At 40.9% G+C, this 482,966-nt stretch overlaps 1 protein-coding gene across 1 annotated transcript; it reads left to right on the top strand.

Annotated features, from left to right (window-relative positions):
• Positions 1-169,410: 169,410 nt before the first annotated feature.
• AKAP6 (A-kinase anchoring protein 6) lies at positions 169,411-468,597 on the top strand. The gene is made up of 13 exons (XM_065404219.1): positions 169,411-169,484; positions 174,195-174,552; positions 241,117-241,368; positions 245,970-247,772; positions 272,336-272,458; positions 303,566-303,662; positions 304,911-305,077; positions 376,427-376,575; positions 383,392-383,512; positions 416,425-416,571; positions 420,082-420,306; positions 439,503-439,718; positions 465,214-468,597. Exons 1-13 carry the CDS (start codon positions 169,411-169,413, stop codon positions 468,595-468,597), a joined length of 7,116 nt encoding a protein of 2,371 aa, XP_065260291.1.
• Positions 468,598-482,966: the final 14,369 nt, after the last annotated feature.

Here is a 482,966-nt window from a genome sequence, read left to right as displayed (position 1 = left end):
AATTTCTGGTTGAAATGAAAGGTGTTGTTTAACCTATAGAGCAGAGGCGGGCAAACTTTTTGGCCTGAGGGCCGCATCGGGTTTTGGAAATTGTATGAAGGGCTGGTTAGGGGAGGGGGACGTGGCCCAGCTCCCCCCTCCCTATCCGCCCCCTGCAGCACTGGACTCATGCTCTGGGAGTCCACCAAAAGTATTCCACAAGCCCACGGGCGAACTTTCTTTGTCTGGACAGTCACGTTTTCTCACACTGCACCACCAACAAAGGGCTAGAGTGGCCACATTTCGGGAGGGCACTAGAAGTCTTGGATAGGCGTGGCTGTAATGTAGTGTAGACACTGAAGCCCCAGGTTTGGACCCAGGGGTCAACAATTCCTAACCTGGTGTTACAAATGAGAGTAGATGCTCAAGCCCTAGGTTAACAAACGCAGAATATGCTAACTTGAGTTCTGCTAAGCCTGGGCTTACATTGCAGTGTAGACACATAGAATCATAGAATATCAGGATTGGAAGAGACCTCAGGAGGTCATCTAGTCCAACCCCCTGCTCAAAGCAGGACCAATCCCCAACTAAATCATCCCAGCCAGGGCTTTCTTAAGCCGGCCTTAAAAACCTCCAAGGATGGAGATTCCACCACCTCCCTAGATAACCCATTCCAGTGCTTCACCACCCTCCTAGTGAAAAAGATTTTCCTTATATCCAACCTAAACCTCCCCCACTGCAACTTGAGACCATTACTCCTTGTTCTGTCATCTGGTACCACTGAGAACAGTCCAGATCCATCTTCTTTGGAACCCCCTTTCAGGTAGTTGAAAGCAGCTATCAAATCCCCCCTCATTCTTCTCTTCTGCAGACTAAATAATCCCAGTTCCCTCAGCCTCTCCTCAAAGGTCATGTGCTCCAGCCCCCTAATCATTTTTGTTGCCCTCCGCTGGACTCTTTCCAATTTTTCCACATCCTCCTTGTAGTGTGGAGCCCAAAACTGGACACAGTACTCCAGATGAGGCCTTACCAATGCCGAATAGAGGGGAATGATCACATCCCTCAATCTGCTGGCAATGCTTCTACTTATACAGCCCAAAATGTCGTTAGCCTTCTTGACAACAAGGGCACACTGTTGACTCAAATCCAGCTTCTCGTCCACTGTAACCCCTAGGTCCTTTTCTGCAGAATTGCGGCCTACCCACTCGGTCCCTAGTCTGTAGCAGTGCATGGGATTCTTCCATCCTAAGTGCAGGACTCTGCACTTGTCCTTGTTGAACCTCATCAGATTTCTTTTGGCCCAATCCTCTAATTTGTTTAGGTCCCTCTGTATCCTATCCCTATCCTCTAGAATATCTACCACTCCTCCCAGTTTAGTGTCATCTGCAAACTTGCTGAGGGTGCAGTCCATGCCATCCTCCAGATCATTAATGAAGATATTGAACAAAACCAGCCCCAGGACTGACCCTTGGGGCACTCCGCTTGATACCGGCTGCCAACTAGACATGGAGCCATTGATCACTATCCATTGAGTCTGACGATCTAGCCAGCTTTCTATCCACCTTATAGTCCATTCATCCAGCCCATACTTCTTTAACTTTCTGGCAAGAATACTCTGGGAGACCATATCAAAAGCTTTGCTAAAATCAAGGAATAACATGTCCACAGCTTTCCCCTCATCCATAGAGCCAGTTATCTCATCATAGAAGGCAGTTAGGTTAGTCAGGCATGACTTGCCCTTGATGAATCCATGCTGACTGTACCGGATCACTTTCCTCCCCTCCAAATGCTTCAAAATTGATTCCTTGAGGAACTGCTCCATGATTTTTCCAGGGACTGAGGTGAGGCTGACAGGCCTGTAGTTCCCCGGATCCTCCTCCTTCCCTTTTTTAAAGATGGGCACTACATTAGCCTTTTTCCAGTCATCCGGGACCTCCCCCGATCACCATGAGTTTTCAACGATAATGGCCAATGGCTCTGCAATCACATCCGCCAACTACTTTAGCACCCTCGGATGCAGTGCATCTGGCCCCATGGACTTGTGCTTGTCCAGCTTTTCTAAATAGTCCTGAACCACTTTTCTCCACAGAGGGCTGGTCACCTCCTCCCCATACTATGCTGCCCAGTGCAGTAGTCTGGGAGCTGACCTTGTTCGTGAAGACAGAGGCAAAAAAAGTATGGAGTACATTCGCTTTTTCCGCATCCTCTGTCACTAGGTTGCCTCCCCCATTCAATAAAGGGCCCACACTTTCCCTGACCACCTTCTTGTTGCTAACATACCTGTAGAAACCCTTCTTGTTACCCTTAACATCCCTTGCTAGTTGCAACTCCAGTTGTGATTTGTGAACTTCCTGATTTCACTCCTGCATGCCTGAGCAATATTTTTATACTCCCTGGTCATTTGTCCAATCTTCCACTTCTTGTAAGCTTCTTTTTTGTGTTTAAGATCAGCAAGGATTTCACTGTTAAGCCAAGCTGGTCGCCTGCCATATTTACTATTCTTTCTACCCATTGGGATGGTTTGTTCCTGCAACCTCAATAAGGATTCTTTAAAATACAGCCAGCTCTCCTGGACTCGTTTCCCCCTCATGTTATTCTCCCAGGGGATCCTGCCCATCAGTTCCCTGAGGGAGTCAAAGTCTGCTTTTCTGAAGTATTCTGCTGCTCTCTTTTCTTCCTTGTGTAAGGATCCTGAACTTGACCATCTCATGGTCACTGCTTCCCAGGTTCCCATCCACTTTTGCTTCCCCTACTAATTCTTCCCTGTTTGTGAGCCGCAGGTCAAGAAGAGCTCTGTCCCTAGTTGGTTTCTCCAGCACTTGCACCAGGAAATTGTCCCCTACACTTTCCAAAAACTTCCTGGATTGTCTGTGCACCGCTGTATTGCTCTCCCAGCAGATATCGGGGTGATTGAAGTCCCCATGAGAACCAGGGCCTGCGATCTAGTAACTTCTGTTAGTTGCCAGAAGAAAGCCTCGTCCACCTCATCCCCCTGGTCTGGTGGTCTATAGCAGACTCCCACCACGACATCACCCTTGTTGCTCACACTTCTAAACTTAATCCAGAGACTCTCAGGTTTTTCTGCAGTTTCATACCGGAGCTCTGAGCAGTCATACTCCTCTCTTACATACAATGCAACTCCCCCACCTTTTCTGCCCTGCCTGTCCTTCCTGAACAGTTTATATCCATCCATGACAGTACTCCAGTCATGTGAGTTATCCCACCAAGTCTCTGTTATTCCAGTGACGACATAGTTCCTTGACTGCGCCAGGACTTCCAGTTCTACCTGCTTGTTTCCCAGGCTTCTTGCATTTGTGGATAGGCACTTAAGATAAGTTGCTGATCGTCCTGCTTTCTCAGTATGAGGCAGGAGTCCTCCCCTCTTGCGCTGTCCTGCTCGTGCTTCCTCCTGGTATCCCACTTCCCCCTTACTTCAGGCTTTGGTATCATTCCTCCAGTGAGCCTAGTTTAAAGCCCTCCTCACTAGGTTAGCCAGGCTGCTTGCGAAGATGCTCTTCCCTCTCTTTGTTAGGTGGAGCCTGTCTCTGTCTAGCATCCATCTTCTTGGAACACCATCCCATGGTCAAAGAATCCAAAGCCTTCTCTCAGACACCACCTGCGTAGCCATTCGTTGACTTCCACGATTAGACGGTCTCTACCTGGGCCTTTTCCTTCCACAGGGAGGATGGACAAGAACACCACTTGCGCCTCAAACTCCTTTATCCTTCTTCCCAGAGCCATGTAGTCTGCAATGATCCGCTCAAGGTCATTCTTGGCAGTATCATTGGTGCCCACATGGAGAAGCAGGAACGGGTAGCAATCTGAGGGCTTGATGAGTCTCGGCAGTCTCTCCGTCACATCGTGAATCCTAGCTCCTGGCAAGCAGCAGACTTCTTGGTTTTCCTGGTCGGGACAGCAGATAGATAATTCAGTCCCCGACCACCACCATCCGCCGCCTCCTTTTGGGAGTGGTGGTTGTGGAACTCCCATCCCTAGGACAGTGTATCTTATGCCTTCCAATCGGTGGCGTCTCCTTCTGCTCCCTTTCCTCAGATGTATCATCTAGTCCACTCTACACATTAGTACCTGTGGAGAGAACATAAAAATGGTTGCTCACCTGTATCTGCATTGCTGGTACATGGATGCTCTTATTTTTTATTTCTGGAGGTCACATGCTGCCAATTTTCTTCACTGTTCTTCTGTCCCCACTGTGCAGCCTGCTCTGATTCTTCAGAATCTTGTGCTGACGTCTGTCCAGGAAATCTTCATTTTCTCTTCTGCAACACAGGGTTGATGCTTGTTTCTCCAGTCCTTGAACCTTCTCTTGCAATATGGAGATCAGCTTGAACTTTGTACAGACAAAGTCGCTTCTGTCCTCCTGTGGAAGAAAGACAAACATGGCACATCCTGTGCAGGTCACATCAGCTGATCGCTAACCATCCATATTACCTTCCTTCTAAGAGCTTCCTCAGCTGTTGCAATTACTACTCAGAGAAGCCTGTAAGATGAAAGCCTCAGTGGGCTCTCCCCAGGCGAATTCCCAGGCGAACGCCCTCTGTTAGCCTCGCCGCTGTTCGCTGCTCAGCGAATAAGAAATAAGCTCAAAGGGTGGGATCTACAAAGGGATTTTGGCATTAGGCATTACAATGCTGAGTGTCACAGTGCCTAGAAAATCACAGGAATAATTCTGCCATCCACAAATCCAAGTTAGGCACCTAAGCTCCTTATACAATGAATAGGGAGAGATAGGTGCCTAAAAATGGGATCCACAAAAGCCAGCATGCTAGAAAGGGTGCCACCTAATCTAGCCAATGGGAAATGCTGATGATTGGGGGTGGGGGGAGGTTTTAAGCCTCTCTTCTCTCTTGGAGATAGGTGCCTAAGACAGGGAGGTGCCTGTCTCTGCTCAGAACCAGCCACCTGGAGTCAGGTGGATTAGCGCCTAAGTCACTTCTTGAAGGAATAAGTTCAATTCTTGTCTCACACTATACAAATGGTTGGAGGAGGAGGTGGTGATGATGAGGGCCTTCCCCCTCATAACTTTTAGCCTACTAGTTAGGGCACTCACTTGGTGGGAAACTGAGGTTCAGTTCCCTCCTCTCTGCCAATGGCGGAGAGAGGATTTGAACAGGGGTTTGCCACCTCTCAGGGGAATGATCTAACCACTGGGCTATGGGATATTCTGATGTGGGCTTCCCTCAGGTTGAAGCTGTTCCACTGTGGATAAATAATGAAAGAATGATTGAGGCAGGGGGACAGGACCTGCAGCCTCCCACCTCCCCAGGTGGATGCTCTTACCACTGGACTACAGAGCCATTCTATCTCATGTGCTCCCTCCTACTGACCAGTCTTTGGGACCCACTCCAGTAGATGTGCTCAGAAGCTGCCTAATGGATTGGGCCCTGCATGTGACTTAAGCAGTAGGACAGGACCTGATCCAGTATACGTGCTCAGGGGCCACCAAGTGGATTGGGGCCTGCATACAACCTAGGTGGATGAACATGTGACTTCCCCTGCTTTGTGAATTGCTCTGGGGCACAGGGCGTAGGCAGGAGATGTACAGCTAGAGGGTGGTAGCAGTGTACTTGCCCCAGGGTCTAAAATTTAGCTACCTAGGGAGCTTTTACAGTGGAAAGGTTAGGCACCAAGTGAGGTTAGGTGCTTATGGGGATAGGTACGAGCCAAGCTGGAGTTTCATGGATGTCAGTGATGCATATGGAGACTTAGGCACCTAACTCTGGAGTTTAGGTATTTAAGTCGCTTTGTGGATCATACCCAAAGCTTGTTGACTTATCAGTAAGGAAACAACCATTTAAGAGAGAATGGGAGTTTTGACTACTTACTCAAACCATTTTTTAACAACAGACGATCAACTGGAGGGAGATATGGTAGATGGGTCCTTAATCTTTCTAGTATGGCTGAGGTAGAATGCAACCCACTCTGCTTATCTAGTCTGCCTGGCCTACTGAAATGCTAGGGGCACTTACTACGTTAACTGTCAACATTATTTACTATTTATAGCTTTACCACTCTAAGTGCCACCAGAGAATGTTCTTGATGAGAAGAAATAGGAGACAGTCTGCTCCAGCATTCCCTCCACAATATGAGACTTGAGCTGCAGAGGAGATGGAGACTGTGGGTGAGCACATTTTATTCTAAAGATTATCAATGTCTTTTTTTAAAGCTATGCTTGAATTTACTGCTGAAATACTTTGTTTCTGTTTCTTTGTTCTCTCCAGTTGTGGGTGCTAACAAAACTCTGGATCCATGACTTTCAGTGATTCCTAAGAAGCTTGTACACTGCTATCATGTTTTGGATTCCATTCTGCAGCTTAGCAGGAGGCAAGTACTCCTTACTGGAAATACACAGACGTGAACATGTCTCCTTCATGACATCTAGTGTGTTGTATTTTTCTCCACCTGAGTTAACTGATGTTGACTTTCAGCCGCAACTGACATTTTTAGTTATCCTCCAAAGACAGGATTTGTTTGCAAGTCTATAATATTAAATCACAAAATACTACATTGTATGTCAATTAAGATGGGTCTATACACAACATACTCAACACAAAAGCAATAGCTAAGACATCTTACCCTCTATTCCACCTAGAGAGAGAGAAACCTCAGCATTGGAGCAATCATCATACACCACAGGCAATGCACCACACCCTTAACTTTGCCCTAGTATGGATGCTAGCCTTCCAGCAAGCACTCTAAGTTTTCACATCCACCACAGAGACAAGACTAAGGCCTGGTCTACACCTAAAACTTTGGTCGTCCTAGCTACGTTGCTCAGAGTGTGAAAAATTCGCATCCCTGAGAGACATAGTTAAGCCAAACTAAGCCCCACTGTAGATACCACTAGGTCAATGGAAGAATTCTGTCTCTCAGGAGAGTGGGAGGATTACAACAGCTACAAGAAAACCCCTTCTATCACTGTAGCAAGTATCTATACTACAGCGGTGGAGCTGCAGCTGTGCCACTGTAGTGCTTGTAGTGTAGACATGCTCTATGGCAGTGGTTTTCAACCCGTAGTCCGCAGACCCCTGGGGATCCGCAGGCTATGTCTAAGGGATCCGCGAAAGGTGACTATGAAAACAAAGTTTCAGATCCCAGAAAAGACATTCCGTTTTTCTGATCAATCAAAAGTATGTGAAAACCTGGAAGTGTTGTTGTTACCATAGAAGGCCACAGTTTAGCTCCCTTTCTCATGCTGCATCATATGCAGAATCTGAATAGTGATGGATTGTCAGGGATCTTTCCTAGGGCCTGTAGTTCAAAACCGCCTGTCTAATAGGCTCCTAACTAAAGACTCACCACAAGAATCTGGATAACCTGATAATCTTCTGCAAAATGTGATGCCGGATAAACAACTGGAGATTGTTGACGATGTCAGACTGCAGCTTATCAGTGACACCACTAAATTATCTTTTAGTAAATCTTTAAAAGGCGGAAACATTTTATGCATAAAAATATCATGTAAACCATCTTTTTGCAATTGTTGCTTATTTAGATTATTTGTATAAAACATTTAATGTATAAAATGTGCGTGTGTATATACACAGCTCAAAATATAATATAGATATAAATATATTATGCATTACGCAATATTGAGTGGAGTAACATTAAGGGTTTTATTAACATGAGTTTGGATTAGCCACATTACTCCTGAGTGGTAAAGCCACTGTATGTATTTACTGTGAGGTCTATATAAAAACTTTGTTAGGAGTTGCTACATGCTTCCCCTATAATACACGAATACATTTATAATTCTATTATCATGCCATCTCCCTCTGTAATGAAATAGGCTTACACAATACAACACAGTATCTTTCTTATTAAAAACTCTCCTTATACAAATGATATACTGTACATTTTACGTCTTGGAAATATGAGCTAATACCAGATTTGTTTTCCCCATTCTTGTATACTTAGGTATATTGTTTTTTGGGGTTTTTTTAAACTAACCTTTTAGAAAGAAAATGTTTAACTAAAATATATCATGAATATTAAGATGAACCCATAATTCATTGGTGCAGGGCTGGGTACTGATTGTTCAAAGCCACATTCTGATTGGCTGGTGGTGCCTTTCAACTGACATTAGTAACTCTCAATGATTCCCAGTTTGAATTCTTTCACTACATTGCACATACAGAAGTCTCCATACCCATCATGTTGGATAGAGAAGCAATGCTGAGGGGAGGATACAGATAAGGCACCGTGTGCTGCTTTCACAAAAGGATTTTGGTGCCTATCTGCCATTTTAGGTGCCCCAATCCAAAATTTAGCTCCTCAAACACCCACTGAGCTGCTGCCTAATCCTATTGACACCTAAGGACTCTAGGTCTCTAAATTTCTGCTGCTGGGTATGTACTCAGCTACCTTGCTCAAGCCTGAACCCCAGTGAGATCCTCAAACTATGTGTTACCCTGCTTAGCTCACCTGTGGGGCCTGATCTGCTAGGCATGCCTAACCTCACATACAGGGCTAGTGGTGGTGCTGTTGCCACCCCATCCTTATAAGCTAGTGGTTAGAGCACTAACTCAGGATGTGAGAGTTCTGGGTTTAAATCCCCTCTGACTTGAACCTAGGTCTCCTACCTCTTAGTTCTTTGCCCTGACCACTGAGCTGTAGGATATTTAGGGGTGCGTCTTTCTCAATCTCTGCTGTTGAAGCAGTTCCACTTTCTAAAAATAATTAGTCACAGACAGAATGAAATTGACTTCATAGCCCAGGGGTTAAGGCACTCACGTTGGAAGTGGGATGCCCAAGTTCCTGTTTCAGTGATTATTTATACAAGGTGTAGCAGCTTCAACAGGGAAGACTGAGGTACATACTTCCCTAGAGTACTTAAGGGCCAGGGCACAAACCTGAAGAGCTGAAAGAGCTAGGTTCAAGTCTCTGCTCCACATCAGGCAGAGTGGGGATTATGAAAGTAGGTCTCCCATGTCCTGGGGGAATGCTGTAACCACTGAACTACAGGTTACAATGGGGAAGGGGCACCACCATCACCAGGTGTTTGTGGAGGTTAGGTGTGTCCTGACTCTGAGCACCACAGGTGAGATAGGTGATGAAATGCCTAGTTGAGGAACTTGCAGGGGCTTGGGCTTGGGCTTGAGCTAGGTGACTGTGGTTTTCTCTGAATTCACTGCAAAGTGCCAAATTCCTTTGGGTACTGATGTGTGCAGAATGTCCTACGTGTTCAGCCTCACCTTTGGTGTGTAGAGGGGGATTATCACTTTTCTGGTTTATGATGATGGCTTTTGTGTATGCAGCTCAAAACAATATTAGCTTTTGTCTTGTTCTATGCAAAAAAACAGCCATGAAGCCATTTGTACATATGGTGAGTTTATTGTATTTGCAAACTTCTGGGCCTGGTCACAACAGGTTTGCGGAGCCACTCTTCTCCACTCAACAAATCTTGGAGGACCCTCACTTCATACATTTGATCTATTTGTATACCAGATCTGCCTTGTTTTCTCTTCCCACCCATTCCATCATGGGTCTAGGTGTGAGTGTCAGGTATATGTATGTACTCTTACTTTTTTCTTCCTCCTCGCTAACTCTTCTGGGGGCTGGACTACTATCATCAGTCCATAAAGGGCTTGCTGGTGGACAGGACGTGTCTGTGTCCTTTCTCCACTGCAATAAATGTGCAGTGAGTTAGCAAACACTCACTTTAGTCAGCTGAGGGCCAGCTAGGTCACATAACCTCGAGTGTAAGTGTTGTGTAGGGAAGATAATGAGATATTCCCCCTAGGAGGTTCAAGTTCATCATTTAGATCTCCCAGTGACTATCTGGGAGTTGGCTTGCTGCCAACGCCTGTGAGCAAACCTGGAGAGTTCAGTGTAAGAACCTCTGAGAACCAAACCCTGCAGGGTTCACATGCCACATCTTTTTTTCATGTTCCCCAAAATCTCCCTTGGTTATAAGAGTTTACTAAATATCTCACCCATACTAAAGCTCTCTGTTTTGGATTACTTTCCCCCAGATGCATTAGCTTATGTTTCTCCAGGCTAAAAATCCCCTTTCTGCCAATATTTCTAACATCTCTAAATCCCCTTTCTCTGTTTTCAGTAGTGCTCATGAGATTTAGCACCACCTGTGAATTTGACCAGCATTCTGCTCTCTTCCTGCATCATCCTTTCAGTTAATTAATAAAGCTGTTAAATAAAACACATCCCTATGATACCACACCAGAGCCCTTATTGCAGTTCGGTGCTCTGCCATTTATCATTATCCTTTGTTTACGGTTAGGCAGCCAGTTTTCAACTGATGTGACATGCATACTTAAGCCAGTTTGAATACATTTCTCAAGTATGGATTCTTGAAAGATTACTGAATGCTATATATAGATAGATATGTAATATGTAGTATTATATACCCTGCATTCTCTTCATCCACTTTGATACTTAGACCAAAAAAAGATTGTTTTATGTGGCATAATTTATGTGATTTATTCATTACTGGTCAGATCCCCCTCCCATTGCATTCAGTGGGCGTCTTTTCATTAACTTTAACTGGAGTTGGCTCTGGCCCTAGAGAGCCACGTAACGTTTTGATGTTTTTTTCCCACCAAAAAATATTTTCTTCGACTTTTGGAGGGATTATTTTTAAATACTGACACTTCATTCATTTTTTAGAGTAAATATTTAATATTTAATCAGATTTTTATGTTCTTGTGAAGTCTCCTTTAGCTGTTTAAGATTAATAGTCCCATCTAGGCTTTAAAATTAACTCATTCGAATTAATGAGATGATCAGTGGTAGGGTTCAGTCATCAGTACTCAATCCTGCTCCCATTGTAATAAACTGTAGAAATAAATAGGACAAGATCAAGCCCTTAAATGAATAGGGTAAGTGCTTTTGGTATGGTTCATTCACTTATCTATTTGTAAACTGGCCGGGTGGGGAGGAGGGGGAAAGAGAGCACACACATCCCAAACTCCAAATTTATCACCTCCCTAGGTTTGCCTTATTGTTAATATTATTAGCAAACATAAATCTCAGCCTGAGATTCCTGGCAAGTATTATTCTTTTAATCTGCATTTTTTTTTGTTTATTTGTGGGGTTTTGCCTCTGACTGGGGACTTTCCCCCCCAAAAAAATGCTACTTTTTTTTTTAAATGGTGGTACATTCATAGTCATGGAGAGAGCATGTCTAGTAGATAGAACCTAGAAGCCAGAACTCCTAGCATCCAAATCTATTCCAATATTTGACATTAGCTCCTCCAGATAATTTACATAACCTTTTCATGCCAATTTCCCCTATATAAATGGGAATAAAGCTACTTTATCCTCTACTATCAACTCACAGACATTTTGGGAGGCTTGATATTTGTAATTAAAGTTAATTGTTCCTGTGAAATAGAATGTTCAGTTGCAGTGTTTATAGCTGCTGTTTTATTTGGCTACTATTTAGGGAGCAAGGCACCTAGCTGACCAAAATATCTCTGGCTTTTTATATCTGTTTACAGTGGTGTCTAGGTGAATCTCTGGGAATGCTGTTAGATGTTGCTCATGACAAACTAACAATCTTCATAATTAAATGTTATTCTTCATGGTAAGGAGATTTTTCTCTCTAGGTTTTGTATAATATTTTGATCCCTCAGTTAAAGATACAATAAGCCATCCTAAAGCGTCTGAGTTTATCTCAAACTCTAGAGCACAGCAAATCGATAGTAAGCAGATAAATATAGACTTCAATGCACCAAGCCTGTATGATGGACACAATATCTCAACACATTAAATCTTCCTTTAACTAGAGGAGTTGTATTATGGCAAAAATAATGGCTGTATATGCTTGGGGCTAATCTTGTGAATTAGAAATCCATTTGTTTTATTTCTTTGGTAAAGTTCTTACGTTTCAGGAACTTGCGGTGATTCAAAAGTATAAGTAGACAAGCTGATGATGAAAGTAAATATTACAGAAAATTCATTTTAAGAAAAGCGTTACTGATAGTTCTGAGAATCGAATATCTCTTTAGAACAAGATTTTCGGTACTACCAAAGTACAATGGATGACAGATCATTGAAATTCATAGTGATTCATGTTTTTGATGATGTTCTCACAGTCTTTGACTTGGTGCTGATTTGTGTTTATATATCAACCTTTATTAAATGTTTACATGTTTAGAACATTTTGTCTTCCAACATGCTAAAATATTTAATTGTACAAACTACTGAGCTATGGCTATCATTTGATTTCCCCTCCCACCACCACCCCCAAGAGAGCATAGAGCAATCTATGGTGGTTGTGGGTGAGAGGGTCCCACTCAGTATGCTAGCTCATTGCAAGATCCCCCACAACAGCTGTGCCAGCTCCTCTGCTGGACAACCAATGTGACTGACCACAAGGAGTATAGCCAAATAGTGAGAGCCAACCTGACTGAGCGAACTAAGCATCAGACTGAGAACAAGGGACTCTTAAATTCTAATCCTAGCTCTAAAACTGACTCTCCCTGTAACCTTATTCAAGTCACCTTTCTGCTGAGGGATAATACTTACCTCACCTCAAGGGGATAGTGATTAATTGATGTAGCTAAAGACTTACCAGAAAGCAAATACAAAGCTTCGGTAGATGGGGGATAGTGACTCATTTGCCCCTGGCTTATTTGAAGAATTGTCCATTGAAAAACTGGTAAAGCAACTGGGCTCCACTTCATCTGCTACTGAAGGCTGGGTACAGACCTCCTTTTTATATAACAAGAAACTGATAAGTGTTGAATTGTCCTGGGGGAATTCTGCATCATTGCGCATGCGCAGAATTCATGCGCCCCCCCCCCCCAGATTTCTTTGCTTCCCCACCGAAAAATTACTTCTGTTTGGGACGCAAAGGGAAGCCACAAGAGCGGTCATGCACTCCTCCCTGGCAGCTCAGGCAGGTCGGTTCAGGTGCTCGGAGCAGCTGGTAGAGATGTAAATCACCGCAGCAGTGGGCTGGGCTGTTGAGCATGTGTGTGTGTGTGTGAGAGAGAGAGATATTCTGTCCCTTTTGTTCAGCATGGAGGGACAGGGCTTTGGGGTGTTTCTGAGGAGGTAGGTGTGGGGCAGGCTCTGTATCCTCAGGCAGAGAAGAATGTAGCAGCCTGCTTGCTTAGTGAATTGTTCCTGTTGTCTTTGTGAATTCCCCCAGAAGTATAAAACAGGTGTAAAAGTTTTAAGGCTCCTTTACATTGCCAGAGTGGTGTAAAGGACAGTGTGGCCTTATAAATGCTTATGGTGCCAGAGTGACTAGAACTGGTCTAAATTTTTGGACTGAAAACATTTCTTATCAAAATATGCTCCATGAACTGTTTGTTACCTTTCTGGAGATGGTCAATAGCCAATATAAATTGTGAGTTTGATTTCCCCAACCCTCACTTGCGCTCCAGTTGCCTATGCTGTAACACTGAGCATATGGCTGCATATATTTGTTGACTAATAACTAGAAATAAAGGGTCAAACCTAGCTACATTACTATTAGACAAAGGGGACTTGGGGATTTCCTCCAATGCTCCCCACTCCCATTCTCCATCCATTGTATTGTAGTTTAAATAAATTACCAAAACAATTGATATCAGCGTGATTATATTGCTTTATTTTGACAAATAAAATATGCAGAATTTTAAAATATTGTGCTCCAAATTTTTAATTTTTAGGTGCAGAATTCCCCCAAGAGTAGTATTGGAGGTGCCCCATACAATCCTCTTTTACTCTCTAGAAAATCTGAAAAACAAACTCTGTGCATAGTGTTATGAATCTAATGGACAGGAGTGAAATAGGGCTGGCTGGGACCTGGAAAATGATTTTGTAGGCCCATCCAAAATGCTTAAGCTAATCTCTAGAGAGACAAGGTGGGAGAGGTAATATCTTTTTTTGGCCCAACTTCTGTTTGTGAGAGAGAGGCAAGCTTTCAAGTCACATAGACCTAAAGAAGAGCTCTGTGTGGCTCAAAAGCTTGTCTCTCTTACCAACAGAAGTTGGTCCCATAACAGATATTACCTCACCCATCCTGTCTCTCTAATATCCTGGTACCAACACGGCTACTATTACACTGCATAAACTAATCTCTGGCAATACTGTACTGAACAACTCCCAATTTGATGCATTGTGATTTATCCACCTTTTTAAAGTTTCTTTGATACTTCTGGCAAGAAGAACAAAAATTCACAATGTTTGCTTTCAGGTTACGGTAAAACTGAAAAGCAATCAAATTTGCAAGTTTTGACCTTACTTAGAGCTGGTCAAGGTTGTCAGCTCTTTGGAGCAGGGTCTATATTTTTGTTCTGTGTTTGTATGGTGACAAGCACAATGGGGTCCTGATCCATGAATGGGGCTCCTAGGTTCTGTAATAATAGAGATGATGATGACTATTAATAATATTAAGCCAGTTTTATAGAAAAGTCTCCTTGAAAAAGTCATAAGATAATATGCAACTTGCACATAGGCTTGGTTGATTTCAGTGGAACATTTCAGAATGGTTGTCAAACAAAAAGTTACTTATTGTCTATCAATTATCTGAGAAACTCTGTTTTATCCCAGTACTGGCCATACAGGCCATTTCAATATAAAATAAACCTGATGAAGTTTAGACTGATACAGCTGAGCCAGGAATAGAATTTCAGGAAGAAAGTATAAATACCTGAGATATAACTTCCCACTTTAAAAACTGCCTAATTTACTTAAGAAAAAATAAACATCCCCAAAAAACCCAAACAAAATTTATATTTTAAAATATGGGTCAATCTAATGCCAAGAAAGAAAGAAAGCTCTGCATGTTTTATGGAAGTTTGTCTAGCTAACTTAAGTTTCTGAGCTGGGTGTGTGTTAGTAAGATGGGTTTAGAGGATTTTTATCAGATAATGCTCTTGTTAAGAGCTAGTTGATGTGATGCAAACCAATTCTGAAGCAAGCTGTCAAGTTCTGTGCAATTATAATGTTAGGAGAGATGGACTGCAGGGAAAACTCCTATTTACTGTATACTGAATTGTGAGCTGGTAAAAAGTAGTATATTGGAATTTTGTTAACTCTGTAGTGTTTACCTTATAGTTTATCAAAAGTTAATTTAATTTTATTGCCCTGGTCTTGATTTTGTGACTTGGACCTGGCAGTAGAAAATAAAACATTGTGGTTGAGGTATGGCAAAATTTGTCCAATTGGCTTGCTGTCTGCATGCAGATCCAATGGGCTTCAGTTATTATTTATATTAGATAACTTACTATATTGCATTTACGTCCATGTATATCTTGCTCTGCTGTTTGCACCTCTGTCCGGTTCTCTTTTTAAGGCAATTACTCTCTTTTATAGTTCTTTTGTGCATGATTCTATTGCATTTATATTTATAGTACTGAGTTTAGGCAAGCATACTGGTAGACTTAATTTGTATTCTGTATGGGGTTCATTAAAGTTCTTATTCTTAATATTTATGTTAATGCTTTAATGTTTAATTACTTTCATGTACAGATAATACAGGGTTTTCTGGACCCCAGTAGCTTTACTTGCAATATTGTGAACACAACAATACATTCACTTTAATTTGTTTTCATGTACAATTCTTTATTATAAGATTTTTAAATAGGAACAAATCCTTCAGTCATTGCTTGGTTGAATTTTCCATTAAAGTCAGTGGTAGTGTTGTCTGTGTAAGATCTAACTAGTGCAGGATTTGACCCATATTTGTTAGCTATTAATAGACACACACATCTGCTCCTTGTACAGTCATCACTGCTTTTACAAAAGATAAATGTTGTTGCCCTTAGGAGACATACAGTTCTTTATTGCATATTCCAAAAGATTGAGCATTGATAGATCAGAATGAGCAAAACTGAACAGACGCATTCATACAGTATATGTGGCACAAAAGGGTATACAACAATCAAGACCCAGACAAGATCTCATTCAACCAAAAAAGTGGCAAAGGTGATTTCTCATTGTGTAAAGAGAATAGCATAGATGTGTCAGTATGAGAGGAACACAATTTCTACCCAAATAATTTGGAAGATTAAATCACCAGCAGAGATTGATTCAAAGAGTCAGTTGAACTAGTTTAAACTTTATGAAGCCTAGTTTTCCTGTTCCACAGATAGTGTGGCTAAGGACTGCCAGTCAATTCATATACCTGGAGTTTATCCAGTTTAATGAATGACATTTATATCTAGCAATTTCCATAAGGTCCACATTAGAGAACACTATAATGGGTTACAGTGCTTTTCCACATGGAAAGAAAAAGCTTCTTGGCAGTTAAGATGTTGCTAAGAAATCATACAGTAGTTTCTTACCACCAAAAGCATACTGGGTTGACTAAATAATTATATATATTAAATAAACCACAAAAGCATTTAGTTCTTCGTTTCAACTGGTTAAAATGCTGTTATGAGTGTGGATTAGGAAGAATTTTATAATGGTCAGAACACAAAATCCCATAGGGAAAATTTATGAAGGAATAAGTTGGTATCTTTGTTTTGTTTTTGGGGCTTTTTGGGCTTTGGGGGGGGGGGGGTTGGGGTTTGTTTTTTTGAGGTAACCTCACATAAGAGAATTTATCATGTATCTCCGTAAAGGATTGTTAAACACAGTGGAGTTGTGTTTTCAAGAACATAACATAAGAACATAAGAATGGCCATACTGGGTCAGACCAAAGGTCCATCCAGCCCAGTCTGACGACAGTGGCCAATGCCAGGTGCCCCAGAGGTAGTGAACATAACAGGTAATGATCAAGTGATCTCTCTCCTGCCATCCATCTCCACCCTCTGACAAACAGAGGCTAGACACACCATTCCTTACCCATCCTGGCTAATAGCCATTAATGGACTTAATCTCCATGAATTTATCCAGTGCTCTTTTAAACCCTGTTATAGTCCTAGCCTTCACAACCTCCTCATACAAGGAGTTCCACAGGTTGACTGTGCGCTATGTGAAGAAGAACTTCCTTTTATTTGTTTTAAACCTGCTGACCATCAATTTCAATTGGTGGCCCCTAGTTCTTATATTATGGGAACAAGTAAATAACTTTTCCTTATTCACTTTCTCCGCACCACTCATGATTTTCTATACCTCTATCATACCCCCCCCCCTTAGTCTCCTCTTTTCCAAGCTGAAAAATTCTAGCCTCTTTAATCTCTCCTCATATGGGACCTGTTCCAAACCCCTAATCATTTTAGTTGCCCTTCTCTGAACCTTTTCTAATGCCTGTTTGCTTTTTTGACTGCTGCTGCACACTGCATGGACGTCTTCAGAGAACTATCCACGATGACTCCAAGATCTCTTTCCTGATTAGTTGTAGCTAAATTAGCCCCCATCATATTGTCTGTATAGTTGGAGTTATTTTTCCCAATGTGCATTACTTTACATTTATCCACATTAAATTTCATTTGCCATTTTGTTGCCCAATCACTTAGTTTTGTGAGATCTTTTTGAAGTTCTTCACAGTCTGCTTTGGTCTTAACTATCTTGAGCAGTTTAGTATCATCTGCGAACTTTGCCACCTCACTTTTTACCCCTTTCTCCAGATCATTTATGAATAAGTTGAATAGGATTGGTCCTAGGACTGACCCTTGGGGAACACCATTAGTTACCCCTCTCCATTCTGAAAATTTACCATTTATTCCTACTCTTTGTTCCCTGTTGTTTAACCAGTTCTCAATCCATGAAAGGATCTTCCCTCTTATCCCGCGACAACTTAATTTAAGTAAGAGCCTTTGGTGAGGGACCTTGGTGAGCTTTCTGAAAACCTAAGTACACTATGTCCACTGGGTCCCCCTTGTCCACATGTTTGTTGACCCTTTCAAAGAACTCTAATAGATTAGTAAGACACGATTTCCCTTTACAGAAACCATGTTGACTTTTGCCCAACAATTTATGTTCTTCTATGTGTTTGACAATTTTATTCATTACTATTGTTTCAGCTAATTTGCTCGGTACTGACGTTACATTTACCGGTCTGTAATTGCTGGGATCACCTCTAGAGCCCTTTTCAGATATTGGCATTACATTAGCTATCTTCCAGTCATTGGGTACAGAAGCTGATTTAAAGGACAGGTTACAAACCATAGTTAATAGTTCTGCAATTTCACATTTGAGTTCTTTCAGAACTCTTGGGTGAATGCCATCTGGTCCCGGTGACTTGTTACTGTTAAGTTTATCAATTAATTCCAAAACCTCCTCTAATGAGACTTCAATCTGTGACAATTCCTCAGATTTGTCACCTACAAAGGACGGCTCAGATTTGGGAATTTCCCTAACATCCTCAGCCGTGAAGACTGAAGCAAAGAATTAATTTACTTTCTCCGCAATGACTTTATCGTCTTTAAGTGCTCCTTTTTTATCTCGATCGTCCAGGGGCCCCACTGGTTGTTTAGCAGGCTTCCTAGTTCTGATGTACTTAAAAAACATTTTGTTATTACCTTTTGAGTTTTTGGCTAGCTGTTCTTCAAACTCCTTTTTGGCTTTTCTTCTTATATTTTTACACTTAATTTGGCAGTGTTTATGCGCCTTTCTATTTACCTCACTAGGATTTGACTTCCACTTTTTAAAAAATGCCTTTTTATCTCTCACTGCTTCTTTTGCATGGTTGTTAAGCCACCGTGGCTCTTTTTTAGTTCTTTTACTGTGTTTTTTCATTTGGGGTATACATTTAAGTTGGGCCTGTATTATGGTGTCTGAAAAGTGTGCATGCAACTTGCAGGGATTTCACTCTACTCACTGTACCTTTTAATTTCTGTTTAACTAACATCCTCATTTTTGCATAGTTCCCCTTTCTGAAATTAAATGCCACAGTGTTGGGCTGTTGAGGTGTTCTTCCCACCACAGAAATGTTATTATATTATGGTCACTATTTCCAAGAGGTCCTGTTACAGTTACCTCTTGGACCAGATCCTGCGCTCCACTGAGGACTAAATCGAGAATTGCCTCTCCCCTTGTGGGTTCTTGTACCAGCTGCTCAAAGAAACAGTCATTTAAAGTATTGAGAAATTTTGTTTCTGCATTTTGTCCTGAGGTGACATGTACCCAGTTAATATGGGGATAGTTGAAATCCCCCATTATTATTGAGTTTTTTATTTTTATAGCCTCTCTAATCTCCGTGAGCATTTCACAGTCACTATCACCATCCGGGTCAGGTGGTTAGTAATATATCCCTGCTGCTTTATTCTTCTTATTAGAGCATGGAATTACTATCCATAGACCATTCTATGGTACAGTGGTTCATTTAAGATTTTTACTTTTGGCATTTAGCCATCTTTGCACCGTCTCAATCCTGGATTGTCCTGGCCTATCTAAATTATGGCAGTCTCCCCAGAACTGCTCATTGGGCTTCTGCAGTGCCTGGAATCTCTCTAGACCCACCCCTGACACATTGCCTCCTGTCTGCAACATGTCCCCTGCACCAGGTCTTGCAAGAGGGCATTCAGGAGGCAGCCTATAGTGCCTATTCCAGGGGAAATCCTGCCCCAGCCACAGCCCGATCTCCTAGGACACCTTTACACCATTCTAGCCCTTTTATATGTGTGAAGGGGCCAGACTGGGGTGAGGTACTCACCCTTAATATCCAAAATATGGGGATTGCTTTGCAGCACCTTACAAGGTGAAGCAGAGATGCAGCCTTTATTATTAAGATGGTGTGTGGGCCCGACTTTGTGCAAATGTAACACGGATGGACCCCAATCATCGGCAGGCAGGACTGAATTTGGGACCTTTGGAGCTAAATGCATGAGCCGCTATTGCATGAGCTAAAAGCCACATACCACTTAGCTAAGGCTAGGTCTACACTACAGCGGGGGGTCGACCTAAGATACGCAACTTCAGCTACGTGAATAGCGTAGCTGAAGTGGCGTATTTTAGGTCGACTTACCTGGCTGTGAGGACGGCGGCAAGTCGACCGCTGCCGCGCCGCCGTCGACTCCGCTACCGCCTCTTGCCGCGGTGGATTTCCGGAGTCAACGGTAGAGCCACCAGGGATCGATTTTATCGCGTCTTCACTAGACGCGGTAAGTCGATCCCTGATAGACCGATTGCTACCCGCCGGATCGGCGGGTAGTGAAGACGTGTCCTAAGTCTGTAGAACAGACTCATTAATCTTTACGTTGTCTTGGTGCCACTAAAGGGGACAGAGCACCACACTCAGGAGGTGTGTGGGTTACCCAAATACCCTTTTATATTGACTAGACTGACAGACTTTTAATTCTGGAAGAGTTTGAAGGTTTTTTTTAATTGATGTTACTCATACCTACAGCTCCTGTACTTGCTGAGAACCTCAACCTAATTCATACAAAACACTTCCTCTTCTGCTGGCATTCTCCTCTATTGAGCCTTTGTTCAAGGAAGAACAGCCGCCTACTCTATAAGATTATAACCATTGTAAAAAGGGCTGAGACTTATTGCAAGAATAGAGGAAGTTAGGCAACTTTGGTTTGGGTGCTTGTTGCAACTTCACCATCTTAATCCATTGTGAGGTGTATCCTTGTTCTAGCCAATGTCTCATTTACTGTGTATCATTACTGAATCCACATTTCCTTTCACATTAGATTGAACATTAGTTCTTCAGAATGGTTTTCTAGCACAGATGGCGACTAACTGAGCTTAATGAGGGAAATAAGTTGGATGCTGGTGGCAGTGTCAAAGGGGAGATTACTGGAGGTCTGTCTCCTACAGGCTGAGAATGAAACAAATATCAATTATAGCCAAAACATATTGTTCCATTTATTTGTTTGTTTCACGTTGCCTCCTCATTTACAGCTGTCTTTGGTATTTAATAGTAACTCAGAGCCTTGTGTTATTTATACTTAGTTATGTGACTCCCAACAGTGAATGGCTGCTAAATCCTGCATTTCTATATCACTTTTTCTTAGCTCGGGCCAGACTTAGGTGTTATCCTCCCACCTTATCTTCTCCCCTGGATCTCAAACCTTTGCTTTCTCCTAGGGAATAGAAATTGAATCAAATATTGTATCCAAATAGTCCTGCTAGTTCTGGTGTCTGGGAGAAATGTTTGAGAAGTGCTGCTGTGCCTGAGGATTGCTCTGGCTGACTAGAGACCAAGGAATACTTAATTACATTCTGCTATCTGTGGCTGGTCTTAGAAGATTAAGATTGTCCATAGGTCTCCAAGTCTGGCAGTTGGCCTAATTTGGGTTTAGGACCCATTGTATCTGAAGGTATTTATGTTTGGCATTTGGCCAGGTGTATTTTAATTGCAGCTTGTCTCAAGCTCCTTCCTAAAGGTTTAGTTCCTCCTCCCCTTCTCCCCAGTTGTGTGGTTGGAGGGGCATATAATAGCTACAGCAAGCTCTTCACAAATAGCCTAATACTGGAACATGTGCACACTCCAACTATCCTTCACTTCTGGCTAGCCACCCATGAAAGATCTCTTATTGTCCAATTGGCCAGTGCCCATACCACTCCATGGATTAAACATCCCTGGGGATGGGACAGCATGAGAAAAATCCAAGTAAGGTACAGTTGTCAGCATCAGTCTTACAAGGATTTGAATGCAGAACATGAAGGTGCGACTATTGCCTTTCAAAGAGACTGTCTGTGTGCTAAACTGGGAGAGTAAATTCATGTCCTGATGGACAGATATCAGGCTTATAAAGATAAACGTGATTCAGTTTGTAGTGTTTTCTTCATGCTGCGCCTCTTAATTAAACCACCTTTTCTTAGTGAGAAGGTGATACTTGAAGCTGAGACCTCATTACCATATTTTATTTACTATAGGCAAAAATTGCAGCATGCAATTCTAACATAATCAGCACTTTCTGGTTATTTGTGACTTAAGAGACAGGTGCCTAGAACTAAAACAAAAGCCATTGTTCTTCTCTATACTTTCATATTAGTCTTCTGAATTTGCCTGCCCATCTAGTCCTCTTGTTTCCTTCCCCTTTTGTCCCTTGCTGCAAAATGAGACCATGTCGGGAGGGGAGAGTTTTCAGTAAGAGCTTTCTGTGGCCCTACAGATAGAATTTTTTGCTATTTGTCCCACTGCTTGTACATTGGTCGGTATGGAAACATTTACCTCGCTGTGATAATTGACTATACCTAGCCTTCATTTCAGATCTTAAATTTGCCCTCATTCCATACACACCTGGCAGTGTTTCATGTATTTCCTTCTAGAGGACCCCTCCACTCCATTCTGTTCAAATGCCAAGTCCTTAAACTAAAAGTGCTATAGAGAGAATGAACCATACCATAGCACCATAGAATCTCCATGGATAGAAATTTCATGCTTGAATAATAAGAGTATAATAGCAGTAGGACTATAGCACTACTGACCACCTGACAAGGATGGTCACAGGAATTGTGAAATGGTCAGGGAGATGTGAAAGGCTACAAAGACAGAAAACATAATAATAGAGGATTTCAACGATCCTCATATTGAGTGGGTATATGTCACCTCAGGAAGGGATGCAGAGATAAAATGACTGCTTCTTGGAGCAGCTTCTCCTGGAACCCACAAAGGGAGAAGCAATTGTTGATTTAGTCCTAAGGATCTGGTCCAAGAGGTGAACACAGCTGAACCACTCCGTAATAGCGAACATTTAATTACATTATGGAACAGCCTTGTAGTGGGAAAAATACCAAAGAAACCCACCACAGTAGCATTTAACTTCAAAAAGGGGACCCACTCAAAAAATGGGGTAGCTAGTTAAACAGAAATTAAAAGAAACAGTTACAAGGGTGAAATGCCTGCAAACTGCGTGGAGGCTCAAACTAAATGTGTACCCCAAATAAAAAGAAAACAGTAAGAGGATAAAAAAATGCCACTATGGCTAAACATCAGAGTAAAAGAGGCAGTTAAAGCCAAAAAGCATCCCTTAAAATTTGGAAGTCAAAGCGAGGAAAATAGAAAGGAACATAAATTCTGGCAAGTCAAGTGTAAAGAAGGCAGGCCAAGAAAGAATTTGAAGAGCAACTAGCTAAGGCCACAAAAAGAACAGCAATTTTTTAAAGTACCTCAGAAGCAGAGAGTCAGCCGAACAGTCAGTGGGGCTACTGGATGACCAAGGTGCTAAAGGAGCACTCAAAGAAGACAAGGCTGTTGTGGAGAAACTAAATTAATTATCTGCATCAGTGTCTTGACTGCAGAGATCTCCACACCCAAGCCATTGTTTTTAGGTGACAGAGTTGAGGAATTGTCCCAGATTGAAATGTCTGTAGAGGAGGTTTTGGAACACATTCTAATTTATCAATAAGTCTCCAGGACCAGATGGTGTTCATCCAAGGGCAAAGTAATGCAAATTGGGATAAATAATCCCTACAAAATGATGATCAGTTTTTACAGTGGAGATAGGTCTAAATTAGGTGTTACCACTCAAGAAAAAGACCTTGGAATAATCCTGGATAGTTCCCTGAAAGCATCTGTTCAATGTGCAGTGGGAGTCAAAAAAGATAACAAAGTTCGGAATTATTCGGAAAGCCATAATAAAATAGAAAATATCATACCACCATTATATATCTGTGTGTGTGTGTGTGTGTGTGTGTATATCATATATAAATAGATCCATGGTATGCCCACATCTTGAATATTGTGTGCGGTTCCAGTTGCCTCATCTCAAAAAAGACATTAGAATTGGAAAAGGTACAGAGAAGAGCAACTAAAATGATTAGGGATATGGAACAGCTTTCATATGAGGAGAAGTTAAAATAACAGGGACTGTTCAGTTTAGAAAAGAGACAACTAAGGGAGTATATGATAGAGGTCTATAAAATCATGAATGATATAAAGAAAGTGCATAGGGAAGTGTTATTTACCCCTTCACATAAACACAAGAACTAGGGGTCACACAATGAAATTAATAGGCAGCGGGTTTAAAACAAATATAAGGAATTACTTCTTCACACAACTCACAAGCAGCCTGTGGAACTCGTTGCCTTCAGATGTTGTGAAGGCCAAAAGTATAAGTGAGTTTAGAAAAGAATTAAATAAATTCATGGAGTATAGGTCCATCAATAATTATTAGCCAAGATGGTCAGTAAGGCAACCCCTTCCTTCAGGTGTCCCTAAACCTCCACTTGCCAGAAGCTGGAACTGGATGACAGGGTATGGATCACTCAAGTTTGGCCCGTTCTGTTTATTCTCCCGGAAGCATCTGGCATTGGCCACTGTCTGAGACAGGACACTGGGCTAGATGGACCATTGGTCTGACCCAGTATGACCATTCTTATTTGATAAAGTGAGACAGTGCGAGTGAGATCTAGAGGACTCTGGAATAGTCTTCCAAGGAAAGTGATGGAACCTCATTCATTCGAGACACTGGATGGAAAACTAGTTAACATATTGCAGAGACCACTGGCAGGATCAGGGACTGGATGATATAATATGTTTCTTCTTTCTAGTAATGTGTATAAGCTGAAAGCAATTAATCTTGCATCCTTCTGCTGTTTTATTTGCATGCCTTGGTCCCACATATGGACCATGGCTCGGTAAAGGTATGTTTCCTGAAGAGCATATCTTAGAAGTCATTACATAAAGGGATTAGCTGCATTTTACCACTTCCCCTTTCTGCTCTCCAGATCAGACTTATTCTGCAGCATTAAGTGAATTCTCCCAGCTACTACTATTTTTCTTTAAGCACCGAGGTGTAGTATTTGGAAAAGAAGCATTTGGAAATGCTCCTTTTAAAATATTTTTAGTTGCTGGTACTGATAGTAGACAAAGTTTGTGGGTATTTTAACTGCTTATCCTGGAAAAGAAGTTGCAATCAGACCTGCTGTGTGAGGAGCAGAGCCTTTCATCCTTGGAAATCAATGGGATTTCTTACAGAAGAAAATACTACTCAATCTGAGTACAGGTGGGAGAGTCTAGTCCTGGGAGTCTGCTGTGGTGGTATTGGTCAGCTTGGGAGAATATTTGGTTAGTTTTTAATTCTTCAGGCAAGTTGCGTAATTGATTTCTATATGACCAACCTGAGCTGTCTGATTCAGTTTTTCAAAAGACAGATGGGTCTTTGATTTGAGATGTGCGTGAAGTGGATTTATGGTGCTCATGGCAGAAATTCAACTGGACCCCATGTTGCCAGTTTAAGTTTTAAATTTTATTAAACAATAGAAAAACCAAATCAACAAACAGTAAATTTAGATCCGCATACCTGATTGGGGTAAGAACGTGGTCAGAAGAAACCACCTTGAATTCTTTCTTCAGAAGAACCTCTCTGCTTGAGGGTTTCGGACATATTGTTTAACATACCAGACTTTTCCAGCTGATCCCTGGTTTCCAGGATATTACCTTTAAAGCAATATCACACTTCTCTGTATTTTCATTATAAACAATCCAATTTTGGTGTGTATTCATTAAAGCAGAATATAGATAATATCTTGCATTTCTGTATGGAACTTTGCAGCCAAGGAACTCAAGATGCTTAAAAACACTAACAAAATAAGTCTTGCAGCATCACTCGGAGGTTTGGCACTACTGACATTCCCATTTTACAGATATTGAATCAGTGGCACAGAGAATTTGTATTACTTGCTGAAGGTAATAAAAGAAATGTATAGGAAAGCTAGAAATAGAACCCAGATCTCCTGACCCTCATCCTATACTTTAATCTTTCCACATATTAACATGGCTTTATATCCTTTTAACATCACTCTCTTTTTCTGAATGTGTGTTAATTTCTCTCTCTCTCTTTCTCTCTCTCGCCCCCAACCCCTCTACCTTTCTTCTGGGACAGTTGTGTTTTACACAGGATTTCTCTCAGCTTAATCCTGCTTCAACCATTTTCCCCTGTCCCTTTTTATTTTTAAAGAGCTTTAAAGCTCCTTAGGGCTTAATTTGTTTTGAAACAGACAGGGCTATTTCAGAGACTTGCCAATAACTACCCAAAACAGTAAACACAGAATGTGAAACAGTGAAAACTAAATTAAACTCCCATCTTCTGAAAAACTAAATGCCTCCAGTTTTCATAAGTGCAAACAGGAACTGTCATACTGGAACAGAACAATGGTTTAATCCAGTCTTTACTCTCCAATTTTGCTAGACTCTGAAAATCCCCAGTCAATTGTGCAATACTCTACCTCGATGGAAACATGTTCCTGATCTGAGCACACAGTTATTTATGTCCCAAAGCATGGGGATTTATATTTCTTGTATTTTTCTTAATGATATTACTTTATATAGCTCCTTTCATCACAAGATCTCAAAGCACCATAGAAACATTACCATTTATCCTAGTAGTGTAAATACAGCTGCTGTTCATAGTCATAAGGATCTTTGCTTCTGAATTCTGTTGCAGAGGTTAATTATAAATTGCCAAGATTAAATGTTTCCTTTTAATTACCTAGTGTCCCTAGGTTTCTTTATATAGGACAAGTAGGATCATTCACTTAGAACTTTTTGTACCTTTTATTATTTTGTGTATTTCTATTATGTCATATTGCCCATTTCCTTTCCAAATTAAATAATCCTTGTTTTTAATTCCTCCTCATATAGAAGCCCCATTCCCATTCATACTTGCATTTATTCTTGAACTTTCTTTGAACCTTTTCTGTTTCTGTATTTCTTTGTCAAACTGTGACCAAAATTGAATTCAGTATCCAGTCAATAGCATCAATTTATATACTAGCACTGTAAGAAGTTGTATATTATTTGCTCTCTCTTCTTAATAAAGCCAAGCTGTCCAAGCTTGGAATTGATTAGACAAAGCACAAACAGCAGGACAGGAAAGAGAGAGGGAAGAATGTGATATATGAGGGAAGGGGGATGCTGAGGATTCAGCTGATCAATGATGATGGCTTGTTATTCAGCTGATCAATGATGATGGCTTGACACGAAGGCCAGAAACAAAAACATATCTGAAAAATCCTGAGTCTGCACACAAAGAAATGGGGTTTCCCTTTGGTGAGACGAGATCTCACCCTTCTCCCACACATACACGGGGAAGAGGGTGAAAGGGGTAAAGAGATGGCTGGGCATGCCCAGGGAAAGAATTGAGAATCAAATGCAGTGATTCTACATTCACACTAGAAGCCAAGTGATCCTCCATCACCCCTATTGCCAAATACCCATGGAGATCATTTCAATAAGTAGGATTTAACAGGATTCATATGATTTCTCAACTTTCCTTTAGATCCAGTGTGCAATGAGATATTCATGCTACAGTTGATCTGCAGTCTCCAAAATACAAATATGGGCTTATGCACCTCAAACAAGGACAGGGAAGTGATGTTCCTGCATGCTCTTCTCTTGGAGCTCTACTTTCAAAGACCCTCTAAAACATTGTCAAAGCAGACCAAGGCCAAACAGCCCTTAACTATCTTATAATGTAAAACAGATGTTATTAGAGAACATTTACTCCCCTTCCTCAGTTGTGTTTTTTTTCCTCCAGAGAAAGTATTATCTTAACCAAAGGAATGGGTGCCTGGTGCAATAAATGATAATACTTAATAATGTAGCTCTTTTAATTTGCTTACGAATTGACCCGAAGCCCTCATTTTGATTTTCCTGATTGGGAGGTGGCGGGAGAGAGCGAGAGAGTGTGTTTCTTTTTGCCAAACCTGAAATTTTCTTGTGGAAAATTCTTATTGTGTAGAAAGAAAATGCTGTTCTTTATACAAGCTCCACTCCTGAATTCTAATCCCACCCCTAAAATCTGTGCCTAGGCTACTAGAGCATCTTGAATAATACCCAATTATCAGTAATCAAAGTAGGGATTTTTTTACAAGCAAGTGTTGCACGTTTCATTTTAGTCAGACGAATGTGTAGCACTTTCCTCATCACCTTGGCTCAGTCTCTGCCTGTTATTATTAATTAGATTCCTATACATCCTGTTAAGCCAAGGATTATCATGTTTCATTAATATTGCTGAGACTGAACGCCAAGAAATCATTTGGTCACAATGAATTGTAATATTTGTATTGTATTTTTAGAAACATTTGAATGTGCTGCCTTGCTTACGAAAGGGATCAGGACTGTATCTTATTAAGAGATGGCTAAAGTTCAAGCTATTTACGGATTTCAGTTGCTTTTCCTGTGAAGGAGGACAGAGCAAGATTTGATCTAAGCTACTTTTGTATAATAAACTTGATGTTTCTTTCAAGGTTAGTACATTTTATATATACATATCTATACACAGTGTTAGCAGTCATCAGTCAGTCAGCAACATGTATTAGCTAGTGTTTTACTTTAAGTAGAAATATTTACAAATTAGAGCACATTAGGCAACATTTATCAGTTGTTCAGACATGACTAATTAATATCACTATAGGGCCAGGAATTGACTGTTGTTGACTGCCAGAGTGATGTAGTAAATATAATGGTCCAGATTCTCCTCTGGAATGAATTTGACCCAAAACCTTATGGAAGGTGGCAATCTTGTATGTCAGCGAGATAACCTTCTGAGAAGGTTATTCAATTAAGACCAATTCTTGAACCAATGTGCAGCATTTCAGTTTATCCTCAAATCAAAGGACACAGAGAACCAATCTGGATGTGTCCCAAAAATGTCAGTCAACAACCCAGAGTTGGAGATCTGCTTTGTTTAGCTGCAAAGAAAATGGGGAGGCTTATAGGAACAGTGACTGTGTAAGATTCTATATGCTAGCACTTAACACAAAATAGCATACAACAGACCATAATTTCTATGTGGTAGCTACATGGTAAATTGAACAGAAACAGTACTAACTTGTGGCCTTATCCACTATTTTATCTTAGGATAACATATTTGATTTCTCTTTTGAAGACATGGTCACAGCAAAATATTTGATTATTGAAGGGAGGAGGATGCTCCTGTCCGCACTTTACTCTCACTCCCATTCCCACCTTTTGTTTCTATTGTTAAATGGTGGCCTGTGATTGCACCTGGAATGCCTATCCACCTGGCAGAGCATTAGCTCAGCTTTCCTTACGCACCTGGTGCTTGTGGCTGCAGTCCTTACTCAGGTGAAATTCCAACAGACATCAATGAGATTTGCCTAAGTGAGGAGGATCAAAACACTTATTAGTAAGTAGTGAATTTGTCTAAGGATCAAAGTCCAAACTCAGCAAGCAAGAGGCAATTAGACAGTCAACAGCAAATGGCATTTGCAGGAGCCATTTGCTCATTGTACATTCAGGTAGAATTGCTGAGTGGACAATGATTAGGGATAATTTCTGCTAGGCACTAGGTACCGTTGACTCCTATGCTCAGCACTTTGCAGGAAGTGACATTTAAGGTATCATGATACTTGACAGATTCAAAATTATGTATTCAATACCATATCCTACAAATATTCAGGGTAAAAATCCTTTTCAGTCTTTGTCCTACAAAACCACTTCAGAGAATTTCACTATAGAAGTGCAAAGGTTTGACAAACACAGTGGGTAAAATTTGCAAAAGTTCCTAAGTGAATTAGGAGCCTAAGTACCAGTTTGACTTTCAATGAAACATAGGCTCCTAAGTGCCTAAGTCACTTCTGAAAATGGGACTTAAGGCCAGATTTACAAAGGTGTTTAGGCACCTAAAAGTGCAGATAAAGCACTTAATGAGAGATATAAAATGTGCCTAAGCAGGTTAGGCACCTAACTCCCACTGAAGTCAATGAGAGTTACGCATCTAAACTGCTCAGATTGTTAAATCTCACTAGGTGCCTATCTATATCTTTAGGCAAATACTTTTGTACATCTGGCTTTGAGTCCCATTTTCAGAAGTGACTTAGGAGCCTATATTTCATTGAAAGTCAAAATTGTACATAGGCTCCTAATTCAGTTAGCAGCTTTTGCAAATTTTACCCAACATTTCAATGGTACAGATGGGCAAACCAGATATATGTCATTGGCTAAGACAGGTGGGTGGAAGTTAAATTAAGCCTTGTAAATAAATAATGATGTTAGATGAACCCAGAACAAAACCCTGACCAATGGATGGCCATGTGGACATGAATATTAATAGGATTTACACTTATCAAAGAGAGAATAGACTTCAATGCTCTTTTTGTTTTTAAAATAAATTTAGTGTTTGTTTAAAGTCCCAGGCCTGCAAGATCCTGAGCACCTTACACTCTTGTCTGCTTGACATGACAGCTTTTATCATCTTATGAGATTGGGCCCTATAGGTCTGGTACTCTAGACAGAAGTCAGCTATGTGCAGAACAGTCACTGTATGATATTAGTAATGAAAATTTTCTTCATCACCTTTCCATTATACCTCAGGTCAGCTCTGGCATGATGTAGTAGTGAGAGAGGGTGAATGCCAGTTCCTGGCAGTTCCACTTCCTTGCTTATTCTGTCCTTGGTATCTCTTCTCAGACAGTCAACAAGGGTACTTGTAGTAATGGTGGCTTTTGGGATGTGAACACTAGGGACTGGACTGAGTTCACCAATTCATTTAACTTAGGACACTGAAAAGTCAAAAAATGGGGTGGGGAGGGGAAATTTTGTTGCAATCAATCTGAGCAGCACTCAAACTAGTGACTTAGAGGGAAAAGGCTTCTTATCCCATCAACAACCCCTTGAGCATATCTGCACCTTTAGGTGCCTAAATACCCTTGAAAATCTGGCCCTCAGTCTCTTTGATTACTTTGTCACACCTACGCCAGTCTGATCCCTGCAGTAGTAGCAAAAAATATCTCACAGTATTGTATGTAACAAAATTCAGAATCAAAATAAAATGAATAAACCAACATGTACTATTTTATTTGTAAATATTAGATGTTTCTAAAATATGTTTTGAGTGCTTTATTCTTTCTAAATCAAACTAAAATTTCTGTAGCTGACGTGCATTCAGTTTTCTCTCCACTCTACTAAAAGTAGCCTACAGCTAAATGGCCTAAAAATGTTCAAACACAGTAAAGACATTAAGGTAATGGTAAGTGTATTTTCTTCTTTTATAGGTATATCTTTTGGTCAGTGCCTTAATGCAATGATTGATGAAAATGTTGTTGGTGGCTGACATTTGGGATATTAATGGATGTGGAATCAAATTTCTTTGGCATTAGAGAAAAAAGTGGTCTGTATCTTCCTAGATGAAATGTTCAAATGGGAAAGGGCCTTGGATTTAATTTTAGACATTGCATTTTAAAACTCTCTTACCTTGTTACTTTCATAACCAGTGCTTATTTGCAGTTCTGTTGCTCTAGTGTATTATCTTGAGCAAGGAAATCTGTAACTGTACAGAGAAATCATCTTGAATTCTCATGGAAGCCAAAGGACTTTTATCTGATAAAAAGTGAATTAAAGAGTTTAGGACTTTTCTCTGCATCATTGCTGCCTTTTGCAGCGCACCATGAGCATTGCACAAGGCTGCTATTGTGAGGTGCCAACTCAAGGATTTTTAATGCTGTAAGACAAAGGGTTCCCTCAGCTAAAAATAATCTTTTCTTTCCTCCTTTTCCTAAGCTTCTCCCTCTATGGAACAGTTTCATTATGCTGTGTATATGTTCAGTGCATTGAAGGAGTTATTGAGGTTTTATGACATCACAGCTATAAGCCTTCCTCTTTTACCACGAGGACTGTGCTCTACGCTGTGCTGTTTTGTTTTTCTAAAATACTATGTTATTGTAGTAACACGTATTCCATATATGTGCAATATATCATCCTCACTCTAGGCATGTAATAAAGTGTACTGATAAATAAGGTTATGTGAAACATACCAAAAGTTTCCATATATTGTAGGGCTTATAAAAACAAACAAAAAACTACACACACATCCCAACACCCGTTTCCCCTTCACAAACCACCCCCCCCCCATCATCTATAAGATTTTACATGGTTCACTTGTCAGACAAGTGTGTGCCTGGAATCCATTTCCAGTGGAGGTCAAAGATCAGAAGTGCTGAGGCAGCCTACGGAATGATTCCCCTCAGACTTTTGCTGTGTATTGATGAAAGTGAAAGCAGTGTGGTGCATGGATGAAAAAGCAAACCAATATTATTTTTTCATGGCAACATTGGATTCTGAAGCTAACCACTGCAGGTAGGAAGAGTCTACACAGATTTGAAAAGACCTAGCCCATACATACACTCAAGTACTTCTCAAGTACTTTTAACCCCTAATACCTTTCTCAGACAAATCCTAAAATGCGCCTACTGTATCCTTTCATAAGAGAGTGGGTACTCTTCTTAACTGACCACTCGCTGGTGTGAGTGTGTGACACTGATGCGAAGTCATAATGTGTCAGGTATCACGTACAAGACCTCAGCAGAAAAAGCAGATTTCCTTGACAGAACTGCATTAGCAGTTGAATGTTTTTTATTTTTAAACTGGAACATTATCTAATTATGATATTTATAACTAAGGTCCTTATCCAATCTGTTATTAAAGGTCCCACGGCATTTTTCACAGCAGTAGAAATGTCTATACATGTCCTGGTACTTTAAGAGCAATTATATTGTGCTGACCTAAATACTCTGTTTTAATGGGATAATGTACATTTCCCTTCCTGCCTCTAAATAGTTGTGTAGTATTGTTGCTATCCTACTGCTGCATTTTGGTGGTTAGTTAATGGATGCTTGCAAAGTATGCTATTTTTATGTCAATAAATAATGATACTGGGTATGCCACCTAGAAAAAAATTGTCAGGGGATTGTATGACTCAGGGGATTAGTAATGGAATATAGAGTTTTCACCTCTCGGGCACTGATTCAAACACAACCTAGGTCATTAGTGAGCAAAAATCATTAGTAGCAGCTGCTTGGTTACCTACAGTATGTGAAATGAGTCTGTGGTTTCAGTGCAGTTTCTAGTAGAGACATATCCACATCACAAAAATCATAATCAAATCTGGCATCCTTGTTGGCATTCTCGCTGGAGCAGCCAAAAACTAAACGGAGGTGTAGAGTGACTAAACTACTCACACTCCTAAGTATGAAAAGCTTTTGAGTGATATATGAAGCCACGAGAAATCACACTGACCGCATGGTTAAGAAAATGTACAGCTGACCTTTATTGATTGAAAATAGTGTCTTTCCTAATATGGACGGATTCTCTTTCAATTGACTTGCGCTTTGGACATCTGGAGGCCTTGAATTAGATGCATGGTTGTTTTATTGTAGTTAACATTTTATGCCACCAACAAAGAAAAGTAGAGTGGGTGAAATAATAAAACCTTAGATTTGCCAAGCTGAGAGTTTCAGTTTCTTAAAGTTTAGGTAGGGATGTAGCGGTAGCACAAATAATGTAGGTGGACAGATGTAGTGGGTTGTGGGAGGGATTTCACTGCAGATTTTTCTACTGACTTAGTTACTGCTTTATCTTTTTACACCAGTTATATGTTAATGCTTCTGTTGATGGATGTAGGAAGAAGCTAATTTTTTTCTTGGTCTTTTGGCTAAGAAAATATGTACCATCAGCTTAATATCTGATGCATCTTCTATGGGAGTCCTTGCAGTGACATGGACTTAATAGGTCTTTTCCATCTCTGACAGTGATCTGAGGGCAACTAGAGCTTGACTGAGTCAGGACGTCAGGATTTGACCCTGGGTGAATTTCTTTCCTGTCTCTGTGGGCGATGGCATAAATTTCTTTAGAGGAGTTTAATTTTCCCCTTTTCTTACAATATTCCCAGCAAATGAGTATATAGTGGAATAACTGCTCTAGGGTTTTAAAAGACTCTTCAGTATTTCAGACAGAAAACTATTTTCCCCTCTGAGGTAGGCACACTTTATTTAGACAATGGCAATATACTTGAGAGAGGTTTTTATGATAAGGAAAAGAGGAGGCTGCCCTGTCCCTACCTCAGTGAAGCTGCAAGCAGCACACAGCACCAAAGGTTACCTGGGATGTATCCTTTGATCAGAGGACTCAGAAAAACATACATGAAAAAGGCAAGTGAGGTCTCAGACTCTTGACCATATCACTAATTGCCCTCAATAGTGCTGGGTATGACTCTGAATGACAGTTCTCTTGTTAAGGGATATGGGGCAGCATAAATAGTCTTCTTACCTTTGCAGAGAGTGAGCAAATTATTTAAGACGACATTTATATGCTGTGTAGGACTGTGCCAGCCTTCCCTTGAGGTTTAGTTAGCACTGCAGTAAAGTGAGTCCCCTTGAGTTCCACATGCTGTAGTAATTTATCCACATAATTATGTTAGTTAGCTACAATTCTCTCTGTAACATGCTGACACAGTAACCCTCCCTTGCAAACAAGGTTCAAGTAAATTTGTTTTAATGGCCCAGATGACTCCTTTCATAGTGAAAAAGCCCTGTTTGGGGGACTGGAAACTCCACAAGGTGAACCTGTCTGAGTTCCTGCTGGACCATTCCTTCAGGGGGGCAGGGTTTCTCCACCATTGGAACAAACTGGGCAATCAGCAGAACCTGCAGATTGCTCCAGAGCAGTATGGAGTTCAGAGGAAAGATTTAAGGCTGGGGCCAACCAAGTGGAGTCCCAGTGCTTCTGCACTCCCTCCCAGCTCTGTCCACCCCCATCCCGGCTCATGGCAGCATCAGTGCATAAGAACTATGCTTCTGTGGCTTTCCTCACTGCTCCTGGACCAACCTTTGGGGTGTAGCACTAGGATATTAAATGAAGGGAGGGTCTCCACCCAAAAGTGAATACTGACTCCATCTGTGTGAACTTTTGCCTACCATCCTAAAATGGGGTGGAGGGAAGTTCATGAGCAGAGAACACCTGACTCTGATCCACCCCTTCCCTAGCCATGGGTGTACATTTCCTTGGGAGCAGAGAAAAGGGGGGGGGGATGCCACACAAGTAGCACTCCCCATTCTGCAGCCTGGACTGAGCCTACCTGATTTTTATTTCCTCCCTCCTTGGTGGCAGAGGGAACAATTTGGTCCATAATTTGCATTTTATTTATTGTTTGCATAATTGTAGCACCAAGAGATTCCAACCAAGATTGGGGCCCTGTTGTGCTGAACGCTGTTCATGCAAACAGTAAATGTCAGTCCCTGCACTGAAGAAACTACAGTCTAACCAGATGAGATGAATGAAACACTATCATCCAGTGTTACCAGAAATGTTTTGGTTTTTTCACAAAAACATGGAAATTTTCCACAAAAATGGTTTTTTTCCTTTTTTTTCCCTGAAAATTTTCATTGTGTCAAAAAGCTGTTGTTTGCTAGAAAACATTTCAGTGAAAAATTGTAAACTGCCTCTACTGTGAAGTCTTTTCTGTTATTCACCATCCCATTCAAAGCAGAAGATGAGAAGTTTTGAGGGCTGGTCTAAAGAATGGCTTCACAAGTTGGATGGATGTATGACAAGATGATTATTATAGGAGCCTCTATTATTACATTTTGTTCACTGCTGTGCCTGTGTCCGTGGTCCTGGAACAATTTTTTATAGTGAGGGTGCTGAAGGTGGAAACCATGTAGCTGGGTTATTACTACTTCAAGCCAGGGGGTATGGCAGCACCCCTAGTTCCAGCACCTATGGCCTGTACTTACATCAGGGGTTTTAAATTCTATATTCTCATTTTTTTCCTGAATTCTGCTTGAGTCTTTTTCTTTCTCTTACTGAGTAGTTACAAGTTCGAGGTTGACAGGGGTCAGGGAGAGAGAGCCCTTGCTGAGGTGCAGTGAAAAGGGCTAATTGTTAGGGGCACAGCTGGCTCCCAGCCTGGTCGCTAGGCAACCCAGCAAGCTCAGCTGGGCCCAATGAGTCCCCTTCCAAATGGTTGTGCTTCGTGTTTGCACAGGGGAGCCAGCTGTCTGCTACTTGAGCCTTGCAGCAGCAGCAGCAGTAGAGTAGCAGCTCAATATGTATCATGCTTGCAGATGTGCTTACCCTGCTCTCATTTCTGCTTCCACTTGCCCCTGCCCCTGCCCGAGCCTGTACCTAGTCTGTTCTGGTTTCTGGTTCCCACTCTTGGCTATGTCACTGACTACAAGTTTGGCTTCTGACTCCTGACTACATCTCTGACTACAACTCTGGCTTACCCTTCAGGTTAGGCTTGGCTTCTGACTCTGGTTCTAACCCTTGGCTTGGCTCCTAGATCCTAACTCTGGCTTCACTAGTGGATCCCTGGATCTGTACTTGTTATTACCCAAACTGCTACCATAGTCACTGGGCAAGGTTCTGCTCCACCCACTAGATAGGCTGCCTTTGTCCCCTGGCTTAAACTGATTAGCACAAGAGAGGAGTGCGTAGCCTCTGGCTTGCTGCATATGGGAGCATGTGGGAATTACTCCTCCCTCAAATCCTAAAAGAGGCATTTGCCAGGAGCTGATGTACACACTTGGCGGAACAGGTCTTTTGGTATAAAAGCAGAGAGGACTACTTACATGTGGGGATTCACAAGCAGTTAGGCATAGTAGCTACTACAATGTAATAGCACCCAGTGGTCTCAAATTTATAGGTAGGGAGGAAGGGTTTACAGCAGGTCCCATCCAAGACTCAGTTAACTTGCAGGAGCTATCTTCCCTCAGGGATCTGTTGACAGCTGGAGATAGCTAGATAAAGATATGGTCAATCCTGGCGAAATTTGTGAAGGAATGTAAACTTCATATTTAATTTATACATGACTATGAAATAGTTCATTTTATATATTATCAAAGCCTGATTATCTGAAAAACTCATCTTATCCAAAGTGAGATTATGGCCCCTCAGACCTATTTTATTTACATTAAACTTTGATGTCCTTCCAAGTTCCTTTCATATCCCTGTATCCCTTCAAATAATCAAGGTATTACTGGTCAGTATTTATGCAAAAGAATACATTTGAATAAACTGCAAATGGAAGAAGACTGTGTGACTAGGCCCCAAATAACTAAGTAGTTTAATCTCACGCTGTTTGTGATCTTTTTCGCCTTCAACCTTTGTTAAATCACTGGGCTAGATTGCATTTGTCAATTAATATTGAATTAATAGTTTGAAGATTTTATTTCTAAAGTTTTTAAACACACGGCTAGTTCGACTTTTAACATAACTATTCCAGGGACAGTCAGAGGTTGATTGTAACCATTATTGGTTGATTGTGTGGTCTTTCTGCCACCTTGTGGAGAAAGATCACTAACCTCTTAAGAAAAAGGAAAAGCAGACAAGGATATTTAAACTTGCCCTGTTGCCAAATGGATACAATGACTGCCATAACGGAGCTAAGATTAATGATCTATATTAATGGGATTTTTATTTGTTTTGTTATGATCAAATGAGCTGAGATCACCTCTATAATTTGTCACCTGAACTGACAACTGTCATAACTATCTCCATAGTTGTCCCAACATCTCAGTTTTCTTTGTTTCTTCCCTTATGTTCATCATAGGAATCCTTCTGGCCTCCCCTGCCAGTCTACCTTTGCTATTATAGTGATGCCTTTTCCTCATATGGACTTGCTACCTCCATGTGTTTGGTTTAATGACTTATTTTCCCTTTCTCGTCACTTAATTACTTCAGGTAATTAAACTAAATGACATGGATACAGACTATTACAAACAGGAATAAGTACCACACACCCCTCGTTTCCCCCCACCCCCTTTTAATTCCGGGTTGGTCTTTCAGCACTCTGATTTGTATGTAAGCACTGAAATAATACTGCTGTTAAATTAGGGTAATTTCTGCCAAAGATAACCAGGTCACCATTTCATGATGAAATTCAATCCATTAGAAGCAGAATTTGCTTGATCCAGGCATGTCCGTAGCTGGCTAAATGACCTCTTTATGATCGTTCCTGTATAGACAAACATTGAACTTGTTAGGTCTGTACAGAGTAGGTGTGATGCTGGGCAATGTTACATGTCAGTCCAGTTTCCCTTTGTAGTGCTAATAAAAAGACATTGGGTTGGATTGTGATATTAAGCCACTGAGGCAGCATGGAGTCTCACTGCAGCAGAAGCAACTCCAGGAAGCGCAATATCTCCCAGAACACATAGGGGGAGCATGCTCACTGCACCACAGCTTAAAGGACATCCACAGTACGTGCTCTATTCTACACTCAGCCAGCCCGGCATCCTCCCACCCTTTTTGGGAAGCCAGGGACTCCAGCTGGGAGCACATTAGCACAAGGAAATGGGGGGACGCCTTGCACTCTGTCTTTCAACACTTCTGCATGTCCAGGCACAGACCAATATATTGATCATGAGACTGGAGAGTAGAGCCCCTTTGATTTCCTCTCTGAAAGTTTTACAAAGTTGGACAGTTGAAGGGTCTCAGAGAAAATTCAAATATTTATTTTGTATAACTAGTGGACCAAGAGACCCCAACCAAAATGGGATCCCCCTTGTGCTGAGTGCTGTACATATACATAGTAAGAGACAGTCCCCAAGGAATTTAGAGTCTAAACAGACAAGAGAGACAAAGTGTGGGTAAACGGAAGTACTGTTATCCCCATCTGACAGAATTGGGACTGAGGCACAGAGTGATTCAGGGCCCAATCTTGCAAATCCTTAGTCACACTAACATCAGTGGGACTACTTGCATGAGTAAGGTTACTCCCATGGGCAAGTATTCGTAGAATTGGGCCCTAGGTGACTTGATCAAATTCACCCAAGAGGTCTCTGGCAGAGCTGAGAACTGACCCCAGATCTCTTATCTCAGTTGAGCACCTTAACCTTCCATACACCTCAGGGAGGGAAAGAAGATGGTCTTGTGGTTAAGGCCCTGGAAATTATATTTTAATATAATTGTACTTAAATTATATTTTAATATTAGTGTGTAGGCATTTCTATATTACTTATTACAATAGCTTCTCAATTCTTTCAAATTCAGACTAATGCATTTTGTATTTTTAAAAATTACATCATGCACTTCAATTACCAAAACAAAAATAAATCCAAAACCCACTTAGCTTACTCAGATCCTGTAGTTCTGAGAAGGGACTTATTCTTGGATTTCCCTTTGGCTGAAAAGAACACACGATATAGTTGTATGCAGCATAGTTGTAGCTGTGTTGGTCCCAGGACACTAGAGAGACAATGTGGGTGAGATAATATATTTTATTGGACCAGCTTCTGTTGGTGAGAGACAAGTTTTTGAGCTTACACAGAGCTCTTCTTCAGGTCTGGAAAATGTACTCAGTTTCACTGCTAAATACAAGGTGGAACAGATTGTTTAGCATAAGGAGTTAACATATTTCAAGGGTCCATTCAAACTGTGAGTCAAAACAGGAGGAGGTCTCCAAAACTATACACTGCCCTGTGTAGACTGAAAACAGAGCAGAGCCTAGTCTCAGCATTCTGCCTGCCAGCTATCATTTTTCTTTCTTTGCATGGCAGAGTAGATGGACTTTCTATGTTACAAGAGCAACTTCCAGTTTTGAAACCTTCACTGTCATGTTGTTAACCTTGGCAATCAGTCAGAAGAAATCTGCTAGATTTCACCTTTACTACTAATTATTACCACTGCTCTAGTAATTGCTACTGCTTTCAATAATAATACTTATCTACCTCATAGCACTGTTGAGGACTAGTTTTGTGTAAGGGTCTGTGAAACTTGTGATGTTTCTTGCATAGAGGTGTTGAGGAGTCTGCACAGAGGAAACAGGTAGAGTGACTTTCCAGTCCTGGTATTGGGAACAATGAGGAAGGGAGTCCCAGTCCCACAGAGAGGCTTCTGTTTCCTGATGATGCTATTTACTATCACTCCCCCTTAGCTCCTCTGGGCAGCCCCATCCCTGTGCCTAGGGAGGGGGAAATTCTGCAGAGAATGGCTCCTCCTATTCCCAAACCTACCCACAAAACTTTGCAGAGCCCCCTCTCCGTGGAACTCCATGCAGAATGACTTCCATATCATTGTATGGGGGGCAGAGGATTGATGCTACAGCAGTGGCAAGTCTCTTCTTCTATGCCTTCCTCCTCAGGAGAGAGACACTGTTAGTGTCCTGTCCATGTAAAAGCAGAGGGACTGACCGGGGAGAATGAGTCCCATATGCTCTGTTAAAGTTAACAGAAACTAAGCATGTTCAGTACCATACAGGACTGGGCCCAGTGTTTGTAAAATATTTTCAAAAATCAGAAGCACTTATGTAAGTGCTATAATTAAATTATTTATTATTACACATCTTTCTTTCCCTCTCCCCTCATGTTATTATAGGAAACTAAGTTTACACTGGAACATAACCAGAACACCCAAACAGCCCAGCTAGGTTTAAAATCCTTATTGAAACAAAGGAGCATATTTGATGACAAGAAGTCCAGTCTGTGGACATTGCCATGATGTGCAGTCATGGATTCCCCTATGTACCCATGCACTCAGTGGCTCTCTATCTGTGCACTTATGGACAGGGTGGGGATATTACTTGGTTTTTATGTACATTGAATATGTTTCCTATGTTGATAAATAATCCATGTGGTAGGGAAATTGTTTAGTTTTCCTACATACTGATTGTCACATCTCTGACTAAACTACTAAGGTGAGAACCTGCTAAAGGTCCCTCCCAATGTAAATGTTTGATCCTTGTACATTATTTTGTATTTAAAGGAATTTGCCTTGGAGCATGTGACCTTTTATCATGAATGAGAAATTCTGTGCTGCACTTAAACTCATGCAAATGCTAGAAGTCATGTTTAATACATCAGCTAGTGACAATAAATCACGTATCACTTTGACTTTGCATGCAATGTCCTATAAAGCAGGAGAATTGTAATATATGTCCTGTGTAGAACAATAAGAAATAAAGTAGAATGATCTTTTAAATGGCCTTTTGTATCATCTACTTTTTTCATATGGCTTCACATACTGTACTGTCTTTTTTTGGTTTTCTCCATCCAACTTTTATAAAGAGGTTGAGTGCCAGACTCTGGCTAGGCTCAGTAAAAACAGGAGACACAGTAGAAGGGGAGCCGTACCTTAGCACTTGATAAGCATGTAAAAACAAAACCATTTTCCACTGTTCACCCAACTACTAGTTTGATGTGTTGGACAAGTTGCTTTGCATTGTTATATAAAATAGCCTAGGCTAAGGATGAAATTTTCAAAACCATCTAAGTGTCTTAAGACAATAAGGCCCAGATTTTTAAAGGTATTTAGGCATTAGAAAGCCTAAGTGATTCAGAAGATAATTTCAAAAATGACTTAGGCATATTGACTTTCAATAAGACTTAAGCTCCTAAGTTACTTCTGAAAATGAAACTTAGGTTCCTAAGTCACTTAGGTGCTTTTGAAAATGTTACCCAAAGTCAATCTCTCTCTAATAAGTACACAGTATACAATTGAATATATGTATAATCCAAATGTCTATGCTGCTTTTGATAGCATAGGCTATAGGCAGGGTCTAAGCACTCACTTCTACCCAATACCTATGTGGTTAGCACCCTCATCCAGGCTGTGGGAGACCCAGATTCAAATCCCCCTTCTGCTGGAGAGGAGCAGGGACTTGGACACAGCTGTCTCCAGTGAGTTCCTTACCCACAGTATCATATAGCAGTGGTTATCTTCTGTTGAAACTCTTCCACTCTGAGCAAAATACTTAATTATTCATTGCATGAGAGACAGAGAGCACAAGCAAGAAATACTCTATAATCCAATGGGTTCAGCACTTACCTGGGAGGTAGGAAACCTGGATTCAAGTTGCTGCTTTTCTCAGGTAGAGGAGATATTTGAACCTCGGTTTTCTTCATTCTGGGTGAGTGCTTTAACCACTGGGCTATTGCATCTAAAACAAGGTCTTCTTCCAAATGCGTTTTGGAGACATGCTCCAAGACAGCCTCTGAGCACGTCTACCAGATTGGGCTTGGCAGGTAAGATTAGCAAGGGAATGCCTAGTTTGTGAGTCCTGCTGGAGCTTAGGTGCTGAGCAGCTGAGTTGCTTAGTGGCATCAGGACTGAGGCAGCTTAATACATGCACATTGGCAGAAACGTTCGCATCGAGGTGATTTTGCCAATGGAAACTTAAGTGCTTTCAGGGTTAGGCAGCAGCTGAGTGGGGGTTTTGAGAATCTAAATTTTGGATGTAGGCACCTAAAGTGGAAGTTAGGCAGCTAAAAATCTCTAGTGAATCCCACCCTGGGTGGGAGAGGGAGTAGAAATAGTGGGGTAACGGGCCTGCCAGTCTCTGGGTCTGGTCTGATACGAAGAGGATGGTGCTGTGGGGAGAGACTTGAAGCAGCAAAATCTCCTTTCAATATCCTTTTCTGTCCCACATACTGACATAACAGGTCATGAGGAAGTGGGGCAAAAGTGGTTAAACCAGGCATGTCATAGCTACCATGGGGGAGTGAGCAGTGCCTGCTCCTCATTTGGCATTAAAATAGCTATCAGTAATGTGTTCAAGGGGGTTCCAGGGATCCCCGTGGTAAAATTCAGACACCAAATTTAAGGGAAAGCTGCCTGGTACAATTTGCTTTTCTCTAATGGATCTTCCCTGATCCTCTGTGGTTACTGCTTAATTATCCCTGGATCTCATAAAATACATCTGAAAAACAATTTTTAAAAAATGGAATGGTTTAATTTGCACTGAATAACGGGTTTTCAAGAATTGCTCCAGGGCAGAAAACATGTGGACTCCCATTCTTCTCCCTGACTTGCAAGATCTTGGGTCTCGTTCCCTTTTTAAATGTTATACGTTGATCAATGTGTTATACAGTCCTCTATATATTTTCAAGAACAAATACAAAATTTCCAGCAAAGTGCAGAGTAGCAGGGTGGCCTGCCCCTTTAAGGGCCAGAGGCCTAGGCCAGACAGCCCTGGTTACTAATCAGATGCTGCTGAGAAGTGGGGTTGGGGAACAGGTGTTCCCTATAAGGAGCTTCAGGAAAGGGTTGGGAGGAAGACTGCAGAAAGGGAGAATTGTTTGTGGTAGTTCTCAGGGAAGGGAGAAGCTAGGTGGGAAGCCTTGGGAGTTATAGCTGGGCAGAAAGCCCAACTGGAAATTTTGTTTTCCTTTGTGAGTTTGTGGCTGTTTGGACAGCAAATGGATCTCAGAGGCAAGGGCTAAAGACTGATTGAGGATGATGCTGATAATTCCCCAGACTGGTGAGTAAGGCTGCCAGTTTAAAACAAGACTGTTTGCCAAGTAGTGCTACCTCTCTGAGCTGACATGGAGTTTGTTACAGGAACAGAGCTTTGGTTGGGATTATAAGCAAACATTTTTGTTTAGAAGGGAAAACATTAATGGATTCCTCATCACTTGGTCATGCCCTCAGTGAGAGCATGCACTCTTGGGACACAGCATTTACCTCAGGCTAAGAGAGAGATGCTTTATGAGAGACTCATGTTGCAATACAGACAATGATGTCACTAAGATATTTGAAAAACTACTCTGCTGCACAGCAGACTCTGTTTTACTATAATTTGATTGGATAAAGTCAAATTTTGTTACAGTCCTACTATAAAGTGATGGGGGGGGGGAGAAAGGGAGAACTTGGGCAGGTAGATGTACTGTACTTTGGTTACCTTTTACTTTAATTGCATTGAACAGAAAGCAAAGACCTAGATCCATGTAAAGAGAAGAGTTTCTGAACATGCTGGAACACTACAGAATATTTGAGGCATGACTTTACTTAACTACTCTACATCTCAATAGCTACCAACCCTTAACATTCACCTGGGGGTATGACCACATTCACAAATTTCCCGTACATAGTAATAAAGTTACTACTCTGGCAGACTAATTTTTCTTGGTTTGCAAACAGGTAGCCTCCCAAAGGGCATGTGGCCGCTCTGATAGCGGAAGGATCCTTGGCTTGAAGTAATACACAGTTCAGAAGTGTATTTGTTCTTGCCTCTTGAAGAGAGGAAAAAGTGTTATTGCAACACCAGCAGCACAAGGTGAGGTGTCTGTGTGCTCTTTTCAAGCAATAAACAGACCAGGACCTTGGGTTTAATGTGTTTTCATTATTCCAGGAGGACAACCTGTTGGTGTTAGCCGACCAAGAATCAGACCATAAGGCCATGTAACAATAGTCTTACTTCTGTTAAGTTTCTCTCAGTAGGCTAGTGTTATGTGCCAAAGCTCCCCCAGGGAAATTCAGATACTGGAAAAAGTGGAAGCGAGAGTTATATGTATGCATCACCTGGTGGCCTTTTGTAACTAGGAGGGGTGAGAACTTTCAAGATTAGTTACTACCATAACTGTTGCATGGTGTTCCTTTGCTTTTGTGCTAAAGGAATTTCATGGAGAGTGGCATTAGTTGCTTGTCAACTTGATTCTATGCAGTGTTGTTGCAGCTGCATTGGTCCCAGGATATTAGAGTAAGCTTGTTTCTCTCTCACAAACAAAAGTTGCCCCGATTAAAAGAGATTACCTCACCCACCTAGTCTCTTAAATAGATGATTGGTCAGATTGTGGAACGCCACCAATTCTCTCATTGAACCCTTTTCTTGTTGAATGCAGTGTTACTTCTAAAAGATTGTAAGTGCTCCTGCATATTGAGAATGTTAAGCTGCTAATACAACTTACTAGAGTGTGTTTCAGTGAATAGGACTAGACTGGATGGAACATGACATGGGTTCTATTTCTCTGACTCACTCTGTGGTCTTGGAAAAGTCACTTAACCTTTCTGGGCTTCCATTTTCCTAGCTATTGTGGCAAAGTACCTTCTTCTTCTCCTCCTCAGCAGGCTCAGTCCTTTTTAGCCTTGGAGACACAGGCTTGGGCAAAGCAAATCCTTGCAGGTAGCACAGGGTTTGGCTATTCCTTCCCTCAGTCAGCCCCTTGTGCTTGTTTATCTTCCCTTCTGGGACAGAGTGCAGCCTTCCTTGCAGGAAGGGTTCAGAGCCTTGCTGCTCCTAACTTACTGGCAGCTTCCCCCTCCCTCCCTTCCACGCCGGGGAGGGTTTAAAAAGGTCCCAAGCAGTTGGAGCCAGCTGAATCTAATTAGTTCCCTGGTAACCCCTTGCCCAGCTGAACCTTATTTCCCCATGGTTCTCTCTCCTCAGTGGCTTGGGAGAGGCCCTTTTAACCCCCTGGGACTGATTACTACCCCCCCCCCCCTTTTGTAGCTGTTTGTCCTGGGTTTGCCACACAATAAAATAGAAATAGTGATATTTCTTCTTCTTTGCAGTGTGCTCTCTGAGGCCTGGTCTACACTAACCCCCAAATTCGAACTAAGGTACGCAACTTCAGCTACGTGAATAAAGTAGCTGAAGTCGACATACCTTAGTTCGAACTTACCGCGGTTCAGACGCGGTCCACACGCGGCAGGCAGGCTCCCCGTCGACTCTGCGGTACTCCTCTCGCCGAGCTGGAGTACCGCAGTCGACGGCGAGCGCTTCCGGGATCGATTTATCGCGTCCAGACCAGACGCGATAAATCGAACCCGGAACTTCGATTGCCAGCCGTCGAACTACCGCGGTAGTGTAGACCTGGCCTAAGAAATAGAGCTCTGTGTGTGTGTGAAAGAGATGTGGTCAGTTTAGCATCAGACTTTGCTAGCCAGTTGTAGAGTAGGTAGAAGAACTGGAGCCCAATTCCCTTTGCATATGCAGCTGCTAGTGGCAATTTCACATCACTGAATCATTGAGCCATGAGAGAATTACCTAGAATCAAAGAAAGGAAAGTGCAGGGCCGCCCAGAGGGGGGGCAAGTAGGGCAATTTGCCCCGGGCCCCGCAGGGGCCCCCATGAGAATATAGTATTCTATAGTATTGCAACTTTTTTTATGGAAGGGGCCCCTGAAATTGCTTTGCCCCAGGTCCCCTAAATCCTCTGGGTGGCCCTGGGAAAGTGAGGGGCAAGTCAACTGCCTGAAGTCCCAAATCTGTTTGCAAGTAAAAGTGACTAATACTAATGCAGCCAAATCTCTCCTCCACCCCCGCATCCACCCCAAAAACCAAACCCCAAACCAAAAAACAACCTGGGTGACTTTATGAGAGCTAAGTAAAATGCTACTTGGTTTTTAATTTTTATCAAGGTAAAGGTTGTGCGTGAGCAGACATTGTGTCTGGGCTGATGACATTTTTATGTTGCAAAGTTCCCATTTCTTTGAGGCTTTTTCTGGGATTTTAAAATCCTCTTATGCTGTGTTGAAGTACTGCAAAACTCCAGGTATATGAATAAACTGGGATTCTTGTGTGTTGCTCTTATATCTTCTCTTTTAGATCTATATACTAGTATTAACTGAAACTTTAACTTGTATAGAGTATATTGAACTATTTTTTAATAGAGAAATTAGTTTTATTGTACAGAGACTTATCCCCTAGAAATTTATAAGTTCTAAAAACATCCCAATATAAGATTCCAGATTTTTTTTTTTAACTGAAGCTGAAAATTATCTTTGGGTTCAGACTTTTCAGCTTTAAGTGAAATTACAAACCTTACACAGCATTTAAATTTTCAAGCCAAAGTTTATCTAGGACTGACTGTACAGTATATTCATTAAAAAAGGAATGATCAGAAAATTAACTCTTCAATCTATGACCCCTTGAGTCCATCACTAAACGAATACATATTATGCCTCTTCTGATTTGTTGCACAAACCATTATTTGTATAGGCTTTAAACTACCCCACTAGTAAAATTTAATCCTACACTGTAAATATTGAAGACAAATAATTGTACCAAAATACTACACACCTAACCTCATATTTGGTGTCCATAACCATGATATTGTTTGCTCTTTGGCTTCCTCTTGTGATGCCTATGTATTAGATGCCTCAATTAAATTGCCATGTGGCTGTGTGTGTTTAGGCAGAACCCTGATCTTACAATTAGATCCACCTGGGTGTCCAGCCTAGACCCAGCCCCATGCAGGATCTGGGTCATAGAAATGTAAGATTTATATGTATTAAATATAAAAACTAAAGTTAAAAGAATGTTAAGTTTGCAAAGTCAATCGCTCACAAGTTAAGAAATGCCAGAAGTGTTGCATGTGGCCTGCTTGTGAATGTGCTATATGGTTTTAAATTAGGTGATCACATACTTTTATCCACAGGACTTCTGTATCATTCAGAGCATAAAATGGACCTGGGGATGAATCAGGCTGTTGTCCATAAGACTTCTACCTCATTTGGTGCAGAAGCTGGGAAGTGAGCTGTGAATGAGGGAGGAGATTGCTGGAAGAGAAAAGATGGTCTCATGGTTAAGGCAGTTGAATGCTACTCTAGAGAACTAGATTCTATCCCTGCTTCTACTACAGAGCTCTCTGTGGTGCCAGTCAAGTGGCTTCAACAAAACTTTTCCCTAATTGTGTTCCTCATTTTCTGGGTGGGTGACTTGAGGCTCTGGGGCAGAGATGGGCAAACTACGGCCCATGGGCCACATCCGGCCTACGGGACCCTCCTGCCCGGCCCCTGAGCTCCTGGCCCAGGAGGCTGGCCACTGGCCACTCCCCCGCAGCCACTCCCCCTCACTGCGTAGCTGGCCCAATGCTCTGGGCGGCAGGGCTACGAGCTCCTGGGGTAGCACAGCTGCAGAACCCGGCCTGACCCAGTGCTCTGTGCTGCGCAATGGCGTGGCTGGCTCCAGCTGGGTGGCGCGGCTGTAGCGCTGCCAGCCACCGGTGCTCCAGGCAGTGCGGTAAGGGGGAAGCGAGGGGATGTGTGTGTGGATAGAGGGCAGAGGAGGTGGGGGGGGTGGTTGGGGGCGGGGTGGTCAGAGGGCGGGGAACAGGGGGGTTGAATGGGGGTAGAGGTCCGGGGGGGCAGTCAGGAAGGAGGGGGGCGTTCGATGGGGTGGTCAGGGAGAAGGGGTGGTTGGATGGGGCAGGGTCCTGGGGGAGGCAGTCAGGAATGAGAGGGGGGGTTGGATGGGGCAGCAGGAGGCAGTCAGGGGCAGGGGTTCTGGGGGCGTTCGGGGACAGGGAGCGGGGGGGTGGATGGGGTAGGGGTCGTGTGGGGGTGTCGGGGCAAGAAGCAGGGGTGAGGGGGCAGGGCCACGCCTGGCTGTTTGGGAAGGCACAGCCTCCCGTAACTGGCCCTCCATACAATTTCCGAAACCCGATGCGGCCCTCAGGCCAAAAAATTTGCCCGCCTCTGCTCTGGGGTCTGATTTATAGAAGTTCTGAACACTCTCAGCTGCTACTGAAGTTAATGGGAGCTGTGCTTTGAACATATAAAATGCCATATAATGCTACCTACTCTGAAAAAGCAGGTCCAAGTTTTCTGAAATTAGCAGATATTTATAATTTTAATCTCTCAGTTCCCCGTCTGTACAATGGGTCTAGCACAGTGGCTCTCAAACTTTTGTACTGGTGACCCCTTTCACATAGTAAGTTTGAGTGTGACCCGCCCCCCCCTTATAAATTAAAAACACTTTTTTACATATCTAACACCATTATAAATGCTGGAGGCAAAGCGGGGTTTGGGGTGGAGGTTGACAGCTCACGACCCCCCATGTAATAACCTTGTGACCCCCTGAGGGGTCCTGACTCCCAGTTTGAGAACCCCTTGTCTAGCACCCCCACTTGTTACTGGGGTGCTGTGAAAATAAATTCATGAGTGTTTGTGAAACACTCATTACAGTGAGGACTATAGAAATGCCTATGAGGAAATTAATAATCCTGTCTTCAGAGTAGGGTTTGAATTGTGGGCAGTAAATAAGACCTATGGCCACACATGAGATAATGATAAAATAAATATTAAATAGCTGCTTACTGATTGAGACTATCCATCTTGTATAGTGAATGAGATGGGGTTCTGTAGAAAAATAGTGTGTGATCATGTAATTAAAGAATATTATAATGCATATACCCTAAAGGGTCAAAATTAAGGTTACACAGCAACAGCTTTCTACCCTGTCCCTGGTCCAGTCCTCTTTCTGCCCCACCCCAGGCAACTTGTACCAGTTCCATTCTTCTAGCCTACCCAGTCCCTGTCTCCAGTCCTCAGGCTTCTTATCCCAGGCCTAGTACCCATTCAGGTTAGTTGTCTGAGTTCCAATCTTGCCCCAGCAGTCTTTCCTCTCCCCTCCCACAACCTTCCAATCATAGTTTCTCATCTTTCCCCAATCCCCTTATGTTCCTAGTTAAATTAAAAAGCATAAAATACTCTTTAAGGTTGTAACATGACAATACTTTTGTCTTAGAATCCAAAGTCCTAACACACAAGAACCCAGAACCAGAGAGAGGCAAAGCAGGCTGCTCCCCAAGGCAGCAAAGCATAATGAAACTTGCTCTAGGCTGGCTCTCTGCAGACTGACTACCACAAGATCCAGATCACTTGCTTCATGCTCCCCTGCCTCCCACCCTTAGCCTGCCAGCAGAACCAGGAAACTCTTATAAACTTTGTGATAGCTTGTAATTTTACACTTTTTAAATACATCTCACATACCTCCAGTCCCAGATTGAGACAAGCAGTCTGATGCATCTACTCCTTTGTCTACATTTGAATCAGCCAGCTGCTTCCTCCATGCTGCCTGGGTGCCAGCAGGCAGGCCACTGAGATCACAAGAGACACAGATTCCCTGCTGTAGGTTCCACTACCTGGCCCCACCCCAAATCACTGTAGCTAGGAGCAGCCCTTAGCATCCAAGTCATTTTTGAGCCTCCATAGTCCTGGATTGGATGGAAGACGCTCAGTTGCTGAAAGGGGACTGTGCATGTACAGTCTGGCTAATACTAGAAACTATGAGATACTTAAATATGTTCTGTGAGGATGGAATCTTTGGAGACTTTAGCTGGTGAGCCCCAGGAAGTCTCTACTGAGCATGCGTGAGCTGCAGTTTTTCAAAGGCTTATAACAAGGCCAGACTTGCAGCTTTACAGGGTGATAGTAAAAGATGTATATTTCTGACAGAAAGACCACTCCTATGGCCAAATAAAGGGCATATCAGATATTAAACTGATAAGAACAGATAATGTTTTCCTTAAGTCCCTTCTCTGAAGCATGGGGTCACAAGAGCATTTCAAAGAAAGATCTCAAGAAAGCAAAGAAAACAATTTATCAAAGTAGCATAACAGAATCCTGAGCAGATGGACAGCAAAGGGAATGTGTTTAGCAGCTGGACATTCTTTAGGTAACAATAGGAAAACTACAAAATTGCAAAGGGGCTGGATAAAAAGGAAACAAGCAGCCATACTACTAGCTGTAATGGGCGAAGGTTGCCATATGCTCCAACAGCATCTGGAAATGTCAGGAGCAGACCAGGAAGACACTTGTAAAATCCTAGAAGCACTCCTAAAGCATTTTCAACTCTCAAAAAATGTCATGGTGAAAGGTCTTTTCCAAAAGTGTAATCAAGAATCTGGTTAACAATAGATCAGTATATTAACAAAATGTGAAATGGCTGACTCTTAAGATTTGCCAACCATGACTTGCATAAGATGAACTAATTTGTGATATTAGTAATAGAGATGAAGGAGCTCAAATGAGAGTGCTCAGAGAACCCATGCTAACCCTACCAAGGGTTACAGGTATTTACAAAGCTAGTGAACAAGTTCACATCCAAATGCAAAACATGAGGGGGCAAATGCAGATGATTCTCCAAGTAGCACAGTGAAAGCACGAACATTATAGAATCCTAGAAATACAGGGCTCACAGTCAACAAATCCAGCCCCTTGCACTGAGGCAGGACCAAGTAAACCTAGACCATCCCTGGTCCAACTGTTCTTAAAAACCTCCAGTGACAGGGATTCCATAACCTCTCATGGTAGCCTATTCCAGTGCTTTACTGTTAGAATTTTTTTTCTTAATATCTAACCTAAATCTCCCTTGTTTGTAGATTAAGCCCACTACTATTTCTCTACCTTCTGTTGACATAGAGAACAATTGATCACAGTCCTCTTTATAACAGCCCCGAACATATTTGAAGACTATCAGGTCCACCATCCGTCGTCTTTTCTCAAGACTAAAGATGCCCACTTTTAAACCTTTTTCCCATTGGTCAGGTTTTCTAAAGCTTTTATAATTTTTGTTGCTCTCTTCTGGACTCTCTCTCCAATTTGCCCCATCTTTCCTAATGTGTGGTGCCCAGAATTGGACACAGTACTCCAGCTGAGGCCTTATCTGTGCAGAATAGAGCAGGAGAATTACCCCTCGCCCCCATGTCTTACAAGTGACACTTCTGTTCATACACGCCAGAACATTAGCCTTTTTTGCATCTGTATCCCATTGTAGATGCACACATGTTCAATTTGTGATCCGCTATAACCCCTGGATCCTTTTAAGCAGTACTATCACCTAGCCAGTCACTTTGTTTGTAGCTATGCATTTGATGTTATTTCCTTCCTAAAGTAAAGTATTTTGAACTTGACTTTATTGAATTTCATCTGGCTGATTTCAGACCAATTCTCCAATTTTTGAAGGTTGGTTTGAATTCTAATTCTGTCCTCCAAAGTACTTGCAATCCCTCCCAGTTTGGTGTCATCCACTAATTTTAGAAGCATGCTCTCTATTCGTTATCCAAGTCAATAATGAAAATATTGCATAGTACTGGATCTAGGACTGACCCCTGTGGGACACCACTACAGATGCCCTCCCAGTCTGACAGTAAACTATTGATAACCAACTACTCTTTCCGTATGGTCTCTCAACCAGTTGTGCAGCCACCTTATATTCATCTAGACCACACTTCCCTAGTTTGCTTATGAGAACTTCATGTGAGCCTGTGTCAAAAGTCTTACTGAAATCAAGATACATCATGGCCCCTGCTTCCCCCAATTTAACAGGCATTAAATGCCTCACCCTTCTTGATGTCACGTGTTATTAGCTCTCCTTCCCATCTAAGCAGAGGACCTGCACTTTCCCTCATCTTTCTTTTGCTCTTAATGTATTTATTGAACCTCTTAATTTTTTATGTCCCTTGCTGAGTGTAACTCATTTTGTCTTAGTCTTTCTGAGAGTTCTCACGGGTGAGAATGTCCAGGGTAAAAACGGGGAGTTTGGGCAGAAGTAGAGGGACACTTAACGTGGCATCTCCTTTACTTGCTTTTCTCCACTCCTGCCCCATAGTTCCTCACTGGTTCCTCCCAGAAGCTTCGTCCCTGAGCTCACATGGCTACAAGGAGGGGTGACTGCACAGACCCTGGTGCCACTGAGGACTGGGAGCAATCCCCTGCGCAGTTCTGTGGCTGGGAAAAGAGGGGTAGTTCTGTCTGGATCTTAGCTCCCCTTGCCACACCTCCTGATACATTCCATGTTCCTGTACTACCTTCTAGGTTTTGCTTAGATCTGGAACTTGGGGGGAGGCAGGCCAAGTTTTGATTTCTGGGGGTTGATGCAGTAATGAGCTTTCCCCACCAGTACCCAACGTGTAGCACCCGCTCTCACCACTGCTATGTGCTTCCATAGTCCTCTTCAGTTAGCACAAGCTGGTCCCTCCTGTCTCATTACCGCTTTCTAGGGAGGTATGTTGGAAAAAGTTCAGTTTTAAGTTAGAGGATGCTGCAACTTAGTTTCCTAGCAGAGATAATAAACAGACCAATGAACTGACCACATGTACCTGGGGTTAGGGGTCACACTGAACACACCACATTTGGGCATGGCTGGGTAAGGCACCCTGGACAAGGCTAAGGAGGAAAAGGCTTCTACCTTTTGCTGGGAGTGTCTCTCTGATGGCAAGGATGATTAAAGGTCCTAGTTGCTGGTTAAAGGCTTTCTGACACTTCTCAGTCCCCTGAACAGCATTTGGCTGTTTTTTCCTGGTCAGGTCTGTCAGCGGGGTGGTGATTTGGCTGTAGCGTGCTACAAATCATTGGCAATACGCAGCCAAGCCAAAGAAGGATTAGACCTGTTTCTTTGACTTAAGGACAGGACAATTTTGGATAGCATTTACTTTAGCCTGTAAGGGGTTGATAGTTCCTTAACCCACCTGGTGTCCAAGGTACGTTACCCTGTTTAGGCCTGTTTGACATTTTTTGGCCTGAATGGTTAATCCTGCCTCCCTTATGCGCTGGAAGGCAGCTTGGAGGTGTTCTGCTCCTGAATCTGAGAATATAGCTACATCGTCAAGGTAGGTGACTGCAAATTCCCCAAATCCAGCCAGAAGGTTATCTACCAGTCTCTGGAAAGTGGCGGGTGCATTTCGCAGTCCGAAAGGGAGCACATTAAATACATACAGCCCTACATGGGTGATGAATGCTGACCTTTCCTTGGCGGGATCATCTAGCGGCATTTGCCAGTACCCCTTTGTTAAGTCTAAGGTGGAGATGAACTGGGCACGTCCCAGTTTTTCCAATAACTCATCTGTGCATGTCATTGGACAGTTTTCTGGGCGAGTTACAGCATTTAGCTTATGGTAGTCTAACAAAAGTGGATTTCCCCATCTGGTTTGGGAACCAGAACCACTGGAGAGGCCCATGCACTCTGAGGGGTGGATTACCCCCATCTGTAACATGTCCTTGATCTCCCCTTCTATTGCAGCTTTGGCTTGAGGAGCCATCCGATAGGGTTGGGCTCTAATTGGGTGAGCATCACCTGTGCCAATGGAGTGGTACGCCCGTTCTGTCTGTCCTGGGGTGGCTGACAACATTGGCGCAAAGCTGGTGCACAGCTCCTGGATTTGCTATCACAGCTTATGCCCAAAGGTCATGGAAAGGCTCACCTCTTCCACGCCACCGTTGATTTTTCCTTCATAGTATAGTCCTTCAGGCCACTCCACGTCGTCTCTCTCCTGGGCTGTAAACTGGAGAACCTTGATTTCTCGGGAATAAAAGGGCTTTGGAGTATTAACATGATATACTTTAGGTTTTAGGGTAGGGTGTGGGAACGCTTTGAGGTAATTAACCGCTCCCAGGCGTGCTCGGACCATAAATGGCCCCTCCCATGACGCTTCCATCTTATTGGCCTGGAGCGCTTTCAGGACCATGACTTGGTCACCTACTCTGAAGGAACGCTCTCTGGCATGTTTATCATACCAGGCCTTTTGCTCTTGCTGAGCATCCTGTAGGTTTTCTTGAGCAAGGGCTAGAGAGTCTTTGAGGGTGTTTTGCAGGTTGGTTACAAAGTCCAAAATGTTAGTTCCTGGAGAAGATGTAACCCCCTCCCATTGCTGTTTCACCAACTGTAATAGCCCCTTAACTTTGTGGCCATAAACAAGTTCAAAGGGTAAAAATGCCAAACTGGGATGTGGCACAGCCCTGTGGCAAGGAACAACTGCTGCAACACTAGGCCCCTATCACAGCCCCCAAAGGTCCCATTCAACTTCTCCAGCAGGCCATTCATTTGGTGGTGGTAAGGGGTGGCAACCCAGTGGTTCACCCCATGAGCTTCCCAAAGACATTTCATGGTCCCTGTCAGGAAGTTAGTTCCCGAATCCATAAGGATGTCAGAGGGCCAACCTACCCTGGCAAAAAGTCTGTTAATACCTGGCTCATGCTTTTAGCCCTGGTGTTGCTTAAAGCTACTGATTCTGGCCATCGGGTGGCAAAATCCATGAAGGTCAGTATGTATAGCTTTCCTCTGGGTGCCTTCTTAGGGAAAGGATCCAGAATATCCACAGCTACATGCTGAAATAGAACCTCAACGATGGGGAGTGGCTGGAGAGGGGCCTTGACCTGGTCTTGGGGCTTTTCCACCCTCTGGCACACCTCACAAGACCAGACATAGGTAGAAATATCCTTGCCGAATCCCCTCCAAGTGGAATGACTTCCTCAAATGGTCCTTGGTCCTGTTCACCCCAGCATGGCCACTAGGGTGATTGTGGGCTAAGCTCAAGAGCTTCCCCCTATACTTAGTTGGAACTACCAACTGTCTCTGAGGATGCCAGTCCTCCTTGTGCCCATCAGAAAGGGTCTCCTTGTATAAGAGTCCTCCTTCTATAACAAACCTGGACCTATTAGAAGAGCTGAGAGGCGGTGGGTTGCTCAGTGCTGCCATCCAAGCTCTTATCCACATCCTGCCCTGCCTGGAACTGTTCCCTTGATGCTGGAGACATTAGTTCCTCAATGGGTTGTGGACTTGGGCTTGGTCCCACTGGAAGGAATGCAGGTGATGGGGTTGTTTCTGTCGACTGTGAACCGTTCTCTGCTAGTGCACTGGGTGGTATTTCAGGCTCCAGTTGAGCCTCTTGTGCCAGTTTAGCTGCTGGTGCAGGCTCTGTGGCGCCCTTTGGTGCTGGCTCCCCTGACTCTTGTGGGGTTGCAAGCACGGGATCTGGTGCTGACTGCTCCGCCAGTTTTGATTCTTGGGCTGGTTCTGGCTGGGTCCCAGGAACTGGATCTACAACTGCTGCCATAGACTTTGGGGGTTGGGTTCCACCATCTCTGGCTGGGTCCCTGTAGGAGGCTCAAGAATGGAGTTAGGTGTGGAGGCCTGTTTAGCCTGGCTGTGGGTGTCCATCCCCACCCTTTTTGTTAGCTTCACATGGTTGGCTAAGTCTTCTCCCCGCCGCATGGGAATGGGATTATCGTCATAGACTGCAAAAGTCCATATTCCTGACCAGCCCTTGTACTGGACAGGCAACCTGGCTGTAGCAAGTTAAAAGAGTTGGCCTTAAAGGTTTGCACCATCACTTGGGCCTCTGGGTCGATGAATTTGGGATCCACCAGGGATTGGTGGATAGCTGATACTTGTGCTCCAGTGTCTCTCCACGCAGTAATCTTCCTCCCGCCCACACTCAGTTTCCCTTTGCCCTGGGGTTATTTGCGAGGCATCTGGGCCTGAAGGCTTTTGGTGGGACTCTGGGTTGGTGCTCTCGGGGCAGTTGGCCTTTACATGCCCCAGCTCATTACATTTAAAGCATTGCCCAGCTGACTGTGGGCTGGGGCAAGGTGGGTGGTTGGAGAGTGGGGTGGTGGGACAAGAGAGCATTTGGGGTCTCCCTGGCTGTGTGGAGGGCTCCTCCTTGCGAGGTGGGGCTTTGGGCTGACCCCGATAGTGGGGTGTTGTCTCAGGTTGCCCCTTCTGGTATCTACTCCAACTGCTACTAGCTTTCTTCTTCTCTGCCACCTCCACCCATTGGTTCCGAACTCCGCCACCTCCATTACAGTCTTGGGCTTCCCATCTAGGATGTACCTTTCTATTTCCTCATAAACACCCTCTAAGAACTGCTCCATTTGCATTAGGAGAGACATCTCTTCCAGAGATTTAACACTTGCTCCTGATATCCAGGCATCTCAATTTTTTACAATGTGGTAGGTGTGTCGGGATAATGCCACGTCTGGTTTCCACCTTAGGGCTCTGAACCGCTGACGTACGTGCTTGGGTGTTAGCCCCATTCTAATTCTGGCCTTTTGTTTAAAAAGTTTGTACTTGTTCATGTGTTCTTTAGGCATTTCAGGTGCCACCTCTCTTAAGGGTCCACTGAGTTGCAGCCTCTGCTCCACCATATACTGGTCTGTAGGGTGTTGTACCCAAGGCAGGTCCTTTCAAAATTTTCTAAGACGGCCTCTGTATCATCGCCTACCTTGTTTGTGGGGAATTTCTTGGAATAGGGAGCGGTACCTGGAGAAGGACCTGGTGGAGCCAGCTTAGCCTTTTCCAGCTCTAAGCGCCTCAGCTCTAACTCCGCCTCCAAGCATTTCACCTCTCTTCTCTCCTCCGCTTCGGCCTCCAAGCGCTTTGCCTGCATTTCCGCCTCCGAGTGCTTGTCCTCTGCTTCCAAGCGCTTCATCTCTAGGTAGAAGTTCCTTTCTGCCTCAGTTAGAACTCTGCCTGAGTTAAAGGCATCCCTCCATCCTGGCATCGGGATCTCGGTTGGGGGTAGGCTGACCCGTCCCTCCTGGGAAGTCCTTGTTCCCCCATCATCTCCCTTCATTTCCATCATGGAGCTGGATGTCTGGGCTTGATCTGGGTCTGTCTTCTCCATGGCATGCCACTTTGGGAAGACTGTTTTTTTCCTAAGGTTTTGGTGCCTGACCTCAACCTCATGCACAGGGCTGCCCTACTGTAGCCTAACTATTTCGTTGCCACGAAGATAGAAAAGGGAAAAAAAAAATCAACGGCTTGTTGGACTCCCTGGCTTTGCAGGCCGATCCTTTCCGGGCCTGTTCCCCCTCAGGCAGCAAAGAAAAGAGAGAGGAAAAAAAACCTCCCTGGCTTTCAAGCAGCTAAAAGGAAAAATGTGTCCTTTTAAAATACTGAGGTCTGTGCTTCTGATTCAAAACTATCCTACCGCTCTGCCACCATGTCAAGGCTGAATTCCTCACTCTGGCACTGCACTTGGAGTGCAGAAGGTGGAGGCCTGTAAGGATTTTAAAATTTAATACTTGCCACTCCAGACTTGTATTACATTCCCAAGGTTACAGCTTTTTTCGGACCTTGGCTTGGTAAACGTTGCCACCACCCAAATGCCCCCCCCCCTTTGAATCCAGAAAGGAGCACTTGAGAATTCCTCCCTGTGGGGTACCCTCAAGTCCCTTCACCCCCCTCGGGGGAAGAGCTGAGAGAGAAAACAAAGGAAATTTAGCTGGTAGCAACAGCTAATCAAACAACAGTCACAAACCTCTTAGGACACCAAAAATCCAATCCTGTTCTTAAAAAAAGGTAAACTTTATTAGAAACAAAAAGGAAGAAAATACATCTGGAACTTAGACTTTTGCTAGATTTTAAAATAGCAATTCCAAAAATTAAGTACCAAGAATAGCTTTCTTGGGGTCCAGCTTAAAAGTTGCAAGCAAACAAAAGCAGCTGGGGTTTAGCACAGGGGAGATCCACAAGCCAAAATAAAGAGAGAAACCTGATCACATCTATTTAAACATTCCCTGTCCAATGATTTCTTCTAGGTATGGACGATGAATTTACATACCTGGTTCAAGCCTTACACCGCATTCCTGCTTATAGCATTGCTGCTCCATCTCTCCTTCTCTGGAGAACAACAGACAAAGAGGAAGTTCACCCCCCCACCCCCATTTTAAGAAGTTCTAGACCATTAGCTCTTTTAGTCAGGTGCCCACTCCTTTTCTTTTACCTGTGGGCTTGTTAACCCTTTGCAGATAAAGTAAGCAGAGAACAGACACCAAGAGGGATTTTATAGCTAACTGGCTGGCTAGGTGTCCATAAAAGGGAGCTACTCTCTTCCCCCTCCTCCCCCCTTCATTTATCACATGTGCCATGTAAGGTATCTGCTAAAATGTTATCATTTTGCCAAATATAATCTTGTTTATATGTTTGTATCATCTTTGTAGTATTGGTTATAGATATGTATGTCTATATTTTAAAACTTGTGCTATGCTTCTGGCACCCCCAGACAATGTCAGCACTGTCTAGCCCTTTAAGGACCATAAGCTATACAATTGACCCATTGAGAGAATGCAAGGGATACACCTTATGACTCAGCAAGGCATGCAGGGGCATGGCTTGGAAGCCTTAGAGTTCTGTCCATGGATATGTTCTGGGCAGCTTGTGTTTGAAACAAAGGAAACACAAGCCGCATGGCAAAAGACTATAAAAGGCAGCTGCATAGGGTTACCATACGTCCGGTTTTTCCCGGACATGTCCGTCTTTTTGGTAATCAAACCCCCATCCGGGGGGAATTGCCAAAAAGCCGAACATGTCCGGGAAAAATACCGCCGGCCGGGCACTTCCCCTCCCGCGGCTGCTGTGCTCCCTACCTTGACTCTTCGGCTCTGTTTAAGAGCCGAGCTGCCCGAGTGCTACCGGCTTCGGGCAGCCCTCATGCCTCCGGACCCCAAGCCGCCGGCCGGGCACTTCCCCTCCTGGGCTCCGGGGGCGCAGGGTCCAGGGGCAAGGGGGCTGCCCGAAGCCGGTAGGGCTCGGGCAGCTTGGCTCTTAAACAGAGCCGAAGAGTCAGGGGAGGAGCAGAGCAGAGCAGCTGGAGCCCGGGAGGGGAAGTGCCCGGCCGGCAGCTCGGGGTCCGGAGGCATGGGGGCTGCCCGAAGCCCGAGCACTACTGGCTTCACGGTTTGCCGGGCAGCCTCCAGACCCTGCGCCCCCAGCTGGGCGCTTCCCCTCCCGGGCTCCAGCTGCACTGGGGAAGCGCCGGCTGGGGGTGCAGGGTCTGGAGGCTGCCTGGCAAACCGTGAAGCCGGTAGCGCTCGGGCAGCCCTTTTCGCGTGGCTGGGAGGGAGGAGGGGGAGTTAGGGCGGGGACTTTGGGAAAGGGGCGGGGAATGGGCGGAGTTGGGGCAGGGCCGGGGGTGGGAAAGGGGCGGGGCCAGGGCCCATGGAGTGTCCTTTTTTTTTTTTTTTTTTTTAAATATGGTAACCCTACAGCTGCATCTTCTCCATTTTGTCTTCATTCCTGCTTCTTACCTCCTGGAGTAACTTTTCTACAAACTGAAGCTCTGAAAAAGGACTGAATGACCCATCCAAGCTGTGGATGTGTTCCAGGGATAGGACTTTCAACCAACAAACTCACCAATACTGCTAGGAACTGATATATGGACTTTGAAGTCTTTGTATGTATGTGACTGCTTTACCATTTAACATCTCTTGTTCGTGTTTTTTTTTTTTTTAATAATAAACCTTTAGTTTTACATACTAAAGGATTGGCTGGCAGTATGGTATTTTGGGTAAGATCCAGACCTACACTGATCTGGTAATGTGGCTGACCCTTTGGGGTCAGAAGAACATTTGGTATATGTGAGCAGAGGTGGGTTGTTTTTTTTTTATTATTATTTTTTTTTTAAAATAACTTCTCACTGTACTGGACCTAGGTGCTGATTGGGAGCCAGCGGACTGGAATGCAATAAAGGGGGCTTTGTGATTTCTTTTTTGCTTCTTGATAACCAGTGTGGATAATCAGAAGCACAGTTTGTGATTGGTTGGTGAGTTTAACTTCAGTGTTACTCACCACTCTTGGGGGGTGGGGGTCTGCTCTCCCTTTTGCAGCCTGCTCTGACCTTCGCATTTCCAGTGAGGGCTACCCCAGGCACACCAGGTCACAACTTGAGTGCAGAAATAATGCTCATCAATGGTGTGCAGGGGAGGTAATGTAACTTTCCCAGGTTTCTGGGTAGGGTTTCAAGCCACTGCTGTGTGTGGTGTGTGTGTGTGTGTGTTGGTTTTTGTGTGTGTGTGTGTGTGTGTGTGTGTGTGTCAGATTGAACCTGCTGACAATATCTAGCAGCAAGGTTGTACTACTTTTGCAGCCAGGTTGCCCTAGCAATCAAGCCTAGCAAATCTGTCTCTGAGGTCAGCGTCAGCTTCGTTTTCCTCTGATTTTTCAGTGATCTGAGTAACTTCTTCCTTCTCACTCCCTCTTAAAGGTCATCCCCTTTCACTAATCAGGAGAGTGAAAGAATGTCTCTCCTAATGCTTAGTTATACTGTAAGTGAAACAATAAGGGCACTAAAGCGTTGTGTGTACACCAGTGGTTCTCAAACTTTTGTACTGGTGACCCCTTTCACACAGCAAGCCTCTGAATACGACACACCCCCCTTATAAATTAAAAACATTTAAAAAATATATTTAACACCATTAAATGGATGCAACGCAGAGTTTCAGGTGGAGGCTGACAGCTCGTGACCCCCCCCATATAATAACCTCATGACCCCCTCAGGGGTCCCGACCCCCAGTTTGAGAACTATCTAGGATGGGCATTTTAAGGCAGACCCATTTTGCTGAGCAGACTCATGTTTGTATAGTATAATAAGCTTGTTCAGGGAGTGGGGACCAGAGGTGCTGACTTCCCCCGTTCCTGGGGGGGTGTTCGATCACCTCCACACCGTCCCAGGCCTCGCCCCCCCCCCCCACCTCTTTTCCCGCAAGACCCTTGCCCTGCCTCTTTCCGCCCGGACTTTTTTCCTGCCCTTGCTTCTCCTCCTCCTCCCCTCCAGAACCTCCTGCATACTGCTGAATAGCTGATCGCAGCGGGCAGGAGGTGCTGGTAGGGAGGGGGAGGAGCTGATCGGGACCATAAGCACCCACCATTTCTTTTTTCTGTGGGTGCTCCAGCCCCGGAGCACCACAGAGTCGGCACCTACGGTGAGGAATCTCAAAATGATTTATACTATGTGCTTCATGAGAATGTATGTTGTAGTTTTAGGAATAATATGTACATCTCATTATGATGATTTTCAAATTTGTACATTTAAGTGTATTTCCCTGAATGTCACATGGGCAATAAGGGCCATTAAGGACTGCCTTTGTCTAAGACACATGTTCAATTTTCATCTACAGAATTAGTTTGCAGAGGAATGTCTCACACAAAAGGGAAATAATTTTCCATCTGGAAGACGTAAGGTTTTTTATGCCAGTATATTAGAGCTCTCCAGTTTGCCAAACTGCCTAATAGAATAATAATAATGTTACATTTATTCCACTCGTTTCATCATGTACAAACCATAGTTCTACAGACTGTATCCATATCTGGGTTAGAGGGTGGTAGTCAATCAATGCATAGCCCAACTGCAATGGGGAGAAGAGATTTATCCAAGTCCTGTAAGATACTGCCCATGCAGGTGGGAGAGAACCTTGGTTATAAGATCTCATTTTAAAGTAATTCAGGAAAGAAATAGCGTCTGTCAATGTATAAATGGAACTCTGTAATATGGTATACTGGGTCTTCAGTTTAGCAACCTTTATAAAGGAGTATTTCAATTGCTTTAATGTGACTTTGGATACATGGAGGGAGTGGGGCAATTCCTAAGTGTTGCCATGTGTCTTTTGGGTGTATGGTTCAGATGGCCATGTGTCACACTCCACAACAGCGCCTCTCTGTTATAGGACGTTACTCCACACAATGATTTGAACAATTTTCAGTGTGCAAAGCTACTCTCTCATTTCATTAAAACTATTTGGGAACTTTTGTTTAAATAACAAAGATGAGATGAACTTATTAGTAAAGCTAAACACATGGTTGGTGGGGTGTTTTTTTTGTTTTTTTTCCCCCTTCTTCCCCCGCCCCCCAATGTTTGGTGGCCAAACCAAACAATTTTTTTTTTCCATTTCAGCAACAAAATATTTCATTTGGGTTGAAATGAAAACATTTCAAATGTTAGTTTGAATTTATATTTAGAATAACGTCAACTTCTCATTTTGAATATGTAGTTTTGATTCAACACTTTTTAAAAATTCTTCTTTTCAGATTTTGTTAACCTGAAACTATCCACCAAATTTGCAAATAGTCTTGGTTCACTAAAAATGCACTTTTCTGTGAATTTACTACAGAAATTACTTGCCAAACTCTTAGCCACCTTGTCTTGGTTACTTAAAATGTCGTCGTACTCAGAAGTGTGACTGCAAAAATGATATCGAAGTTCCACTTCTGTGTCAGATTTCCAGGCTACATTTGGTTTGATTTTAAATGTCTTTTTAATTGTCAGCACCACAAACTCAACCTGGGACCTGAAAGACAAGCTGGTTCTTTTGGGCTTGTGCATCACCCCTAATAAAGATTCTAAAGATTGATTCTCTCCTGGATTACATTGGTGCAAACCCGCTGTCTTCAAATCATGCTTTGTCTTTGCAACCCTGCAGTCTTCGGTGGGATTGCTCAAGTGTAAATGACAGCAGATTTTGGCCCTACAGTTCAAAATAATTGCGAACAATATTCTGTTTCACAAATCCAGCTCATTCATCCATAACTGTTAGATCTGCAGCCCCAAACAAAAATATCTGAATACAGTTATTTTATTAAAGCAAATCAATATGTTGTGGGATACCACAGAAGGGGCAGATCTGTTGAATTTGACAGTCGCTTTTACGTACTGTAGTTCATTCTTCAGAATAGAAGTGTACTTTAACTGAGCTCATTGTACCTATTCTACTATAGTATGTTTGGGGGATGGGGAAGAACATAATTTAAAAAAAAAAAAAAACCCCACTGAAAATGGTATGTAGAACCTTTTTAAGTCCTAGCTGATGATTACTATCTGGCATCCTTGCAGTCTTATCAGAGAGGCCAAGAACTTGCAATGGAGTGGAAAAAGAGCTGCTCTCCTTGTAAAAGTGCCTTCTTCAGAACACAATGGAGGCACTGCAGTGAGGTCCTGTGTGTGGGGGTTTCCACTACCATGAGGCCTATTCTGTAATTTTATAGCCATGGATGGGGAAAAAGTTTCTCAGCGAACATGCCATTAATTTCTTAAAGTGTAACAATATTTTTCTACCTGTTAATGATTCTTTCCTATACTAACGTGTTAACATCCTGTGGCTACCTAGAATCTCTAAGGTTTATTTAAGTTATTCAGATATTCCTTGCGGTGTCCCCTTTCCATTCTCTTCCTAGCTGCAGCTTTCAGTTGACTTTCACCCCCAGTAGCCAGACTAATTTTGCTATCCCATTTTATTAAAAATGCTAACTTGGGAGCTATTGAATGCCCCTAGGGTGACCAGACAGCAAGTGTGAAAAATTGGGACGGGGGTGGGGGGTAATAGGAGCCTATATAAGAGCGAGACCCCAAAATCGGGACTGTCCCTTGTTAGGATATAGATATTCAAGCCTGTTTGGCCTATAAGATATTCAAGCCTATACTTTAAGAATTTAGGTGTATTCTTATCACTTAGCTAGTTATAGAGGTATAAAAGAATCAAAATCATTGTCTATCTGTGTCTCTCACTGTGACAGTCTGAGGCCCTGTTTAGTCAAACTGAAATAAGGCAATCTGGGACTGTTAGGAAGGTGATCCGATCTCTCACCTCCAGATAAAGGGAAGAGCCTAGAACATGTAAAAGGAAATTTAGTGTGATAGTTTTGTCTGGTAAGAACTCACTTATCAATGGACAGAGCTGGAAAACCCTTATGTCTGTATAGATGTAGTTGTGAAATCCTCACTTCTGTTTTGTTTTGCATGTTTATTTGCATGGTCTCTGTCTGGTTCTGTAATGGTTTCTGTCTGCTGTATAATTAATTTTGTTGGGTGTAAACTAATTAAGGTGGTGGTATATAATTGCTTAGCTAATCATGTTACAATATGTTAGGATTGGTTAGTTAAATTTCAGTAAAATGATTGGTTAAGGTATAGCTAAGCAGAACTCAAGTTTTACTATATAGTCTGCAGTCAATCAGGAAGTAAGGGGGGGGGGTGGGAATTGGGATCATGTTTTGCTACGGGGGGTGGGAATGGGAACAGGGACACAGGCAAGGCTCTGTGGTGTCAGAGCTGGGAAGGGGGACACTGAGGAAGGAAACTGGAATCATGCTTGCTGGAAGTTCACACTAATAAACATCGAATTGTTTGCACCTTTGGACTTTGGGTGTTGTTGCTCTCTGTTCACGCGAGAAGGACCAGGGGAGTGAGAGGGTGAAGGAATAAGCCCCCTAACATCCCTATAAAATTGAGACATCTGGTCTAAATGCCCCTGAGTTAGCTGCTCTTTAAGAGGAAAGGGAAGCGTAAAGCAGTCCAGCTGCAAATTAAGTGCTCTTGAAAGCACCAGCCCTATTAAAAGAAGATAAAACTGACACTTGCTCTTGGATGCAGATAACAGAGCCTGATGAGTATTTCCAATTTTGTTACAAAAGTGAACCACCCACAATTTCAATAACTTTTTAAAGGAAAATTGAAGTTGGGCAAGTCACAATGTTGCTGATGTTCATTAAGTGTATTGTGGCAGCACTATGAAGCTCTTATTCAGTGATCCTGGTCCCCCTGTCCTTGTGCTCTACACATACGTTAAAAAGATGGTTTCTGCTCCAAAGAGTTTATAATCTACGTATATGATGAAAGACAACAGAAGGATACAAGAAAGATACTGGCAGGAGAATAGAGGTAAGTGTGAGACCATCACTTATTATGCATGATGTAGTTCAATTTGTAGACAGAGTATGAAAGGGCTTGAGGGAGAAGTGGGTGATCAAGGATGGTTTGAGTCCATTCCACTCTGACAACCATCTTGTGATAATAAGAAAGATAAATAGCAGAGGGCTTTGGAGTTTCTTTTGAGGTGCAAGTAGGAGAGCCACTGATGAGAGACTAAAGATGAGGGGGAGTCTCAGTGAGCAACAAGCCAGAAGATGAATTTAGCAGTAGAATTTTTAATGGACGTGAGGAGGGGGTGAGCTTGGATGCATCCAGGCCATAGAGAAAGATACTGTAGTAGTCCAGGCAAGAGATGATTGGGGCTTAGACAAGTGTTGTGGTGTGTGGGTGTGTGTTTTAGCAGAGAATGAAAGTTAGATCTTGTACAGGAAGAATCAGCAACAGTCTGGCTGTCTGGGTCAAAACAGATGGCCAAGTCGAAGGTGAAACCAATATTAGGACTTGAATGATAGGGAAGACTGTGGTGCTCTCCACTGTGATAGAGACAGAGAGGGGAAACATTTAGAGGAAAGATCATGAACGCCATTTTAAGTTTCATTTCTAATTTTTTATTTAGTGAAGGGGGGAGGGGAGGAACTTAACTAGTCTAATTTTCTCTTAATAAGAATGCTATTGTAATTTTTAAGGCCTCCCTGAGAATCTTCTGAAGGACTAATAACATAAATCTTGGGTGGTTTAAGGCATGAGACCAAAGGTTACTGTTAATATCACTGCAAAACATGCCCTGGAGTATCTTAACATTATAGTACTTAGTCCAGAGCTATACTTAGAGTGTGTGTTTCTCCATATGAAGACAACTATCCGCTTATTAGTGGGCAGCAGAATGTTCCATTACTCACAACCCTGTTTACCTTTCTCATGTGTTGGGAAGGAGGGTATTGTCTTGCTTTGACACTGTACATTGAATCTTGACAAAATATGATGCTAGGTCACAAAAAATTGCAAGGACAACACTTCTGTAGTGTATATTGAGTCCACTTATTTGTCTCAATTCTGCCTGGTTTGTAGATTTACTTTGTCAGTTTAATTATCGCTTGTAAATGTTTATTAGTAGTATTCATTTTTAATTCAAGAGGATTTGTTTAATTGAGGAAAATGAGGTATTGGACCTGGGTGTGTGTTTGTGCTGGAGGGAAGAGGCAAACTACAACTTCAGCCAGAAGCTCAATCAGCCTTTGGAAAGTGAGTCAGGGCAGATCCTTGTAGAAAGTGACAAACTCTGTGTTTCCATTCTTTTTAACCTTGTTACCTCAGGGAGACCCAGACAGATGGAAAAGAAACAACCTGTTTTCACTTCAAGGTGTTGTAACAGGTGTGAACATAACCATTACATAAGCAGCTACTTCAGTGGTTAAATACTTGGTATGATTGATCCAATATTCTAGAGATGAACTGGCAACCATATGGTTCTAATGGCTAACTGATTGTGTAATTATGGGAATACTGCTGTTTTTTTCCTAGCTGAGGCTGCTCATAAAGCAATGTGGAGGACTAGTGCAGCAGAACTATCATTCCGCCCTCTCCTACTTTAGTCTAAGAGAACAGATTCAGATTGGTTCTAGAACAGAAAGTCTCTAATATTCAAAATCACCCCAAAGGAATATTCTGAGGCTTTGTAGGGCTGGGTAGAAGGGACAGCATAGAATTATTGTCAGAGAGCATGAAGTGGGTGGTCTTACTCTCCCCCTCCCCCCGCTCATCAGAAGCAGATGTCTGGATAAAACCCTCTTAGGTAGCATTGATTTAAAGCAATACACAAAGTCTCTGGGAGTGATGGTTTTAGAGAAGTTATTTCCCTGGGTTAGATTGCAAAATCCTTGAAAGCAACGATTGTATTTTTCCCCTGTACCATACCATGCACGCACATACCATACTAGCTGTGTAGGTACGGAGCAGTGAGGAAATGTTGTTTTTGTTCTCTGTGTACTTCATCTTTAAATAAAAGGATTCTTCTTCTGTGTCTAAGGCAATTCAAGATGGAAGAATTTATAGAATATGGCACTTAAGCTATGCTTTCTCCCCCATTTCTGTTGGCTATTTGTGAATGGAAAACATAACCGTTGGTAGCTAATAAATACTAGATAATTCCTTGAAAAGTGTGTTTAAACAAAGATTTTTCCCCTGAGAAAGAGTTGGCTTTGGAATTCTTGAGTTGGGTAAGTTGTGATTTACTGAAATTGAATTTTCCTTTTAATTGTAAGCAATTTATTAAAAGGGTTTAGCCCTTGGTTACTACAGATCTCACGGAGTACACTGCAGTGTAAGCCTGGGCTCAGACTCTGGCTCAATCCCTAACTCCCCATCTGCATGCATACAGTTCTCTTGGACTCTGGTTTGGACCCAGGGTCATAAGAAACTATTAGGGGGGAAGGGTCTGAGCCAGAGTCCAGCTGGGACCCAGGGTTCAAGCCTTATTGTTGTCCATTGGGGACATAACAGGGAGTTTTGAGAGGGAGTTCTCCAGGTGAAGGAGGAGCAAATATGGGACCCTTGGGGTAAGTGGCTGTCTGTAGTGTGTGTTTTGTTTTTGGGGGTTATTTGCTGTGTGCTGAGCTTGTCTATCTGTTTGAAGGACCGTGCTGTGGCTGGCAGTTAGAAGCTCACAGCTTCCAAACAAGGTTTGAAATCTAGAAGCCTCTGTTCATTGGCTGAGCCTTAGTCATGGGGTGGGGCTGTCAGGAAGGCCAGGTCTTTATAAAGCAGTGAGCAAGAGACCAGGGGCCGCTAACAGGGAGTTTCAAGAGGGAGGTGTGAAGGGGGCGAGGTACACTTGCCATTCTTTAAAACCTTTAAACTAAACTATAATCAAAACTTCTTGATTTTTAAACAAAAACTCTCTCATTAACCTAGGTAGCTGTAGGAGAGAATGCAGGCAGAAGCCCAGCAGCAGAGTGGGGGCTATCCTGTTTATTGCACTCAGTGTAGCATGTATGATTACCTGCCCTGTGGGCTGATGGCGTATGTGTGCATTCGGTGCAAGGAGTTCCTGGCCCTCCGAGACTACATACGGGCTTTGGAGGCCAGGGTGGCAGAACTGGAGGAGCTAAGGGAGGCAGAGAGGTATGTTGATGAGGCTTTCCGGGACACTGTAGATTTGTCCCACCTCCGGTCAGACAGCCCCTGCGCTATTTAAGGAGGAGGGAAGGAGAGCAGTCAACGGGAGCAGAGGGAAACCTTCCCATAGTTGGGACCCTCCTTCCAGATGATGATGGGGGGTATCCTCTCGCACTGAGGTCACCTCTCTGGGGGAGGGAACTCCAGTCATTAGGAAAAGGCAGGTGTTAGTAACGAGAGATTCAATCATTAGAAACATGAATAGCTGGGTTTGTGATAGCCGGGAGAACCGTATGGTGACTTGCCTGCCTGGTGCAAAGGCTGCAGATCTCTCGAGGCATCTAGATAGACGTATGTGTAGTGCTGGGGAGGAGCCGGTGGTCGTGGTATATGTAGGTACTGTGGCAAAGTACCTTCTTCTCCTCAGCAGCCTCAGTCCTTTTTAGCCTTGGAGACACTGGCTTGGGCAAAGCAAATCCTTGTAGGTAGCACAGGGTCTGGCTATTCCTTCCCTCAGTCAGTCCCTTGTGCTTGTTTACCTTCCCTTCTGGGACAGAGTGCGGCCTTCCTTGCAGGAAGGGTTCAGAGCCTTGCTGCTCCTAGCTTACTGGCAGCTTCCCCCTCCCTCCCTTCCACGCCGGGGAGGGTTTAAAAAGGTCCCAAGCAGTTGGAGCCAGCTGAAGCTAATTAGTTCCCTGGTAACCCCTTGCCCAGCTGAACCTTATTTCCCCCTGTTTCTCTCTCCTCAGTGGCTTGGGAGAGGCCTTTTTAACCGCCTGGGACTGATTACTACCCCCCCCCCTTTGTAGCTGTTCTGGGTTTGCCACAGTACCAATGACCTAGGGAAGGGTAGGGGAGACGTCCTGGAGGCCAAATTTAGGTTGCTAGGAAAGCCAGGACCTCTATGGTAATATTCTCAGAAATGCTTCCAGTTCCATGCGCAGGGCCAGGTAGGCAGGCAGAGCTTCAGAGTCTCGATGTGTGGATGAGACGATGGTGTAGAGAGGAGGGGTTTAGATTTATTAGGAACTGGGGAAACTTTTGGGATGGGGGAGCCTGTACAGGAAGGATGGGCTCCACCTCAACCAAAGTGGATCCAGACTGCTGGCACTAAACATTAAAAAGGTTGCAGAGCAGTTTTTAAACTAAGAGATGGGGGGGGGAGAAGCCTATTGCTGCAGAGGAGTATGTGGATTGGACAGAGACTTCTCTTAGAGGAGAGTCTATTGATAAAGATTCTCTAGGTTTTAGTCAAGAGGATAAAGTATGGGCCAGATCAGACGAGAAACATTCACATAAAAAAGAATCTGACACATCAGAAAAGGGCAGACAAATAAACAGTGACAAGTTTTTAAAGTGCTTGTACACAAATGCTAGAAGTCTAAATAATAAGATGCGTGAACTAGACTGCCTCGTGTTAAAGGAGGATATTGATATAATAGGCATCATAGAAACCTGGTGGAGTGAGGATAATCAATGGGACACAATCATTCCAGGGTAGAAAATATATATCAGAAGGACAGAACAGGTCGAGCGGGGGAGGTGGCACTATATATGTGAGAAAATGTAGAATCAACTGAAGTAAAAATCTTAAATGAATCCACATATTCCATAGAATCTCTATGGATAGTAATTCCATGCTCTAATAAGAATATAACAGTAGGGATCTATTATCAACCACCTGACCAGGACAGTGATAGTGACTATGAAATGCTATGGGAGATTAGAGAGGTTATCAAAATAAAGAACTCAGTAATAGTGGGGGATTTCGGTTATCCCCATATTGACTGGGAACATGTCACCTCGGGACAAAATGCAGAGACAAAATTTCTCAATACTTTAAATGACTGCTTCTTGGATCAGCTGGTTCAAGAACCCACAAGGGGAGAGGCAATTCTCGATTTAGTCCTCAGTGGAGCGCAGGATCTGGTCCTAGAGGTAACTATAACAGGACCGTTTGGAAATAGTGACCCTAATATAATAACGTTTAACATTCCTGTGGTGGGAAGAACACCTCAACAGCCCAACACTGTGGCATTTAATTTCAGAAAGGGGAACTATGCAAAAATGAGGATGTTAGGTAAACAGAAATTAAAAGGTACAGTGACTAGAGTGAAATCCCTGCAAGCTGCATGCACACTTTCCAATGACTCCATAATAGAGGCCCAACATAAACACTGCCAAGTTAAGTGTAAAAATGTAAGAAGAAAAGCCAAAAAGGAGTTTGAAGAACAGCTAGCCAAAAACTCAAAAGGTAATAGCAAAATGTTTTTTAAGTACATCAGAAGCAGGAAGCCTGCTAAACAACCAGTGGGGCCCCTGGACGATCGAGATACAAAAGGAGCACCTAAAGACGCTAAAGTCATTGCGGAGAAACTACATGAATTCTTTGCTTCAGTCTTCACGGCTGAGGATGTTAGGGAGATTCCCAAACCTGAGCCGTCCTTTGTAGGTGACAAATTTGAGGAATTGTCACAGATTGAAGTCTCATTAGAGGAGGTTTTGGAATTAATTGATAAACTTAACAGTAACAAATCACCGGGACCAGATGGCATTCACCCAAGAGTTCTGAAAGAACTCAAATGTGAAATTGCAGAACTATTAACTATGGTTTGTAACCTGTCCTTTAAATCAGCTTCTGTACCCGATGACTGGAAGATAGCTAATGTAACACCAATATTTAAAAAGGGCTCTAGAGGTGATCCCAGCATTTACAGACTGGTACCGGGCAAGTTAGTTGAAACAATAGTAAAGAATAAAATTGTCAGACACATAGAAGAACATAAATTGTTGAGCAAAAGTCAACATCCTTTCTGTAAAGGGAAATCATGTCTTACTAATCTATTAGAGTTCTTTGAAGGGGTCAACAAACATGTGGACAAGGGGGATCCAGTGGACATAGGCTTTCTGGAAATCTATGGTAACGTTTTAAAAATATATATTACATAGGGCTGTCAATTAATCGCAGTTAACTCACACGATTAACTCAAAAAAATTAATTGTGATTAATTGCAGTTTTAATTGCACTGTTAAACAATAGAATATCAATGGAAATTCATTAAATTTTGATATTTTTCTACATTTTCATATATATTACATTCTGTGTTGTAATTGAAATCAAATTGTATACTCTTTATTATAAATATTTGCACTGTGTAAATGATAAAAAATAGTATTTTTCAATTCACCTGATACAAGTACTGTAGTGCAATCTCTTTGTTGTGAAAGTGCAATTTACAAATATAGGGTTTTTTGTTACATAACTACACTCAAACAAAACAATGTAAAACTTCAGAGCCTACAAGTCCACTCAGTCCCACTTCTTGTTCAGCCAGTCACTAAGACAAACAAGTTTGTTTACATTTACGGGAGATAATGCTGCCGGCTTCTTATTTACAATGTCGACAAAGTGAGAACAGGCGTTCGCATGGCACTTTTGTAGCCAGCATCGCAAGGTATTTATGTGCCAGATACGCTAAACGTTTGTATGCCCCTTCATGCTTCAGCCACCATTCCAGAGGACATGCTGATGATGCTTGTTTTAAAAAAAAAAAAAAAAAAAAGCATTAATTTAAATTTGTGACTTAACTTCTTGGGGGAGCATTGTATGTCTCCTGTTCTGTGTTTTACCAGCATTCTGCCATATATTTCATGTTATAGAAGTCTCAGATGATGATCCAGCACATGTTGTTGTTCATTTTAAGGACACTTTCACTGTAGATCTGACAAAATGCAAAGAAGGTACCAATGTGAGATTTCTAAAGATAGCTACTGCACTCGACCCAAGGTTTAAGAATCTGAAGTGCCTTCCAAAAAATCTGAGAGGAACTGGGTGTGGAGCATGCTTTCAGAAGTCTTAAAAGAGCAACGCTCCAATGCACAAACTACAGAACTCAAACCACCAAAAAAGAAAATCAACCTTCTGCTGGTAGCATCTGACTCAGATAAGGAAAATCAACATGCGTCAGTCCGCACTGCTTTGGATTATCGAGCAAAACCCATCTTCAGCATGGATGCATGTCTTCTGGAATGGTGGTTGAAGCATGAAGGGGCATATGAATGTTTAGCATATCTGGCACGTAAATATCTTGCGACACTGGCTACAACAATGCCATGAGACTGCCTGTTCTCACTTTCAGGTGACATTGTAAACAAGAAGCAGGCAGCATTCTCTTCTGCAAATGTAAACATACTTGTTTGTCTGAGTGATTGGCTGAACAAGAAGTTGGACTGAGTGGACTTGCAGACTCTAAAATTTTACATTTTTATTTTTGAATGCAGATTTTTTTTTTTCTGAATTATACGGTTATAAGTTCAACTTTCATGATAGAGATTGCACTACAGTACTTGTATCAGCTGAATTGAAAAATACTATTTCTTTTCTTTACAGTGCGAATACTTGTAATCAAAAATATGAAGTTAGCTCTGTGCACTTTGTATTCTGTGTTGTAATTGAAATAAATAATTTGAAAATGTAGAAAACATCCAAAATATTTAAATAAAGGGTTTTCTATTGTTAACAGTGCAATTAATCGTGATTACTTTTTTAAATTACTTGACAGCCCTAATATTGTAATTAGGCTTTTGGTTTCTACTGGTGGCACACGTCTGCACGTTACCTCAATATGGTGCACATAAAATCCACAGGGATGGAAAAAAATTAGAGGGAATACTGCTCCATTGTACAATGTGCTGCAGACCAGACACAATTTGGACAATTCCTTCCATGGCTGGGTGGGCCATGCAATTGGGACTGATCAGCAGATGGCTAGGCCAAATGTCCCCCATGGATGTCACTGTTGTGATGCCCATTATATGGCAAACAGGAGAGTAGAGCAGGGAGCCTGGGGCCACGCCAGTCGGGGTTTTTTGTCTTGGAAATTGTTTCACTATTTGCATAGTTTGTGGTTTTGTTAAAGGTTTTGGTGTTACTGGTATTTTTGGTGTGCTAATGGCAGCTGGCCTATCTCACAGTTGTTTAATATTGTGCTTTTCTAATGTTCAAAAATAAAGTTTTTATTTCATTGAGGAAATTGTATTGTCATCACTGCATCACATCATGTAACATGTATTTTAAATAAAGATAAACACATAAGGGACAACTTTTGAATTTGCGTGCAAACACTGTTTTTCAGTATAGCTATCTACATTAATCCATACTATAAATCCACAGTTCTCCCTATCCCTCTATCTCACAAGTTGCCATGCACTGTGCTTATGAATGACATGACCACAAGCCTCTCCCCACCGCTTAAATAATGCATTATGAGTGTGCTTGTGAAATGCTGACAAAGGTATTCTCCTCCCTCTTCTCTTGGCCCATGCAAGTGCATGATGTGGAAGCATAGAGTATCTTTAATTTCTGTTGCCCAGATGTGTGCAGCTCCAGCTGTGGTAGCTGCACTTTCTGGCAGAGTGTACTGGTTCACTAGTCTGTCACTGTCCTCGACCTGTTCAGGGCAACTGGCTCACCTTTTGGCTTCACAAAGATGAAGAGCACAGCGAGCCACAGTAATGCAGACAGCATTGATGAAACTGGAATCCAAACAGGTCTGTAGGAGGAGAATACCTTTGTCAACATTGCACAAGCATACTCACTGCATTATTTAAGCGGTGGGGGGAGGCTTGTGGTCATGTATGAGCAGCATTATTCTATGATTCTATGACTCAAAGTGACTATCAGGGTTGGAAGGGACCTCAGGAGATCATCTAGTCAAACCCCCTGCTCAAAGCAGGACCAATCCCCAACTAAATCATCCCAGACCTCTAAGGAAGGAGATTCCACCACCTCCCTAGGTAACCCATTCCAGTGCTTCACCACCCTCCTAGTGAAATTTTTTTCCCTAATATCCAACCTAAACCTCCCCCACTGCAACTTGAGACCATTACTCCTTGTTCTGTCATCTGGTACCACTGAGAACAGTCTAGATCCATCCTCTTTGGAACCCTCTTTCACGTAGTTGAAAGCAGCTATAAAATCCCCCCTCGTTCTTCTCTTCTGCTGACTAAATAATCCCAGTTCCCTCAGCCTCTCCTCATAAGTCATGTGCTCCAGCCCCCTAATCATTTTTGTTGCCCTCCGCTGGACTCTTTCCAATTTTTCCACATCCTCCTTGTAGTGTGGGGCCCAAAACTGGACACAGTACTCCAGATGAGGCCTCACCAATACCGACTAGAGAGGAATGATCACATCCCTCAATCTGCTGGCAATGCTCCTACTTATACAGCCCAAAATGCTGTCAGCCTTCTTGGCAACAAGGGCACACTGCTGACTCATATCCAGCTTCTTGTTCACTGTAACCTCTAGGTCCTTTTCTGCAGAACTGCTGCCTAGCCACTCGGTCCCTAGTCTGTAGCAGTGCATGGGATTCTTCCATCCTAAGTGCAGGACTCTGCACTTGTCCTTGTTGAACGTCATCAGATTTCTTTTGGCCCACTCCTCTAATTTGCCTAGGTCCCTCTGTATCCTATCCCTATCCTCCAGAATATCTACCACTCCTCCCAGTTTAGTGTCATCTGCAAACTTGCTAAGGGTGCAGTCCATTCCATCCTCCAGATTGTCACCGAAATATCGGGTCCACCTAGCTGAGAGCCAATAACAGCCAGACAGGGATAAGGAAGAGTTGCTTTATTCTGCAGAAGAAAGGAGAGCTTTGTACCTTGGTACAAAAACTCTTACACACATTTTACAGATCCTTGATACACATTCAGACAAAGGCCCTTGCCGTGTTAACACTTGATTGGTGGTTGTCAGACCCATGCTTTTGCTATCTGGTCAGTGAAAACTGGCTTGGGACTAGCTTCAACTACCTTAAGGCCTTGAAAGGGAAGACAATTGAAAAGTTCAGGCTACTGTGTCCTTTAGGTGTCTGTTTTCCCCCTAATGGCCATTGGCTGACATAATGGCTACTAGCTGTTAAGGGGGGTCACTAGTAACTTTCACAAGATCATTAATGAAGATATTGAACAAAACCGGCCCCAGGACCGATCCTTGGGGCACTCCGCTTGATATCGGCTGCTAACTAGACATGGAGCCATTGAGACCGACGATCTAGCCAGCTTTCTATCCACCTTATTGTCCATTCATCCAGCCCATACTTCTTTAACTTGCTGGCAAGAATACTGTGGGAGATCATATCAAAAGCTTTGCTAAAGTCAAGGAATAACACGTCCACTGCTTTCCCCTCCACCGAGCCAATTATCTCATCACAGAAGGCAATTAGGTTAGTCAGGCGTGACATGCCCTTGGTGAATCCATGCTGATTGTTCCTGATCACTTTCCTCTCCTCTGCTTCAAAATTGATTCCTTGAGTCTATGTCCGTGTTCTCCTCCTCTTTCATCATTAGCTCTGTCAGGTGCCTTCAGAGGGTCAGAGAATACTGTCGAAATGTCCACCAGCATCTTGCGGAAGCTCTGCCCATTTCCTTAAACAGTGAAAATGCAAGCGAGGAAAGTTCTTCAAAGGCAACTCCTCCATGTTGCTGGGAATGCACAGCCCAAAATGATGGCTTGGCAGGATATGTTGTTCGAATGTCCTGTATCTCCCAGGGTTAGACAGTCAGTGTTTCTCATGCTGCACCGTAAACAAAGAGCTAGAACGGCCATGTTTCAGGAGGCACTAGGAAGTCTGGTTGGCTGAACTTGGGCCTGTGTACTGCAATGTGCATGTTGGGTCCTGGGTTCAAATATTCCCAACCTAGGGTCAGTAGTCAGTGCAGGCATTCAAGTCCTTGGTTCTCAAACCCAAGATTTGCTGACTCGAGTTCCACTAACCCTGGGCTTACATTGCAGTGTAGACATACCTGCTGAGGGAAAGGGGAGATGCTATTTATTTTCCTGTTTAATTTTTTTAATTGAAATACAACTGCAGATCATGTTTTGCTTATAGACAGGAAATGTATAACTGCAAAGAGATATTGTGTTTAACTTGTGATTGGTCCATATGTCCCGCCAATCCAGAACTAGATAGTAAAGAAAAACAATGGCTACTAATAGCTGGAGTGAATCATTTTAGTTACTACTTTAAGATAATTTGAGTCAAAAGCTATATTAATTTTTATCAGGTATTTAAGGCAATTCTTTGGGGGGAAATACAGGTTGCAACCTTACGTTAAAGGGAAGTGAAGAGGCTGTACTGAAAGTGGGAATGGGAATGTCTATGCATTTCCCATCAAGTATATTGAACTGAAATTATGTCTACCAATAGAACTAACTGTACATACATTATTACACAGTGATGGGTTAAGGTTGAGTGTAGGGTTTAATACTGCTATTTAGGGAGGAAATGCAGCAACTGGAAAACTTTGAGAAGCCCCCTTCAGATCAGATCCACACATCCTTTCAGTCATGTGGTAGCAGTTTTGCTATGAAGGGTTTGAGTATATGGTCCTATGTGTGCACCTTCTCAAGATTGTGCTACTGAACCATTATGCTTTGCTTTAATATGGTGGTTTAAAATTATTTGGATTTCGTTGTCTTCCCTCCCTATTCCCAGTCTGGTTACAAACTTGTATACCATACTATGTATGGCAGATGACCTTTCCCCCTCCCCCAAAATGAAGAGCAATTTTTAAGACTTAGCTTTGAATACACAGGTCAGTCCTGGCTGGGGTGCTTTATTCCAGGCTTCTAAAGTGGTGGTTTGTTTTACTGTGACAGAATATTGTGCAGTTTACAAGTGTACAGTCCTTGCCACTCTCCTCCTTTTCTATATTGGTAGACTGTACTGGGAGAACAGTAGTTGTGGGAACTGGTAGAGCTTGTAAGTCCTGCCTGCTCTACTGATAAGGGGAGCTTCTTTTCATCTATTTGGGAATTGGGCACTTCTCATAGGACCAGTATCTCCCTGGCAAGGGCTCCATACCATACATATTTGTATAAAATGAGACGCTTATATACCTGGGTAAGGATTTTCCCCTTAAGTAGATGTGGGTTTTTTTGTTAATCTCCTACTCAAGCAGGTGTATACACACTGGTATGGAGTAAATATTACAGTCAGGAAAAAGACATTAAAATGTTAAGGCTGTCTACACTGGCACGCTTATTGGTAAAACTTTTGTTGGTCAGGGTGTGAAAAGAACACCCTCCCCGACGGACATAAGTTTCACAAACAGTGCAGTCCACACCGGTGCTATTATGTCGGCAGAGATGATGTCCTGATGACATAGCTACTGCTACTCATTAAGGGTGGTTTAATTAGGCTGGTGGGAGAGCTCTCTCCCACCAGCATAGAGTGGCTACAGGGAGACCTTACAGCAGCGATACAGCTGTGCCACTGTAAGGTCTGCAGCGTAGATATAGCCTAAGATTACAAAGTCAAGCACTCCAACTTCTGGAAATGCCAGAGTTACAGCTGCCTGTGCAAACCTTAATTTGGCCCCCATGTGAGCACAGTGTAATTGTAGCTGTGTTGGTCCCAGTGGATATAGTGTATTTAGATTATCAGAAAGCCTTTGACAAGGTCCCTCACCGAAGGCTCTTAAGCAAAGTAAGCTGTCATGGGATAAGAGGGAAGGTTCTCTCATGGATTAGTAACTGATTAAAAGATAGGAAACAAAGGGTAGGAATAAATGGTCAATTTCAGAATGGAGAGAGACAAATAATGATGTCCCCCAGGGGTCTGTACTGGGCCCAGTCCTATTTAACTTTCATAAACAATCTGGAAAAAGGGGTAAACAGTGAGGTGGCAAAATTTGCAGGTGGACAAAACTACTCAAGATAGTTAAGTCCCAGGCAGACTGAAGAGCTACAAAAGGATCTCTCAAAACTGGGTGACTGGGCAACAAAATGGCAGATGAAATTCAATGTTGATAAATGCAAAGTAATGCACATTGGAAAACATAATCCCAACTATACATATAAAATGATGGGGTCTAAATTAGCTGTTACCAGTCAAGAAAGGGATCTGGGAGTCATTGAGTGGATGTTTTCAGAGAACTACCCACAATGTGCAGCGGCAGTCAAAAAAGTGAACAGAATGTTGGGAATCATTAAGAAAGGGATAGATAAGACAGAAAATATCACATTGCCTCTATATAAATCCATGGTACGCTCACATCTTGGATACTGCGTACAGATGTGGTCGTCCCATCTCAAAAAAGATGTATTGGAATTGGAAAAGGTTCATAAAAGGGCAACAAAAATGATTAAGGATATGGAATGGCTGCTGTATGAGGAGAGATTAATAAGACTGGGACTTTTCAGCTTGGAAAAGAGACAAATAAGGGGGCATAGATAGAGGTCTATAAAATCATGACTGGTGTGGAGAAAGTAAATAAGGGCGTGTTGTTTACTCCTTCTCAGCACAAGAACTAGGGGTCATCAAATGAAATTAATAGGCAGCAGGTTTAAAACAAACAAAAGGAAGTATTTTTTTCACACAACGCACAGTCAACCTGTGGAACTCCTTGCCAGAGGATGTTGTGAAGGCCAAGACTACAACAGGGTTCAAAAAAGAACTAGATAAGTTCATGGAGGATAGGTCCATCAATGGCTATTAGCCAGGATGGGCAGAGATGGTGTCCCTAGCCTCTGTTTGTTTGCCAGAAGCTGGGAATGGGCGACAGGCGATGGATCACTTGATGATTACCTGTTCTGTTCATTCCCTCTGGGGCACCTGGCATTGGCCACTGTTGGAGGACAGGATACTGGGCTAGATGGACCTTTGGTCTGACCTAGTATGGGTGTTCGTATGATATGAGAGACACAAGGTAGGTGAGGTAGTATCTTTTATTGGACCAACCCCTATTGGTGAGAGAGAGAGAGAAGCTTTCGAGCCTACATGGAGCTCTTTTTCAGGTCTCAGAAAGGAACTCCCACCTTGCATTTTGCTGCAATGCTGGAACAGATTGTTTAGCATATCCTAAGGGCCCATTCAAGGCAGAGTGGCCCATTAACACCTCTGCAATCATAGCACAAAAAGGGGGGATGGCGGGGGTTAATGGGTTACAGATTGTTGCGATAAGCCATAAATCCAGTCTCTCTGTTCAGTGCATGATTTTTAGTGTCTAGCAGAGGAATAAATGTTAAGCTCCCAGACTCATCTTTTGAAAGCATCCCTGGGGGACATTCCTTTGAGGATGAGAATTGTTAGGTCAGATGTCGAGTGCTCGCGTTGTGAAAAGTGTTTACTCATAGGTGATAGGGTTCCCCCCCCCCATGCAAGTTCATTTGAGAGCGTAATGATTGTGTGGTTTCACTCACATAGTAGTTGTTGGGGCATTTAGTGCACTGGATGAGGTATACTGTATGTTGTGAAAAGCATGTGTAGGATCCATGAATCTTGAAAGGTGGGGTTGGTGGGGGAAAGTGTTTATCGTTGTAGCAGTGGAGATGTATCTGCAGATTTTGTATCCATTGTTGCGGCAGAATTGAATGCTGCTTTGAGTTGATGTGTCCTGGTATGTGCGGAGCTTGCTTCTGATGATGGGCTTGGAAAGGTTGGGGATTGATTGAAGGCCAGCAGTGGGGGTTCAGAAAAGATTTCTTTCAGGATGGGGTTCCCAGCAAATATGGGTTGAGGTTGATTGATGTCCCATATGGGTTCAAGTGTGGGATGGTAGATGAGAACTAGGGGTGTGTGGTCAGAAGGGGTTTTATTTCTGTACTCAAGCAGTTCTCTTGGGGAATTTGGCCCATTCTGTGATGTGATCTACTTCTCTGGAGTGTCCTTGTTTGGTGAAGGCAGTTTTGAGTGTGCTAAGGTGTATATCTCAGACTTTCTCCTCAGAGCATATCAGAGTGTTAACTGAGGGCCTGGCTGTAGATAACCCATTTCTTGGTGCATTTGAGGTGGTTTATTGGATCTATGAAAGTAGGGATGGTGATCCATGGGTTTCTTATATATGGTTGTCTGTAGGATTCCATTGCTGAAGCTCATTGAGGGGTTCAGGAAGTTGATGCTAGTATGGAAGTCTTCCAGAGACAGGTTAATGGACAGGTGGTGGTTGTTGAAGTTGTGATAGAAACCCCAAAGGGAGTTTAAACCATCTGTCCAGAGGATGAAAATATCACTGATGTCTCTCAGGTATATCATTGGTTTCATAGTGCATTTTTCCAGAAATTCTTCTTCAAGGTGGCACATGAAGAGGTTGGCATACTAGGAAGCTATCCTAGTACCCATGACTGATCCAGTGGTTTGGACAAAGTGTGTGGTGTTGAATGTAAAATTGTTATAGGTGAGGATGGAATGGATGAGTTTGGTGATGTGTTTGGAGTGAATATCTGAGGGTTGTCCATTTTCTTGTAAATATATGAGGCAGACAGCTATGCTGTCATTATGAGGCATGTTGGTGAATAGGGAAGTGACGACCTCCATGGTGGCGAGGATGGTGTTCTGAGGGAGGTTGTTAATGTTGCGTAGTTTGTGGAGGAAGTCAGTCATGTCCTGGAGGAAGCTGACCCTTTGTGTGGTGAGTGACTTGAGGATGGTTTCTAGAAGTCTTGGTATTTCTTTAGTAAGAGTGATGTGGCCAGATATGATGGGTCTACTGTTCCCTTGTTTGTGTATCTTGGGAAGCATGTAGATAGTCCATGGGGTGGATTCGTGGGGGGATGAGTTGTTTTGGAGAAGGATTTGATGATATTTTTAAGTTCTTGGGTAAACTGTAGTGTGGGGCCTTTGAGTTCTTTATAGTACTCAAAGGTGGTGTTGGAGAGTTGTTGACTGGCCTTTTTAATGTAGTAATCCTGGTTGAGGACTACAGTGGCACCCCCTTTGTCTATTGGTTTGATCACTATCTGGTAATGATCAGAACCACCAGTTGAGACCGTCACATTCAAAGATGGTAAAACTTCCAAAGTTTGGGGATAAGGAATTTTAGGATTTTGAAGCTTTTGGACACGGATCCAAATGTGATAGTGCGTCTCATAATAATGGCCCCCAGATCCAGAGCTGATCCAATTGTGAGCAGGTACCAGCAGACATAATATACCATAGACGTACATCTTCTCCAGAGAACTGTGCTGGACATTGTGAAATATGTGTAACAGTGCACAAGTCCTGCAACACTTGCAGGCAGTGCTCCGTGGACACAATGCACCATGTGCACCTGAGACGGGATGGCTCTGCAATCCCATTTGCTCAAGTTGCAACACTGCACTTGTCCAGCTTCTGTGATTTTGACCTCCCACAGCAATTGCATTATTCAAGAACAATGCAGTTTGCAACCCAAAGGCCAGGCTTATGGAGACACAAGATGTTCTTAGCAGCCAGCTTATTATTCATTCCCACTCAGCCATTTGTATGAATTTGAATTGAATCCCATCACCTTCATAAGCAAATATAAAATTCACTTTTTCCACGTAGTAGCAATAGTAATAAAAAAAAATCTACCAAACAGCAATTGGAAGGAGAGAAATAGAGATCCCTTTACTTAAACTTTTAGAATATTAAGTTACTTTGATAACATGGTGATCCGCACATTATAAATACTTGGAGAAGACTCAATCAATTTCCTAGACTAAATGTACCAAACCAATATAAATCCTATTTTTATGTGGTTAATGTCTGTTTATTTTGTGGAAGTAATTAAAAAACACCCAAAAATAAAAATGAGCTGTAAATATCTTGTGAGCATGAACTTGTATCTTGAGTCTTTTTTGTGTTTAGGGCTCACAGTTTCTATTTTTTCAATATAATCATTCTTTCTCTGGTCACTCTATGCCCATAGATTTCAGGTCTGAACCACTTGTTTGTTCTGACCACAGTGAGAGAATACTTATCTTCCAAATTGTTCTGACTGGATCAGATAGAACAATCTTTACAGGTTTTCTGTCCAAACTTTTATTCTGAACACCAGTCTCAGTGTAGTGTGAGAGTACCTTGGGGCTGGGGTTCTTTGTTTGCAGTAGTATGGGGTTAAGTTAGAACTTAATGGTCTAGATAAAACTTAGTCCTGCCATGACTGCAGGGGACTGGACTAGATGACATCTCAAGGTCCCTTCCAGTTCTGATTCTGTAAGCATGAATGGAGCACTGAAAGTACTTGGGGCCATCAAGGGTCCAGTACAGGTCACAAGGGCCATGAGCATTCCTAATTGTAGGAAGTGGCTTTGTATTTTACAAGCAGTTGATGCTCTAAGCAAATGATCTAAGGCCCTATTTTTTCCTTTCTGACATAAGTTTTAGTAATTGCCTATGACACAGTATCTAAAATCAGGAGTAAAGGAACTTCTTATGTGTAGTTTGAGATCTAGTGGGTCATACAGCTCTGGTCTCAACACTGGTTCCAGAGTTTATTGGACACCTTTAGGGCCTAAATTCTCTTTGGATCTCTGGCCTCTGTTTCCCCTTGGGAAAGCCTACAGCTTACAAGGTCCAGATCTTTTGTCCTTTTCTACCATGTAAAAAGGGATTTTCATGAAAGGAAAAAGCAGTTTCGCCAGATTCTTTCTCATCCAATAGAATTGGCAAAAAGCCAAAAATGTGCTGGTTTTCCTTCAGTTGTGAATTCTCATTTTCACACCATTCTAGTTAATACTTGTGTCAGACATCCCTACTTCAGCTATTGCAAGGAAGGGGGGATGAATTCCAGGTGCTGAAGGTAATTTCTAACAGTCTGGTCTACCAATCCAAAGCCCTATGCAAATTAGGAGGAGGTTCTTTTGTTTTCAATATGTTTCCCTTCAACTGCTGTGAGGAGGGGGCTCACGGTAGAGTGGACCAGGAAGCATGCAGATTGCCGGCAAGCTTTCTAAATCTTCATTTGTGTGTCTGCCTGATGGGCAGAAGAAAGCCAGGCTACTCAGCATGCAGATGGTACTGCATGTTGGCCTACAGCTGAAAAATTATAAGGAGGTTTTTACTTGGCTAACTAGAAACTTCTCTTGTGAATAGAAATGGTGGTGGTGTTGGTTTTTTTTTTTTTTTTGCTTTAAAAACAAAGCACAGTAACTTATTTAACAGCATAAAATGTTGAGAACGTAAAAGTTTTTTTAATCCAGTTTTCTTTTTAGTACCAGCAAGGAAAATTTCTAAGAATCTCACATTTGATGTGGGGCAGAGTGGCACCTTTTATTCCTTAAACAGCTCATGTTACAACAGGCTTAATATTAAAATGGCAGAAATTCTTCTAAAACAAGCATCTTTGTGTATTAAACACAATATTAGTTTATTAAATTGTTTGTCATTAATGAATTTATAGTTAATTTTTAAGTGCCCTATATGGAAATAATTTTAAACTCCTGTGTCTAAATTTGTTACCATAGCGGGGGAATAATTTCTTCCTGTCTAAATTTGAACTCAATGAGAAAACATGTATTGTTACATGGACACTATAATCTTATGGCGTGGCACTTTAAGAGTCCTTTTGCATTTTGTCTATTTCTTTAAAGGGCTTCCTTATTGTCTCAGGCTCCCCTGGAAATGCAGTAAGGATTCCTATCACATCTCAGTTGCCATGGCAACAGCAGTCTTTCCCATAATGAGCTGCATCATCTGAACTGATGTCACAGCATCATGCAGCAGGTCACACAAGGCACCTCCTAGTATTGCATCCCACAGATGTGCCGTAAACATCAAAAGAGAATGGTTTGAACAGGAGATGGTAAGTGCTAAATGTAGGCTTGTTTTTAATTGCACCACTGCTTTCCTGATTTTTGTATGAGTCTCTTCTAAAATTAGAATGTGTGGGATTTGCCTTGTGAAAATGGGTTTTGAAGAAAGACGTTGCATGCCTAAATATCTTTTTCAGACAGTTAGGCTAAGACAAAGGCCTACAGGAGGCACAGCCAGCCAGAAATATTTATTATAATCTTTGCTGTATTTGTGTATGATATCCTGAGGACCTCTACAGAATATATCTGAATTTCACATCTAAATTATTGTTATAACAATATGATTTTTCTCTGAAATAGAACATACAGCTGTTCACAATTATAGTGTCGCAAAGGTCGAATAATCCTTTCCCTCCTTATATTGAAGGATTAATATTTTCTGTAGCACTCTTCTTTTAACTTATGAACTCTTCTGTGGTGTGCGTGTGAATATTATTATTTAATTCCACTGGGTTTTCAATAATATGGTAGTACACAAAATGCTACACAATGCTGAATAAGCAGTTGGCACTGTATTGCTTTGACAAGTGGTTCTGTTCTATACTATGCAGTTGGTATTTTAAAAACAAAACAGCGAGACAAAATTTGTTTTGAATTCTATCATCCCTTTATATCAAGTATTTATTTCGAAAGCTTCCAGCTGTATTACTGAATTCCTTCCTTTCCATCTCTTTTTTGTTACTAAACCATAATATGTATTTAGTGGATCTAAGATATACTCTTTATTAGATATAAAACAAGTCTCTCTTCTCTGCTGCAATTGCAGTAAAAGGGGTAGCCAAAGATTCAGGCTTTTCAAGTGTTGTTGATCTTTACATGAATAAAACAGAGTATGAAAAATTGTAATGGCTCCCTCTGCAAGTATGGGGAAAATATACATACATTTTAGGACCACCATCGACTGAATTATAACCCGACACCTGCAAAATTTATAAACTCTTTATTATGTCTAATGGCTTCTATTTTATATCATGGTCTTGTTTCTGGCAACCACGTTGATTTTACTTAACTTCCAAGTTAATCTGACTGGCTTGGATAGAACAATGTTAATTCTTTTTTTTTTTTGTTTGTTTGTTTTTTTGAATGTGTAGATGATTAGAAGCAAAAAAAAAGACCAGACACATGTCAGTTTAATTGATCAATATAATATGTCCACTAGGAATTAGGGAGTGGTCTCTGGCTCTGTGTTGCTCAGCTTTAGTTTGTATTTTAAAAGTATAGCAGGAAGGAATAGCAACCACTAATCTTTTAGTAATGTTAATCAGATATAAAGGACCAAAAAGCATTAAATATGAAGCATAAAATCAGTACATGTAATCCGATCTGATTGCTTTTCATAGGGACAGGCATGATGGTCTCATCTGGCACTAGCTGAAATGGAGCTCCTAGATTTTAATTAGACAGTCTGCACTGCATCATATACACTATTTCCAGTGTGGTCTGAGCATAATATATTTTGCGTTAAACTGCAAAACACAAAAAGGTAGATAATTATCATAGTGCTATTGCTTTACTTACTGTGATTGTTAAAATGAATTGTGGTGGTTTACGGTGTAAAAGGTGTAATCTCGAATCACTGGGTGTTCAATATGTACACTCAGAAGGTATGAGTTAGCAAGAGGAAGAGGGAGGAAGTCTGGCTGGTGGCTGAATTATGGAAATTCTAGTGAATAATGCATTTTTGCTAACAACTTTTGGGGATCAATTCATGTGATAGCCTTAACGTGCATCATCAGCATGGATGTAACTAAAGGTTGGCAGAGAGAGAAAACAGCATAGGATTGGATGGAGTACATGACATTATTAGTACATATAAGATGTGTTCTTCAGACTTTGCATATAATTTGCACTGTCACTAGAATTTTTCAGGACTAGACTTTCCTATGAATGATAGGAAATAGTTTAGGGAAACAAAGTCCTGTGAAATTGTAAAGGAATGGATGATGTACAGTGCAAATGATTTTAGGATTTTTCTAATAATTTGAAAGAATTACATTTTTTCAAAGCTTTTTTCTCTTCTCCCTCCCCCCCCCCCACACACACACATTGTTTGCTTTGGCAACACCCACTGACATAGGAGCTGGTATGACAATGCTGGCTTCTTGGAGCAACACCGCCAGTGCTGATCTCAGATCCAGCTGAATATCTTAATTAGTGAGGTTTTACTGTTTATTTAATATATGCCCTAGAGGGTGTGGGAGGGCAGAGGGGTGTGTGTGTGTGTGAGTGAGAGAGAGAGAGAGAAGAGGGGGGTAGGGGTAGGAGGAGAGGGAGAGAGGGGGCACCAGTTGGGGAGAATGGTACTAAAGAAATAGAAATTTTCCTTCCCAACAATCTTGGCCTCTTGTGCTGTTGAAACTTACTAGAAATAACACAATTCTGGTTGTTGTTAAGGTATAATGACATGATCAGAACAATAAAACCTGTTTCCAGCAGGGATCAAAAGCAGCAAACCTACAGGGTGTTTTCAATTTTGTTTCCATTGTTTCCTTTTGTTCATAATTCCTGAAACGAATAATCGGGGAGATTCTTAATGGAATCTGTTTAAGTGCCTGAATTTGGACTGTTCTGGAAATGAAAAATCCTGCCTATATCTGCACAGGGAGAGGGGGGGGGGGGGACTCTCCTGTATTAATGATAGAGTTCTGCATGCACACTTGTACAGTGCGGTGTGGTGAGAAACAGAGGTATCCCATAAAGCACTTGCAGAATTACTAACTTCTCAAGCTTTGTCTTGGTAAGAATGTGATTATAGAACATTAATTTTAACCATTGCTGTGCAACATGGAGCTGAGTGTAGGGGGTCAAACAAAAATGTGTCTCCTCCCAACCCAGCAGTCGTACAGTCGGACAGACCAACTCCAGCATCAATATTCACAAGATTGACACTAGTCAGATGTTTGGGTCAGTAAGTTGTAATGCAATTATCATGCCTCATATGTAGAACAGACTTCTCCCCCCGCCCCGCCCCAGAATCAACATGGAAGATGCATGTGCTCCAAAGCTCCCATCCCTGGATTTTTTATTTTATTTTTATTTTTGCAGAGGGCTGTCTTCTGATTGGCCCAGGAGTCCATCCCTAGAGTGTAAACTAGAAAAGGAGGTTGGCAGTGAATTGGTCAAATGTTATGTTCAACCGCAGAACCCAAAGCTGAGTCAGAATTGGTGGCCTTTTCAAAAGTGCATAAGTGTCTTATGAGCACAAGTTCTATTAAAGTCAATAAGATTTGTGCTCCTAAGTCACATAGGCACTTTTGAAAATCCCTCCCAATGTTTCTTTATTTATTCACCCCTAATATAAAATTAATTACTGAGCCATGTAAAAACTACTGACAGGCTTTGAGGCCTGACTTTTGTAGGTACTGAGTGCCATTGACTTCACTGGGAGCTGCAGATGGTCAATAGTGTTGGTATTCAGGCCCCAGTATTTAAGAAAATCATTGCTCCATTTGAATTCATACAGGAGTCTTGTATGCTCCCCTTCTACATTAGACGCTGAATTGATATTGCATTGTACTATATGCCCCATGTGTTATACTGAGGTGAGTGTACACTCATGAGACATACTGATATTAGCCATTTATTTAGAATATCGTGTTTCGGGAAAGAATATATGTTTAATAATACAGGGATGCAAAGCTGACTGTAAGGGTTCATCCTAAAACTAATCATCTCTGGGGATTTGAGAAAAATCTTTTAAGAGCAGAATTCTCCTCAGTTGAAGAGGAAGAATATGGAAGCTGAGGTCCAGTGAGGGGAGTTTCACCCTTATATGAAGGTCTGTGTTCATACACTTTTAAATGGACATATTTAATGACAGAGACACTGGGATGCTTTCCTCTTTCCAGGAGAGCCAGTACAGGCAGCCACCTCCCTTATTAAACAGGCACACATGCTCTTAATCAGTTAATGTGTAGGGAGGAGGTGTGGGCTGGTCTTCAGCATTCCTGAAGGATGGCTAAATCGGCTGCATATCTAGAGAGACAGGCACCGAGAGAACACGTGGAATTTCTCTTATGCTAGGGTCCGATCATTGCTTGTGTTAATTCATTAGCCCTTTTTATAGGATTTTCAATTTTATTATATGTAATGGGTTCAATTCTCATCTTAAAATAAAGGAGATGTTATTTGTTTACCTATTTAACCAAATTTCTGTGTGTCTTGTAAATTAATTTAACCAGAATTGTATTATTAATTTTGAAAATTAGAGAAATAACATCCGTTCTAGTGTATTGGGCACACAGGGAGATGTTAGGTGCTGATAGAGCCTTGTTTACAAGGATAAAATTATGGCTTGTTGCTAAAAAGCCTTAGGAAAAGCTGTGGCTTATGGGCATGGGTTGCCATTAAGCCTCTGGAGAAAGGAAAGAATCTGGTAGTGCAGAAACGATACCTTTTTTCCTGCCCTGTATAATGGTCTAACTATTGGGTTTGAAATTCTTTGACTCCTGGGAAGTTTGAATCCCAGCAAGGCTGACTCAGCTCTTTATTCTTCTAGGTCAAAAAATTAAGTACTCTGCAGTTTACTATGTCTGGGGCTCTCAGACAAGACATTTGAAAAAATGAGCTCTCTCTGATCTGCATGGACACTGAAGTTCTCAAGGCACATGTCAGATAAAAGATTTGCCCTGACATCCTTGGCCAAATTTTCTTCTCCTTCTCCCACTTATTACACAATGTGTGGTCCATCTGCCACCCAGAAGTGGCTGCATTTCAGTGGCTGAGTGTATGAATATAGATGTGATGTTCTCTTAGAGACCTTGAGATAAAAGGTACTTTACATTTGTAAACTACTTGTTACCAATTCATGGAATAATCACAGCATCCCAAAGGCAATATGGGTCTTTAGAAAATTGAGGATGGGTCTTATGAACCTGGCTATGCTAATGTTTTAGGGCCTGTTCCTATAAAATGCTACATGTCTCCTGGAATTGTGATGAGCGCCTTCTGTTCAAGAGGCATTCAACAACCCCTATCTTGCCCCTCTCCTCTCCTCCCCCCCGCCACACCAGGACTGGGCTCTGAAGTAGGGGTAAATGCTAAAGAATGCAGCATAGTTTGAACTGCAGCACCTTCACTGTTAATTTTTTTTCTTTTTTTAAAAACAGCCTCTTTTGTGAAGCAGAATGCAGACACAGAAATGCCTGACTTTTTAAAAGCAAAGGTGCAGCAATTCAAACGATTGCCTCATAGACTTCAAGAATATTCAGACTGTATTTAAAATAGCTTCCATTTTAAAATGTCATGTTTTACTTGGACAAAGGCATATTTCAGCAGGAGAAGCTGCAACCATCCTTTTAGAAATCGCGGTGTAATAGACTTCCCAGCCCCACGATGCAGAGTCCTGTGAGAGCTGACACACTTTAGAGTGAGAGGCTCTGTAGCATTAGTCTGTACTAATAGAAGTGTTAACGTTCTGTTGGGGGAGTGTCCGACCAAGAGCACAAGCCCAGGCTCCTCTAATGCTGCTTCCAGTTTGTAACTACACCGCTACCTCGATATAACAGGACCTGATATAACACGAATTCTTATATAACGCGGTAAAGCAGTGCTCCGGGGGGGGGGGGGGGCGGGGCTGCGCACTCCGGTGGATCAAAGCAAGTTCAATATAATGCGGTTTCACCTATAATGTGGTAAGATTTTTTTGGCTCCCGAGGACAGCATTATATCGAGGTAGAGGTGTATAAAAGTTCTCTTAAGAGATGCCCTTTGCTGGTTATGTTGTAAGCTGGACATGATCATAGTTTATGGGGTAGGATGCAGACATGAAGTCTCTTGGGGAGCTGTCAGTTGATGATGTTGATTGTGTACTAGCTCATTGTGGGGGTAAAATAAAGCAGGCCTGTAACTGGCTATTAAGCAGATTGTTTCTCTTTCTCTTTCTTACCCTTGACCCTTTTTGTATTTCTCCCTTTGCTATGAGAAATTATAGGATGGTCAGGGTTGCAACCCCATGCTCTGGGTGTCCCTAGCCTCTGACTGCCGGAAGCTGGGAGTAGACGATAGAGGATGGATCACTCAGTGATTGCCTGTTCTGTTCATTCCCTGTGAAGCACCTGGCACTAGCCACTGTCGGAAGAAGGAGACCGGGCTAGATGTGTCATTGGTCTGACCTAGGACAGCCGTTCTTCTGTTCTTAGGAGGAAATAGCTCTCTAGCTGATTTCAGACAATCCTGTAGTCAAGTCTGAATCCTTAGCCTTAGACTGGACCCCCTATGGGGTCTACCTTGCACGCTGCACCAGATTCATACTACTTGTGCTCACCTTCAAGGCCCTGTTACCGCTACTCCCTAGCCTTCGTGTCAGGCTAGTCACGTAGGCTTCCTCTGTGTCCTTCTGTTCTGCCATGCTCAGTACCCTCATTCTGCTGCTCCTGTGTTTGAGGATTTTTCCATGTGTGAAATGAAATCCCTGTCCTACTTCACTAAGCCACTATCCTCTCCTCATTTAAATCCCTCATGAAAACACACTTCTGTGAAGTCCACAAGCAGTGAGTTTTTAACAGTAGTTCTGGGTGGGAATACTGGCGATGCTGGGGTTACTGCTATTTGTATTCCGTTAGTGCCTAGACGCAACAACTGAGGCTGAAATCTGTTGTGCTAGGTGCTGTATATACACTTAATAAAAGACGATCCCTGTTCTGAACAGATTATAGTCTAAACTGGCAAGAGAAGAATTATTATCAGGGCCGCCCAGAGTGGGGGGCAAGTGGGGCAATTTGCCCCAGGCCCTGCAGGGGCCCCCACTAGAGTTTTCGGCAGGTCTTCGGCGGCAGGTCCTTCAGTGCCGCCAAACGCACCCAGAGCGAGTGAAGGACCCGCTGCCAAAGACCCAGAGCTTCTTCCGCTCCGGGTCTTCGGCGGCAGTTCGGCGGTGAGGGCTTCTTCCGCTCCGGGTCTTTAGTGGCAGTTCGGTGGTGGGTCCTTCACTCGCTCCGGGACCCGCCGCCGAAGTGCCCCAAAGACCTGGAGCAGAAGGACCCCTGCCGCCGAAGACCCCAGGCCCCCTGAATCCTCTGGGCGGCTCTGATTATTATGGTCCCAATTTCAGATATGGGGAACTGATACATGGCTACAGTAACTTGCCCAAGTTCCAACAGGAAGTCGGTGGCAGAGCTGGGAAAGGAACTCAGAACGTCTGAATCCTAGTACAGTACTTAAACCATAAGACCAACTTTCATCTCCGCTTTCCTTCCTCTGCTCCCCAATCTGTATTTCCCAGTGTGTCCTTTCTTTGATGTTAGTCTTGTGGAGTGTAAACTGTTTGGGGGCAGGTGTTGTGTTTAGTTTTGTGTTTTGTACAGGACCAAGCTTGTTGTTTAAGTACTAAACAAATGATGATAATATATCCCCCTGGCTGGCTGAAAATGGCCATTTCATATATTTAGTTTTGAAACACAAAGTAGAGAAATAGTGTTTTTTCTTGCTAACCTGTTACAAAACTAACATCTTTGATTTACTGTTTCATAATCAGATATAAAGCACTTCCCTTTTGATATCTGACAGTGATAATAGTGATAGAATATTCACTGCCAGGAGAATTGAAAGGTTTGTAGGAGAGATGGCTAAAAAAAGGTAGATTTAAAAACATTGTATATTGAAATGTTATATTGATTAGAAAGGAAAAAAATGATTAACATGTATTGCAAAGGGCAACCTTGGATGTTTAGAACTCCTATTGAGAAAGGAAGTGTTGAACAGAAGACGCATTGCGTCCATGTCTCTGCAGAAGACATCCTGAGATTTTGGACAGCCCCTGGAGATGGGCTGAACGAACCTCAATAACTAGAATTTCATCTAAAGAATGGATTTTTATTATTAGATCAACATTCCCATTTTCTTCTACTTCTGGAGTAAATACAGGTCAAGAGTAGATGTACCAGTTACTTTCATAGTTAAAATAACCCTCTCTTCTTTTCTAAATCTTTTCAATCTGAGATTGAAAGACCTACTTTAGAGATGCCTCAATAGAAATATTAGCTAACAATGGTGGTAGTAATAAAATAGTGCCCACAACACTTTGATAAAATGTCTGCCAAGAAGCAAAACAACTGAGATTCAGATTGGGTTGACAAACTTATAATCTTATAATGTATTTTACTGAGTAAGGTATTCATCGGGGGAGGGCATCTTAAAAATTGGCTAGCTAAAGTAGCTATCCTTGCAGCTACTCCTACCTACAATCTGAGCTACAATAAGATCTACTCTGTCTGCAGCTGTCACCCATGAGAAGGTAAGGTCCTAATCACTTTTGCCCATATTTTTTATCAACCAGCAAGTGTTTGTTACATTCTTCTTACACTAAGTCCTGCTGACTTTCTTTTAAAAATATAACAAGATTCTGTTAAAACAACAAATCACATTAATATTGCAACAGGAATCGAAATGCAGCTTCTGAGAAACTAGGCTGTTACATAGCAGTTTTCAGCATGTCTGCTATACTGTTACCAAAGCAGTGACACAGCAGATATGAGAGAGAGCCGTTGTAAAGGTCAGATTGTTAAAATAATCATGGTACACTTCTGTACATTCTTAATCTAGTTACAGACTAGTTCTCTTCCAAAAATTCACTTTGTGTTTTGTTAGAGATTTTATGGTCAAAGTCCTATCTGGATTTTAGTTTATTTTTGCGAAATTTACAAGTTGTCAATTTTGAGAATGAACTGGAGCATTTCCTGTGTCAGCAGAGGATTTGCCAATGAGGGTCAGACAGTGTTTCTGCAACTGCTATGAATGTCCATTCGTATTTGAAGATAAAAGGAAACAAGTTTGGTTCTCCAAATGCAAATGCATGTGTTAACAATGAAATAGGTTCCCGGAGTGAACCTTTTAAGTACCTTGACAGTTTTCAGAGTAGCAGCCCTGTTAGTCTGTATCCGCAAAAAACAGGAGTACTTGTGGCACCTTAGAGACTAACAAATTTATTTGAGCATAAGCTTTCGTGGGCTACAGCCCACTTCATCGGATGCATGTAGTGGAAAATACAGTAGGAAGATTTTTTTATATATATATATATATATATACACACACACACACACCCCATGAAACAATGGGTGTTACCAGACACACTATAAGGAGAGTAATCAGTTAAGGTGAGCTTTTATCAGCAGGAGAGAAAAAGAACTGTTTGTAGTGGTAATGAAAATGGCCCATTTCCGGCAATTGACAAGGAGATATGAGGGACTGTGTGTGGGGGGGGGAGGAGATAAGCATGGGGAAATAGTTTTACTTTGTGTAATGGCCCATCCACTCCCAGTTTTTATTCAAGCGTAATTTAATGGTGTCCAATTTGCAAATTAATTCCAATTCAGCAGTCTCTCATTTTTGGAGTTTGGAGTCTGTTTTTGAAGTTTTTGTTGTTGTAATACTGCGACTTTTAGGTCTGTAATTGAGTGGCCAGGGAGACTGAAGTGTTCTCCAACTGGTTTTTGAATGTTATAATTCTTGACGTCTGATTTGTGTCCATTTAATCTTTTACGTAGAGACTGTCCTGTTTGGCCAATGTACATGGTAGAGGGGCATTGCTGTAGCCCACGAAAGCTTATGCTCAAATAAATTTGTTAGTCTCTAAGGTGCCACAAGTACTCCTGTTCTTTTTAAGTACCTTGTAAACCTTGGTTTCTGATTGCTAAGTCTAGGAAGCAGGTGATATTCAATGTAACTTCAGACCTGTCCTAAATGATGATCTTCAATTTTATCCCATTGCTCCTTCCATATTAACTTCAATTTCATCCCTAGGTCCCATCTAGGGGATTTATTTCCCTTCTTTGTAACTCAGAAACCCCTTCTAGGAATGGAGCGAAGTGTGGGCCTGTCCTCTGCGGGTCTCTCTTCTACTTCTCCCTCCTTGAGGGAGATGGGAATTCTGTTTGCCAGAGTGCTGGGGGACTGAGCCTAGAGCATTTGTCATGAAAGCTGGGGGATGGGTGCGTCACAGAACAAGCAGAAACTAGATGGATATTTAATCTATGGGCCCATCCTCCCCAGTGGAGATTTGGTAGAAGACACTGCTGGCACCACAATATTGAAATAGGAGAAGTAATAGGCAATTTAAGGCTACATGAAACTCCCTTCCCTGCCATGACTTCCTGTTTGATGACAGAGAATTTTAACTTGGATTTGCCACAACAATCAGTTATAGGGCCCAGGCAGGAAGTGGCAAGCTGGAGCTAAATGGGCTTGAACAAGATAATGTCAACAATAATTCTACTTTACACATAAATAGATGTTAAGTTGCTGCAGTCGGACCAAGAGAAGTGGCCCAGTGGAATGCTGGCTGGAGAAGAGGCAGCGACACTGCATGAAATATAAATGCAACCTCTGCAGAAAGGGATTATTTCCAGGTTATTACTGTCGGGACATTGGAGTAGCATGGGGAAAATCCATGTAAAATTAGTGGGTTTGGCATACCTGAAACTTCCACTAGTGAGGCCTGTCTGCCAATGTAGTCAAGCCTGATTAACTGTTAGTGCTGGTATATGCATAGATATGCAACATTTGGCAGACACTTTCACTAGTCTGCGTCTAGCCATTACACTTTTGTACAGCCAAAGATTAATCCATTGAGTGTCACTTTTCAGAGTTTGAGAGGCCATACCCTAATATGAGCCTGTTGTCGGGAGCAGTTTTTCTTTTAGGAAAGGAGGCTCCTCATACTCTCAAGGAGATGCATCACAATTTCTCTCTCTCTCTCCAGCTACAATGGCTGCATGCAGCTCATCAGTGCTGCTTTTGAACTTGTCTCAACAGGAGACACTATGTGCCTGGAAATAAAGGCCCCAACCTAGAACCTTTGTACCATATTTCAGTGGTATACTTCATAAGGCACTGTCCTTATTGTCTGACAGTATATGTGCAAGTGGTACATAACAAATGTCTCATTTAAACCAAAACCTTTTAGTGTCCTCCATTTTCTGTTGGCTTTAGTGGCCTTTGGATTAGGCCCTCCATGGCAAATCTTGTTGTCTTCTCATTGTAATATAGGTTTGTGCTGATGCTGTCCTTGCTTAGGTGCTTATGCAATGTGCCTGGTAGTCCTTTTATCTAGGTCTTCTAGTTGAGTTAGCTTGGCGGGGGATACTTTCAAGAGCAGAAGGAAAGGACCAGACTCAGTGGTGGTGTGTAAGGGGATGTAAATGCAACATTGGTAAGTGGGCAGAAGGAAGTCAGATGGTAGTGTATGTACCAATGGTCATAAAAAAGGAAGAGAGGATAACTCAGGAAAGCTTATATTGAAGTAGCTGCTCATATTGGACTTGCATCTTGTGGCCTAACTTACACCAATCTAGACTCACTTAAATTTGGACTCTCTTATGCCCACTTAATCAAAATATTTTACACACCTCACTGAATAGGCCCTATGATTCTAGTTCTGATGGCAACTTTTCCTAGTACGTGTCTCTACCATGGCTATTAAAGTAAAAGGGGTTGTTCTGTAAGGATTGATTAATCGTTGATGGTATAAAGATGGTTGCCTTGCTTCATTTTCATAAAATTGGTAATGTGTAGTAGTAATAGTAATTAATGATTAATAACTTGACATTCTAGTACTAAACTGCCTAATCAAATGAATAAACGTAAAAGATCAGAGTTTATCTGCAATTTCCCTTGATGGATAAAAAACCTGGGGGAAGATAGAAAAATCCCCCGCTAGAGGTTTTTAGGGGGGGCTTATATTTTCTTGTGTGCACAAAATGCTGTCCCCCACCTTGCTCCCACTATCCAGCCTGAAAATAAGTGTGCTGTAAATGCAGATTTCATAGATTAGTTCATCTAGAGCCAGGGAAAGCTACTAGTATTGCAGGGCCCAGAGAAGTTTTTAAAACAATTCTTTAAAAAAAAACTATAGAGGCCTTGAGAAACTATAATTAGCTTGCCTCAGACTGCTTAATTTTAGGCACTCAAAGATCCTTGAAGCAGCAAAACAGCAAATAGTAATGTTTTGGTGGAGAGAAATACAGCATTAAGACCATGTGGAACTGGAAAAGATTCATTCTAAAGGATGAAGTATTTTTATGAAAAGGAAAAAAAAAAAAGTGGGTTCATAGAATCCTGAAAGTAGTGAGACCCACAGGCCAGAAACCTCCCAAGAGTCAACACGTCTGTGTATCACAGCTGTTGCACTGGTGACCACAGCATAGAAGCATCCATGAAAAAGCATGGGATAAGGAGAGAGTCCAGACTGAGCTGAGTAGCAAACAAAAAAGGAAAGCAGAAATCAGCATAAAGGCTATAGCATGGTTGAGAGAAGAGAGCCACTTAGTCCCCAGAAAGGCTGGTGACTGGTGGAAGAGTGGGTAGTATTATAGAGACTCTCTCTGTCTCTCAGCAGACCAAGTTGCTGGAGCAGAATATGGCCCCCTGGACAGCTCAAATAACGGAACTTCCCTGTTAGAAAGAACCCACAAGGGGGAGAGACTAAACAAGCCTGCAGGAAGAGGTTGATGAGAAACTGAAGGTATTAATTTCTTTTTAGTAATATTTTATCATTTCCTGTTGCAGTTCTCAATAAAAGAGTGTTGAGTAATGACAAAAAATAAAGTGGAAATTAGAAGAGAAATTGACTGTGCTGGGGGAGTGGGAGAATCTCTATTTGTCAAGTATTAGTCCTCAAATCATTTAAAAGTCTATATTAGAAAAGCATACAGCTCCCAAAAATTCTTGAGAATAGTAAGAAAATAAATAGAAATACATTAGTGTATAAGCAAGCTATAAAAGGTATTCATGTTAATGACATCCCCCAAATATTTTACTGAGAATTAGAAAAGAGAAATCTGCTAAATGATTCTCTATCCAGACCCTCTTTGCTCTGCCCTTTGTTCACATTATTTAGATATGATCTAAGAAAAATGTTATTGTCTTCTTAAAATCAGTGACAAACTTCTTCTTAGCTACATTCAGTTTAAATGTCACAAGAAAAAGTACTACTGACTGTTTTAAAAAACTCAGATTTATAACTTCTTTATACTCAGCCATGTAACTCTACTTAGGTCAGGAAATTGTAATTTTTTTCTTTCTTTGGACTTGAGTCAATATAACTTACTAAACAAAAAGTATAATTATCATATTCATCAAAAGCTGGTGGAGGAACATTTAAATGGATAGAAAATGCTTTAATAATCTTCAAAAATGGCTCAACTTTTCTTTCCAAAATTGTTTCAAACAACAATGGAACTTTTTTTTACCAACATGTGAGCAGTCAACATGGACAGAAATATCCCAATATCCTACCACTACATGATTTAATATTTTCACAAACAGTTTTTTTTCCTATGAAGAACGGCATAATCCTTAATCAAAATACCTTCAAAGGTTTTGGCGCTGTCAGGTATAATTTGTAATTCATTATGTTTCTTCTCCACCTTTTAAAGATGCTTTTCTGAGGAGGTAGTTTTAGAGACCACAGAATCTAGTTAGATTCAAGTTGATTTGAAATGTGATTGCAGTGCTTCAAGAGCAAACAAAAGTATATCAAGCAATATATGAAAAGACAAGGGAATCGCACGGAAATGGGATAATTTATTAGCAGCTTGAAGAGCATCTAATGCTATTGAGGTCAAAGGATACCTCAATGATGATGAGTGGTGATTGAGTTTTTGTCCTTTCTGCATGGTTTTTGTGCATCACAGAGCCTGATGCTATAGCCTGTGGGCACTAGTGCAATATAAATGATGAATAATTATAATTTTTCTATACCTATACTTTCTTGTCTTGAAAGAAACATTCAAATAGAAATCAGTTTACAAACAGAAGAGATTCTCAGCCACCACTTTGAGGAATATCTATATAACCAGATTCCAGGATTGTCACCAGTCTGTGTGTCACTCTGAAGCCTAGAAAATCTAAGTCAGTGTGAAGTGATGGAAACAGCTACAGGCATGGTTGAGAGCCCTTTTTGTTCAGAATATCACCAGTTACTGTCCAGTTTTTTAAGTTCCATTTTGATTTTATGAATTAGAGCAAGGCAAGTCATGGCAAGCGTCCTAGACTGGTTGAGTTACCTCTGCTATCACAATAATCACCATCCTCACTCTAAAGCTAATTTGCAAGATGGAGGATTATTTGGGTCAGCTGCCACAATACTTCAAAACCACCCCTCACCACAGCGCACACCCATCATTCACCACCCACACAAATTAACGCACAATCACCGCAGACACAAATCAACACAACCAGCACACACAATAGCCCCAAACATACACAGCCCCTCACCGCAGCACATCCTCCTCATTCACCGCCCACATAAATCAGCACAACGATTAACACACACAATAACCCCAGCATAACTCCCAGACACAAATCCGTATAACTGGCATTCACAATAACCCTAAATACACATAGTCCCACACTGCAACACATACAAATCAACACAAAATCTCCTGGGACAACGCACCCACCCTCACTCTAACTTACCATAAACTTGAGCAGCAAATCCACAGGTCATCATTGGCATCAAATAAGACATACAAAGTCAGGTCAGTTACCACTTTGATCCACAAAATTATTAAAATTAATATATAGAAGCTCAGTCATTAACTTTGACTCCAAGAAGCAAATAATGTAAGACTCATAAAAGCACAATATGAAAAAGTTAAGCTCAATTTAAAGCTTCACAAATCCAGATATAAGATTCGAAGGGTAGGATTCTCACCCCTGCTCTGGCCCATCTTCTGGGCAAAGGACCTGGAGAAGCATAAAGAGGCTCTTAAAGCCCTGGATTTGGCTGGGGAAGAATTCTTCCAATACTGGAATTTAGGATGACAACTGCAGCCTGTCCGCCGAGAATCTCTTTACAAGCCCTGTTGTAGTGAGCACGGCTGGAGTTGAAGCAGGGACCACAGCACACAGTACTGCAAAGATTCTTGGCAGCCCTGCTGTCTGCAGGACAGTCCAAGGAGGCTATTTTAACTCAGATAGCTACCCTGGGCTATCTAAATTAGCTGGAGGCTGCTCTCACTCCTGGAGCAGCCCGGAATTGGGAGGGCACCAGGGTGGCTTAAACCCACCTGGGACCTCCCTCCACTGGGTTGCTTGTTCTGGGTGTGCCTATTAGAGATGTAACCCACAGGGTGGGCTTTCCAAAAGTTCAGTGTTGACCTAATTCCACTCCCCCTGGAGTCTCATGTTTCATCTTTAATGAAAACAAAATGCAATGAGTCTGAACTCCCCTAGAACCTGCAAAAGCATTACAATGGGGTTTGGGGAGGGATTATTGTGGCTTAACAGGGCTAGAAAACAGTAACTCTGCCTAGCATCAAACTCTTATCAAACCCATGGAAATTCCACAAGAATCTCCCACAAAGTTCATGCTGCTTTTTTTATGGTGGAAGGCTGTCAGGGCCTTAGTAGCAACCATAGACATCTAGGTCAAGCGGATTTAAATTTGAAGGGTTTCAATGACTTTGTAAATTTTGTGTCTCTGTCCTTTTTCGTCTCTACATTTACTTTTCTTGTAAGAGTCTGAAGATTTCAAACACTGAATCTCAGGAGGAAGGATTCTTGTTGCAGAGAATATTGAAGATTTCTTTGTATGCTCATGGTTTCTTTGAACCAACAGCAAGATAGCCAACTTCTCTTTAAAATGTGTGCAACAATTATTTGTAAAAGCCATGAGACTTAAGTTCTATTTAGTGACAAACAAGGTAGACACAAACTAGGTAGACAACATGGGCAGTAGCAATACAAGCTTCCTGACACCATCTTCTGGTAATTCAACCCTATTCTGGAGGGACCGCCATCGAGGCATGGCATTTTTGTTGTTGGATTATTTTAGTCAAAAGCCAAACAAACTGAACAAAATACAATTTGGCATATTCCATGTATCACCCATAGGAATATTTTTATAGATCACTCCCACATGTGTGGTGTGCCCTGGCATTATTGCTGTTAGTTATTTCTGATTATGGTTGCATCTAAATGCTCCTATCAGAATTTGGGCCATATGTTAAGCGTTGTATAAATACACAGGTCTGGTTTACACTACAGAGTTAGTTCAACACAAAGCAGCTTGCGTCGACCTAACTGTGGAAGTGTCTTCACTTAAATTTGGCTCCCGCTGGCGTATGCGCCTCCCTACTCTGATTAAGTAACATCACCTCCCCGAGGAGTGTAGAGTCACAGGTGATGTAATTAGGTCGATGCAGTGTCCACATAGACACTGTATTGCTTACGTAGGTTGTTACTGGCTGTCCCACAGTGTCCCAAACTGACAATAGAAACGCACCCCTGACGAGGATGCGCACTGCCAACACAAGGAGCCAGGTGTGTGCGCACACATGATTTAATAACCGCGGTAGCTGTATGCCGACATAAGTTAGGTCAGCATAATTTTGTAGTGTAGATGTGGCCTACGTCAATTAAAGGATTCTTCCATTGACCTAGTGCTGTCTACATGGGGATTTAGGTCAGTTTAACTACTCCGCTCAGCGGTGTGGATTTTTCACACCCCTGATCAACGTAGTTAAGCTGATGTAATTTTCTAGAGTATGCCGGGCCTCAGTTACAAGTAATGTCAGAGGCAGCTCTGTAGAGAAGTGTACTGTGCTGGCGGTTCATGTGGCAGATTGTGGGTATTACAAGGGCCTGCATTCCAGAGATCATATAGTGCTACTGCCTTGTCCATTATAGAAAGTGTTCATAGAGCCACTTCAAAAGTGGGGGGAACCCAAAAGCTTCAAATTTGGGTACCTGGAGTTAGTACTTAAAATAAAGGTATCCTTTGCCCCCACCACAGGTGTTGAGCAGCTGTGCCTCCCATTTGGGTCAATTGACTCCTTCCATATTATGAACCTCAAGCAGCATGTGAGCTGATTAAGGTTGTGTGCACAAAATTCTGGACTCTCGGTGGCCTCCAAGTTTGCATTAGTCTGAGCACCATGAGTTTATTGCTTCCACCAGCCCAACATCCACTAGTAATGATAAGGAGGTAGGGGTGCAAGACTTTGACACCCCTCCCGATTAGGGCACAAAACAGCTTCAAATTTTCCCCCTTTCCATAGAGGTGGGGCAGTGGGGGTGGGGAGGAGGAAGCTTCTCCCACCAGAGAAGTCCTCTTCTGCATCTTTTGCTTCACTGTTTCAGCACTCACTGAAAACCCCGGTGTGTGCATTGTCTGGTGGACACTGCACAGTGCATCTCTCTAGTGCTTCCTGTCTCTCGGGAAATGGTCAGGAAGAATAAAGACCAACACTGGGTAGCACTCTTTTAGGAAACCGGGAAGAGCATGGGTATGTGTGAATGTGTATGGTATAGGTAGTTTATCATGGTTTTTAATACATGTTGCAGCATACACACACCTGGAATAGGTGAAACTTTCATATTGGTAAATATACGTGATTGCATGCAATCACGTATATGTAAAACTTATGCTGCTTTTGTTGTATTCACATGTAAGTTACATACAAGTTTGTTCCACAAAGAAGGATGCAGGAATGGAGCTTACAGCAGTGCAAATATGAAAAAGAAGAGCACAGGGGAGCACTCAGGACCCAAACAACATTTGGGGAAGGAGATATAGTGCAGGAGTAGAGGGAATATGGTAATAGTGAGATGAATTAAAAAGGGAGAGTGCAGAAGAGGGTGAGAAGTGTGGGAGGGACAAGGGAAGAGGAAGAGTCTGGCTGTGGGATCATGTAACAGGCTGAGAGGGAATGAGGTAACTACTGACACAAACTGGCTACAACTTAACCATTGCTTTAAGGCTATGAGTGCTCCATCTTATGCTCACTCCTGTCAACATACCATGAATGTGACACATTCCTCTATGACCAGATACTCGCTATGGTACATTGTTTCTGAAAATGCCAAGACTAAACCCAAGAGGAAAGCTGCATGCTAACATGTGCATAAGTCATCAAACAAACATCCTTTTATTGCACGTGCTGTTAGATATAGCACTTTCTCTTTTTTTCTTCCTTCTACATAGGTTCTAAAACAGGAGTTGGCAACGGGCCGGGCCAGTTTATTTACCTGCTGACGCGGCAGGTTCGGCCGATCGCGGCCCCCACTGGCCAATGGGGGCGGCAGGAAGCCGCGGCCAGCACATCCCTCACCCGTGCCGCTTCCCGCCGCCCCCATTGCCCCGGGACGGCGAACCGCAGCCAGTGGGGGCCGCGATCGCCTGAACCTGCCGCGTCAGCAGGTAAATAAACTGGCCCGGCCCGCCAGGGTGCTTATCCTGGCGAGTCGCGAGCCAAATGTTGCCGACCCTTGTTCTAAAATTTAAGATGCAGCAAAATGTTCTATTGGTATAATGCACAGAAAATGAATGAGCACCTACACAATAATGCTTTTGCAGCAAGCGCTCTTTCTTTCTTTGGAGAGATTGCTGAGTGTTTTGACTCTTTTGTTGTGAACATTTCCCCACTAATAACTGGACTGAGACCCTTCATTGTACATAAGTTAGCTTATGAGCCTTCATAAGGTAGTGATTTTAGATAACTACCAAGCTGGACCAGATGGGAATGAATGGCTTAGCAGTTAAAATCTGCATGTCTCATTAGTATGGCTTTCAGCCATATAAACAACAAGGAGTCCGGTGGCACCTTAAAGACTAACAGATTTATTTGGGCATAAGCTTTCGTGGGTAAAAAAACCTCACTTCTTCAGATGTTTTTGTGGATACAGACTAACATGGCTACCCCCTGATACTTTCAGCCATATAGTACTCTCTTGGCAATAAGCTTTCAATTAAAGAATAAGTCCTTAATACATGGATGTCTATCAAGAACAACAATAGCAGCTCCATTACAGCTGTTAGTGTATCATTTCACCATATTCTTTGGAACTGAGATCCTTAGATGCCAGAGTCATTGGCAAAACAGATTGGTGGGCATGTTAAATGGAGGATTATTGCCTTCAATGCAACTATTGTAGTCCATTGTATTAAAAAGGTTACTGAGGAAGCACACTAAATCCATCAACTATAAATACACTTTTTGGAGTGTGAGGTAGTCACTTTTCTAAATAAAATAGATTGACCTTTTTCTCCCCAAAATGGCAGCTACAGTCCATACGATAGACTAAGTTCCCCCTAAAAAGATATTTCTGAGTTACAGAAGTGCAAACAAATTTATTTTCTTCATTCCCCAAAATATTTCAAAAACAAGTTGTGTAATTTTAAAGTAGATTTGACTGAAGTCATGTGACTTGTTCAGATACACAAGCAATTCATCTGGGTTAGAATCTTGATTCCTTTTGGCATTCAGTCCTTTGTTCTAATCATTGACTTGCATGTCTTCCATGTGTTTGGGAAGATGTTTTGTGCCTCAGAGGTGGTACATAAACCCAATAGTGATGGTAAATCTTACACTAAGGGTCAGAGTCCAGCTTAATCCAGATGCTAGAGAATCCTTCAATTCAGGTGTCTTGCCAACCTTGTAACCTTGGGTATAGCTCAAGACATTTTTATGGACCCATGGAGTAAAGAGTTTGAGGAACGATTTGAAAAAGCATTGATGCAGCTTGTTTCTGACAATCTACCTCTTATTTTAGGGGGTAAAACAGGTTTTGGAATATTGTCATCAATGTCTTTCTGAATAAAAATCCTTTAATTTTTATGTTTCGAATTTTTATCTGCCACTGTAAACTACCCTGCGTGTTTTAATCTGCTTATCTATGGCACATTGATTTTTGTTAGTAGATATGAAGAGGGGCCCGAGAGAGAATGGGATTGCTCTCTAAGGATTCCTTGATCAGGCTCAGTAGAAAGAGCTGTTACTGGAAGTCCTGGGTTTGTGACTTTTGAATACAGTATTTTAAAACAAAAAAATTCACCATTCACACTTGCTTTGTAATTTTGAACTGCTGGAAAACAAAAACACATTCCCTGTTTTGAAATATTATATTATGCTACTTAGGCTCAAAACAATGAATTATTCATACAATTTGTTGGGTTCCCTTCTGAGAATAACAGCAACATTCTTCCAGCATGGGGCTCCATTTAACTAATGATCACCTAGACACTACTGTATGCTATAAAGAATCTTTCCACGCGCCATGAGGTCATTAGAACAATAATGCATATTATCGAATGGCAAGTTGCTTTAAAATCCTGAATATAGGTCAAAGGGCTTAGTAAAACAAGATCTTTAAATCAGCTGTTCAAGACTTCAAATAAAAGTGTTGCATGAAGAAAAATGCTTGTTTTTGCTTGTGAAACTAAGTAGGATAAATAATACAGTAGATTTGTTCTGTCTTCAGCATGCATTATATAGGTGCACTTTTATTCTACAAACTTTGTATAGGAGTTAACAGATAAGTACTGTTTTTCTTTGGGCAATAAATAAATGCTCTTCAACAGCTATGATGCCTACTTCAAGGTTTGACAATAAATAAAATAACCCATTTACTGATAAGGCAATAAATGAGTAGTTCAGTTGGCTTCAGGTAACTGCACAGCAAACAACCGTAGAACTATTTCAAAAATGTTTACTTGAACCAGGATTTGAAGCTCCCTCCCTCATCCTGATATAAGAATAGCTGATCTTCAAACAAACAAACAAACAAACAAAAACCACTATCAAGACTTATTTTGGTTCATGTCATTTTAACCTTCCTGTTATGAATTTATTGTGAGTTGTTCCCTAATTTAAAGATGATACATAACTGTTATGTCTGTATATAGTCTTTAATTTCATTTTTTCTCTTGTAAATAAGATCTGTAAGTGACTCATGATTTGTCAGCTGTGGTTTTATGATATTAATGGGAATGCATAATACTTTCGTTAAATTTCCTGCCTTGATGAGGTCAATCTTGAGAGTTTTTAAAGAATATTTCTTTTAAGAGGAGATGTATGAAATCATAAACAGTAATAATTGTGATGTAAAAGATTCACTTTCATTGTTGACTAAGGCAATAGGAAAATGGACTACCATTTGATTCTGAGTTTAACTATATCTTAATCTTAACTAGTTAACTTATTCACATCCATTAGATGTATAATTGTATTTATATATTTATCACTTTCTGTATTTATTGGAATACACTAATAAATCTTCACAGCATACTTCTTTAAAAGTTCCAGATTGCTTTACACATTTACAACCTTCTAGAAACTGATGTAAATAACATTTTCCATCTCGATATCAAAACTAAATCTATTTAATCTTTCAGAATTTTGGCAGGAATCTGATTCCAGACCTGAGAGATATTTACTCAACAGTCTTGCTCCTAAATATTCATGATTTATATTTGAGATGTATTTATAGAAACAAGGCACTGACTTAAAAAAAACTAGTGTGTGAACTAAAGACAAGTCAGAAAGATATTCTGTGTAAGTAAAAGGAAATATTCTGAATTCGTGTGAGGATATACTAGTAGCTAAAGAAGTAATTAAACATTTATCAAGTGAGTCGTGGATGAATGTTGAGATGTAACTAGATTAGTAACTAGATTAGTTTCAGAATTGTAATTTGTGCCAGGCACTTTTATCTTATTCCTTCTGCATGTAAAATGTGATGATTATAAAATAATTTAATGAAGTTTAAGAAAACAGCATATCAAGTAAATGCAAAACGAACAACCATCCTGTCCTCTAATTCCTCCTTTTTTTGTTTTCTTTTTTTAAAAAGGAAAATAACAAGCATGTGATCTAGCCTCTCCAGGCACAATAGGGAAAACTGGTCATTATCTCATTTTCTCTTTAAGTGTTTTGTTACACTCTATGTTCAAACTTTGATTTTAAATAGATTAAAATTAGGTAAATGCTGGTCCTAATATGACTATCTTGTTTGTCCTGATATTATAATAGGAAGTGTCAGTAAAAATGGGCGATGCTTTGAAATTTACACCTTTATAGCCACTAACTAATGCAAAAAGGCATTTCAGATGTAAAATATGACCCTCTTTAAAGGGAAGAGATACTGAACAAATGAAGTGCTTTATATAAAATATTTACTAACCCAAACCTTAGCCCCAACTCATTCCTCATTTACAGCTGTTTCTGCACTTTGTGATTTTATTTGGGAAAGGAAAGGTACTTTCTAAAGTACTATAAGAGGCTGTTCTTTCACCATTTCTGCTCTGATCCAAAAAAGTAAAATTAAATCCTGCAAATCTCAAAGGAGAAACGTCAAGATTTTTCATGTTTTGGGGTCTGCTTCTACAAGCACATACTACCTATGTAGTACTTGTTACCATGAGTAGTCTATTAAACCAATGAGGATATCCATCTGAGCACACACTGAGCTGGGTATTCAGTGTGGGCAGGAGGGATCTTAATGTTGCATGCTCATGAAGCTTGGAGAACGATTAGCATCCAAACTTTGATTCTGCTAAGACAACCAGCAGCCATAGCTTCTGAACATTCTGAAATTTAACTTATTGCTGGTTGAATTATTACAATTCACCTTCCATTTTTACAACAACTAGCTTCCAATCACACAGAGGACAGATATGATTTCATGAACTGTGGATGAGGGGGGCTGTTTGCTACATTCCTCCCTCTCTAGGCTGAAATCACAGAATCATTTCAAGTTCCGACCTAGGCTAGAATTAAAGATTTTAGTCATCTGGCTGGCAGTCCGGAACTGAAAACTCCCAATGCCAGATCCATTTCATTATCTTCAATGGAACTAATACAGGTTTCTGATGCATTGATTGACGATCACTAGCGAAGTAATCATAGACAACAAAGAGGAAGAGATGCAGATTGGGATAAGTAAAGAACACATCAGAGATCTTCTGACTAATCTGAATGAATTCAAGTCAGCAGGGCCTGATGTTATTCATCCCAGAGTGCTGAAGGAATTAGGTGAAGAAATCTCGGAGCCACTGGCAATAATAAGTGCAAACTCCTGGATGACAGGAGAGGTCCTGGAAGCCTGGAGAAGGGCTAATCAAACAGCATATGCACAAACCTCTTAGTACACAAAAATCCAAATCCTTCTTAAAAAAGGTAAATTTTATGAAAACAAAAAGAAAATACATCTAAAACTTAGGCATTTGCTAGATTTTAAAAGAGCAATTCCAAAAATTAAGCACCCAAACTAGCTTTCTTAGGGGTTCATCTTAAAGGTTACAAGCAAACAAAAGCATCAGGGGTTAGCACAGAGGAGATCCACAAGCCAAAATAAGAAATAAACCTGATAGTGTCTGTCTAAGCATTCCCTATCCAAATTATTTCTTCTAGGTCTGGAAGATACTTTCTCTAGGGTGACCAGATGAGACAACTGAAATATCGGGATGCGGGGGAAGTAGGGGAAAAAACAGCGGCGGACCCCGCACGCCTTGTCTCCACCTCCCCCCATGCAATTCTGTCAGAGTGGTGGCCCGGGAGTTGGGGGAGCAGTGGCTTTCACAGTCAGGGTCCGAGGCAAGACTTTCACAGCCCCGCTCACACCTGACCTGTCCCTCCGCGTGGGTTCAAGCTCCGGCCATGCACTGGGGAATGGAGCGCAGCAGAGGCTCTGCGCGATTTTACAGCGCATGCTGCGCGGGGCCCAAGAGCCTGCGTGCACCGAGCTGGCTTATGCCCGCTCGGGTCCCAGCCGCTTCCGCCCCAGGGCCGGGGCGCACATGGCGGAGGTGAAGCCCTGAGGAACCGGAGTCCCCACGCGGGCAGCTGCTGCACCCCCACTCCCCCCCATGGGCGCGTAGGGAGCCGGTTCCCCAGGCCGGACCCGGGGCTGCCCCCTGCAGGTACCGCCCCGCCCTCCCGCCTGCGCTCGGGCCGGGGCCAGGCCGGACTCACCCCGCTGTCCCCGGGCCGCCTCCCTCCAGCGCTTGCCTGGGAGGGAGGAGGAATGCGGCGTGCTTGGGGAAGAGACAGGGATTTGGGGAGGGATCCAATGGGGCAGTGAGGGGGTGGGGCCAGGGCAGGGATTTGGGGAGCTATCCAATGGGGGGGGAAGGGGGGGGGCGCGAGACGGAGCGGAGGGCAAAAATTGCTTGTTTGTCCAGTTTGGTCGGGACGTGGGACAAACAAGCAAATATCGGGACAGTCCCAATAAAATCGGGATGTCTGGTCACTCTAACTTTTTCACACCTGGTTCAAACCTTACATAGCATTTCTTCTTATAGCATTGCTACGCCGTGTCCCTGCAGCCCAGAGAACAACAGAGAGAGGGAAAGTTTCTTTCCCCATTTTAAAAAGTTCTAGCCTTCCCATTGGCTCTTTTGGTCAGGTGCCCACTTTTTTTTTTCTTTACCTGGGGGACTTTTTAACCCTTTACAGGTAAAGCAAGTAAAGAACAGCTACCAAGAGGGATTTTACAGCTAAATGGCTGGCTGGGTGTCCATCAAAGGAAGCTATCTCCCCACTTTATTTATCACAGAGTTTCTACAGGGATCTGGTCTGGGTCTTGTGTTAAACATCTTTATTAATGACCTGCATGTAGGACTAGAGAGCATACTGATCAAATTTGCAGATGATACAAAGCTGGGGTGGGTTGCGAACACTTTGGAGGATAGAGCTAAAATTCAGAGGGATCTTGATAAATGGGAGAACTGAGCTATAGACAACAAAATGAAATGTAATAAACACAAATATTAGTTGCTACACTTAGGGAAGAAAAACCAAATGCACAAATACAGAATGGGGAAAACTGGCTTGGCAGCAGCACTGCTGAGAAGGATCTGGGAGTTGTGGTGGATCACAACCTCAACATGAGTCAACAATGTGATGCTGTTGAAAAACAAGGGGGGGGGGAAGCAAATGCAATTATGGGTTGCATTAACAGAGGCATAGCATGTAGGCAATGGGAGGTGACAGTACTGCTCTATTTGGTTATCTGGTTAGGCCTCAGCTGGAGCACTGTGTCCAGTTTTTGGTCACTGCAGTATAGAAAGGATGTAAAGAAACTGGAAAGGATCCAGAGGCAAGTGAAAAAGGGGTGGAATGCGAACCAGATCAGCGAATGCTGAAGAAATTGGGTATGTTTAGTTTGGAAAAGAGGAGATTAAAGGGAGGGGGTGGAATGATAGTGGTCTTCAAATACTTGAAAGGCTGCCATAAAAAAGATGGAGAAAAATTGTTCTCTCTTGCCACTGAGAGTGGGACAAGGGGCTATGGGTTCAAACTACAGCATAGCAGAGTTAGATTAAATCTCAGGAAAAACTTCCTAACTATAAGAACAGTAGGACAATGGACAAGGGAAGTCATGGAAGTTCCTTCACTGGAGGTTTTCAAAAAGAGACTGGATAGCTATTTGTCTTGGATGGTTTAGACACAACAAATTCTGCATCTTGGCAGGGGGTTAGACTAAATGACCCTTGCAGTCCCTTCTAGCCCTGTGGTTCTATGATTAATATCAAATATTTATTTTTGTGGGAAGAGAGCCATCTGACTTCTAGCTGATCTCCTTTTGCTTTTGCTTTCCTTGTCATAATTCTGTTAGAACATTTCCTGTCTACTTTAAAGGAATCCTTTAAATCCTGTAGACTACTGGCAAAGGTATTTTTTGTAAGTCCTCTTACCAGAAATCCCTCTTTTTTTTCTTCTTCTTCTTCTTCTTCTTCTTCCATTATCTTGCTATATAGAGTAATCTTCCTCATCTTGTAGCTATTTTGAATGTTAAAGAACAGGAATAGATAGGTCAGATCAGGATATTTGTAATGCAGAAAGTATTAGCTGAAAGGTGAATTGTGCTGTCAGGCAAAAATAAAGGCCATCTACTAGAAAAGTTAAGAAACCAATCTGTTTAATAGTCTGAATTTTTGCTTGGATGGCTACAGTAACAAAAAATTATAGGTTTGTATGTGTACACATTTTATATAGAAACTTACGTACACACACACACACACACACACATGGTGTGTGCATATTATAGATTGATTCCAGCACTATCTATAGTTAGTTTCCTGACACATCTCATTATAAGACCTTATTTTCAGTTGCTTATGACACTGTCAAACTTAAACTATTTGGGATGAAATTTTCCATGCTGGGTATCAACCTCGGGTTGAATTTTTTTTGAAAATTTCAGCAAAAATGGCAGCACACTCAGCCACACTTTGACTTTCACTGCACTGTAGCCATATTTACACCGGACATTACTGTGCTGTATATTCATATCCTGGCTTGCTGTGCAGTAACTCACCATATAGACAAGCCATTAAACTACACTTTTCACAGTTGGCTACTAATTGTGCATTCCTCATTTTGTGGGTGCCCAACCTGATACCGAGCGTTGGGGTGGTCTAATTTTATAGAAGTGCTGAGCACTCAGAACTGCAATTTAAGACAACGGGCAATTTGCTTAGCATTATATAGCATTTTATATATTCAAAGTAGGCTAAACAATTGGGGACCTAGGCATCTCAATCTGGGCACCCAATCTTTTACCTTAATTTCTTTGTGCCTCAGTTCCCCAACTGTAAAATGGGGATAGTGTAGTAATGCTAGCTCATTGGGGTGTTGTGAAAATAAATTCATTAGGGTTTGTGAAGTACTCAGCTTCTATAGTGATGAATGCCATAGAAAAGTCCTAGGGGGGGGGGGAGGGATAGCTCAGTGGTTTGAGCATTGGCCTGCTAAACCCAGGGTTGTGAGCTCAATCCTTGAGGGGGGCCACTTAGGGATCTGGGGCAAAAATCATTGCTTGGTCATGCTAGTGAAGGCAGGGGGCTGGACTTGATGACCTTTCAAGGTCCCTTCCAGTTCTAGGAGATAGGATATCTCCATTATACATTTAAAAAAAAAAATGAGAAAACTAACAATTCTGTATTCGGAGTAGGATATGCCTATTGTTCAGTAAATAGCATGGGGCCACACAGCAAGCAATGAGCATAAAACAAAATATTGAATAATGGCTCATTAAGTGAGCACCATTCATTCTGTGCATGAATGAGGCAGGGCTCCTGTGGAAAAAATAGTATATGATCATTATGATACAGTGTTTAATTGCATGAATACACACATGAGGGATAAAAGAAGATTTCACAGGCAACCTTATTTCTGGCATTTCTGAACTTTTCAGTGCTTGATTTAGAAACCTAAATGTTCTTTTGATGTTATATTTGTCTGTTCTCTGCGTGTGTGTGTGTGTGTATTTTTATATATATATATATATATATAGAAAATGCCTCCGCATTTAAAGAGCAAATAAATCAAATGGTACCATTTACATGTACATCCCCACACAAAGTGTATATACACACTATTATAATCGCTCTCTGTATATACCACCCACTCTCCATCATATATGCCTGTATTTTATATATATATATATATATATATATATATATATATATATATATATACACACACACACACACACACACACACACACACACACACACAGTGGCAAACCCAGGAGAAACAGCTACAAAAGGGGGGGGGGGGTAGTAATCAGTCCCAGGGGGTTAAAAAGGCCTCTCCCAAGCCACTGAGGAGAGAGAACCATGGGGAAATAAGGTTCAGCTGGGCAAGGGGTTACCAGGGAACTAATTAGGTTCAGCTGGCTCCAACTGCTTGGGACCTTTTTAAACCCTCCCCGGCGTGGAAGCGGGGGGGGGGAGGGGAGAGAAAGAGAGGAAGGAAAGGAAAGGGAAGGGAAGGGAAGCTGCCACCAGTAAGTTAGGAGCAGCAAGGCTCTGAACCCTTCCTGCAAGGAAGGCCTCACTTTGTCCCAGAAGGGAAGATAAACAAGCACAAGGGACTGACTGAGGGAAGGAATAGCCAGACCCTGTGCTACCTACAAGGATTTGCTTTGCCCAAGCCAGTGTCTCCAAGACTAAAAAGGACTGAGCTTGCTGAGGAGAAGAAGGTACTTTGCCACAATATATATATATATATATTTACTTACATTGGTTGGTTGTATACTTTCATTGTGTTTTACTGTGTGGCTGGACATATAATATGGTGGTTGGAAAGTGTGTGACGATGTGTATGTATACTGTGTATTATCAATCGGACTTTTATGGTGTTGTATTTTACAGTTGTGATGACACAGCCATATAAAATAATTTGTAACATACACAATGCTACACTAGAGCAGTGGTCTCCAAAGTTGGGTGGGCAAGAGGATCCTTCGGGGTGCGTGGCATGAGGAGTGCCGCCGGAGCAGTGCTGCTTCGGCAGATCGGGCGGGAGTCCGAGCGCCTTTTTTTTTTTTTTTTTGCTTGGGGTGGCAAAAATGGTAGAGCTGGCCCTGCGGTGCGGCAGGGGTGCGTGCTCAAAATTTTTTTTACTGCTAGGGGTGTGCGATGAAAAAAGTTTAGAGACCACTGCACTGGAGATCACAAATAAATATAATTTATGTACTCAGTATTGGAAATCACGTTGGTTAGTGTAACAAACAAGAAAAACATCATCAAAGGCAGTTATCTTTTATCGAGAAATTTGGTGAAGATCAAGCTAGCTCAAATATACTGTTTTAAAGAGACCAAGTGCCAGAAGAACACAGAATTACATGAAAGGTATTAGAGAAACTTCCCAAGTGCACAGGGTACAAATAGCAAAATTAGCACTCCATCTAGCACTCTGGCAATCCAGGTAATAGTCACTTTTCAGGGATACGAAACATTTCAGAAGACCCATATCATGCAGACTGAAGTGTAAGTACACTCAAACTTTTTTTTAAGAAGGAGAGCTGTACTCCTTTTCCCCCAGGTAATGATGTGCCCCCCTCCTATGTCCTTTGGGACCTTCAGTTTCCCTGGTGGGCAGTGTGCTGAACAGCATCCTCCTACTGATTTAATGCTTTACTTGGGATGTGGTTATAGGACTTGATTTTACTCACTGAAATCAATGGTAAAGCTCCCATTGACTTCAGTGGCATGGGATTTTAGGGCAGAGGTGGGCAAACTATGGCCCGCAGGACCTTCCTGCCTGGCCCCTGAGCTCCTGGCCGGGAGGCTAGCCCCCGGCCCCTCCCCCGCAGCATCAGCTCGCTCTGCCACCGGCGCAATGCTCTGGGTGGCAGGGCTGGAGCTTCTGGGGCAGCGCAGCTGCAGAGTCCAGCCTGACCCGGTGCTCTGTGCTGCGCAGTGGTGACGGTGTGGCTGGCTCCAGCCGAGTGGCGTGGCTGTAGTGCTGCCAGCCACCGGCGCTCCAGGCAGCGCGGTAAGGGGGCAGAGAGCGGGGGGGTTGGATTGAGGGCAGGGGAGGTCGGGGGGGTGGGCAGGGGTCAGGGTGGTCAGAGGGTGGGGAACAGGGGGGTTGAATGGGGGTAGGGGTCCTGGGGGGGGCAGTCAGGGGACAGGGAGAAGGAATGGTTGGATGGGGCAGGAGTCCCGGGAGGGGGGGCAGTCTGGAATGGAGGGGGGGTTGGATGGGCCGGCGGGGGTTCCGGGGACAGGAGGCGGGATGGGGCAGTGGTCATCAGGGAACGGGGGGGTTGGATGGGGCAGGAGTCCTGGGGGGGGGCGGATGGGGAGGGGCCGGGCCACGACCCCCCTCCCCTAACCGGCCCTCCATACAATTTCCGAAACCCGATGCGGCCCTCAGGCCAAAAAGTTTGCCTGCCCCTGGATTAGGGCCATACTTGATTAAACGGTTTCCCAGCAGCCTCTTTATGCTTCCTTTAAACATGAGCACAAAGGCCTTTGTGTTTGCAATGGCAAAAATGTATTAAATTAATTCAGTGTTGGTGTTCTGTAAATTTCGTTTTTCTTGGGAGAATGCTTGCATGAAAATTTGCTAAGTAAAATTCAGAATACTTGAATACCTTTGGTCCTGGTTGTACAATGCAATGATGACTTAATTTCTATCACCGCCATTTCATCTAGAGAAGAAAATATAGAATTAAGGCCAAATTCTGTCTTTGAATACACGCACAAGTGGTAACTACATACATATACTTGAGAACCCAGTTTGTTCTCCAAAACGTGTTTTCATTCTCCCATTATTTGAATATTTAACAAGCAAGATAAACTCAATTGTATGTTTATATAGAGAATCATGCATCTCAGGTGACATATGCTATATAGTACTAGTAAACCATTTGAAATTTTTCCTAATTGTTTAAATTTGTTATACTTTCTATCTAAGTTTCTGCTGGACAAAGTTCTCTTTCCTGTATTTTAGTTGTTTGTATATGTATCAAGCTTCCAAAATTCTAATCCAATATGAATGGGTGAGAAATCAGATGAATCTAGTATATTTATGCAGATGTGTATGTTCCAGAGCTCTAACAGCCTGAAAACCAATGGCAGCAATGGAGCCTGTAATGAAGAGTTAATAGAACCTAATGGGGAGGGACAGCAGCTACTCGTATCTGGCCTGTGAATTGGGGGGTTGAACTTTCTTTCTGTGGGTCTTAGCACACCCACTGTCCCTTATTCACCTAAAGCAGCCTTGCCCAAGGGCATGAAAAAGGCACATCTTTGGTGACACACAGACTACAGAGGTTCTCCCTTTCCACATATTTTCATGTGAGTTTTCAATCTATCACCAGCAGTGAAGGCAGCTCTTAGATTAAGCTCTGAGTGGTCTTCACCACTGCTTGTCTTGCCAATATGAACATTTCACCATGTAAAGAAGAGTGGACCTCTTTGTAACACACACATACAGCTCAAATTCTATTCTGTGCTTGCTGTCTATTTAAGATTATGTTGGTTTTTCACTATATGTCCCACCATTTCTTCATGTTAACGTGATGCTGTATCTTTTTTGCTTTTCTGACTGGACATAAATGTCAATGGATGAGCAGTCTGTGTGTATATATGGTGGAAGAATCACTTAATATCTGTTTACTAGAGCCCCTAGATATTGTTAGAGGCACATGCATCTAATATTTCAAGAAGGGTTTTATAGTGAGGTATGGGGGGAGAGGGTGATTTGGATTTTTTATTTAATTGCGTTAATGATTTATACACAGTTAATGACTTGAAACTTGAAAATATTTTGATACAAAAATGGCAACATTTAAGACTTCATGTCACTGATATCACTGCTCTACAGCCAAAATGCTTCTGAAATAAATGTAGTCAAACTTTACTAATTCTGGGTCACTGAGAACGAAAATGATGCTTAAAATTGTTGATTGCCTCTAGTTTTCAAGATATGCTATTGGGTCAGTATATACGACCCTTGACTTGGGAATGGCGGAGGATAAGTGAGTTATAAAGGGAAGGGATCTCAATTTAAACCAGAAATGACTAAAATACATCTTTGACTGGATCTATGAATAAATCTATGACTGGGTTTGGACAGTACTTGCTTTTTAGGCAAAACAATGAATGATGCAATCTGAAGCTGGTATTGCGTCATACATGATATGAATTGCATCATGTTATTCCTAGAAGTCATGGATGATGCAATCATAACGAAGCTTACATCACTCTGCTGAACAAATTGCCCTATATCAGCTCTAGAAGTCATACAGTGTCGTGGTCTCTTATTTGTCAGTGTTTGATTTTGCAAAGGGACACATTTCTGTTTAGCCAAAGTGAGCAGAGATGCCTCATACTTGTGTGAACAGTGCAGATAACTTCTGCTATGTTTGTGGTGAAGTGACTTTTGCATCACAAAAGCGCAGTATAACCACTATGGTTAAGAAAGCCTATCACCTTTCTTTTGGCTGCAAAATTGGAGATCAGGACAAGAGGTGGGCCCCACACATATGCTGCAACACTTGTGCAACAAATCTTCGCCAGTGGTTGAACAGGAAAAGGAAATCTATGCCTTTTGCAGTGCCAATGATTTGGAGAGAGACAACAGATCATACCAGCAATTGTTACTTCTGCATGGTGCCTCCAGTTGGGAAAGGTGTGTCAAAGAAGAAAAAGTGGACTGTGCATTATCCAAACATTCCATCAGCTATACGCCCAGTACCCCACGGAGAAGGACTGCCGGTTCCTGGTGCACCAGAATCATCCTCACTTGAGTCAGACGAGGAAGAGGATGAAACTTCTGGTCCTGAACCATCAATGTCACAGGACCCACATTTTCTCCCATCCTCCTCCTCTGAACCACACCTCATAACACAAGGTGAACTGAATGACCTTGTCAGGGATTTGGAACTACCCAAGAGTAAGGCAGAGCTGTTGGGCTCCAGACTACAGCAGTGGAATCTCCTGGCAGGTGATGTTAGGGTTTCCATATTCCGTGACCGTCAAAAGGATCTTGTCCCATTCTTCTTCGTGGAAGGTGATCTTGTAGCCTGCAACAACATCGATGGTGTGATGGCAGCCCTCAACATCGTTCACGATCCAGATGAGTGGAGCCTGTTCATTGATTCATCGAAGACAAGTCTTAAAGCTGTTTTACTGCATAATGGCAATGTTTTGCCGTCAATTCCAGTTGGTCATGCAGTCCATATGAAGGAAACATGACAACATGAAACAACTTTTGAGGTGCATAAACTATGACCAACATCAGTGGCAGCTTTGTGGCAATTTGAAGGTTGTTGCTCTCTTGCTTGGTCTGTAGACTGGATACACAAAGTACTGCTGTTTTCTCTGCGAATGGGATAGTCGTGCAAGAGATTCCCACTACATCAAGAAAGATTGGTCACTCCGACAGTCATTGGAGTTTGGGAGGAAAAGTGTTCAGCATCCACCACTTGTTGAATCAAGGAAGATTTTGTTACCACCCTTACACATCAAGCTGGGTCTGATGAAGAACTTTGTCAAGGCCATTGACAAAACATAAGCAGCTTTCAAGTACCTCTGTGGAAAATTTCCAAGGTTAAGTGAAGCTAAGATAAAGGAAGGTGTCTTTGTTGGTCCTCAGATTCGTGAAGTTCTTCGAGATGATGCATTTGACCATGCACTGCGTGGCAAGGAAAAGACGGCACGGAAAGCCTTCCAGTTAGTGGCAATAAATTTTCTCGGAAACAACAAGGCAGACAACTACAGGTTGTTGGTGGAAAACCTCCTCAAGGCATACAAAAGCCTTGGTTGCAACATGTCACTAAAGATGCATTTTTTGCACTCTCATCTAGATTTATTTTCCACCGAACTGCGGAGCAGTGAGCGACGAGCACGGCGAGCGATTTCACCAGGACGTTGCAACAATGGAGAAACGCTGTCAGGGCAAATGGAGCCCATCAATGCTTGCAGACTATTGCTGGACAGTGACAAGAGATGCTCCATTTAATGAATACAAGAGACAAGCCAAGAAGCGCCGAGTAGACACTGAATAGGACTAAACTATGTACAGAATAGTTTTTTGCCTTTTGTTTCATAATAAATTTTATTTATATAACCCTTTTGCTGATTTTTAAAGTGTTACATAAACAGGACAGGTGAAATATTATCATGTAAAGCAACCATAAACACATGAAAAGACCTAGGTTTACAATTTATGATTAAAACTCTACTATCTACATAATATACATAGACATAAAATGTAAAAACTTAAATATCTTAGAAACAGTAGCCAATCAGTTGTTTTAATTGTCATATTTGATTTCAGCACATCAAAATACATAATAAATAGCACATTTTATCTCTGAAGCAGACGACTTCTCAAAAATTGTAAACCAGTGTATTTTCTATGAAGATACAGTATTAAGGAGCAATGCCATTATGCATATTCATATAGGAGTTGGAGGTTTATTTTCTAGGTGATTAAGAGGTAGGTGCACTAATACCATTATGTATTACCAGATTTGTGTGTCTCGCTGCTTAAAAATTTCCCCTTTGCATCTAGCATCAGTTACACCCTGGGTCCACATATACATCTTTAGGATGGATTAAAAATAGGGTTCAAAGAGGTTGGAGAAGATTATTGAAATCATTGCCTCTGGCATACTACTGTGAGTTTTCAATTTACATTTATTTTTTTAAAGATGGCTTCAAATGAAAAATCTCAAACTGAATGGCCAGTGGGTAATGTTATGATCTGTCAGTCTGTATTTCTGTTTTTTCCCTAAATCCTGGTTCAATGGGATTGCTAAAAATACAACTTAGTTTCTTTCTTTTTAAATATTTTCTATCCTCCGGAGTGCTATATATTGAAATTAAAGGCACGAGTGTGTCATGCGAGGAACATCTTGTGTCCTTCCTCAGGTTAAGTATATGCAGGAGCGCCGCCAGCTTTTCTGCCGCCCTAGGCGGCGGAAGGTCCCGCCCCGAAATGCCGCACCCCACAGAGGCGGCGGAAGGTCCCACTGCCGAAATACCGCTGCGGTCGCCACCCCCCAAATTGTATTGCCCTAGGCGACCGCCTAGGTCACCTGATAGGTTGCGCCGGCCCTGAGTATATGCACAGGGAAATCTGACTTGTATCTCATAAAAATTAAAAATATATTGGCTGCTAAAGCTATAGTATAATTGCAGATTCAAAAATATTTATTAAGAAGAAAACATGTTTCTAAAAATTATAAATTTGTAAAGCCTTTTGAAGATGAGAAATTACACTAAGCATTTTCATTTTTTTTATGATGATCATTCTCATATAAATGCACTTCCCTTCTGACCTCACAAATACCAGGCCTTATTCCAGAATTTCCCCTGTTCCCAGAAGGTAGGAGGTGTTTAGAATGGACAACTTGTAAGAGAGGAAAGGATCTGGTTGATAGTGGTAATAATAATAACTAATAGTCTACAATTTCAGCATGGGGTGAAAGAGAAAAAAGGAAGAAAAGTTTAATGCTTAAGGACTTGATTCTGCACACAAATTGCATGTGTGTAGACCCTTATTCCTGCTGGGTGAAATCTTGCCCCTATTGAAGTCAATGGGAGTTTTGCTATTGACTTTAAAGGGGACAGAATTTCATGTATTGACTTTAGTGGCTGCCTGCATGTGAATGAGGATCCATACAGGTATCTGTTGGCAGGGTCAAGCCCTGTGCTAGTTTTTGTCAAGCTGCCTAACAAATTTTAAAAATAAAGCCAACTGGTCTTAAAGATTTCCTTGTCTACTCTCTCCTCAGAGATGAACAAAGATGTTTCTTACCTAGCATTGAACAGCACTTCTAGCTGGGCGGAGTAGTATAGGACTCTCATTAATATAAACATATGGAAATGAAAATACAGATTTAAATTATTTTATTTTTTGCTTCTTCAGAATCCGTTTTCCCAGTGTCGTTTGGGAATGTCAGCATATTTTAAGCTTTGATGTAACTTCAAATAGTTCTTGTAATGTAAGAAAGTTGTTGCTGTGGGAATTGCATGCTGTAATGCATCATCCATATCCGTAACCTAACTGAAAGCTAGAGCTCCTGCAGACAGCTTAAATTTCTACTGCCTGTAAAATAAAGGCTATATTTTTATTAACCATATTCATGTTTTATAAATTACTCGTACAACTGCTAATACCATTTTTTCCTAGTCTTTATTAGGATTATGGTTTTGGTGAATTATCACCTTTAAAAGTAACAGGCCTGGATTTTAAAAAGTATTTAGGCATTGTTGTGCTCAGTGTTGCAATGCCTAACTGATTTAGGTGCCTAAATCTCATTTTCAGAAGTGATTTAGGCAGGTTGGAGCCTAAATCCCATCAACTGGCAATTGGATTTTAGCTCCTTAGTGCCTAAATCCCTTTTGAAAATGAGATTTAGACTCTTGAATCAGTTAGGCATTGTAATGCTGAGCGCAGCAATGCCTTTTAAAAATCTAGACTTGAGGGCCTGATCCAGAGCCCCTGGAAGCCATTGGGAGCTTTGTGTTGGCTTCAATGAGCTTTGGATCAGGCCTTGGTATACAAGATAACTTTAGACGCCCACCATTTATGTTCATAAAGATCAAAAAGAAGAAATGTGAAAAAGTGACTCGATCACACTGGTTAATTTTTATGAATTATGAAATCCTATTTCTGTAAATAATCGTGCAAATAATTGTTTCAGTGTAATAATGCACATCTTAAAATGTCAACGCATAATTGTAAGAAAAGTTTAAAAAATTGCATGAAGTCAACTATTTGCCAAATTAAATAATTCTCTACAGTGAAATTTTCTGCAGTGAAATCCTGCTCACCTTGCTCCTATGAATAGTCCCATTAATTTCAATAGGATTATTATTTGCCTGAGTAAAACTAGCGTGGTTTTAGCCCTTCTTTGTAATATAAAGAACAGACCAAGAAATTTTTTATATCAGCTGTTTTATGTCTAGTTTTATAAATTCATAGATTCCAAGGCCAGAAGGGACTGTTGTGATCATCTAGTCTGACTTCCTGTGTAAGATAGGCCATAGACCTTGCCCAAACTAATTACTAGAGCATCTCTTTTAGGAAAAAAAAAATCCAATCTTGATCTAAAAATTTACCAAGGATCACAGTGGATTCTCCATCACTGACCAATTTTAAATAAAGATGTATCCTCAAACAGCTTGTTTGTTAACATAACATTATTATATTTGTTTTCAATAACCTGAATTTATGCACAGATTAATGTAGTTTATTTACAATGCAAGAGTGAACAAGTCACTTATAACACAAGCTATGCTTTTGTTCTGATTTTCCCCAATGCTTTAGCACAAATATATCTGTTTTAGATGCTTTTTCAGTTTTTGCACAGACATTCATTTTTACTGCAACATGTGCATTACTAGTTTTTTTCCATAATAAATATAGTTCTTGACTGCTAAAATAGATGCTTGCAATCTTCTGTGAGAAGATATATTGTGCTCCTTCCGCTGAGCACTCTGTTTCAGCAAGAGTTAGCAAAGAATTTTTACCCAAGCTTTTTAGAGTTAATTTGCTTCTGATAGCAAGTTAACTTTTGTTAAATATTTGAAAGCACAAACTTTAATAACCAGTACCGCTTTGTTTAACAGAACACAAAAATAGTGTAAAAATTTAAAGTAAAATTAAGTTTAAATGCAGACTTATGCGATCACTTCGAGGGTATTAAACTTTCGTGACACTTGGTTGTGCTTGGGAGCCAAATGTAGAACCCTTTTGAAATTGTGTGGTTAGCTTTAACATTTTGCAACATAACCAAACATAACATAGATATTGTTATATTTTTAGACATTTTCACTATAACATTCTTAGAATGATATTTTAATATTTAATAACCCAAAACAGAAATTGACATTCTGTCAATATTATCTTTTCATTAATGTTGAGGATTTTTCCCTATCGTTTTTTTTTCTTTACATATTTATTATGGGAAAAAACCTAGTAATGCACATGTGAAGGAAGTAAAAATTAAGGTCTATGCAAAAAAAGCAAAAGCATCTATAACAAATTTGGGCTATAACAGTATATTTGGGCTAAAGCATTGGGAAAATCAGAACAGAAGCATAGCTTGTGTTATAAATAATTTGGTCCCTGTTACATTGTAAATAAACTAAGTTTATGTATGTATAAATTTGGATTACTGAAAAGAAGAGAAATGTAAAACAAACAAATGTTTTATCATGTTAACGAACTTCAGCTATTCGAGGGTACATCCCGAAGACATCAGACAACAAGAGTGCACAGTGAAGAAAGCCCTAGGCATCAGGAAAAAAAAACGCTTTTTTATATATATATATATATATATATATATATATATATATATATATATATATATATATATATATATATATATATATATATATATATATATATATATAAAGCGTTTTTTTTTTTATATATATATATAGTGTGTGTGTGTGTGTGTATTTGAGCATTGCTTGTGTTACTTGGCGCATTAGTTTTAGCTATGTTAATTATGTACTGCCACTTATGTAGTTTATTAGAACACTTTGGCCTGGTCCACACTAACCCCCCACTTCGGACTAAGGTACGCAAATTCAGCTACGTTAATAACGTAACTGAATTTGAAGTACCTTAGTCTGAACTTACCGCGGGTCCAGGCGCGGCAGGCAGGCTCCCCTGTCGATGCCGCGTACTCCTCTCGCCGAGCTGGAGTACCGGCGTCGACGGCGAGCACTTCCGGGATCGATTGCCTGCCGCTGAACCAGGAAGTAAGTGTAGACGTTCCCTTTAAGTCACATCTAAAGGCTCTCACCACTAATTCAGACATTACTTTGGGAAAGGTGTCGCTTTGACTATTAACAACCATCAAGGTGACAAGGGGGGGCCTGTTGACTAGTATATGCTGGTAGTGTATAAATGTCATATTAATAGTATGTATTATCCACAACATTTATATATATTAATGTTGTTGGTGCTTAATGCATACTATGCACAAATACTGTAACAGTGATATTGCCTAAACTGGCTTATACATAATTCTGTATTCACTTCAGTATTATGTTGGTGAAAAGGCTAATATGGGCATGGAGGACTGATCATGGGCAAATGATGCTCAGGCCCTACGATAGGGTGGTCACCATGTGCTGTTCTTTCCTGGGCCTCTTCCATGGCTGTCTGCTTCTCTACCATTCAACTTGCTGAGAAACATGGATCATTGGATACTGTGGCATGCCAGAGACAGGACTGGTCTTTTGTCTCCTACCACCAGGTCCTCAACTAAGGGTGTGAATATGCAATTCAAAGAGCTTATGCATAGAACGATACCACACATAACCCCAATCCTGTATTATCTCTATCTTGTGTGGCTTGGATCTTTTCTAGCTTTATTCATTATTTTAACAAAGGTATCTAAGGTTTTACTTTGTCGTCAGTGTGAGTGTCCTTGTTATCCACCCTGAGATTCCCCACAAGATATTGAACTCTATAGTGTAAATTCTGTGTAGCTTGATTCTGGAGGAAGAACCTTATCATAGATCAATTGGCCGTCAATGCAAACATCATTAACCTTCAAAAATTTACACCTCATTTCCAGTCTGAATTTGTCTTGCTTCAGCTTCCAGCCATTGGATTGTTTTATACCTTTCTCTGCTCGACTGAAGAGCCCATTATTAAATATTTGTTCCCTACATAGGTACTTCTAGACTGTAATAAAGTCATCCTTTAATGTTTTCTTTGTTAAGCTAAATAGATTGAGCTCCTTGTGTCTGTCACTGTAAGATGTGTTTTCTAACCCTTTAATCATTCTCATAACTCTTCTCTGAACCCTCTCCAATTTATCAACATCCTTCTTGAATTGAGGACATTAGAACTGAACATGGTATTCCAGCAGTGGTCACACCAGTGCCAAACACACAGGTAAAATAACCTCTCAATGCCTACTCTAGATTTGCCTGTTTATACATCCAAGGACAGCATTAGGCCTTTTGGCCACAGCATAGCACTGGGAGCTCATGTTCAGCTGATTATCCACCATGACCCCCAAATCTTTTTCAGAGTCACTGCTTCCCAGGATAGAGTCCCCCATCCTGTAAGTATGGCCTACATTCTTTGTTCCTAGATGTATACACTTACATTTAGCCATATTAAAACACGGATTGTTTGCTTGCATCTAGTTCGCAATCCAGATCACTTTGAATCAGTGACTTGTCCTCTTCATTATTTAACATTTCCCCCAATTTTTATATCATCTGCAAACTTTAACATTGCAATGTAATGTTTTGGTTGAAATATATATTACAGAAGTCTTTCACTGAGAACCCAGTATATTCAAATAAGTTCACTGTCAGTCTTTTATTTTGTTATTCCTTGTTACAAAACTGAGTCAGGTTTAATATGGATTTGCATTTAAATTGGATGCAACATGCATGTCTTGTCTTTATTTGACTGTAACTCCTTTGTTTGAACTCCTTGGGCGCAAAAAGGGGGTGTAAGATGTGATTCCATAGAACTTGATTCCAGTTATCCAACTGAAGTCAAATATTACCAGTCTCCCTTTGTTTTTTCCTAGCTTCTTAGGCATGCTCATCATGAGTAATGTTAAGTGGCAGAATATCAGCCCTTTTATTCATATAGAGTCCATTTCAAAGAAAGAAAGCTGACTCAACTTGTTTTTGCAAAAGCAAGGAGCGTCATTTCTTTTTAAAAGTATATTCTAAGCCAAATTTACAAACACTGAGTAATGTCTGACAATTTGATTCTTTTCAGATTATTATCTTAAACTGTAAGCCTGTGTGATTCAGTTTGTCTGTATGTAGCTATGGTTTTGCCAAAAGTTACTATAGACAGTTTTTGATTAGTCTAAACACACAGCACTGTTGTCTAAATTTGTGTGTGTAAATGAAGCACCTGGGCATCTGTTACGCAGTTTGCACAGACAAATGTGGGGTTTGTGCAGGGCCGGCTCTAGGCACCAGCAAAACAAGCTGGTGCTTGGGGCGGCACATTTTTAGGGGCGGCATGGCCGGCGCCAGAATGCCGCCCCTAAAAATGTGCCGCGGCCGCCCTAGCTCACCTCCGCTGCTGCTGCCTGGGAGGGAGGGAGGGGGAGATCCCGAGCAGCCGCGGCGCGCGCCGCTGCTCCCCCTCCCTCCCAGACTTGAGAGCCTGGGAGAGAGGGGGAGAAGCGGCGCCCACGCCACGGCCACTCGGAGTCTCCCCCTCCCTCCCAGGCTCTCAAACCTGGGAGGGAGGGGGAGATCCCGAGCGGCCGCGGCGTGCGAAACAGCTGTTTCGTGCACCGCTGCTCCCCCTCCCTCCCAGGCTTGAGAGCCTGGGGGGAGGAGGCAGGGCTGGGGATTTGGGGAAGGGGCGGAGTTGAGGCGGGGCCGGGGGTGGGGTAATTAAAAAACGGGGGGTGGGGGGCGGCCAAAATTGTTTTTGCTTTGGGCGGCAAAAATCCTAGAGCTGGCCCTGGGTTTGTGCTTGCAAAATGTGTGCATAAATAGCTCCTTTTCCTTTGTGTCACTATTTGCTCTACTATACTTACAAGTAATTACAGGTAGCTTCTGATAACCTTACTTACAGTGGGCAGTGGCTTACTCCAGAGTCCTGTTGACTTCACTGGGACAACTTGTACAGTAAGAGGCTATCTAATGTGAGTTAAAATATCAGGGGATGGCCCTATAGATTGTTCCCATGTTGTTTAACTCTGGCTTATCGAAGAAGTATAATCTGTTGTTTTTCTTTACTTTTTTATATTATTATAATCATGTATACCAGGGGTCTCAAACTCAATTTACCTTAGGGCCAGTGCCAGTCCTCAAATCCTCCCAGCGGGCCAATAATCTCTCTGAAGATGGTGGTCAGAAAAGAAAACGTTTATTTTGTATTTTTTATTTCGAATTTCTTGGAAACAATAAAAATGTCATACAACTTTATACAATTCTTTTCCTGCCAAAGAGTTTTTAGTGTTTGCCAGACACCTGGCAATGCTTCAGTTCTGTCAGTTTGATGTCTGGTCTCAGTGACTGAGCAGTTGAAACCTTCAGGATTGCAGCAGGGTGTGCATCAGATAGTTGTGTTTGGTATTTTGACTTGTTTATATTCATTGTGGGGGGAAAAGTGACGCTGCCTATATCTCTGTCCCTCTCCCCCAGTCAATGGGAGCTGCGGCAGGCGGTGCCTGCAGCAGACATTGGGCAGCGTGTCTGTATGCGTCCCTCCTCCGTGAGCCACAGGGGGGAGGTTCTCGGGCCGCAGATGGCCCCCGGGCCGGGACTTTGAGACCCCTGATGTATTCAGACCATAAATTTCAACGGCACTTTATAAAGTAAGGCATGTTCCCTTCTCTGAAGAGCTTATAATCCTATTTTAAACTGTACTTAAGGTTCTCTTTTTGGCCATTGCATTAGCAAATTTTATAAAATAGAAAATGCCTAAAAATAATAATCGTGAAAATATTAGTCAGAAAGTCCTCTCGTCGAATGGTTTGAGAGAAGCTTTTCACGATACAGAAACAGGACAGTGAACTAAAAACAAACAAAACTTTCACCAACTGGACACATACAAGTATGCAAACATCAGAGTTTAAAAGAAAGTGAGAACTAAATGTAGCATAAAAATGGCTGGAGTAGCATGGGCCCTAAGAGCCCCATATGTAACCGAAGGAGGATTCCCCTGGTGAAGGCACTGAGGATGACAGACACTATCTCCTGAGCTATAATACTGTCTCCTACTTTTGCAAGCCCCATAGTAGGGGGTATACCATTGCCAAGGACACTGTGTGGGTGGAGCTGGGGATGGGACGGGTGTATTGCAGCCCATAAGTAGTCTAGGGAGGTTGCTGTAACTTAGGTCCTGCAAAGCTGTGAGATTATGCTGGGGGCGTCTCCAACCCCTGGAGCAGCCCAGGCCCTGGAGGACACAAAAGTGGCATGAAGTCACCTAAGCCCCTTGTGCCTACCATGTTGTGAGTTTTTTGCTTGTACCTCTTACTCACCCCAAGCTTTTAGGAAAATAGAGAAGATGCCGTTTGAGCCAGTGTTTCCCTGAAGTGGTGTCCTCCAAGAGCTGGTTGGTCTCATGGTTCTGGTTCTCTGAGTTCAGTGGTTCTCAACCTAGTTATCATTATGGGACACATATGCTGCTCTCTATGTATTATGCATCCACACAATATATATACTAGCTGTATGGCCCTGAGGCTGTCATGTGGGCTGCAGCTGTGTGCTGATTGGGTCACAAGTGGCCCATGGTTTGGGAACCACTGTTCTAGTGTTAAATCACACTAAAATAATGCATTGTTTTATTAATAAGCAACAGAGGGTACTGTGGCACCTTTGAGACTAACAGAAGTATTGGGAGCATAAGCTTTCGTGGGTAAGAACCTCACTTCTTCAGATGCAACCTTGCATCTGAAGAAGTGAGGTTCTTACCCACGAAAGCTTATGCTCCCAATACTTCTGTTAGTCTCAAAGGTGCCACAGTACCCTCTGTTGCTTTTTACAGATTCAGACTAACACGGCTACCCCTCTGATACTTGTTTTATTAATGTTAATTTTATGTGTAAGCACTTTCTGTAGCTGCTATAGGGATGTCTTTGATTGCCTCTAGTGGTCCATGAATTCTGAATGGAATGGGAGGCTGTCCATAGGACAATCTCTCTTAGTAATGGAGAAAAGAGGAGGGAGAAGAGGTACAGTGTGATGGATGGCTTACATGTTCTGTCTCTAGAATGCAGCAAGCAGGAAGGTGTTCGGAAGCTGGGTAAAGGGAGATGTTATTGATTGGTTGACCTTCTATGTGGATACTTGGAAAGGAAGCAGGGGAAAGGGGAAAGTTGTCCATTCGTTGGTTCATCTTTGATATTACAGTCTTGCCCTGAACTTGTCACAAAGCAGTAGCAGAGGGAACATGGGAGAGTAGAAAGTATAAAGAGGAAGGAGCAGAGCAGTATTGCTTGTTTCAGTTATAGGACTAGTTATAAAAAAAAAAAGTATGCAAATAACACGATTTAAAGTAACTTATCAGGAAAATGAGATGCTGTTGACTAAAATTAACTACTGTATGAGTTCTCTATGGCTTCACAGTCCCCATCCCCCCCTTTCCTCCCTCCCTCCCACCAATCACAAACTGTTCATTGAGCAATTCTGGCAGTTCACCGTCTGGTGGTTAGAAACTTGTTTGATTTTAAAAGTTTGTTATGCTTATTATTTGACATTTCTATGCTTTTGTTATTTTTTGGGATCTAATTCTCCTCTCATTTCTGTCCATGAAGAGAGAAAAAGTACTTGGCTCAAAGTTAGTTTACAGTCAAGAGCAAGAATAGGTTGTGATGATATTGCAACTGGAAGTACATTGTCTAACAGACTAGAATTTTATTAAATTCTCTGAGCCTACTGCAGGTTCTTATGTTCTGAGTGTATGATACATTCACTGGATTAAATATATGGATATTCAAATACACTTGTAGGATACTGATTACATTCACCAGTCTAGTGTACTGCAGTAGTGGGTGGAGTAATAAAAAGTTAATAGTAAATTAGGTTGAATTAGCACAGGACTAGACTACAAAACAAAAATAGTGTTACTATATAAGGAACTTTAGGTTTCACTGTCAAGCTGTCTGGTGTGGCTCAGGAAGCATTCGTACCAACCTCCGGGCAGAGTGTTAAGAAGAGGGACACAAACCTCAAACTGGGTGTGAGTTCTATACTTAAATTTCACTGACCAAGTATCAAGTGTGAACTCCTCAAGCACAATATATATCCACAAAATAACATGGAATCACATGTCTTAACATGGAATCACAGACAGTCCCTCTGAGTATTCCAATCTATCTTGCCACCCTGGTAAGCTTGCCTTTGTGGTAGATGGACATTTACACCAAAAATAACAATAATATTCAGGTTACTCCTAGTCTCAAAACGACCAGTCACTTATTCCAGGTTAATTGCGCCTTAGAGCCTACACAAAAGACAAAGCTTGTAGCCAATCCTATCACAAATTAACTACAGATTTATTAACTAAGGACAAGTCTACATTTAAAATGCAGCTGCAGCTCTTAAGTGAAGACACTATATGCCGATAGGAGAGAGCTCTCCAGTCAGCGTAGTTAATGCACCTCTCCAAGAGGCGGTAGCTATGCTGACAAGAGAAGCTCTCCTGTTGACATAGCGCTGTCTGGGCGGGGGCGGGGGGACAGGGGAGGAGGGGGGTTGAGGTCGGTATAACTGTCGCTCATGGGTGTGGATTTTTCACACCTCTGAGTGATGTAGTTATATCAACATAGGTCTATAGTGTAGACCAGACCTAAAAAAAAAAGGAATGAGTGTTATTTACAAGGAAAGCAAGTAAATACACTCACACAAATGAGTTACAGCCTTAGGTTCCAAAAAGTAATAGAGGCTGCTGTAATATGCAAGCTTTATATGGCCTCTAGGGCTAACCCAGGCTAAGCAGCTGGGGTTCCCTTGTTTAAGCTTAGAAATCTTACCCTCCCAAAGACAAGCATCATAGAGATTTGGTTTCTTCTTGTCAGGGATTTTTATTCCCTTCCCCCAGAGTTCAGGCTGATGGGACAAATCCACTTGCTTTTCATTGAGTGTGTGTGGGGGAATTCACACAGTCTTTGTTCTGTGATGTTTCACAATGGCTCATTTGATTTCATTGGGCCGCCTTGGTGGGCAGGGCCTAACATTGTCTGTAGGAAGCCAGCATTTTACATTAATTTATTACTTCTTTCCTGTTTGATTGCATTGTAAACCTCTGTAATTGTGTAAGTAAACAGTCAATGAAACTTTATAACATGGGGTACGGATGTTATAAATGAGATTACTGCATGCAGCATCTTACAAGCATTTCATAAAGTCTAAACATTAAACACAAACAAGGTATGGTGGAATAAAAGAGGATCTGTTATTTATGTGGCTATAAACTGTAATTTCATAAAGTGATGCAGGTGACAACATAAACCACAAGAGCAAACTTTGATTGGTTTGAGTAGTTAGCAGAACAAGTATGGAATTATAGCAGCCTAATTCTAAATTTGCCCCTTTAAAATATAATACAAATATATGGAAACTAATTGTTAAAGAAATGCATACTCTTACTCTTCCTTCTCACTTTCGTATTGGCTTCCACTACGACGGTACAAAAGCAACTTTAGACAAAGAGGGTTAAACTTTTACATGACTGCCCCCTATTTGCTTCACAGAAATACCTAAAAGCAACCTGGGTTTTCTATTTAATATTTTTTTCTAGCCTGCCTTACATAATTCTACCATAAACTGTCATATACCATCTCATTTGTGCAGCATCGTCCTGATAACCAGTAACACTTTGTTTGTAAAGATGCCATGTTCTACCTCATGTCCGTGGCAGCTGATAATTAATCCAGTCTCCCTTTCCCTTCTCCTTCTGCTTAGGGCTGGTTGGTTTCTATATTGCCAACATTTTAATTTCAGTGATATTAGGAAAAGGTTCGCCACCTTAATGCTGTATGGGCCAGATCTTTAAAGGTATCTAGGTACTTAGCTCTCACAATCTTTAGGTCCTATAGGCTTGGAATAGGGATGTGTTCAAACCACAACACTCGTATCCAGATTTTGAACACATTACATTTGGAGTCAAGGGGTTTTGGCTTGTCCCATTATAAAGATAGGAGCCATCTTCAAAATTCAGATCTCGCATATGATTTCAAATGCACCATAACCCCTCGTTCTTTCTTGCCACTCCTATAATAAACAAAATGAAAAAAATTGTGGTGTTCAGGTCTCAGATTTTTGGTTTGGCCCATATCCATATCCAGTATGGATAATTCAGATAAGTGTCCATTCTTTAGGGCCTATTTGAAAATCAGTCTCACTAGTAAAAACACTTGGGAAGGAGAGTAGCAAATTGATAATGATGTAGGAGATTGGAATGGAAAATGTAAGCAGGTGAAGTAATTGCACTTTTTAGACTCTCTGGTATTCTGTGAAATTGGAGCCTGTTTCATCATCAGGAAAGTCTGGCACAAACACAGTATTAGGCTGAACCCCCTTTTAAAAGTGATCTGGCCCATTTTGGTTTATGCCTCTGAAATTGGGAGAGTCAAAGTGGATATTTTGCCTAAATATGGGTTTGGCATCACATCATACAGAGGGGAAAATACTTCCAGAATTGAGTCATTTAAAGCTAATTAGCTGGTTCTGGAATATCCCTCCTGGACAATCTGCTCTCTGGTTATAACATTATAGGTTCATGGTTCGGTAAAGTATATGTAGGTAAGTAGCAGGTATTTGCCTGCCCAGCTTTTATGGTTATACATGAAAAACAAACTTGTCATAAAAATGTCAATTTTCAAGGTTATTAGTAACATCTATTTTCTTAAGGCAGACACATTTCTTTTATCGTTACTTTAGCAACAAGCCATGCATCCAGAATGGGAAATGTTACAAGGATTTTCACTAAAGTGTTCTGCCATTTTAAGTGTATCCTTCAGCTGACAACAGTAAAAAGGTAGCATGATGCTAACAAGATGTAATATGCCATAGATCTTAAGATGTGGAAATGAGATGAGAAACAATTGGCAAATTCCAGTGGCAAGCAACATCAAGATGTGATAGAAGCGGCAGATGAACAACTGATACTTGTAGTAGTTTGGAAAGGTGGAAGAAAGAATAACATTGCAAAAATTCAGTCAAATGGCAAATCTATCTTGGTTTTTTTCAAAGACATTTCAGGTTTGTTGATAAGCTTAACTTTTTAATAAATTCAGCCCTGTGTATTACATACAGGTTGAGTTCTCCCTTAACTGCCAAATGTTTGCACCTTCCTGCAGCCAAGGATCTTAGGCCTATACCAAACAAAAGGCTTTACATTGTAAGCTCTTTGAGCCCAAACATTCTCTTACTATATGTTTGTATGTTGCCTGGCACAGTGATGCCTGCTCTTCTTTGGGGTCTCTAAGCACTACTATAATACTAACTAAAAGTAATAATAATGATGGTTTTGACTGGAAGTTGACCTATCAAAATATCATGAACAGCTGAGAGGTATTTTTGTTTTGGCCAGATCCAGGACTGTCTTTGAGGAGCACTTGTAAGATCTTGTGTCTCTTAAGATACCAGCTAGACTTCCAGATTAGAGAGGCTGAGATACATTTCAGCTAGGAATTTGTGTTCCTACCTGAAACAAAACAAATGTTTTTCTAATTAAAACATAAGACTATATTATGTCCCCCAAGATCTGCGTGCCAAGAGGTTCTCCGTGAATAGGTCTCTCCTTCTGTGCGTGCCAGGTGGGCTCTCGTGCATCAGAGGCGCACACTCTCACTGTAAGGACCTCCTGGGCGCTCTCATTTTCTTTGTGTATGCCCCTCAGGGTTCCTCGGAGTCACCATGGCTGTGGGGTAGTCATTGGTAGTGCAGCTCTAATGGAGTTGCACTGCTAGGCTACTGGGGACCAGAGCCCCTGCAGGGCTTAGGATCTCTGTGTAGATGGCCAATGCCAACCAAGGATCTGAGGTGTCACGCCATGTTTGGGGCAGCTTTTTTCCCCCTTGGGTGCAAGCAAGCCTTGCCCCTCCTTAATGACCTAATGGGTTTGGGGAAATTTTCATCAGGATTTTCTTGCAGAAGTTTCGTTGCCAAAAGCTCCTCTCATGGCTTCTACTGAGGGGAGGGACAATATGGGCCAATGTTTGATTTAAATCATTTGCAGTTCTGAGGTTCCTTAGATACAGGGCTATATCATCTTCATAGAAATGTAGGGCTGGAAGGAACCTCAAGAAGCCATCTAGTCCACCCCCCCCCTTCCCCGTGCTGTGCCAGGGCGAGTCGAGGTCAGAGGTAGGATCAAGCCTCAAAGTTCGTTATTGGGCCTATGGGTGAAAAGAAGGTTCAAGACCCAAGAGGCAGTGTTCTGGGCAATGTTCACCTTCCTCAGAGGGAAAACTAAAATCTGGCATTTCAAGAGCGCAAGCCCTGATTTAGAAAACTGAAAGGGATCATGTGTTCTGTGCCTCTCATCTCTCCTCACGGGTAATTACTTAACAAGGTAAACGAATAATAGAGACTAAAATTTTCTAAGGGATTCTGAAAGGGATGAAAAACCATTAAAAAACTCAAGTATCAGAGGGGTAGCCGTGTTAGTCTGGATCTGTAAAAAGCAACAAAGTCCTGTGGCACCTATAAGACTAACAGATGTATTGGAGCATAAGCTTTCGTGGGTGAATATAAGGGACCTCCTGAGGTCCTTTCCAACCCTGATATTCTATGATTCTATGAAGTGCCTCATCCTGAAGTGGATTACATTGAGGCTATCATGTATGATAGTGGTAGACTGACAACAATCACATGGAGGATTATAGTAGTTTCACAGTTACTATTTGCAGACTTGCTGCTCTCAGATCCTTACACACACATACAAGCTTGCATCTCTTTTGTATCTGAAATTAGCAGCAGCAGAGGTGGAACAGCTTCTAGGAGTCAGTGGATTTACAACTAGTTCTTTATCAAATGGAAAATCTTCACAAAGTCCTACCGGAGATAAATCTAGCGCTAAGTGATCTCTGACTATATGCAAATAGTTGCTGTAACTACAGAATATGTTGTAATGCTTATTCAAATCATTATCCATGTTCATTTGAAACTTTTCAGTTTTGTGGAATCATTTCAGAAATTGTAGACTTAAATTAAAAAAAAAAAAAGAAGTGAGTTTGTGATGGGGTGGACTAGGCCCAGAGACCCCGAGCTGGAGGCCTCAAAGTCCTACCATGCTCACCTCAGGTAAAAAGCAGTGGAGAGGGTTCTCCAAGCTGCCTATAGAGGTTGCATGTGATGCATCCAATCAGGAAAGAGGCTGCAGGGAGCAGCTAATCCGGGCCCAGCAGGCTCATAAAAAAGAATAAGTTCAATTTGCTGGCAGGGACCGAGGGAGCCCAAGAATAGATGCTGGGATCCATTCTAAGAATAGAATGGCTGCTGGGAATAAGCAGGTAGTTACTGGCAGGGACTGAGGAAGTGAGGAAGGAGCTTCTGTCTGGTTGCAGGTAAGTGGCCCAGGGAAACATCAATTAGTAAAGGGATGCAGCACGAGGCTGCTATACTTAAAGGGACCCTGGGTTGGGACCCAGACTAGTGGCTGGGACCAGGTCCCCCTCACCAGCCACTGGGGAAGTGGCTACACCCTAAGGAAGGGAATTAGAACTGTGGTACCCCAGAGGGGGGGGGCTGCAATGGGACTGACTTAGCGGGGAGCTGTGGTCAGAGAACTGAGTCAAAGAGGGGTGCCTTAACAGGAAGGCTGGGATCACTGAGGACTCAAGTAAAGGCAAGGAGTCCCCAAGGAAGAAGCCATCTGGGCACTGCTCAATACCAGAGTAGGAACCTTGCAACCTAGCCAGACCAGCCTAGGGCACCGTGATGGGCCCTGCTGGGCTGGTTAAAGACTGGGTCTAGGGAGGGCTACAATCAGATGCACCAACTGAGGGGATACTGCGATAGGTCCCTGTTGGACTAGTTAGGAGACTGAGCCCAGGGAGGGCTGCAGGTTGATGGCAACGAAGAGGGTACCATGATGGGCCTTTTTGGACTGTTAGAAGACTGTGCCCAGGGAGGGCTGCAGGACATCTTGGACTGTGTACCCCAGAATGGGTTTTTTTGTTTTGCATATGGACTGTGTGTAACTCGGCTGGAGGGCTGAGTCACCAAAGACCCACCTGCCAAGCGCAGTGGCCAACAGGAGGCATTGTGAGCGGAGAAAAAACTGCAGGCATGTCCACAGTTGACCAGGGGGCTCTCACAAAAGATGGGTGCCACCCTGTTAGTCTTTTTCAGGTGTAGATATCTGCAGCCATATGGTAACTTTTCAGCAACTGCAGAATTAGCTGTGGGATTATTGCTAATGTTACTTATGTCTTTGCGTATGTTATGTTTTGTATAGGTCACTAACTCTCCTTTTTTGTCATCCTCTTACTGCTTCCCTTCTATACCTTTCCTTTTCCACCTTTTTATATAGCTCTTGTACCTATTGATTTTCTGTATTTTCCTTCCTCTGTCAGAATGCATGTCTTTGCAAAAAATGTGCCAAGGGAATTACCAGTTCCTGTCACATTGAATAAATAGAGCCTATTCCCTGTGATTTACAATAGGTACCTTCTCTTGAAGCAGTGGTTCTCTCTGGCAGGAACCAAGTGCCCCAGTAGGCCACAGTAAACCAGTGTAAGATGGAGTACCTTGTTTAATTGATGGCACTTGGAATAGAGTAGCCACTGCACATTTGGTCACACTGCTCAAACTGATTCTGAAGTCTGTTTGCATAAATAGTGGGTTTTGAAGTATACGTTATTTTGCTGTGAATGCAACCATCATCTATATTCTGCAGTGGTTGGAAGCTATTGAACTACTGTCTTTTAAAGGGGTTCTACTATTGTATGGCAAACTGTGTGCAGAGAATAAGTAATTTTTCTGAACAACTTTATTGAACCCTCTAGATTCCCTGATCTGCCCAACCCTATTTTTAACTCCTCTGGGAATTCCGATTCATCCTGTTTATGCAGATGTGTATTTACCAATGACCTACTTCAGCCTCTTTGCCATTCATTTAGATATAAACAAAAACAGAGAGCTGGGAGTGAAATGGTGTTACATGCTTAGCACAGCAGTGAAAAGAATATTTAAAAAGAATTCTCTAGAGGATGATCAGACACATTTCAAACCTGTTAGCACAAAAGGCTGTGCTGCTGAGAAAATGAATGTGTCCTGTAGAGTGAATGGCTCCAAGGTTCTGAAGATCAGGTACAGAGCCTTTTGACTTCTAGTTCAGCAGCTGAAAACCAGTTCAACTTGCATTTAGTGAGAGTGGTGTGATGCCTGTTTTGGGCCAAAGTGATTCACAAAGTTTAAGGACAGAAAGGACATTAGATCAGCTAGTCTGACCTACTGCGTATCACAGACCATTTCATTTACCCTAATATTGAGCCCAACAACTCGTTTTTGACTAAAGCATAACTTTTTGTGTTTGACCGAGCATATCTTCCAAAAGGCCTTTGGTTGGGTCCCAACTGACAGGGGTTCCAAGCACCGCTCTGCCTCGAGGAACCGTAGACCTCGCAAAGGGAGCGGGCCCCGTTGAGACCGAGACAGACGGCACCGGAGGTCCTCGTCTTCGAGAGGCTACCGTACCCATCGCAACATGGGCGTTGACGCCGTTCCCAATCCTTGTCTCGCTCCAGGACTCCGCTGCTGCACCGCTCCCGCAGTCCCAGGCATCGATTGCCAGCACCTCGCCGTCGCGGATCCGCCGGCTGGAGCCGATCGCGGAGTAGCTACTACTGGCGGTACCGTTCCTCCGCGTCAGGATCATGGTTGGCACTGTTCCTGACGCCACCGCTCCTCCCAGTCCAGGGACAGCGGCAGGTCGTACGCCAGCCCGGCCTCCCTTCGTAGTTTTCAGTCAATGGGACAGGCTAGTCAGGCTGACCAGCCTGCTCCGCTGGTGCCACAGCAGGTGCAGTGGCACCAGGCTCCTTGGCCAGCACCGTGGTACCAATGGGCCCCGTGGCCCATGACGCAGCCCCCAGTGGGGGCTTGTTTGATGGCCAGAGCCTCGGAATGACTGTCGGCCTTCCTTTCCCGGCCTCCCAGAAAGGAGTCGGTGGGGCGTGCATCTTCGGTTCTGTGCCCGGAGGGCGACCAAGTGGTGGGACCTCCGGTACCGGTGGGTACGCAGAGTACCGCGCCCACATCCTCACCCTCCCCTGATGAGGCGATTACGGCCCCTCCTCCCTCTGTTCCTCAGGAGGACTCTAAAGCCCACCAGGAGCTATTGAAAAGGGTGGCATCAAGCCTCAACCTTCAGGCCCAGGAGGTGGAGGAACCCTTGGACTCCCTGTTTAACATCCTGTCCGCCTCGGTACTGGGCAGGGTGGCCCTCCCACTCCATGAGGGGGTTGCAAAAATTTCAAATGCCTTGTGGCAAACCCCGGCTTCCTTGCCCCCCATCTCTAAGAGGGCAGAACGGAAGTACTTTGTGTCCGCCAAAGGGCATGAATACCTGTACACCCACCCTGTCCCCAACTCCCTAGTGGTCAAGTCGGTCAACCACAGGGAGAGGCAGGGCCAACCAGCCCCTACTCCGAAAAATAAAGACTCAAGAGGCTGGACTTATTTGGGAGACAGGTTTATTCGCCCTCGAGTTTCCAGTTAAGGGTGGCGAACCATCAGGGTCTCCTGGGTCAGTATGAGTTCAATTTGTGGGGCTCTCTACCCAAATTTGAGGACTCCCTCCAGGAGCGTGACAAAAAGGAGTTCAAAGCTCTGGTGGAGGAGGGTACAGCGGCTGCCAGGGCAACCCTGCAGGCAGCGTCGGATGCTGCGGATACGGCCGCTAGGTTCATGGCCTCCGCAGTGTCCATGAGAAGTGCGTCGTGGCTCCTGCTGTCTGGGCTGTCCAGTGAGGTGCAGAACTCCTTACAGGACCTCCCATTTGATGGCAAGTTTCTGTTTGTGGAACAGACGGGGCGTAAAATTGCATGGCCTGAAGGATTCCCGCACTACGCTTAAGACACTTGGCCTCTATGTCCCGGCTCCGGCCAGGCCCAATTTAAGCCTCAGCAGGCTCCCACCCAGGCCACCCACTCTAAATATGAGCCCCCTTATAAAAAGTCACAGGACTATAAGAAACGCCCACAGAGGCAGTCCCGATCTGCCCCCCCCAGCCTGAGTCCTCCAAGGATAAACAGCTGGGAAAAACGTCAATTTTGACGGGACGCCCGGGGGCGACTTACCAATTCACACCAGGGATCCACCTGCAATAAAGCTTCCCTTCTCCAACCGGTTGTGTGCTTTTCTCCCAGAGTGGTCGTGGCTGACTTCGGACCATTGGGTCCTCAACATCGTCTCCCAGGGTTACACCTTCCAGTTTGCCTCTACCCCACCCAACCACCCTCTGTCCCTCCTGGGGGACCCCTCTCATGAGGCCCTGCTAGAGCAGGAGGTGGGGTGGCTCCTTGGCTTAGGAGCGGTGGAAGTGGTGCCAGCGGAGTTCAAATGCAAGGGGTACTACTCCCACTATTTCCTTATCCCGAAGGCCAAAGGGGGGGCTCAGGCCCATCCTGGACCTGCGAGGCCTGAACCAGTACATGGTAAAGCTCAAGTTTTGCATGGTCTCCCTGGCCTCATTATCCCCTCCTTGGATCCCAGGGATTGGTACGCTGCCCTCGATCTGCAGGATGTGTACTTCCACATTCATATTTTTGAGGTGCACAGGTGCTTCCTCCATTTCACGGTTGGGCAGGAGCACTACCAATTTACAGTCCTCCTGTTTTAGCCTGTCCACTGCTCCCAGGGTATTCACAAAGTGCATGTCTGTGGTGACAGCCTACCTCAGACGTCATGGGGTCCAGATCTTCCCCTATCTGGACGACTGGCTGGTCAAGGGCAGCTCCCGGTCGCAGGTGCGGGATCACGTGGCATTCCTCCTCTCCATGTGCGCCACCCTGGGCCTGTTGGTGAACGACACCAAGTCAATGTTAGTCCCGGAAAGCATATAGAGTTTATGAGGGCAGTCCTGGACGCGACATCGTCCAGGCCTCCCTCCCACTGGACAGATTCAAGGCCCTGAAAGAGCTCGTCGACACAGTCACAAGATTCCTTGTGACGATAGCCAGAGCGTGTCTCCAGCTTCTGGGTCACATGTCGGCGTGCACATATGTGGTTCGCCATGCCAGACTCAGGATGAGGCTCCTCCAGCTCTGGTTGGCCTCTGTGTTCTCCCAGGCCAGAGACAGGATGGACAAGGTCCTCACTGTGCCTGAACCGGTGCTCACCTCTCTACAATGGTGGTCCTCCCCAGGGAACATGCTCCACAGGGTCCCATTCAGGGGCAGGCCCCCGTTGGTGGAGCTGGTGTCCGACACATCAGACCTGGGGTGGGGAGCCCATTTGGGGGATGTTCAGACCCAAGGTCTGTGGTCTGCGCAGGACCTTGCCCTGCATTTAAATGTCAAGGAGCTCAGGGTGGTCCGGCTGGCGTGCGTGGCCTTCCACTCGCACCTGGAGGGCAGAGTGGTCAGGGTTCTCACGGACAACACGGCCTTGATGTTTTACATCAACAGGCAAGGTGGGGCCCGCTCCTCTGCCAGGAAGCCCTCAGGCTGTGGGACTTCTGTATAGCCCACGACATTTGCCTACAGGCCTACCCCCCACCGGGCGCCCGGAACTCGCGGGTGGATCACCTGAGCCGAGACTTCTCCTCCTCTCAGCACAAGTGGTCTCTATACCCAGAGGTGGCGCTCAGACTTTTCCAAGAGTGGGGAACTGTTCCAGGTGGACCTGTTCGTGACGTGGCAGAACTGCTAGTGTCCCCGGTTCTGCTCTGGGGGCGGGGAGGGGCGTGGGCTCTATCTCCAATGCCTTCCTCCTATCCTGGTCAGGCCAGCTTCTCTATGCCTTCCCCCCAATCCTGCTGATTGGCAAAGTCCTGGAAAAGATAAAGACGGACAGGGCCCTGGTCCTTTTGATTGCCCTGGCGTGGCCCAGGCAACATTGGTACGGGACCCTCACAAGCCTGGCAGTCACCCCGCCGTGGCCATTGCTGTCCTACCCGGACCTGCTCTCCCAGGACCAGGGCCACCTTCTCCACCCTAACCTAGCGGCACTCCACCTCATGGCGTGGCTGCTCAATGGTTAGGCTGGGAGGAAAGGACGTGCTCGGAAGGGGTTCAGCGCGTCCTACTGCCCCAATCCAGCTCATTTTAGACTACCTCCTTCACCTTAGAACCCAAGGCCTGGCACCCTCGTCCATCAAGGTGCACTTGTGCAGGGCCACACGGTATTCTCCCTTGTTATGACGGGCTGATTTCTTAAGGGGCTGGATCGTCTCTTCCCGTACGTTAGGCCCCCAGTCCTGCAGTGGGACCTGAACTTGGTGCTGGCCCGGTTGATGGGTCCCCCCTTTGAGACGCTACATGCTCCTAGTCGCGCCTCTCATGGCAGGTAGCCTTCTTGGTGGTGATCATGTCAGCTAGACGGGTCTCAGAACTCAGGGCCCTGACCGTACACGGTGTGCCATAAGGATGAGGTCCAGCTCCGCCCACATCCTTCGTTCCTCCTGAAGGTGGTCTCCGCCTACCACATGGGTCAGGACATTTTCCTGCCAGTCCTCTGCCCCAAGCCCCATGCATCCAGTGAGGAGTGCCGCCTCCACGCGCTGGATGTGAGACGGGCTCTGGCCTTTTACCTGGAATGGACTAAGCCATTCAGAAAGTCTTCGCAGCTGTTCATCACCTTGGCCGAATGCTTGAGGGGTCGGGCGATCTCCATTCAGTGGCTCTCCAACTGGATCACCTCATGCATCCGTACCTGTTATGACCTGGCGGGAATCCCTCCGCCGTCAATTGTGAGGGCACACTCGACTAGGGTGCAAGCCGCCTCGGCTGCCTTTTTAGCCCATGTCCCCATTCAGGACATTTGCAGGGCTGCCACATGGTCTTCAGTTCACACGTTCACCTCGCATTATGCGATCGTCTCCCAGACCAGGGAAGACACCAGGTTCGGCAGGGCTGTGCTCCATCCTGAGAATTTGTGAACTCCTTCCCACCTCCAACAGATATAGCGTGGAATACACATGAGCAATCACTCGAAGAAGAAAAGACAGTTACCTTTTCCGTAACTGGTGTTCTTCGAGATGTGTTGCACATGTCTATTCCACATCCCACCCTCTTTCCCCTCTGTCGGAGTTGTCTGGCAAGAAGGAACTGAGGGTGGGGGGAGCACGCAGTGCCCCTTATAGCGCACCATAGAGGCGCCACTCCAGGAGTTGCTAGGGGTGCTTCCCTACGGGTACTGCTGGGGGAAAACTTCTGGCACCGGTGCATGTGGCGAGCACGCACACCTATTGTGGAATAGACATGAGCAACACATCTCGAAGAACACCAGTTACAGAAAAGGTAACTGTCTTTTCTACATTCCAAATGTTGATTTATTTTTCTGTAGGACATGTCAGTGCAATATATTTTAGGGTAAAAAAAAATGTTTGTCACCATTGTTCCTGCCCACCCCCCATTTCCGTATCAGTGCGATAGATACAGGACCATCACAATGTGCTTTCTCTGACTTCTTCTATGACTCAGGAAAATTTGCAAGTTCTTACAGCAGTTTTTCTTTAGATGTTCCTAAAATTAATTTATGATAAAAGTCCCTAGTAACAAAAGAGATTTGTAATGAAATCCACCTAGAATTGTCTACAACTAATCCATGTACATATACCTTTAATTAATTAATCCAAATCTTAGTATTTATAATGCATCTACCACTGTTGTATTTGGATGCTAATCTTTTGGTAATCTGTAGTATTTAACTAGGAAAAAATATGAAAATGTGATGTTTGTTAGTGGCTTAATGAGATTCCTGCTTGGAATATTTCCATTATCTTTAAGATAAATACATTTAAAATGACTAAAGGTTTTGATTAACCCAGGTAGTTATAAATTTACAATGTGATATAGGTAAAATTGTTTGATGAAGGAGTCCAGTTTCTAATTTTAGGGAAAGGAGAAAATATTGAAGTGCTTTTTTTTTTTTTTTTTTTTCTGAATGAAGCAACTGTTTGTCAAGTCTTACTTGTTAAAGGATTTGTGGATTCCCATTTCAAAAAGTGAGGATCATTAATACAATACCTTGCATGGTGTCAATTATCAGGGGGTAGCCGTGTTAGTCTGTATCCACAAAAACACCAAGGAGTCCAGTGGCACCTTAAAGACTAACAGATTTATTTGGGCATAAGCTTTCGTGGGTAAAAAACCCAACATCTTGCATCTGAAGAAGTTGTTTTTTTTACCCACAAAAGCTTATGCCCAAATAAATCTGTTAATTAATACAATAGAATGTTCTGCAGCAAAGCAGTTTTGGCATGAGCGGTAGTGTAGAAGGGGGAAAAAACCTTCCTCCTGTAAAGAATGAAGCTACAGTCCTATAGTTACTAGAAAATACTAGTTCGGGTTTCCATGATCATATGAGAGTACAGAATCTTAATAGAACTATTGTTATCCTCTTTCCTAAGAGAAAATTCCTACATGTTTTGAGTTCTGGAAATTGAAATCCATACCAGAAATGAAGTCAATAAATGAACTAGGAGTCATGGGAATGGTGCCCAAACTTTAAAAAAATCTAGTTTATTACAATGAGCTGGGTGAAACTTTGTTATGGGTTGAGTTAAAACCTTGTTCCTAATGATGTGTGAATATGCTCTTCATTTAAAATAGTTGTAAGAGACCATTAAGGGGCCACACCTAAAACAAGATCTAATAGAGTCTGCACAGAAATTAGCACCATGTGGGTGGGGAGTTCCACTGGGTATTGTGACCAGATGTGGGTGGGTGTCTGAGAGAACACACAGAAATTGAGAACAATGGAGAATAGAGGGAGAGGCAGAGGCAAAAAAGCAAGAAAGCCAAGCCGTATCCTGTCAGCACAGTGTGACCCTGGGAAAAGCTAGAGAGAACTTCAGGGTCTGTTGGCTAAAGAGGATTGGGGCTGCAAGATAGGAAACAGCTACTTTTCTTTTTCTTGGTTTCTTCTGTGGTCAGAGAAGCAAGACTCTGAATATTCCTTGTAAATATGGTTGCACCAAAGAAATGCCTGACTATTACCAATTTCTACTCCCCACTGGAACATTCCCAGGTCTCCAAAATGTGACTAACTACTTGAGTCAAAAAGGGACTATATGAAGTCATTAGGATGCTCAGCACAGAAGTACTCAACACCTTGCATGTCCAAGTTTCAAGTGCCTAATAATAAAGTTCTGACTTGTAGCCATATTTTGGCAATGGTTTCATTTACATGGGAGGAAAAATATAAAGGGCATTTCTTTCCTTCAGATCTGTTAAGTTCTTTTGCTGCTTGGTGTTTGTTGTCTGTGAGGCATGGTCTACACGACAGAGTTAGGTTGACGTAAGGCAGCGTACACCCTACAGCCTTGCTCCCTCCAATGTAAGTGCCCTACTACACCGACATCACTCCACCTTCATGAGAGGCATAGGGCTTATGTCATTGCAGTTAGGGCAACACAGTGTCCGTGTAGACACTGCGGATTAGTTACGTCAGCTGTTGGCAGTCATTCTTGTCAATTTTATGGTTCCATGCTGGAGTCGTGAAATTAAACAGAAAGCTGCTCACAGCTAATGATGTCACCCCAGGGTGGGTGGGGGCCTCCAGCTAGAGCCCGGCTGCCCGTCCCGGTTCCCTGCTCCCAGCTAGGCTACTGCCCAGACGACCTGCTTGGAGCTGGGCTGCCTTCACAGTCCCGGCTCCCCACTCCCTGCTGGAAGCTCTGCTGCCACCCAGGCTCAAGGTAGGAAACTGCACAGAGCCGAGAGCCTGTGGGGCTGCCAGGCTCTGGGCAGGGCACTGTGTGAAGCTGAGAGCCCAGGCTCTCAGCCCCCTCCACACACTACCCTTCTTAGGTTGATGGATGAACTCCCGGTGAGGATGCACACCACCAACAGAAGGAGGGTAGTGTGGACATGAACCATCTCAGTAAATTGACCTAACATAGGTCGACTTAAGTTTGTAATGTAGACATACCTTTAGTAGGGATACATAATGCGTAGCAAGAGTGCGGGAATGTGCATTTTTCTACCTTCGTTACAAGAACATTGCTGAATTCCAAATATATGGCTTAGTTCCTTTATTATTAAGATAGTGGATTTTGCATGGACTTAATGGGAGTCTCTCAATCTATGTCCTCGGTGCACTGTCTGCCTGCTCCTGCTCTCATTGAAGACATGGAGCAGGACTGAGCCCTTTCAGAGGCACTTAAACACCCTGGGTGAAATCTTGATTCCATTGAATAGGATGGGAATTTTGTCATTGAGTTCAGTTGAGCCAGCATTTCACCCCATATTCTGACAGATTATTGACAGGTGTTTTGAGTTTATACTACTTTAATCCTTTCAATTGTTCTAATCTGATCCATTGGCCAGGCTGCTTCTTTTGGTAGCCTTCTGTCAACTATTAGGGCTATCTGGAAAGCAAGAATTCTGTTTTATGAAAATATTTGAGATTTCAAAATTGGTTTAAAATGAAGCCTTCTAAAATTTTTCACAAAATAACACAAGAAGAGAAATTCTAGAAAAGCCAGTAAATTGGTGGTTAGAACACTTACCTGGGATGTGGAAGAGACACAATCGAGTCCTTGCTCTGAATCAAGAAGACTCCCTGGTGAGGGCCCTAACCACCAGGTTCTCGACAATTCTGGAATGTGTCTCTCTCAGTCCAGAAACTGCATTCTGGACCAGAGACACCTTCTGAAAGAAAGTTGAATTGAAACTGCTGTTTCCATGAAAAGTTTCCGTTTGCATGAATCGGCATTTTCCAATGAAAAAACATTTTGTTGGAAGATTCCCAACCAGATAAACTAACTATGGAAGTTGAAAGCATAACATTAAGACATTTAAAATAACCTTTAAACATTATTTTTAGTTCGTGTGTGGCGGTTCATCATGGTGGTAGCTTTAATGGGGATAGATCTGCAAGTGGGCAGAGGATTTTCTGTTATTTTGGCTATTTAATTTTCTTTTGTTGTGTGCTATATGGGAAGGTATCTAGACCCTTGGCTAGACAGCCTCTTTTAATTTTTGTACCAAATAAAATAAACTTGAAAATAAACTAAAATCAATCAAACGGATATTTAAATAAAATTTGATACTTTTCCTAACATCATATAATTTTATTCAAATAGGGGTATTATTCAGCAAAACTAAAACCTGCCCAGATGTCTAACTTTTTGCACTTGACTAAATCATTCAAACATTCATGACTATTTAACAAAAATACCTAAATATTTATGAGACTGTGATCTGTAAAATAAGTGTGTTAAATATGTGATTTTAATTTAATTCAAATAAGTCATATGCATCTGTATATCCAACACAAAATACATTATATAGTACAAAAATGATGAAAAGTTACCTAAATCATTTTTAGGTTTGTTGCCAGGCCATTCAGAAGATCCCATCGTCCAGTAGTCTCCCTCCTTCCTGGTTTATTTATTGCTATAGCATTGTCTTGTTGATTTCCACTCACTATTCCTCCTTTCCACTGACTACTCACTTTTCTCCAGGACTGATCTAGGAACTTTTTGAGATTTATGAAAAAGATATCCAAGTGACTATGAAAAATTGTCTTGACAGACCATTCAGCAGCTTTGTAACACGAAGTAAATGTTCCCAGCTTTATGTTCAAAGATATTATTATACAAAACTTAACAAAAATCTGCATATTCTACTGTTCCCATCATCTTTCCTGAATAATATTTCAAACTGAATTAAGTTGAAGGGCTCTTATGTGTATTCAGTTTGCCCTTCTTTAATGCTGCATGTTAAGCAATCAGTTCTGCAGGAGGTTGAGCAGAAAAACAGCTCTACTTTGAAGAGGCAGCAAATCCCCAACCAAAGGAAATGTAGGGAATTGAGAGGCAGGGGCAAAGTTAGGAAGTTGCTAGCAGAAGAAAGAGATCTCCATAATGCAGTATATTTTTGTTACTAATTTATAGGCAGAGTGATAAGTGTAGCAAGAATCACTGGAAAAGTAATCCTTTTAAGATCAGGGACTGGAAGTTTCTAGCTGGATAAAGAGTCTCTATATAAGGTCTCACTTTGTGCTGAGTGAAACCCAAATGGAGACTTGGGCCAACAGTACTTTCATGAAGCTATCTGGGCTCTGCAGGGAGAGTCAATTGACCATATGTCTTCGGAGAGATTCAGGGCCAAGGGTGATGGAGCAGAAAGTAGCATATGGTAAAAGCAGTTTGGGGCTGGGGTACAATATGCATGATGTATGCCTAACAGATTGTTACCACTGGGAGAATAAAAGAAGCCACTCACAATTTAAAAAACCACTTGGTATTTTGATTTTGCAGCTAGACTTTGGAAGAACTTTGCACTGAGCTGTAATTTTAGTGGCAAGCAGCCAGCTCAATTCACATGGAAATGAGTGGGGCAAGAGAGGAAGGGAGAAGAGAGCTTTTATAAAAAATTAATGAGACTTCAAGCACTGTGTGCTCTAGACAAATGTAATGTTACTGTTGCAATCTAAACACAGAAATGACTGACCTTGAAGAGAAGTACATGGAGAATCTTCAAAACAATTACAAACAAAATCACAGATTAGGCTATTTGGGTTAAAGCTGTACTGTATTTGGAAAGAGTAACACAAATCTATATGATTTATTGCAACTAAAGTTGAATATTTTATTACTGATTTAAAAAATCCTTCTGGAGTGTATACAGGAGAATCCTTCAAGAATCCACTGTTCTCCTCTTAATTCTCATTCTTCCACTCTTAGCTATTTTTCATTATTAAAGCTACTAATTGGTCTTGCTACTTATAGTTCTCTTTACAGTACAAGCACAGCATGTAATAGCCTGGAAAAGAGCTATTTTTCACTCTGTCACAATTACTGTACCTTTTGATAAAACGAAATGCAAAAAGAAACCCCACCCAATTGCTTCCCTAGATCAAATATTGGGTAATGACTATTTTAATTACTATATTCCTGTACACAGGAATCACTAGTTAATTGAATCCTCCTCCTAATTTGATCAAAACCTCCCTCAGGAGCCAAATAATTTGTATAATAAATCACCAATAATTAACTTTTGAACTCCATACCCAGGAATTGAATCATTCTGTATTTGTCTATAGCAAACTTCAGGTGGTGTTTTCAAAAGCGCTCTGCATTGCCCTAACTCTGCTCTCACTGATGTCAATGGTAAAGCCTCCACTGAATTCCATGGCAGCCGAGTTAGGCTAGTGCTGAGTGCTTTTGAGAATCTCTCCCTTAACTAACTCAAACTATCTGACTAGGCAGTTAAGCGCACGTGTAACTTTCACATTCATTACTTCAATTGGACAACTCATGTCCTTAAAGTTACACAAAGGTTTAAATACTTCACTGGATTGGAGCCTGAAGTAGGTTAAAAATCTAAATGAGACAGACATAAGGAATTAAAATGTTAAAATAAAAGATAACTGCAACTCTGAACTGCAGTGAATGATAACCACTTCTGTATACTATCTGCTACATAGATTTGATCAAAGCAAGAGGAAGGCACTCTGTATTCCTGAAGTTTTCAGTAGTTACACCTGTTGTAACATAGTAAATTTGGGAATACAAAGCACATTCATTTCACTTAAAGTATATCAGAAATGTTTGCAATTCACCATCTAGATTTAGTGGTTGTTAATTTGATATTTACAGGACACTTGCTGTTTCCTCACTATTTTCTCATAATGGAAACTTTAAAATAAAATCCAATTCAGCGTTGTGGGAAAAGAGGCAATACAAATAACTGCAGACCAGTGAGGGCCTATACAACCATCATGTCTCTGGAGGCAGCTTGGCTTCACTCTCTTTGGAAACAGTGGGAGAGGATGGCCGATTTGAAACAGTGTGTGTGGGGGGGTGGGATATCATCTTTGCTAAGGGCAACCTAGTCTCACTCCTGTTGAGAACAATATAAGATGGCAGCCATTTGAAAGTGGGCAATTGTTTTGTTGAGTTCTCTGAAGAAGAAAATTATTCTATAGCCTTTGCTGAAGAAGTAACTTTCACTTATGAAGAAAACAGCAAAAAGTGACTATAATGCTACACATCTATTCTGTCAGTCTTATGTTGATAACACTTAAGTGCACTCTGGCCAGAGCTCCTGGCCACCACTAGCCCAGCTCCCCAGCTTGCAAATACAGTAGAACCTCAGTTACGAACACCAGAGTTACAAACTGACCAGTCAATCACACATCTCATTTGGAACCGGAAGTACACAATCAGGCAGCAGCAGAGACCAAAACCCCAAACCAAATACAGTACAGTACTGTGTTAAACATAAATGTTGCTTTCCCTTTATTTTTAAAGTCGTTTTTCTTCTGTATAGTAAAGTTTCAAAGCTGTATTAAGTCAGTGTTCAGTTGTAAACTTTTGAAAGAACAACTGTAATGTTTCGTTCAGAGTTACGAACAACCTCCATTCCCAAGGTGTTCATAACTCTGAGGTTCTACTGTAGAAGACACTGCTGGGGAGATGGGGAGGGAGAGGAGAAGCTGAAGGGTTCCTGGCAGTTGCAGTTCCTGGCACACCCTGGAAGAAAGAGGCAGTGTGAAGGAAACTCCATACAAGCCCGGGACCCAGCATCAGGCTGTTTTTCCCTCTGGATCCCTGGGATCTAGGGGATGGGGGGGGGGGGGGGTGAGTGTCTAGGCTTAGGAATGCCACATGGCTGAGCTTGGGGTGCAAGTGTCTGTGCTAGAGGGTGCCCTGCAGTTGGGTTCTGGGGGGAGGAGGTGTGGGTGTCTGGTCCCCTGGCTGGGCTCAGTGAGGGAGGGGGCAGAGAAACAGAAACTGGGTTGTCATAGGGGTTTCTTTAACCCTCTACTCCTGGGAGGAATTTTTGTGTGTGTCTGTATTGTTACAGACATAGTTGCTGACAGGGATTTTGAAATACAACAACAAAACAGGCATGATTTTATACTGTTATTTTGACAAATAAAATATGCAGAATTTTAAAATAGTGTGCAGAATTTTTAATTTTTTGGCACATAATTCTCCCAGGAGTAAGCATTGCTAGCTTTTACATATTACTGAGGAAATCCACATATTTAGGAAAGGATTTCTCTAAATACGGTACATTTTAGATATTACACAGTGTTTCTAAAGGACAGTCTTATACTTATCCACTTTGCAAGGAAATTGTGATGCTTCAGAGTTGATAAGGCACCTAAATATTTTCAGATTAAAAGTACTGTTTGCCATAGGTGCGTGGTGGAGGTGGTGGTATTATTTCTGCCTGGAAACTATTACAAACAAAGTAAAGAAAATGCTGATATTTATTTATTTTTTAACATTTCAAGCCCAATTACAAAAAAAACCCTGAACACATTATGCTCCATCAGTTCTTGCAGGGATGAGAAACTTTGCACGCTGATCTGCCCCCAGCTGCATGGGAAAGGGTAGCTGTTCTATAACCCATAGGGCTCTCAAGAGATCCAAAAGATGGTGAATGAAAAGGGGTTGGGGTAGGTGAATCCCTAGAAACCTACAGGTTTTCTGAAGGAGAGTCGTTAATATTATTTGTTTTACATTAGTGCCTAGGGCCCCTATTCTGGATTGGGACCTCCCAAGTGGGCTAAGTGCTGTACAAACATAGAATAAGAGACTCTCCCTGCCCTGATGAGCTTACAGTTTTATAAGGAAAATAATAAGCAGTGAGACTGTCTAACACTGTACTGCCTTTTCCCCTTCATGCTAGTGAACCTTCTTGAAAAGAGAATTCAGAGCTCTGATGCAGGTGCCTGAAGCACTGCCAACATAACTCCAGGGCATCGGGGTTGATAGGTAGCTAGGAAAGAAGACAGAAGGGATTGTGGGTGTGAGAGTCCATAAGAGTGCGTGCTGTTTGACCAGGGAGATCACAGCAATTGAGGAGAGAACAAACTGATAATTGAGAACCAAGGTAAGTAACTTTGGGGTGGCAAAGGGCGAGGGGGAAGGAGTCAAGAAAGAAGGAGTGAGTGTGAAGTGAAGGAAATTAATGGCTGAGTTAGTGAAGTTGAGGAAGGAAAGATTGAGAAAGAGGGGACTGAAAATAGTGGGCACTGATGAACTGGGGGTCATGGAAGGACTGGAAGTATGGATGCAAAATATGGGGTGAACAGGAGTGTGATCAAAGACCGGCAAAATGGATAGTGAGAGATTGGCGAGGGAGCAATGTTTACTGAAGACAGTGGGAGAGTATAAATCAGCACAGAGGGTAGAGGAGGAAGAGCTAATGAGAGGAGTGGATGGGGAAGAGAAGGAAAATAATAAGTGTAAAAGAGAAGGGGAAGAAAGGACTCCAAATAATGTTCCTATAAACAGCAGAACTTGCCTGAATCATTTGCTTTCAGTGAAATTCCCATTAAGTTTAATAGGAAAGCAGAATCTTACATTTGCCAAGTCCAAACTTCCCCTCCCCAATGACTTTTTTTGCATTTATCAAGGTGATTTTTGTTATCTCTTCCTTCTCAGTCTGATTAGGAGCATTCGTGATTACTGTCGATCAGTTACAGTAAATTCTGAATGCACTCTAAAGAGTGCTGCCATGCATCCTTTGTTATGAATATTTTTCTATCAAAATTTGGTGTACATTAAATCTGAGATGGGAGGGGAAACCGTCATAGAAAGGTGAATTGACTTCTTTAAAATCAGTGGCAGAACAAGGAATAGAATAGAACCCAGGTCTTCTACTAGTGTAGTCTTATATCATCTGATCACAAAGCCTCTCTGTTCTTCCTCTCCTCCTTCAGCCTGAGACTGAATGACAGCGCCATGAACAACTAGAGGTGTTGCAACATTGTCATGCTCCTGACAACTGAGACTGACACATGTGAAATACTATAGTAAATTTCATTCTTTGTGGAAAATTTTGATCAGTGGCTGAAAGACCAAGCTGGGAAATGTTATTAACTTATCACATTGTCTATCAGAAATGATTTATTCCAGGCTTAAGCAATTTCTGAAACTGTCATAGGACAGCACCATTTCTGATCCACACAATGAAGTGTCTGTATTGTTTTTCTCTACCTAATGGACAGAAAACCCCCATTCAGCCATGATGCAGTCTGCCTTTTGCTTTGAGTGAGGAACTTATTTAAGACAGAAATTTCTGTTCCTTTTAAAAGTATTATTAGCTTGTGCAGGTACCCATTAGAAGAAGAGGGATATTAAGAAGGGTCATGGCTTCAACATCATATCAGACTTTGGTAACTCCAAGGAAAATTACCTTTCCTACAGCCTGTGCCAGGAATTGAAAATTTACCCTTCACCTACTAGACAGGATGAAATCCCTGTGCTGTCATGTCCCCCTTCCTTATGAATTATAGGAATAAGACAGTTATGGGCAGTTTACTGTGTAGTTTATTCACTTGTAAAATACAGGTTTCAGAGTAGCAGCCGTGTTAGTCTGTATCCGCAAAAATAACAGGAGTACTTGTGGCACCTTAGAGACTAACAAATTTAAATTTGTTAGTCTCTAAGGTGCCACAAGTACTCCTGTTATTTTTGTAAAATACACTGTCGATCTACTCACTATTTAATTCATTTTTATGTTTTAATAAATATAACAGGGCACATGGACTAGCAGGAAAAACTGCCAAATAGCATAGTCATTGAATAGTTTTTGACCGGCTGTAGAACTCACTGAAATGTGTGTATATTCACTGGCCTACATATCGTATCTCTTGCTTTGTTTTACATTCTGTCTTCTCCTGTCTTTACTCCACTTTTTCTCTTTCTTCCTTATAATAGATCAAGGTCTCTGTTTTTCCTGAGTTGACTTCAGTGATTCTTTTCTTTCCCTTCACTCTCCCTTCACCACCATATCTCTCTCTTTTCTGAATTATCCTGTTCATTTCTCTCTCTCTTAGTTTTTTAATTCTTTCAGATTTTCCATGAAAAATCTGAACCATTTTTTAACCAGCTCTACAAAAAATGTTTCACCCCACACTTTCTGGCAAAGGGGGAAAGTGCTGGCATTGCCATCTGTATCTGCTTATGTTCATGGCATATGTCGAGCGCGGTTAGATAAAAATATATATGCTCTTGCTGGAAGGTTGCTATGTAACACTACTTTATTTCTTAGAATTCAGAAGAAGAACGTACAGGCACCCCAAACCGGAGAGAGACTAAGCAGGCTGCTCCCTTAGAGAGGAACAGCTCAACCTATCTTATTCTAGGCTGACTCTTAGCAAACTGACTGCTGAAAACCACCCAGATCACATGCTTCCCTACAGCACTTCCCCGCCTCCAAGCAGCACCAGGAAATCTCTTGTAACTTAACATGAGCGCTTGTAATTTTAACACAATTTTCAATATCACATCTTTAGACTCTGGTTGGAGCCTGTTTTTTCTTATTAGCTTCCTGCTAGTGGAAGTCTAGAAAATCTGAAGTTTTCTGGCTGCTGAAAGGGAGAAGGAGCATTCTTTCTCTTTGTTCCCTCCATTCCAGACCCTACTTGATTGATCCTAAAGGGGTGGGTCAATGCAAAGAGTTGTTTCTGCAAAGTGAATGTCTACACTGTTGTTCTCCTCCCCCAGACTCTGGTTTTGTCCCCCCACTGACAAATAGCTCAGTTCCCTGCTTCTGCTGCTGTTCGTGGCTTTACCAAGCAGCAAAGTGAAATTGTGGATGCTGCAGGAAGAAAGACCAGACACCAGGAATATGGTTTAACTAGGCTGCAACTTTATTAAGTAACATTTGGGAACTATCTGGCAGTAACTCGTATGGTGCAGGTCATCCTTCCTATTGCCCCTTTGCCCGAGCAGTTAGCCAATATTTGGGGCCTTGCAAGGTTGTTTCCATTACGAGGATAAATTAATTATGGGGAGTCAGGTATTTCTTTGGTGCAATCCTGTTTGTTCGCAAAGAATGTAAAGTTCTGTGTCCCTGAACATAGTAGGAGCAAACAACAGGAGACAGTTTCTTATTCACAATTTCCAAGCCTAGCTTTCCAACGAGTATTGTGCCTCGAAAGAGCTCTGATTCTCCGCTTCCTCTTTGGCTTCATCCTCGCTTTCTCTTAATTTTTCTGATCACTTTCTCAGTCACACACAGCTGCAACTAATCAATGTCCCAGCCCCTGCATTTGCAGTCAGTCCCCAGAGAAACTGATCATCCCAGAATGACTCCATGGGCTGGGAGAAGGGCTCCTAAAACTTCCCACTAAGTGCATGGGAGCCAATAGGCTTTGCTGTATGTTGAGTCCCACCAATGATCCCAGAGGGCCCCCTGCCTCCTCAAGACTATGAAGGGACTGCATGCCCACAAGCAGAGCAGGAGGTATACACCTTAAAAGCAGTTGAGGGTTTTCTTTCCCCTCCTGGCCCAGAAAAAGTCACATCCACTTCTGAGGCTGGGGTGGGGGCATTGACCTGTTGCTTGTCACTTTCACTGCAGTCCACAGGGTTCTGAATTGCAGCAAATTAAAATGGCAAGACTACAGTCAGTTTTCACTCTGCTGCATCTTGGCAAAGCTCTGACCAAGAGCAGAGGTGGTGGAACTGTGGGGACTTAGGAGGAAATCATTGCATTGGTTTGTATTTAGTTCATTTTTAGAAGGTTATTTTATCAACCATAAGGATTATAAACATAAATTCTTTTGAATGGAAGATTATATTTTCAGGCGTTCATGGCAATGTGAAATAATTTGCCCTTTGCTTTGGATGAGTGAATTTTTCTGGTCCTGACACATGGCATGACTTTAACTTCCAATAGTCCAGGAGGCATTTCTGTCTAACAGTACAGACATTCAATGTTGCATACATCTTAGATTATTTTGGAATAATATTTTGTCTAGATTGTATCACATTTATTTCCTGGCAAATATTTTGAATGCATTGGTAAATACTTTAGTAGTTTAAAATGGACCTTGCTTTAAGTTGCTGAGCTAAAGCTACTCTTTTGGGCATTTCTTTTGAGACTTGTTTTGGCTCTCAGGACTGGCATCCATTATGATATTTGACTAAATGCCCAGAAGTGAAGTGAAAAAACAAATCTGAATCAATTTCACATCTCATAGATTGGCTAAATGATGAGACTGACTGAAGAAAACTCCAGAGTTGTACAAATCTCTATGGTTTATCTTCACATCATGTGCTGTACTGCAGTGAATGCAGATCAGATCTACCCACCTTGTGTTATTCTTGTTTAAGCAATTATCATAATTATATCTGATAGAGAAGTATCACTTTGGTTCTGAACCAGAAGGAGCAGGAATATAAATATCTAACTAGAAATTAGTATCTGCCTTAATATCCCACATATAGTGATGGACCATAATGTGTCAGTTTTCCCTAAGATAAATGCCTCAATGTGTTTAGTATTTCCTTGAACTTACCTATAATTACTATAGGAACTATTATGAATAATGGGAAGATTGATGTCAAGTGCACATATTTTGTTACTTAAGACAGTTGGTAAGTTTAAGGGCCTTCATGGCATCTGTGGTGGTAGCCATGCAACAAATTACATTTATCATGTATGTATGACTGCTTCACCTGCACTCTGCCTACTGATCTATCTCCACAAATACTACTTTCCACATCTCTGAGTAGCTTCAAACAGTCATAATTTTAAAAACTCTATAAATTGTTGCTTTTCCACAAATGTAGTTATTGGAAGTACAGAATGACAGATACTAAACCTTGGGCCTAAGATGGAGTTAGGATATGATTTTCAAAGATACTCTGTTAGCCAATTTCTACTCCGGTTGAAATCAATGGGAGATTTACTGTTGACTCCAGTGGGAGCAGAGTTAGACCAATGTTGAGTGCTTTTAGAAAATTCCACCCTTAAAGTGTGCCATCTCAGAACCCTAGAAATGGGAGGTTTATGCTACTGCAGTGGAGATTCCTAGCTTTCCAGGGGATACACAGAACTTGCTTCCAGTCATGAAAGCTCTTGAGATATCAAACCTTCAGATCACAACATTAAACTATCCAAGGAAATGCTATTTTAGATAACTTTTTAGAGGTATCTGAAATTATTTACTCCTGGGGGAATTCTGCATCACTGCACATGTGCAGAATTCTTGTCCCCCAGATTTCTTTGCTTCCCCGCAGAAAAATGACTTCTGATGGGGAAGCAAAGGGAAGCTACAAGAGAAGTCATGCCCTCCTCCCCAGCAGCTCAAGCACGTCAGTTCAGGTGCCCGGAGCAGCTAGTAGAGATGTAAATCACCATGGCAGGGACTGGGCTATGGTACATGTGTGGGAGAGAGATACTCTGTCCGTCTTGCTCGCTATTATGGCACAATCGGCATAGAGGTGCAGAGCTTTGGGGTGTTTCTGAGGAGGTAGGTGTGGGGCAGGCTCTGTCTCCTCAGGCAAAGCAGAATGTAGCAGCCTGTCTGCTTAGTGAATTGTTCCCATTGTCTTCGTGAATTCCCCAAGGAGTATAAAACAGGTGTAAAAGTTTTAAGGCTCCTTTACATTGCTAGAGTGGTGTAAAGGACAGGATGGTCTTATAAATGCTTATGGTGCTTTAGTGATTAGAACTGGCCTAATTTTTTGGACTGAAAAAAATCCTATCAAAATGTGCTCCATGAACTCTTTGTTACCTTTCTGGAGATGGTCACTAGCCAATATAAATTGTGAGTTTGATGCCCGAGCCCTCACTTGATCTTCGGTTGCCTATGATGTAACACTGAGCATATGACTGCATATATTTGTTGACTACGAACTAGAAATAAGGGTCAAACCTAGCTACATTAGTGTTAGACAAAGGAAGTTTGGGGATTTCCTCCAATGCTCCCCATTCCGATTCTCCATCCATTGTATTGTAGTTTCAATAAATTACCAAAATAATTGAAACCAGTGTGATTATATTGCTTTATTGTGACAAAATATGCAGAATTTTAAAATATTGTGCACAGATATTTTATTTTTTTTGGTGCAGAATTTTTAATATTTTGGTGCAGAATTCCCTCAGGAGTAGAAATTGTATTTGGTGCATATATTCTCTCCTCGGAACTCTTTTATAGAACTCCCAGTACTATGAATACCTGGTTTTGTAGGTAAAGAGATAATAAAATCATTAGTAATAAAGACTTAAAAATTCTTCAAAAAGTGTTGCTGTAAAATGTGACATATAAAGGCCATACGTAGTTTGATGCAATCTGAAGCTAAATTCTGCACCACACTCCTAAGTATGCTGTAGAATTTCACTGAAGGAGGCATTTTGCAGCAGCTTTAGGTAAATTAAAATATTTAAATTTTATTGAATTAAAGATAAAAATGAATAAGATCACTATAGTAGCTTCTGTTTAATATATTTTATTTTATTTAAATTCATATTGCATCTAAATTTTTAACTATAATCCATGCAGAATTGTGAATAGAAAGCACATGTCTGTTTTATAGAGGTTATTGGAGGAAGAAGGATATTTTGGCTGTTGTGAGGAGTGTAGATAGTTGGGGCTTTTTGTCAACTGAGGAGATTGAGGCCTGGTCTACACTAGGCTTTTATGTCGAATTTAGCGCCGTTACATCGAATTAACCCTGCACCCGTCCACACCACGAAGCTATTTAGTTCGACATAGAGCTCTCTTAAATTCGACTTCTGTACTCCTCCAAAACGAGAGGAGTAGCGCTAAATTCGAAATGGCCATATCGAATTAGGCTAGGTGTGGATGGAAATCGACGGTAATAGCTCCGGGAGCTATCCCACAGTGCACCACTCTGTTGACGCTCTGGACAGCAGTCCGAGCTTGGATGCTCTGATCAGCCACACAGGAAAAGCCCCGGGAAAATTTGAATTCCTTTTCCTGTCTGAGCACTTTGAATCTCATTCCCTGTTTGGACAGCGTGGCGAGCTCAGCAGCACTGGCAACGATGCAGAGCTCTCCAGCAGAGATGGCCATGCAATCTAATAGAAGGAGGGCCCCAGCATGGACTGATCGGGAAGTCTTGGATCTCATCGCTGTGTGGGGCGATGAGTCCGTGCTTTCAGAGCTGCGCTCCAAAAGACGGAATGCAAAGATCTACGAGAAGATCTCTAAAGCCATGGCAGAGAGAGGATACAGCCGGGATGCAACGCAGTGCCGCGTGAAAATCAAGGAGCTGAGACAAGGCTACCAAAAAACCAAAGAGGCAAACGGACGCTCCGGATCCCATCCCCACACATCCCGTTTCTACGAGGCACTGCATTCCATCCTAGGTGCGGCCGCCACCACTACCCCACCACTGACCGTGGACTCTGAGGATGGGATATTGTCCGCGGCAGGTTCCTCGTCGGACATGTTAGCGGACGGGGAAGATGAAGAAGGAGATGAGGAGGACGAGGCAGTCGACAGCGCTGGCACCGCTGATTTCCCCGACAGCCAGGAGCTCTTCATCACCCTTACCGAGATCCCCTACCAACCGTCCCCATCCCTTACCCCGGAGACAGAATCAGGGGAAGGATCAAGCAGTGAGTGCTTTAAATATCTAAACATTTATTTTTACAAGAACTGGAATATTTATAATATTAACAATGGCTGTTTATTCAAGTGCTTAAACATGTAAACAATTATCTGCAAAAAAACTGGAATATTTACAATCGTAACAAAGGGTTTTTCATGATTTGTCTGCCTTAGGCTCTTCACAATTTAGTCCCAAGTATTTAAAATTTTTTTTACAATGTCCGGTAAGTCATGATTATGCTGCCCAAGACGCTCCACTCTTTAGTCCCAGTGCACCTACGCGAAAATCCGGTCAATATGGCCGGGGATGGAGGCGAAATCCTCATAGGAGAACTCCTCGTAGGTCTCAAGAAGGTACATTTCCAGCCTGTTCATCAGGTTCCTGGGTAGGGCGATCTTAGTGGGCCCTCCGTGGTAGGACACGTTACCGCGCCACGACACCATCAGATAGTCTGGTATCATCGCCCTGCAGAGCATAGCGGCAAACGGCCCTGGTTTCTGAAGGCTTTCTCGAAACATCCTTTCCCTCTGGGACTCCGAGATCCTCAGCAGGGTGATGTCGCTCATTACGCCCTGCTTTGAATTAGGGAGGGGAATGTTAGTATTGGGACTGCTTTACAGCCACGCGGTGGAGGGAGAGGGGCAGCATACAGGGATCTTTCCCTGGAACAGCCGCGAGGGGGTGGGACAGGGGCATAGTTCATGCTGTCCTGATTGCTGGCAGCAGAGACTGGCATTGCTTTCAATGTGAAAGGAGGCCAGTGCTACTAGTACAGTTTTAAGCAGCCAGAAGTCTACGGCTTACCATGATTGCACGCTACAGAAGTTCAGGTGTCCTGCCACGCTTCTCAGATAACTGCAAGACCACTGCAGGACCCCAGGCACTGAAGGCGATGGCCGAAAATTCGACCTTGTCCTGAGTGCGCATGTGAGAGGTGCAGTGCATGGTCTTGTTCACAGAGAAAGACTAGGTTCTTTGTACACAACTTCATTTATCTGTCTCAGGAATTCACTCCATTTTTCCCATTCACACAGACACATCTGCGACTGTCTCCCAACCCAGCCTGTCAGCACACTCCCAGAGGCTAGCGCAGATTAGGAGGAGGAAGAAGAAGACGCGGGAGGACATGTTCTCAGAACTAATGAGCTGTTCCCGAGCCCAGGCAGCCCAGCAGACACAGTGGAGGGAGAACTTGTCCCAAATGCACCGAGCAGTCATGGAACGGGAGGAGAGGTGGCGTCAGGAGGACCAGCAGGCTACTGAAAAGCTGCTTGGACTTCTGAGGGAGCAAACGGACACGCTCCGGCGCCTTGTGGATGTTCTGCAAGACCGGAGGCAGGAGGACAGAGCCCCGCTGCAGTCTATCTCTAACCGCCCTCCCCCGCCACCAAGTCCCACACCCCCCTCACCCAAAGTACAAAGAAGGAGGGGCGGCAAGGGCCGTTAAAACTTTCAGTCAACCCCTGCAGACTGCTCTAGCACTAGAAGGCTCTCATTCCCCAAAATTTTAAAAGTCCTTTCCTACACACCTCACAGAAGCCCCCGTGCAAGTTTCAACCCCCACGTTTCATGTCTGGTTCATAATAAAATATTCGTTGCTGTTAATTACTGTTTCCATGATTTTATTTTGGAGGAGAGTATGTCTGAACGAGGGGAAGGGGCATGGTAATTGGACAGGACAGTCACCTTTACCAGGGTACAGAGGCGGGGTCAGGTCCAGGATCAGGACACATACCCAGTGCAGTGACTAGTGACCCTGTTCAATCTGGGAGGTGGTTTTCGTGTTCTGGGGGGGGGGGGGGGGTTGCTCTGTGACTTTGTGGCGGGGGAGGGCAGTTACAGATCTAATGCATCACAGAGCCCCGCAGCAGGGGAGCTGTAACCCTCCTCCCCCTGCCAGACAGTCACATAGCCGACACATACACGCTGTCCCGCCCAGGAGGGCTGGCAGGCTCTGTTGAAACAACCAGTCCACCGCTGCGGAACCCGTCATTCCTGGAGTTTAGAAGCATCATTTGCATCACAACAGTAAACCCGCACCCCGCCACAGTCTGCGTCCCAGGTTTAAAACATTCCCGCAAAAACAGTAATAAAGACAACGGTGTTCATTAACAAAACAGAACAGATTTTATTTTTTGGGAAGGGGGTGAAGGGGGTATGTAACTGGAGAGGATAGTCAACGGTAACTGGGTAAAGAAACGGTGGCAAGTTCAGGTTCTGAGTCCACAAACTTAAAATTCACTGGTGACCCTGCTCAGTCTGGAAACTGTCTTTCAAAGCCTCCCGGATGCACAGTGCGTCCCGCTGGGCTCTTCTAATCTCCCGGCTGTCTGGCTGGGAGTAATCAGCAGCCAGGCGATTTGCCTCAACCTCCCACCCCACCATAAAGGTCTCCCCCTTGCTCTCACAGAGATTGTGGAGCACACAGCAAGCTGCAATAACAATGGGGATATTGGTTTCGCTGAGATCACAGCGAGTCAGTAAGCTTCTCCATCTCCCCTTGAGACGGCCAAAAGCACACTCCACCACCATTCTGCACTTGCTGAGCCGGTAGTTGAACAGTTCTTTTTCTGTGTCCAGGGCGCCAGTATAGGGCTTCATGAGCCAGGGCATTAGCGGGTATGCTGGGTCCCCGAGGATCACTGTAGGCATCTCCACATCCCCAAGAGTTATTTTGTGGTCCGGGAAGTAAATACCTTCCTGCAGCCTTCTAAACAGACCAGAGTTCCTGAACACGCGAGCGTCATGAACCTTGCCCGGCCATCCAACGTTGATGTTAGTAAAACGTCCCTTATGGTCCACCAGTGCTTGCAGCACCATTGAAAAGTAGCCCTTTCGGTTGATGTACTGGCTGGCCTGGTGGTCCGGTCCCAGGATAGGGATGTGAGTCCCATCTATAGCCCCACCGCAGTTTGGGAATCCCATCGCGGCGAAGCCATCTATGATGGCCTGCGCGTTTCCCAGGGTCACTACCTTTGACAGCAGTACCTTCACGATTGCCTTGGCTACTTGCATGACGACAACAACCCCCACGGTAGACTTGCCCACGCCAAACTGGTTCGCGACTGACCGGTAGCTGTCCGGCGTTGCAAGCTTCCAGAGGGCTATGGCCACTCGCTTCTGGACAGTCAGGGCTGCTCGCATCCGGGTGTCCTTGCGCTTCAGGGCAGGGGACAGCAACTCACAAAGTTCGAGGAAAGTCCCCTTCCGCATGCGAAAGTTTCGCAGCCACTGGGATTCATCCCAGACCTGAAGCACTATGCGGTCCCACCAGTCCGTGCTTGTTTCACGGGCCCAGAATCGCCGTTCCACAGTATCCACAAGACCCATTGCCACCGTGATGTCCTCGGCACTGGGTGTCGTGGTTTCAGACAGGCGTGTGCTACTCTCGGAGTTCAGGTCCTGACCCCGGTGCCGTAGCCTCCTCGCCTGATTTCTCTCTATCTGCCTCAGTGAAAGGTCGATGATGAGCTGCGATGCGTTGACAACGGCCACAACTGCAGCGATGGTCACAGCGGGATCCATGCTCGCAGTGCTGTGGCGTCCGCGCTGTCACTGACCAGAAAAGTGCGCGAACTGATTTCCCGCCGGCGCTTTCAGGGAGGGAGGGCGGGAGTGACGGTTGGATGACGACAGTTACCCAAAAGCACCCTCGACACATTTTTTTACCCAGAAGGCAATGGCGGCTCGACCCAGAATTCCAATGGGCAGCGGGGACTGCGGGAACTGTGGGATAGCTGCCCACAGTGCACCGCTTCCAATGTCGACGCTTGCCCCGTTAGTGTGGACTGACAAAGTCGAATTACTGTCCTTAGTGTGGACACACACGTTCGACTTTGTAATATCGATTCCACATATTCGATTTAACTAAAATCGAACTACTCTCGTAGTGTAGACATACCCTTAGAAGGCAGATTGGCTTTAAGATAAACACAGTGGATCTGATTCCATTTTCATTGAAATGAATGTAATTACAGAAGCATTACACTGTTGGGAGAGCAGAATGAAGCCTGGTAACTGGATGTTAAACGATCAGCAGTGAAAAAGTGTTAACTATGCTAATTTCAGTGTCCGCATCATTAGATTTTTAAGTTAATATCTCCTCGAGATGAATAGGGCAGGTCAAAGCTCTTGGAACTATTTTTTCAGCTTGTTTGCATACTCAGGCATACATCATTGTATTAGTTTACACTCACTAGGCATTTGGAAGGTTTTCTTAGTAACCATAAGAACAAGATTTTTTTAAGTTGAGAGCTTGGATTCTGGAGGAAAATTCTCCAAGGACAGATACTGTCTTAGAATCACAGAGCATATGGGGCCTGCATACATAAAAAACATGAGGGTGTGATATAAATGTTTTTTTCAACACTTGTTTGGGATGACCTGCACGACTCACTTATGGCTACACTATTTAGGAGTAATGTTACCATCCCAAACACAGGCTAATAAAGCTGTCATACTACAGCTAATCAGAAAATGTGTATGGGGGAGGGGTTCCTTGGAAAACTTTGAAAATTAAACATCTATGGGAAATTGAGTTTTACACAACAAATCCAAATCCTATATATGTCAGCTGAAACCCAGTATATTTGGATTCTAAAATGCTACCATAGTGCCTTGTGGGAATTGTATTTGTTTCCTCATGCTCCTATTCTACTCTATAGACCAGGCTTCCTGGTAAAATTACATCTCCCACGATGCACCCACTGCCTCCACTCTTGGTGAGGAGAGGTATTACATCATGGGAGGTAGTCCCTCCAACAGAGGAGAATGAAAGTATGAAACAATTGAACTACAACGCCCATGAGTCTAGTGGCAGCATTTCAGAATCAAAATATTTTATTTTTTGGGGGGGGGGGGGCATTCAGGCTTTTGATGAAAAATTGAAAATTTCCCCAGAAAGCAGACACTTGGGGGGGGGGGGGGGGATTTCTATTGAAAAACAGTTTTGATGGGAAAAAATTGACCAGTCCTACTTGATACCCCATCCCACCATTCTGTGTTCTCTTTTGATAATTTTAGTTTCTATGACTTTTCCAATATGAAGCTGAATCAGCAACCATTAGCCATTTGGAAAATATGTACTTATGAATGTTATAATTTAATTTAATGAATTATCAGTCTGCCTAAGAGATTTTCTTTTTGCACCCTGAGTGTATGATTATTCCCAGCTTCAAGTATGTCAATTTGTTGGAATATGGAAAGAAATCAAAAGGAGAACCTATAAATATTATTTTAACATATGCTGTCTCTTCAGAATGGTCATGTTTATGTAATTCAACCCTACATATAATCAGTATGTTAATTTGTAAAATTATTAAAGGCTTGAGCCGGGGAGCCACTCCTATGGAAGCTGTAGGCACTCTTGGAAACAAGCCCAACATCATTAAGTTTTAAAGTTGGGCACTTAAAACAAAATGACATCATTTGATATTGGTTTGTAGTATTATACATACAGAGAGAAGGAATTACCAAAAACAAAAACAAACCCCACAACCCACGTCTGAACCTTTATTTGGTCTTTTGGAAACGTTTGTTGTCTGTATCATTTTTATGTTCCTCTGAATTTTTTTGCTTTGGTTGGAAAACAAAGTAAAAATAAGGATAGAAATTCTCTTTCATGACCTAGAAAGAACTGGAAATGAGGTGAGAGAGTGTTCTGGAATTTCTTGCCTAATTTCCAGATCAAGCAGAGTGCTATATATACATAATATGTTTAATAATCTGCATTTCAAATGCAATATTTTTGTCATAATGGCCATTGAGGCATATATATGAAGCACAAGACAATTTCATATGAATTCAGTGGGACTACTTACATGACCAAAGTTATTGTCTGGCTATACCGAAAGAAGGACAGGAGACATTTAACATAGAGGGGAGGGATAGCTCAGTGGTTTGAGCATTGGCCTGTTAAACCCAGGGTTGTGAGCTCAATCCTTGAGGGGGGCATTTAGGGATCGGGGGCAAAAATCTGTCTGGGGATTGGTCCTGCTTTGAGCAGGGGGTTGGACTAGATGACCTTCTGAGGTCCCTTCCAACCCTGATATTCTATGATCAGGCCATAACTTTATTATTAGATGTCTGGGACTACCCAGCAGATAAAAGTGTACAGTGCATGTAACCCCATGTTTATTCTGTAATTACCTGAAGGGGGCTTTTACCAGCTCCTCCTCTTTTACCATCCAGGTCCCTTCAGCAAATCCATTGCCGGGACCTTACCATCCACCCCTCCTCATAGGAGGGTTAAGGTGGGCTATAAGAATGGGGGGTTGGCTCCCTGCTGTATCAATCATAGGAGTCCCCAACCACTCCTGTTCATTCCTTTAACAAACATCTCTTTTGGAAGTCCTTTTCCAAGACATTTATCTGGTGATTTGCTTGAAGTACCTGAACTGGACATCCACCACACACTTGCATAATGAGTTGCGACATTTAGTCTACTGCCCTTTATGCCATGAATGAACAGAGCCCTTCCTAAACCCGCTGTGGGGAAGGCAAAAAAACCCCAACTGCCCCCAGACCAATATGGTGGTAAGGGAAAAATTCCTTTCCAGCCCCCCTAAAAAAGGGGCAGCTAGTGGAATGCCCACAGCAGGTCTTGACCAAGCCTGGTATTTTACCACCTAAAGGGGAGGGAGGGTGGGTCCTGCTTCAGCCTGCTCCATCTAAAAGGGAGACTTCAGGTGCAGAGCTGCCCCTTTTAAACCCCGCATTCCTAGGGGATGAGTCCGTGACCACAATGAACCTTTTGCAGCAGTTTTCATCTCTCCCAGCCCCAGCCAAAAAGTATTGTTCCCTTCATTGGCCAGCCAGAAAAAATACCACCCTTCTCCGCCTCCTCTGCCCCCACTTAAAGGTGCAGGGCGGTCATTCACATAAGTGCTTTCAGGGTCATAATTATTTGTCCCTATATTTAGTGTGCATACAATTTCAAAAACAGCCACAAGCTACCTTTTTAAATTTGAGCCACCAGTTTTGCATGCAAAAATCACATTGCTTTACGAAAGACACTTCATGCACACCAACAGCATTTCTGTACGTATGAGAAGTTTCCTAAAATAAAATAAACTAGGATTCAAGCCCTCATCCAGAACTGTATTTCTATTTGTGGCCCTGGGAAGTTAAAATATAACTCCCTGGTACCTTTCAAGGTGATTCTTCCCCACTTGCAAGCACGCGGGTGTTTTTGGAAACATGGAAGCACATTTTATTTGGGGTGAGGGGGAAGAAAGGAATAAAATAAAAATAATGCAAGAACCAGGTGCGTGAGGGAGAGATATATTCTTATACAATCAAATGAGGAAAACCCAATGACTGTGTCAGGAGCATGGCCAACAAATCATTCCAATGTATTAATTGTCTGGGTTGCTGTAGTTCAGAAGTCTTAGACACAAACAATTCCCACCCACCTAAAACACTACTCATAGGTAAGGCTATGCTTATGTCATGGAGGTCATGGAAGTCAGGGAATCTGTGACTTCCAGAGACCTCACTGATGATCTCTGCTTCAGCCCCAGGGGCTGCAGGACTCTGGAGCTGACAGCCAGTGGGGCCCTGGCAGGGTTCCAGCGACAGGCGACAGCAGCAACAAGCAACAGCGGGTCCCCTGCAAAGTTCCAGCAACAGGTGACAGACTCCTGACAGGGCCCTCATCAGGGTTCCAGCAACAGGTGACAGCCTCACGCTGGGGGGGGGGGGGGGAGACGGGGGAGATTCATCAGGGAAGCAGCTGGGGTGTCCCATTTTCTCTTTGGGAAATATGGTCACCCTGCAGCTCCCAGCCGCCGTGGGCAGAGGGGGAACCCCACAGCTCCCAGCCACCATGGTGGTGCTGGAAACAATGGAGCTGCAGCAGCAAAAGTCAGACAGGTCACGGCTTCTGTGAATTTTTGTTTATTGCCCATGACCTGTCCGTGACTTTTCCTAAAAATAACCATGACAAAATCTTAGCCTTACTCATAGGTCAAGTTAGACCCAGTGGAAGTGAGGAGGGAGCACCATGGGTTGTCTCTTCTCTCATTGTCTGCTCCAGTCCAGAGACATTCACTTCCTCCCCCCAGGTCTTACTCCAATGGGCAACTGTCTGGTTCACTTCTGTGATATCTGTTCTGCTGCTAGCGGTCTGGTAGAGCCCCATGGTGAAGCTCAGCTTTGTCCCACTGCCGGTTGGAGTACTGTGAAGTCAGCTCAGCATGATCACCACTTGCCAAGTCAGATCTGTGCTACTACTGCTGGTCTGGTCCAGTCCTGCAGAATTCAGAATCTCCAGGTGGAAGCCAACAGCAGAACAGGACTTTGGACAGAACACCTGTGTGATGGCCACACTCATGGCCAGTACCCTGAGGCCCTCCAGAGCTAAAAGTATGAGCTGATAGTTTGAGCCAAAGAGCCAAGGTCCTGTAGCTGGGGGCTGTGACAACTCCTATCCTTTGTGGACTGGCACAGAGAGGATCTTGTAACACATACTCACCAGTGGGTTATACCTGCTCTCTGGGATAAAGCTCCTGGGCTCTAGTACAGAGCCCACTCCTTATTGAAATTGAATCCTATTCCCAAATCAAAGTCCAACACCTGTTAAGCCAGGGTAACCCACCTACTTCAGGGCATGTTTTACACAATTCCTGTGTCCTGGTATGAGTACAGTAACAATCTGTTATCACGTACACAATCAGAATGTAGACAAATTCCAGCTAAAACAACAAAACATTTTAAGTAAAACTTGCTGCTCCCTCTAAAGCAAAGAGGGAAACCTAGCTCTAGCAAGCATCATTTGCATATTCGCCAAGCGAATGTTGCTGGCCAGTGCTAACTTCTCCATTCTTTTCTTTAGTGGGATTTAAGTTTTCCATCCCTCTAAGCCTTCTAGCTCTAGAGCTTACACATGCATCACAAATCTTGTCATTACAGATGTAGCTAGTGCTGCACCAGAACACATGCATTCTTCCAATTGCGTGTGTGTGTAGGGGAGGAATTGCATGCAAAAGCATATATATATATTTCTCACACACACACACACACACACATCTTGTGTAGATCACCTTGTTGTGTGAGTCTTTGAAAACTAGGTCTTGCATGATTAAAGGTAGGCGGAATATTTTAAAGCTGTTAGCTGTATTTTTCTCAAAAGGAAGTTCTGATTGATAGCAACTGTGAACAAATTGCTTTTACAGACAGTTGCAAATAGCTAATTGTTTCCTTGTTCTGCAGCAGGAATGCGTTATTCTTGATAGCAAAGAAAAGGTATTAAGAAAATACCTCATCTGTGACTGTGGAGCCTCCAGCTTTCTGACTTATTGTCTGATGACATTCACTTTTTTAGATGGTAAATTATGAAGTCTGGACTTTCTGTGGTGTGGATGAGACAATAAAACAGGAAATCAAAAGCGTGAGTCTGTGAAGCCATCATCCCAGTTTTACCCTTACGGTGATTTGATTTTTTTTTTTTTTAACAAAGCTGCTGCCACAGCTTTTCCCTTTAGTCTTTCTGTTGATAGGCTGGTGATAATGAGCTCAGGCCCCTTCAAATTAGTGACAGATATCCACCAGAGCCCTATGGTGGATTGGGGGTGATCTCTGGTAAGCTTTTTAGCATGTGTGTAGGTTCTTGTATTGTTTTAATATGTTTTCTCTGTAATGCTTTTACCTTAAAATAAATATGCTTGCTTAGAAGGAGCTGAGTGGTAACTTATAACTGTGGGTGATACACTAGTCATAGCTTTCATAGAGAGAGAAAAGCACAGCCACTGGTCTTTTAAGGCAGTATGGCTTGCTAGGGATAGCACAGTATAAGGAAAGGAGCTGGGCAGCTTTAAAATCCCGTATCTGGAGGAATGAGACTCAAGTCTCTGTGCCAAAGAGATGACGGCCTAGAGCTGGAAGCCTAAAGCAGGTGGCCTTGGTGGTCCACAGGTGTAAGTGCCCTGAAACTATGACGAAGGGCTTGTTTAAAGTTAGTGCACAGCGTTCCAGCACACTGTGAACTAACTGTTTCAATGGACCCTGCTGCTGTACAGTAAAAGTTCCCTAGTGCACAGTGTAGGGAAATTTTAGTGACCAGCAGCAGGGACCACATGGACAGTTAGTGTGTGGTAGCCTGGAACACTGTAGATTTACACACCAGCTTGCTGTGCACTAACCGCTCAGTTAGACATGACCTAACGTACAACCAAAATAGCTGTAAAACGTTCTGGAACCTTTTGTATACTTATCTTCATCATTAATGCATCCCAGAAAACGATCAAGGAGCAATATTATTACTTTTTTTCTTTCTGTAGCACCTTTCATCTGAGGATCTCAAAGCACTCTATAAACATTACTTAAGTTTCACAACACCCCTGTAAAGTAGACCTGTTTTATTGTTCCCACTTTAAAGATAAGAAAACAGGCACAGAAAGGGTATGACTTGCTTGATATGACATAGCCTGTCAGCAGCAAAGTGGGAGAGAACCAAGAAGACCATATGCCCACTCCCTGACTATAACCACTATAGAACATTATCTGCTCATCTTTATATCATGAGCACAGGTTACTTTGAAGGAGGGATCTGAGGGCATAGTATGATCTTAGCATCACAGATGTTGAAAATGTCTCTTACATCTCCTCGATTTATTTTGGCCCTGTGTTATGTTGGTGGGAATTACATTTCTTGGAAGTCCTGTGCAGGATTCCCATTAACCTCATACAGGTTATAATTTGATTTTTTAAAAACCCCTCATATTATGAACCAATTTTTGCTGCATCTGTACAAATTACAGATTTGCAAATCCAGTTTGAAATACAACTACAGGTGTCTGTGATACCTCTGAACTGAAACCTGATTTTATCACCTTCCAAACAGAAAAGATTTTTATCCTTTTCCATTGGAGAAGATTTTGGAACCCAGGAGGCCACCTCCTGCCAGTAGGACAATCTTTATTTTGGAATTTCCACCACCTGATTATTTGTTTCTGTACTTGGTAGCTGGCAAGTGGAAATCAAGCTGTGATTGCAGTTTACATACTGATACCGGCCACTTGTGCAAGAAGATCCTATATGGCTTAGACCGGGGGTGAGGGGGGACAAATGCAACATGCCACTATACATTTAAGTATTGCCAACACTTGGGAGTGGAAATTAGGACAACAAATGCCTCAAGGTAGATGTTAAAGGATGCTGATGTACTGCTGGGATAATTCTTAAATCTGTTGTGAGAGCTAATTAATGGTCTCAATTTCTGGTTTTTCTCCTTGCCTTTCCCCAAGTGGGAGTGTAAAATGATATAGATTTGAGTGTATATATTTAATGTACTATTTCATGCACAGCTGCATTGTACCACATGGTACTTAGGTCCCACATAAAGAAGAGTTGAGATTTCTTGAGCTGGTGGCGACATGAGGAGTTGCATGTTCCCTTCCCCACATGGGTTTCATAGGCACTGGCAAAATCTGATACTGTGCAAACTTTTCTCATCGAGGGGGGGGAAATAAATGTTACCTCTTCCTGAGTTACTCTTTTCTAGGATTATTCCAGTTAATATAAGATAAAAACTATTTTTTTTTCTTTTTAATTTTAAGTGAACTTGGTGCTGGTGAAAGATGCTGGTTTGAGACCCCGGGAGGTTTGAATGCCTATTGATCTGTGGAACTACCGATACAATTTGGGCACTGGAAGTGCAAGCATGGCTCATACTGCCCTGCTTATGTTCATCAATACTTGTCTAGGAGCAAATGGTCTGTTCAATCCTTGGACCCTGCTGAAATTGCCAATAAGGGTGCTAACTATTGAAATGATGATTTTAGGGAGGTGGGCCAATACTTAGACCACCAATCTTATTTCACACAGACCACTGTGACCATAGTGATTTTGGGATAGAATGAAGGGGGATGGATTTGCACTGGTAAGTTTGAGACTCCACTTTGCACTATAAATGTCCTGCAGTATTCAGTTCCCATCCCCTATGGAGGTCCTCAGCCATGGAGCAGATCACCCAGTCCTAGAAGCAAGGGAGTGAGTGAGCAGGGCCTAGGAAGATGGGAAGGATGGCAGGGAAATGCCTGTGTGGAAAGGAAGTGACAGGATAAAGTAGGTCTATGTGAACAGTGTGACCAATGGGGTCTAGCCAGGGCAAACTGTGAACTACATCTTGTTTTGTGAAGGCAATTTTCTTTCAAGGCTCCCAGCTTCTACTGTAACCTCCATTTTGGAGAGTAACACTTGCATTGTGCTGTAACCTCCATTATGGATTAGAGCAGGGGTAGGCAACCTATGGCATGCGAGCTGATTTTCAGTGGCACTCACACTGCCTGAGTCCTGGCCACCGGTCCGGGGGGCTCTGCATTTTAATTTAATTTTAAATGAAGCTTCTTAAACATTTAAAAAACCTTATTTACTTTACATACAACAATAGTTTAGTTATATATTATAGACTTATAGAAAGAGACCTTCTAAAAACGTTAAAATGTGTTACTGGCACACGAAACCTTAAATTAGGTTGCCGACCCCGGATTAGAGCATTTGTAGTGGGAGCTTGTCACCTTCTTGAATGAGTGTGTCTGAGAAGCTGGCACAGAGCAATCTAGAGCTATCAACATCGAACAACTATTTCCTACGTGAACAATGGGTCTTCTACCAATAGGGCCATTGAGTTTGAATGACACACTGCACAGAAGCTGACTGGGAGAGCTGAAGCCTGGAACTTCCTCACCTGAAAGCACATAGGCAAAAAGGGAACAGATACAGTTCTAAGAGATGGATGCTTCTCTAAGCAAAGGGCCAAATCACTGCAACATTTAAGAACTCCAGGCTTAGGGTGGCCTAGCCTAAGGATGCTGTCCAAACCCAGAGCTGACAGGGTTGTGGGGAGGTGAGATCGACTCTGGGTGCTGCATTCAGGACTGTGTGTTATTTTTCAAAGATCCGTAACTCTTGAGTGTGCATTCTTTAAGAGTAAAATGACTGTTGTAAAGAAACTTTTGTTCGAAGCCTGTGGTCCTTGCTTCCCTGCCAACTTGTCCCTGAAAGAGTTAATCAAGAAACCACAGCTTTCACAGGCAGGTGAACTCTGGGGCAACTTGTCTAAGCAGCTGAGAGCTTGAGAAGGCTGAGGCTGCCGGTTTCAGGGTATTAGATATGGGGCTCTACAGTCTGGATGTCCTAAGGAAGGGTGCAGACATGAGATCTGTACCTGGAAGTGGGCCTCAGAGACCCAGAGATAGGAACATGACCAGTCACTTCCCAGATCCAGGGGTGTTTAGAAGCATGTGGGATCCAGGAATTAAGATCACTCACAACAGGTTGATGACCATGCAGAGAGGGGGACTGGCCCAAGTTGTGACAAAGAGCAACAGTGGAAGTCTGGGGATATCATGGCCCTAAACTGATGTTTTCTGATTGCACTAGAACCTGGACTTACCCAGATTTACTCAATTAATTTCTTGTTTAGTCCTAGTGAGAATAAGCGATTATTTGCCTTGTGAGTATAAACTTTTCATGTTCCACAAGCAACAACGGGAGATTGCAGATGTCAAAGTGCATGGCAAGTCATTTCAGGTTTCTTAATACCTGATTTGCAGGCATAATCCGGTACTTAACATCTAGGGTGAGATTTTCACAAGTACTCAGCATTGGCTTGACTTTGCTCCCCCTTAAAGTCCTGGGGAATTTTACTGTTGATTTAATGGAAGCCAAGTGAGGCCAATTTTTAGTGGTTTTGAAAATTCCAAGTGTAATTAACATCATTGTTCCTGCTTGATACTTGAATTACTGGGTGTAATTCTTTGGCCTATGTTATGCAGGGGGTCAGACTAGATAATTGTATTAGTTCCTTTTGGCATTAAAATCTGTTTAAAATCAACAAATCTATTAAATTGCAGGCACAAAATGGAGCCACCATTAAGGCCGAATTTAAAATTTTGACCCCTCTCTTCAGTTGAGTTATTCTGTCTAATCTGTTGTAGCAAATTCAATTTATTTCACACTGCTTCTAAATTTAATTTTCTGTGTGCTGCAGAATTTGGTATTGAAACATATCTACTGTAGAGTTTGTCAGGGGAAAGGTGGAGGTTTTAACATTTGCATAGAGGCTAGTTGGGGCTTTTGATGCTAGGAAGGTGTAGGAGACAGTTTGGTGTGGGATAAACACATTGGCTGGATATTAAAACAAACAGCACTGAACTAGTTAATTCTGTTGTTGCTGAAATTTGCATCATTAGATTTCAAAGTCAGCAACCAGGCATAGTTATTTAATGAATTACTTTCAGCCTTATTTTGACCACTGTGGAGAAGAAAATGAATTGTTTTCCTGACAGATAGGTGGCTGTATAATGCTTGCAGCTGATTTTAACAATATGTGACAGTGAGAGAAAAAAATTAGAGCTCATTAACATTCACTCAACCCAGTGTCTGCACCACTGATCAATGCTTGGACCACTGTATGACTTAAAATACTTAATGAATCTTTGTTTGACAGGAACCAGCTGCTGTTGCAGGAAAACATGGATGATCTGATGGCTGGCTGAGTGAATTTGGGTTGTATCTTATAAACAAGGAGAATCTGAATAATCGGAGGGCAGAATGAGTGAGAGAAGAAGACTTTTGATGATTGATTGAACTATATTATGGCTGACACGCAAATTCTATGCTTTGCATGAAAGCGTCAGTGTCTGAGTGGAAAACCAGGAGAAAGGGGGATTGCCTATGTGATTGTGGAAGGTAATCAGCCATCTGTTAGACTTAATGCACTTAGTAAAGGGATATATGTGTGCGTGCGTACACACACACACACACACACACACACACAAAAGAGTAATCCTAGTGCAGAATGATTCTTTCAAAATCATTTAATCTGTTGCTGCATTTTTTCCCCCACTAGAAATAATTCTAGCCAATAGCTATAACATGTGGTTTATAATTATTGCATCCTTTCAATGGACTCAGGAAGTTTAGCTCTAAAATCAAAAGCGACACTGGTGCTTTGACTTGTATTTGTTGTGGTTTCTTTTGTACAAACATATTAGCCAAAAATCATACTTAAGATGCTGACTCATCTGTTTTGGGCATATTAAGACTCAGTTCAGGGGGGTACCGTGACACTGTTTAGAACCCAGTCCTGGATTGCTTGCACACCCAGAACTATCACTGAGTGCATTGTGTTATGGGTGCACAAGAAACGCAACACTGGGCTCTCAATGCTTATAATGAACTCTGAAATTCTTGGATGCTATAGATGTGTGATTGACAGATTCCCTATTTAGGAAGAAAAATATATCTTTCTTCTTCTCACCTTCTTGCACAAGGAAATTTTGTATGATAGGAGATCTTGGTATAAACTAGAGAATGCATTTCATTTTCATATTGTACTTATCATTATTTTCCCTTCAGTCTCCATTTGTGCCTGCCACAGTAAAGTCAGTAAGCAACAAAATAAAGTCTAAGGCCAACATTTGAAAATCTGGTTAGCACCCAGTGACAGCAACTCTGAAAATCATATTGCATATCTAGGTTCCCACCCTCAGGCATCAAGGTTTGAAAATTTTGGTCTAAACTCCCACAGCTGTAAATTACTCTAATTGGTAAACTGGCCATCTTATATTTCAAAAGTATGGAGTTCAAAAGATAAAGTTGAATTTATAACAAGTTTTCTCTCAACTTCTTTCATGCAATTTTAGATTAATTCTTACTGTTTTCCTGTGGCTAAAAAGAAAATGTTTTAAGTCCCAGGTTTTAAACTAAAAAGTTGAATTTGGAAAAGAACAGTTCAGCTATTTAATGCTTTGATATCTCTGAAAATAACAATTAGGAAAGATTGTCATTTAAAGTTAACCAAGACACACTGCTTACTTCAGTTCAGGAGTTCCTGTTAATCGGATTCTGTGCCCTATCAAGGGAGTCAGAGTGAAAAAAGGGAAAACGACAAATTTAGCCCCAAATGTATTGTTTAACATAATCATTTAAATCTTCCCCCCCCAGATGGTTTTATACAGTAGCTATCACAGCTTTATATGGTGCACTCTTCTTTTTTCTAGCTGGGCCTTTTTCCAGCATGTGAAATATTTTGGATCAGATGTAATATATATATTGACTACAACATTAGCAGGATATTGGAACTAAAACTATCACCAAATAGAACTCTGAATTGGAAAAGGCAACTTCCCAGCTGAGAAACAAGAATGCTTTTATCTAGCTTTGATTGGCTTCAATCATTCATGATATCCTGTTAATGCACTACTGTGCGAACTATCCAGTTATGAAGTTGCTTAGTTAGGAACACAAAAGCTTCCTGACCTTGACTGTAAGTGCTTAGCATACCAAAAAAAGGAACTACTTTTGATAGTAATTCTGATTCTGGCAGGTGTTCTGGTTCTCAAATTGCTTAAAACATCTTGATTTGCAAAGTTTTTTTTACTGTGACTGGAGACACTTTGGTGGTTATTATTTAATATGACGCCAATAGAGCTATGTAACACGGTTCTTCAGCAAGAACTTCAAGAGTTTCCTTTCAAATCAAATACACACATGTGAATCAAGGTCATACTTACAGTGGAGTTTACTGGTCCTAGATTGATATTAAGGATAACAGTGCAGTGAGTACATTATTTTGATGCCAATTCTCTGAGAGAGAGCAAGAGATCCTTTCAGCTTTCTTTTGTGGCTGTATAGATGGATTGTGATGCATTTTGATCTGCCAAGAAACAATATAATGAATCACGTGTACTAGTGTTCAGCTTCAGTAATTTCTGTCTGCAACAGTGTCTCCTTTCAAGCATTGTGAGCTTTTAGAAAGAGAGAGCATCCCCAGGCCTTGTTAATGAGAATCCATGGTATGTGTTATGTTTGTAAGAAATCTTTTACAAGTACATATTTTACAATTTGTGGAAAGAAAAGGATTTGATGGACTTTAACACCACTAGAATAATGGTGCTGTTTGCTATAATGCTGGAGAAGCCAGACTGCAGGATCGAGTGTATGGGGACAAAAAGCAAGTCAATGGGTTCCTAAAGGCTGCTGATTACAGACTCTTTCCCTGCAGCTGGAGGTGCACTCTGCATGCAGCATGGTTTAGCTTTTGTTTGTTTCAGTGGAATCATGCTTTAATTTTTTGATTGTTGCTCTAGTGCCGTTACTGGAGATGAACCACAATAAAAATAATAATAATAATAAAAAGCCTTCCAGAGTCTGCATGGAGAACTAGTTGTATGTGGAACAGCCATTAGGCCTGTGCTGAATTTCCTGTGCACCTGCATCATTTAATGAAGGAGGAGTAACTAATTTGGCTAGAAGGCATGCTTATTTGGTAATGGTAAACTTAGAGAAATATGGATACAGTGGGCACCATCAAAATTTCACTGGTCAGGAGGAAATAACATTGAGAGAGTGCTTAAAATAACAAAGTTGTGTTGTCTATTAAAAACAGTCTATTCTGATACAGTATACATTAGAGTTAAAACTTTACAAATGGAAAGATTTGTCTAACAAAATGCACTTTGAGTGTTTAAGCTGAAAATTGTGTAAAGACCAAAGATGGATTTGAAAAGTGATCAGCATTTTGAGGATATATTTATAACTATTTTCATACAATCTTGCTGCAATGCTGCTAAAATACGTATGATTTAATTTCTGAATGGGTGAAAGGGAATTTGAATTAAAAATTGTACTGTAACTCAGAGCTCTGAGAATCTTCTTTTGGTTCTCTCTCCCTGATTTTATCATCTGTTTTAAAATCAACCTAATCAAACATTTAAAAAGCTAGTGGCAGCTGCAAATTCAGATGTATGCATGGCTGATGATTACACAGAATGTGGCTTAGTAAAATAGTGGTAGAGTGGGAGATAGAAGCAAAATAGCATAGATGTTATGTTTTCTGGCCTGACTGCCTACCAAAACTGTACCACATCGTTAGGGTTGTAGAGGAAATGGACTGGACAATTGTTATAGATGGTACTTTGGTACTCTGGCTGCATGTCGTGGGAGTGTCTTGATGCCGGGAGCTCCACATTAAATACTCAAACACCACAATTCAGTGTTTGAAGTGTGGTAAAACTGCTTACCCTTTCTAAACTGAAGACCTATGCGCTGAACTGCAAAAATTCAAGCTGGAGAAACTGGAATATTGCCCAAGTAAGCACTGTGGCATTGAGCCCCATTATCCTGCAGCTAGTGACTACTTCTATAATTTCTATAAAGCAAGAAAAAGAGTTACAAAAAAGTAGTTTTAAGCCCTGTAGCATCCGATGGATAGACAAAATGGCTGCGAGACATCTCCAGATACAACCAATCTCGTTAAACTGTTTTATGCAAATATATTGAATGTGGCTTTGTTGTGCTGCAGAACACCATAAATGTTTTGCGGAGGGGACAATGCCTTGTATTAGAACCACCTCTACCATGGCACTCTATTAAAGCTATCTCATAAGATTCAGATCTAATTTTGAAGAAGTTCAGGAATCACACAACTAATGAAGATTTTCAGAATGCTAAGGTATTTTGCTTTATGCAGGGCCTCGTGCTGACATCCTGGCTCGTGTTTTCTTGTATAACGCTTTACTGCAGCATCCACTTCTGTTTGAAAATAAAATAGAGTAAGGTCAAAGCAAAAATGCTTTAAAAGAAAATTTCAGTGAAACTGTATTTTCTTTAAAAATACAAAGTGATACACAGTGTAACCCCAGTGAAACTGTTCCATAGTCAAGCCAGAAGGAAATTTGCTATAACAGGATTCAATGTTTCCTGTGCTTAACCGTTTAAAGAGGGACTCCCACATGTGGTTAACATGAGATAAGTACCAATATATTTTGCCATTTTTCAATGTATCTTCCTGATGCTCTGGGTAACTGTGATTTATGAATAACCTCATCTGTCACAATCTACCTTTGCCTTCTACTTGATGCTACATTAATCCAGTTCTGATAACATCAGAGTTTGTATCCATGGAGAAGACTGTGATACCAAAAACTCACCATTCACTTTCTCCCTGGATTAATTAGGTGGAAGAACTGAGCTATGAGAGTGGAACCTTTAATTTAAACCCAAATATACAATACTTTGACAACAAACAAGAATTGCAAGGGATTATTCACAATATCTTAATTATTGTATTTATATTAAAGTAGAATACATCAGAAAGTTCCATCCAGTATGAAAATCAAAAATTGATTTTTTAGAGTGCTGATTTTCTAGAAATAAGGAAATGTGACAATTGCTATTCTTCCCAATTAAGGAGGTTAAACTCCATAGGTAAAATAGTAACTAATACAGTTTATTCCTGAAGATGTTAATGAGAGAGGATTTGTATAGTGAAGAAGCCACTCAGAATGCCATGGTATATTTTATCTCTAGTGATCAAGCTTATTTCTTATCTTATGAATACTTTAATCTAAGATTTTGTCTTGTAACTGTAATCTTTCTTTCTTTTTGTCTTTGCAGCTGTTTTGGAAAGAATTATGATTTAGATTTTCCCATTTTAGCCATGGATGTTGCATTTAGCCCCATGAGGTCACAAGAATTGGATCCCATGGCTACTGATGCATCCCCCATGATCATAAACATGACTCCCACTGTAGAGCAAGATGGTGAAGAAGATGCAATGAAGGAGCTTGATTCTGACCAACAGTATGAAAAGCCTCCCCCGCTCCACACAGGGGCAGACTGGAAGATTGTTCTCCATCTGCCTGAAATTGAAACATGGCTCCGGATGACATCTGAAAGAGTCAGGGATCTGACCTACTCCGTCCAGCAGGACTCAGACAGCAAACATGTGGATGTACATCTAGTGCAGCTAAAGGTAAGATAAAATTTATATTTCATACCAGCCACATTTCAGCTTTATAAGTACAAGAAACTCCCTACAGTCAGCTACTGGCATGTGCTGAGGAAAGAGTGTCAAAAATTGCCCAATTGCACGTGACGACTCCTCTCCAAAAAAACCCCAACATCCTTTTCTAGGGGAAATGGAAGGTGTGTAGCACTCAGTATATTTGTAGATTCTTTATTAACGCAATAAACCTATCAGATGTATTCAACATGTCCAAACTGTATGGGTATCTAACCTAGCACTAACTGAGGACCGGTCCCAAAGCCCACTGGAGTTAATGAAAAGATTCCTAGTGACTTCAATGGGCCTTGAATCAGGCCCTAAAACTCTCAGGATTATGTACCAGCATGCATTCTATCTCATGTAGTCCCCCCAGTGACCACTTCTATCGTGGTTCTGAAGTCCTGGCCCCCAGTCCTGCAGAAATTTACATCCATGTTTGATTTGAAATGGGACTACTCATGTGCGTCATGTTAGACCTGTGTAAAACTTTGCAGGTTCTGGGCCTTGGTAAGGAATATGTAATGATCAGATTTATAAGCAGCACAACCAGTAAAACAACAAGTTTATTTTTGAGAACAAAATTGCATTTACATACATGGACATACAAAAACAATTCTATAATAGGTCTTTAAATAAATCATTTACAGCAGGGGTAGGCAACCTTTCAGAAGTGGTGTGCCGAGTCTTCATTTATTCACTTTAATTTAAGGTTTCGCGTGCCGGTAATACATGTTAACGTTTTTTAGAAGGTGTCTCTCTCTAAGTCTATATTATATTACTAAACTATTGTTGTATGTAAAGTAAACAAGGTTTTCAAAATGTTTAGGAAGCTTCATTTAAAATTAAATTAAAATGCTGATCTTACACCGCCAGCCTGCTCAGCCCGCTTCCAGCCTGGGGTTCTGTGTAGGACCTGGATTTTATAATGTACTATGAGAATTAATGTATGATTTGATTTCATCTTGTCAGCCACCCTTTTTGAACAGCAGAAAGGAATGACAGACCAGAACAATCCTTATGAGTGATTATGGTCACCCTTTTGTTTTAGAATAAGTTATAAAGCTACTATGGTTTCCTATATGTATTACAAATTAGGAAGTAAGAGACAGGATTCTCTATTGTATCTATGTTAAGAAGATTAGAGGAATGTTGAGGGCCTGAAGCCCCAATGTGAATTGTTTTAGTTATAAGATTTAGCAAGGCTTGATTTACAATGTATTCTGCTGAATATACAATACTGCTGTCTGTATACCTTTGAAGGTTTCTGTAAGAGATTGTTTGTGTGAATGAGGCATGCATGCATCAGAAAAAGATAAGGTGTGAAAGCCATCACAAATGTCCAGATGGTCAAGAAGAAGTGAGAGACTTAGAAAGACCAGGAGATAATCAGAAAACATCCATTGTATCCGATGTTAAACATGTTAGCAGCATTGACGACCTTAGAGGTGAGGCAGGCACCCCCGAAGGCGAGACAACAAATAAGAGATAACGATGGGAAGCCCGACAATAACCATCAAATAACACCACTTAAGGACTAATGATGACAGGATGACATTGCAAAATGCATGGACTCAAATGGAAATTTACAACTATAAAGCTGAGTGGGACGGGGGGCCGGGACCCCCCCCCCCCCCCCCCACCGCTCACCCCTGCGGGGGCAGGAGGCAGAAGCTTGGTCCTGCGGCAGCCAAGCTTCCCTCCTCCCCCTTCTTCACCCAGCATGGTGCATTCCGGCCCCTCCTCCTCCTCCTCCTCCTCTCACCGGGCAGCAGCGTGCCACTCAGAATCGGCTCATGTGCCGGGTTTGGCACGCGTGCCGTAGGTTGCCGACCCCTGATTTACAGTGTGTCACATTGTTAGTTTTAAATTTCAACAGTCAATTTTTAAGATATTTTAAAGAAATACAGGGTAAAGTATAAGAGAGCATTCTGTATGGATGGAAGTGCTTGTGTGCATGGCTTGGTCTGCCACAGCAGATTAAGCATGTCTTTGAAGACACAAAACAACTTCCAAAAATAGCAAATGAACGTTATCTCTTCAGACTGAGCTGTCTTCAGAGTTCTGCATTCTGAGGCCTGTGATAATACATTATGCAAACCTAGGATTCTTTGGCACTCACTCTGCATTATGGTTTTCAGTACACGTTTAGTATAAGACTAGGACTTTAGGAAACCTTGAAAAAATTATTCCATGGGCTAGTCCATTGCCTCTGTGGTTAATGCAGAGCACAGCACTAACACCACAGAGGGAACTGGTCTTCATTTTTTGCCTCCGGCATCTCAGGCAAGCAAACGTAGGCATCACTGCAAAGGAAACATGCTTAACCCCTGAAGAGGTAGAGTGCCTCACAACTCACTGCAGTGGCCCTTGTGAATAGTCTTAGGAGAAGCCCAGCTGCCTCAGCCAGAGTTGTTTTGAATTGAATGAGGAAAAGGGTAAAGTTCAAACTGTGGCTTAAAAGTGGGATGCTCTTGTATAGAAAATCAATCTCTCTCTCTCACTCTCTCTCTCTCTACCCCCCAAAAGTGTATTATTCCTTAAAGTAAATGTCCCCAAATTGTGGTCTGTGGACCAATGAGAGTCGGGTGGTGACATGTTGTTAGTTCACCTTTCTAAATGCAAAAGGATGACAAAAATTCATTAGATATCTTATTACTTTCCATCTAAGTAGTTGCTATATTTGTCACAGGGATCGTACATGATCAGCAAGGGGGGTGTTCCATACAATCACCAATGTGGAGGCAACATGTTCCATGAGACAATCTCTTCATTAATATGAGGTCCACACTATTAAAAAAAAAAAAATAAAAAATAAAAAATTGAGAACTCCTGCTGTAATGATTCCCATATACAAAGCTATGTATACATTATACAGATGACCTTAAAAGTGTCTTACAAAAGGGGAAGAAAGATTGCATTCCTTTTTTTACTACTTTGATGTATTAAGAAGGCCAGGAAAAGTGTTTTTTTTTTTTTTTTTTTTTTTTTTTTTAAATATTAGAAATGCAGGTGTTGTATAGCTTGTTTTCCTTGAAAACTATGCTCAACTGTAAGACTAATCAGATTCTGATATCATAGATGCCAAGGAAGCATCAAGTCACTTTTATTCAGACTTGTTTTTTTTTTTTTTAATTTTGTTTATTTTTGTTAATGTCTGATATCTACTATCTAACAACAAACAGTTGGGATAAAAGTTATTATTTGTATTATTGTAGCACCTAGGATCCAGAGACCTAGACCAGGACCCCATTGTGCTAGGCGCTGTACAAACACAGAACAAAAAGAGAATTCCAGCAACAAAGAGTTTACACTCAAACTATAAAACAGGAGAGAACGAATGGATACAGATGGGGGAGTACAAGGAAACAATATTAGTCAGAAGGAGAGGCAGTGGTCTCAGCACACCAGTGGTCAAGTTTTTTGTAGGAATCATGGAAAAAGAGTTTGGAGGAGGGAGTTGAAGGACAACAATGAGGTACCTTTGCAGATGTTTACAGGAAGCTCATCTCAATGTGAGGTGCGGCATGGGAGAAAGCATGAATGCGCATTTTTGGTAAGTTAACGAGGGTCAATGGAGGCTGGCATTGTGGGCTGACTGCAATTAGGAGTCAACATGTCGATAGTGAATGAAAGACAACTGGTAGAGCGGGGATAGGCCATGGACAGCCTTGAAAGCAAAGAGAAGTGTCTTATGTTTGATGTAATGCAGAAAGAGGGGCCAGTGGAGGGATTCAAGAAGAGGGATAATGTGGTCAAAGTGATGGGCTGGGAAAATTTATCTAATGCAAGACTGCATTTGTCAAGGCCAGGGAAAAGGATATTGCAGTAATCAAGACCTGAGATGAGAGCCTGGACAAGAGGTTTTTAGCTGTGTGTATGTATATCAAAGGCCTTATTTTAGAATTGTTGGCAAGATTTAGACATAGCTTGGATGTTAGGTGAGAGAGGGAAGTCCAAGTCAATAATGATGCCCAGATTACTGTCTGGATGACAGGCGGGATCTTGGTGTTGTCCAGAGTGATCAAGAAAGGAGGTTGCAGGGTTGGCTTGAGAAGTGGGGGAGATCAAGAGCTGTATTTTAGCCATGATAGCTTGAGGTGATGACTGGGTACCCACGAGATGTCAGAGATACAGGTCAAGGCCTTAGTTTGCACAGAAGGAGACATGTCTGGAGCAGAGAGGTAGATCTGAGAGGTGTTTGTTTGGTTTTTGGTTAAGAACTCAGCATTTTCGAAAGAGCACAGCATTCAATATCCTGAGCTCTTTAAGAAATTTGGCCACTGAAGTGGGAGTTGAGCCCTTCTGAAAATTCCAGCCTCTGCACCTCAGTTTCCCCATAGAAAATAAACAAACAGTTGGACACATAACTCTCATGATGAGTGTGTGCAGATACAATGGGGTGTAGAAATGGGAGGATGTTTGAAAATGTGGATCTTTATGTTGTTGAGTGGTGGCAAGTAGATTTATTTTAAAGGAGATATGTGAAACTACTACAAACAAATCCAGAGGTGGAGCAGTAATCTCCAGTACTGAGCAGGTTCATTTAGTATGTAGTCAGTCACTGAAGTGCTGTGTAGTTTAAGGTTGCATATACTGAGTAATGTTAGTAATGCTAGTTGTATTACCATATATTATGGTTTTTCTTTGATTTAAGAACCAGGTTCCTTTTGAAGGGTTTCATAGGCCTAGAGCAGGGGTAGCCAACCTGAGCCTGAGAAGGAGCCAGAATTTACCAATGTATGTTGCCAAAGAGCAACAGTAATACATCAGCAGCCCCCCATGAGCTTCTTCTCTTCCCCCCGCCACCCCAGCGCCTCCCACCCACCGGCAGTCCCGCTGATCAGCGCCTCCCTCCCCGCATCTCCAGATCAGCTGTTTCGTGGCATGCAGGAGGCTCGGGGGGGGAGGGGGAAGGAGTGAGGGCACAGCAGGCTCAGGGGAGGGGACAGGAAGGGGTGGAGTGGGGGAAGGGCCTGTAGCAGAGCCAGAGGTTGAGCAGTGAGCACCCCCCTGGCACATTGGAAAGTTTGCGCCTGTAATTCCAGCCCCGGAGTCGGTGCCTATACAAGGAGCCGCATATTAACTTCTGAAGAGCCACATGTGGCTCCGGAGCCACAGGTTGGCCACTCCTGGCCTAGAGTCACAGATGGAATGGGGCTATGGGGTATGTGAAGTATTTGGCCAGGGCATCATCACCCCTTTCCAGCCCCATGACTTTTGGGGTTATGTAACTATAAAGGCTAGATTCAGATTTTATTAAAAAAAAATAAAAATCTTCAGCCAATTTTACTATGAAAATGGCCTTGAAAATGTAATCATGATAGAAAGTTTGTGACCATTCCTAATAATTATGGAATAATCACTCCCTGCACCCCATGCACCGTGGCAGGCCTGAGAAATGGGCACACCATCCACTTTCGTGGCCACACAGCAGGAGATTCAAGTGTCCTTCAGAGTACAAAGCACTATGAGGAAGAATTTTTTAAAGCATTGGCCTAATTCTACTTCTGTTGGAGTCCATAGGATTTCTATGATTGCTCCCACTGAAGTCAAAATTAGGCTAATGCTGACTAGGTTTTGAAATCCTACCTTACATCTGACATTACTAATAATGCAGTGTTGTAAGCTATTTACTGTGGAATACCCAAATGCGTTATAGACCATCTGGGGGCATTCTGATTTGGAACACCAGATCAGAATTTGTCTTCAAGCTTTTGTGTCCAGCTGGATCCATAACATCATAAATATCAGTTTTTGCTTACAGTATTTGAAAGTGAAAATTGGATCCTGCTTCACCCTGACCAGGCATCTTCCCTAACTCCTATGCTCCACAGTCTTCAGAAGTTGGAAACTGGCTGCTTCCTTACTGCCTCTTCCAGGAGGTGGCCAGGTCTATTTGTCACCCTGTTATCTCCAGGCATCTTCCAGAGGAGGTAGTGGGCCTACGCCTCCCCTCCTCAAAAAATACACAGAGCACAATAGGCTAGTAGCCATGCAAGTGCTTCTGAGCTTCATAGTTCCAGTCAAGAGTAGACTGTGTACTTGCTCTGTATATGTGGTGGGCTGAGCATGCTACCATCCCCAAAGAACCCTGGTAGACTAGAGGATAGCAGCAGCCTGACCTGGCAGTCCTCCTGAAATTATCCTGGCATGTAACCTCCATGTCTTACCCACCTACAACCTCCCTACACATACACACACCAGTGTTTAATAAATAATTCTCTCCAGAAATTAAGAGGCTACAACATGGCTCCCCAGAGCTGTCACCCTCCCTAATCCAACCCTATTCAAGACAAAAAACTCGTGATAATCTGGAATGTTCTCTTCCAGTCTCCTGATGATGCTTCTGACAACTGTGCTGTCTGTATAATGTATACGTAACTGGGTATGTATTTTCTTTGGAAATGATTCTTAAATAGAGCTGGTCAAGAAACTCCTAAAATTGGTTTTCCCCCCTGCAAAATCAAATTTTAAATCCAGTGTGTAAACTCCTTGGTATAGAAACTGTCCTTGTGCAGAACTTTGCAAGCACTTAATCAGTAATTAATAATAACAACACAATTGATAGCATGTATTGGGGAAGTGACTCACCACTGTGGCACCTCCTGCTGGCTGTCCTGGGATTTAGCTTTCGGCCCTTCTAGTCCCCCTTCAGTTAGTGGTGTCACGCCTGCCGTCACGGCTGTCTCCACTCTTTGGACCTGCGTCACTCCCCAGACCGCAGCGTTCTCTTCTGGGCATAGTCGTCCAGCTGTGCCCCCACTCCGGTATCTCCCCCTATTCCAGGGGGCCAGCAGTCCTTAGTTCCGCCACTTGCCTCAGCAGCCAACTGCAGTCTGGATACCGGCCACTCTCCTCATTAGCAAGTGAGGTGCAAGGAGGAGGGACCCAGACCCAGGACCTTTAGCCAGCAGCCATCTTCTGCCCTCCTTCAACCTGCTGCCTATTTTCCCTGGGCCATCTCCCCCATAGCCCAAGCACCCTCTCATCCCTTGTAGCAAGGCCCCAACCTGGCAGTGGTCAGCCAGCAGCTCACCCTTGCATTCTGCTGCCCCTGCTTACCTATGGCACTTCTTCAGGCAGCCAGTCATCCTCCCTTGCCTTCCAGGGAGAGACTCTCCCTTTGCTCTGCTGAGCAGCCCTTTACATATAGCCCTCGCTGGCCCTGATTGGCTACTCCAGCAAGCCTTCCCCCTAATGGTGGGCTCAATAAGCCCTTTCCTGATCAGTGGGTTCTGCGCAGCCTCACTGGTGCTGCTTCTAACTCCTTCTCCCTCTGTGGGGCAGCTGCCCCACCCCAGTCATGTGTTACTTTGTGTCATGTGCATATTCATGGAAAACTTGTGAAAATTGGTAAGGCTACATAATCTGAAGCCAGGGCCGGCTCCAGGGTTTTGGCCGCCCCAAGCAGCCCAAAAAAAAAAAAAAAAAAAAAAAGCCGCGATCGCGATCTGCGGTGGCAATTCGGCAGGAGGTCCTTTGCTCCTAGCGGGAGTGAGGGACCGTCCGCCGAATTGCCGCCAAATACCTGGACGTGCCGCCCCTCTCCGCAGGCTGCCCCAAGCACCTGCTTGCCAGGCTGGTGCCTGGAGCCGGCCCTGTCTGAAGCAACAGAACCATTATGAACTATAATTTCATTCAGAGCTATTCAGTTCAGTGTTTAGTTAACTGGACAACTTAATGTATTGTAAAAAACCTAATTGGAACTATGATTTGCAGCCAAGCATGGTAATAAACATAATAATGTTGTTGTGGAAGCATGTTGGAGAAGAAAAAATGTAACAATACTGAACATCATGCTATAGCTTATGTAATGTATTTATGTACTGTTTCTTTTTCTTTGCATAAGAAGGGCACATTCCAGCTAAGCATTTAACCGAGTGCATGAGAGCATTTCCATTAACTTCAATTGCATTACTGCGTGCTGGAAGTACTGCTTAAGTGCTTGGCTGGACAGGATCTATGTGGACAAAATTTGATACAGTTTGGATTTTCTCCTACCCTATTTGCAATGTCTGTAGTTTTGTATTTGTTTGTTTGATTCAAATCAAATGATTCATGCTCTTAAAGTTTTTGCTATTTTTGGAAGTTGTTTTGTGTCTTCAAAGACATGCTTAATCTGCTGCGGCAGACCAAGCAATGCACACAAGCACTTCCATCCATACAGAATGCTTTCTTATACTTTACCCTGTATTTCTTTAAAATATCTTAAAAATTGACTGTTGAAATTTAAAACTAACAATGTGACACACTGTAAATGATTTATTTAAAGAAGACCTATTATAGAATTGTTTTTGTATGTCCAACTCTATAGTACAAATCAGCACAAGGTTCTGTGTTTTGGGATTAAGGTACACTGGCAGAGTTAAATTTAGAAGCTGAATCTCTGCTTTTGTTAGCCCCACACTTTTAGAAACACTAAAATTCACATAACATTTCAAAGGAAGTAATTGGCCTCTTTGTCAGAGTGTTGTGACTGACCTCAGTTCTTTGCAACTCTAAATGATCTGACGACAAACCTTTTAAAAATAACATCTGGAAAAGGATAAAATGGAGAAGCAGCAGTGCTGGGGAACACAATGGCTGCCTACATTATGGTCCAAAAATATATTTTTACAAAGTTGCTCAACATGTAAAGCCTTTGGGTTTTCATTGTGTTTGTATAGTCTTGCTCAGTGTGATATATTTGGTGTGGAAAGATGTGATTTTGTAATTAATTTTAACATGTTGTACTACAGCAGCATTAGACAGCAAATAAGTATGTACACATATTTTCTTGACATTCTTATGAAGTTCAGACCTCTGACTTATTGGCAATGCACATGGTAATAGATAATGGTTACAGTAACTACAGATAACTACAATAATAGTCTCCTTGGCCCCAGCTCAAGCTGTTCATTTGGTAAATATTTCCACAGAAAAATAAACCTTAGGTCTGTAGCTAAGGTTGGCAGAATTAGATTTTTTTTAAAATTCCAATGGATAATATGGATGTTTATTTTTAAGTATTTTTTAGATTATCGATTTTAAAAAAATCAGTTGCAGGAAATTATGGGGGTGTCAGACAATTATGGAGATTCAAAAAGTTAAAGTTTATACCCATTAAAACACAAGTTGTCAACATCATATGCCAAAATATACAAAGTAAGTATCCTTAAATAAAACTCTAATAAGATTTCAACTAGCATTTTTCTTACTTTGCCTAGCTGTAAAATTCGATTATTATCAATGGAATATTTTTGGCTGTTTGTGTGTGTATGGTGAAATTGATGTTTACCAACATTTACTGATTAAAAATTGAATCCTTCCAAGTCTACATATAAATATATACACATTAAAGATGTATAGAATATTTTAAAAAAATATCTTCCAAGAATAGTGTCCGTGTCCATCAGTGATCATTGTTCAGTGTTGTAAAAGTATCTACATAGCTTTATTTAGTAAGGAGGTAGATTCTTCATGAACTAATTATGACATCCACAATCACCATCATTTGCCTACTGCAAGTTTGGTCAGAGCAGATAAAACATTTAATTCACCTTCAATTTTCATTGACTTTCTATGAGTCTTTGTAGCCCCTCAAAGGATCTTGGCTTTCTGTGGCTTAATAAAGTTTAAAGCACTTTTCCTTTTTAAGTTAGTGCTGCCGAGACTATCGCTAATGGTTGCGTTGCTGCAAGCTTACTACAAGCCAGCTGCCTAAAGTGTCAGCTCCTTTACTGAGCAGCCAGTGACCTCTGGTCCCAAAGAAAATCAGCTCAATAGCAGGAGAAAAGCAGTATGGTCTGGTGGACTGAGAGCAAGAGGCTAATTCATTCTTTTACACTGTCTCCCCCTTCAACTTTGGATGCATCTAAAGTGGGGCATCTAAATACACAGGTGCTGAGCATCCACTGACTTCTGTGGACTGGGGCATCATAGGAATAGCACTTATTAGAACCTATAAAGAAATCTGACTATTCATGCCCAAAGACTTAACTGTCACCTCCAAGTGAGAAATCCTATAAAAGAAATCATAGTGTGTGTGTGTGTGTGTGTGTGTGTATGTGTATCTGTAACTTCCTTAGATATATTACTAATAACACATATTATTAAACCTGAAAGAATTGGGAAAAAAAACTTTTTTTACCATTTATTTTTTGCATGCCATTCACTTTGGGCAACATAGTTAAAGTGGTTAATTTCATTTTTGTTTATAGTCAGTTTCTAATCCCTTTCAATTTCTGGTTTTCATACATTGACAGATGGCAATATTTAGTGATCAATGGCTCCATGTCTAGTTGGCAGCAGGTTTCAAGCGGAGTGCCCCAAGGGTCGGTCCTGGGGCCGGTTTTGTTTAATATCTTTATTAATGATCTGGAGGATGGTGTGGACTGCACTCTCAGCAAGTTTGCAGATGACACTAAACTGGGAGGCGTGGTAGATACACTGGAGGGTAGGGATCGGATACAGAGGGACCTAGACAAATTAGAGGATTGGGCCAAAAAAAACCTGATGAGGTTCAACAAGGACAAGTGCAGAGTCCTGCACTTAGGACGGAAGAATCCTATGCACTGCTACAGACTAGGGACTGAATGGCTAGGTAGCAGTTCTGCAGAAAAGGACCTAGGGGTCACAGTGGACGAGAAGCTGGATATGAGCCAACAGTGTGTTCTTGTCGCCAAGAAGGCTAATGGCATTTTGGGCTGTATAAGTAGGGGCATTGCCAGCAGATCGAGGAACGTGATCGTTCCCCTTTATTCGACATTGGTGAGGCCTCATCTAGAGTACTGTGTCCAGTTTTGGGCCCCACACTACAAGAAGGATGTGGAAAAATTGGAAAGAGTCCAGCGGAGGGCAACAAAAATGATTAGGGGTCTGGAGCACATGACTTATGAGGAGAGGCTGAGGGAACTCGGATTGTTTAGTCTGCAGAAGAGAAGAATGAGGGGGGATTTGATAGCTGCTTTCAACTACCCGAAGGGGGGGTTCCAAAGAGGATGGAGCTCGGCTGTTTTCAGTGGTGGCAGATGACAGAACAAGGTGCAGTGGTCTCAAGTTGTAGTGGGGGAGGTCTAGGTTGGATATTAGGATATTAGGTTGGATATTTCACTAGGAGGGTGGTGAAGCACTGGAATGCGTTACCTAGGGAGGTGGTGGAATCTCCTTCCTTGGAGGTTTTTAAGGGCCAGCTTGACAATGCCCTGCCTGGGATGATTTAGTTGGGAATTGGTCCTGCTTTGAGCAGGGTGTTGGACTAGATGACCTCCTGAGGTCCGTTCCAACCCTGATACTCTATGATTTGGGCTGCAAATAATGCAGGGGATTATTATGCCTTTAAAATAAACTGTATCCATGTATATTAATAATACAAACATGGAAATATTCCCATTGATATTAGATTATGGAAAAGGCTAGATTTTTTTTTTAACAATCTAAATTTTGAGCCTAAAATTGACATGACGGTACCTCTTTAAGGACATTATTTGCATTACTTGAGTGGTCAGTATTGGAACTCATATGGGATATTTTCAGTATAAAAACTAGAAGGTATAAATTCAAACTCAGTCAGATTTGCTGGCAAGGCTAAACTGGAAGGCTAGCGCGCACACAGTTAACTACAAATTGGCAGAGAGCAAGTATCAGGATGAAATTCAATACTAATAAATGTAAACTCGTGATTGTAGGGAGAGAACATCAATAGCACAGATATAAACTGTATGGGAGACTGCTGTTTAGAAAGCCTCAGTTTCTAGGGAGATGTAGTAAATAAATATGAGCTCACAGTCCATTACCATTTTGAAACTTGAATCTAATCCCATTCTCAAATGCATATCTATTGGAAGATCACTATAAAATGAAGGTGATAATACTGCTCTGTTTAGATCTGGTGTGCCCACACCAGGAATATTTTGTGCATTTGTAGTCCTGCAGTTTAGAAAAGATATTAAAAAAATAACTGGAGGACACAGAAGAGCAACAAGAATGATCTGAACCTTGGAGGATAATATATACCAGTAAAAGAGGAGACTGAGGTAGCTGTTTTCACATAGAATAAAAAATAACTTGAGACGACAGGATCAGTATATAAATACCTTCAAGACAACAGTACAAATGAGAGAATGTAAAGCTTGAACAAAGAGCAATAGCAAGGAAAGAAAAGTTGTAGGTTAGGTATAGAGAGAGCAATTAGGCAATACAGCTGGGCCCTATCCTGCCCTCTGCCACATGGAGCAGAAAAGGGCAAATGTGCCTGGTTATTGGTCAGATCCTCCATGGTCCCATCATCACAGGTATTCATAAACAGGTTAAATACGATGCTAGTGGGAATGATGCACTGAGTAGTCCTGAAAAATGTAAAACTATCATTTTGTATTGGATTACAAAGAGATGAGGCATGAAGAAATAAGGTGAAAAAACCTGTAAGATCAAGTATCGTTTTTAATGTAGTAGAGTCAGGTAATGGTTGGATTGCATCATTCATATGTAGTGAGATGAGAGACTGGAGCAAAAAGAGAAGCTTGGAATCAAAACCCTGAAGGAGAGAAACTAACTTCTTTCTCAGACTGCTTTGTTCTTCCTAGGGTTCTATATGAAGAAGCCTCACCAATGTTGTTAATATATACCAGGGGTAGGCAACCTCGGGCACGCATTTTGATTTTCAGTGGCACTCTCACTGCCTGGGTCCTGGCCCTCAGTCCGGGAGGCTCTGCATTTTAATTTAATTTTAAATGAAGCTTCTTAAACATTTTAAAAACCTTATTTACTTTATATACAACAATAGTTTAGTTATATATTATAGACTTATAGAAAGAGACCTTCTAAAAACGTTAAAATGTATTACTGGTACGCGAAACCTTAAATTACAGTGAATAAATGAAGACTCGGCACACCACTTCTGAAAGATTGCCGACGCTGATACATACTTTACCTGTACAGATGTAGCAATCTTGATCTGAAAACCTTAAAGCATTTTGCATACATTACTGCATTTAATTACACCTAGCAAAACCTCAGGTAGGTAAGTATTGATTTTACAGAAAGAGCGATTAAGTGATTTACTCTGGATTGCATGTAAAGTAAGTGGCAGAGCTAGGATTAGAACCCAAAATTCCTGTCTACCAATTCCATATGCTAACTATTAGAACTGCTTCCTCAAATATACCTATAGGACCTAATCCTGGTGAGCCCCAGTATACGTGAAGTTAATTGCAGGATCAGGGTTTTACTGTTTTAAGGACAAAAATACTTAAATTTGTTTTTGAAAAGAAACTTGATGTAGTCTAATGTTATAATGTAACAATGAATTCATGTACATATTACTCCAAATTTTTGACACACCATTTGATAATTTGGTCCAAAGTATGAAACAGCTTCCTTCAACTAGAAACCTAATAGTTATGTTTTCCTTTTTTACCTTAATTCACTTCTTCTAGTCCATAACGTGAATTCACTGAGAAAATGCACATTGCGACTTTGTGTGGATTGTACTGTTTCTTATCCAATTAGCTGCTGTAGCAGAGCCATCTTTATAGTAGAGTTGGCCACATGATTCTAAGGGAATGTAATTAAATTACTAAATGCAATCTAATATTTTGGTGCAGCAGTAATCTGGCTGTGTTCTGATGAGCATGTTTGTACTGGATCACAAATTAGGTAACAGTTCAACAATACATGTGAGGAAACAAACATCCTTTCTGCAGTAAAGGTAGCCTAAAAGCCAAAATGTACCGCTATTGCTAATCCTACTGGATGCTGCATAATGCCAGATCACAATTTGTGTAGGGTAATGCACATACAATTGATGATTTTAAGCCTAGATTCCCACTGATGTAGTGTTTTGGCATTCTTAAAACACAAAAGTTGAAAACTGCTTTCTATCCACCATCACACTATGTATTTGCCTGTATAATTTACAGTGCTTTAAAATACATAAATTCATTGCTGCTGTCAATGTTCAAGTTTCCACTTATTCCTCATCTCTGTTCATCACTATCCCTTCTTATCCATGGTTAGTCTGCATTGCCATCTGTGACATACTGGAGTGCAATCCACATCAGTGAGAGGCTGTCACTCCTGACCTCCAACCGTGAGTGCCTTACAATACCTTGCTGGTGGTAGCTCCCACCAGGGCTGCTAACAAACAGTTTTCCAGCATGCAAATCACACTCTGAGTATCTGTGTGTAACTGCAGCCTGCCAGCACACTTGGGTTACACTCTAGCTCCCACCAGCCTTGGTTATACTTTAGGCTGACCCCACACACTCCCAGTCCCAGATTTCCCCTCAGAAATGTATGTCTTATACTGCCCAGCCCTCTCCTGGACAGTCCAAATATATTAAGTCCATTATTCCTTTAAGAGAACAATATACACCAGCTTACTACCTTAAGTGAAGTTATCCAGACACTTTAATTTATACACACTGGCTTACGTAAAGCAATAAAACAAATTTATTAGCGACAAAGAGATTTTACGTGAGTACAAACAATGTGGTGTAAAAGTCAGAAATGGTTACAAGAAAATAAAAAGAAGAATGCTTTCTAGTGCCTAGCTTAACAAACTATATTAGATTCAAAACAAAATTTCTCACCACATGCTTCCAACAGCATTATTGATCAAACTTTCAGATTGGGACCCCCTCCCCCAGAGTTGAACAGCTGTTTCCTTTGTTTTCTCAGGTGTGGAGAATGAGATAGGTAGGGAAAGAGGAGGGGTATCCGTGGGTGTTTGCTCCTCCTTTTTATAGTTTCGGTCCCTTGTTGAAAATCATTTCCAGCTGAGAACCAAGAGACACGGGGTCTGGTGGAGGAAGGAGACCTCATACTGTTTCTTTGCCAAGATCCAGATCTCTTTGTCCCTGCCCCACTTTCTTGCCAAAGAATTGCCACTTGATAGGTGATGGCCCATCAGCTTTGTTGACCCCTGGCTGGGGCATCAGTTTGTCCTTTGTCCTTGAGAAACAGCTTTAGCCCCTGCCCAGACGTATCTGGGAAACACACTTCAGTCATGATTTCAGCTTATGTTCATAACTTTACACATAATGTTGCTACATGCATTTTACCATGATATTACTGATCAGCAAGTTATCAGTTTTCAAATGATACTTCACAAAGCATCCCTTGTACAAAGATTATTACAATAGTGTGTAGGGTGGGACTACAGAGAGGCATTATAACCTCAAGTTTATCTATAATTCAGTAATTGGCTCTGACCCTTCAGGGATATTGGGGGCTGCTCTATGTTTAAAACTTCAGAACATTCACTAAATAAACAGGCTCCTCACTTGACAAAGTGTGTTTTGAACCCTACAGGTATTGAGTGTAACCTCAAAGGACAAACACAACTACACTGCTCAATTTATATTTCCTATAATAACCAGGGGTTAAAGTACAGTAAAACAGAAAGGGGAGCTTACCAGTTTTTGTGGCTCTATGTTGGCAGGGGTAGGGTTGTCAGGTAGTGAAGTGACATCATCTTGTGTGACGAGATAAGGAAATAAATGTATCTGCAAGTAGTTCATGTCCTCAAGTAGGTTCTATAGGCAGCCAGACCAAAGTGTGTGTGCTCACACTGTAGATCTGATTGTGGTAGTGAAAGTTGGCTGGAGGACTGGGGCACTGGGAGGTGGCAGAGTGGATGAACCAGGGCAGTAGGTGTGGAGGGGATTGGGACAGTAGGAAGGATGGAATGGAGGAGCTGAGAGAGCCAAGGCAACACGTGTGGAGGGTTGAGACAGAAAGGAGTCAGTATTTGTATGGTGGTGGGGAAGTGAGGTGGGGTGGAAGGGAGGATATTGATCAACTCTTACTGTGGCCAAGATACAGGAGAACATATTTCATCCAACTCCTGTACCCCTTCTCTGCTACACAGCTGTCCCAGGTTTTCTTTCTGGAAATCATCACGTTGCTCAGCATCCCTCTCTTTCTGGGCTGGCATGAAAGCAGAGGTCTCTCTGAGGTTAGTTGATGAACATAGGCCCCGGAAGATAAGAATTACAAAATGAGCAAACTTTTATATGATAGAAGGTGTTAGTCATAATGGAGGCACCAGAAATGACTCCCAAGGTAAGAAAGAGACAAGTGAAAGGTAAGGGTTCCTCATTTGTGTTGAGCAAGCATAATAGCTCCTATACAACTCCCCGCAGTCCCTACTTCAAGTATTGCTAGCCCCAATCGTTCAGAAATCATGAGCCAGCTATGCCCTAAAAATCATAAGATTGCCTTAAAAATCATGAGACTTAAATACTAAATTTGGGGTTCTTTTTATGTCTTCTGGGATTTGAGCCTTTAGGGTTCATATTTTTAAGCTATTCTCTGCAACCCTGAGGGCTAGAAACTTAAAAAATAAAACAAAAGCTTAGATTCTCAGCTAATAAAACAACTTTCAGCAGCTGCAGCTCTAAGAAAAACACCAACTATCCTTGGACTCATGCTAACTCCATGAGAATTGGGAACACTGAGAAGAGTCCCTTGGGGCTATAGATAGCTGAGTGTAAAATACAGTGAACATTGCAAAGACCAAGTCAGGAATATGGATGTGGTATTCACTGGACGTGGACACACATGATACTGTTTAAATTAGCTTGTGTTTTGAAATCCCTAAAATGAGGTGATGACTGCAAACTGTTAAGCCACAGAAAACAAGATCACTTGAAGTGTAAGAATTAACTGCGCTTTGGAGAAGAAATAGATTAGAAAATGAAAGAATAGTTAAAGTAACTGAGATGATATTGCAGACAGATAAAGAGCATCAATTGTTCAGCAGTGCACTGGGGCACGCATAAGTATAGAAATTTAGGGATTAGAGCAGCACTGAAGTCCTTGAACAGGATGTGCAAACAAGCTAAGAACAGAATGGGGCCTGTGTCTCCCTGCTGAGAATGCAGGTGTTTGCTTTCCCCCCAAATCAAGAAGGGTTGATGACTGAGTTCGTTATGCCCATGAAATGTAAATATGGTTGTGTTTAGAAATGAAATGAAATCTAGGGGGAAAATGTTTCCTTGGTGATGTCATTGGGAATACTTTAGTACAGTGTTTGTAGGACCTTCCTGGTAAAGTGTAAGCGCCTGGTGAAGCCACCCAGACTGAATAGTCTTGCACATATTCTTTTCCTTGTACAATATTAGTAGTTATATACGTAGACCTCTTGCGGCACTCTCTTGCCCGCCCAGCACAATTTACTTTTATAGTGTGTTTTTTTTCATATCTGAACATTGCATCTCTTTTTTGCAGTTGTTAATTTTGTTAAGTAGTTAGGATAAAATTTGTGAATGTTGTGGCGTGTTTCATTTAAAAATGTGCCTGTATATATGGATTCATACAGGAATGCACATGTATGCATAAACATGCACCCAAACATATTTTTTTTTTACAAAGCCTAGTTTAAGCATCTAAACTGTTACTGAATCTTAGCCAGCTGTTCAGCTTGAGGTTTTAATACAAGGTTAAATAAGGAAAGCAGACGTGAGTAGAGGAGATAATCCCTTTTCAGAATAAAAAAAACCCCTGTGTCTGAGATTATGAATAGTGTACCATCATTTTCATTGAAAGAAACACTGATTAAAATGATCCAAGGGAAGGGATTTTTTTCACATTTCTTGTGGAGGGAATGAAGAATACTCCCGATTTTTTTCTTTTTTCTTTTCTGCCCCTTTTCTACTATATCAGCTTTTGATGTTTGCCAGACAGGCCTTTTGGGATGGCCTCCTATTTTCTATTGCCCTGGTTATAACTGAGTGCATTGACTTTAAGATTCCCTCTTGTCTCTGCCCTGTTTCTGGTTATACAGTAGAGTTATGAATAGGTAGTGTCATACTGTCCCCTTTGGATGCACAGACTTCCAAGTGGGCTCACTGCCCTTCAAAGCACTATTATCCTAGTATTGCGTGGCTTCTGTATACTAGTATCTGTATGTGAAATAATGTTGTACCCATAATTACTCAGTATCTAGCTGGGTTCTCTCTGCTGCCATGATTTTGGTATAGAAAAGTCAAGCAAGTTATCAAATGAGAATGATAGAGCAATAGTTAATATTTGGTGATAGTACAGGCTGCCTGAAGATTTGTTTATTATAGGAATAATATTTGGGTATGTCTTAAAATTGCTGACTGAGAGCTTTGTTTTCACATACGAGGGGTGTGTGGGCTTATGTAGGGATTCTATGGGCTCAGGCTGTACATCAGACTCTTTCCATTTCTCTCTTTCTCATCTTATTTCCTAATCCCTCCCTTTATGTCTAACTGCCTTTCTCTTCCCCCTTCATTTTTCTGCCCCAATCATTTTCTTTTCTTTTCTCTCATAACTGTCTCCGTTTTCTCCTTGACCTCTCCCGGTTTGCTTCTGACTCTTCTCCCACTTCCCCATCCGCCGACTGTCTTCGCTTCTCCCTTTCCTGTTTGTGCTTCATCAGTGCCCATTAACCTTGCTGCCAAGTCCTCTTCCCCCACCAAGCTGAGTTGCCACTTTAGAAAGCAGCCCCGTCCCTCTTTGGACCAATGGCACATTCTGAGGAGAGGGCAGCAGCATGGCAGAGCACACATTTAAGAAATACTTACTGCATTAGAAATGGAGAATTAGGAAACAGCAGAGCACGATAAAAGTTGCAGAACAAGTACACCTCTACCCCGATATAACGCGACCCAATATAACAAGAATTTGGATATAACGCGGTCAAGCAGCGCTCCGGGGGGGCGGGGCTACGTGCTCCAGCGGATCAAAGCAAGTTCAATATAACGCGGTTTCACCTATAACGCGGTAAGATTTTTTGGCTCCCGAGGACAGCGTTATATCGGGGTAGAGGTGTAGTTGCATCACGCTCTGCCTTTCTCCACTGATTGACTGGTCTTGCATTTGCTAGAACTATAAAAGAATTAAAATAAGGTGTGATAAAAGACTTTATTTTAATATGCTCTTCGGTTTAAAAAATGATACAAAATATTTGGGCTGACTGCGTAGATTTCTTTCGTTTATGTAGCCTGATCTTCCAAGACATGCAGATATATACATTTGTGCATTTACATTGCATTTGTACTGCTCGGGCTCTGTACAGACACGGATGTAGGCAAGATCCCTGCCCCAAAGAGTTTACAGCATGATTGCTCCAGGCTGTTCCAGGAAATGAGCTTGCTGGGGACCAAACGTATGGATCCCTGAGCTAGCTTTGATCTAGCTAGCTTGAATAACCACAGCAGTGAAGCTGCAGCAGCAAATGTGGTAGCACAGGTAGATACTCAAGCAACTGCCACCCATGCTGCTGTGGCTTCACTGCAATTGTTATGCAAACTGGTTTTAATTTAGCAATATCCAAGCTAGCTCGGATAAAACTACACATGCTGCAGTCATACCTTCCTACTGCAGTGTAGACACAAACTGGGTATTTATGCCGATCCTACTAGGTGCTAAGCACCTTCCACTCTCATTGACTTCCATGTGGTTGAAGCCATTCAGAACCGTGCAGGGCTGGGACCATTATTACAAATTGACAAGCAATCTTTGTAAATCCATGTGCACATTAGGCTCATGATTGGCTCCCTACATTTGTATGTATATTTGTGCCTATGCCATTTGGAAAATCTGGCCCTGAGTAAAAGAATTACAATTGTTTCTGTTGACAGAAAAGGAGTTGATCATTTTTTTTAATAGAGAAAATGAATCAGGAGACAAGTGTATAAGAAGTCTGCACGGACCTTTCACCACCCTCCATCAAGCTGAAATGTTAGAAAAAGTTCCAAGTTTACTGTGCTAGGACCCAATCCGGCAAGCAATTCCCTGGGGCGGCCCCTTCTGTCTGCACAGAGCCTCACTGAAGTCAGTGGAGCTCCATGAGGGTCCAGGGGCCTTAGGGTAACCAGACAGCAAGTGTGAAAAATAGGGATGGGGGTGGGGGGGTAATAGGATCCTATATAAGAAAAAGATCCAAAAATCGGGACTGTCCCTATAAAATCGGGACATCTGGTCACCCTAAGGGGCTGCCGATACTGAGCAGCATGTAGAATCAGGACCTGAGTGAGCAAGTATGAAACCACTACATTAGTGCAGGAATTCTGAGTTAAACTACATTTACAGAGAAATAATGGTGCAAAATCCTGCAAAAATGCACATGTGTAACTTTGTGCAGGGGAAGTAGCCCCATTGAACTCAATGAGACCACTCGTGTGCCAAGTTGAACCCATATTTACGGGATTGCACAATCAAGGCTATAATGATGGCACAAATCTTATTTTAAAAATATTTTTTGCTGTTTGGATGTATATTACAAAGCAAAACAATGGTTAAAAATTGTAACACATGTATTTCTATGAGAAAAATATTTTTGCTGTCTTCAGGTTTTGCACTTTAGAATATAGGGAATCTGTGCAGAGTCTGATTCACCAAATTGGTTCACTGTTGTAAGATTTTCTTTCAGGAGACAGATTTTATGTTTAAACCACGTTATCAGTTCCCAAATATTCTTTGTTGTTACACTTACTTAATTATGTAATCTCATTGTGTATGCTGACTACAGTATCTTCCTTGGTTTCTTAGAAGTGAAATAAAACCTTCTATTAATAAACAAACTGTAAGAAAACTTCAGTAAATGCAAATACAGTGCTATTCCCTCAGTACTTAGAATTGTTGTAAAAATCATAGCCTGTTACATAAGTATTTATTTAATTTCAAATTTAAAAAGACAGACACATTTTAACTTTGGCTTCTTATAAAACCAAGTAGATTTGGACTGTAATTGTAGCACAGCACCATCTAGTGTTTCGAGAAAAGCAGAAGGAATTTCCTGTCAGCTTCTCCTTATGCAAAAATAATACCACAAATGCTGAGCTATTATCACACCTACACATTTTTGTAGCAGCAACAGTAAAGTCATTTTTCTGTTTTTTAAAATGTCAGTTCTGTCTGAAAGCAATTTATCACTGATACGTCACATCTAATATAATAAGGCTTACAAACTTAAATTTTGATCCTGAAGTGCTTCAAGCAGTTTCAGCCCTGATAAGGAAGGTGTATGCCTTTGTATATAATGTATATTTATACAATGTCTGTATATATAATAATTCTCATTTTTATCGTACTTTATATGAGAAAACTGGTGGCACAGCTACGCTGAACTGGCCATACTGTCGATGGGTAAAAGGAGACTCTGCCCAGGGAGCGTCCCAAAGATAAAGTGCCTATGCATTGATGACACATAATCTGAAGAGTTTCTCTTGGGATAGCAGATCACAGATCTTCCAGTTCTGCACAAATTTACTAGCTAAACTAGTTATCATCGTGTTGTGAATTTTTAGTACTTTTCATCCATAGAGCTTAAGCCCTTTACAAAGGCTAGGTATGCAGTATACCCATTGCACTGCTGAGGTAACTGGAGAGTGGACAGAAGGAAGCTATGTGACTTTACCTAAAATACACAGCAAAAAAAGGGGTAGTAAAGTCAGGAAGGTCTCCTAATTCCTTCAAGGCACAGCTGTTTTCTGCTACCTCAGTCCTCCATGTCCTTCCAAAGGCATAATTTGCCTGGTTATTGGCATAGTTTTATTATTAATTTTTTCCATTTCATATTTTTAATTGAAATGGATTCATTTGCTTTTGAATTCTATAGTTAGATTTACAGTACTATAAAACAATTTTGCTAGGAAAGAGTCTGATGTTGAAATTAGAACCTACTGGTAGCATATTGCATTTAACATGCTAAAGTTGAGTATCTGAAATACCATTATGAATTAAATAGTCATCATGGATTTTGTTAACTTCCTTTAATAAGTTAATGACCCTCTAAATATAGAAGCATGGAAAATTGATCCTTTGTAGATATTCAGTTTTCTTCGCTGCAAACCATTAAGCAGTGAAATGCTCATAAGGTGGACCCAATTTGCTCAATTTTCTTTAACAATGGAGTTTAATAAGGAATTGATGAGATAGAGCAGGCTTATATACTTTCAGTTGTGCATATTAAGTGCTAGTGAGAAGCAATGTAAAGAATAGAACCAAAGTGACTTTGGTTGGTGATGAGAGAGGTCCTTAAACAGTCTTCTGCACCTCTGGTAAGATCCAGGACTTCGCTGCCAAACATTCTGTATATCATGTTTCTCCTGCACTTATTGGTTCACAGAAAAGTAGAAGAAACAAGGTACTTTCAGTTAAACACGAGTAAAACTGTTTGTTTTGTGTGGCTCCATTTCATAGCAACTCAGATGAACTGAAAGAACAGCTGAATAATTTGATATTGAAAGCTTAAAGGTCATGAATATTGGATGTAACAGCTGTTTCCATTAAAAAATATTTAGAATGATGTAATTCCATTGCCTAGAAATGTCTGGAATGTGATAATCAGTCTCTTGGAATAGAACTAGTGAAAACCAGTTTTAACCAGTTTTTCGTTTCCTAGGGAAGACCATATTTAGAGTGTTTCTTGATTAAATCCATAAGGGCATAAGCTAAAACTGTCATATGTGTCTGGATAGTTAATCACTGTGAAATATTAGAAATGCAATTTGGAAAAAGAATTTTACTGCAGTACTTTACTCAGCTTTTGCTTTTTAGAAAGAATGATGAAATGGTACCCCACACACGTCTGGCTCCAGTTAGTAACATGCTATTATAATGTATATCTCTTAAAATGTCAGCTCAGATTTTATAGTGATAACAGGTTTGAAGATTTTTTTTAACATAATACCATGTTTGAAAAGTGTAGGTGAAATCTGCATCTTCATCAGTTTTCCATGAGCTCCTCACTAAAGCAGAAAACTATACATTTTGAACAGTCCTGTTTAAAGTAAAAATATTAAACCTCCTGGTTTTCATCTGTTCCTCTCTACATTTTCAGTCTGTGCTAGGTGTAAATGGAAGATATACAGTGACAAGGGGATACATAACAGACACAAACTAAAAAGATCAATTTAGTTCATGAAAAGATCTGTTCCAGTGTCAGTAATGAAAACTCCAAGGTATTTCATTTACTGAAAGAATGTCTAAATGCCTATGAAATTTCTCTGTGCATCCAGACGGATACATTTTCTCACACCGTTTCTCAAAGAAATAAAAAATTAACAGGTCCCATCTCTAAGTAGGATTTGGGTGATAGACCATCTTGGTTTTGGATCAAATAAATTGATGTCTATGTGTTGCTATCCTTTATATAGGAACATAAGAACTGCCAGACTGGATCAGGTCAGCGGTCCATCTAACCCACTGTCTAGCTCCTTTAGTGGCTAATACCAGATACTGCAGAGGATGGTGTAAGAAACCTTGTAACAAAAAGTATGTCAGTTAGTTGACACACCCTCTGAAGCATGAAACTTTGTCCCTTATAAAAATTTGATCATTTATTAACATTGATTCAGAGTTGGTCCCAACAGCACATATTGAGAACCAGTTGGTTCCTCTCCACAGTTGGGGTGAATTGGTCATGCAGGTGAACCAGCTGAACCAACTGGTCACAGCTGAACCAACTGCTTTCTTACGAGTGAGTTGACTCTGTGTAGAGTCTGGTGGTGGGGATTAATTGTGTCATCTCAGTTGCAATAAAATCAGCTATACTGCTGTTTGAACTTGTGAACTTTCATAAACAAAGAAAAGCTATTTTCATCTTCAGAAAGCAAATCAGTACCAGATCACCTGTCTGACACTTGCTATATGCTACTGCAGTCTTGAAGAGGCATTATGCAAAATCTAATTAAATGATGTGTGTCAAACACAAAACAAAACTTTCAAACAAAATAGAACATGTATGTAAAAACTGTATTTATCAGACACAGTAGTAAAAATACACCCTCACAATATCCAACTCAATGTTTGCTAAAATATAAGGATCAGATTCATTGCACGTGACTGATTAATTTCACCCAAGGTGTCAGTGACTTATCAATAATGAGAATTTGTAATAATACAGTGTACTGTGCTTTATTGTCAAGAAACAGCACAAGAATAACATAGGAACTCAAGCCTAAGCAAAGGGTGTATTGTTTGCCTTGCACACTGATTACAAAAAAAAAAATCAACCAATGGGGAAAAAGATTGAAAAGAAATTTGTCTGATTTCTGAAACCATACAGTGTCTAATAAACTGGAGACGTCTCTGACAAACATTTCATATTAATAAATCTAATAATAAAGTAACCTATTAAATCTATTTAAAACCCATTAATCAACCCATAATTATGCAAATTAGTCATGCCTGCCATCTCACTGAACTTCTGTACCTTAATCACATTCTAAAAGTATAGATGTTTTAAGAAAAACACATGACTCATCCACCATGCTTATTAATTCGTTTCCAAGTCATTTTCCTCAATGTCAGTCCACTTTTCAATTTTCAGGATACCTCACTGAAAATGTACCCCGTCTTGTGTGCCAAGAACTGTTTGCCTGGCCCAAAACATTAGTTATGGAATCCACCTAGTGCTATGAAATCATCTAGTTTCCCTAATATACAGTATTTATTGTATGGATGGTAGGCACAGCATGTACATAAACTTATGCAGTTTGTATCTTTCATCACACAACTCAGAATTTCAAGACAAAGGTAGCTTAAAATTAGCATAACATTTTGTCTTTTTCTTCAAATTTATTTGGACAACCTTATTTTCAACTGAATGCATTAATTTACAAATTTTTATAGCTTTTACATGCCTGTGTGTGTGTGTGTGTGTGTGTGTGTGTGTGTGTGTGTGTGTTTGAGAGAGAGAGAGAGAAAAAACTTCAATAGACTACCAGCCCTCCTCACTTCACTCTCACCTATAGTTCCCTGCTACCCAGGAACAGCAAGCACATCATCAGGAAATAAAGTACTAAATAATAGTACATACAGGATATGTGCAATAGGTTTTTAGGGCACACCACTAGTGGCGGCGCATAGGATGGGTGTAGCCACACACCACAGTGAAAAGCAAGCTGCATCCACACTGTGATGTGTAGCTACACACATCAGTGAAAGGCTCTGGCAGGCAGGAGGCCATAAGCATTGACTCCATGGGTGCCGTGGGGGAGGAGGGAGCTTGGTTGCTGGTGGGTTGGGGCCTTGGGGGCAGGGGTGAAGTGGGGGTAGGCAGGGGTGGAGTGGGGGCAGGGGCTGGAAGAGGCGGAGCGGGGATGGGGCTTTGAGGGCAGGGGTGAAGTGGGTTCAGGGTGGGGTGGGGTGGAGTGGGGGCAGGGCCAGGGGCAGAAAGAGGTGGGGTGGGGTGGGGTGGGAGCTTGGAGGAAAGGGGGGAGTTGGGGAGGGCCTGGGGGTTGAGAACACCCCGGGTAGAGAGGAAGTTGGAGCCTAAGCAGGAGGCAGTGAGGAAAGGCTCTGCAGCAGGGAGTTTCTGGAGCCTTTCCTCTGGCTCCCTCCTGCCAGAGCTTTTCTTTGCTGCTGGAGCCTTTCCCTGTGGTGGAGAGAAAGATGCTCTCATGGCAGGGAGGCAGCAGGACACTACGCTGCTATAAACGGTACTGTAGACAGGGGAGGCATTGCTTGGGCCTGTAGCCATGTAGGGTACGCACCCACAGGGTTCAAGTATGTCTTTATTCCCCTAAGCAGTGCCTTACTGTCTACACTGCTATTTATACCTGTGCTAAGGGTGCATGGAGTGTATGTACTCTAAATGCCACCATAAGGAGTGTGCAGTGCATACGTCCAGAGGCGTAGCGAGCGCCCTCCGTACCCTCCGACCGGAGGGGGCCCCGCAAGGAAGGGGGCCCCTAAAAGTGGCAAAATAAATACCGCGTTCCAGTTTCTGCATTGTAAGGGGCCCCGCCCGGACATATGTTCAGAGGGGGCCACCGTTCGGAGGGGGCCACGTTCTTTGTTGCTACGGCCCTGGTCACGTCTTAATACTAGACAGAGATTAATCAAATTTCAAGGCAGAGTTTGAGGCCTGGTCCTGAGCGGTGTAGATTTGCAGTTGCTCAGCACTTCTCAGGCCTGGCCCTGAGAAAGGAGAGGCTACTGGATCCTGTTGCTATCCTATTGCATAGTGCCACTATTGTACGTGAAAAAAATAATGCTCATTCTTCCTTTATTTGTTTTGTTTTATATCTTAGAAGGGACTTCATGTACACCACTTGCATTTTGTTTGTTTATTTATGTTCTGCTTAGAGGTCCAGGAATGGCTCTGTCAGAACAGGAGTATAACATGTTTAGGACAGGAATTTCTTCTGACAGATCAGTATTAATTTATTCTCCAAAACCTAGATTATTTTTTATAAATTAACTACTGTTTAAAGTCACAACACTGACTGAGTATTAGATGAAAGTAGAGGTTTTCCACTCAAGATATAATAGTTATTCATTTAAAACTTTGCCCTCTGGTGTAAGTTTGAGATGCATGCATCATTTTTGTGAAGGGTCCAGGGGCAAGGCCAGATGGCTATAGTAAAGTAATGGGAGATAGATATATTAGCCTAAACAAATCCCTGTTACCAGGATAAGCAAATGGCAGCTGCTCCAGGTCAATTAAGACACCTGGGGCCAATTAAGATCTTTCCAGAAGACAGGGAGGACAGCTAGGTTGATTGGGACATCTGAAGCCAATCAGAGGCTGGATGAAACTAGTTAAGCCTCCCAGGTAGTCAGGTGGGAGTGTGTGTCAGGAGCTGTAGGAGGAAGCCATGTTGTTGGAGAGACTGAGCAGTATAAACCATATCAGGCACAAGGTAGGAGGCCCTGGGGTAAGGATGAAGTGGATCTTGAGGAATTGGGGGCTGCTGTGGGGAAGTGGCTCAGGGAATTGTATGTGTCCTGTTTCTAAAAAGTCAGCTACCATAGCTGATACTATTAGGGTCCCTGGGCTGGAGCCCAGAGTAGAGGGTAGGCCTGGGCTCCCCCCTTTTCCCCCCGATTAATCACTGAGACTGGGAGACAACAGAGACTGTGCAGGGGAGGGTAGATTCTCCTCACCTCCCTTGCTGGTTTATGGTGAAAATGGCTCAGTAGGCTGTGACCCTTGCCTCTAGAGAGAGAAGGGCTACGTGGAGGGTTACAGTGAGCCTCTGAGGCTAGCGAAATCCGCCAGGAAACGCGGGACCCACAGAGACAAGGACAGAGCTTTGTCACAGAAGAGAGGAAATCATATGATTTTTCCCCCCTAGTATCAGTGAGCACAACACAAACAATACACTGCAGGACGTAATCTCTGAACCCAAACCTGGGAACACTACCATGGTCAAGGATGAGGGGGGAGAGAAAGGCTTCTTGCCCCCACTTCCAAAGTCGGTAGTCACAGTTTGGCCATTTATAAAGCATTTTGCTTCCCTAATGTTGATTCCATCTCTCTCAGTTACTTTAAGGTCCAATAATGTTACCCTTATTTTAGCAAAGTACAACCTGTAGTGCTTAAATACTAATGTGCTGTTTTATATATTTTAGAATTTAACTGCAATGGAATACAGACACATTCACATATGAAATTTTAGTTTATTTGGAGAAAAATAATTCAGAAAGAATAAACATTCATTTTTTTAGATTAAATTCCTTCTTAGAGGGCTTTAGTGTGTGTGTGTGTGTTTTAGGGTGACCAGATAGCAACTGTGAAAAAACAGGACAGGGGGTGGGGGGCAATAGGCGCCTATATAAGAAAAAGTCCCCAAAACTAGGACTGTCCCTATAAAAACGGGACATCTGGTCACCCGTGTGTGTGTGTGTGTGTATTGTTGCAAAATAGTCATAGCATCCAGCTGTAGCAAGCCAGTTGATTCATGATGTCTACAAATAATTTTTGTTTGGGTGTTACATAAGAAATCTTCTATTATGAAGATGTTATTCTGAAAGTATGCAGCACAGTATTTATTACAGTAATATATCTGCCCTTAAGCTTGGATTTCAGAGGAAGTATGTGTATGCTGAGGTACTGTACTTGTTGCAATGCCTGTCATATTGCTTATGACTACTGTTTACGGTCTCAGGCAATGGTATGTGAGTGGCCAGTTCATTCAAAAACTCCAACTGTTGACCTTGTGATCCTTTTTTTGAGATCTAAATCCGGTCGTCATATTTTACTTTAAATTGTACCATGTGGTAAAACTTTAACTGTCAGCTTGTAGCCAATTGCTTTAATTACTTACACTGAGGCATTTAATACCTTTTAAGTTTGTGTGCGATGCATTCCCAGCATTTTTAGGTGGAAACAAAATAAGTTTACAGTGCCTGTAATTACCAGTATCCTTTTATACATTCATCTGAAGTTTTCTTTGCCTAAGTTAAGCTTTTCCAAGGGGTTTGGAGGGAGATGTTATTGGGATTTTACAGGTGAAGAGCCTTTCAAACAGTTTTTGGGAAAAACATGAATGTTTTCTATGTATCTCTCACATTCAGTGCCTCATTGGTTAAACAGTGATATTTTATTTTAATAGAATTTCTCATAAACAAATATATATATTTGGTGCTTTGTGTCTTATATATATACACCTCTACCCTGATATAACTCTGTCCTCGGGAGCCAAAAAATCTTACCGCGTTATAGGTGAAACCGCATTATATTGAACTTGCTTTGATCCGCCGGAGCGCACAGTCCCCGCCTCCCCCCCGAGCGCTGCTTTACTGCGTTATAGCCGAATTCATGTTATATCGGGTCATGTTATATCGGGGTAGAGGTGTAATAGAAGCAATGCCTCAGAAAATGGTTTAAAAATGAAGATGGTTAAAGAAACAATTCGTTCAATTTCTTACAGTGCACACACAGATTTGTCTCTGGATAGGCAAAGAAAAGTCTAAAAAGGAACTTTTGAAACATAATAAGGGAAAAGTGAACAGTTTCTAAGCAGAGTTCTATTTTTATTTTGCAGTTGGATGACTTTGATTACTGGGTTTTGATGATTTTATTACAGAAATTAAGTAAATTATATTGTTGCAAAATAGTCCTGAACTGACTGAAGATTTGATATTTTGCTCTTTAGTATCCACTGTGGAGGAGGAGGAGGGGGAGAAAAAGCAGGCTCCTCTGCTTCTTGGTACACACCACCCAGGGATAATGATACTCAGATGGTACAGTGATAGGTGGGGTGTAGTAGAAATCTACATAAATAGACAGGTTTGTTGGATTTACTTAGTGAGAACTCAATGGAGATTAGCAACAATCTAGATGAAATTCAAGCTGCTATGACTGCAATAGATACATTTGAAACCCTTGGTTTACAATTACAGTAGAACCTCTGGGTTATGAATACCTCGGGAATGAAGGTTGTTCGTAACTCCGAACAAAACGTTATAGTTCTTTCAAAACTTTACAATTGAACATTGACTTAATACAGCTTTGAAACTTTACTATGCAGAAGAAAAATACTGCTTTTAACCATCTTAATTTAAATGAAACAAGCACAGAAACAGTTTCCTTACTTTATCAAATTTTTTTTTTAGCTTTCCCTTTTATTTTTTAGTAGTTTACGTTTTAAAACAGTACTGTATTTGCTTTTGTGTGTCTGTGTGTGTCTCTGGTGCTGCCTGATTGCAAATGAGGAGTGTGGTTGACCAGTCAGTTTGTAACTCTGGTGTTTGTAACTCTGAGATTCTATTGTATGGGAAAATAAGAAATGATTTTATAAATGTTGTTCTGAGAATACTAACATGACAAAGTGTCAATAACATCAAATCAATGACATGAAAAACAAGCTGAGTTCAAAATGTTCAGTTCAGCTTTCTGAAGACTTGAAAATCAGGACAAATGGAGCTGTTTCTTGCACTGAGATGTTAAGTAGTAGGGAAGAATGTTCAGTACTTTGAACTCCATAATTACCACATTGTGGAATGTGCAACTCCTTGAATGAAGAGTGACATTTTTAAATTACATTTGATTTTGAGTCTAGTTTCATCTTAATAATGTTGTCCTCCAGCACTGGAAGGAGTTTAAAACTATTTAGGGAAGAAGTAAAAATGGGAACCTGTGTATTACTGTGTGTATTGCTTTATTGTTGCAGGATGCGGTTTAACTATAGAGATACAGTTTGCTTTCTCTTCTAACTGAGACATTGCTATTGAGTACTTAAGTGAGCAGCAAGCAGGCTGTATCCTGCTATTCCCAATATACGGTGAATTTTGATGCTCTTCCCTTTCCCCTTAAAAGTTATTCACCCTGAGTGTGAAGATTAAGTGTGGAAAGCTATGTGTGAGTGCTGTTTAATTGGAGAAGTGTGTCTTACCACTTCTGTTTTATTCATATGCAGGGCTGGCTCCAGGTTTTCTGCTGCCCCAAGCGGAGAAGGGGGGGAAAAAAGCCGCGGCAGCGCAATCGCACCGCTCCACTCTTCAGCGACAGTTCGGCGGCGGCTTCACTCCCTCTCTTCCTCTTTGGCAGCACTTCGGCGGCAGCTCAAAGAGGAAGAGAGGGACTGAGGGACTCGCCGCCGAATTCCTGCCGAAGACCCGGACATGCCGCCCCAATAGCGGGCGGAGTGCCACCCCTTTGTATTGGCCGCCCCAAGCACCTGCTTCTTTAGCTGGTGCCTGGAGCCGGCCCTGTTCATATGCCATGGAAGTTGATGACAAGTTTTGAATTAGGGGAGAGTCAGATCAGCATTGTTCAGTGGGAGACATAGGGTTACTTGAAGATGTTTTGGTGATAATGAACCTGCACTGATCTTTGGACATGCCTTGTTCTAACTAATAGGACTTGAGGGTACAAGCTTCTCCATCCTACTTTGCTAAAATGACTCAACAAAAATCTGGAGGGACCACCTGTAGGGTTGTAAAGGAAGTTCAGCTACTATGGCCAATTCATCTTTGGCCTCTGCTAAGATTGCCAATACAGGTGCCAGGAGTATGAAATGTAATGGTATTTTTCTGATGTAGGCACGTGACCTCTAGGAACTGATATGAGACTACCAAAATCACTTTACGGCGGTCACCAGGCCATCATCCAGTCCTAAGAGTTTGGGTTACCATTGTGCTAGGCCAGGTTCAGATCTGTGGCTTAGAAGTGAATGGCTCTGAATTATAAAGTACGTGTTTCTTTCAAGTGATTTCTCCCCTCTCCCCACCCATAGCTTTTTATACCACTAAATCTGTCAATACTGCTCATCAGAAGTAGCTTTCTTTTTAAAAGGTTTATTTAGTGCAAATTTAAATGACATATTTGAGTACGCTATGTTTATGCATATCCTGCAGTTTACATGTCACAACTCTCACATCCATTCAGTTCTGGAATTTGAAGTCCAGGTGAAGCTGATGTTGGAATAGGGTGCCAGGGATTGTCTTGCATTTAGAGGTGGCTTTGGGATGCTAGGATTAAATATCAGTATGGGCTGTGGAAGAATCAGGCTATGTTTTCAGAACTGGTATTTGTTTATGCTGAGTATAGTGATACTCATCATGTATGAGATGTATGTTTAAAACTATTTAATAAATTGAGAGTTTTGTTCAAAGGGGAAAGATTGGAACTACAGCTTTCATTTTAATCTGGACCAGTGACAGTGCTGTTTGGTGTGGCTCCTCCTGGGAGACCAGCAACCCCACTCTACCCTATGAGCAAGGGTTTGGGGAGGAAAGCTGATCTGGGAAGAAAAAGGGGTGAATCAGAAGCAGTGATCAGTGAGCTGTGGGGCATGACTGAGCCTTTAAACGTTGACTGTCAAACTGTTTAAAGTAAAGAAGCTCAATCCAAAAGGAGTTCAGGAGAAAGCAAGGTTTGGTAGAGCAGTGTACAGAAAGGAGAGCCCTGCCCAGGGAAGTTAAGGAGTAACCAGGAGAAATTGTAATAAAGTTCAGCTTTTCAAGTGATTCCTCATTCCCATTCAGTCTACAATATAGTGTAGTACAAATAAAAACACCAGAAAGGCAGCTGCTAATGTCTGTTTCATATTGTTTTGTACCATCTGAGTCACTCCATTAGGGAAGTCGCAACTTCTCCTATTAATATACTTGTTCCAAGCATATGATCAGTTATGTCCTAAAATAAATTCTAAACTGCCTCATTTTAAGTCAATAATTTTTTTTCTGGAAGTTAAAATATTCAAATCAAATCAAACCAGGGTTGAAATATTTACTTTGATATTCATGAACTACAGATTCAATACTGTCCTACATCAGCTTTACAGGGTAACCAAGTGACTGACTTAGATTAAATTCTCTCTTGCTATCTTGGTGGATACAGCTAACATTCTACTGGAACTTAGGTCAGTGCCTAAAATAACCTTGCTTAATTGCAAGCTGCAAGTGTCTCAGGAAATTCCAGTTAGGAGTCAGAGAACTGCATGACTGGGAAACTACTACTGTAATTTGGAACACATCGAGGACGAGTAGACTGGCCTAAACTTGATCTGCACAATAGCACAGGTACTGGCAGCAGATCGTTTGATATATTTGAAATTTCTTCCATGTTAAGCGTAAGCATTTGACTCAGCACTGAAAATGGCTTGGGTTACACATAGTCTGTGGCTTAATTGTCTGACTTTTAAATGGGCATGTGTTTGCTGATTGGGAGTAACTGCTTTAGCTGAAGAAAGAAAATGGAACAGTTAAATTTTTGCAAAGCTGATGACTGAAAATCCCTTCTTCCAGTACAATTCAGGTAGGACACTGTTAATGTGAAATATTTTACAAAATGTTGGTACTGTCTTAAAGCTATTTAATAGCAGGTTTTGCAAACCTTTCCCACTGCAAGACCTAAATGCTTTCTTGTACTGCAAATCCTGGTTTATTTTTAAAGTAGAATTTGATGCCCTACATTTATTTGTTCAGAATGATGCATTTTATTCCTTTATGCACTGTAATTTTAACTTGCAAAACCAATTGATCTTTTCCCCTTAGATGAATCTTTTCTGTATCTTGAGAGAATTGTCAAAATCTCTTTCATTCTCTGATATTTTGCATAATATCAAGTTTTTGCAATCACTGCAATAATTTGAGTAGGAAAGAAATGGGCACAAAAAGTTTTACACATTTCAGCAAGAGACTATCGCTCTTTACTAGTATTTTTCCCCCCAGGTGAAATTTAAATGCTCACCCCTCTGAAAGCTCTATGACATCACTCAGCTTTTTAGAGGTCACAGTATAATTAGAAATAGACGTTGCAGTATTATTATTATTACATTGCTCTGGTTAAAACTTCGACCTATAAAGAGTGTTTGCAGTGTTGTTGTAGCCTTGTTGGTCCTAGGATATATGAGAGACAAGATAGCTGAGGTAATATCTTGTATTTGATCAACTTCTGTTGGTGAAAGAGACCAGCTTTCGAGCTCCACAGAGCTCTTCAGGTCATCCCAGACCTGAAGAAAAGCTCTGTGGAGCTCGAAAGCTTGTCTTTTTTGCCAACAGAAGTTGGTCCAACAAAAGATATTACCTCACCCACCTACATTTGCAGAGAGAACAGACACTGCTGAATGATCTATCTCAAACCTTAAGGTCTCCAAGGACCAGGTACTCATGCAACATCTTGAGCTGAGTTATATTTAGTTAAGAGTCGTATTTAGTTAAGATTTAAGAAACCCATAGACTAAAAATAGTCAACTCTACCAACAAATATAGATCTTATCACCTTAACAGCCAACTCACTAAATTTATATGGCTGTTCAATATAGAGATTAAACGTAACATGTCATTGATGGACAATAAATAGCAATTCAGATAGCTCTTTTCAAACTATTCTCCAAACTTTTATGCCTTTGGAAGGACCTGATATGTTTTATTTCAGTTCTCAGTATCCTCGTGTCTTGTACCCAACAACTCAGCTCAAGATGTTGCATGAGTACCTGGTCCTTGGAGACCTTAAGGTTTGAGATAGACCATTCAGCAGTGTCTGTTCTCTCTGCAAATGTATTCATCCACAAAGAGAGTGCAGGAACTTTCAGTTTGCTACGAGAATGTTCTTGATTTTAAAGGTTTGCATTGGACTAAGATCTTTTTTCTTTCCTGCAGTTTAGCGGAAAATAGGTTTGAATGAGAGCTAGTTGGCTGATGATCAATTTGTATAAGGTAGGGGTGATGCCAGTGAAATAGGAAAACATTCAGAGCAGATAGAAGAAGTGATAACCCCTCAGCTGAGTAAGCAGATGTCACTGACTTTTCATAAGCTTTACAGTTTAGAGATCCATTTGGATCCTCCGTAGTCCAGGCACTATAAACAGGAGTTTTCCTTTCATCTTTGCTTGTTAAGAAAGTTGTGACCTTTCGTATATGATGATGATGAGATCAATTCATGCTTTTTGTCCATAAGGGCTTTACTAAAAGTCTGCTCAAAAATTTCTACTAGTACAAAATTCAGCTTCCCGCTTCCTCACAGGTGTTTCTCTCAAGGTGCCTATTACATCAGTGTTCTGTAATCTGCACTGATTTCTTGTTTGTTTTCCCCATGATATTAAAGGTGTTGATTTTGATCAATAAATTCCTATAAGTGTTGTGTCCTGTCTGTTTTAAAGAGCATTTTTCTCTTGATGCTCCATCCTGATACGGGAGATCAGCTAGGTGGCTCTCAGTGGCAGTCTCCATGGAGACTAGAGACAGTGTGCTCAGGAAAGGTAGGCCTCCACACTAAAAATTGTTTACCTTATTGAACATAAGAACAGCCATACTGGGTCAGACCAAAGGTCCATCTAGCCCAGTATCCAGTCTTCCAACAGTGGCCAATGCCAGGTGCCCCAGAGTGAAAGAACAGAACAGGTAATCAAGTGATCCATCCCCCTGTTGCCCATTCCCAGCTTCTGGCAAACAGAGGCTAGGGGGACACCATCTCTGCCCCCATCCTGGCTAATAACCATTGATGGACCTATCCTGCATTAACTTATCTAGTCTTTTTTTAACCCTGTTATAGTCTTGGACTTCACAACATCCTCTGGCAAGGAGTTCCACAGGTTGACTGTGTGTTATGTGAAAAAATACTTCCTTTTGTTTGTTTTAAACCTGCTGCCTATTAATTTCATTTGGTGACCCCTAGTTCTTGTGTTATGAGAAGGAGTAAATAACACTTCCTTATTTACTTTCTCCACACCAGTCATGATTTTATAGACCTCTATTATATCCCCCCTTGTCGTCTCTTTTCCAAGCTGAAAAGTCCCAGTTTTATTAATCTCTCTTCATACAGAAGCCCTTACAGACCCCTAATCAATTTTGTTGCCCTTTTCTGAACCTTTTCCAATTCCAATATATCTTTTTTGAGATGGGGCAACCACATCTGCTTGCAGTATTCAAGATGTGGGCATAGCATGGATTTATATAGAGGCAATATGATATTTTCTGTCTTATATCTATCTTTTTCTTAATGATTCCCAACATTGTTAGCTTTTTTGACTGCTGCTGCATATTGAGTGGATATTTTCAGAGAACTATCCACAAGGATTCCAAGATCTCATTCTTGAGTGGTAACAGCTAATTTAGACGCCATCATTTTATATGTATAGTTGGGATTATGTTTTCCAATGTGCATGAATTTGCATTTATAAATGTTGAATTTCATCTGCCATTTTGTTGTCCGGTCACCCAGTTTTGTGAGATCCTTTTGTAGCTCTTCGCAGTCTGCTTGGTACATAACTATCTTGAGTAGTTTTGTATCATCTGCAAATTTTTCCACCTCACTATTTACCTCTTTTTCCAGATCATTTATGAATATGTTGAATAGGACTGCTCCCAGTACAGACCCTTGGGGGACACAAATATTTCTCTCTCTCCATTCTGAAAACTGACCATTTATTCCTACTCTTTGTTTTCTATCATTTAACCAGTTACCAATCCATGAGAGAACCTTCTCTCTTATCCCATGACAGCTCGCTTTGCTTAAGAGCCTTTGGTGAGAGACCTTGTCAAAGGCTTCCTGAAAATCTAAGTACACTATATCCACTGGATCCCCCTTGTCCACATGCTTGTTGACCCCCTCAAAGAATTCTAGTAGGTTGAGGCATGATTTCCCTTTACAAAAAACGTGTTGACTTTTCCTCAGCAAATTATGTTCATCCAGGTGTCTGAAAACTTTGTTCTTTACTATAGTTTCTGAAGTTAGGCTTACTGGCCTGTAATTGCTGGGATCACCTCGGAGCTCTTTTTAAAAATTGGTGTCACGTTAGTTATCCTCCAGTCATCTGGTACAGAAGCTGATTTAAGTGATAGGTTACGGACCACAGTTAATAGTTCTGCAATTTCACATTTGAGTTCCTTCAGAACTCTTGGGTGAATACCATCTGGTCCTGATGATTTATTACTGTTTAATTTATCGATTTGTTCCAAAATCTCCTGTAATGATACCTCAATCTGGGACAGTTCCTCAGATTTGTCACCTAAAAAGAATGGCTCAGGTTTGGGAATCTCCCTCACATCCTCAGCCGTGAAGACTGATGTAAAGAATTAATTTAGTTTCTTCGCAATGGCCTTGTCATCCTTGAGTGCTTCTTTAGCATCTCGATCGTCCAGTGGTCCCACTGGTTGTTTAGCAGGCTTCCTGCTTCTGATGTACTTAAAAAAAATTTGCTATTATTTTTTGAGTCTTTGGCTAGCTGTTCTTCAGATTCTTTCTTGGTCTTCCTAACTATATTTTTACACTTCGTTTGCCAGAGTTTATGCTCCTTTCTATTTTCCTCACTTTTAACTTCCACTTTTTTTATATTGATTGAAGAGTCCTACTTTTTTTTTTTTTTTTAAACCTTCAGGGCATTTTGTTAGGCCTACCTAATCACTTAGGCTCCTCTCTCCTCTGGGGGAGTTTTGAGTTGTTGCTGTGGTTTGTGGAGGTGCTTTCTTTTGCAGTTCTTTTGAGTTAACACTGTCACTTAGTGAAATTTCTCTTTATTTGTTTTACATTTAAGGAGATGAGAAGTGCACTTTATATATAAATTTCCTACTGCTTTGCTCCCATTAGCAGCATTCATGCTTACTGTGCCACCTCCTTTTCCCGGACTCCTCTCTGAGATTCAGGCCATTTAATCCGGATTCTGCTTCAGCTATCCATGTTGAAGGGCCAGGAATCTTCTAGAAAGACTCTAAATATTTTTGAAGGATTTGATTTAGTTTTGCCTGAATTAGGGACACATTTCACAGTTCAGAGTTGAGTTCAGTTTCGATTTTTCAGTCTGCAAAAGTGGGCTTAAAATCTAGTAAAAATGGGCTTTCTTGTGAGATTTCCTGGAAATTCTGTCCTTAATCAAGCTATAAGGATGTCATAAGGAGGAGGGAAAAAACTTGTTCACCTTAGCCTCTAAGGATAGAACAAGAAGCAATGGGCTTAAACTGCAGCAAGGGAGGTCTAGGTTGGACATTAGGAAACATTCCTAACTGTCAGGGTGGTTAAACACTGGAATAAATTGCCTAGGGAGGTTGTGGAATCTCCACCTCTGGACTATTTACGAGTAGGTTAGATAAATGTCTATCAGGGATGGTCTAGACAGTATTTGGTCCTGCCATGCGGGCAGGGGACTGGACTCGATGACCTCTCGAGGTCCCTTCCAGTCCTTGAATCTGTGAATAAATAGAAGTCAAAACAGTTCTTCTTGAAGTATTTTGGCACTCCCTTTCTATCTAGAACCTGGAATTGCAAAGGCTCACAATTAAAGATGAAATATAATAGGAATTTGGAGAAATTCAACCCATTTTCTAACCTAAAAAAGGAGGTTTGGTTCAAGTTTTGATGTATGGTTGAGGGGTAGAAACTGGTTTTGCCTTCCTTACCTTTGATGATCCAGGTTATGACATGAGAGAGTCACAACATTGTAGCCCCATCATCCTATGTTAATATGGTGAAGCAATTGTTTGTACAGGCTTTGGGATCTTTTCTTGCTATAAGTTAATTTATACTAAGGGATGCTGGTTAACTAATATAGTTGTGGCTAACAGGAGTTTGCCTACGGGCCATTTTGATTATCATTTGAATTGCTAGTTATAAGGGAGAGGACTGTGACACGGTGTGCCTAGGGCAGCCCTCAATGGAAATCTCAAGGTCAGGGCAGGCTACAAAAGGGAGAGCAGATATTCCCAAGACTGTTTATAGCCTTTTGCCATGCAGCTTGATTTCCTTTGTTCCAAACACAAGCTGCGGAGCACATTGCCTGGAAGCCAGAGAGTTCTGTCCATAGGCGTGCCCCTGCATGCCTTGCTGAGTCATAAGGTGTATCCCTTGCCTTCTCTCAATGAGTCAGTTATATAGCTGATGTCCCTTGATGGGCTGTCAAGCAGACTAGGCATTGCTAACGCCAATCTGTCTGGGGGTGTCACCCAGATGCACAGCACAAGTTTGGAACTACAGACATACCATACATATAACTTATAATACAAAGGTGATACAAATGCATAAATTAGATTATCATAGTTAGTAAATTATCATTTTTTGCAGATACCTTACATGGCATATCTGGCACAAACCATTGCAATTTTACATTATTGATATGCATAATATCCTCAAGTGTCCCCCAGATTCCATACAACGTCACCCCATGCAAAATTGATGCTGAAAGGGGTGTTCCTGGACACTGCTGAATGCATCACAGGAATTTTCCATTCTAGGTCCTATATTACATTTTCATGTTTATCAAAATCATGTCTGACTAAATCAGGCTGTTTATATACAGCTGGCTTCATTTTATGAAAGTCTTTCTCATCTGATGATACTCTAGACTTTACTGCTTTCAAGGATGTAATTACCTTGGCATTTAGCCGTGACAGCCATGTGGTAGTGTGCCTCAGTTTTCGTTTCTATACAGCAGACTAGATTTGTAAAGGTTTCTGTGCTGTGCCAAGTTTCAAGCTTGCTTACAGGTATCAGCTGTAACATTTCATTACTCCTAAGGCTTTCTAGCATACAGTGTGTTTTTAGGTATTCTTTCCAATCTGTTTACAGGCTTTTCTCAACTCCTTCTGAGTTTCACTTACATCCAGAATCACCTCTGGCACATCAAGAGTCTTTTCACATAACCATGGAGTTTAGCATCTTGCCTGAAAGGGGGTTAAAGGGTTAGAGGCACTCTCCCTCTGCAGCTTTCCTCACTGGCAATATGCAGGTTCCTTCTTGGGGTTCAGTTAAGTCCAGAACCACCTCTGGGTCAACTGAAATATCCCTCAACCATCATAGGCTGAGAGGTACCCTCTGTCTGTGGAGCAGACAGAGGACTGGAGGTCAGTAGCGTAGCTAGCTGGCTGAGGGGAAGCTGTGCAAACAGCTGTGCATATCTCTCTATCAGTGTTATAAAGGGCGAACAATTTATGAGTTTGCCCTGCATAAGCTTTATGCAGGGTAAAACGGATTTATTTGGGTTTAGACCCCATTGGGAGTTGGGCATCTGAGTGCTAAAGACAAGCACACTCCTGTACGCTGTTTTCAGGTAAACTTGCAGCTTTGGGGCAAGTGATTCAGACCCTGAGTCTTTGTTAGAGCAGACTGGAGTGTCTGGCTCAGCAAGACAGGGTGCTGGAGTCCTGAGCTGGCAGGGAAAACAGAAGCAGGGGTAGTCTTGGTACATTGGGTGGCAGCTCCCAAGGGGGTTTCTGTGATTCAACCCGTCACAGTGGCTGCCGCTTCCCCTCAGCACAATTTCCCAAAGCGGCGCCTTTCCAAAAGCCGGCGGAGGAGCGAGGGGGGGCGCGGGCGGCATGCGGCCCGCAGCGCAGCCGGCAGCCATGGGGGGGGGCGGCGGGCGCGCGGCCGGAGGAGCGGGGGGGGGGGGGCGGGCGGTATGCGGCCTGCAGCGCGGCCAGCAGCCGCTGCCGGAGGAGCGAGGGGGGGCGCAGGCTGGTGGCCCAGCAGGCGCGCAGCTGGAGGAGTGGGGGGGTGCGGCGCAGGCCAGCGGCCCACAGCGCCGCCGGCAGCCATGGAGGGGCGGTGGGCGTGGCCAGAGGGGGGGGCACGGCCGGAGGAGCGAGGGGGGACACAGCATGGCGGGCGGCAGGTGTAACGGCACAAACTGCTCTCGCTCCCGTTTTGCTACTTTGAGTGTACTGAGCATGGTCACTCGAACTGAGCATGCCCAGTAACCTTCGTTGTAGCCACTGCCCTCTCTCTGCCCTTACTTCTACTTACGATTTGCTGCCTCCTCTTTGGGGGGGTTTAAAAGGATTAAGGGGGGCAAATCGCAGCGGGGGGCTGTCAGGGTCTGAGCAGGGGGCAGAATTTTACTGGCCTGGGGGGTTCAAGCTACTGTAGCTAGCGGCAGAAGAGGGGCTGAAGGGGAAAAATCGGTGGTGGGGGGTGAGAACCGGGATTAAGCGGGGGGGGGGGGGGGAGACACTGCCAGACCCCGTGCGGGTACAAAACCCCCGTTTAGGGAGGGGGAGAGGGGGGACAGTGACCCCGTGGGATGAGCCACCCACTGTGCTCGCTAATCTAGGGGTGTGGGGGGGCAGAGGCTGTTTTTGTTCTTCTCACAGGACGCTGCATGTCAGCCTCGGAGCAGGGGGCGGGTTCCTGGGACTGGGGTCTTAAAGGCACAGGCCTCCAATTCCTAGCCCGTCAAAGCTTAATCACCGCAGCTCCTCTCTATCCTATACAAGTGTTGCAGGGCCAGGGCCGCCCAGAGGGGGGGGCTAAGTGGGGCAATTTTCCGCAGGGGCCCCCACGAATATGTCGGAGGCTGCCCCGCCTCCGTCTTCCCCCGGTGTCTCAGCGTGCCGTGTCCGGGAGCGGCCCTGGCACACTACAGCGCGGTGGCTCCAACGCTGTCCGGGGCCGCTCCTGGTCGCAGCACGCTGAGGCTCCAGGAGAGGGGGTAAGCAGCATGGTAAGGGTCCGGGCACCCCCCCCCCCCGACCCCATCCCAACCATCACCATCACCCAGCAACAGCCCATTAGGTAATTGCAAATGTATACATACCATTAAAGCATTTAATGTTTTTAAATAATGTATTTAGTGTTTTTTCAAATTATTACAAATTAATTTTTGAATATATTTCACTGGTTATTTTTTACATTTCCAAATACATGTTACTGTAGTATTGCAACTTTTATTTATGGAAGGGGCCCCCGAAATTGCTTTGCCCCAGGCCCCCTGAACCCTCTGGGCGGCCCTGCTATTCAGGATATAGCTAAGTGAAAAGGTGGCATGTCTGAAGCATTTAGCAGCCCATTGAAAACTAGTATAGAGTTATGTAGCTAGCTCTGAGAACATTCCTTAATTCTGAGCACTAGGTCTGCAGCTAGTCAGCAGTGAGACGCAGGAGACATAACTCGAACCTTAAAGCACCTTTGCTCCTCTTTCCTTCACAAACTGCACTAAGCACAGTTTAGATACTGTATCTCAGGGGTAGGGTAGGCAACCTATGGCACGCCTGCCGATGGCGGCACGCAAGCTGATTTTCAGAGGCACTAACACTGCCTTGGTCCTGGCGACCGGTCTGCATTTTAATTTAATTTTAAATGAAGCTTCTTAAACATTTTAAAAACCTTATTTACTTTACATACAACAATAGTTTAGTTATATATTATAGACTTATAGAAAGAGACCTTCTAAAAACGTTAAAATATATTGCTGGCATGCGAAACCTTACATTAGAGTGAATAAATGAAGACTCGGCACACCACTTCTGAAAGGTTGCCGACCCCTGCTGTATCTGATCCACAGTATCTGTCACACTTCTGGGTCTCATGGAAATGAGTACACTTTGTGTATAAAAGAGTGCACTAAAGTATTTCTCTCTTTAAAAAAAAAAAAAAAAAAAAAAGTCTTTAACATTCTATCCTAAATTTTTGCACAAAACCAGTGATGTCCATGAGAGGTCTGCACATAGATCAGGGGTCGGCAACGTTCGGCACGCGGCTCGTCAGGGTAAGCACCCTGGCGGGCCGGGGCAGTTTTATTTACCTGCTGACGCGGCAGGTTCGGCCGATCGCGGCCCCCACTGGCTGCGGTTCGCCGTCCCAGGCCAATGGGGGCGGCGAGAAGCGGTGCGGGCGAGCGATGTGCTGGCCGCGGCTTCTCGCCGCCCCCATTGGCCCGGGACGGCGAACCGCGGCCAGTGGGGGCCGCGATCGGCCGAACCTGCCGCGTCAGCAGGTAAATAAAACTGGCCCGGCCCGCCAGGGTGCTTACCCTGGCGAGCCGCGTGCCGAACGTTGCCGACCCCTGACATAGATCAATGCCAGTATATAGTAGCCTCCAACTTTTTTACAGCTTTCCAGTGTTTTATAGTGAGACATTCCAGGACTGCCCAGAGGATTCAGGGGGCCTGGGGCAGGCCAGGTCTGAGATGATGCACATACATTGCTTAAGCAGGTACAGTTTCAGCTGCATGGCCCTCAATTTGTGAATCCCTGAAGAGGATTTAGAAATTGAACACTTATTAAGGATCTGACCCTCCCCCAGACAGAACAGGCATCAGCTCTGCCCATTGACCAGGGGGATGAGTATCTCGCAGGTTTCAAACCCTGAAGGTTTAGAGTCTGTTTGTCGTGAAGCATCTTGTCCCCCCTCTATCGGGGGGTGGTTGTATTATTTTTTTTGAACATCCAAATTAAAGAAATTAAAGGGATAAGGAGGGTGAAAAGAGATTTTTTTTCCCCAGCAAACTAGTTGAGAATAGGCCTTTGAAGATCAGAGAAAGCAGTGGGTCAGACATTTGCTAGGTTTTGTCTCACTATCATGGTTGATAAGAGGGAACTGCAAGGGGAGAAATAAATTTCACCCACTCTACCCGTTATGCCCTCATGCGGGAGCCTAAGGAGATACAGGGTGCATGTGCACCCCCAGACAGTGCTGTTAAAAAAAAACCTGACCTCACTCACAAGGCACATATGCACCTACAGTGGGATTCATACAGACACATACCCGAAGAAGAAACTAAAGTTCATTTTTAACTTTAATCATTATACTTTTTATAGATTGTGTCAGAAATAAAGCAAGTGTCCCTCAACTACGCATCAAAATATACGTGCAATATGATTTAACTGAACTATGCCTTGCCACAACCAGACATGCCACACTCAGTAAAGAAATAAACTCTATCACCCAGCACAGTGGCACTCAACCTTTCCAGACTACTGTATCCCTTTCAGGAGTCTGATTTGTCTTGCATACCCCCAAGTTTTGCCTCACTTAAAGACTACTTGCTTACAAAATCAGACATAAAAATACAAAAGTGTCACAGCAGACTATTATTGAAAAATTGCTTACTTTCTCATTTTACCATATAATTCTAAAGTAAATCAATTGGAATATAAATATTGTACTTATTTTTCAGTGTATAGCATATAAATAAGTATAAGCAAGTCACTATCTGTATGAAATTTTAGTTTGTACTGACTTTGCTACTGCTTTCTGTAGCCTGTTTTAAAACTAGGCAAATATCTAGATGATTTAATGTACCCCCTGGAAGACCTCTGCATACCCCCAGTGGTACGTGCACTCCTGGTTGAGAGCCAGTGCCCTAACACACCACAAATATTGTATGTCTTTCTACCACTATATGAAGAGACCATCATAATATGGCAAATTTTAGCACCACCCAAAGTTGAAAGCTCGCAGAAGAATAAACTTTCCTGCCAAAAGAATCAAGTCTCTTGGCGTCTTTGTCCTTGGGGGGTGCTTGCAGGCTGGCCATGGCATTCCCGATGGTTGACTGACTCCACCACCAGGGAGTTAGGTGCCAGATGGGAGTACAGGTACTCATGTCCCTTAGCCGAAACAAAGTACTTTTTTTCTGCTTTCTTGGAGATGGGCACCAAGGAAGCTGGGGTCTGCCACAGGGCAGTCGATATGTTGGCCAGACCTTGGTGAAGGGGTAAGGCCACGCGGCCCAGTGCCAAGGAGGACAGAACATTGAAAAGGGTGTCCGACGGCTCCTCCATCTCCTCAGCCTAGAGTTGGAGATTCGAGGCTACCCTTTGAGGAGCTCCTGGTGAGCTTTAAAGATCTCTTGTACAACGGACGGAGGTGCCGCTATGATCTCCTCCGGTGCCGGCGAGGGGGCCTGTCCGGCTACCAGGGCATCGGGAGGTGCCGCTGGTTCGACTCCCAAGACCGAGTCTGGGCCCGGTGCCGCCAGTTCGGTGCCTGTCGACTTCTGACTCTGTCGAGGGAGGGACACCGAATGGGTCTGGGACGCCCTGGCTACCGAGCGGGGTCTCGCCTGGGCAGGCAATTGCGGCCACGGTGCCCATTGACACCATTGGCCCTGCCACGGCACCCCTTGCCACTGACTGGCTTGGGTGCCGAGCGGTGCAGGCTGCTCTTGGGGCCTGGAGTGGCTCGGGGACAGGTGGCTGGGTGCCGAGGCCGAGGTCGCTGTTGACCGCACGGTGCCGTAGGAGCGACTGGAGCGTCTACAGTTGTGCCGGTGCCGACCTCGAGATCTGGACCTCGATGATGATGAGGAGTGGTACTCGACCGAAGTGCTACTCTCATAGTCGTCCCGGCGATCGTAGCTTCGATGCTTCGGTGCCGGTAACGCCCGAGGAGAGCTCCGTCTATGGTGTCTAGCGGAGCGGGCACTCGAGCCCGAGCGTCCATAACGATGGCGTCGGAATCTGCTCCTGTAGCTCCTATCCAAAGAGGAGCGTCGACACCGCTTGTCTCGGTGCCTGCGCTCCCGATGGGGAGTGGAGGACCTTCAAGGTTCCTGTGCAGGCGAATCAGCCAGTCTGATCGGAGTGGAGGACTGACGCGAGCTATGTGAGGACCTCGGCGAACGGGGCGCACGGTCCTCGGAGCGCGGGCTGTCTGTTGCTGGGGAGGGCTGGTGTGCTCCCAATGGCCACTTCCCTCAGGACCGGGGGCCTGTCTCGGGTGGCGCACCTGGCACCGGGAAGGAAAGGATGTCATGCGCGGCCTGTGCAGCCTCCGGCGTCGATGGCATTCTCACTGCGGGAGAGGCACGCGTGGATGGGACTGGACTACTCCACTCGGCACGAGTCAGAGGTCTGGGTCCCGGGGGGGGATCATGGGCTGCCCAGCGCGAGTCCGGCCTCAGCCCTGTCCTTTTGTCGGCGCCGCTGAGTCTTCCCTTGCTTCGTAGCAGGTGAGCGGTGCCGACTGGTGGAGGGCGCCTCGCTCCGCGCCGAGGATGAGGCACCCTGTGCCGAGTCCGATCGGCGTGCCGGTGCCGTGGCCAACGCAGATTCCATCAGCAGGGCCCGGAGCAGGATATCTCTCTCTCATTTCGTTCAAGGCTTGAATGACCGACAGATCTTACATCGATCGGTTACGTGAGTTTCGCCCAAGCAGCGAAGACACGGAGTGTGCGGGTCGTTTCTTGGCATAGAACTGCGACAGGAGTCACATGACTTGAAGCCTGGGGCACGGGGCATGCCCCGCACCAGGCAACAAACTAAAGAAGTTATCCAACTAAGGGGAAGATGAGTACTACTAAGGCTACTGGAAGGGCTACAGCAAGGCTGGAGCACAAAGTTCCGACTACCTTCACTGGCAGCAAGAAGGAACTGAGGGTGGGGGGATTGCGCAGCTCCCCTTATAGCGCTATAGAGGCGCCACTCCAGGGGTCGCAGCGGTGCTCCCCCACTACGGGTACTGCTAAGGGAAAAACTTCTGGCACCGGTGCACGTGGCGAGCATGCACACCTACTGGGAATTACACAGGAGCAATCACTCGAAGAAGAATAGCTAGTTCCACATTGTTCTTCAAACCTCAGATCATTGAAATGCAGCTGTGCATTTGAGATACTATATGACTGTAGTACATTTTGCACTGCCTGCATCTACACTGACATCAGGAGAGGAGAAGAGGACAAGACTGTCCCTAGCATATATGATTAAAAAAAAAGGCGAGACACACCCACCCACTATCAATGCAACAAGGAGGGAGAACAGTAGCTGGGGCCAAGAGAGAAGATGCAATGAAACCCTTCTGTACCCACAACTGATGTCTGAAAAGCATCAGTCACTCTGCATATCAAAGAAAGAAAGAGCAGCCAGTATTCAGACAGATAGGATCCTTATGATCTATATAGGAGAAGTGCACTTTCCTAGTAAACTGTAGCAGTTTCCCAATAGAGTTTTCTTATGGACTTATTTATTAAGCAAAAATTAAGATTAGGAGTCTGATTTAAATTATGTAAATTTTCAGTTTTAGTTAACTGTGGAACTATTGCAGCTACTTTTATTTTACTCCTGCCTTCATAAAAAGCTACAGAGTTATAACAGATAATTACAGAGACTAAAGTACATGTTTTAATATAATTAGGACCAGGCCACCCAAGATGAAAACTACACCATGGAAGAGTCCTACCACCAGGTATTTGAGGCCAATCCCTTTATCAATAAGAGGACCGAGAAGACCAGCACCATTCATATTCTGGTTTTGGATAAAACACCTGATATTGCCTACATCATAGAAACCTTCCTCCCTCCAAGCCTACACCCCACTACCCCCTTTGGCAATAACGTAACCATTAAACAAGTTCTGAATCAGTAGTCTTTCATCCCAATTTAGTTTTAACAAAAAAAGCTGCAATGTAAGTAGCTATGGGAGATAACAGTGCAACTACTAGGTATCGGTGGGGGAAAAGTGTGCTAGTAATGTCCTGGATATACTGGTCTGTTAAGTGTTATTGCTTTTAATATGCTAATGCAAACACTGTAATAGAGTATTAATGTCCCAATGTACTGTAGCTTGTTTTAACTTACCGTAATACTAGAAGTGGTGCATGTGAAGCTCTCTTAAAAGCTGACACTACAGCAGTGATATTCCCAAGCCAGCATGCGTAGGCCTGGGGGTGGGGAAGGGTAGTGCATCTAGGTATAAGTAACATCTCTCACACCAAACAGGAACTTTTCTACAGTTCATTGCAATTTGGGAAGTGTGATTATTATACCTTGTCTTACAAACACCAAACACCATTACATATGCACAAGGTCAATAATTCCCCCCATATATACAGAGTTGTGCTTCTGCATATAGTATCTGAGATGAATATTGAGGTCCCAGCTCTTCAGGAAGCAGTAAAGAGTCATCAGCCAAGCCACAGGTTGAATCCTATTGCAAACAGTATGGGTGAGACACGAGGCATTCTGAAGCAAGAGGAGATTACTGGAAAACTTTAAATAAGAAACAGAAAACAAACTTTCCTAGGTTTTGTTTCTGTCGGATTTATTGTAAGTGTTTAATATAAAAATCAGGTAGTAAGGTTTACAATGCTTTAACAAGAGATTATGCTATTACCATTATCCACTCAACTTGCACACTACTATTTTGAATTAGTGATAATTCAGAGAGAGAGAGAAAGAAAAAAGCTGAATTTAGAGAACAATTATTAACCAGATTCTTGGTTATTCACCAGCCACTTTGCTCCAGTCCATAGCACAAAGCACCATAAACCCAGTAGAATCTGGCCAAGAGAACATTCATCTCAAATTGGCATCTGCTACACTTCCCGCCCTCCCCCCCCCATTCCCAGTCACCACTATTCAGGATATAGCAATCGTCTAATAGATCAATTTGTCACATTAGCCAGGAGGAAGCAGGTCGTGAGTGGTTTTGACCACAAACCCCATCCCTCCCGTTTTGCAACCCTCCCTGGACCAGTGACAGGTGCATGAGCAGCCAAGTCATTGGAAATAAGCAAGGAGGAAGCCAGTGAAAACAGTGAAAGTGGCCATTCTGGTATCACCTTGGGCTCAGGGGCATGCTAGCCAGGAGGAAGCAGATCAATCAAAGGGGCCACTCTGTTATCACCTTGGGCTCAGGGGCATGCTCCGTACCCCCAAACTTTACCTCTCTTTTCACGGATTCACACACAAAAAAGTGAAACAGCGCGCCTCAATTGCCCACTAGATCAATTTGGCACATTAGCCAGGAGGAAGCAGACCGTGAGTGTTTTCGACCACAAACCCCATCCCTCCCGTTTTGCAACCATCCCCAGAGGAAGCAGACCGTGAGTGTTTTTGACCATAAACCCCATCCCTCCCGTTTTGCAACCATCCCCCAGAGGAAGCAGACCGTGAGTGTTTTCGACCACAAACCCCATCCCTCCCGTTTTGCAACCATCCCTGGACCAGTGACAGGTGCATGAGCAGCCAAGTCATTGGAAATAAGCAAGGAGGAAGCCAGTGGAAAAAATGAAAGGGGCCACTCTGGTCTCACCTTGGGCTCAGGGGCATGCTCCGTTCCCCCAAACCCTACCTCCCTTTTCACAAATTCAATGAAAGGGGCCACTCTGGTCAGGAAGCAGATCGGGATTGTTTTTGACCACATACCCCATCCCTCCTGATTCGCAACCCCATGGACAGGCGGTAGCAAGTTAACAAACTGTTTACCAAACTGTCACGTTGCGTGGCAGAAACCGCACCCAGTTGCAAAACGGGAGGGTTGTGTTTCGTGCCGTTACACCGGCAGCCACGGCCGGAGGAGCGAGGGGGGGTGCAGGCTGGCGGCCCACAGCGCCGCCGGCAGCCATGGGGGGGCAGCGGGCGTGGCCGGAGGAGCCGGGGGGACGCAGCATGGCGGGCGGCCGGCAGCCATGGCCGGAGGAGCGAGGGGGGGGGGAGCACGGGGGTGGCACAGCAGGGCTGGAGGAGGAGCCAAGGGGGCATGGCCAGAGGAGGAGCCAAGGGGGGGCGCCTTTTTTATGTTTGCTCCCCCTCCTCTTGGAAGCTGGCTACGCCACTGCTGGAGGTCCATTCTCCTTCGTTAGGTACACTGCTATTTGCAACAGACAAACAATTGGAAACAGTTTATCCTTCAACGGATAAACTGCTGTTTTTCCACAAACAGTGGCTCATCATACTGAGCTGCTTTAAAGAAATTACTTCTACTTTGTTCAGGCTCACTTTCACAAGCTTTGGTCTCAGCTTGCAGCAGCTACATTCACCTCCTGTGAGATTCTCTGTCTCTCTCTCCAGCTTGCTTGGTTCTTTCCTCAGCTTGCCTGGCTCCCTCCTCAGCTTCTTTTTCCAGCTGGGCCAAGGCTTGCTTCTCTTGCATCCGAAGTTCTGCCATTTCTCTCTCATGCTGACGATATTGGCTATCTCTCGGCAGGGCCGGCTCTAACTTTTTTGCTGCCCCAAGCAGCAAAAAAAAGTGCCGCCCCCGAGCCTCCCCCCCCGCCCGCCGAGCGCCGCCGGAACCCCCCCCCCCCGGAGCACCGCGCCCCATGCCGCCCCCCCCCCGCCGAGCGCCGCGCCGCCGGAGCCCGCCTGCCCCCCCCAGAGCGCCGCGCCGCCGGAACCCCCCCCCGAGCACCGCGCCCCGTGCCGCTCCCCGCCGAGCGCCGCGCCGCCGGAGCGCCCCCCCACGGAATGCCACGCCGTGCTGCCCCCCCCCGCCACCCCAAGATTGGCCGCCCCTTACCAGGTGCCGCCCCAAGCATGTGCTTGGTTGCCTGGTGCCTGGAGCCGGCCCTGTCTCTCGGGGCTTGCGGTTTTGATTGTGGATCATGCATTGTGACTATCTTCAACCTTTAACACTCTGTTTTAAATTTCAAATTTGGAATAGCATGGGTTCCTGATCCAAAACCCAAATGATCTGGTTCTGTGGATCCTGCCAACTAGACCAATGTGACTCGGTGGTGCCTAAGGCAGCCCTCACTGGAAATGCCAAGGTCAGGGCAGGCTGCAAAAGGGAGAGCAGATACCCACCAGTCTTGGGAGTAACACTGAAGTTAAACTCCCCAACCAGTCACCAACTGTGCTTCTGATCCCCACCCTGGTTATCAAGAAGCAAAAAAAGAAATCACACAGCCCCCTTTATTGCGTTCCAGTTCCCTGGTTCCCAATCAGCACCTAGGTCCAGTACAGTGAGGAGGTGTTTTTTTTTTTTTTTTTTTTTTTTTTAAACTTTGCTCACATATACCAAATGGTCAGCCACATTACCAGGTCAGTGTAGGTCTGGATCTTACCCAAAATACCATGCTGCCAGCCAATCCTTTAGTGTCTAAAATTAAAAGCTTATTATAAAGAAAAAAGACAAGGAGAGAGCTGTTAAATGGTAAGACAGACACATACATACAAAGACTTCTAAGTACATCAGGTTCCTAGCAGTATTGGGGAGTTTGCTGGCTTGAAAGTCCCTCTGGAACACATCCATAGCTTGGATGGGTCATTCAGTCATTTGTTCAGAGCTTCGTTTGTAGAAAGGTTACTCCAGAGGTAAGAAGCGGGAATGATGACAAAATGAAGAAGGTGCAGCTGCCTTTTGCCATGCAGCTTGATCTCCTTTGTTCCAAACACAAGCTGCCCAGCACATGGCCTGGAAGCCATAGACTTCTGCCCATAGGCATGCTCCTGCATGCCTTGCTGTGTCATGAGGTGTATCCCTTGCCTTTCCCCAATGAGTCAGTTATATAGCTGATGTCCCTGAATGGGTTGTCAAGCAGGCTAGGCATTGCTAACGCCAATCTGTCTGGGGGTGTCACCCAGATGCACAGCACAAGTTTGGAACTACAGACATACCATACATGTAACTTATAATACAAAGGTGATACAAACACATAAATTAGATTATCATATTTGGCAAATTATAACATTTTTGCAGATACCTTACATGGCATATCTGGCACAACTCATTGCAATTTTACATTATTGATATTGATAATATCCTCAAGTGTCCCCCAGATTCCATACAGCATCACAAGGACAAAGAAAGAAATGTACTGTAGTTAGGTATAGTATATACCTGATCTATGTTCAGTGCTGCTTCAAGAAGTTCTTGATTTAATGCTTCATCCTAGCATGAGCCTCTTGAAGATGCATCAAAGTGATACCCTGCTGAGCGAGGATCCATGCAAAGCATTTGAAATCTGTGTATTTATCTTTGGCAGTTCAATAAAAAGTTTTATTTTTAAAACCTTCCTCCTTTCAGTCTCCCCCGAATTTTCCACTTGCTGCTGGAGCACACAGACCATAAAAAATGAAGGAGCATATAGTATTCAAAATGCTGCATCTCAGGAGAGAAGAGAACTATTCAAAACTTTGATTTTCTTTTTCTGCAGACCATTACAATTGCTATTTAGTTAGAAAATGTCCTTAATAATAAGTCTTTTAAAATTTAAAATACATTGAATAAATGGAGTGGGGGGAAAAGTACAAAATCCCCCAAGGATGTAATTCTTCGACTCCTGACCTAGATTTCATGGTCGTATAGCCATGCTACAATTTGCTTTCCTCAGAAAAGTTGTGTGTTAGAACTATTGGTCTTACTTTCAATTTGATAGCATATGGCCAATCATGCTGGAGTTGAAGTTAATGGCAAAACTCCCACTAACTTCAGCTGGAAGACTGAATCTTCATTAGGGTTCACTGAATGATACCAGTATCCATGACTCTAGTTAGCATGTTATGCAATTGTACCTAAATATTAGGGATGATATTTGAAGTGAAATAAGAAACATCAGAAAATAAAAATGATTAATAATCAAATAAAATAAGTATAATTATTTACTTATTTTAATAGTTGTTTAAAATTGTTAAACTCAAGTACTCCTTACTCAATGCTAAATTCAGGCAGAACTGGAATACAGTTTCCTTTGAGCTAAGTTAGTCTCACTGTACACTATTTGCACATTTTCAATGCTTTTTTACTCTGCTCTTCCAACAGTTTTCCAACTGGACAAAAATATAATGTAAAATCACTTTCTCAAGGAAATGTCTCTTTATTTGAAAACAAAAACCTTAACTCATTTCTCCCACACTCTCACTTTTTTCTTTTAAATAATTACACACAATAGAATCACACTCAGACATCACTAAACTTCCCACTGTACAAGTGTCAGCTCTGCAATAATAATAGATCAGAAATGTCCCAAGTCATCTTAGTCCTCCACTGAGATGTGGAAGTCTAATTTTGGGCGCAATAGAATCTTTTTTTTTTTTAATTACTCCATTTTAGCTGATCATTATCTATGAACCCATAGAGTAAATAAACCATTATATACTTTTAATCTACACTAGGATTTCCTTTTGTCAGGAGCTCTTTGGCACATTTACCCTTTTGTTCTTCCTTGGACACAAAGTTCCCTTCATGAACCTCAGCAGGACTGCTTGGAACAGCTGAAACTTTTGACTGACTCTAGTTTACAGCCTTCCAGGGCATCTGAATTAGATGACTATTTCTGGGGAAGCACAGGTAGATGGAGGATGCAGTCACTGTAGTTTTCAGTTGAAGCTTAAAGTAGCTTACTTTTAGAGCATTTAAACATGAGTTTACAAGGCCAAACTATACAGTGATTTCCTTTAATCCCCATCACTTCTACGAAGAGGCTTGCAGTGTTGCCATATTTCAAAATCATGGCTTAGATAAAGGTACTTTATATCTGAGTTATGTAGAGTTAGAAAATTAATATAAAAAGTCAGTGCAAAGCTGTTATAGCCTAAATGTTTTCTGATTGTCACCCTAAAAACTAATATCATTAGTCATTATAAAAACACTGGTCACAGTGGCTTTCATTTTTGCAATCTGAGACTGCCATAACTGGGACATGGGCAATCTGACTGAGTGGTTAGAGCGGGGGTCGGGAGTCAGGGCCGTTAGATACCAGAAGGTCAGAGTCTGAGGCAGGCCAGAAGGCAAACCGGGTGTCAGGAGGCAGGGAGGGTCAAGTTCCCAGGAGACCAGTAGCAAACAGTTGGAGCAGGTATTGTGGGGGAAGCAGTCCTAAGCAGGGTAAACCCAGCTGCATGGACAGCCTTCCTGTTCCTGTGCTGCGTTTCTGTAGGAGCTGTGAACCAATCAGGGCTCCAAGTATTCCACAAGTCAGTTCCCAGGGCTGTGATTCTCAGTCAGAGTTCAGTTAGCAGGTCACTGGGTGACAGGTTGAAACTTATTAGATCCAAAGAGCCCTGTGCAGTACCGGGCTTACAATGAGGCCGGGCCCACACTCAGAAGGGGCCCTGGCACCCGGACCGTGGCCCCGTCCCCCAGCTCTGCCTGCGCTCCGCCTCAAGGCCCTGCCTACTGCTCGCTCCTCTCCACCTCTCCCCCATGCTTGCTGCTGTCTGCCCCCTCCCCTCTGTGCAAGTAGCGGGCGGGGCCTCAGGGGAAAGAGGCCAAGTGGGGGTGGATGGAGCATGGGTGGAGAAGGGACAATGGAGCCACAGTCTGGGTGCCAGAGCCCACAAAAGCCCTGTGGATCTTGGTTCAAGACCCACAGGCCCGGATATCACTCCCTCCCAAAGGGGTGCCCTCAGGGCAACGTGGCACCAGACTTTTCAGGGTGATATTTATGGAACCCTTGCACAAGTGTGGGGGCATGTATATTTCCCACAAGTTCCCAGGTGCACTCCTCAAGGCCATATCCCTAAGAGTCAACAAGATACCATAGCCCACCACACTTACATTTAGAATCCAGGATTTTGTGAACCACATATTCCTCGTGGCCCTGTACCAGTAGAGGAGATGGCTGGGTCCTGTGAAGAAAAAGGTTTTCTGTGTAGGGTTTCAAAATTGATACATGAAACACTGGGTGAATCTTCAGAGACTAAGATAGTTGTAGTTCAAAGGTGACTGGATTAACCTGCTGCAGGGTCTTAAAAGGGCCAAGGAATTGAAAGTCCAGTTTGTGAATAGGTCTGTTTGTGTGGAGATATGGTCTGGCTCTCCACAAAGTTTGTCCCACTGAGTAGGTTGGGCCTTGCTGTTGATGCTGGCTTGCATGCCATTTATAGTCTGCTCTTGGATTTTCCAGGTGTCCTGTCATTTCTTCCTGGGCCCAGTGAATCTACTCTTTCACATCTGAGGCTGCTGGGTTGGGAGAGGACACAAGTAATTGTAGGTGGAATTGGGGTTCGTACCCATTGTTGATTTAAAAAGGGGGGGGGGGCTTTGACCTGTAGACACATTGTCTGTGTTGTAGGCAAATTCTGCGTAAGGCAGAAATGAAGACCAATCATCCTGGTAGTGATTGAAGTACCGTCACAGATACTGCTCAAGAATTTGATTGGCTCTTTCCCTTTGGCCATTGGACTACGGATGGTAAGCAGAGAAGAGACATGTGGACTCCCAGCCGGCAAGAACAACTTGCAGATAAATCCTTGGGCCAGGTCCTCCTGGAGGTACTCTTGGTTCTGACAAGGATATTATTGCTCCTGGCTGCCGCTCTATGGGGCATTCGTAGTCCTGGTGTAGAGGGAGAGTTTCCACATTCTTATTTTCAAAAACATCAGTTGCTATTTGCTATTTTTGAAGGAAGTTCAGATGCAGTGTCAGTGGAAGGTTCTGCCTGGATAGCTGACACCATCTGAACCTCTTGAAGTACAGATGCGATCCCCAACAGTGCTGTCTACGAAACTCTGGTGGAAAACAGACTGCTTGCCACCAAATGAGTGGATTGTCAGTTGTGCCTGAGTCAATGAGGGTTGGTAGGATGAGATTTTTCAGGGATGCCCCAGGTATGTGGAAATGGATTGGCACCTGCAAGTGGGGAGCCCTTGGGTGGGGCTCCAGATGTGTTCCAGTCAAGACTGAAATGCGGGGGAGCTCTTTTCCCTGGAGATCATATCGGCCATGCAGAAATGGAGCAACCTGACTCACTGCAGCAGAAACAGAGATGGTATTGGCATCATCCTTCCTTTTCTATGGGGCGTGAGCCCTTTACTGCCCACATCCACCTACATTGGCTCTGCAGGAGGCACTGGTGAAAGGGTCACAGTACCTGGATTGGAGAGTTGTAAGACCCCCATTTTTTCCTCTTTGTTTCCATAACCATTTATCTAAATGGACAGCAAGATCCATGAGGATATCCAGACTCATGGGCATCTCTCCCTGACTAACTTGTCTTTAATATCTTCTTGCAGGCCCCACTGGAACCATTACATTTGTGCTGACTTGTTCCAGTCTGTGTCTAAAATCTCTCTCTTCCTGTCAATCCACTCATCAGAAACACTCTCAGCTATGCTCTAAGTATGCTGTAGTGCAAAAGAGATTTGGAATCATTATTATTCATATGGCACAATAAATAGACAATGTCTTTTACATGACACACGACAGAGGTCCCTGACATAAGAACTAAATTCACATTGATTTGAAACGTGTGTGTATGTTGACGACTAAAGCAAGATTCTGCTGTTTAACTAGGCTTACTTATTTTTTATTTGTTACTTGAAACCTCATATTTCAAAGCTGAAGCTGCCTCTCCCAGAAATCTCTCTCATTCCATCAGACTGGAACTCTTCCACTTGGGGCAGCTGACCACCAGTTAAAACCCTATCGGATTCTACTGAATTTAGTAGTAAAGAGTGTCTTCCTGAAGAGTCTCTGCCAGACTGGAAAAGCTTCAGGATAACTACATGTACAGCTCTACTTGTATAAGCAATGGTGAGAGACATATTACACCAGTAATGTTGCTTGTGAAGAGTCCTTATAGTTATTCCACAGACTAGGTCAACCTTGTCACCTATCCCCTGAGCATACTTTTAAAGTTCTTCAGATTAAATCTGATTGGGGGGGGGGGGGGAGAGAGAGGTGTCTGCCTATTGGTAGCCAGACACAGCAGTAGACCTAATCCATTGCTGCAGAGTTCCCCATATAATAGCTGGGAATACCTTTGTGTGTGTCCTGCATGTCAAGGTAGTTAGGACTTTAATCGGGACCCTCATGGACAATTGACAACTCTACGTGCTGACACCAAAAGGAGCCTAGTTCTGGCCAAACCAGTAGCAGATGTACTAAACTTTTCTTAGATGCAAGTCATATTTTATATCTCTTATAGGTTTGTCATGTTTTTCGGGTTTGTTCCATTTGCTCACTCACAAAATTTATTTCTTTCAATGAATTGAAGGCTTGAATGTATAGAGAATGCTGTTTGCTACTATCAAATGTTTGGAGTGCAGTGAGCAAGGAAAAGTTAGGCAGGTTTACAAAAATTAAAAGGTATTTGTAGTGATTCAGGAAGTACTTGCATTTTTACAGGAAGAGTAAAGTGTTGTGTGAAGGCATCTATAAAATATTTTAAGACTGTTTGAACTGGTCCTTGCTCTTGCATTTCAGTGTGGTAGATAAATAATGTATGATGACTTTAAAGTCACATCATCATTATCAGTTCTCATTTTCCAAGTGATCACACTAAATGGGTAGTGCAAGACAATAAAATTGCTATCAGAGTCCAAGGATGAATGCAAGTCTTGAAATATACTTGTCTTGTTTATTTGGTGCTTGTAACATGGCTGTATGCGGAACATTCCAATATTGCCTGTTTGAATGATTTTCAGACAAGCAGAATGCTAGGAAGATGGATGTTCTTGACCCAGACATATTGTGACAGATTGCTGACACCATGACAAGGTGTTAAAAGCAGGCACACAATTCCCATGGTTCTCTTCTTGCCCTTTTCCAAAAACTTAAGTTCAGTGTATTTGTGCCATACAGTGGTATATAAAGCAAATTTTTGGAAAGCATTGAACATTTGTTTTCTCTTTTTCTATACAGCTTGTAATATTTTGTATACAAGTACCATTTTCAAATATTTAGAAAACTATAGCATTTAAGTGAATGTGGGTACATGCTGAGGTACACAAAGTAAAATTACTTAACACGTTTCATTGTTAATTCCTGGGCATGTGTTGTGTCCTGAAACCTTCAATGAGAGAAATGTCTGAACATTTTTGGGCCTGGCTGAATATGGGGCATTCTGAAGCCAAACATTCCATCTTGTTGAAATTCAAATGATCTTCTTTGCCATCTTTTCAGCTTTGAAACAATGATTTTTCAAGTGATAAATATAAACCTATTTAAATAGCAGAATGCCACATTAGACATCAATAAACTGCTCAAATGTAGTCCATTTAAAAAAAAAAAAAAAAAAAACCCCAAGAACCACGGAGTTTCAGATTAATGTGAATTTTGTTCTTATGGCAGGGACTTTTGTGTTTGGCTTCATAATACTGTATTTCTTTAAGCTCTGTGCAGCAGCAAGTTTGCATAAGATAAAAGGAATTATCTGTTCTTGCCAGCCTCCCAGCACAACTAACCTTCTAATTAGGGTGACCAGACAGCAAATGTGAAAAACCGGGACAGGGGCTGGGGGGTAATAGGAGCCTATATAAGAAAAAGACCCAAAAATCGAGACTGTCCCTATAAAATCTGGACATCTGGTCACCCTACTGCTAACATATCTGACAATTTCTACTGAAGTAATTCTTCCAAAATCAAGGCAGTTTATAAAGAGTGGTACATTTTTCTACAGGGAAAACACACATCTGTCAAATAAATAGCCTTGACAGCTTCTATGAAAGTTTTTGAGAATCCTAGCAATAATCAAAATTATTAATACAATAGTCAAATTCATAGTATGTATACTGGAAGGGTCAAACTTTGCAGTGATGTAAACGGTGGTCTCAGAGTTACGTGTTGGCTGTAAGTTTGTCGTGCAAGTGTGATAAAGTAGCATAATGTGCAGATGTAGCTTTCATTGTTGTGCAAAAAAGTAATTTACACACAAATGAAGGGGTGTAGCACAGACATAGTGGGCGGAGGTGTCATTTTTTTGGCCCAATCTTCCTCCCAGATAAGTTATTGTCAAAGTTCTCAGTGTTTTCAATGAAAGACCCATATTCTTACAACCTCCTGGTAGTTGCTTTCCTGCCACACCTACACTTGCACACCTCAAACTGTAAATTGCACTCATTTTCCATGGCCTCTACATGCGACATTGGTACAAGTTACAATACTTTACCAATTACCCTCATTTTCTGACTAACTTGTGCCTGATGTGTAATTTGCATCTCCATTTACGTCACAGCAGAATTTGGCCCAGAGACTTCCATGGGAGTTACACCTGCTTAATCAAGCTCTGTACTTCGCTCTGTGCGATTATTTCCTTTGGCTACAATTACTGTGTGTATTAAAAGCAAAACATATAATCCAATGAGTAATCTTTTCTCAGTTTTAGAATTTTTCAAGGACTTTACCAAACATAATCCACAATACAAGAAAAAGATTATCTTCAATATAATACAATAGAGTATGCACATGCTCACTTGAGACAGGAAGAGATGGTAAACAGTTTTTCTTAAGGATACAAAATATATCTTGGAGGAACAGTCCCATACAAATAGCTATTAAGCCCATTTGTATAGTGAAGAAACACTTTTTTTGTATTATACTCTAGACGCACATGACTCTGCAGTATAGGGAGTGAGTTTAACCCCTACTTTCCAAGTAATATAAAAAAAATCTATTTCTTTGACAGATATGCATTTTTTTTCTAAATGGAATTTGATGTGCAAGTTGGAATCTCTATCATCTTAGGAATTTAAAATATTTGTATAAGTAAAGATCAGATTGTTAGTTTCTTAAATCATGAATTTGTTTTGCATGTAAGCTAAGCTAGTCATGCTAAATGAAGAATATCCGATTTCTCTCACTGAGGTTTTACTGTAAGATCAAAGCACATAAAACCACACTTCAGTTGCTTCTGTCACTGTTGTTAATGCTAGAACATTTAATTTTTCACTAGATATCACATGCATCTTAACAACCCCATGTCTGTCTGTAGGCAGAAGAATGCCACAGTGAAAAAATGTTTGTTTAAAACTTCTTATCAAACCCTAGATTCTAATAAACCTGAAGGTTTGTTTGTGCACAATTTCTCTGTTTGCAGCAGTGTTTGCATTGCAAGCTATTTTAGTTAACATGGAGGGCTGTGGTCTAGCTGATAGATGGTAACAACTGTGAATTACAAGGTCAGCTGTCTGCAAGACTGAGTGAAGTGGGCAGCTGGCAGTCTAATAGATACAACCCTTGTACCCTGAGAAATACCATTGAAAATGATTCTACGGTATAGTTTGTGAATTGAAAATAAAAGCCTTACTTTAACACTGACTTATGAATACATCAATAACTTTTAATTGGTTAAAGTCCTTTTTTAAATTGTGCATTGAGAAATCAGAGTTATAACAGCTCTTGATATGAAATTGTGTTTGTATTTGGTTCTGTGTTTTCATTTGGAGGTTGTGTATCATTGCAATCTATATGGAAATGTGGAAATTGTGGGGTAGAAGTCAGCAGACAAATCAAAAGTATTGTTATAAAAGAATATACATTTTAATCTAATCTACCTATCAGTTTTTAGTGTGCCATTCACCGTGGCCATTAGATACTCTCTCCTGTTCCCAAAGAACATTAGTAATAACATACATAACACCATGCTCTGTATCTGTCTAACTCTTAATATTTTGGGCTAGATTGTGGCCTAGTATAATGTGGCTACACAAGTGGGTAGGAAGAGTAAGAATGCTTGTGAGGCCACATTAGATGCACCAAATTTTGGCTTTGGGCAGAGAGCAAGAGCAGCGGCTCTGTGCCTTACATCTCCACATACACAAGAAGGGGTGAGGCTATGGCTCTGTCCCCAACATGCTAGCCAGTGGAGCTGTCTGGATGCGAAGTAGTATGTGTTTGAGGAGCATATTGTGCTGTGTAAAGGGTTACTCCCCCCACCCCCCGATATTCACCACCGTCACATACACACTACAACATGGGAGCACTACTGTTATTGTGGCTCAGAAAGGTGTCCTCTCAACCATAATAGTTATATACAAATGAGTTGTCTGAGACATGGAGAAATTGTAATGGTTTAAATATCTGGAGTCCTGTTGCTTGCTGTGACTTCTAAAAAGTTCCTTTTTTTATAGCAGTTTACTTGCAATAGTCAGAATTTCCTCTTAACCTTCATGTCTCCCCGGCAGAATTTGTAAATTGTATCTGAAAATTTAGTAAGCCGAGTTCTTATTCTTGTGGATCCATACAGTATCCATTCACTGTGCAAAAGTGCCACTAGAACTTGAATAATCTTTGTAAATTCTCATCTTATCTTCTGTTGTCTTAGCAGGGCAAGACAACAGACCTTGATTGTCTCCTGAAAATGAACAACCTGTTCACATTCTTAATGTATAATTTATTGCTGACATTTCAGTGTCTTCTTGAATTTGCATAAGGCACTACAGAAGGTGCTTAATACAATTCTTGAGTTTCCTCAAATTACTGCTGCATCTAGATATCGGCTGTTGTAAAGAAATTGTTGCCACTACTTGGATCATTTTGGAATTACTACTATTCTAGACACTACTTTTTAACCTAAACACTCTGCTATTAAGTATTTCATTATAGTAAAATTGTCACACAGGCTTTTGGATCCCTGTTCCTTTGTCATATTTACATGGTAATGAGCAATCAGGATAGATGATGCTCCAGATTCTCTCTCTGTCCTTGAAACAGGTGTTTGTTGATACACTGGGGGAAGGAAGTAGACAGAGTTAGTTATCTCGTTCGTATGTGTATCATTTGGCTGTGGCCAGGGCCGGATTAACTTTTTGTGGGCCCGGCACCAAACATATTTGTGGGCCCCCCGGGGAATGATTGTAAAAGGGGCCGGGGGCAAAAGCACAGTGGGGAGGGAGCTAGGGTTGGTCCCTAGTGCAAGGGAGGGGCCAGGGGTAAACTGCAAGCGCAGCAGGGATGGGGAGGGGTAAACAGGATTACCCCCTCCCCGCCCCTGCCCACATAGAGCGGGTACCTACCTTCTCTCTGGTTCTAGCCCATTCTCTTCGTCTCGCTCTCTGCACTGAGCTGCCCCTCCTCCAGTGTGACAAAGTGGGAATGTTCTTAATGTTTTCTCTAAATACTGTGTGGGTGCCTCAGTTTCCCCTATGCATTTCTTAAGTATCTAGATGGTGGGATAAGGGTGTGTGATTGTTGCAGAGCCCTAGAGGGCAGGTGTGATGCTGTCTGCACAGAGAATGGCTGACACACTGTCTCCTGGCAACTGATGGCCTGGGCCCGTCCCCTGCAAGGTGCCAACTGAAGGTGTTGGAGAACAAAGAGATCAGGTGCCTCCTGGCCCAGGGAAAGAGCCAAAGGACAGAGGAGGGGCTGGCGGGGGTTGCAGTTTGGAGCTGGCTGGGGAAACGGAGGAGGGCCCAGCACTGGTGTCTGGGCTCCCTACTCCACAAGATGGACCTGACTGAGGGGTCCTGTTTTCCATACCTACAAGCTCTGCTTTGACTGTGTTCCTGTCATCTAATAAACCTTCTGTTTTTCTGGTTGGCTGAGAGTCACGGTGAATCGCAGGAAGTGGGGGGTGCAGGACCCTGACTCCCCCACACTCCGTGACATCCAGCAGCAGCAGGACAGGTTCTCTTCCAGCCCTCTGGGGTGGGTGTTTGGGAGTGGGAGGAACGGAGGCTAATGTGGTTACTCCTATAACCGGACTTTTAGTTTCCAGTCAGCACTGCTAACCAGACACCCAGGTCCCATTTTCTACTGGAGTTTCCAGTCTAAAACTGGATACCTGGCAACAGGGGTGCCAGAAAAGCCTGAGGGGGGGAGGAGGGGCAAGCAATCATTGTTAAAAGTGAGAGGGCTCAGCCGTAAGCGGTGGGAAGCAAGGGGTGGGTGGGCTAGGGAGTGGAGAGGAGCTAATGGGCAGGCCATGTCTGCTGTACTGCCCAGGTAGGTTGGAGACTGTGGGGATCAGCTGACACAGTATCCCCAGCCCAGGTGACGCGACAGCCAGTGTGGATTTAAAGTTAGTAGGGCCCCTCGGCTCTGTGCTCAGCTTCATTTTTGGGGTCCCTCCTTGGGACTCAGCCAAGAAAAAGAACATTCTCTCATCTCCCCCCGCCCCCATTTTTTCATTCTTTTTTTCTTCATCCTCCTCCTATAATAGCAAGTAAATGAAAATAAAGTGAGGTACCTTGATTGATCTTGTAGTCTAACTTATTTTTCCACAGACCACTTGAAAATTGCAGAGGGTCTCGACGGACCACTTAATGATCTTTCCAAATATTGTAAAAAAAAGTTGGGGTGCGGGGTCTGGCCAGGAGCTAGGGTGAGGGAGGGGGCTCAGAGTTGGGGCAGGAGGTTGGGGTGTGGAGTGCTTACCTGGGGCAGCTCCTGTTTGGTGTGAGGGGTGCAGGTGGGAATGCGGGGGGTGCAGGAGCTCACGTTTGGTGCTCTGGATGGGGGTGGGGATGTGGAGGGGTTCAGGAGTTGGGGTGTGGGGGGGCTGGGTATGTGTGGGGGTGCAGGAGTCAGGGCAGGGGGCTCAGGGTGTGTGAGGGGGTGCAGGGGGCTGGGCAGGGGGCTGGGGAGGTGTGAGAGGAGTGCAGGGGTCAGGGCAGGGCTGGGGGTGTGTGAGGAGGTGCAGGGGGCTGGGGGTGGGGAGTGCAGGAGTCAGGGCAGAGGGCTGGGCGGGGTGAGGCAGGGCCACGAGGCCTCCAGCAGGGGGCCTCTGGACCTAGTCCACCTCATCAGATTTACATAGATCTAGGGAAATGATTGTGCAAACACACATGCTTAACTTTATGCACATGAGTAGTCCAACAGAAGTCAAGCTAAACACACTTACAATTCTAATTTATGAAGTCCTGCAATCATTTAAACTGTTTTATAGTAAAATAGAAGAAAAATTTAACTAACCAGTTATTCAGGGACGTGTATGGGAATTCATATAAATAAAATAAATAGGTATTTTTAATATCCTTTTAAAACTCTGAATAAAGTGTAATCATGCTTTCCAATTGGGCATTCCAATAGTAATTTGGTAATGTAAATAATAGTATTTTGGTGTAGCCTCAAGTAGCTATTTAGATGGTATCACTTAGGCTATTTTGTTCCTCTTAATATAGTGCATAGCATTAATGGATGGACTCTAAGGCCTTATCTGGTTTTACTTAAATTTGTATTTTAAACCAAGTAAGATAGACTACAGGTGCAAATTCCTATGTGGATGCTCTTATTCTGGTTTAAAAGTCCCTTACTCTGGTTTAGTTTAACCTATTTTTTTACTGGATTAAATTAAGAGCTTGTCTATATAACAAAATTGCACAGGTTTAACCTAAAGTGTGCATTTAAATCAGTTCAGATAAACTGATGCAAACTCCTGTGTGGTCACTCTTATTTGAGTTTAGCTTAAGTTGATTGGGAACCAATGAGCCATATGTAAATGAAACCAAAATGAGCCATTGTAAACCAAATCTACGTTGCTTTAAAAAAAATCAATTTAAATTAAATCTGTGCAACTTTCCCTTGTAGACAAGCCCTAAATCAAATTAAACCATTCTTAGACCCAGGGCCGCCCGGGGGGAGGCAAGTGGGGCAATTTGCCCCGGGCCCCGCAGGGGCCCCCACGAGAATATAGTATTGCAACTTTTTTTTTTATGGAAGGGGCCCCGAAATTGCTTTGCCCCAGGCCCCCTGAATCCTCTGGGCGGCCCTGCTTAGACCAGCCCTTATTAGGGTTTAACTGAGAAACTTGCACCGCTTAATTTAAGGTACAATTGGAAACCAGTTTAGTTAAACTGGTGCAAAGATTGTGTGGACACTCCTTTTGGTTTAAAAGTAGCTTACTTTGGTTTAGCATAAATCAGTTCCTAATTGACCTGAACTTAACCAAACAAGCATGATATATAATGGAATAAAAGTATCTATACAAGATTTTGCATAAGTTTAACCAGGGTGCTGGAACAATTTGTATAGTGGGGGTGCTGAGAGCCATTGGGCCAAACTGTAAACCCTGTATATAATGGAAACCACTTCAAGCCAGAGTGGCAGCACCCCTAGTTCCAGCACCTATGAGTTTAACTACATCAATTTAAACCACACCTTAAGTTAAAACCAATATGCCCTATCTGCATGAGAAAGTTCAGAGTATATACCTTCAAACTTGCACCAATTTAATTAAATTGGTTTGAAAACATACCTTGAGTTAAAGTGATGCAAATGTATATGTAGACAAAACCTAAAACAGAAGTTTTGGATTAGCCTATTAATTCACTGGGAGTCTTGGTTTTGGATCAGCCTTTAAGTTTTTAGTGATTTTTGGTCTGGCAGTGGTACAGTAGCAAGGGCATTTGTTTTGCCAAACTGGAAACTTTCAACCCAGTTTTCAGAGATTCTGAGCACTTGCAACTCCCAGTATAGTCCATCAATCTATTGGTTTTGTACAGTTGTGAATATGGTTGCCAGATGATAGAACAATATAGCTGAGTACAAAGTAGAACAGATATTATCCCCACCCCAAGGCAGCCGAGAAACCATGCTCCTTGAAACTCCAGGAGGCCTTATGCTAATCTCTGGCCTTTCTGTGGGTATTTCCCATAGGAGGTTTTATTTAGGCCTGAGCCAGCTATTACAATAACATAGTCCAAGTTGCTGTTGACAGTATTCTAACCTTAATTGTTTCTCAAGTGCTAATACTGAGCTATTGATTGCTACTTAAAGCAATTTTTAATACAGTTCAAGGGAATTTGGTTTCATTTATTAATATTAAGTTAATAAAAATTGTTTTAAATAGTGCCCACATTATTTCCCCGTGCACCTAACACCATTGTGAAGTTAGCTTTACTTTAAATTATAAACATCAGATCTAAACTGATACAGAAGATTTTACATTCTGTCAATGCAGAAAGGCTTTGCTTTGCCTCTTACATCACTATGCTACTATTAAAACAAAAATATTAATGAAGACCAAAATAAATACCAGGTCTCAAGACAACTGTTTTGATTAGTTGCAAGTCTGACATGCTGCAAAAATTGGGATGTTTCTTAATCTAATTTGCTTAGAACACACAGTTGAATGAAAGACAGACGGTGGAATGGATTTTAAGCAGCAGACTAACTTAATTAACACTGGGTAAGGGCGGTATATACCCACCATCTCACATACCAGGTGTTTAACTGGGTCCAGTGCAGGGTTACAGGACTCCCATTATTTAGGATACACCCTTCTGCCTACCCCTCAAGACTCCAGCTCACTACTGAGTCCTCTAACCTTCCACTCATGCACGTGGGTGAGGGTGGTACCAAGAGGGAACCTTAGTCTATGAAGATTTCAGGTCTCCCTTTACAGGTACAAGATCCACAAACTAAAATCCCAGGTCTCATTTACCTCTGGGAGCTAGTTCTTTTAGCCTTTATCTGCATAAGATACTGCCCCCTGGGGGTCTCAGCAATCACCTCCACCCACACAACCTGGTATCTATTTCTTCCCCCATCCAATCCTTAAGGTCCCTTAGCCAAGTGTCAGCCTCCACATCCAGCAAGTACACTCCATCCCTAAAAAGCTCCAGTAAATTTTACCGGATATCACTGTGTGTGATCACCAAACCGCCTGCATCTGAAAACACTGGCAGTCTCCTGGGTCACATACTTTTGGCCCTATCCATGTGGGCTGGTTTGACAGCTCCCCACCACACTCACCTTGCAAGCATTTCAGACCAAACCAATCCAGTGTTTGATCGTGATTGCTTAATTTTATCCACATCCCTCTGAATCCTAACTCTGAAATTTGGATTTATCTTGACCGGATTTAAAGGCATGGTGTTAGAACAGGGGTGGGCAAACTATGGCCCAGGGGCCACATCCAGCCCTTCAGACGTTTTAATCTGGTGCTCAAGCTCTCGCCAGGGAGTGGGGTCTGGGGCTTGCCCTGCTCTGGTGCTCCAGCCGGGGAGCAGTGTCGAGGGCTTGGCCCGCTCCATGTGGCTCCCGCAAGCGGCAGCTCCCCACCTCCAGCTCCTACGTGTAGGGGCAGCCAGGGGGCTTTGCACGCTGCCCCTGCTCCAAGCACCACCCCCGCAGCTCCCATTGGCCAGGGGCGGCACCTACAGATGGGACAGCGCGCAGAGCTGCCTGGCCGTGCCTCCATGTAGGAGCCAGAGGGGGGACATGCTGCTGCTTCCGGGAGCTGCTTGAGGTAAGCGCCACCCAGAGCCTGCACCCCTGCCCCAGCCCTGATCCCCCTCTGAACCCCTCGGTCCCAGCCTGAAGCACCCTCCTGCATCCCCAACCTCTCATGCCCAGTCCCACCCTAGAGCCCACACCCCCAGCCGGAGCCCTTACCCCCTCCCACGGCCCAACCCCCAATTTCGTGAGCATTCATGGTCCACCATACAATTTCCATACCTAGATGTGGCCCTCAGGCCAAAAAGTTTGCCCACCCCTGTGTTAGAAGCTAATTAACCTGTTCTAAAAGTCAGACAAGGCAATGCATACTTGTAACTCCTGTTAGTGAAGGAGTTCAACATTGCTTATGTTAAAAGTACTCACTGATTTGTCTACATTAGCCTTTTTGCTTGCCACATTCTGACAATGCACCTTTAAATCCTATTCCAGATAAACTCTAAATGGGTCTTTCACAATGAATGTGCCATTAATCTGTAGTTTAGAGTCAGTGAAATCCATTGTGCTGTATAATTTACTGGAAGTTGTTCCAGCAAGCAAAAGGGTAAATCTTTAATTGGACATCATAGGATGTCTTCTACCCACATTAATATACCTGATCAGCTTGCTGATGACTTAACCCTTTCTTTGCTGCATAAAACACTGTGTATATATCTAGATTCTTACTGATTTTAAAATGGCAACTCTGTTTATACCTATTTTGTTGGGAATGGCACAAATTAAATTTGTTACATTCTGATTTTTTTTTTTTTTAAATCAAGAATAGAGATCAGTTGGGTCGATCTTAAAACTTTCATTGTAATCACTATGGTTTAGGATGACATCTTTATAGTGCTGTTTTTCTATCTATGATTCATATGATCTTGTTGTGCCATCCTTACTTATTGTATGCTATCTCTGTACTCAGTGAACACTCCTGCCAAATAGGACAGCTGCTTGTTCAGTTGTTGTAGCATTGCTATAAATAAAAAATAAATAGAGAACCCTGTATGTATTAATTACTTTATTCTCCCTATCTAAAATCGCATTTTCTGCATTAGCCAAAAAGTAGAGATGATCCTTAAAGTAGAGATGATCCTTATAGAGCCTATACCTGTAGCTAAAGATATATTTTTCTTTTCTCTTACAGGATATATGTGAAGATATATCTGATCATGTTGAACAAATTCATGCTCTGTTAGAGACAGAGTTTTCCCTGAAGCTTCTGTCTTACTCCGTCAATGTGATAGTCGATATACATACAGTGCAGCTACTCTGGCATCAGCTACGTGTTTCTGTTCTGGTTCTGAGGGAACGCATCCTACAGGGACTACAAGATGCCAATGGAAACTACACCAGGCACACTGATATTCTGCAAGCGTTTTCTGAGGAGACAAAAGAGGTATGAGAACTAAATGCTGTCATTTACTTTTGGAACATTAATCCTTAGTCATATTAGAGAATTTAAACTCATCTACCCAGCTACTAGTTTAAAAATTGCTAGGGTGGTTTGCACTTCATACAAACAATTGCCAGTGCAGCCAAATATACTTGAGGCTAATTGAATAGATATTCTCATCTTAAATTTCTTCAGATGACATCGATTGTGGTTGAACCAAATAAGTGTAGGATCATAGGACCAACTTTTCAAAAAACATCCTTTAAAATAGCAGGCAATATTTCCCACGAGCCTCACATTTTCCCCACAGATACACTCAAATTGGTGCAGAGGTGCTTTTGACCCCAAACATCTGATCTAGTCACCCTGTAATTTAGAAGTTCGTATCCAAATCAAAACTTTGAGCTCAGGCTCAACTCTAGATCTGTGTGTGAAAAGTTCATTTGCATGTGTAAATCAAAACATGGAATTTGTCTTTGTAGTCACAAACCTTAGGCATGGAAAATTTTTATCCACAGTTTCACAGGCCACGTTAAAGTTTCTTTTTGAAAGTGTAGTCTACAAACTGCCATTTGTGTTAGCAACATCCCTGCAGACCAACTCCAATCACACTTTCTTCTAATGCATGCAAAGTTTGTACCAATTTAATAGGCTTATTAATATAGATGCATTTAACTGGATTTCCTTTTGCTCAGTAAGTATGGTTACTAAATTGATTTAAAGAGACCTTGTCAACTCAAATGTTTTTGAAATAGAAATAAGGCGCACAGTTTTAATAGTGAGGGTAATTAACCATGTGAACAACTTAGCAAGAGATGTGACAGATTCTCCATCACTTGAAGCCCTAAAATCAGGATTAGATGGTTTTTCTAAAAGATATACTCCAGCTCAAAAAAAAAAAAGTTTATGGGCTTTATACAATGAAATTCTATGGCCTGTGTTATGCAGGAGGTCAAACTAGTTGATCATAATGGTCCCTTTTGGACTTATAATGTATTAAATGGATTAATTTCAGATAACACAAGTTTCTGACAGAGTATGAAGATATTTCTTAAAAATTGAAAAGTTTCTCTACTCTGTGGCTGATGTATATAAAAGTCTTTGCAACAGAGGAGGTGGGTCCTGAAATCAATACCATCAAACATGTCCAGGGCCACCTTCTTCCCCCCCTATTCCTGCCTGTACACATACCTGCTGCTATTTCAGATTCAGTTTCAGCTTTGAACACTTTCTTGCAAGTTCTAAGGAAAGGCATGCCCATGAGCACATCCAGAGGAGTGAATGGGAGTGAAGCCATGATGCTGAGGCTCGAGTGTGGTAAGGGTTTCTGTAACTATGATCTCAAGGCCTAAGGAAGGATTTAATTCAGGCACTGAGAAGCAGGAAGTGCCCCAACTGGATCTGATTACATCTGCTATAGCAACTGCCCCCTCAGAAAGAAAGGGCCTGGCTGAGGGGAAGATTTTTCCCCTTAGAGAAGAGGCTGCAACCTGAGTAGCCAGAAGGGGCCTTTGGGATGCTTAGGACTCTTCCCACCTACCCAAGGAGAGATGATCCAGGACTGTAAATAGAGCCACCAAGGGTTTGGTTGCAGCAGACCAGCTCTGTGATCTTACTACATACATTTGGGCTTCACAAAAGCCACCTATTGTGTTTGCCTAGACTGAGCTTGAGGGAGGCCTGAATGAGACTTTTAAAGGGGCAGTGGCCTCTACCTGGGCAGTGGCCATCCTAGTCGGTACTTCCATAATGAGACAGGAAGTGCAACTAACCATCAACAAAACAGTGACCCTACTATACCTAAAATGCTATCAAATCCATAAGACAAGTAAATAAATAAGATAATAGACACGAATAAATTATTTCTGTGATTTCTGTCAGTATGATAAGGATTGCATGTAACAATAGTAGGTACTAATTTTACAGAGTGGAATGGGATTTCCAGGTTAATGGTATCCCATTAAGAGATTATTTTTTCTATATTGCTAGATTGTTATTGCTGATTGGTTGTAAAGAAAGGCAAAATGTTTTAAATTGCAGTGATTTGTTGTTTTTTAAAACTAAAAATTAAACATTGCTTAATAAAATGGATGACTAATGATTAGAGCCCTGTGCAGATAGAAAATTTGTATCTGCATCCGATCCACGATCCGCAAACATGGTCCGCAGATATCCGCATCCCTGGATATCAAGCGGATATCCACATCCACGGATATAAAGCACATATCCGCAGATTTGCAGGGCTCTACTAATGATAGCATGGAGCCACACAAGCATGATGCCTATTTCCCGCCCTAATAATTTGAGTATGTTTCCAGCAGTTGCTTTATACATTTTAAGCTAGTTAATATTGCTCTTTGACCTCCTCATCATACATATTTTAATGACTTTATACAACATTGTTCATAAATAATGCAGGCACACCAGTTTCATGACTTACCATTCATTGAATTGGCCCTTCACATGACAGGAATGCACACAATAAAAAATTTTAAGAAAAGTCCACAGATTTAGGTTACAGATAAAATCTTCCAAACCAATTTTCTACAAAAAAAACATTTTAATTTAAAGGTTTTTAAGTGTTTATTATTATTTTAGGTTTGTTTAGGGTTTTTTTTGGCTAACACAAGTGTTATTTGTTGTGGACCTAACAATTTAATGACTGAATCGCTGTGTCCTTATTGATTATGGGGCTCCAAAACTAGTATTGTGCAGTATTCAAGGTAGGAGGCAAACCACGAGGCTACTCTTTTGTTGAGACTGCAGCTGTTTTGACTATTAGTGGGGGTCATTTGTTGAAATAGCTTTTACTGTGAGGCGGAGACATGATGACATGTTTTAAATAGTAGGTTGCACTTTAATGCCAGCACTTGAGCAAATGTTTGCTTTCATGGCTTTTTTAGTTTCTTTTTGTAATTTTACCTAGCTGGAGTGATTTATCATCTTTACTAATCTAAATAGTGGACTTCAATGGAGTTACACCCGATATAGAGTAGGGTAAATAAGAACAGAATTTGGACCTATGATTTTGAGGTATTTATTCAAATATTCAAATTTGAATATATATATTGAAATTGGGAGATAGCTGACTCCTGCTTAGATGCTGGAACCCTAAATTAGCTATAAAACAATGTTTAAATAACAAACTGTAAACCAAATGTAATTTTGCTGTGACTGCTAGTATGTCAGGCTGCTCCTAGATCCTAAAATCTTTCCTTTTTCTGCCTGCTCCACTTAAGTCTCAGAACCCTCTTAAATATTTTTTTATACACATTTGTCTGGACGCTTAAAATCTTAGTGCTCCATTAGGATTGTTCCCTCAGCTTCTGAGAATGGGAGGACTGATATTTAGGGGATTGTGATAGAGGGTGTGGAAGGAGGGTATTATAGACACAGCCACAGCTTCTGGTCACAGTACTGTCCTCAGCTAACCTTGTGGATATCCCAGTGGATACGTCATCAGGAGTTAATGCTGCATGAAGCTAGGTGCAGTCAGCAGTGCTACTGTGCAAATGTGGGCAAACTCTGCCAATGGCAATTTGGCATCTGAAAGATCCATGCTGACAATCAGTAGGAGGCCTGTGGAGTGACTTGGAGGAGCAGCACTCTTATGTGGATATTTCTGTATCCATGGGTTTCAGAAATCACAGATTTTACCAGGTTTGGACACAGATGCTTTCCACCCCTTGCCCACTCTGACCCCACAAATCCCCTCCCGTTCAAGATGACTAGCACTGGGAGATTCAATGAGATCCATTTTTGTGGAGTTTTGGGGTTCCTCTTGTATTGGTTTCTCTGTGGATGAGTATGACAGAGACTTTGATTTTTTGTTGCAAACACAATAACAATCATACCCATGCCATGACAATGGTGAGCAATATCTCTTCAGGATAGTTACAATTTGCAGTACTCTTCAGGGTGATATCATGTAGGAGTTAAACATTCCTACGTGCAGATTAACACTTGGCCATTCTGCTGTGCTTTTATTCCCAAATATTGTAGAACAGTTCACTCAAAATGTACTGTACAAAGCTCTGTGGCAGTTCAGTAACAACTGCTTTTCTAGATTGTAGATAAGAATACATTGCCACTGGTTGGATTTGTGACCTTTAGTATACTGGATTTAAGAATTCATCTAGTGAATAGTTACTAATTCGTTATAACACTGTCCTCAGGAGCCAAAAAATCTTACCGCGTTATATTGAACTTGCTTTGATCCACCGGAGAGCGCAGCCCCGCCACCCCCCCCCGGATCACTGCTTTACTGTGTTATATCCGAATTCATGTTATATCGGCAGGGCCGGCTCCAGGGTTTTGGCCGCCACAAGCAGCCAAAAAAAAAAAAAAAAAGCCGCGATCGCAATCCGCGGCAGCAATTCGGCGGGAGGTCCTTCGCTCCGAGCCGGAGTGAGGGACCGTCTGCCGAATTGCCGCCGATAGCTGGACGTGCCGCCCCTCTCCGGAGTGGCCGCCCAAAGCACCTGCTTGACAAGCTGGTGCCTGGAGCCGGCCCTGTATATCGGGTGGCGTTTTATCGAGGTAGCAGTGTAGTACTAAAACTGAAATCCCTTTTTAAAAGGTCTTTATTTTTTATTTTGTTTCAGGACCGTCTTGACTCTTTAACTGAAGTGGATGACTCAGGACAGTTAACTATCAAGTGCTCTCAAAATTACTTGTCCCTGGATTGTGGTATTACTGCATTTGAACTGTCTGACTACAGCCCAAGTGAGGATTTGCTTGGTGCCCTGGGTGACATGACCTCCAGTCAAGCTAATGCAAAACCACTTGAATCTTGGAACTACAGTGAGATGGAAAAAGACTTTCCAGAGCTTATCAAAAGTGTAGGATTACTTGCAGTAGCAACTGATTCCATTGTTTCCAAGTGCAATGAAGCCATTAATGTGAAAGAAACCCATTTACCTCTTTCAACAGAAGATAAGGGAGAAAGCAAAGACAGCAACACATCACCTGAGCTTTCACTGTTTTCTCCTTCTGGGAAGTCATCTCTCTGTACAGCATCGTGCTCTGAAGATGGCATCTTATCAGATGACAGAAAACCAGTTTCCAGTTTAGAGAAACACGAATACAATCCATTGCACCATCTTGGTGCAAAAAGCAAACAGCATCCACACTGTGAAAACTCAACTCCCAAGAGGTCAATAAGAGACTGCTTTAACTACAATGAGGATTCTCCCACACAGCCTACATTGCCAAAAAGAGGTCTGTTTTTAAAAGAAGAAGTGCTTAAAGATGATATGGAAGTCAGTGATGTAAAAAAACCCACCTCTCTTAGTTTAAAGACTGAAATGAGTAGAAGTACACCCTCATTATTAGATCCACCAGACAGATCCAAGCTTTGCTTGGCTTTACAATCATCTTACAATAACAGTCCATCTGCTGTCAGTCAGTCATATGATTGCTTACATAAAATTGGTGATAGAAGCCTTGAGTACACAATAAATAATCACTTTAAGGAAAGTTCTATAAGTCTAGGTAAGTCTAATTGTTACATTTGGAAAGAAAAGCCAAGGCACAAAAAATCACATGATACTCCTGAGAAGGTGACATCATGCAGGACACCTGTGGGTATATCTAACACAGCTTCAGCAATGCAGGTGTATAAAAAAGGGAGCTCAGCTCTACAAAATGGAATTCCTTCCTGTAACTCTCAGTCCATGGGAGGTACAAAACCAGATTCTGCTTCCACATCATCTGATACCTGTAATCAGAGAGAACTGAATGGCCAGTCCCAAAGTAAAAATGAACAATCTTGTTCACCAACTCATAGCCAAGAAAGTGCATCTTCAACTGACTCAGGACCTGTTATCTCCTCCTCACCTGTTCTTCCAAGAAATAGGAGCAAGAAGAGTTACCTATCATCACCAAGTTATGATAATACAAATGGTAAAGTTGTTGAGGCCTGGTATGGTTCCGATGAATATTTAGCACTTCCATCACACCTCAAACAGACTGAAGTATTGGCTTTGAAGTTAGAAAATTTAACAAAACTGCTGCCACAGAAACCCAGAGGAGAAACCATTCAAAACATTGATGACTGGGAGCTGTCAGAAATGAACTCAGATTCTGAGATGTATCCAACATATCAGATTAAAAAGAAGCACAAACAATTGGGTAGGGTTTCACCAAGCTCCTCAAGTGACATAGTATCCTCTTTGGGTGACAGCATTGAATCTGGGCCTCTGAGTGACATTCTTTCAGATGAAGAGCTTTGTGTGCCTGCATCTTGCATTAAAAAATACATAGAAGACAAGTCAGGAAAACCTGTAGTGACTGAGTCCTCTGAGAAAAATGAGACCTCTGCCTCAAATAAATCAGCTTTAATTCAACAACTGATGCAAGATATACAACACCAAGACAATTATGAAACTATATGGGAAAAAATTGAGGTAAGGCAGATGCTATCCTTAACTGTGTTCTCATGTGTCAGTTCTTCACAAGTGGTATGACCGTATATAAATGAAGGGGCTTTATTTTATTTAGATTGACTGACTCGAAATCAATTGAATACCCTCCCAAAATTGTTGAGTCAACTGGAAACGTTTCAGTTGATACAAAATATTTTTTTAACTTTTTTGATTCGCCTACTTTTTTTTAAATTTCAGTTTGAATTGTTCAAGATTCCCCCTCTCTCCCCCACCCCCAATTTGGCCCCTGAACTGAAAAAATCCATTATTTGCTCAGCTCTAGTAATGAGTCATATTGTAAGTCATATCCATCTGGTCACCAATACTAGAAAACACTAATTACACTGCTCTACAGCCAAAATGCTTCTGAAATAAATGTAGTCAAACTTTACTAATTCTGGGTCACTGAGAACGAAAATGATGCTTAAAATTGTTGATTGGTTCTAGTTTTCAAGATATGCTATTGGGTCAGTGTATACGACCCTTGACTTGGGAATGGCGTAGGATAAGTGAGTTATAAAGGGAAGGGATCTCAATTTAAACCAGAAATGACTAAAATACATCTTTGACTGGATCTATGAATAAATCTATGACTGGGTTTGGACAGTACTTGCTTTTTAGGCAAAACAATGAATGATGCAATCTGAAGCTGGTATTGCGTCATACATGATATGAATTGCATCATGTTATTCCTAGAAGTCATGGATGATGCAATCATAACGAAGCTTACATCACTCTGCTGAACAAATTGCCCTATATCAGCTCTAGAAATCATACAGTGTCGTGCTCTCTTATTTGTCAGTGTTTGATTTTGCAAAGGGACACATTTCTGTTTAGCCAAAGTGAGCAGAGATGCCTCGTACTTGTGTGAACAGTGCAGATAACTTCTGCTATGTTTGTGGTGAAGTGACTTTTGCATCACAAAAGCGCAATATAACCACTATGGTTAAGAAAGCCTATCATCTTTATTTTGGCTGGAAAATTGGAGATGAGGACAAGAGGTGGGCCCCACACATATGCTGCAACACTTGTGCAACAAATCTTTGCCAGTGGTTGAACAGGAAAAGGAAATCTATGCCTTTTGCAGTGCCAATGATTTGGAGAGAGCCAACAGATCATTCCAGCAATTGATACTTCTGCATGGTGCCTCCAGTTGGGAAAGGTGTGTCAAAGAAGAAAAAGTGGACTGTGCATTATCCAAACATTCCATCAGCTATACGCCCAGTACCCCACAGAGAAGGACTGCCGGTTCCTGATGCACCAGAATCATTCTCACTTGAGTCAGACGAGGAAGAGGAAGAGGATGAAACTTCTAGTCCTGAACCATCAATGTCACAGGACCCACATTTTCTCCCATCCTCCTCCTCTGAACCACACCTCATAACACAAGGTGTCAGGGATTTGGAACTACCCAAGAGTAAGGCAGAGCTGTTGGGCTCCAGACTACAGCAGTGGAATCTCCTGGCAGGTGATGTTACGGTTTCCATGTTCCGTGACCGTCAAAAGGATCATGTCCCATTCTTCTTCATGGAAGGTGATCTTGTAGCCTGCAACAACATTGATGGTGTGATGGCAGCCCTCAACATCGTTCACGATCCAGATGAGTGGAGACTGTTCATTGATTCATCGAAGACGAGTCTTAAAGCTGTTTTACTGCATAATGGCAATGTTTTGCCATCAATTCCAGTTGGTCATGCAGTCCATATGAAGGAAACCTATGACAACATGAAACAACTTTTGAGGTGCATAAACTATGACCAACATCAGTGGCAGCTTTGTGGCGATTTGAAGGTTGTTGCTCTCTTGCTTGGTCTGCAGACTGGATACACAAAGTACTGCTGTTTTCTCTGTGAATGGGATAGTCATGCAAGAGATTCCCACTACATCAAGAAAGATTGGCCACTCCGACAGTCATTGGAACCTGGGAGGAAAAGTGTTCAGCATCCACCACTTGTTGAATCAAGGAAGATTTTGTTACCACCCTTACACATCAAGCTGGGTCTGATGAAGAACTTTGTCAAGGCCATTGACAAAACACAAGCAGCTTTCGAGTACCTCCGTGGAAAATTTCCAAGGTTAAGTGAAGCTAAGATAAAGGAAGGTGTCTTTGTTGGTCCTCAGATTCGTGAACTTCTTCGAGATGATGCATTTGACCATGCACTGCGTGGCAAGGAAAAGACGGCATGGAAAGCCTTCCAGTTAGTGGCAATCAATTTTCTCAGAAACAACAAGGCAGACAACTACAGGTTGTTGGTGGAAAACCTCCTCAAGGCATACAAAAGCCTTGGTTGCAACATGTCACTAAAGATACATTTTTTGCACTCTCATCTAGATTTTTTTCCACCGAACTGCGGAGCAGTGAGCGACGAGCACGGCGAGCAATTTCACCAGGACATTGCAACAATGGAGAAACGCTATCAGGGCAAATGGAGCCCATCAATGCTTGCAGACTATTGCTGGACAGTGACAAGAGATGCTCCATTTAATGAATACAAGAGACAAGCCAAGAAGCGCCGAGTAGACACTGAATAGGACTAAACTATATACATAATAGTTTTTTGCCTTTTGTTTCATAATACATTTTATTTATATAACCCTTTTGCTGATTTTTTTTTGCTGATTGTTACATAAACAGGACAGGTGAAATATTATCATGTAAAGCAACCATAAACACATGAAAAGACCTAGGTTTACAATTTATGATTAAAACTCTACTATCTACACAATATACATAGACATAAAATGTAAAAACTTAAATATCTTAGAAACAGTAGCCAATCAGTTGTTTTAATTGTCATATTTGAATTCAGCACATCAAAATACATAATAAATAGCATATTTTATCTCTGAAGCAGACGACTTCTCAAAAATTGTAGACCAGTGTTACCTGAGGTGGTGCTTTCATGTTTGGCATAGAATCATCCTGTCAATACTGCTTTTAACACTTCTAAGATTCAGGTACATTTACATGCTGCTTTTGGATGTAGCGCAAAATAAACTAGACATTAGGAAAGCAAGTTGGATTGTAATTAATTGCATACACACACATTTCAGTGATGTTTGAATGAAGTGGCACTTAATGTACTCTGCCAATTTTTAATTCAGTGGCTCTGGTTCAAAGATAGTGGGGGGGGGGGCAGGAGGGGGAGTTCCTGATTTTTGCTATATCCCTTGTAGTAACATGTTCTGTTTTATCCTGTAGTGTATTATCTCCCCTGAAGTGATTTTCTTCCCACCTATGTTGTCCCTGCTCTGCTTAATGGAGAGATAACATTATGATTTCCGCTGCTCCAAACAAGTTTTCCCAAGTATCACCACCTTACTGTCCCCAAGCCAATTTTATAGTCACTCTCTAACGCTCAGATCTGAAGGAGATAGGATTTCCTTCCAGGCTGCTGGCGGTCTCAGAGTTCAGAGCAGCTGCATTCCCCTGCTGTGGTTCAGCAAGGGCATCCACTCTAGGCTCCCACCTCCTCAGTCATTACCTCACCTTTCCGTGTTCTCTCTCTCTCTCCCCTCCCCTCCCGGGTTTTTCCCAGGCTGCACAGTTCCCTGTCTACATTGTGAATTCTCCAGCAAGCCAGACTGCCTAAGCATGCCTGTTTTGCTGAGAGGCTATAAATAGTGTAATTGTCAATAGGTATAAGTTACCACACATCTTTTTGTAAGCAGGCACACTTATTCTTAAAGTGAAAGCATTACAGAGAAAACATACTAAAAACAATAGAAGAACCTACTTGCATGCAAATAAGCCTAGCAGACATCACTCCAGTTCCAACAAGGACTCTGGCAGGTGATCAGTCCTTCAAGCCCCACCAAGCGTTTCTTCCATGGTCACAAGTTCATAACAGCTGCTAGCTCAGAACAAGCACCTCCATCAATCTGTGAGTCCTTCCTTTATACAGCTAGGGGCTCTGGTCTGGTCCTCAGGTGATCAGCAGGCAAAAGTCAGGGCACTGTTGCAAGGCTTGCACATGCAGGTCTCTCCAGTTGAATGAAAATACACCTGTTTTTCAGGTGTGTATGTGTGTGTGTGCGTGTGCGCGCGCCAGTGTCTGGAGCAAAATGCTGAATCTTTCCTGTTGGAGAGATTTGCTTGCAAAGAGGTTCACTTGTTTCAGGTACCATTTCTGGATTATGCAACTGAAAACATACTGGTTCAGTTTCCCAAGTATAGTTCCTTACTGCTCAGCCAGTCTGCCTACTGTCCTGGTTTCCCTGGATGTAAGAAGCTTGTATATGTAGACCCCATCTCTCCAGTTGATACAAAATTTTGTGAACTCTCCTTGAGCTGCAACTGTTCACCTGCTGCATCTTTTCAGCAAACCTCCATTGATTGCCTGGTGCTTTGCCATATGTTAAGGAGAGAAGAATGCTGCTTTGACTGCCCCCATGCTGAGTAATGAACGCTCCTGAGACTCTGCATAGAGAGCAGGATACATGCTCCATTGATTCTGCCAGGGCTAGGCAGGGGAACGCCTCTCACAGGATAGTTCCCCTCGCCACCTCACACAACCACAGATCCTAGATTAAGCCTGAGACCTTCCAGTGGGGCAGAGAGTAAAGACCCCATCCAAATAAGTGGGAGGGGAACATGACATCAATTTTGCTGCGAAGGGGCTGTGGGGGAAAAACCACATGATCAGTTTTGTGGAAGAGTGGGTACTAGGGAAAGGGGAACACAGTGTGAACCTTACTAGAGGTGATTAGTCCGTTGGGGTAAGGTTGGGCGGATGAAGCTGTATGGAAGGATCACTTATTGAGTGGGTCATCACAGAGGATGATTGAGTTGTGGGGTGGCAGAGTCTGGATTGATGGGCTTGGTGGAGCAGAATGTGTTTTGGAGGCCAGAGAAGTAATTGGGGAGGCTGAGGGGAAAACGATAGGTAGGGGTAGGGATTTGAATGGGAGTTTGTGAGGGGAGGAATGAAAAGAATTAGTTGATTGGAAGGTATGAGGGGGGAGCAGACAATTGATTAATTAGGGAAAGGATACGTATAGGTAGGACTGGGGCCAGAGGATGAATTGGGGTTGCTGATGGGCCAGCATGGGCTGAGGGAAGCACAGAATACATTGAGGACTTGAGTGGGGACTGATACTAGATTAGTCTGGGGAAGCAGATCACTTAATAGAGGGTCCAGGATGATCCAAGAATTGTTCAGAGAGGTTTGTGGACATCAGGGAAAGAGATGGATGGACTGATAGGGTTGAAATAAGTGGCAAACTGGTTGGGGATATAAGATTGATGGGTCTTGGTACTGGGTGACAGATAAGGAACAAAAATGGGTGGACTAATTGAGCTGAGGGAGAATGAGAAGGAAATGGAGAGAGAGCAAGAGAGAGGTGAGCACCCCTGTAATGGCTGAGGGCAAGAAAGAGAAAGAATAAAGAAACCTTGGAAATGAAAAGACGATGGGAAGGGGGTAGGAACAGGCAGACAGAACAAGTCTGTGATCTGAATAGTTTCTACAGTGTATTGAAAAAGTATCTTCACTTCTTGTAACAGGACACAAATGTGTGATGTAGTCATTTTGATGTTGATATTCTGCTTTGAAAGCCATCCCTGATTCTGAACACGGGGGGAACCATTGTGTAAGCACTGGGATGGGCTAGCTGCCCAAGTACAATCCCATCTAAAACTTTAGGTCTGTACTTGGGCAGCTAGCCTGTCCTGCTACTTGCGCTGCTGTGGCTCTATTTCTATTTTTAACATGCTAGCTCAATCAAAGCTAGCACAGGTATCTAGACCCAAGATGGAGATTACACCTCCAGTTCCAGTGTAGACATACACAGTGTGACCTGTCCACTATCCATTTGCGGTCTGTCCAGATCAAGATGTTTGACTCCATCTTAAGTTGGCTCCATGATGGCAGCATCTTTTTCTATTGTCCTGCAATAGGTAATTTTTTATCTTCCACACCTTCTCTTCCCTCCAGGTAGGATCCAGTTTGAGACATACCTTGTGCTTCTATCTCAAGGTAGTCTGATGGCATGGCCAAGCCACCATGGCCATTTGTCTGATTATTAAGTCTGCAGTCTACTGATCCATGCAGCAAAACACTTCCACACTGGTTACATAATCTCTCCAATGAATTTACAAGATTCTTCTGAAAGCACACTGTTGGAATGCATTCATCTTTCTGTTGTGTACCTTCACCATCTGCCATGTTTTCCAGGTGTACAATAGGGCTGGACGGAAAATTGCATTGTACTATCTCATTTTTTATTATTGGGACAATCAAAATAAAACCAAAGAAAGTAACACCACACAAGGCGGAGAGTATGTGTGATACTAGAAAGGTTAGTTGCAGGGGTAGGCAACCTATGGCACGCGTGCCGAAGGCGGCATGCAAGCTGATTTTCAGTGGCACTCTCACTGCCTGGGTCCTGGCCACCAAGCTGGGAGGCTCTGCATTTTAATTTAATTTTAAATGAACCTTCTTAAACATTTTAAAAACCTTATTTACTTTACATACAACAATAGTTTAGTTATATATTATAGACTTATAGAAAGAGACCTTCTAAAAACGTTAAAATGTATTACTGGCACACGAAACCTTAAATTAGAGTGAATAAATGAAGACTTGGCACACCACTTCTGAAAGGCTGCCGACCTCTGGGTTAGTAGATATATCGGGGAAGGCACATTTCAAGCTGCAACTTAGCAATAAATGTGAAAAGTTAGACACTGACAATGGCAGTTTATCAAAGAAGTATGTGTGGATTACAATGGGAATGAGAAAAACTAAGAAAAAAAGAATGACTCCAACCAAATACATGAGGCTTGTTGAAGAGAGGAAAGAATTAAGAAGAGAATTCAACAAGAATGAGACAGCAGTAAAAGAGCTATTTTGCAACAAGAATATGTGGACAAAGAAGAGGAAATTAAAATTTCAGTCAGAAGAGATAAGAGAATGAATGGAAAATAAAGCAAGAGAACCTGATGAGGTGTATAAGAAAGGGGATTCTAAAAAGCTTTTTCTAGTATCTAAACAGCTGACATCACAATTCTTGAACTGTTGTGGTATTGTGAAGGCTGCAGATGGCATGATTTTAATCACAGAGGAAGGACTGAGAGCCCGTTGGATGGAACACTTCCAGGCTGTGCTTAATGAGTCAGAACACTAATGCAAAATTGAGAGGTGTGAAGAAATAGCCAACATACCTATATCACTAGAAGTAATAGCCTTTGAGAAAGTAATTCAGGCTATAAACTGAGTGAAGAGAGGTGAAGCACCAGACTATGAGATAGATGCTGAAATTTTAAAAGCTGGGGAGGAAGTGATGGTGAACTACATGTGCACGTTGTTCAGAATGGTTTGGGGAAAGGAGAACTGTCATAAAGATTAGAGAAGAGCTGTCATCTGTAAAATCCCTAAAAAGAGAGGTGGACCACCTTATTTGTGATAACTGGAGAAGGGTGACACTCCTATCTGTACCTGGAAAAGTGTTTTGTATTGTCATTTTGAATAGGATAAAAAGTTGATGAAGTACTCAGGGAAGAACAGCCTGGATTTCAATCCAGTGGGTCATATTCATACCAGATTTTCACCTTGAAAAGACTTACTGAGAAAGGCTTAGAATAGATGGGTTTTAACTGCCTTAATTTTACAAAAGTGTTTGATAGTGTCTACAGAGGAGCCTTCTAGAATATCTTGAGACACTACAGAATTCCAGCAAAGATTGTTAATTTGGTCTAAGTTTTTGTATGATGACTTTGTATGCCATGTTGGGACAGAGAGCATAGACACTGAATGTTTTAAGATCCTTACTGGTGTAAGGCAAGATTGCATATTATCCCCTCTTCTCTTCTGTATTATCGTAGATTTTCATGACAAGAAAGGTGACGGCTGCTGCTAAGGTCACTTGTATTGTTTTGGACAAGAGATAAATTGTGATGGTTAGATATTACAGACAATATAGTCATACTGGATACCAGCTTGGATGGAATGAAAAGACTGTCTATGAGCATGAAAGCAGAAATGGCCAAAGTGGGACTTGGTATCGGTACGCAGAAGACCAAAATCATGGAGTTATAAGAAAGTGCTGTCTACACTGGCAGATGAGTGATTGATGAAGAAAAGTACGAAAGAGTTCATAACTTCGTCTATCGTGAAAGTACAATATCTGCTAATGGCCGGTTCACTAAGGAAGTGAAGACAAGAATCAGCAAAGCTAGTCGGTCACTTTCCTGTTTGTCAAACATGTGGAAGAGTAAGAAGATGCACTTACCTCCAATATGCAGGCTACTGAATGGTTATGATTTATGCAGCTAGCTGTTAGGAATCACGGGACATTCCAGAAAGATACAGTGCTGTGACAATCATCAGACTCTCTTAAAAATATGTATTAAAAATACATTGCTACTAACTTCGGACTAAATTAAACACCAGTCTGTTCAACCTTCGTAACATAATACTGCCTAAATAGGTCTACAAGTTGCAGAGGAGTCTGAGAAGAGCAATACAAATGTTCAAGGGTCAAGAAGGGTTTGTGAGGAAAGGATTAAAGGTGTGTGGTTAGAAGCTGTTGGCCAGTATGTTCCAACCTAATCTAAAAGTCTAATATAGACAAGACGGGATATACTCCAGTAATGTGCACTAAACTGGTCAAGTTGAAGCCTACAGAGGAGCCTAGGCTTTAATTCAACCAGTTTATACACTGCTTTGGTTACACTAGTCTTGTAGAATGTGTGAGTTAGAATTTGTTTATCATCTTCTAACAATACACCTTTAAATTCTAGTCTAGACAAAGATTTAAACAGATGCAAAATAGAGTTTTGGGAAACTTCAGTTGTGTTTTGCCAGGTGTAAATTGGTAGAGTCATCATCCAAGTCCAAACACAAGCTATTCACTTGCTGTGGTCAAAATGTCACCTCTTCTAATCTCTAGTTTCATTAACAAAAAGCTAGCTAATTCCAAAATAAAAATACATGAACTGCAGCCTAAGCCTTCTCACTATTCAGCTCCTGTGATTCCTTCTCTCAGGACCTGTCTCTCCCAGAGCCTTTCTCCTTCAGCCAGCAATAGAGTCTAATAAGCCTTAATTGCTCCTTTGAATCAGCACTAATTAATATGCAGATCCTGCCAGGCAGAAGATGAATTGGGGAGGTGAGGGTGGAAGCAGCAGTATTCTCCAAACTCTCCCCTCCCCAAGACTTGAGATGCATAAATCTTCAAAATATTTTCAGCCCTCTTCTGTTTTGTACACAGTGACTTTAGCTGATCTTCATCCCTTATTTTTCAGGAGACTTGATCAGCAGTGAAACATTAACAGGGCCGACCTTTAAATTGTCAACATTAGACACCATTCTGGTAATGGTGAATCAGGACAGTTCCCAGCAGTATTGTTTCAGGCTCTCTGTAGACTCAGGCAGATACTGGAAATTTAACTTTCCATCTAAAGGTCTAGAAACTTAATTTTTAGCTGCTTTCTTTTTTATTTAAGATTTTGGAACACAAGGTGCCGTCTTAAGCCAATCCTATCTGTTGGGCTCCAATATGTACTAACGTGAGAATCTTGCCTTTCTACTTCAAAGGTATTAATGTGAACATTACATCTGATTTTGATTCATTTGCGTTCACACCTCCTGAGTCTTGCATCATGTTTCAGGTTCAAACAACCCACCCAGACTGGGGACGATAGGGTAGTAAAGAATGAATAGAAGAGATGGTGGTGATTGAACAGTGGTTTCCGCAACTGTTTAAAGAGAGTTACCTATCACCAGTCTGCCAGTTTCTGGTTTTAAACACACAGAAAACTTACCTGAAAAACAAGTTCATGGGTCAGATCATTTAAATTCCTCTTATGAGATGACACACTTAACCTTTACTAACCAATTAGCCCTATTTCAGTAGGAAATGCTGAATTAAGAGTTCTAATTTCTTTTGTGACTCATGGTCATCATATAATTCATGTCAAGGATGTAGTAGAAGGTCAATATATTCACTAATTACCCAGAAGCAAACATGTTCCATTCTAATTCAGTGCAAAAGCTTTTTTCCCTCCTAGCCCTTTCTGCTGCGTTTCAAAATCCTTTAAGAAATGGTAATGTAGCACCCTCGTGAGGCCAGATCTCACTACTGCAGCTGCTTGACAGATTTTTAGTATACTTTCTTGTTTAAATGAACAAAACACATGAAAATGTACAGAACTGTTAAAAATGTAATAGCAAAAGATAAATTGTAAACCAGAATCCTGTACTCTCTAATGAAAATAATATTTTTTTCTTTAATGAAGCCTCTACTGGTAATACATGTTCTGTGCAATTTATTTTATTGCAACAAAATTAATGTTGAAATTTATGTTCTGAATTAAGAATCAATAGCATAAATATGCGACTGTTCTTAGGTTTACAAAAGAGAACTTGCACTTCTATAGATTTTGTGAAATCTATTGTAAAAGCAAACTCAATCCACTAGTGATAGCATCTGGCTACAAATATTATTTATTTGTTGGTAATATTTAAGAACCTACAGTCATATTCTTTTCAAAATCAGGGCTTAATCCTACCTGTGGCTGCCAAAAAAAAATGTCTAGTGCTTTCTTGCTTTAAAGTTTCACTTTAAAGTTATTGACAAAGCTATTTAAAAAAGTAAAGTATAAATGACATTTGTTAAAATAAATTCCTAAGAGCTGCTCTCATACCAACTAGGTGAGGGTGTGTATTTTGTCTGTAGATCACTCTCCAAACGTCATGAGCCATTTGTCAGCTTCAGCTCTTAGACTGTGGCCAAGCATAGAGAGAAGGTACAAAGCCCTTTGTACAATTTACTGGGGAGGGGTGAGTGGAGTGTGTTTTGGACACCCAGGTGAGGAGGGGGCAGAGCTGTCAACCAATCACCACTTGGCGGTGAGTCAGATCTGATGCATGGGGTGCCAGCTGGATAGACATAGGAGGCCCAAATTATCAGTGCGGGTTGTCTGGGAACGTCTTGTGGAGAACCCTGTGAGGAAAGACTTCAATTCCCACATCCAGAAGAAATCCGGGTGAGGTCTTGGACATTGAGTCTGAGTGGACAATGTTCAGGGCTTCAGTTGTTGAAGCGGCACAAAAAGCTGCGGCCTGAAGGCGGTTGATGCCTGTCATGGTGGCAACCCTAAGACCCACTTGTGGACACCAGTGGTGAGGGAAGCTGTCAAGGCGAAGAAGGAGGCCTTCCGAGAAATGCTTGCAAACTGGACTCCTGATATGGCTGAGAGGTACTGGCTGGCAAAGACGGCTGCGGCTGTGGCAGTCGTTGAAGAGAAAGCCCGGGCTTGGGAGGAGTTTGGAAAGACCATGGAGAATGACTACCGGATCGCCTCAAAGGTGTTCTGGCAAACCATTCATCGCCTTAGGAGGGGTTGGTGGAACGTTGCCCAGGCTGTTCTCAGCAAGGGTGGTGAAACGCTGACTCGATTAAGAGATGGAAGGAGCACTTTGAGGAACTCCACAACCCAGTGGACATGCCCTACTTTCAGGAGCCAGTGCCGGAAACCCCCAGTGAGATCAGATCTATTTCTGATGCTGAGGTCACTACAGCAGTAAAGTGCCTTCATAGTGGTAACCAAGGTAGCGGGGTGGATGAGATTCGCCCGGAGATGTTGAAAGCACTGGACAATGTTGGGGTGTTGTGGTTAACGCGCCTCTTCAATGTTGCATGAAAGATGGGTGCAGTATATCTGGACTAGCAAACCGTGATGGTGGTTCCAATCTTTAAGAAAAGAGACCAAAGGGTGTGTTCCAACTACAGAGGGATCACTTTCCTTAGCCTCCCTGGCAAAGTCTGTGCCAGAGTGTTGAAGAGGAGGCTATACCCGTTAGTTGAACCTCGGATTCAGGAGGAACAATGTGGATTCCATCCTGGCTGTGGAAAAATGGACCAGCTCTGTTGCAGATATTTGAGGGATTGTGGGAGTTTGCTAATCTGATCTACCTTTGTTTTGTAGACCTGGAGAAGGCATATAACCGCGTTCCCTGAGATCTGTTGTGGGAAGTGTTGCAGGAGCATGAGGTGCCAGTGCCGCTTTTGTGTGCTAGCCGGTCCCTCTATTCTCAGAGTGAGAGTTCTGTTCATATTCTTGATATTAAGTCAAGTTCATTTAAGATGGGCGTTAGACTCCACCAACCTCAACAGGAACTTGTAGGTGGTATCTCTGCTGTTTGCAGATGATGTCCTTCTTGCTTCTTCAGACTGTGATCTCTGAGGCACACTCGAACATTTCGCTGCTGAATGTGAAGCAGCTGGGATGAAAATCAGCATCTCCAAATCAGAGGTCATGGTCCTTCCCCAGAAGAAAATAGCCTGCTGTCTCTAGGTGAAGGGGGAGCAGCTGCCCTCAGTGGAAGAGTTCAAGTATCTAGGGGTCTTGTTCATGAGGAATAGTAAGCGGGAACGTGAGACTGACTGGCGGATTGGTATGGCGGTGGCAATGATGCAGGCATTGTACCGATCTGTGGTGGTGAAGCAGGAGCTGAGTTCTCAGACGAAGCTCTTGGTTTACAGGTCAGTCTACATCCCATGCTTACCTATGGTCATGAACTTTGGGTAATGACCAAAAGGATGAAATCATGGGTACAAGCAGTGGAAATGAGGTTTCTCCGCAGGATGGCTGGGCTTACTCTCAGAGACTGGGTGAGGGGCTCGGCTATTCGGGAGAACCTTGGAATAGAGCCGCTGGATTGAGAGGAGCCAGCTGAGGTGGTTCAGGTACCTGATAAGGATTCACCGTGGGAGCCTTTCTTTGGAACTCTACTGGGAATGTCCCACTCAGAGGAGGCCCTGAGGTCAACCCAGGACACGCTGGAGGGATTATGTCTCCCGGCTAGCCTGGGAATGCTGGGGAATCCCCAGGAGGAGCTGGAACCTGTTGTGGAAGAAAAGGGAGATCCAGTCCTCTCTACTCTCCATACTGCCGCCATGACCCTTGTTGACAACAGGGGGCACTACTACCCCTGAAATGGATCTTTACTGGCTCCCGGTGAGCAGATTACTGTCATACCAGTGAAAAAGTTCTACAGTAATTATCTGCAATACACAGCAGTTTATTGAGAAGGAACTACATAAGCGGTAAAGGGTTATATTAAGCCCATAACTCTTATGTTAGACATTAAGAACTATACATTAAGAGCTATACAATCCTCTTAATGAGTCTCTCTTTCACAAACATACACAAACAGGCCCTGTGCTAGCCTCACGCAGTTCCTGCTTGGCAAACAGAGAAGGTGGTTACCAATTTTATAGATGGCTTCTTCCCCCCCAGTCTGTTCTTCTCAGCCCTCTGGTCTGTCTCAGATTCCCTCAAGGCAAGGCCTTGGTTGCCTTGAGACCCCTCTGGTTCACAGTCCTACTCAAGCCCATGGAGCAGAGTTTTGGCTACTCTGTCTAGCAGTGTTGCTTCTTCAAGGGTCAATTAAGGAATCCCAACCAACAGCAATTTACTTTGCTTGATTCTTATACTCTTTTTCTTCGAAGGAGTCACATGTCTTAAAAGCATGCCCAGTGGGCGTGTGGTTACTAATTTTACCTAATTAGTGTTTTAGAAGGGGCTGGGGGGGTGGTACTGAAGAAAGATCACCCCACGTTTACTCACTCATCAATCATTCACTCTGGATCTCTGCATGGTGTTCTTGCTGTAAAGTCACTCTAACCAGGTTGATCTGTGCTCCATGCTGGAACTTTATAAATGTGATATTTACTTTTGCATGGGCCCATATTTGCCAACCAATAGGTTCAATATCGATCGTACATGCAGACTTTGCCAGTTCTTTATCAAATTTGCTTCTGCTTAAAGGGAACCTGCTCCCAGGGTCCTTTGCAGCCATTCAGCCATGTTTAAATCATGTCAAGTTATGCTCTCACCATTCATTCAGTATGGCCACACCAATTTGGCACCATCCCAACAAGCCTCATCTGGAAAAGTGGCATAAAGGAGCCTATATAAGAAAAAGCCCAAAATATCGGGACTGTCCCTATAAAATCGGGACATCTGGTCACCCTATTGACCTGGAATGATGGTAACAAAACACTATTTGTTTTCTGGACATGGAACAAAACCAAATATACAAGTACAGTACATATAATATGGAAAATTGGCAAGTGATGATTAGCTAGTCTTTGGGTGCACTTAGGCTAATAACCAATACATAAATTACCCATGAAAGAGTCTGAAAAAGGTAAGTTGCCAACACAACATTTAAAATAATTATTAGAAGGGAAAGATTTAATATCTCCAAGTATCCTTGTATTAGCATAAATAGTTTCAACATCAATCAGTATTTATATTGGCAACATTTTAAGAAAAAAGTATCCAGTTGCTTTATTAAAAATTTAAAAATACAGATTAGAGATGGGCCTGAGCCACACCCTTTGATCAGGATCCATACTATATAAATAGCTGATGGGTAGAGAGGGGCATTGTTCAAATCTGTGGATTTGGGTTTTGTGCAGGGTTTAGGGACCACTGAATCCATGTAAGAGATCTCTGAATAAAAGCAGTTTTCATGTGTGTGAACTATTGGTGCTGAAAGACCTGCTATATTTTCTACTAAGGTTCAGTATTCTGTAAAATTGCCCATAGAAGACAAAAGAAGAGTTTAGGAATGTGTAATAAGTGGGTATGTGTTACAACTTAGTGGTGTGATCCTGCAAACACTTACTACCATGGGTAGCCCCATTAGCTTCCCATCTGTAGTCCTATTTACATGGTGGCAAATGTTAGCAAGATTGGGTCCCAGGACTGACAGTTGAGTCAGACAAGATTGTGTGACCTAAAAAAGATTTGCATTACTTCTCTTTTAGCTGGTCAGTACAGTCTGGCTAGTTTTTGGCAGAGACAGGGACATGAGAGTATAAAACTTAGAAAAGACTTAGCTCTGGGTATTTGATGCTCTGACACATTTGCAGCAAAAAGGTGTTGCACAACAGGAATTTAAGTGTATCGCATACTAGTACAGAATTTTGGGCACACTTGATTATTCCCTGGCAGCTGCTTAGACCTGTCAGATACACTGGTAGGAAAAATAGCATGAAAGGAAAATGACACAACAGTACAAAAAATATGTTCAAGATAACCAGAGGCCCCAGGAGACATACCCAACTATAATCTGTTTCGGAATGAAAACATTTTCAGATAAATATGAGAAACAAAAATGATAAAATGTGGTGAGAGGATGAAGTTCAAATGGGTTAGAGTTCAGGTTTCATTTGGATTAAGCATCCAAAAGTTTAGATCCTTATCTGTACTGTCCAGCTATTTGAGTCTGCAAAACTGACCTCTTTTCTTCCTGAATATCTGAGAAACAGAGATTTCCTTAATTGTGGCATTCACAATGGCATATGAGGCATCATTCACTGTGTCTGGTTCTTACCACTGTCCTCCAGTCCCACCTTACCTTTCTTTACATTCTGAGTTGGATCCTAGTTTTTATCAAGCTAAAAAAGGAACTGAGACCCACTGTGTCCTTTTCCCCAGACATCGGCCTTCTCCTCCTTTTACTGATTCCTCCCCCTTGCCATGCCTCTTTTCCCTTATCATTTCCTGCTCTTACTTCCTGCCCCTGGTTCCTCCTATTACTTATTTCTCATGTCCTGTAAATCCTTATGTGATCTCCTGCTACTAAGTCGGCTCAGGTCCACTCATCCAGTATCTTCTTTTCATGGCCATCTTCCCACTATACCTCATAAACAATAAAGAACACAAACCAGAAATGCTGAATGAACAGGTCAGTGGTGTGGAAATAACATGAGTGGAGCTCCCACCCTGCTGCAAGTGATCCAGCATTTTGATCTAATGTGAAACTTAAACAGAAGTCAGACATTTAAAAATGCTTTGAAATCCTTGAAGGAAAGGTGTTATATAGGTGCAAAGCATAACCTAACTAAATGATCACACAATTACAGGTAGAAAAGCAAATTTAAGATCAGGAGCTGATAGATCAAGAACAAATAGTAATCTTCTCCTCATCTGAAATGAGAAAAATGGTGCCCCAAAGTAACATATCCCTTTTTTAAAACTAGGAAGCTATTTGACCTCTGGACTGTTTCTCCAGTCTCTATGGGACTAATTTTCCAAGGTGTTAAGCACCCACAGTTCCCTCTAGCAGTGGCGCTGGAACAGTTTTGGGAGTGGGAGTGCTGAGCTGCACCCCTCTTACCCCTGTCCGCACCTCTCACTGCCCCCTAGAGCTGGGGTCGGGAACAGGGCCGTGGCTCTGGGAGGGGGGGGGACACGGACAGGGGTAAGGCGGCAGAGGCTGGGGCCACAGCTAGGCCCTGGGCATGGGGCTGGCGGCTGGGTGGGATCCTGGGGCCAACAGCGGAGCCCCCAGAGCCCCAGCAACCGGATGGGATCCCAGGCCGGCGGCTGGAGACTTGTGGGTCCAGCAGCCAGGATCCTGGGGCTGGCAGTGGAGCCCCCAGGCACAGAGCTCCTGGGGCCATGGGCCGGCAGCAGAGCCCCTGGGCTCCAGCAGGGCCGGCAGCAGGGGCTCGGGGCCGGGGGCCGGGACACCGGGCAGAAAACCTGGGAGTGCTTCTGCATCCCCCGCTCTCCTACTTCCCATGCCTATGCCCTCTAGCATCTGGCAGAGGCTTAATGGGGGTGGAGTGATTGTGGCATCCAAAAATTTGTCTCTTGGGAGCCAGAGACTGATTGGACTATTCTCTCATTCCACCCATGCTCTTGTCCCGCTGCCACAAGTCTCCCTATTTAGACCTTTATTTTACAAGGTGGTTGTGCTCCAGTACAAGTGTAAGTAGAGCCCTCACGTGGGTTTGGATAAGTGTCAGCACTAGCATAGACTTCCATACTGAGCGGAAGCAAGTCCCAAGCCTCTTAGGCACCTGCTCCTTTATTCTCAAGAGCTCAGGGGAAGGAAGGAGTGGGGTTGTGGAGAATAAGCATACCCAAGGAGACAAGTTGAACAAGGTTCTCAGTATACAGCTAAATTCTCCTCCCCTCAAACTTATTTCTGCTAGGAGGCAAGAGTAACTTGGCAGCAGTGCAGTCCTTAATACAGGGTCAGGTTCTGCTGTGCTGTCTATCCTACTCATCATATTTACCTGTGTTTATACAAGTAAGATTTTACATAAGTTTTTCTAATGTTTAATTAAATAAGAATTATCTTGGTTTAAGTACGTCTAAGGAAGTTACCACTATGCTATATCCTGTATTGCCTACGACAGAGGTGAGACACAATAGCAATGCCAGTAATTGACAGTGGACTGTCAATGGTAGGGGGTGTTTCCTGAAGCAAAATTAAGTGTGCTTTGTGCTCTATAGCCAAATGAAGGAGGATGCCCCTCTTGGCTGCTGAGATTCCCGAGATATGGAGGAGCAGCACTTTGAGAGCTGACTCCAGCACTAGGGTTTGACACCCTGGCCTGAAGAGGACCCCATGGGGGACAACTCCTTCAGGCTGTGTTTGTTTTTGTCTTTCACTTTTTATGACGAGGACTTGAGCTCCGATTTTTGCACTTTGTCTACTTTAGCTTTTTCATACAGATGGTGGGTGCCACGTGATGGCAGTAGACTTGTCCCCTTATATGACCTCCCTGAAACACAGGCTGAGAAATATGTGTATTCTGATGACATCTGTAGTGCTGACACTGGAAAATGATTGCCATAGGATAGAAAGGGAATCTCAGCTAACATGGCTACCCTCTGATACTTGACAGCCAAAACATGGTTACTTGGACAACCTGCTTCTATCAGTGAGACTAATTCTCAGTGAAACCAAGACAGTGACAACTAACTTCCATCTAAACAATCATCTTGCCAATCAACCCATCATGATCCATGTCCAAGGATGGCCATTGCATTCTGACCAGTTGTCACGTACTTGGGAGTAAAACTTGATCGTAGCCTGACACATTGGCTTCAGGAACACTGGAACACCTGAAAATGAAGATCTCTTCTCACACCACCTTGATATGAAAACGATCAGGAACCTCCTGGGGAGCAGACCCTTCAGTCCTTTGTATATCTGCATTGGCCCTGGTGTTTGCTTCAGCTGAATACTGCTCTGTGATCTGGGGCAGCAGCTGGTGCACTTAGTTTGTCAAGATGGAGCTGACTTTGGCCACTTGTATTATTAGTTTTCACTTTACACCAATGTCCAGTCTGTATGTGCTAGCATACATAACTGCACCAGACCTTCATGAAATGCCCTTAAGTCTGCTTGGAGAGATGTGGCAGATGAAACCAACCTATTATGTCTCTGGTTGATTGATGCCCCATTCTTAGGGAACAACACGTTGTGCCAGCGTAAAAGTCTGATCATATTCAGGGGAGGAATCCACTCCTGTGGTCTAGGGTATGACACCCCAGCTGATTTCTTAACACTCCTTTGCTACAGCAGCTCCCACACTCTTGGACAATACTGGCCTTTTACCTGTTGCTAGCTATACAGCAATCCTGTAGCTCTAGTAGCAACAGTGGGAAATATTAAGAGAAATAGTCTAGTGTACACAAGGCTCATGTTAGAAGCATTACACTCTTGGATCTGACTCTCCTTGGCTGAACATACCCTGTAGGCATGACGCTTTCTAACAACTTTTGAAAGCTGCCTTCTAAAAAGTAACATGTACTTGGGTGTTACATACACTGTGCTATGAATGCCAAGTGTGAAGTAGGAAAGTAAATATTTTAATCACTCCATGAATTCATTTTAGCTTGGTTCCATCACATTTCCAATTGCCTTGAGTTGTCATATCCTGGATTAAGTAGGATTGTTAAGAAAAGCATAGAAGAATTCTGTTGATGTTATGCTTGGTCAGCATTATGTTCCTCCTATGAGGTCAGGGGACTTATTGGCCATCACAAAGTCTGGAGGACACTACAGAGGAATTTTTTTCCTTAGTGGCATCTGTCTCCTTAGGGAGTTCTATAATCTGTACTGCTGATGATTGCACTGTTGCCTCTGCGTCTAGCTCCAATTAAACTGACCAGTTCTAGTCACTCCAAAGATTTTGTGTCTTGATAAAAGTTGTGTCCAAAAGTACTCTATTAAGTGTTTGTGATGCAATCCATAATAATGTGCATATTAAATGCAAATTAATAATAATAAATTGTTAAGCAATGTCAACATTGCACAGCTTAAAATTTCAAGAAACAAGATGGTCAAATACTGTTTCCAGCTGCACATGCAACCCAAGTGAATTCTGCGTAGTTTCAAAGAGCAGAATTTGGCTCAGGAACTGCATACATTAAAGTTTCCACATCAATGTTAACTTGCCACATTACATCCTGTATTATTTTATAGTGTATGTTTTACGACATTACAAGTGTCTCTCTGAAACATGCATAGCCAAATTCAGGTTCAAGAGGGCCAGTATCCTCCCTGAAAATCCTCTCAATTCCACAAACACTACAGGCAGCTACGGAGTGTTCCCTGGTCTGACTGTAGTTTCCCTGTTGTACCATGTGAGCTGCAGGTAGAGGCAGCTAGTGCCTGCAGTACTGAGGTGCTCTGAGCAGTGCAAAATACTGGAGCAGAAAGTATAGCAGAGCCACCCTCCCACCTCTGGGGCTAGTAGGAGCAGCCTTGGCCCATCTCCAACAATCCTGGAAGGGAGAGTTAATGGAGGTCCAAGCCCAGGGCAGGCCTTCTCTAGGCTGGAGACATGGCAGGCAGCTTCTGGAGCCTGCAAAGAAGGAGGAATTGGGGGCTGATCAGCTTCTGGAGTCTGCCTGGCAGCACTTAGAAGGGCTGCAAGAATCTGCCAAGGGGAGTCAGATATGGGGGGGGGGGTGTCAGGGAGCAGGTGTGCCTGGCAGGGCTCTCAGCAGTGGTAGGGATTTGGAAGCAGGTGTAAAGGGCGTCAGAAAAGATTCTAAACAGTGGGAAGGGGGGGGGGGGGAAAGGGAGGGCCTGCCTATTTCTCTGCACAATTCAAATGTTTGACTTGTGTTTACACACACTCTCTTGAGATAGGCAGGGGCATTAGAGGGCATTGAAAAAAGACCAGTTCTTGAAAAAGAAGTTCAGGGTTTTAGTCTAATCTCATGATTTGGGAGTTTTTGAACTGTTGGGGTTGGCAATACTGTTACTAGGCTCTGCTAGAAGCCTACTAGATACCTTGAACACACTTAGATTTTTTTCAATACTTACAACGCTCTTATTTTGAATCCTTATCCACCCAGATGAAATAGCTATAGATCCCCAGAGAAGACTATGTCCATGCCAAGTTTTAAATTTAAACAATTTTTCCTGTAGCTTTGTTTTAAAAAAATGTGAATAAAACATTGTGGGGGGTTTTTACACAAAGGAAAATGTATGTTCCATAGTCGCACAACCTGTAATCATGTGAAAAACCCAATAGGTGCACATTTCAGAAATGTATCACTGCATTCAAACAGAAGGTCATCATGGAAACTGCGTTGTATCCTTAGCTATGGAGGTTGCTACCAAATATCCACTATGTAGCATTTGACTTTTCCAAACATAGCATAGTAACAATATTACTAGATAGGGTCTGGAATAAAATCAGTGGCTAGCTTACTAGGACAATACAGAGCAGTTACATCACAGAACTGATGCAGCTGGTCTCAAAGAGAGAGATCCGTTTACACTGGAATTCCTTCCTGGTCTCCTTTTTTCTCTCTCCTGAGGAGTTCTTGTTTTTATAGCAATTTTTTTGCTATAATGCAGGTAACTTTGGGATTTTCAGATTCTAAAACATTATGATATATCATATCATAGTTTAATTATAGGCATCATAGTGTCTGGATTAGATACATAGTTATTCTAGGTCAGCCTTGCTCCACTGAAGCAACTGAAGCTGATTTACACCAGCTGAGGCTCTCTCCTTCTATCTTAAAATTGTCTAAGAAAGCTGTGTAGACAAAGAAACAGGTAAACCACAAATACAAAAGAGAGAGAGTGGTAAAAATTATTAATGATAGGGATGTACAGCCATTTCTGTTAGAGGCATGAAATGAGAAGAAACCATGGCAAAATATTATTGTGTATATTTTGCTTTCCTATAATATTTATTTGTTTCCTTGATCAGTCCTGAGTCTGGGTTCATGATTGCATACTAAATTCCATTCTTTTGCATGGTGTAATTAGTCCTGTATTTCATTTTCTGACTGGGTTGCATTACATATTTTTTCTAGTGTTGCAGAATACTTTTTTTTTTTATCAAGAGGCAAATCTTTCTCCATATTAGAACTTCCTAGACCCAAATTTGTCTAAAACATTTCTTAAAATATATATGTATTTTAGGAAATATCCAAAACAAACTGCATAAAGATAGCCCCTTTTTGTTTTTTACTGTACATCTTCAAAATTCATTAGGTATTCATCATTCTAAATAGGATGTTTTGTTACTTCTAGCCAGTCAATAGAGTGGTAATCACATCTTCAGTAAGGTCTAGGTTGTGACTTGGAGTGTCTTGCAGGGTAACTATTGACTGGTGCTAAGTTTATGCACCATCCTTTGCTCAAGGCTGTGCCTAAAAGTATGCTTTAGCCCTAAAGTAGCAACACCTATTGCTTATCAGATGGAATAATCAAGACCCAAATGTGTGCATCAGTGCTTAAAGTGATAAAGGAGCAGCATATTGTTTGAAAATACTGATTTTGGTTTTAAAGTTTGTATGTAGCCAGGCCTTGGAATAATGCCAAAGAGAAGACCTGAAGAAGAGCTCTGTGTAAGCTCGAAAGCTTGTCTCTCACCAATAGAAGGTGGTCTAATAAGATATTACCTCACCCACCTTGTCTCTCTGAAAAGAAGTAGAAGTTCAGCTTCGAGAGCAGGGTTGTAGTCTAGTCTTTAGCAACAGACCTGATCCAGTTGACTGTATTTGCATAGGTTTCAATTTCCACTGGAGCTGCCTTCCAGGCAGACATGAGTCATGAGGCTGGCATTGGGATGATAAAGGTGTCTCTTTGCCCACTAGCATCAGGCTATTAAAATAAATAAGTTGGAGTCCTAGGCACTACTGTGAAAAATTTTTGAAAAACTTTTTGATCATTAGTTTGTGACAAATGAAGTAGGGATTATGGTGCCTCAACATAATCTTGAATTTAGTTTGAGATAAACACATGGAAAATATGAAAAAGAAATCTCCTGTCTGATCTAGGCTCGCATGTATTGTCTTCATTTCCATTGTCATGTGTTTAACTATATGGGTTTTCCTTTTAATTTTACGAGAACTCAAATGACAAGTCAAGTAAAATTGTGGTCTTAATTTAGTTGTGGGACATCCAAATCTGCATTTTGATGTTCCTTAGCACTTATTTGCAAAAAAAGGCACATATTTGAATGTGCAGATGTAAGATTTAGAAATCCAATTTAGATGCTTACAATTCAGCATTGGGCTCCCTCCTTAAGATTTTGTAGGACTGACAATGCTCCATTAGGCCTCCAGATGGTGGTGTTTACCCAGACATTGAGATTCAGGATCTGGACAATGTTATCTATCCTCTGACAGTCATTTTCAGTGTCAGGCTTTTAGTTTTTTAAATTATTTTCAGTTTCTACAGATGTGTTCTTTGAATGGTTTCAATAAAATTTTATAGCCATCGTTTGAAAAATAGTAGGATTATTGTGATTTGTGTTTTGTAGCAGAAAATATTTCTCTGACAGAGACGTAGCCTGGGTTAGATCTCCCTGTTCTGTCATCATGCCTCTCCTTTCCTTTAGCTGTCTCCTCGGTGCTCACCACTGACCCATTTATTTTTAGTGGGGATTTTAATGTCCATAATGAAACTGTTTGAATATTTATCTTTTTTTAAACAAAAAGATTCTGGCTCCTCATAGCTTTACATGATATTATCTATATATTTATTCAGGCCCAAAACACCCTTCAAACATTCCCTACCCCACAACGCAAATGATTCAGGTCATATACCTGTTGTGGATTGTCTCCCTCCATGTGGTAAATACAGGCATATTAGATGTGGCACATTTCATAGCAGCGAGGAAAAGTATTTGACATCTAAAAGGCTAGTACTGGAGGGTTCCCATACATAATATTGAAAAATACAAATATTCTGAGGGACAAGCATAGTCACTATTGAGAGCTGCCTTTTGTACTAGTGAGTATTGGCATCACATGCTTGAAATCTTGAAATATTTTTTGAAAAATTCTTCTAAAACATAGTACTCCGTTATGGGGGTGTAATATATTACTTTATTAGTAAAATACATGAAGCCTGTATAAGAGAGCACCTTTATTTTGTGTGTGTATGTATATGTGTCTGCCTATGTGTATGTATATATCAAATCACCTTGTTTCTGAGATAACATCACTAGGATGTGACAAGCAATCAGTAATGTGATTTGTAGTATTCTTCTCCCTGTTCGGTGGTAGTTCTGATTTTTTTTTTTTTTTTTTTTTTTTTTTGGTTAAAATTTAAAACTTTTGGCAAATAAAAAAAAATCTGTTTGGGGGTGAACTAATTGTTTTACTTGACCTGAAAGATTTTTTTTCCACGCATTTTTAAAGGGCTAGAGGAGTGTCACTCTGCCCCTTATAACCTTTAGCCCAGTGGTTAGGGCATTCACCTGGAATAGGCATTTGAACCTAGGCATTCACATGGGAGCAGAGTGACCTTGGTTCTAGTCCCCTGCTCCAATGAATATTGAATTATTTATATAAAAGGGGAACAAATGAGAATGATACTTTGGTTACCTCACAGAGCTGTTGAAGGCATAATTTAATTAATTTATGGGAGGTGCTCAGATACCAGAGTCCTGAGTATCCTAAACAAGCCTAAGAATAAATAAAACGAATACACCAATGGTAGCATTATCTTAAGCAATTCTGTGATGGTCATATTAGATAAACATACTCTTAAGATCTATTTTAAGTCGATATAAACATCATGGCCACGCTACCCTCTCGACCTTCCCTTGACTCATGCTGAACAGAAGACTCTGGTGGAGTTATCTGCACTCAGAATGGGCCTTAGAGCATCATCCAGTCATGTAAAGTTAGGGGCATCATTTAATAGTGCCTGTGATAAAAGACCAGCAGTCCTTACATTAAATGCTGCACATTCTGCCTTGTATATCGCTAGAAGTGATGCAGCTGCCACATCTGGTTGCCTGAATAGGGGCTTCCAACCCATCTTTTATCATAACCCAGGCCTCTCACCCAGCCACTCATACAAATCCCCCTCACTTTTAAAACCCCATTGTTTTTCCATCTCGCCACAATCTAGGGTGACCAGATGTCCCGATTTTATAGGGACAGTCCCAATTTTGGGGTCTTTTTCTTTTATAGGCTCCTATTACCCCCCACCCCCTGTCCCGATTTTTCACACTTGCTGTCTGGTCACCCTACCACAATCTAATGAATTTTTTACACTGGTCTGTCCCAGGAGACCACCTTAGATTATCCCAAAATACATTGAGCACAGTCTTGCTCCTCCTTTATCAGAAGACCACCAACCAATTTTTATCATTCTTTGCATGGTGGTTGAGAACAAGATTTCACTGTCCAATGCTCTCCTGGTTTAAAAAAAAAAATGAAGAGCATGCTTTTTCCAGATTGTCATTGTACTAACAAATATGTTTTTCTTGTTCTTTCTTTTTTCTTATCTGGTAAGGGGTTTGTAAGCAAGCTGGATGAATTCATTCACTGGTTAAATGAAGCCATGGAAACGACAGAGAATTGGACTCCTCCTAAAGCAGAGACAGACAGCCTTAAACTGTACCTTGAGACACACTTGGTAGGACAAGATTATATTGTGATTGCTATAAGTAATTGAAGTGTTCTGCTGTGCTTTTTGTTAGTAGATTATTTTTTCTAATTACTAGTCAACACCTATATTTTAATGCTGTATTTACAGTGTTGCAAATTGTATTATTATTCAAAATTCCAACAAATTCACCTTCTAAAAGAAAAACAAAATTTCCTACATTCATTAGTAACCATAGTGTAGCAAAAATCTCTTCAAAAATGAATTAGAAAAAATTATATTGCAATTCAGAAATTATCCTCAGATTGAAAGAAAAGGGAAATAATAAAAGGTAAAAGTAAAATTATATTTCTTCTGGCCAGTATTAATGAAGCTCTAATTTATTTTTACTATCTGCCACATTTTTAATCATAGTACAGAATGATTTAAATAAAATATTTGAAATTATCATTTCAATAATTTTAGCGGATGTGCATTTCTGTCCTGTAACTGTCACTATTCTTGCTCTTGTGCAAAAAAAACAACATTGTGTGGAAGTAGAAAACACTTGGCAAAATAAGATCTGTATATATTACAGGCAAGAATTATAGATTGAGGGGCATTGGATAAGCCTCATGAGGTTTTTACTGAATACTTCTAACAGCTGGTACTGGTTACCAGCAGGTGAAAACCAACTACAGTTGTTGAATTGTAGTAAAATATGAAAAGCAACCATGTTAGATGAAATGAGATTTTAGATGCTGAAAACCTCATGCTTAGATTTTTCACACTGTTATCAAACATATGGGGCAGAGACCATCTCTTCCTATCTGTTTGTATGGAGTAATGGAGTCCCATTCCTGATTCAGACCGTTGTTACTAACCCAACATAAATAATAATGAAAATGCCTCTTTAAAGGAAAAGTCTTGTGATTTAAGGGGCATATCAGAACTCTCCAGGATAAGTACTAAATACAATATGTGTATATGTGTTGCAGAATTAATTTTCAAGATAGTTTTTAGAAGTTTTAATGAGTCTTCTTATGCGGCCCAATTGGATAATGCAAAGTAGGAGCAAAAATAAATAAATAAATAAGCTCTTCCATTTCAAAGCATTGGAAATCAGAGAGTTTCAATACCCTGATACAGTAAATTCTGTTGTTCGTTTATTTCTGTTAATTTAATAGTCTGCCTGACCACCATTAAATTAAGCAGTTAAAAAAATTGAACTGACCCTACCACAACTTTAAAACTCTCTGATCTCCAGCTTTCAAGCATGAATTGATATTTTTCATGCCCTTTATTGATGATAATCATTTCCATCATAATAGTGCCTAGAGGCATTGTACTAGGCACTGTGCATGTATGCAGTAAATGTCCCTGCACCAAAGAGTTTGTGGTCCTGCTGTGTATTTTACAAAGGTTCCCTTGAGCTAACATGAAGCCCCATAGACTTTGGCCCCATGCAAGCGCAGGGATCTGACCATGCACCATACATTGCAGGATCGGCGCCTAAAAGTCCTGGATCATTTCAGTGTGTTCACTCCTACTCTACTGCATTAAACTCTCTGGAAGATGGCTTTCTCTGGGCTAGATGGAAATAGCTGCAATGTCCCAAGGGCAGGGCAGAAAGGAGGCGGTGACTTTCAGTTCCTATTTCCCCCTTGCTCAATGGGGGAAGTCTTCCGTACCAGCCCTCTTACTAGCACAGATTACTTGAAAGACTGCCCCAGCTCCAGTGCACTGTGGGAGCTGGAACCAAAATTACTCTCTCCCTATCCCTGCCTGTACATACGCTACCCACCACTGTGGGCTGGACAGGAGCAGCTGCATGGTGGCTGCTCTTCTCCTTCAGGATTCACCAATATGTATAGCCTGCACAGGAGAGTGGGCACCTTACACCCCCTCACTTCTCTGTGAAGGTGCACAGGAGAGATCACAACTGAGCCTTATACCTTTGTCTATCATTTCATTAGATTAGTTTAAAGCCATTAAAAATCTATCACCGGAGTGTTCCTGATGCATAGAGTATGTTACACCTTTCGGGGGTGGGGGTGGGGGATCATTTTCATGAAGTAAGAGTGTTTTTTTTCAAAATCCTACCATGAAGTACTAGAGTATATAATACACTACAATTTCAGTCTGTGAATATACCTTGATGGCATGTACACTGTCAGTCTATGTAAACAATGTGTTGGACAGCACGGAAAAGCAGTAGTGATCCTACAGCCTCATTTCTCCTGGGATTTAAAAAAAAAATGCTATCATATTCCTTTCTTTGCAGTAGAAGATTGAATTATTAAAATAAGGGATATTTTTGTAATAGGAAGATAGAGTTATTCGTATTAATTAGAATGTCAACTTTTCACTTGTAGTGGCCTGACAGAAATTCCAATCTGTGTTTAAACCGATGTATATGAACTTCAATTCACATTAAGTTCAGTGTTAAAATTCCTCTTGATTTAGCATTTTAAATTAATGCTGATTAAGGGCTTGAAGGGAGAGGGGAGCTTACCTCCCTCAAAGTTTCTTGTTTTACAAGACAGGTTTGGCAAATTTGAATGCCATCAGCTTTTCTTGATGTCTTCTGAACAGAAGGCACTCAGTACCTTGCAGGTTCACTCCTAAGTGAGGTTCCAGGTTCCACAGCACTACCTCAGGGTTTCTGCACTGACATCCAGTTGTGAGTTGACCCTCTTTCAAATACATTAATACAATGAATTTGCCTCTCTCCTATAGGCTGCATCTACACTAACTGTCTTTGTATTCACAATCAGCAGTAGAAGCTGCAATGTAAACATGACTCAGGCATTTTTACCACAATCCTACCAGATTGTGTATTATGGCGACAAAGTGTGCTAGTGGAGAGAAGGCTCTGCCTCAGATTATCATTAATGCCTGTGGCCCTGCTCTGCCTAAAACACATGGCCACAATTAGGGTTGCCAGTTTTGGTTGGACATATTCCTGGAGGTTTCATCACATGACATAATCTTTAATGAAAGATTAATTTTTAATTCCTGGAGACTCCAGGGCAATCCTAACCCTAGCCACAATAGGGAGCTGGGTGTCAATAAAAGGGGATATTTTATACTTGCCACTTAACTCCCCACTGCTGCCACATAGAGGGAAGAAAATAAAAAGAAACTCAGATGAGGGAAAAGTTTATTTGTTCCCTTTTGTCTATTGGCTGAGGATGCTCTAGCAAAGATAGTACTGGTAACAGGATTCAAGAGACCTCTCGAATTTTCTGTCATGTCACCTGGATCATCATTTCAGGACCTCAGCATGTAACTATTGAATATAAATTATTTGAATATTAAAGCTGAATTTTAACTCTCCCCTTGCTAAAATAAATAAAGTTAGCACCACTGAATGGAACACACACATTTAGCTTTCTGGGGAAATGGAGAACCATAACAATCTGTAAGGGATAAGAAACCTTTGATACATAGGCGACTAGTCTAAATCCAAGCTAAAATGCTAGTGAACAAAAGTCAGCCAGGTTTACGTGAAATTAATTAACTATTAATTTCAGTCCAGTTACTAGTGGGGGGAAAAAAGTCCATATCCCAAGAAAAAAACATTAAAAATGTACACTTCTGCTCACATTCTCAGAATGTATTGGATTGGCCTGACGAATAACCGTTTTCATAAGAGTTGGTCTTTCAGGTAAAGATTGAGACAAATTGGTGGAATAAGGAATTTTGCGCTGCTGCTGCTGTGTTCTGCAACTACATGAGATATCTGTCCAGTCTTGTCAATCTAGCACCTTGTAGGAGCTCAGCATCCATTTCTAAAAATTCAAATGGTGAAAAAAATCAGTTCTATGCCCACTCCTGTGACAATACTCATTAAATTCATACACACATAGATATAAAAGAATACCGGCAATAACTACCAAAAAGTATCTAGAACCACTTGAAGACACCACCTAAAGTGCACATACTTTAAAGTTATAGAAAGGCTTAATGGAAAACATGTTGAAACTCTACAAAGTAGACCTCAGTCCCACTGTTCACACTGCCCCTCCCCTCCAAAAAGATACAAACATGATCTAGAACAGGGATTCTCCACCTGGGCTTGTGACCACCCATTTTGCTACATAGGAGGAGAGTTCTAGCTATATGAGGTAGTTGGGAGGAACGTCCAAGTGACGTAAAACACCGAGAACCACTTTTCTGGTTGGCAAGGTATTTGTCAAAAATTAGTCATTCTCTGAAGGGACATAAAAAAGACTGGTTTCATAGCTTTCTCACTGACAATTCAGAAGCTCTAAGATATGCTCAACTCTAAGAAAATGGGTGATGGCAGCAGTGATAGCATCCAAATACACAATTACCAGATATTGGGAAGGATGGAAAATACCTTCATAAACCCAACAGATGAAAAAGATGACCAACAATATATAAACTGCAAAGCAAATCAGAAAAATATATGTAAAAATCTGGATACTTTCTTAGAGAGTGATTCAGATGAGGGTAACATTGTGCTTATGGTACACTGTTGCCACCATCATTTTCCCTGCCTTTTTCTCTGTCCTTTTTCTGTTCCTTCTTTTTCCCTCTATTGTATTTTCCCTTCTAATTCTTTTATTTAAGTGCTGTCCTATTTTGTGGCTCTGGATTCCTGTTCCCCACGCAGCTGTAGACTACCTACTGCTTGAGGTGGAGGCATCAACGGGTGACTCCATGGGGATGGGTAACACATGATCTTGCAGCTTAGTTGGATGCTACTGGAGCAGAGGATTGAAGCTTGGTTCTGTGACCTACTGCCTGAGCCTGTAGTCTTGTACATGTGAACCGCTCTTTTTGGCCAGCAGCTTTAGGGTACTGGGGGAGCCAGATCACATGGAGAGTGATTTTTCAAGGAGCCAGCTACTGCTTTATCCAAAACCATAGGAACACATTTACATTGGGGAAGAAATACAGATATGGGATCATGCTTTAACCTTCCCTCCAATTCACTGGCTTGAGGCTTCCAAGCGGGGACAACCCCCCAGGTTGGAAAACTGCTTTAGACCTTTAAGTAGTAGACTTAGAAACTTACCATTTAGGACATAAAACCATGCAACTGGTGTGGAATAAGATAATATTTCACTCAGAAATAAAGTTGATGAGTTAGATAATAGGGCTCGTATAATAAAACCTTGAAGATTGCTGCATTTATAGTAACTCCTCACTTAAAGTCGTCCCGGTTAATGTTGTTTCGTTGTTACGTTGCTGGTCAATTAGAGAACATGCTCATTTAAAGTTGTGTAATGCTCCCTTCTAACGTCGTTTGGCAGCTTTGTCTACTGCTTGCAGAAAGAGCAGCCCGTTGCAGCTAGCTGGTGGGGGCTTGGAACCAGGGTGGACCGGCAGCCCCCATATCAGCTCCCCCTAAGTTCCCTGTGCAGCAGCTGCCTGCAGTTCAGCTGTGTCCCTCCCCACACTGCTATGTGCTGCTCCTGCCCTCTGCCTTGGAGCTGCTCCCCAAGACTCCTGCTTGCTCTGCGGGGGGGGGGGGGGAGGAAGAGGGGAGCTAATGTCAGGGAGGGAGAGAGGGAGCGAGCGAGCTGGGAAGCTGCCCCCCCTCCCCCGACAGGCAGGGCCACCCGGAAAGCAGGGGCTTTAGGGGCTGTAGGGCCCTGGGCTAAGGGGGCCCCGGGGCCCTGCCCTGCAGGTCTAAAGCCCCTTTTGGAATGCGGCTCTGCGACCACGGGCCAGAGGACTCAAGAGGAGCAGGGGCAGCCGCGCAGCGGGAGAGAAGCGGCGCTTTCCCCTTCAAAGCCGGACGGAGAGAAGCGGTGCTTTGAAGGGGAAAGCGCCGCTTCTCTCCAGCCGCTGGCTGCGCGGCTGCCCCTGCTCCTCCTGAGTCCTCCGGCCTGTGCTCGCAGGGCCGCATTCCGAAAGGGGCTTTAGAGCTGCAGGCCAGGGCCCCAGAGTCCCCTTAGCCCAGGGCCCTGCAGCCCCTAAGGCCCCTGCGTTCCAGGTGGCCCTGCCTGCTGCGGGGTGGAGGGGGCCGCAGCTCCTAGAATCGCGGCTCCCAGAATCGCGGCCCATGGGGTTGGTGCCGCGCTGCACAGAGCCACCTGCACACCCCCTGCACCAAACAGGAGCTGCCCCAGGTAAGTGCTCTGTACCTCCTGCCTGTCCCAGCCCTGAGCCTCCTCCCACCCCCCCACCCTGAGCGCCCTCCCGCACCCTAACTCCCTCCCAGACCCTGCACCCCCAGCCCTGAGCCCCAGGGGTAAGCCAGGGGCACCTGCCCACCACAGTGCAGTACAGTACTGTACAGTATATAATGCCTTTTGCCTGCCCCCAAAAAATTTCTTTGGAACCTAACCCCCCGCATTTACATTAAATCTTATGGGAAAATTGGATTCGTTTAACATTGTTTCACTTAAAGTTGCATTTTTCAGGAACATAACTACAACGTTAAGTGAGGAGTAACTGTATTGAGCACATAGAAAGACCTTACCAAGAAAGAACCTTTGAAAAATGGTTTCTGATTTGCTTTACCTTTCATAACTCTTCTGTTTCAGTTATGCTGATTTCTGCCCATTGGCTCCCTGATCAAAATCAGCTTCTAAACAGACTTCATGCACAGTTTTTGGTGGTTTGCAAATCAGTTTTAATCAAAAATAGCATCCCGAAGGCAGCTCATGAAATGAAAGCATCTATCTAGATTATACTACCTCGCTTCTTAAACCAAATGAATTTCTTACCAGCCCAACAAATAAGAATTCAAACTGATGTTCTTTACCCTGCCCATTTAAGAGGTTGTTGAAGTGGACACATTATCACTTTTATTCCTCAGCAGAAACAATTGCTTTTATTAGAGCACAGAAAAAAGTAAGTGAGGATATAAGAGTGACTATTGAGAAGGACTCAGACAAAATGTATTTCTAAAGTGTGAAATTCACAGGGGCTTATTTTTTTTATTTTTGATATTGTAATCTTTACTTTTACCTTTTGTTACTAGCATGACTTTGCTTTACTTGATTTGCTCATGCCAGCTTCCTAATTATAGGGCTTCCTTTGATGTGCTCTTGGGTCTTTAGTCCACTGGTGGTTCTGTGTCCTGTATCAAACTTAGCACTAGATAACCAGTGAGGGACTTTATAATGAAAATCCCCAAAGAGTGCAGCATCAACTTGTTTAAAATAATTTGTTGCAATGCTTCTTAAATTTAAGAAGAATGTGTGTTCCAGGTTATCAGTGAAAAGTTCCAGTGTACATCTTTAGTGACAGATCTCTTCTACTGAATATTTATTTTTCTATCTCTTCATCTATGTGTCCCCCTCCTTCCCTTTAGGAGGTATGAGATGAAAAAATACCTCAAGGGATCGGTCCAATTATCTGACAATTTCTGTAGCTTATAATACTTATATTTCTAACTACTTCACATATTCAGACTTTCTTATTCTTGTGTCAAGAATTACTGGAATTGTTCTTTCTTTTTAAGATTGTATTTTATATAGACAGATATGAATGATAATTTGTTACAATAATAAAAGTGTACTAAAATTTAAGGAAAAATAGCGAGCTAATTAAAGTAATTATAATTAAGGCAATTGCTGATCTCAAAGCTTTCCCTGATCATATTAGGAAATGGTCTATCAAAACACAGTTAATATTCAGGTGCCAACATTTAGATTGTCATATTTTAAGTATTATGTATTTTGTTGAAGGAAACCAGCGAACATTTATTTTCAGTTGTGTAGAGTATCCTGAGTCATTTTCTTTTGTGTTTTGATAGTCATTGTTGCAAAAGGGAATATTGGATGGTGATTAGAGCAGGGCACTAAAAGTGTGGACTCCAAGATTGTTTCTGTATCCATCTCTGATTCATTTTGTAACTTTGGACAAATCGCTTAGGTCAATATTTTCAAACTTGGTGCCTAAAAGTAGACTCCTGAATCCATATTTGTATCCACCTAAATCAGAAATGTGATTTTTAGAGCAGCTTCAGCTCCTGCTGACTTTAATAGGAGTTGTGCGTGTGCAGCACCTCTGAATACCAGGCCACTTATTAGGTGCCTAAATGTGGATTTAGGTGCATAGCTTTAGGCACTGAAGATCTGACATTGTGGCCTTAATCTCTCCATGTCTCAGTTTACCCATCTTTGTGTGGCCAAATTTATATTCTTATAAATATAACTGAGTTCAAAAAAGAACTTGAGAAGTTCATGGAGGATAGGTCCACCAATGGCCAGGGACACAACCCCATACTCTGGATGTCCCTAAACCTCTAACTGCCAGAAGCTGGGATTGGGCAACAAGGGATAAATCACATAATTGCCCTGTTCTCTTCATTCCCTTTGAAGCATCTGGCACTGGCTGATGTCGGAGGACAGAATACTGGGCTGGATGGATCATTGATCTGACCTAGTATAGTTATTCTTGTGTTCTTAAGTTTTTCTAATACTTGGTTGCCTCACAGAGATATATGAAGCTTAATTTATGTGTATAAGACACTTTGAGATCCTCAGGTGAAAGGTGGTATAGAAATGCAAAGTGTTTTTTATTATTAAGACTAAGGGCACGTCTTCACTACCCGCCGGATCGGCGGGTAGAGATCAATCCCCGATCGCTCTGCCGTCGACTCCGGAACTCCACCGCAGCAAGAGGCGGAAGCGGAGTCGACGGGGGAGCGGCAGCGGTCGACTCGCCGCCGTCCTCACAGCCAGGTAAGTCGACCTAAAATACGCAACTTCAACTACTTCAGTTGCGTATCTTAGGTCGACCCCCCCACACACCCCCCGTAGTGTAGACCTAGCCTAAGGTTGTTTAGTCCGTGTATATGCAGGGCTGGCCTTTAGGGGTGGGTGGGCTAGGAGATGGCCCAGGGCTTCCATTCTAAGGGGGGCTCCTCCGGAGCCAGGGTGCCCCTCCTCCCACCGCTGCTCTGCCCCTCCAACCCACTCCTGTACTCAGTCTCCGCTGAGCTGAGGTGCAGGGACAGGGTTCAGGAATGGGGACTGCTGGCAGCTGCTGCTGCTATCTGAACAAGCCTTGAGATTAGTGAGTGCTGCTCTGCTTAAAGTGACAGCGTGCTGTTTCTCACACTCCCCCAACACACACACACTCTCACACTCCCCCAATATACACACTCTTCCCCCAACACACACTTATATTATTATTGTTGTTGTTATTACTTCTTGGTACTTCCTGTCGAAATGTGCAATGCACATATGTTCTCTGTAATTTCATTCTTTCAAAGTTGTTAAGGATTACAGTGCTGTTGTTTTAGTTTTTTGAATTTCATAATTTTATTTCTCTCTTATGCTTAAATTTAATTCATTAAGTAGGGAGTTCTAAAATGCCTACCCTGTCCTGGCTGGAGTAATTATCATTATTACTTTTATTACCATATTGTGCTTTGCCATTCATTATTTAAAATGGTACAATCAAATAATAGTATCCTTCTAGAATGTAAATGTACTCACCTTAGCACTGCCAGTTTAAAAAAAAGTAGCCAAACACATAACTTTAGACACTGTGCAGATTAAGATTGCTTATTTTCAAATTGTATTTTTAGTTTTATCTGTAAAATAACTTAAAATTCATATGAAAATAAGCAGTTCCAAGTATGATACTAATAGCAATGATGGAGTCAAATGTTAGTGAGTCACATACATGATTGTGATCAGTAAACATAAAAGCAAAAATAATTAGAAAAATAAATTATCGTTCTTAATAAAAGAGGAAAAAAACCTTAATCACATATGTTAAAATTAAGTAAATACATTTGTAATGACGTGAAAAACAATTGACTAAAATAGAGTAGATAATGGCAGTAACAGTGTGTGTCTGTTAGAGAAAGTAAGCAGATTTTATTTATTTTAATTTATCTTATGAAAGATAGCGTACAAACGATCAAACTTTTGTTTCTGATATCTGTGTTAAAGCTCCAGAATTTATACCGCTAGTTTTGGGATTGGGAATATCTTGATGTATTATCTCCTGATTGTTCTATATTTACATATATACTTAAAATATGGCTTTAATTGGTGTTTGTGTATATTTTTCTTTCTTTATATAACAATTAGATGTTGTGCTCCTGTCAGCTAATTCCTAAATTATTACCTGCCCTCCTTCCCCCCCCCCACCCCCCCAAAAAAAACCCTAGAGTTTTCAGGTGTCTGAGTAGTCCCTGGAATCATGGTTAAAATTTGCCCTCCACTCCTCCCAAAATTTGAAATGGCGCCGCTGTTGAGCCAGGAGTGGCCAGAGGGCTGTCGGAGGGCCGTGGGCTAGGGCAAGATGCTGCCCCCATGTGAGAGCACAAAGCCTGCCTTGAGCCGCAAGCAGAGCGCCAGGCACCACACACCACAGCAGCAGCACAGAAGTAAGGGTGGCAACACACCATATACTATGCCACCCTTACTTCTGCGCTGCTGCTGGCAGTGGCATTGCCCGCAGAGCTGGGCAGATGGCGGGCAGCTGCTATCAGGCTGTCCAGCCAGTGCTTAATTTGTGCCAGGGCTGAGCTGTGGCACCTCTTTCAATACAAATTAAACACTGGGGGAGGCAGTAGGGCCCAGAAGTGATGGGAGTGTGGGTAGCCCATAGGGGCCAGGGGTGATGGGGGGAGGCTCCAAAATACAAGTTCGCCCAGAGCCCCATTTTCCCTAAGGGAGGCCCCGTATACGACTTTGTAAACTTTTCCAAAGTTGCAGGAATGACCATTAGCAGGGCTTGTTCAGGGTAAGCCCCTGGCGGGCCACGAAACACTTTGTTTACCTGAGCATCCACAGGTATGGCCGCTCGCAGCTCCCAGTTGACGCAGTTTGCCGTTACTGGCCAATGGGTGCTGCGGGAAGCGGCGCGGGCCAGCCACTGCTTCCCACAGCTCCCATTGACTGGGAACGGTGAACCGCGGCCCCTGGGAGCTGCGAGTGGCCGTACCTGCAGACGCTCAGGTAAACAAAGCGTCTCGCGGCCCGCCAAGGGCTCACTCTGAACAAGCCACCAACCAAGTTTGGGAACCCCTGCCATTAGTGACCTAATAGTTTTCACAGTAATTAGGTACTGGATTGCAATAAACCCTTCTGCTGATGTGAAAGGATAGGAAGCATAAAAAGATCCTCCCCGCACCCTATTGTATAGCTTACAGATCCATAGTTGAAATTGAGTTTATTGTTCTTATAGAAGGGATTCAACCTCTGTTATGAATGTAAAATACAGTGCATCCTCCCCAAAATTAGAGCACTTACTCTTTGAGTATAGAGTTAATTTTCTGAGAATTTACAAGTAAATCTGTTAATTCATTTTAATTAACTTAATTAAAAATGGACCCTTTAAGAATTTGGAATTGGGTAGCATGCATTTTTGTCCTAATTAATTGTAACAAAAGAATAATATTACTAGCATTTAAAAATAAATTATATAAAAGCTCACACACCAGTTTGTCCACACCTGCGATTTTTTTGTTTTTGTTTGTTCTCTATGGAAGAGAGTTTAGATGTGCTCTCCATACCTCATAAAAATCTTCCTCCTTTTTTTCAAAAGCCACCTGTATTGTCAGAGACCGGAGTTTTGACAATATAGATCTCTAGAGAGATGGAGGAAGGATTGTCCTTTGTCCAAAGTAAAGTACATTTTCTGACCATATAAAGGCCGATATTCATATTCTTTCTTACTGAGAGAGACCGCTCAGGAGTTTTAGATGGGTTACAAATAGCTCTGGAAGAGCACTAAAGCAATTAGGTAGCATAAAAAGAGAGGGCTAAAAGGGCATTACATTAATCTACGGACCGTTCCACCAGCTTCCAGTTGGTGATTTCCTCCAGGCCTTTTGTGCTGGATTGAGTGACAAGCACAACAAAGGACAATGCATGTGTATATTTAACAAAATTTTAGTCACCAACCCATCTGCCTTTTAGGATCTATTGTTCATGGTAGAAATATTATTCTAATTGTTCTATAGCCCTGAAGTGATAGAACATGGTTTTCCACACAAAAGAAGTTCACATGTATGCAGCAAAGGACTTGAAGCCATATGCAAGTGAATTGCCAAAAGTGTAGTTTTTTTCCAGACCTGCCAGGCTATTTCTACTGGCCTGAATGGGAACCAAGAACAAAATATATTTGTGGACACACTCACACCGAGCAGGCAGCAATAATGGAAGATCTAGACCTTTATGATCAGGTCTAGATTTCAAGGCAGGTGGAAAGTATTCATCATATAATTTTAGATATTAAAATTAATACTTGAATTTGAAATGTATTATGCCATTGTCTCAGTTTTGACTCTGTCTGAGACTAGTGGAAGCAGTGGCATTTAAATTCCTAACAAAGACAAAACTAAACATATAAGACCAAATGAAATCAGATGTACTAAAGACATAAGAATAAAAGGGGGGGAGGGGCAGTGGAAAACAGAATGAGCATAATCCAAAGAAATGTCTTTAGACAATCACAGAGGTTCATTAATTTTCATAAGAGAATGAGCCCAAGGCTGCAAAATTGGACAGTCATGTTTTCTTGTTGAACAACCAAATCTGAAATCTTAGCTGTCTGGTATCAGAATTCCACCCTCTTCCCCCTGTCACTCCCATCAATAACATGAGTACCTTTCTTAGCGGTAAAAAGTGAACAGTTTTGTTCACTGAATGGGCTGTATTTTACCTCTCAGAATTTGTGTGAAACTGCAATGATATCTTAATGATTTTGATGATAATTAATCATCAATTTGCAACCTGTCTTCTATTTTTGAAAAAAAAATATCTTCCTTCAAAATTGTCATTTTCAGGGAAATGCAGATTACAGAAGTATTAAACATTTGTACACTTTGAAAACAAGCTGAAATACAAATGCCCTTGGCTAATCTGCTGCTTTTTTTGTTTGGTTGTTTTGTTTTGGGTTTTTTGTTTTGTTCATGGTTTTTTTTGGAGGGGGTGGGTTTTTTTTTGTTTTTTATTGTGGTGGGCGTTTGTTTTTTCAATACATTTTTATTTTTTGTTAAAGATGCTAAAGCCTCCAAAATCTTAACACAGTAGAAGCATCGTAAATAACTTCATCACTTTCATTGCTCATGGCAGCATGTTTAGATTTTTTTCTCTGATATACTATACTATCTTCAGAATGATGGTGCTTAAGAGTTAGAACAGTCTAGAGGACAATTATCTCTCCCGTCAGTAGAATTCACTGTAAATCATTTAACCTGTTGATAATTTGGCTTTTCTGAACTTATTGCCCTGATCTGGAAAGATAATTTTATGTGTCCCTAAACATGTGTCATTTTATACAGAAGACAATCCACAGAGTATACTAATCGGTTATATAAACTACAAATCTAGGATTCTAAATAATGCTGTCAACCACGAGGGACTTACTGTGGTAAAAGTAAAGAAAAAGAAAGAAAACATGATTGAAACACCAGGGGGATGCAGATGTAGTGGTGTTTGTGTCTATTGCATACCTTATGAAACCTGTTAATTATCTCTGTGTGAGTTTCTGTATTCCTTGGCTAAAAGTGCCTGAGAACAGAAAAAATGCTACATTGTCTCTGGACTATAACTTAGGTGCAGGCTAATAGACCAGTTGGAATAGAGCTTTGTAGAATGGCTGCTAGTGAGAAAAGTAGTGATTTCTAAGATGGTTACACTGTTGTTTTGGTATCTAGCTCCTTTGAATCTTATTTCTGTAATTAAAAGTTTAAGTATTTCATAAGGAAATCCAGGTGGGTACTTTGTGATTCACAGCCGATGGTAACTTTATTGACCAGTGTAGAACTATTACACTTGAAGGACAGGTTTGTAAAAGATCTAAAATAGCTTCCAGTGTGCATTATATGTGTGTAGAGAACAGGAATTGGCACAAGTTTTTCATACGTTCTGGTGGGAGAATTTGCTCTCCCAGTCCTATGGACGCAGCCTTCCCTCCCCTCTGCTCCCAACTAAACCAATCGATGCTATAGAAACTGCGAGTCTTGTGAGCTCTGTGAAGGAAAATGGTCTCTTCACTGTTCTGGCTTCCAGTGCTTACCTCAGGGTATTTTACATTGTGAAGGGGAACAGCATCACATGAACTTCTTCGCTAAATTCCCACTAGGTTCAGGAATTACAAAGCTCCCAAGAGCAACCATTTTTTTTTCTAGACCTGCTCCTTCCAGAGCTGTAGATACCAAGCCTCCTGTAAGGTGGCTTTGACATTGACTGTTACTGCCTAATACACTACAAGGAGAATTATTATACCACACTAGAGCTGGGGCTGTCTTTGGAGGATCCAGCATGCATCAGACCTGCCTGGAAGGGAGGAGCTGGACCAGAGAACAGACTGATTAGACCAGTTGGGTAATCTGAATTTCAGACGAGACCTTTCCATAGATCAACCTCTTTTTAAACCCCCTGCTCTGACTAAAGAAAAGAGGAGAATCCATTATAAAGTGCAAACTCTACTTTTGAGGTTTCTGAAGTATTCTAGGTTCTGTCTATAGATATTTGCAAGTACTGAAAAAGTTTTACCTAACTTTTGGGAATAATTCCATGGGTTAGTTATTATTTTCTTTTTGAAAATTGTGTTTTGAATAAATCTGTTGTTTTACTAGTTTACAGGGTGACTGGCCCCGTTAAGAGGTAGTGCAAGCCAGTGCACCTGTGAATCCACATGTGCCTCCCAACTGGGGTTAAGAGAAGGCACCGAGACCATATAAAGACACAGGAAAGGGACAGGAAAGGAGTATGCCTGAGAACTGACTGAGGAGTCAGTCAGGAAAAGGGGCAGGTCAGAGCTGCTTGGGAGAATCTGTAAGGGCCAGGTGAGAACTGCCTGGGACCAGAGGAGTCAAGAAGCAGCAGGGGAGAGCTGCTGGAGATAGAACAGAGAGCTGGTGAGGGATACTTGGGGGGAGAGCTGGAAGAGAGAACTATTGGTTTGAACTGACCAAAGCTGGGGAATCCTGAAGAGCATAAGGTTTGGACAAGGAAAAAGGAAAGCTCCAGTTTGGTCAGGGGAAGCCAAGCCCAGAAGCAAGAGGACTGTTGCTGGAAGGTGGATCTCCAGTTGCAGGCATAGGAATCACAGACGAGGCTTGGGGAATGGAACACTGAAGGAGAGGGGGAGTTCTCTGGGTGAAGATCTGGGCAGAGGACTGCAAGAAGAGTCCAGGAACAAGGGGTTGGTCCCCGAGGGACATTTCTTGAGTGGGATATGACTCTCAGGAAGAACTGGGGAGTAGAACCTGTTGCAGAGCTTTCTCATGGGAGATCTGACTTGGGAGCTCTGGTGGAAGAGCCATGAGATTGGTCATTCAAGGTGGAGGTCTGGAGAGTGGGACACTGGAGCAAGGGCAAAGGAACTGAGAATGGAGTGCTGGTGGACTCTCGGGTGGGCGACCTGGAAGTGATGTTCCTGCACAGGGGAACAGAAAACTGCTGTACCTATTATATGTTTATTGTGGGAATGGAGAAGGGTTTTGAGGAACCACTGCACAGGTGCATATGAATAAATTATGCTAAGAAGCAGGCATTGTATTGGACACTAAGAGACTATGTTCTTTTCATGTCCAGACAAGTAGGGAAACTGAGGCAGGATCACCTGTTCCACTGCAGCCTGTCGGAGGATGCTCCACATGGAGACTGCCTTATGACATTGCTGTGTCTCATTCTATATACCCAGGAGTGGCTTCAGGATAAAGTGTATTGCTTTTGTAGGGAGAGTGATAAGGTCGTTAAAATGTAATTTCCCCTGATAAGGGAAATGGAGAATATGATATATTCCTTGTAATGTGTAGGACATAGGTTTGTTAGAAGAGAAGGCCCAGTATTTATATTAAACACACACAAATTCAGTCTGCTCAGAGTTCTGGAAACATCTAAATCCCACTGGGCATGCTCAAAGGTAGAGCTGGGTGGAGAAAGATAATTCCATTTCACGGAGGATTTTTATATTTCAAAATTTGGTTTTATAGCTCCATAGATTCCAAGGCCAGAAGGGACCACTGTGATCACTTAGTCTGACCTCTGGTATAACACAGACCATAGAACTTCCCAAAAATAATTCCGAGAGCATAACTTTAAGAAAAACATCCATTCTTGATTTAAAAATTGACAGTAATGGAGAATCCACCACTACCCTTGGTAAATTGTTCCAATGACTAATTACTCTCACCATTGTAAATGTATGCCTTATTTCCAATCTGAATTTGTCAAGTTTCAACTTTCAGCCACTGGATCACGTTATACCAATCTCTGCTAGATTGAAGAGCCCATTATTAAATATTTGTTCCCCATGTAGATACTTATAGACTGTAATCAACTCATCCCCAACCTCCTCTTTGTTAAGATAAGTAGATTGCACTCTTAGAGTCTATCCCTATAATGCATACTTTCTAATTCTTTTATCATTCTCATGGTTCTTCTCTGAACTCTCTCCAATTTATCTACTTCTTTCTTGGAATATTCCAGCAGCTGTTGCAGCAGTGTCAAATATAGAGGTAAAATAACTTCTCTACTCCTGCTTAAGATTCCCCTGTTTATACATCCCAGGATTGTATTAGCTCTTTGGTCACTGAGTCACATTGGGAGCACATTTACAGCTGATTATTCATCACAACCCCCAAATCTTTTTCAGAATAACGTCTTCCCAGGGTAGAGTCCCTCCCCATACTCTTTGTTCCTGGATGTATACATTTACATTTAGCTGTATTAAAACACATATTGTTTGCTTGCACCCAGTTTACCAAGTGATCTAGATCATTCCGAATCAGAGACATGTCCTCTTCATTATTTATACTCCCTTGATTTTTTTGTCATCTATAAACTTTATTAGTGATGATTTTATGGTTTCTTCTAGGTCATTGATAAAAATAGCATACGGCCAAAACCTGATCTCTGAGGGACCACGCTGGAAACAACCCACTTCCCCATTTACAGTTATGTTTTGAGACCGATCAGTTAGCCAGCCTTTAATCCATTTCATGTGTGCCATGTTAATTTTATATTGTTTTAGTTTTTTAATCAAAATGTTGTGCAGTACCAAGTCAAACACCTTACAGAAGTCTAAATATATTATGTCAACATTATGACCTTTATCGACCAATTCAAAATCATTGCTATTCAGGATTAAAATAAAAAAATTCAGTCTGTGAAAGCAGATAGCATCCCGGTGCTTGGCAGATGGAGGAAGCTACAGACATGGGGTCCCTGACTCCAGGGCAGGTGAAACCCCAAACTGGAAGCCCAGTCAGGCATAGGTGCAGAAACTGGTGGTGTGACAACACTCCCTGGCCTGAAGTGGTTTCCATCATATACAGGGTTTATTCATAGATTCTAGGACTGAAAGGGACCTCGAGAGGTCATCGAGTCCAGTCCCCTGCCCGCATGGTTTGGTTCACTGGCTCTCAGCACTCCCACTATACAAATTGTTCCAACACCCCTGTAGTCAGGTAAGGTAACAGAGAACCCAGCAGGTTTCTGATAAAACCCTGCCCCAGTTTCATTGAAATTGAAGAGTCTCCACAAAATGGTTTGATTTTTCCAAATCAGTGGATTCTGACAAAAATATGTTTTATCCAGATTTTTCCAGTCAGCTCTATTCAGAGGCTTGATACAAATTTTAACATAGTCGTTCCCACACTGCTAACTTTATACTTCTCTTTATATTCCTTGCTCCTCAGTATGAGCTAGTGACTTTGACATGTCTGGAAAACACTGATTTGGAAAAAAATGTTGTTTTCTCAATAAACTGCAAAATGCTCTTGTTGTCGGTAATGATTTGTAATATTTAATGTATATTTCTAAATGTATTTATTCTATCTTTTGAAATTTCAGCATATTGATATGAACATTGTAGATATTAGCTGTCTTGTAAAGTGAACCAAAATGCAATTTAAAAAAGCAGTCTCTTTGAGATCCCAAAACATTAACAGAATAGATGTATAGGGACTCAGATTACAAATAATTAAATTTTAAAAACATTTAAAATCTGTTCTTCTGTCCCATACCTGCCAAGACTTGAGGTCAAGCCCTTTAGCGTTCAGTGTTTTTTCTCTTACAGGAGATGGATGACATCATTCACACCTAAAACAGTTTAAGCAAGGCAGCTCCTGCCCTGTTTTTGGTGTTAGTAATGTCACTGCTGTTGCAGCAGAAATATGGAAACTTTGGGGCATGAACTGAGGTCTTGGCTGGTAAAAACCTTTCTGTTCACGTTTTATTATGTGTTTATTTGTCATTTCTAATTCCACACATGCATTCAGTTAATAATTTGGGATCTCAAATAGTTTATTACATTTATTTTGTTAAGGAGGCATTCCAGTTCACCTTTTAATTGCATAAGACATGTGGAAGCAGATTATATCCACCCTCCAAGCTCTCAAATAATTTTAATAGAACTAACATCCTTCAGGGATTGTTCTAAAACCACATAGTATTATTAAGTGCTAATGTGTGTATTGGGATCTGTACATTAGCAAATGTATATGTGAGTAATATACATATGGCTGTTTATCACCTTAGAGACTCCACATCTACAGAGCCTGTTGTGCATCATATATTTGTCTCTGGGATAGAAAAATCTTTTCACGTGAACTGGCCTGCAGCTGTCAGGACAATACAAACTAGGAATCAGCAGTGGTTAAAATGGCCCTTTCGGAATACCATTTCTCCACATGAATGGGGTGCACCTGCAAACATGTTGTGTGACATAAGACAGACTGGAGAAATATTGTGATAGCACAGCCTGACAGGTCTTCATTTCTACAACTTACCTCAAATTTTCTGAGCAGATCTGAAGGGAGGTAAATTGCAGGTTAAGCACAATCGCTCTTGAACATGTCTCCAGAAAACAGTGGGTACTGGCAGAGTGAAGATAATCCAATGTGGAAATCATAAAGTTACTTTCCCTGAATGAAACCCAGGGGACCGTGCAGGGGCTTTAGCAGCTTTTGACATCGCTGGGAGATGGAAGGGAAAAATATTCGGTATAGGGTGAAGGAAGGTCATCAGAATAAATTGAAACAATACATGACATAGATGGTTATAGAGATGTAAAAAAGGTGATAAGAGAATGTGTCATCATTGGAATGTTTCATCCTTGTTGCTAGCAATAGATATTCTGCCCTTGGAGAGAGGACAGAGGAGTATCATCAGAAGACCAAGAATAGTCCTAGGGCAGGCAGTAGCCAACCAATGATCTAGGGGTCATTTTCAAAGGCAGAAAGGACAGTTAGGCATCCAATTCCATTGAAAGTCACTGGGAATGGGGCACCTAAACCTGCCTTATGGGCCTTTGAAAATCTTCCCCTCAGAGCGAAAGAGATGGTAGCAAGAAAGAGGCAGCAAATGATACTGAATGGTAACTACATAATGAGGTGCTCAAAGGAACAATACCTGAATCCACTGTCTTTTCTAGAGAAATGCATAAGCCAGTTTGGACCCGGTGTGGGTCCAAAGTCAGACACAGGAACTTTGAAAAAAGGATATTTGGAATGTATAACCTGTGAACTATGGGGAGAGACACTGCCCAGAGAATCAGACTGAGAGATAAAGATTGCAGGGAGGCTTCACTGCAATGATGTGAGCCTCCCTAAAAGAGGTAAAGAAAGGCCTAGGTTTAGGTAAGTTAGGATGCATTTAAATGGTATTTTTACACTTGTCTCCATATTTGTGATGTTCCTTTGGATAAACAGATCACACATGTTTTGAAAAAATCTGTCCTTCGTTACTGCAATTTCATACTGGGTCACAGGCTCCTGGAGAGAAATATATAGCAGGGGCCAAACCCAGTTGGATGTGCTGGAGGTAATATTGTTCTGGGAAACAGGGAGGGCTGTACTCTGGTGATCCAGTCCAAAAGTGAGGTAACTGTGGGGCTGACAGAAGTGCAGGTATGGGCCTGTGGCTTGAAAGGCTCCTCATGGAAGAGACAGAGTGGGGTCAAAGTACAGCACAACCCTGGAACTGTAATAGTTGGTAAAAGGATTTAAATCTAGATAAAGCAGTTTGATGCTGTGTCTCATGAAATCATACTTGAAAAATGAAATGCAAATTGGCTTGGATAGAAACATTGTCATGTGGATGAAAACTGGCTAAAAGACCATAAACAAAGTGGAATAATAAACAACAACGTATAGGTTTCGGGCAAAGTGTCCAGTTGAGGATCTGATGAGATCAGTGTTAATCTTTAACATCTTCACTAATTATCTGGAAAAGGAACTAAGCAACAAGTTTTTGAAATTTGCAGGTGATGCTAAATTGGGAGGAGTTGTGAACACCAGTCAGTACAAAGAAATAACACCTTTGAACCTAGAGAGATTAGAATCACAAGCAGAAAATAAACTGAGAATAAATTTAGGAAACTGTAAACCAATACTTGTGATGGGCAATCTAAAATGCACATAATAGCAAAAAGAAATATTGTAAGATGTAAAACTGGAAGAGATTAGAGATGATAGCAGCAAATTTGACATGAGTTTACAATATGAAATGTTTGCAGAAAAAAAGCCATTATGATTTTGACCTGCATATGCAATGGCATTCCATGACAGAGTAGAGACATAATCATCCCTCTCCATATACAGCTTGAAATTATGCATTCAAATCTTGGTACCACATTGCCAAAAAGATACTGGTAAACTGGAGAGAATATTTTTGTTTCTCCTCTCTGTAATCAGGAGACATGAAAGATTTGACTTATGAGGAAAGTTCAAAATAGCTATCTGGGTAAAACTAAGAGGTGACCAAGAGAAAACATAACAGCTTACTAAAAGTGGAAGTATTTAAACAAAGTTTGAGAGACATTAGGTGTAGTGGTCAGGTAATGCAATGAAATTGAGAAAGGGTAAAAGTAGGCAGAATTCAAGAAAATATGACAATGAGTCATATTAGGTTGTATAATAGTTTTCCAAAAGAAGAGGTTGAAATTACATCATGTGGGACTTTTAGAATGGAGATGGACTAGAAAATATGCTGTAGGGATCTCTTCTGAATTGGGAAAGGGAGGCTGAATGATCTAATGATATTTTTTCATGTCTAACGTCCATAAATATAAAATTAGTATTCTGTATCCTAAGATTTTGAGGCTAGTAATCTCAATTTGCTTGATGGGGCATGCATAAGATAGACTCATAGAAATAAGAGATGAAAACTACCTATAAGATCATCTAGTCCATTCCCCCCTGGCTTCAGTATAGGATTGTTCCAAATAGTATATTCTCCAGTGCTTTCTCCAGTCTAGTTTTTAATGTCTCCAGGGATGGAGCTTTCACTATTTCCATTAGGAGATTATTACACAATCTAATAGATCTCACTGTCAGAGAAACTTCCCTGATGTTTAGCTTAAATTTTCTTAATTTAATTCCATTAGTCCTAGCTATTATACCCTCTTATACTTACCCATGCTAAATAAGTTTTCTCTCTCCTTGATGTTCTTACTTGTGAAATACAAATAGACATTTATATTCCTTCTTCCCCTTAATCATCATTTAGCTAATCTTGTTTAGTTCTTGGAATCTTTCCTCTGCCCCTTTAACCTTTTAATCATATTTTTTTGTTCTTCATTAAACTCCCACCAGTTTGTCTGTAACTTTCCAGGTGTGCTAGGTGCAATATCAATTCCCAGACAAAAACCATGTTAAAATGGAGTTATGGTTGAGAGTATGTGTGAGTAATGTAAGATAAAACATTTCAAGGATGTTGTAATTATCTCATAACAAAGAATTATGAACCCAGATTATTCAGAATTAATATTAAATTTAAAAGAAATCCAGACATGTTAAAACACAGAATGCATTGTTAGGGCACCCAAACAACCTTATTTCTGTCCTGTAGTAACACTATGCAATAACCATGTGATTATTATTATGAAGCTTGAGAGCTTCTCTCTCTCATCAACAGAAGTTGGTCCAATAAAAGGTATTTCCTCATCCACCTGGCCTCACTAATATTCTGGGACCGATGTGGGTACAACAACACTGCATATTTGATGAAAGCATTCTAGTGCTTGGGGTCTCAAATTAGCTTAAACTAATTTTAAAGACACATTACATTTTAATTCCTTTTTATTATGGTATTACGGGACAAAGAAATATTCAGGATTATGTTTATTTTTCCCATTGTTTATCTTTCAGGAGAGGCCGGTGCATGAACTCTTCTCCAAAGAAACTCTAAAAGAACTGTCTTATCTCAAAATGTCTACCATTTCCCATTGTTCTCAACAGGCTTATGGCCAGAGGTTGCCCTCAGTTAAGTGTGCCCTCTGGCAAAACGTTCACTGCCTCCTATTGTTCTCAGTAACCATAAAACCAAGCTGCTATTGGGGAAAATGATAGCCCGATACTGTTAGGAGGTAGAGAGAAACACTGAGGAACTGGTGGATGCAGAGGCCACCTGTGCTAAAAGCAATATATGGCTTCAGTCTCATTGAGTACAAAAGATAATGGCAGCTGATTTGAAAGACGGTGATTCTTTTGGGGATTCTGTGAAAGAAAATTATTGTTGAGCAGCTGTTGAAGGAGAAACTTTCATTTATGAAAAATTATGGCAAAATTACCATTATCCTAACATTTCTTCATAGGTAGCCTATGCGCAAGATTTCAGTATTCCGTATAGCCCAGTTTTCAAATAATGGCACCTAAACAGGATGTCCAAATCCTGAACCAATCCTAAAACAAGCAAAGATATAGTAGATTAAAAGAGAAAAAAGCCTAGAGATACAAACTGGTGAGCCAAGAGAAGGTTTTTTTAAAAAAACTATTACTCTATGCCCAGCCCTTTCTTAAATCTAGACTTTTATGAAACCCATTCTAGAAGTTCCTTCATAAGAGCAAGTTTGAACAAGCACTGACAATATTTAATTTACTGTTTACTTAAAACAGGCTTGTGCTGAATAGTTTGTAATCATGCACTTCACAAGAGATGCACCATGCATGTGCCTCACATAGCAAAAGAACACCTAAAGGACCTAAGAGTAGGTTGGATAATTTCATGTAATTGAAGCTGAGTATAGATGCAGCTGGATGTGGCACTGTTTCAAGATGATGTGGATGCGTTTGATAGGAAAATTGGAAAAGATGAGGTATTCTTCATTAGGAAGGGGAAAAAAAGACTTGCTGCCCTAGAAAAGATTCATTTAACATAACGCACCAGATATTACAATACAGCTTGATTTTCAGGTGCACCTATTAACCAGTAATAATGTTAAACTGAAGATGTAAAATATGATGAATAAAGATGGGCCAAAACTTCTGGGGTTTGATTTGCAATTTTGTAGTTGTGCAAAATTCAGATTTTACTGATATATTTTGCAAGGCGAAAATGCATGAAATTCAGCAAAAATTAAACGTATACTAGCATACGTAGCCTCAAGTAGAAGGGGCCACACACTCACAGGTAAATACAAAGAACAGCAAAGAAAATTGTCAGTTTGATGTAGTGGGTTGCCAGTTTTGGAACTTCAACTATGTAAAATAATTATTTGTTACAAATGTTAATTACTATAACTATAGCACACAAATAAACAAGGAAGATTGGTAACAGTAATCGATAATCCCTACAACAGCAAGTCCACAGCTGTTTTTATATATGTCAGTGGCTCTCAACCTTTCCAGACTACTGTACCCCTTGCCGGAGGCTGATATGTCTTGCGTATTCCCCAAGTTTTACCTCACTTAGAAACTACTTGCTTACAAAATCAGAAATAAAAATGCAAAAGTGTCACAGCACTATTACTGAAAAATGGCTTACTTTCTCATTTTTACCACATAATTATAAAATAAATAAATTGTAATATTAATATTGTACTTGCATTTCGGTGTGTAGTATATAGAGCAGTATAAACAAATCATTGTATGAAATTTTAGTTTGCACTGACTTCGCTAGTGCTTTTTATGCAGCCTGTTGTAAAACTAGGCAAATAGCTAGATGAGTTGATGTACCCCCTCGAAGACCTCTGTGTACCTCCAGGGGTATGTGTAGCTCTAGTTGAGAACCACAGACATACACGACTTATGAAAAATATGATTGTGATACAGCTGAAGGTGAGATCAGCAATACATACATTACATGTATTTAACTGTGTAGACTAGCATTTCACCATTATAAAGACAAAATGGACCAGACATTTGGAAAGATGGGGAAAGTTCAAAAAATGAGATTCTCTCACTTCTTGGATATTTTCCAGTTTTATTGTGTTATATTTGAAAAATATAACTTCCGAACAGTTTGACCTAGGAACTCCAAACTTGTTTTACTCTTCTCTGGTAAGGGGTGATGCACTGGAGGGCAGAAGAGATAAATAATTGTTAATCAAAGCAATTTTCATGTGAATTTTAAACAATGTAGAGTTCTAAAGAAACCATATGCCAAAACACTGGCCTGACACAGGCTTCTTAAACAAGACATTAGTGCCAGGCCAGCATACTTTTTTTTTTTTTTTTTTTATAGTCCACACCAAGCAGAAATATCCTGCAAAGTCTCTAGAACAGAGACCAGGGAGTCTGCATCAAATTTCCTTAAAAGCTCCTTGCTCATACTTTCCCCATCAAAAGACCCCCAGTGTCTAGGAAACTGCACAGGACTGTGAACCTAGAGACTTCATGTTCTATTCTCATCTGTTCCACTGACTGGCCTGAATAACAATTCACACATATTTATTGGAGCCTCACACCACCCATGTAAACATAGATAAATATCATAATCTCTATTTAACAAATGAGGAAAAAGAGAGACAAGAGCACGTGACTTGCCTAAACTTATAGGACAGTGTAAGAACTGATAGAACCTAAACCTGATTTTCCACAGCTGCAGCTCCCATTGACTTCAGTCGGAGATGTGGGGGCTCAGCACCTTTGAAAATAATTCCCTACATCTCTTGTCTTATGCAGTTGCCAAATCCACTCGATTGTAATTCTTCTGAATCAGTATAGTAAAGATAATGGTACCTACATATCTGCATGTACTATAAACATACTAAAACCCATATATTTTCAGATTTCACCTGTGGAATGTGAAATTTCAGTACTTTCCAGATGAATAAAACACAGCACAGAGGACCACACTCCCTTTCCTAGCAAGTCAAAACCTCTCTGTGTCTCATTGTCCTCTTCTGTAAAATGAGGATATGAAGGAAAATGGGGAAATTGCCTGATAGAGGTTCCCTGAGGATGAGTTTGTGACTGTGAACATCTTAAATTTGTAAAAGCTATTATATTTGTACTATTGATACGTAGAATGTAGTAGATGTATACTACGGTATGTACATACATACATCCCTCTGTCTCACTACGCTTTGCTATCAAACAATAATTTTGTATTTGGAGGTGCATAGAGCTTTTGAATACAGTGTGGGCTATGTATGTTTTTTAATTCATGATATGTCCAGACATATAATTCTCAGTGAATTGTGTGTGTGTGTCTGGGAAAAAAATAGTAGCCAAGTGTGCCTGCAATGTGTTCACAGATACAGTTTGGTTTAAATGATATGTCAGTGTAAATTTAAAACACGGGGTTTTTTAATTTTCTTGGTCAGTGATGACATGAGCCTGTGTGTTTTTTTGAGTCATACATTGGGCTGGATTCTCTCAGAAAAGTGAATGGAATTTTATCATTAATTTTTATATACCAGTGGGATCAGTCCCATTGTTCCAGAGTCCGTCAATTCTCAGGGCAATGATAATGTGTGATAGTTAAGGGTATCTGGGTGAGCTTGAGTGTTCATACCCATGTGATAAATTTTTGTTTTTAACTTTAAAAAGGAACCTTAACTTAAAAGGTTTAGACTATGGTTTGCATAGTGTTTTGGAGAAAACCACAAGATTCACATAAACGTTTCTTTCTCTCTTGTTTTTAATCTTAACTGTAGTTTAATGTAGTTATCCCTGAGAATGTAGCACTTTCACTACCAGAGCACCCTCAATCCTGCTTTATGGCCTTGGTCATGAAATTCAGTACATGACATTCATTTCAGAGTAGCAGCCGTGTTAGTCTGTATCCGCAAAAAGAACAGGAGTACTTGTGGCACCTTAGAGACTAACACATTTATTTGAGCATAAGCTTTCGTGGGCTACGAAGTGGGATGTAGCCCATGAAAGCTTATGCTCAAATAAATGTGTTAGTCTCTAAGGTGCCACAAGTACTCCTGTTCTTTTTGCATGACATTCATTGTCACTTATCTTGAAGAAACAGCTGCCGCATATGGATGTGCAAGTTCTGTAACTGACCTTCACAGCTATTTGGCAAACTGCTTATTGGAAGGAAGATTCCAGCACTACGCACTTATACCACATTCTGAAGATATTTCTTTTGTATAATAGGATATCCTGTGAACTGTTCACATTTGGACTGTAAGAGTAAAGTAAAGCTGAGTGGTTCTATGCAAAATGAATTGTGAGTGAGAACCTATACAATACAAATTAAAGTAACCTCAGGGCAACAGAGAAAATTATTCAAACCCACCAACATGATGTTATAAAAATCCAGTGTAACTATAAAATATGGCTTCCAGAAAACTAATGGCATACAGCAGTGCATTTCTGTGAACTCATCCTGCTAGCAAGGGTTAGGACCCTTCATAAAGCTGCTTATGTTCTGCTGACTCATTGTGGCAGGTGCTGCTCCATAATTCCACCTTGAAAACAAGGGAAGTGGGAGTAGTTCTCTGGGGAGAAGGAAACCGGGTCCTTGGACTGAGAAAGTCCTGGAGGGACAGCCAAATTCAGTCTGAAATATATTTGTGGTGTTCTTTCTGAGAGCCCAGTAAAGCTCCTGGGAGAGGTGAGAGTCTGAACACAAAGACAGAGTTTGTGTGCGCTGAGAATGGGCTGGGGTTCAGTCTATTCACACAGGTTAGCCTGGGTCAGACTGATTTATGTAACTTTTCCCCAGGTAGTGCTCTGGAACCAGCAATTTCCCAGTCAAAAAATAATTTTCCCTATTTGGATTTTAATAGTAATATTAAAATATTTTTAGTGGTTAAAGGACACATCATTCAAAAGAATTTCTGAAAAGCTATACTTTGCTTATTTCAACAGCAGGCCTTAGTGTCTGGATGAGTTTGCAGAGCCAGCTGTATTAGCAATGGAGAAGTCAAATCCCAATAGTTTGCAATGGCTGTTTACATGGATGCTAAATAGAGAATGCAACCTTTGGGTTTAAAATGGCAACTCTCTTTTGTGAAGAGTTGGTAAATACATTTTAAAAAATATTTTCCGGCTGGGTGGATAAAAATCAAGTATTTTTAAAACAAAAACAAAAACAAAAATATCAGTTTTTTTATTTAAATTAAATAGGTTTTATATTAAAAAAGAAATACATTTAAAATTAAGGACTAAAACTTACTTTAATCTATTAAAAATCAACTAAATTAAATAAAATTAATATTCAAGCAGTATATGTTTACTGTCAATGTTTTAAAGAAAGTAGAAGCAACGAACGGATGGACGTCACTGGTTAAGCATTTGGAACCAGGGTTTGTTGAAGTGCTAAACCAGCTTTTGACAGCAGTAGCCTCTTTCACAGGTGCAGAGAGAATGTTTTCTTCATTTCAGTTTATCCAACTAGTTCAGTCCAATGACTAGTTCATTCAAATGTGAGGAACTGATTGGGAGTTGAAAAAGCAAGAAACCTTGTTTTTCTTTTCCAATTTATGAACAAAAACTAGGTGTGAGAGGATAAAATCTGATCCTTCTACAATCTTGAAGGACATGGTGACCAGAAACAATCAGTTCAATTCACTAAGTACACATATTTTCTTTGTTTAATAAATCAGTTAGTTTTAAGTGCAAAACATGTTTTGATAAACTTTTTTTCTTATTTATTCAGCATATTTAAGGTAGTTTTATTTAACTAATAAAAAATTAAAATGCTGTTTTTGTGCATCCAAATAGAATATGACATAAATCATGAGTAAAAAATGTAATCATCTAGTAAATAAGAAATGTCATTAACCATTTTCTAACATAATAAAAAAGTAAAAAATGAAGAATCTGAATAAATGTAAATTAAGCTATATTACTGCTTAAATAAATATAATCAATATACTCTATCTTCTGGGATAGCAAAAAGATGTACTCAATTTAGTGTGCAATCTATATTTACTTGTAAAACAACATGTTTTAATGGTTACCAACTAGAGAATCAACCTTTCTTTAGGAAAAAAACTAAAAACAATACATACAAAATAAGATTAAAATTGATTATTTAAATCAAAGTTTCCTGTTTGCTCATTTAAATCATAATTAAAATTGGTGATTTAAATTACTTTGATTTAAATCTATCCACTCTGGCAGGGCCGGCTCTAGGCACCAGCAAAACAAGCTGGTGCGTGGGGCGGCACATTTTTAGGGGCGGCATGGCCGGCGCCAGAATGCCGCCCCTAAAAATGTGCCGCGGCCGCCCTAGCTCACCTCCGCTGCTGCTGCCTGGGAGGGAGGGGGAGATCCCGAGCGGCCGCGGCGCGCGAAACAGCTGTTTCGCGCGCCGCTGCTCCCCCTCCCTCCCAGGCTTGAAAGCCTGGGGGGAGGAGGCAGGGCTGGGGATTTGGGGAAGGGGCGGAGTTGAGGCGGGACCGGGGGTGGGGTAATTAAAAAACGGGGGGGGGGGGGCAGCCAAAATTGTTTTTGCTTTGGGCGGCAAAAATCCTAGAGCCGGCCCTTTACTCTGGTTTCCAGTCATTCTTTTGGCAGGGCCAATAAGTTGTGTAAGCCTTACTTCATTTATTATGTAACTATGTGGTATTTTCATAGTTTTGCAAATTATTTGCCAATGACCCTTTAAAGATCCAAAACTAACTACCATGCAAGCTATACTTGTGTTAACACTGAAATAAGCATGTATTCAGTATTGCCCTCTAATTATATAGTACTTAATTTTTAATTAAATGGTCAACAGTTGTATAAGTAAAGAATATTCATGTGACATTTGTACACAATAAGAGTTTCCTATCTGTTATCAAGTATTTCATGTACTTGTATCATACCCTATTTAGTATACCTTCAGGTTTTTTATCAGGCACGTAATGCCTGTTTAGTTTTAGGGAGTTACTAGATTGAGCTTTCCTGAGAATAAAAGCATTGTTAAATGCAGAATGGTTTAATGCAAGACTTTTTTTCAGGAAGCTGCTGCTAATGTTTAGAATTTAAAATTTCCCTCTTTTCCGTCAAACTGTGCTGCTATGCAGGCAACAGTTCTTCTCAGTCGAACAAAACAACAACAGGAATATTATGGAGTCACCAATTGCAGCTGAGTTAAGGATAAGCTGAGTTTAATACTTCAATCAGGGATTTAACCTCTGTTGTGTATGAACAATATTGTGTATCTTTCCTAAAATTGAAGCACATACTCTTTAAGTATAGAATGAATTTTCTGCAAGTTTACAAATAAATCCATTAATTATTTATTTTTTAATAAATTTTAAAAATGGTCTTTTAAGAAATTAAGCATAGTATCAGACCTCCATTTTTGTTTGTTTGCATGTTCCCTAATAATCAGACATAATGGAACAACACAGATTCTTCCAGCTTCCCATGTAATTAAAACATACGCTATCTCTGGAAGCTGGAGCCTTGTCCTCTATTTGAATGCTTAAGCATCTATGCATCAATATAGGATGTTTTCTGAGAGACAGCAGTATTCTATGTAACCATACTTGGTCAACAAACTTTCCCAACCCTCAACAAATCAAATAAAAACTGTCCTCTTATTACAGCTTGCTGTGTTTCCTCCCCCCCCTGCTTTCTGCCAGTGGCAGCATTTGTCCCATGGAGGCCCCCTGCAAAGCTCAATTCTGGGGCCCCTGCTATCCTCCATGCAGCACGACCTCACATGCAGTGTGTGCAAGGTCACACCACATGGAAGACGCCATTTTGTAGAGCAAAGTTGCATTCTTCAGACAGGTGGAGTGTGTTCTGGCTCCACTGCAACTGTGTTTGTTACCAGGGAAAAGTAGCTGAGTCACCATATCGCTGCCCCTCCTCACTGCCTTGGGGACCCCTGCAATTGTATGAGTTGTAGGTATTTAATGCCCACCGATGCTTTCTCCTAAGGCCAAACTGCATTGTTCACTGTCACACCATACAATTCAAATGGCTATAGTTGGGTTTAATAGGGATTGGTGACAGGAAGGAACTGCTCTATTCTACTTGCAAATGTTTGCTTTGTTTCCCTCAGAAAGGAAGCTTAGATATTTTGTGGTCCCTGGTAGTTAATTAGTAGGATTTGGAGCAATTCAGGGCAGTTGGTGGAGAAACTAAAGTACAGTTGGGCACATGCACAGTTCAGTCTAACATCTACAAACGAACTCATTCCCAGATGGAGAATGATCCTTTCATCCAGAGGGCCATGTACTTACTGTTCTCACTCTTCACACAGAACTCCCACAGATGACAGTAAGAATTGCCTGTGGGAATGAGGGCCACATATGAATTATGATTAAATATTCCAAGTATTTCCCTCTTCCTTAGTTTTTTGTACAGTTTGGATAAGAAATTATAAATTATAGTTCAAACTTACCTAATGGAGATATCAAAGTGGCATATCATGCCTGTTGATGAAAGGGTAACTCCTGTTTCCAGATCATCTTTATGTTAGCAGCTTAGAGTATAATTTGCAGAATAAAATGTAATTAATTTCTTCAAAGCAAATATGATAATTAGAGACTCATTGTAAAATAATAATAATGCTAGTTAATGATACTAATGCCCAAAAGATTAAAAACATTTGTTTTATCAGTTAAAGAAGAAGGTACCTGATGCAGCATGATTTGTTGTTTGAAAAGGGAGATGGGAGTTAAGTCAGAACCACAATATTAATGGATTTGTATGGGTGGGCATAAGGCTAATATATTCAGTGTTGTACATTTTTATGGTTTCATAAACAGTAATATTAGCAACATTTCAAAGGAAGTATGAGAAAGAGTGCTCATATGGGATGGCATAAACTCTGTGTTTTTTATAGAACACTGTTACTCCAGATACAGCCTACAGGATGTGACTTTTCATAAAACCTAATGAATTTCTAGATTTGTCAGCTGTTTCAACACAGATGCACTTTGCTAATCTCATGGAAATATTTTGATGCCAGTTCTAAAATATCAATAGCTTTTAATATTGCAAGTTTGTTTGGCTATTTTGTAAATGGGGCTGTGGGTCTTGATAAAAAGTAGCAAGTAATTTTGTACAGGTTTTATGTTTAGCTGCCTCTCCCACATTTGATGCTCATATTTTTTTCCTTGCAGAGTTTTAAGTTGAATGTAGATAGCCACTGTGCTTTAAAAGAAGCTGTGGTAGAAGAAGGATGTCAACTTCTTGAGCTTATTGTATCTCACAAATCAGGTAAATCTTTCTGAAATATTGCAAGTCTTTATGTCTCCAGACTATTAAAGAATGAAGAAGCATTGCTGTAAATTACTGCATATATTCACTTCCTTATGTATTATTAATATTTACATTATCAGATTGACCTTCAAGATTTATAAATGTTTCATATACTGCTTACAATGCTGTGATACTTATAAAATGAAATACTACCTCAACTAGTCTGTTCATTTTATTTTGGGCTTGCTGCTCAGCTGAGTTTCAATTGAAATCACATCACTGAAAACTTCACACTGACATGTTCTTTGATATAGGTGCTATGGAAATAACATTAAGATAATGAATTAGGATTTCATGTATATATTCTGCACAGGTAATTGCATTGGTAAAGGTGGGGGGGGTTCTTTTTCTTTTCTTTTTTTGTTACTTACATAAACTAATTCTTACCTCAGTTTTAATTTATTAGCAAAATACTTTAAAAATTATTTCCTTTGATTATGCTTGTCTTTTTCTGCAAAGAACTTAAATCTGGGTGCATAATTATATAATATTTTAGATATTAGCATGACTAGCTTAATAGTAGTATACTATACTTTACTACTGGGGATTGGTGTCTTAATTTTGGCCCACTTTCATCCAATTTGCAGTTGTCCTTTTGTTTACATTTTTCTGGTCATTACAGCTGTTGTTCCACAATCTACACCTACTTCATGAGAGCCACAGACAGAATTTCTTTAATGCAAAACCTATAGTAAATCAGTGAGTTACTGGTATAATTCCCAGGGGGTGGAGAAGCCACAGCAAAGGTCTCAAAGCTGTACACTGAGATAAATTGTGTATGTTGCAGTATGTTTAGAAAATAATAATTTAAACCACAGAAAATATACAAAGGAGTGGGAGGGATGAAATATTACATCCTGGCTAGGAAGTTATTGAATGTTTAGAGCCAGGGAAGAGATAGCTAGAGGGGGGAGTTTCCTGGGCTTTCCCCACTACATATAAATCACTGGTTCTGTGACATTTTATTTTCCTTTAAATTCTGAGATGAGGTATAATTAAAATGTAACATTCTGTCTCATTGTGGGCTAAAAGAGATGCTATGACCATATAGTGTTGTTAATAGTATGAACACAATAGTTCCTGGCCTCATTTTCTGAATATACTGAAATATTTGCTGTGTTTTTTCTTTTAAATTTCCTGATAACCCATTGTATAAAGATGTAGCTGAGTTTACAACTTTCATTTTTTTTCCTTCTCATTTTGGAGAAGGACTGAAGGACATGCTGCAGATGATTGCAAGTCAGTGGAAGGAACTACAGAGGCAAATCAAACGACAACACAGCTGGATTCTTAGGGCTCTGGATATCATCAAAGCAGAGATACTGGCTACTGATGTGTCTGCAGAGGATGAGGAAGGGACTGGGAGCCCCAAGGTAAGTGGCTTGAAGTTTGCCTTATTTCCTCTTATTTCTGTCTTCTTTTGAACTAGGCACCACTGAAGTTTTCTTTCCACCCTAAGGCTTTTTCATTTCTACTGGGTAAACTTTTTCTTTTTTTATAAACAAAATGAAATGTCTTACTCTGAAACAATAAAAAAAAAGCTTAAAACTGTCAAGTTTTCCAAGAAGACCTCTTTCACAGTGTGTAAGGGACTGCGAAGGGGCAGGAAAGGGACATAAAACATTTAGTAAACAAAACATAAGGCATCTTTAACATGAATAATCAGAATGGTTTTAAATTGTTTTGTTGCAACTATAAATCACTATAATCAGTGCAATCACTCAGCTCTGACATCTATTAGCCGCTTGGTTACAGCAAATTAACAAAGAAGAGAGAAAGTGATTCATTATCTCATTCCTGTTAATGACTATCAGATGCATTGCCTAATTAGAGGATGGCCATTGTAGTGGGAAGAAGGTCGTATGCTTTGCCACAAATCTTTTTGCTCTAGTTTAAGCCTGCCATAATAGTGCATGCATTGAATACAACATGTACTTCAAAAACAAAGTATTGACATCTGTAATCATTTGGTGTGCATAGGGTCACCAGATGTCCCGATTTTATAGGGAAAGTCCTGATTTTGGGGTCTTTTTCTTATATAGGCTCCTATTACCTCCTACCCCCGTCCCGATTTTTCACACTTGCTGTCTGGTCATCCTAGGTGTGCAATAGTTATCCAGGATTGCTATACTATTTACCAGTTGCCCAATGTGATACTTGCAAGAGTAGTTTAAACAACACAAACTCATCCAAATCATGCCATAGGTTCAGTGGTGTTATCAACAACAAAAATGGATTTATTTTTGGAGCCACATTGATTCTTCCATTTGCAATTCGCAGATAAGTCCAGTAACTTCAGCACCAGCATATGGGAGACTCCAATTTATAGAAAAATTCAAGGTTCCTGCTTCCAGAGATGTTTTATAAATTAGTTTCTTGGATTCTCATGGTAGGAGAACAAGTTGTGGTGGTGTTTGCCATTTTCTAAGGACCACTCTCTGAAATGGTGTTTGGTGTCACCTGTGAATTAAGTTAAATGTCCAGCTCCTATTACCAGGCCATAGATGTGAACTCTGGGAAGGATCTTAGAGATGGTGGAGGAGTCATCAAGAATAACAGTGTAACAAGAGTGAATGAACAAACCTAAATACCCAGACTCAAACTGATCTAATATCCTGAGTCACTGACTTGGTTAGAAGAGCTCCAACGTCATATGGCCTTTTCTAGAGTAGTGGGCAGTGGAGCAAAACTTGATTTTGTGATTCAGTCCATTAAAATACAAAGACTAGCTAAGAGTTAAAAGTTTTCACCTTCTGTAATATGACTGTGTACTGGATAATATTCCCACATTAATTTCACTGCATTATCTCTGAACAGATTGATTCATCCATGGCCAAAGGCTAAATGCTTAACCAAAATTAAAATGTAAGAAAAATTGTTTAAAAATTCTGCTTAATTTTACTACGGAGAACCTAAGTCTAGAGGGACAGAGTTTAAAATATTTTATTGGGAGAATCAGAGACCTAACTTAAACTGACCACGTATCCTTAATTATTTTTATAGCGAAGTAACAGTTCTTTCCCACCATGTGGGAAATGGAAAACTCAGAGAAATTCTTCCTTATAGGTGGTTCCCCCACCATTAAAAACAAACAACCAAAAACACCGCCACAAAGACACTAGCTGGAGGCTATTTCTTACATTGTCACCACCGCATAGGATGTGACCTTGTAATGTATAACAGGCAAATACTGTGGTGAAATGCATATCTCTAAATAGTTCTGATCATCTAGTGCTTTGGGCTGAAGGATTAATTAAAAATAAAACATAATGGGAAATATAATTTTAGATTTCAGTTTACATTTACTTCAGAAGCCATGGGGAACCTGAGAAGCATAATAGAGAATCTAAGGAATATATCTAGGGGGCATTTTTCTTTTTTACCTTGTTTGAGAGACTGCAGGAAAGGAGTTTGTCTTTGAAATTCTTCCTATTTCTGTTTCTTTACAGATTTCTAAGACTCTAGGAAACTTTTCCCCTAGGACTTTTAAAAAGTGTTTTCCCAGTACTATGGCATCTTTTATAGAAGCAAACAGAGAGAGGGAAGGAAAGAGGGAAACTGCTGTTCTAGAAATGTATCTTTGGTGCACTCACATTCAGGAATTCGATTTTGCTTATGAGATTATATATTGTATTGTATGGAAGTTTTGTAATAGTTTATAACCTGAAACACAGCTTTGGTATATTCAATTCTGAATACTGTGGAGGACTTGAGGGATTTCAAAATGTTATTAATACCTAACTTCTTACAGTGCAGTGCATTCTCTCCCTGACCTTTTACCATGGAAATAAAAACTAAAAACAGGAAAGGAATACTTAAAGCTCACTTACAAATGTGTTGAAGTCTCTAACATTAACCAGGGTCCTTAGTAGTAATTGGTAGTTTGTGATTTTTAGAATAACCATACAACTAGTATATCAAGCATAAATTTGAGTATATTTTTTGTTTTTTATCCATAGAGAAGTACATTTAAAGAAAAACGGAATCACCTCATGTTTTTCAGTTTAAGAAGTTTCATTGTGTGATGTTACTACTGATAAATGTAACATACAGTTCATCTATTCTAATTCAGGCTATTAGACATATAAAGTAATAATTGTTTTTCTCCTCCTGATTGAAGCTGCTATTAGAGGTATACTAAAGTAATTAGAAGTGAGGGGTGTATGTTTATATTTATTTGTTTTCCCACTTTGGGAAATGTCTGAGATGCCTGCTTTTTAACTGGCCCTCTTTAAGTTCCTGTGAGTTCCACCATATTTTCAGCAGAAGAGGACTAGATAGGACTTACATTGGTGCAGTGTTGCTCCTCAGTCAACAAGAGGGATTATTTTTGAGCAATAACATATGAAGTATTTTGTCCCCTACTGGCTATGTGACTACTTCAGAAATCTGAAAAAATTCAAGGGTCATGGTAGATAATCAGTAGAACATGAGCTCGCAGTATGATGCTGTGGCCAAAAGGGCCAATGCAATCTTCAGATGTATAAACAGGGGAATATCAAGTCGAGAGAGGTTATTTTACCTCTGTATTTGGCACTGGTGCAACTGTTGCTAGAATACTGTGTCCAGTTTTGGTGTCCACAGTTCAAGAAGGTTGTTGATAAATTGCACAGCATTCAGAGAAGAGCCACAAGAATAATGAAAGGATTAGTAAATATGCCTTACAGTGATAGACGCAAGGAGTTCTATCTACTTAGGTTAACAAAGAGAAGGTTAAAGGGTGACTTCATCACAGTTTAGGAGTTCCTACATGAGGAACGAATATTTGATGATGAGGTATTCAGTGTAGCAGAGAAAAGTATAACAAGATCCAGTGGCGGAAAGTTGAAGCTAGATAAATTCAGACTGGTAATAAGGTGTACATTTTTAACAGTGAGGGTAGTTAACTATTGGAACAATTTACCAAGGGTCATGGGGAATTCTACATTACTGGAAATCTTTAAATCAAGATTGGATTTTTTTAATATGCACTAGTTCAAAAGGAATTATTTGGGGGCAGTTCTGTGGCTTGTGTTATACAGAAGGTCAGACTAGATGATCATAATAGTCCCTTCTCACCTTGGAATCTGAGTGTAAATACTCCCATGTTATGTATTTATTTTAATTCTGCTCCTGGATGGAATTTCACTATCTGCAGAAGTGTCTAGTAGATTGTAATTATCTTCCTTGAAAAGAGGATACAAATCCTAATACTACTCACTGATAATGGATATTCCCCTTTTGCCTGAGGGTTAGAAGACTATATTCTTAAAACAGGTTGTGAGTTCTGTTCCCAATACTTCATAGGTTCAGTAAACCAATGATTATGATGTCTATATGTGTGTGTAGCCAGTGATTGCTAGGACTCAAATTTTTGTGTCCTGCATAGTAATGCAGAGCAAAACCATTGGAAGCCAAGGACTAGGTAAGGTAGTCATTTAAACAGACGTAGGATGTAGCATACTCCAGGAATATATCTGTTGTCTTCACTTTTAAAGATGTTTCTCTTAAGAATTAATAGTTGTTATAATTAATTTTTAATTTAGATTTTTTTAAAAAAGCAAAACACATAAAAGTTAAGTTCTTATGAGAAATCCACCTGATCATGAACCATTTCAGATAGATGGGCCTAATAGTTAGAATGTTGAGACCTATCTCGGTTTTTTTAGGCAATAGAGATATGCAGTCTTGCAAGAACTGTCTAATCCAGTGGTTTTCAAACTGCAGGTCGCGACCCAATACTGGGTCGCAGAATGTAAAGCACTGGGTTGCGGCGGCTCTGGTCAGCACCAGGCTGTTAAAAGTCCCGTCGGTGGTCCTGCTCAGCTAAGGCAGGCTAGTTCCTACCTGTTCTGACACCGTGCTGCACCCCAGAAGTGGCCAGCAGCAGGTCCGGCTCCTAGGCAGGGGGACCACAGGGCTCTGCGTGCTGCCCCCACCCTGAGCACTGGCTCTGCACTCCCATTGGCCGGGAACCGGCCTGTGGAAGCTCGGGGCGGGCGGTGTCTGCGGGCGAGAGCCACTTGTGAGCCTCCACCTAGGAGCCGGACCTGCTGCTGGCTGCTTCCGGGGCGCAGCGCGGTCCGCGGTGCCATGACAGGCAGGAAGGAAGCCTGCCTTAGCACCGCCGCTGACCCGGAGCTATTTGAGGTAAGCCCAGGCCCCAAACCTGTGCCCCAACCCCCGGCCCAGCCCTGAGGCCCCCCCAAACCTGTAGCCCCTTCCTGTGCACCCCAAACCTCTCCTCCCCCAGCCCCACCCCAGAGCCTGCACCCCCAGCCCAGAGCCCTGACCCCCTTCCACACCCCAACCCCTGCCCCAGCCCAGAGCACCCTCCCATACCTTGAACCCCTCATTCCTGGCCCCACCCTGCAGCCTTCACCCATGCTCCCCAACCCCCTGCCCCAGCCCTGAGCCCCTCCCATACCCCAAATGCCTCATCCCCCGATCTGTTGGGTCGCAGGCATCAACAATTTTCTTCAACTGGGTTGCCAGAAAAAAAGTTTGAAAACCACTGGTCTAATCCATATAAGGAATGCCTTCTCTTGGTAAGTGAATAATAGAAGCAGCAAGGTTTTGAAGAATACTGAAAGTATCAGGTCAAAAATATGGTTAAATAGATAAAACTGAGAACATGGGGGAAAAGTAACATTTTGTGATATGTCGTATGAATGAATACCTTTGATTCTAAAATAATAGATAATTGTAGGCAGAATTACACAAACTGAAGTGGTAAATCTATATCCACCTTCCTTTTGAAAATAAATCTCTACATCAGGGAAGAAAATGTCAGTGTTATTTTCCCCTAATTTATCAACCCCAGAATTAAATGTTGGATGTTGTGGCTCCAGAATCATAGATCATTCGCCCAACTCCCACTTGTTTCTCAACTTTGTTGTTTCTCTAGTAGTTTTAAACAAAGAATTAGTTTTCAAAAACTTAAGAAAAAGAAAACTGACATGTCTGCCATGAAAATATGGAGACTCATTGAAGGTACTAAATATCTACTACAGATGGAGGTGCCTGATACGTCTCCTTGGGGTATAGCTACAGTGCAAATGATCTCACCACACTTTAAGCAGTGGGGGTATTGTCTGGCTTGTAGGAAAGGTAGGGAGTGACTTGGTGCAGCAGTTTCCGACTAGGTCAGCATGGGAATGCTGACCCATCCCCACCAAGTGACAGAAGATGGGGAGACTGTTTAGGTCCATGCCACTGCAAGAAAAGCCCTCTTTTACCTGGACCAGGCACAGCAACAGCTCTCATGATGCCACATGGTAGCAGACAGGTGAGAGCAAGAAAGGGGAGGGAAATAGCTCCCCCCCTCTTCCAGCCCACAGCAGTAGAAGCAGGTAAGAGAAGGGGAGGAAGTTTCAAACTCAGTTCAGAGCCGTAGCAGGCCAGTGAGAACAGGGAGGAGGGGGCAAAAGAAGATGTTTTGTAGCAGAAGGGGAAGAGGAGGGAGTTTCTAACTCATCAGTGTGGGGCCACAGCAGAGTGGTGAGAACAAGAGTGGGGAGTCCCCTGCCCTCTTACAGCCAGCCATAGCAAACATGTTAGAGCAGACAGGAGAGGGAGTTCCAAACCCAGCTCAGGCAGGGACAGAGTGGGGCTCAAGTGGCCATGGGAGACTGGGGAGATGGAATCCTTGCCACATGGGCAAGAGGTTGGATGCAGGACCAGGGTTGGTGCATCCGGGGATGGTCTATGTGTCTACCAAATGGATTCACTTTTAGTGGAAAGTAACATGGATCCTGAGGAAGCAAACACTCTGTGGTGAACTAACTGCATTTGGAGGTGAGGGAGCCATCAGAGAATTGACTCAAATAGTCTGGACAGTTGCTTCCAAAATTGTTTCCGCAGCACTAAAAGGTTTACAACGTGTAGTTATTTATTTGGCGTATGCAATCCAGTCAAGCCAAGCCACCACGCTCTTATCAACAATGTTCAAGGCATGAAGCCCTCCAGGAAGTTGTAATTTTGCAGTCTTCAACAATATGTGTCATGGTTAGTGGCTGCCCACATTGACATAGAGGACTGTCTCCAAAATGCCACCAAAATTCTGCTGCAGCACAAATTCCATGTCCGATACAAAACCGGTTGAGAAGGCTCCATTGCCTTCGCGGCAAATCAAATCCTGGTTGAGGTTGAATGAGGTCCAATACAAGATAATTATTAGTCACTTTCTTTGCGGACTATGAAGCTCACCGTGCATCCTCTACCATAAATCCCTCACCCGGTAAACTTATCCACGCTGGGTGACATGAGGGCAGACGACCATGTAGTGGTCGTAAATAGTGACTTTAAATAGCGGTTGATGTAGCATATCTCACAATTTCGTCACAAGCTTTACTATGCTTTCCTCTTTGCAAACATAGGGCAGAGCAATATTGCAAAGAATCAATAACCATGGTAGAGGAGTAGATTTGTGTGCCTAAAATAATACACATGGTGGAATTAAGTTGTACATCGACATGTTTGTGTGAGATGAGCGAGCCTGTACTGTAGCGCAGAACTCCGCCGCTGAGTAACAGAGTGCCAAGGCTGAAGTGTGTAACATTTGGGCGTTAGCACCCCATGTTGTTCCAGCCAGCTTTCCGAGCAGGTTGTTGCACATTTTGACCTTAGTCACTGACTTTGTAAGATGGCCACGATATGTGAGAGTTCTGTCCAACGTGATGCCTACATAGACCAGGTGTGAATCATGCTTTATTTATTGACCATTGAGATCTGTGTTCAACTTTCTGCCCGCTTGTGCATGATGTAAGTGGAAGAAAGTTGACAGTGTCTTACTTCCACTTGGTATCAGGCGCCGCTGATGACAAGAATCGGCCATAGCTGCCATATCTGTGGTCGGAACACTCTCAAATATGTCAAAGGAGTGTGACTGAGTGCTGAGACATATGTCATCTGTATAAACAAACTTTCAAGACCCAGTATATGGTAGATTATTTGAATATAAGTTGAAGAACGTTGGAGATAATACTGATTCTTGTGGGAGGCTGTTCTTCTGGTGCCTCCAAGCACTTGTTCTATCACCAGTATGCATATGGAAATGGCGATTTCTCAAAAACCGAGCCATCGCACATACTAACCAACTTGGCATAGCTCTAGACCAGTGGTTCTCAAACTTTTTTTTTTTTCACTGACCACTTGAAAATTGCTGAGGGGACCTCTTAATGATCTTTCTGAATGTTGTTTGTACCGTTAGCTAACTGTTGTAAATTGCTTTGGATAAAAACTCTATATAAAAAAACCCTTAATAATAATTGTTTTTTGTTCTACAAACAAAGGCACCCAACTCATATTTTAATATCAGTAGTCTTGCCTTTCTAATGCAATGGATGTGTGCCCCCTCTCCTCTGCCATGGCAGCCCCCGAGCTGGGCCTGGGAAGGAGGGGGGTCTCTCCCTCACTGCAGCAGCTCCCGAGCTGGGGCTGGGAAGGAGGGGGGTCTGTATAGTGCAGATATTGGTGGTTCCACAAACACTATGAATCTATGAGAGAAGTTTTTAATGATTTTGTAAAATTTCAGGAGCAGGAGGGCCCATTATGGAGGAACAGGTACTGCAGCACATGGTGTCATTAACAACCGGCATCATCAACCATCTCCATTCACCTAGGAAGGATGCACATAGTCTTGTCACTGTTAATACGCTTATGGATCTGGTGCAGATCCTAGAGCCCATATGTCATTGTGGACAAAAGTTGGCCTTGTTCATGGTGGCATTTCTGGTAGCATTTTTTGGAGCTTTTAGGATCGGTGAACTAGAACCTGTGTCCTGTAGGGACTCTTCTGAAAGGGCTTTGGAACTGAGGGAAATACACTGGGAGGGGTGATCAGTGATATTAACCTTGAGGAGGTCAAAGATGGATCAAAGAGGCCTGGGTGAATCCATTATTCTACAGGAAAGTGATGAGCCCGGGATCTGCCCTGTTAAGGCCGTGAGGGCATATATGGCAATAAGGCCAGGGAGAGATGGGCAATCTCTATATTCATGGTGATGGGAGTCCCTTCACAACATGCAAGTTTGTTACAGTTTTAAGATGGGGACTGATGAGGTTGGGGCTTCTAGCACATGAATTTGGCAACAGCAGTGGTCCAGCTGGATGTGAGGGCTAGCGCAATTCAGACAATTGGGAGTTGGCATTCTGAAGCATACAGAACATATGAGACACCCCAGGTGGGGAACCAGGGTTAATTTTCCTGTGTATTTGCATTCCAGATGCTGGCAGATAGTGGTGTGGATCTACAGGCACAGTATAGTTTATTGGGTGCATAGGTGGCCTTCCAGGTTGTCTGGAGGTTCACAGCTGGGTCACAGTGGTGAAGCAGTCCTGAGCTGGCATGGGAAGAGGAGCATGTTATGGGATGAGCTAATGCCCCTTCCGTACGCTGTGATGGCCCATGAACAGGCACCTGGTATGATTGTGGTACACCTTGGGGAAAATGATTGGGAACATGGAAAGAGGTGGCCTTAATGCTCAGAGCTAAGAGGGAGTTGGGGCAGATCCTGGAACTTTTCCCATGAGAAAAAATTATTGGGTTGAATATGTTGCAATTCAGGGTGTGGCGGAGAGGTGTGAAGCTCCGATCAGTCAACAAAGCTAGGAGGTATGTGAATGGGGAGGTGGCAAAATTCATAGGTGGCATAGGGGTGTTGGTAATTTCTCGTCTGGACACAGCATAAGGGGCACCAGAATTGTTCAGGGAGGATGGGATCCACCGGTGAGACTTGGAAGCTGACAGGTTTTTGGCCAATATTAAAGAGGACATTAGTAGATGTCCAAAAACCCAACTAGATATGTGGGGGAGGCAGCCAAGCTAGTTGCCAGTGCCTGTTTGTGGTGGGTGTCCAATGCAGGTCCTCTATAGGGAAGAGATATGGTGATCAGAGGATTGGTAAAGATTTAAAGGAGATATTCTTTAAATGAGCAGAGACGGGGGGATGTTCAGGGCTCCTATGACTGGTACGGAAGAGAGCCAACCCTCCCTCATTCATAGCCCCCCCCTTAACCCTCATTTGACAGTGTCCCAGCACTGGGGGTGTCCCAGCACAGGTTCGGCCAGACATTTAGAGATAATGTTGCGGCCTAATTAAACCACATCCAGTGTCTTATGTCTTCCTTCTGGCATAGCTGGACAATGACCTCATGACACATTAAGCAGTGGGGGGCCATTGTCTGGTTGTAGGAAAAGGTGTGTGGCCTGTTTAAGGTCTAGATAGGCAAAGTGACTGGCTGCAGCCAGCTTCATACTAGGTCAGCGTGGGGACACTGACCCATCACCTCCACCCCAGGTGACCCGAAGAGAGGAGGGACTATTTAGGTCCTCCCCAGTGCAGGAAAAGCCCTCTGTTACTTGGACCAGGCAGAGCAACTCCCACCCAGGAACATAGTTAAATACCTGTGGGAATTACGCTAGTCGTTCCTTTCTCAGAGGGTTGGGAAGGACTTTTTCCCTCACAGCCAGCATGGCCAAGGCAAGGTGGGGGGTTTTCGCTGCCTTCAGGGTGGTTGGGGGCTTAGCTGGGGCGAACATGAAACAGGGGTTAGGCAATGATGTCACAACTCATGTCAGCATGAGGCAGATGTCCAGTGCAGGCCCTTTATAGGGAAGGGATATGGTGATCAGATAAAATGGATTGGTAAAGGATTTAAAGGAGGTATTCTTTAAAGGCACAGAAACAGGTGAGGATTGGGGTTCCTATGCCTGGTACATCAGGGAGCCAACTGCCATCTTTTATAGATCCCTTAACCCTCACTCAAGGTGAGGGGTAGCGGGGTCCCCGCAGCAGGTTGGCTGGGGACCAGGATGGGTAAAGGGGAAGGGCTGCCAACAGCCCATCCCCAGGTATATGTAAATGATGATGGAATTACCTGCACTGTACACTTTTATCTGATTGTTATTCCCAGACATACAGGAATAAAGTTCCAGCTTAAATAAACCACATCCAGTGTCTTATGTCCTTCTTCCAGCACAGCTGGACAACTTATCAGACACAAGGTCTGGGTTGATCAAGACTATATTCCAGACAACAACAGATCTCTTCTCAGTTTGTTAATGTGAGGGCATGTTTGAGAAATGTGTAACAAAACAGAAAAAGAAAATAGGCAAGGAAATGCTGACAGCCCTCACTCTCTGGCTAGACAGTTACATCCTAGTTGTCCAGACCATGCTTCTGTAGCTGCAACATTTAAGACTAATATTATGATACAGAAGGAATGTATGAGCGAATTTCTTTGGTCTCTGTGATCAATACAGAGAAATGTCATATACGTGAGTAGATATTTTGCTTTTCCTCTGTTCAGCTAAAGGGCTCTTCAACTCTAGATTTCTAATCTTCAGAGATCCATATTGTGCACATACTGTAATTCTAAGGGAAGCAAGCCATCACACCAATAATTTTCAGGTAATTGTATTTTTTAAAAACAGGCAAAGTCATTATCAGGTTAATCTTCTATCATGTGGTTAACAGATATAAGCTAGATTGAGCTCAGAATCTAGAGCTTTTTTTTTGACACGAACACTTTGGTCTGCTAATTACAAAAAAGAAATCTTAATACCAGAGTAGATGGGACTAGTACTATAATAGCAGTGATTTGAAAGTGTGAAACAATTACATTAGTATGTGTGATTTGCCCTCATCTCCTCTCCCTGGAATTAGTAGTTTCTGGCAAAGGGATAGGGATAACCTATGTTAGAGGGATCATTCTGCTTAAACTGAGGCTTTCATTAAGTCACACAGGATGATTTATGAAATGAAAGCTTCAAAACTGGGTGTATGTTTCATTTACATTCTGTACAGTCATGTACACACATACATACCATTAATGTTAAAATTTCAACCACTTCTTGATACACACGCACAGAATATAGAGATAAATAAATAGTTGCCCCTTCATCAGTAAAAAAGAAAACATTAACAATGGGGTGGAAATTAGTCTTCCCTCTACTGTAGCAACTCATGGTGCTGTGGAAAGGTAAGTATGAATATCCACTTTGTTCTGTGGTCATCTCATGAGTCAGTTCTAGTAATACAAAGGTGCCACAGAAAGTGGTATTGGTGATTCAGTAGAGGGTGCTCTTTTCTCTGGATCCATACTGAACCACCGTCCCAGCTCGATGTGAGGGAGCTCTCTTGTGAATGTGACGTCTTTCAGATTAGACATTAACCCAAGGTTCCAACCACCAGTTCCCAGGACAAATTCCAGCTTTGGTCATTACAATCTGCCCATCTAAATTCTCCCTGCAATTTCAATTGACTATAGCATTCTTCTTTTCTTTTTAATACTATTGGGCACTATTAAAAGGTTACTTTCAGTTGTGGAATAGAAGGTCCTTGTATAGTTTTTGTTTGTAAAGCTCTTTTGGGAAGAAATGGATTACGATGAATTCCATTAGGAACCCAACATTCACCACCCTGCAAATACCTGCAATGACCATAGTAGATTTTGCAGTGTTGCCATCACTGCAGAGGCTCCAAAATGTTGACTATTTAACGGTGGGCTCTGTATTAAACATAATATGTCACCATTCTGAATTGTTTAAGTCACTTGTGTAATAAGCTCTAATTCTGAGTCTTTCATAATTTTGGAATCTTAGATGTAGTATTAAGTATATTCTGAGGATTGTGAACCCCTCGGTTTAAAATGAAAAGATTCCTATTAAATCTGCTGTGTTAGGAAAGAATGTTTCCTTAGTTACTGTTTTTCTCATCCACTGCTCCAAATCAAAGGTTCTTTGTTTTTAGACATTTCTAAGATCTGGCATTATAGTATTGCTGGTTTGTCAACCTCGAAGGTAGGGCTTGATCCAGAGATCAGAAGGTCAAGTGATGAGTAAAGGGACTGTTGTTTGTGTGACTGACAATCATTCTGCCTTCCTATAAAATAGTAGACAAAACCTTGTTTTTGCCTGTAGTAAATCTGTCAGTGTTAGTATTACAGTTGTACATTGAGGCACCAGTCAGGACTGAGACCCTACTGTGATAGCTGCTGTGCAAATATAGAGTAGAAGACAACCTTGAAGAATTTAAAAACTAAGACTAGGAGCAGTGTTTTGGATGGACCTGAGGGGAATGGAGGTGGGTGTCAGGAAGGATAGAGAGGAGGTGGTTTCATGAGGGAGATACGGTCTGCACAGGAGTTTTAGTAGTGTGGACAGAAAGAAAAGGCTGGAATTTAGAGATGTTATGGAAGAAGCACCTGCAAGATTTGGTTTGATATGCATAAGACATCAAATCCATTGGCTTTAGCATCTGTGGCAGAGGGATATTTATTGGAGAAAGTTTGTTTCTTGCCAAAAAATAAGTGCATATCTTTGCCTCTCTCATCTAATGATCATGTGTTGATATAGTAATTGTCTTCCATATAAACAGCAGCACTCAGAAGTACATACAAACCCAAGGAAGGCATATAAACTTGTATCGATAGAATGTTTTAAGTTTCTACAGACATACAGGATAAAAAGGATCCATTGCATATAGAAAAATATTAATAGTTTAAGCCATCTTAATCATGAAACCGCTAAAACCTTCCTCTTTTTCTATCCTAGTCTAGGATGCACTGATTCTTATTAAAGTATCCAAAGAATTTGAGTTGTCTGAATTCATATTGCTTTTTCAGGATACAGTAGTTTGAACAAGTATGATTTAGCCCTTGCTTGAAATAAACTTTACAAGCTTACCATACTTATTTTTGCCCAAATGACCCACGTACCTCTGTTGGGTCAGTTATGTTGTAAGGGGTTTTCATCCCTGAAGGATGGCAGATGACAATACTGCTATTGTCCTCCCCTGGGAAAGAAGCTTTACATTTCAGCTGGGGTTCTAAAGGAGCCTCCTCAGCAGCAGTTTTTCAAGAGATACTGTGAATCATATCAACTCCCAGCCAGTCTGACCTTGTCCTTTCCCATCTGGCCCTGCCCACTTATGAACTGCACTAGCTGGTTTCAGGCTTCTCTTCAGAGTGGGGCTGCTGCGCAAAGTGTGCCAACCACTCTGCCTTCTTCTTCCACCTCAATTCTGAAGGTTCACTGTGGTGCACCCCAAAGGTTGAAGTCAGCCCATCGTGTTTCGGGTAAAGTGATAATCAGGGCCAGCCCACAACATTTTGGCACCTGAGGCGGGGAGCTCAAATGATGCCCCCATGCCTCCTCTCTTGGGCCAAAACTTTGAAAGCTCTCAATTCTGCCTTCTTCCTGTTCTACTCCGCTCATGGTACTGCTCTGCTACCTATCCCAATAAAGGAGAACTAACAACTTAAAATACCTTGTTCAAAAATTTTAAGTAACACTTAACTTTCAAACGCCTGAACAACAAATGTAACTTTTCTTTACTGTATAGTAAACACTGGCATTTTTATCTGTTTGAATAATCAAAGTGGTGCTTTCCATGCCTTCTTGGTTGCAAAGATTTGAACTGCTTCCTGAAGGTCCACAGTCTGGGCCAACTCATGCTCTATCAAGATGGTTGCAAGGCCGACCAGCCTCTCCTGTGTCATTGTGGAGCGTAGATGTGTTTTTATTAATTTCGGCTTGGAGAAGCCGCATTCTCCACTGGCAACTGTTACAGGAAGTAAGCATTTGGAAAGAGGGTGGTCATCTTATTTGTGCACATATATTCCAGAAAAGCCTTTGAAGTTGAGCCTGCTGAAATGTATCTTAAAAGGGCTTTCAGTTCATCACTTAAATCACTCACATCAATATCGCACATGTCATCCTGTGTCAACACTGTCTCTAGTGCCCTGCATCGCTTGTGTAGGTCTTCTTCAGGTATAGTGAGGAGTTTTGGAATATCATACAACATCCCAAATATACTGCTGTGTTCCTTGAGCTGCATGAAACGTCTTCAACTGACTATATTGCACAATCTAGCATCTGGTTAAAGAATTCAACTTTGAATTGTTGTTTGGAGTCTCTTATGGGATTATCCCGTGCCTCGTAATCAAAATGTCGTCTTCTTCGGTGACTCTTGTATTCTTGAATGGGTGGGAAAATAGCTTCAGTGTGAAGTTCCTCTGCCAACTTCTGTGCACTCTTCAGAACATTTTGAAATCCCTCATCTGACCGGTAAGACTGTAGGTATGACTTTGCTTTGTCCAGTTGTTCCATTGCTCCAGATATATCAAGGTCAAAACCTTGGAGTCTCTTGCTTAAAACATTTATTTTAAACAGTATGTTATGCCACAACACTAAGCCACACAGAAATTTGAAGTTATGTACGTTTCTGGTGATTCCATTTCCGTCTGCCACTGTTCTCCCATGAACACTTCCTGTCATAGCATTATCCTCCATAATGCCAACTATGGCATCATCTATCTTCCCAATTTGGTGTTTGATAGGCTTTATCGCCTCCACTCGACTTTCCCATCGTGTGGCACTGAGTGATTTCAATGTCAGAGAGGATGTTCCCAGATGTTGCTTCAAAATTTGCCATCGATGAGTTGATGCAGAGAAAAATACATAGATGCTTTGAATTACATTAAAAAATACTAGAAGCTGATGCTGCATCAGAGACCACCAAGTTCAATGAATGAGAACTGCATGGGACAAAAAAAGCTCAGATCCATGTCTGCACTCCTCTGTTCTTTCCTCTCAGGTTGACACCATTATCGTAGCCCTGACCTCTCATGTCAGCTATCGCAATTCCCATATCTTCCAGCTTTTTAAGAAGCACATTTGTCATATCAGCTCCTGTAGTATCATCAATGTCAATAAATTCCAGAAAATGCTCTCTGACAGTCACCATTGCAGGGACTTTTTCACTAGGTTACAAAACGCACCATTAAAGTCATTTGTTCCGTATGGCTGATGTCAAGTGTGCAGTCCAGAATAACAGAGTAATATCTTGCTGACTTCAGATCTGCCACAATCTTCTGTTTGACTTTTGTTGCCAGTAACTGTATGATCTCATTTTGAATTGTTTTGCCAAGGTAGTGGTGTGTTTACATTTCTTGGATGGTGACTCTTCTTAGATGCTCCTGGAGTACAGCATCAAACTCAGCCATCAGCTCCACAATTTTAAGGAAGTTTCCATTGTTTGGCACATACAGCTGATCGGAAGTGCCACACAGTGCTAGGTTTTGGGTAGCAAGCATTCTCACAATGGCAATGAGCCTTTTCAGAACATTTTGCCATTAGAGAGACTCTGATGCAATTTTCTCTTGATGCTGATCATCTATGGTGGCTTTTAACCTTGGTCTCATCTCAAGCTCTTTCCACCTATGGAATGCTCTCTGGTGATTTGCTGCCTTCTCATAGCATGCCAGATTTCTAGCCAGTTTTTACCAGTCCTTTGTTCCTGTAGAACCCAATGTGGCTGGAACATTAGACTGGAAGAGTTTGCAACAAAAACTGTATGCAGCATTCTGGGTTTTTGAGTATATAAGCCATGGCCTCCCCACTTTGTCACCATTGGGGATTTTACGCCGGTAATGTGTTGGATGGAAACTTCTATTTTCATTGTCTTTGGGGAACATGACGTTTTTCACTTGCTGTGGCCCATGCACTACAAGGAAGTCCCTCAGGCTACTGCTCAAGTGGGTCCACAGTCCTGAATCATCTAGACTTAAGGAACTAAACTCAGCAGCAGCTGTTTCTTGCGCCTCCATCACACTCTTCTCTGATCTACACTTTTCTTCAGGAATGTGCATGGTTACATCCATTTGAGATGGAGATATGGATGCTGCAGTAGATGCCAGATCACCTGCACTCTGACTAACTGGAAGATCAGGCATCTCCTCACCACTCACATCCTCACTGGGGCCAGAAAGCTCACTGTGAACTTTTGTGTCTATGTATCTCAGGAGACCTCCTTCCTGCTTAGATAGAAAAGCTTTCTTTGCTTGCTTTCTTTTTCTGAATGCTGCCCCAGAGGGGCGTTTTCTTCTTTCACTCATGACTGCTCTTCTATGCCAGCTATAGTGGCTCTCAACACTCAATTGAAGGGGACTGTAGAGGTGCGAACTCACCCCTGCGGCGCCTCCTGCTGGTGACTTCCGGGAATTAGCTCGTTCCAGCTCCGGAGCGCCCTCTGCAGGCCGGTGATCCGCCTGTCCCCTTGCCCCCATGTCCCTCCCTGGACCCCGGTGCTCTTTTACCTGGGGTGCTGCCCCCTAGCAGTAACCCTTCAGTCTTAGGGTCTCCCCTCCCCATGGAACCCCCACCCACTATTCCCACCTCGCCTCAGTATAAGGCTACTGCCAGTCATCGTCTAGCCCCATGGCCTGGGGCAGACTGCAGTAACAGCCTACTCATCACTGGCAAGGTTGGGTTTGGAGCTGCTGCCTTAGCCTACCCCAGGGCTGCCCTCTGCAACCCCCAGTACCCCTTGGACTTCTGCTAGGCTGCAGCCTGGGGCTTTCCAGGCTGGAGCTCCCCAGCTCCTCAGCCTTTCCCCAGCCCTGCTCCAGTCAGGTACCCTGTCTCTAGCTCCCTGCAGCCAGGCCCATCTCCCTCTACAAACAGAGAGAGACTGTTTGGGTTCCTGGCTCATAGCCTTTTTATACAGGCCAGCTGTGGCCTGATTGGGGTGTGGCCCAGCTGCAGCCACTTCCCAATCAGTCCAGTTTAGCAGCTCCCAGCCACAACCTTCCCCCAAGGCTCTTTTAAGCCCTTCAGGGACAAATAAGCAGGCCGGTAGCAGGGCCTGAGTGAGGGAAGATATCAGTGTCTTAAGGGCCTACTACCTCACTTGACTGTTCTCCTCAGTTGGGTTCAGGGAAGCAGCAGGAAACAGGAAGCTCCCTGAGAGGCTGGTGCTAATCAGCCCAGGCTCCTGGGGGTGCTAGAGAGGTACATAAGAGGCTCCTCCTCCTCTCTCTCCCTGCAGCTCCTGCTGCTTTCTGTTATTCCCTCTCACCTTTTCTCCTGCCTGCCTGTTATGTCTCTTGTGCCCTCCTTCCTCCAGCACAGCACTCCACCATCTCTGTGCATCTAGAGCAGAGAGAATACATATGCACCAGCAGCAGACACAATTTTCTACACTCCGGGTCCTGGTGGCACCCTCTCCCTCGCCCCCCAGTCTGGCACCTGAGGCGGCTGGCTCAGTTCGCCTCATGGTAAGGCCAGCCCTGGTGATAATGGCAGAGATAGAGAAAACACACGTGGACATATTTGTAGGTGTAAATTCATTAATTACACTTACAAAACTATTTGTAAAAGCAAATAGTCAGTTGACTGAAGTGTACAAATGTTGATGTGCACCTGCATGTGCTACATTTTGCAAGTGTTCGTTTAAAAAAATTAGCTGTACCTGTTTTTATCATAGATAAGCAAAACATCAGACAGTCCCCCCCAAAAGAATCAAATACAAGATAAAAATCTGTAATGAGAAGGTAATATTTTGTATACATTTCTGACATACATCACAGTACCCTTTCAACAGCATAATCGACTTAGAGTTGTGAGATGTAGGGTCAGCATCTGCGTGGCAGATTTGCTGCATATATAATAAATTCATTCCGCCTTACTTGATGGGCCTGTTACCTTTAGCAGGCAAGAGAAGCAGTTTTCTGCTTAAACCAGGCCCACATATGAAGGAAGAGGAAATAGGAAATCATTTTGTGTTTGGTCTGGGATGAAAATGGTCAACTGTGTTACTTGAGGCCCTGTTAAGATTTGTCAATATTGCTAGTTAAACAAATTACCTTTTGTTAATTCTCTCTTAAATCTCAATTAAGCAACACCCACACCCAGTTCAGATCACAGGAATTCATTCTATCACATGTCCATCCGCTTTCTTGGACCAATCTGATTTGTTGGGCATTCATACTACCCTGGCTTTTTAACAGTATTAGAAATAATTTTAATATTTCTTAACAAGCCAAAGCTTTTAAGATTATATCAGCAGTTTCTGGAGGTTTCCATTTAATCTAAATGAACCCTCACTTTCTGGTCTATTAATCTAGGTCCCAACAATAAATCAACTTATAAAGCCAGGCTCTGTAAGTCATATTTTCTGAAGCTAAATTGTATCTACTGTAACTCGCAATGTCTGTCTCCTAATATTTTCACTGATATTATTGCCATCAGGATAGAAAACTCATGTACAGTGGTTGCCATTAAAAATATTTGCTAATATTTACTACCCAAGGATATTTAAGGCGTCTCACATTTGTTTCCTATTCTGTGCAGAAGTAGCTAACAAGCATTCTAAGCTATGCATGGTATTGCTAAGATGTTTTTATAATTTTATATGGCATCTATTTCAGATTCTATATGTCTGGTTACTGCTGGCAAATGTTTACTCTTTAATTGGAGACCACTCTAACATTGTAAATAATAGATGGCAAGCAGCTGTAGTAAAACAGTTTAGTTGCAGGGGTATGATGATTTCTCACTTTAAGGATAGGGAGGCCAGCTTCCATCCTTTTATAGATCAAGTTGAGTTTAAAAAAGGTTTTAAATCTAAATCACACAACTAAGATCAAGTATAATTGAGAATTTGATGAGAAAATGTTTTTTAATTGACATATGCCCAAGAGGCTAATTCTGTCATAATGCCATTTCTTACTTTGAAAAACTATTTTCTTAAACTCTAAAGATATATATTAGATTACTATAATTTCACATGCAGAACTGAGCCCATTCCTGCAATTTTTATTCAGCCCAGATTCCCACTGACTTCATTCACTGATTGCTGGATTTGGCCCATTATGTGTATGCAACCTGATCTTGGTGAGTGAAGGATGAAACTAGAGATCGTCTAACCACATAATAATCAAATCCTTTTCATTTTTAATTTCCTTGTGTCCTTTTCTTCCTCTTTGTTATTGATGTCAATTCACTTTTACAGGTTATGTATTCTTTCTAGTAAAGGATATTCTACTAAGACCTATTGTGGGTGGGACTGTGGCGAATGGTGTTACTCTGATTAAGCTCTGCCCACAGTCTCAAGCTCTTCTCACAGTACCATAGTAGCTGTATGTTTCAGCTAAAGTTATCATCAGGGAAAGAGTTAACATTGTTGGCTTTAAACTAACACCATTATGCTTCAGAGTTAATGCTTAGCTGAGATGAATGGGTATGGTTCACAACTCTCTAGGATCCAAATGCTGAACCCTCCTGCACAAAGCCCAAGTAAATTATGCATAATGAAATGTATCTAAGATAGGCAGAAGGAAAAAAACTTGGTGCACATCAGTTGCATAGCCACTCTGCTGCCATCAATACAGCCCAGAGTGTTCGTTAGTTCTGAGTCCTGTGTATTTGATGGGGTTTAAGCTTCTGGAATCATGTTGTGAATCTACTGGTCATTTCTCTTCACTGTGTGTATGTGCAGGCTGCTCCATGTTCATTTTTAAAACAGAACTATGAACATTTACTGCCTAATTTACCCATGAGATGAGTCAGCCCAATAGAGCAGTGGTCCTCAACCTGCAGCCCGTGGGCCACTTGCAGCCCAATCAGCACACAGCTGTGGCCCATGTGACATCCTCACGGCCATACAGGTAGTATTGGATGCGTCCCACATAACACATTGTGGGCTGCACATGCAGCCCATAATGGTAAATAGATTGAAAACCACTGCCATAGAGCCATTGTTTCAGCCTTTGTCTGCTGACTCAGCCCCGCACATTCAGAAACCCCCCCCCCCCACACACACACACACATATCGTCACAACCAGAAGGGATAAATAGGCAATCTTAAAAAAAAAAACAAAAAAAACGCTTACATTCTGAAATTGATGAATAAATAAATATAAGGAAGCCCCCACCGCTGTCCAGACAAACAATAAAAGGGATTGGGCTAACCAGTTTGTGTATAATAAGGACCTGCTTGAAGTTAATCACTTCTGAATTTCAAAACTTTCAGTTAACACTATTTTGGCTTTTTTTCCTTTTCACTTCTCCCGCACCCAGTGCTTCTTGATTCACCAGGATCAAAGGTGAAAGAGCAGCACAGCAGTATGGTAGGAGAACCTCTTCTCTCAGTGTTCATTACTGGCCAAAACCAGAAGGTACTGGGAATCTTGTACTGAAAACCTGTTCTTGTGAGATTCAGTCTGTGATTTCCAGACCAAAGAGGTTCAGATAAGTTCAAATAAGTAAATGAACTTTTGGATGTTTATCCAAACATTCTGAAGTTTACCTATCACCAGAGTAGATAAGTGTTTTTGGATTACTGAGCTATATTGGAGTAAGAACTGCAAGTTTGTTTGTTTTTTAACTCTCTTTCTCCCCTAGCCCATTTTGCTTATTCTAACAACAGGTAGTAGCAAAGCAGTAATACCACATGATTTTCATGCTAATTACCTCTGTTAGTGCAATCTAAAACAGTGGAGTGAACCCAGCTTGCCTTGTATACTGAGATGCTTTTGCTTTTGGTGCCAGACTGCAGTCTTTCATAGTGTTTTAAGCAGTTTTATCTTTTAGAAACCCTGTTAAAAACACAAGGCTAGCTTCCCTCTTTTGACAATCTCCTTAGACTCGTGTACTTTTAAAATTGCATCTTTAGGTGGATGCCATTGCTTGTTGTCATTAATAAAGATTTTTGCTTGTGTTGCACGCATTTTGTCTCTATCATTTTATTGGAATAATATTGCTGTACTGCAAATAAAAGGCATTTCTTTATTTCATTGAATGGTGACTGACATAGTACTGTGCTGAGCTTTAAAAAGAATTTTTACTTTCATTGTATTTGTGCATTAAATTAAGTGTTCATATCTGCAGAATAAACTAAACCCTTAGAAATATTACTGTGTTTAATTAGCAGTTCAATATTTGAATTTTTGTTGTTATGGTTGATGTCTAAGAATGAATAAATGTGTAATAGAGAAGAAAAGGAACATTGATGTGAACAAAGATATTATTAGATAAAGGCACATTTTATGTTCTGCATGTTATTCTTTTAAAACATATTTTAATTACTTTTATGTTCTGTCTGGGTAGCATTTTCACTTTCCCCCTCCACCAGTTCAGTTCCTAGTTTAGTCTTTCAGAACAACATCTTATAGCATGGCTTTATCTGTAGAACCTTGCCATTCTAGTCTCAGAAGTATACATAAGCAATAACTATTCTCCACTCTGGTGGTCATAAAAGGGAACTCAGGTAAAACAGTGTTTGGACAGTCTGCATTTTAAATTTGACTCACACTTAAATGTCTAGTACCATTGTACAGTTGACAGTACACTTTGGGATGGGAGCAGTGGCTTATCTATTTGGAAGCAATTAGGTGCTAAAATGAGCAACACGTGTGAAGTCACTTTACAATTATATGTATACAAATGGTGGGAAAATAGGCTTATTATGACACTTTGTGAAGTACAGAATTACACGTTGAAAAAAGAAAAAGTGGGTGTATGAGGGAATACATATACATATGTCTACTATTTTTAATTACCTGGGGCCAACATTTCTTTTGTAATCCTGGCATTCGTTTATTCATCAGACTTTTTATTAACACGTGGCTACAGTATTTTCTGTTTCTCAACTTCAACTATTTTTAATTTATGATAATTATACGGTATTGTGTGGAAGAGATTAGGTGTTGATAGCTGATCAGCCATTGCATACAGAAATTCAAAATGTTGGTTATACATCTGGAAGCTACTGCAGAAAAGTAAATGTGGTAGTTGTGTGTTTAGCAACATCCCATGTGCAGCCATAAACATTAATGACAATTAATCTAAGGTGGTATTAAATGTAAAAGGGGATTTCTGGCCAAGAGACAGGTGACATACCATGTTCTTTTATATTAGCCCCATAGAATGCTTTATGAACCATCATCAGGCCAGAGAGTAGGATCAGCTCATCTGGATATGGACACTTCACTTCTTTACCATCTTTTTCTTCTTTACAATAGTGTTAGAAAGGGGCACACATTTAGCACAGAATAATAAATTGATCATTGAGGTTGCGCCCTAAGAACATCACAGTTGTGGCTCGTGCTGGCAGAAATCCCCTATGGAGAAATGGAGATATAAATGACAAAAAAGTAGAGACTAAAAGGAGATAAAATATCATGGAACTTCTAAGCATAAAATAGCTGTGACACCACATACCAGCATGTATTCTGAAACACAGATATGATTGGTTACAGGCATGCAGCACAACATATTTAAAATTGGTTGTACTTGTGGAGTTCTAGTAAAAGGAGGGAGACAGAGGATAGTTGAGAGGTTGGATTGTCAGTTCTGCCCTTTCAGCTAGTTGGCAAAATCTCTCAGAGACTGCAAGGGTAACATCAATGCAGGATGCAGTTGCTAACTCCAGTCTACAATATTAGAGTTTCACAGCATCATGCATTTCACAGTAACTAAGGAAGTATGAGGCCAGCAAAATAGATAGGCCAATATGTGCTTTCTTCCCTTTTTCATAAAATGTGTGTGTAGTAAGTAAGATGAACAGCACTGTAGTTAGAAATGGAAATATTTCTATGGCTATTTTATTATAAATATATCACATTAATGGCTTTGTTTGCCCCTTGGTTATTATTGTTTGAACATTAACTAGTCAGCAAAAATAGGTTAACATTATTTTCACATTTCTAATTTAATACAAATGTTTAAAAAATATAGAGTTTACCTGCTATCCAAGCAAAATATAGAGAAACTAAATGGATACTAATTAATGCTCATTTTTAACTAATTAATGAATTTGGGGCCTGATTCTCATTTCACTTACATGGGTACTACAGGGTTCAACTCCATTTACTTCAGTGGAGTTACTCCTAATTTATTTTAGTGTAAGGACTTCAGAATGTAAAGTAGCAATTAATTTAAAATACATGTAAAACCGAATATGAAAATGCTGATTTCCAATTCAATGGTCCTGGCAATATTATAAGTTTGTTTTTAATTCTTGAAAAGCATATTAAAATTAACTTTTTTCCCATTTACGTAATGTGTATAACTAAACTTCCTTCCTACTGTGAGACAGTTTCATTTATTGCTATTTGTAAACAGCTTAGTAAAGATGCATAGTGGATTGGTCTAGAAACTCCTTGAACAGTTTCTTTTGAAATAACACTACATACGTTAAGCTCAATTACACATCCAAACAGCCACAGCACACTTTTGGTAATTTATTCATTGATTTAACATAGTACCCAGAAGAGTCATGCCTGCTGTCAATTTTGTAATATATTATGTTTTAAATATACTCATGCTCACCCATGCACGCCATTAAGGTGTGCATAAACCTGTGTTTTTCTCTCTTGACAGCTATAAATGTTTGTTATTATTACACAAAACATATGTTCATGTTGTTTTTGTCTAAATTATTCTATCTGGGGCTATAAAGTTTTAATGTTATTAGTTGCCCTTAGAATTTTAATGTTTCACTGCTGTAACCTTCTTAGGATTTGTCTGCAATTAAATAGAAACTATTTCAGTACAGCCTGGAAGAAAAATATATTTTATACAAATAATAAAAAAAAAACCCTTCCTCTTCCATTTTTTTCCAATGTGGCAACCTGTTTAATTGACAGGGTTTTGTCTACAGAAATCTTACCTATAGTATTTTCTGTGCAAAATAATGTAAGTATAATACCTCTCCTTCAGTTTTCTGAAGCTAGAAAAAATGGAGCTTAAGCCATTGGGATGGTAGGTACACTGTAATCAGTTTGCTTTGGAGGCACAGTTGCCAGTTACTCCCTATTGCTTTTCCACTTATTGGTCAGTTTGTGAAAGAAACCTTACCAAACCCAACCAATATACAAATTAGAAGAACCTAAGACTTTAGAAGACAGTTTGCAATTTACTAAGGTAAATCATGTGAAGGGTTTATGTTCTCTTCTAAATAGCAGCATTATTGGCAATAGGATAATACATCATGCTTATTGATCAATTTTCAAGGGTTTTTTTTTTTTTTTGGAGTAGTTCTTGAGAAGAGTAGAATAAGTTTCCTGCTCTTAAATGAGCAAATAATTTTTAATTCACTGAAATAACATTTCAGGTTATGGGGCCCTGTTTGCAATATGTTGGAGCATGGTGTTGAATTGCAAGTCCTTGTTATAGTGTTATGCCAAAATGTGCTTGTCACAAAGTAGGTAATTTGCTTACAGTGTTGTAGGGGTCTGGAAGCAGGCATCTATAAGTTCCCTCCTTAACTGTCACTGTCCTATGGGGTGAGCTAAATTTCTTCTTCAAGTGCTAGTCTTTATATATATTCCACAGTTGGTGAGTGCATGTTCAGTGCAGAAGTACCAGAGAATTTTCTAGACAGCAGTATGCCTCTGGGCAGCACATATGCCCTTCTCTTCCTCATGTGATCACAAGGGTATAAAGGGCAGAGCCAGCCACTGCCTGCCACACCTAGTGCCTTCCTTATTGCCCATGGTATATATTGGTGATACTCTTCTTGGATGTACCACCACTACAGCTTAGTTAACTAGAGTTAATACTAGTTAGTTGGGACTTCAGAGGGAAAGGGGCTCCTCTCCCCATGGCTGCTGGTAGCACTGCCTGCCACAGCTGACTAGGGCAAGTCCCTGTGTTTCAAGAGCTGCCCATCCTGTGAGGTGGTTATGCCTCTGACCAACGGAGGCATGAGGTATCTGTTCTGTCTCTGCAAGGGCCATGTCCCTCAATGCTGCAAGATCTGCAGGTCCTTTTTGAGGCAGACATTCTCCTGAAAGCCTTCCTGGTGTAGCAAGCAATAAGGCCTGACTCTGACTTCAGGTAAATTAGTATTCTTGTTTAGATAGCACTTTATATCTTCAAAACACTGTATAAACATTACCTAACTAATCTTCACAACATCCCCGGAAAGAGGTAAGTTTCCCCATTTTACAGATCAAAAAACTGAAATGGTGAGGTTAAGGGACTTGTCCGCAGACATAGGGAGAATCATCAGCATAGCTGGGATTAGAATTCAAGAATTCCTGTGTCCCGGACCCATGTTCAAACTAGTAAACCAGTAATTCTCATACTTCTTGAGTATAGGAATACATTAATAATTTTTTCCAAAATTTGCAGACCCCTGTCAAAAAAAAGTTGTATATTAATCAAAATGAATTCTGCCCACCCAGATTTAATTCACTATATCTCCACTGCTTCTTTTCTTTTTCTCTTTCCCCTCCTTTTACGCCGTCTTTTCTTTTATATCTTTTGTATCTTTGTCAGTCTGTCTTTTTCATCTTTCTTTCCTATTCCTCTTTCCCTGAATTATGTTCTCTCCTTTCACCACATGTTTTTTCAGTCAATCTGATATCTTCGCATCCCCACCAATCTCACCCTTCTTTCTTTCCTCTTCATTCACATTATTCTCTTAAATCCCTCACTTCTGCCCTACAAACTGTAGAGATTGCCATGTGTCAGCAATTGTTGTTCACAAGTACAGTATCATAATACCCTAATTTTCATAATTTTAATTATATCTGAAGTTTTGCCAATTATATGGTGAACTTCTGCAGTGGAAAGAAAAAGCCCTCAGCTTTCTCTTAGGAACAGAAAAACCTATAATAGAAAAAGTGCAACATTTGTTGAAGAATAGAGATAACAAAGAAAAAGCAGTGTTTCAAGCTACTTGGTTAAACAATAATCTCTTACACAGCACTCATTACTGCTAAATAATTGACTGTGTTGGAAAAAAGGTTTCCATGTGAAGAGAGGTTCAAGAAGGTCAGTTATCTAGTGGTAATAACCGTAGCGGTCATTAGAGGGTACTAATGCTATTAAGGACAGAACTTTAACTTTTTATTCAAGTTTTTATTTAAATTATATTAACTTTGATTCAACTTTTAATTGAGGTGCAACCATCCAAATTCTATAGTCAGGAACCAAGAAGTAATGAACATAAAATTACATGTTCTTCTGATAGGCTGATGGTTCTTTAATATATTATAATTTCAAGAGTCTCAACAGAGCTGTTATTAGTATAAAACTATTCTGAGGTATTCTGTTAGAATTAGAGCTGGGTGAGTGATTCAGGGAACAAATCCCAACTTGATCCATAGTAAAATTAGGTGGTGTATTTTCTGAGCCCAAAAGCATCTCTTTATATGAGTATGAGTGGACATAATCACCAGCCTCTTTACTCACCTCAGAGTAAAGACCTTGTTAAACTGATCACCAATTATCATAAAATGATCTTAAATACATGGGGCCAGATTCCCTGAAGCACCAGAACCAGATTCATTCTGCACCAGTCTAACCCACTGTACCCCAGGAGAGTTGATGCCAAGGGTGAGCAGTTGGCGGTACTGCTGTTGTTCTCCCGTGGATATTCCACTGAATGGGATAATCTTTAGATTATGATTGGGGTGCCCTCAAAGCCTAGTCAGTCCAAGCTACTGGGTGGACATGTTGAGATAATACATCCCTGTAATGGGGTTTACAAAACTCCGTGCTGAGCATAGGCAGAAGGAAGAGGAGAGTCTTCCCTGCTTAGATGCAATCAGGCTGACCACACCCCTATGTAGCTGCCAGAACTGCCAATTGTGGAGACATACACCCACAACTGTGAGAAATAAAGAAAACAATCCCAGCTATAAAGAAAGGAAAGGGAGGCAGAAAGGTCTGGGATACCAAAGTGGCAGAAAGGGCTGGTATAGTGATGGGGCAGCAGCCCCATGCCAAGCTGCCTCTGAGAAACTGACAGGGAGACAAAGGAGGCCTTGGAGTTTAAGGGCTGAAGATTCAATTTAAGTTAAGAGGTTATAGACTGGTCTAAGTGTAGATGAGTTAAAGGGGACCAGTTAGGAGAAAGCTTGGAGCTCTAGTGAGGCTGCACCAAGAGAAGTTGACAATCCCACAGCTACTCTGGTTATCTTTCCTTCCTGTCCCCTCCCACCCAACCACACCATCCAACTAACACTATTGAGTTTTTCGGCTGTGACCAAAAGAGAATGCTCTTACTTTGTGCTGCCTCCACCTCTTTTCCTGGTGCCTTCTACCAACAGAGTCTGTTGTCAGTCTTGCATATGGAGTTTTATCCTTTTAGCCAAGGTTCTCAAACTTCATTGCACCGTGACCCCCTTCTGACAACAAAAATTACTACACGACCCCAGCACAGGTGACTGAAGCCTGAGGCCACCCGAGCCCTGCCACCCTGGAGCGGGAGGAGGGCAAAGCCAAAGCCCAAGGGCTTCATTCCAGAGTGGGGGACCTGTAACCAGAGCCCTGCCACCCAGGGCTGAAGCCGAAGCCTGAGCCCCAGGCAGTGTGGCTTGGGCTTCAGCCCCGGGTGCTGGGGCTCAGGCTTCAGCTTTGGCCCCAGCCAGTCTAACGCCAGACATGGCAACCCCATTAAAATGGCGTCCCGACCCACAGTTTGAGAACTGCTGCTTTTAGCTATAGTGACAATGCGTTACTGCCTTTTCCCTGGAATTTAACAGTGTTCAGATGGCAGGAAGCCACTAGCCCTTAGGAAACTGCAACCAGTACAGAATGCTGCAGCATGTGTCCTCAGCAACACTGGCTACTGCAATCACATCAGACCCGTCTTCTGCTCTCTGCATTGGCTTCCCAGAGAACAGCAAATTAAGTTCAAGGTCTCAATCCTTATCTTCAGTACACTCAACAGCCTGGCCCCAGGATAGATAAAAGATCAGCTGAAGTTGAGGATGAAGACTGTGGTCAACAGTTCCTCTCCTTAGGCACAATGGAACTTTCTACCACAAGGGTAAAGCTCATCTATATAGGACACAGAGCTTTCTGAATCTTGGGTGTCAGTCTGCGACTGTGAAATGAACAAGAGCTAAGGACTGTCACAAATCACACCACCCTCAGCTCCATGTCCAGTGCACACTTCTTTGCCCTTGTCTTCTCTAATATAAACAGATAGTAACATGCACATTTAAAACACCACCACCAACAAAGAGAACCCTACCAAAATAAAACATTTCATTGCATGCACAATTGTCTCACTGGAGAAAGGGTGAGCAAGAGAAGGGTCCACATGTGACAGATGTTGGTCACAGTGCTTAATGCACTACTGGGAGGGTGCTCATATATTATAATGGCAAGTGTAGTATAAAAATCTATATAAAGGAATAAAATTCAGATGGAAGCAAGTTAAACAACAGTATCTTTTTCAAATATAATGAAGTGATGAAAGCTTTTTCAGGTACAGTATTTGAACCAAAAGCTATATTGTGTTTATTACTTGTGTTAAATTAAAAGAGAATTAATAATCCTATTAGGTGGTCAGGGGATAAAGCAGCTGGGAAGGTGATATTCATATGGGAGGATCTCTCCCTTTCCCCTGGCAAAATAAGGAGAATATTTAATCTAAAAGGTTTTTGTTACTTTTGTTAAGATTGCAGCTGAAAGCGATGGTGTCAAGTAAGGGTTAGTGAGTGTATTATTTTGTAGTAGTTAGTTGCAAACTACAGAGAGGATAGGCAACAGCTACCAACAGCTAATATTCTGTTTGAGCCTTATTTTAGAAGGAATGTTCTGCTTTTTGGAAATGATATTCCTAGATTCTATTCCCAAAGCTGAAAGTGTGATGTTTAGCTGGAAATTATTTTGTGTGCCTATGGTTTCATTGTGCGGTGCTGGGCACAATTTTATGAAAAACATCTTTTGCTTCTAATCTCCCATGAACGTCTTTGTTTTTTGGTTATCATAGACTTGGTGAATACTTTGCATTAAATTGGTCTTCTGCCATTTTCTAACAAGGAAATTTGCTATACGAACTGATAATGGCTTTTTCCTGTGGAAAAAAAAAGATATAAACTGCTTTACATTTTTGGTAGGGAGCCAGGTTTTTGTCATTCAGACATGTCACATCGTTATGAAAACATCATGCATCATAACACAACATAACAATGTGATTTGCTGAGATGCTGAATCCTTTTGAAAAAAAAAAGTGAAGTGGAGTGTATGTATTTCCATGCAAAAAACTACTCAGATATTTTAGAGTAATTTCCTGGGGCTGGCTGATGTACTGGGCTAATGCATTAGCCTTTCAACTCAGGGAAGACGGGTTCAGTCAAGAGATAAGTGAAACCACAGAGTTTTGCATATCAGGAGTGCGGGAGTGTGAACTTTTTTTTTCTTGCTTTCACACTACATGGGTTTGCTTAGACAAATTAAAAGTCCAGTGTGAAAGTGAGTCAAAACTACTAACTTTCACCTCACTTTCACTTTAAAAAACACAGAAAGCTGAAAACTTTAATAATTATTAATAGAGCATCATGGTATGTGTAGTGCTTTACAGATAAGAAAAAGACACTGTACCTTGCCCTGAAGATGTTATATCTGATCCTGCAAGCATATACACACACACTGAATTTTACTCATGTGGATAGTCTCACTAAAGAGCACAGGACTACTCACATGAGTAAAGCTAAACACATGCTTAAGTGCTCCTGGATCCGAGTCTGTGGTCTGACATGACATGACAAATGATAACAAGTGGAGGAAGTGGCTTGGGAAAGGGAGAGAATGTGGTTATAACAATGAGGATGCACTTGTCTTAGATGTAAGCATATTTGTGCACATCTTGGTAGTTCCTTTATAAATGTTTTTGTAAGCCAAAGTTATTTGTAATTGTAGTTTTCTGGGATCTTTTACTTTTTGCATGTGTGAAACTGAGGAGGTTGAGGTAAAGAAACAATGGGGAGCTATTGGAACACAAGAGGGTGGCAGGGAGAAGAGGCAGGGTGAAAGTGAGGCAGAACTGGGGAAATGAAGACCGATGGAGAGAAAAGTGGAAAAGTAAGGGAAGAAGAGATGGAAGGGAAAGTTGATGACAACCTGAAGGAGGAAAATTGAAGTGGCATGATGACACCAGATGTACAGCAGGACTAGTTAGACAATCTCAAAAGGAAAGGAAGTAGTCAAATAGTTATGAATGATGCTGAAGATGTGTTGAGACACTTGTAGCTGTTATGAGAAGATGCCAAAGGACGTGGGGCTGGTAGATCTGAAACTCTCCTCTGCTGCTTTTGCTGCATGCTGCTGGTGAGTGAAGAAGGGCTCCTCTGGCAGAGCTGGGAGCCTTTCAAGAGCTTTCCCCAGAAGATGGCAGGGGAAAGGGTTGAATGCTGGGGAGACCAGGTGCATGGACTGGAGTGGTTTCTTGACCATCAAGTGTTAGCACAGGAAGAAAGTGGATTTCCTATCTCTTAAGGAACATGGCCTGGGTTTTGAATTTATAATGAAATGTGAAATTCTATTCTATACAGGTGTTTATACTGTGTTCATCACCATAGTATCTGAGAACCTTCCAGTAGTTCATTAAGCAACATGCCTACACATATGTCACAGTGTTGTTCGTTTTCTCGTCCTTTCCCCAGAGGGTAGAGTGTCCTGTTCTAGTAGGGTGTTTCTTAATATAAATATACCTGTTGCTATGGGTTTATGTAAAAGAAGGCAAGGTCAAAAAATGTGCCTTGCACTTGAAGCAGAAAGTGATGGTCTCTAGTTTCTGGGGGAGTTCATTCCACAACCTTGGATCACCGCCAGAGGAAGTTCTGTCTGTGAAACTGATGAGCTTTACTCTTATTGTTGAGAGTTCCATTTTGCCAGAGGAGCAGAGTTGTTGACCATAGTCGTTGACCATAGTCATTGTCCCAGAGCTTTAGCTGGTCTTTAGATGCCCTGAGCCCAGGGCATGCAGCGCTTTGAAGATAAGGACTGTGACCATGTATCAGGCCTCTTTGCATGCTTTGAAGTTTTATTGTGATAATTTTACACTGGGTCAAACCTGAGTGTTTTACTTTTATGAGCACTAACAACATCATCCCAAAAGAAGGGACAAAAGAGTCTTAGTCAAATGGGAGATAACATTTTTAACTTTGTCACACAATTACCTATTGACCATTCCCAATATGAGCTGCTTCCTTCTGTTCACACATGCAATGTGAGTGAGCAACTGTCTGTCAGGAAAGCCGAATGACCACAGGCATTGATTTTTGGCGGTAATTGAAATAGCTTAGTGTCGCATGGTAATCTGGTTTCAATTTGTGACTTTGATTTGTAGGGATTGTGAACTAGACTTGCCATTATATGCTGCATTTGTAAATCGAAATTTTAAATTGTGCTGATCAGATAGATATGGGAAATTACAGCTGCACTGCAGCCCTGCACCTGTGCCTGGACTGGGCTGTTTGTTTGATTTAGCCTTCCCAATCTCTGCTCAGGCACCTGCATAAACTGTGGGAAAATCTAAGGTGTGTGAAACCTACATTAACATGTGCATTAAATATGCATAAGTAGCAATGGGAAGAAAAGGAGGCTTTTAGGACATTAATTAAGCTTGACAACACTTTGGTGAAATATTATTCAGTTCCAGTTTACAGATGGGGAAACAGAGGCACAGAGAGTTTAAGCCCCATTCTACTGAACTTCTTTGTAAAATGCGTTGAGATCTGCTGATGAAAAGTGCTATATTTGTTTGTTGTTATTAGTCTCAAGTTCACATAGTGGGGTCAGTAACAGAACCAAAATCAGAATCTGAGCCCCGACTCAGTTCCCTGGTCTAACCACTAGACCCCTTCCTCCATTTTTAGGGCCACTAACAATGCTAGTCAACCCAAAAAATGCAAGCCGGAGGTAGGACAATTAGCTCATCCCCATTAACTCTGGTCAGTAAAGCCAGCTGGCATGTAAATTGGATGGAATAGCATTTGTCATGCTCTCCCTGAATCCAGAAGCGCTTCCAGGCATTGTGTCTCCCTGATGTACTTGCTGGGCTGGTACTCTGTTGCATCTCCCTTAATATGGGTCAGTGCCTTAAAGGCACAATAGAGACCTAAAACTTTAAAGCTGAGTATCAAATTTTAAAGCAACATTTATTGACGTATAAAAATTTCGTTCTTTAACCATTTAAGCACCAAAGTATAGTTCCAAATGGACTGTGTCTGTACAGCTGCCTTCATACAGGAGCATGCGCTAGTTTAGTAAACTCACAATTTTCTTTAACAGGGAGCAAAATGCAGAACAACAAATCTAGTTGAATTAACCATGCACTTGCTACAATATCCAGTAATTTTAGACAAATATAAAAGTCATTACACTATATTTGCCATGCTAGGCTGCATTAGTGAAAATGAAAACAATATGAGGAAATACCTGTGCAATTTAATGAAAAAATTTTGTGTGTTCGATATAAACATTGATTTCACTTCCCAGAACATCTTTGTAATCATTTTGCAATAGTTCAGGGATTTACAAGAAGACACCATCAAAACAGAAATAAAAAATCGTTAGATAGTTTTGCTATTACCCAAAAATAAAAATAAGTCATTTAAAACTGTTTAGTAGTTGGGTAAGTTGAGTAACTCAGAAGTTGCCTATTGAATTAGAAATTATCTCAGTTAAATGGAAGCACTGAAAGTGGAATTCAATGACTTCTGGCCTACTCATTTCTCTGACCTCAGCTGAAACTCTAAAATCTTGCACACACAAAAAAAAAAAAAAAAAAAAAGAGGAAATTCTGAGATCTACATATACAATAGTCAGCATATTAAAGTATAATTACAATTAAAAACTTACGTTAATTTTTACACCATTATCCAGATTTATGGACTGCAGCTATGGACAGGCCTGGATTGCATGCACCAGGGCACACAGACAGGGCCTGGCCAAGATGCTAATCCCAGTATGGGTCAGTGGGTCTGAGGTAACAGGACGGGTAGACTCCAGATGCAGAAAAGCAATAGTACAAGAAAACTTAGTGTCTCCCAATATGTTGGGCATTGCTATCTACCCCGGGTGCATACATGGGGATGTATTATCCTACACTATGACAGAAGTGCAGCTGAGGGTGGGGGACCACACCGAGACTTGCAGGGTAGGGTTATCTTCCATCCTGGCCTAGCCTGTGATATTAGGGCAGGGCTGTAAATTGGGGAGGTCCCTAAAAGATGGAGTGAAGACCACCCAGTGGAAACCAACACAGCCATGCAGGAACAATGGGAAGACCACACTGTGAGCCGGGCCTGGAAGCAGAGAGACTTCTTCGATGGGGAGGAGAGAAAATCTCAACAACCAAAGCAGTGGCCCTCAATTTGAGTGCCAAGGTGAGCAGCTTTACAGGGTAACATGAAACCCCCAAAACATAAGAGACCAAAAGGTTTTGCCAGTGGGTTCTCCACCTAGCACGCTCGCTGCTATGTGCAGGGCACTTGGGGAGGGAGAAGACACTGAAGAGGGTGGCCCTCAGGTTCTTCTGGCTGGGGATACACAAAGAGGTACACAATTTTTGTGCCTCGTGCCCTGAATGTCAGCTGGCAGGGCCCAAAGGGATGCCAAACGCTTCCCTGTTTCCACTCTCCATGGTGAGAATGCCCTTTGAATGGGTAAACATGGATTTGATGGGGCCGCTCGAGAAAAGTACATCAGGATACTGTTCACATATTAGTGATAGTGGACTATGCAACACAATACCCTGAAGTCACCCTCCTCTGCACAACAAATGTATCCACCATTGCAAATGAGCTCCTGAAGGTCTTTGCGAGGGTCACGATACCTCGATATTGATGGACTGGAGGTCCAACTTTTTGTCCAAACTGATGTGGGAATTGTGTGAACTACTGAAGATCATGGCTCTCAAGACCTGCGTTTACCACCCACAGATAGACTGGCTAGTGGAACACTTAAACGGGACCCTGAAGGCCATGTTAAGGAAGACAGGCCGCAGGACTTCCACACCTCCTGGACCAGACCCCACTGCTGAACCACCGAATGTTCCATGGAGACCAGAGTCGGTGGGCCAAGACTGAAGGAGAAGAGCTTCCAGATCACAGGCAGGGAGAGATCTACCCCCTTGTGAGTGCATAAGCAGACCCTGTTGTGACTTTGGAGGGTCAGAGGCTGCGGTAGGAAGTGACCATGAGATCAGGCTTGGTGGCATCTACACTAGGCCACATACCCAACCTGCTAGTGACAGCACCCTGGTTGAAACCCAGTGAAGCAGGGAGGGCCCAGGTTCCTCTACCGCCAGTCCCGCAAACTGTCACCACTGGACAACACTGCTGCCGACTTTCACTACATTGTGATGCTATCACAGACTCTAGCAACTGAGACATATTACGGGGCTCAGATGCCGAATCCCCATGATAGGGCCACATTTATGAAGAGTACTTACAACCTCATTACATAATCATGTAGGTGAATCTAAAAATTAGGCTACAATTTATATATTAATTTCCTCCAAGGAGTTCATATAATTTGATCAACTTACATGATTACATATCTGGGTGGGGTGACAATTTGTATCATCCCATCCTGTCATGCAAAATTTCATACCCAGTTTTACATTTAAATGGGGTTTTGATTTTCAGTTTCCTGTCTTCACGGCTCCACACATGGCAATGAAATGTCCCTAATTAAAAGTTACAAAGGAGACTTACTGCTACAATTCTTTCTCAATACCAGGCATACATGAGAATAGATGGACAACATAATTAGATGATCCTTTGTGGAAGTTAATCTCTCTAAAGAAATTCTACTATATTCCTCAACTTGTGAGGTCCAAGAAATATTTCTAAAATTAAGGTCACACATTTTTCATTCCTGGATCGAAGCAAAAGAAACAGCATTTTGACCGGCACTTTGTCAATCTGCTGAAAGGCCATTCACAAATTAACTTGGCTGTGGATTTCTCAGACAAACTCCACTTGCAGCCTTCAAAGCCTGCAGTTCTGCAAGATAGGAGTGAAGCCAGTGAATAAAACCGCACTTTAAACACAAATCCATTAAATTAGCTCACTTGGGGACACATGCAAAACTGGCAAAATTTCTGCACTGTTTCAATAAAAAGCTGTTCTATATTGAACCCCCTTCCAAATCCTAGCTGCTTCTGGTATATAGGGATCAGTGCTAAGGATGATTTCAGGAAAGAAATAGGTTTAAAGGAGAGATTTGTATGAGGATTGAGAAGATGATTAGCACTTGGGAAGTGGGGAAGCTGCTGAAAGCATAGAAGGTGAGCACAAGAGCAATACTTCTCTTAAATCCTAATTAAGCTCTCAGAATAGGTTGTGTAGCTATGGGTTGCTTGAAGGATGGTACAGTAGGGGTTAAGTGGGACTTAAGTGGTGCATAGATCTTGTGCTAGCCCTCTACTAAAGGAGTAGTTGCTACAGGAGAAGGGATTGGGATGAACCCAAGTAGACAAATGGGGTGTATTATGAAATGAGAGCATCGATGTAGATGGGGTTGAATTATGAAGAACCTGAGAGGACAGGGATCTTGTGGGGGGTGGCAGAGAGCTTTGGGGGGGAAATTACTTTGCAATGCCATTTAATATTTTAAAACTTTATCTTTTTCAGTATATGGGAAATCGTCGGGCCTATTCATTCTAAGATAAAAATAAAATTTAAATAAAAAGAAAAATAAGGTCTCTAACACCTTTCTTGTTTATATTAATCAGGGTTAGCTTTATCCTAATCAACAATCTTAGATTCAATCTTAATATTTCATTAGCTCCTGAGAACTACCTTTCCTGTCTAGGTCTAATTATATCTAATGGAATGTAGCTCAATTCACTATATTAAATCTTTTTTTTTTTTTTTAACTCTTTTCAAAAAATGCTTGTGAGGCCTTGCTGTTGGGTGATGGGGGGCGGGGGGAGGATCCCTCCTCTTTCCCTCTAAAACCTAAAGGGCTTGCTCCAGTTCCTTTTTCATAATTTTTCTCCAACCTGTTTTATAACTCTAAATATCCATTTTCATTTGTAACTATCTGTAAGTGTCCACATAAATACAAGCGTAAACATCTGTTCTAATCAGTCCTGAGAGAAGTTACTTACTCATCAAAGTGCATAATCTCATCAAGAGACATGTCCTTAGTTATATTGTAATACTTTAGTGTCTGTTCAATGTATTGTGTATTTAATAATTTACAAAATGGTTAAAACATATTGTACTCGCTTCAAACTGTCCATAGATGCTTACATACAATTGCCAGGGCAGTCAGTTATACCTCACACACGTGGCAGGTTCTAGAAATACAGGCCTGTACCACTTGAAAGAGATTCTCTCTTAGCTGTCAGTAACATCGATGCTTTTATCCCCTGTAAACAAACCACTAGGGATTGTTATAATCACAAACAATTGAGATGAGCTGACAAACCATCCAGCAGAAGGAAATGGTACACATACACAGTAGACAGTATATTACAAATGTATATAAAATATAACAGGAGAATAAATTGCAAACAGTTTGGGTCTCCGAATAATAATAGAGGAGCTACATTAGGAGATCACCATAAGAGTGTGCTGTATTACTGGATCTCCAGCAGCCCAACAACAACAAGGGGACCCAGAATATCTAAAAGGCCCTCAAATTTTAGGGAGGATAAGAGACAGAAGGATTGGAAATAGTGAAAGGTTCTATGAATCTCCTACTTACTTGACAAAATCTAGGTGGAAATACTAATGACACAGCTTTTTTCTGCTTTTGGTCTTTTGATTCGCTGTTAAAGATGCCACCTTCCAGGGGAAGTTTGTGTCTTATTTCAAAGACACGCTTCATGCCCCACAAAATGAATTCTGGGGAAAGGAAAGTAATAACATTATTGCTGTTCATCCTACTGCACATTTATCCAGCTGACAGCCATGGGTCTGTATGTGTGTGATTATGGAATCATGAGTCTGAAAGACTGTGACAGTGAAGAATATTGCTTTTGTATCAAACGCAGAGATGAGCCAAAATCACAGAATCATTTCTGATTTTGATCCCCATGCAAAGTTAGAGGATGTTTGCCTAAAGAAATTAGGTTTGGGCCCATATTTATTTTAAAGAATTGAAAAATTGGACTGTGATACTACACATTGGTTAGACTGGGGCCGCTGTAAAACTTTTATGTAGAAGAGAGAACAAGGATACTATTGGGGAACACCAGGTAGTCTTATCAGAGAATCAAAGACATGTTGGATTGGAAGGAGTCTTGAGAGGTCATCAGGTCCAGCTGCCTGCAATAAGGCAGGACAAAGTATAAACCTAGACCATTCCTTAAAAGCCTCCAATGATGGGGATTACACAACCTCCCTTGAAAGCCTATTCCAGAACTTAACGACCCTTATAGTAAGAAAGTTTTCCCTGATACCTAACCTAAACCTCCCTTGTTGCAGTTTAAGATGATTACTTCTTGTTCTACCTTCAGTGGACATGCAGCACAGTTGCTCACAGTCCTCTTTATAACAGCCCTTAACATATTGGAAGACTGTTATCAGGTGCCCCCTCATTCTTTTCTCAAGACTAAACATGCCCAGTTTTTTTAACCTTTCCTCATAGGTCAGCGTTTCTAAACCTTTTATCATTTCTGTTACTCTCCTCTGGACTCTCCAATTTGTCCACATCTTTCCTAAAGTGTGATGCCCAAATCGGACGTGGTATTCAGGCTGAGGCCTCACCAGTGCCAAGTAGAGAAGGACAATTATGTACTGTGTCTTTCATACAACACTCCCATTAATACACTCCAGAATGTTATTAGCCTTTTTCTCAACTGCATTCCATTGTTGACTCATGTTCAATTTGTGATCCACTATAACCTACAGATCCTTTTCAGCAGTACCACTGCCTAGCCACTTATTTCCCATTTTGTAGCTGTGCATTTGATTTTTCTGTCCTAATTGCCGTAATTTGCATTTGTCTTTGTTGAATTTCATTTTGTTCATTTGACTAATGCTCTAATTTGTCAAGGTCATTTTCAATTCTAATCCTGTCCTCCAAAGTGCTGGCAACCCCTCCCAGGATGGTATCATGCATAAATTTTATAAGCATATTCTCTCCACTCCATTATCTAAGTCATTCATGAAAATATTGAATAGTACCAGACCCAGGACTGAGCCCTGTGAGCTGTGCACACACACCCGTCCCAGTTTGACAGCAAACCATTGATACTACTTTTTGAGTATGGTCTTTCAATCAGTTGTGCATCCACCTTATATTAAATTCATTTAGACCACACTTCCCAAGTTTGCTTATGAGAATGTCATGTGGGCCTGTGTCAAAAGGCTTACTAAAATCAAGATATATCATGTCTACTACTTTCCCCCTACCCACTAGGCTAGTAACCCTGTCAAAGAAAGAAATTAGGTTGGTTTGGCATTATTTGTTCTTGACAATTCCATGCAGGCTATTCCTTATGACACTATTATCTTCCAGTTGGTTGTTTAATTATTTGTTCCAATATCTTTCCAGGTATCAAGGTTAGACTGACTGGTGTATCATTCCCATGTTTGCCCTTCTCCAGTCTTCTGGGACTTCACCCATGAGTTGTCATGAGTTCTTGAAGATAACTGCTAATGGTTCTGAGATTGCTTTGGCTAGTTTCTTAAGTATCCTAGGATGAATTTCATCAGGGCCTGCCAACTTGAATATACCTAACTTATCTAAATATTCTTTAACCTGTTTTTCCCCAGCTTTTCCTTGTGGTCCTATTAATTGTGTTGAGTATCTGGTCACCATTAACCTTTTTTAGTGAAAACTGAAGCAAAATAGGCATTAAACACCTCTGCCTTCTTGATGTCTTCGGTTATTAGCTATCCTTCCCTGTTATGTAGAAGACTTGCACTTTCCTTCATCTTTCTCTTTCTCCTAATGTATTTAAATAACCTCTTATTTGTTTTTTTATGCCCTTGCTAGGTGTAAATCACTTTGTGCCTTAGCTTTTCTGATTTTGTCCCTACATACTTGTGCTATTCTTTTGTACTCCTCCTTAGCAATTTGTCCATGTTTCCACTTTTTGTAGGATTCTTTTTTGATTTTTAGGTCATCAGAGAGCTCCTATCCTATCTTTCCTTCACATCAGGATAGTTTGCAGTTGTACTTTTAAAATTGTCTCCTTGAGATACTGCCAGCTCTCCTGAACCCCTTTATCTCTTAATTTTTTTTCATATGGGACCTACCTAACAGTTCTCTGAGTTTGTTAAAGCCTGATTTTTTAATCCATCATCCTTATTCTGCTGCTCTCACTCCTTCCTTTCCTTAGAATCATGAAAACTATCATTTCATGATCACTAAAAAAGAACAGGAGTACTTGGGGCACCTTAGAGACTAATAAATTTGTTAGTCTCTAAGGTGCCACAAGTACTCCTGTTCTTTTTGCGGATACAGACTAACACGGCTGCTACTCTGAAACCTTTCATGATCACTGTCACCCCAGATTGCCTTCCATCTTCAGATTTGCAACCAATTTTTCCCTCTTGACTTGAGACAAGACATTGAGATCTGTATGTGAAGAGATACAATACTGTTAAAGCATTTATGCTAGAAAATATGTTTCTAACTATATTTCCAACACTCTGATCTTTGAAAAAGTCAGCTCTGTGAATAAATGTAGATCTCTTTAAGAAAAAAGCTGTAAACCGTATTTTTCCAGAAATGCAATAGCATTTACTGGAAAGAACAGAGATGATTAATATAGTCTTTTTGTTCAGAGAAGCTACTCCACAAGATAAAAGGCTAGTAATCTAATAACTAGCATATCAGTATTATTTTATTTGGTTTCTTTTTCCCTGTTTGCAAAATAACTTCAGTGTTATCTTGTTCTTGTTGTATTCTGCTAGTTATATATCTACGATAAGAGAACATAATTAATGTGAAAAATTATACTGCAGTGATTGTGTTTATTTTGTGCAACTTTAGTATTGCCCTTTTAGGAGTGCTATGCTTATTTTCCACTTGCATTCAATAATAGACTTGCAGCCAGTGGCATTTTATTTACACAGTTTTTGTCAAAACAATTTTATCTTTAATAGATTTTTATCTACATCGGCTGAAAACTTTTGTTTCCGTTTAAAACTTTAATGTAATTTCTTCCCTCCCTGTTTCAGGCAAAAAAAAACAAAAAACGTTGAACTGATGTTTCCTTGGCAGCTGTCTATTTCTCTTTTAGAATGTTGATTTTATTTAATAAAAATACAGGGAGAAAATACTTAAAATTTTGTAGCCTTTTTTCATAAGTTTGTGAATAGCAGCAAATTGGAACAAAGTTCATTTATAAACCACAGAAGTTATAGTTCAGTTATAGGAAATGATATGCCCTTGGTTTCATATGCAAACAAATTCCCTATAAATATCAAATCAGTCCCCAATAAAATTGTAAACATAGGAGTATCTTCTTCATCTTCATGCACAGGGATATATGTCTCACTCCTATTAGCACTAAGACTATAAATTCTATTTTGAAACAAACATTACTACTTTTATAAATGAATATATTGCACTGGTACTGTAGATCAGTATTAATACTGTACAAGGGAAATAAAGTGTGCTGGAAAATTGTCAATACAATTAAATATTCAAATCGTATTAGCAACTTTTTCATTATGTTATGATAAAAAAAAAACCTAGCAATTAGCAGAAAATTGCCACTGTGCACATTTACAAGACTCCTTTAGGTACAAATACAAATATAATATAGATTAGTGAAATAAAACCTCTGGAAATCAGAACCCTGAGTGATGCACAAAACCATCCCGTGCATTTTGTGGCAGTTTGTAGCAACTTGAATCATCAATTTCTACTATGTCTGTTTTATGGATGGTGTATTAAATGAATGATCTTCAAGAAAGTTTTTGGGGTTTACATTATAATCAAACAAGCTCCAGTCCTGCAAATACTTATGGACCAGCTTAATTTTAAACAACTTTGACATCAATGGGACTATTCAAGTGCATAAAGTTAAGCATATGTGTAAGTGCTAGCAAGATTGAGGCCCTAATTATAACTTTCGTATTTAAAAGGATATTTAGGTCAATCACTTGAAGTCCAGCTAACCAAGCACAGAACTATGGACTGGTGGTTCTACAAAACAGCCATCTCAGTTAAAGATGTATTTTGTGTGGTGGATACTGAAGCTAAATCCTTTGTTATTATCTTTGCCATAAAATGTTCATGGACGCATTACTTATGTTTACATAGTTCCTCTGTTAAAGGTTTTCTTTCTTAGACTTTCTCTCTAAAGGTCACATGGAGTCACTATCATGCTGACTCAATGTGCATAGAGAAATTAATTAGATCATAAAAGCTATTATTAATTTTGTATATGATGCTGTGCACATTATGAAAAACACCAGCAGATAGAGTTTGTAGGAGCAACAATCAGTCATGTAAACTTTGAAAAAATATCATATTTTAATAAAATCTCAGGAATGTTGTCTATATCTCCTTTCCCAGCATTGTTGATCCCAAAAGAAGGGCCTTAACCAAAATCCTCGATCCAAACAACCCTAAACTCTGGATCTGAACTTTGCAGCTAATCTTCTCCTCTATAAAGGGCTGAATCAAATCCCAGAGTCCAAATACCACTTCAGACCACCTCTCTCTGAATTTTGGGAACATTTGTATCCATATCTAAATTTTGCAGCTCAAGCTTCTTTCTACTACCACTAGAATATTTATTATTTATAATTAAATGTCTCATTAATAACTAGCCTTATCATACCCAAGTTATTCTGCAATGCCAGTGTTTGTGACACCACAGTCATTTTTGAGGCGCTTAATTCTGATGTCACAAAACATTGGGTTGTGATGTTACTAAAAGTTGACAGCCAGAAAGTAGAGAGACTCCTTTGTTATTTACAGACAAATGTTTTGGTAATCAGCAAGGATAAGAGAGGAAATATATTTATGTAATGGTTTGGACTTTTAGAAAAATAATGCTCTGTAGCAGTCACTTATGGCCTGATTTACAAAGGTATTTAGGTGCCCAAAAATTCAAATAGCCATCTAGCGGAATCAATGGTAGTTAAGCACCTACCTGCTTAGGCACTTTTGTAAATCCCATAGGGTGCCATCTTAATTTTAAACTTCTAAATACCTTTGAGAATCTGGTCCTTAGTATCTGCAGTATGTAACCCAGTTAAAGCCCTGATCCTGCAACTCATTGTGCACAAGAAAATGCCTATTGATTTCAGTGGAGCTCCACACATGTATAGGAGTCTGCTTTGAATCACAATCTTCTGAAAATTCTCCTTTTGGAAATTACATTTTGGAAATCCAGTCTAACTTCAGCTGTTTTAGAGGATGAGAAAATGCATCAATTTTTTTTAAACTCAGAAATAGCTTTGAAAGTTGAAACACTGAATGTAAATAGCACCTTACTGAGGAGTAGTGCCCTTGCTAGGTTTTAAAAATTTGCTGTTGATTCAACAAAGCTATGACTATTTGAAAATGTAGAAAATTCTGTTAGGTTTTAGGGTGCGCACCCAAAAGATGGGGGATGTGCAGCTTAAAACATTTGACAGGCTTCAGGGGTGTTACCTGGTCCATGAGTGGTTAACTTCAGTTCATTTTTTCCCCTGCCCCTTGCATGGTTGCTCAGCGTAAGGACCATGGCAATTCAGCCAAGTACTTAAGCATGTATTTAACTTTAAGCATGTGAGTAGCCTCAGTGACTTCACTGAAGCTGCTCATGTAGTTAAAGTTAGTCACATGCTTAAGTACGTTCCTGAATCAGGGTCTATAAGGATGGCTACTTGGGAGACAGAATTGAAAAGAATGTCTTTGGGAAAGTAGAACTCCACACCCAGGTGTCATGGGAATTACTGGGGAGTTATGTTTATTATCTGCAGTGGTACAACTGTGGGAGAGTCCAATCTCTGCAAACCCATTTGCTCCAGAGCAGGGAAAATTCAAGCCACACTGGTGCAGCTGGCAGAATTTGTAAGAGTCCCATTTTCTTTGCTTTCAGAATAAAAACCTAGAATATTAAATACGGGGGGAAATGTTATTGTACCACTGAAATTGAACAGTTAAGAAATCACAAATTAGGAAACGTAAATCATGTGAACCTGAACTCCAGTTTAATCTTATGCTTACATGCTATCTATGACCCCAATCCTGTTAAAACTTATGCACATGCTTCTCTTTAAGTGAAGTTTTTAAGTCAACTCATTTTCTTACATTTATGCTCATGTATAAGTATTTGCTGGATTGGGGTACATATACTTATGTGACTGAACTATAATGCAATTTAATTGTATTTGGTGTCTGGCACAGAGTGTGTAGTGCTTGAGCTAGTCAGACACTCCTGACATAGATGGGAACATCATAGGTTTTCAGATATTCATTTGGTGGTTAAGAAGGCTATGACATCACCATTGCATAGCTTCGTGCTGCTGCCATGTTCATTCAATAGCAATGCACTAACCTCTCCCACAACCAAAACAGAGCTCTGAACTCTTCTAGGGGGTTCTCCCTCATCCTCTCTGAACTGAGGCACCCTGTAGATCTCGCTTGAGAAGATGAAGAGTCAGCTTCTGTGTACTGTAGTCACTGAGGAACAACAAAGCAGCCTATTCCTTCCTTTATAAGAAATGAACGAGTCAAGATTGGATCTCAATATAACATTTATGGAGTGGGGTTGAGCCACTGTTTTGATAACTGTTTTTCCAACAGTCCCAATGCTAGGTCTATCTAGACAGATTATTTCTGTGTTTTATATTTCAGAATATTAAAAGAAAATAAGTACCCGAGTAAGAAACCTGTGTTGGGTTTGATATGGTAACAAATAGCATCAGCATTTTAACTTTTGGCTAATCCTAATTGCCTTTGAAATGGTTCTTTGTAGCTTAAAACCCAGAGAGCTCTGGAAAAGATATATTGTAAGCATTACCTTAAAAAATCCAACTCTTTTAACATTTTTTGAATTAGGCATCCATTATTTCTGAAAATCTAATAGCTGAACTAGCACAGTAAAGATGTCCAGGTTTCAATGAAATATATTTCATAAATTAGCTTATCATTGCACTGATTTAGCATGCCTAGCAGGTGAAAGACAAAAACATGTGTTATCTTCCCTAGGGAACCTTCAATGAATGTCATTCTAGCTTCATATGTCTTTCTTCTCTCCCGTTCTTGAACTGATATAAAATTCTAATGTGTGCCCTCTGGTTCCATCTTCATTGAAATCTAGCAAAACCGCTGAAGGTAAGATAGTGGCAATGGTGCATGAAAAAAGGGAAAAGGAATACAGTGATTCATAGCATACTTGAAGAAAGTTGCAATTGTTAACAGCACTACTTTTGTATATAGACAGGTTAAAATGTGTCATATATCAATGTTAAAAATAAAGTTATTCAGCTTGACTAGTTCCTCAAAGTTCAGAGAAAAGGCAGTAAAAACTATGCAATGTGTATCTCTTAAAAATTATTTCACACATCTCTGAAAACAAACCAATTAAATAGTTCCCAATTGTGGCAAATAGTAAAGGCAAATAGCAGCACTTCTACATGGGTGGGCTTGCATTATTTCTGAATAGCCACAGCTCTTTGTTGAAAATCTTCCACCTGCTTTCCATCCTCCTTTCTCCATGGAAATCAGAGTCACTAACACAACCCTTTGACACTTTTCACTTTCCTTCCTTCTTATTCATTCCAGCAGTAATAGAAAGAATCATTGAAGGTAGACATGGAAAATACCTACTAGCTCATCAGCATTTTAATTTCTTGGCAAAACATGCTCAAAGATTACATGGTGCCTTCACAAAATTAAGCAATGCAATAGAATATTTATCCAAATTAGATAGTAAGAAAATCAATAGCAGAAGATTAAATGAAAAGAACACAACAACTCTTCTCCCCACAGCCACAAAACATCAAAGCAACAATAAATAAAATAACTCAAAAATAAAATGCTAACAATAAAAACTTTGGTTCCCCCTTAAAAATGTCAGTGATGATATGCTATGACAGAAAGAGTTCCAAAGGGGTGGACCATTCAAAGAAAAGACCCTGTCTACTGTCTGCAGTACTTTACACTATACTTTGAAGCAGACAGTAGATCCCGTCCCACTAATCTCATTAGCATGCAGGGATATGTTTGCAAAGCATTATGGGCCTGTCCATGTGAATAACCATAGGCAGAGGAATACTCCCATTAAATTCAATTAGAGTACTTACGTGCAAAAAGTTACTCCCATTAGTGTTTGCAGAATAGGGCCTTATACAATGTATAAGATATTTGCTATTTTAGATAGATATTTTAAGCTGCATGACTGAAATCACATGCAGTGGTTTGAAAATGAGTGCACACATAGAAGGGAGGATTCATTGACCTCAAACAGGGGAAGTTATAAAGGGGCACACTTATACAATTAGACTCCTTAAATCTATTGCTGCTCACAGAGGCACCTGCTGTGTTTTTACATAGTTACTTGTTAAAAATCAGGGATTATTTTGCAGAAAATGAATCTCAAGGAACTTCTAAGACACTTGAACCATCTCATTCTTATATTAGCTATGACAATTCAGAAAGTCACTATCATCAAACTGGGTCAAAGGCATAGAGCATGCGGACTTCCTGTTCAGAACTTTACAACACTTACAACCCATTCTAAACTCAAGACAACTATTTTGACTAAGGACCTTTTCATTGACTTCAGCAGGCTTTCCATTGGGCTCTAAGAACTTCTCCAGTAAACACTTGAAAGAAAAAGCGGAAAGAAACTATAAATTGCACTGTCTACATAATATATATAATTCGTATATTTTTGACAACAGACTGAGAGCCCAAAGACATATGTATCTACAGAATAGAATCATGTTTTATTTCACAGTATAAATTAAATGAAATATGTGGCCTATAGTTACAAATATTTCCATCCCTAACATCTAGTATTTTGTGAGACTGATAACCTTGTGTTTGTGTGAACTTTTTTGCTATAAGATTCAGTTCACAAGTAAACAACAGAAGATGGAACCCAGCTGTAAGCATAAAGGCACTAAGTCAGCAAGGAACTTGATCAGGAGCTTAAGTTTAGGTATGTGAGCAGTCCCTTTGTACTTCAATGCTTCAATGAAGCACATGCTTCACAATTATTATTTTGGTTATTATTTTATTTCTCTCTAGTGCTATAGATGTACATACATGGTACTTTGGAACAAACTTTCTGGAAATAGGTGCTGGTACAAAATGTGTTGTTGTTTTTTTATTTAGACCACAACAAACATTTCATTTATTAGTGATTAAAAAAGGAACATCACAGTTTGATTTAGTTCTCATTTATAATTTAAAAAGCTGTTTATGAATTATTAGCTGATATAGAAATCAGATTTTAGATATTTTAAAATATAGTTTTATAAGAAAAATCTGTATATAACCCCCCATATTTTTGTGTGAGCAAGTTAGTATGTACATTTTGGATGACTATCTAAAACCAAAATAAACTAAACCTTCCTTTCTAAGATTATTATAATTTCTGATGGTGAGATTATAAAGCAACTGGTTACAAATTGACTGGATGCACTATGACAGTGTTATATATCAAATCACTTGTAAGAGAGCCATGTTCCCCCAAATAAAAGACATGCTGAAGACAGTTTTGTGATACATGCATTGTTAATGTATACAACAGCAAATCCAGCATATTTAGAGGAGCATACTCCATGTTTGCTAGATTAATGTTCCTGAATGAATACGTAATGGATTCAAGTGTACAACCAAATAAACCTGCATTAGTTATAAGCATATGTATCCTCATATTCAAATGTAGAAAATCCAATTAAGCTCCAGACCTTCTTAGTTCTTCATTCATGAGATGATACCTTTATGGCAAAAGCAAATAAGTAAAAAGTTTCTTTTACCCCAAATAAAAAATATTTAATATATAAGTTCGAAGTTAGTCTTCCACAGATAGCCAATTAAATTATGCTAAAAATGACATTTTTAATTAAACACCAAGGTAAGCATAAATGGATTTCAAAATAATTAATCAAACATCAAAAAATTGAAACCTTTTTCTGCTTGAGCAGCAGAAATGAAAGAACCAGTCTTCGGGTCTCATAGAGATTCAATCTAATTTAATTCTCTGTCTTCTCTAAATAAACATTCCTAAAACCTTTTTTTCATCTGGGGGAATAAGGATGAGAGGGGTAATCAATATTTCTAGCATTTTAATTAAAACCGTTAGTGGAATAAATCCATTTAATTATCAGTTAATGAAATACAAGGTCATTTACCTGACAGGAACTTTGAAGGTGGATTACTAGCTGGAATAAAGTAGAAGAACCCAATGTCACAGCCATTTAGCTTCTGTCAAATTTAAGGTTAAAATCCTTTTAGACTGTTTAACCTATTCTCTACCATTTTTCTATTATGTATGCCAATTGGCAAGGAGAAATACATGATCAAACTTGTCTTACATTTAATTTTGCTCCAAAGTTTTCACTAAGTTTCTACAGTTTCTTCCTGTATTCTGTTCTAAAAATGATATAAAATGCAACTAGCACATATTGGGCCAAATTAGTCCTGTTGTAATTCTATTGATTTCAATGCATTTACTCCCAGAATGAATTTAGCACATTTGGTTTTGAACTGTAACATTTAAGTGTGTTATGACTGCATTACTACTAATAAAAAGGATTTAATTTTGGATATACAACTTGGACTATAAAAATTATTACCTGAGGAGAAATCTCCAGCTTTCAGAGGGTTTAAAAAACAACAATCCATCACTTTTTTAAAGAGAATTTTTTTTTAAGGTCAGTATTTCATTGCACAAACAAACAAAAAGTGAGCTCCCCCTGCTGGCACTGTAGCAAACTGCCAAATACCTCTCCTGATAGTCTATTGACATCAACCATACTGGTGCACCAACAAGCAAGGAAACTAAAGGTCCACTGGAAACACAAAGTGGGAACGTATCTGTGTTTCCAAATGACAAAATCAATAGGGAAAGAAGTGCTATTTTCAGGCTTCTAGTAGGATAATACAAGCAAAAGAGAAAACAAACAGCACAAAAGTAGAGTGTTCCCAGTTTGTGGCTGGAATATAATGAAAGTTTTTTTTTTAAACAAAAGTAGATTATATCATGTTGGAATTTATTAATGCTAATTGGAGTTATAACCAAACATCAAAAGTACATACCCTGTAATTTGAGAATGTAGTGCATGAGGTAATTTGTTCCGCTATCTTTTAAAAGAAATGTGGTTCTACAAATGACACATTGTGCGCTGTGTATTATGCCTATCAGAGTGACTGACTGTTTATAATATTCCATTGCCTATTATATTACAGCAATTTAAATGTGGAAAAGATGAAATGTAGTTTCAAAATAGGTTCAGTGACTTAATTTCAAAAGTTACATTCATGGTATGGTTTTCATAGCTTTTACTCATAGTTTGCCAATTTTTTCATAGGAGACAGAAGTAAGTTATCTTTTCAGTTCCTAAGGGAGACTAGCTATATATTTCCATGTCCTAAGAGAGGTCATTGTTCTTGATGATAATTAGAATATCAGATGCTGTGTATCTCACACACACAAACAAATCCCTTTTAGTAATTACAGAATACTGTACTCACTTTAATGTAGTGTCCCACAGAATATCAATTACTATTTGGTTAAAAATTTACGATAGTTGTAGTGTAGCTGGGGCAACTTATGTATTACAGAGAAATATCACTGGATCATTATGCACTCTCTAGATTAAAATGTATAGAATATTGGTTTATTGAAAACTGAATTATTCTACATAAGGAGAATCGGGAATGGTGGCCACAAGGAGGAGATGAAGAATTGATTTTAATATAGTAGAATTTCTGGGCCATATGTCCCCTCTTTTGCTGTGGGGAGGAAAGGGAAGCATAGTCATCAGGGCCGGCACTTCCATTTAGGCGACCGCCTGGGCACCAGGATTTGTGGGGGGTGGGTGGCATTTTGCCGCTCTCGGTGGCAATTCGGCGGCGGGGGGTCCTTCCGCGCTCCGGGTCTTCGGCGACAATTCTGCGGCGGGTCCTTCACTCGCTCCGGGACCCGCCGCCGAAGTGCCCCGACGACCGGGAGCGCGGAAGAACCCCCCCGGCGCAGAATTGCCTCCGCCAACCGGGAGCGTGGAAGGACACCCGCCTAAGGTGCCAAAAACCCTGGCGCTGCTCCTGATAGTCATGCTGTGTTATACTGGTCCTAATGGAGAGTATAGCTTGTGCTGTATACTTAATTCTGACTCCAAGCCTAGAGAATTCCCTTCACACAAACATTTTGCTGGGGCTATAAAGCACTGAAGATTACCTATTGGATGGAGTAGCAAGCAGCCCTTTGTGGCCTGAAAATCCACTCTCTGTGAAGTAGATTTTCAATCATAAGGTTAATACCTCTCATTGCACCAGCATCTTCTGATGTGTGGTCTCCATTCCCCTAAGAGAGGAGTTTAATTCGTCTCTTTAGTGACCCAGGAGTTGGAGGCCAGGGAGCAGCTGACCCTGCTCCTGGGAGAAGCCCAACAAGCAGGTGCTGGGAATCCACTGATGCAGCTGAACAGAACCTGGTCATTGGCCCACATGCTCAGCTGGATAATTAAGGAGGGCCCAGTTCCATGAGCAGGTATGGGGAAGCTGGAAGAGAGTAGAGAGCATACTCTTCTATAACCGGAGCAGGAGGTTGCGGGCAGGCAGGCCCTATAAATCCCCCCTCCCACTGGTTGGGGAAGACCCTGCCCAGGAGCTACCAGAGTCCAGAGGGCCCCTGTCTGAACATTTAATCAGATTGTTGTTTGTGTTACTTTTTGCACATTGTTTCTTTTTGGGGGAGATAATAAAGAGATCCCTGAAGGATGGGACAGAAACTAAGCTGGGCATGGCTATATGTCCCCAGCTGGTGATTAGGACCAGCAGCATACACAGGGTAATGTACAGATACAGATGAAGGGACTAGTGGGAGCATAACCAGCAAGCTGGCTACTTTGCTAGGTTCACATGAGGATGGTGTCTACAAATCATGCAGAGGAGCTGACCTTCTGCATGAATGTTCCAAAATCCACAGAGTTGAGACCAGGGTTTCCACTGTTTCCTTGAGCCTCTGCCTCCACATAATTGATAGCCTAACAGTTTCTTAACTCTGAGTGAGCATGTGTTAATTCTCAACATGGTCATCCATGCAATTTTTGAAGCATTTTTTTATTTTTTCATACCTTCCCCTTTATCCCCATGGGAAGAAAATCTGTAGTTAGTTATTAGTAAATTAAACCAAATAGATATGACAAGAGCAAACTGACTTGATTATTAGCTACAAAAGCCACATAAAATAGTAGCTAGGTACGTATTTGCATGAAGAAAATAGCAAGTGCATGTAGTCCTGGAAAGTGTGCATGTAAAAATCTCTATTTTATTTTTAAAATAAAGGGACAAATTACCCTGGTGCTGCTCACGGTGCAAGTCAGGACAGAATTTGACCCAATATCTAGTTTTTATTGTAACCTCTGATTCCTCAGGTTTAAAAATGGGCCAATTCAATTGTATAATCTATAAAACACCCAGTCAAGTGTTAATTTAGCTTTATAAAAAACTATTAAAATTCCACAAAATGTCCTGCAGTATCCCACAAACTCTTGCAAATTGCACCTAGGGGATCCAGCACTTTTTAGCTGGCAACACTGTAAATTCAGTGTCTGGAAAGTTTTACATTTGAGAAGAGTGTGTGTGTGTGTGTGTGTGTGTGTGTGTGTGCAGGAGCAGCGCCAGGGTTTTTGGCACCCTAGGCGGGGGTCCTTCTGTGCTCCCGGTCGGCGGAGGCAATTCTGCGGCGGGAGGGGGTCCTTCCGCGCTCCCGGTCATTGGGGCACTTCGGCGGCGGGTCCCGGAGCGAGTGAAGGACCCGCCGCAGAATTGCCGCCGAAGACCCGGAGCGCGGAAGGACCCCCCGCCGCCGAATTGCCACCCCCCCAAATCCTGGCGCCCTAGGCGACCGCGTAGGTCGCCTAAATGGAATCGCCGGCAGTGTGTGTGTGTGTGTGTGTGTGTGTATGTGTGTGTGAGAAACACAACGTAGGACTTAGTCCATGGAAACAAGTGCTTAAATTTGATAATGTGCACTGAAGACATTTAGAAGTCAACTTTTTTCCCCTCTCATGACTGTTTTTTCCCATTTAAAGTGAGAATGAGTTTCAGAGAAAAAAAATCTATCTTGATAACTTCTAGAGGCTCTGGAGACTGTAAGGGTATATTCTCCTCTCAATGTGTGTGCATAGCTCTCCTTAACATTTATTATGCATGCAACCCAAATGGAGAATGTAGCCCTTTAAAAATCCCGCAGTTGTTTCACTATCAAATTCAGTGGGAGTTCCGAATGTGCAATAATTTTATGACTGGGTCTCAAATGACTGCCTTGTCAAAACAATCACATCCAATGCCTCATTATGAGTTTCTTTATAAACAACTAATACATGTGCCACAAGTATGTACAGAGAAAAGACACATGAGGGACATCAGAATGTATGGACCAGAAATCCTTTTTCAGAGTAACAATGAAGTGTTAAGGGACAGAGCCTGTTGCCACATTTAAAGCAAGAACTATCGAGATTAGATGAGTAAATGAACTCCAGAAGGGAAAGATTAGGCAGAGGAAGATAAAGTTCCAAATAATGTAAAGTTATTTCAAAACATATAGGAGGTTAATATAGAAACCAACAAAATATATGCAAGCTGAACATAGATTTTCTTTTATGTGTTTGTTTCTCAAGCATTTGCTAATTTTCAAAATAATCTGAATTTGAATAATGTTTTCTGCCTCTGACTTGCAAGCTATTTTCACATCACATCTGAGACTCCAATGAAGTCATAATGCTGAATTATTACATGTATTCATTTCCATGTGTAAAAGATTGTAATATAATAAAAAACACAATTATGACTTTCATGTAGGATCAAACAGCAGAAGCTGTGGTGTGAGGGGAAAACCTTGTATTTATTTTTGTATACCCTGAACCATTTTCATTAATAGCAAAAGTAAAGTAAATATCTCTGTTTAAATGCTGTATGTCTTCAAGTTTTCAGTAGGATGAGGTTACTGCTGTAAGAAAAATAGAGATCATATGGGATGGGATGAGACATTCTAGAAGCTTTGGGCTTGATTCTGATTTCACTCACTTAAGTTTTGCACCAGTTAATTCCATTTATTTAAAGAGATTTACTCCTGATAGACACGTGAGAGATCAAAACGAGTCCCAGTATATTTCTAAATAAGAACTCTATTCTCAGGATACATTCATAGTAGCTGGGACATAAGTACCTACCTACATGGTGACCCTGACCCCCTGGACTAGCCTACCTCTGTTTGGTGTGGTAGAGGCAATGATTGGTGTCATAGGGCCAATGTAACTGCAACAGTACAAACACCTAGTGTTTACGTGGTGCACCAGTGTAAACCATGATTTGCACCAGGGTAAGCTAGGTCTGCACCAGTGCCTAAAAACTCCCTCTGTAGATGAGGCCACAGAGTTCTGTACTAAAGTAGTGTCAGCAGGAGGACACTCCAGAGAAGGGGGTTTCATAGTTAACAACCCATTAAGACAGTTCATACTTCTCAAAGCTATTGTTTTAGACTCTCTGAAAAATCAAAAACACAGGACTGCATCGATTGCATTCGGGTCACATTTTCAAACTTTTCTTTGAAGCCGTAGGCTTGTCTACCCTGAGAAATGGCATAATGTTATAAAATGTGTTAACAAACATGATGTTAAATACAATTTAGCACTCAGTGTAGACAGAACTATCATGTTTAAAATTTGTGGTTAGCCCTGAAGTCTATCATAGGGTTAACTGTGACCAGCTGGCATAATTTTAAATTAATTCTATTTTTTAAAATATACACTAAGAAAGCTTTCATAACATTTATGATATGTTAGGTTAAATATGTTGAATATTTTGAGATTTTTTATCTATTTTGTAAATCTATTTAATATTTTAAATCTGATGTAGTTTTAAATTTTGATGTGTTGCGTGATTTACAGTCTTGGGAAAAAATAACATAGTACTCATAACTTTACAGTTTTTGTGATGCATGAAGATCAGATTTTTAATGTTGGTTAATGCTTTACTAATTAAAGTGTGCATGTTAATTAAAGCAGAGGCTAATGTTAATTACCTATATTAATGGAATCTCATGTAGCACCTGCCTGAAGCAATGGGTTCAATTTTCAAAATATCTCAATTAAGGCTGAAACTTTTGATTTGCATCTAGTAGGGTTTCAATTAACTGCATTGCAAACTTAAATAACACACTTAAAGGGATAATATCACCAGTCACATGCAGCACAGTGGAATTGGTCGGTTCGGTTATTGACTAGGGCTATGAGAGCTTTCAGTCAGTAGGTAAGCACCATAGTATTGGCATGTGATTATTGTCTAGGGCTGTCATCACTTCTGTGGCTGTTGCAAGAGAGATGTTAAATTGCAGTACTAGGGTCTTGCTGCAGTTCCATTGTCAAAAGAGAGAATGAAGTTTACTCACATATAGAATTCAATATGAATTTAATGGTAAAGATTCAGCTTGTTCCTCCTGAAACAAATGGCCAATGTAATATAAGATGTTAAGCCATTTTATCAACTGGGAAAGCTGCACTTGTGATAAAGTGAACAATGTTACAGTTTACTTCTCAGCCAAGCCAAGTTTTGTGATCATATTCCAGATCCGTGTCTCAGCCACCACAGCATTATGTGTCAACCTGGGAGCTTTTAATGAGCAGCTTCAGGAAGCGATTAACAAAGTACTAGAAATAGATGTAATCAAACTGATTGGAAATTCTATCTAAACTCTACACAAGAGCATAATGTCAGAAGTCCTGTTCCACACAGCTTTATATGGAAATTATTATAGATGGTCCAAAACTGGAACTTTTAATCTGAAGCTTCTCCTATAAAATTGTCATGGTTCAGATAAAATGGAAGCTGGATCAAAACCATCTCAGGCTCAGATGGAGGAGTTTTTGCAAGACCAAACCTAAGTTCCTGGACCCATTGGTAGTTAAATGATTTATTTTAAAATACTATGGTGGCCAGAGGTGCTGGAATAATTTGTATAATGATGGTGCTGAGAGTCATTGAAACTGTAAATCCTGTATATGATGGAAACCACTTCAAACCAATGGGTGCTGCCACACCCCAGCACCCCTAGTTCCAGCACCTATGATGGTGGCTTTTCACTTATCAAATAGTTATCACTTTTTTATCTCTTGGAGATGGACCAATGAAACTGTGGTGTATCTTGCTTTTTTATTTCATGTCTAGTGAGACAGTATCCTAAGCCATATAATTGTGGTTGTTAGAGGCTTTATAAATCACATCTTTCTTCTGTGTCTTTGAAACAGATCATGGTCTAACATGAGCTGAATGCCCGAAGTAACCATGGTTTCGTTAGTTACGCTTCTGACACAATAATGGAAGGAAGTACCTTCATCTTCTAAACATATGTACACAAACAGATTGTAATCTTACTCATGGCTACTGGAAATCAACATCTTTGACTACTATCCTTGGCAGTCTAGAATATAATAGTTGCACCTTGGTCTCTGAGGACCAAGCTGTGTCTTCTTTTGGCTGCAGAAAAAATCAACCATCAAATGTGCAAAGGATTTCCATGTGTACGGTTTTAACCCAGCAAGGTGACACTGGGGTTGCATATTATTTTCTGGTCTAATATGCTATTGTCATATCAGTTAAGCTTGTTTTAAGTATTGATTGAAGTGAAAAGATGTTATACTGATAGCATATGTTATATAACTCAAGTCACGTAAATAGGTAAAAATGCAAATTCAAATATGTTGATAGGAACATCATGGAGAGATTGCACAAATCAAATACTAAGATGGAGGAAAAATAGTGATAGAGGAATGGAGGAAAAATAGTGACAATTGGTGAGATTTGACAAAAAGAAATATATCAGACTGTGTAGAATTAGACAAGGAAACAGGGATTTTACAACACTCATTTCCCAATTATGGTACCATCAAGATGTCAGATGGCAGAATGCTAACAATAATACATTAAGAGCAGATGGAAAAACCTTGTAGGAAACTGGAGTATATGTTCAGAGTCCTAGCGCAAGACTAACACTCAAACAGCCATGAAAACATCTCCACTTTTGAGGAACAGAAGAGAGAGAAAGTAAACTAGAAATGAAAAAAAAAAATTAAGCACAAATTACAAAAAGCTTTCATCCATTAGCATCCTGGCTTTACTCATTAGACCCTGATTGGTTACTACGTATTTTGGGAGTTATAATCAGAGAAGACTTCAACTTGCTTTACAACAGCTACAAAGCAGACAGGAATGTTTGGAAGGAATAAGAAGCAACTAAGCAAAATCGTTAGCATTTTATAAGGCACCAGCACCTTTCCAAATGTCATTATCAAACCAATTACAACTAGCCAATGCTGCTGAAATAGCAAATATTGAATAGTCACAGAGAACTATTTGCAATCAATGTTAAAAACATTCACAAAAAATTCTGAAATACTTTTGAATAATGAATAAATGTGAGAAGTAATGATCAGCTTGCAGATATTCCACAAGGAGAAAACAAAGCTAAATTAATCAGATAGTCAGTGAATTATTCGCTCAACACTACCTGCAGATAATGTGTCTGCAAGTTCAACCACAGATAGAAACCAACACTGGTATTATAAGAAGAAGGGGCAACTTTAAAGAAAGTGTATCTAATAGCAATGAGGGAGAATCTCTTCAGATGATTGTGGAAGCAGGGGTCCACACTGAAGGCCAAATGGCTATCAGTTTATTTTTAACAATGTGTTTCTCATTAGTCTAGGAATCTCATGCCATAACGTAGCATGTAGTATTTGCTGACAAGTGTAATTCCACCTTCAAGGTCCTGTGTAATTTAACCCCTACCTAGTTACTAAAATAGGATCTGTCAGCTACCAAACTGTCTGCCACACCACTATTGCCATCTTCAACCTCCAGTGCATCTGTCCCATGACTGTCTTCATTCATCCCTTTGTGACATCTTTATACTTGTATTACCTCCTAATTGTGGTCCACCATGCCAACATTCTCTGTTCTCATTCACATCTGTTCTTAAGGCTCACTTCTTCCGTGATCAGTCAATAATCATTTATAAACGTGTGTGTATTTATAATACAATTGAATTGCCAAGAGTTGTGTATATAATGTAACCATGTGTATATAATGATGTAACCATTGTCCTCACTTCCCTCACTACTATTTGTTACCTTGGCTGTAACATATTTAAAATTTGGATTGCAGTCATCAGGGTAGATACCTTGTCTAGAGCTGGGCAAATAACACATTTTCTGGTTCACTGGGAATTTTGAAAAATTGGGGGAAAATTCATTTAGGGTCAAACAGCAACAAAAAAATTTCAAAATTTTTGGCAGATCAAAAAGCTAACAAAATTGGTTTTGGTCAAACAAAATGTTTAGTTTCAATTTGAGCATTTTAAAATGTATTTAAAATGTTAAAAATAATATAAAAGGAAAGGAAATGTTGATACAAAAGGTAGTTTTGAACCAAAAGATATCTAAACCTTTTGTTTCCAAAATTTCAAAATAAAACATTTTGATTTTTTAAAATTATTGGATTTTTTTCGAACCAAAACAATTAGGCAAAATCAACACAAATTTGCAAAACATTTGTGTCACCAAATCTATTTTTTTACCAAAAAAGATTTTTGTGCAAAAAAGTTCACCCAGCTCTAATTTGGTCGTTCTCTTTATTCCGTAAAGCACCTAGAATGCTTTGGGGTACAACCCCCCAAACAAATAACAAAAATAATATTTGCATTCATCTTTTATGTGAACTTCTGACCAAACATAAGTAAAGCCAAGTGTCACATCTTTGTGAGGATCATGATAGGATGGAATACTGTAACAATGTAACGTGTAACAATTCTATAATACATAGTGTATTTTGAATAAGAAATGATATAGCAATGAAGAGAAGGCTGCCAGTAGCTCATATAACTGATTTCTTTGGTAAAAATCTGCTAAAACCAGTGTATTGACAAGATTACTGAGTTTAGTTCTCTTTGGGTGTTAGTGGACCCAAAGATACTTATCCAATTAAGGCTATTGAAAATGAAGAAAGATTCAGTTTGAGTCTTTCTGAAAGGTGTTTTTAATGGCATCTGCAGCTCATGTCATAAAGAGACTATAGTATAGGAGTTCAAACATCTACGGTGTAATAGGCATTCATTAGATAGTTCAGCAGAGATACTATGTTTGTCATATGTTCTGTTCTCTTAATTAGAAAAAAAAATAACAAACAGAATGTTACCAAAAAACCCTGAACAATGTGTTTCTAGAGTATCACACTTACTAGGAAAGCAAGCAATGGGTGGGTTCTGCAAATACTGGTAGAACAATAGTACTGGAAAAGGCCTGAAGAATATGCACTGCAACTCCAACCCAAAGATTGAAAAGCTGTACCCAAAAAGGTGCTGAGTACTCTCAAGTCCTATTGAATTCCCAAGAGGCTTGCAGTCGCTCACAGGATACTTAAATGTTGGGGTTTGTGGTACAGTGCATACTATCCAATGTCTTTCAAATAATTTTACTCCATCATTACATGCACAGCTCACTGCTATTTGCTTTACTGGTAAGCTTTGCCCTGTAGATGCTTTGTCCAGGTTGCATATGCAGGATCAGGTCTAGTGTACTAAGCAGTGATAAGCTGTAATTGAGGTCTTGTAGGAAAGTAAAAATAGCAATAATTCTAGAGAATTTTTGATGCAGTCAGTCAAACTCTTCCATTTCCATTAAGACTGGGAGGGGCAAAATGGTTATATTAGGTTTCGTGTTCATGTGCTAGAATATATCACTTATATTTTTGTGGGGTTTAACATAAGGACCAGTCATGTAGCCCTTACTCTGGCAAAATTCCCACTTAAGTCAATGGGATTTTTTTCAGAACAAAAACTGAAGGATCAGGCCCAATAAAAGTAAGAATAGATCTTGAATGGCTAGGTATTGCCTTTTCTGAGTTGTATTCCTTTTTAAAGTTATTTTTGGAACTTTGACATATATAAGAAACATGTGAGTCAAAATTCACCTTAAAGTGCAGAGATAAAAGGTTTCCATTACATTTTGTCTAGGTAATACAATAAAATGGTATCATATTATAATCAATGCCAGAGTGAAGTGTCTAACCTGTTTTATAAAAGGTAGAATTTATCAGAAGAATATTATTTATTGTTGTAAAAGAGATTTTATTTTTTGTTGCAGTTTGGGCTTTTAATTGTTCTATTACTTTTTCTAAAACCTGAACACACTCTGTATATCAGTGGATCACATCTTAGTACGATACATAGATATGCCATGAGATTTTTAAAAATAATGTTATATTCTCATCTGTTTTTTCCTGCATGTTACAGCATGTCTCCAGAGGCAGGCAGCATTTTTATTTTCAAGTAAATTTATATTAGTTACAGTCTCCAGCTGTTTTAGATATATGATCATTTCCTGTTGGAACTGTTTCCAAGACAATTCTCTTTCTTTTTTTTTCTCTCAAAAGAATGAGAAATTTAATTTAACAAAGACATCCTATAATTGCCTTTGTATCTAGCAAGGTATCTAGAAATCTAAATATTTTATTTTATTTAAAACATCTGTCTACATAATATCATATGACTGTACAAGCCTGTATCTGCCTTCTGAAAGACAGCTGCTGCCACTTTTATTTAATTTATAAGAAACCAACAAAATTGCTCCTTAATATAAAGCCCTTCTGCCACTGTGCCATGTATAATTTTTTTCTTCCAAGATGAAAATTGCTTGTATTTACAGTTCTTGTTAAAGTAATCTTAGACTTTTTCAAATTTAGAAACTTTTTTTCTTGAAAAGATCCCGATGGAAACATAGGATTTTAATAGACATATTTTAAAAGTCCATTATATTAAAAATGAGGATATATTTCTTTTAAAACTAGCTACAAACTGAAGTCACATCTTAATTGCTAAGCTTTGGAGCTTTTTCTACTGCCTGTCTTCTTTTCATTCTCAATAATATTGTGAAGTGTTGGTGCTGATTATAGCAGCCAGAATTTCTTTGCCATCTTTCAGAAAATACACGGTGAAAGATAGTAAAGCTCTTTGTCTTGTTGGTGTTACTGGGATTTGCTTGCCGTGAATTCTGTCTGCAAACTCTGTTTCTTGTGTGAGGTCACTGGAGCCAAAAATAAAGTGTTTAACTTTTAATAGATAGTATCAATTTAGGCGTAACAGCACTCCAAGAATAACAGGCATAGGCATTCTACAATATGTCTAAATAAGTCAAGTTTATCTTTTCCAGGGAAGTAATCAAAATACTCCTTTTTGAAACACTAAGAGTATGAAAGGGAAATGTTTATGGTTCCCTACTGGCGCACTGTTATGATTGACAGGAAAAACCAACATGTTTGCCACATGAGACATCTTGTTCAGGAACTTTCAGGAGGGTAGTAAATTGGTGTTGGCACAAACACAAAAAAATAGAATGACTTGATTCAGCAGTTTTCAGTTTTAAATCCCTAAGCACTAAAGAAAGAAGCAAATATTCATCAAATGATCAAAATTTATATTGATTTTTATTCTGCATTAGCAGCTCAAAGTCAAGTTTCTTGACAGGGTGGATGTCGGTTTGAATGATTCTCTTTGAAATAAGGATATAGACACTGGGCTGAGTGCTACTGTGCATTCCTGAACCATAGGAAAATGCTATTAGAACCCTAGGAAGCTAAATTTTTAAAAGAACTGTATGAAAAGGCATGCTTGTTCAGTACTGTTTTGATAACTAAATTGTTGTTATTACTATGTAAAGTAATTCTTGTTGTTCCTACTTCATTCCTTCCTTTCTATTATCATCTAAGGACAACTATTTTATAGAATTTCAAAGGAACTGTAGTTCATGTAGTACGGTAACTGAGTTAATAGCAGTATTTGCCAGCATAAATATATGTTGGAGTCAAGCACTTGTCCAGCAGGGCAAGGGAAACAAAGATTGTATCTTCACATTATACATTTTTAATTTTTCTTTTCAGCCAGGAAATAAATAAAGATTGCTGTGGTGGAGTTCAGGAGAGGAGAACGAGAACACAAACACAGCATAGAAACACAAATGTGATGCTCACGTTTATTGGGCTGAGAGATTTAATAAGAAAAACTGTTTTAGAATGATGTGGGAAATAGAAATAATCCCCTTTTTCTGCAAAAATATAATAAAATAGTGACATTTTAACAAACTTAAATATATTGAAAATAATAAGGGAAGCTATCTCCATTACAGTACTGATGTGATCTTGTTCATTGTCATAAAATGGAGGGTGAGGGTTGCTTTTTTTTTTTTTTTTTTTGTATTGTTAAACAGATACCAAAATAAGACAGAAATACAGTAACTATTTGTTAACACTCAGGAGTGTTAACAGATTTCCCAGCTGTCTTAGATGCTTACAATTCAGCAAACATCTTTAACAGCATAGCTTTAAAATTAAAATTTCTGAACATTATGGGTAATGCTTTAATGGTATGCAAATTGCCATGAAGTCAGTAGCAGTGAAGCTGACCTCTCAGCAATACAAATATTTTACGTTTAAAACAGTTATCTTTTTACAGTTCCTCCGACCTGAGTAGGTGTCAGATACTTCAGGAGGCTGATGCTTTCTGTGAGGCCCATAAATAAACTCAAAGAAGCAACAGTCTTTGTCTGCTGTTTATACATGGCAAAATGGTTGTCTACATTCACATCTTAAGTTGTTGCTGTTGCTATGAAGTCAGTCTTGCTGTATAATAATTTACCTGTCATTACTGATAACGCTTTGTTTTAGCTTTTTAATGATTACCTCATGATTGTCTCCTGATCCTATATATCCTTAATGATATTTGTACATGGTCATCATGTGGAGATAACTTTTTATTTCTCATTTATTCAAATGTGAAAAAAGAATATTCATACCAAGAGAAATGACTGCACCTTAAGTTGGGAGGGGGTATAGCGCATTAAGGGTGGGAGGAAGGGGGGTTAATGAGAGGCTCAGGAGCTGCTGCAAAAGTAGAGTGGGTCAGCATGACGATGCTGACTTATCCCCAGAGACCGGAAGGGCTGAGGAGTTGATAAAGGGCAAGCCCAGCGGGAGAAGCCACTTTTCCCAGACTTGGCAGTGCACCACCCATCTCCCTCCCTTTGGAGATGACAAAATAATAGGTTTGGTTGGGAGCTGGGAAGGAATTTTCCCCTCACCACCAGTTGGCCAAGGGATGGGGTTCAGGGCTCCTATGACTGGAACAGCAGGGAGCCAACCCCCCCTTTCTTATAGCCCACCTTAACCCTTCTTGTTCGAGGGGAGGGTGATAAGATCCCAGCAATGAGTTGGCTGGGGAATCTGGATGGAAAAAGGAGGTGTGGGGGCGGGCAGGAACCCCCGGGTAGATGTTGAAATTATCATGGAGTTACCTGCACTGTACACATTTATCTGCCAGGTAGTCCCAGACATCTAATAATAAAGTTGCAACTTGATCAAGTGGCTCCTGTCCTTCTTTCAGTATAGTCAGACAATGCACTTAGCCAGCACTTTCCTGAATAGCTTTATTATTAAATAAATTTATTAAATCATTTGTGTATTAATATATGCTCCTTCCCAGCCTAGCTACTTCTGCTTGATCCTGCAGTGAAATCATAATCATCTCTTTACAATAGCACAGTCTGATGGCATAGAAGATGTTATGATATCATAACTACATCTTTTTGTTTCACTGCAGGATCAAATGAGGTAGGGGAATAAATTTAAAGGAGGCAAAGTGCTTTGGATTATTAGGATAGTGGATGTCACCCAAATTTATAGTGATCATACTGGTGTACATTTTCTATGAGACTACAGCTCTGTTCATGATATGAAAGAGAATTGCCTTTCTTGTTGTTTGGAGGATAGATACCTATTTTGGTGACCTCCATTGTAAGTATGATTATTTTTTTATCATTTATGTGGCAGTAGTGCCAAAGGCCCCACAAAGAATCCAGGGCCTCTTTGTGCTAATCATTGTGCAAACACATATTAAGAGACAGGCCCTGCCTAGATGAGTTTACAGTCTAGGGCATGATTCTACAATTTATGCTGAGCCTCACTGAAGTCAATGGAACTCTATGCAGGCACAAGAATCTACCTCATGTGGGTGCAGTTGTAGAACTGGTTGCAAAGTCAAACAGCCTTTGCAGTTAAGCATGAGAAAACATCTAAAAAATCTGACCAGTGAATTGATTTATATTTGTCTGAAATATTTGAAAAATGTATCAGCTTGAAAGTTTTTATATCATTTAAACAATTACCATGTAGCATGCTCATAAATGATGCAGTCTAATACCAAATAGATAACACTTCATATTTTTTCTATCATATGGCATCATAGGGTTGCTAACTTTCTAATCACACAAAACCGAACACCCCTGCCATGCCCCTTCTCTGAGCCCCGCTAGCTCCATCCCCCTGCCCCCACACCCTTCCGTCGCTCATTCTTCCCCAACCTCACTCATTTTCACCAGGCTGGGGCAGGGGGTTGAGGTGCAGTATGGGGTATGGGCTCTGGGCTGGGAGTGCAGGCTCTGGGGTGGGGCCAGGAATGAGGGCTTTGGGGTCCAGGAGGGGGATCCGGGATGGGCTTCAGGTGTGGGGAGGTGAGGGGGTGAGGGCTCTGGCTGGGAGTGTGGGCTTGGGGTGGGGTGGGGATGAGGGGTTTGGGATGCGGGAGGGGACTCTAGGCTAGGACAGGGAGTTGCAGGGGGGTTCTGGCAGCACTTACCACGGCTCCGAGGAAGCGGCCGCCAGGTCCCTGCGGCCTCTTGGTGCACGGGCGGCCAGGCAGCTTGGCGCAGTGCACGCTGCTTTACCCACCCACCCCCCAGGTGCCGCCCCACACGGCTCCTATTGGTCGCGGTTCCCAGCCAATGGGAGTGCAGAGCCGGAATTCTGGGCGGACACAGCACGTGTAGCCTCCCAGTCCCTGGCCATCCCAGCGCCTAAGGGCCGCAGGAACCTGGCGACCACTTCTGGGAGCAGTGTGGAGCCAGGGCAAGTAGGGAGCCTGCCTTAGCCCCAGCCTCCACTGTGCCGCCACCCAGACTTTTAACAGCCCAGTCAGTGGTGCCGACCGGAGCTGCCAGGGTCCCTTTTTGACTGGGCATTCCAGTCGAAAACCAGACACCTGGCAACCATATAGCATCATCTTAGTAGTAGTTGCATTTTTATTTAGTTCCTTTTTGTCAGAACAAATGTATACAAAATCTCAGTGCATCAAAAATATTAGGATATAAAATAAGAATACTATTCACTAATAAAGTATTTAAAATTCAAAGTAATTTCAAGAAACAAGTGGTAGATTTAAAATGTAAATATTTACTTTGAAGTTTCTTTAAGTGTGTATATATATAATAACAGTACCTAATAATGCCCCAATTCTGCAAATATTGAAACACATGCTTAACTTTATATGAGTGGTCCCATCAATTAAAGTTAAGCACATGCATAAGTGTTTGCAGAATTGGGACGTGTGTGTGTGTGTGTGTGTGTGTGTGTGTGTGTGTGTGTGTGTGTGTGTGTGTGTGTGTGTGTGTGTGTGTAAAATTATTTGATAATTACAAGTTAGTGAAATAGTATTTTCTACAGCACTATTTAAAGAGGGGATAATAGGGCTTAGTTCAAGTTACACAGTTCAAATTCAGTTGAATTTATTGTACTTTTGTATTTTTAAATCATAGAATACTGTGCTTACAGTGATAGATTTCATATCAGAAGAACTTGTAGTCCTCCATGGAAAGTAGTGTTTGTAAACACTTTCTTTTTCTCACCAATTTGGTGATATTTATTGGAATCTTCCCTTCACAGTAGAACACTAAAGCCAGGTTGTGATCTCAGTTACATTAGTGTAAATTCTGAGTGACTCAGTTGGCTCTACAGTCACTTCAAGGTTTTATACAGTATAACCTCACAATGTCCTTCCCCCCCTCACACACTAACAGCCATTATCCAGTGTCTTGTCTTTCTTCACAACCGAATAAGGTCACTCAAACAAGCAGGTCTAACAAGAAATAAAATGTATTTTCATTGATTTGTATTGTCACTGATTACCATTTATGTTACATGGTAACCTTTATAGTGGAAAGCACTTAATGTTGACATGCAGAACCAGTCTTTGAGGGCCTGCAAAAGCCGCAGCCACAGCCTCCTCCCTTTATTTGGAAAATCTTTACTTTTTTTTTTTTAATTAAGTTTCGGGCTCTTTTCTTTGTGCCAATAGCCTTGAAAATGTAAACCAATGCAAATTGATTGCTAGGGTTGTAAGCTGTACACTGAGTTTTCCTGAAGGTACCAAGTTATTCACAATCCCATCACAGCCTACTGGAGTTGATCTAGAGGGTTCAGAAAAATCAGAGCTCTACATCCCTTGATTTTTGGACAGACCACAGGTTAATTCCAACTGTAGGGTGCAGTGCTGCTCACCCTACTGCTGAATGTGACCATCGCAAGATGCCTACTACAGGCAGCCTGCAGCTGAGCCAGCTTCTCTGCTGAGCAGCCAGTATGACCTCTGACCACAAGGGAGATCATCTCAATAGTGTGAGACTGAGAGCAAGAGGTTAATCCCAGCTTTGACACTGACTCCCTCTGTGGGCTCGGTCAAAAGCCAAAATGTTCAGACTTGGTTAGGTAAAGTTAGGCAAGGCAAGTGGGGATAGTAATACTTCTCTGCCTCACAGGCTTTCGTGACTATTAAGCACTAATGTTTTAAAAGTGCTTTATGAATCCTAACATTCACCGGAATGGAGACAGAACTCTCCTGTACCTGTGCCCCTAGCAGCTCTCAAAACCACACCTCATGGTTCCTTGCCATTTTTGTTAAATATTGCCAATTTTTCACAGACATCAACCTCCATTTCACCCCCCGCCCCGAGCACAAGCAGCTGCTGTGCTCCACTTTTGTAGTAGGAATCCAGGCAAACATCTTCCCAAAAAAACCCATTTTACACTCAATTTGTCAGTGAAGTTTGGGGTGATACCAAAGGATCTCCACGCTAACCCTCCTCAGAATTCTTAGTCTGGCCTTGTACACAGTGGTGTGTTTGTGGTGGACAGCAGTCTTTTATAGTTGCTGGAGGGGGAGCAAAAAATTGTTTCATAGGCCAACCTAAAAATATTAAAGTGGTTTAGTTGAGCTTGCCAGATCTGCTGAGCACTAAAACAAGTAAGCATTCTGACTTTGACTAACAATGAAGCTACAAAAAGAACAGGAGTACTTGTGGCACCTTAGAGACTACAGCCCACTTCTTCGGATGCATATAGAATGGAACATCACTTCAAAAGTTTTTTTTTCTCTTACTTAATTGGCCTCTCAGAGTTGGTAAGACAACTCCCACCTGTTCATGCTCTCTGTATCTGTGTATATATATCTCCTCAATATATGTTCCATTCTATATGCATCCGAAGAAGTGGGCTGTAGCCCACGAAAGCTTATGCTCTAATAAATTTGTTAGTCTCTAAGGTGCCACAAATACTCCTGTTCTTTTTGCGGATCCAGACTAACACGGCTGCTACTCTGAAACCTGTCACAATGAAGCTACAGCGTCATGCTGAAATGATACAAAACTATATTTTCATCACCTCAGAAAAAATCTTACTTTTAAGAATAGACTGCATCAGATTTACTCAGACTTCAGTGTTGTATTGCACATTTTCTGGACTGTGACTTTTTACTGAGGCTCCTGCAAATTATAGCTTTTTGAAACTTAAACTGATCAATAGCTACCTGAGGTCTTCAAAGCTTCTCTGGATTTGCAATGATATCAGTAGAACATGAACTGAAAAAACCCTTTAAGTACAACAGTGTGATAGATGAATTCATACACACAAGAAATCAGAAGGATCCATCTGAAGCTCTGAACTACCTGAGTTTGAGTTGCTGCAAATGTTTACAATAACTGAAGACAGCAGCTATCCTTAAAAATAGTTGATTTATTCAGGGATCATATTTTCAAGGTAAAAAACTGGAATAGTAGTCTTGTAAGGTAGCAGGGTTCACAGAGTATGGTTTTAGTGTAGATCATGGTGGTCAGCACAAGAAGGTTAGTGAGCTGGGAGGTTGTGGGGAAGAAAATAATGGATGTCTGTTCCTCTCTTATATTTTATTTACCTTTTTCTTTCTCTTTTTCTTTTCCCCCATTTGGCTTCTACCCTTTTCCCCTTTTCCTTGCTTCAACCTTCCTCTCCTTTCTTTTTCCATCCTGTGCTTTCATCCTCGTATTTCCTCTCTCAGCCACATTTGTTCATGTTCTCTCTCACTTCTACTCTCAGTAATTTGTTGTCTCCTCCCTTTTCCCATTATATCCCCCTGACTTCTAGTAACCTGCCACAATCCACTGCTCAACAACTGAGTAGGGACAGGTAAATAGAATTGTAGTCACAAGCCGGCAGACTGGGTCTGCAGCCGCCTACATGATAGCAGTGCAGCTGAGCTGCCTATAAACTCACTACATGCAATAGTCTCTCAAGTCTACGTACACCTGGATCTGATTTTGTGGACTAGAAGATCATCCTGTTGCTTGGCAGTCCATAGGCTGTTCATGATAAGTCCCTATTGTCTCTGTACTCGCGGGGATTAGTGTACTCTTAAAGGGATGGAGAGAGATGATTTTTTTAGACTTTTCTATGCGCCTTTAGAAATCATGCATGCATATGCCACCCACCTGCCTCAATGGGTCAGAGAACTTGATGGGACTGGCAGTGAAGGGAGACAGTCCCAGGAGCAAGGGAGGGAGACACTCCCTAAGGGACAATAGGTAGGGTGACCAGATGTCCCGTTTTTAAAGGGACAGTCCCATTTTTTGGGACTTTTTCTTATATAGCCGCTTATTACCCCCAACCCCCATCCCGTTTTTTCACAGTTGCTATCTGGTAACCCTAACAATAGGTAGCTCCTTCCCCAGGGAGTCTCTGGCATCCATTGGCCAGCTGGGGGAGGAGGGATGCTGATTGGCTATTATTCCCCAGCTCCCAGAATTTACCTGGTGCAGGAGCCATGTAGACCCCCTTACAGCTCCATTCCAGCAGCCCCACCCTACCCACCCTGAACTAGGAATGGAAATCTGGCCTGACAGATGCTGTGGATCTAACCAATCGCCGGTTTAGGGGTCAGGAAGGAATTTTTTCTCCCATGGGCCAACTGGCAGAGGACCAGGGAGGTTTTAGTCTTTCTCGCAGCACCTTCAAGCCACAGTGGGTTAAGTAGGAACATGCTTAGTACCTAACTGAGGTACTTGGTTAGAGCTGTTTATTCATAGCAACTTGCAGTCTGTTTCCAGTGTGGTTAAGAGAATAAAATGAACAGTTCCCAGAGGTAAAAGACCTGTGATATTGCTGACGAGCCTTGGGCTCATGGTATAGGGTGAGACCATGCTATAGGGTGGCCTTCCCGGGCCCGGGTTAGATTTTGTAGCTTTCTCAGGCCAAGGTCAGACTCTGTGGCCCTCGCGGGCCGAGGTCCCCACCCTGCTGCAACCCTCTGCCCACTCATGGCTGGGTGGGGGTGCTAAGACTCAGAGAGAGCTGAGTTCTGGAGGGTAAACTGAGGATTAGGGTTGTCAACAGTCCCTTATTATTGAAATACAATATTGGCAACCCTACTGAGGATAGCCTACCCCGCATTATGAGTTATATGGTAAGGAGCCTTGTAACTCCTGCACTGGAGCCAATTAAATGTCTGGTATAGGCAAGTATCAGTGATGGGCAGGTAGCACCGTTCCCGTGTTAAAAGTTTAACAAAAGTTTCAGCCTTCCACTTAATTCCATGCATGCGTCTGTCCTCATTGTGTCATTGTGTCCATGTCAATTGAAATTTTGTACAGAATTTATTAGTAAGCTCAAAATGTACAGCTAAGAGAGACTGTGTTACCTGTGTGTATTTGTGTGTGTGTGTGTCTAACTTAGCTGTATAGGAAAAAGTATACTGAAGGTGTAGGATGACTTGAGGGAGGACTCTTTTGAACACTGTAAGCTGCAAAGAAATCAAGGGAGCCTGCAGTGCATTGTGTAAGGTGTGCAAGGGCCAATCCAAGAACTCTACCAAATGCCTTCCCAGCTATGCAGCTTGTAAGATTTGCAGGTGAGGAGTCTCCACATGCTAATGCCATATTTTTGAAAGTTAGCAGAACTTCAAAGCTCTGTAGCAAGAAAAGCTGCTTCTTTTTACCCCCCCCCCCTTTTTTTTTTTCTTAAAATCTATAGAAAACTCTATGGAAAAAATATTACATGTGTGTATCTAAAATTTTAGGAAAATTTGTATGGCAGTATATTATGTCATTTGAGAACTAGTATGTGTTCATATCATTAAAGACTATCTCTTAATACATATGAAGAAGGTGCCAGCTTTCAGGTTGCATGTAAAAATTTAATCATGGGCATTTCCTGACTTTTTTGAGTGCTTAATGTAGTTTTTTTGTATGGGTAATTTAATTTTTTTTTTAATTAGTGAAAACAAGAAAAATAATTATTTTGCTAAGTTAAAAATGCATCTTCATTTGCAACTCCATCCTCAAAGCAAGCAAAATTGTTTTCTTTAAACTTTCCAAAAGAATTCACCTCTAGGCTGAAAACAATCATGGGAAATTTTATTTCATAAGGTAATTGTTTTGGAAAGTTATCAGCCACTCACAATAGGGGTTTAGAATGAAAGTGCCACCTCAACCATAACTAAAATAAAAACAGCTAATGAATAAGTGCTTTCTGGCAAGAATAAATGAAAACTGCAATGCCTGATGTGGACAGTGAAGAATACATAAAGGCATCAAAATGAGTAAACTTCAAATGAAAGATTATCCTTGTGGGTGAGGAATCCACTCCAGAAAGAGATTGAACCTGCAACCTCAATAACCTACAGAAGGAAACTATTTGTTAAGCTAAAGAGAACTCTGATTTCTCTTGTTACTGGTAGTCTTTTCTGAGGTCTGTAAACAGCAGTCTGTGTTCCATGGATTCCTTTTTCTTCAGGGGTCTCATCACACTACTGACCACTCCCAACCTAGTTTATCTGGTAAAACCAGATGAGATTAGATATATTCAACCAGAATATTTCGATAATTTCACATATTCTGGTACTGCCTTTTCATTGGTAACTATATGTAACTTCCATAATTAATTAATCGTAGATTGTCTTTATACTTGTACAGTATATCTACAATCTTGTTGTTTGAGTTTTGGATTGTTTTAAAATGTATACATGGCTACACAGATGACAAGTTGTTAAGTTGAAGAGTGCTCTTACGACAAGAAATGTGTGTTGAGCAGTGTTCAGCCTGCGTATGAGATCAAAGTTCTTTAGAGGATATATACAGCACACTATAAACTTGCTCAGTGATACCAAACAAAAATATCTTAAGGACTGAAAGACTGGCAGAATCAAGTCAACCCTCTTCAAGAAAGATTGTACATCTGTGAACACTTGGACTACAGCACTTTAGTGCATGATGAAATCAGTAAGGAAAGTTATGTATTGTGCATATTGTTTATACATTAATTATTTTTAAATAACTTTCTTTCATAATCAAATTTCTTCAAAGAAGGCAAAATGGACATTCCACATTCAGGACTACATACATGTCAAGTATAATGCTTTAAAATAATGCTTTATGATTTACTTATTTGAGCACTGAAAAGCACTGGAAGTTTTTTTATGTTCCAGCTATTCAGAAGATGGATTAATGGATTTTCTTCAGATTGTCCCAAAAAATCATATCTGGGTTAAACCCAAACATTAAAAGATTCACTACAAAGAGTGATTTTTGGAGAAAAGCTATAAGCAACTGAAAGAGGAAGTTAAAATGGAAATGGCATTTCAAAATTAGCTATAATACGACTTGGTAAAAAATACATCAATGCTAATACAAGTTATAAACAACTTTCACATAATCCAGGTAACCACAAGATTATATAAGTGTCCAAAACTACTTTCAAGCATATGTTGCTGGCACTCCTTTATTTTTTCTTCCCAGTCCAAACATGGCCCATAATATGCATCCTTATTCGGGGCTTTGGAAATTTTCCCTGTTTTAGCGCTTTCATCTTGGCACTTTTTCTCTACATCACAAATGGCTGTTATCATAGATAGAAGTCACTGTTACCCTCTGAGCAGAGAGCAAACACTTCTCTTTCATTTTGCTTGGAGTGTGAAGATCATTTCCAAACCAAGGTTTCCTCCATGCTAGTGCATTCATCTTGCTGCCGTACCAAGTGATTGACTGAACATGTTATTACTAATAGGAATATGGAATTAAGTTACAAAGAAGTGACATTTTTGAAGCTTATCAGAATTTGTAATGTCTGTGGTTTTTATTTTAGTGCACCCTTACCAAAGGAAAACAACAGCATATTGGCCCCAAAGTGCTTTTGAACTTATCCTTCCCTCTGTTCTTCTCCCTGCTACCCAGGGGCAAGCACACCAAAAAGCAAACTTTATTCCCATGTCATCTGGTGCTCTGACTTCCAGAATCCAACTGATCACCACAGCTGCAATAAATAAAGCGTCTGTTCAATAAGTTTTGATGCCAAAAATTATTCAACATTCTTTTGGCTAGGCACATAGACTGATGGAAAACAGCACATCTAACTTATTGCCTCTTCCTTGCAATCAAGATTTCTGAGTAATCACTGGAAACTAGGTAGGGAAAAATAGAATGTGAACAATGCCAGTCCCTTTGTTTTAATTTAGTTATTAATTTAACAAAACAATGCAAGTATAATTAACTCTGAAGCATCGTCATCTTGTTAGCAAGAGATGAAGATGAGCTTCTGAAATGTGCAAGAAGCTTTATTTTATATATTTAGCTGGATTTTTTCAGAATGTGATATTTCTAAAATCTCTTGCTCGCTCACATGCATACAGACAGACATTTTTATTTAGCATTTTGCTGGATATACATCTCATGGGACATAAGGTCCATGCTTTGATAAGAACTTAAATGGTCCAGTTATACACTAGATAATATACTGTACCATGATCTGATTTATAGGACCAGCCTTATTAAGGAAGAAAGAAATTTGGTTAAATTGTTTGGTACAGTCCAAAAGTAGTCATTTTAAATGCATTCCTTTAGAATGAAAAAAAAAAAGTGTTTTCCTCTTTGTTTTCTTTCTCTAGGCTGAGGTTCAGCTATGCTATCTGGAAGCACAAAGAGATGCTGTTGAACAGATGTCCTTAAAGCTGTATAGTGAACAGTACAACAGTAGTAGCAAGCGAAAGGAAGAGTTTGCTGATATGTCAAAAGTTCACACAGTGGGAAGTAATGGGTAGGAAACTATTCTTTTTGTTGTTTTATTCTCTCTGATCTGTGCTTTTTTACATGATCTTCTTTCTTACTGCTATGCTAGCCAGGATTTTTCCTCCTTAACCAAGATACAAGGTAACATGCTATGTATATTTATTGTCATATTCATTAATGCAAAAATTAATGAGTTCTGTATAATTTTATCTACATTAATTGCTTCACTCCTAGAGCTACCTAACTTTTTCGAATAGCAGCCCATTATCTACATGAAAAATTTTGCGTACCCTTAAACTTCAGCCTTTACTAAGCCTGTTATGTCATCCTTTATTTCTCTTTATTTCTTAATTTGTTCTGATGCTTTCAGGTTTCCTAGTATGTTTCTTCCAAAGACTTCCATGACATGTCAGTATCTTTTTATAACAAACTTCCTTAGAGACCATTTTACTAGACCCTTAGTAGGTGAATGTGAAGCCTTTCATTTCTGGATTTCTGGTTTAAATATGGCCCAGTTCAGTACTGACTGAAAGCTATAAGTACTAGATCTGGCCAGGAAATATTTGATTGACTGTTGTTTCATCTAAAATTGCTGATTAGTCAAAACCAGAACTTTTAGTGAAAATATAGCTGTTTTGACAGGAAGGTTTCTCAGGTCCAGAATGGAATTTTTGGTCAAAATGATACCAAGCAAGAAACCCACTCCAGAATAGTTTGGTGATTAGGGCCCTGTGAGAGACCCAGGTTCAATTCCCTGCCTTTCCACATCCTGGGTGAGTTCCCTAACCACTGGGCTGTCAGGGCATTTGTTCTGATTCTGGGACAATCAATATTTAGTTATTTATATGGAACAGCTCCAGCAGGAGAGATTGAGAGAGACCACCCTGAATTAGGCAGATGAAGGATTTGAACTTGGGTTTCCCCTTTCCCAGCTGGCTGCTCTGACCACGAGACGATTCTAGTACAGGCACATGCTCTTTCTTTGTCTCTCCTTTTGGTTTTTCATGAAAAAAATTCAAAAGGTCTCAGTTTCATCCCAAATGGCATCTATTTGGGAAAACTGTTTCCCAACCAGCTCTAATAATTACTTTAGCTGTTGTCTGTTGAGATTTCTGTGTCTAATGAGTTTGTCATCTGTCTGATTCCCTGTACATAATCTCTTCTCCAGCTGTTCCCACTGTAGATATATCTCCCCCAGTTACAAAGTTTGCATTGTCGCTCATTCCCACTATAGACATTCTTCCTTGAACAGGCTCCATAAGGACTTGTTTCAAATTTCCACTGATGCCAATGGAGAAATGCCCTTGCTCTATCCCCATGATCTGAATATTTCCCTCCCCTGCAGTAATGCCTAGGTCCATAGCTGATCTACCTACTGCAAACATTCTGGCCACAGACCTCTGGTGCATTGGGGCAGCTTTGTCAGAGCTAACTTTCAAAGGGTAATGCAACGTGTCTCTAATTTATGGGCATTCCTATGGTGCGCCTAAACATTGTACCTTATCATAGTATCAATGGCAAGCATTGCACATGTAAAAGACAAAATTGCACATGTAAATGACAGCATTTTAGATGTTTAACCTCTTGCTTAACATCCATAAATCAGCCGTTTAGCAATTTAGATTGGGATTTTCAAAGGGGCCTACAGAACAAAGGGCGCCAACCTTCACTGACTTCCATATCAATGGGTTGTGGAGTGTCTAACTCCCTCAGGCCCCTTTGAAAATCTAACCCTTGAGGTTTGCCCACATTTGATTGCAACTACAAGATTAGGGGCTGTTTTTTAATATTTGGCCCTCAGTGCACATATATCCAAATTTTGTGCTTGCTATTGATACTATGATAAGGTACTACGTTGAGGAGTAGCATGGGAATGCCCATATATTAGAGACCTGATGCATGGCCTTTGGAGCCCGTTCAGGGGAGAATGCCTACAGTGCGAACAAGGTAAGAATGAGGACTTGGCAAATGGGGGAGATATATCTACAGTGGGAATAGATCAGAAGTAGATTAGGTGCAGGGAAGAGATGATTAAAATGGGACCAGTAAGGTAGTATCTGCAAATTGGAAAGTCTGTGAGGTGGGACTACAAAGGATTGGGGAATGTCTGCAGAATAGGGATAGTTACAATGAAAATGAAGAGGGATCGGTTAATGTCTGCATAGGAATGGCTATGGAGGGAATGAAAGAGAAAAGAATGGGGATCTGCTGCAGGAGAACAATGGCCACCATGTGTGTGGGAAGAGCTCAAGAGGAGTAATAGAGACCAGCTGCAAAATGTTGATACTTACATAGGTTCAGATTCTGAACACCCTCAGAGTTGGTGGCATGATGATATCAGAGTTTTAGTTCGGACCCATGTTTACTGTGTTTAGTAAACTATTGCACATGTCTCAGGACCATTTCTTTCAGTCCTTTGGCAGTACTCATTAGACCGTAGTTAGGACTGCAGGATCAGGCTTTGAGTGCATTGACTGAACATTATGGAATGCTCCAGATATGCACAGAATTTAAAGCAATGTTATTTTTTAAAGCTGTTATGGTCAGAAATTTGATTTCCTTTATAATACTTCAATAGCATGCTTATGGAAAGGAGATCCAACAGATGATGACCCAGAAACTCGAAAGAATATTTTATCTGGTTGGATTTTTTTTTTTTTTTGGCAGGCATACTACTATGCTTACAGTACTTCTAAATGCCATGTGAGCTATGCCATCAAAGAAATAATACAATCTGGCGGTATGTGTCAAACATGAAAAAAATGGCTAATGGAAATAGCTCCACATTCCTTTTTATTTATTAATGGCACAGATGAGCTGGTTTTCTCATAAGAAATGGGCTCATGAATTTTCATTCAAAATAATAAATTGATGTCCATACTTTAAGAAATATGTTTAGGGTTCAAGGGATAAGGCATGCAATTCTGCATATCTTATTTCCTGTTTACCAAGCTAAAATATACCTTAATGTCATTACAAACACTATGTTGCTAACATGAGTTTAGTGTATTAACCATAAAACTATGTTCAAGGAAGTTTTAGTTATTTGTTCTTTAACACACTTTGTTGCATTCCTCTTGGATGAATTTTATTGGAATTCCTTTATTGGATGAATATTTTGGACCAGAAACACTTGCTCTACATTTTTTAAAGTAATCCGTGGACTTGGTTAATGCACCAAAATCAAGTCATTTTTGTAATTCCTGCATCTAGCAGATATACAGTATTTCAGAAGCTAAGCTTCTCTTGATTCTGCCTCAGGCAATGTGAAAAATTACATGCTATGCATAGAAAAAATGGATTCTGAATATAAAAGGAATATTCAACCTAACAGAAATGTTGACAGCTATATTTTAATCTTAACCTATCACTGAACCTACATTTGTCCCATTTTGTTAACTTCTTTATTTGGTCCTGTTATCTTATACATTTTTATCAAATTAATAATAGCTTATACATTTTTTAAAAATAGAATATCTTTAAAAGCAAGGGCTTTTTTTAAACAATTCATAGTTATGTCAAAACATATTTTTGACAACTTCTAAACCAAACTTCATAATAATTAAACATGGGTTTGCATAGCAAAATTTAGACCTTGGTCCAGATCTGGATTTTGAAGCCCCAGTGTGTGAGATGTGTTTGGATTCAGAACTTTAATTCTGCTCATTATATTAAAATTCTAATCCATTTATGGGTTTTGATTCTGAAATATCCATCCCAGACCTATTCTGCCAAAAGAGTGGAGTGTTTGGATCCAGATTTTGGTTCAATCCATCACTAATTCTTGGGCTAGATTCTCAGCTGATGTAAACTGAGAAGACCCTGGAAGCCAGTGTAGCTATACCAATTTACACCAGCTGAAAATCTGGCCTGATAAAATATATGTCTTTAATAATCAGCATTCTACCCTGTCAGTTTTTATGAGCTGGGATAATTTTTGGCAGAGACATAATATCAAAAAATTGAGTATTGAAGATGCAGAATGGTTAAGCAGTTCTCTGAGGTTTAGGTAAGGATTCTATTACACAACATTCTGAATACCATGGACTTTATTCATGAAGATTATAGTTTTATATTAGTGTGACGGGCTGCCCCGTCCCCATTCCTGGGTGCCAGCTGATGTACTGAGGTACCACTGAGCCCACCTACCCCACCAGCCTGGGCTCTCTTACACTGTCCTGCTGAGCCAGGACCTCAAACTTCTCCAGCACACATACAGGTAGGGACACACCCAGCTGCAGAAAGACACAGACCCTGAAATCAGCACTCAATGGGAAGGCTTCAACTAAGGAATTGCCCAGCACTCAAGTGCACACCCCCTCTGCAGTGTAAACCCAAAATTGTATCATCTTGTGCTGTACAACGTAAACTCATGAAATCCGCTCCCTCCCTCAATGTAGAGGAAGATCTGCACAGCTTTTTGTCTTCACCCCAGTTATGAATTCCACAAACTGGTTTTAGAGAAAACAAAACACGTTTATTAACTACAAACGATAGATTTTAAGTGATTATAAGGGATAGCAAACAGATCAAAGCAGATTACCCAGCAAATAAAACAAAGATGCAATATATGCTTAGATACTAAAGAAACTGGTTACAAATAGTAATTTCTCACCCTAAATGTTGTTTTAGGCAGATTGCAGAGTCTCTTGAAGGCAAACTGCTCTTGCTTGCAGCTTAAAACTCCAGGTATTTCTTTCACAGGCCAGATACCTTCCCAGGCTGGGTTCAGTCCTTCTCCCCCACTTTGTCTTTGTTTCTTTGATCTTTCCAGGAGTCATCCTGGGCGGGGATTCAGTGAAGAACCAACCCTCCTTTAAATGTCCCTCCCCTGCCTTAAATAGGCTTTACATATGGCAGGAATCTTTTTTTTTCAGTGTGGTTCCTCCCCCCTCAGTGGAAAAATACTGGTATTCTATCATGGAGTCCAGTACCAGGTGACTTAATCACATGACCCTGCAGTGTCAAAACGATCATGAATCAGAGGTGGTTTGTAGCATCCTAAGAAAGCTGCTCAGGAAGGTGGGAGATGAGCATCTTCAAAGACCTATTTGTCTCCCTAATGGTCCATTGACTGGTCCCCAGCTAGCCAGCCAGACGGATTGCATTCTGTCTGGTGCGCGTTCCCTGGATGCAAACACTTTGGTAGTACAGATGTATAGTCAATATTCCTAACTTTAGATACCAAAATGATACATGCATGCAAATAGGATAATCATATTCAGCAAATCATAACCTTTCCAACGATATCTCACATGACTTATCTTGCACAAAACATATAGTTATGCTATAATCAGATTATAGCAATATTTCTATGAAAAATATGGAGTGTAGTGTCACAATTAGTTTCAAAATAAAGGTCCATCAAACACCTCATGAGAGGTTACAAATGCCCTCAACTTCCAATGAAACTTATTCTTCAACCACAATAACTTGGTTGTTCATGCCTGCTCTTCCTTATAATAGCACCATTGCTTACCTTTCCAAGACAGGAACTATAACCTCATAAATTATTAAGTAAGAGTATGCTAAATGTAGTGGATTGATCTAGAGAGATAATGCAGAATCAACACTTGTGCATTATACAGTACTTAGTTGTCTTGGTGGAAGTAATATTACAGAGGACTAAATGCTTTCTCCGCCCTTCCCTCCTGCCTCTCAAAAGAGGGTGTCTCACAACACATTAACTATATCTACATACATTCACAATCACCTTGGATATGGTACACTAATTAATGGTAATTCAAACTACAGTAGTGTATACATTATATATTTGGTATTATTATTTCTTTTGTTCCTTTGTTGCAGGATTTCTCACTTTCTTTATAACATTAATAAAAAAGATGTAAAAAACTAGATAAAGTTTTTAAATAGTTGAAAAAATTAGCCTCGGTAAGCAATATTAAATTCATGGGCAGGAACACACACTGTCATATACTCATTTGACCTACAATGATGACTTTTGTTCATTGCTATTAATAAGCTTTTGGTCAGTTACAGATTGACAAGTCTTGAGGATTTCTTTTAAGGGGTATTTTTTTGACAATTTTGCAGTTTTTCCATGTATACCTTCTTTCTCATATCACAGTGTTTTAGAAGAATCTGTGCTTTACTTACTCACTAGGCTTTCAATAGAGAATCACATTAATCCTTTTAAGCTCCTTATTCTAATGATTTATTTTGTTGAAAACCATAGTGATCCTCCTTTGAATTTTAATGATTGCTGGCTATTCAAAGATTCATTGTTTTGACTTCCTGTCCTTACCTTTGTTTCTTACATGTCTGTAGGGAACACCTGTCTAATACTGTATCTGGCCTTAGTTCTCACTGGCTTACCATATTCACTCAAGCCTATCCTAAAGCGTTAAGTTGAAATGCTAGCTATTCATCCATGAAAATAAATGTAGGATATATATTTGCAGAGATAGGCAGATAGACAGCAGAGGGATGGCTAAATGGATTGAGTCATTTTTCTGTGAAAGTAATATTTTTGGTACGAATAATAGTATATCATGATCATTGTAGAGAAGCTTGTTAAATATAATGTTAGCACTTTAAAAACCATTAGGCAACATTATCTAAGGGTTTTTTATTTCTACATTTTTGCAGCAAGTACAGTATGCTTACAGTTGTCAGAATCTAGCATCACTTGCCAAATTTAGGTCATGTCACTGGTTTAAATTGGATTTCAATTTTTATTTGCGTCCACTCTCTATAAATACAGACTATCTCTTTAGAAATATAACTTGGAACATCATGAGTTTTCAAGAATATATTATTCTAATACACGATTTTAACAACTAGACTGTATTTATGCATAATACATTTTGTTCCTTATCTACAGCCTTTTGGACTTTGATTCAGAATACCAGGAGCTCTGGGATTGGCTGATTGACATGGAATCTATAGTGATGGACAGCCATGACCTGATGATGTCAGAGGAGCAGCAGCAGCATCTTTACAAGGTTAGAGCTACCGTTACTGCCTTTACCTAGCTATAGAAGATCTGATTAGCTTGACAAGTCTTTCTCTCACAGGATATCGCTACGTTCATTGTATGTATCATGGTGTCTATTAGAATTCCCTTCCCTGTCCCCAACCTCATTTCCATCCCCTGTGCACTGACAGGCTGCACCGACATCATAATTGCAAGAAAGTTCCCTTTATCACATTCTATTTGGTGTAATTCTATAGAAGGACAAAGATTTGTCTTCAAGATGAATAGAAATAAATGAAACTGCATTAATAAATAGACTGAAACAAAATGAAGAAAAAATGAAATGGTAGCATTTAACAAAATGTGTTTTGATTGGAGCTTTCAGCTGGATTTTTATCCACCTTTCAGATCCCTTCAGGGAAGAGAGGAATTTGCCTTGATTTTGGTTTACTGCTGCTGGGATACAGGACTCTTCCAATTTAATTTTTATTAGTTATACATAAAGCAGAAATTGTCATGTTAAGTCAATACACTTGCTTGTGATTTAAGCAAAATGATTTTGAACTCGCATATTGATTGGAGGCTCTTTGTCAAATAAATATATACTGTTTCCCTTATTTGCCATTGCTGTCTTAGTCCAGATTGTTTGATCAGTTCTTCTTTTTCATGGATAATTTTAATAATCCCCCAAAATATAGATTTCATCTTAAAACTGTTTCAGGCTTGACTGTGTGTCTGAGAAACTGTATTCAAGGGGCATGATGGGGGTTGGGGAAAGGAGGGAGATTTTTTCCACAGAAATATCAGGCTGCAGTAAATCTTCCTCATTTAGGCAATTTTTATTGGAGTAATTCTGACAGTTGTCATCCTTGAATTGCTTTGAGCATATGGCGTATTTCAAAGAGCAGATTGTGAATCATAAAAAATAAAATTAATAACTAACTACAGAATCAGCAATAGTATAATGACAAGAAACAACTACCCTCTAGCTTTTTTTTTTATTTCTTATAGAATAAATGGTACATTCAAGGTCAAATAGAAGTTGTTTTCTTTCTTCTATGGTTACCTGATTTGATAATTTATTAAATATAATTTATATTTTCTTGCTTTGAATTTATAATTTCTTGATGCTCTTCATGCATTTTATTCTATCTAATGTTGGTCCTTTTATTTGAAAGGACCTAAACAGATAATTATGAAATAGGTTATAAAATACCTTCACATGCAGAGAATATTGTTTGAGCTCTAACTTATTAAAAGTCACAAGTAAGTTAAGTTTAATAGCCTCAGTTTCTCTCTTTTTCAGTCATTTGTTAATATTAAAAGAAAACTAAATACATAATTTCACACACAGCTGATGGTCTCGGCCCTAGATAGACTCAGAGATTCCCAGATTTTAAGGCAAAAAGGGACCATCTGTTCTGACTTCCTGTATATGACATCCCTTAAATTCTATCCAGTTACCCCTTTATTGAGCCCAATAACTTGTGTTTGGCTGATGCATATTTGCCAGAACGGCATCCAGTCTTGATCTGAAGATATCAAGATATGGAGAATCCACCATTTCCCTTGTTAGTTCATTCCAATGGCTATTCACCCTCACTGTTAAAAATGTGTGGATTGGAATAAATAGTGTGTTACAAGTCAGGATTGAAATGCTTAGGCACTGTATATTTATACAGGGCAATTTCCAAAGTGTTTTGCTCTATGTCTTAATGTAGTCATCGTTTTCAGTTTTACATTCAAGAATTCAAAAAATTCTAATATTTTTAAAAAAACAACAAAAATGGACTGGAATCACAAGAAGCACTCGGCCCCACTATTCTATGCACCCTTTAGAAATGTTTTTTTATCTTGATGTATTCGAAATGCAGTCAGAACGGTATGAATGGTAATGTATATAATTGGGGAGATAGTGGTTAGTGGGGCAATGGGAGGGATAAAAGAGGACAGGGACTTACTCAAAGGTTTGCAGTGCAGTATGGTGACAAAAATGGCCAACACAACTTTAGACCGCACATACAGAAATATTTTATCACAGAAAGGGAGATAATATTCCCTGGATTTAATAGAGCCCTGAGTTATGCTGGCTTCTTCTGGTACATTGCTCCTGGGATTGAAAAGTTCAGACAGAGGAGAGTTGTCAGGTCTATAGCTCCCACATATCTGCAAGGCCTACAGTCAATGAGCACAGATTCCAAACTGGATTCAGCACATTCGCTCTGCAGTCTCCACAGGTGGAGCTCTTCCTTGCAGAGCCCCAGCCACAATTTTAAAGCTTTTAAGAATACTTCTATTCTTAAAATTCTAGTACGATTGCAGTTCTTCCACTGCAAAACCATAAACAGTGGGGATGCACACACTCTGCTTGGCAAAAGGACAGATTAGGTGAACAAACAGGGTTTTTTAATCTCTATTTTCTATGATTTTAGTAACCAGGATACATCATGCCCCTAACAACATTCAGCATTTATATTTCTAAAACCTAGCCTAGCTAACCATCCTACAGTCAATAACAAATACTCTTAATAGTGACACTCTACCTATGTGAAAGATCTGACTCAGAGTCGTTGGTGGTCTGCCTAGCAATCACAACCATGTGGTATCAACACTTTATACTAAACATGGAAGTAATTCTACTCTGTGGGGGGAAGAAAATCTGAAAAGAAATGCAGGCAGCTGAGTAATCAAAACTGTTGAATGATGGAGGGTGTTATGAAAACATAGGCCTTATTTTAGGTATTCTTTATCAACTGCAGCTTCAAATATGAACTTGTTAATTGCACTTTCTGCTTTTCGGTGGATTCTCCTAAACCCTCAGATCCCCTCCTCCCAGCTATTGAGCTGACAAGTAATTGTACCTCTGAGCCAGCTCAGCAAGCCTTCTCTGCCAGTGAACCTACTATAGTATCACTATTACCAACAGTAATCATTGCCCCTAAGGAGTCTATGAATGGAAAGGAGGTATGATAAAACAGGTAAATCAGGAGGGAAAAGCATGCATTAAAGCAGCATAATATAATATATAAATGCTAAAATTGCATGTGGGAAAATAAAATGCATTTTCACAGGTTAGACTATTTCCCCAGTACTATATTTTCAGATTTCATATAAATTTAAGCCAACTCCTTCTGCTTAATTTTGCATTGAAATGTACTAGGGGGTTCTCAGTTCTTATTAGAAACTCTGTTTTCCCTTCTTTTAAATTTATTTTATTCTTTCTATAAATATAAACAGGAGTGTATAGTGCAGCTGGTATTTTTTTTAAACTCTAAGCATGTATGATATACACTAGCAGTATTGTTGGTTCTCTTTCATTTTATTTTCCTATGTTTGAGCACAACTTCTAAAGAGAATTCTTCTTCCTCCTGCAGCCCTCTCCCAGGGATAAAAGGGACAATTCACTCAATTTTCATTTTCAAGTTTTAAAAAGTAACTACCTGATTTGACTAATATATGTTACAGATGCAAACACAGAATGAGTGGTTTACAGCCTGTTAGCTATAATTGAAATTAACTTATAAGGAACATCTAAATTTTTCTGATATATGATTGATTTCTGAAGATCATTGTAGCTCAGTTGAACGTATAAGAAAACCCTCATTTTTATCAATAGCATGTGGACCTGATCCCATAAGCCTTCTTTGTATATAGCGTTCACATTGACTTCAGGTGGATTTGCATGCAGAGGGTTTGCAGAATCAGGCCCACAGAGTTTAGACTCTGCTAATGAATCGTTCAGTGGGAACTCGGGTATAGATTTTATATCTCTACCTTGAATGTTCAAAAATGAAGCAAATCAGTGTTTATTGGAGCTCTGGAGATTAGAAATGAGTGTACGAGACATAGAAAGTTAATGATAATTCCTACATTTTCCCCAGAAGATTAATTGTAAAACTTAATTGTCTGTTAGATTAAAACCCCATTTAAATAAGTAAGATATGATTGTTAAAATTGTTAGCATGTAGAGAATAAAATTAAATAAACATTTTTTTAAAACTCAAAATAAAAACATCAGGATGTCCTTTGATATTTGGATGTATGATTACAAAACTATTTAAGATGCTTGAAATACATACTGCATAAGCAATCTCTTGAATTATTAAGTCTTCAGCAAAGATGAACTCTATAATGAATAGAAAAAAATTGGTACAACAGTTGGAAAGATTTAGAAGAAAATCTGTCAATGTGGCTTTTGAACAGGTTAAATACTGAAGTATCCTATCAAAGGGAAGAAGTTCACTCTATTAAATAACATTAAAATGTACATCAAGTGTTATGGACCTCTAAAGAAAAATTGAAAAAAACCTTTCCAGCAGTTTTTTGTTTCCCTAATGGAAGCTATGGTTCTTCTGAAGGTGCAGTTCATTTTCTCCTCTGGGTGTGCTGCTGCTCCATTGTGCCATTCACTCTAGCTCTGTGTGCTGTGGCCCTAAGTGGTTCAAACAAACGGTGGTGAAAGTTTCCCTCATTTGCATCACTTCTAGACAGCCCTGTCGTACTCTTTGCTGACAGGAAATCACTGTCTTTGTCACCTTTTTTCAGTGATCTCCTTTTGGCAGAGATTGGCCATGTGACCACGATTAATCACAACAACAGTTCTGGCTCAGAACTCAATGACATGTTTTCCTCGGCACTTCAATAACGGTGGAGAGGAGTCAGTAGGAAATGACTACATTAATTTCAGAGTGAAAAGATAATTAACACTTAAGGACTAATGCTATAACCTATGGAGCTATTATTCAAATTAAACCTAATTTATCGTAAACTTGCAAAAAAAATCAACCCTCCCTCCTTAATGCAACTGTTACAAATAAACGTAGACTAGTCCTGGATTTAAAAAGAACGAACTATATTTCAAATAGTAACATGAATAAACAAAAACCTAAAACATTTGAAACCAGAGGCTGAAGTATGTAAAGTGCTTACTTAGATGATATGAATAGGATACTGGCAAACAAAAGCAGCAGTGTGCTCCTAGAATGCTGTGCTTAAAGGAGTTTCCTTGGCAACAGAAATGCAGTTCCAAAAGTAGACAGAACTTTCCTCAGAAAACATACTATTAATAACAACCTTCCGGAACAACTTGGAACAATTTGACTACTTGGCAATAATAATGCCAAGTGTTCTGTGAATTAATCTAACACATAACAGTTATATGTTTCTCTTGCCCGTAATTCTCCTGAATCTCTGGCCTGAGTTCTGTTCACTTTGAGGATATAAATGTGAGAAGCAAATGTTACTAAAGAGAAAGAAAGCTGAAATACCAGAAGCCTGCAACGATCAATTAATGTTCTCTGTATCTTTTTAACTTGTAAAACAGAGTAGTTCAACTGGATTACTTTATTCCATTTAAAACAAGGACTGTATACCTACTGAAGCCACACTGTAGTTGTCTTTATTTCAACCAAATTACTGCTGTAAAAAAACTTATTACATTGTAATCTGCCTGAAAAGTATTCTGTTTGGACTATATCCTGTGGAGAATGATCCTAGAGCCCAAATTCTGCAGTCTTCCTGTCAGTCTAGTAATCTATCTTCTTATATGAGACCGCTAACAGTCAGTAGGAGTTGAGGGTACTCACCAATTCTCAGGAAGCTCTCAGCATGTGGCAAGATTAGGCCCTTTCTGGACAGAAACTATAAATGTGCTATGCATGCAGTATTTTTAAATACGTCATCATTTCTATGTCAGCCAAGAGAATAAACTAATTTCAAATCTGCCTTGCCAATAGGAATCATTAGAATTCTTCTAAAGGCCATAAGCTTACTAGACAGGAAAGGTAGAGTACTACCTTGACCTTTTCTGAATCCTTGGATCTAAAGGTTAAAAGTAATCAATATATCTCATTGTGCAGCTTGGTAATAAGTAATAACCATCATGTTAAAATCTAAATGATTGCAGATAGCACTTAAGTATGTTGACCCATTTGGGAGCCTTTTTTAATTGCAATCAGGATAGTCATTATAGTTTGCTAATAAACTTTTAGGCTAAATTGCAAAAAGTGCAGCCTTTAGCTTTTTGAAATATGACTTTAATGCTGATACAAATTGAGTGTTGCAAGGTGAAAGCTTTGATTTTATCTGTCGAGATATATATATTCCTTTCTCATGTCTGTACAAAAATTACAGAAAGACTATACTGTTAAATAATACCAATAAGGATATTGTTCATTTGCACTAGTTAATTGCATCACTGTTCAGTGCTCTTACATTATGTCCATAGGTATATGAAAAGTTACATGACTTAATAAAAATAACCGGATCAGCTGACTCTGATTTTGTAACATGCTCTTAATATGTCATTATGCCAGAGAGCATGACTGAACTTTGGTGAATGAAGCTGTTTAGAGACTAAGAATATAGTGACTCTTTCTACACAAGGAAACTGAACTGTGTTTCACAATAGGTGTCAAAAATGGCTACCCAACCGAAGTTGTCTTGAAAACAGTTGTCCCACTGTGATAGGAGGGTCAACTGAGTTCAATACCTGTTGTAGCAAAGCATCCTAGCCACTTATAGCACTGTGTTGAACTTGGTTGACACTCTCCACACCAACATTTTCATTTTCAACACCACAGGAAAGATGACTGGGGAAAGCCATCTTTGACACCTAGTGTAAAAATAGTTCATTTTTTCAATGAAGACGAGGCCTATATTTTAATTATTCTATGATTAAGGCTAAAATTTAGTCATGGGTATTTTTAGTAAAAGTAATGGACAGGTCACGGGCAGTAAACAAAATTCACAGCCCATGACCTGTCTATGACTTGTACTATATACCCCTATATACTATATAAATTTTGGGTGTTCTGGAGGGGGGACTCCGGGGGCAGCACAGGGGCTCTGGAGGGGGATCCTGGGGGCACTGCAGGTGCTCTGGGGCTGCTGGGACTAGAGGAAGGGGGGGCGGTGATACGCAGCCCGGGGGTGCCATTGGTGCTGGGGGGGGGGGGCGGCAGTGGCACATGACCTGGGACCGCCACGGGTGCTCCGGGGAGGAAGGAGGGTTGTGGCCCAAGACCGCTGCTGCTGCTCTGGGGGGGGAGGGCGCATGGTGGCCCGAGACTGCCCTAGCAGCAGCCGATGCGGCTGGCCCGGAGGCCGCTCGAGCAGCTCAAGCGGCCTCCAACCCAGCCGCACTGGCTGCTGCAGAAGTCACGGGGTCCCAGAAAGTCACGGAATCCGTGGCTTCCGTGACCTCCATGACAGACTCGCAGCCTTATCTATGATTAAAGTGCTCAGCATCTATGGCAAATTTTATATTTTTATTTAAAAAATAGCAGGGAGAATTATTACTGGCAAGAAGTCTTATTTAAAGTAGATAAATGTTTGGCCTTAATGTTCCAGTAATTACAACAGGAAAACATTGTGATTCTGTAGACACGGTAATCAAAGTAAGGATAAAGTATGGTTAAAAAAGGAAGAATACTATATTCCTGTCTGCTTCCATTTTGAATGCATAAACATGTTTCTAGAAGCAGTAAAGCAGTGTAGGAATTCTTTTGGGGCCAGCCCCCAGTTATTCCAAAAGAATCCCTGGTACATCTCATGAGAGTAAAAGAGTTTCTCCCCACATTCAACCCAGCATGCTTTTGAAAATGAATTCCAAAATAAAGGAAGGCCATATTTATTGATCTTGTAGGCACATTTTATGCTTAAAGAAAATAATGTTAATAAGAAGACCCTGATTTTCAGGTCTAGCCAAAGTTCTCTTGGTACAAAACCTGAGGTGAGGGGCAACAAAGTTGGTGTAGGCCACCTCCAAATGTCCTGTATTCTGGGGCCAAACAATTTAAATCAATTTAAAATCAAACACTTCTTTTGAGATCTCTTTATATAATAGAGCAAAGTAGGGTGAGTTAAGAATAGAGAGGTAGTTTTAACTTTGAACGTTGAACTTTGGTTGGTTGGTTGGCTTGCTTGTTTGCTTGTTTGTTGGAGAGGGTGTTTGGATAGAAAACATTTAAACATATTTTAAGCACAAAAAGGCCATATGTCCCAATATTCCTTACCTTCTTTGATGAATCTTAATCCCACCTTTCCTGCTTTTTCACCTGATGCTGCCTAATTCCCTCATTTTCCAGAAATAAATCTAGATATCCCAAACTCATTTGACGTACTACTTTAATTGCATTCCTCCTGTATCTTATTCCATATTCATAATATAATGTGTGAACTTACTCTTTCTGAGCTCCCAATTTACTCCTAGAATAATCTCCTGTTGTTATTTTATGCCGTAGCCATCATATTCCTCAAACAGGTTTTGTGCAGTGCTTTATATTTTAAAAAGGATTTTAATAGTTTTTTTAAGCAAACAAACAAAATACCTCTTCATGAAGTTGTGCTAGATTAAGACAAATTCTTTGGACCTTAAACACTCATGATGCTAGTACACTTAATACATGCCCATACAAATATGTCCAAAAATCCTTATTGCATGCCAAGTTTCAATTTAGAGCAAATGTGTATGGCCAAGTTATAATCTCCTGAAAAGTTCCTTAGACAGACCAGGAATTTGAGTTCCTTAGACAGACCAGGCATTTGTGTCTGATGTTACACAAACAGCAGTTATTTTATGCCATAAAAAAATCACTACAGTGCTGTGTGCTAACTTCTCCTTCTGAACATTTCATTTCATTTACTAGTAATTGTAATAATAACTGTAGCCGGGCCCCTGGAAATCTGGGGCACCTCAATGTCAACTTCTGTGATGAGTGAGAGGCTGACACAGTTGGGGATTTTAAGGTTTTGTGCTGATATTTTATCCTTAACAAATCCACAGCTAGCTGCAGAATTCCCGATATTCTGAACACATTCTATCGTGTGTGTTTTAAGAGTTGCAGCCAGCTAATATGTGAAAAACTCCTATTTCATTGCTTGCAATATCAGATGTAAGTTTGGATATGACCTATTCACTGTCAATATCAAAATTTAATCTAGTGATCATCGGTTATGTGTTTGACCATTTGGCTCTCTTTTCTTACGATGGTCTAAACAAATTATTCTGGGATACTGTTCCAAGGGAAAACCACATGCTTCTTCATGCCTATGATCTAAGACACTGCAAAGTACAGTACTTTCACTTCTCTCTGTCTCATTTATGTATAGCACACATCAGCATAACTTCTAAGCACTTACCAGTTAAATTAAACATTTGCAGCAAGGTCTTTAGTGGATTTCCTGGAGTCTTCTGCTCTTCTCCTTTCTCTGGTTATGGGAATCTCTGCTTGGGGTTATATATCTATTTTACCACTGATGCTGCCTGATCATCCAGGCTTAGTGACAAAAAAAGCATTTTCCAAAAGCTTCACTCAACTTTGATAAATGGGGAATAGGTATATTTGATGGAAGGAGAATAGTGTTCCAGTAATTCTTTGAAGCTTTTCTCCTTCTTACCAGCATTACTTCAGCTTTGCGTGGGTCATGTTTGATCCAACTTTTGTTTATCTAGGTAATGATGTCTTGTGGGCATTGCAACATCCTTGTGATGGTGTTGGTAGCACCTATTGAAAATGTGATACACAGCTGGGTCTCATCAACTCTTATATGCAGCAAAGTCCATGATGCCTCACCACCTCACCAGTTGATCTCATGTAAATATTAAAAAGGAGGTGAGGTAAGGATAGATCCTAGACTGAATGGCAATGAGGGCTTTTGGGGAAGAGGAACAGATGCACAGGAATGATAAGTGCCATTACAGTGTTCCAGCTAGCTCATGAAGGCAGACCTGCAGCACATCGTGACCAACTATGTGGAAAGCAGGACAGATTGAGTTGTGTGAGTATTGACATATACAGGCTCTCCACTGCCATGAGAAGGTCATCTTTTAGTGACACTAGGGCTATATTTATGCTGTGTCCCACTTTAAAGCCCATCTGTGAAGCATCCAGAATACTGACCTCAATCTCATATTGTTAAAGCTTGATAGTAATTACTTTCTCAATGATTTTGCTTAGAAATCGGAGGCTGAAGATGGAGCAATAGTTGGAGAGATTTTCTGCATCAAGTATTTGCTTCCTGATGATCAGGCAGATATTTCCATTTTTCAGGAAAGCTGGAAGCTCATTTCTCTGAAGGAGGCATTGATAATTCCTGTGAGCAGTAGACTCTGTTGTTGTTTACAGGCCTTTCCCCTCCAGGAGTGGCATGGATCTGTTTTGCAGGTAGTGGCTCGACTATTTCTCAGGGCTTCTAGATCCTTGTCGTGTGTGATGTGACTAATTTCCAGCCATGATTCTGGAGTGGGTAGGGCCATCTGGCCAATACAGTGTTCTACCTCCATAAGATCATCTTTGTGTTCAATTTTTTTTTCCAAACTTAAGAAATTAAAAGTCAGAGTTCATTTTTTTCTCCAAGGAGTGAATTATCAACTGCCTCAGATCGAGTGAAATAGCCAGTTTAGTTTTGTTCTAAAAGTAAATTGCATAGGTAAAGCGGTTTTGCCCTTTTTTTCTTCTTTATGTTGTATAAGGAAAGACAAAAAGGGTTTTCTTTCCCCTTCAAAAAATTAAAAGTACTTTTTCAAATATTAAGCATTGATTCCCCTGTACTTTCCGAAAATCCTCTGGAGGACTGAAGAACTCTAGTTATTAGGAGACCACAAGAGATGGGAGACTGAAACATGAGTTACTGAGCTTGGAAGATGTTAAAACTCTTTGCTTTGCAGTCTGTTTGTTTCTTAATGCTTAACTCAAGAGCCTAGTAAAAAAAGAAAAGAAAAGAAAAGCTTTATTTGGGAAATTTGTACTATTCTCATCCCTTCAGCAAAGACAGCTTCCACTTTAGGAATCTCCATTTTTAAATTAAAAGATGAAAGTGCATGCTTGTTGAGAGAATATTGAGAACAGAGATGGAAGAGGGTGAAGAGACTATTATTATTTGTAATGTTTTTTGAAAGTGTAACAAAGAAGCAATCCCTTTTTTTCCAGTCTGATTTTCCTTCCCTAGCTCTTCTTTCCTTCCTAATTTTTTCCCTTCTGTCCACCCCATCTCTTCTTCAACAATCAGCACTTAGATGCTATGATGATTGCACTGTATCAGCACCTCTAGCTCTTACATGACCAGTTTTCTTTGTACATAGAGATTAAAATTCATATGACCACTAAACATGTGATATGTATTAATATGTATATATGATTAAATTTGAATTAATATGCATATCTGATTCAGTTTGAATGTACATGAAGGGAAGATTTTTGTAAATATGGCCAAACATCTGTTCCTCAACATTCAGAAAATTATCATTATAAAGTGAAAATATAATAATATATTGTAACAAACCCATGATCACAGACTGAGGATTGAAGTTTACGTTTTGGGACCCACAGGGCTCGATTTCACTTTAGTGAATCAGAGACAGAATAGTAGATTATGGTGCAAGGTATAGCTTTCTGCTTGAGCTGGCTAGGTTGCCTCACTAGGGAAGTGCAAGAACCATTCAAGTGTTTGAAGGGATCTGTCTAGGAGATGTGAAGCTTAGGTATATATTGGGCCTACTTAACCTTAATTCTCCCATCCATCCATGGATGAAGTTAGCTCGCCTACAAATCAATATTCCTGGTTCCATAATAGAATCCTTATGCATAATGTGTAGCAACCCGCATGGAACTTGGAGGGAAGAGCACAGGTTGCATAAGGGAAGAGTTTGGAAGAGGCACCAGGAAGGCAGTCTCTGTGTTCATGGCTTGAATGCTAGCTGCATCATCATTGTAAATAGTTCTCTTAATAAAGAGCCAGTTTAGTTTACAAATATGGGGTCCTCTCATGTTGTTACCCAGCATGTGGTATGTGAGAATATGGTGGCAGCAGTCAGTCTGAATGAGGAAGAGAGTGTGATTAACAGGAAAACAAAGCAGCCCCTAGAAACAGAGCAAACAGGCAGAATGGAGAGCCTCTGGCCACTAGGAAAGCTGGATTTCCAGAAAAAAATCTTGCACAAGAAATTAGCCTGTATACTGAGCTGATCATGGTGGATACAGATGAAAAATTTAAGGTAAAGCTTTTTTACTATCTCATAGTGGGGGGAAATATGAGAAGTAAGTGAGACACTGTTGCCAGGACTAACATGCAAAATATAGCACAGCTGATAAAGGTGTCTGAGTACCATTACTCCAAACAGTGTGAGATTGTAGAGAGACAGGCCACCAAGAAGCAGAAGAAGGAATAGATACTTATGTTACACAGTTGGCAGCTTTGGTATCTGCATATATCTCTGGAGACATAAAAGATTCACTAATTAGAGACAGGATCATTTGTGGGACATGTGATTCCAGTTTACAGGAAAGATTGTTGAGAGAATCAGATCTGACCACAGAGAAATGCCTCCAAATAACAAGGGCATCTGAACTGTCTAGAGAAAGGATCAAAACAAAGACAGCCACTAATGCAGAGCAAGTGCATAGGCTCAAGCTAAAGAAACCCAAGTAGCAGGACAAAGGTAGAACAACCAAGAATGAAGGCATCATAGTCCTGTTACATCTTTGGAAACCAACATGAAAGGTAGAAAACAAATTGCCCAGCTGCAACAGTGTGAGAAATAAGAGACGTTTTATGTTACAATGCCGCAGCTACCCCAGGAAGAAAAAAGCAGTAACATATGCAGTGATTGAGGATGTCTGCACTGTGACTTTAGCAGATGCAAACACTCTCAATATACATGTACTGTAGAAGAAGGATGCCAGCCATTCTACTCCCATATTTGCAACTAGGCTATTTGATCAACAACCAATTCAATTCCAGCTGAATTGTGGAGCCAGCTGCAATGTAATCCCAGTAACACTGATAAGCAGCAATATTAGACTGGAGACATGTGACCAAGTACTAGTGATGTATAATAATACCATTCTGAGGCCAATGGCCAAATGCAGGCTGCCAATAAGAAACCCACAAAATGACCCGCTATTACTTGGCATTTATAGTAGTTGACACACAAGAGTACTACCCACTTTGTGGGCAGCAGGGCAATGATCATAGGACATCCCCAGTGTGAGAGAGGAAGAGAACAGGCCCCCTGGGCCCTGTCCAGCATTCTAACAGGGCTTTACTCTTATTGAAACTAGCACGGAGTAGATCAGCAGCCTAGTAGCGGTGAGAAAATTTTGGGCAAATTAAGGATCTGCATTGACCCAAAACTACTTAACAGAGCATTGAAAAGACTACCCATTACCAACAATTGAGAACATACTAGTTGATTTATCTAGGGCAAAAGTGTTCATGGTTTGTGAGGTCAAGAATGGGTTCTGGCATATTGAGCTAGATGAGCCATCCAGTCACCTAACAACCTTTGCCATACCTTTTGGCAGGTACTGCTGGGAGTGAATGCTTATGTGCATCAACCTGGCCTCAGAGGTGGTCCGGTGTAAACTGAACCCAGCACTAGAGGGACTCCCACACATCAAGATTGTACATGATGACATTCTTATTGGAGGAGAAGAAGCAGTCAAGGAAGATGCAATCCAGGGCCATGATAACAAACTACTCCTAGTCAGATGCCAACAGCAGAATATTCAGCAGAATGTAGACAAGCGGAAGCTCAGGAGAACTAAGGTCCCCTATAGTGAATGTCTGTTGACTTCTGAGGAACTCTGACCAGACTCTGAGAAACTGAGAGCCATTAAGGAAATGCTTACACCAAAGAATGTGAAGGGAGTCTAGAAATGTATAGGAATGACCAACCATCGTTCCAGATTCTGTGCACACCTGTCAGAAGCCTGTGAACCCTTGAGATAGCTGACACGCAATGAGGCAGTGTTGGAATTGTAAGAGAGCCCAGGATAGGCATTTGAAAGAGTAAAGATGATAATAAGCAAGGCACTGGTCCTAAAGTATTACAACCCTCTAGAGCAGCAAGACCCACAGAATAGTGCCTCAGAAGGAGGCCTAGGCACAGGCCTGATGCAGGGCCAGAAACCAATAGCATTTGCTTATAGTCCTCACAAATGCAGGAAGGGGATACGCTCAGATAGAAATGAAGCTACTGGGTGTGCCCTTTGGATTAGAATGATTCCATCATTTCACCTTTGGGCACAAGGTAGATGTGCAGACTGATCACAAGCCATTAGAAAACATCATGAAGAAGTCAGTGCTGAGTGCATCCAAGCGACTGCAACACATATTATTGAGATTGAAGCACTATGAAGTGAGGATAAGGTACTGCCAGGGGAGTAACTATGATGGCAGATACACTGACCAGGGCTTCCCTTCCAGAGTACAACACAGATGGTTCTGTGGAACAGGAAATAAAGACTGTGAACATACTACAATGTCTTTGCATCTCTGCTGGGAGGCCCAAACAATCCAACAAAGAACTGAACAGGATGGGATACTACATGCATTAAAACGATTCATACTCCAGGTCTCAAGGAGCAAGTGCCACAGCAAGTCATGCTAACAGAAGAGACACAACAACAAAGATTATTTAAAGGAAAAATGTAACAACCTGCATGGAACTTGGAGGGAAGCGCATAAACTGCAGGAGTTTGGAGGATGCCGCAGGAATCCAGTCTGTGTGCACATAACTGGAATACCAGCTGCAGTTGCAGCATCTCTGTAAATAGTTCTCTTAACAAAGAGCCCATTTAGTTTTAGAAACATGCTGTCCTCTCATGTTATTATCCAGCATGAAACATGATGCATCCCAAAACAGGGGTGTTTATTCTGATAAGGAGATACAGACACAAGCATTAAAATAAATCTTCTTGCACCAGCATCCTAGGTTATTATGAAGAGTCAAATGGATTTCTATAGAACCAGACAATTTTGACAAAATTCTAACCAAATGGTTTGGCAGTGTTGTGACTAACTTCTTTCCCTCCCATTTGTCATGCCTCCGGATGTCATTATTTCAGTCATAGTTGGAAGCTGAAATGCTGAAGTACCATCAAAAAAGTTGTGTTTACAATATTTCTGGTCCAAGAAGAACCAAAAATCTCAGTATCAAGCCTATTCTAAGGAGATTTCTGAACCAGTTTTACAGACAAAAGATGTTTGGCTAGATAAGGTACCTTAACCATTGGGTACTGATTTTGACCAAAGCAAACCTCCAAATTTTTTGAAGTTTTCTCATCCCTACAAGTTTCCATGTTTGGAGGTTTCTCAGATACTGGAGAGATCCTCATAACATCGCCAGTCACAGATGAACACAGCAGCATGTACTGTTATTTAAATTGCCTGTATGCTCCTAAGCATGTACTGGAGCTACATTATACTCTAAAGATTGATATACTATAATTATGTTTGCGCAGCCATGCAAAAGTTTATTCTAACAAATCCTCAGTCCATTCTGTGAAGGCCTCCAATGTCTAATATGTTGTGCACTCAAAAGAAATATCTGTAGTTTCCTAATTTTCAGGCACTTTACACCAAATTCAGACCAGCTGGGTTACCATGGCCCTCATGAAGTCAATGGAGTTACTCCCACTTATACCAGGCCGGGGCTTAGTGTTTATCGTTAGATTTAAAATATGCACCTTCAAGGATTTTAGGGAGATTTTCACAAAGCAGGGCATGATTTAGTTATTCAACTTTTAGAGTCTTCAAGAGGGGGACAGTGGAGAGCCATTCCACTGGTGGGCCGCTCTGTAATAATAGTACATTTCCACTGAAGTAGGGGGGTTTGGTTTATTCTGGGAGATTTATGTTTTCTGGGCCAAATCCTTCTGAGTAAAGCATGGGTTCACCAGTGGGGAAGAGGACACAAAGAACATCTTTCTTCACAGTTTACACATGCAGAACAGGGTTTTCCACTTATTACTCAAGAGTGCTGGGCACCCAGGCCAGGATTCCCTAACCACTGGGTTCCCATGGCCCTCAGGAGTGCAATCTCATTAGTAGGTGTGGTCAGTCACCATCAAATACTCTGCACCTGGAGCATTTGATAGCTGGTGTGGGTACTTACTCTTTTTAAAAGAGATGCAAAATATGTCTCAGCACATCTCCCACCTCTCCAGCCACCATAAGCATTCCTGCATGAGATGGCCAGCTCCCTACTCTGCTTCTCTGTAACAGTAAGGGCAGCATTTTGATTAATGTGTGTGTCAAACATAAACATTTTCCATCACAAATTCAAATTTTGCAGCTGCTTAATTGAAACTTTTTAATACATTAGATAACTCTTAATGGTGCCAGGAATTACAAAATTCAATTATTGGCATCAGTGCTGTTAGACTAGACATGTGTCTTAAAAATGAACACAAAATAGACTAAAAAAACTATGTAGTTGTTTTTAAATAATTGTATTCTCTCTTAGGTATTTAAAATGTGCCCAACACTAACTTCCTACTTATTCCTAATTCAGTTTGTATGTAGGGCTCAGCAGTGCTATTAATATGTGGGGACTCATCAAATTTTTTAAGAATGAGTCTGTGAGGGCAGAACTCTGTCCAATATCTAGAGCCATCTTTAAGAATAGGCAGTTTCCTAGTGCAGAAAATATAATAGGGTTCAATGTCAAACCTGTGAGGAATGATACTCTATATTATTTAAAAGTTCTCTTCCCTCTTCCAGTAGACCATCTTTCTTTCTTGCTGTGTTGATTCTGTATTTGGGACAAAACATGCAATAAAAAATTCTCTCCGAAGTTCACCACATCCTATCCAAAACCACCCCAAATATTTTGTTTAATTATTTTTATTTAAATTTGATCCTGCTCGCAGGGATTCCAGCATGTGATTGAATTGAGCTGAGAAGCAGCAAACAGTGGGCTTTTCCAGAAGACGACTTGCCCCGTACAAGCAGCTGAGGCCATAAGTCATTTAGATGGGGAATTAAAAGTTTTGATAGGAAAGGAACTGATACTGAATGGAGGGATACTGAATGAGGTCAAAACTAGGGAGAAAACTGGTGGTGGAGGGGAGGGACAGAATTTTTTTAAATTGTGAATTCATAAAAAAAATAGAAAATAGAATAGGATGGAAAGAATTAAAATAAACACAAGAGCAGACAGTAAAATAAACAAATATTACAGAAGTCATGAAAGAATACTTCAATAGCTCCTCAGTGTAAGAGTGTCTTCAGGATATAGAACACAGTATGTTTTCCCAAGGGAAAAGCTCCTAGAAACACAAATGATGAGCTGAGGGGACAGGAAGGTGGTTTGAAGGCTCTTCGTGCTGCCACTGTCTTGGATTCAGCCAGCGACTGGAATAGTCCTCAGGGTAATACACAGAAGTCTCCAGGTTGTTCTGTTGTAAGCCAGCTGCCAGTTACCCCAGGGTCTTTACCATTATCATAGATCATCATTGTAAAGGATGGTCCCAGCCATCCCTTCTTTACTCTGTCCACTTCCCTCTGGCAGGTAGTGTAAGAGCTGCTCTGGTGGCCTTACAACACTGGAAGATTCCCCGAAGCCTGAGGAATCCTCTAGTTGATTTACAATAGCTTTGTGTTGGTGGACTGAGGCAAGGTGGCCTCAGTACAGCCAAGAATCTGGGCTACATTTGTTTTACCACATCCCAAAATATTGCTCTGCTAAGTTTGGTATTGTGCCTCAAGCAGCAGCCAATACTTGACACTCAGAGGTAGGCGAACGACACGGTTCTACTTTATTATCTTTCGTTTTTTGTTCCTTTACTTAAATCTGTTTTCCACAAATGTCTGCTTTTCTCTCTTTTAAATGTATAATTAGTTCATTTGGCCACCAGGTGGCCCACCACACTGTATTGTGCATTGTACATCCTGGCTCAGGTCTTGAGAAATGCACATAACAATATTTATTAAAACTTCTTTTGTTATATGGCATTGTTTTGTGGATGTGACAGTGTGGAATTTGTTAACTCTGCATTTTATGTTCTACTGATCAAATGTAAATGTATTCACACTAATGGGACTTTTCAGCGTTTACTGTGAATGGTTGCAAAATTAAAAACATATGTAATATCCTTAAAGTTTTTTTGCATGACTTAAATATTCAAACCTTTTTCTTAAGTGCTTAATGGATTTACCAAAGGACAGTTAACTTCTACCACTGCTGTTTCTTCAACACATTATTAAAGGGGCAAAGAATAAAATCAATATAAAGGCAATTCTTCAAATGTCAGTATCTAATGTCAATCATCAATGAGCTGGAAGAATTACATTTAATAGGGTTAATGTAGTGCTAGCGTAGACTATCAATGTATAAAGGCACTCTGAGCCATTCTGAAATATGTATTCATTGCTTAAATTTATTTAAACTTAAGTTATATAGCAATGTACTATAACAATTAGTGGAAGAATCTGAAATGTTTAAAATATAGATTGTAGCTTTGACCAACACTCAAATTCAAAAATACTAAGAATTCTGTTGTTTTCCTTTAGTATAATTAATAAGTGTAAAATGGTTGTTGACCTAGAAAGGAAACTTAATGATGGTTAAAAAAAGCAGCTTTACTCAGACATCAGCACAGTGCAATAACTATTCAGGAAGGATGTATCATCTTAATAATAGGAGTTGCTTATTTTTCCTGATGTTTTTAACAAAATGTCCATTTTGAAAGATGTGAGTAATAAATTAGAGGAACGATGGGGTCCACTTTCTCCCTCCTGCTCCCCCCATTGTCCCTTAAAGCTTTCTTTTACCTTCTCCATATAGAATAACTAAATACCCAGCATAGAGTAACAGAGAAACATCACTGGGTAGAAATATCCATTGAAAGTTGATTGATTGTTGACATCCGACAACTTGCTTCCAATCTACAGCTTGTTGTACAGTACCTATATCTTACAGGTTCGTATTTGAGCTGTCACACTAGCTCTAATGACATGTATGTCTATAGGCTTTAGCTGTCCATAAAAGCAGCACCAAAATGGTCTTCCAGGGATGCCAGTAAAGGACAAGTTCATATTTATATTCTAAGTCTTTCCTAGGAAATTCAATTACAAGTAATCACTGTAATTCCATATTCCCTTCTGAGCCTTCTTCCCTAGAGATCTGTATGGTTAAAGGAGATTCAAACTTCCCTGAACTTACTTCAGAATATTTGACTGCAAGCCTTTCTGTCCTGACTTTTCCTATCAAAAGGTTGTTTTAAAAAGAATTTTGGCACCTTCATGCATTTCTGACCTTTTTAAAGATAAAAATACCTCCTCCAAATTTTAATATGTACCTTTTTCCATTTCTTTATGTAGATTTCAAAAATTAAAATGCAAACCAGTCAGAGTATGGAATTATCACGCCAATAGGAAGGTGTAGCTACAACCCTGTGTGGCCAGCATGGACACAGCTGACATGCAGCAGAGGGACTGGAAACATTAGGGGCCAGAGTCACTTGTCTGCCAACCTCACTTTGTGACAAACGTTGAAAGTTCACAAAGTGAACCTAAAGTGGCCAGAGATCTGCACTGGAGAATTGCCTTCATATAGGGGGAATCTTTACCACTGCCACCAAGCTCCACTACCTCCTCCCAGCATAACGGAAGGTAGGGAAAATGCCAGAAGTAGGGTGGAGGGATATGGCAGGGGAAGGCAAGGAAATGGGATGGTGGAACAAAGCTCTGCTATGCCTTATTCTCCACTGGTGTAAGTTAAAGCTGCCCTCGTGCATCTTCAGTTTATGCCACAGTCGGTGGCTGAGAATCAGGGAACTGTGACTGGTACCCCATTAGCTCCGCTCATCACTGCCCCTAAGCTCTATTTAGGTGCGTTAGAGAATCAAGCTGTAGAGTTGTGCAAAATGTGGACACTTGAGGATCATAGGCTTTTGTGTGACCATTTTGGTTCACATGAGTTGACAAGGCCAGACACTCAAAACAAAACTCATCTGAGTCCACCAAATGTTTCGTTTCATGTCAGATTCTTGCAATAACGCCATGTTCTGTAGGGTTTCCAACCACAATGGTTTAAGCCATAGGCAAAAGTATAACAACATAAAACAGCTGGAAACTAAAGCTAGACAAATTCAAACTGGAATAAGGCATACATTTTTAACAGTGAGGGTAGGTACCAAAATCAGAACTTTTTCTCTTTTTTTTCTCCTTTGTTTTGCCCATTCTACATGAAGGGCATTTCTACCTAATTTTGTTTGTTTCTTAAGCTTTGCCTAACTTGCCTACCTTGAGGAGCTGTTACCGCTTTATTACAGAATCAATCATATAATCATAGGACTGGGAAGGGACCTCGAGAGGTCATCTAGTCCATGAGAGATGCTAGTAAGAAGTGGATTCTGAATCTCAGTTTCTAAGACACTGAAGGTTACAAGAATTGTGCAATTTATTGTGGATAGTGTATTTTATAGAGACAATGGCCATACTACTATCACTCCTTAACTAATATTCAGTATTGCAAATAAGATACTACTGGTTAGTCTTCTAAAAACAGAACACATCATAGAAGTCACATTTCCCCCAGCATGAGCTCACCTTGAGTAAAAAAACTGCTTATGTTCCAGATTTTTAAAGGTTTTAAGTGTTGCTGCATTCAGTATTGCAATGCCTAACTGTTTTAGGAGCCTACATCTAATTTTCAAAGTGATTTAGCCACTTATATGCCTAAATCCCTTTGGCTTTCAATGGGAATTTAGCTCCTAAGGTCCTAAATTACTTTTGAAAATGAGATTTAGATTCCTAAAGATTTTAGACCAGCAGTTCTCAAACTGTGGATCGGGATCCCAAAATGGGTGGTGACCTGTTTTAACCAGGTTGCTAGGCTGGCGTTAGAGTTGCTGGGGCTGGGACTGAAGCCAAAGTCCGAGCCCCACCACCCAGGGCTGATGCCCTCAAGCTTTGGCACCCCCCCCCAAGGGTGTGGGGGGCTTGGGCGTTGGCTTTGGCCCCCCCACCTGGGGTGATGTGGCTCAGGCTTTGGTCCCCCTTCCCAGGGTCTTGTAGTGACTTTTGTTGTCAGAAGGGGGTCGCGGTGCAATAAAGTGTGAGAAACCCTGAGTTAGACATTGCAGTGCTGAGGGCAGCAACACCTAAATAGATTTAAAAAAATGAGTGAGACAAGGTGGATGAGGTAATATCTTTTATTGGACCAATGTCTCTTTTTGAAAGAGACACGATTTCAAGTTCCACAAAGCTGTTCTTCAGGTCCCGTAAAAGATATTACCTCATCCACCTTGGCTCTCTCATATCTTGGGACCAACATAGCTACAACAACTCTTCAAAAATCTGGAGTTATGTGACCCTCTTAATTATCAATGGGGAGGGAATGCATTTATACCAAAGTGTTCATAATTCCATCAGGATGTGTCGGTCTGAAAATATATATCTGCTACTGCATTAAGAGAGTCATTGGTCCTGAGTGCCTACTTATCCTGGTTGTTTAGAATGAGATGTTCCACCATCTATTACACTTGATAGCATTAAGAAGAAAATGATTATCAGAATTTTTAACACAAGAGTTAAATGTTTTTTCCCATATGAAAACAATTCAATGACATTTGCGAGGTGAACAATTTATAGGCAACTCCTTTAATTTAAACCATTATCTGATTTGAGAAAGCACATGGAAGAACTTTTAATTCAGTGATAGAAATGGCACTAATGAAATGTGCATGTATGAATTTTGTTTCATATAAGTTTCTTCCTCCTTGAAATGTGAATAAAAGCCAAACATCTGGATTATGTTTAAATAGCCTGAATTTCCAGTTTTTAGAGAGATTCAATCTATTTTGACACTGTACACTTAGCCTTAACATTTCTGCATGTTGTTATCATTACTTGCAATTGTAAAAAAAAAAAAAAAAAAAAAAAAGTCCAGATTTAAACAAATTTAGATTCTCCTGATGCTAAAAATATTTTTTAAAATAGTTCCTGCTGTATCATACACGCAACCATACTTTAGGCTACATCAGCATTTCCAATATAAACGTGACCTTTTTTAAGATGCTTGTAATTTGACCATAAAAATAAAGTCTCAACCCCGGAGAATTTTTTTTCTTTTCATATCAAAAATGATTGAAAACAATTAAACTATGATTTACATAAAAAGGTGAAAAAACCAAATTTGGACCTTTTAACAATTCTTAAATCACCTTTTTAACATACCTATTATTAACCCACAATAAGCACTTTACTGATGCAATGATGGCATTGGGGTGTTTAAGAATTTTTGTTAATGACATCTCTGATTTGTATTAGAAAAGTGGCTACTAAGTATGGACATTACATTTCAAAACATTTTCAGTGTGTACTGTATACCAGGGAAGATATTACATATTAATTACATAACATCATAAGTACGAATTGATGTGGTATTAAAACAGCATTGAAATGGTACATCATAATGACATTACAATTAGGGAAGTTATGCTGCATTATGCCGATGAGCCATATATATTCACTGAAGATGCATTTGCAAGCACTCTGGATCCACTGAGGTGTGCCAACACTTGACATAACACCAGAAGCAAATCGGAGCACAGTACTGAAACTGTTAGCCTTTATTTAGTTTGGAGGCAGCAGGAAGGTGGGTTTATAATAAAGGAAGAGCTTTTTTATATTAACATTGGACCAAGTCTAGAAATCCTCACTCACAGTCCAATTGTGTCCCCAAGATCTGTGAACATAGGGAACACATAAAGTGGATTTCAGTTCTCCCATACAGGAGCGTTCAGACACTGCCATGATACTGTCACCCCAGACCCCACAGAGGACTGTTCATATGGTCAGTATCCACATGGGCAGAAGGGGTAGGACTGAGCAGGCCGAATAAAGAGTCTTTCTTTGAGTAGTGACAGAGATAGGGCTGGTGGGATGCACGTTATCACTGGTTGGCCTGCAAAGATTCCAGGAATGGTAATACAGCCCAATGCTTTATTTCTTTCCCCACCGTTCACCAGAAGAGCTGTAACCAGAAGCTGTCCATAATAGCATGATTTCATTGGAGCTATCCTGCCATTAAGTGGCGAGAGAAGGAAACCAACAGGGTCATCCCTAGACCAAATGGTGTCCCCCTCTCCATTTGTTAAACTTTTGAGTACTTCGCAGCATCCCGAGCATGGTGCCCTCAAACCCAGCCCCGAGGTGTCGCCTGAGTCACCTGCCCCTAAATCCGGCCCTGGAAGCCACCATGAACACAGAACACTTTCATGGATTTCCCTGGTCTCTCCTGTGGCTACTTCAAGACCCATACATATATCTGGGGAAAGTACAGATTTGGAGCCTCAGCTCATTCTGCAGGATGGAAATCCTTCCTCCCCACTCCAGGGACCAGTGTGGGAGCAACTGTGGGAGGGAAAGTACACAGAGAGTTCCCTTAACTCACACCTATGTGTTTTACCACGGGAGATGGTAATCCATCCCTCTGTTTTTAATCAGTCCTTACTCATTCAAAACACTTAGTGACCTCCTGAGTAATGACTGAGTAAAGATAGAGTAAAGACTTCAGGAAATTCTGTCTATGAAAAATACAAAGAGAATTAACTACACAAGAACATCTGTATCAAAATAAGAAAATGGTTGTGACACAGTATGACAAAAGTATATTAATTTGGAATTAAACCTTTGGTGCTTTTAGGGAAGGTCTGATCTGTGTATCATGTCTGCTGCAAAACCTAGGCAAAACCAGATGAATGGAGGATGAAGTGAGATCCTCAGTTCATAATTTTCGTTGTGGGTTTCTGTCAAACCCCCTCATGTTATATTGGCATCTTTTTATATGTAAGTATAGGGCTCTGCTAGATTTGGTTAGAGAGACACTATTTTAAGTCTTTCTTTGACTAGTGGTTTTGAGCATCCAGTATGTAACAGTTGCTTCTTGAACTTTGTGCTCCCGGGCCTAAACATTTCTTCACAGCAAAGTAGGTTTCCTGTTACTGATGGGCTGAACATTAACCATGCAATGAGTTTGGCATGCCCTGACTCTGAAATTATTCCAGTGAGGATATATACCTGTTAGTCCAAAGTCCTGAGGAGCTCACTGGTTTTCTTATTTCTCTTACAGAAAAACTTCTTCATGCCACTAAATAATTTTAAATTGAGAACTGGTTTAGAAACTGCTACATGCAGTTCCATAACAGGGTTATAACAATCTTTAGTCCTACCTGTTAACAGTGTTCTAATACAGTTGATGCATTTCCAGTCATAAGACAGACCCATGAAACAATAAACACAATCCATGTTCAAATGGATCCCTAGACCTCATCTACACAATGGTGGAAGACTGAGCTACGGTGGAAAAACACAGTAGGAAAAATTCCAGTAGCCAGTCTACAGTGCTGTTAGCACTGGTGCAAAGGTGCTAGCAACAGAGGGAGAATTTCACAAATTCCTCCCTGTAGATACACCCAAAGGGCCTGTCTAAACAGTCAAATTTACTAGCTTCGGTGACTGTGTTATGACTGGAAATGCACCAATAGTATTATAACACTGTTTGATCTTTCCTGTACTGATGGGTGGGAAAGTGTTATTACTATATTATGGAACTGTGTTCTAACACAATCCTCTGACACGGTTTATTTGGCTTTGTAGATGGGCCGTACACGTATGCATCTAGTGGAATCTCATACCCTGATTACCCTGGATGTAGGAATTCAAACTATGGTATTTTGGCTATATGTTCTTAGGAATTTAATTATGTTTAAAATCTGATTAATAGTGTAGTAAATAACTGGTATTGCTACAAAATTGCATTCTGGAAGGTAATGGGATTGGATTTCAACACAAGTTGACACTCAATTAAAATTTCCATATATCTAGTGAATTAGCCAGTTCTTGGCTGCTGTACTAGGGTGGATGTCTTCCTGCTTAACTGAACACTGAGCAAGATAGGCAAAATGTATAATAAAGCTAAATCAAGACTTAATGTATCTGCTAAAATGTTATTGTTTGTATCAGACCAGACCAAAATCAGTATGCAGGGTTTTGTTTTTTTTAAAAAAAAGCCATCCATGTTTAAAACAAAAATTCTCTATATTTATAGTAATGAAGCTGGGGGGGGGGGAATTAAAACCACCTTACTGAATTACTGCTATCAACCAATAGATCCATGGGGCTTGTTCAGCTAAAAGCCACAACAGACTTTGTAATGCAATGATGTAATCTTGGCTTTGTGTCATTTATATTCAACCTAAAAAAAACAATTTTCCTGAATAGACAGGCTGACAACAATATTGTTCAGTGTTGGTTTTTATTTGGATTGTTTCCAAATGGTTCACATGCCTCCACAATAATACACCATGGCTGCTTAACTTTTTACTCTGAATTCCTAAGTTTCCCCTTTTTTCTTATATTTTATTTTTCTTTTAAAGTCCTAGTTATGTTTGTGAAACTAACCAGCTTGGCCACAAAATTAGGATGTATCTTGCAGAGTGCATTCATTTTACTTTTTGCATATTTTTCCTGAGGTCATGTCAAGGTTAGTTTGAATTCCATCCTACATTAAGACTTCTTTCACAGCTATTTAGCTCTGCAGCCTACTCCCCGCTGGGGTCTGCCCCTTGGGCACGTCAAAGCTTCAGACCTGACAAATCACACACAGATGAAGCTGTACAGTTTTTTAAACAGTTTCATCAGTAAGATTTTTTCTTTCACTATACTTTTTTTTTTCCATTGGAGTTTATTCTCTGAATTGCAATATCAGGAAAACTAATTTCTGTATGGAAAATTCTCTTTCACATCGAAGCTGTAAAATAGACATGGCATTGTACAGTAAATTCCATTACCCGTCTTCCAGTTACTGAAAGTACTGCAGATACTTTAATTAGTGACAGGCTATAGCTCCTTGTCTGGTAACTGTAATTGTATTATTAAAATCTATTTGTACAGGAGATTTTAGTATTCTGAAGATTGAAAAATATTTGCAATCTATGGGCTAGATTGTGAATCCATTAATCATGCTGCTGAGCAGTTAGTTACTCACAGGAGTAGCCTTACTGACTTCAGTGGGGGACTACTTATATGAGTAAGTGCTCACTAGTGTGAAGACGTGAGTAAGTCTCTAAACTCAATCTCTATGGGACCTAAGAATTTTTAAGTGTGTGTGCATGCATGCCTGTGTGAGCGCTTGCGCATATATACAAGTTCTCATAAAACTGGTTACCTTCAGAAACATAACTGTGACTTTCAACACACACACACACACACACACACACACACACACACACACACTGTGTGTGTATATTGTATATGTATGTACACAAAAACAGTTTGGCAATTCATTTTGTGACTTACAATTGGAAATATATTTTCTAAAATTGTTAGCAAAATACTCCTATCTGTAGTTTAGCATATTGTGAAACTAATGGTGCAACGCCATTTCCTGTTTAATTGATGAAGTTAAAATGCTTGGCTGCTAATGAGAGTATTAGCAAACAATATACCCTTAACAGGCTTAAGCAGCTCAGGATTTTAAAAGCAGCTTACTGTCCTCCTCATTTTTATAAGACAAAATGTACTGCCTTCTACAAATTACTTGATCGACTGATGAAGTGCCATAATTATAGCTGTACTGCACTTTTGACAAAGCCACAATAACGGATTGTAGTTCAGTCCCCACTCTAGACACACAACTCTTTGCATTACAAAACCCAGTTTTACTGGTCTAATTCTTATTCAGAACAAAGTACACCTGGCGATGTTAACTGTATACTAAAAAGAAAACTTAAAACCTAGGAAATAATATTGGAGCATGACTTTTTTTCTTATAGCTAGTTCACTGGGAATGGTATCTAATGAAGAGTTGTCTAAAGGGTTGCTTGTTTGGAACTAATTAAAGACAGATCTCCTAAATAGGAAAAGGATCATGGGAATTACATTAGGTGTCTGGAGACTTGTTATTCTTTTGGCACTCTGAGTAGATGCTTGAAGTTGTTAGGGATTCTAGAAATAGGACAACCTAATAAAACCTTCTATTTTTCTGGTTATTGGCCAACTTTTTTTTTTTTTTAGTAAGATTTGTGTCAACAGGCTAGAGGCTTGAAGAAAACATTTAAACATTTGTGCATTAACACATTATGGTGAAAAGAATCTTGTACTTTCACTCAGTGCATTTCAGCCTTCAATTAATGTGAAAACACTACAGTGCCTATGCAACTTCTCTTGCCTAGTGGTGCACCATTTATCATTGCAGTTTTACATTGACCTTGACACCCACTTCATTAGAATAAAGATTGTCTACCATTTAGGTTACATTGTTCCTCTGCACAGAGACCCCATGCAAATTTCTGTTCAGATAGAAGAGCTGTGAGCCTGTCAGAGGTCATCTGCATTAAATGATTGCAGCTATTTTCCAACTGCTTCTTTTCATTCTACTCAATTCAGGCTAGGAGGATCAATCAAGCCCTCTGCCTGAAACAGTGGGACTGCTGGGAATATAACTGTTTTTGGTAGTAGTGGATATGCCCTAAACAGTATTAAATATTTAATATAAACTCATTAAAGGGCATGCAAAGTCTTCAAAAATATATTACATTTATAGTAAAATTTAAATGGTTGGGATCACCTTCCTTCAGAAAAGCAGAACAATGGGTACCAATTGCATATTTTTTTATTGTGGGCAAAATGTAGTTCACAAAGTTACTAAGCCTTTTCTTCAATGGATTCATTTTGCTTGCTGCTGGAAAGATGAATGTGAAAAACAGAAGTAAAATCCAGATTTCCTATTTTTTTAAACAAAAAATGCATGGTGTTTGTTTTGGTTTTGTTTCTGTTTTCAGAGGAGGGGGATTGTGCAGTATGAAGTATTAAGATTTGTTTTGTGTGTGTCTATTTATAAATAATACTATGTGTGTATGTGTGTGTGTGTGTGTGTGTATATATATATATATATATATATATATATATATATATATATATATATATATATATATATATATAAAGAAGAGTGAATGGCAATAAGTTACCAGTTTCCTTCTTGAGTTTTCTGAGTGATATAATTGGAATTAAATTATTAATGGGAGAGACTTTAAAAAAAGATTGTTTTATGATCTTCTATTAGAGAATTTGCAATTCATTTTAATATTTGTAGTTTGATTTATATTAAAGATAATGCAATCTATGTCCAATTAACAATACATGGCCAATGTAATATGATTTCCAGATCATGGAAATGGAATAAGCTAGAAGAGAAAAAACTGATTCTTAACCTCAGATGTAATTTGCTGTGAGAGTTCTGGCAATTTTAAATGACATTGCACTTTTTAATTTTTCCAAAGGCTCAGCAGCAAATTTATCCCAATCAAGAAAACCTATTATTAATTTACAAGGACAATTGTAGGAGTCTTTATAATTTCCCTGTGCAATTATTTGCCATAAATTGCTAATAGTAAAACATAAGCAGTTTGCAAGAAATAACGACTGCTGTTTGTCTGGACAGTATACTCAACCAAGGTCTTGAATGTTGTCCAGAGCTTCTAGTTGTAATGGTTGCATATGAAATATAACCAAGCTTCTGGACAGTTTGTAAAATGTCCCACATTGATATAATGACAAAAGGTGGAAGCATTAAGAGCTGTTGTGAAGGGTAGGCTGGCCTCTAGCAGATTCCTTCACTTTGCTTGTATACAGCTGAGCTTTGGACCCTGGACTTCAGAATAAAAAGAGTCTTTGTTCATCACTGAATGGCATTAGGCATGGGGCTTCCTAAGGGGCCACCATGAAGCCTAGCATGAAGAGTGCAAACATTATCCAGAAAGCACAATGTGAGTGTGTGCAGAGAGATGATAGACAGACACATATCTGTATGAATATACATATATGCAAGTATATTTCATGTATATTTTAGTGAATGTGTCCACAAAGCATTTTTACATGTACTGACGTAGACTGTATACAACTTTTTTGCATGCATGAAATCAATGAATGTATGTACATATATGCACCATTTATGTATATGTATGTGTGTGTATCTGCAGTAACTGCGTCACTGCAGTTTTATAAACTTGTAAAATATTATTCAGGTACAAATAAAATTGCAGATCACTTAATCTTAATCTCAATCATATACTAGGTCGTGTCATTAAAAGAAAGTTAAAGTTGCATTTTGGAGACTGTGAATGATGGACTGTAGAAGATCTACAAATTGTGTAACCTTATTCCAATAACTGAGAAATTTCACTGGCTTAATTCTTCTGTACTTCGTAGCCATAGCTCCACTGTGTGTTCAGTATGTCTAGTCTCTTTTCACTATAACCAACAGAAGCACCATACAAAAGTCTTACAATGGATGTCTTAATCTCTCTGTGTGCTTTTAGAGCATTATTTTGAATTCCATCATGCAGCCTTTTTTCTTTCCTCTTCTGAAGTTTTATTACAACAACAGAATTCCCAGGGAGCTTTAGGGGCAAGGTTCGCATAATATTGCCCTAAAGTTTTGCTTTAGGGGTGGAATCTGTACCCCAGCCCTGATCATCTTTTTGTGATGTTTCTCTTTCTGAAAGATGCAGTGTGCAGTCTTACAGCGTTGTTAACGGTGTACAGATTTTTTTTTATTATTTACCAGACAGTGCACATCTACAAACCTTTCATGATGATTTCTTTCTCTGACCTCTCGGTGACTAGGCATCTTGTTCCTTAACACTGAGGGAGGCTGAAAAATGCTTGAGTTGCTCAATGTGTGCCTTCTATACCAGTTTCAAAATGGCTTATTCTTCTGGTTTCCATGGTGACAATTAACACTGTTACAAGGCATTGTTCCAGTCTCCATTTGGGCAGAATTTTCGGGTGTGATTTTCCACACACAAACACAATTATTTTTATATATATCTATACAGATATATATAAAGTATCCCTTAGCATAAGTGTCAAAAAGGGGGAGGGGTCCTCAATCAAGCCTTCCTAGATTTCATAGAATATTACTTTCTGACAGAAATCGTGTTTTTACTTCCTTTGTTTTGGAATTCAAGTACTTTTGGTTTAAAAAAAGTAGTCACCTAATATGAATTTGCCAAGCATCTTAATGGATAAACTCTTTAGTGATTTTTTTAAAACTCCTTTTTTTGGCAAGAAAAAGAATCAAAATTCTTTAACATAGATACCAATGCTTCTTATTTCTACTGGGTGGATTCATTAACACAAAACCAGCCATGCATGCACACATACACACAGCTAATCATGCTGTAAGTACTTGACAGTATTTCAATGTGTGTTTTTTTAAAGTTTGGTGGGGCAAGTGCTGTGGAAAATTAAATATTAGTCATTTATTTATTGCAGCCACTGTGAGAAATCCTGTGACTTTAACTTTCTTAATCTCATTTTTGGCTATTGAACAGTAATCTATATCATAGCATTCACAGACTGTCACAATGGAGCAGCCTTTGCTCACTTAATGCCGCGGATAGAATGAATATGAAGATTAAATTATCTTCTCACCACAGGATAAAGTAGTCCTCCTAGACTAGGGTTGTGCAGCACTGATAGAGCTGGTAGCTAATTTTGCCATGCAACTGCTTAGAGTGTAGGTGTTTAATGGATAAAAAAAAAAAGCATTAGCAATAGCATCTAGTGCTATCAGTCCCTAAACTGTACCTGCTGTACATTAAGCTCTTTCCTTAAATTAAAATAAACACTTCACTTTAATTTTCATAAGTGAAACAATACTGACTTTCACTCACATACCAATACATCTAACAATTAACTGAATTCTTTCATCTTTTACTGTTACTGTATAATGCATTCTCTATCAATCATCAGCTTTCGTCATGCTTTATATATAGTAGGTTACATGGTGACAAAGACAGAAAGCATACATAAAGTCTAGCTTATTTATTTTTTAATGTAATAACCTTTTATAACATCTGTCACAGAAACTATTCATGCTATGCTACATTGCAGAATTATTTTATCTAGTCCAAAATTAAGTGAAATGTTTTAGTTTTTATGTTAGCATGAACATTATTGTTATGAAACATATGCAACCTGTATTATTTTGTCACTGATTTTATACTACCCAAGAGCATAAGCAAAATCTAGTTCAGGTAACAATAACCAAATCAGTCAATCACAGGTGAAAAGTGTTAACTAACCAGAGCCCGCACCAGTGTCACACAGCTAGAGGACTCCCTCAGTCTATTAATTCGCTTGGAAAAAGAAAAGGAGTAATGTGTATTGGATTTCAGTTCCTAGCTAAACTGGATTTCAGTGCCTAGCTGTAATCGACTATGGATTCCCCTTGATATTACGTGTACTTATGGAAATAATTATGCAAATCCTTTTCAGCTATATCATCGTTAAATAGAAATCAGATTACATAAAGCAGATTGTAATCTCCTCTAGTCACCATTCTAGCTGAAAAGGCAATAATATAGGGCCAAGAAGCATACTTGTTGAACATTTTAGTCCAATGAAACTGGATTATCTGCGGGTTGATGCAATTCCTCAATGCAAAACCCGATTGCCTCCTGTTATCACGCATTTTTAGAAAGCACAGTCTGTTTTCCATCTATCAGAAGACAAGTTCTTTATAAATTTTAAACAATTCCTTGATATTTACTATGAATATTCATGCAATTTTTGATACGCAGACACCTGATCAGTGTTCATTAATAATGTGAAATGCTTTAAATCACCTCATTTAAAAGATTTTGCTCTGTGATCCACAAATGACTAATATTTTGTGAAGTTTACATAATACAAATGATGTGCATGCGTTGTGTAAATGGAAGATTAAAATATGAAACTAACAATATGCAAACATATGCATGGAAATGCTGAGGACCTATTAGCTGAAACAGTGATTTCACACATTTCTTATTTTCTTTAAGCTGCCTCCAATTGTTTTTTGTTTTGTTTTGCTACAGTACATGTTCTTGGATCTGGCAAAAGCACCCATGTTTTAAACATTCTTTATTCTAGTTTAATTTTGTTATACTTAGCCCAGATATTAACATTTTGGGTAAGAGCTACTGTAGTAGCTGTCTTGGCTGACTTTAAAGCAAAGAAAGCTTAATGTTGAGGATGCAGTTTGCTAATAGCTATGCATAATTTATGTAGGTTTTCTAAACACTTGTTTGGGAAAATGTGCTGTATTCCCTTCGCTGAATAAAAGGTGCGGTTTTTGGCAATATAAGAAGTCCCATTTCAACAAATGTGCTTTTACGTAAGAGTGTGTGTTGCATTTTCTGATTTACTCTGCAGTCCACTAAAACATACCTAATCATTGTAGTAACCATCATATATAATACTAACATAGCTCTAAGAGAACATGTGTTTTAAAGAGATTTACTTACCAATATGTCATGCAGATGCCAGTATGTCCTTTTGTGAAAAATATAAGAAGTAGCCAACTGAAATATTTAGAGATTCACTTTAAAGTAATTTTGTAAAATGTTTGTTAAACTTCTCTTTATCCTTATTTCCATCTTCTTTTTAAAAAGGTAAATAATCACACTGGAAATAACGAGCAGTTGTAGGCTGAAGAAGCATTTGAACAGTGTGAGCATTGTTGCTGTTCTTATTTGTGCCACCATTTTAGTTCTACTGTAAGAGTGCTTCAACAAAAATCTAATCATTAGAATTTTATTGAAATAAGATATTAATAATTTTTAGCGTGGCTAAAATATTATGTCATCATATGCCTTAATTTCATAGCTCTCAACCTCCCGAGACCCAAATATGAGGCAAAACCCAACAGGACAAACAAGAGAAAAAAAGTTGTGCCGGAAGCTTACAACAATGTGGAATTTACTTGTTTTCATTTTTGTAGTTTCAGTGTCATGCTTCAGTATTTCTGATAGGAATAACATGCCTTAATAAAATTAGGAAAACACCTGATTTCAGGGACACAAAGGTAGATCAGGTTCTAGATGAGGGACTGTTGGAAGATATGTCTAATTTTGTTGTATGCAATCAGTTGCCAACTTTTCTAACTTAAATCCCACCCATACAAACCACCTGCTCAGTGTGCATCTGAAATCCTATGGAAAAATCCTTTCCAAGACACATTAATAAGGTTGTGTGTTTTGATATATAAAAAAGGAAGCTCTCTGATCAGGATGACAATTGAGCATTTTGATTTTTAAGGGTGAATTTTAATAGAGAAAACAATTTACTGTAGCTAATGTTATCTTTTTCTTCTCATTTTAGAGATATAATGTAGAAATGTCAATCAGGCACCCGAAAAAGATGGAACTGCTTAGTAAGGTTGAAGCTTTGAAGAAAAGTGGTGTTTTACTACCAAATGATCTCCTTGAAAAAGTGGATTCAATTAATGAAAAATGGGAACTGCTTGGGGTATTTGCATTTTTATTACTGTTTGTGGGTTATATGTACATTTTTGTCTGTTGAAGTACGCTGTCTGTCTGATTTCTAATTTGAGGCACAAATATCTTGCTCTTTCAATTCGCTACATACATTTCAAACAAGCTACTCATACTATTATTAAAAAAAACTAGTATTTTCTTCTTCTGTTGATTTTTTTTATTCCATGCTTGTCACCTGTCTGACTTTAATAATTTTAGTTCTTTAATACATAAAGAATGTAAGTAAAATATGCCGTGTATTATGGGCATGCACCAAGTCAACTATAATACAGTATATCTGATATACACTGACTGTCATGCTTGAGTGAATGTTAATAGAATTTATTCTGAAGGTACATGTTAGAGACGTCTACTGTTTAACTATTTACTATACCCTTAAGATGAAAAGTGGGGTTGTCACTACATATTTCAGGTGATATTGATGGCTCAAAAACAAATATGCAAATTTGGTACAAATCTGAATACCTGAATCTAAGAATGCAGCCAGGATAAGTTTCACGCTGCTGTATTCAGCTCACTTTTGACAAAAGCCAAAAAAAGTTTCATGTAATTCATTTCACGCTATGATGGGCTGGGTTTCAGCCAAAGTGTGAGATACAAGAATTTGCAAAAAAAAGCAATATAGTGATTCTGTTACCCAGAGACTAGTGATGGCACTATGCAGGAGACACTATTGTTCTATTGTTGTAAGACAGCTGAGAGAGAGAGGAGAAGTTAAACTATATTTTTTCATCCACTTTTACTTAATTGCCTTCACTTCAAATCAAGGGTAAGATAAATTTATAAATTACTTTAAATGATTAATTATAGATGTGTAATATTAGCAATACAGTTATACAGCATAATTTTGCATGCTATTATCTTACTTTTAAAAACAGTATTTCTAAGATATTGCAAATAAAGCTATATACACAACTTGTCAGGGTCAGCTTAGATACTGGCTTGTCATTTTAACTTGTGTAGTAATACAAAAGCCATTTTACATGTTTTTTCTTCTGCGTGGTTCAGCTGTTTCAAACAACCTGAGTCTATGAATATGCCAATTGTCACAAAAAGTTAAGTTTGTCCTATCAGTAGTTTGTTTAAAAAGTAATGTGCAGCATTTCTAAATTCATTTTTAAATGATTGAACAGCAGTATTATAATTCTTAAAAAACAGAATTTACTAAGTTCTCAGTCTAGCTTTTTCAACTAATGAAGAATTATGGCAACCAATTTGTATTTAAATTGTTTAAAAATAATTCTATTTATAAACCTTGGACATTTATGACTTGAAGCACATTTAATCAGTTTAATTCAAGCTCAGTACCACACCTCTGGTTACACTTGGTAGGATATAAAGACAGTTTGAAAGCAACTGATGTATAATCCTTCTTAAAATCAGTTTTCAAAATGTAAATAAAAAAAACTAACAGGTCTTTTTTTAAATACATTTAAAAAACTTTATCTCTCAGCATGTTAAAATCAAAATATAATTTTAGATTACTTTTTGTATCAATTTCTGCATTTACAAGAAAAATAAAAAATGCAGTTTTCCTGCTAAATGCAATTTCATGTATAATAAGCAGAATTGGATAGAGTTTTGTTTAATTTAATAAAAACCTCTGCAGAAACTAGCAACACTAGGCGTACTGTTTTAATTGGCATGATTACATTTTAATTGGCATGAAAAAAATTAAAGACAAAGATTTTAACTTCTAACAATGGTAAAATAGAGGGATATGGTTTTTAATATTACTTTCATCTAAGGTGAACAGTGTGGAATCGAAATACATTAGAATGAAATGTCAGTGGTGCGTACAGTTTAATCTGTGAAATTTTGTCCCCTGTGCTGAATATTACTCTGTCTCAATTGCATATTAAACAACCCTATCAAGGCAGGCATTGGCATCTGCTGTGCTGACACAAATTGTGAATTAAATGAAATTGATGTCCTCTGTCGTATATTTATGAAGACGGACCATTCTCTGAAGTATTCTGTTTATGAAGAATTTATGATTGCAAACTGTTCCAGAACAAAAAAGTGGCAATAAATTCTTTTTTGTGACCCTACCCTCCAAGGGCATTGATTTCACCTCCTGCTGCTACTTTTGTTACAGCATAAAAACAATAGCTAACTCTGGATTCCTCTGAGAGTCTTCAAATTATCAATATTTCCACCATGAAAATAGAAAGGTGTTGCCAAGAATGCATGTTTTCAAGTTATGGTCTCCTAAAGATACTATTTACACAATGCTACACAGTAGATTAATGTCTGTTAATCTAATTTTATTTGTGTTGTAAAGCTTATTTTTGGAGGCTTAATTCATCACAATAAATCATGTCCCACTGAACGGGGATGGTTCATTTTCCACAGACAGGCATACAGGGTCACTTAAAACTGTATCTTCATGTTACAACAATTAAGCCCTGCTAATTATAAATTCAAAAGGTTATAGGATATGGTTGTCAGTATTTATTCAACATTCTACAATCAATAGTACAGATTTAGTGCTTATAATAAGTGTTGGACTGACAGCCTTTTACAGGTTAGATGAAACACAGCTTGGCATAATAGAAGCAGGCAACCACATGCTTCCACTGTGATGTTGAGGGATTGCCTTTTAAGATACTGAAAGGGAAGTTAAGTCTCCCTGCACAATCCATCCTTGGCCTCTTCAGCACATTGATTATGCTCAGAATGCTCACTCCTGAAAATGTAGCTAGTGTTTCTTTTACTATAAAAGCTGTCTGGAAAAGCTACAGTAAATTAATTTAATTGGTGGCCATAGGTGAATGTTTATTTTGGGCCAAAAATTTTAAACTTTTTGCTGCTTAAAAGTTAAGTACTTAAATCCATATTTAATTATCTAATTTCAGAGGTTCTAAGCACCTGAAATTCCTATCTCACTGGAAGCTGTAGGTGGTGTTTGCCTTTGAAATTCAGGCCACCCATTTTGGCCAGATTTTGGCCCAATTCTAAGTTTAGACATCCAAGTTTGAAAACTTTATCCTAGGAATCCATAGTTTAAAACTATATACAATGGCCATGCTTAAAAACTTGTGATTTTAGGTAAGGTTAACTCATTATTTATAATATTTCCTATCCTTACTATGTGGTAAAGTTATTTAGTTATCTTAAGCAATTGGCAAGTGTTCCTAGGTGAACACTTTACAAAGTTAATCCAATGAGTACAATTTTGTCTTCTTTGTCCATAATTGTTGTTATGAAAAAATCCATTTGTCACTAAGGACCAGCTCCTGCTCTTCCTCCCACTGAAGTCAAAGAAAGTTTTGCCATTGAACTTCAATGAGAAGAAAATTGGGCCCTAAATGAGAATAAAGGGTACAAAGAATAAATTGATTGATATTGGTAATAACTAGAAAAAATATTACTGGTCATCTAACAGATGGTTCTTGTTGTTCACTAACCTGTGATATGTTTTGGTACATAAGACTAATCTCTGGTTTTTTTTTTGTTTTTTTTTAATCTAATGCATTAGAAAACCCTAGGAGAGAAGATCCAAGACACAATGGTAGGGCACAGTGGGTCAGGTCCACGTGACCTGCTCTCACCTGAAAGTGGCAGTCTGGTAAGGCAGCTGGAGGTCAGGATCAAAGAGCTGAAAGGGTGGCTGAGAGATACAGAGCTTTTCATCTTCAATTCCTGTCTGAGACAAGAAAATGAAGGAACAATGACTGCTGAGAAACAACTGCAATATTTTAAGGTAATAAAAAAAATCATAGTTTTGATAGCGAGATTTCTCTTAATAGTTAAATAAAATATGTATCAGGTAATGATAATACAATATATGTACATATGTAATCGTACAGTCACGTTTATACCTGCATTTATATACAATGTGTTCATGTAATGTACTGTTGCACACTTACAGAGAAGTTATTTTTCTACAGTAAAACTTCAAAGGGATGCTCTCTGTAATCAGAATTTGCAAAGCAATTTGTGTCTTTTATTTTACTTCACTATAAACTTGGTTTCATTATAAATGATTACATTGTGTACTGCAGTCTCTATATTGAACACTTTAGTTAATGTGTTGTATAACACCCCAGTTTAATAGACATGAGACCTGAATCTCCTCTCACTTAAGGCAGGAGTAGCTGTACTGAAGTCAGTAATCCCACGGGCGAATACCTGTTATAATGAGAGAAGAATCAGGCTTATTGACTATAGATAGGTAGAGATAGACACACCCACTATGAGATTGGCCACAATCTAGTCTTGAGCCTGGGACTGGTGATGGGGGATGCAGTTTACACCTTTGTCATATTCAGACCATTACCTCCTTCAGCTGGAGGCCAGGACTCATCTTTGCTACTGTTAGTATGAAGGACATATTTTATTGTTCCATTACCAGTTTGTGCAGGAGTATGTTTGTGTTAATGAAGCTCTGACTTGGTTGGACAACAAGATTGTCTTGTGTTCATAGTTGTCAGTATGGTAGCTCCAAAACATCACCTCCTCAGTGTCATCTCGCAGGTCACCTTTCTCTATGGATGATCTTTGACAGATGAAATAAGAAAGAAGAGGGATAGACCATTAATTTTTAGGGTTTTAGAAATCTTAAACCATTGCTGAGGTAAGGGTGATGAGGGTCGTCTCTTGTTCTGCAATATCCATGAAGTCTCAATCAGCAGCACTCTTCCCATGCACAATAATCCCATGCACTACTACAGACTAGGGACCAAGTGGCTAGGCAGCAGTTCTGCAGAAAAGGACCTAGGAGTTACAGTGGATCAGAAGCTGGATATGAGTCAACAGTGTGCCCTTGTTGCCAAGAAGCATTTTGGGCTGTATAAGTAGGAGCATTGCCAGCAGATCGAGGGACATGATCATTCCCCTCTATTCGGCATTGGTGAGGCCTCATCTGGAGTACTGTGTCCAATTTTGGGCCCCACACTACAAGAAGGATATGGAAAAATTGGAAAGAGTCCAGCGGACGGCAACAAAAATGATTAGGGGGCTGGAGTACATGATTTATGAGGAGAGACTGAGGGAACTGGGATTATTTAGTCTGCAGAAGAGAAGAATGAGGGGGGATTTGATAGCTGCTTTCAACTACCTGAAAGGGAGTTCCAAAGAGGATGGATCTAGACTGTTCTCAGTGGTAGCAGATGACAGAACAAGGAGTAATGGTCTCAAGTTGCAGTAGGGGAGGTTTAGGTTTGATATTAGGGAAAAAAATTTCACTAGGAGGGTGGTGAAGCACTGGAATGGGTTACCTAGGGAGGTGGTGGAATCTCCTTCCTTAGAGGTTTTTAAGGCCTGGCATGACAAAGCCCTGGCTGGGATGATTGTATGATTCCAGATGGTAGACCGCTTACTGAGTCTCGCTTTAGTAGGACAGGATGGGGTTTTTACACCTTCCCCACCGTGGGTTCAGCAAGGGCTTTGTTCATGCATGGCATGAAGGGCAACAGGCGATATGTCACAACTCATTATTTAAGTGTAGGGCAGATGTCCAGTGCAGGTACTCCATAGGGAAGGTATACATGGCTTGGAAAAGGACTTAAAAAGAGGTGTTCGTTAAAGGAACGAACAGGGGAGGGGGGTTGGGGACTCCTATGATTGGTACGGCAGGGAGCCAACCCCCATTATTATAACCCACCTTAACCTTCATATGAGGGAGAGTGGGTAGTAAGGTCCTGGCAATGGATTTGCTGGAGGGACCTTGATGGAAAAAGAGGGGGAGCAGGTAATTACAGAATAAACAGGGGGTTACCTGCACTGTACACTTTTATCTACCGGGTAGTCCCAAACATTTAATAATAAAGTTGTGGCATGATTAAATCCATGTCATATGTCTCCTGTCCTTCTTTCAGTATATCCAGACAATGCAGATTTGGCATTTTCTGGAATTATCAGTGTTTCCAAGATCTTTTTGAGTGAAACTGTAGACCTGGGTTAGGACACACATACTGTTTGGTTATTTGTTTGACAATTTTCTGGCAGTGGACAAAAACAAATAATCATGCTGATTATTTTTGTTTTACAATTGGATTTGATGCAGATGGAATATTGTTCATGGACTTGTAGACCTTCACAGTAATAGATGTAAGTTGTTAATAGGAACGGTTGAGTGCTCATTTCTATTGGAAATCAAATCATTTATTTAGGTCCCTACCTATGGACTTAGGAGTCTAAGTTCACACAGCCATAGTATATATGGACACCTATACACTAGTCCTTGCATCTGTAATGCACACACAACTTTTCAAAATGAAATAAACCTTTTATTCAAAAATTATGCATAATATCATGCAAAGAGATCTAATGATATTAAACAATGTGGCACTATTACCTAAGATGTAACCAGAGAACCTCATTACATAGCTGATTAGCTAATAATTATACTATATAAACATCAAATTATTTATTTTCAAAATGGTAGCCATTAGAGTATAAAAAACAAGAACATATAAAATATGGTAAGAGCACATCACTTTGTCATGTATATTAAAACCATCTATGTCTCATTAAATCTGAAATCCACTATAAGTAAGTTTTCCAATCTCCACTAACCTCCTGGGGGGAGTGTATAAAAGAGAAAATGGATATAATTAACAATACTACAATGTATAATCTATATATTTGGGAGAGAACATTTAGAACATTTTCAAAAACATTAGCTATGCCACAAGTTGGTAATAAACCTGCTAGCATTTGGTTTGACTTACTTTCCACTGAACTATGAGATTAACCTTATTACCATTGTTCACTACAGTATGTAAACCATTGTTTCTTAAAGGAAATTTATTGTCCTATGCATATTATACCTATAGCTACTGGATACAGAGAAATACTCCTGTTAATAAAATAAACACAACAGTGCTTTTGATTTTTATTCTATGGCATTACATTTTAAATTGGACATATGGTACAGGAAAAAGTTATTTCATTTTGCAGTTGTTTTCCTTTCCCTTTTCATTTGAAGAAAAGGTTGAATGCTATAGGTAAACATGCTGAGGACATAGCACGGGAACACTATGGTATGTATGGGGAAAACGTTTCATTCCCTCGTAGACAATTATTTTGACTTATTTTTCTTTTATGAAAATTGATGTTGGTTCTGCATTAACTTAGGTGTACTTTTTATTAATGTACTGTTGCACATTTTCTTTTGGAATACTGCTGTGCAGTAATAATACATAGTATTTTTATAGCACTGTCCACCCACAGACCCGTATGTGCTGTACAAACATAGTGAATGAAGCCTCGCTAAACCTTTGCGGTAGGTATAGTTTTCCCCCTTTTTAGAAATGGGGAAATTGAAACACAAAGAAATTAAGTGTCTTCCCCAAGCTCTCCCAGAAGGTCTCTGGCAGAGTCAGAGCTAGAACCCAGCTGTTCCAATTCCTAGGACTTTACTTTCACCACAAGACCATCCTTCCTGTCTCTAGGTTGCCTCTCAATACAGTCCTTACGTGGTGAAGAAAGACTGTTTCTTGTGTTGCTGTTTGTTTTGATTTAAAGTTCAATTTGTGCTGGATATGATTTTTCAGTTTTCCTTCATTATTATCAGAATGAATGCTAGCTACTGTCATCATTTGCTATACTGTGTATGATTATTTTATTCTACATTTTTCACAGCAACAAAAAGTCCTATATATTCTGGTCAGCTCAGTATTCTGTACATAGCACTAGGTACGACTGTTTTGGAAACCCAGCATACTCAATCACTCCCTCCATCAGCTTGCAGGGGCCAGAGGCTGCTGCAAACATTTTTCACACTCGGCTCCCAAATGAGAAGAATGAGCCTCATTTCAGTCTATAGTGACACTTACTGGCTGATCAACAGTGATGTTAAGTGAGATTGCAAACACAGATTAGTCCAGCCTTCTAGGGGGAGGAGAGTTGTATTGACAGGATCATTGTATACAAAGAAGGGGGTATAGGGTAGATGGGGTGTTTTATGTTGTTGAGCATTAACATTTTTGACCGCTGCTTAGGACCTTTATTTCATACTATTGCTAAGCCCAACCATTATAAAACTCATGAATTAGAATCTCAAAAATCATGAGATTTTAAAAAAATATATAAATTTGAGGTTTTTTATTGCTCTTCTGGTTTTTGAGCTGTTGGGTTCACCTTTTCAACCTTTTCTCTGCAATCATGAGAGCCAGAAACATACTCTTTTTTAATGAAACAGGAGATTCTCATATAAACACATAGCTCTAGGCACTGGGACTTTAACAAATATCATGAGACTCACAATTAAGTTGTGCGACTTGGCAAAACTGATTTCCTAGCTTAATGATGTTGCCTACACCTGGGAAAGGGGTCAGGAGAGACCTGGAGCAGGAAGGGATGAGGAGTAAAAATGGGGAGGGGAATGCGCATTCTTTAGCGACAGTTTTTTGTAAATCTTATTATATGAGCGTGGTCAGTGCAGAGAACTGTGTGAATTATTGGCTAGCAAAGGGGATTGACCTTATATTGATAAAAGTATGCTGCTTTCCCCCAAAAAAATCCCTTCCCAAAAACAGGGGGAACCTAATTACTTTATCATACATTCACCGTATTTCATAACAAAACTCATCCAGGGGCTCAGTTCAAGATAAATGATCCATCACGAGCCAAAAAAAAAGACAGTGTATATGGTCTCACCTCACAGCCAATCTATTCAAGGGCAAGCTTGGACTTGCTGGAGTTCCTCTGTCTCAAAATCCACTCAAACAGCAGTGGATAAGCTGCTATTGCTTGTTGCCAGTCAACCTTAGAAAGTGCCCCCCACCTTTTTCTTGGTTATAATATCGGAGCACGTGCTCAGTTCAGTTGTCCATAATGCCACATTTCTTAGAGTTTTCTAATCTAATTTTATATAAACCAATAAATAATGGATAAAATTTATAAACCTGAGTCCTAAAATTAGGCTCCTAAATCCATATTCAGGCACTGAAAATAAAATGTGGCCTGATTTTCAAAGGTGCTGAAAACCTGTCACTCCCACTGATTTCAGTGGGACTGGTGGATGCTCAGCACTTCTGAAAATTAGGTCACTTATATTTGAAAATGTTGGCAAACATTGTCTCATTAAAAGTTCCTAAATGTCCATGAAATGCTGTATTTCACAGCTCGCAGAGTTTGTGTCTATTTGCATACAGGTTTTCTATGTAAAGGTAGTGTCCTACCACCTGCCGGTAATATTTGTACCTCTGAATCACTAAAACCACTGATGATAGGAATATTTCATTGAATTTGTGACTGAGCATGCCAGATATTGCCACATGAATATTTCTTAATTTATGGCTTAGGACCGTCTCTTTGCTCTGCAGCTCTAAAGCAACTAAACTTTTTATTGAAACAACATAGATAGCAATGGGTAATTAATCATCAGTTAGTGAGTCAGTCAAACACTTTGTATGGTGCTTTTCATTATAAATATCTTCAAGTGTTGCTCAACATTCAATATTGCAAATCTTAAAAACAAATCAGTTAAATAAAAGCCCATGGATAAAGCTTATGCCATGTTTGGATAAGCCATAAAATTATAGCCACAATCAAATTTTTATTTAAAAGGAAAAGCCAGCAAAAAGGATTTACAAAAAAGTACAGGACCCAAGATGTGAGACTTTAGACAAAAAATTAAGATCCATCAGGTCAAATACAAATTTTAACTCTGGTTGAAAGTTGGAAGCCAGTGCTGAGATTTGAGAAATGCGCGAACTGTTCCTACAGGTGTCAGTGGTCAGTTTTGCTATTTCATTCTGGACCCATTACTATTTGTGTAACAATGCTGCTGGTAGAGCTGCAAATAAAGAATTACAGAAATTCAATGTGGATGTAACAAAAGCATGCAAAACAGTTTCCAAATCAAATCAACCAAGTCAGGCAGGATTTAATCCTTTCTACATATCAAAATTAAAAAAAAACCTGTTCTAATAATTTAAATATTTTTATCAATAAAGAGCTATCCAAAGTCCCAAATCTTTTCACAGATGATAAAACATTTACCTAGTTTTTAATTGGCTTAAACTTTAACAGGCTGGAAGACATCCAGTATGGGACTGTTTGAAATATTGCCTGATTAAGGTCAGATTAAAAAGCAGATAAGCTGAGTGTCATTTACAAAACACTGAGGAACCCCAAATGAGCTTTTCTGACATCCATCCTAAGGCAACATTTATATACCAAACAATAAGGAAGCCAGCACCCAGCCTTGTGACGTTACATTACAACATAATGAGACAGATGCTCAATGATTTTTGCCAAAAATGTGGGATTCTGCCACTGCCCTTGAGAAGCATAGATGTTTTCACATCTCCAAGTTACAGGTTAATGCTCTAATTATTGCTATTCAAGAGAGAGCTCACTTTGTGCTTCAGTTAGGTTTTCCCTTTTAAAGCCACAATCATATGAATTCCTATGTAAGGATAAAAATCCTACCTGAGACTGCAGCCTTCACCACACCATTCTGCTTTGATTGTGGATCCTGACCTGTAAATTTTCTGGTTGGGCTTTCTTTTTTTGCGGATCCTCACATTTTAAATAATCAAAGGTTAAATTAATTGTAGGCCAGTCTCAGTCTGTTTCTAAAACATAGTTTTGACCCTGATTCACTCCTACCCTATGGCTCCTTTACTCTAGCTCCCCTGACAAAAAAAATGGGCCACAAAGCCAGAAGATCCAGCCACCAGGGAATTTCCGCTGCAGATGGGGAATGCCCCATATGGTGTAGTGCAGCTGTAAATAGCTGTAGTGCAGCTGTCAACTAGCCTGCTTCACAGCCCTTGGTTTCATAAGCAAGTTAAGGCAGCCCTGAGGCCACTTTAACCTGTGTCAAGGGCCAAACCAGGCCTCAACAGCTCCCACAATAACAGAGGCATGAAGGTGGTATAAACCCCATATTTGCCCCCAACCTTGAGTCTCTCACCTGGCAGAGATTGGATGCAACAATGAATCAGACCCTTTGTTTTTTTATTTCATACTTTGCTCCCTGCTCACCTTTTTATTATCTTCCTTGTTGCAGAAATAATAACTCTCCTGTTGATGTTATCACAAGGGGATCTACCTGCAGTAAGTGGATTCTCATGCTAGCAGCAAACATGAGACAGGAGGAGTCAGTTGAACGATCTTCAAGACCGGAATGACTGAGAGATGTTGTGCAGACTCCCATAACAAACCACAGGAGACCTAACAACAGCATGGGTGCAAAGATGTTTCCCCCTACTAATTGCAGTCTTGCTTCAGTCCCTGTGAAATTTTCTCCACTCACAGTCCCCTTACACACCCAGTAGTGTGGTCTCTAGAGCCAGTTTACTACAACTGGTCAGAGAGAAGAAATGGGGCTGAGACTCACCAGTTCCTCTCTTCCCTCTTCAGCAGGTAGGGTCTGTGGGTGAATCCGATGCTGTCAGAGAGGATTTAGTAGACAACAGCTGTAAAGAAACTGCTCTGTTTCCTCTCCCTTCTCAATACCTTAACTGTAAGGACTGCCTGGTTAGAGAGAGGCTGTCCCACCTGTGCAGGGTATCAAAACCAGGGAATCTGTCATGCAAAATGACACAGATTGTGCAAATGACGCACAGTTCTTTCCACAGCCTTCTCTACTATGGATATCTAGAGAAGTGTGGGGTCTGCTTTTTCCACATCCCTCCAAAACAGGTCAGAAGTTTTCTTAGAGGAACTGAGGTGGAGAAGACTTATTCCTTAGCTCCTAACTAGCTTTGCATCTTTTGGGAGCACCAGATACTTGTTCTTCCTACCCCCCACTACCACTCTGGATGTCTTTGAAGCTATGTTGTTCCCTTGGCCTTCCTATCCATAGCTCTTATATATATGCAAGTTATTGCCTCCTGCTGCCTTTCATCTGCTGTTGCATGAGGATCCATTTACAGGAAAATACAGACATCTCCTCTTCTAACACCATCAGCAGGGTGAGAGACTTATTCCTGCAACAAAAACGAATAAAGAAGGTGTAGAGGGGAGCAAAATGTGATCTAAAATAAAAGACAGAAACACTTCCACCATGCTGAAAATAGATTGATCTATATTAATTGACAGATTTTTAAAAGTGAGGGTCAGTGATTTGGCTCAACTCCAAGGTTGATTTCCTTTGTGGGATAGAAAAACCCAGTAGAGAAATGTCTGAGAGCTGACAAAATACAGTGTACTTTCTCCATTAAGGCCCACTTGATAACCACTGGATACGATTATATGATTTACTTGGTTGTCTATAACTGCCCCTTTGGACCCATTGCACTGCATTTACAGTCCAAATCAGACCACTATTAGTGGATTATTGATCCACTAAAGTCCTCTAGAGCCATTAAATCCTACTAAAGAGCGTTTCTTTTAAATTGGTGGATCATTGACCGAAAAGACTGTAACAGATCTTCTGTCACCATAATGATCTATTGTCTATGAAACTGTCACACATTTGTCAGAAATCTACATCGTAACATTTGTCTGTAAGTGATTTAATAGTGATGATAAATATTCAGTACTCAGCCCAGGGATTAGGTGCTATATTATTGGCTTTGATATTAATTTGAGTTACCCAATTTTTGCCTCAATTATACAGGATAGGTTTCCTAGATTTAGTCTTACCTGGGAGTTAATAGAACATCTGCCCATCAGGGAGTATTATTATGGACCATATTAATACCCTTATTCACAATGAGTGGTATTTTACTCTACCAGTAATCCCATTTATTTCAATGGGATTATTAGGAGAGTAAAGTCTAATTTAATGTGAGTAAGGATATCAGAATCAGCTCCTCTATGAGGAACGTTTATTCAAAAAGACCGTGCTTTATAGTCTGAAGGACTATTTCATCCCTGATGGTTTTTATTGATTGCATATTACAAAATACTGCATACCACAAACATGAGATGACAATTTAGAAGGGATGGCAGTCTCTGGCAACATATTATTAGAGGAATGAACCTGACATGACATAATGGTGTCTGGAAGCAACAACGAGTAATAAAGATTCAGTTAGGCAGTGTGACCTCAATCCCAGCACACACATGCTAATGAGATAAGGGATAGTATCTTCTCACTTCCATGTACAGGAAAATCAGGCCACGACTTTGCTTAATTAAACCTTTCTCCTCTGAGTAGAAATGGAAGAAAATAGCTTGTACCTGGCTGTAAAGGAGAAACATTTCACAGCAGACTTTCCCTTTGCTGGATCAGAGATCACAGGGAGGAGCACTTCACACCACCTGTTCCCTTTCTCTGCTAAATGGGAGATTGAAAAGAGAAGGTGGCCTCTTTAGCCTGGCTCTTGTTTATTTCTGATTAAAGAAATGGAAGCCTGTGAGCTTTGTTAAGGACTGAGCTCAATAAGCCTGGAAAAAAACCTATATATAAATATGGGCAAGATAAGACACAAAGTGAGAAAATATTTTCATTTAATTGAATATTCATCTTTTTATTTTAGATGGAACTAACTCTTTGCAATAAGACTAGGAACAACGTTCCAGAAAAGAGTGCTTGTTGTCACTGCATAAACAGATATAGTTGAAAGCACAACTCTATCTCTGCCTCTAGTATTCCTAAGCAGACTCAGACATGGGCATCATTTATTAGGAGTGGGGATGATGTTATTTCCAATCTATCTTTTTGTTCACCCAGGTTTAAAGTTGCCTCACCAGTGTGACAAAAAATCCAAAGGAACTATCTTTTCCCTACTCTAGCTGTTTTCATTTTCCCCTTCCTGCCTCCTTGCTTGCTCTTAAGTCCCTAAAAATACTAAATCAGTTTATTTTCTATACACTGCTTCCCCATCTGAAGTTACACCAGGAAACTCTTCTTGTGTCATTCTCAAGGGAAGGAAGCACTCAGTGCCTCCTGGAATGTATGAAGACCATTGCAGAGAAACAAGGAAAATATACCAGCCTAGAAGCTCTGAAAGGGCTAGATTAAGGAGGGGAAGGAGTAGGCAGAGTAGCCACATCTGGTATAGACCTAACTGTTACAGGTATTGGCATACCTTCATGCAATAAAGCTATGTAAATCTTTTTTTTTAACAATGTATATTTAGGTCTCTGGGTGGATACTGGGTTCTAAATGCTATGAGTCAACATAATCCTTTTTCATTAAAGTTGAATGAAACTCAGATATCTGAAACAGTACTCCGAGCAATAGGGGGGTTGTTTGTATCTTAGGTCTGATGCTTGTTGAGACGAGACCTTAATTTCAGTTCAAGTTTTGAATTTAAATTAACTCCGAAACTCAAACCAAAATGCAGCTTAACCCAATGCATTCTTCTCGGTTTCAGAATTTTGAAGATTTTCACCTCAACCTGAAGTTCTTCTCTTGAAACTTGACCCAGGTTTGCTGAAGGTTTTGCAAACCATGATGAACTGGTTAGTAAACCTAGCTCAAGTTTCAGATTTGTAATGCCAGGTGAATATAATGTGATTTTCAGGTTTCGTTACAAAAGACATACAAAGCGCTAATATTCATGCCCTGATCTTACCCTTCTGATGCTGTCTCTATTTCTTTAGAATATTTTGCCAAAAATGAACATTTTCCACTACATACTTCAAAATCTCTCCCGTTTTCATTGGGAGGAGAATCTTCTGAAAAATAAATTGCAAACAGGACAGAAACTGGAAGAGTCTGGACATGCAAACAGTGCCATAGCGGGCAAAATGGCTTCTTCCCATCACCTCTCTTCCTCCCCACAAATTATTTGGAAATGGCTACCTGGAGCCAATTTAATCTACAAATCAGTGTGTGTTGTGAATAAGTTCTAAAATCTTTTAATGTGAAAATGAATTCTAATTAATACCTTCTCCTCTCACACACAAGGAAAAAATAAGGCGTCAGAAGACGTGTTTCATACTTTAGTAGCAACGCTACATTTGCATCCAACACCATTTTTCTTTTTTTTTGTTAAAAGTTACCTTTCTGTAATTGCAGACTAGTTTAGACTTTAGATAGCAGTATCTGAACAATAATGGACACTTTTTTAACAGATTATTGCCAAAAGTGCATTCTTTATTCCAGGGAGACACTGTAATAGATACCAGCATTTTAGTAATGATAAAAGCAATCTGTAAGCTATTATCGTTTCCTTTAGAGTAACTTAATCTTCATATTGTTTTATATGTCTGGAATGTTAATAGTGTTTTTAATTTAGAAGAAGTATATTACGTATTACTAATTACATGTGAATATGAACTAAGTACCAGGCCAGTGAACTATCTTCTTAAAAATAAATATATGTAAAAGTACTTAACCCAGCATAAGGAGTGGCACAAATAAATTAAAGAATGTCATACAGAGATAATAACAGCTTTCATGGAATAAGCCTAAGAGAAGCATCAATTCTAGATTCAGTATTGTGTTTTATTTCATATACTGTACTTCAGGAGACAAGTTGGAAGGAATACAGGTGCTGCTTTTAGTCCCTAAAAATGCTATTTTAATTGTTGTTTGCAAATGATTTCAACACAAATGTTTTTGTGTATCTTTTTTACAAGTCAGTGATCTGATTGAATTAAAATTAAACCCAACAACTCAGATATCATGGCAATAATAAATACCACATAGATAGATTGAACTTACAAAAATGAAATATTTATCTTAAAATACTTGGGTGGCAATTAATTTTTTATATCTCTCAGGAAAAAATATGGAATTGGCATTGGAAATATGGATTTTTTTAAAAAAAATGTTGTGAACAATTTCCAAATTCGTTGTGCAGAAATAATGCACTGATCAGAGAATCCTAGAGAGATGTGTTCAGCATAGCAATTTAGTGGCCTCTAATGCTATTAAAAGTATGGCTTTTAAATAAATTTTTGAAAGAAGTCGTAATCTACTTTAAACTGTCATTCCGTGTTTCTGACTTGCAATTAGATGATATTTCCAAAATGTCAATCCCTGATTCTGTTGTGTCCGTCATCATAATAAAATGTGACAGCAAAGATATTATATCAATACTTTTTCCATAATTAGCATTAAAGATCTCACAAGGGTGAACCAGAAAAGTTATACAAAGGTTTTCCAGTGAATGGGCCTGGAGGCAGCATTATGCCTTTAAAATCTTTTAATATAGCCAAGACTGATGACAACCAGGAGACAAATCTATGTGCAAACCCGTTTGGAGAGAATAGTTTTGTGGTGTATGATGTATGTTACATAAATGAGCTTATTAGGACTCTCATCTATTTTATTATTGGTGCCCAATTTAATAGAGGCATTTAAAAAACAATATTTCTGCCTGACTCCTTGAAATGAAGAAGATACATTGATATAATTGAGAGCAAATGATTGTATGTTGTGCCATTTAATCATGTCATTTTTCAATTGCTGTTTTTTGCACTTCACTGCATACTTATAGAATATTTAGCTTCAATATAGATTAAGTCCCACCATTTGCAACTAAGCAGAGATCCTATATTAGGTGACATTTTCTTTTAGCCTTGAAATCAGTTAAAACACCCGTGTTTGCCAGTATTTTCTTTAAAAGATGACAAGTCATCATTCACTTCCAGTCCATGGCATTTGGTTTTTTTTATTTTGAGGAATTACTTACCATTGGTTGTCTTTTTCATTCACTAATAGAAATTCTTATTTTCAATATTCATGCAGTATGCAAAGTTAATTTTAAAACACAAGCTGCAGCACAGCAGACAGTAGGAGCCAGCTAGCAGACAGCCACTGTCATCTCATGGAAAGCATTCTGTTGATATGTCATAATTCCAACTTCCTGTCCCGCCACTGTTTTTCATTATTAGTGATATTTGCATAAAAATAAAGGGTCAGACTTTTCATAGTCTTTATTCTAGTCTTATGCCAACTCTGTTGAAATCTGCGGTGTTACATGGGCCTAAAGCAGACATAAAGTGGTGAAATAGGCCCACCTTTGTTTTGAAGAGTTCATTTGCTCCTGCTGTTTATTCGCCACTTGAAAACATGACTCTGACTAGTATTATCATTATACTGAGAGCATCAGCAACCATTAGAGTTAAGGTTGCATAAGAGCTTCCATTCTCAAATTTTTGGCTGAATGTTGCTAGCTTGGCCTATGTCTGAATGTTGATTTTAAATAAATACATAAATACAAAAAAAAATAAAAAAAAAAGTTTGAGTAACAGTTCAGTCATTATCCATGATTACACTAGATAGGAAAAAAATATAAAGGGGGGATATAAAGCCTCATGCCTCAGAGCAGACGGCTGGCAAAAGTTAGGCAGAAACTTCCACTTTGGGGTGGTTATTTCATAATTGCCCTCTGTGTATTCTTGCACCTTCTTCTGAAGCATCTAATATTGCCCATTGTCAGAAACAGGATTCAGGATTAGAGAGACCACTAGTCTGATTGGATGTGGCAATTCCTTTGTACCTAAAAGTACAAAGAAAGTGAAAACATGTAAGTTAGCATCTGTGGGCCCTTCAGACAGCTTTCCTGACTCCAGAGACCTCAGGTATTTTCAATTAGATTGGGCCTTGAATTTTCAGAGATTTCTTTTTTTCCACACACTACAATATTCATAAGTATAAAGTCTATCAAACTTTAAACAGGAGAGACAAAAATGACTGAAACGCATTAAGACCTCATGCAAAGAAATTTCAGTATTTACTAAAAGTATGTGAAAAAATCATCTAATCATTTTGCTACAAAAAATCATCTAAATTTTTGTATATGGTAATTCAGATTCATGCTATAAAAATACAGTTTTGTGATACTACTATAAGGTGGTATCACAACTGATTGAAAGACCATACTCAAAGAGTAGTTATCAATGGTTGGCTGTAAAACTAAGGGGGCATATCTTAGTGGGGTCTTGCAGGGGTCAGTCCTGGGTCTGGTACTACTCAATATTTTCATGAATGACTTGGATAATGGAGTGGAGAGTATGCTTATAAAATTTGCAGATAACAGCAATATGTGAGGGGTTTCAAGGTCTTTGGAGGACAGGAATAGAATTTAAAATGACTTCTGACAGATTGGAGAATTTGTCTGAACTCAACAAGATGAAATTCAACAAAGACAAGTGCAAAATACTTCACTTAGAAAGGAAAAGTCAAATGAACAACTACAAAATGGGAAATAACTAGCTAGGAGGTAGTACTGCTGAAAAGGATCTAGGGGTTATAGTGGATCACAAATTGAATATGAGTCAACAATGTGATGCAACTGCGAAAAAGGCTTATATTCTGGGGTGAATTAACAAGAGTGTTGTATTTAAAACATAGGAGGTAATTGTCCTAGTCTATTCAGCTCTGATGAGGCCTCAGCTGGAGTACTGTGTCCAATTCTAGGCACCTCACTTTAGGAAAAATGTGGAATAATTGGAAAGAGTCCAGAGAACAGGAACAAAACTGTTTTCAAAGGTTTAGAAAATCTAATGAGAAAAAGTTAAAAATAACTGGGCATGTTTAATCTTGAGAAAAGAAGACTGAGGGGAGACCTGATAACAGTCTTCAAATATGTTAAAGGCTGTTATAAAGAGGATGATACTCAGTTGTTCTCCATGTCCATTGAAGATGAAAGTAATAGGCTTAATCTGCAGCAAGGGAGATTTAGGTTAGATATTAATAAAAACTTTAACTATAAGGGTAGTTAAGTTCTGGAATATGCTTCCAAGGGAGGTTGTGGAATCCCCATCATTGGAGGTTTTTAACAACAGTTTGGACAAACACCTGTCAAGGATGGTCTAGGTTTACTTAGTCCTCCCACAGCACAAAGGACTGGACATGATGACTTCTTGAGGTCCCTTCCAGCCCTACATTTCTATGATTCTGTGATATGAGAATTTTATCATTTGTGAACAATTTCAGCTTACCAATTTGGTGCCATTGTCTAGCAATCTCTCTGCTTTTGAGATAAATTGGACTAGACTGATGTACTGGTCAATAGCAAAATAAAGTTTGTATTTAATAGTTTCCTTAATAAATTTCACACTCCATTTTTTGTTTTGTTTTTGGACTTAAAGGAAGAATATCCAGTTGTTGAAAAATATTGCTTAGGCCTCAGTTCAGCAAGGAACTTAAACGTGCCTAACATATGTGCATAGTTCCATTGAATTTAAGAGGACTCCTCACATGCTTAAAGTTCAGCATATGCTTAAGTACCTTGCAGAATCAGGGCCTTAGTAGCCAAGCAGTTGTACATGGTTCAACCCCTTGTCCCAGAACCATCCTGGGCACTAGGTTCTGCCTAGACAATACTCTTGGCCCTTGGGTTGGGAGCGGTCTTTGATGTCATTCAGCAGTGGCCCTTCCAGATGATTTACGGTGTGGTATTAGCAGGCTGTGAAAGGAGAGCAATCCAGCCCTTTTCAGCTGTCAGGCTGACAGTCTCAAAGTACTAAACATAGGGTTATACTGAGAGAAGAAAGATCTCCAGGGTTCTTCTGTGATGTACAGGAAATATGTTTTAATAAACACTGCATTGTAATATTGCCTATATATTCACCAGACATCTCTCTCTACATTGCAAAACATAGTTAACCTTACTGGGACAATTCAGTCTAGATTTTCAAACAGAGGAGCCTAAAGCAAGCCTCCTAATTCTATATATAGGCATCTGCCTGACTTTTTAAACTGCTGAGCACCAACAGTTCCCACTGAGGGCAATCAGAGCGGTGGAATGTTCAGCACTTTTGAAAGTCAGGCAGGTGCCTAAAAATGGACTTAGGGTTTAAGGTTCATGCACTTTAGACTCCTGTGTCTGAAAATCCTGGTCCTCTTTGCTTTTCTTTTGATAAGTAATGGCTTTGTTGATTATGAGTTTTTTGTAGAAGCTAATATCTCAAAATATAGAGTTATACTATTTAGAAATGTAAAATGAAATAACTGGTGAAGATTTGGAAATGAGAACTGTCTGTGCACAATCATTGTATTCACAATATTTCACATGACCATTCCAGTTCAATAGTTGCAAAGTATGGATAGGTATGGGACACTGTGAGATATCATGTCAATGAAACAGATAATGATCATTTAGCATGATACATAACAGACCATAAATACCCCTTTGGATTCATTGTAGCCTGCCATTGTATATATTGTTTGTGTGCCTTCACCTGATTAAGTCTTCTAGCTCTACAAGAGTCATTACAGTATTCTTTTCCTTGTTAGGAATGAGTGTTTCATCCTCTTTTAATATTAATCATAACATCTAATAAAGTTGAAACAAAACTACCATGGTTGAATTGTATTGTCACACCCATGTAAATCAAGAATAGCTTCCGTGAAGTTAATGTTATTGTGCTGGTGGAAAACTGATGTAAATGAGAGATGAATTTGGTCCTGTATCTCTGCTTGCAGATAATACCATGTACAGGTCTTATTATAGCCCACATATTTTGGTTTATGAATGGAATGGCCCTTAGTTTATCATATTATATGGGATTGTAACAGTATTATAGCGTCCAACATTTTAGGGGATACCATCATTAGATATATCAAGATAAGAGGATGAGTTAAGGGTATGGGGCCAGATTCTCAGCTTCAATGGAGTTTATTCAGATTTTCACCAGGTTAACTGAGAGCAGAATCTAGCTCATAAAAGCCACCGTAATGTTCAATTTCTTTGTTGTTGCAGTGTTAAGTAAGACCTTCCACTTTATTTGTACCTAGATTTTTTTTTCTGGTGTAATATTAGGCTAATGAACAGCATCAGAAAGGAAATATTTCAGACATTTGATTACATCAAGAGCTGTGTAGGTATATAGTAATGAATCCTAGGAAAATAAATAAGGGCAAGTTCAGGAAACTTAAGTGAAAATGCAGCACTGATCTAAATTGAATAATAAAATTCCTGGTCATATTTTGCCATAAATAGTGGTTTGGGAATTTGTCATTCACCTTATTTAAAATTCAGAAATATTAAAGGTACAGAGTTCTCTCATTACAGAAATAATGGAATTCCAGCTATCACAGAGTTGGGGTAATTTAAATAGCTATAGAATGCATTATATCAATAAGTGGAACATCTGTATGAAATGTCCATCTGCTGATATACTACTCAGTGTACTTTACAATGAAATGCACTTAATCATTTTAAGATGTCTTCTAATGAAGCCTTATCGGGATTAACATTTTGAACACAAATACTTTTAGGCATTAAAACTCGCGCTCTAAATGAGATTGCATTGTCTTGTTTACCCTTGTTGATTAATAAGCAATCTGTTAACTGTTAGAAGAATCAAATTGTGCCAGTAGATTAGTAATTCTGCTATGTTTGTGGATATAATTATCATTTCTTTTGAAGGCTTTGAATTAAAAAAAATCACTTGCACACTATCAGTAGGCAAAAGAAAGATATATTTCTAGATATGTGCACCACTATTTTGCTTCAGTCCTTTAGTTTAGAGTTATTGCACAAGCATAAGTGCTTCTGGAGGGCAAATACTGTTTTGATATACATCACTTCTAGGTATAGCTTCCTTTCTAAAGCAATTTAATAATCCAGAAGCTTCACTTATTTTTTTAAAGAATATTATTGTTCTGTTATTCAAGTTTAGAAGGGGATGTCCAGCTTAATTATTAATATTTTTCAGCCATTGGCACTTGTGAACTGCTCTGAAAGTTGTGATGAGTTTATTTTACTTTTTTTTTTAAACAGAAAATTAAAAACAAAATACCTGTCCCTTAAGAGAAACAAAAATGCTCAAACGATAGTTGAGATTTTCTCATAGGGTCATGCACTTTCATCTGTGGCATCCTGCAGAGGAAAACAGATGTTGGCAAGTTACAATTTAAATTATCTGGGAAAACTCCATGCATGAAATACATTATTACATACATAGTGTAATGCCATGAGTAGCACAAGTGCCAATTAGGAATCATATATTAGATCCACAGCATGCCATGAAAAGGTACATGGTCAAGTGCGAGGCTGAGGACTCTTCCTCATAGATGCCCAGGCTATATGCCCCCAAACCTCATAGCAATAACTGTAAAAAGACATCCTAAGTTAATACAATCCTGATGCAACGTTGGGTGTGGAGGTGATAGCACTTGAAAACCCCATACATGACCCTATACTGCACAGAAAAGTAGCCAACCATTGTCCTTCAGAATTGTAGAAACGTGTCCCTTAGTTGTGGCACGGGAGATGCACTAGTTGTACTATTATCATATGGGGTTGCCAATGCAATTGTACAGGTTTCTGGAGTATATGCAACATTTCCTGGCCTCAACCGCTATTTGGTAAAAACAAGGCTTGTTCACTGGTTTGAACTGCATGATGAGGCGCAAATGGTATTCCTCTGTTGCACTGGATCTTTCTCATTAAATACAGTGGTTGCTATTAAATATTTATAATTTTGAACACAGATATCATTACTATAGTATTCCTATTTTAATTTCAGTATAAGAAATACCTTAGGACTGTTATAATCACAAGAAGCATTTGTAAAAATTGTAAAGAGGACCACTGCACTTCCCTGCTGCACGTTTTTCCTCGGGAGTATAACATATGGCCCATCATTTCTAATGGTTCTTCTAAGTAATATATTTTTTCTTTATTTTGATTTTCTAGATCTGCATTGAATTAAACATTGAATTAAACTATGCCATTTTATGAGTATAGCATTTATTTATTTTTCCTGAAAGATTCTTAAAATCCATTTTAAAACCTTGAATGACTAGATGTTGGCGGGATAACTAATTTTCAGAGACATGCCCCAGTGGAATAGGGGTTGGGGGGAACCCTGTACATGCTGTAAATCGTCCAGCATCATTGAGACAGTTAGCTACATGTGGCATTAATTTGAAGGAGACTTAAAGTAGCTTTGCAGCCTCATTGCCATTATTATTACTATTTGTGAGTGCATCACCAAGCTTTGATATTAAGTATCAAGGAAACAATGAATGGAACACAGACATATTGTAAGAAGACTGGACACTACAAAGTATAAACTTAACAGTTAATTTTATACATTTGTAGACTACACCGCACTGACATCTGTCATTTCTCTGTCCTGCAGTCTCTGTGCTGTGAGATCAAACAGAGACGTCGTGGAGTAGCCTCTGTGTTGCGATTATGCCAGCACCTCCTGGATGACCAGGAGACCTGCAATCTGAATGCAGATCACCAGTCTATGCAGCTGATAATTGTAAATCTTGAAAGAAGGTGGGAAGCCATTGTCATGCAAGCTGTCCAGTGGCAAACCAGGCTACAAAAGAAGTTGGGAAAAGTCCCGGTGAGTGATGATTGCTTTAAATAGACCTAGTATTGTTTCATTTGTCACATGGGAGACATCATTCCAGTGGATGGCAAACATATTCATTTTACAGTGGATTTTCTGACTGAAGATGCCATTTCTAATCTTCACAGTAAACAAATAAAGCTTTATTTTTCACAAAACAGGGTTGGATATGGACATGACTGATTAATAAGATAAACTCATAATATACATATTCTGTTTGCTGCATTTTTAATCACATGGGATCTCATTCTGTCAAGGACTGGGCACATTCGACTCCTGTGAAAGCAGTGCAAGTCGAGTTACTCAGAATTTAGCAGGATTGGGCCCATAATTTTTTGGATTTGATACTTCATAAAAGTTCTGTACACTGTTAATAATGTTTTTAGCACCAGCCTATCACTAAGTGCATTCTTCACATAGAACAGTGTTTCCGGGCCATGTGCCGTGGCACACTGGTGTGCCATGGAATTTTGGAAAAGTCACTTGCGAGGAAAAAAACCTCATTTATTTTAATTAGTGTCACAACCAAATTGCATTTTGTGCTGTTGCTCTTTGGGTGAATGTGCATGAGACAGACCTTACATCAAATTTCTCATTAAAAGTAAGGGGTTTTTAAAATAATTTTAACACGGGTGTGTGTGCCACACAAATCATTTATTGAAGTAAGTGTGCCTCAGACTGGAAAAGGTTGGGAAACACTGACAGAATACTTTGAGTATGTAATAAGTTCTGTACTGCTTAAAATATAAGGAAAATGTATTCATCTGGCCTTATCTTAGCAAACAATCCCTAAGAGGCAAAATATTATATTACTTATGCTATCAATTAAGTGGTGTCAATTATACAGATCTTGTACAGTATAAAACCATACTGGAATGGATTAACTATATTTAGACAATAAGCCGTATCCCTACTGTTACTCCATTGACAGTAATGGAGGAATTGACCCAACATGTCCTGTGTTACTGTCCTAACGCTGAAGTATGAGTATTGCAACCATAGAAGCAATGATGCTAATCCTATGCAATACAGGTACTGACGTGCATCATAAAAATAATAGAATGAACAACATATATTTTACTTTATATAATTTTTAGGTTTATAATAAATTTAAAAATAGGAAAAATTACTTGACATCCACCCCTTTCTTGACAGTTTAAGTGACTAGCAATGAAATGTTAACTTTTGTGGGTTTAGGTTGTTTTTTAAACAGAGATTTTTTTTGAAGTTCCATTTAAAAGAAAAACAAAAAGTAACAGATCTCTTTGAGTTGTTTATTATTTTTATATAAATATAGCACCCAAAATGTACGTGGGATTCTACAGACCCATCAGAAGTCCCTGCCCCAGTGTGCTAATGGTCTCAAAAGACCAACTGATCAAGTGTGTGGGAAAGGGGTTCAGCACAAAAGCAAAGTGGCTGAGGTGATGAATGGCTCACATCTTGATGTTTGCATGGTTTTTTAAAAAAAGATTATGTATCCAAACCTAATCATAGAACTTCAGGATTGGAAGGGACCTCAGGAGATTATCTAGTCCAATCCCCTGTTCAAAGCAGGACCAATCCCCAATTAAATCATCCAACAGATTTTTGCCTCATATCCTTAAATGGCTCCCTCAAGGATTGAACTCACAACCCTGGGTTTAGCAGGCCAATGCTCAAACCACTGAGCTATCCCTCCCCCTATCCTCATGTGTCTGTCTATCTAGCCATTGATTAGTTGTCTAATTTCTTCTAGGTGTTGCAGTAAAAATGGAATTTAAGGAAGGAAATGAATAAGGGCATTGACCTTATGGATTATCATAGAATGGGTACGTCTTTGTAGAAAATGACATGGAAGAAAGTAAAGGAGAGAGTTACTGGAAAAGCAGAGAAACAGGATATCATGGCTAGCATAAGTGTTGGAGTAGGGGGGAAGGAACAAGGCAAGAGGAAGTGCGGATAATGAGAGGTGCAGAGTTACACAGGGCTATGAAGGCAAAGATAAGAACCTGGAACTTGATGTGGAGGAGAAGCACAAACCAATGAAAGGGGGGAGAGGTAACATGGTCCCAGTGAAGGGCAAAGAAGAGGATTTTAGCAGCTGTGTGTTGTATTGGCTTGGGGTGGGGGGAAGTATACATATTAAGGAGGCCAGAGGAGGCTACAGTAAATACCAGAGATAAAAAGGACTGAATAAGAGCTCTAGCTCTATTTCCAGAAAGAAAAGGTCAGATCTTAAAAATGTTGTGGAGAAAGAAGAGGGAAGACTCCAGGTATGGCTTGAACGTGAAGTGCAAGGGAGGTGGAGGAGTTGGCGCTCATGCTGGTTACTGGAATGACAGGGAGGGTGATAGTGTGTTCAATAGCAAAAGTGAATAAGCAAGTGCGGAGGTTTGGGGAGGAAAGACCAGTTCAATTTTGACCATGTTTAATTTTAGTTGATAGACATTCAGGAAGGGACATCTGAGAGACAACATGAGATATGGGATTAGATAGTGGAAGGCAAAAACCAAATTGGGGGTGTGAGGAACTTGAGGTAGCAGTTGTAGATGGCATACTTAGGCTTAGATATGAGGGGAAGAAAGGAGATGACAGTTGAGAAAGGAAATAACCAGCTTACTGATGCTTGAATTTTGAAGAGAACAATCCCAAGAGAGTGAGAGGTTGAGAACAGAAGCAAGGGAGGTCAGCAGCAAAATATGGTTGTGAAAAGGGTGCACATTGAGGGATTAGAAGAGGAGAGTTAGTGATGGGGAAAAGGATAATAACAGAACTTTTTCTTTGGAAAAAATTGGATCAAGGGTCTATGAGCCCCTCTCTATTTTTTGCAATGTCTGGTAACTGATCCAACCCTTAGGCAATTTTGGGATTTTTTTATTTTTGTCTATGTTTTTAAATGATAGCAATAGCTCTAAGAAACCATTACCTAGGGCTGTAGAGTTGGACTAGTTTGTTGAGTGGACCTGCTGTAGAGAAACTAGTTGAAGCTTGGAGCTGCAACAGCAAGAGTGTACACTAGCTGTTGTCTTGTACCTTGCAGCACGGAACAAATGCAGTTCTAAAAATCCTGAAGCTCGGTTGCTGGAGGCTGCTGTAATGGGAGTACAATTACCAGAGAGAGGCTGACCTGGGTTTCTACTATATTTCACTGAGATGCGAGCTGCCACAAAGAGGCTAACTGGATATTTTTTTCATTCTTAAAACTTATAGTTGCTGTAGTAAGTATAGCTGTTCTCTTGTGCCTGGAGCAGGAGCAAGCTGCAACTGTGAGAAATCCTGGAGGCTGCTGAATAGAGGTCCAAGTTTTTTCAGAGAGAGCATATTCTCTCCTCTTACACGTGAACAGCTGCTATGTGTAAGCTATTTGCTGTTTGGAGCTGCAGTTATTCTAAATAAGCTGCTATGTGCTATTTAGAGTTCGGCACTGCTGTTGCAGCAGGAGCAAAGTGAGTCTTGTGGCTCTGTTTGGGATTGGAATCGATTGGGAGCCGAGATAGAGACTGTACAAGTGCTGCATGTTACTTGATGTCTGGATGCCATGGAACTTCATAAGCTGCACACTGCTTTGTTCCCACTTTGCCTGGAGGAAGCAGAACTTGTGTGCTAGACTGAGTTGTCTGCAACTGGGTAGGGTTCATACCTTCCTCTCTGCTGAGAAATGACAGATATTAAGAACTATCAGGATGCTCATTTAATTTTCATTTAGGGCAGTATTTTGTTTTGGAGTGTTTTGTTGTGGATTTTTTTATAATATGATTGTATAAACATAGCAGTATCCACAGATTTCTGAGGTTGATAAAACCATTTGAATTCTCAGCACTGAAAGATGCACCAACCTCAGTAGAATTCTGGGTTCTTACGCTTCCCCAGTCCTGAGTTGGCATGCTATAGCTTTTCCTTTCACTCAGTTCCTGTGTAGTCATTTCTTGGGATGGTCCCAAGATTGCTTCCTCTGCTTCCCCATCTCTCTGCACTTGATGGTGTGCCAATCTTGGCACATAAACAGTATCCCCTGGTAACAAGTCTTTATTTGAGGTTGCCCACAGTATACTGTAATTTATGAAAACAAATGAGATGTTTTATACCTCCGATGGCATCTGACTCTCTGACAGTAAATAAGACAGCTGATTATGTTGCCATACAGAGGCGCAGGAGTTGCTTGCATCTTCCATTCTCCTCTTAATTTGTATACCAGAATTTTCCTTTATCTTTTTACTCTTCCTTATTATCCTCAGTTACTTCTTATTTTGATTGCTTATCCCCTTCTGAAAGCTATGTTGGAGTTAATTACAAAGGGTTTGTAGGTTTCTTTCAAATTTATTTTATTTCTTGATGCCTTAGAAAAATCTTTATTGAATTTTTCATTATCCTTGCGATAGGCTGCCTCACAAACCTAGACATAACAAAGAGGTATTAGTATGTAACGCAAAAACCAAAGTCTGGCAAAAGATGGCCCTCTCACGATGCAGAAGAATCTAGAAAGTAGCATTAGAATTCAGAATCACTCAAAGGGGCAAAAAAGTTGGCTAGATTAAAGAGGCTAGGTAAAATAATGATTTGATTTAATTTAAAAACAATAAATGATCCGTTGGTCTTTTGGCTGAAGAATTTAACTGGGAGTTGGGAGACCTGGGACTCTTTATCTGTGCTTCAGTTTCCCCAGGGGTAAAATGGGAATAATAATTTCCTACCTCACAGGGATGTTGCAATGCTTAAGCCATTACATAGCCAGGTGTAGAGATGCCCTGGCCACATGCCTTCTGGATTTCCCCCTTACACTATGGGCCACAATGGGGTTAGTATGAAAGTACACTACCCACACAAGCAGAAACATTTGCCAGCCAGTTTGGCTGTCATTGCAGCTGTTTTACACTGCTGGAGTAGCACAGAGTACACGTAGTGCTGCCAAGGACTGGGGTCCAAATCTATATTTTCAAATAGTTATTCTCCCAAAGTTTGCACCTCCCATACCCCTGTCTTTCTCAATTACTGGAGAAGCTGCTCATTCCATAAGCAGAGCTCCCACAGATGTCAGGTACTCTGCTCATGCAATAAGTGCAGAATTCTGATCAGTTTTATGCAGAAATTCACAATCTCTTTTCTCAATCAACAGAGATTGCTAATTATTGAGGGGGCAGTATTAATCAGACTCATAAAATAGATGATTTCAGCCAAGATAATTTGGGTTCAGAATGCTCTAATTTTCAAACTGCCCTGTAATACCTCTGAAATATTCCTGTCTTTTAGTCTTTTTATGGTGTTAACGTCCACTTCTGTGCTTCATGCAAATTTTTTTTATCTCCCGAGTCGTCCTGTATGTACACTGCACTATATGTCCAGAAAAAGCCCCATGTGTATTGGCTCTGAAAGTATGCTGTACATCCAGCCACATAATTGAAAATAATAAGGCCAAAATAAATGGGATGGCCTTGGGGTATAACACCCAAGGGATTCAATTGGTGTCGCTTTGCATCAATGTCCATGAGTCATGGTAATTGAGGTAACATAACCAATTACCACATTTTAATTAGAGTTGTAAAGACTTTGGAAAATCTGTAATGGTGAGACAGCTCACTTTAAAAAAAAAAAAGGGTTTCTTTCGCTCTCTTTTCCATGGGCTTGTTTCTTGGATGCTTATTTCTTAGGAGGGGAAGACGGTTCTTAATGTGCTGTTTGGGATTTTTCCCAGCCTCCTCTTTGAGTCTTTATAATTCACTTTGAAAAACAAAATGTTAAAAACTTCTACATGGCTGCTGAGCTGATATCCTCATCCCTTTCCTCTGTTCGCCTGCCTCTCTGGCACATTTGGGAAAAGAAAACAGTTTTTTAAAATGCTGAGTTCAGAGCTAAATCAAATCTCCCCCTCACTTTTTCTGTGTCCTTTTCATTGATACATTTAAAAAAAAAAAAAAAAGCAATGGACTTATACTTGTTCTAAACTCCAGAGTTGACAAATGTATTAGTTATTGCTCCATTACTTTGTTAGGTAGCTCAACTAAACAAAAACTTACTCAACTGAAAGAGTTTAATTAAGCCATTATTTTTGTAAGGTTGGAGATAGCTGAAAAAAAGCTTGTGTAAAGTTTAGAAGTGCTACATAAGGGTCTGATCCTGTGGGATGCTGAAAATCCTCAGCTTTCCCATTATCTTAATTGGTGAGGAGGACATTCAACGTCCTGTACAAAGTGCTCTTCTGCTTTACATAATCGAGCCCTATCAAAGTCATTATTTAATTCCTTATATTTACTAAATTACAAATGACTTCTCCTAGAAGAGAGTACGCTAATACAGTATTCAGCTTGTTTCACAAAAAGACACCACATTCCTATTCATTTCTTCATGTCACCGTCATGTTTTTCAAATCATCAAGTCAGAACCACTGGTGTCAAAATTTTAAATTCCTGTTGCGTTGGGTGGCAGCTTTTTAAAAATGAACTTTTTGTGATTTTAGACTCAGTGACAGGTGCTAGTCTATTTGATCTCTGTAGGGCTTCTGAAAGAGACCCACTTGAGAAACACCACTGGCTTCCCTCTAGATGGAAAAGGAAATAACCACAGTGAAGAAGATGTTAGCTAAACTGAGTGAAAACAGGTGCCAAGCTTGACTGTCTTGCTGAAGTACTATATTTATTTACAGCATTAGCAGTGGCACTTTCATGCTCTCCAAAACTACACCCCTTCACCAACAAGATACCTGGCCATCTGGAGGATCTTCCTGTATGATCCAGAGGAAAGCTGAGGTTCCTTGTCCTTGAAATCCTTTGAGCTGTCTGCCAAGGGTGTCAATCAGTGCCAAATGTAGTGGTGGTTTTGTGAGATAGACACCAATAAACCAAACTCATCAAATCATTTCATGTAGGTCTGCAACCAGTCAGATGTAAAAGACTTTCAGTCACTACCAACCTGACCCCAGTTTTGACCAACAATCTAGAGGTGAGAAACTCCATATCACACTGCCAACTCTTTTAGCCATTTAGCCTTCCCAAATGGCAGTTTTTAACACATCTGAGTGTGGCATATCCTCATTACAAACCATCACAAGGCTAATGGATACATTCAAGCTGATAATATGCATTAAGTTTAGCAGGAAAATGCCAGTCAGCTGAGGGAGCTCTAAAAGGAGATCATTTGAGCTCACTGCCAGTAGGTCAGATCATTTGCTATGGCTCTGATTTTAAACATGTTATTTGGCACATTTTAGTTTAAACGAAGTTCAGTTTGAAGCCGGGGACGGGAGGAACAAGCCCCAGGCAGGACTAGGCAAGAAGGTGATAATGGTATGTTCAGGGGACAGGCGCTAAAGCCAGCATCACTTTGCACATTGCCAGCAGTATCAGGCCTGGAATAAAAAGAAAAGGAGCGTGCTCCCAGACTAGCTTACCCTTCAGTCTCAGGCAGAGAAGAGTTGGGGGTAGGCTGAGCAGTCAAGCCTGGGGAGAAGCCATGGACTAGATTTTGTTGCTCATTTATTTGATTTTAAAAGTCAAGCCCTAAGAAGGGGGGTGAGATTTGCCCATGTATAGTTTGTGTGGACTGGGGCTTGGAGTAGGTAAGAGGTACCTGCTTAGTCGGTGATACCATTCATAGTTGAACATGGATTTGTAAGGGTTTTTTAAAATTATTTTGGCTGTTGTTGCTCTGTTGTATTCATGAAAGAAAGGAGCAGAGTTGACTGCCGTGGGGACTGCAGTCCTCTTTCCATGCACTGAAGAGATGCAGCATAAGCAATGGTGGTGTAGGCTTGTCTACACTGCCTCTCACCAGTACAGCTCTCCATTGAACTAGAAGGATAACTTGTAGGGTTAAGATAATAGGTCATGCCCTTTAAGACCTTTTCTCTCTGTTAAAACTACCAAAAAAGGCAGCATGTATTGCTAATTGTGGTTGTGTTGAGTATGATATGGATTCCAGTGGATTGAAACCAAGAAGTACATTTCTAATAGGCCACTGAACAGCCATCAAATAGTAACAAATTTCAGTGACTACTCACCTCAGCTGAATTGAAAATACTGACCGAGAGGTGAAAGTCTCTCTGACCTATTACAAAGCCCCTGACACATCTAGTCTTCCACCCTCACCACAGTATCTGGCCAAATCTGCGGAACATCATTTGAAAGTTGCTTACTTCAATGAACATGAGCACAAAAGGATGAATGGAATTAAATTAAAAGAAAAGAGTTATTTTAATGAGAAAATCAATTGCTGCAAATACTTAATTACCCCCCATTCTCTTCCTTGATTTTTTTTTCTATTTCTTGATACAGCGCACACTTTTCTGTGAAGTATTTGAAAGCTATCCAGTTTTTAACTTTAGAAACTGGCTTTCTTTGTAAGAGTGGTAATGTTTACTTCAGGCTGGCCATGTTTGTAAAGAAAACATTCTACATGCAAAATAAATCACACATACATACATTTTCCAGTATATTTTAAATTAAAACTTGGATGCCTGTTCTTGCATTCACTGCTAGGTGTACTACTTACTACTGTGAGTACTTCACTTCATTCAGACTAGTCAAGGTAGCAAGCACCAAGCAATTGGTAATGTTTTGCAGTATCGGACCTTTCATGCTTTGTTGTTATAGTTGTTTTAAACCATATTGCAAGTTAGAATGGGGTAAAAAATTGTATATCTGCGTTAGTGTCCTTCAGTCACTCTCATGAGCAGTTTTCAGTAATCTATTTCATGGACTGAAGAGCCTTCTATTTTCATCATAAATACTATGAAGTCATTCTCTCATATAACATATATGTATATATATGAAAAACTTCATGGTGTAGTGAGGCTTAAAGTTTTTTTATCCTGATATTAAGATTTCAATATTTCTTACAAATGGCAAAGCCACGAGTTATAATAATTCCAAACATGTCTCAATAAGATTTGTACATTGAACAACGTCATCAATGTTGCATATGCCACCTATTTTACAGAAAAAATATTTTATAAACCTTTTGGAAAGTTTTTTTAAAGTGTTTTATGCACTTTTTTTTATATTCCTTCTTCTGTGAAGCCAGATGTCTTAGTTACTATCTGTCAAAATGTATTGGACACTGTCATGGAGTCACTGGGTCAATGCTCTGGAACTACTCCATACAAAGCCAGCCAGGACTCTGGGGGAGCATGCCTCCTCTCTCTGACATACTGTCTCCAGGGCAAGAAGCTTACGCAGCTTCGACCTTCCTGAGTCTGACCTCGGAGCATTCAGCATCCCCTTCCACACCATGCGCTTCCCGCAGCGAGTCCACCCGGGCGGGGCTCCTGGTGAAGCCAGAGGGCCCTAAACCCCAACTCTGCAGTCAGATGTGACTCTCAGCCAGCAAAACAGCAAAACAGAAGGTTTATTAGTCGACAGGAACACAGCATAGGACAGTACTTGTTAGCACAGAAATCAGTGACTTTCAGCCAAGTCAAAGTTTCAAGCAAAGTTTGGAGATTCCCAAACCTGAGCCATTCTTTTTAGGTGACAGATCTGAGGAACTGTCCCAGATTCAGGTATCATTAGAGCAGGTTTTGGAACAAATTGATAAATTAAAAAGCAATAAGTCACCACGACCAGATGGTATTCACCCAAGAGTTCTGAAGGAACTTAAATGTGAAATTGCAGAACTAACTGTAGTCTGTAACCTATCATTTAAATCAGCTTCAGTACCACATGACTGGAGGACAGCTAATGTGACAACAATTTTTTTAAAGGGCTCCAGAGGCGATCCCGGCAATTACAGGCCTGTAAGCCCAACTTTAGTACCGGGCAAACTGGTTGAAACTATAATAAAGAACAATATTGTCAGACATATAGATGAACATAATTTGTTGAGGAAGAGTCAACATGGTTTTAGTAAAGGGAAATCATGCCTCACCAATCTACTAGAATTCTTTGAGGGGGTCAACAAGCATGTGGACCAAGGGGATCCATTGGATATAGTGTACTTAGATTTTCAGAAAGCCTTTGACAAGGTCCCTCACCAAAGGCTCTTACGCAAAGTAAGCTGCCACGGGATAAGAGGGAAGGTGTTCTCATGGATTGGTAACTGGTTAAAAGATAGGAAACAAAGAGTAGGTATATATTGTCAGTTTTCAGAATGGAGAGAGGTAAATAGTGGTGTCGCCCAGGGGTCTGTTCTGGGACCAGTCCTATTCAAAATATTCATAAATGATGTGGGAAAAGGGATAAACAGTGAGGTGGCAAAATTTGCAGATACAAAATTACTAAAGATTGTTAAGACCCAGGCAGACTGCAAAGAGCTACAAAAGGATCTCTTAAAACTGGATGACTGGGCAACAAAATGGCAGATGAAATTCAGTGTTGATAAATGCATAATCCTAACTATACATATAAAATGGTGGGGTCTAAATTAGCTGCTACCACTCAAGAAAGAGATCTTGGAGTTATTGTGGATAGTTCTCTGAAAACATCCACTCAATGTGCAGCGGCAGTCAAAAAAGCCAACAGAATGCTGGGAATAATTAAGAAAGGGATAGATAATAGGACAGAAAATATCATGTTGTCTTTATATAAATCCATGGTACGCCCACATCTTGAATACTGTATGCAGATGTGGTCGCCCCATCTCAAAAAAGATATATTGGAATTGGAAAAGGTTGGGAAAAAGGCAACAATAATTATTAGGGATATGGAATGGCTTGGAAAAGAGACGGTTAAAGGGAGATATGATTGAGGTCTATAAAATCATGACTGGTGTAAAGAAAGTAGATAAGGAAGTGTTGTTTACTACTTCTCATAACACAAGAACTAGGGGTCACCAAATGAAATTAATAGGCAGCAGGTTTAAAACAAATAAAAAGTATTTCTTCGCACCACACACAGTCAACCTGTGGAACTCCTTGCCAGAGGATGTTGTGAAGGCCAAGATCATAACAGGATTCAAAAAAGAACTAGATAAATTTATGGAGGAGAGGTCCATCAATGGCTATTAGCCAGGATGGGCAGGAATGGTGTCCCTAGCCTCTGTTTGCCAGAAGCTGGGAATGAGCGACAGGGGATGGATCACTTGATGATTACCTGTTCTGTTCATTCCCTCTGGGGCACTGTCCACTATTGGAAGACAGGATATGGGGCTAAATGGACCTTTGGTCTGACCCAGTAGGGCCATTCTTATGTTCTTAAGTCCATCTTGTGGGGAGAGGAGCCCAGAGCCAGGGCTCTGGTCCTCCCCCTGTGCCCCAAGCCAGCCGAGACTGACTCGCATCCAGCTGCCTGGCCCCTGCCCTTCCCTTTGCTCAGCCTCCAGCCTTTGTCTTGCTTCCTGGGCCAAGAGTCACCTGGTCGCATTCCCCTCCTGGGTCTCAGTTTACAAAGGGGAGGCCATAGCATCTGTGCAGGCAGTTGGAGCAACCCCCGCAAAAGTCACACACCCTTATTCCCACCACCTAGACATTGGTGCAATACACTGGGAAACTGAGGCACACACAGCATTTATTGCAAAACAGCAAAATTCACATAGGCTCAAATACAACATAACAAGGGGAAATCCCCACTTTGTCACAGACACAAAGAGAGGGAACAATTAAAATGTCTTTAAAAATTACTAAATTTTCATAATTTTAAACTCAAATATCTCAGGATCTTCTAAGGTCCTTCAGTGCTGTATTATCCTACACACTGAGGCGCTGGGAATCCTTCTTTCCAGTGTGTATAAAGCTCCCATCTCTGTTGTCACACAGGTGAAAAATTTTGACCATACCACACCTTTAAGCGGAGGGCTGTTGTCTAGCTTGCCGGGGAAGGGGTATAGCGCTTTACAGGCTGGGGTGAGAGAGGGGCTCGGAAGCGGCTCCAAAAGGGTCAGCGTGGCAAAGCTGACATATCCCCAGGGACTGGAAGGACTGGGGAATTTATAAGGGGCAGGCCCAACAAGAAAAGCCTCTTTTCCCCGGACCAGGTGGAGCGGCACCCACCCTCCCTCCCCTTAGAGCTGGCAAAATAGGTTTGGTCAGGGCCTGATGTGGGCATTGCACTAACCGCTCCTTTCTAGGGGGGCTGGCAAGGAATTTTTCCCTCACCACCAGATTGGCCAAGGTGGAGTGAGTGGTGCGGGGGGGTTTGGGGGAGGGTCACCTTCCCCACAGCAGGTTGGGGGGGAGGGCTTTGTTATGGTGAGAAGGGAAGGGAGTTAGGCTATGATATTGCAACTCATTATGTAAGTGTGGGGCGGCTGTCCAGTGCAGGTACTCTATAGGGAAGGGATACAGTGACCAGATAAATGTCTTGGTAAAGGGCTTAAAAAGGAGGTGTTTGTTAAAGGAGCAGAATGGGGAGGAGGGGTCAGGGCTCCTGTGACTGGTACAGCAGGGAGCCAACCCCTTTAACTTATAGCCCACCGTAACCCTTTTTCAAGGGTAGGGGGGATGGTAAGGTCCCAGCAATGGGTTGGCTGGGGGACCACAACAGAAGAAAGGAGGGAGGGGCTGGTGGAAGCCCCCAGGTGGATATTGAAATGATCATGGAGTTACCTGCACTGTACATGTTTATCTGCTGGGTAATCCCAGACATCTAATAATAAAGTTGCAGCCTGATTAAACCATATATAGTGTCTCCTGTCCTCCCTTCAGTATATCCAGGCAATAGACTTGTTCCTAGGCTGAATATTTCCCATCTTGTGCCACAGACCAGTGTCATTTTGGGTTTGGAGTGAGAGAATTTAACATTTGGTGGGAAGAAGACAACAATTCTTTGCCAAGCTGATTTTTTTTAAATGGTCGTTTACAGCTATTCATAGGTTTGGAATGCTGTCATGATGAGATCATCAAAAGTGCATGATAAATACAACTTACCACATGGCTTTTTAATTTATCATATGAATACCACTGCACATGTAGTGTATGCCCTTGTGGGTAATTGCATTGGACTGTCTGATTGGCACTTCACCCAGTAAACATCCCTTTGGAGCTGAATCTAACATTCTAAACTTCTGAGCAATTTCAAACAATTAACATATTTTCAAATCAACCTGTCACAAAAATGTTTCAGAAACGTTATTTTTTCATCCAATAATCACACTAGCTCTAGACTCAGAATGGGCAATATTCAGTCTCAAAAAGGCCAGAAATTGGAGTTTTAAACCATCATAAAGGGGAAAGTCAACATCAGAGTGTCTATATAAGGTAGGTTTAGTTAACTATAGTAAATGCTGGATATGTCACCAACTAGCAGATAATCTAGTCCACCTTTTTTTCCATGCTGCAAAATAAACAACAATGTAGTAATATTTTACTCCTGGGGGAATTCTGCACCATTGTGCCCATGCAGAATTCATGTTCCCCGCAGATTTATTTGCTTCCCCACAAAATGAATGACTTTCTGACAAGGAAGCTACAAGAGTGGTCATGCACCCCTCCCCAGCAGAGAAGGTGTATCGTTTCAGACACCTGGCACAGCCGGCGCAGAAGTAAATCACCCTGGGGGAGATAGGGCTGGGGATGCCCCATTCAGTGGCTCCTACCCAGCACCAGGCTTACTTGCTAGTCCCAGCTGGACTGGGGGCAGAGGAGGCCCTCCCCTGGCTGCAGGAAGCTCCATCCTTCAACCCCGCTTCCTGCCCCCATCGCTCCTCAACTGCGGTGGGAAGAGTCACTGTATGGGGAGCTGCTCCCTCGTCCATCCAACCCCTGTGCATCTGGAGCCCCCCATATCTAGACTCCCCCCGCCAAGCCACAACTTCTTGCATCCAGACCCCTGATGAGACCCTCCCTCCTGTATCCAGACTGCCCATCGAACTGCCCACACCCAGATTGCACCACACAGAAACTTCTCACCCCACATCTGTATCTCCCCACACTTGGACCCTGCTGGGCTGAGCCTCCCTGCCCCACAGCTGGATCGGGGGCCAGGGCTCAGAGTGTGTGCAAGGCTCTGTCCCTCTCACTGGCTATCTTGGTGCATCTGGCATGGAGGGGCAGGGCCCTGGGGTGTTTTTGAGGCAAGCCCAACCCATGTGCTGAGTCAGGATTGGGTACAGCCTCACCACTGAGTCTGTATCTCAGGCAGAGTGTGGCCACAGGGTGATCTCCCACCTCTGTGCATCCGGTGGCCTGTGCTCCCCACTGCCTTGATGGAGCTTTCACATTTATTTATTGATAAGTAAAATATACAGAATTTTAAAATATTGTGCGCAGGATTTTTATTTTTTTGCCACAGATTTTTTAATTTTTTGGCACAGAATTCCCGGAGGAGTTGTATATGTAAAGGTATTTCCACAGGTCTGAACACAAAGACATTCCCGTCTCCAAAAGTCAGTATATTAGAACTGTTGGCTGAATAAAACCTTCCTGAATAACAAAGAATGGGTACTGAGGTCAGTCTTAGTAGCAAAATATGTAATATTCAGAAAATGGAATCTAATGCACTTCCAATCTATGCAGAATATTAGAAGAATTGTCAACTACTGTTTTAGTACAGAAAATAACATCTATGACAAAATACAGGAAAATACACTAAGGGCCAGATTTTCAAAGGCACAGTACCCACGACTAAAGCCAGATTTTCAAAAGGGCTCAGTTCCCATTTAGTCAACTAAGGGCCAGATATTCAAAAGTGCTCAGCACATAGTAGCTCTCATTGTGACACTCCTGGCCAGATTCCCAAAAAGAACTCAGCCTTCAACATGAGCTCTTCTGGACCACTTATTTTGGTGTCTAAATGGGACCTTAGTGCTTTTGAAAATTCGAACCTAGTAGTGAGTTCTGATTCCTGAGTATTCCATCCTGAATGAAGGTGTGGCATGGATTCATTCATACAGTTGTGCTATAGCATGTGTCTCCTAGAAGCAATATTCTGGAGATTATATTTGTACCTAACATTCAGTGACCTCATGATTATGCTCTGGGCCAATGTTGTTTTTAAAAAAATTATGATAGAAAAACAGAAGCTAAAAAATATAAAGTAGCAGACTTGTACACTTTTGATCCTTTGAAAATGACTGTTGTATAAATTTAAATGCCTTGCTCATTGCATTGTATCTTTTATGGCCCCAATCCTGCAGTGAGTGCCATGAGGGTAGGATCTCAGCTTATATTTTAATATTCTCCTTGAAGAGTTAATAAGGAAAAGATTTTTTTAAAAGGGAAAGGAATCCTTTTTTCTAATGGTCTGCATAGTAATTACTTCTACCTTAAAAGTTCCTGTACTGTTGGATTTTAAGACTCTGATTCTGCAAACACTTATGCGTACGTATTTGCAGGATGTGTGGAAGTATTTGCATGATTGGGTCCTTAACATTCAATATTGTAGGACCTTTTATCTTAGAAGCTACATATCCCTCTAACACATATGCTTGCAGGATCAGAGCCTAGATCTGTAATATTTTTATATATACAAAAGCAATTTTAAGGAACTTTAGAGTTTTTAAAAGGTTAGTTATTTTGTTTCTCTGTCTCAGAAATCTGTATATTTGGATATATGATAGGGCAGACTGGCTTTACCAGTGGAGAAATATGAAAAATTGCACCCCTTTTTTAAACTGTGTAAAATATTTCTAATGTGTTTTTCTGTAAAATGAGGCATATACAGAAATTTATATAAAATATAAATGTACACCTTTATATCAATATTTATGCATAAATATACACACATATATATAAAATAGTAAAATGTAAATCATCAGTAAAAGTAAGTAATGATGTGCTGAATTTTGTTTCTCTTTATCTATATGACATTTGTGTCATCACTGTAGCTCTAATCCATATTCAAGTCTTCATGTTGGTGTGCAGTAATATGTAAATTTCCTAGCCAGCTGCATTAAGCAGTGTTTGTTTATTCTGTTTCTTTTGGCACTGCGTATAACTGAACTTGTGCCAAAAATGTGGCTGCTTCAGGGAACACTATTGGGGTAGAAGGAAGTTTTGAAAGGAAGCACACATCGTAAGTCTTTACTCTGTGAAAGAACAATATCAAAAAGTTTCTGTTCACAAAAATATCTGTATTAAGAATGGAAAATAATGTGTTTGTTAAGGTATAATGAGCAAACGGAATCACTTTAGAATGCTCTGTTTACATTGGCTTTGTAAACAAGGATACAATACTGAGAGGTTGCTGAATTTTGTAGTCAGAAAGGGTGGCCAAGATTAGAGAAAGATTAAAGTTGGAAGTTTAAAATAAATTATTTTAACATGGTATACTAATCTCTCAACACATAGCATTTAGCGGCATTTAAATTTAGACAGCTGTGGCATTTAAGTGTTAAAAAAAATTGCATTAATGATGCATAGAGCTATTTACTTACGCTGGCAGTCTTTTCAGTCTTCCAGTCTGACACTTCCTTTTTTATCCAGCCAGCTAATTTCCCCTCTTTTGTGAGGAGTAACTGTTTTCACACTACTGCTTACCCAGCAAGCCTCCTCATTGTTTCATGCTTAATTATCTTCTTGAGCTTCACCTTCTCCAGTAAGGGAGAAAGACTGGGCCTCCCCACAGCTCTAATGAAAGCTGGGTTTTATAGATGCACTGTGTGAATAAATGCAGTGTCTGATCTAGCAACATAATAAATGAGTTCCTAAACTTTATGGAGTCCCAGCTAATCCAGTGGGTTTACTCAACAATGCAGAAAGAAGCTGTATTTAAAAAAATGTTTTTTTATTTTAAAAAGGGGAGGAAGAACTTTAATTTACCATGGAACCGGACACCATAAAAATGTTCCAACATTACACAAAAATGCATCACAAATATTTGTTTCAGTGCAACTCCGAAAGTTTCTCCTAAATCATGTGGAAGCCTTTGAGCTGTATACATTAAATTTCAAGCTGGCATATTAACAACATTAATATTAATAGCCCTCTGCCCTTCACTTGTTACAGTGCTGTACAACCTCTGATTCCTATCTACACTTGTTACCACTCACAAACACCCAAACAGCAGTTGTGGAAAGATGTGCCTTTTTGCATTTTTGCCTAGCCAGACTGCTACCTTCCTCTCAAATGCTGGCTTGGCCACAGTTGTCCATTATTTTGTCACCTAGAGGTTGAATTTCTGCAAAGCACTTTATCTTGGACTGCCCAGGGAGGCTATAAGGAAGCCAAGGCAGTTACTACACGTACCAGCCCACTTCCTAAGCAAGAAAAATTGATGAGAGTATATAACACTGGTGCTTTGCACCCTATACTTGCTTCCACTACAATTCCAGATCCAGTTCAAAATTCAAAGCCCTATTCCTACTAACCTCCAGGTCTCCCTTATCTCTCACTACTGTCAACAGGGTGTTTCAGTTAATGGAGCCCAGAACAAGATGCCTGAAGCTCTAGGACGGAGAGGGTTCAGTGGAGACCTTCTGCTTTGGGACTTCTTACCACTGGAGATTAGGGCTGAGTTTGAGGCTTGCCATGTTTAGAACATATGCTTTGCCATAATGAAGGAGCCTGCAAAATCTCAGGAAAGTACTTTCCATTGTAATCAGTTTCCAATAATTATTCTCCTGAATCTCAATTTATCGTTAGGATGGACAGATAGTTCTCTTTGACACCATGGGGACTTGTGTATATGGGGAGATTGACTGGCAGAACTATAGTGGTAATATCATACTGCTCTAGCTATGTTGGTATAACTCTGTGTGTGGACACTCTGTTAGAGAATAAAAGTGACTTTTTTTTTATATAGTTATAACAGTATAATTACCACTGTAGTTCTGCCAGTTTGCCTGTGTAGACAAGCTCTTAGTTAAACTAGCACAAGTTTATGTGTAGACGAAGCCACAGAATTGCTCCAGTTCTGTGCCGTAACCATAAAGACTGTTCTTTCTCCTGTTAGTAAGGTGCGTGTGTGCATTTTGGTCCAAATCGGAGATGCTTCTGCAGGCAAACTCCCGCTAACTTGAATGGGAATTTATCTGAGTAAGACCTTAGGATTTGGCCTTTACTGCATATGCAAATGCATCACAAATTTCTGTTTTTGTGTTAAGCTGTGAATGCTCTTTCTAGGCTTTTCATTAAGGATTTGTGCTGGACTCTCTCACAAGAAGGAGAAAAATGCACATATGCCACAGAAGCAAAGGTGAGACCAAAATGACATTCAGGAACACAAAAAACCCTGTCATGTAACCTCATGACAGATGAAAAGAAAACTACAAAGCAGCAAAAGCAATTGCCAGTAAAATGTGCCATGTAGCCAGATGTTATCATCAGGGAAAAAAAAGCCCACTTACACAACTTGGCATGTAGGTCGGCGATTGTAAACCCTATTTGGATGACAATGTGATGGAACTAAAAAAGTGTCACCTTTTTTCATTGCAGCTTATTTTTGGATTCATAACAGTTGCAATGCTTGAATTATTTTGTTAAAGAGACCCTCTCAATGTGAATCTTGTGAAATTGCCTAATAAAAAAAAAATCCAGTTCCTGACAGAGCAGCTTTTAAATAGTGTATCCTGAATGTTTCTTCTGAAAAACTTCACAAAAGTTTTCCTCCTCCTCTGACAACATTTAAAAGGGTCTCTTCAGTAAGAGAGAAACTGATTAAGTCTCCTGCACAGGAACCCATGGGAGGATCTAGTTGTAGGATTGGGGCCCAACTGGCTACACACAGAAAGGGCTTGCAGTCCAGCTTGGGTAAATGCTACTCCAGGAGCAGAACAGGGACCAAACTGTCACCCAGTTTAGTCCCTGCTTCTCCAGTGATCTATGGGAGAAGTAAGTACACCAGCCATTTCCCTGGCACGGGTTATTTCCTTTTCCATGTTGGCTCAGCTGTGCTGACGGGGAAGGGGCTGAAGCCAAAACTCCACACTTTCCGCATTCACTTTCTCCCTGCACAACATGTGGCACATTGGATAGCCTATCGAGCTAAGTTAGGGGACTCCCTATGCCCCTTTACTCCCGGGTGCAGGCACACAGCTAATTGACCCCAAAGTGCTCCCAAATGCACAGATTAAACAAACTTTAAAAATAGAGGAAAAAATTGGAGGGGGGCGAGGGTGTTCCTCTGATTTTTTTGAATGACAATAATCCTAGGCTTTACTAGTAACTATAGTAAGTACACATTTTTCAGATAAGACTGTTTTTTCAAATTGATGCTGTCCCTTTAAAAATTCTTACAATTATTAATTCTGGTTTTTTTTAAAGTTGCTAAATGGCCTAGAGAAAAGTGTCATTTTAACAGCCAAAATTAGTATTGCTTCCACCTTTTATTTCTGTGTCAAGAAGAACCTGAAGCATTGACATGCCTGTGAGAAACTGAACAATGACAGAACATCAATTACCCCTGTCCTCCACTGGCAACCCTGTGCATGGACACCCGCAATTGAGCACAGCCCCACTGAAACCAGTGACTCTCCTCATAGGTGCAGGAATCCGCCCACACAGACCTTAGTGCGAAGTCTTGGCCATGCTGCTGGGATGGGCACTGTTATAAGAACCTGTATAAACAAATACTGCAGATAGAATAAAGGGGGTATGAGTGGCGGGAAGGATAATGGAGGGGGGGGATGGAAAATCTGTTTTTTCCCTATAGAAGTCCTCCTTTTGGTGCCTCAAAAATTGGACTTCACCCTCTTGCACACATAATGCCTGTTGAAGTAGATGGAATTTTTGCATGTGGAGAGTGTAGAACTGAGGCTAATTATTTCAAAGTAGAATAAGGGAAAATATGAACCTGAGTCCTGGATTTTTATTTTCTTAAAAAATAAACACAGATTTACAGATAAACTCCTGTTTTAACCTTAATTATAGTAAATAGATGTGTTAATGATTGGTTTCTCTAATGAGGTCCGGTACAGCATAACCCATCATATTGTAATGAGCAGGTCCTTTCAGCAATAATGCTTATTAATTATGAAGTGTAGTTGTTGAGAGAGGAGGACAGTTCGCTGGTTGGCTATCATACAAGGAGCCCTATTTAGAAAATGAACATAAGTGAAGCAGAAGTGAAGTGACTACTGTAAACATGACTACTTCCCTCAGCAGAAGTACTTGGCATGCTGGCATTTTTCAAAAAACAAAATCATGTTTGTCTTTCTTGAATGTGAATACATTCTTGGAGGTGGGGGATGGTTTCTTTCTTTCATTTCCCCCCATCCCATAAGTGCAGTTACATTTGGATAATTTGTACACAGCAATTGAGGGATTTTGTGGGAGCGGGAGGGGAACAGAGTTTATATTTATTATTGTAAAAGCTCTTTTTAATGTTAATTCCTTTAAAAAATATAATGGTACATGGGGGTTACACTACAGGACTATTTCACCAACACAAAGTATCTGTACTGAAATAGTACATGCAAATGAGAATGAAACACAGGGAATCATTGTTTAACTTTAATAATAACTTACTAGAGAAAAAGACAAATCCATCTCTGTATTAGTAAAGAAAACAGTACAGGAGAAATGCATTATCCTTTTAAACTTTTTTCTTAAACAATCACGGGATGAGGAAACAAATCTTTAAATGGTTTTACAGTATACTTCTCCCTGATAACATTTTTAGGGTAGATCAGTGGTTTAAGCAGTAAAGCCCGGATCTTACGAATATTTAAGCACATATTTAACCTAGCTCACATGAGTAGTTCTAGTGAACATGATAGAACTACTCATATGAGTAAGGTTCTGCATGTGCTTAAAGTTTTTGCTTGATCAGGGCCCAAGTTGCAAATACCTAGGCTCCCTAAAACCACACATGCAAATCCCAGCAGGGTGAATTCAACTTTTCACCTTCAACTTCCAAGTCAGATACAATTTACTGTCTGGTAGATTTCTGGATGGAACCTTAGAAGGCTATCTGCTGTTTGCTCAATGGCAATATTATAGAAGCAGTGGTATATATAATATGGATAGAAATATGTCTTGGCTTGTTAGGTCAAAAAATATTTCTCTTGTCTGCATGTGTGCCATTTGGCTGTTGCACTCCACACCAGATGGGGTTGCATTTAATAGAGTTGGTGTATAATTTGTGGTGTACTTTGTGATCTTTTGAGAATACGTATACTCTCTTAAATTATTACTTGTATTAGGCCAAATCCTGAGATCTTTACTCAGTTGGGAGGGGTTTTCAAAAGTGCTCACTCTTAGTCTTATTTTACAATAGATTTCAATGGGAGCAGTCAGGTCAACACTAAGTGCTTACCAAAATCCCACCCAATTTCTACTCTGTCCTTGGCCAGGCAAACTCCCATTGCTGGCAAGTCCCTTACCCCAGGATTCAGCCCATTATTTGATATGGGCCCTGAAATTAGAATTTAAATGCTGGGCCAGATCCTCAGCTGCTGTAAATAAAACTAGCTCCTCTGAAGTCAATGGAACTCCACCAATACACATCAGCTGTAGCTCTGTCCCACAGGGTTTTTAAGGATACTCATTGTTAAAAGGGTGAGATATATAAAACAAATTGAAGTGGTAAAGTACTGAAATATCAGGCAGCTTAAATACTCACAGGCAATCAGTTAAACCAGCTAATATCCAAAGAAGTATATGTAGGTATCATAGATTCCTCTCCCCAACAGTTTGATATCAGGTGTGAATGCCACAGAAGTTAATGGGATTTTTGTCGCTGACTTCAATGGGGCCATGATTCACCCTATACAACTCACCGTTGTGAAGAATCCTGATGCTCTCTAGAACTCTCAAGGTTGCCCTTCAATGGTAGTCCCGATTTGCTTGTGCAAGAATCAGAAAATGTTTTCACTATCCTTTGGTGTCTGGTTTTCAGGATCGGGACATCTGTCTATAATGGACTGTTCATTTCTTGGGTAATGTGACTCAAGGAGTGAGATCCTGGTCCAGAATAAGTCAAATGCCCCTGGAATCAGCAAGTGCAATTTCCATGGAGGAGCATAGTCAGCATTGATTGAGGTGATGTAAATTACATGGTATAATTTTGAAGTCAGTGCAGTTTTGCTAGTTTACACCAACTGAGGATCTGGCCTTTCATGCACAAATGGCCTATCTCAGTCATGCAGAAATCTTTTATTTTCTGGCGCAGTTAACTAAATACCCACCCTTTTGCCCTAAGACGTCAAGTAATTTCTAGCTATTTAATTCTCAGAATGGGAGAAAAATGGGAGAAAAATAAAATTAAAGAAGAAATTAGAGGGGAAAGTTTTATCATAGGTCATTGTCAGGTGTGTGGGACCAAAATAAATTATTGTAAAAAAAAAAAAAAACTCCTGAAAAACTGTCTGGAGTTATTCCAAACATTATCTCATTGAAAGCCAGCTTCGCATCTGTGCCATAGGAAGAAGAAGAAAGACCCACAACATTATAGAGAGATGAAAGGAAAGCAGTGAAAAGAAAATGCTGCCATTGCTTTTACTCCCTATCTTGACTGTCCTTCCAAGGAACATTAATTCAGACATTTAGAATGTAGCACAGACATTAGGGCCGACTATAGTGGGGAGGAGAAAGGCTGTGACTCCCACCCTCTGGGCGATTAGAAGTAAAGGTTCCATCTTGTCTGCAATTTTAGATGTTCTACTGAAAAATCCACAAGATCTAATGTAATAAAATAATCATAAATCTGATGCCCTGGCATCCTGCCTATGCATTTAGGAGCCTGTTCAGGAAGACATTTCACCTTACACAAACAAAGTCTTCTGAGATTTCTGGTTCCCCCCTGCTGCCATCATCAGTGCAACCACAGTGGGACGTGGTATGCCACACTGTTCAGCACTCCAATAAGCCATACACCCTCCCAGTTGCTGCTCTCCCAGGCTGATGTCATGGTGTCCAAACTCCTTCCTTTATTTGAGTAGCCTGCCCGGTTTTGTAAAAGGGAGGGGAAAATGTACTCTGTGGTCAACAATGTGAAATGATTTATAATAATGTTTCAGTGACTTGAGCTGGGTGTTTCTTCTTTCGGAAAAACTTACTCTCAGAAAACTGTATACATTTAAATGATAAAAAGTAGGCTTTGACGTAACAGAGCACTCAGTTAAGATGAATGGGCTGAGGTCACACTTTTGTGTGTGTTTTATTGTTTCAGTCTGTCTGACTTGCAGAACAAACAAGGGAGCAGAGTGCTAATTTACAGGGGGAAGGTTATCTTCCTAACCAGGAAGAGCCAAATGTATTTCTGAGAAATAAAATCAGATTCTGCAACACATAAAATCTGTGGAATCTGCTGCTGATTTCCTGCCTTCACAGATTTCTTTTTTGCAGTTGGCAGCAGCTTAAAGCAGTACAAATCAAATGAGTTTTGAGACTGTTTGTAGTAATGCATCCCAAATGCTAAGTGTAGAGTTGTCTGGAGTAATAAGAAAATCCAGAGAGAAAAATGGGAAAAATTAGTAGACTGTCTTTAGATAACATGTTTTAGTCTAGTTTTTATTTAATCGTAATCTTCCTGTGGCACTGAATGCTCAGGGTGTTGATGATTGGATATATGGATTTTTACCTGCAGGTTAATTGTTGGAATCTGGCCCAGGTTACCAAAATATAGTGGTAGTGACCAAATATAGGGTACCAACCATCAGAGTTGGGACCCTATATTCCCCATTTCTCCATTGGCAAATCTGAGTATAGCATTCAGCTCTCCAGGTGGATGTACATTGGTGCCCTCATCTACATACATCTAGCAAGCAGGTGTTTCAGCTGGGATTTCTGATCTAGTGAGCCATATTGAAGGGATCACGCACCTAAGTATCCTAGAAAAAAAAGAGTACCATAAAAATTCTTTATATAATAGACTCAGTGTTTGATAACTACACCCCCCAGTCCTCCTTTTTGCTACAGCCCAATTCTGTTTCAGTATCTTTCTAAATCAGCTGTGGTGTAGATTGTTGTTTGAGCACATGCTCAGCTCTGTACATGCATATAAGAAAGCACTCTTGCCTCAAGGAACTTACAATCTGGTTTAGACCCAGACAATACAGTACACCTGACAATACAGTACACAGGAGAGATCATTTCTGTGTAAGAATTTTTTCTGGATGGATTTGAAGGAAGAGCGACTGTGCCATATGTCAGAACAGGAAGACCATAAACAATTAAGAGCCATTAAACAACTAAGGATTGCAGACCATAATAACACTCTGTGCCAAGGAGGCTAAAGGAGTAGCTGACATAGGGCTGGCTAGCTATGCTAGCTTTGTGGCCACTTTGCACCTCAGGAGCAGTGCAAAGGGACTGGAACAGAGTCGAGGATCTGGGCCATTGTCTAAATGTAAAGATACTCAGCTGTAAGGCTGGTTTAAAACAAACATGTCAGGAAAATGTCTTCAGATGAATGCCATTGAAGAAAGCATTCAGCCTTACTATTCATTTCTTCAGTTGTGTTCTATCCTTGAGATCTACAGATCCAGACAACATCCTGACAAACCTTGAGCTATGGCATCATGAAAAGCAGTGTTATATTTAAGGACTTGAGTAACTGATTTCTCTTTCGCATGTCACCATCACCGACTGATAGTAGGTCTATCACAGATGAGCCAAAAGTCTTCCCTAAATTGTAATTCTCCCTTGCAAGATTACATGGGCATGGAGAGGAAAATGAAGGGGAAGATGCCATAAGATGAAATTCACTTGTGTCCAGAAAGCCAGCCCAAGATCTGTGTACCACTTAGGTTTTTTTATGAAAGCTTCAATGTGGGACTGAACGGGTGTGCTCTGGCCTTGTGCTGACTTTCTGAATGCGTTGCCATCATGTTTCCTTTCACAGAGATCTGTTTCTGTTTATCTCTAGAAGAAAATATTCTTGAGATTAGTTTTAAGTGTTGTATAAACATAATTGCAAATATTATTGGAAAGTGACAAAAGTCTTTAAAAAAAAGTCTAGCTCAGTTATTTATTAGCACTTTCCCAGAGTACAGTGTCAGCACAGACAATATTTGAAATGCATGTTGTATTTGATTAGACTGATTGATTGTTCTCACCACTGAGGATTTAGCATTCATTAGTCATACTAACCAGTCATTAGTACTGCCTTTATCAGCAAGCAAAGAATAAACAGAAATTCTAATAAAAATTCATCACAGTGAATGTACTCCATACCTAAGCAAGTTTTATGACTGTCAGTGTATTAGATTAGCTGTTATAACATTGGCAGCATAAAAGTTTCTGTTATAAAAAGTTTAAAATCCTTTAATGGTTGTTTACTTTTAATCTAGATTCTTTTAAATTTAAGTAGGCTATACAGATAATCTCTCTCAAATCCAATATAATAAAGTGCTAATAGTTATTTTTTACCTACTGATATATTTGTATGGGATCCCTTTTATCTATTAGTCTCGAGGTTTCTTTAGCAAGTTGTATTAACCTGATTTATCAAAAACAATCTTTATTGGAGAGAAATCAAAATCCTGTATAACAGGTTTTCAATCAAAGAGCAAATGTATTCTGGTATATACAGAAAAAGTACAAAAATGGAGACCATGTTTACATTTAATTGATTTCACTCTCATATGTCCATTTTAACTTTACATAATACATAACTCATTGGTATTTATATAATAGTGGTAAGTGCTCCAAAGAAATAAGCACTTACATTGAACACATGTAAATTAAAGGCAGTGAATTTATCCTTATTTCTCTAGAATGTTTTTTAATGTATAATTATTTTTTATCTTTGTAATTTTTTTACAGGAGCCCCTGAATGTTATTGATCCTGGTTTGATGGACCTAAATGGTCCAAATGAAGATGCATTAGAATGGGATGAAACTGATATAAGTCATAAGCTGATTAGCATTAATGAAGAATTAAATGAACTCGATCAAGAACAAAAGCAGGATCATCCAAAACAGAAATCTGCTTTAGAAGAATGTGGTGGTAATGGCTTGAATCAAGAAGAACATATCAGTGATCATGAAACTCCTCTGTATTGTTCCAGCATTACATCACCTCCTAGCCCTCACATTTACCAAGTCTATAGCCTCCACAATGTAGAGTTATCAGGAAAAAAACATATACCTTTCTTGAAAAAGACTTCAAACTTCCACAGTGTAACACAGTCTAATATTTCAAATAAAAGTCTTAAGGACTCCCCATTTTCCTCTACTAAATCTCTGCCAGACCAAATAGGCAGGACCACTTTGGCAAAACCATTCAATTATATGTACCATAGTGGAAACATAAGCAGACATTCTGAGAGTGAAAGCAGAATAGTCAGTGAAGGTGATACAGAAACTTCAAATGATTCTGAAATCTTTTTGATAAATGATATTGAAGGAACCCAGAGTAATCCTGAAATTGGGCCTCTGGAAGCCCACATGAGTGACATAGTTGATGTGATAAAACAAAAAATTAAACAAAAAGACGACGACCATATTACACTTTCAGATAATTGTCACTCAACTTCTTCTGCATGTTGTGCAAGTGGAAAAGAGGGAGATTTAAATGGTGCTACCCAACATATCTCTGATTGTTTGGAAGAAGAATTACAAGGAAAACATGATGTGTTTACATTTTATGATTACTCTTACCTCCAAGGCACCAAACTCAAATTGCCAGTGATGATGAAACAATCACAAACTGATAAAGCATGTACAGAGGGCACTTTACTTCATGGTTTTTATTTTGATAAAATACCCTGTAAAGCTGAACATCAATCTGCAGAGTTACAACCAGATGAGTTTATGCATGAACTTACTTTGGCAAGTGTCTCCAGAGAATCAGATCCCACTTCCTGCAAATCTGTGGAGGGTTCTAGGAAATTAACTGATATACAGAATGCAAAACAGGTTTCACGTTTATCTCATAGCTCTTCATTAGAATCTCTTTCTGTGGCAGGTGATTTGTTTGGCTCAAGTATTTTTAAAGCTGGTGATGGTCTTCAGCGAAGCACATCTTTGGAAAGCTGGTTAACTTCATACAAAAGCAATGAAGATCTTTTTAGTCATCATGGCTCAGGAGACATAAGTGCAAGCAGTGATTCTGTTGGAGAACTCAGCAAAAGGACATTAGACCTCCTGAATCGTTTAGAGAATATCCAGAGCCCCTTAGATCAAAAGATAAAGCGCAGCATTTCTGATATCACACTCCAAAGTAGCTCACAAAAAATGTCATTAGCCGGACAGGTAGCATTAGATATTGCATCCTCAATCAATGAAGATTCAGCTGCTTCTCTCACTGAACTCAGCAGCAGTGAGGACCTTTCTCTTTGCTCTGAGGACATTGTATTGCATAGAAATAAAGTGCCAGATTCAAATGCATCATTTAGGAAACATCTTAATCGGTCAGTAGCTGATGAGAGCGATGTCAATGTCAGCATGATTGTTAATGTCTCCTGCACTTCTGCTTGCACTGATGATGAAGATGACAGTGATTTGCTTTCAAGTTCTACCCTGACCTTGACAGAGGAGGAGCTGGGCATCAAAGATGAAGATGACGACTCTAGTATTGCAACTGATGAGGATATTTATGAAGAGTGCAATTTAATTTCTGGACTTGATTACATAAAGAATGAACTCCAGACTTGGATTAGACCAAAATTGTCTTTGACAAGGGAGAAGAGAAGATGCAACCTCAGTGACGAAATTCAGTGCAGTAAAGATGTAAGTAGCAATGAGACATCAAAAGCAATAGATACATTGAGCACTGAAACACTTTTGAATGGTTCAGTATATAAACTACCGGAAAATAATGGCAACAGTAAAAACGTATCAGATGGTCATGAACTGGGGACAAAAAGTCAGACTATAAAGGATAGTTCTCAGGCTGCTAAAGATCAGTTTGTGGATGACATGGAGAATGGAAATGTTGAAAATACTCCAGACAGTCAAAAGGAAGAGCTTATTAGAACTTCATCCACTCCCAAAAATCTTGGCTTACTTGATGGTAAGGGAGCTGAAAACGAATGTTGCATCTGCGAAGCGTTTACAGATAGTTTAGATGATTCACATATGGATGGTAAGGAGACTGTTCAACCATCAAATATATCCACAAGTCTTCTACAAGAATGTCAAAATCATCTTCAGTCTGACGATCATTGCATTGCTTATACTCCCATTAGAAAGCCTTGTATGGAGCCTGCATCAGAAATGAGAGGTATAGATACACAAGATACTTCTTTACTAAAATATTTACCTAATGATCAACAAAGCAGAACAAGCACTATTGAAAAACCTACCGATTGCTGTGTAACTTTTAAACCAAATGAAGCAGAAGAGAACACCTCAGCGAGTGGTAGTGATTCATGTTGCAATTGTGAATCTGTTGCTTTCGATAAAAGAAATGTGGAAGATTGCTCAGTGCACAACTTTGTGATGGAGATAATTGACATGGCATCAACAGCCTTGAAGAGTAAATCACAGCCTGAATGTGAGACAGCCACTCCTACTTCATTAACTCAGATCAAGGAAAAGGTAATGGAACATTCTCACCGGCCCATACAACTAAGAAAGGGGGATTTTTATTCTTATCTTTCTCTCTCCTCTCATGACAGTGACTGTGGGGAGGTAACCAAATACATAGAGGAAAAGAGCAGTACTCCAGTGCCACTGGACTTTGCAGATGAGAGAGAAAACATTGAATGTTTTTTTGAAGCTTGTCCTGAGGAAGAGCGAGTTGAGCAGCAGCCACATTTCTCTTCCGCTACTCCTGAAGGATCTCTGGCAGCAGGCAAAGTCCTAGAATTATTGGCTGAACCTAAAACTTCTGCTAAATGTAGTAGCTTTTCTTTCTTAAGTAATGACATTGATGTAAATGTGCCCAATCCTGCCAACCAAAAGGTATCAAACAATTTAAAAAATATTATTGATGATTCACTGACTTTGGATAGCCATAATGAAGGCTTAGACATGAATTCTCTGCAGTTTAGCACTAAAAAAAGAAGTACAGGAAAGTCCCTTGGAACTGGGAAGTCTAAAGGAAGTATTGCTGCTTCTGCAAAGGGTTCAGCTATAGGTTTTCAATTAAAGCCAGAGCACTGGAAAGATCAAGATGTATTGCACCAGGACACTAAAACACTTACTTGTGAAGAAAAACTCCTGAATCTTCACACTGAGAGGCACATTAATATGCACAGATAGAATGTAACCCTCCCGTGCACATACATTATCTCAAACAGGTATGTACTGTACAGTATGGCTTTGCATATGACTTATTTTTATATGTTTGTATAATGAAAGGGTATGAATAACCATCCAGGACTTTTGTTTTATGATAGCACCATGCTTTATATATATTTGATTGATCACAATCCAACCCCAGTTTACACACCTCTGGTCAACTAATGTATTCGAGACACTGGTTTTGCCCCTGGTTGTTGCATGGACTGAAGCTCCACTCCAGTAGAACACACAAAATCCATTGGAGTCAAAATTCTGTTCTGCTGATCTTGGAAATTCCATAGGGTTGATATTCCCAGGTAGCTCCCATTCTCCTTCTTATGCTGCTGAGCTGTCCAGCCTCGTAGAAGCTGTCTCTACTTAGGGACACCCCCTTCTCCTCTCTTCTCCAGAGTCAGCTGGTCTTCTGCTATAATCAGCGATCCTCTGTTACCCAAAACATTTGGACAATCAGAAGTTTGGCAATCCCATGAAGCCTTCATAATATCAGTGTTCTACTGTGTTTGCAAATAATCTTGTGAAAACAAACCTCTGGGATAGTGGCTAACCAGATTAAATGGAGAGGTATTAACTTATCTGCTAATGTCTATATCCTATGATTCTGGATTTAAACCTGCTAAGCAATTATGAAGAAAAAGGAATGACAGGCTAAATGATTAGTGTTACCAAAATAAGAAAGCTTTACCATGAGGGTTATTGCAAATGCAAGACTAAGGTTGTACAGTAAGGACACAAAAGGTAGAGGAAGGTGAAAAGTAAAGGCTACAATAGCAATATTAATTGCTCCTTTCTGGTATATTTTATGATGTATATTTTGGAACATAAGTAGTAGAGATGAGCCTAAGATGCGAAGTTTGGCTCCAATCTTTGCCAAAGTTTGAAGAAGTTCAGATCAGGTTTTCTGGCTCACATAAATCTCTAATGAAAAGAAATATTAAACTGCATATTTAGCCAGAAAAACAGAAATAGAAAACAGCATATGCTTTGCACCTCACCACTAATTCAAAGTGGTGCTAGAGCCAGCATAGATGGCTATGCAAGAATCACATTAGTGCAGAGGAATCTTCCAACAGTTTACAGCCAGCATAGCTGCACCTATGCCACACTCAGCCCAGCTGCTTGTGCAGGGGGTGTGGCTGGGAGAAAGGAAGTGTGATCAGGGCTTTCTTACTCTTCATGGATCCCTGGCTGCCATACTGATCTCTTGAGGTCTTTGGTACACAATGACCTAGAATTGGGGAACTGCCAATTCCACCTTTGCATCCCCATTTCCGAGCTGTGCAGTGTGCTCCTCAGATGTATCAAAGGAGTTGGGCCTATATATACAAAAGGAGATTGTTGGTTTTGGAAGTGTAACTTTTGCATTTCCTGAGCTAATATGACATTGCTATAGTTTTTGTCTATACTTGTATGATTCTCTGTATGCACACATATACTTGTGCATCTGCTAAAGCTTTCTTGTTACAACAACAATTATCTGACACATCCCAAATAATATTCTCATAAGCAAAGTAAGGAAATATGGTCTTGTTGAAATTACTTTAAGGATGGGGTTAAACTGGTTGAAAGATCACACTCAGAGTAGTTATCAATGGTTTGCTGTCAAACTGGGGGGACATATCTAGTGGAGTCTTGCAGGGGTCAGTCTGAGGTCCTGTAAGTATGCTTGTAAAATTTGCGGATTACACCAAGGATGGGAGGGTTTGCTAGCACTTTGGAGGAGAGGATTAGCATTTAAAATGACCTTGACAAATTGGAATATTCATCTGAATTCAACAAGATGAAATTAAATAAAAAACAAGTGTGAAGTACTACAGTTAATAAGAAAAAAATCAAAGGCACAGATACAAAATGGGGAATAACTGGCTAGGTAGTGGTACTGCTGAAAAGGATCTGGGGATTATAGTGGATCACAAATTGAATAGGAGTCAACCATGGGAATGCAGTTGCAAAAAAGACTATATAATTCTGGGGTGTATTAACAGGAGCCTTAGGCTATGTCTACACTACCCGCCTGAATCGGCGGGTAGAAATCGATCTCTCGGGGATCGAATTATCGCATCTCGTCGGGACGCGACAATCGATCCCTGAATCGACGCTTGTACTCCACCAGCACAGGTAGGAGTAAGCGCCGTCGACGGGGGAGCCGCGGAGGTCGATTTGCCGCCGTCCTCACAGCAGGGTAAGTCGGCTCGGATACATCGAATTCAGCTACGCTAGTCGCATAGCTGAATTTGCATATCTTAAATCGACCCCCTCCCCCCCCCCGTAGTGAGGATGTAGCCTTAGTATGCAAGATATGGGAGGTAATTGTCCTACTTTACTTAGCACTTTGGAGTACTATGTTCTGTTCTGGGTGCCACACTTTAAGACAGAATCTTTGGAGAGAGTCCAGAGGACAGCAACAAAAGTGATAAAAGGTTTAGAAAACCTGACCTATGAAGAAAGATTTAAAAAATAGGCATGTTTAACTTTGAGAAAAGAAGACGGGGGGATGACCTGATAGTCTTCAAATATGTTAAAGGCTGTTATAAAGAGGACTGTGATCAGTTGTGCTGCATGTCTTCTGTAGGTAGAACAAGAAGTAGTCAGCTTAAACTGCAGCAAGGGAGATTTAGGTTAGATATTAGGAAAAGCTTTGTGACTATGTGGATAGTTACGCTGTGGAATAGGCTTCCAAGGGAGGTTGTGGAATCCCCACATTGGAGGTTTTTAAGAACAGGTTAGACAAACACCTATCAGGGATGGTCTAGATATAGATGGTCCTGCCTTAGTGCAGGGGACTAGACTAGATGACCTCTCAAAGTCCCTTTCAGCCCTACATTTCTGTAATTCTGTGATCTTTATCCTGACACTTTCCTTTGCACGTATGTGTGTATAATGTTGCATTATATTGGAATTGTGACATCAGAGAAAAGATGCTTGAACAGCTTGTGGGTGTTCACGACCTGACAATTGCCAATTAAGCAAATACTTAAATGAAAGCTTAATACACATCTACTGGCTTAGTGACACCATCCACATCAAAATCACTGGAGAAGCAGCTGAAATTCAACTGGGAAATTACAAAAGAGATGGATGAGAGTATATGATCAAGTGCCTATATTCAGAGGACTATGTATACATGGAAGTATCTATATGAAAAGTGAGATGAGGACAAAAGGCTCAAGTTTGTAAGTTTATACAATAGACAAAGTAAATTTGAATTATTCTTGTGTTAGAGTTCTTAATTTCATCACTTATTTATTATTATATTAACCTGAGAAAGAGAATTACCATAGTGTGTGTGTGACTGGCCTGTTCTTCTTGCCCTCATTCTTTCACTAATGATGATAGTAATATAACTTTGCACTTCAATAGTGCTTTTCATCTGAGAATCTCAAAGCACTGCACAAACTTGCCATCCACTGTTAAAGATATTACAGTTACTTACATGGTAGCAAGCTGTGTTTTCATTAATACTAGGTTATGACAACATACAGTTAATCAGGCCTGAGGACCAGAATTGAGTATAAAGAATAGAGATATTTACACACCCTCATGAAATTCAGTGAAAGGAAATGCTGAGACTGTACATGATAGTTTGATGGAGTCATAGAATAATTTTTATTTTGCCTTAAGGTTACAGGCTTTTTTAAATAATAAAAATCCCTTTTTATTACATGCTACTCTTCATTTAAGAAGCTATTTATTGTTTGTTAAATGTTAGATAGTATTGTTTCTATTAAAATTACACATAGATTTTATTATTCCTAGCTGCAATGCTGGGAATGTACCTCAAGCAAGTAAAAAAAATGAAAATCCATGCTGCCACATATGAGATCTGTGTTTCACTAAAGTCTGAATTCCCTTCCCCCATTAAGAGCTTGGTGCTGTAACTTCATCTCTCATGCTATGGGGAATGAATTACAGAAGCAATCTATCCTAATTTGTTAACTTATTCAAATAACAGTTATTATACTTAACTATGCTAAAGATTATCTTTTTGGTGGCAGATTGTTTATTTTTTGATGAGCCTAATTACTGATTTTCTAAAGGTAATTTACATTTATTACTAATACATCTTTTAAAATGTGACAGATAAATGTTGTTCCCATAAGTATATTATGAAAAAAGTTACTATTTAAAAACACATTATTTAATTTGAAAGATAAATGGCAAACACCATTATTTTTTCCTGTAGCACCTGTGCTGTAAGCTCATTAAAATGTGTAATTCCAAGTGTAGCTGCAATACTAAGAGAAAAATAATCTATAGTGTAGGTATACTCTAAAAATATACTTGGAATGCAAAGCTGACAAAAGGCATACTTACTGATGTAGCTTGGCTAATTTTATCTTCTTTCAGTCTATGTTTGCCTTGGCTGTATAAGAGGATAAAAGCTATAGTGGAGGAAATATATTTTCTACCAAATGTATTTAAATTGCAATATTGTTCTTTATCAGTTTGCTGTAAAACTGACCATTAAGGGAAAGTAACAGCAATTCTATAAGCAGCTTCAAAAATACCTCTATTAGAACTGATTATTCTACTATATGAGCCAATATACAGCAGAGGTGCTCAGAAAGTGATACTGATTTTGTTTCTCAAGGAGAGGACAGCTTGAAAGAACAGCCTTCCTGCATATGAGATCATGCAATCTTTTGCTGTCACTATGACCCATGACTCACCAATGGAATCAGGATTCATAGTCATATATTCAGTGTGGGCAGGGATCAATCCACTACAGAACCTTATGTGATGTTCCTAGAGTCTTTTCTGGAAAATACATTAGATTTCTGTGTGCGATCTGTTATGGTCACACGTAAGTCACAAAAGATATTTCCGTCCTTTTGTATAGAACATACAATTTAAATTTCACATACATTGGAAAAAAATTATTACTTGGTTGAAGAAAAATAAACTGGTTTTATCCCATAATCCTGCAGCAGGAGTTAAAATATCCTGCAACTGACTGTAGCCAGGAGGAACCTAGAGGGAAAGGATGGTCCTGTGGCTAAAGCACAAGATTGCTAGTCAGACAATCTGGCTGCTATTCCAAGCTCTGCCATGGACTTTTCGTATGGCCTCAAGCAGATCACTCAATCTCTTTCTACCTCAGTTTCTTTAACAATGAAATATCAGGGATAATAATTGAGGGGTGAGTCCTGAGGCTTAAATCATTCACCGAAAACTGTTTTGAGATCCATGGATAGAATGTGATATCTAAATGCAAAGTATTAGTAGTTACATAATTCTATGAAAAAAACAGTATTCAAGGCCAGTGGAATACAGACACTAATGTGTAATAATTTAAATATAAAAAAATTAGGCTGCAGGAATGATCTAAACCTTTTCTTACCATTTATCTTTGCAGATTTAATAGGGCACTAGAAACAACAGTGTTTCTTTACCTTTTTTTTACAACATAGTCATGATATTTTATTTCACTATAGCAGAAAATTCCACCAGAGGACTTATTTAAAAACTTAATAATATCTACATGGTAGAAATAGCTAGTTTATATAACCATCTGTGGATGTTTTGATTTTGGAAAACAGGTTAACTGTCCAACAGTGAGACTTCTCACTATAGATCTGATTAAAACCCACACCAAAGTTTTTAAAGAGCAAATTTGATATCTTCATTATTATGCATGTTGTTTTTGCACTGATTTCATGTAATTTACTTTTTCTATAAAAATAGAGAGGTCAGTTACAGCAAATAAGATCAAAGGAGAAGGTAACTGGATAGATCCAGATATTTCTGCTTAATTTGGAAGGCATATAATGCATGTCTGGAGTGCCTCCTAGGAAATGCCTAAGAGATGTACTTTGCACTAATCTTTTAGCTGTATTCCGACAGTTATTTCTTCATAATCCTCATCATAAGCCTCTGCTCTTTGATGAATAGTTTAACCCTAAACTCCAAGCTGGATAAATTCCATAGTATGAAAAGTTAACTCATTACTGGTGCCAGAAATGTCCAAATAGTTCTGTGATACCCCTCTTCGCCTTTTATATTAAAATCTCATTGTATATACGTACATAAATTATGTGTGTCTGTTAAATATTGTGTATCCCTTTTTGTTGTTTGGCTGTGGCAGATCCATATTTTGTTATTGATCGGAGCACCTTTGAGTGTGCTGAAGGTAAGTTCACAGGTAAGTATAAGGACAGGATCCAGGGAAAAGGTCAGACTTGATGATTTCCCTTGTTTGTTTTGAAACTACGTTCTTAAAAAAATCAATGAGTTTTCTAAATCAATACAAAGACATTTTTTACTCTAACTTGAATCTAGGCATTTAAAAATCGTTGTTCACATACTGTATGCCTGTGCATTTAAAGGCTTTGGCATGTAATCGTATAATGGCTATCTTCAGTTGTTCTGGAAGAGCTTGTGTTTTGCAAATAAAACTGTATTTTATGTAACATACTTTCACTTTTTTTTTTCATTTCCTTTTAGAAACTTGGCTGCTGTTCAGGTGCAGGTTCATCCTGTTAACCATGGGATGACCTCCAATGCCATTGCATCATTCACTGCCTCTCGTTACACTGACTCCCAAGATGCATTTTCTTTCCAAATGTGATTTGTCCATGTTGGGTTTCTGATCAGGCTACATATGCTGGTCCTAATTCAGTAATCATTTTGTAGTATAGCAAAGCCATTTGCTTTCATGTGGATTCCCCTCCCAAACTACCTCTAACTACCCACTCTACCTAAACTGAATGCTTCTGTAATACTTATCACCCTTTACATTCTTTAAAGTTTTGAAATTCCACAAATTGATCTTGATCAGTCTGATTCATCTTTACAGAGCTGTACCGTCAGTACTCTCTTATTTCATGTATCAAATTTAATATATATATATGTATAATGCATATGTTTGTTGAAACTATTTTGTGTTCAAAATTACAATTTTATTTGATTGCAGCAAAAGGAAAAGTCATTAGTCCTCTTCAATACATCTAAAAATTAAGCAATTAAAATCAATGCCATTTATTTCATTTTAAAATTTAATCTATGCAACACTTCAAGAAACAACTACATGGTGTTGTATATTAGGAACTGTTGACATTCTACTGAATTAAGTACAACATTTTGGGTTTTTATGCTTCTTGAGGTGGTAAAGGGAAAAAAGTTTTTTAAAAAGTGTGCCTTGCTGTATTTCTTATACCATTTATTAAAAAGCTGCTTTCAGAGTAAAATTATGTTGGTTTCAAAGGAGGAAATAGCAAGGTTAAGATGTGTGAATAATTTCTGTATATATGTATAACCAAGTACAAACATTGATGTATAATGACAGTATAAAATGCTTTCATGTTTGTGATGTCCAGTGATGTTGAAAATATAAGCCTTAAAACCATTAGATTGCATGATAATTAGAATCGGCATAATAAACATCGTTTATTGGGGAAAAAAAGCAAAATTGGTTATCTGTTTTACCTACATTCGAAGAAAAAAATACTGCATCAAAATACAGAAGAGTTATTGTTTGCAATCTTTCATAGAGTCTAGAGTTTCTATATCAGTCAAGAGGTTTGGGCTACATGGCTCCAAAGTAAAGGTCATGCAAACTAAGGAGTTTCAAAATCTTTCTGGTCACACATGGAAATGCAAACATTCAGGCAGATGAATCTAGTGAACTGCAACACCAGTTCCCAAAGAACAAGTATACATATATCTTAAACCTTTATTTCTTTATTATTAATAGTTTGATGTTGGATGTTAGGAAACTTTCTGTCTCTTAAAATTTCATTCATTTACATAGTCCCATTGAATGAGCTTTGTATATATTTATATAAGCTCTTTTACAGTTAGGCTGTTTGAATAATTTAGATTATGTACATTTTAAATGTTTTTATCTTGTTCTAAAACTATATTGGGTGGCTAAAACAATGCTGAAAGCTCTATCTAGTATCTCTGCAAAAATGACTCTTTCCTAAAAATCTCTATTGTAAGTGGAGGCTACATTTAATAAGCCAGAAACTGGGTCTGCTGTTTTCTATTTTATCTGTTTAATATATATATTTTTTCTATTATGTGCGTGGGGGATTATGTTAAACAAACAAAATCCTTCAGTATTGGTTTTCGTAATAAAATCAATCAATCAAATAAAATGCCAGTAGCCTAGCCAGAATTTAGAAGACGACCTAAAATACCTCATTGGCATGTCCATGTAATAGTGGAGGAACTGGTAAGAAAACTTTCCGGTTTCAAGCTATCAAAGGCATATTTTCACTTATAATGGTGAGAAAAACATGTAGGTCCCGACTCTTATCTTCACTAAGTCCCCTTTACAAGGCCAAAGCAGATGGGAATGAAGCCCTTAAAAAAATTGAGAAAAATTCCTTGCAATTGCCTTTTTGAATCTATGACGTGTTCTCCACTTGCATATTCTCACTGTTACAGTCCAGAACTGTGTTTAAGTTAAACCCAAGCCACACTGAAGGTCTGAATCACTCTTTACAGAATATTGGAAAATGCCAAATAATTTCTAGGTGCAATTTCTCATAAAATCATACAGAGTTTAGCCAGTCTATTTTTTTAAATTAAAATTATGAATTTTTAGTGATTTATCATGGTTAATTTTTACATGAGAATTGAGTTTTGAAGTATATCTTGGTCTGTCTTAGCACTTTGTTTTTAACCTAACTCACTCTGACTGCAATCATATCTTGATGATGAGAACAGAACTCGTAAGTTAGAGGCTTTTCATGTCTGTCAGCTCAGCCAACAAACTGCAGAACTCCATCGGTTATTGTACCGTGCTTCTGCTTTATTAGGTCAGTGGCCACTTACTGGTTTTTCTAAGTGAAAATAATAGTATAATCACACCATAAAGCCAATAATTCATAATACAGTATTTGGAATAGTATATGGTCACAATTCAAACTTGTAAGGCTATGTGGCTTAATCCTGAGAGGTGGAGAACACCTTGACTTAACTAGTGTTTGCAGAACTATATTATTTGATCTCAGGAGACAAAGTACAGTATCATTTTTATAACTGTGATTCAAGGCCATTCATTATCAAATATTCTTTACTAGCATGGTTATAAGCTCTATATTTTCTTATTTTTCTTCTCACAGAGAGCATATTGGATTTTGATGTCAATATAAATTGATTTCTGAAAGAAAACAAATCTCTGGCATGCACTATACAGCATTCACTCATGTCATATAAAAGCCATGTGCTTCGAGCCAAATTGTGTCTAGCGCTTGGAAACAGTTATAATGCCCGCTCCCTAAAAGAATTGCAAAAAGTGGCATTAATATAGCTCATATCCTGTCTAACACCAACCCATACACAGCCCCCTCACATTCTTTTTCAATTGGGTGAAAATCACCTATGGTGCAGGAGACTTGCACAAATCCCTTGGCCCACTTAACCCTAGGTAGGGGGTGCATGGAGATTTTTCCTGTGCACTGTCCGTACGCTGAAGAAAGGGTCTGCATACTGGCTGCACATTGACTATAAGAAAGTCCCCCAAAAATAGCATCTGCGGGTAGTGAGGAGACAGCACAGCAGCCCATGCCCTGCAACTTGGATTTCATCTCCCTAAGCGCTTCACATTCCACCCACCTAGAGTCTGAATAGTCTGGCTTTATGCAGATAGAATGAATGGCACCCACTAAGAGTAGGAATAATATGCACAGTGGGACTGTGATCCAGGGGGCACTTCTGGAAGATATGCTCTATCAAAGCAGCTGCATATACATACACGTGGACATAAACTTTGCATCGTATCCCTGACCCCACTGGTCACATGATGTTGTGCCTTTCTATCAGGTAAGTCAAAGAAGGCCATGTGGAATAGTGTCTTTAGGATGAAGAATCCAGGTGGCAAACTCCACTCTGTGCTCCTACTGCTTACCATAGTTTTCCTGATATAGAGGTACATGTATGCAGACAGCCAGAATCTGGCCCCTCAAATGCTGTTTGAATTTCAAACATTAAATTCACACTGATGCCATAGACCTTGATGTGATACAGTTGTTTAATCTAGTCTATATATTGAAAATTCTTAAATGGCTGTGTCAGAAAATAAAAAGCCTCACAAACCTGGAAAGTCATGAAAAGTAGTCCCCACAAACTACTAATCTAAACTTTCAAAATACTGTCCGGGTTATAAGCAGTACATATACTCTATATTGTACTATTACACACTAAGATAGCGATAGGCTTCCATCCCTGTGCCTGGGAGTTACTGCACGTATACCATTAAGAACCGAGTGCATACCTATTCCACAGTCCTTAATCGAGGTCCCTGATTTACACTTAATTCAAATCTCCACTGAAGTCCTTAGTGTTGGACTGTAAAAGAGGACAGACTTTTTCCTACTGACTCTACTTTACAAATCTCACATAGTAGCATAAATGTTCACAACACTGTTCCCGTTATTTGCTTCACAGTAAATGAAAATGTGCCTCAATCTTTTTCCTTCAGAATGATGGACAGGAGTAGATTAATAGATGTCAAGACTAGAGGGGGACAATTAGATCATCTAGTCTGACCTCCTGTATAGCACAGCCCATAGAATTTCACCCAGTTACTCCTGCAATGAGTCCAATAACTTGTGTTTGACTAAAGCTTACCTTCTAGAAAGGCATCCAGTCTTGATTTAAGATATCAAGAATTGTGCTGGAGAGGTCTGAGTGCCAAGGGCTTGTTATCTCCAGGTTTGGACAAGTTTCTACAAATTTATTCCTAATAATAGTATTTCTTTAAAAGGGGTTTTGTACAATTGGTGGCAACTGATCTATTGCCTCCAGAGCAGTGTATCTAACTTCTCAGGCTCACTCTATCAACACCAGTTGTTCACATTTGTCATATAACGATTAATTATTTGTTCAGAATGCATCTATTCAACTCTGATTCAATAAAACATTTTCAAGGAGCAGAGTATAAATCTACTGTGCACCAAATTGCATCATGCATGGGATTAGTTATTGTTAGTACAATGCTTTGAAAATGTAAATTCTTATAAAATGGTAAGTATTAATTTATTCCCAGACAAAAAACCCTGTTTTGAAGGTTAAGAGTATGTATCAGTAATTTAAGGATGAAAACATTAGAGGGATGTTGTAATTATCCCAAAAGTAAGCATGAGAACCTCAGGAAATTCCACGTTAAAGTATTTAAAAGAAATCCAAACATGTTAAGGTATGGAAATGTACATTTAAAGCACACAAATAACCTTAACTTTGCCCTTTAGTGATGTCATATAATAACTGTAACTTTATTATAATTATGGCATTTGAGTGTTTATGGACTTAGATTGGAGTGATTTTTAATAGCATATGTAATTCCCTCCCTCCCCCCCCCCGCCCCAATAACATCACCACAGGGCAGAATTAAGGTTATTTGGTTGCCTTAACTGTGCATTTCCATACTTTAACATCTTTGGATTTCTTTTATGTGTAAACTTAACTCTGAATTTCCTGGGTTTCTAATGTTAGTTTTGGTTTAATATACCATATCCATCTATTTTTTAAAAATCTTTAAGATACTGATACATATTCTCAACCTTAACTAATTTTTAACATGGTAGGGGAGTTGGCTTGGAATTTAATTTTTTTTTAAATGATTAAAAATGAACACTAAAAAAGACCAACCCCCCAAAAGAGAATGCTACCATGCACTATTTATAATGATGATATGTAGCCATCTTATTTAGTCATTGTCAGTCCACTGCTTCCTCCATTGGGCACTATTTTGATATGTAGTATCAGCCTTAAAACATTTTTTTAAATTTTGACTTTTGAGGGCAGATTCACAGTAGACTAAAGCAGCCAAAGTGTACTGATGACTTTAGTCCTAAATATGGAGTTGACTTATTGAGTTGGTGTGCTGTATTAGTGAGATCAGTACTATGTGAAGGGATGCAAGCAAAGTCCAGTCCCTGAGTCTCAAAGTCTTTGCCCTTTAAGGGCTCTCTCTATGCTGCTCAATTCCTCCAGCAGTGCTGTGGAGCCAGGGCAACAGTGCAATCGGAAGCCTTTCAAACACTGATGACCAAACTAGTATCTGGCCATGGAATCTTTAATTAACAGTGACAGTTTGGGTCCAGTGATTTACCAATGAGAACTCTTGACATGTGTCCAGTCTCCTTCATACCACTAAGTCATTACACCCAACAAAATGTTCCATGCAAATTAGCTTATAGACTCGAAGGCCTGATCATTTAGTCTGACATCCAGCACACTGCAGGCCACAGACCTCACCCACTCACCCACCCACTAGCTGTAGAGGAATGGCGGTCATTGGTTGTTACCACTGATGCCACAATTGTCACTTGAGTTATTTAAGCCATTAACCTGAGTCTGTCTGTAGGGCCATAGCAATTAGACACAACAATCATTAGATGAATTACAATCTAATTTCTTCAAATTAACCTATGCACAATATTGCAATTAATGTTAGCTATAGTGAAATTTGAAGAGTCTGACAAGATCATTTAGGAATAATAAAAGACTGACACGTATGCTATATTTCTTAAAAGAACCTATTTTTTATATTAATTTTAACTCAAACAACAGGTTTACTTGTAAATGCTCAGAAATATAATTCTGTACTCAAGGTGTACATGCTATACATGTGGGGAGAATATGCTATATTTTTCATACAAAACCAAGAGACTAAATCTGTATTTTAAGTGCAAAGCGAGACTCGACTACCTATAGTGTTGCAATCAGAATTCTCAAAATTTGTCATTATGGGTGGGGTATGGAGGGGCACATGTAAGATTTAACACATTTCACAAGATAGTTTTCCCAAAGAGCATTATGAGGAAGGGATGTAGTTTAACAGGAGTTCAAGCTGTATCTCAAAAGTGTAAATCATTCCTGAAGCTCATTTACAGTGTCAATACTGTCTATTAAAACTAGACTCTGTAGGGTGATATTATTGCATCCCCACATTCTAGCCAATGGTACCCCCTCCCCATAGGGATTAATGCCACAACAAATAACCTGCTGTCCTCTGAGGTGGAGTGGTGATGTTATTGCCATTGCTCAGGAAGCCGTAAACTTGTAGCTCACATCTCCTGACTCAAAAGCCCTATTGCATAATGCCATTCTGGAGGACATGTATTGTGTGGTGCCTCCAGAAGGAACAGGGGGCCAAATTTGGACCAAATTCAACTGAGGCATTTCTGACATCCTTAGAATTGAAACTGTACACCCCAGACAGGTTTCTCAACCTATGATTTTTATTATCTTACACTATCAGGCACAATCCCCCCCCCCCCTCCAAAAACCAAAACCAACCAAAACTAAAACAAAAAAACCCCTCATCACATCAAGAAATCACTCTATAAATCCTTATAGTCCCCAGCCAATGGTTTAATCAAAGATGCTGTAAGCTCTGTAGAATTATGATGGTCCCATTTACTGATTATTATTTATATTGACTCAGTGGTGCTAGACAGATCTAATTCTTTATGTGTGATAGGTTGTTGGTGTTTTTTTGTTTATTTACCTCAAAGTGGAGCCTCTTCTTTTTTTTAAAGTGGCAAACAGACTGTAGATATTTATTTTTGTTTGCTAAAATTGTGGCAAAAATCAAAGCAAGCTTCTTGGCTCCACTAGGTCACTGAGTGTCCATGCCAGTTACAATTGATCCGTGCTGCCTTTGGCACTATTTTGTGAAGAGAAGCCACTAGTAGGTTTTTTTCCCCATGCACATAACTCTCTGTATTCGTATGCTAATAAAATGATACATAAGAATCTTCCTCTCTGTTTCATGCCATAGGTTGGAATATAAATATTTACCAAATCTGCCCCTGAAGTTTTTCACTTCAGTTTTTAAAATCTTTTGGGGGACCCACATTAACTAAAACAAGATGCCCTCAGCACCACTGAGCTAAGCATTTGTGTTCTGCCCTTTTTCTTTTTCTCGTGCTTTATAACCAAAGGTGGGAATTAGCCCTTACATTTTAATTTAATAACTAACAGAATTATGTGACCTCAGTACTATGGTAGAGCAACTAGCAGGCACTGGGGGAGAAGGAACAGTAAGGGATCCAGGAGGTAAAGATGAGGAATGTGTGGCCAGCATGCATCTAATGGCTACAGCTGTGCCAGACAGACTAGGGGAGAATTTAGATCTGTATGCCAGCCTTGCCCAGCAAGGCAATGCCATGCTGCTGATGACAGAATAAAAATGAAGAGGCAGGCACAAAGGGAGGAGCTTCATAGGTGGCTGATGGGCATTGTCTCTAATAAAAATATTTGGAGCATGGTAGAAACATCCACTGTGTTGAAACCGATTGAGCTCTCATGCAAAACCTGTTATTGTAATATGTAAAATAATGCTATTAATGAATACACATTTTTCTGACGAAGAT

This window comes from Emys orbicularis, chromosome 4 (genome assembly GCF_028017835.1).
Source record: "Emys orbicularis isolate rEmyOrb1 chromosome 4, rEmyOrb1.hap1, whole genome shotgun sequence".
NCBI classification, from domain to species: Eukaryota; Metazoa; Chordata; order Testudines; family Emydidae; genus Emys; species Emys orbicularis.
This window is presented reverse-complemented; position numbering and strand designations above follow the sequence as displayed.

Coding starts and splice junctions, on each gene's coding strand:
- AKAP6 (XM_065404219.1), top strand. CDS start 169,411: ATGCTTTGCATGAAAGCGTCAGTGTCTGAGTGGAAAACCAGGAGAAAG. Junction 420,307..439,502: donor AACAACTGCAATATTTTAAG/GTAATAAAAAAA, acceptor TCTGTCCTGCAG/TCTCTGTGCTGTGAGATCAA. Junction 439,719..465,213: donor AGAAGTTGGGAAAAGTCCCG/GTGAGTGATGAT, acceptor ATTTTTTTACAG/GAGCCCCTGAATGTTATTGA.